Source organism: Salmo salar, chromosome 21 (assembly GCF_965601325.2).
Source record: "Salmo salar chromosome 21, fSalSal1, whole genome shotgun sequence".
NCBI classification, from domain to species: Eukaryota; Metazoa; Chordata; class Actinopteri; order Salmoniformes; family Salmonidae; genus Salmo; species Salmo salar.
Genome location: NC_138311.1, coordinates 15241263 through 15817978, shown reverse-complemented (window position 1 = coordinate 15817978; position 576716 = coordinate 15241263). Strand labels below are relative to the sequence as shown.

The 576716-nt window shown below is 44.1% G+C and overlaps 9 protein-coding genes, 1 long non-coding RNA gene, 1 other non-coding gene and 1 pseudogene across 45 annotated transcripts; 6 read left to right on the top strand and 6 right to left on the bottom strand.

Annotated features, from left to right (window-relative positions):
- Positions 1-626: 626 nt before the first annotated feature.
- Positions 627-6353, top strand: LOC106581808 (CD302 antigen). Its single transcript, XM_014164142.3, has 6 exons — positions 627-1013; positions 3195-3320; positions 3481-3591; positions 4174-4356; positions 4705-4728; positions 4892-6353. The coding sequence occupies exons 1-6, from the start codon at positions 923-925 to the stop codon at positions 5089-5091; spliced, it is 735 nt and encodes a 244-aa protein (XP_014019617.1). The 5' UTR covers positions 627-922; the 3' UTR covers positions 5092-6353.
- Positions 6354-14998: 8645 nt separating this feature from the next.
- Positions 14999-114399, top strand: LOC106581809 (bromodomain adjacent to zinc finger domain protein 2B). 19 transcript variants are annotated; one of them, XM_014164144.3, is made up of 39 exons: positions 15000-15221; positions 30747-30790; positions 35250-35402; positions 73835-74020; positions 76897-77103; positions 78155-78316; positions 78752-78933; positions 79163-79348; positions 80710-81384; positions 82239-82851; positions 83168-83473; positions 90789-90849; positions 94307-94415; positions 94733-94834; positions 95309-95522; positions 95617-95709; positions 95851-95912; positions 96208-96273; positions 97284-97349; positions 97818-97862; positions 98143-98175; positions 99317-99382; positions 99669-99809; positions 100773-101027; positions 101699-101934; positions 102504-102578; positions 102834-103068; positions 103284-103346; positions 103470-103614; positions 103829-104529; positions 104781-105069; positions 107060-107215; positions 109033-109193; positions 109348-109667; positions 110132-110267; positions 111412-111558; positions 111890-112209; positions 112484-112627; positions 112823-114399. In XM_014164144.3, exons 4-39 carry the CDS (start codon positions 73837-73839, stop codon positions 112977-112979), a joined length of 7113 nt encoding a protein of 2370 aa, XP_014019619.3. In that variant the 5' UTR covers positions 15000-15221; positions 30747-30790; positions 35250-35402; positions 73835-73836; the 3' UTR covers positions 112980-114399. The 19 variants fall into 19 exon arrangements, with proteins under 19 accessions (XP_014019622.3, XP_014019619.3, XP_014019624.3 ...); XM_014164147.3 differs by lacking the exon at positions 35250-35402 and having other exon boundaries at positions 14999-15221; positions 103835-104529; XM_014164149.3 differs by lacking the exon at positions 35250-35402 and having other exon boundaries at positions 76897-77085.
- Positions 114400-115491: 1092 nt separating this feature from the next.
- On the top strand, positions 115492-118364 carry LOC145862553 (WD repeat, SAM and U-box domain-containing protein 1-like; annotated as a pseudogene).
- A 4210-nt stretch (positions 118365-122574) lies between these two features.
- Positions 122575-133033, top strand: LOC106581726 (uncharacterized). The gene is made up of 4 exons (XR_014381996.1): positions 122575-124076; positions 124350-124418; positions 132268-132400; positions 132577-133033. It is a non-coding gene; the product is annotated as an uncharacterized LOC106581726 (long non-coding RNA).
- Positions 133034-135271: 2238 nt separating this feature from the next.
- LOC106581811 (protein TANC1) lies at positions 135272-328564 on the bottom strand. 6 transcript variants are annotated; one of them, XM_014164164.3, is made up of 27 exons: positions 328370-328564; positions 290546-290638; positions 249071-249280; positions 235685-235792; positions 201899-202038; positions 199339-199561; positions 195425-195739; positions 182486-182608; positions 180314-180598; positions 179163-179320; positions 173512-173743; positions 170452-170618; positions 164119-164726; positions 160613-160721; positions 160155-160277; positions 157518-157754; positions 156372-156557; positions 155445-155523; positions 145902-146035; positions 145651-145780; positions 145169-145344; positions 144759-144891; positions 142661-142690; positions 142451-142542; positions 140236-140382; positions 139509-139609; positions 135272-139319 (listed from the first exon to the last, which is right to left on the bottom strand). In XM_014164164.3, the coding sequence occupies exons 2-27, from the start codon at positions 290604-290606 to the stop codon at positions 137645-137647; spliced, it is 5982 nt and encodes a 1993-aa protein (XP_014019639.3). In that variant the 5' UTR covers positions 290607-290638; positions 328370-328564; the 3' UTR covers positions 135272-137644. The 6 variants fall into 6 exon arrangements, with proteins under 6 accessions (XP_014019639.3, XP_014019641.3, XP_014019642.3 ...); XM_014164166.3 differs by having other exon boundaries at positions 201899-202035; XM_014164167.3 differs by lacking the exon at positions 142661-142690.
- trnat-ugu (transfer RNA threonine (anticodon UGU)) lies at positions 178303-178376 on the bottom strand. The gene has a single exon. It is a non-coding gene; the product is annotated as a tRNA-Thr (tRNA).
- Positions 328565-338252: 9688 nt separating the features above from the next.
- On the bottom strand, positions 338253-343493 carry dapl1 (death associated protein like 1). Its single transcript, NM_001141103.2, is given in 4 exon segments — positions 338253-338801; positions 339027-339090; positions 339298-339397; positions 343318-343493. Coding segments are annotated over 4 exon segments (357 nt in total). The 5' UTR covers positions 343385-343493; the 3' UTR covers positions 338253-338675.
- An 879-nt stretch (positions 343494-344372) lies between these two features.
- On the bottom strand, positions 344373-461159 carry LOC106581813 (plakophilin-4). Of its 7 annotated transcripts, none has more exons than XM_082966982.1 (22): positions 460973-461159; positions 439061-439200; positions 411320-411432; positions 400030-400064; positions 396907-397032; positions 396307-396509; positions 395320-395896; positions 380867-381061; positions 370062-370272; positions 367783-367915; positions 365113-365326; positions 356373-356556; positions 355255-355372; positions 353236-353424; positions 351618-351812; positions 351017-351167; positions 348475-348667; positions 348018-348102; positions 347599-347716; positions 347066-347197; positions 345992-346065; positions 344373-345469 (listed from the first exon to the last, which is right to left on the bottom strand). In XM_082966982.1, the coding sequence occupies exons 1-22, from the start codon at positions 461025-461027 to the stop codon at positions 345215-345217; spliced, it is 3696 nt and encodes a 1231-aa protein (XP_082823108.1). In that variant the 5' UTR covers positions 461028-461159; the 3' UTR covers positions 344373-345214. The 7 variants fall into 7 exon arrangements, with proteins under 7 accessions (XP_082823108.1, XP_082823109.1, XP_082823110.1 ...); XM_082966983.1 differs by having other exon boundaries at positions 344373-345466; XM_082966984.1 differs by having other exon boundaries at positions 351618-351791.
- Positions 461160-461205: 46 nt separating this feature from the next.
- Positions 461206-507835, top strand: LOC106581712 (coiled-coil domain-containing protein 148). Its single transcript, XM_045704455.2, has 15 exons — positions 461206-461344; positions 463430-463494; positions 464789-464910; positions 468019-468122; positions 469575-469669; positions 469828-469985; positions 472019-472114; positions 472365-472546; positions 473894-474032; positions 481698-481904; positions 504583-504723; positions 505514-505632; positions 506195-506312; positions 506538-506681; positions 507498-507835. Exons 2-15 carry the CDS (start codon positions 463440-463442, stop codon positions 507657-507659), a joined length of 1842 nt encoding a protein of 613 aa, XP_045560411.1. The 5' UTR covers positions 461206-461344; positions 463430-463439; the 3' UTR covers positions 507660-507835.
- Positions 507836-515050: 7215 nt separating this feature from the next.
- On the bottom strand, positions 515051-523539 carry LOC106581814 (uridine phosphorylase 2-like). Of its 2 annotated transcripts, XM_014164186.3 has the most exons (7): positions 522818-523539; positions 522637-522718; positions 522390-522525; positions 516359-516473; positions 516033-516242; positions 515707-515837; positions 515051-515562 (listed from the first exon to the last, which is right to left on the bottom strand). In XM_014164186.3, the coding sequence occupies exons 2-7, from the start codon at positions 522693-522695 to the stop codon at positions 515545-515547; spliced, it is 669 nt and encodes a 222-aa protein (XP_014019661.3). In that variant the 5' UTR covers positions 522696-522718; positions 522818-523539; the 3' UTR covers positions 515051-515544. The 2 variants fall into 2 exon arrangements, with proteins under 2 accessions (XP_014019661.3, XP_014019659.3); XM_014164184.3 differs by having other exon boundaries at positions 515051-515837.
- Positions 523540-523623: 84 nt separating this feature from the next.
- Positions 523624-535758, bottom strand: LOC106581816 (uncharacterized protein C7orf57). Of its 2 annotated transcripts, XM_014164187.3 has the most exons (9): positions 535610-535758; positions 535329-535381; positions 534932-535102; positions 534589-534697; positions 533951-534047; positions 533275-533354; positions 526042-526080; positions 524493-524584; positions 523624-524114 (listed from the first exon to the last, which is right to left on the bottom strand). In XM_014164187.3, exons 2-9 carry the CDS (start codon positions 535363-535365, stop codon positions 524101-524103), a joined length of 639 nt encoding a protein of 212 aa, XP_014019662.1. In that variant the 5' UTR covers positions 535366-535381; positions 535610-535758; the 3' UTR covers positions 523624-524100. The 2 variants fall into 2 exon arrangements, with proteins under 2 accessions (XP_014019662.1, XP_014019663.1); XM_014164188.3 differs by lacking the exon at positions 526042-526080.
- A 2398-nt stretch (positions 535759-538156) lies between these two features.
- LOC106581817 (activin receptor type-1) lies at positions 538157-572676 on the top strand. 4 transcript variants are annotated; one of them, XM_014164193.3, is made up of 12 exons: positions 538157-538302; positions 552795-552868; positions 554121-554375; positions 554692-554955; positions 556122-556382; positions 564559-564764; positions 566479-566578; positions 568271-568417; positions 568666-568941; positions 569690-569887; positions 570908-571038; positions 571530-572676. In XM_014164193.3, the coding sequence occupies exons 2-12, from the start codon at positions 552802-552804 to the stop codon at positions 571662-571664; spliced, it is 2040 nt and encodes a 679-aa protein (XP_014019668.1). In that variant the 5' UTR covers positions 538157-538302; positions 552795-552801; the 3' UTR covers positions 571665-572676. The 4 variants fall into 4 exon arrangements, with proteins under 4 accessions (XP_014019668.1, XP_014019667.1, XP_014019666.1 ...); XM_014164192.3 differs by having other exon boundaries at positions 538157-538532; XM_014164191.3 differs by having other exon boundaries at positions 538157-538550.
- Positions 572677-576716: the final 4040 nt, after the last annotated feature.

The window sequence follows — 576716 nt, the reverse complement described above, 5'->3', positions numbered from 1 at the left end:
AGCATTTTCATTCTGATTCGTTCCCCTGAAATAGCTGGCTCTGAATAGTTCTTTGTTCAGCAGCCCTAGGCCTCATCCTGGGGCCTTCAAATCTGCCCCTTGGCACTGGGGCGAGTATTTACCACTATTTAAAGTTAGTGGGGTGGGATTTAATTTCAACGTGAGATGCTGCAACGTGGTCCGTTTAGTATGATATGTTACACTATTAGGTTACATTATGATTGGCACAGCGGTCGTACATACATCCCCCATGCGACTCGAACACGCAACCTTTACATTGCTAGACGGTCGTGGATTACGCCTGCCCATATAGTCTTTTTTTTTTTAAGGGATTAAACAAAAAAAATGTATTAACAAATATCAACAAACAAAAGAGGAATAGTCACATGCAAACAAGCATACAAACAAACTATTTACATTGCCAGGAGCGTTCCCGTATAGTCACATGCTCTATCTCAGACAGCACTGACACGATTTTGACAAAATTTGGGTGAATGAGGCGTCTTGCCACAGAAATTACACTGATTGGCCCAAGGTGGGAGAGCTATAGTAATTAACTGAAATGTGTTAGTCACAGGTGATATCTCAGTTGGCCCAAGAGGGGGGCGCGCTGCATCATTCGTGGGGGACGAAATGTTTTCTGTTGTCTTGCTTTTTGTTTAGTTTTGTATGTTGTTTCCCGGAAGTTAGAGGGTGTTAAAAGTTTTGGATTTCCCCCTTTTGTTTTCTGAGTACAGTAGTGGGCGGCAACAGAAATTCCTTTGAGGAGATAGGAAACTCCATTGGAATCATATTAACGTCCACTGTGTACCTTTTCTCGTTCGTAATATCTCTGGCGGCAATACAACTTTTCAGGAAGTAGTCCGTCCTAATACCACACCGAAGAAGAACATTTTGGAGCCATGATTTGGAGCTCGCAAACATGGAGTCACTGAAGAAATGTCGTCTTTGCCCCATATATTTATGCAATTTCCTTTTTGTTTTTGTTTGTTGGCAATATACTCTAGCTGGTGGTAAGTCGAGATAGTATATTTTTTTTCAATCAGAATTGTATTGTGTAAAACCGGGTGCGAAATGCTCTTTACTCATCGGTATTGTTCGAGAAAACTGGAAGTTGTGGTTCATTTTAAACTTGGACGAGAACCTTTCCACACAGTTTCCTGCTGAACAACTGTAACATTTTACTATTGCGTTGCGCACGATAATATTTCCTGCTTTATAGGGCTTCATATTTTTCTTCATATTTGCTAGTTTTTATTAGAAATACAGAAGGCTACCCTTCTGCATTGTGACTTGGCTTGTAACCAAGTTCGGACAACACGAGGTATAAGGTTGAAACAAACAATGTGACCCTAATTTACAAAGGAAGCAGGAAGTGTGTAGTCTAAAAACCATACTCAGTAAAATGTGCATAGACTATTCTCAAAGTGGGGCCACATACAAAATGTAAACAAACAATTAATTACATGGGGTTAGTGCCAGTACCAAATTTACAATTGCAGGGATATTGGAGTATTTGAAGTAGAAATTTACATTTAGGCAGGGATTAGGAGAAAGTGACTAGCAGGATTAATAGCAGTAAACAGTATGGAAGCAGCGTAAGTGGTGGTGTGGGTGGTGAGTGTGAGCACAAGAATGTCAGTGTAGGTGTGATAGGTGAATGGATATACATGTAAACAGGGCTGAAAAGTGACTAGTTGTAGGAATATATAAATAATTATGGTAATATATACATGTAAATAGGTGTAATAGTGATCACATTGCAATTGATTTCTATATGACAATTTAATTAGTGTGCCTGTTGATTTTCATGACACTATATTAATTTGGGAACAGGTCAAAACACATGAAACATTTATGGACATTTTGCTCGCTTGCTGTTAGTAGGTAATCCTGGGAGATAAGTGGGTTGTTGTTTTACCTGAAATGCACATGGTCCTTTTTTTGCTGGATCTTTGTAGAATTGAGTCACACCAAATTGTGTGTTCTCTACTCCGACAGTTAATCTACAGATAAAAAGGGAAACTCATTTAGTTTTATTTGATTAATCTCTCGTCGTTCACTCTTCTGTGGATTTTATATGATGGTTGGCAACCAACTTTAAGATGCATTACCGCCACCAACTGGATCATATTTTAGCGCCTGGCTACACAGACGCCTGCGAGCAGTTTGGATTAAATGATTGAATAACATGTATGTGTACATTTATTTTGCAGCGCATGCAACACGGGCGGTTTAGTCAGTATGTAACCCTGCATCTCAGTGCTAGAAATGTCACTACAGACACCCTGGTTCGAATCCAGGCTGTATCACAACCGGCTGTGATTGGGAGTCCCATAAGTCGGCGCACAATTGGCCCAGCGTCATCTGGTGTAGGCGTCATTGTACATAAGAATTTGTTCTTAACTGTCTTGCTTAGTTAAATAAAATAAAATCCATTGCATTACATTGAGCCATTGGACGTCCCATTTAGCCTTGTTAGGCAAATGCCCCGACACTGTCCAAAAGCTCCGTCTAGACGCAAATACGCCTCGCCGTTTTGGAAACATTTGGAACGTAACTTTTATATAAGCGAGAAATAATCATTTTTGATACAAAAGATACACTTAATTTACGCAGTTTAGGAAAGTTTCACCCGGCTGTATTTTGAGAAATGCATGCGATCCGGTCAAATGGAAATGCGAGCACAAGGTGAGAGGCTGTGTCATAGCTGAGGCAGTGTGCGAAAACAACCAGGTGCAACTTTGCTAAACTGCAAACAGTTGGTGTATCTTTTGCATTTGAAAGATTCTTTCTTGCTTATATGAAGGTTAAGTTCCAAGGCTTTGCAAAACCGTATCACTAGCAAGGATTAATCCAGTTTCTAAAGGTTAAAACAGAGTGCCGGTATTGTAGTTCACATGGAGCCAGCTGTCCTCCATACCATCAGGTGAGAACCCAAAGATGGGGACCGGCTATAAGCCATCTTGGGTTCTCGAGATGTAATGGATGTTGCACTGAAGTCTCTCTTGCTTAACAAAGTCAAACATACATCCTTGTTTGTCATTCACATCCCTACTGATAAAACGGTCACTTGCTTGACTAGTTTGTGCAGCTTGTTGGAAATGTATGTTGGACCAGGGACGCCTAACTTTGTTTGAAAGTGGATGTAGAAAACTATAGTGGTTTTGTCTCATGATTAACTCTCTGCACAGACTGTCCTGCAGATGGGCGCACCTGGGTGCCTTTCAGACAAAGATGCTACCACTTCGTCCATGGAGAAGAAGACGTGGCTAAAAGCTATACGATTGACGCTGCGAAAACCATCTGCTCAGGATATGGTACTCCGACGCCCCCCGATATGAAGTTGTCTTTTTATTACATAATGTTACACCTTTCTTATGTATTAGATGAAAGGCTATAATTGAACTGGAACTATTTCAAACTACTCTCAATGTTTGTTTTTCAATTGCCACAGATTGTCCCATGTTGTCTTTTTAGAACTGGTGAGTGTCCAAAGTGCAGAGGAGAATAATTTCATCATCAAGTACAGTCCGCAGGTGTGGAAAGGCAACGTACACGTGTGGCTGGGCATGTATTATGACAGTGACGGTAAGTACTTTTAGATGTACTAGAAAATATGACACCTCCGTATTATGAATGCTACTTTGCCATATCACTTGGTTGTACAGTATAATGCGGTCACTTTACCAACTGCCACAATCCATATTAAAGTAGGCCTTGGGATCAGTGTCGTTTGTAATATTTGTAACAATGAGTATTGTGAGTACATTTCTTTGCTAATAAGGTCCATCAGGTCTTGTACACTCTGTCAGTAGTGCCAAAACTGCCTGGAAAGAGTTTTGGTTTTGTTAAGCATGGATAATGCAGCTGTCCCATTTTGGAACTGCACAATGTCAGGAAATCCTGTTTTTATGAAGCTCTGTGTTACAGGAGGTTAAAAAAAAGAAACTCAAAGAAACTGTGATCCACACCCAGTTATTAACGGCTTTCATGTGAAAAAGAAAAAGCAGACGCCACTGATTTTATTTGAACAGGGTTGTTTTGACTGTGTAACTTCTCTAGGACAATATATTTTTGAGGGGTTATGAAAGAAAGGTGAACTTAAGAGGGAGAATAAGTGGTCATTGCTATTTTTCTAAATTTGATGTCTTTGTTTATTTGTCTGATAAGATGAGGACTTTAAGTGGCAAGATGAAACGGGTCTGAGCTTTAATAACTGGGGGAATAGCTCCAGTGAGTCTGAATTGATTCCCATGGACACCTGTGTGGCCATGCACAGCAGCACAGGGGAGTGGGAGAAAGTCAGCTGTGTCGAAGACCCAGAGAATGGCGTGGTCTGTGAAACTGCTGAAAGTAAGGCCCTATTTTTAGCAGCATTTGTGAACCATAACCTTTCTTACTCTTAAGAGACGGGACACACCATAACGAACGTCATCCGTGCGCAGTAGGCGGCCGTCAAATAGCCTCTGACCACCGAATATTGGCCGTCATTTTCTTTTAATTTCCCAACAATTACACATTTTGAATCGCAGGTGATCTACGTTATGGTGTGTCCTGCTTCTAATAGCCCAGTTGACATAAATCCACTGCAGCAATATGTTGTTTTGTCAGTTTGATTAACAAGTGGTTGCAGATTTATGTTAATTTTCATTTCTGAGTTTTAGTCATGTTTCACTGATATGTTGTTGCTTTCTTCTTCAGAAGCAGAGAAATATGGCAAACCTGGTAAGTGAAGTGAAGCCATTTTCCATTTTGTTTTTAGATAGCCATACAGTCATAGAAATAGACTGAATAGAACAGGCGCCCTGGCGCGTTCTATTCATTATATTTCTATAAATACAGTAAGCTCAATGGTGACCTATCCCTGCATTGTTTTTTGTGAACTCAGCTCCCAGTCCACTGCTTTCAGCTCTGGTAATTCTCAGTGTGATCGGCATCATGGGGATCTCGGCAGTCTTTTGGTTCCTGCACCAGAAGCACCGACACGGTACCGTCCTCACGTCATTCGAGTACCACCCCCCATTCAGGTCTCCCACCTCTGACGAGGCCTGCCTAGTGGAGACCGAGGAGACTGATGACATGGCTTAGTGGAAGTCCTCTTAGATTATGCTGTGTGCAGTCACTCTTGGAGGAGCGGAGTAGGAGAGAAAAAGGTGACCTTAATTGAGACGGGTTCCATTGTCCAGAAGAGATGATTTGACAGATAAAATAACATGGTGCTATGGAATGACACGTGGCAACTTTTACCACCAACTAGAGCCACCGTCTGCTTAGGTCCTTTACACTATTGCCTGTCTGAATGGACTCCTTTATGGATATTGGGTCCGTCTGCTTTTTTTGAAGATGTATTATTTTAATTATGGATGTTTGTGTTCGCCGAACAGGATCCTAATGAAAGTGTGTTTTCAGAAAACTTTCCTTCAGAAACTCTGGTTTCATAGTTCAGGGTGCCCTAAAGTCCATTGCTGTGAATGTAGACTATCATTTGCTTGCAGTTACAATTGATTCAATATTGAATTTTGAGAATCACTGTTTTCAATCTTCAAAGACATTCGGTCTCCTGTTGTTTTTGTCTGCATACAATTTGTGATCTTTGTACCGCATGGCGAGTCCGATTGAGATAAGTTATCAAACATCTTCATGTTCTATTGCCCTTGTAAGTGTTCATATTTTTCAATGATTTCATCTCTTCCTCTAGTGTCCAGGCTTCAAATGTCTTAGTTCTTGATTTAAGAGATGAATACAAGTAATTGAAATTACAGAGGGATAATCCATCATTTATATCTCAAACAAACAGATTAAGGCTTGTCAAAGAGCCAGATTCAACCAGTGTGCATTTTCTCAAAAAAAGGAATCTTGGCGGTCCTGTCCCCCATTGTTTGCATGCTGCTGTAACTTAGTTCAAAGCATTCTTTATGGCGATTGTCAATGTACTGACGAGCTTTTACAGATGATTACATTTATAATAGATACAATTTTTTTGGTGCGTTAGTCTGTAGTGACATGCATAAACGTCTATTCATGGGAGAAAACATTTTAGAGTGAGGATTGTTTGCCTTTGACCTGAACCATCTCCTTGTTCCAACTTCCTAAATAATCATTTATTTTTTACAAAGCTATTAATCCACATTCTTATTGACTAATTTTGATATGGTCAGTGCTTTTACTAATGCATTAGTGATACAGTATGTTACAGTTTGGAGTGGGCCTAAAAATGTGTATTGACAGAACTACACCCTCGTAAGGTCTTTGAATGTCTGTGAAAGCTTTTTGCTAATTACTGTGCAATATTAATTTAATTTGGCTTTAGCTAAGCCCTATTTGTTATTCAAAATAAAGTTTGGAAATCACCTGTGAGTTATGGGCCTGTTTTTTTGTTTTTTACACTGACTTGTGTGTGCGTCTCATTTTGTGGGCAAACATGGTTACCTTGTGCTTGTTTTGAGATTTCATAATAGATGATATTGCAGTCAAAGTAGTTGTGTTCATATTGCTTCTTTGACAAGTCTTGACAATTTGCAGTTGTCATACTGACACAGAACAAGTTGACATGGTTAGCAATGTTACATAGTTCATTAATGGAATCTTAAAGTAATCCCTCATCAAGCTGTGTTTACACAAGCAGCCCAATTCTGATATTTTTCTCACTAATTGGTATTTTGATCAATCAGATTGGCTGTGAAAAGATCTGTGATTGGTCAAAAGACCAACTAGTGGAAGAAAATATCAGAATTAGTTATTGGTTCCCCCCCACATTTTGCAACCCTAACTAACCCCAAAGTGCAACACTTGCAAAGCCTGAAGCAAACAATTGATGCCAACCACATCCATATCAGCACTATTCTGTCCATTTCTGCGATCGTTATAGAACATTCCAGCTAAATATACATCTGTCAATGCATAATTTAAAAAGGACCTGATGAATTAGGACACCGGATTGAGGACAGTCTAATTACTCCTTAAAGGCATATAGATTATAAGTCACTGTCATCTGTCAAGCATGAGATGTCACACCCACCCTCCGACTGACTACATTTCCTGGCTCTGCTATAGCACTAGAGGGTTGTATTCATTAGGCACCAAACGGGGGAAAAAACTAACAGGGAGAGCTCTATCAATTTGTCCAATAAGAAACGTTTGCTTTCCTTTTCCGTTGCAAAGCGTTTTGGCATGTTTTGATACGGTGTGCACTAATCGATGACATTTTTCCCTATTCTTTAGGGTTAGGCTATATTTTACTCTCAGAAAATACAACTTCCATCTGGAAAATATGTAAATGTTGGTCATTCAGCCCTCCAGTAAGGGTACATTAGTGATGTACACAGTTATATATTCATAACATCTATCTCACAGGGTAAAGTCATCTTTCTGACTAGGAAATTATTTTGGTCATGTAGTGTATGCTTGTCGAACATCTCATTCCTAATTCATGGGCATTAATATGGAGTTAGTACCCCTTTGCTGCTATAACAGCCTCCACTCTTCTGGGAAGGCTTTCCACTAGATGTTGGAACATTGCTGCGGGGACTTGCTTCTATTCAGCCACGAGCATTAGTGAGGTCGGGCACTGACGTTGGGTGATTAGGCCTGCTCGCAGTCGGTGTTCCAATTCATTCCAAAGGTGTTCGATGGGGTTGAGGTCAGGGCTCTGTGCAGGCCAGTCAAGTTATTCCACACCGATCTCGACAAACCATTTCTGTATGGACCTCGCTTTTGTGCACGGGGGCATTGTCATGCTGATACAGGAAAGGGCCATCCCCAAATTGTCGCCACAAAGTTGGAAGCACAGATTCATCTAGAATGTCATTGTATTATTCCTCCTCCACCAAACTTTACAGTTGGCACTATGTATTGGGGCAGGTAGCGCTCTCCTGGTATCTGCCAAACCCAGATTTGTCCGTCAGACTGCCAAATGGTGAATCGTGATTAATTACTCCAGAGAACGCGTTTCCCCTGCTCCAGAGTCCAATAGCTGCAAGCTTTACACCACTCCAGCCGACGCTGGCATTGCGCATGGTGATCTTAGGTTTGTGTGCAGCTGCTCGGCCATGGAAACCCATTTCATGAAGCTGTCGACAAACCGTTCCTGTGCTGATGTTGCTTCCAGAGGCAGTTTGGAAATCGGTAGTGGGTGTTACAAATGAGGACAGAAGATTTTTACGCGTTGCGTTCTTCAGCACTCGGCGGTCCCATTCTGTAAGCTTGTTTGGCCTACTACATCGTGGCTGAGCCGTTGTTGCTCCTAGACGTTTCCGCTTCACAGTACCAGCACTTACAGTTGACCGTTGCAGCTCTAGCAGGGCAGAAATTTGACAAACTGACTTGTTGGAAAGGTGGCATCCTATGACGGTGCCACATTGAAAGTCACTGAGCTCTTCAGTAAGGCCATTCTACTGACAGTGTTTGTCTATGGAGATTGCATGGCTGTGTGTTAGATTGTATATACCTGTCAGCAACGGGTGTGGCTGAAATATCCTAATCCATTCATTTGAAGGGGTGTCCACATACTTTTGGCCAATGTAGTGAATGTTAACTCCGTAATATAAAAGGTGACATCCCCCGTGATGTAGGAGCTTGGCCACTAGGCGGGACAGTAGATCACATTTCCAGCCTCTCTCCAGGAACAGCAAAAGAAACATATTGCATGAACTCCTTCAGGTAATCACACATTGTGTATGTTTTTTTTTTTACGTAAACAAAATCTTGATAACTGTCTAATCTAGTGGAAGAATAATTTGATTTATTTAAGTATACATTATGATAACAATCAAGTGTTAATATATCACATGGAATTTGATTAAGATAAATATTCCTGGCTGCTATCTATTCAGATTGATGGCATGTTTGCACCTGTTGTGAGCAAAACGGTTACGGGATTGGTTTTAAAGTCTGACAAAACCCAAAAGTCAACCCATTTCAGCATAAGTGGTCTACAGAGTGAACACATTCAAACGCTTTATTTTTCAAATGCACCATGCAGACTGTTTGAAAAAGTGGAAACATGACTGAGTAGGGTATGGCCGTAGTGTAGATTAAACATAGATATCTCATTCTGTTTGAAAGTTCAGTTTTGTGGGAAGACATCCATTAAACTATTCGATGAAATGGCAACAAAGAACAACAAATGATGAGGTCAGGTGAAACACAAGGCCCAGTGAAGGTCAGGACTCCCACTATATACCTCTTAGGAAAAGGTCGATTTCAGTCCTTTAGTTTATTGGCCATTTTCCTCGGCACTCTCGTGCCTATTCGCTTGGAAATGTACACAAATAACTGTATACTTCTTGGTCTGGAGGCACTGTGGATATGTTTCAACGTTACGAACACATATCCTTCAGACAAAATACATTTAAACAGAATATTATGTTTACAAAATTCTCTGTATATCTTGTTCTGATCATGACTCATTGTGTCTTGTAGATGAGTCTGAGCTTGGGGTTACATACAACAATAACACAACCTAGAAATAGTGTTCAGACAGAGCTTAGAAATGAGCTTCTGTCTGGATGGGATTTCAGCAGATGTGTTGTAATCACAGAGGAATGCTTTGTGACATATCTACTTGTTCAGCCCAATTTTCCCAGGACCCAAGAGTCTGTCTCACCCTCCTCACTCTGGACAAGGCAGCCATGAATATGCAACAAAGCATAATTTAGTAGATAGGAATACAATAGCAGCTTGCTGTGAATGCAGTTGTCCATGAAAGGAACCTTGAACGACGCTTTTAGAATGGGTTTGAGTGTGTTCAGAAGAAAATGAGCTTAAGCTCAGGTTTGTCTGGAGCTGAGAGAACATTCAAATGTTTATACAAACCCATTGTAGCGAGTGTATAAATATGACAAGATATTTGACTCAATTTGCTTTGTCTTTCTTTGGTGGCAATACTAATACCAGATCAATTCAAACATTCAACCATTTATTATAGAAGTGGTCACACAATTAAACACAGTTCACACAGTTTTGTATATGCAAGTTCAACAATAAAATATAAAATAAATATTTATCTCCAGGATGTAGTGCAGGGCCAGGTTTTCTAAAATAGATGTTAGTTTTCATGCCCAGAAGTGATTATCATAATTAATTGTAGTGTTAATGTGGGCAGGAAAAAGCCTCGCTTGAGGTTTTTTGAAAATGATGGGACTTGCTTACATTATAATTACCTTGTCTAGCATGGTCCTTTATTTTTTCCAGACAGATCTGTGCTTTTGTGTTTCTTCATGGTTTTCTGCTTCTTCACCAAAATAAGTGTTGCTGTTTCACCCCAAGATGGATTGTTTCTGGAGAGCAAACATTACAGAGAGGCTGTTGCCATTATGATTATGGCTGTAATGGCCTATTTTTGATCAAATAACACTGAAGGCATTTCATTCACGCGTCTGCCTTGCCACAGCCTGGAGGAGGATGGGTTTTGCACTGACCTGAAATGACTAATTAAAAGGGACAGTGGTATGCATACGTAAATACAATATGACACAGAGTGACAGTTGGCATGAAAATAGGATGCACAGAGCCACTGCTGTTCACCAGGGGTTATCAAGTAATTATCAAGTAATATGTGTATTGCTGCATTCCTTTGTGAACAAAAGATGCTAAACTCACTACAAATACTCCAACAATTACTCTGAAATGTTCAATAGTTTATGCATCGCCAATAACAATACATGTATTTACAATTTCTAAAATGATTTATGTAATTGTATAGGCTCTAACAACTGGTAAAACACTCCTGAAATACATCTCAGAATCTCATGTGTTCGGACTATAATCTACTCTGAAATACGTGACAGTTGTCTAACCGAAAAGCAATGCTGTCACCCAAACCATTATTTTCCTCAGAGTTTCAGGTTTTACCCCAGGCAAATCCAGCTTTCTTTTAAGACTCGTTATTTCATTAGATTTCAACTCTCTTCTCTATTATTCTCTATTCATCCCCCTCTCTTGCCTTTTCAAACTGAGGTGCCTGTAGACAGAAGTGGGGAGCATCTGTTTCCCATGTTATGGAAGGCTCATGTTTCTCCTCCATTCACTGTCTTCCTCGAACATGCTCCAATTAACAGAGGGAAAACAAAGGCCAATATTTACATGGCCGTCCACTGCAGAGGCATTTTATAAGTAAGTCTATTCTGAGCCACAATTAGTCTGTGTAAATAAGTCTTGTGATCTGATATTTAATAAGTGCTCGTTATCAATGTATAGATTAATTTTGCTTCCTTGATAGCACATTCCATGCCAGATCTTTATTTCCTGATCATTTCTCTCTTCCTTCTAGGTCAATAATTTGCTCGGAATGCTTGTTATTATGTGAATGACATGGGAAATGAGTACGTTTTCATGGTGGAATTTCACAATGTCAAGATGACAGGTTAGTCAATGATCTTGTATGTTGTATGAATCTATCAATATTCCACCAATGCACTCCTGTATTAATCCTGATGATGTTTGTGTCATACTGGGTGATGTTTCCCTTGATTAATCATGTCCTTTTTAATGCCGGGTAAAGAGCTATTTGAAATCACCACACAAATGTTAAAGCCTTGAAGATGTGTGCTACATGCATTTCAGAAATATTTTTGAGGAGTGCAGGACTTAGGACATTTTGAATGCAATTTTTTATCATCCCAGTCCTGCCGCTATAACGACATAACACTTCATGCTGTAAGCAGAGACAGTGGCGTGGTGTTTAAAATCTGATGAAGTCATTTCACTGAATAAATATTCTATTTATACATATGTAGTTAACAGGAATAGCACATCTATCTTAAATTAGAGATTGGTCTACTTCCCTTGGTACAAATGTCTGATATCCCCTGAAATTAACTTCCAACACCGTGTGGGTTGATAAGCACACCTGAGGTACCACTGGCATTGCACCAGACCAGTTGTTATATTAATATTTTCACAAATCTTTTGGGATCTGACACAGTACCAATAACATTGAGTTTTTGTAGCATATATCTGGTGTTTTTGCAGATTGACTGACAGGTTAACACTTTTTTTTGGCTTGGCTAGCTAGCTACATAGCTGGCTAATGTTTTTGTTTGAAAAATGTATCTGGACAGTACCAGCTTTTTTTTGCCTCACCTGGCTGCCAATTCCTAATCTTCTGTTAACATCATTTTAGGAGTCGCCTGAAGCGTAAGTGGAATGGGAGACGGAGGAATACAGCAGTGCTGAGGCAGAGGGCTGGTAGTGGACGACTGGCTACTATTCTGAACTTTGTGTGGTGAGCTTTCTGGCACCCAGAGCTACTGAGGCATCACCCAAGTGGGTGTTACACAGAGTGGAAGAGGAGAAGTCCAGCGGCTATAAGAGACAGGCTGGTTCCCTGACTTGCCCTCTACAAGATCATCAGCAGGCTCCATCGCCATCATTTACCATCCTCTGACCAGATCCCTACGCTTGAGCCATGAACTGACCCTCTCAATCTTCGGAGGATGCCGCTTACAAAGACTTGGCCTCTATTGAGTGACCTGTCATGACATATTGCTTGTTTTTTGCTCTTGAAGTGCTTTGAGATTCTCAGAAAAGCGCTATAGAAATGTAATAAATTATTATTATTATTTTTATTATTATCATTAGTGTTGGTCCAAGACAGACAAGCATGTCATCACTAACCCACATGACCTATCTGGAGAGGATTGTTTTGTGCTGAGAACAAAGGGCAATATATACCTTATTGTCGTGTAATTCTCCTGAGGTTCCTATCATCAAATAGCTAATAAGTAGCACAAAACCAGTGATATTTAAAATATCTATGGATAAAAGAAGTTAACACCATTGCTGCATGAAAAACAGACCATGCTTTTGAAAATGTGAAAACACTGTTTTGCAGGGCAATATTTCCATAATATGTAAAGCACTAAATGTTTTAATTCACTTTAGATTAGTTGGTCCACAGTAGAAAACGGTTCTGTATTTATTGTACTATTAAGCTTTTAAAGAGGCCAAGCGGATTAACCCTGAGCGTAATTATGTACAGAAACCTTGGACTGCATTTACCCTGTTTTTAGCTCAGAGATGAATTTGTGTCATTTAAATTAAGTGTATGTGTGGTGCTGGAAGGCTCTTGTTTTTTTATTGGAATTATAAGGTGTTGTGTACTGAAATGATTAAAATCTGTATTCTTTGAATGTGTCAGGCAAAAATCAATAACGGCAAGCACAGCCCCAGCCACACTGGCTGGTGGGTTTCCTGGGCTTGCCATGGACTGATAATAATTAAAACCAAATTACCACATTCATTTGTTTTCCATCAGTCTCCGGAGACATCATCTTTACTATGTCTTTTGGTATCTCATTATACTTTCTAATCAAGACTCTTTAAAAATGTTGTCCCAAATAAGGGGACAGACTGTTTGTCCCCCCCCCACCCCCCATGTGCTTGCATTGCAGTCATTGGACTTGCACTTATTATGTTACAAATGACCTAGGTAATGCTAGACATTTTCATTGCATGCAAAAAGGCCTGGCCAGTGAAGCCTCTTATAATGATGCAGCTCTGAGCTCTTTCATCACTCGCTATCCCTAATGACGATTCTCCAATACAATTAAAATCCCAGCATCCCGCTGTTCCAGTGACAAAATCATCAAATTATTTTTTTCTCTCTCACCATCTCTGTCGATTCAGGCAAGCTTGATTCATCCGTTTCAGGCCGTCTGAATGCAGTGTCGAAATTGACTCAGAGGAAGGGGAAGAAAATCAATGAGCACAAGGGATGGTGAACAAGCAAATAAACCTGTTTTAAATTCACAATGCTGAATAAGGATTTTTTTCCCCCCACATCTTTAATTCAAGAGTACTTTGTTTCTTAATTACTGTCTCCAATTACCTCCAGTGGATGTACAATTTGCTTAAGAAAAAGCCACAGTTCCCTTAATTCAAAAGCATTTTGCTCACTTGAACATTCAAACACAAAGCATTCGCTGATAATTTCTGCTTTCTCTGAGTAATGTGTTGCCATCTGTGTAAAAGCAACATATCAACAATTGAATTAAAGGTTTGGGTGATTATATGTAGCCTATATGTCTCATAATAGCGTTAAAATACATTCGGGTTTATTTTTTCAAATCTAAAATCTAAAATAGTTCCTGATAAGTACTAAATTGAATCACAAACACAATATTATTTTTTTGTTCTACCTTTCCACCTGTCAATTGATTGATTTATTGCACAGTAGGCCTATCTACATAAACTATCTACATTTTCCCAGTTTCTGGGAGAGAATTTGCAGCATATTGCTCTTCAGTTGTTTGTTGAATGTAATAATATGCACCCCCTGTCTAACCCAGACTAGGTCACAAGGTCTCTGCTCAGCCTGTTGCTGATTGTCTGTCCAAAGAAAGAAAAAACACAATTAGGCACAGATGGCAGTCTTTGCTCAACTGTAGGAGATGTGTTAATACATAAAAACTTCTTTGAGTTGTTGTATTACTGCAAGTCACTTACTCAAAGGACCAAAGGTACAGTATATTCAAAGAATTCACTGGGATCTGTGAGTATGTAATGTTTCAAGTAGTACCTTTTCATGTATCTCCTATTTTATGATCCTAAGACAAAAACAGATATTGTAAGAGTCACTTGTTCCCCACAAATGAAAAGAAAGTGTATATGTGTAATCTCCTCACGTATTATTTGATTAATTATGCATTTTGTTACATAATTGCAGTGACCTATTGTACAAATAAATAATCACAGTGTATACACTGCCAGATCTTCTCCCAGTTCTTTCCCCCACACCTGCATTCCTCATTCATCCTATTAGTTTACCACAATAAACGTTATTTTCTTTTATAGAGTCCATTTCACTTTTAATCTTGTTAAAATGCTATCTCAATCATAGATTGCTTCCAGGATGAAAAAAACAAAACAAGTAATACCTACCAGATGCCTGGTATCTGCTTACAGTAATTTATAGCACTGAATTGTTAATTAATCAGACAAAAGTTAGCATTGTTGGAGCTTTTAACTGACGTCACTTTCGTTCCTTGAAGTGAAGCTGAACAAACCTTGAGAAGTCTGGAGTCTCCCTCAATCTGCTGTTGGTAACTAACACACTCACACATAGCTTACCCACTCTCACCACGACTCAATTAATGCCCAATTCTCTTCTTTATCATCTCCTGCCACTGACTTCAACCAACGCAAAACGCGGAGGAGAGGAACATTAAGGCTCTTTTGAATAGTAACTGAAGGAGTATACATAAAGTCACGAACGCAAGGTGAGTTTCCTTACGGTTTTTGTGGTGTGGAAGTTAGCTTACGTTATCATTCATAACGACGGTCAGTTTGTCATTTTGATAGGGATGCATGCTAGCTTAGCTTAGCTTCGCTAGCACCTCGTTCTATCAGTGCTGTCCAGCGGCTTGCTCTTTTTCTTCTTCATGTAACCTAACCTGAGTGGTGCAGCTTGATACGAACTTGTCGAGAATGAAAACACTTGTAAATGTGTCAATAATAGCCGCACTCGGGTTTTGTTACTTTGCAACTATTTGTAAATCTAGTTGGCAAGCTTAATTTAATGACGAGACAGTCGATTTCCATCACTTTTTTTTTTACGGTGTAGACTGAGTCGGTTGCTGTCAGCTTGCTGTTTAGCTAGCGAACCTTGTCTTTTGTGTTGTAGCTGAAGCGGCTTAACAGCCCCTTTTTTTTTTTAAACAAAAACCCGCTGAGTCTTACGCTAGCTATTTGACAGAGAAATACATTTGGTGTTAACTAGGTTTATAATCACTCGAAGTGTTAAGTTTGAAACGTTTTAAAACATTGTTGCAGGTCATGTGGATAGTGTCAACCCGAGGTCGGTGTCTCTTTACCGATAATGCCAGAGTCTGCTCTTCATCGATGAAACCTTATTAAACCACAAATAAAACATTAGTTCGTTATTGCTTATTTGTGGTGTAGCATCATTTAAAAAAAAATATGTTTGGAGGTGTCAGTGGAAATCAGCAGTTTCAGCCAGTCCACTGCATGGGTCCGTCCGAAGCGCCTTTCCTCTTTTGTGTTGCTTCCTATAAAGAAAAGCAGCTGCAGCCTGGCTGAGTTGATGAAATGTATCCCTTTGTGTAATATTACAATATCCACCATTTTTCTGCGATGTTAACAACAAGCCACTCGCCATTTGGGCAATTTAATCCACCCACTCTTTTCATTTCAAAGATCCAGAATGCTTATGACCGAAAAGTTATCAAACGTTTCAAGATATGACGTCATCTGAAGTTTTGGTAACATCTGATTCTTTGTAACGTTTGAACTAAATGAGGCGATTGATTTCATATTTGTAAGCCACCTTTTTCATGGAGTGAAGGTTTTAACAATGCAAAGGCACACATTTGCCTAATAGGGCTAGTCATTTTGAGTGGTGGCAGGATGGTTGAGTCAAGTGTTCTCAACATTTGACTTATTGGACTGATTTTTCACTTTCAATAGCCTTCAGTATTTGGTTGATTAGTTAGGGCAAGGAATCAGTTTTATATGACATTACATTTGATTTTGGCTAAGCAGGCTAATGCTCTACAAAGTTACAGTCCAGACTGACATCTTATGTATGGTATTGTCATGTCGGCTTAGGCTATGTCTAGCTCCTATTTACTTAACATATCCTGTTTTTCACTCTAACCTTGTGTCTTATTCACTTCAGTGTCCAACATGTTACCTGATATTGTACCAACAATAGGCTATATGCTTACCTACTTGTCTTTGGCTCTGCCAATCTGTGGTTCATTCAGGGGATTCTTTTAAAACTGCCCCCCCCCCCCAAAAAAAAAATAGAATATTCTGAGAGCAGAATACCTCTGCTCTAAATGCTAATTGCTCCACCTCCCATTTCTTTGTTTGAATATTCACAGCATAACTCAAATGTAAAGGAGCAGATGTTTAGCCAAACAGCTTTCTCTTATGGGAATGCCTTCCACTTCCCTCGGATGAATCGACTTGACATCTGCTTCATTACAAGTTTCAAGTTTTATTTGTCACATGCACAAGTACAGTGGAATGCTTAACTTGCGATCCTTCGTTGAGATGTTAGGAAACCATCGGTGGCACTGGCAATGAATTAAACCCCCAGCGCACACACTCAAATGCACATGCATGCACTTACGCATGCACACGTGCAGTGACGTGCAGGACACTCATGTGGCCACAGTTTAAACTCTGATTACATATGCCTATGGTTGCCTTATTGATGGAACTGAAGGCATAATTGCCTAAGTTATTAATAGGCCTTTAGGCTCTTTGTTATTTAGAACACATCTGTCGAGGCTTGTTCAGATCCAATACTACAGGGCTGTTAGGCTATAAGGTAAATCTAGCTAGCCTATTATGTCTACAGGTTGTGTCCGGCCTTTCTCCATTAGGATGTCAATTTTAAAATGGACTTGGCCAGTAACTTAGTAACAGGCCTAGATCTAATTTTGACAAAAGCGTATTTTAAGAAAAATAAAGACTGTATTGCAAAACATGTTTATAGTGAGGTAATAACCTGGAATCAAGCTTTAAACACTACAAGCTTCTGAGTTTAAAAAAAAGTTTTAGTATCACTTACACCACACTCACTGCATGGAGAACATGATTGTTTGTTTGGGGCCATTGATTTCACGTCACATTTGTGAACTTTCTTTGGCACTGCATTGCTTTTGCCACTAGTGCTACAGAGGGATTGATTGGTCTTTTGTAAATAGTTAATTGATGAACTATTGCACACAGTCTAAGTGAAATGGCAATAGACATCATTCCCCATAAAGTCGATCATTTAAATGGCTCAAGCAGCCATTCCAGCCAAGGATGCAAGATAAATCAGATTACAACCTTGATGTGTTATGAATGCATCCAGCAACTGCCAATGAATCAACCAATAACCAGATACAACGCTGGAAGGTCACTGAATTTGCCTCATATTTATTCAGAGCTCGTGTCCTTGAAAACAGTCTCAGAATGAGGAAACAATAATGCATCACAACAAGTCACCAGCTCCGGATGTGAGCTTTAGCATTAATAAAAATAGCAGTGGCGCATTTGAATGTTTGGAATATCGCAGGGTATTGTTCTTCAAGGATGGAAAATCTTAGCATTATCTCTCAAGGTTGCTGAATTGCTTGAAACGGCACGTTTAAATGCTACCAGCCCCAGTGGTGTGATTTAATAAAATGTATTTTTAGCTCCATCATTATTTTCACCCATTCAACCACTTGGTTAATTACAGCCTATTCCTTGCATGTGGTGTAATAATTTGCTTCTTATTGTTAAGGTAGGCTATTAGGCACACAACAAAAGTAAATTCATTATAATTTACCAACAACCTGTTAGTTTAACTGGTAGGCTAATTAGCAGATATGAGGTGTGTGTTTTTTCCTTAGTCTGCTTGAGAACATGTAGCCTAGCCTAAGTAGCACAATATAGCCTGTACCAGAATGTAAAACATTGATATTTGTTTAGGGTAGATGTCCTGCTTCTGATGACAATATTACGTTAGCCTAATTGTCAATCCAAAATATGTCACTGTACTAGGCCTAGTCTAAGTGAAACAGCGATACACATTATTGCTGTTTGTCATTCAAGGTGAATTTCCAAGATAAAACTGAAGGTTTCTTTCTTTCTTTTTTATTTTTTTCTGGTTGGTGTTCCAAACAGGCGAGATGGGAAAAAGTTTGTCACCAACGTGGGTTATCTGGATTAAACAAGATTGTTGTGTTTTTTTGTTGTTGTCATTTAGTGTCTCTGAATAGTCACCATTGCCATCTCGAAGTCGACTGTGAGGATTTTAACAAGACTGGGGGGGTCAGCCTCTTTTCAATCTTTTGGTGGGGGTTGTGAAAGGGGTCCAAGTGTGTTTGGCTCTTCTAAAAGGAGGAACTAGACCCATCAGTAATTATGGCAGCCGTCCTATTAAAGGACTGGCAATTGTGCATTTTCACACCATTTCTTTCTCCTGTCCCTCCCATTCGTACCCTCTTCCACAAGCTTGCACTCATTAATCAAAGACGCTGAACTCCTGCTGAGGGCTGAGAGGTCCATCAAATTGGCAGCCGGTTCACTGTAAAGAACAGCGCGGCGAGGCCCTTAACACACAGGCATCAATAAATCTAAGGTCTTTGTATGCAAACCCTAGAGGTTAATACTGTATAATTCAACGTCCTCTCTTGTTTTCATGATTGATGTTTTTAAACATTTTTAAGGTTTGACGTGATCCTTTTGTAGGTCAGGGTTGACACTTTCTGATTGGCCGAGCCGGAGAACTATTGAGGAGGGTTGTTTATTAGGAACATGTCAGGGAGTGGGAGATTACATTTTTTTCTTCCCCCTCTTGTTTCCTCCTGGTTTATTTTTCTGCTCCTGGAGATGCTTTTCATAATGTCTTAGCTGAAGAACGGATGCTCCAATGATTGAAGTCTCCTGCTGTGATAAGTACTCCATGTTTGAAACGCTAATAGTTTGGACTATTTGTTTGGCTGCTTACCGCTATTTGTATCCTTAGGTGAAATTGCATGTAGTACATGTTTAAACTGCTGGAATTGTGGAGGCAGAGAGGACACTGGGATTTGGTGAATAGACTCCATGTAGCCTATTCATAATTCAGATGGTTGCAGGATGAGCGCAGACTTTCACTGGCTATTATAGGCCTAACCCATTCCACTCACACACACCAAGATTGTGCTTCAGCACAGCAGGGCTCCTTTTAATTTATTGATCTTCCTGCATTTAAAATCTGGTCACTGCTGCCACAAAGGCTTGCCATTTAAGCTGTGCTAGCAAGCCTGCTGCAGCCACGATTTTAAATATTTAATTTTCACCGAACACTGCATGAAATTACACGAAAAGGGGGGTGGGGGGGAAGTTAATGTTTTTGAATCCGTCCTTACCGAGTGTGTTTGGGTCAGTAGAGACCAACCTCGGATACATTCTGCTTTGTTGATTCAAGCTCTGCTTAATGTGTCTCCCAAGATAGAGGAGGGGGAAGGAGGCAAAGGGACCCTGCCACTCCACATGATAGTAGGGAAGACGGATGACATTTGTGCATTTAGAACGATGCGACTCCCTTTTAGCTAACATTACAAAAATCTTCCGGACACTTTTCCATGTTAAGACAACACTTGTTCAAGTTATTTAGTTAATAGCCTACACTGCTTATTTGAGGTGAGATTGAAAGGGGATGTCGCCCACTGTAAATAAACCTATTTTTATTGAATTATGGCACCAAGTGTAGGACCCTGTTTTAGCTGAGTGGTTTAAAAGGATCCCCAGTTTGGAAGGAGTGGATTATCAGGAATAATCTGTATGAGCACAGAGGTGTCTCACGTGGACCTACACTACAGTAGGCGTGATTATTAGTATCTTCCTCATTTTTCCTATTGCTGCTTAATTTCCACCACGATGCTGAAAACAAATTAATATCACGTTCAAAGCATTTAAAAAACCACAAACAAATGTAGGAACCTATCGTGAATGAAAGTGTTTGAAATAGGCCATAGTGGGTGCTGAAAAAGGGTTTAGATGTTTTGAGGTTGGTAAATGACCCGAACACGTTAAGACGCTCTTAGTTTGACAGACAAAACGGTCTTCCCCACTGAACTCCGTATTAAACGGTGAAACTCGGTAATCCATCACAGCTGTGCGGAGCTAGGATGGGGAAGCAAACCTCTTGGAAAATAACTGTTATTTATTACTCAACATTGCTGTTGTTGAGCTTTCTCTCAAGGCAGTCTCATGCTCTTGTCTCTATTCTTTAAATTATGTCATGGAAAGACAGCTAGCCGTAACATGAGAAGGTTCAGCCCAAGCAGCAGTTCAAAGGAGCTACTGGGAAAGACCTTTATTTGAGGCCAGGGAGTGACATTTTGCGCTTCCAGTGCTGGATAAAACATCAGAAAAGAGAAATACTATCTGCTTATCTCCCCTCACCCTCTACTGATGTTCCAACCACAAAATGGTACAGATGTAGTTGCAGGAAGAGCCTGTCTGTTTTAGGTGAGGTATAAACGGTGTATTCATTGCACTTTGCTGAGGTTGTTATTGACGTGCGAGTTGTGTGGAGATGGATGGAAACTGCTTCTCCAGGCTATGGCAAATCCTGTGTGAGAGCTCCCTGGTGTAATCCAAGTATTTAGAGCTAATTTAAGCATACAGACAGGAACACCGGCATCTTTTAGGAAACACATTTCTCTCTGAATACCCTTTTTTGGCACTCGGGGATGCAACCAAACTCCATCACTCTCTTGTCAGAACATCACTACATTCCTCAAGTGGATTTGAATACTTTTGGACTACTGTTGCTGATTGAGATGTGAGATTGTGTTCTGGGAACTCCACACAACCAGGGATCTAAACTGTTTATCATTTAAGGCCTATTTCCTCCAATGATGTCTCAAAGGACCATAAAATAGGATGTTTTCAAGAACCTCTCATGTTCTCTCTCTGGTCATGTTGTATGCCAGCGTGGCAGGGAATGGTTTGTCCTGGTGGAAATGTGAGAAATGACTTTGGTCGTTTTTTCTGCATGTGGAAAACATTACAGCTGTGCAGGCCTGTTGGTTTTATCATCCTACATAGTAGGATTTTAGGGGCTCCTAACCAACTGTGCTATTTTGTTTGTTTTTTCGCATTGTTTAACTCATTTTGTACATAATGTTGCTGCTACCATCTCTTAAAAGAGCTTCTGGACATCAAAACAGGGATTACTCACCTTGAACTGGACGAAGATCTTTTTAATTGAATGAGTCCGACGCAAAGGATATACTGCTTTGTCGAGATAAGGCCCAACTCCCTGTCATCCGCGTGATGAAAAGGGGGAGGATGGCAGGGTGCCTCGTATGAATTCTCAGACGAGTAGGTAAACCACCACTACCCTCTGTATTAGTGGCCAACGTGCAATCATTTGAAAACAAGCTGGACGATCTACGATTAAGACTATCCTACAAACGGGACATTACAAACTGTAATATCTTATCTTTCACCGAGACGTGGCTAATAGAACTGGCTGCACAGAGCAGCGATGTCTGGTAACACGAGGGGCGAGGGTGTGTGTATTTGGCAACTGCTGGTGCGCCATGTGTAAAATTAAAAAGAAGTCTCAAGGAATTGCTCGCCTCAGGTAGAATACCGCATGATAAGCTGGAGACCACAGTATCTACCAAGAGAGTTCTCATCTATATTCTTTGTAGCTGTCTATTTACCACCACAAACCGATGCTGACACTAAGACCACACTCAACGAGTTGTATAAGGCCAGAAACAAACAAGAAAATGCTCATCCAGAAGCGACGCTAGTGGCCGGGGACTTTAATGCACGCAAACTTAAATCTGTTTTGCCTCATTTCTACCAGCATGACACGTGCATCCAGAGTGAAAAAACAAACTCTAGACCACTTTACTCCACACAGAGACACGTACAAATCTCTCCCTCGCCCTCCATTTGGCAAATCTGACCATAATTCTATCCTCCTGATTCCTGCTTACAAGTAAAACTAAAGCAGGAAGTACCAATACAGAAGTGGTCAGATGATGTGAATGCTACGCTACAGGACTGTTTTGCACAGACTGGAATATGTTCCGGGATTCATCCAATGGCATTGAGGGGTATACCACTTCAGTCACCGGTTTCATCAATAAGTGCATCGACGATGTCGTCCCCACAGTGATTGTACGTACATATCCCAACCAGAAGCCATAGATTACAGTTAATGTTCACACCGAGCTAAAGGCTAGAGCTGATGCTTTCAAGGAGCGGGACACTAATCCGGACACTTATAAGAAATGCTGCTATGCCTTCAGACGAACCATCAAACAGGCAAAGCGTCAATACAGGACTAAGATTGAATGTTACTACACCAACTCTGACACTCGTCGGATGTGGCACGGCTGAAACTATTACGGACTACTAAGGGAAACCCAACCGTGAGCTGCCCAGTGACTCAAGCCTACTAGGCAAGCTAAATGCGTTTTTATGTTCGCTTTGAGGCAAGCAACACTGAAGAAAGCATGAGCGCACCAGTTGTTCCATATGACTGTGTGATCACGCACTCCTTAGCTGACGTGAGCAAGACCTTTTTAAACAGGTCAACATTCAAAAAGCTGTGGGGCCAGACGGATTACAAGGACGCGTACTCAAAGCATGCGCGGACCAACTGGCAAGTGTCTTCACTGACATTTTCAACCTCTCTCGGACCGAGTCTGTAATACCTACATGTTTCAAACAGACCACCATAGTCCCTGTGCCCAAGAAAGCAAAGTTAACCTGCTTTGAAAGGCTGGTCATGGCTGACATCAACACCATCATGCCAGAAACCCTAGACCCACTCCAATTCGCATATCGCCCCAACAGATCCACAGATGACACAATCTCAATCTCACTCCACACTGCCCTTCCCTACCTGGACAAAAGGAATACCTACGTGAGAATGCTGTTCATTGACTACAGCTTAGTGTTCAACACCATAGTACCCACAAAGCTCATTAATAAGCTAAAGGCCCTGAGACTAAACACCTCCCTCTGCAACTGGATCCTGGACTTCCTGACGGGCTGCCCCCAGGTGGTAAGGGTAGGCAACAACACATCTGCCACGCAGATCCCCAACACAGGGGCCCCTCAAGGGTACGTGCTTAGTCCCCTCCTGTACTCCCTGTTCACCCACGACTGCGTGGCCAAGCGCGACTCCAACTCCATCATCAAGTTTGCTGACGACACAACAGTGGTAGGCCTGATCACCTACAACGATGAGACCGCCTATAGGGAGGAGGTCAGGCAGGACAAAAACCTCTCCCTCAATGTGAGGAAATCAAAGGAGCTGATCGTGGACTATAGGGAAAGGAGGGCCAAACAGGCCACCATTAACATCAATGGGGCTGGAGTGGAGCGGGTCAAGAATTTCAAGTTCCTTGGTGTCCACATCACCAACGAACTATCATCGTCCAAACTCCCTAAGGCAGTCGTTAAGAGGGCACAACAACACCTTTTCCCCCTCAGGAGACTGAAAAGATTTGGCATGGGTCCACAGATCCTCAAAGTTCTACAGCTGCATCATCGAGAGCATCCTGATCGGTTGCATCACTGCCTGCAATGGCAACTGCTCGACATCTGACCGTAATGCGCTACAGAGGGTAGTGCGTACAGCCCAGTACATCACTGGGGCCAAGCTTCCTGGCATCCAGATCTCCTTGCGGTGTCAGAGGAAGGCCCCAAAAATTGTCAGAGACTCCAGTCACCCAATTCATAGACTGTTCTCTCTGCTACTGCACGGCTTGTGGTACCAGAGCGCCAAGTCTATGACCAAATGGCTCCTTAACAGCTTCTACCCCCAAGCCATAAGACTGCTGAACAATTAATCAAATGGCCATCTGGAATCTTTACATTGACCCCCCCCCCCTTTTTTCCATTTATTTTTTTTTACACTGCTGCTATTCGCTGTTTTATTATCTATGCATAGTTACTTTACAAATTCTCAACTAACCTGTACCCCTGCCCATTGACTCGGTGCCGGTACCCCCCTATATATAGCCTCGTTATTGTTATGTAATTTTCTTGTTACTTTTTGATTTAGATTTTTTTAACTTTAGTTTATTTTAGTAAATATTTTCTTAACAACAATGCCATTTCTTAAATAGAATTAAGGGCTTGTAAGTAAGCATTTCACAGTAATACCTGTTGTATTCTGCGCATGTGACAAATAAAATGTTATACCAGTATTGCGATTCTACGATACATGATTTTCCATGGAAAAAAGGAAAACTCAAAGCAGACTAAACTCGTTGGTCTTTTTAAAATAAACCTACAGTGTGTAAAATATTGTGTGCTATAGCTTGGAAAATAAACATGTGATTCTAGATGACTTTGGGCTGCTTTTTTTCCACCACTAGGACTTGTTTTCCTCAAGAAATTCAGTTGGCTTCATGTTTTTTTTCCCTTGCCATGATACGTCTTGTATATCTCCATACTGGTATCGTGACAACCCTGCTACACAGTGTAATGACTTAAGATTTGTGGCTGGCTGGCCCATAGAATCTGTTTCCACTTGGATTCATTACAACTAAAAAAAGCGCAAGAAAGAGGGTTTAGACACCCACCGTCTCACATTGTTCTGAAATAGTTTCTATAGTTAGAAAGATGACCATTCCTGAAACATTATTTTGGCTAAAATATCATTTGATCTCTGAGAAATTAAGCTAATTGATTGCACCCAAATTTGCCATTTTAATTTATATGATTCATATAATCTTCAATAAATATTGGACCTAACTGTCACGTCCTGGCCAGTATAAGGTTAATTGTTTTTGTAGTTTGGTCAGGACGTGGCAGAGGGTATTTGTTTTATGTGGTTCGGGGTGGTGTGTTTGTGTAAAGGGTGTTTGATTTAGTATTTCCGGGTTTTTGGTTGATGGTCTATGTGTTTGTATTCTATGGTTAGTCTGGTGTGTGTGTTTCTATGTTTGGTTAATTGGGGTTGGGACTCTCAGTTGAAGGCAGGTGTTGTCTATCTGCCTTTGATTGAGAGTCCCATATATTAGGGTGTGTTTGTGTGTGATTTGTGGGTGATTATTCTGTGTATAGCCTTGTGCCTTACCAGACTGTTTATTTGTCGAGTGTTCGTTTTTCGTGTTTTGTTATTTTGTATGTTCATTTTTGAGAGTAATTAAAAATCAAGATGAGCATTCACGTACCTGCTGCGTTTTGGTCCTCATTCACCGACAACAACCGTGACAGAATCACCCACCACCAAAGGACCAAGCAGCAGAGGAAGGAGCAGACGGAGTTCGAGTTGGACTGGCGGGAGAAGTGGACTTGGGAGGAAGTTCTGGACGGGGCCGGACCCTGGCATCAGGCTGGGGATTATCGCCGCCCGCAGTGGGAAATTGAGGCAGCCAAGGCAGAGAGGCGGTGGTACGAGGCCAGAGTGGACGCGCTGAAGGAGATGCACGAGAGGCACCCCCAAGAAAATTTTGGGGGGGGGCACACGGGTAGTTTGGCTAGGCGTAAGAAGAGCCGGAAGCCAGCTACCCGTGGTTATATGGAGGAGCGTATGGGGTGGAGAGCGCTATGTTTCGCTGAGGAGCGCACTATCTCACCCATACGCACGCACAGTCCAGTGCGCGTTATTCCAGCCCCTCGCAGGTGCCGTGCTAGAGCGGGCATCCAGCCTGGTAGGAGGATGCCTGCGCAGCGCATCTGGTCGCCGGTACGCCTCCGAGGACCAGGCTACCCAACTCCCGCTCTACGCACGGCTACCATCAGGCCCCTGCACAGCCCAGTCTGCCCTGTACGAGCACCCCGCTCGTACAGGGCTACTAGTTCCATCCAGCCAAGACGGGTTGTGCAGGAGGTAAGATCGAGACCGACTGTGCGCCTCCATAGCCCTGGGTTTCCAGCTCCTGTCTCTCGTGCGGACCCGGAAGTGCGTCAACCCAGTCCGACTCGTCCTGTTCCCGCTCCCCGCACTAGCCTGGAGGTGCGTGTACATAATCTGGTAAGCCCAGTACCAGCACCACGCACCAGGCTACAAGTGCGTCAACCCAGCCACGCCAGTCAACAGTCACCAGAGCTGCCCGCCAGTCAACAGTCACCAGAGCTGCCCGCCAGTCAACAGTCGTCACCAGAGCTGCCCGCCAGTCAACAGTCGTCACCAGAGCTGCCCGCCAGTCAACAGTCGTCACCAGAGCTGCCCGCCAGTCAACAGTCGTCACCAGAGCTGCCCGCCAGTCAACAGTCGTCACCAGAGCTGCCCGCCAGTCAACAGTCGTCACCAGAGCTGCCCGCCAGTCAACAGTCGTCACCAGAGCTGCCCGCCAGTCAACAGTCGTCACCAGAGCTGCCCGCCAGTCAACAGTCGTCACCAGAGCTGCCCGCCAGTCAACAGTCGTCACCAGAGCTGCCCGCCAGTCAACAGTCGTCAGAGCTGCCCGCCAGTCAACAGTCGCCAGAGAGGTCAGACTGCGCTGAACTGCCGGAGTGGCCAGACTGCGCTGAACTGCCGGAGTGGCCAGACTGCGCTGAACTGCCGGAGTGGCCAGACTGCGCTGAACTGCCGGAGTGGCCAGACTGCGCTGAACTGCCGGAGTGGCCAGACTGCGCTGAACTGCCGGAGTGGCCAGACTGCGCTGAACTGCCGGAGTGGCCAGACTGCGCTGAACTGCCGGAGTGGCCAGACTGCCCTGAACTGCCGGAGTGGCCAGACTGCCCTGAACTGCCGGAGTGGCCAGACTGCCCTGAACTGCCGGAGTGGCCAGACTGCCCTGAACTGCCGGAGTGGCCAGACTGCCCTGAACTGCCGGAGTGGCCAGACTGCCCTGAACTGCCGGAGTGGCCAGACTGCCCTGAACTGCCGGAGTGGCCAGACTGCCCTGAACTGCCGGAGTGGCCAGACTGCCCTGAACTGCCGGAGTGGCCAGACTGCCCTGAACTGCCGGAGTGGCCAGACTGCCCTGAACGTCCCGACCTGCCAGACTGCCCAGACCGTCCCGACCTGCCAGACTGCCCAGACCGTCCCGACCTGCCAGACTGCCCAGACCGTCCCGACCTGCCAGACTGCCCCGACTGCCCCCCGGCGATGCCAGAGTGGCCCGACAGCCTGGAACGGCCGGAACCAGAGCCACCTCCAGAAATAGGTGGGTTGGGGAGGGGGGGTGTAGCACAGTGCCGTCGTTGACGGCAGCCACCCTCCCTTCCCTCCCTTTAGAAAAGGGGATTTTTTTTTGGTGTTGCTTGGGGTTATTTTTTAAGGTGCTTCTGGGGTAGCACCTTTAAGGGGGGGGTACTGTCACGTCCTGGCCAGTATAAGGTTAATTGTTTTTGTAGTTTGGTCAGGACGTGGCAGAGGGTATTTGTTTTATGTGGTTCGGGGTGGTGTGTTTGTGTAAAGGGTGTTTGATTTAGTATTTCCGGGTTTTTGGTTGATGGTCTATGTGTTTGTATTCTATGGTTAGTCTGGTGTGTGTGTTTCTATGTTTGGTTAATTGGGGTTGGGACTCTCAGTTGAAGGCAGGTGTTGTCTATCTGCCTTTGATTGAGAGTCCCATATATTAGGGTGTGTTTGTGGGTGATTATTCTGTGTATAGCCTTGTGCCTTACCAGACTGTTTATTTGTCGAGTGTTCGTTTTTCGTGTTTTGTTATTTTGTATGTTCATTTTTGAGAGTAATTAAAAATCAAGATGAGCATTCACGTACCTGCTGCGTTTTGGTCCTCATTCACCGACAACAACCGTGACACTAACATCAGATTTGGACCATAATTAGCCTGGCGGGTAGGAGCGTTGGGCCAGTAACCAAAAGGTTACCGGATTGAATCCCCGAGCTGACGAGGTAAAAATCTTTCGTTCTGCCCCTGAGCAAGACAGTTAACCCACTGTACCCCGGGCGCCGAAGACGTGGATGTCTATTTAAGGGCAGCCCTCTGCACCTCTCTGATTCAGAGGGGTTAGGTTAAAATGAGGAAGACACATTTCAGTTGAATGCATTAAGTTGTACAACTGACTAGGTATCCCCCTTTAATAATTCTACCTAACAACGAATAAGACATGAGGAATATAATAAAATGGTCAAGAGTCACCCACAAACCACCTATTGTGGCTGCAGTGGGCAAAACTTGGTACTTTCACACTAATTTATGGAAAATAATGCAAGCGACTTCAATGACAAATTTCTCTGAACAGAAGAAGAAAAAAGATTACTCCAAACCGCATCTTTAACATGTCAAACATAGAGAACTGAATCTGCATAATGGTTGTTGGGGTGGGATTGGCTTGGGGGTCCGTGGGTGACTATTGACAATTTTACTGGATTCCTCATGTCTTAATCATTGTTACATCATGTACTATATTTATTGAAGACTAAATGTATCCTATAAATGAAAAATTGCTAATTTGGGTGCAATCAATTAGCTTCATTTCTAAGAGATTAAATTTCAACAAAATGTTTCAGGAATGCTAATCTTATCTGTTTCTAACTACAGAGAGTATTTCAGAACAATCTGACATGGTGGGTTGTTATGGCTTGCTGAAATGACATGGAATGACCCACTTACTCTATGAATAAGCATTCTTTAGTCTGCTCATACATTGTTTAAACCTTTTGCAAGGGCCTCAGTTTTGGCCTGTAGCCCATTTATTCAAGATTTGTTTGGTTTTCTTAACCGGTACTGTAGTCCATCCAATGCCTATGCATTCCTTAGTCCGATCGGTCATTGTCCACAAAGTATGATTCAAGACCACTTAAGCCTAGGACAAGTCGTTAGCCTATGTTTTTCTCATAGGCTACGGGTCAACATGACTTTTTCAACATGTTTTTTTTTCTTCCCATCTGCTTTTAATCTCCATAAACTTCCCTGTAGATGGACGACTAATGGGTTGACTTGGTTTGGCGCAATGACTATTCTCTTCGCTGAGTTTACAGGCCGTCAAACCTTACTACTCGCCTAGGCTCTATTGTGTGTAACCTGAGATGCTGTTAGGTACTGGTAGGTTATGCTAAACAGGAAGCGAAAAGAGAACATCGTCGTCCTCCGAATGTGTCCTCCTCCATCGACAAAGGGTGAATCCGGATGGATTTGTTACCAAGCCGTAGCAGGAGGAGGCATGTTTCTCTAATTAGTGTGTGAATGATACCCATCCTTTGAGTGAATGAAGGTGGAGGCACACTCCTAAGATACCCATAATTAGCTTGAAGCCATTTTGAGTGAAGCATCTGCTAGGATAGGGAAATGGCATAGCATCCACAGCAGCAGCAGTCAGAGCAAATTGCCTCCTGAGCTGAAAAGGCACAAGTGCAGTTTTAACAGCATCCTGTTTACCTCGCTCAGTACTCACCAAGGGCTCACTGAGAGGATTGTCCAGAAAGCAACAGTTGGCCCTGATCAAGTGCACCGAGAGGAGAATGACATGTTGTTTGAGGTAATATGGCACAGGCCTAGGTTCAGATGAATCCTAGCTAGGCCAGGCCTAGGGATCTGTGTCCATACTTGCCAACTTAATCAAAGTAGTTTGTTGTGATTTGTAGGCTACTCCTGGAGCACTGAAAAATTAGTATAGAAAGCCTTTGTTGTTCATCACCTCTTCATTTTTATGTTGAAATTAAATTAGTCTAATATAAGAAACAGACTGAGTCTTTTTAAATGATGACAATCATTGTCATAACATTGACGTGATCGCTAACATTGATGTTGGGCCTTTTGCTGTCATTCATTGTTTGTGCTGCTATAATCGTCTGTTGTAGTATGAACACAAGTCTTGTCTGTTTCCCTTGGCTCCGTGTGATCCCGCGGTTGTCCTGTAGACAGGTTGCATTGTGGATTAGGGGAATTTGAGTGATGCGTCAAGGCTGTAAATCATGTGCGCTTAAGTCTGCTGCTGACACCGGGTGTTAAACCGACGCAGTCTTCGTTTACTTCACGTTCCAATTGAAACAAACACCGATGGAAACGTGTAATGACAATAATAGACATTTGCTGGCTCGCCAGAAGTGTTTGGAAGCGCTTACGCAAGTGCTGTTGTTTTCCAATTTTAGTTGAATTTTGTTGTCGTGTTTGAAATACACCCGTCTTTTGTTTTGTTTGCTCTGTCATATGACCATGCTGCAGCGGCAGGGCTTTGATTCCCAGCCGACGTTTGAATGCATAAGGTATACCCCCCCCCCCCCCCCTCCAGGCCCTAAGCCCATCCAAATTAGCATTTTTATTTTATTTTAATGGAGTTTCAGGCAGGAATTGTGGTGAATGAATAAATCAATAAAATAAAGCAATTAAGCTGACTGTTGTCTTCTTCTTTTTCAGTTTGCAGAGCCGTGATGTCACAGAGCTGAGGATCCTCTCGAACAGTAAGTGTTTGGTCACATTGGCTGCATTCTAATCACCCATCGCCGCTGTAAACAATGTGGTCCTACTGTTTGTGTCTTGAAGTCCCCGTTGTAATTATTTATTTGCGTCCGGAAATCAGTTTATGAAAGGATAGGCTAACTGGACTAAGCAGAACTGTTCAATTTAAAGCATTATTTAGGTATGGGATTAGAGATTTTTCCAATTAGGCCTAGATTTAACGAGGTCCTCTTTAATGGAATTAGTTTGTGCTACATTACACTTTGCTTTCAGTTTGCGAATTTCTAATTAGTTCGCCGTCTTGCATAGAATTAGCATGTCAACGTTTCATAACATGTATGAAAAGAAGCATTCTTTTACTTTTGGCTATTTCTAAAATAAATTACTGTCAACCAAATTGGGGTAATTGGTAGAGTTTGAGCTGTCCTTTGACTTTGTTTTGAATTTGAAAGTGAGTCACTTTGCATACAGAAGCTTTGAACAGTAGTTGCATGGCTGCCTCTGTAAATTGTGTAGTGTTGCACCCAAGACGATGTCAGGAGGGATCTGAAAGCTTCAGCTCCACTCCTATCAGACAGTCTGACTTTTCTCTCCCGAGTAACGCCTCGAAGCGCTTCGATGCCGGAATCACGCAAACCTCTGTGGTGTTATTGTAAATACATCTGCATTTTGGAAGTCATTGGTTTCTGAACTGGTTTTTCAACCGTCAGAGAAAGATCAGGTGGTATCAGGTATCTAGTGTGTCACTGATAGCAGGACAGTGTTATCGCTGGACTTCTCCTTTCCAGTTGGCTGCCCGTCGTACCTCGGGGCTACTAGCCAATGCTTGTTGTTCTATCTGGAACATTCGCTGTTCCACTCTTCAAGGAGAAACTTCCATCCAAAACAGTTCGTCACAGACCTGTTTTTCTTTCTCTGCAGTATTTCAAATGTGCAATGTGGAGGGTTGAAAGTAAAAGGGCAATGCAAAGTAACTATAGGCAACATGTTATTTTCTACTGGAGTCGATATGCTGAAAACTAAGTGTGGTGACATGCATCGGGCAACTTTGTGATCCTGAGGAAAAAGCCTGTTAGAATCTTTGTGTGCGACCCTGCCAGGAGACAGGTCACCCACAGCGTTCCAGACAAACAGAGTTGGAATGGCAACGGGAAATGAGGAGAGGAATCCCATCAACCCCGGATTCTGATCCTGCCCAGGTTGTGTGTAATGGAAACCTCCCCAGGATTTATTTTAAGTCATCAGTAACCTGTAGTTTAAATAGAAGGCCGCCTCTCCTCCTACTCTTACTGCTGAGGAGATGGGAGGGGGAAGTGGGTAGATCAGGAGAGGTGGAGAGGCGAGGGGGGGGGGCCCTATCGACTGGTGTTTTACAGCCCCCTGTGGGTGTGTTAGATGGGGGAGGGAGGGTTTTTCTATCCCTCCTTTTTTTAAATATTGATGTCCTCCTACAGTTAACAGTGTGGCTTGAAAGAGGTGTATTCTGTGACGGGCCTGAGTGGCTAACATATTGCTGGGGCTGTGTAATATGATGTGGTAGTAAATACTGGCACCTCAGCCCCGCTCCTCCTCCTCCCTTCCCTTGGCCAAGGGATGGGGAGAGAGGTGAGGATGAGGCGAGAGAGATGGTGATGAAAGAATTCCTGTCAAAGTTGAATCATAACGCTGCACGGGATACTGTTAGGTGGTATCAATCTACTACAACACCAGTTATTAACCTACATAGATCTCAAGACATCCTGGACAGAACAGAGCTGTCGTGAGGTACGGCTCATGGCCATCAGAAAGTGTAGTCAAGGCGAGGTGTATTCATTCCAAGGAGTCCGCTTAAGCAGGGAGCCCCACCTCCATTCCACTGCGTGGTGTTTGAATGACTCTGAGGGTATGTCCCAAATGGCACCCTATTCCTTGTGTAAGGACCAGAGCCCTATTGGCCCTTGTCAAAACAGTAGTGCACTGTAAAGGGAAGAGGATACCATTCGGGACACAGCCAGATAGTCAATAGCAGGCGAAGTCCATGGTGAGGAGACCAAACCCTAAAGGTCACGAGCAGTGGGCGGCCGTGCTGCGAGATGCAAGGACTTCAAAATGGATTGCATCAGACCAGCCAGCCACCCCAGACGCCCTGCCTGTGTCTCCTGTCCTCCAGCCAGAATGTTAATGGGTTACAGATCTCTGTTATTATACTGCTGGGTTCCTCCAACCAAACTTTGTCCCCCCCTTTTTGATTTTAGTGTTGTTTGCTCACATGCCAGTTAGGTTACGCACTGTGGCTTATGCCAACATTTTAACCTAGGCCATTCATTCAGTTAAACCTCACTTCATATTAAGAATAAACCCTTAGATTCATTGTGATCTTTGAGCAAGTGAGCTGTAAGGGGAGAAAAAAAGTCTGTTAGGTTTGTGAGCACTCTCGACATCTCAGCATATCAAGAGGCTTGAAAAGGATGTTAGTGTGAGAAGCATTTTGCTACACCCCTCAATAACATCTGCGCAAAACATGTATGTGACCAATAAAATGAGATTTAAAAAATTTGATTTGAAAAGAGTTTGCCGCTAGTAGACGAGGCTCTTGGCAATCCCTGACGCAGTACGCCAGATGCCGTGCTACAAATGTGAGCTGGTGCCGACCGTTCTCTCTAAGGCGACGTCTATGGGACACATCAGTGGCGCTTTAGACTCTTGTGAATTATGCATGCAACACGCCTGGTAACCTCATACGGCACTGAACGCCTCTGTTTTATGCTACCTTGTAACTTGCTAATTGTCAACAAATGTGCCATGGTGTGGTCGACCAATATCCCCAGCAGCTTTAATGCACTTTGGAGATTGGGAGAAGTCCAACTTAGTGACTTCTCATCCGGCCTCGCTGCATTGTTACTTTGTTCAATGCGTTCCCGGAATGAATTCATCCTGCGATCTTCCGCAGAGACGTTTAGATATCGCGTGTCATTAAAAGGGTGTCAACCGCTTAATTCATCTCCCCTGTGTGAATGTGGCGCATGCGAGCCTCGCTGCTAATGTTTGCGCAAACAGAGCCGTATATTTGTGTCTCCTGAAGGGCAAATACAGCAGAAAATAATGTACCTTTTTAATGAAGCACACTGCCATTCAATTTGCCAAGTGATTGTGGATAATCCGCAGTGAGCCGTCCATCTGCAGATGGACAGGAGTCATTTGGAGACCATCGGGCCTAGGTGGATGAGTGGGCTTTAAAAGCAGGCAGGCTGAGGACGACTGCAGGAGGGCCAGGGTGGAGATGGAGGGAGGCAGGGGATTTGTGTCTCTCTGCTGGCTGGGGTAGCTGGGGTCAGGGGGGCTGTGCTCCACAGGGATCAGGCTGGAGGGAGGGGGTCACTTACAGCCTGCTTTAAGTGCTGTCAGATAAGATAGATCCCACTGACCCCCCCCCCCCCCCCCGTTCAGTGTTCAAGCCCTCTGCCGCATACACAGCCACACCATTCCGGGGCGTTTCGCGGCCCCCTCCCCTCTTCATCCTCACCCCTCCATCCTCCCTGTTGTTCAGCACAGACACAAGGCCTGATTTCAGGAGCCCCCCAGGCAACGGTATCGCCGACTTGAAACAAAGCCAGTAGAAACATTTAGTTTGACTAATGTGTGCTTGGTACAAGGCCCAGTGTGGTTTTTCTGAGTCATGTTGAGACGGGCTTGGAGACCGTGAGGAGTAGACATGAGAAACAGCCCCATTGAGGCAATTGGGCATCAGGGAATTTCCATGCCTCATTCTGGCCATGATTGGATTTGTGTGTCGTTCCCCTCTGTTAAAAGCAGTGGTATAAGGTATAACTGAGAACGTGAGGGAAGTAATTACAGAATCGGTATTTGAAGCTAAGGGATGAGCTCCGGTCCAGCTGCGCCCACCACAGAGGCTAATTTGTTGTCAATAAACTATAACTAATCACAATGTTTCCCCTCAGGGGTGAGAGGTCAGGGAAGACAGGGTCTTGGAACAGCTCTGGCATGGTCTACACTGGGAGGTATAGAAGCAGAGGAGGGTCATAAGTGCCTCTGTGGTTTGGTGTGCAGATGGTGAAGGGGAAAATTGAATTTTCTTTAGTATCATTGGGTTGTTAGGGCCAGCTGCCTGCCTTCCTCTTAATGCTGTCACTGGTACTTCAGCAGAGACCAGGGGATTCCCCCCCCCCCCCCCCCCTCTACCTCTTTACCGCATCAGAGGGCTGGTAAAATGCACACCACACACTTTGCACTGCAAAATGAAAATCCTTTCACACAGACGGTGTTCCCTGAAATCACTGTAAATTGCAGGTAAAGCATCCCACTCTCTCGTTACGTTGGCATGATTTAAATCCTCCCGACCCCAATCCCCTCTTATTACTATTTGAGTGTGAATTCAGATACGTTGGAAATCTCTCAGGGCCCGGAACACCAATCTAGAAAGGCTCCAATAATATCGATGCTAATAAAATGCTCTCCTTCCAGGAGCTGCATAAATGCCACTTAACTGGATGAAGCCTCTGCTCTGCTCTGCTCTGCGCCGGGCTGGGCTGGGCTGGCTGCCTGCAGTGCACTGCTGCCTACAGAGAAGAGATCTGTAACGTCAGCGCCTCAGACGCGCGTAGAGGTGATACCAAGGTGAACGCTAGACTTGCAGAATGGTTGGGAATCATTGATATTCTGACTCTGAGGCTGCAAATGGCTCAGTGGCAGATGGAGTCTTTGTCAGGGAGGAGGAATGGCAGCTCGGGAGTACGGTGGCTGTTTTCCCTATCAGCTCTCTCAGCTGGCTGGTGGGGGCTGACCTTCCACCACTGCCTCGCACTTTGATCAGTTAACCCCTCCCTTTGTTTACTAGGAATATGCTATTTTTAAGGGAAATATCTGTATATGAAGTCTGAACTGGCATTGTTGTGGGTGCTGTGTAAGGGTGAGGCCCTGAGAGGGACCTGTATTTAATGACTTACTACTAGGCTACCTGTTTTGTCTACAATGTAGCCTACTGTACAGTTATTTTCGTCAGGCCTTCTCAACCAACATAGCTAGCAAAATGCTAGATGCAGTAGGAAAAATCTGTTGAGGTTGAGCGCTTTGGTTCTTTGGTTCTCTCACTCCCATTTGGTCCCGTCCTCGACTAAATACACGTGTGAATGCAAGTCTTTACACGGACATCAAATGTCAACACAGGCATCTTCTTCTTGCCAAAGCATAGGGGAAACACTGTTCGTAATTAGGTTCCCTGTATTTGTTTTGTTGAACAATTATGATAAACTCTTTTTTTTGCAATGGATTAGCCTACTTTAATTGACCTAAACACTCTGTTTATAAATGAAGTAAATTGCATAAGTAAGCCTACACTCTTTTGGCACAAACAGATGTTTAGTAGAATGGCAACCACAGTCAATTTATGATATTTAGAGTCATGGATTTTCTTGTCTAACCTTTTTTTTTCATTTTTTTTTTCATGCATTGTTTGTGAAAACAACCTTAATACGGTCAGAAAAATGCAAGCTTTCCGAGACGCAGTCAGAGATTATGTGTACATGCCCAGAATAAAACTGTCATTAAAATGCAATAATCATTCTTGGCTGAGAGCGAATTCAAGGAAAGACACAAAAATATTGAAAGGTCAGGGAAAGAAATGAGGAAAAAGAACAAGCCATGGGGGGAAAAAAAAGCGAGTGACACTGTGAGACCCCGGTTTAATATGTATGTATTTCAGCTTGATGGTTGATTTCATTAGCCGCTCTCATTGTTATGCATCAACTGTTCTCCTGCAGCAAAATGAATATTGTATTCACTTGGCCTGAATATTCAGGAGGAAATGTTTGGATTTAGATGGCATCCTTCAGACAAGAATGAAAAAGCGTCGTTGCTTCCCTTTCCTGCCTGCCCTCATGGTCACAATTAATACGATTCGAGGGATTTTTGTCATTTACTCCAGATGTCGGCTAATTTGCAGAGTGTTGTTAAGTTGCTCTTGCTAATTTGGCCTTGTTTTCCCAGGCAAGGATATTATGGTTTTCGTGTAGTCCACCAAATATGTATTTGTTGTACAAATGAATGGTTGACAGATGCTGTCATTGTACAGTGCCTTCAGAAAGTATTCACACCCTTGACATTTTCCACATTTTGTTGTTACAGCTTGAATTTAAAATAGATTAAATTGAGATTTTGTGTCACTGACCTGCACACAATATCCGTAGTGTAATTATGTTTTTTGAAATGTTTTTTGAAATGTCTTTATGTTATGGCAAGCCCAAATAAGTTCAGGAGTAATCATTTGCTTAACAAGTCTCATAATAAGTTGCATGGACTCACTGTGTGTGCAATAATGGTGTTTAACATGATTTTTGAATGACTACCTCATCTCAGTTCCCCACACATACAATCATCTGTAAGGTCCCTCAGTCGAGCAGGGAATTTCAACCACAAAGACCAGGGAGGTTTTCCAATGCCTCGCAAAGAAGGGAACCTATAGGTAGATGGGTAAAAAAAAGCAGACATTGAATATCCCTTTGAACATTGAAGTTATTAATTACACTTTGGATGGTGTATCAATACACCCAGTCACGACAAAGATACAGGCGTCCTTCCTAACCCAGGAAGGAAACGCTAAACCAGTTAGAGTGTAATGGCTGCGATAGGAGAAAACAACTGAAGATGTATTAACAACATTGTAGTTACTATCCTAAATGACAGAGTGAAACTAAAATATTCAAAAACATCAGTGGGGAACCCTGAGGGCCTTTTTAGGCATGTTGCTACTGACTCCTTGAGCAATAGCCTAGTTTCCCCATGATTTTGTAGTAAAGTGTGTGTGTGTGTGTGTGTGTGTGTGTGTGTGTGTGTGTGTGTGTGTGTGTGTGTGTGTGTGTGTGTGTGTGTGTGCGCAACAATGACAGTGGCTGTAGCAGGTGTTATCGAGGAGGATGTGGTGCCTAATTTGTTAGCGTCACCCTTTTCAAGACTAACTTTCAACAAGACGTTAAATGTTGTGCAGTGGCCAACACTGCCAGCATTGGTGCAATGAAGAAAGAGCTAACAATTATGAGCGCTATGGTTTACTCACACTGGGTGTGAGTAAACCAAGAAGCTGTACTGCTGAGATTTGCCTCATCTTCAGCACTGACAAGACGTCACCTAGGCCCGTACTGGTTAAAAACAGACATATTCAGTGTTACGAAATCAGCTCTGCGCCGCCAAGACTCAACTTTACAGCTGCGAGCTACGGTGGAGTTCAAAAACTTTATTTTTATTTAACCTTTATTTAACTAGGCAAGTCAGTTAAGAACAAAGTCTTATTTACAATGACTGCCTACCCCGGCCAAACCCTAACCCGGACAATGCTGGGCCAATTGTGCGCCGCCATATTGGACTCCAAATCATGGCCGGTTGTGATACGGCCTGGAATCGAACCAGGGTCTGTAGTGACGCCTCTAGCGCTGAGATGCAGTGCCTTAAACCGCTGCGCCACTCGGGAGCCCTAACATGTGAGGACACGAATAGACCTTCAGCTTAACGAGCAGCAGTGCTGAGAGACAATATCGCACAACGATAAAATTCTGCATTCTCAAGTTTAAAGGAAAGCTATGGGTCCATCTTTGAAACTGAACTCAGTGTTGTACTCCATGTCTGACTTTGAGGGTCGGAGCCCGGCCGACGACCTCCACTTTCTCCGGCAGAAGAGGCAGAATGAGAGGTATGTACCAACTGTATCTGCTTACCTGTCTGGTCTTGACTATTCCCGTGTCCGCTGCCTCAGTTGAAAGGATCAAGACTTACTCCAGGAAAACTACCAGGCAGGCCCAAGTGTCAGCCTTGGCTTTGATCGCAATCGAGAAAGTAAGTCTCGGATATAAAATCAAATGACCCTGCCATTGCCCATTTCATAAAGAAGGACTGAAGGATGGACTTCGTTTTCAAATGATCTGGTGAATGGCACAGTTTTGAATGGGCTGCTTATTCTTTAACATTACTTGATGCTGTGTTTGACTGTTTCTATTGGCGCTTTGTTTCAGCATGGTACTGAAATAGCGGGGGCACCGCGGCATCTTTCTCTGCTCTGACTTATAGTAACTGTCCATGGTTCTGACTCAATTTGTTAGGCTTGTCCGTTTATTCCGCCACTGTGTGAGTGTGACTGTTGTCTTTTTGGAACTGTTTCTGTGTATGGATTTTCATCCATATATATAAATTGCGTTGTTCAGGCTACTCTATAACCCGTTAGAAATGCATTCATACGCCACCGTATGAATGCATTTCTAACGGGTTATAGAGTAGCCTGAACAACGCAATTATCACAACATTGTTCATGGCTGTTGATGTGTCAGTGTTGTCTCCATGTGAGCTGCAGCCTGAATCATGTCTCAGGCCTGTTTTTGATTTTGTCATCAAAGAACATTGCTATTACTACTGCAGTATGGCCTAAAAATCATACTAATGATACTAATAATACTACTACTACTAATAATAATAATATTTTTTTAATACTTCTGGCCAATTCACTAAATATATATCTCAATATAAAAACAAAATGTTTTCTCTAAATAAGCGTTGTTGTACAATTCAAAGGTCAAATCCATTGCATTTCAAACAGTCCACAATAGTGAGGTAAGCAACTTGTGAAGTTATACATATGGGTAAGTATAAGCCTTCCACAACCATAAGACCCACTAATAATTGTATTATATTATCAAAATAGTTGTCACGTCCTGACCCTAGTAAGATGTCATTTTCTATAGTAGGGCAGGGCGTGACAGGGGGTGTTTTTGGTTGTTCTATGTTTTCTATTTCTATGTTTAAGTTCTAGTTTGTCTATTTCTATGTTGATTGTTTGGGGTTGATCTCTAATTGGAGGCAGCTGATCCTCATTGCCTCTGATTAGAGATCATATTTAAGTAGGTTTTTTTCCTCATTATTGTTTGTGGGTTATTATCTTTTGAGTAGTGTGTTGTCCTCTCTGCGTCACGGTTTGTTGTTTTTGTATATTCAAGTATTTAAGTGTATTGCATTCAGTTTCACGTTTAATAAATATGTGGAACTACGAACACGCTGCATTTTGGTCCAATCCTTCGAACAGCCGTGACAATAGTTTAATCTGCGTTTTTTTGTTTTCAATGATCACTGATCTGGCTTTCAAGTCTAAAAATCACTGATTTAGGCTTTCAAGTCTATGAGAATTTACTTTTTTTTGTTACAAATTCAACTACAACCATTCATAATACTAATAATGACTAACTTCTTGTAGCAGGCATTAGGTGATAGAAAATTAAGAGGTCTCATGAATCTCTCTTGCCCACATGCTAGTGGTTAGCCAGCTAATCTTTTCTATTTCAAGTTTAGCCAACTTGGATCTATTTGCAAGCTAACAAGGTTGAACAGTTGTATTGTTATGAACACACCGTTCTGTCTGTCTCCAACTGTTTGAAAAGCATGTTAGCCTTTCCACTTTCTTCAGATGTTAAAATCATATGCTTTGGCTTAAATGCTTCCAGAATCAATGTTAATTGATACTCTCGTTTTAGTAGTGTCTGCTCTATGCGCAATTTGAGTAGTTGAGACATAAAAAGGGTATCGTTAGAAAAGGTAACTTCTCCTCTGTTACAGTAAAATAATGTCTCAATGTGTTTTGGTCTCCGTATGACCAATTTCTGTTGGACCAAATGCAAATAGCAAGTTAAATCCGCTTGTCAGAGGAAGACGTGATCTCTCAACTTTGTTGGCGTGAGAGGCAGGGGGAGGGGCTTGGTGTGTGTGTCTGTGTAAACCATAGAGGAAGAAGCGAAGCAAGAGTTGTCACTCTCGCAAAAATCTGTCCAAAATAAGGCTAGCATGTTTCTATGGGCTTATTTTGGACATAGGTTTTTGCTTGCCTTCCCGCCTTTGGGATGATGACTCCCATTGTTAAGGCGGAGACGTGCATCTCTCTTCATTAGATACAGATCTGGTGTAAATGCGCACACAGCACAGAGGAGCGAAAGAGACAAGACCAAAAATGCAAGATGAGCACAAGCAGACAAACGCTAATACAAACGAAAAATAGCAAAACCTTGACAAAACCCGAAACAGGGATTTGGAATATTGTGCAAAAACATTCATTTGATTTATCGCCCTATCCTGCACTAAAATCTGCACTAGAATGATCCTACTACACGATATAATGTTGGGCACATTTAAGTGATTTGTTGTTTTCTTGATAAATGAAAAATATGACTTATTGCTTTTCTTTTTTCTCAACTGATTGCCTAGGTTTAATAGCCCTGGTTTGCCGCTGCAAAACATGCATCTTGTTTGCAATAAGGCAAAAAAGTAAAACTGCAAAAAATGTGGCAAAGAAAGGGACTATATGTCCTGAATAAAAAAAGTTATGTTTTGGTTAAATCCAACACAGCACATCACTGAGTACCACTCTTCATATTTTCAAGCAAGGTGGTGGCTGCATCATGTTATGTGTATGCTTGTCATCAGCAAGGACAATATATATTTTTTTAGGATAAAAAGAAACAAAATCGAGCTAAGCACAGGCAAATTTCTAGAGGAAAACCTGGTTCAGTCTGCTTTCCAACAGACACTAGGAGACGTTCACCTTTCAGCAGGACCATAACCTGAAACACAAGGACAAATATACACTAGAGTTGCTTACCTTACCAAGATGACATTGAATGTTCCTGAGTGGCCTAGTTACAGTTTTGACTTAAATCTGCTTGGAAATCTATGGCAAGACTTGAAAATGTCTTGAAGAATTTTTTTAAAGAATAATGTGCAAATAAAGTACATCACAGGTGTACAAAGCTCTTAGACTTACCCAGAAAGACTCACAGCTGTAATCGCTGCCAAAGGTAATTCTGACATATATTGACTCAGTGGTTTGAGTACTTATGTAAATTAGTTATTTCTGTGTTTAATAATAAAAAATAAAAAAATGCACAATTCGTTTTTTTTCCCACTTTGTAGTTATGGGTTATTGTGTGTAGATGGGTGAGGAAAAAAATATAATTTATCCATTTTCAATTACGTCTGTAACACAACAAATTGTGGAATAAGTCAAGAGGTATGAATACTTTCTGAAGGCACTGTAGTTGGTTTCTAGTCTTCTAGACATGGGGCTTCTGGAATAAGACTGCAGATGTCACGATCACTGTCTTCAAACTCCCTATCATAAATAAGCCAAGGTGCAGCGTGCATGTAATTCCACATCCTTTAATCGAAGTGAACCTTACACAAACAAACAGGAGAAACAGAACGTGACGCAACCGTGGCGCACACAAAACACTCACAGAAATAATAATTACCCACAAACACAGGTGGGGAAAAGGCTGCCTAAGTATGATCCCCAATCAGAGACAACGATAGACAGCTGCCTCTGATTGGGAGCCATACCCGGCCAAACAAAGAAATAAGAAAAAGATAAGAACTAGATTGCCCACCCAAATCACACCCTGACCTGACCAAATAGAGAAATAGAAAGGCTCTCTAAGGTCAGGGTGTGACAGGAGAGGATCCTATTTTAGAATTACAGCCATATATATATATATATATATATATATATATATATATATATATATATATATATATATATATATATATATACAGTCAAAAACTAGAGAATAATTGTAGGATATTCAGCCAAATTTAAATATTAAAGCGTATAGTACAATTCTGCCCTACAAAGGCAAAGTGCAGTAACTACAAATTTGGTCACGAAATCTTTGATCTGTTGTAATGGCCAGGTATATTATCATATTAATATGGTATTGAGAGTCCTGAAACAAGAACAAGCCAGTTGATCAGATTCAGAATTTATGTACCCACAATTGCTGTCTTTCTAGACAGAAAAATACTTAAATCAGATTTGACAATAATACTTTTTTTTTTTTACATAGTTACTGCACTTTGCCTTTGTAGGGCAGAATACACGTTAGCCTATATTAACGATTTGTCAATAGGGGTGAAACCTAGCATTTAAAATTGATGTGAGTTTAATGCTGATGCAGTACAGTGTCCTGTCCCACTGCTGTGGTGTTTTTCAGCTCCCAGCTTTCACAGACAGATTAACCTGCCAGTTAGCTGGACCCGCTCCACTTTACGTTCACATTTACAAATGCATGACCGGACTCAGCCAGCCAGCCAGCAGTGCTGACTCCTGTCTCCTCCTGTCTCACTCCACAAGAGCAATCTAATGAAATGGATATCATCGAGATCCATTTACCCACATTGGAAAGGAATCAACCAAAGCTCTAGTGCAGAAGTGACTCGCCCTTGTTAAATTCATTCGCTGCCAAATTCCCCTCCAACAGTAAGCCTTGTACAATTGCTCAAGGTTAACTGAGCTGAGTTGTATCTCAATTGGAGAAGCAAAACGGGGCTGAATAGTATTGACTGGGCTAATGTGGTGTTTAGGGAAGGCCGTGGCGTGTCCTTGGTGAGAGAATGATAACAGCACTGTCTGGGCACATTGGCCATGGAGCTGATGAGGGGCACACCAGTAGGCCTCACGACTGCTTGTCATAGATGAGAGGACGTAGACCCGCATCCCAAATGACACCCTATGTGCGCTACTTTTGACAAGAGCTCTATGAATTGATTGTTTCACGTTCCCATTCAAAATCGGTCGGGAAATTCAATTCTTCATATTTGGAAAATGCTATAGCTTAACGGCAAAGAAACATCTTGAAAAATAGCATTTCTAAGCACAGGTGGTCAAAGTAATTGAGTCTACCTAGGCCTATTTCATATTGCCATACAAAGCCCCCATTTTAAGTGTAGCCTAGCCAATGAGTGCAGAGGTGTATGCCTATGTGCCGCTTGCTCTCGAGATATTGTTGTCGATGTGAAACCCGGGAACTGAAGAGGGAGTACTTATTTTCTTTCTTTCTGTATTAAGGGTGAGATTGTCCTGTGATGTCAGGCATCTGTCCTCCCCTGTTTCAGGCCCTGCTGCACACAGCACACAGAGGGCACTGCCTAGTGAGGTGCTACTTGCCTGCTGTAACAGGAACTGGGTGTGTGGATGAGCAGTTTCCATTAGCACGACTCCTGTGTGTGTGCAAGGTGCTCTGTTTCACACCATCCACCATAAATTTCTGGAGGCCTTAAAATGTGTGTTTTAAGGTAGGCCTAGTCGACTCAACTCCACAATTTAGCCCATTTTAATTATGGTTTCATTTGCTGTCATGGTTAGGCCTGTCCATAGACGGAAAATCTTTATGACAACGTTAAAGTATCTCGCCTGTACCAATTTAGATGGAAGCCTTTGGGAAATGAATATTCCTTACCTTGTGATGACTGACTGCACTGAGATTCTGTGGCAAGGAAAGGGTTAACATGGGGTGTTGCCCCGATAGTGGAGGGGAGTGTTAGGGAAGCAGAGGGCAGTGAGACTTCAGAGGAATTGTGAGGCTTTATGTGGTCACAGGTTACAGACGAGTGCCAGTTGATGTTTTTGCATGCAAATGAGTGTTGAGCAGCCAGAGCCACTCCCGCTGAGAATTCACTTCATTCATTTCAGCCTGCCCTTCAGTCTCTGTCAGCACACCGCAGTTCGACATCTTACCCCAGGATGGTGTCCTGTGAATGTTGAGTGTTGGGTGCACTCTAAGTAAGAGGGTGTGTGCGTTTGTGTGTGTGTGTACCGTCTGTGTGTGTTCCCGTGTCCATGTAGCATGCCCATCTCTACCCTGAGATAACCTAGACCTAGCATGCATGTCAGAAATCCCAGACCACTTTAGAGGTCTAATCTGGAAAGCCGTGTGACTATCTGTTTACAGAGCTGTGGCTGGGCTGGGCTGAGCTGAGCAGTGAAGTAGTCAGAGATGTTGGGTGGAAATGAATGGGCTAGATTAGCCTACTCACTGTAGCGTCATTCTCAGAAATCCTGTAATGTGGGGAAAGATGTGGGCTCAGTCCAAGTCCACAGCCAAACCAGTCATTATGCCATCAGGCAGCACCGCTTTAAACAGGTTTAGTAACATGCCTCTGTCAAGGTTAAAACAAGCTTTTTGGATTTGCATTGCTCACAAGCAACTACATAAAGGTTTATTGGCGTATAGTATAGCTGTGAGTGTTTTATGATTTACAGACATCGTTTGTCATGTTCTATTGATCTAAAGTAGGCTATTTTATTTTGTCCCTCTGCTTGCAAAGGACCAAGTCCTTGTGATTGATTTATTTTTGCCAATTCTTATGAATCCTTGACATTTGTAGAGTTCTAGTTTGATAAAGCTGAATTCGACAATGTTGGATAAAGAATTATAGACTAGAAGAAGGCTGAATTCAGATCTGCCGTATGAAATATTAAGATGGACAATTTATAGCCTTCTAAGGCCGTAGAGCGTTCAGCAGCGTCCAACACTAGAGAAAATCATATTAGGCTACACATTTTAGCTAGGATATGAATTGGAGCACTGAGACCCAGAAAGATGCATACTGGGATGATGGCAATGTTAGTTTAGCAGAGAGAAGCTCTTTTTTTGTGTGTGTGTGAAGATGGCTCAGAGGCAGACAGGAAATTAGTTATTTTCTCTGCACATTCATCAAAATAAAAATAGTCTTGAGTATCCCAAGTGACTCTTTCAGCCCTGAATACACTCTGTGTAAAAAGCCACAGCTGCACACACGCGCGCCTCACTGTTAACTCTCCTATGAATTTCAGGTGTTTTGGAGCAATATTAAAATCAACTCTCTGTTCTCTGCTGCTTCCCCTTTCAGTCTCCAATCTTTTGTACTTCGTTTTTTTTTTTGTTCTGTAAGGAATAAAGGATTTTGAAATACGACATTGGTCTATTTTATTTGAGAACCTGAACAGCATGACCGGAAAATATAATCAGACCACCGGGCCTATGTTATTGTAAAACACAGCTACGTATGGGACCAAGCTTGAGAAGTTCACTACAGATGATAATGGTTCATAGTATTACCCGTAAGGTTCTGACACCACTGTCTGATTAACCTTTCATTTTAATGGCTACCAGAACCATAGTGCAGACAGAGGTTGCATGCGCCACACGACTCGCTGCCTCTCGTCCCGGAGACCAAATGGAATCCGGGATATTGGAGCGCTCACATAATAACGTGTTTTTATTTTCGGTGTCTTCTTTTTGCTGTGGCATGATGCCTTAAAGGTGTACAGCAGCCTCTCTGCTTTTCAGATCAGGAAGTGCAGTGCAGTGCAGTGCAGTGACGGCAGCAGCCTCGTTTCTGCTTTCTGTTTTGCACGTCAAAATAACCTGGGAAAAGCGCCCTATTCCAAATCTGCTCTCAAATTTCATTTGTCTTTGTTAGCAACTAGTCCTACAGTGATCCACTCAGCTGTTGCTTGAACACGTTCTCTGTGTTTCTCAGTGGTAGTTAATGATAGTCTGCCTTATCTCCTCTGATCGGTCTTTGTACCAACATTTGCTTGGCTCAGCTATTTGAATGGATAGGCCCTGCATAGCATTAATAACACTGCCCTAACTGTTTGTTATTATTTATTGACATAGACTTGTTAGGATATTTCATGTTCAAGTTTGTGTCTGTGATTGAGCAGGGGCGGGCAATCGTTTAGGCTCGAGGGCCACACAAAATTCAGCGGAGGGCCATGCAGGTATTTTTTTTTTTCCGGACCAATTTGTTTGTCAAAAGCAATTTGCGAGGCAGAAAAAGGGCAGTTGAAAACATATAGGTCCATCATAATTTCGACTTAATTTTATCTAGATTTAGAGTGGCCTGGAGTAAATTATTATTACCCATTTCCACTTTTGGTGTTGAGGAATCCCCTATTTGTTGAAAAAAGAGCAACGCTTTTCTTTCCCTTTTAACATCTCTGGTTGCAAAATAAAGTTCAGCTGTCTCTGATGCTTTACAGCGGGAAAAAATGTGATTTTGTTTTGGAGGTTCAAGTTGATTTACACGTAACATCTGTCTTTGACAGGTGTGAGGTAGCACCAAGACCATGCCCTGACTCTTTCCTTCTCTAAATTATATAGATTAATCAAATTGGGGCATCTGTAGCTATGCAGGCCAGGGCCCATATCTACAAAGCGGCTCAGAGTAGGAGTGTTGATCTAGGATCAGTTTTGTCTTTAAGATCCTAATAAGATTATATGGAGGCAATTCCACGGTAACGGAATTGCATGAGATGTATGCAAAACACAAACCATTGAATTCAAAGTTTAACAAACCAAATCTATGCTCAAGGACTACTTTTAAGAATTTACACTTTTACAAAAACACATTTACTGGAACAACTGTGCAGATTTTTGTGTCCACGTTTTCCAAAAGCTCTTAAATATCTGCTCTGAATTTAGATTCAACGACTTCTGCAGAAAGAATGAGGTGTCAGCTATGACATGACACATTGACTTTGAAAAAAAAGTATATTTTGGTTATTGAACTACAGTAAGTGGATTTGATCTGTACTACACATAAATACATAATTCTGAATGTCATTCTCTTCATGGTGATGTATCCTAAACAGGTACACAAAGGTAGAGAAATATGCAATATCCTCCTTTTGCATATTTGGTGACTATTTATTTTAATGAGCTCTGCCCCAAAACCAGACCAGACCAAATCTGAACCAATCATAGATGTCTATGTTTCACAAGTTTGGACATCAAATTACAGCACGGTAGTGCTCAGTAGAGTACAGCACAGAACAGAACCTTAGAGTTCAGTAGAGTACCGTATAGTGCAGTTCAGTAGAGTACAGTGGAGTTAAACGCAATACATTATAGTGTATTCAACTCAAGTGTACTCTGTGTACTGTACTGAACTAGGACCTATACTCTTCTTTACACTAGTATATGGTGCTGTACTCTACGGAACAATACTCTACATTTCTTTAATGTACTGTACTGTGAACCTAACTGTGACTACCTTGTGACTACTTTGTGACTACTATGATTTCCCATCGTAGCCAATTCAATTGCAGACATTCCGTTACCGATTTGGTAACGGAATGTTGAGTTTTAATCACTTAATAATTCATAGACAAAAAATGTATCAGTAAAAACACTAATTGATAGGTCTACCTTTTTACTTGTTACTTCTGTGAACTTTCATTATCCTCATGGGGAGATAAATTAGAAAGTATCTTAAAGATATGTGTGGTTTTGATAACGGAGGCAATGTTTCTTAAACTAAATGCGTGATGATATTAGTTGGCAGGGGTCTTTTACTTCAACATTATTGTGTTTTGTTTTTCTAATACCTTTTTGACTTTTCTGGTGAATGTTTCTAAAACCCCCTTTCCATCTGTTTGACCAGAAATCAAAGCCTTTGCTTATTCCTAATTGTTGGGATGGAAAATGGTTGAAAAATTGTAAACTCAGCAAAAAAAGAAAAGTCCCTTTTTTCAGGACCCTGTCTTTCCAAGATGATTTGTAAAAATCCAAATAACTTCACAGATCGTCATTGTAAAGGGTTTAAACACTGTTTCCTATGCTTGTTCAATGAACCATTAACAATTAATGAACATGCACCTATGGAACGGTCGTTAAGGCACTAACAGCTTACAGACGGTATGCAATTAAGGTCACGGTTATGAAAACATAGGACACTAAAGAGGCCTTTCTACTGTCTCTGAAAAACACCAAAAGAAAGATGCCCAGGGTCCCTGCTCATCTGCGTGAACGTGCCTTAGGCATGCTGCAAGGAGGCATGAGACTACAGATGTGGCCAGGGAAATAAATTGCAATGTCTGTACTGTGAGACGCCTAAGACAGCGCTACAGGGAGACAGGACGGACAGCTGATTGCAGTGGCAGACCACGTGTAACAACACCTGCACAGGATCGGTACATCCGAACATCACACCTGCGGGACAGGTACAGGATGGCACAACTGCCCGAGTGACACAAGGAACGCACAATCCCTCCATCAGTGCTCAGACTGTCCGCAATAGGCTGAGAGAGGCTGGACTGAGGGCTTGTAGGCCTGTTGTAAGGCTGGTCCTCACCAGACATCACCGGCAACAACGTCGCCTATGGGCACAAACCCACCGTCGCTGGACCAGACAGGACTGGCAAAAAGGGCTCTTTACTGACGTGTCGTGGTTTTGTCTCACCAGGGGTGATGGTCGGATTCGCGTTTATTTGTCGAAGGAATGAGCGTTATACCGAGGCCTGTACTCTGGAGCGGGATCGATTTGGAGGTGGAGGGTCCGTCATGGTCTGGGGCGGTGTGTCACAGCATCATCGGACTGAGCTTGTTGTCATTACAGGCAATCTCAAGGCTGTGTGTTACAGGGAAGACATCCTCCTCCCTCATGTGGTATCCTTCCTGCAGGCTCATCCTGACATGACCCTCCAGCATGACAATGCCATACTGCTCGTTCTGTGAGTGATTTCCTATAAGACAAGAATGTCAGTGTTCTGCCATGGCCAGCGAAGAGCCCGGATGGATCGGATGGTGTGGGCTAGGGCCATTCCCCCCAGAAATGTCCGGGAACTTGCAGGTGCCTTGGTGGAAGAGTGGGGTAACATCTTACACAAGAACTGGCTAATCTGGTGCTGTCCATGAGGAGGAGATGCACTGCAGTACTTAATGCAGCTGGTGGCCACACCAGAAACTGACTGTTACTTTTGATTTTCACCCCCCCCTCCCCTTTTGTTCAGGGACACATTATTCAATTTCTGTTAGTCACATGTCTGTGGAACTTGTTCAGTTTGTCTGTTGTTGAATTTTATGTTCATACAAATATTTACACATGTTAAGTTTGCTGAAAATAAACGCGGTTGACAGTGAGAGGACGTTTCTTTTTTGCTGAGTTTTTATATATGCCTTAATTTCTCAAAGATATAGACTCTTAGATTTCATTTGACACCCAATTTCATACGCTTCTATACATTTCACATGTTGGTGCTCATGGGTCCTTTTACATGGAAATGACCATGAACACAAGCAATTCGCTACACATATTTAGCAGATGTTATTGTGGGTGTATGTGACCAACAACATTTTATTTTATTTGACAGGTTGGGACCTGATCCTAGATCAGCCCTCCTACTTTGAGATGATTTGTGGATACGGTCCCAGGTCTATGATTTGAGTTCATACACTAGTAAGAGGTCTTCAGGCAGATCACATAATGTACTATTCATTTTTGGGAGTATCTCTCTGGCTCGGCCGACAGAGAAGCCAAAAATGTTCCCATACGTTTTTTGGGAGATCTTTGGTATCAGCTGCCAGCAACTTTTGTTTGTCTAAAAAAACACTTTATGGCTTGGACTGGCTCAGTTGTTTGAGCCAGGAGAGGATACTGTAATCAACTGTCTATGGCCTCAAACGACCTGTCTGTGGCCTCAAACTAGGCTGCTGATTGGCTCTTGAACAGGAAGACGTGGCAGGACAACAGATTAGCACAACTGCTACTGTTGTAATAGGTTTACTGTAAAATACAAGCAAACAATAGGCCTAGGCCATAATTCACTGGTATTCATTTTGCAATGTTTTCCTCTTAAGCAGAGAGAGCGAAGCACCCTGACTGTCTAGCCACTGTCAGTTTACATATGGTGCCTTCAGAAAGTATTCATACCCCTTGACTTTTTACACATTTTGTTGTGTTACAGCCTGAATTTAAAATTGATTAAACAGATTTTTTTGGGTCACTGGCCTACACACAATACCACATAATGTCAAAGTGGAATTATGTTTTTCAATATTTTTTACAAATTTTATAAAAAAAAATACAAAGCTGAAATGTCTTGAGTCAATAAGTGTTCAACCCCTTTGTTATGGCAAGCCTAAATATGTTCAGGAGTAAAAATGTGTTTAAGAAGTCGCATAATAAGTTGCATGGACATGGTTTTCCAATGCCTCGCAAAGAAAGGCACCTATTGGTAGATGTGGGAAAAAATCCAATACAACACATTACTGAGTACCACTCTCCATACTTTCAAGCGTAGTGGTGGCTGCATCATGTTATGGGTTCGCTTGTAATTGTTTGGGGAATTTTTCAGGATAAAAAAAATACAGAATTGAACTAAGCACAGGCAAAATCCTCGATTGAATACTTATCTATTCAAGATATATTCGTGTTTCATTTTTCATAGAATTTTTTTTCGAAATGTTACATTTTCTTCCACTTTGACATTAGAGTATTTTGTGTATATCATTGACAAAAACATGTCGATTAAATCCTTTTTAGTCCCACTTTGTAACACAACAAAATGTGGAGTAAGTCAAGGGGTGTGAGTAGTTTTTGGGGGGGCTATTTAATAGTGAATGCCAAATCACAGCCTAATTAGTGGGGTGACGATGGAGTTAAAATCTGTGGTAAAGGTTTGATTTGATCATCCTGAATTTCATGGGATCGTTGTACTAGTGTGGTGGTTCATTTCGAATTGAAAAACCTCACTTCAAAAAACCTCTACATCCAGATATTTAAACCGTCACCAAGAACACAATGCATCATTTCCCATTAGCTTAATGTTCTATTATTTGCACATCTTTAAAGTCTTGACTCTTGCCTTGACTCCTTCCAGCTGTATAGGGATACTTGGGCTACTTGTTTTGTGTTTACTTAAACGGTAATGTCTGCTCTCAGAGACGCTTTAGATGTTCACATTGCGATGTTCAAGGCTTCTAAATTGTCATTTACACTTAGCCCTGGGCAACCCCGGCTAACCTGGGATTGGGATTTAAGTGTCTCTCATACAAAGTAGAAATTAGGCCAAATGTGAAACACTCCATTTTATTAATCACAGCTGAATACAAATTGCTTCATTGTGTGACTTTGTCCACAAACATCATAAGGACACACACCACTTTTTCCCCCTAATTGAATTCCTCCGGAATGAAAAACAGTGGTAATAGTCGCTACACTAGCATATTTATTGAGCGTCCAAGTTGTTTTGTCTATTAGTCTTCTCCCTTTTGATTTCTTTGACCCGATGCAAGATAACAGGCTGAGGCGTGACCAATCCGAAAGATCAGTTGGGCAACACCATTCAGACGTTTGGCGAGAATCGTATCTGCTTGTTTACCCATCTGTTTCTGTGTACACTTATTAGTACAACGCAACAAAGTTGCATGTGTGATTCTATTTCCGTTTTATACTCTGCTGTAATGGATTGTAAATAAGAATTCCTAATAGGAATGGAGGACTACTGCCTGCGCTTTCACAGACCCGCGTGTATTTTATTTAAGGTTCTGACAGGATCGCCTACAGAAGGTGTAATGATCATCAGAGTTTTCCGTGCGATTTTTTGCGTTTTATTCTAATCAAGCTCTATCAAACCAGACGGTGTGTTCTTTAAGGCTGTTCTATTCATGCAGGGATTAAATATTCCTGTGCAGGGTATTTTTCTGGCCCGTTTCTGTTGATACAGACAGCTCTCTGGAGTGTTACCCGCTTGATGATACATGCACATTTCTCACATTAAGGAAAGGTGTTTAGTTTAAGGTTACGCAGGGTTATATGCTTCAAGATAATTACTCACTATTTCTGCAACACTCAAAAACCGAGATGATACACAAATGATTTCTCAAGACTAAAAGACCAAAGAGGCATATTGGTTGAAAGGAGAGTTCTCTTTCATAATTACATACAATGTTGTTGTGTGTGTGTGGTGTTGTGGAGATGAATCATAGAAGCAACTTTAAAGATATTGCTACCCTAATGCTAAGCACGTTCTCTTTTCTAGGTAGGCCTATCTATATTGCTGGAGTTTAATTTATGATATAGGCCTAGGCAGCATGTTGAGATGAAGGCTAAACCAATTTCCAAAATGCAGAAAGCAGCTTGAAAGACGTTTTTATAATGAGCAACATGCAGTCTTTGCATTCCCATCAGTGAAAGGGCTAAGTGATTATATTAGACTCTTAACTGACACAGGGAAAAGCACAACACAGTAGGCTAGATTTTAATGTGCATACAGAATATATATTCCATTTCATTGGAATACATTTTTTTCCTTTGCATAATGCTTCTCTATCCGTTGTTTTGTAGTGGTAGCCTTTTTAAAAATGCGCTCTCCGTTTTGTATTAGTAAAAAGAACAACGGGCTGTGTGCTTCGCAAGGGTTCATTTTGGGATAGATGTGCTCCTGGTAATTAGAAGTCAATTCACAAAAGTGATTAGATTATGCTAATCACGGGCGATAATATCTTTTAAAACGGAGAGCAGAAATGACAATGCAGCCACCTTCTGAGACTATTTCCTCGGCTGTGTGTCTTGATGTGCCTTATTTCCCGCATGACTGGCTTAAAGATGGCGGTGTGAGAAACTGTCTGTCAGCTGACCAACAACACCCAGTGTTTAGAAGAAAAACCCGCATGTGGCTTCTCAAATTGTATTATTATTATTATTTTTTTTTTCATTTTCAGATATCTTTTGATGTCATATTTTTCTATTTATTCGTGACGTTTTTATTTCTCCCTTAGGATTCGGTAAAGTAATAAGCCTATGCTTTTGGCTTGGTTAGCTTCTTCAGAGTTTTTTTAAAAATTTGCTTTGTGTGTAGCTATAGTGTGAAAAGCTACTTCCACGCGGAGATAGTGCTGTGAGGTTGATTGACAGATTAAGGTGAATGGCCGGTGTGCTGGAGATGAGTGGGGGGTTGTCGTGTGCTGTGACGAGCCAGGGTTCCTTTCTTCCCATTGTGCCGAAGCAAGGGCCATGGCTCTGCTCTGCTCTGCTGCAGGTTCACTGAGTGCCTACATGCCTCTCAAATTACTAGCCTGCACCTCTCAAACAAGCCACCTAGCCACAGCACTCTACACACCAGCCCTCATGTCTGCAATCCTTGAAACAGCACTCTGTCTGATTCACCCTGCTAAACCCTCCTTCTCATTCCTGATTGTTTCTACCATCCTTGATACTGTAGCCTTAGGTTTTTGGCATCGTAGGACACAAAGTTCACAAAACCAAGGCCTCAGTTGTCCACCAGTTAGCACCTCGTATAGTTGGATGTTGTGTTAGAGGCGGCCTTGGGCGAGCCAGTGTCTCCCTGAGTGTGGAACTCCCTGTTGTGCTAGAAGAATGTGACGGGGCTGCTGACCTCTCCTTGTCCCGACTTCGCTGCTGCCGCCCATGTTATCTTAATCATGCTCCGTCTTATCTGGAATTTCTAGGGCCTCTCCGGTCTCACTGTGGGACAAGAATTTGGTTTCAGGATTTGGAATCGTAATCCTGTGTTTTCCCCATACACTGATTGGTGACAGGAGAGGAGAAAACTGCCCTATTCCAAGAGAAAGCTGAGGAATAGGCTAAACCTTATACGGTCTTAGGAAATGGGCGTGTCCTACATATCACCTGTTTTCTCTGAGCAATGACAATGCATGATGTACCTCTATTGAAGGTTGCGTTTATGCCACAGATTGATCAACTCTGCACTTTTTCGGTTTAGTCATAGTTGTAACGCGCTGTGTAAGGCTCCGACAGAGCCCAGTCAGATTGACACGCGTTAGCATCGAGGTGAACTGAACGTATCACTTCAGTGGTTGAGTGTGTATTATTGCCTCACAGTATTTCTGGTGCCCACCCTTCTCCTTTTGACTGTACCAGTGGATATATGGAAGGCGTGAGTGAAGAATGCTCCGTCCGGGATGCTTTGCTGTGGATCTGTTTTTTTTTATTGCTTCATCGGGCAGCCCACTTTTTATTGCTTCATCGGGCAGCCCACTCCCGTCCCAGCCCATTTGGGACGCAGGCCCATGTATAGTGCTCCTGATAGGAGATTTACAGTGTATGCTCCTGGCTTCCTCTGGTGTTTACCTTGATCCTGGCCCACCTTGTCTCTCAGCCCCAGCACCTGACAGGGTCAGAGAACTGGCATAAAAGGTGTTTGTTGCCCCTCTCATTCCCTCCGTACGTACATACAGTTGAAGTTGGAAGTTTGCATACACCATAGCCAAATACATTTAAACTCAGTTTTTCACAATTCCTGACATTTAATCCAAGTAAGAATTCCCTGTCTTAGGTCAGTTAGGATCACCATTTTATTTTAAGAATGTGAAATGTCAGAATAATCGTAGAGAGAATGATTTATTTCAGCTTTTATTTCTTTCATCACATTCCCAGTGGGTTAGAAGTTTACATACACTCAATTAGAATTTGGTAGCATTGCCTTTAAATTGTTTAACTTGGGTCAAACGTTTCGGGTAGCCTTCCACAAGCTTCCCACAATAAGCTGGGTGAATTTTATCCTATTCCTCCTGACAGAGCTTGTGTAACTGAGTCAGGTTTGTAGGCCTCCTTGCGTGCACATGCTTTTTCAGTTCTGCCCACACATTTTCTATAGGATTGAGGTCAGGGCTTTGTGACGGCCACTCCAATACCTTGACTTTGTTGTCCTTAAGCCATTTTGCCACAACTTTGGAAGTATGCTTGAGGTCATTGTCCATTTGGAAGACCCATTTGCAACTAAGCTTTAACTTCCTGACTGATGTTGCGTCAATATATCCACATAATTTTCCTACCTCAAGATGCCATCTATTTTGTGAAGTGCACCAGTCCCTCCTGCAGCAAAGCACCCCCACAACATGATGCTGCCACCCCCGTGCTTCACGGTTGGGATGGTGTTTTTCGGCTTGCAAGCCTCCCCCTTTTTCCTCCTAACATTATGGCCAAACTGTTCTATTTGTGTTTCATCAGACTTGAGGACATTTCTCCAAAAAATTATGATCTTTGTCCCCATGTGCAGTTTCAATAGTCATAGTCTGGCTTTTTTATGGCAGTTTTGGAGCAGTGGCTTCTTCCTTGCTGAGCGGCCTTTCAGGTTATGTCGATATAGGACTCGTTTTACTGTGGATATAGATACTTTTGTACCGGTTTCCTCCAGCATCTTCACAAGGTCCTTTGCTGCTGTTCTGGGATTGATTTGCACTTTTCGCACAAAAGTACATTCATCTCTAGGAGACAGAAATGGTCTCTTCCTGAGCGGTATGACGTCTGCGTGATCCCATGGTGTTTATACTTGCGTACTATTGTTTGTACAGATGAACCTGGTACCTTCAGGCGTTTGGAAATTGCTCCCAAGGATGAACCAGACTTGTGGAGGTCCACAATTTTTCTTCTGAGGTCTTGGCTGATTTCTTTTGATTTTCCCATGATGTCAAGCAAAGAGGCACTGAATTTGAAGGTAGGCCTTGAAATACATCCCACAGGTACACCTCCAATTGACTCAAATTATGTCAATTAGCCTATCAGAAGCTTCTAAAGCCATGATATCATTTTCTGGAATTTTCCAAGCTGTTTAAAGGCACAGTGAACTTCGTGTATGTAAACTTCTGACCCACTGGAATTGTGATACAGTTAATTATAAGTGAAATAGTCTGTGTGTAAACAATTGTTGGAAAAATTACTTGTCGTGTACAAAGTAGATGTCTTAACCGACTTGCCAAAACTATAGTTTGTTAACAAGAAATTTGTGGGGTGGTTGAAAAATTAGTTTTAATGACTCCAACCTAAGTGTATGTAAACTTCTGACTTCAACTGTAAATAGCGACGAGATGTTGTTTTATTTGATCGTACCGGCGCATGAAGGTCAGTGACATTGCGCCGTCTTGCCCAAAAGCCCGGCGGGATCCTTGGACTTTGCCTCCCATTTGTTTCTGGCAGTTGTAGGCTATTGTTAGCTTGTGAAAGTAGCAGCGTTTCAGACGTGACCTCACAACCTAAGGAGCTACACCATTGCCAAAGCTGATATGGGCCTAAGCTACTGCCTAGCCTACTGGCAGAACTAGGACCTAATCTGGAAACCACTTGATTACAAATAATGTGAAATTAATAATATCGATGTACGTTCAAAATATAGGAATTTTCTAACTTGCCTTTAATGTATTAAACCGTTGTTCTACCTAATGGGATATTGCCAGTGAAGATGTCGTTCCTGTATTACAGTAGAATTAGCAGAGGGAAAATGCCCTTGGGTCTGACGTGTTTTATTCAGCGGTGTAGAAGGAAGGATAACCTTTGCACCAGCAGCCTAGTCTCATGTTTAATTTGTATCTCTGTCTCCTCCCCTGTAATGTGATTTGCGTTCTATTTATATTCAAGCCTCTTCTCTCCTGTTAAAATATACACTCTCCTCCCCCATAATATTACACGGAGGGCTTTTAAATGCTGAATGTATTTCTGAATATGAGTCGTGGTCCAAATGCGTTAACACCTTTTGCTTTTTGTGAATAATTGAAGTTGCACGTTAAAGCTGTATGCAAATGATGTTTTCCTGAGACGCACTTCATTTTTTATCCCCGACATAAACACTTGGTTGGAGCCGGGAAATATTATTTTAGTAAAGCAAAGTGTATCTTTTTGCCAGTCGTTTTTTCCACCATTGTTATGACTTGAATGCCAATACTTTGGTTGTTGTAACACATTTTTGGTTTTGAAAATCTAATAGACAAGTCAAACTTCATAGTCCACACAATTTTTTTTTTCGCTTAGAAAAAAAGTGTGTTTTTTTGCTCAATAAAATTGCAGTTGGGAGACCTGCACAGTTTTGAGTAGCCTATCAATAGGCCTAATATGGGTCACTTAACATTTGATGTAATGCAGCACGGTATGTTTATGTAACAAAATGTGAGGCCTCAGTGTAGCTTAATTTGTAAAGCATTTTCCTCAGGCCCTGTAAAGATGGAGCAGCATCTTGGGTGACAATGGCGCATTAGGCTGTTGCTTTTAGAGGCACTCATTTTTCCAGGCTGAAAGCAGTAGCCATTTGCTTTTTGTCTTGCCTCACATGCGTGTCATCTGCATTATGCACATCATGACTGGAAAAGGCTCCAATCAGAGACCACTGATGAAGGTCTTTCTCTCCTCCTGTCGTTTTCTTCCCTTTGCCTTCTCTCTCTCTCGCTCTCGCTCGCTCTCCCTTGCTCTCCCTTGCTCTCTCTCGCTCTCTCTCGCTCTCCCTTGCTCTCGCTCTCTCTCGCTCTCTCTCGCTCTCCCTTGCTCTCACTCCCTCTCTCACACACACTCCCTCCCTACCTTCCTGTGGTTTTATTGCCTTCTCTTTCTCTCTCTCTCTCCATCTCTCTGTTACTATGTAGATTGAAAGAAATCCGTTTAGATTAATAGCTTATAGGCCTAGTTGGCTAAATACACTTCTTGTATCTTAAACACATTCTGTACTTCAATCTACAATGTCAGGCTCATCGCTTCACAGGGTGTATCGGCACCATAGTACCATTTCCTACTTTTGATTAAACAGAACTTGAACATTAACACTGTTGCACCTTGGCCCTCATTTAGACTCTGATTTTCTCATTTCTCCCTTATCAGCGACAGATAATCATTGTGACTTAGCCTGGGGAGAGGAACAGTTGAGCAAATGGTTTAGGAGTAAAGAAGAGATGGGGAATTGATGTAATGTACAGTAATAACACTGTGTGATTATCTCTAACAAGCATTGGCTTGCCAGTTGCCATCATGCTCTCTCCTCCCTGCATTTGGGACGTGCACCAGCTACTGTTGTAATGGGCCTCTCTAAATATAGTTACATTTTAGTCATTTATCCAGAGCGACTTACTGGAGCAATTAGGGTTAAGTGCCTTGCTCAGGGGCGGCAGCGTAGCCTTGTGGTTAGCGCGTTGGACTAGTAACCTAAAGGTTGCAAGATCGAATCCCCGAGCTGACAAGGTACAAATCTGTCGTTCTGCCCCTGAACTAGGCCGTCATTGAAAATAAAAATTTGTTCTTAACTGTCTTGCCTAGTAAAATAAAGGTTAAAAAAAAAAAGGCCACATCTGCAGATTTTGTTCACCAAGTTGGCCCAGCGACCTTTCGGATCTTTCGGTTACTTGCTCAACGCACTTAACCGCTAGGCTACCTGCCACCACATATACATCCATTTAAGAATTCACATGCAAGCAGTTGTGTTGTGGGAGGAATCACCTTCTGGAAGGTACCATGGAAAGGAAGGTAGCCTATATTCCAAGGCTCGCACAAAGTGCTTAAAGTACTTGAATTTGGCACTCTGAAATTCAAGTACTGGAATATCTTTCAAATCAGACATTTTTCACTAGTAGGTACTTGAAAAGTACATTAAAATGAGAGGAGAACAGAACATGATCAAATAGGTATGTTAATATGAAAAAGTCTTACAGCAATTTATTGGTCTTGCGAATTAATTTCCAGGCAGACTACAGAGTTTTATTTCCTCACGTTTGACGCTCTGGTTGCCAGGCGAGCTGGCTCATTTCACCCACACTGTCACTCAGCCAGGCAGGTACAGAACTGACTGATTAGTCACCGCCAAACGTCACATTTGATAGTTAAAATGCCGGGCAAATGTAGATTCAAACCTGCCTGGCAGGATATTGATGTTTATGAATGGGTTTTGCTTTTCACAGACCCAACCAGGGTAAACGCACATAAACGCGGTATACACACCTTTTTTTAATTTGGTAAGTTATCGTATACCCACTTATTATTGTGTTCCCAGGGCTGATCAACGCTCAGAAGGCTTTTCGTCTGAGTTCTAATCGCGCCTACCTCTGAACGAGTGGAATCATGAATGATTCATGTATGCTCGTTATGTTCTTTTGCTTCCCCGGATTTGCCTTGTTAGCAGCACATTCATTCACCACTCTGTCCAATGGGAAACTCCGCCCACGACATAGGTTGAGAGGTGAAACAAACTACCTCAGCCCAGACCTATAGTGGCAAGTGGCAGAAAGATGCCGCTAACAGTAGGATTTTGTTTTAAATCCCTCAACTCCTGCCGTGTCAACAGACATTCCCCAAACAAAACCCCACCTGCTTCTCGGAGAATGAGTACAACTAATAGTCGCTGATATTTCAGTCGGATGTCTAGTTAGCACAGTAGCTCAAGGGCTCTGGCTATTAGCCAGGTAGCCAGCTAGAACTAGCTGGCTAGAAGGATAAAGTTAGAAGCTAACGTTGAACGGAGCCTGACCTCAGCAGGAGCAGTCCACTGAAATTAAGCTAGCTATAATCAAAAGATGAGCTACTATTCTTTCGCATAACAAAATACAATTTCTTTACAGAGAGTAGTGAGACAGACAGTGGTGAGTCAGGCTGCAGTAAAGGAAGCAAAGGCAATACACAGAGAGAGAGGAAGCATTTAGGGGCGGCAGGTAGCCTAGTGGTTAGAGCGTTGGGCCAGTAACCGAAAGGTTGCTAGATTGAATCCCCGAGCTGACAAGGTAAAAATCTGTCGTTATGCCCGTTCCCCAGGTAGGCCGTCATTGTAAATAAGAATTTGTTCTTAACTGACTTGCCTAGTTAAAAAAATAAAAAATAATTGTAAGCAAGCAGGGCGAAAGGTTAGTAGTAGAGTGGTTCCCAAACTTGGGGTCCGGGACCCATGTGGGGTCCACTAAAATTGAAATAGGGTCCCCTGAAAGAATCTTTAATCTTATCAAACACATTAACTTGTTCATCTTCAAATGGGAATAGAATACAACATTTTTAGAGTCAACTAAGGGCCTGTCCGAATTCACTTTCATGTCATGCTATTGAAACCCTAAAGAAGCAGTAGTGCAATTGTCAATATCTTTTGTAACGCCTCACATATAATTTTTCATCACAGAATTCAACGTTTTGAAAGAAATGCTTCCACAACTATTGGGAATAGTATGGTCTTGTTTGACTCTAGCACCGGTGCGTATTAGTGCACTTCAAATGGGGCCCCTTCGTAAGTGTGTTTGTAGGCACCAACCCGAGACTTAGCCTACTGGCCTACATAGTCTGGTGTCAACCTGCCTCAATGGCTAGCAAAAGCAGATCAACTGATGAACGCCTGCCTTTCTCCTTCCTCTCTCGCTCGCTCCCTCCTCTGTCGGTGTCTAATTAAAATGTGCAGGGCCAGGGATCCATATTTGATGGCTTGGTGGTGACGGGCCAGAAAAGGCAGCAGGCCCAGGAATGTGTTGTGTGATTGATGTCAGTCTGCATGGAACACGTGGGACTCCTGTTTGCGGACCCCTGCGTGCTGTACGTTCCGCCCCTGGACCACTCCAAATGGATCTGCCTCCGCTAGCTCCACTGCACTCGGAACCCCGCTAGCTCGCTAACGCCGCCGCCATGGACAAATGTGTTTTCTTTCAACAGTTGTCACACTAAACTTCCACATCATTTATCAGAGTTCATTTGCCTCCCAAACCACCCCTTCATCATTTGTTCACGGTGGCGTTCGATATGTGTTTTCCGGCAGTCGATGCGTACAGAATGACTCTTTGGCGTGAAGGTCTCCTCTCCTAAAATATGTAAGCGCTCGGAGGAATGATGATGACCGAACACCCTGCCTTTTTGTGTTTTGTGGGTCATTCTTATGAACACAAATGGATTATTATCCCAGCGTTATGAACACAGATGGATCTGCCGTGTGGAGCGGGATGATACGTGTGCCCTTGCATACTAGGTAAAAAATGTGATTACAGCTTGGAATGTAAAGGACTAAACGTCATGTAGCCTAGCTGTGACAGACAGAGGTTGATGTACTGGGCGAGGTGTTTCGTTGGGTCAGGGCAGCAGGGGACAGACACCCCTGGTTACAAAGCCAAAGTGGTCTGAAAGGCTGAAGGACGCTGTCCATTTGAACGAACACGACACTGCCATCTGCCACCCAGAACTCAATTAGTACTAACTTGTTGTACTTCCTTTCCCTTCGGAGTAATGCAGGGCTTGACGTTCAATAGTAAAACAAAAAAAATGGTTTGTCAATATGTCCTCTATAAACGAGCTTATTGTATTGGCTTACACTTTCATACATTGGATGATATTAACATTTTGGACTTATTTTCATATAAACAGTACCAAGTGTAATGCTACGTCCCTGTCATTACGAACAGTATAGCCTGCATCTTGGACCAAAACCCAAAGGAACGCATGGGTTTTCTTTGTCTTGCAGCATTGTGGTGTAAACAAGGTGCCCACTACAAGCACTGCCTGAGATTAATGGTTAAATCACACTGCCCTGTGCTGAAGCATTGGAACATTCCCAGTGCAACATGCTGTGTGTTTTTTTTCTTTTCTTTCCACTTTCCCCGGTTACATCCTCTCACGGCAGCTCTATCACCTCCCTCGCCAAAATATGAAGAGGCCCGTTTTTGATAATGATTGGACGAGTTAGTTATCAGAGTTTGGGGGGAGGCGAGACAGAGAGAGAGGTGCTCTTTTTAAAGTCGCCTCATTCCTTTCATCATAGCGCATCGTGCCTCTCGCTCCAACGCACTCCGTCAGATGTGTCCCAATCGAAAGTTTCCCCCATTAGAGGACCGGGGCCGAGGCAAACAGAGCACTTCATCACTGTACAGGTAGACAGTGGGCGTCAGTGCCAAAAGGACAGTTGCAGACAGGCAGGCAGAATTGAAGTCTGTCTGTCTCTCTGCCATGCTGTTTGATGCTCTGGGGAGCTTTCCTGGTATTTTCAGCTGAACTGAGGATGTTACCAGCCACGCTGATCTCAGACACTTTCCATTTTCGACCCTCCTCCTCTGTATTAACCAGCCCCCATGGGGAGCACCTCTCCTCACGGGCAGGCAGACATGCAACAAAAAACTGCCAGAAATAATGCACTTCGTTTGGGCCCTCCATTTCCGCTGGGTGAACTCAGAGGGGATTGGGAGTGAGGTTGGTGGTGAAAGTGTTTGTCCAATTTTAAAAATGTTCTCTGTCACGGTCACCCGCTGAGCAGGTTGGTTCATCCTCTTCTGCCTGTTTACATCCCCTTCCATCCCTCTGTGCCGCAAATCACACTGGCTAAACCGAGCGCCCCGGCTATTTGTCCAGTGTAGCAAAAACCTCCTTAATTGTTTTTAGCGGGCGCGGTGGACACCACTGGTGATTTGTGTAGGTAAAAAGAAGTTACCAGTGTCACCTGGCAACCAACACTGCTCACGCTTCAGGAGTCGAGCAAAACAATGTCCGCGGCTGCAGCTAATCATCACACCATTAGGGTCAGAGAGAATTAAAGCGATGTATCCACCGACCACGGTTATCATTTGCCATTTTAATGGACAGGCGTGTTAGGCCTATTTCTCCATCACATATTGTTTATTTCACCTATATTTGTTTGTGTGTGTGTGTGTGTGTGTGTGTGTGTGTGTGTGTGTGTGTGTGTGTGTGTGTGTGTGTGTGTGTGTGTGTGTGTGTGTGTGTGTGTGTGTGTGTGTGTGTGTGTGTGTGTGTGTGTGTGTGTGTGTGTGTGTGTGTGTGTGTGTGTGTGTGTGTGTGTGTGTGTGTGTGTGTGTGTGTGTGTGTGTGTGTGTGTGTGTGTGTGTGTGTGTGTGTGTGTGTGTGTGTGTGTGTGTGTGTGTGTGTGTGTGTGTGTGTGTGTGTGTGTGTGGTGTGTGTGTGTGTGTGTGTGTGTGTGGTGTGTGTGTGTGTGTGTGTGTGTGTTTGAGGTGTGACAGACAACATGGCTGTAATTAGACTGGAACAGGCATACAGCAAACAGACGGCGTTAGTCTAAAATGGCACCCTATTCTCTATATAGTGCACTACTCTTGACCAGGGCCCTGGTCAAATGTAGTTCACTGCATAGGGAATAGGGTGCCACTTGAGCCGTAATCCGAGTTCATGATGAGAGCAGTCAGTGAGAGGCTAGTAGTGTAGTAAGGTAGCATGCTGCAGCTGTCTAGCTGACTTTGAATGGGGTCAGGGCATTCTGTATTCTACGCTTCCTCTCTCCGCCTCGCGATCTCTAGCAGCCCCGCACCTTCCATTAGCCCGGAGAATACGTCGTGTCTGTCGCTCGATCCGTCGGCAGTCTGAATACTGCTGATCCATGCTGATGACTCTAGCGGGTTTATCACTGTTGGCATCGGCCATCTGTTACACCGGGGTGGAGGATAGTAAAACGGACAACGCACCGACACACTGACCAATCTGGCTACACTGGGAGGAAAGGAAGACAACCCACACGAACACACACGGTCACAGGGAGCATAGACATGGCATTTCCCACTATAAACACCAGGCCTACTGATCTCATGGCATTACCCACTATAAACACCAGGCCTACTGATCTCATGGCATTCCCCACTATAAACACCAGGCCTACTGATCTCATGGCATTCCCCACTATAAACACCAGGCCTACTGATCTCATGGCATTCCCCACTATAAACACCAGGCCTACTGATCTCATGGCATTCCCCACTATAAACACCAGGCCTACTGATCTCATGGCATTTCCCACTATAAACACCAGGCCTACTGATCTCATGGCATTTCCCACTATAAACACCAGGCCTACTGATCTCATGGCATTTCCCACTATAAACACCAGGCCTACTGATCTCATGGCATTCCCCACTATAAACACCAGGCCTACTGATCTCATGGCATTTCCCACTATAAACACCAGGCCTACTGATCTCATGGCATTTCCCACTATAAACACCAGGCCTACTGATCTCATGGCATTCCCCACTATAAACACCAGGCCTACTGATCTCATGGCATTTCCCACTATAAACACCAGGCCTACTGATCTCATGGCATTTCCCACTATAAACACCAGGCCTACTGATCTCATGGCATTACCCACTATAAACACCAGGCCTACTGATCTCATGGCATTTCCCACTATAAACACCAGGCCTACTGATCTCATGGCATTTCCCACTATAAACACCAGGCCTACTGATCTCATGGCATTTCCCACTATAAACACCAGGCCTACTGATCTCATGGCATTTCCCACTATAAACACCAGGCCTACTGATCTCATGGCATTTCCCACTATAAACACCAGGCCTACTGATCTCATGGCATTTCCCACTATAAACACCAGGCCTACTGATCTCATGGCATTTCCCACTATAAACACCAGGCCTACTGATCTCATGGCATTTCCCACTATAAACACCAGGCCTACTGATCTCATGGCATTTCCCACTATAAACACCAGGCCTACTGATCTCATGGCATTCCCCACTATAAACACCAGGCCTACTGATCTCATGGCATTCCCCACTATAAACACCAGGCCTACTGATCTCATGGCATTCCCCACTATAAACACCAGGCCTACTGATCTCATGGCATTACCCACTATAAACACCAGGCCTACTGATCTCATGGCATTTCCCACTATAAACACCAGGCCTACTGATCTCATGGCATTTCCCACTATAAACACCAGGCCTACTGATCTCATGGCATTTCCCACTATAAACACCAGGCCTACTGATCTCATGGCATTTCCCACTATAAACACCAGGCCTACTGATCTCATGGCATTTCCCACTATAAACACCAGGCCTACTGATCTCATGGCATTTCCCACTATAAACACCAGGCCTACTGATCTCATGGCATTCCCCACTATAAACACCAGGCCTACTGATCTCATGGCATTCCCCACTATAAACACCAGGCCTACTGATCTCATGGCATTCCCCACTATAAACACCAGGCCTACTGATCTCATGGCATTACCCACTATAAACACCAGGCCTACTGATCTCATGGCATTTCCCACTATAAACACCAGGCCTACTGATCTCATGGCATTTCCCACTATAAACACCAGGCCTACTGATCTCATGGCATTTCCCACTATAAACACCAGGCCTACTGATCTCATGGCATTTCCCACTATAAACACCAGGCCTACTGATCTCATGGCATTTCCCACTATAAACACCAGGCCTACTGATCTCATGGCATTTCCCACTATAAACACCAGGCCTACTGATCTCATGGCATTTCCCACTATAAACACCAGGCCTACTGATCTCATGGCATTTCCCACTATAAACACCAGGCCTACTGATCTCATGGCATTTCCCACTATAAACACCAGGCCTACTGATCTCATGGCATTACCCACTATAAACACCAGGCCTACTGATCTCATGGCATTTCCCACTATAAACACCAGGCCTACTGATCTCATGGCATTTCCCACTATAAACACCAGGCCTACTGATCTCATGGCATTTCCCACTATAAACACCAGGCCTACTGATCTCATGGCATTTCCCACTATAAACACCAGGCCTACTGATCTCATGGCATTACCCACTATAAACACCAGGCCTAATGATCTCATGGCATTTCCCACTGTAAGTAAACACCAGGCCTAATGACCTCATGGCATTTCCCACTGTAAGTAAACACCAGGCCTAATGATCTCATGGCATTTCCCACTGTAAGTAAACACCAGGCCCACTGATCTCATGGCATTTCCCACTGTAAGTAAACACCAGGCCTACTGATCTCATGGCATTTCCCACTGTAAGTAAACACCAGGCCTAATGATGTCATGGCATTTCCCACTGTAAACAAACACCAGGCCTAATGATGTCATGGCATTTCCCACTGTAAACAAACACCAGGCCTAATGATGACATGGCATTTCCCACTATAAACACCAGGCCTACTTATCTCATGGCATTTCCCACTATAAACACCAGGCCTACTGATCTCATGGCATTTCCCACTATAAACACCAGGCCTACTGATCTCATGGCATTTCCCACTATAAACACCAGGCCTACTGATCTCATGGCATTTCCCACTATAAACACCAGGCCTACTGATCTCATGGCATTTCCCACTATAAACACCAGGCCTACTGATCTCATGGCATTTCCCACTATAAACACCAGGCCTACTGATCTCATGGCATTCCCCACTATAAACACCAGGCCTACTGATCTCATGGCATTCCCCACTATAAACACCAGGCCTACTGATCTCATGGCATTCCCCACTATAAACACCAGGCCTACTGATCTCATGGCATTACCCACTATAAACACCAGGCCTACTGATCTCATGGCATTTCCCACTATAAACACCAGGCCTACTGATCTCATGGCATTTCCCACTATAAACACCAGGCCTACTGATCTCATGGCATTTCCCACTATAAACACCAGGCCTACTGATCTCATGGCATTCCCCACTATAAACACCAGGCCTACTGATCTCATGGCATTTCCCACTATAAACACCAGGCCTACTGATCTCATGGCATTTCCCACTATAAACACCAGGCCTACTGATCTCATGGCATTCCCCACTATAAACACCAGGCCTACTGATCTCATGGCATTTCCCACTATAAACACCAGGCCTACTGATCTCATGGCATTTCCCACTATAAACACCAGGCCTACTGATCTCATGGCATTACCCACTATAAACACCAGGCCTACTGATCTCATGGCATTTCCCACTATAAACACCAGGCCTACTGATCTCATGGCATTCCCCACTATAAACACCAGGCCTACTGATCTCATGGCATTACCCACTATAAACACCAGGCCTACTGATCTCATGGCATTTCCCACTATAAACACCAGGCCTACTGATCTCATGGCATTTCCCACTATAAACACCAGGCCTACTGATCTCATGGCATTTCCCACTATAAACACCAGGCCTACTGATCTCATGGCATTTCCCACTATAAACACCAGGCCTACTGATCTCATGGCATTTCCCACTATAAACACCAGGCCTACTGATCTCATGGCATTTCCCACTATAAACACCAGGCCTACTGATCTCATGGCATTTCCCACTATAAACACCAGGCCTACTGATCTCATGGCATTTCCCACTATAAACACCAGGCCTACTGATCTCATGGCATTTCCCACTATAAACACCAGGCCTACTGATCTCATGGCATTACCCACTATAAACACCAGGCCTACTGATCTCATGGCATTTCCCACTATAAACACCAGGCCTACTGATCTCATGGCATTTCCCACTATAAACACCAGGCCTACTGATCTCATGGCATTTCCCACTATAAACACCAGGCCTACTGATCTCATGGCATTTCCCACTATAAACACCAGGCCTACTGATCTCATGGCATTTCCCACTATAAACACCAGGCCTACTGATCTCATGGCATTTCCCACTATAAACACCAGGCCTACTGATCTCATGGCATTTCCCACTATAAACACCAGGCCTACTGATCTCATGGCATTACCCACTATAAACACCAGGCCTAATGATCTCATGGCATTTCCCACTGTAAGTAAACACCAGGCCTAATGACCTCATGGCATTTCCCACTGTAAGTAAACACCAGGCCTAATGATCTCATGGCATTTCCCACTGTAAGTAAACACCAGGCCCACTGATCTCATGGCATTTCCCACTGTAAGTAAACACCAGGCCTACTGATCTCATGGCATTTCCCACTGTAAGTAAACACCAGGCCTAATGATGTCATGGCATTTCCCACTGTAAACAAACACCAGGCCTAATGATGTCATGGCATTTCCCACTGTAAACAAACACCAGGCCTAATGATGACATGGCATTTCCCACTATAAACACCAGGCCTACTGATCTCATGGCATTTCCCACTATAAACACCAGGCCTACTGATCTCATGGCATTTCCCACTATAAACACCAGGCCTACTGATCTCATGGCATTTCCCACTATAAACACCAGGCCTACTGATCTCATGGCATTTCCCACTATAAACACCAGGCCTACTGATCTCATGGCATTTCCCACTATAAACACCAGGCCTACTGATCTCATGGCATTTCCCACTATAAACACCAGGCCTACTGATCTCATGGCATTCCCCACTATAAACACCAGGCCTACTGATCTCATGGCATTCCCCACTATAAACACCAGGCCTACTGATCTCATGGCATTCCCCACTATAAACACCAGGCCTACTGATCTCATGGCATTCCCCACTATAAACACCAGGCCTACTGATCTCATGGCATTTCCCACTATAAACACCAGGCCTACTGATCTCATGGCATTCCCCACTATAAACACCAGGCCTACTGATCTCATGGCATTTCCCACTATAAACACCAGGCCTACTGATCTCATGGCATTCCCCACTATAAACACCAGGCCTACTGATCTCATGGCATTTCCCACTATAAACACCAGGCCTACTGATCTCATGGCATTTCCCACTATAAACACCAGGCCTACTGATCTCATGGCATTCCCCACTATAAACACCAGGCCTACTGATCTCATGGCATTTCCCACTATAAACACCAGGCCTACTGATCTCATGGCATTCCCCACTATAAACACCAGGCCTACTGATCTCATGGCATTACCCACTATAAACACCAGGCCTACTGATCTCATGGCATTTCCCACTATAAACACCAGGCCTACTGATCTCATGGCATTTCCCACTATAAACACCAGGCCTACTGATCTCATGGCATTTCCCACTATAAACACCAGGCCTACTGATCTCATGGCATTTCCCACTATAAACACCAGGCCTACTGATCTCATGGCATTTCCCACTATAAACACCAGGCCTACTGATCTCATGGCATTTCCCACTATAAACACCAGGCCTACTGATCTCATGGCATTTCCCACTATAAACACCAGGCCTACTGATCTCATGGCATTTCCCACTATAAACACCAGGCCTACTGATCTCATGGCATTTCCCACTATAAACACCAGGCCTACTGATCTCATGGCATTACCCACTATAAACACCAGGCCTACTGATCTCATGGCATTTCCCACTATAAACACCAGGCCTACTGATCTCATGGCATTTCCCACTATAAACACCAGGCCTACTGATCTCATGGCATTTCCCACTATAAACACCAGGCCTACTGATCTCATGGCATTTCCCACTATAAACACCAGGCCTACTGATCTCATGGCATTACCCACTATAAACACCAGGCCTAATGATCTCATGGCATTTCCCACTGTAAGTAAACACCAGGCCTAATGACCTCATGGCATTTCCCACTGTAAGTAAACACCAGGCCTAATGATCTCATGGCATTTCCCACTGTAAGTAAACACCAGGCCCACTGATCTCATGGCATTTCCCACTGTAAGTAAACACCAGGCCTACTGATCTCATGGCATTTCCCACTGTAAGTAAACACCAGGCCTAATGATGTCATGGCATTTCCCACTGTAAACAAACACCAGGCCTAATGATGTCATGGCATTTCCCACTGTAAACAAACACCAGGCCTAATGATGACATGGCATTTCCCACTATAAACACCAGGCCTACTGATCTCATGGCATTTCCCACTATAAACACCAGGCCTACTGATCTCATGGCATTTCCCACTATAAACACCAGGCCTACTGATCTCATGGCATTTCCCACTATAAACACCAGGCCTACTGATCTCATGGCATTTCCCACTATAAACACCAGGCCTACTGATCTCATGGCATTTCCCACTATAAACACCAGGCCTACTGATCTCATGGCATTACCCACTATAAACACCAGGCCTACTGATCTCATGGCATTTCCCACTATAAACACCAGGCCTACTGATCTCATGGCATTTCCCACTATAAACACCAGGCCTACTGATCTCATGGCATTACCCACTATAAACACCAGGCCTACTGATCTCATGGCATTTCCCACTATAAACACCAGGCCTACTGATCTCATGGCATTTCCCACTATAAACACCATGCCTACTGATCTCATGGCATTTCCCACTATAAACACCAGGCCTACTGATCTCATGGCATTTCCCACTATAAACACCAGGCCTACTGATCTCATGGCATTTCCCACTATAAACACCAGGCCTACTGATCTCATGGCATTCCCCACTATAAACACCAGGCCTACTGATCTCATGGCATTACCCACTATAAACACCAGGCCTAATGATCTCATGGCATTCCCCACTATAAACACCAGGCCTACTGATCTCATGGCATTTCCCACTATAAACACCAGGCCTACTGATCTCATGGCATTTCCCACTATAAACACCAGGCCTACTGATCTCATGGCATTTCCCACTATAAACACCAGGCCTACTGATCTCATGGCATTACCCACTATAAACACCAGGCCTAATGATCTCATGGCATTTCCCACTGTAAGTAAACACCAGGCCTAATGACCTCATGGCATTTCCCACTGTAAGTAAACACCAGGCCTAATGATCTCATGGCATTTCCCACTGTAAGTAAACACCAGGCCCACTGATCTCATGGCATTTCCCACTGTAAGTAAACACCAGGCCTACTGATCTCATGGCATTTCCCACTGTAAGTAAACACCAGGCCTAATGATGTCATGGCATTTCCCACTGTAAACAAACACCAGGCCTAATGATGTCATGGCATTTCCCACTGTAAACAAACACCAGGCCTAATGATGTCATGGCATTTCCCACTGTAAACAAACACCAGGCCTAATGATGTCATGGCATTTCCCACTGTAAACAAACACCAGGCCTACTGATCTCATGGCATTTCCCACTGTAAACAAACACCAGGCCTACTGATCTCATGGCATTTCCCACTGTAAACAAACACCAGGCCTGCTGATCTCATGGCATTTCCCACTGTAAACAAACACCAGGCCTAATGATGTCATGGCATTTCCCACTGTAAACACCAGGCCTAATGATCTCATGGCATTTCCCACTGTAAACACCAGGCCTAATGATCTCATGGCATTTCCCACTGTAAACACCAGGCCTAATGATGTCATGGCATTTCCCACTGTAAACACCAGGCCTAATGATCTCATGGCATTTCCCACTGTAAACACCAGGCCTAATGATCTCATGGCATTTCCCACTGTAAACACCAGGCCTAATGATCTCATGGCATTTCCCACTGTAAGTAAACACCAGGCCTAATGATGTCATGGCATTTCCCACTGTAAACACCAGGCCTAATGATCTCATGGCATTTCCCACTGTAAACAAACACCAGGCATAATGATGTCATGGCATTTCCCACTGTAAACAAACACCAGGCCTAATGATGTCATGGCATTTCCCACTGTAAACAAACACCAGGCCTACTGATGTCATGGCATTTCCCACTGTAAACACCAGGCCTACTGATCTCATGGCATTTCCCACTGTAAACACCAGGCCTACTGATCTCATGGCATTTCCCACTGTAAACACCAGGCCTAATGATCTCATGGCATTTCCCACTGTAAACACCAGGCCTCATGATCTCATGGCATTTCCCACTGTAAGTAAACACCAGGCCTCATGATCTCATGGCATTTCCCACTGTAAGTAAACACCAGGCCTACTGATCTCATGGCATTTCCCACTGTAAACACCAGGCCTAACACCAGTGATCAGTGGCATTTGGAGGTGTGCAGGATTTGCACTTTTGTTTTCCTAAAGAAAAACAAAGTGTCTGTTTTACAAGCACATCAATTTGTCTGACGGAAGGGGCATTACTTTTTATTGGCGGCATGGCGGGCACTCCAGGCAGGCAGCTGCATTGTGCGAGGGGTGATATCGGCAAAACGTGTCTTTGATTCAGACAGAGCCATTTCTCCTGGAAATCATCTCCTCACATTAGTATAGATGGCTACTTCGATGGGATCTGCAGCCTGCTGTTAGGAATCTGTGTGTCGTGTGTACTGCCATGTCTCCCATGCTGTCAGGGGCTCAAGATGGGTTGCACATACACACTCCCAAGTCAAATGAATGTAGCTTCTCATTTGAAGGTGGTTCTATAGCAGGTACAATACCAGCAGCCCTGTGACACGCACGTTAATCACCTAATATAATCAAGCTAATTCTACCGCTAATCCCATTCTAATAGCATTTAAGGAAAGATTGGCCTCTTAAAACGCAGAAAACGCCGTCGTGCATTAGGCTGTTTCTCATATTTTGTTTTCAATTCCCTCAAATGTTATGTTTAGTAAGTAATGAGGTTTGCGGGATTGTTTAAGGAAACACCTGTTTCTGTGATTATTTCTGGAGACTGTTTTTCTGTTGACAGAGTGAAGCCCCTGAGACACACGTCCGTTGTCTTGTGCAGCACAAATGAATATTGCCCAAGAGGAAATCATTTCTGCAACGTTTCACAATATAATGGAGAAGTGGGCAGACATTTATGAAAGATTAAGAGTGTGTGTGTGTGTGTGTTAAATGTGTAAATCACACTTTTATTTAAATCCAATCTAGTATTTTCTCATTCAGAGCATTTTAATATTTCATTTGATCATTTAGCCCTACCTTCTGCCCCGTTATATTAAAATGCATTCGTTCGTTTGTTCGGTCTTCATGCAGTTCAGGAATAAAAAGTACTATCTTAAAGAATAGGTATGCGAGATTGTTTCTTTATGATTTAGGGCTTTTGATTTAGAATATGGACACACACGAACACACACTGCGGCGTGGTTTTCCCAGTGGCGCATGGCTGTATCTTTCATGTCATTTGTGTCGTCTCATCAGTGTTGTCGGCGCGGCGGAGGCGATGAGGGACGTTACTTGATATTCAGCGGATAGCTTTGTCTCCCAGATGTAATCACCAGCAGGCCTAGCTGCCTCCGCTGCAGAGGACAGTCACCAGGGGAGATATAGAAAATTGTTTATGTGTAATGATACAATAACAAAGCAGCTAAGACTGTAAAGAACAATCTGGAAGCGTGTGTTAAAAGGGAGATTTTTTTCCCCGGTGGCATAAATACTCTACAAGCTGGGATATATAGGGTGGTGATGTGATCAGGAAAGACTACTTCTAAAGAATCGGCCTGTCTACATCTTCATTTGGATGCTGGGCAGCGCCACTGAGGTCTGTGTCAACATGGGGATTGGTAGAGATGGCTTCATGATAGCTCTCTGTAAATCTAACCGTAGGAGAAGATTTGGAATGGAGCCACCGGTGTTTTAACTGTAGACCTTAGAGGAAAGTGTGCTGCACCATGAGCTGTGAATGACTTCAACGATTCCTGTGAAAACTGTCCCATGTTAAAGGTTTTAACATTCGAGTTAACAATCAAGTCTTGAGTGGCACCAGTTTTCACGTCTCGTATAAATGAGCTGTGAACACTCCTGTAAACCCAAGAGGGTCTTCTTTCTCTCTCCTCTCTCTCCTGCGTGCGCATGTACACATGGTGTGTGTGTGTGTGTGTGTGTGTGTGTGTGTGTGTGTGTGTGTGTGTGTGTGTCCGTAATATGTGATAAAATACTTCTCCATATTTTCCTTGTTGCCTCAGTGAAAGCCTCAGTGGGTTCGTTTAGGATATTCTCTTGCCAGTGGCCTTTGCTAAGCAGAGATATTGTTCAGGGGGTAATTCACATGTTGCGAGGGCGGGAGTCTCAGTGGGGTGTGTGGTGGGAGTGCCCCCCCCCCCCCCTACTCTTTTCTTCCCTTGCCTTTTGTAAGTGTGTTGATTGGATTGTGTTTGACAGATATGGAGTCTGGAGAGCGGCTGGCCTCCCCATCGTCAGCCTCGTCCTCCCTGCACATCACCTCCTCCACTGTCTCCTCCGCCGTCTACTCCTCAGCCCCTGCCCCTGTCTCGGCCAAGACGCCCTCCTCCAAGTGCAGTCTCACCCCCAGCCCTGCCACCCTGGGCTCCCCTCTCACCACCTGTGGTATGTACAGACTCTCTCTGTCGCAGACACACACACTGATGCACAGATGAATCACGTCACATGCAAACACACTGGTTGCAAAAATAAACAAAATACAAATATTTTTGATGCTGGTTATATTTGATTATTTTCCGACTGCAAATGAAACAAGGAGAGAGCATTCCTGAGCGTTAATTACGAGGGATCATTAAGAAAAGCATCGTCTTCTAGCCAGTCTCTCACTTTTTTTATTTCCTGACTGTTTGGGTAGAAAAAAAAACAAAAAACATGTTGAATTAATGAATGCCGACAATTAAAAACCCTCTCTGTTTAAGAATGTTGCGCACCCTCTTGGATTTCTATTTACAATCTCCAGTTCAGTCCGTCGTGATTTGACGGGTCTGTCAGCCACCCAGAGAGTGCTGCTGCCACTGCCTTTTAATATGTATTCTCTGAATACTAATTGTGGTCAAAGCCATTATGCGGCGAGCAACGGTGATGCATAAACAGTCAGATTACCCTGACCAGAAAATGAAATGTACATTTCTCACAAACTGTGATTTTTGTAATTTTTCTCTCTTTCATGAGAAGAATGGCCAAAAATGTGTTTTTCTCTCATGCTGTTACAATGAAGAAGCCATTAGAGATTCCTCTGAAATAAGCTATTTTGGACGTAAAGCTGGAATTAAATGTCGAAAGCACAGTGGCACCTCTGAAGTCACGTTGCGGTTATGAGAATAAAGCGAATTGAGTTCTTTTGAGAGATCCCCCCCCCCCCCCCCCCCCCACACACACACACTTTGGAAAGCAAAGTAAAGTAAAGATATTACGTCTCCTGTGTTCGTCACACTTTGTGATTGAATTACACTTGCATGCTATACTTATGGTATTAATTCATTCAATTACAGTTATCTCACGTAGTACTTTTCAGATTGTTGCGATGCAATTTTTAGATACAAATTCTCAATCGGCTTCGGAGATTACTAACCTGTTTAGGTTGAAATGGGGAAAAGGTGTTTCATTTCATAGTGCTTTGAATCGATAATGGATTGGAAAATTGTCTTTAAGCTCATACATTGTTCCACTGACGGGCTTGATTGAAAACCTGAAATCAAGAGGTTTATCTGGCAGTGAAATGGATGACGATAAGGGAATTAATCGGTACAGTTCTTTTTAAGGTCACAGATGCAATCAAAAAGTATATGTCGGTTTATTTGAATTGACAGGCAAGTAACTGAACTCACTCTAATATTTAGCATTTTCATGGCAAACGTGTGTGTGTATGCCTAACTAACATATCTCCACATAATTTAGGCCTACATCAGTTACTATCTTAACAATACTAAAATGTTAGGGCAATAAAATGACAGGAATTACCCGCAGATAATGTGGAGATGACAATTCTCAATTTATAGGCACTTTCATTTGTATGGTTGTGTGTGTGTGTGTGTGTATGTGAGAAATGTATTTGTTTTTTGTTATGAAAAATGGGAAAACTGAAATCACATCCTGTAAATTGTAAGTGAGCTGCTTGGAAGGTGGGTTTATAGACCAGTCACAAACCCAGTGGCAGACCATAAATGCTTCAATATAGATTGAAGTAGAATGCATAAATTGAGAAGAGAGATCAGTAATGGAGCGTTACAAGACCCCCACGTTCATTTTCTGGGGGTCAATTTCGGCCAACTATAACCAGTAATATGTAAATGTGCATATAAAGAGTTGAGCTTTTTTTGTTTAGTCTTCACCCGTATGTCATTATATTATATGAAAATAAACAGGCTAATAATATTTTGATTTTGTATTATTAAAATAAATGGTCAAGATTTGATTTTAAGACGTACGTTGAGTTTCTTTTTCTTTGAGGGATTTAGTAATGTAATGAGGAAATGTGTTCAGTCATGTTTTTGATTCATGCCCATCGCCTGGCACATGGTACTGCGTGTTCGAACAGCAGGCACAGGCTTCTTTGCATGGCTGTGGCGCTAATTTGAGTTTCCATGAAATATGCTACTTCGGTACTCTCTAGTCTATCTGACTGTGAGAGAGGACAACGTGGCTCGTCTCGCCAACACGACATAGACTGTGTGAATATTAAAGTCATTTCATTTTCTTTTAAGTTTTTTGTCGTTGCTAGAATAGTCCACTCAGTAACAATTGCCACGGTTTTCTCGGGAGTCCTGGGAAGTAGTGATCAGAAAGAAGCACTCTAATGTTCCAAAATGTCCCATTCACACTGATGCACTCTAAGCACAAAATCTCACACAGTATCTCTATTTTGTCAGCCTTCAGAGAGTAGTGGAGAAGCAGGAGTGATCTGTCAGGTGCATGAAGGAGGAAACGTAGGATTGCATTATCAGCTGACCAAATGTCCTGCGCCAATTTCAAAATACAGGAAAAACCCAAACATGAAATTAACATCCTTGCAAATAGGCCTACTTTGTCGGGGTTTTTTCGCCCACCAAAACCATATGCAGTTTTACTTTTATTTTGACAAGATTCTGCAAAAATGTTCATGATGCAATTTTTGTTTTTATTGCGATAGTCGTAATCACACCAAGCAATATCCCCAGGCACTTTAAACATGCATGACGATCTCACTCTGAATAGAATCCCAACAGCCTCCTACTACCACGTCTCATATTTACTAAAGCGTGTTTGAACAGATCAAGCAGAATCCGTGGGAGTCTTTCTCCTTTACACCCACTAACCAGCGTCTGTATTGATAACACATAAAACGTTCTCTCTTTCAACCAGATGGATGTTGCAACCGATCCTTAAGGAGACTTCATAGGGATACACTTCTTTTGCTGTGGTGTTTCACCTACATGGCTTATGTATATTTGATTTCAATCGTACGCACACTTCAATTTGTCGTCTTCCTACTTCTCGTCTAGGAGACTTGTTTCGGGCGGCGGGCGATCATCATTTCAACATGTCTACGGTCTCAAGTGCCTTTCCCATCTTCAACCACCCAGCGTTTGGTCTGTACACTACCAGCTCAGGGCACTCAGAGTTTGGAGGCCTGGGGTCCTTGGGGATGTCTGCTGCCTTGGCTGCTCACTCCCAGCTAGGAGCCTTTCCAGGTATGGGAACCTTTCCAGGTAGGGTTGCATTGAGTAGCATTCTTTATAAAGTGGATACACTATCCTAAGTTTTTAAATCTAGTAATCAGTGGTTTAGTTAGGGATTTTACAAGCTGTAAATGCATCAGTAATACACACAGTGAATCCCAAATGGCAACCTATTCCTTATATAGTGCACTGCTTTTGACCAGGGCCCATTCGTCAAAAATAGTGCACTACATAGGGAATAGGGTGCCATTTGGGACACCAACACAGTCATTTGATCAGTTCATTCTGCCTTCGTGGAGCTCCCAGAATGTGTGGTTAGCCTCAGCCAACTCCCACAGAGAGCCCAGCTAGCATGCATTACCTTTATGGTATCGTCCATCAGTTCAATAGGCAGCATTCAGACTGTGACGTTTATAGATTGGGAAGGTTCACAGGACCACCTTGACCTCAGAGAAAAAAAGATTGGACACCATCACACTTTTGAAGTGAAATGTTTTGTGGCATTGCATGATTTCTTTTTGCTGTCATTCTCAGAGGAAAATAGTTTTGGTTAGCCTTCAGGAACAGTAGACAGTATATGGAGCATGTGAATATGTAACTATACTTTTTAAACATTGTAATGTTCTTAACAAAAAAAAACATTACATTTTGTTGTGCTAGTCTAGAATCACAAATGAATCAGGAGTGTGTAGTTTTCAACTTCATAAAGCGTGAATGGCTCCATTTTGAATTGCTTTTAGCCATTTTAACAGGAATGGGTTTCTGCAAGGCTGTGTTTTTGCAGCTGTGAAATATCCAGCATGTATGGAGCTCAAATGTGGAGCCATTCTCTGGGATGAGCTCATGTAGTCTGTTTTTAATTTAGAAATTCTTAACATGTTTACAGTAAAAGGGGATGAAATCAGTCAGTGGAAAGCACTGGTCATCTGCTGAGATCTCTGTTCAAAGAGAAACCAGAAAGGTTGAACAGCAAAAACCCTGACTGTCTGAAACAGTGTCATCACAGAGATGGATTAAACAACTGTAATAACTGTGAAATCAGTCTCACATGGATTTTCTCCCCTCTCCCTCTACACCCCAGAATGGTGGCGGGCAGCTGAGGCTCAGGGGCGTGGAGCTGCAGCCTTCTTCCCCCATCTCCTGGGGCTCCCGCCCATCTTCCTACCCCAACTCCAGCAGAGCCACGACCCCAGCCCCTTCCAGGCCCGCACCCCCAGCAAGAACGGACGAGCCACTGCCAAAGGTAGACGGACAGAAAGACGGACGCGCACTCTCTCTCTCACACACACACACACACACACACACACACACTCCTGCCATATGTTTTCCCTACTCTGCAAGCAATTTAATGAAGCAAGGAACTTTTCTCCATAAAAGAGAATGATGTCCTTATGGGCACAGGTACAATATCAAATATGTTTAATTGACCTTGGAGGCAATAGGAAGACATGTAAATCCATAATTCAGTTTGTAAGCAGGTGCCGGGTGTCTCACCACTGAATATGTTAACCGGGAGATCCTCTCACTAATATAATGAGATTTTTCCTATTCATAAGTGCTTTGGCAATTTCTGATAACTCATCATTTTCCAGAACTCTCGTCCTCTCCATTACTCACTACTAAAATGGTTGTTCCTAATGCATAGTTGTCTAACAGTGTGTTTTTGTCCTGCCCATAGGAGTGAATGGAGCAGTGAATGGCAGCAGTGTCTCCGCTGTGTCTGGGGTAAGCTCCACCACCGCCACTACGTTCTCAACACAGGGGAACACTGAGAAACTGAAAGGCACCAACAACGGCAGTGGCAAGATCCGCATGAGCCACCAGGACATGAACCAAGTGAAGGAGAAAACGAAAGAGAAAGTTAGTAGTGAACACCAAACGCATATCTGGCAACTAATAATTATTAGACCTTATTAAGGTAAAACAAGTCCAAAAAGGGTGAATGCGCTACAGTGGGTTTATGGCTGAACTGAGTTGGACTCCCCTCAGCTGGTATGAGTTTGTTGGGTTGAGACATCTGAGATGTTTGCTATGGTATTATGCTACCTTATTGACTGAAATGAATCCGTCACTGTTCCCCGTTTTAAAGAAACTCGGCAAGAAACTGGTGGAGGCGTCCAGCAACAGTGACAGCGAATCAGGGTCCTCCTCTGATATCTCCAGCGAAGGCTTGAACAGCAGTGAGTCAGATGACCTAGACGACGATGACGACGATCAGAGCAACGACAGCGACGATTCTAACTCAGCGAAGGAGAGCATAAAGAGGAAGATTAAGGTGCGTTTCATTGTCACGTTAACTTTGGGACTTAAGGCACTTGTACAGTCGAACTGTCCGTGTTGGCTTGTTAGAACTTAGTAGCCATGTAGGTGGACTCATGCGTACACTATTTTAACCTTTCTGGCGCAGGCGTTCCGCTAGCGACCCATCTCGACAACATCCGGTGAAATTTCAGAGCGCCAAATTCAAAATACAGAAATAGTCATAATAAACATTCATAAAAAATACAAGTGTTATACATCGGCTTAAAGATTAACTTCTTGTTAATCCAGCCGCTTTGTCAGATTTCAAAAAGGCTTTACAGTGAAAGCATACCATGTGATTATCTGAGGACAGCGCCCCGCATACAAAAGCATGAAAAACATTTTCCAACCAAACAGATGCATCACGAAAGTCAGAAATAGCGATAAAATAAATCGCTTACCTTTGAAGAACTTCATCTTTTTGCAATCCCAAAGGTTTGTTACACAATGAATGGTCGTTTTGTTTGATAAAGTCCTTCTTTATATCCCAAAAATGTCAGTTTATTTGGCGCGTTTGATTCAGAAATACACCGGTTCCAGCTCGCCCAACATGCCTACAAAGGATCTAATAAGTTACCTGTAAACTTGGTCCAAACATTTCAAACAACATTTCTAATCCAACCTCAGGTACCCTAAAATGTAAATAATCGTTCAAATTTAAGACGGAATAAACTGTTTCCAATACCGGAGAAAAACGAGGAGCGCGCTCTCATTCCCGCGCACCAAAAGACTAGAGTCCACCTGAGTGATACTTAGAAAGAATATGACTACTTCTTAATTATAAAAAACAAAAAAACAAACATTGAACAATTTCTAAACTGTTGACATCTAGTGGAAGCCATAGGAACTGCAATCTGGGTCCTAATAATTCAGCTTCCCCATAGAAAAGCATTGGAAAATCCAACGACCTCAACATTTTTTTTCCCTGGATGGATTGTCCTCGGGGTTTCGCCTGCCAAATCAGTTCTGTTATACTCACAGACATTATTTTAACAGTTTTAGAAACATAAGAGTGTTTTCTGTCCAATACTAGCTTCTGGGCCTGAGTCACCTCTGTCATCCAAACTTCCGAATACTGCCCCCTAGCCTTAAGAAGATTTATTAACATGTCATGTCTGTGTGGTTTGTGTTTTGAAATTGTTACACTTTCCTCTTTGTTCTAAGCACACCGTGATCCTCTCTATGAATGTGAATCTCAGTTAAATGTCAAAGGCAGCTCTGCTAGTGGGTGGCGTGCTGGGTGTCCGACCTTGCTGCCCATCAGGGCTGCCATTGTTGGCTGGGTGAGTCAGAGCTGACATGACACTGTCCTCCTCCCCCTCTTCTCTCTCTCAGGGCCTGACACAGAGCCCTGCCAACAGCAAGAAGAAGAAACCCCGCGCCGCTGAAGGCGAGGAGGCTCGGGACAGCCGGACTGTTCTGCTTCAGAAACATCCAGACGAGGCCTTTCTCCATTCCCTCCACTACCCGCTCCATCCCTCACCACAGCCCCCAGCGCTGCCCCAGTCCATGGCCCTAGTCTTCCAGAGCTCCAGGACCAGGGAGGAAGAACTGAAGCAACACACCAGTGTGATCCAGGCCACAGGGCGGGCCAGTATTAAACCTTTGGCTCTGGTCACACAACCACGCAGGGAGGCCTCATCCTCTCCTCAACCCACCAGACCCTTCTCCCTCTCCTCCTCACCTAAATCCTACCCCCTTTCTTCCTCACCCAAACCGAACGCTGTCTCTTCCTCTCCCAAGCCCTTCTCCCTCTGCTCCTCACCCAAGCCCCTCAGTTCCTCACCGAAGCCCCTCAGTTCCTCACCTAAATCCTTGTCTCTGTCCACCTCATCCAAGCCTCCCTCTCGGTCTTCCTCCCCCAAACCACCCACCCTCTCGCCCTCGCACAAACCCAAATCTCAAACGGCCTCCCCCAAACTCCCCACCCTGTCTGACAGTATTAAGGCGGGCGGCAGAACCTTCTTGGATGAAACCTTGTTACACATCAACAACTTTAAATTGAAACAGGTGAGTCTAGTGTTCTGCTGTATGCAAATTATTTGCCTTTTCATGGTTTTGTACATGTGTGTAATGGTCTGTTATCCACTCATTAAAAGCAGACTATTCGATTGAAGTCTTTCCCCAAAGTAATGCTGATGACATACTTTTTTGTTGCCAAACACGCCTTAGAATTTCGGATATGGATATTTAATAGCTCCCTTTTTTCTTTTTGACTTTCATTGTTTCTGACGTGCAGATTTGAAAAGGTCAGCTGGGTTCCTCTCCACGGGAAATGAAACGTCTAAGCACTGTTATCAGCGGTTTGATTGTGCTTCATGTCGGCTCGCACTGTACACGACTGAAAGTGACAATGCAGTTAGCTTTATTGGAAATACTTCACTAAAGCTGACACGCAATTAACTCCGTAATGCTTTAGGAAGCCCGTTGCTATCCCGTTGTTATCAAAATGGAAAATTTTTCCTTTTTCAAAGGATTCAATTATTATTGTTAATCTGAACAGTGGTGATAGCATGTCAATCTATAACAAGACCTTTGCAACGGGATTTTAGTACTGCCAGAGTTTAGTAGAGGTATCTCAAAGAAAGGAAGTTGAAAGCTAAGCCCGGAAAACTGAACAGAACAAATTAGCAAGGATTGTGCCGAACAGCTTTGTGTTCATTGTATACCTTTTTCGACACAAACTTGTTTTTAATATACTTCATGTGGGGAGACACTCTTCCTCATTGTCATTCTCACTGAGCAATAACACAAGTGCATTCCTTATTACTACCACCTCCATTCACAATCTGCATTCATGGAAATGACTGACGGCTCGTATAATTACTCTCTCCCCTACTCTCCTTTAACCATTCCTCTCCCAGGAGCACTTCAAACAGGCCTTCCCTCTTCCACTGACCCATCAGGATCTGTTCAAGAGCCCGAAGAAAAAGAAAATGGCCGCTTCATCATCCTCGTCACTACCACCGCCCAAACTGTCTCCAGAGACCCTGAGCAGTCACACGCTCCCTTCTCCGCATACCAATAACTCCAACCTGTTCCTGGCCACCTCCTTCCTGGGCCCCCACCCCAATGGGGTGATCCATAGCACGGTGCAGGATGCCCCCCTAGCTCTCATCACCAAGCCTCGTAGTACCAGTCAGAGCAGGAGCACCAACAACAAGTCTCTCCTGGCTGCCACCAGCCCGTCCTTCTCCATGCCTGTCAACCTGAGCACTAGGACCAAGGAGCACAGTTCCGGAGGCATGGCCTCTACCTCACCGGGCCTGGCCCACAGAGCTGGGAAGAGCAAGGCCCAGCACAAGGCTCTCCACAAGGGTAAGGATCATCAGACCCACCTGGTGCAGTCCCTGGTGGAGCTGTTCCAGGGCACAGAGTCGGACATCCCCAACAGCAAGGACTCGGACGACTCCGTAGAGGACGATGATGATGAAGATGATGACAACGATGAGGAGGATTCCGACGACAGCCTATCAGGTTAGTCAGTTGAACACGTTAATGTAACGCAATCGGGGAACAGCACTTCATTCTGGTGTTACTTTAAAATGCGTCATCGCCTCGTCAGATACAGATTCAGTAGATACTCTGAAGAGTTTCCTTCAAGCGGCATGTGGTTTTCAGAGTCTATGGCTTGCGTCACAAATAGCACCCTATTCCCTACATACAGTAGTGCAGTACAATAAAAGGAATAGGGTGCCATTTGGGATGCTACCTATGTGTGGTTTGATGCGAGATTATTGTTAATTGAGATATGACTTATCAAGTCCTCCACTCCCACTGGTGTCCCCTGCAGAGTCTGAGAGTAATGTGGAGAGCGACTCGGATGACTCTGAGGACGACGTGAAGGACCGCAACGAGACCACCGCGGGCCCGGAGGCAGAGAGGACCCCTCTGAAGCTCACCAAAGGCTCCTCTTCTCTACTCAACAACACCTCCTCCGGCCTCTCAGCCAGCTGCTCCCCTCTCAACCTCCAGGTCATCAAGGCAGCCGGTGGCCTGCCCACCCCAGCCATAGTGACCAGCTCTGGGGCCTTGGCCTACCACAGCACCCCCTCCTCCTCCTCCTCCTCCTCCTCCACTCTCTGCTCCACTCCACCAGGTACCAATGGAAATCTCAGCTCTGCTCTGCTCTCTAACCAGTGCACTACTCTCATGGTTTATGTCCCAAATGGCACCCTATTCTGGTCAAAAGTAGTGCACTTTAAAGAGGATAGGGTGCCATTTGGGAGGACTTGGTCTTGGGCCTTGAAGCTGTTTGTTGGCAGTGCAGACTGTTATCTCCTTCCATTTGCTTAGTCAGATCACCCAGTCCAGTCCCGTTCAGGGGAAACAAGGCAGGTTTTTTCCCCAGCAGGAAAACATTGTTCAGCTAATCTCTCAGAGCAAAATAAGATCTCTGGTTAAAAGTGTTTGCGTCATTGTTTTGATGACCCAGAGCAAGCATTTGAGGCTTTAGTTTACCCTGGCTGGCATATGTTTAACCTGTTATTGTAGCAGCTCAAAACACTGGGCTGGCTCAGACCACTTGATTACTGCAGTCTGAGGGCCCGTTCCAAATGGCACCCTATTCCCTATGTAGTGCAGTACTTTTAACCAGAGTCCTATGGGCCCGGTCAACAGTAGTACACTACATGGGAAATAGAGTTCCATTTGGGATGTAGCCTGAGTCTCTTTTTCCTAAATGCTGCAATCTTTTGCGTTTTCATTCCATTCCCAAAAAGCATTCCTAGCTCTATTACTTGATATCTGTTTTGATACGGTCAGTTTGACAAGCAATTCTTTAAATTTTTTATTATATACAGTACCAGTCAAAAGTTTGGACACACCTACAGTACTCATTCCAGGGTTTTCCTTTCATTTTTACTATTTTGTACATTGTAGAATAATAGTAAAGACATCAAAACTATGAAATAACACACATGGAATCATGTAGTAAGCAAAACAAGTGTTAAACTACTCAAAATATATTTGAGATTTGAGATTCTTCAAAGTAGCCACCTTTTTCCTTGATGACAGCTGTGCACACTCTTGGCATTATGTCAATCAGCTTCATGAGGTACAGTAGTCACCTGGAATGCATTTCAATTAGCAGGTGTGCCTTGTTCATTTGTTGAATTTATTTCCTTAATGCTTTTATTTCCTTAATGCTTTTGAGCCTATCAGTTGTGTTGTGACAAGGTAGGGGTGGTATACAAATGATAGCCCTATATGGTAAAAGACCGAGTCCATATTATGGCAAGAACAGCATAAATGAGCAAAGACGAAACAACAGTCCGTCATTACTTTAAGATATGAAGGTCAGTCAATCTACTCATTCCAGGGTTTTTATTTCATTTTTACTATTTTCTAAATTGTAGAATAATAGTGAATCAAATCAAATGTATTTATATAGCCCTTCTTACATCAGCTGATATCTCAAAGTGCTGTACAGAAACCCAGCCTAAAACCCCAAACAGCAAGCAATGCAGGTGTAGAAGCATGGTGGCTAGGAAAAACTCCCTAGAAAGGCCAGAACCTAGGAAGAAACCTAGAGAGGAACCAGGCTATGAGGGGTGGCCAGTCCTCTTCTGGCTGTGCCGGGTGGAGATTATAACAGAACATGGCCAAGATGTTAAAATGTTCATAAATGACCAGCATGGTCAAATAATAATAATCACAGTTGTCGAGGGTGCAACAAGTCAGCACCTCAAGAGTAAATGTCAGTTGGCTTTTCATAGCCGATCATTGAGAGTATCTCTACCGCTCCTGCTGTCTCTAGAGAGTTGAAAACAGCAGGTCTGGAACAGGTAGCACATCCGGTGAACAGGTCAGGGTTCCATAGCCGCAGGCAGAACAGTTGAAACTGGAGCAGCAGCACGGCCAGGTGGACTGGGGACAGCAAGGAGTCATCATGTCAGGTAGTCCTGAGGCATGGTCCTATGGCTCAGGTCCTCCGAGAGAGAGAAAGAGAGAATTAGAGAGAGCATACTTAAATTCACACAGGACACCGGATAAGACAGGAGAAATACTCCAGATATAACAGACTGATCCTAGCCCCCCGACACATAAACTACTGCGGCATAAATACTGGAGGCTGAGACAGGAGGGGTCAGGAGACACTGTGGCCCCATCCAACGATACCCCCGGACAGGGCCAAACAGGAAGGATATAACCCCACCCACTTTTCCAAAGCACAGCCCCCACACCACTAGAGGGATATCTTCAACCACCATCTTAACATCCTGAGACAAGGCCGAGTATAGCCCACAAAGATCTCCGCCACGGCACAACCCAAGGGGGGAAGCCAACCCAGACAGGAAGACCACGTCAGTGACTCAACCCACTCAAGTGACGCACCCCTCCTAGGGACGGCATGGAAGAACACCAATAAGCCAGTGACTCAGCCCCTCAGCCCCAGTGACTCAGCCCCCATCAACACTACGAAATAACACACATGGGACCATGTAGTAACCCAAAAAGTGTTAAACAAATCAAAATATATTTTATATTTGAGCCAAAAGTATTATTATATTATAGATTGATTATGACTTTTCAAATCACCCAGTAGTCCTATCTGCAGAGTTAGCTCCAGGTAAATGTTGCAATTCCTGGACCTGTGACCAAAAAGCTACAGTTGAAGTCGGAAGTTTACATACACTTAGGTTGGAGTCATTAAAACTTGTTTTTCAACCACTCCACAAATTTCTTGTTAACAAACTATAGTTTTGGCAAGTCGGTTAGGACAGCTACTTTGTGTGCGACACAAGTAATTTTTCTATCAATTGTTTACAGAGATTATTTCACTTATAATTCACTGTATCACAATTCCAGTGGGTCAGAAGTTTACGTACACTAAGTTTACTGTGCCTTTAAACAGCTTGGAAAATTCCAGAAAATGATGTCGTGGCTTTAGAAGCTTCTGATAGCCTAATTGACATCATTTGAGTCAATTGGAAGTGTACCTGTGGCTGTATTTCAAGGCCTACCTTCAAACTCAGTGCCTCTTTGTTTGACATCATGGGAAAATTAAAAGAAATCAGCCAAGACCTCAGAAAAAGAATTGTAGACCTCCACAAGTCTGGTTCATCCTTGGGAGCAATTTCCAAACGCCTGACGGTACCACGTTCATCTGTACAAACAATAGTACGCAAGTATGAACACCATGGGAACACTCAGTCGTCATACCGCTCAGGAAGGAGACGCGTTCTGTCTCCTAGAGATTAACGTATTTTGGTGCGAAAAGTGCAAATCAATCCCAGAACAACAGCAAACGACCTTGTGAAGATGCTGGAGGAAACCGGTACAAAAGTATCTACACTGCTCAAAAAAATAAAGGGAACACTTAAACAACACAATGTAACTCCAAGTCAATCACACTTCTGTGAAATCAAACTGTCCACTTAGGAAGCAACACTGATTGACAATACATTTCACATGCCGTTGTGCAAATGGAATTGACAACAGGTGGAAATTATAGGCAATTAGCAAGACACCCCCAATAAAGGAGTGGTTCTGCAGGTGGGGACCACAGACCACTTCTCAGTTCCTATGCTTCCTGGCTGATGTTTTGGTCACTTTTGAATGCTGGCGGTGCTTTCAGTCTTGTGATAGCATGAGACGGAGTCTACAACCCACACAAGTGGCTCAGGTAGTGCAGCTCATCCAGGATGGCACATCAATGCGAGCTGTGGCAAGAAGGTTTGCTGTGTCTGTCAGCGTAGTGTCCAGAGCATGGAGGCACTACCAGGAGACAGGCCAGTACATCAGGAGACGTGGAGGAGGCCGTAGGAGGGCAACAACCCAGCAGCAGGACCGCTACCTCCGCCTTTGTGCAAGGAGGAGCAGGAGGAGCACTGCCAGAGCCTTGCAAAATGACCTCCACCAGGCCACAAATGTGCATGTGTCTGCTCAAACGGTCAGAAACAGACTCCATGAGGTTGGTATGAGGGCCCGACGTCCACAGGTGGGTGTTGTGCTTACAGCCCAACACCGTGCAGGACGTTTGGCATTTGCCAGAGAACACCAAGATTGGCAAATTCGCCACTGGCGCCCTGTGTTCTTCACAGATGAAAGCAGGTTCACACTGAGCACGTGACAGACGTGACAGAGTCTGGAGACGCCGTGGAGAACGTTCTGCTGCCTGCAACATCCTCCAGCATGACCGGTTTGGCGGTGGGTCAGTCATGGTGTGGGGTGGCATTTCTTTGGGGGGCCGCACAGCCCTCCATGTGCTCGCCAGAGGTAGCCTGACTGCCATTAGGTACCGAGATGAGATCCTCAGACCCCTTGTGAGACCATATGCTGGTGCGGTTGGCCCTGGGTTCCTCCTAATGCAAGACAATGCTAGACCTCATGTGGCTGGAGTGTGTCAGCAGTTCCTGCAAGAGGAAGGCATTGATGCTATGGACTGGCCCGCCCGTTCCCCAGACCTGAATCCAATTGAGCACATCTGGGACATCATGTCTCGCTCCATCCACCAACGCCACGTTGCACCACAGACTTCCAGGAGTTGGCGGATGCTTTAGTCCAGGTCTGGGAGGAGATCCCTCAGGAGACCATCCGCCACCTCATCAGGAGCATGCCCAGGCGTTGTAGGGAGGTCATACAGGCACGTGGAGGCCACACACACTAATGAGCCTCATTTTGACTTGTTTTAAGGACATTACATCAAAGTTGGATCAGCCTGTAGTGTGGTTTTCCACTTTAATTTTGAGTGTGACTCCAAATCCAGACCTCCATGGGTTGATAAATTGGATTTCCATTGATTATTTTTGTGTGATTTTGTTGTCAGAACATTCAACTATGTAATGAAAAAAGTATTTAATAAGATTATTTCATTCATTCAGATCTAGGATGTGTTATTTTAGTGTTCCCTTTATTTTTTTGAGCAGTATATATTTTTGTATTTTTTATTTCACCTTTATTTAACCAGGTAGGCAAGTTGAGAACAAGTTCTCATTTACAATTGCGACCTGGCCAAGATAAAGCAGGCAGTTTGACACATACAACAACACAGAATTACACATGGACTAAAACAAACATACAGTCAATAATATAGTAGAAAAATAAGTCTATATACAAAGTGAGCAAATGAGGTGATATAAGGGAGGTAAAGGCAAAAAAGGCCATGGTGGCGAAGTAAATACAATATAGCAAGTAAAACACTGGAATGGTAGATTTGCAGTGGAAGAAAGTGCAAAGTAGAAATATAAATAATGGGGTGCAAAGGAGCAAAATAAATAAATACAGTAAGGGAAGAGGTAGTTGTTTGCGCTAAATTATAGATGGGCTATGTACAGGTGCAGTAATCTGTGAGCTGCTCTGACAGCTGGTGCTTAAAGCTAGTGAGGGAGATGAGTGTTTCCAGTTTTAGAGATTTTTATAGTTCGTTCCAATCATTGGCAGCAGAGAACTGGAAGGAGAGGCGGCCGAAGGAGGAATTGGCTTTGGGGGTGACCAGAGAGATATACCTGCTGGAGCGCGTGCTACAGGTGGGTGCTGCTATGGTGACCAGTGAGCTGAGATAAGGGGGAACTTTACCTAGCAGGGTCTTGTAGATGACCTGGAGCCAGTGGGTTTGGCGACGAGTATGAAGCGAGGACCAGCCAAGAAGAGCGTACAGGTCGCAGTGGTGGGTAGTATATGGGGCTTTGGTGACAAAATGGATGGCACTGTGATAGACTGCATCCAGTTTATTGAGTAGGGTATTGGAGGCTATTTTGTAAATTACGTCTCCGAAGTCGAGGATGGTATGATGGTCAGTTTTACGAGGGTATGTTTGGCAGCATGAGTGAAAGATGCTTTGTTGCGAAATAGGAAGCCAATTCTAGATTTAACTTTGGATTGGAGATGTTTTATGTGAGTCTGGAAGGAGAGTTTACAGTCTAACCAGACACCTAGGTATTTGTAGTTGTCCACATATTCTAAGTCAGAACTGTCCAGAGTAGTGATGCTGGACGGGCGGGCAGGTGCAGGCAGCGATCGGTTGAAGAGCATGCATTTAGTTTTACTTGTATTTAAGAGCAGTTGGAGGCCACGGAAGGAGTGTTGTATGGCATTGAAGCTCGTCTGGAGGGTAGTTAACACAGTGTCCAAAGATGGGCCAGAAGTATACAGAATGGTGTCGTCTGCATAGAGGTGGATCAGAGACTCACCAGCAGCAAGAGCGACATCATTGATGTATACAGAGAAAAGAGTCGGCCCAAGAATTGAACCCTGTGGCACCCCCATAGAGATATACCGAGTATGTCCACATCACTTTCAGACCATTTTATTGGTAATGTTAAAAGTTGTCTTTTTTAGTGATCCAATACATTATATAGTACACTTATCATAATTTGGTTGTAATCCAGAGAGGTTAGAAAAATTATCTAGATCCTCTATGTTGCTGTGGAGGGATCCAAATTATGGATTTAAAAGAGAGCATGAATCATCAGCATACAATGACACCTTTGTTTTTAAGCCCTGGATTTCTAACCCCGTGATATTATTGTTGGATCTGATTTTTAACAGCTAACATTTTGATGGCCATAATAAATAGATATTCCGATAGTGGACAACCTTGTTTTACTCCTCGTGACAGTTTAAAACTTTCTGAGAAGTAGCCATTATTTACTATTTTACACCTAGGGTTACTATACATAACTTTAACCAATTTTATAAGAGATTCCAAAATTGAAATATTCCAGGCATGTATATATACACTCCAGTTGTACTTTATCAAAAGCCGTTTCAAAGTCAGCTATGAATACCAGACCTGGTTTCCCAGATTTTTCATAGTGTTCTATTGTTTTCAGTACTTGTCTTATATTATCTCCAATGTATCGTCCATGTAAAAAAAACTGTCTGATTAGGATGAATAATATCAAAATAAATACAAATATTTGGGGCATTTTCCCCCATATTCCATCCAGTTTGCTTTATTTTATATTAAATTGGTCTTGCTGATCCTCTATGGTCCCGTTTTTATTTCTATCTATCTGTACTGTTAGTCTTTCCATTTCCTTTGTTAATATGGACTCTTTTTTTTTTTTAACCTAAATTGCTTTTGTTTCAAAGATGAGTACTGAATTGCATGGCCTGTAAAAGCACATTTAAAAGTGTCCCATACAATAAAGGGATCAATTTGACAGCTATTAGTAATCCTGCATTGATGTGCCATTTTTAAAAGCAACAGTGGTTAAAAGGACCCTATGGTTTTTCCGTGGGGAATGTTTCTTTGAATTAAACAATCGAACATAACAGTCTGAAATGTTCTTGAAGGCCCCATTGTATGCTGGGTAGAGTTTGAGACACTGTTTCCCCCTGGGCAACTGATTTGACGCAGGGTTTTCTTATTTTAGAGTAAGGGCACCTCTGGCAACACGACAGGGTTTCTGCATTTGCTTAGGTCACAGTGGATCTGTCCGTTCTAATAACTCCCTTCTCTCTCCCAGGATCAGGGAAGAGAAGAAGAGTGACAGATGAGAGGGAGCTGCGGACACCTCTACAGTTTGGGTAAGCTATAACACAATCCACACTACTCTGACAGTCACTTGTACCATGTACTGTACAGTAGGTGGCGTAGTTTTGGCACCACCCTAGTACGATATGATAGTGTACTGATTTCCTCTGTCCCTCGAACAACATGGATGGTGATAACTAAACTCATCTCAAAGGAGACAAATCATAGTGGATCCCCAATCAGTGAGGTTCCTTTTTCCAGAGCAGTGATGAGACATTGTCAACAAGACGGTGGTTAGAGGGAGCATAGAAAACCACACCACATCCTCCCTCCCTCCAAAGCCAAGGCCTGATAGTAGGCAGTTAGTTGCCAGGAAGTGAGGAGCTGCGGCAGGGATAGTCGTGGGTTAACTACATCCAGTCTCAATACAGACGCGAAACATTAGCAGCTCCAGCCCTGCCCCACCATCCCCTCCTAAACCCAGCACTGCCCTACCACCCCCTCCTAAACCCAGCACTGCCCCACCATCCCCTCCTAAACCCAGCCCTGCCCCACCACCCCCTCCTAAACCCAGCACTGCCCTACCATCCCCTCCTAAACCCAGCACTGCCCCACCATCCCCTCCTAAACCCAGCACTGCCCTACCACCCCCTCCTAAACCCAGCACTGCCCCACCATCCCCTCCTAAACCCAGCACTGCCCCACCATCCCCTCCTAAACCCAGCCCTGCCCTACCATCCCCTCCTAAACCCAGCACTGCCCTACCATCCCCTCCTAAACCCAGCACTGCCCCACCATCCCCTCCTAAACCCAGAACTGCCCTACCATCCCCTCCTAAACCCAGCACTGCCCCACCATCCCCTCCTAAACCCAGCACTGCCCTACCATCCCCTCCTAAACCCAGCCCTGCCCCACCATCCCCTCCTAAACCCAGAACTGCCCCACCATCCCCTCCTAAACCCAGAACTGCCCTACCATCCCCTCCTAAACCCAGCACTGCCCCACCATCCCCTCCTAAACCCAGCACTGCCCCACCATCCCCTCCTAAACCCAGCACTGCCCCACCATCCCCTCCTAAACCCAGCCCTGCCCTACCATCCCCTCCTAAACCCAGCCCTGCCCTACCATCCCCTCCTAAACCCAGCACTGCCCTACCATCCCCTCCTAAACCCAGCACTGCCCCACCATCCCCTCCTAAACCCAGCCCTGCCCTACCATCCCCTCCTAAACCCAGCCCTGCCCTACCATCCCCTCCTAAACCCAGCCCTGCCCCACCATCCCCTCCTAAACCCAGCCCTGCCCCACCATCCCCTCCTAAACCCAGCCCTGCCCTACCATCCCCTCCTAAACCCAGCCCTGCCCTACCATCCCCTCCTAAACCCAGCCCTGCCCTACCATCCCCTCCTAAACCCAGCCCTGCCCTACCATCCCCTCCTAAACCCAGCACTGCCCCACCATCCCCTCCTAAACCCAGCCCTGCCCTACCATCCCCTCCTAAACCCAGCACTGCCCCACCATCCCCTCCTAAACCCAGCACTGCCCCACCATCCCCTCCTAAACCCAGCCCTGCCCTACCATCCCCTCCTAAACCCAGCACTGCCCCACCATCCCCTCCTAAACCCAGCACTGCCCCACCATCCCCTCCTAAACCCAGAACTGCCCTACCATCCCCTCCTAAACCCAGCACTGCCCCACCATCCCCTCCTAAACCCAGCCCTGCCCTACCATCCCCTCCTAAACCCAGCCCTGCCCTACCATCCCCTCCTAAACCCAGAACTGCCCCACCATCCCCTCCTAAACCCAGAACTGCCCTACCATCCCCTCCTAAACCCAGCACTGCCCCACCATCCCCTCCTAAACCCAGCACTGCCCCACCATCCCCTCCTAAACCCAGCACTGCCCCACCATCCCCTCCTAAACCCAGCACTGCCCCACCATCCCCTCCTAAACCCAGCACTGCCCCACCATCCCCTCCTAAACCCAGCCCTGCCCTACCATCCCCTCCTAAACCCAGCACTGCCCCACCATCCCCTCCTAAACCCAGCACTGCCCCACCATCCCCTCCTAAACCCAGAACTGCCCTACCATCCCCTCCTAAACCCAGCACTGCCCCACCATCCCCTCCTAAACCCAGCCCTGCCCTACCATCCCCTCCTAAACCCAGCCCTGCCCTACCATCCCCTCCTAAACCCAGAACTGCCCCACCATCCCCTCCTAAACCCAGAACTGCCCTACCATCCCCTCCTAAACCCAGCACTGCCCCACCATCCCCTCCTAAACCCAGCACTGCCCCACCATCCCCTCCTAAACCCAGCACTGCCCCACCATCCCCTCCTAAACCCAGCACTGCCCCACCATCCCCTCCTAAACCCAGCACTGCCCCACCATCCCCTCCTAAACCCAGCCCTGCCCTACCATCCCCTCCTAAACCCAGCACTGCCCCACCATCCCCTCCTAAACCCAGCACTGCCCCACCATCCCCTCCTAAACCCAGAACTGCCCTACCATCCCCTCCTAAACCCAGCACTGCCCCACCATCCCCTCCTAAACCCAGAACTGCCCTACCATCCCCTCCTAAACCCAGCACTGCCCCATTCAGATCAGGGTGTCTTTCATTTCCCACGGATGTTTCTCATCAGCTGGTTCTGAGGGGAAAGAGAAGTGACAAGCCCTATATATCAGTCCCCTGCTCTGCAGAAGACCCAGGCTGTGTCCCAGATGGCTCCCTATTCCCTATATAGTACACTACTTTTGACCAGGGTTCATAGTCCACTACTTTTGACCAGAGACCTATCCCAGGAGGTTGGTGGCACCTTAATTGGGGAGGACGGACTCATGGTAATGGCTGGAGCGGCATAAGTGGAATGGTATCAAACACATGGTTTGATGCCATTCCATTTGTTCTGTTCCAGCCATTATTATGGCATCCCCTCAGCAGCCTCCACTGTGCACTGAGTAGGGTGCCATTTGGGACGTGTTCCCCATGCCTTTTCTGTTAGGAGATGGCATCTGACCAGAGACACTGAGAGAAGTGTGGTGTTCTGCTTGGCAGATGTCCATCCAGTAGAGTCTGATTACCTTTGGAGTCATACAGGGCACATGGGGCTGCCAGGTCATGCTGTACAGAGGGCACAGCTGTAAGCGGGCGCGTTTAGATAGTTGACCTCAACATCTAGGTATCTGCTGAAGGATTGGCAGCAAGGAAAAGAGAGTCTAACAACTCTGGCTGACAGAGGATTATGTAAAATTAAAATATACTGTGAAAGGTGGTAGCGCAAAACAAATAACTGTTAAAGTTTCCATACATGGACCTTTCAAAGATACAATACATAGCTACAATACAGTCCAATTTATACAGCACTTGTCTCTCGTCTTTTACTGCCTAACAAAACTTGACGGTGTTGTACGTGATTGCAATGATTTATGGGTCCTGCACTGTATTGCCATCTCCGACCAATGAATGTGAGTGTGTTCCGGTACATGGGCTACTGAAACCTCCCTCCATGTTAGGTGGCAGAGAGAGACGCGTATCCATAATGTGACGGGCCGTCTGCAGGGAGACGTGGCGTACTACGCTCCGTGTGGGAAGAAGATCCGGCAGTACCCTGATGTCATGAAGGTAAGACCTTCCCTCGCCTGTCACGAACTTCCTTCCTACTATACTGGTCTTTTCTCTCTTCTATCCATCCTTATAGGTGTATCATTTAATACATATCAAATACAATTTGAAGTATTTAAAATATGCATTTTATTAAATACAATTTGTTATTTAATAATATATTCATTATTGAGTAGTTTCCTTTTTTTTTTTTTTTTTTACACTTTTCATTGTCTCCAGATTTTGATCAGGAAACATAATTTACACCCAAAACCATTTGAAGTTGCTGTAACTGAACGTCTGTCTCACCAAGGCCTCATTTATGTTCTTCTTTGTAGTATCTGTCCAGAAATGGAATAAGTGACATCACACGCGATAATTTTAGCTTCAGTGCAAAAATAAGGGTTGGCGACTTCTATGAAGCCAGAGAAGGACCCCAGGTGACTGTTTAATCTATCTATTGACCGTTTTCTCTGCACCCACAGAGCAGGGTCACCCGTAGCCTAAAGTACTGTATGTCATGTGTCAACGTTACATTCACAGGAAGTTCTATTGCTCTATTGTCATATCAAGGCCAAGTGCACAAAGTAATAGCTAGTTAAAGGAATAGTCCACTCAGACACTATCTTTTAGTATTCTGTTCATTAGTCCACTGTTGATACAATCCCCAAATGTTTTGCTTGTCAGCAGTCAAGTTTGCAAGATAGAGCACATGTAACCACAACTGAGTAAGAAGAACTCCACGATGTATGAATTGAAGCTTGAAAATGGTTTCTTTAGTCAAGGGGAAGGTGTGTGTGTGTGTGTGTGTGTGTGTGTGTGTATATATATATCAAGTATTGTCATATCGAAGGTTCTAACTGGCTGTCCCCCTCTTCTCCCTCTCCCCTCTCTCCTCTCCTCTCTTGCCGAAGGGTTTGCAGTGGAGCTTGTTGACCGAGGAGGAGGTGATTCCTCGGATCCTGGCCATGGAGGGGAGGCGTGGGCGTCCCCCCAACCCTGAGCACCAGAGGACGGGTGACGAGAGCCCCCGTTCCAGGCGCAGAAAGGGCCAGCGCCCCAACGTTGGCGAGGCCGACTTCCCAGGCGCTACTGACGCCAAACTTCTACGCAAACTGGAAGCTCAAGGTGGGTTCAGTTCTTGCAAAAATCACGGAGGTTTCTGTAAAGCTTCTGTAACCTATAGGACTATGAATGCAAAAAATCTCTCCTTTTGTTGCAGAGATGGCTCGGCAGGCAGCCCAGATCAAGATGATGAGGAAACTTGAACAGCAGGCCATGGCACGAGCAGCCAAGGAAGCCAGGAAACAACAAGGTACAGTACACTAATGTTGTTGTTCTGTGAAAGCTGCTCTTGTGACAAAGCCATCCTGTTCTCTACCATAACACAGCAAGTACACTATACCCCACACAGTACAACCCTAATCTCAATGTGCTCTCTCGCTCTCTCTCTCAGCAATCATGGCTGCTGAGGAGAAGCGGAAACAGAAGGAGCGAGTGAAGATTTTAAAGCAGCAGGTAGGGAGTTGCCATTGTCATGTCATTTACAAAAGCTCAATTTTCGGATGCATCTGTTCACAAGGTGTTTTTGATTGGAAGACTTCAAACACACATGACATTCAGGAGTGTTTTCTTCCAGGGTGAAAAGATCCCAAGCAGAGTTTAATGCTTTGAAATCTTCTTTAAAGGGAAGATGCTAACCTTCAAGATGCTATACTGTCTTAATCTCCATAAAACTACTTATACAGGCCCCCTGTTCTAACATGCATGACTATAGATTTAATTCATTTGATCTCCCCCATCTTTTTACCAGGAGAAGATCAAGCGCATTCAGCAAATTCAAATGGAGAAGGAGCTCCGAGCGCAGCAGATTCTAGAGGTTGGTCCAAATCGTTTTTACTGAAAAATCCCTTTTTGCTGTTGGTAGGACTTTTCTAAATCAACCAATGGCTTTTTCTAAATTATGTGGTTGCACTTTTTCAGTTGTCTCCTATTACATGCTTAATTGGATTTTCACAAAGTGCCATTGAATAATAAAATCTCCTCAGACCGTGATGGGATTCAACACAAAATACCATCTATAAGACAATAGTCGCTAACAGTTTAGCACGAGGAGGAGAAACAGCTATTTTCCATGCACGACGCTAATAGAAGCACCAAAGTATTTTAGCTTTACTAAATCAAATTTCAGTTGACACGGTTGGCAAGTCTCTTTTAACAGGATTCCTCTCTGCTTGTAATTACATAGTGAAATTTGGCTTAATTTATTCCGACTGGCTGCTGGTATTTTATAAGCACTAAAACAAGTTTGTCTTTTTAGTGTTAATGGGAGGAATTAATTATCTCAATGCACAAGATTACAATATTTTATGCTTGACATTGCCAGCAAGTGTATGCTGTGAGTGGGACTAGTTTTATTCAATATACGAAAAACATGTAAAATATCATTTCTGGATGAATTTTAGGATACATGGGAAATATACCATCCTCTTTCTGCTGTGAATTGAGCCCCTTCTATCTATGTTGGACATATAGTTACCTCACTGCCTTGATAGTGTTAGTTATAGTAGTTAGTAGAACCAAAACAATCTAGATTTTATGTCTATCCCTGCATGTTTGTTATTCGTGAAAATTGTCTTGATTTTAGTTAATCAAACAATGAAACACTATAGCCCTTCCACCTGACAGGAAATCACAATTAGCTTCTAGTAGGAACAAGCGCTAAGCCTAATCATACACGAGCTCAAAAGGATTTATCTGTGTATTTCTGTCTGCCTACTGTATTTATATACTGCCTATCGACGTATAGCACATGTGCTGTTGCACGAAGTGTTGAAGCTGTCAAGGTTGTTCTGTTGCATGACCTGTAGACCTGTTTTGCACGCACAGACTAAAAGGAAAAAGACGGAAGAAGCGGCAAATGCCAAAATAATGGAGGCTGAGAAACGAAACAAGGTTAGTTTAGATGTCCTGTTAAAAGAATCAACCATTAATTTGTGGCCCACTCCTCCTCCCACTGTTTGCCTCGAGTCATACAACCTCTCTCCTCCCGATTCCCAATCTCCTCCTCGCACCTCATTGCCTCCAAGGGACTGCTTCTCCGGGTTTAGGGAAATCTCCTTGACACCCAGAGCAGACCTTTTCCATGTTAATCAGTGTCATAAAGGACAGTGCATTCTGTCTCTGCTTCCTGCGCGTGTCTAGAAATGGCTATGGCATTTCCATTTCACATTAGATCCAACCTGCCCGGGCTCTTTATGCCCGTCTGTCAATCAGATTAGTGAGGGATTTGAACTTCCTGTCGAATAAATCAGAGAAACCTCATCCGTTTGTCAGCTGCTTTTTTTTTTGCTTTTTTTTTTGATGATGGAAATGAGGGGTATGTTTGGATTTTCAATGTTGTTTATCTTTTCCCCTTTAAAGGAGAAGGAGATGAGAAGGCAGCAGGCAGTCATTTTGAAGCACCAGGTAGGCATCGCTCTCCTGCACCACATGATGCCCATTTCCACTTTCAATTCTACTGGAATCTTTTTAGAAAAGGGTCATTGTTTTTCATATAACTACTTGACAGTTCCCTGTTTAATTCTCCATATCGCTTTGTTAATTTCAGTTTTGATGACCCTAGCTTGTCACTCTTCCTGGATTGGGGGGGAGGAGGAGATGGGCTTCTTATAGGAACTTGGTTTAACTTGGTTTATATGAGCCTGTGATTTCTGTTTCATAATACTTTGCCAACTCTTTCTCCCAGGAGTTGGAGAGGCATAGACTAGATATGGTATGGGTATGTTTATTTTTGTACATCTAACACCGCATCGTGATATTGGTTGTGATTTGGTTGTGATATGGTTGTCATAGCAATGCATACAGTGTAGCGCCGGCTGCCGTCATACTGCATTCTTCTGCATGGCTTTTGAGCAAAGTGCGTTGCGTATGTCTTACTCTGTTGGCTGAAAAAAAAACGGATATCTGCACAAATAGTCAAGACTTTCTTGACTCTTTCAGATTTACATTAAGGGGAGCCATGCACGCTCACTCTCATTGTCCTAAAGACTTGACATCCAGTGTTTTTGTTTTCCAGTAAATGGAAACGCTTGAAATCCAGTCGTAAAAGTCAATGTAGTGTATGTTGCAATTTTCCATTTTGCCACCTGACCAAACAGACCCGTCCATCGCCGGCTTTTCTCCTGCTTGTTGACATCAGTTTAAATCACCAACCTCACGAAACCATTTTCATTCATCGTTTTGTCGTTCCATATTTGAGATTTCAGTTCTGCCTTTGCACACAAACCTACTTGTCATAGGTTACAGTAGGCTAAAGAGAGGCAATATGGCATTGCTTTAAATCCATGTCATACTGAACAGGAGGGCCCTCAGTACGGGCCTAAGATAAATTCAATCTCCAATTGAATCCATGACTGTATTTGTGAGGGTAACTTGCTTTCGGTATTATCTTATTTGCATTCTGATATAAGAAGGTATTTTGTTTAGCTTCTCACCAGTCAATAAAGAATGACAAACCATAGCAACTTTATAACACAGTACAGTACAGTACAATGCTGCCTGTTTCGTTCTTAGACGCGATGGTTGAATTACCAGCACTTTTCTTATTGCCAGCATACTCAAACGCATTCAAGCCGACTCTTAACTTCAAGCTTACGCTTTCTGTTGATACCGCCCTCATACCCGTTTGCTTTACCCTTTTTAGCTTTTTGGTTGTCATTATATTGCCCTCTAAACTGCTGCTGTAATGTTCACAACGATGGCCATACTTATATCTGTTGTCTATGTGTCCTACTATATACATATCATCATGGTAAACTGTTGTGTTTGATGTCTATATGAAGTGTCCCTCTGTGTTGAGGCTGTGTGTGTGCGTGTGTGCGTGCGTGTGCGCGCGTGCGTGCGTGTGTGTGTTCTGTCAGGAGAGGGAGAGGCGGAGGCAGCACATGATGCTGATGAAGACCATGGACGCCCGTAAGAAAGCAGAGGTGCGTGATTCCCAACTCGACCACTTCTCTGTCAAGTTGTTACAGCAGGCTTATGGTTACTGCCTCCTCTCCACATTTCCTGCTTCAACTCATCTTTTGAACTATATGGAGTGTGAATAAAAGAGAGAATCGGGCCCCAAGAAATCTGCTGCGAAAGTGCGGCAATTTATAAAGCAAGGGAAGGCCTAGTGTTGGGCTGAATTGTAATGACATAATCCCTAACACGATTGTCTGCAGCGGTGCCAATAGCATGCACTGTTAACTTGGTCTGTAATTTGGACCTTAGGAGCGGGAGCGCTTAAAGCAGGAGAAGAAGGATGAGAAACGGTTAAACAAGGAGCGGAAATTGGAGCTTAGAAGACTGGAACTGGAAATTGCCAAGGAGCTGAAGAAGCCAAATGAAGACATGTGCTTAGCAGATCACAAGGTATTCACTATACATAGACGATCACAATTTAGTTCCCCAGCTGAAAGCGAGATCTGGGGACGAATTTGTATTAAGACTTTGACATCATACCCAGAAATTGCTCATGTTGCCCACATTTAATCACACATTTGTCTGTTATTTGAATACGTATGATGATCGTCTTATGGATTACACCAGTGCTTTTAAAGCATAAAATACATGTATGCATGGCATTGCCTCTGGCTACATCTCTGCTACAAGCCTCATTTTACTGATGACATTACAGGATAATCCATATTGGATTACACGAAGGTGACGTGAGCACAGACAGGTTAGAATACTGCCATCAAGTGGCAGCTAGTGTCATGACACTGACCAGAGGATTTCGGAGTGGCGCTGCCTCCGGATTTCCACCAGACAGACAGAGCACTGAACCCCCTGGATAACCAACTCCAGGAGGATCCATTTTCTACTCTACTGTATATCAAACATCACGTCAACACTCTCTCTCAATAGGGCTCTCACTAAACCTCACGCCGTACGAGTCGAGCGCAATTTGCAGCATTAAAAGCTTTTTCCCCATTTTTTTCTTAAGTCAGTAGCCTTGAACAAGCCTTAGCTTGTGTGAGCCAGAACTTCTCCTGCTCTAGGAGACCGTCTCCTGTTTCTGTAGCGTGAGGCAGCTTGATGAACAAGTACACCCCCTGGACAGGACACTAGTCCATCACAGGGCCTTACTCCCAATCTCCTTAATGCTGAGACGCATCAGGTCCCATTTTAACAGTCTTTGGTATGACTCGGCCAGGGATTGAACTCCCAACCCTCCAATATCCCTCTAACCACAAGGTCACAGAGTTGGTTTTGTCTCAAGAATTTTCTGTAAAATGGCACTCTTCACTACTTTTGACATTTTGAAATAACGACCGGTGCACTTCACACTACCGTAGTTATATGTAAGTATGTGTCATTTTAATATTTTCCCAGCTTCTCCCGGAGTTATCGCGTATTCCCGGCCTGTTTCTACCGGGAAGCAGCTTCTCTGACTGCCTGATGGTGATGCAGTTCCTGCGGAGCTTTGGGAAGGTGCTGGGCTTCGACGTGAACGCCCATGTCCCCAACCTGAGCGTGCTGCAGGAGGGCCTGCTCAACCTGGGAGACAGCATGGGACAGGTCCAGGACCTGCTGGTGCGCATGCTCTCTGCTGTGGTGTGTGACCCAGGACTGCCCCCAGGACACCGGGTGAGAGCAATCACAGCATAAGACATACACACACATTCTTATTGCACATTCAGACACACTGCAAGGCACATCCACGCAGCAGCTGTACAGTATATTAACATCTGTCTTCATACGCGGTGCTGTATTCAGTAACCACAGCTCAGAGAGCTCACAACACTGCAGAACTAAAGACGAGAAGCCCTACTCTAATCAGAACACACAAGTGGGGCATTATCAATATCTCTGGCTCTGTGAGGCTAAATGAAGGGGCTTATCTGTTTCAGAGGGTATCAGTGTTTTGAAGCTCTTAATACAGCTTCCACAGTTAGAACCCCCAAATGTAGAATTCATTCCCAAAGCAATTTCTCTCTCTGCTAATCTACAGGGCTTAGTCACGCTTTTATGTGGCTTGCCATGATTTCTTCAAGGAACCCAGCTGACTGTCGCCTATTATGGAGCCTCGGTCGACGTTTAGGGAAAATGTATCCCTGAAGAGAGAAGCATGTAGTACCCTCTAACTGTGCCAGGGGCTGGTCTAGTGGTAGTACAGCGGTTCGATCCCCATGTTCCGCCACTCACCATCTCTGCAGTATCCCTCTCTCTGATATCTACATATCTATCCTAAACCTGTCAATCAAACTTGAAAATACCTTAGAAAATATATTTCACTGTCCCCCCCCCCCCCCCCCCAGACCAAGACAGCCCTGGGGGACCACCTGGCTAACGTGGGTATTAACCAGGACAACGTGTCGGAGGCGCTACAGATCTACATGGAGGCCCACCGTGGCGAGACGGAGCTGCAGACCGAGCTGGCGGAGGTTACCGCCAGTCTGAAGACCAAGGCCTTCCAAGCCCACACACCCGCACAGAAGGCCTCCGTCCTGGCCTTCCTGGTCAACGAGCTGTCCTGCAGTAAGAGTGTGGTCAGGTGAGAGTACACCGAACGCTAGTCACAGCAGTCTGGCCTGCTATCTAGATCACGACACTGATCAGTTCTGTTATTTAGACAAATGATGAAATGACAAGTTAAATCAAGTGCTTTAGGCTTGCAATGTGGGGAACTCATTTGTTGATTATGTTGTTCAGGGTCCACACGAAAATGATTAAGTTATTCTGAGCACAGATTTATTAAACGGATTGATGCATGTTTTGCTTGATCTTTTGAAATTTTATTTTTGCTGGTTTTGCTGTATGTAGTCCTGTTTTATTCATTGGGACTTACATTTTTAATGTTCTACTACCAATATCAAAAGAAAGAGCTGTTTTGTCACGGAGCGTTTCATTGTGTTGCGTCAAACCCGAAACCCTTTTCAAGTGACTGCCTGTATCGGAGTTAAACGCATGTGACAGAAGTTGCAATGCTTTGAAATACAGCCCTGTTGCTCAAGTAAAACTGCAACCAAAGCCTTACCTCACCTCTCCTCACTTTGGAAAGTTATTCATATTAGCATGATTTTAATCATGGCTGACTTGACTGAAATCGGTGCTTCTTCACAGCGAGATCGACAAGAACATCGATCACATGACCAACCTGAGAAGGGACAAGTGGGTCATCGAGGGCACGCTTCGCAAGTGAGTGCCCGCCTCATCTCAAGGAGCACTCGACAGAGGGCTGTGTTTACATGCAATAATGGACCTGTATTTACTAATGGGATACAATGGTGTACAGTGAAGAGTAAAAGCAATTGTAATAGACTAGTTTTTTTGTAAAGTGTATTATGTTGATTTGAATGTGTTCCGTCCTTTAAGCTTTTCACATTTTTTTTATATAGTAGCTTAGGAAAACATTTTGCCGCCCACACCCTCCTGCTTGTTGTCTTGTTCCAGGTTGAGGACCATCCATGCCAAGAAGACGGGGAAGAAGGACAGCGGTGTGGGAGGAGAGGAGACACAGTCCCTGGGTACACCCAACCCCGGGCGCAAGCGCAAGAGGAAAGGAGGGGACAGCGAGGAGGACGAGGATGATGACGAGGATAGCGAGGACCAGGGGGATGAAGACGAGGAGGAGGAGGAGGAGGAGAGAGGGAAGAAGGGGAAGAAAGTGGAAACCTGCGAGGAGGAGGTTGGTTCTGTCACCTTTCCACAGGACCTATCTGCTGACCCAAATGACAATGGCTGTGTCCGAAATTGTACCCTGTTCCCCATGGGCCCCGGTAAATAGTCGTGCACTACGTAGGAAAATAGGGTGCCATTTGGGACACAGCGTAAGTCACTGTTTGTGTGTTGTAAATGTCAGCCTCCCCTCTGGAGTCGATTGAATGTGATCTTTCCATCCAGGATGACGGGGACCAGACAGCCAGTGTAGAGGAGCTGGAGAAACAGATCGACAAATTAACCAAGGTAAAGGGATTTTGATAACCAATAGGATCAGAGGGCCGTTTTTTTTTTTTTTTTTTTTACGAGGGTCCGTTTCCGGGCAGAACAGGCCTCCGTGTTTTGATACTTTGTGCTTTCTCTCTCTAGCAACAGAGTCAGATCAGACGGAAGCTGTTTGAGTCGTCCCACTCGTTGCGCTCCATGATGTTCGGCCAGGACCGCTACAAGCGCCGTTACTGGGTGCTGCCACAGTGCGGGGGCATCTTTGTGGAGGGCATGGAGACTGGCAAAGGTAACACTCAAAACACTGGCATAAGATACGGGCACCGCACTTGTTACTCACTGTTGCGACATTATAGTTCAGGCTAACAGTTAAGCTTCTTTTTCCTGTGACCTGCCTTCAGATTGCTTAAGTCTAGTCAGGAAGCACATGGCCATGTAAATGCACTATGTAGGGATCTGGTTTACTGTGATGCTGTGGATATTGATAGAAGTGTCTTTACCAGGAGCAGAGGAGCTTGAGAGGGAGAGACTGAGGAGCACAGAGCTGGTCCACGTGAAGGAGGAGGAGGTGGAAAGGAGGCCAGAGGTGGAGGGGAGGCCAGGGGTGTCCAGCCTAGAGGGGAGCACTGACGGGGACATGGCCACGCCAGACAAACACTCCCTCAACCTCTTCCTCCAGAAGCCCGGCTCCTTCTCCAAACTCAGCAAACTCCTAGAGGTGGCCAAGATGTCCCCGGATTCGGACAACCACAGTCAGAGCTGTAGTCCTGTCAAAGTCTCCACCACAGTGTCCTCCCCTATCCACCCCACCACTCAGACTACACTACCCAGCAGCCCCTGTGCAGCTCCCTCTCCGCTGTGCCTGGAGGTGAAAGCGGAGCCTTCCACAGCTCTCTTCAGCCCGCCCTACCTCAGCGGCAACAGCAGCCCAGGGAAGATGTCCTCCAGCTCCCAACAGCAGCAGCAGCTCCAGCCCAACGACCAGCTGTTAAGGGTGCTGACGGAGAAGAGTGGCCACTGGTTCAGCCTGCTGCCCCGCTCCCCCTGTGACGAGTCTTCCACCACCACCCCTCCGGCCTTCTCCCCCCAGTCCTCCTCCACTACCAGGCCCAAATCCCCCACCTCCCTGTCCCCTAATCCCCCAGCCACCACCTCAGCCAGCCCCACCACCGGGATCAATAACTTCTCTTTATCAGCTCTCCAGGTAGGTGCATGTTATCTCCATCGCTGATCATCTAGGATTAATGTTAACATGGTGTGGAATACGACCAAGACATCTTGCTACTGTCAGGTAGTCTTTTGACGTTTTGCCAATTCAGTCTGAGTCTCTGATGCTTTACTATAGGTTTATAGACCGCATTTGTGCTAGTTGTCAGGGAACTAAGTTCTGCCGCATAACATTCTTGCTCACCACTGTCTGAGTATTCTTCTTCATGACCTCCTCCGTCCTCCCAGCAGGTGAAGTCGGGGGTCCATATGATGGGTCTGCCATTCTGTGGCTGGCCCGGTGGCATGATGAGCCCCACCCTGCCCTTCTCTGCCAGTCTTCTTCCACCCTCTATGTTGAGCGCTGCCTACCACCATGTGGAAGGTAATGGCAACCCCTTGCTGGCAGCAGCCAGCCTCTCCAGCAGCAAGAGTAAGTCGCCAGTCCCCGCCGGAGAGAAGCCCCCCTCTGCACCGCCCACTGTGGTGGAGGTGGCCAAGACCCAAGACTACCCCGACCCACTACCCATCCCAGAGGGTGAGCATGGCACACTTCCCACTGCTGCTAGGAAAGATGGGGAGACTAGAATGACACAACACATTCAAGCTCTGAGTGAAAGTGGCTGCAATGAATTTCCACATTTTATTACGTGTGTGTGTGTATATGTATGTGTGTATATGTGTATGTGTGTATATGTATACATACATACATACATACATACATACATACATACATACATACATACATACATACATACATACATACAGTGAGGGAAAAAAGTATTTGATCCCCTGCTGATTTTGTATGTTTGCCCACTGACAAAGAAATGATCAATCTATAATTTTAATTGTAGATTTATTTGAACAGTGAGAGACAGAATAACAACCAAAAAATCCAGAAAACATTGATTTGCATTTTAATGAGGGAAATAAGTATTTGACCCCCTCTCAATCAAAGATTTCTGGTTCCAGGTGTCTTTTATACAGGTAACGAGCTGAGATTAGGAGCACACTCTTAAAGGGAGTGCTCCTAATCTCAGCTTGTTACCTGTATAAAAGACACCTGTCCACAGAAGCAATCAATCAATCAGATTCCTAACTCTCCACCATGGCCAAGACCAAAGAGCTCTCCAAGGATGTCAGGGACAAGATTGTAGACCTACACAAGGCTGGAATGGGCTACAAGACCATGCCAAGCAGCTTGGTGAGAAGGTGACCACAGTTGGTGCGATTATTCGCAAATAGAAGAAACACAAAAGAACTGTCAATCTCCCTCGGCCTGGGGCTCCATGCAAGATCTCACCTCATGGAGTTGCAATGATCATGAGAATGGTGAGGAATCAGCCCAGAACTATACGGGGGGATCTTGTCAATGATCTCAAGGCAGCTGGGACCATAGTCACCAAGAAAACAATTAGTAACACACTACGCCGTGAAGGACTGAAATCCTGCAGCGCCCGCAAGGTCCCCCTGCTCAAGAAAGCACATATACATGCCCGTCTGAAGTTTGCCAATGAACATCTGAATGATTCAGAGGACAACTGGGTGAAAGTGTTGTGGTCAGATGAGACCAAAATGGAGCTCTTTGGCATCTACTCAACTCGGCGTGTTTGGAGGAGGAGGAGGAACGCTGCCTATGACCCCAAGAACACCATCTCCACCGTCAAACACGGAGGTGGAAACATTATGCTTTGGGGGTGTTTTTCTGCTAAGGGGACAGGACAACTTCACCGCATCAAAGGGACGATGGACGGGGCCATGTACCGTCAAATCATGGGTAAGAACCTCCTTCCCTCAGCCAGGGCATTGAAAATGGGTCGTGGATGGGTATTCCACACGGCCAAGGGAACAAAGGAGTGGCTCAAGAAGAAGCACATTAAGGTCCTGGAGTGGCCTAGCCAGTCTCCAGACCTTAATCCCATAGAAAATCTGTGGAGGGAGCTAAAGGTTTGAGTTGCCAAACGTCAGCCTCGAAACCTTAATGACTTGGAGAAGAACTGCAAAGAGGAGTGGGACAAAATCCCTCCTGAGATGTGTGCAACCTGGTGGCCAACTACAAGAAACGTCTGACCTCTGTGATTGCCAACAAGGGTTTTGCCACCAAGTACTAAGTCATGTTTCGCAGAGGGGTCAAATACTTATTACCCTCATTAAAATGCAAATCATTTTATAACATTTTTGACATGCGTTTTTTGTTGTTATTCTGTCTCTCATTGTTCAAATAAACCTACCATTAAAATTATAGACTGATCATTTCTTTGTCAGTGGGCAAACGTACAAAATCAGCAGGGGGATCAAATACTTTTTTCCCCTCACTGTAATAATTATATATATATATATATATATATATATATATATATATATATATATATATATATATATATATAGCTCTGTTTTTTATTGAAAAAAATTGCCTGGAAATGAACAGAAAATGATGGCCGATAGGATGGCCACCCACTGCTTTTATCCGTTAGTCAGCACGTACTGGTTTGTCCTTTACTGACATGTTGTTGTGTGTGTTCATGTAGAGATGCTGTCAGGCTGGTGGAGAGTGGCAGACATGGAGGAGTTGAGGAGCCTGGTCAAGGCCTTGCACAGCAGAGGTATCAGAGAGAAAGCCCTGCAGAAACAGATCCAGAAACACATGGAGTACATTGCCCAGGCCTGCGCCAAGAACAGAGATGGTGAGTGGATCCCCTTGTCCTCTAGATCTCCTCGGCAGGCTTGATAAAATATAATAAAGACATCGTTTCATTCCGAAATGGAACTCTATTCCCTATAGTGACCAGTTTATCTGGTACCGGGTGAGACCCCTCTTTGCCTCCAGAACAGCCTGAATTTCTTTGGGACAGTAAAACATTGCTGAATTGTCATCAAGGGACGTAACGTGTGCTAGGAAAACATTCCCCACACCATTACGCCACCAGCCTGTACCATTGACACCAGGCAGGATGGGGCCATGGACTCATGCTGCTTACGCCAAATCCTTTTCCACTCCTCAACTGTCCAGTGTTGATGATAGCTGCCCACTGGAGCCGCTTCTTGTTTTTAGCTGATAGGAGTGGAACCCGGTGTGGTTGTCTGCTGCAATAGCCCATCCATGACAATGATCAACGAGTTGTACTTTCCAAGATGCAGTTCTGCACACCACTGTTGTACTGCGCCATTATTTGCCTGTTTGTGGCCCGCCTGTTAGCTTGCACGATTCTTGCCACTCCTTCGACCTCTCCTATCTAGGTGTTTTCGCCGACAGGACTGCCGCTGACTAGATGTCGCACCATTCTCGGTAAACCCTAGACACTGTTGTGCGTGAAGAGCCCAGGTGGCCGGCTGGCACCGACGATCATACCACGCTCAGTCGCTTGGGTCACTCGTTTTGCCCATTCTAACGTTCAATCGAACAGTAATTGAATGCCTCGATGCCTGTCTGCTTTATACAGCAAGCCACGACCACACCGTCTGTAGGAGCAAACAATTATCGTGAACGGTGTGGTGTCCCTAATTAACTTGGCCCATAGGGCTCTGGTCAAAAGTAGTGCACTATATAGGGAATAGGGTGCCACTACAGACACATCCAATATCTCTTGTGACTCTTTAAATCTGACCTTTACTGATGTGGTAGGCAACATGACCTCTGCTTAAAATGTCCCCTTGTTACACGGAAATGTCAACCCACTGCAGGGAGAGAGTGGATTGTTTAGATGCATCATGTCAGTCAGAGTTAACATGGTCTTTACCACCAGTCCTTTGGGTTACCATCATTTACACCATGTTGGCGTGGTTGAATGATGCTGTCTGACAGTTTTGAATATTCATTGTGTAGCTTTGATGCCAATTATGCTCTGACCAGGGATGGGCAACTGGTGGGCCATGGCCCGCGACCCCCCTTTTTTTTGGGGGGGGGGGACTCAGTCGGGGTCTCAACTTACTGTTGAGAGTTAGAGTAGTAGAATGCACAAGGTGCAATTTTTGAAATGTGGTTGTAAATAAGTTATAAAATTGCAAAATCTTCTCTCCGCCCATGGTAAAATGTGTCAAACTGCAGCAAAAGTGCTTTAACTGCAACATTTTCTCTACACCCCATGGCAAAATGTGTAGAATTGCAGGAAATGAATTGTAAAATGTCATTTATTTATCTCTGCTGTTGAGGGGGGCCACAGAATGTTACTTAGGGCCCCCAAAAAGCTAGGGCCTGCTCTGACTGCATGTGTGGGTATGGATGGGAGTACACACTACGGCCCCTCATGATGAGTTCAGATTTTTTGTGGCCCCCACCCCCATAAAAGTTGCCCATCCCTGTTCTAAACTGAAGATCATCTGCATGCATTAAGTTCTAGCTATTAGTTCTTCTACAGAGCTAGGCAAATACAATGAGAAACACTACCTCCCTATTAGAAAATATCCTTCCCAAACTTCACAGTACATACTAAGATACAATAATTGTAGTAAACTTAGTTTTAGGGGGGGGAAAAAATGTGAGTTGATTCCTCCCTCTCTCCAGTGGTGGTGATTGATGAGTCTGAGCTGGAGGAGAACGGGGTGAGCGAGGAGACAGTGGAGAGCTGGTGTGTGGAGGAGCAGGCCATGGAGATGGACATTGCTGTGCTGCAGCAGGTGGAGGAGCTGGAGAGGAAGGTCACCTCGGCCAGCCTCCAGGTCAAGGTAGAGTAATGCTCTTCTACTCCGTATCCATCTATAGCACTGTATCCAGTCGGCAATGAAAAAAGACAATGCTGAGTATACTGTATACCACATACAACGTTAACGAAAGCTTTTGATTTCACCACTGTCGTTTTTTCTCCTCTTCTCCTCCCAGAGTTGGATGTATGCGGAGCCCCAGTCAGAGCGAGGGGACCTGGTCTACCATGAACACAAGCCCTTCACTAAGCTGCTTCCAGCCGGGGAGGAGCAGCCTGCAGGGGAGAAGGAGAGGGCCAGTGGCGACAACAGCCTGGTGCGGCACGTCAACAACCCGCTAGATATAGCTGTAACACGGCTGGCCGAGCTGGAGAGGAACATCGAGCGAAGGTACCTGAAGAGCCCCTTAAGTACCACCGTTCAGGTCAAACTGGATAATGTGCTGGGTACGGTCACTGTCCCTGCTCCCGCACCATCCCATAATGTTGATGGTGAAGGGTAGGTCCATCCAGATTCCCATTTTGAACACTACTTTGTGCTTCCCTCTGCTTCACTGGAGCCTATTTCGTTATTTTCGGTGTCTTCGGTGCCTGTTTCTTCCTCTTCTCTCGTTGCTACTGTGTGCGTCGTGGTTTTGGTTCCTTTGTGATGTCTCTCACAGTAGTGTCTGTACTGTGGCTCTGCATGGTGCGTAACACTGGCAATCGTGGTTCTATGTTAGCTCATTGTCTCACTACGGCAGTTTGCACACAGGCCTCCTGAATGGAACTATGAGGCATGTCAGTCACCAGGTGGAGTCTTGTGCAGTATCTGTTACAACGGGCTGCTCTAACCAAACACTCTTGCACTCGTCTGGCTTTCTGTGCACTGCTGTTGGTTGGTGAGCTTGATTCTTGTCGTTGACTGTTCTATGTGATGATGTGAGTGGCTGGTTCTGACCATGGTGCCGTTTCCTGTCTCAGGGGGGAAGAGGGGCTGGCCCCGGGCATGAAGGTGTGGCGCAAGGCCGTGGGCGAGGTCCGCAGCGCTGCCCAGCTGGCTCTCTGCATCCAGCAGCTCCAGAAGTCCATCGCATGGGAGAGATCGATCATGAAAGTGGTACGACTGTCTGTCTGTTATTAATGTCTCCGAGAGCTTCTCTAAAAGGCTTTGAGCTACATTTTCCTCTCGCAAAAGGCCACCTGCACTGTAAACTAACGCACTGTAAATGAAATTATAATCAGATTTTTCTTAAACTTTTTGTCAGGAGGAACTTAAGTTTAACCAGAGATTTATACTGAACAAAAATATAAACGCAACATGCAGCAATTTCAGAGATTTTGCTGAGTTACAGTTCATATAAGGAAGTCAGTCATTTCAAATAAATTAATTTGGCCCTAATCTATGGATTTCAACTGACTGTGCAGGGGCACAGCCATGGGTGTGCCTGGGAGGGCATAGGCCCACCCACTGGGGAGCCAGGCCCAGCCAATCAGAATTTGTTTTTCCCCGCAAAAGGGCTTCATTACAGACAGATATACACCTCAGACTCCCCTCCAAATTCAAATTCTCTAAAACGATGTTGGAGGCGGCTTATGGTAGAGAAATTAACATTGAATCTCTGGCAACAGCTCTGGTGGACATTCCTGCAATCAGCACGCCAATTGAATGCTCCCTCAAAACTTGAAACATCTGTGGCATTGTGTTGCGTGACAAAACTGCACATTTTAGTCGCCTTTTAATGTCCCCCAGCACAAGGTGCATCTGTGTAATGTTCATGCTGTTTTATCAGCTTCTTGTTATGCCACACCGGTCAGTTGGATGGATTATCTTGACAGGCTCAAATGCTCACTAACACGAATGTTAACAAATTTGTGCACAAAAGTTTAGAGAAATATACTTTTTGAGGGTATGAGAACATTTCTGGGACCTTTTATTTCAGCTCATGAAACATGGGACCAACACTTTACACGTTGCGTTTATATTTATGGTCAGTATAGTTAGTGCGATACATAAGAGGTATGCCACACACAATGCAATAGCTCTATTTACAGTAACGAAGCTCTGTACTACCATCAGCCTGTCCTTTATTTCTGTCAAACTTGACATGCCTTTTATTTAAGGAAATCCTGGTGTTATTTAGAATGTGTTAGTTCATAGGACAGTTGGGTTTTTTTGCGAGGGGAAAATGTTGCCCTAGATGTGAAGTATTTCCTCAGAGAGCACCCGGTTTGACAGTGCATGCTGGTGTGTTACTCTGCAGTACTGCCAGTTGTGTCGAAAGGGGGATAATGAGGAACTGCTCTTACTCTGTGATGGCTGTGACAAAGGCTGCCACACGTACTGCCATAAACCCAAGATCACCACAATACCTGACGGTGACTGGTTTTGTCCTGCTTGCATATCGAAGGTACAGTAACTTTAGCCTTCAGTTGCAGGTAGCCCTACTTACAATTCACAGAACAGAGAAAATAGAGGGTCTCCTTAATGTAGGAATTTATCCAACCTCAGGCTTCCAGTGTAAGAAATCTTACCGTAGGCGTTTAAGTACTTCAAAACGAGGTGCCCCCTTCAAAATGCGACGTCTTATCACAAGGGTTTATCCTACTCCCAAAAACTCCTAAACGAAATGGGATAAAAATACACCAAAATCAAAAGTCCAATTCATCCAATTCACAACGAGAAGTGTGATCCTCGGCGAATGCAAGACGCCTCCACTCAGCATATTTTGTGTCATTCAGGCGAGCGGTCAATCCCCCGAGAATAAGAAGCAGCAGAGCCGAGCGGGAGCCGCCGGAGGAGGGAAGAGAAGCACCGAGGTAAAACGGAGCAGGACACTGTCGTCCGTAGCCAGCGCAGACGTCTCCGAGGACGATGCTGCCAGCACCAGCAGCAGCACTCCAAAGAAATGGAGCAAAGAGCCCAAAAAGAGGAAGAGCCTAGGAGAGGAGAGCCCAGCCACAAACCAGTCCAAACAGGACAGTACTAGTCCTGTCTGTGGGAAGAAGGCTAAGACGGCGACGTCGGCCAGAGACGACGATAAGGATCTGAACTTGTGCAGGTACATTATGACTGGGGGTTCAGCCTTATTATAATACTATTGACCCCCGGAAGTGACACGGGCGACACTTACGCTGGTCCCACATCTGTCTGTGCTCTTGCCGACTCCATTGCCGTCATTGTCAAGCGAAACATGACAATGGGTGACAGGGAGTTGGCATGATAGCACAAACAGACTGGCACTCGCGGTAACATACACTAGCTGCTGCAGTGTCTGATGCATCCCCGTGCATACTGTAGTTAATGTGAGGGTCATCTCTTGGTTGACTCCACAGGGTGCTACTGGCTGAGCTGGAGGTTCACCAGGATGCCTGGCCCTTCCTGAACCCTGTCAACCCCAAATCTGTCCCCGGCTACAAGAAAGTCATCAGGAAACCCATGGACTTCTCCACTATCCGAGAGAAACTCGTTAACAGCCAGTATGTACCGTACCATTAGCTTGAAAAACAATTTGTCTTATTCATTTCATTCTGATACCTGTATTATACGTAAACATTAGGCCATTTGCAAAGATTATGGCTTTCCTTTTCATGCTTTTGTTCACATTGTTTTCCCCCTGCGGGACTGTATCTCAGAAATGTCGTAATTGAAATGCCATGCGTCTCAATTTACAGGTACTTGAACCTGGAGACGTTTATCATCGACGTCAACTTGGTGTTTGATAACTGTGAAAAGTTTAATGAAGATAATTCGGACATTGGGCGAGCAGGACACAACATGAGGAGGTTTTTTGAGAAGAGATGGACTGAGCTGTTAAAACAAACCAACTAGGCTAGTTTGAACTACTTTCTCCTCACTATACTGTATGGGACCAGCAGTAACCACTTTACACTCACAAGCAGGAGTGACAGTATTGGTCTGAAGACTGTCTTCAAGACCTAAGGTTCAAGTCTCTCTGTCAGCAACCAGGGAATCTTCATTCATTTACAACTGTAATGCTACGTGATGTACAGTACAATAATAGTTGTGTAAGAGAAAGGAAATGCACCCAAAGAGTTTCAGACAAAAGGGGTGGGTGTTTTTAAAGTGCAATACCATTTCCTAGAAGAAGCCACACTGAATCCACCACCATCAGAGCTGTAACTGGGAACAAAAGCTTTCCAACTAACTGTACATATAATATTACAGTGAATGTATTTAATTTTGCCAATTATTTATCAGTGGAAATGCTTTTCATTTTCTAAGAAAAGGAAGAAAAACTGCTTTAAAACAACAACAAAAAATCTTACGGAATGTTTTGCGAACATAAAACAAAAGCCAAGAAGAAAAAAAAAAAGAATTGTTTACACTGCTCTGTGCCTCCAGGACGCCACAAGATTCATGACGGTAATACTGTAATGCTGCGTTTCAATGTATGTTTGCATCGCTAACATAACCTAGACAGTGAGGCAACAATGGCACATCTGTAGATACTGTTCATTAATGTTAATATTAAGTCTTGATGGTAAAATGTATGATGTGTACATACAGTACTGTTACAAGACACCGGATATTGTTTATGCCTTAGAATGATTGTAGTGTTTCATTTCAGTCTTAAAGTGATAAATACATGTATGTTGCCTGTACCGTATATCCTCTGCAAACACTGTGGTCTCCTCAATCTTGGTAGTGCCTGCCCTCTCAAAAGTTTCTGGAGGATATTATTTCAATCCTTTGGTTTTGTATGTGTGTGTGTGTGTGTGTGTGTGCGTGTGCGTGTGTATGTGCGCCAGTATACGAAATGTTAACCCTCGTGGGCCTCGAATTCTGACATCCTATCATCAGTATAGAATGCATTGTGATGCACAGTACCTTTCATAAAAGCATTTATCTCTATTTGCCTTGCCACAGACCCAAGGACACGAGAACATTTTGTAATAACCAGGGTAGGGGTCAATTCCATGCGATATCAGGAAGTACACTGAAATTCCAATTCTCTTCAATGCTTTTCAACAAAGAAAATTTGGAATTGGAATTTGGTTTCCTTTCTAAATTGACTGGAATTGAAATGGAATTGATCCCAACCCTGGTAATAACCACTGTTTGGCCTACTGGTGGCATCTTGAGCAGTGTTTTGTACCTGAGTCAGAGTACTTGAAGTTATTTTATTTATGAATATTGTGAGGAAAAGTAGAATTTTTTTGTAGGAGCATTATTTTTCACTAGTGTGTGTGTGGCACGGATCTAATAAAAAGGATCTTTTTCAACTCTGTATTTTGCTTTACTTCATATTTATTTTCTAAACTACAAACATTTCTGTTAGCAGGACATCTGGGCTTTGTCCTGTATTTGTTTTCCCATTACAAAGCCCAGATGTCCTGCCATATGCTATATTATAGGCTTAAAATGTCAAGGTAATTTTAATGACATTGGACTACTACGTTTGTCTGGAGGGTGGACGGAGGTTAGTCTATATCATATTTGAGAAACATGTCAGTGAATAATGGGACATTACCTACCTAGGTGACCTACTACTGCACATTAACCTGACAACTCCCAGTGTCACCATGAATTTTATGCAATCAGCTATGACGTTTCTTGTTGTACACAAGGTATGCTCCACCTGGTTCTAGCAGCATTTGGATGTGGATTAAGGTAAGGTAAGGTAAGCAACGCTTTCATCTTCAATTATTTGTTTTTAGATTTGGTCATTATAACTATCACTTACACTGAGTGTGCAAAACATTGCTTTTTCCATGACACAGTAGACTGACCAGGTGAATCCAGGTGAAAGCTATGATCCCGTATTGATGTCACTTGTTAAATCCACTTCAATCAGTGTAGATGAAGGGGAGGAGACCGGTTAAAGAAGGATTTTTTTAAAGCCTTGAGACATGGATGGTGTGTGTGCCGTTCAGAAGGTGTACGGACAAGGCAAAAATAGAAGTGCCTTTGAACGGGGTATGTAAATAGATGCCAGGCGAACCGGTTTGAGTGTGTCAAAAACTGCAATGCTACTGGGTTTTTCACGCTCAACATCAAGAATGATCCACCGCCCAAAGGATATCCAGCCAACTTGACACAACTGTGAGAAGCATTGGAGTCAACATGGGCCAGCATCCCTGTGGAACACATTCAACACATTGTAGAGTCCAAGCCCTGAAGAATTGAGGTTGTTCTGAGGGCAAAATGATGTGGAATTCAACATTGGGAAGGTGTTCCTAATGTTTTGTGCACTCAGTGTATATATTTTATTAAAGCCCATGAAAGTAATACACTTGACAATTCATAATAATCAAAGATTTGTTTTTCATGAGGTATCACATACACTATGTATGGCATATTGCTGGTGAATCATTCCATATCCAGTGAATATGTATAGGCTACCTACAGCTTTTGAGACCGTTAATGTTTGGATGTTTTGCGCCACCTTGTGTAGCCTGAGGTTATTATATTTTATTTACAGGACGAATACCTATCAACAGTGACAAAATGGTGTCATTACTGTAAACACTCCACGATCGTCGACATGAGGTGTATTGGTGCGCGTTCTCCCCTACACTACTAGCGACTTGCTCTGGGGATAAAACCATACGAATATATAACAGGAATGACTTCTCGGAGCTTCCGTTCTCGCCTCTGTCAGGGCACGGCTTTGGAGTTCACTGCTACAGTTAAAGTGTGTGGCACCTAACTGTTCAGCTGCTCCACAGACGCGACGACTATTTTGGAGTTGGCGACAGGTGAGCTAATGGCAAAATTACAGCATCATGGCCGCAGCCCCGTCAGGGTGTGCTCGCTGTCTCCCGATTCTGTTTGAATGTTAATCCCCCACCTGCTGTCCGGGAAATCAGATGGAAACGTGGCCCTTTGGGGTTTTCACTTAGGGCATAAACTACTCCCTATGTTGCGTTGCCCTGACGCCCTTGGAGATTTGGTTCTCTAATCTTCATAATAGTAATAAATAAAATATGTAATAAAATAAAACGTAATAATAGTAATAAATAAATTCCAGAAAATTATGTCATGGCTTTAGAAGCTTCTGATTGACTCAAATGATGTCAATTAGCCTATTGGAGGTGTACCTGTGGATGTATTTCAAGGCCTACCTTCAAACTCAGTGCCTCTTTGCTTGACATCATGGGAAAATCAAAAGAAATCAGCCAAGACCCCAGATTTTTGTTGTTGTTGAGACCTCCACAAGTCTGGGAGCAATTTCCAAACGCCTGAAGGTACCACGTTCACCATGTTCATCTGTACAAACAATAGTATAAACACCATGGGACCACGCAGCCGTCATACCGCTCAGGAAGGAGACGCGTTCTGTCTCCTAGAGATAAACGTACTTTGGTGTGAAAAGTGCAAATCAATCCCCGAACAACAGCAAAGGACCTTGTGAAGATGCTGGATGAAACGGGTACAAAAGTATCTAATTCCACTGTAAAACAAGTCCTATATCGACATAACCTGAAAGGCTGCTCAGCAAGGAAGAAGCCACTGCTCCAAAACCGCCATAAAAAAGCCAGACTACGGTTTGCAACCCCACATGGGGACAAAGATCGTACTTTTTGGAGAAATGTCCTCTGGCCTGATGAAACAAAAATAGAACTGTTTGGCCATAATGACCATCGTTATGTTTGGAGGAAAAAGGGGGAGGCTTGCAAGCCGAAGAACACCATCCCAACCGTGAAGCACGGGGGTGGCAGCATCATGTTGTGGGGGTGCTTTGCTGCAGCAGGGACTGGTGTACTTCACACAATAGGCAGGCAAACTTCATGAGGCAGGCAAACTATGTGGATATATTGAAGCAACATCCCAAGACATCAGTCAGGAAGTTAAAGCTTGGTCGCAAATGGGTCTTCCAAATGGACAATGACCCCAAGCATACTTCCAAAGTTGTGGCAAAATGGCTTAAGGACAACAATTCAAGGTATTGGAGTGGCCATCACAAAGCCCTGACCTCAATCCAATAGAAAATTTGTGTGCAGAACTGAAAAAGCTTGTGTGAGCAAGGAGGCCTACAAACCTGACTCAGTTACACGAGCTCTGTCAGGAGGAATGGGACAAAATTCACTCAACATATTGTGGGAAGCTTGTGGATGGCTACCTGAAGCTTTTGACCCAGGTTAAACAATTTAAAGGCCATGCTACCAAATACTAATTGAGTGTCTGTAAACTTCTGATCCACTGGGAATGTGATGAAAGAAATAAAAGCTGAAATAAATCATTCTCTCAACTATTATTCTGACATTTCACGTTCTTAAAATAAAGTGGTGATCCTAACTGACCTAAGACAGGGAATGTTTACTAGGATTAAATGTCAGGAATTGTGAAAAACTGAGTTTAATTTATTTGGCTAAGGTGTATGTAAACTTCCGACTTCAACTGTATGTAATCTTCATAGCAGGTGTAAAATAAACACTTGAATGGAGTCCCCACATCTGGGCTTCAGGGGAAACGGAAGCTAGATTGAAGATACGGTATCCCCGAAAACCGGATGTTTCCGTTTTTACCGACTCCGTATAGGCTATCAAAATTGTACATTACATTTTACATTTAAGTCATTTAGCAGACGCTCTTATCCAGAGCGACTTACAAATTGGTGCATTCACCTTATGATATCCAGTGGAACAACCACTTTACAATAGTGCATCTAAATCTTTTAAGGGGGGGGGGGGGGGGGGGTTAGAAGGATTACTTTATCCTATCCTAGGTATTCCTTAAAGAGGTGGGGTTTCAGGTGTCTCCGGAAGGTGGTGATTGACTCCGCTGTCCTGGCGTCGTGAGGGAGCTTGTTCCACCATTGGGGTACATCATATTCCACTGTTCATCTTCCCAGGTCTAGTGCCGTGACCGAGACCACAGTGATGGCGTGCTGCTTCACTCCTTGTGGGCAGATGTTTGTAACAGGGTGTACACATCTGGAGATATCAAATTGTGAGATCTGGACATGAAGCAGCTCCATGCGGAGAAGGACGCCAATGACCTGGGGGTGACCTGCTGCCACTGCACCCCAGTTTGACATGGGTAAGTTTAAAACATACCTCAGTTAAGCGATCCTCTCCTCAGGGCACCCTTCTCTTCAACACATTGGGATAGTGCCCAGTTGAGGTGTAAAACGGAGAAAAGCCATACATAGGGTGAATCCCAAATGACACCCTATTCCCTATATAGTGCTTTACTTTTTACTTGGGTCCAATAGGGTGCCATTTGGCACTCAGCCCTAGTATGGAGAGTTAAAATTCAGACTATAAATTACTTTATTTAGAAGAAAAACCTTTCTCTGGCGCTCCTAGAGCTTCATGGCAGTCTCAGTGGGGACTTAAATAAAGAGATAACCATTGGAAGGTTTTATTATTATAACCAAATGTTCTAACCGCACAGTTATTAATGTCTCACAACTGTTGAAACATTGTTTTACCATTCATCAATCATAAACATAATCCGTTCCTATTTTCAATGCAAACCATCTAATCCTATAATTGTCACAGTTGAATTGTAGATATTGCCTAAAATGTATTCTCATAGTTCCCAACACTTCAAAAAGATAAGCACCAGCCTATTATGTTTTCTTCCTCGAAAGTAAACATTATTATTCTGATGGAGAGTCAATGTGCCGGGTTTGTTCCGCCGCGCCTTCACAGATCTCAGTTCAGTGCAGTTTCGATTGGCCTCCTGTGGACAGGACAGTCAACTGAAGATATGGATCGTATCACAGCATGCTATAGCACGTAGGCTGGTCTGGCTTCTGCTACGCACACACAGGAATAGATAGCGAGATTGAGTACAGCATCGTCTGCACAGAATAAAATAATTGCATTAGTGTTTTAGAACAAACCGCATCAGCGCTGCAAAAAAACCCTCATCAATAATAGATTGCTTTCAGACATATCAGATTGAAGACCAGCATGTATCTTCCCAGTGGGTTTAAGATATATATGTTCCAATTTGAAAATCAATAAATGTATACAAACATTGTTTACAGTTACTCTTCTGTATTTCACACATACTAGTTCTTATAGAATCCAATATCTGGTCTCTGTTTTGGACTGTGATCAGCATCTGATATACAGTATTTTAATGCATCTGCCCATTCCATAACCGTAGCCAACAGTCAACAATCCAATGAACAGCATACAAATGGAAGCAATCGTGCCCTTTTAACAAACCACAAACACTGCCATCGATCAATCAAATGTATTTATAAAGCCCTTTTCACCTCAGCAGTTTGTCACACAGTGCTTATACAGAAACCCAGCCTCAAACCCCAGAGAGCAATGCAGATGTAGAAGCACGGTGACTAGGAAAACTCCCTAGAAAGCCTGGAACTTGGGAAGAAACCTAGAGAGGAACCAGGTTGTGATGGGTGGGCAGTTCTCTTCTGGCTGTGCCAGGTGGATATTATTACATTTACATTTTAGTCATTTATCAGACGCTCTTATCCAGAGCGACTTACAGTAGTGAGTGCATACATTTCATACATTTTTTTTCTTTTCTTTTTCATCCTGGTCCCCTGTGGGAATCGAACCCACAACCCTGGCGTTGCAAACACCATGCTCTACCAACTGAGCCACACGGGACCTATAATAGTACATGGCCATTAAGGCCAGATCGTTCTTCAAGATGTTCAAACGTCCATAGATGACCAGCAGGGCCACAGTGGTTATAGAGAGTGCAACAGGTTAGCACCATGAACTGAACAAATATTAGAATGGGCCTGAATGGCCAGATAGTAGGCCTTGCATTACCTTTTGGAAAGTGGTGTATGGTCTTGTGCTACTTATATAGTGGCTATCGTGTCTCTGTTGCTGTGGTAACAGCAGTTCCTGGGTGAGATGTGCATACTGAGTGGTGTTCCACAGGGATGTGTTGTGGTGCCTTTGTCTTCGGGCAGCAGCACACTAAAGGAAGCACACAGCAGCACAGGGAATGAAACCAGAGAACATTGGCCACTCATAGGCTGCAGAATGGGCAGTGCATACCAAGGCGCTGTGCCTCACATGGTTATTGTTCCACTTTCAGAGGAAATTGTCTTTTGGATGGGAGGAATATTTATAGTCAATTTTTCCGGTTCTCTTTTATGTCAGTAACCTTTCAATTGAACTGGCAATTCTGCTTCCTGGTGTTGATGTGCTATTATTCATGTTTCCTTCCCTTTATTTTCCTGTCATTTTTTATGTTTTAGAAATATAATTACCTTCTCTTTATTCGCTGTGAATTTTAATAGCCACATGGCCATCACTACTTACTCAGCCTGTATAGGCCAAATTAAAAGCAATTAAAAATAATAAATGACTGATTTTGAATCTTGCCAGGAGGAAAACATTTCATGTAGATCAGATGAATTTGAAAAAGGACAATTGTTTTACCACAGTGCTTGGTTGTCAACCAGCAAATAAATAATTTGGCATAACCGAATTAAAATGCAGTATGTATAGTGTGTAGCCTTCTCCTCAAGGGACAGTACAGCCAGGATTAAATTCAAGGCGCGTTATAGAGCAGTGCACTGGACAACTGACAAATGCATTTTATAAAGGTGACAGGCAAAGGTCTCCATACAAACCATAACATTTATGTATAAAGCACCTTGCATTGAACCCCGGCATCAGTGTTCAGAGTGTTGTTCAGTGGTTTTATGTATTGAACCTTTATTTAACTAGGGAAGTCAGTTGAGAACAAATTCGTATTTATAATGACAGCCTACCAAAAGGCAAAAGGCCTCCTGTGGGGACGGGGGACTGGTATTTAAAAAGCAACAACACACATCACGACAAGAGAGACAACACTACATAAAGAGAGAACTAAGACAAGAAAACAGAAAGGCAGCAACACATGACAACACAGCATGGTAGCAATACAACATGACAACACAGCATGGTAGCAACACAACATGGTAGCAGCACAAAACAGGGTACAAACATTATTGGGCACAGACAACAGCACAAAGGGCAATAAGGTAGAGACAACAATACATCAGGCGAAGCAGCCACAACTGTCAGTAAGAGTGTCCATGATTGAGTCTTTGAATGAAGAGATTGAGATAAAACTGTCCAGTTTGAGTGTTTGTTGCAGCTCGTTCCAGTCGCTAGCTGCAGCGAACTGAAAATATGAGTGGCCCAGGGATGTGTTTGCTTTGGGGACCTTTAACAGAATGTGACTGGCAGAACGGGTGTTGTATGTGGAGGATGAGGGCTGCAGTAGGTATCTCAGATAGGGGGGAGTGAGGCCTAAGAGGGTTTTATAAATAAGCATCAACCAGTGGGTCTTGCGACGGGTAAACAGAGATGACCAGTTCACAGAGGAGTATAGAGTGCAGTGATGTGTCCTATAAGAAGCATTGGTGGCAAATCTGATGGCCCGAATAGTAAAGAACATCTAGCCGCTCGAGAGCACTAGAGAAGCACCCTTACCTGCCGAGTGGTTACTGACAGCCTTCTTTAACTTGTTCATCCAGCTGTGGTCGGGGAAGGGATAGTCAGAGGGGGGGTCAGTGGGACAGACAGTGGGATGTGGGTGGTGAGGTCTTCTCTACAGGAGGTCTTTGAGTTATTGATTCCCAGGCTGTGAGATGCAGCTGCACCGCTCTGACTGGCCAGTCAGCCCCTGTGCTCTCCTGTATCTTCTCATATGACGGAGAGCTGCTTGTCTCAGGGGTAAAGCCATCCGTCCTCTCATTACCCAAGCCTTAACCATAACCATAGCTCTGGTCCAGGGTGTTTGTCAGGCTTGCTAATGCTGAGCCTTCACAAATGCCCTGGACCAGAGATACTCTAACCCTAGGCTTCTTGTAGGAATATATACACAGCAATAACAGCACTATAATGTAAGGCGTGACCAAATATTTCTTCAATCCCTATTCAGTTGGAATAAACTGGTGGTATACTGTAATATATACGTACTTTCTTTTAAATAGTGCTTTTCCCATATTTGACCACTAGGGGGTCTCTACTCTGAAGCCTTTACATAGCAGAATTTACCGTTGTCAATAATCTGTTGCTTGTGTTAGTTGGTGAAGTAGAAGTTTGGCTTCATTTCTGTTCTTTCTGTGTTGTGTCTTGTACTGCTGAGCTGTTGGAATGAATAAAATAAATCACTGTTGTTTTTTTTTCCAACAGCACCGTGGATAAGACTGTGACGGTGTACAATGTGGTATGTAAAACCAGTCTTTGATGTGGTCTTAGTAAGTTGTGTTTTGCTTTTTAAACAGATGTATCCATCCACACGCCACTGTTGCTCTGGTACAAATCAGTCTCTTAACAGTTAGAAATAGCAGACTTTATTCTTGGTCAGTGTTTGTTTTTCTCCCTTTGTAGAGCAATGGAGTTCTTCTTCACACGTTGAGCCATCATAATAGGTACCAGCCTGTTACCCCCTGTTGTTTTATAACTCACTGCAACTGTATGTATCAAACGCACTGAATTATTTCCCGCCTTCTCTTAGATTTGTGACAGCCTGTGCCTTCTCTCCAACCCTGCCATGGATGGTCACTGGATCCACGGACAAGACGGTCAACATCTGTCACTGGCAGAGGGCACAACAGAGAGACATAAAAAGCTCAGTGTTCAACACCATTGTCCCCTCCAAGCTCGTCACCAAGCTTAGGACCCTGGGACTGAACACCTCCCTCTGCAACTGGATCCTGGATTTCATGACGGGCCGCCCCCAGGTAGTGAGGGTAGGCAACATCACCTCCGCCACGCTGATCCTCAACACAGGGGCCCCACAGGGGTGTGTGCTTAGTCCTCTCCTGTACTCCTTGTTCACCCATGACTGCATGGCCAAGCACGACTCCAACACCATCATCAAGTTTTCTGACGACACGGCGGTGGTAGGCCTGATCACTGGCGACGATGAGACAGCCTACATGGAGGAAGTCAGTGACCTGGCATGGTGCCAAGGAGCTGATCGTGGACTACAGGAAACGGGGGGCGAGCACGCCCACATTGACGGGACTGCAGTGGGGTCCAAATCACTAAGGACTTTTTCAATTTTCTTTATTTCACCTTTATTTAACCAGGTAGGCCAGTTGAGAACAAGTTCTCATTTACAACTGCGACCTGGCCAAGATAAAGCAAAGCAGTGCGACACAAACAACAACACAGAGTCACACATGGAATAAACAAGCGTACAGTCAATAACACAATAGAAAAAAAGAAAGTCTATATACAGTGTGTGCAAATGGAGTGAGGAGGTAAGGTAATTAATAGGCCATAGTAGCGAAGTAATTACAATTTAGCAAATTAACACTGGAGTGATAGACGTGCAGATGATGATGTGCAAGTAGAAATACTGGTGTGCAAAAGAGCAGAAAAGTAAATAAAAACAATATGGGGATGATGTAGGTAGATTGGATGGGCTATTTACAGATGGGCTATGTACAGCTGCAGCGATCGGTTAGCTGCTCAGATAGCTGATGTTTAAAGTTAGTGAGGGAAATATAAGTCCACGCACTCAGTCGTAAAGAAGGCGCGACAGCACCTCTTCCCTCTCAGGAGGTTGAAAAAGTTTGGCATGGGCTCTCAAATCCTCAAAAGTTCTACAGCTGCACCACAGAGCATCTTGACTGGCTGCATCACTGCTTGGTATGGCAACAGCAGCTTACTTACTTTCTCGTGTTCTTTTAATTTCTTATTTGTATTTATTGTGTTTTTGTTCTACCTTATGTTATTTTTAGTATTAGAGGTTTAGAGGTTGCAAGAAAGGCATTTCACTGTACTTGTGCACATGTACGTTAAAACTTAAAAAAGCACTGCACCAGAATGCAGCTGTGTGTTTTGACATCAGGGCCTAGCTAGACTAGTGTTTACAGAGGGTTTCCTTCTGAGAGTGGACATGTTGACAGAGCACATTCCAAGCTCTCTCTATCGCTCTTTGAACGCAGTCTCCTTCGAAAGTGATTTAGTGTTTTCTGGTGATTTCTAGCTGAATCCAGGAACCCCTCATGTCAAGGTAAGAACACAAAGGAAAATGTTATCATTATACCCAGTGATTGGTGCAAGGGCAAAATTGTGGTATAGATATTGGAGGGGATGAACAATAGACGGGGTTCGGGGTGGTCCTCCCCCGGACTTTTCAACATTTTAAAACGCATTTCCTGCAATTGTACAGTTTGACATGACTTGTTATGCCTCTCTTGATAGGTATTCAGAGGGGTATTTTGAAAACACAGTGTAAGTGGAAGGATAAGTGGAAGTCTCCCAATTTCTTTTTGTTTTTAAACAGCTCTGGAAACAGTTAAGAGGCCAGAGACCACTGAAAAATGATCAGTTTCTCTGGTTTTACTATTCAAAGGTATGTGTTTGGGTAAGATGAACATTTTTGTTTTATTCTATAAACTACTGACAACATTTCTCCCAAATTCCAAATAAAAATATTTATTTGCAGAAAATTACAACTGGTCAAAATAACAAAAAAGATGCAGTGATGTCAGACCTTGAATAATGCAAAGAAAATAAGTTCATATTCATTTTTAAACAACACAATACTAATGTTTTAACTTAGGAAGAGTTCAGAAATCAATATTTGGTGGAATAACCCTGATTTTCAATCACAGCTCTCCACCAGTCTTTCACATTGATGTTGGGTGACTTTATGCCACTCCTGGCGCAAGAATTCAAGCAGCTCGGCTTTGTTTGATGGCTTGTGACCATCCATCTTCCTCTTGATCACATTCCAGAGGTTTTCAATGGGGTTCAGGTCTGGAGATTGGGCTGGCCATGACAGGGTCTTGATCTGGTGGTCCTCCATCAACACCTTGATTGACCTGGATGTGTGGCATGGAGCATTGTCCTGCTGGAAAAACCAATTACACACATCTTGCCATAGGGCAGAGAGAAAACGGTGCTGTTTTATAGCTCATCTCATGCTATTCTTCACATTTTGCCATGAGGATAAGAGAACATTTTGCAGTAATATTCGGTTAACTCATACCCAAATAATGTTGTTGACTCATCCTATTCTTATATTTGTTTCTAAAGCATCAATTGGATAAATAAAAAAAAAACACTTCAAAAACCCCACCTCAAACTTGTAACGCAAGCAGACTGTTTATAAAATTCTTGCTATTTCCTCATAGAGAATGTCTGGTATACACCCACACTATTCTGTTGTTGGGGTACACGCCCACACTATTCTGTTGTTGGGGTACACGCCCACACCATTCCAACACAGAAAAGCTGTTGTTTAACCTACTTAATAAAACATTTTGGGAAGAAAAACTATTTCACTCATATTGTAATTAATTATAGGTCATATTTCATAGAAATCTGGAAACACTGGACAGTTCTTTTAAAGGTCGACATTGGGCAAAAAGACAAAAATAACTGCTTTAAGCTGTATAACTGGTCAATGCACTATCATACCAGGTCATTTAATGCTTAAAAACAAAATTATGATTAAGATATTTGGCTACAGAAGTGCCATTTCTTACCGATCTTACCGAAAACAAGTCCTGTGAAATGACATCAACACATACGGTCGAGGCACGCATGAGAAAATAACACAATGACACATCGATGAACCACCAAAGGCACACTCTCTTTCTGCTTGAAAATTGAGAAAAAGGAGCTGGACCGTTTTTTTTTGTGGCCAAATTTGACAGTTAAAGCTAATTTCCTGAAATTCTACACATTTTGACATTACTTATGACCCACAAAACTATATATTTTTTATTTTAAAGAAATTATTGGGGGGACGAATCAACATGTCCTGAGTATTGGGGGGAACATGTCCCCCCCATCCCCTGTGGCAACTTAGCCTATGGAATGTAGGGAGGGTCAGGAGCAGCAGCCTCCAGATACTGGGAGTGGGGTGAAGTTACCCATAGACGCTGATCTTGGGTCAGTTTTGCATTTTCCCTCACTAATGGGGTATGTTGGGAGAAGGGAAGCTGATCCTAGATCTGTACATAGGGGAAAATTCACCCAGATACTGGGTCAATAAATGGATGAGTGGAGGAGGCAGTGAAAATAAATTATGATGTCTTGTAAAGTGAGAGATGGATGATGAAGAGGCCTGTACATGGGAGCCAGTCCAAGAGTGGAACCCCTCCAGATAAAAAAAGAACCCTCTCCAGTCTTGGCACAGCTTCCCTAACCCCCCCAGTCGGCTACAGTAGGCTCCAACGATATTTACACTTACCGGACACCCCGTTCACAAAAATAGATCGCACCTACGAACAGTGAGTCACGTGGCTTGCTATATAAAGCAGGCAGACAGGCATCGAGGCATTCAGTTACTGTTCCATTGAATGTTAGGTCACTCATTTTGCCCATTCTAAGTGACTTTGAGGGTGGTATTATTGTCATGACAGACACACCAGATCCAGTATCTTAAAAGCGGCTGCCCTCCTGGGCTTTTCACGCACAACAGTGTCTGGGGTTTACCGAGAATGGTACGACAAACAAAAAACATCCAGTCAGCAGCAGTCCTGTCGGCAAAAACAGCTAGTTGATAGGAGAGGTCGAAACGGTGGCAAAAATCATGCAAGCTAACAGGCGGGCCACAAACAGACAAATAATGGCGCAGTACAACAGTGGTGTGAGGACGGCATCTTGGAAAGTACAACTCGTTGATCATTGTCATGGATGGGCTATTGCAGCAGACGACCACACCGGGTTCCACTCCTATCAGCTAAAAACAAGAAGCGGCTCCAGTGGGCAGCTATCATCAACACTGGACAGTTGAGGAGTGGAAAAACATTGCCTGGTCCAACGAATCCTGGTTCCTGTTGCGTCATGCTGATGGCAGAGTCAGGATTTGGCGTAAGCAGCATGAGTCCATGGCCCCATCCTGCCTGGTGTCAACGGTACAGGCTGGTGGCGTTGGTGTACCGCCGTCCAATCTTCAGCAACTGTGTGATGCCATCGCGTCAGCATGGAACAACATCCATGTGGAACGTTTCCGACTTGTAGAATCCACGCTCCGAAGAATTCAGGATGTTTTGGAGGCAAAGGGGGTCCGACCAGGTACTGGACGGGTGTACCTAATAAACTGGTCGGCGAGTCTAAGTAACCTTCCTAAGAGCCAGTCAGCCACAGAGACGCTGGGTGTGTGTCTCAAATGGCAATCTATTGCCTGTATTGTGTACTATAGGGTGCCATTTGGGATGCTGTGGAGAGAGGAGTTGTTACTGTATAGTACAAGCAAACTTGATAAGAGGGCACTTACTGTTCTGGTATGTTTTGAGTCAAAGTGCTGCTGCTGTTTCACCATAACATCATTAAGCCTCCCTCCAATTAAGCCTCCGTCCACATGTTTGCTTCTGAGAGTGGAATTCAATGGGGAAGTCAGTGGTGGTGTTATTTTGGCCAGATGGACAAGCAAGCGATAGTGAATAACTAAAAATAACAGATAGGGAAGAAAAGAGAACGCGATGGAGGGTGAAGGGGAAGGAACGAGAGAGGCGAGGAAAAGCAAATGTGTTAATGAGAAATAACTCCAGTAGTCCCGCTGTTATCATTCAGAGCCTAATAATGGGAAACGTAAAGCACGGTGCTGTGTGGTGTCATTAGCAGGCACTGCGACACAACAGTGTGCATTTTATCTTAGCAAAACATGAGAAATGATAGCCGCTCGCACAATGTCGTGGGAAGGTTGCCTCTGATGAACAGGGTGCCTGCGAAGGCCAGAAAAACACAACATTGTCAAGGGGAGGGAGGCTCTGAGGAAGACTGATAAATATTTCCAGGGCATGCAAATGTGATTACCGTGCTGTTTATAAAAAGAGGATGTATATTTGGGTGAACAGGTTAGAAAGTACTTGTCTGTCTTTTATCGCGGCATGCTAGAATTAATGGTAATTTGTTATCAGCACAGGAGGGCTTCCTTTTTTGGGAAGTATATAATTAATTTAAAAAAATCTTCATCAAACAAACACATTGTAGATCATAAAAACATTGAGCAAGACATCCAGACATACCCTCCAGCATAACACACATACACAATCTAATACTACTTCAGCATCATATAAGCTACAACACAAAATGGGTTCACAAACGCAGTATTACTATACCACATGGGCATCACCTCCCATTCCCAGAAACGACATGACAAAGATTCTCTTCAAATGTTAATTTCTACCAGTGAATCTAGCAAGCGGTTGTTCATAAAATGCCACATCCAGCATTGATTCTATCCACTGTTTCAGAATAGTAGTGGCATGGCCTTTCCAACGTCTAAGGATCAATCTAGTCGCTGTAATGATACCGACAGTCCAGTGCAAATCCTTCACTTGATACATTAGGTAATTTTGTTCTGCCACCTAATAGACATATTCTTAGTGAAATTGGGATTGTTGTTCCCGACATTCTCCCAAATATTTCAGAATATCCTTCCAGAAAGGTAGCACTAATGTACATTCCCAATTTGCGTTTAAGAATGTCCCAGTGTCTTGTTGACATTTCTAGCACATATTATCGTCGATCAACCCCGACGTATGAAGCCTTGTTGTAGTCCAACAGAACGTATTTGGTATGTTGTATTGACTGAGCGTCCCCCTGGCTTCCCTTATGTTCCACCCTTAGTCAGCCAAAATCTTTATCAAAAATAAAACACGTTTTATTTAACTGGGCAAGTCAGTTAACAATTCTTATTTATAATACCGGCCAAACCCTAACCAGAACGACGCTGGGCCAATTGTGCGCCGCCCTATGGGACTCCCGATCACGGCCGGTTGTGATACAGCCCGGGATCAAACCAGGGTCTGTAGTGACACGTCTAGCACTGCGATGCAGTGCCTTAGACCGCTGCGGCACTTGGGAGCAAACAAGGGATCATCCTCAATTTCACATTTAAGATCAGTTTGCCATATTGTCCTAAGGTTTATACAGTCTTTACTGTGCAAATGACAAAATATTGAGTTAACAAATGGCTGTTTTTATGTTTGGGTTTATTCCAAATATTCCACTATTGGATTCTTTCCTGGATTTAATTGAGAGCTGGTTAACAGACATTCTCTCAATTGTAAATATTTCCAGAAATTTCCCTTGTCTTCCATATCTTTTTGGACCAAATCTGAGTATGACCATTGTATAGATCACCTAGTGTGAATTCCTTTCATTAGCCATTGTTTCCAGTAAACAGATTTCTTCCTTATCCGTACACCTGGATTACGACACAATGAATATCTTTGTTTTAGATGCAAAATTACACATATCTTATGTACTGTACTGTTCTCCATTTCTATTTTGAGTGTAATTGGATTGGGAGTTTCAACAAGCCTTTCCCCAGAAATATTATGTGACATAATATCAACAAGGTTGAAAGGATACCTTTGTACCCGTTCTATTATGATCCAGTCTATGACACAGTCTAAGCCAGCATCCTCTTTACACCAATGCTTTTCCAATTAGCCATTTCAAATGAAGAAATTACACAATTTATCATCTGGTGAAGCCAGGCCTTGTCTATCCCTTGGTGAAAACATCATATTGAGGGAGGGCCTTCTTTCTGTGGAATGTGTGGGAAGTGTTTGTAGGAATCTGATAAGTAGTATTGCAGGAAACAGCGGGAGTGCACGTGGGAAGGCCCGTCCTCCCTTCCTGTGTTTGTGCGTGTTCCCCAGGAACAGGAAGGAAGCTGTCAGGACCAGGTCACTCAAGGCTGCTGGTGAGCGATTGGCCCGAGGACATCTCAGCCTGGCTGAGTGTGGAGAGCATGGACGAGCTGGTCACCACCTTCACAGCCAACAACATCGACGGCCCCCTGTCTTTGATGTGTTTCGCAACATTCCATTCATTCCCTTCCAGCCATTACTATGAGCCCGTCCTCCGATTTTTAAAGTGCCACCAGCCACCACTGCATGACACTCAGAACACACAGATCTCAGGCATGTCTGACCTGAGGCCTCCACTCCTCATTTGTAATGAAGGGACCCAGGAGTGGACCCATGGGATTTACTGAATTATGCTTTTACAGTGCTTTTCTATTGGAATGGAATGCATGCCACAGAGGCTTTTATCTGAGTTCTAATCTTCCCACAATGCTCCCAAAATACATCTGTAAATCTGCTTTAAGGCTGCCAAGTCTATTACTTGCTTATATAAGTTGCTTGTGACAATTTCATCAAATGACTGGATAATCCCTCCGAAAATTTGATTTATGGATTTGGACAGAATTAGCTGGTTCATGCTATTACCTCAACCATGCTTGCTAGGTCGAAAAGTATGGGTTTGTTCTGTCTTCACTGTGATATGATTGCAATAGATTGAGATACTGTCATGCAGACTATAGTTTTGGGAAACAGTCTGCATCATTACAAATGACATCAGGACTAAGGAGACGATACGTCTCTAAAAACACACTGTCCTTTCCGCTGTGCATACCGTATGATTGCCTGAAGATGCTGTTTGTGGATACACACTGAAATAAATGAGATTCTCACCGCGCTCCTTCATGAAATATTCATGAACAAAAAAAAAGTTCTTCACAGACATCGTTCACCAGATCTCTGTTGCGGCTTAGGGGAGGCTTCTCTGGTACAACAACCCACCGTCTACAGCTAACATCAGGCTGCCGCATTCCAGTTGATGGTGCTTTGCCGGTGTAGTCTTGGTACAGTGATTGGCAACGGTGGGGGTTAGTAAATAGCCAATAGTGTTTCTTTTCGCAAACAATCGTGAATGTCATCTCATTTGCGGCAATGCAGGCACAAAGAAAGAAACATATTGCACGTAGATGTGTATTCTCTTATCCACATTAGTAAATTGAATGACTAATGGGTTCAGCAAGTCATTGAAAGAAGACATTTTGATTGGCTACTGTCCCCACTGGGATTTAAACCATTTGTGATTGCAGTGCCCTATCTATAGTGCTGTATCTGCACTGGGTTTCTTCCAATCACATCATTTCTCAAGGGGGGGGGGGGGGGTTCTGCATGATTGCAGGTGAGGGCTAGTTAATTAAATCTATCAAAACGCTGAAGTCATCATAGCCTCGTGCCATAAGCTCAGTGACGTGTGGCACGTCTCGCGGTTTCTTTCTTTCCCTCCACCAACACAGCCGCCTGTCTGATCCTTACCTCAGCTCTGATGTGTTGTTTGTGTAAAGGACCCGTTTCCCTTGAGCGCTGAGGCACTAGGCAACTTAACCTTGATTAACAAACAGAGCATTCCATATGTAGGACCAGGTCTTCCACAGGAAGAGGTCTGATTGTGGAACTGATCATTCCTTGGTTTACATCCTGGTCCCTGCAGAATGGCCTAACAATGAGACTGTCTACTGTCTAAACATATGCCTTCCCTGAATCATCCACACTGCAGCCACGGACACTATCTGTAGGAGGCAGGCGTCACTGTGGCTGGGACTCTCATAAAGGTGGCCTATTGGCACCTGCTGTTGACATACTGGTACCCACCTCAAATCTTTGGCCCTGGGGATGATGCACTATTCAAACCCATTCCATTGTGGGACTGTAGGCTTTAGGAGTGAAAATGCGATTGAGCAGCAGTCGCTTCGCCGTGTGCCAAGTGATAGCGCACATCTTCCTGGTAACTGGCTCTCTAACCGCGGAATGTTCCAACACTTATGACAGATCCAAGAAATCCTCAGGAGATATATTCAGTCACCTGCTGCTTTTGAAAAGCAGAGCTTTAAAACCATCTACAGGCTGTGAGTCATCAGTCTCCTTCCCGCTGTTTCTGTGAAGACGGAGGACGGGGAGTCCCAGTCAGATGTATGAATGTGTATCTTATCTGGGAAACCCAGTAGTAAGGAGACACGTTTTATTGAGCAGTAGATGCAGTCACCTCCGTGACATTGGGCTTCCTAGCACAAATAACGAGGGCCTGTCTATGGAAGCACTGCCATTAGAGTGTCTCAGAATGGCTTTTCCATTCATAAATGTCCACACACACGATGCGTTCTGTTCTAGTAAAATGTACTATTACGGTAGAGGTAAATTTCCCTAAAGCTGCCTCTAACTCCAAATGACTCGGGATGGTTTTACCACAAATAGGGGCTCCATTCACTCCGTGTCGCGGAAGTTCAGCGTCAGAGCGTGATTGAAATTAGAAGGCAAGACTGCATTCATTGTAAACGCTGCACATGCTGGCTCAATCGGAAATGACTATCCCTATCGCACGATCTGTAATGCTTCAGCGATACAGATTGGACAGTGTCTTATAATGTTGTTTTGCTGCAGTCTGTGGGTCTCCATATGGTAAAGTCTTGAGGAAGGTGGAGGCTCTGAAAGCAGCGTTGACGGGACCAGGTGCTCCAGATGAGTTCCTCTGTCCCATCACCAGAGGTGTTGAAGGACCCTGTCATCGCTGCAGGTGAGGGAAAGGGCATAAACACATCTGTGCCGCATATACATGTCCTTGTTCATCAATGCTAATGTGGCCTATTTATTTTAGCACTTGTAACCTGCTCCAATTATTATACTGTACATAGCCTATAAAAGTAATTATGTCAATGTCTGATGTATAAAATGTGTGTCTAAAATCAACAGATGGATATTCCTATGAGAACGAGACCGTTGAGAGTTGGATCAGCGCTAAGACCGCCCCAGTCCCATGACCAACCTACCTTACCAACCATTTTGGTCACGCCCAACAGGAGCCTGAAGACCGCTATTGGCCGTTGGACTGCCAGATAGTAATGGTCTGAAGACTGCTATTGGCTGTTGTAAATCCACTCAGTAATGGTCTGAAGATGACTATTGGCCGTTGGAAAGCCACTCAGTAATAGATTAGTGCACATGAGTAATGCGTTTATCTGAAGAGCTCACATTTCAGAATCAAGCCAAATTTGTACAATGTGATTACTGACAATCGGTTCATTGCACAGTTCTATACTATTGATTAAATTACAGTGATTATCCACGAATGAGTCGTGTGATGTCGTGTGCATAACTTTACATAATGTGCATTGGGATTTTGTTGGAATAAACTAAACTGGAGTCTGAATGGTCTGCTTAATGTATATCAGAGGAGCAAGTGAATTTCTGTTAAAAAGCTATCATTTTTAGACAAAACTGTACTAAATATACTGAACAAAAATATAATCTCAACATGTGAAGTTTTGGTCCCATGTTTCATGAGCTGAAATAAAAGATACGCACAAAAAGCTTATTTCTCTCAAATTTTGTGCACAAATTTGTTTACATCCCTGTTAGTAAACATTTCTCCTTTGCAAAGATAATCTATCCGGCTGACAGTTGTGGCATATCAAAAAGCTGATTAAACAGTATTGTCATTACACAGGTGCACCATGTGCTGGGGACAATAACAGGTTACTCTAAAATGTGCAGTTTTGTCACACAACCTAATGCTACAAATGTCTCAAGTTTTGAGGGAGCGTGCAAATGGCACGCTGACTGCACAAATGTCCACCAGAGCTATTGGCAGATAATTTAATGTTAATTTATCTACCATAAGCCGCCTCCAACGTTGTTTTAGAAAATTTGGCAGTACATCCAACCGGCATCACAACCGCAGACCACGTGCAACCACGTCAGCCCAGGACCTCCACATCCAGCTTCTTCACCTGCGGGATTGTATGAGACCAGCCACCCGGACTGCTGATGAAACTGTGGAGTATTTCTCTCTGTAATAAAACCCTTTTGTGGGGAAAACCTCATTCTGATTGGCTGAATGCGTCATCTGAAATCGATATACTAGGGCCTAATTTATTTATTTGAATTGACTGATTTCTTTATATGAACTGTAACTCAGTAAAATCTTTGAAATTGATGCATGTTGCGTTTATATTTTTGAACAGTATATATTCACATCACCAAATAATTGATTAAAACACACTGTTTTGCAATGAATGTCAACAGTAGCCTCAAAGACACTTTTTAGGGTAGCACCATGGTGTAGCTGGAGGACAGCTAGCTTCCGTCCTCCTCTGGGTACAATGACTTTAATACAAAACCGAGGAGGCTCATGGTTCTCACCCCCATCCATACACTTACACAGTAATTATGACAATTTCTAGAGGACGACCTCCAACCTATCAGAGCTCTTGCAGCATGAACTGACATTTTGTCCACCCAATCAAAGGATCAGAGAATTAATCTAGTACTGAAAGCATAAGCTACAGCTAGTTAGCACTGCAGTGCATACAATTTGGTGAGTAGTTGACTTAGAGAGAGAGAGAGACAACAGTTGGACAGTTTTTAACAAATACATTTCTTCAAAAATGAAGGAGAAGCAAGAGCAAGAGGGAGAGCTAGCTATGCTTCCTAGTATTTTTTTCACTTTCACTTACTTAGCTAGTTTAGCCTACTCAAACACCCATCAAACAGAGAGGGATGCTATGTTGGCTATCCAACACTGGATCTCGAGGTAAGCTTTTGGTTTTATAAATTTTTTGCTACCGAGGGCAGCCGGTGTAACTGCTAAAGTGCTTGCTGACTGTACTGCATGATTGTAGCGGGTTTACTATCTAATAATATCTGTTAGTTATATTAGCTATGTTGCCTTTGACGTTAGATAATATGGTGACAACGATGAAAGCTGTGTGTGTAGCGGTTAGCAGTTATGATATGAAGGTTTGGCTTGGAAAGGTTTTTTCGCCTGGTCACAGACAGCTGATGTGCTGTGCACTGAAGTCAACAACCGAAGTGAAAATGTGAGAGGAAACGAGTGCTTAGATGCGAGAACACATTGCAACGAGCAATGGAAACTCTTATTTGCAACTGTTTGACTAATAATTACACCCTAGATCAGCTAGATTCAGGCAAGAGTGTGCAAGGCGGTATTGAATGTGTCACACTGTCACCTTGATTACTAAAAATGATCTTGACCCGTGCACCTTGTAAACTTTCATTCATAGACTAGGTTGTAGTAACCTCATGATGTATATAGGGAAATTCGAGTATCATGTAGTAGCCTAAACCTATCAATGTTACATTGAACTGGGTGAATGGAATATGAATGACAGTCATCCAATATGCTGTAATAGAAATAAGGCCATGCTCATATTTTTTTTTATCGTCCTCCCTTCATCTTAAACGGCACCGGCCGCCACTGATGTACTGTATATGCAGTATAAACAGGTTGTTCTAAAATGTATTGTCAAACTTAGCTCTGGTCCAAGTTGTTAATGTGCATTCAAACGCGCACTAACGTCCTGGACCAGAGCTATGTCGAACTGTGCCCCTTCTTTTCCCTGCCACAATGAGAGCCAGAAGGCCTGTGTTTTCTCAGTGGGACTTTATTTCCCCATTGTGGGTATGGCAGTAATGTTCTATTACAGTATGTGAATTATGGGTAACACAGCTCACAATACTGAAAACATGGCAACCATTGCAAGTAACATGCATATTAAAATATTATCGATGGCCCCAACACTCCCCCAAACCTTTTTTGTTTAAATATTTTTTTCTCTTTATTATAAACTGCAATTGTGGCATGCAATTAAACCAATATTATTTTCACAGAGCTTATTATTGAAATCTTAAAATGTCTTAGTAGCTGTGCAAAAATAACTATATAAAATATATTGCTTTTACAATTAACCAAGCCATAGGCGCTGTAAATAAATTAACCTAGACAGCAACAATAAGCAGATCCAGAGAGGATTTAGTTTTTAACGTTATCGGGTGATTCATAGAATGTACAAACATATAAACAAATACATTTTTTAGAACCTTGAACACCGTCTGAACCAAAAGAAAACTCAAAATACACATCAGTTGAACAAGTCAATACACTGACAAAGACCTTCACTCAAAAGAAGGACAAATACATATTTATATACACAACGTGAAGAACTAGAACATCCTCAGAACACAGGAATGCCCATCTCAAACATATCCTTACATCTCTTCTATCTACGGTGCATTCAGAAAGTATTCAGACTGCTGGACTTTTTCCACATTCTGTTACGTTACAGCCTTATTCTAAAATGGATTACATTTATTTTGTCCCTCATCAATCTACACACAATACCCCTTACTGACAAAGCAAAAACAGGTTTCCAGAAATGTTTGCAAATGTTTAAACCTCCCCCGATTCATCTTTCCCTCGATCCTGACTAGTCTCCCAGTCTTCGCAGCTGAAAAACATCCCCACAGCATGATGCTGCCACCACCATGCTTCACTGTAGGGATGGTGCCTGGTTTCCTCCAGATATGATGCTTGGCATTCAGGCCAAAGAGTTCAATCTTGGCTTCATCAGACCAGATAATCTTGTTTCTCATGGTCTGAGAGTCCTTTAGGTGTCTTTTGTCAAACTCCAAGCGGGCTGTCATGTGCCTTTTACTGAGGAGTGGCTTCCGCCTTGCCACTCTACCATAAAGGCCTGTTTGGTGGAGTGCTGCCTGTCCTTCTTGAAGGTTCTGCCATCTCCATAGAGGAACTCTGGAGCTCTGTCAAGAGTGACCATCTGGTTCTTGGTCACCTCCCTGACCAAAGCCCTTCTCCCCCGATTGCTCAGTTTGGCCGGGTGGCCAGCTCTAGGAAGAGCTCTAGGAAGAGAATTTACCACAGGTTGGAGTCCAATCAAGTTGTAGAAACATCTCAAGGATGATCAATGGAAACAGGATGCACCTGAGCTCCATTTTGAGTCTCATAACAAAGGGACTGAATACTTATGTAAATAAGATAATGTTTTTTATTTTGAATACATTTGCAAAACATTCTAAAAACCTGTTTTCGCTTTATCATTATGGGGTATTGTGTGTAGATTGATGAGGGAAATTTTATGAGTCTGTAACGTAACAAAATGTGGACAAAGTCAAGGGGTCTGAATACTTTCCGAACGCACTGTATATAGCTCCAAAATTCTTCCTTCAGCACCATTGACACAATGAACACAGTTCAAATCCCATTGAATGCGTCCCAAATGGCACCCGATTCCCTATGTAGTGCACTACTTTTGACCAGAGTTGGTCAAATGTAGAGCACTATATACGGTGCCATTTGGGATGCACATATTGTTTTATACTCAACCTTCAACAACTCAGTAATAACATTATATTGTATAAGCACTTTACTTAAAGGCCTATGTAAATGCGTAAAGTGCCGTGACTGTTTTGTCTATTAGTACATGCCCAATGACTGTCTCAGTGCAATGTCTCCAGCTTTGCTGAATGACAGGGAGCATGTCGTCCTGTAACAGAAGCAAACAGCCGTATGCATTAGTAGGAAAGAAAGAAATCCGTTCTGTTTCTGCTTCACTCAAAACGCTGCCTGTGGCAGATATTCACCAGGGGGAACAAAATTCTTTCAAAGTTTAGACCTAAAACCCAATTGTTCGATGGCCTGTTAAAAACTTAAGCAATCCCTCCACTTGGAATTTTTGCTAAGAGATGTGTGTGTGTTGAGTGTTTATGTGTGTCTTGAGTGTGTGTACAATGTGGTGGTGTGTGTGTGTGTGTGTATGTGCATGCGTATCTGTGTGTGTGTGTGTGTATGCATGTGTGTGTGTGTTGAGTGTTAATGTGTGTCTTGAGTGTGTGTACAATGTGTGTGTTGTGTATAAGTGCGTGCGTATCTGTGTGTTGGTATGCGCGCATGTGTCTGCGTGTGTGTCTGTGTGTGTGTTGAGAGAAGGGGGAATACATATCCCTACACATTTGACTCTATGAATGATCGCTTTGGTTTCATTGAGGCTACGTGAATGGCGGGATTATCTCGGGCTAAACTCGGCTGCTTGGGCTTACTGTCCACAAAAGCATGCGACGGCATGGCCAGCGCTGGCTTGGATTCCTTGTAACAGGTGGCTGCTTGGCAGAACTTCTCTGTGAATTCCTTCGAGTGCATTCCGTTCTGCAGGCTCCCCATAGCACCCTGAGATGGAGCTTTGAGCTGCTCGTAGTAAGTGCTCCCTGTTTTGGCATAAGGTAGCTCACAGTTCGCCCCCGTCGCCTGTAGGCCCATGGCAGACATAGATTGGCACACTAATCCGTCCGAGGAGTGACTCTGCCAGCTGCGGAGGGCTCCGGTCGGGGGCTGAAGGCCCGGGTGGCTCTGGAGTCCTTGGTGCTGCTGTTGCTGCTGCAGTTGTTGTTGCTGCTGAAGAAAGCGTGCTGTCTTGTCCATGATGCCCATGAAGGGCCTGGGTTTCCACTCGCTCGTGCCTCCCTGGTTCTGGCCCTGCTTTGCCTTGTCTGTGGTGGTTTTGGTGCGTACGTCAGGGCCCTGCAGCTTGCCGCTGTCAGACAGACTACTGCTGGAGGCCAGGGAGCTGGTGGAGCTGGACACCCTGATGTTGCTGCCTACCCCTTGGGAGCATGCCTGGGAGACCCCATTACCCCCGCACTCCTTCCTCCGCTCCTGGCCTGGCCCTGCAGCGTCGAGGAGGCCCTGGGGAGACACTGAAGTTAGAGCGTCCAGGGAGGACACCGAGTGGGCAGACAGACGGTCCTGGGCATTGCAGGAGGAGTAGGTGGTCTGGGACAAGTGCAGGGACTCGCTGTCCCTGTCACAGTGATGGCCCATAGCCATGTTCTGGGACTGCGAGGCAGCAGCCATGGACAGGCGTTGCTCCCCGTAGACGGGCTCGTCAGGAGGGGGCGGTAGAGGGCTGATGTCAATGCCTAGCCCTGGACCTGGCTTCAGCATGCTGGACATGTGTCGGCTGGGCAGGGGGCTGGAGGGAGCGTACTGGGACTTGGCCCCCGAGGAGCGGCCTCCTGCCTGCAGGGAGCTCATGTGCTGGTTGGTTTTCACTATCTGGGCCTGCTTGGTGGGCTGGAGGACCAGACCCTGCTGGGCCAAGGGCTCTCTGGGCTCCCTGGGGGGGTAGCGGTGGTGACTCAGCCTTCCAGGGCCTGTGAGGCCGGAGGGGGGAGAGCCAGGCCTGGTGTTCTGCTGCTGCGGCGGCTGGGTGGCCAGACTGAGTGAGTCAGGCAGAGTTCTATTGAGGGAGTAGATCTTCTGAGGCCAGGGCTCACCCTTCTCTCCTCTCCTATCTGAGTGTTGAGACTGCTGAGAAGTCCCCTCCTCCTCTTCCACATCGTTCAACCTCAGAGTGTTCTGTCCATCCAGACCTCTACTGACAGCCACTCTATGCTCCGACACCTCCTCCTCCTCCTCCTCCTCCTCGTGTTCGTGGTCAGAGTCGTGGTTCACCGGAGCCTGGTTGGACGAGGACGTTGCCCCCTGCGGGTTGCCCTGGGTGGTGCTGCGCTGCATCTGCTTACACTCCTCCTCCACACGGGCCAGCAGCCGCCGGATCTCCCGGTTGTTGGGGCACAGCTTTCCAGCTTCGTGCAGGTCAGCCATGGCTGCTGTGAACTGCCTGTGGAGGGATGGAGGGAGAGAGGGAGAGGGAAAGCGAGAAGGGCGGTCGTGAGAGAATGAGAGTGACTAAGTGGGTCAGTCGAAAAGCGCAGTACTTCTAAACAAGCCGAACCCCATTCTCCCAATTCATACTAACAATGTCCCCCTAAAAGAGACACTTCAGGGTTCTCCTGATGAATAGCTTTACCTGCTGCTTCTCTTAGCTCGGGCGCGGGCGTAATAGGCCTCGTACGATTTGGGTTTCAGCTCCAGGGCCTTTGTTGCAAACTCCTCAGCCATGCCAAAGTCCTGTTGCGAGGGAAGGGGAAGATCAATATGACTAACCAATGCAGGGAAATGCAAACGCACATTGTCCAGGGGGCCAGCTCTCTCTCTCACTTTAATTGTTTATGGGAACAAGCTGACATTAGCCCCAGTAATGACTACAAGCATACCATCGCTTATGGACTTCTAAACAGTTTATCATTTAGCCTCAAATGGCTCAATCAGACTCACTCAACTGGACTCCTTAATAGCTATACTTCTGTCCCAGTAGTAGACAGTATTATTTAATGCATTCAATCTGTTTCTGAGAGCATTGTTTTAAGTTTATGGTACGTTTCATCAATCATAGGCCTGGAACACGAATTGGCTCGAAATTGGCAGACTACTACTCTCTAACAGCAGCCACAACAGCCATACTTCTGTCTGTGAAATCATTAGCTTGGACTATATCTTCTGCTGAGCATTTCTTTCAAACACACAGCACAACAACAGTTTCATCACCTTAACTATCTTCCATTGTCCCGTGCTACTGTTATACATGACCTGATCACATATTGTGCCTTTTTAACGGAGACCACTGGAAACAAATGTTCAAGTAAATACAGCATTAGAGGAGAAAAGGGGAGGAGGATAGACGTGGGGAATCTTACGTTGGTTTTCCTGCGACAGCGGGAGAGGTTGAGGTACAGAGACACCCTCAGCTCTTTGAAGGCCTTTAGGTCATCACCGAACCCTTCCCTGGGAAACTTCCTCAGAGCATACTGGTACCTCTGGGCTGCCTCTTTCATCTTCCCTTTCTGAAGGGGGGAGGGGGATAGGGATGGAGGGAGGGGATAGGGGGAAAGAGAGAGAGAAGGTAGGTCGTCAGATCCTCCCCCAACCCAACTGGCACGTCGCAGCAGCTCACACACAGTCCCTCCCTCTGTCATCAATCACACACAGGTCCCACCTGAGCGGATTGTCCTTTCTGCCACAAAACTCAATCTGTTAAATGTCACGGATCAATCCCAGCTCAAAGGGTGAGTTTGGTGTTGCACACACCCATTCATCTCTGCTGCGTCGCATTGTGCTGCTCAAAATATAACAGTCATTGTTGTTACCTCTCATCCAAATTACAGCGGCTGAGGTGTCCTTTTTATCCAAACACTCCCCCTGATGGCCAATCAATCCAATGTCGTCATGTTATACAGTGCGGAAAGTATTCAGACCCCTTCACTTTTTTTTGACGTTACAGCCTTATTCTAAAATGGCTTAAATGCAATTTTTTCCTCATCAATCTACACCTAATACCTTATTTTTAAAACCGGTTTTAGAAATGTTTGCAAATGTATTAAAAATCAAAAACTGAAAAACATTATTAACATAAGTATTCAGACCCTTTGCTATGAGACTCAAAAATAAGCTCAGGTGCATCCAGTTTCCATTGATCATCCTTGAGATGTTTTTACATCTTGATTGGAGTCCACCTGTGGTATATTCAATCGATTGGAGATGATTTGGAAAGGCACACACCTGTCTATATATGGTCCCACAGTTGACAGTGCATGTGAAAAAGCAAAAACCAAGCCATGAGGTCGAAGGAATTGTACGTAGAGCTCAGAGACAGGATTGTGCCGAGGCACAGATCTGGGGAAGGGTACCAAACAATGTCTGAAGCACTGAAAGTCCTCAAGAAAACAGTGACCTCCATCATTCTTAAATGGAAGAAGTTTGGAAGCACCAATACTCTTCCTAGAGCTGGCCGCCTGGACAAACTGAGCAATCGGGGGAGAAGGGCCTTGGTCAGGGAGGTGACCAAGAACCTGATGGTCACTCTGACAGAGCTCCAGAGTTCCTCTGTGGAGTTGGGAGACACTTCCAGAAGAACAACCATCTCTGCAGCACTCCACCAATCAGGCGGAAGCCACTCCTCAGTAAAAGGCACATGACAGCCCGCTTGGAGTTTGACAAAAGGCACCTAAAGGACTCTCAGACCATGAGAAACAAGATTCTCTGGTCTGATGTTTTTCAGTGGCAGGGACTGGGAGAGTAGTCAAGATCAAGGAAAAGATGAACGGGGAAAAGTACAGCAAGATCCTTGATGAAAATGTGTTCCAGAGCGCTCAGGACCTCAGACTGGGGCGAAGGTTCACCTTCCAATAGGACAACGACCCTAAGCACACAGCCAAGACAACGCAGGAGTGGCTTCAGGACAAGTCTCTGAATGTCCATGAGTGACCCAGTCAGAGCCCGGACGTGAACCTGATCGAACATCTCTGGAGAGACCTGAAAATAGCTGTGCAGCGACACTCCCCATCCAACCTGACAGAGCTTGAGAGGATCTGCAGAGAAGAATGAGAGAAACTCCCCAAATACAGGGGTGCCAAGCTTGTAGCATCACACCCAAGACTCCAGGCTGTAATCGCTGCCAAAGGTGCTTCAACAAAGTACTGATTAAAGGGTCTGAATACTTATGTAAATGTGATATTTCAGTTTAAAATGTTTAATACATTAAGAAACATTTCTAAAAACCTGTTTTGGCTTTGTCATGATGGGGTATTGTGTGTAGATTGATGAGGAACATTGATGAGGAAACATTTTAGAATAAGGCTGTAACGTAACAAAAGGTGGAAAACGAAGGGGTGTGAATACTTTCCGAATGCACTGTAATTACATTGTATGAATTAGTCTTTTTTTTTTATTGTAGCCCATCGTAAAATACTATTTACTCAGAACACACTTGACGAAATCAATACACAGTATACATCATTGCAAGCCTACATTGGCTGCATCCCAGATGGTACCCTATTCCCTATTTAGTGCACTACTTTTGACCAGGGAACATATGGTGCCATTTGGGACGCAGGCCTAATCTCTTTTCCGTACCTTGTAAAGCACGTTGCCCTCCTCCATAAGCTTCTGCAGGAGAATGATGAGGATGTCAGGCTTAGACGTGGCCATAGCCCAGGCTGCATTCCCTGTTGGTCCACACAGACATACACACATAGAGTAGAGTTACACCCCTGCCGCTCCCCGACCCACGGACTATATTCACTAGGAAATTGGTAACAAGGTAAAGTTACCTAAAGATTGTACCTGATCGATCATAAGGCGATGTTCTGTAGCCTTACGGTTACATTGAAAGCAGTTTAGAAGAAGAGAAAAAGGATGAGAAATTGAAGGAAGGAAGGAAGGAAGGAATCATGCAAAGAGATAAAAGCATTCAGAAAGGAAGAAGATCATTTGAAACTGCTATGGCTATAAAATGTGATTTATTCATTTTGGACCTTTCCATGCTTAAATTGCCTCACGTTTTCTGCTTTTGTGTCGACCATTTTATTTCCTGCACCGATAATACAGAGACGGTTTGCCAGTGGATATACTGTCCCTATAATTGCATTGATATGAAACAAAATGGTGATTTGCTGGTCGTAAAGGCAATTGAGATTATAGAGACTGATAGCATTGTGTGCTAAGAGCAGGCTACATTGCTACCAGGGCAAGGGGAGAGGGTTGGAGGTATTGGCCATTAGCTAACTCTGGGTGAGGTGCCTGACTGGCCCGCACTGCAGATGTAAAATGAGGCAGATAAGCTCTAGGCCTAGATAGCTCAGTGAATGTCATTTAGGTGATAAGTCACTTTCTCAAATTAGCCCGCCGGCTCACCTTTGGGAGAAAGGAAACTCACAGACACACAAAGAGAGCGCGAGAGAAAGAGAGGGAGGGAGAGAGACACGCTACACATTAGGGTTGGGCGGTCTTCCAGATTTTCATACCGTCATACCATTTCTGTACCACACCGGGGTAAACGGTATTACCGAAAGTGCACACAAAGGGCGCCATTTACCCCCCAAAATAAATTATTGATTGAACGTCTCTGCTGTAACCACAAATATTGATATTGACATCTAGCCACGTAGCTAGCAAGTTAGCAAACCAAATGCATAGCTGGTACCATGAGTTGTATATGATTTATTTGACACATCTTAACATTTCTTATAGTTCTACTTAACTTATAGTTCTAAGCAGTGGCGTAGCATGCACCCCCGCCCAACCTCGAATAATAATAATAATTTAAACGGTATATGGCCCAAGCCTACTACACACTAGGTAAATCCTGGATGAAATCTGTTCAGTGTCTTTGCCCTTGAATTTAGCACTAGGCTTGGGTAATATTACCATAGTATCGTCTACTGAGGATGACCGACAGCCGTTGTCGATGGTGACGACATCGCAATGAGACAGACGATTACCCATTTCAACTTGACTGGCACCGCGCAGTAAAGAGCAGGGCAGTGCATGGGTGACATTCCGAGTAGACCACCTATATTCCTATATGCTATAGCCTATTTCCAAAAAATATGTTATACTTACAGAATGCAAGAGAACAATGTAGAATAACTTAAACATGGTAGACCTAAGGTAATAATGAGAGATCTACAACAATAGAAAGATAAAAAACAAATCTATTCTCACAGCTTTATTTTGAATGACCAACACTACAGACAACAAGAAGTGAAATTGAGCAAACAATACCAAGATGGAAAAATTGAATGAGAAGTCAAAAGAAAAAAGCCTAGAACTGAGAAAAGGTTATGAATGAAACGATGCACAGCCTAGAGTTGGGCTAGGCCTGTTTCCATATTATTCTAACAATATGCAAACTACTGACATATAGCCTAGGCCAAGAGAGGAGGATGAGGCAAAAATGCTAATCATTTGATAATTACCCAGTTCTGAGGACAGAAGAGTTGCTTGCTCTGCAGCCCATGGTGATTTACCTAGTAGCCTATTCCAGAGTGGCTCTACTCAATCACTTTTGTCATGGTCGTGATTCATCTCGTCCATCCCGTAGCATGTGCGCTTGCGCAAGCTGTCTTTTTAAACTTTATTTTTGTTTATGTATAAAAAAAGGGGGGGGGGTGATAACATTGTCTATTGGCCGATTTTATAAGTACAGAATCACGATAAAACATTATTTCAAATTCGCGATTTTAGCACTGAGCATCTAGATTCCATGGCGATAACCTCATTATATTTAGTGAGACTGGAAGCTCAAGTCAGCTTTCTCTCATTACTATCGTAAAGCCAAAGTAGTTCAATCACTAGACTATAGGGTTGTTGGAAAGAACACTGAAAGAACAGTGTATCTAGAAACAAACACAAATCATAGTAACAGTTCTTAGTTTCTTACCCAGTTTAGCCCCTTTCTTCAGCAGGGTCACCACTACCGACGTGTTCCGACACCCTATCGCCCGGTCCAACGGCCTCATACCACTGTAGTCTACATGCTCTATCACTGCTCCTTTCTCCACCAGGTAATGGACCTTCACAACCAGAGGAACACAGTTAAACACACACTCTTAAGTCCCCTACAGTCAGAACAAACACTCTTAACTCTCCTATAGATCTGTGGTAATTCCCAGCAGTGTGTGTCTCATAAGGAGACCCAGAGCACTCGTGTTGGGCCTAACTAAGGGGCAGGCCTAGTGAGACAGATTTAGACTGTGCTTAATAACTGTCTGTCTGTCTCTATCTTGTCTGTCTTCCTGTCCCGTCCGTCCGTCTGCCTGTCTGTCAGTCTCACTGTATCTCGCTACTCACAATCTCTGCGTCGCCGTAGAAGGCGGCCAGGTCCAGCGGAGTCCGTCCATTCTTGTCTGTGTGGTCTATGACCGCACCCTTCTCAACCAGAAACTGCACAACGTTCTTATGTCCTTTCAAACACGCCCAGCTCATGGGCGTTAACCCTTCCTTGTCCATCGACGTCAACGACGCACCTAGTGAAGAATAAATCAAGCATTCAACAGCAGATTTATCAAAACCACAGCATATGACCTTCACTCAACAAACCATTCGATATTTGGGTACTTTTGAATTTGGATTGAATCTGACTTTAGAGAAAGAGCAGACTGGTTTACATTGTGACGGCTGACATGGTCTGCGTCCCAAATGGCACCCTATTTCTTATACAGTGCGCTACTTTTGAGACTCCTATGAGCCCTGGTAAAAATAGTCCACTATAAAGGGAATAGGGTGCCATTTGGGACGCAGATATGATCTAGCGTAGCATTGTGGTAGCTCACCCTTTGACAGCAGAAAGTCGGCAGTGCTCAGGTGGCCCTCGCACGCCGCCACCATGAGTAGTGTCCGTCCCTGTTTGTCACTGATGTTCACGTCAGCACCATGCTGCTGCTGCAGCAGCAGCTCTGCAATCTAACCCGAACACACACACGCGCACAAACAGACTTGAACTCCACTTCCTCGGGGTAAATCATCAAGGTTCCTTTAACGTGTAATTGTAGTTTGAGGCAATATGATCAAGTGTGTGTCTCACCTGCCAGTGTCCTTGTCTGACAGCACAGAAGAGAGGGGAGACCCCCCTGCGGTTGACCTGCTGCACCATGGCCCCGTGCTCCAGCAGGAAGCCACACACGTCCATCTTGCCCCGGCCCGCCGCCGCTGTCAGAGCTGAGGAGACCAGAGGAAAGGGGTCAGGACTGGACCCGGGTCAGCTAGGGCACTACTGCACCAATGGTGAGACCACACACATACACAGGGCAGGGTCTGGCTCGCTCGAGACAGGGCCTACTCCCTCTAGTCCACATTTAAGTTGAAAACATACAGCATTTAGTTGTCTATCCACTGAGTGTCGATAATTGGACTAAAACACAATTCAGTATTATTTCCTTCTTGACAATATAACATAATTTAGAGGGAAAACACAAGTGTCCGAATGTTTAAATCAAGGCTGATGAATCTAACCTGTAAGAAACAATACTGTCTGATTGTATTGTTGTTTGCAAAATCCATGTGAAATCTTATCTCTTGGAAACTTGTACTGTGCCTGTCAATACTTGACAAAAATAAACAGTAATACAGGTGATCAGGAAGTTTGGCTGTTCACCCAGAAACCGTCCCGATGTTACACGAACGCCCGCACATTATGTATATAGGTCTGCCATTAATGCAAATACCAGAATCGTTAACTTGTGCCAAGAGAGAAAGCTTTGAGTAGTGATCTCATCTAATGTCTAGCAGAATAGCGGGTCCAAAATGATGACAACAGGGAAAAAACTCAATAAGATCCCATTAGTTTGCTGACAAGTTAATTAGTACATCTTTGCCATTTCTGTTACAGAAATGGTACGTTAAGGTACTTTAAAGGCAGATTCAAGTATCTTCAAACTGACATACTAAGATGCAGTGAAAAGAATATTACAGTCCATGTGTTTCTCATCTCCTGATTAGCACACTGAGCCATAGCATAGTAGGCCCACATTCAGTGGATACTATACTTTACTATGGGATGTGGTAGATTTAAGCAATAAGGCCCGAGGGAGTGTGGTATAAGGCCAATATACCACGGCTAAGGGCTGTTCTTACGCACGACGCAACGCTGAATGCCTAGACACAGCCCTTAGCCGTGGTATATTGGCCATATATCACAACCCCCTGAGGTGCCTTATTGCTATTATAAACTGGTTATCAACATAATTAGAGCAGTAAAAATAAATGTTTTGTCATACCCGTGATATACGGTCTGATATTCCCCAGCTGTCAGCCAATCAGCATTCAGGGCTCGAACCACCCGGTTTATAATCAGATTCAAGTCTTGGATGAATGTTGGTATCCGAACAATAAACCCACACACAGAGAGAGACTGGTGGTGCATTTGGATTCACCTCAGGAAAATGAAAGACCCAGATTAAAGACCCAGAGCCCCTGTCTCAGGCTGAGGGGCGTCATCCATCAGGATGGGAGTGTGAGCGGAGGGCCGTTACGTCTCAGCCAACCACAACCTCCATCTGCTCCCCTAGCATATCTCCTCAGAGCTGAGAGACTATGTGTGTGTCCCAAATAGCACCCTGGTCTCTATGTAGCACACTACTTTTGACCAGGGCCCATAGGGAATAGGGTGCCATTTGGGACACACACTTTGGAACAACAGCAGTCGAAGACGAACATTATTGTTAATGTGCGCTCTTTCAGGAATGCATCTGTTTTGAGACGTTGATAGAATCATATGTGCCTCTATTAGTCGAACATTAGGGAACACCCAATGAAAAGTTTGGTCTGTATACTACTTTCAAACCCTACAGGAGACCCCAGTGGCATCCGTCTATGATCTTCCAAGTCCAATTCAATGCGTTTGATCTTCTCTCTGATCTCACAAACGTGTCTCTTTATTGTGCCCATTCCCTCTATATCTCTCTCTCTCTCTCTCCCTCCATCCTTCCTTCCCTCCTTCATAGAACCAGGCAGATTGATATCTTAGTCATGTTCTGTAATAAGCCACTCAACTTTATCTTTCCTCCTAATCTGCCTCTCTCTCCGGTCTGGCCCACTAAGACTGCTGTCCTGAGGGGTGGACTGTAAATCACTGACTGATAAACAGACAAAACACGGACAGACCGGTCCTCTTCCTGACCAAACTATCCCAAAGGCTGAAAGACTGCACCAAATGGCAGCCTATTCCCAATAATTGTACACTACTTTTGACCAGAAGAACCCTATAGGCCCTGGTCAAAAGTAGTGCACAGTGTCCCGCGTCAGTTTGTAAACAAGCACTAGTCGCTCAAATGTAGTTGATTTTGCCGTTTTAGAAGGAGACCGTTGCTGGGCTAACAAACTGGAGAAGCAGGGTCCCAGCTGTATCCGTCAGTCAAGGACACCTCAGCAACATACAGTATCTATCACACGAAGACCTACTTCCTGACTGTGGCATCATGGGAGTTGTGGTCTGTTTCTATGTAGGTCTAGGTCCTTACAAGTTCCCTCCACTAGCAGAGAAACTACTCTCTGACATATCATCCTGGTGTGCGTCCTCCCACCTGGGACTGGCATCCTTGGCCGTGGTGTCACGTCTGTGGTGTTTCCACACCGCTCTGCACGCTTGTCTACATACTCCGTAAGAGAAACCGCTCTTTCTCACCCCCCTCATGTCAGGATGAATGACTGATGGGTGAGCGGCGCACACAACAACCCGCCGCCGTGTAAATAATTAAACACAACCAAACACTTAGAACACAGCCCACTAAACACCACATGTATTAAACACCTCCTATAAACGGGGGTGATTTTATCATTTAAAAAGAATCTTACAGGCATAATTACATTGGATGAAAAGACAATATACGAGGTTACACCCAGTGGCGCAACTGAATATTTCATGATAATGAGAAGTTGATCTCAACGTTTTATTAAGTAATGTAGAAAATGTCAGGGCCGGTTTTTGACTTGGCCACTGTATTACTCATTTGTGGCGTGTACAATTTATAATATGCACAAACCTCTTTTACAGATGGAAAACAACCTCCATTTGTCAATTTCTACAGAAACCATATAACCTCACAATAGCTCCTCTCTTGTAACTTGAGATATATGCTACGTGATCACAAATGTTATACCGCACTGTGTCTATTTGTCTTTCCCCTAATCTTTTCCACTGCTGCCGACTTATTCACATCTATTCTACAAAGAAGACACCACCATTACCCTTTCTCCTTCCCAGAGGTAAAACTCTGTCATTCTGAGGAGGGATTTTACATGATAGTGCCAACACAGAGACGTAATCCAATCTCTCGCTATCCAAACAAAGTGCAGTGGGCCTATTTGCATAAAGATGTTATTTCTTTCACACTTTGCCTTTCAAATATGAAATTATATTTCTCTGACAGGTTGTTAACTGAAGGAATTTGTTCAGCGCTGCAGCGATGAATGTCAATTTTCGGGAGGGTATTTCACCTGGGCTATCTTACTGAGTTTTCTCCCACTCTATATCTCCATACAGGCCTCTGGATTAGGTTTATAAACCCTCAAACAGAATTCATATAAAAGACTTCAGGCTGTGATATTCACTTGCAGTATTTCTAAGGCCGAACCAGTTCTGCTGCCTATGCCGTAACCACAACATTTAAGTGTAGATGTTCTTTTCTATATAGCCCTGTGATGGCTCTCCACTGAATTACAACCCAATCATACCCGTAAAGAGGCATTGAATACAGCCATTTAAGTGGAGCTCCCAAGTGGTCAGGAAGAGTGCAGAGAAGCGTAGCATCTTTGTTTGCTAAAATACATATTTTCAACGAGTTTAAACCAACTACAGCACCCAAAATAATGCACATTTGCTTATCTTCTCAAATACAAAGTGTTGCTTTGAATGAGCCTAGTGCCAGGTGGGTGCAATTAGCTTTCAAAACGCATTCATTTGCGGAGATGGGTGTTGGAGCGCGTCTCCTTGTTTTAGCTCGCTGGTGTTGTGCCCGGCGTCATGGGGCCACCTGTGACCTGTATTAGCCTGGAACGGATGGGAGATAGATGGTTTAACATCCAGGTAAATACACAGAGCTCAGAGGTACAGTAAATGTTGGATCACTGTCAGCTACAGCTTGTCTGTCGAAACGTTGGACATAAATGTGTTTGCATCTGAGCTCCACTCCGCTAGCCAGCACTCGCCTAAATAGGTGTGCGTTTCTTTCGCCTCTAGCTACAGCAGGTGGCACATACTGGATGACTTTCAGAATGAAGGCAAGCATGACTACTGATTATTCACAGCAATGGTCATGTCTACAGGGCCACCAGCCAAGGCCTGGGTGTAAATCCGCTCAGTTTAAAACACACCATACACACCTGCCTACCCATTATAATAAATTTACATTTTGTCTTATACCTCTTGCACTACTGTCTAAACAAATAAAACGAAAGTAGGCCTCTATCTTTCTCTAAGTTGTGTGAACAGAAATGTTGTTAAGCAGCAGTGTGACGATGTAACAAGGTGCAAAACATGAAGCAGCACTTTATGATTAAAAAAAGAAACGTTTCGGCCCAATCTAAAATAACACTGGCCCATTCCTCAGCCCTACGAACACGCGGCCCGGCCCCTAAGATGGAAAGCAGCCGTTTCCAGAGAAGAAGGGTCATTTCGAAAGGGGATATCTTTGTCCCTAGGATGTAATAAGCTCCAAAGCCCTTCAGCACTTTTTTTTGCCAGGAAATGTATTTTGCAGAAGCAGCACCAGTTAGCAGCAGTAGCACTGAGGAGAACGCATCATCGGTGTCCAAAATGGCACCCTATTCCCTATGTAGTGCACTACTTTTGACAAGGGCCCATTGGGCTCTGGTCTAAAGTAGTGCACTCTAGGGAATAGGGTGCCATTTGTGATGCAGGAGCCTCTCTCTCCTAGACCTAATGGGCTGACCTACATCTCAGAGCCGTTTGTTACTGCTAGGCTGGCTGTCTACACCAGCCTGGCATACTACTGAGGCCACAGAGAGACTATTGTTCACATTCTCTCATCATTAGATTGTGTGCTCTAAAAAAAATGTATCTCTCACCATTAGACTGTGTGCTCTAAAAAAACACACACATCATTAAATGAGCAGCCCGAATGATGAAGAGTTGGGAACTTCTGGACCATTTGAGGATTTCTGAGCAACAGTTGGTCACCATGAATGATCACATAAAATGGGTTTCTTTATTATTGGGCCTTACAAGTGAAGTTCTGCTATTTGGAACACTTATTAACAGACACTCACAGATCCCGCTCTGTGCTGTTGTACTCTCATCTTTAACGGACTACCTCAGAGAAGAGAATCTGTGGTGTCAGTCTCTGTCTTTATCTTCAGTGTGCAGCTTTCCACAAGAGGCCATGATGATAACAAAAACCACAAGAAGAATTTCTAAAAAGCTGTACTGCTGTAGCCAGTGTTCCAAATGGCACCCTATTCCCTATGGACCCTGGTGAAAAGTAGTGCACTATTAAGGGAATAGGGTGCCATTTGGGAAACACTATCCTAACGATGTGTGTTTACTCATTCAGTACACAGAAATGCTGCACCAACATGAATGGTGATGGTACTGGTAAGTTGTAATGTTTATAAGCATGGGGGTACTGTGACGGTGGAAAATGTTTCAAACCCATTCCAGATCTCAGACCATTTTAATACTTCCATACCCAGAGGCCTCGTCTTTATTTTATTTGAATTAAAACAGACATTTGATTTATTCAGCACTTCTATGACAACCCTGCTGACTCATAGATATGGCAACAGACTCCTGGTTATAGTCTGCGTCCCAAATGGCACTCTGTTCCCTATATAGTGCACTACTTTTGACCAGGGCCCATAGGGAATAGGGTGCTATGGGCCCTGGCCAAAAATAGTGCACTATATATGGAATTATGGTGCCATTTGGGATGCAGCCTTAGACTTTTGTTCCCTGTTCCACTTGGCTTCCTGCACCATTACCAGGATCAATCTTAAATTGCTTTGACCTGTAGCCACCCCCTGCCAGTGCCAGCTCCATTTCTCCTGCTCCTGCTTTTTGTCTCTCAGCTGTTGTTTTTTTTTAGATTGGTCCCACATTTGCTGCCTCCTCCAAATGATTTCCAGCATATACATTCAGCTGGCCATTAACTAGGCAATTTAGGACGTGTACATACATTTGTGGACTTTTAAATTATTCAGAAAGTATTCACACCCCTTGACTTTTTTCACATTTTGTTGTGTTACAAAGATTAAAATGGATTTAATTGTCATTTTTGGATAAAAAAATCTACTTTTAATTTTTATTAATGGAAAAGAAATGAGTTAAGTATTCAACCCCCTGAGTCAACAATACATGTTCAATATTCCCAGGTAATAAGTTTTAGGTTGTAGTTATTATAGGAGTTATAGGACTATTTCTCTCTATACGATTTGTATTTCATATACCTTTGACTATTGGATGTTCTTATAGGCACTTTAGTATTGCCAGTGTAACAGTATAGCTTCCGTCCCTCTCCTCGCTCCTACCTGGGCTCGAACCAGGAACACATCGACAACAGCCACCCTCGAAGCAGCGTTACCCATGCAGAGCAAGGGGAACAACTACTCCAAGTCTCAGAGCAAGTGACGTTTGAAACGGTATTAAGGCGCACCCCGCTAACTAGCTAGCCATTTCACATCGGTTACACCAGCCTAATCTCGGGAGTTGATAGGCTTGAAGTCATAAACAGCACAATGCTTGAAGCATTGCGAAGAGATGCTGGAAAACGCATGAAAGTGCTGTTTGAATGAATGCTTACGAGCCTGCTGGTGCCTACCATCGCTCAGTCAGACTGCTCTATCAAATCATAGACTTAATTATAACATAATAACACACAGAAATACGAGCCTTTGGTCATTAAAATGGTTGAATCCGGAAACTATCATTTCGAAAACAAAACGTTTAATCTTTCAGTGAAATACGGAACTGTTCCGTATTTTATCTAACGGATGGCATCCCGAAGTCTAAATATTGCTGTTACATTGTACAACCTTCAATGTTATGTCATAATTAATTACGGCCTTTGTTAGGAATATATGGACTTCACACAGTTCGCAATGAGCCAGGCGGCCCAAACTGCTGCATATACCCTGACTGCTTGCACGGAACGCAAGAGAAGTGACACAATTTCCCTAGTTATAAGAAATTCATGTTAGCAGGCAATATTAACTAAATATGCAGGTTTAAAATATATACTTGTGTATTGATTTTAAAGAAAGGCATTGATGTTTATGGTTAGGTACACTGGTGCAATGACAGTGCTTTTTTCGCAAATGCGCTTGTTAAATCATCACCCGTTTGTCGAAGTAGGCTGTGATTCAATGAGAAATTAACAGGCACCGCATCGATTATATGCAACGCAAGACACGCTAGATAAACTAGTAATATCATCAACCATGTGTAGTTAACTAGTGATTATGTTAAGATTGATTGTTTTTTATAAGATAAGTTTAATGCTAGCTAGCAACTTACCTTGGCTTCTTGCTGCCCTTGCGTAACAGGTAGTCAGCCTGCCATGCAGGCTCCTCGTGGAGTGCAATGTAAGGCAGGTGGTTAGAGCGTTGGGCTAGTAACCGGAAAGTTGCAAAATCGAATCCCCGAGCTGACAAGGTAAAAATCTGTCGTTCTGCCCCTGAACAAGGCAGTTAACCCACTGTTCCTAGGCCGTCATTGAAAATAAGAATGTGTTCTTAACTGACTTGCCTAGTTAAATAAAGGTGTATAAATGTATTTATAAAAAAATACAAAATTAATCGGCAAATCGGTGTCCAAAAAGAACGATTACCGATTGTTATGAAAACTTGAAATCGGACCTAATTAATCGGCTATTCCGATTAATCGGTCGACCTCTAGTTTGAATACTTTCTGAAGGCACTGTAGGTTATTGTCCTGCTGAAAGGGGGATTTGTCTCCTAGTGTCTATTGGAAAGCAGACTGAACCAGGTTTTCCTCCAGGATTTTGTCTGTGCTTAGCTCGATTCCGTTTATTTTTATCCTAAAACACTCCCTAGTCCTTGCCAATGACTTATTATCTGAATTGTTAAGGCTGTATTAACAAAACGTGGAAAAAGTAAAGGGGTGTCAATACTTTCTGAAGGCACTGTACTGTAACTATTGATTCTTGAAGAATATAACTTATACATTTCTTGTTTGAATCTCAGTTTGCCCCTCTAAGTCCTAAGACTTCGACCTTTCCCAACATCTGCAGTATTACCACTGGGACTAAATGATTCATTTCAGATCTTTAACAGAAACTAAAGCTCTGGCTTGACTCCTACTAAAAGGAATATATGAGCAGGTGTGTTTTAATGGCAGAGGAGAAAAACAGGACAAATGGCTTGGCATGACCTAAATGGACAATGTACTGCACCGATGACTCAGTGCTTAGAATGGACTGCTGGGAGCGATGCCTGTAATTCTGCTCTAAAGTAGAAAATCACTCAGTTAGCACTACCGATACAGGATAGCCTGATGACTCTCCATCCAGATAAATGCCCAAATGAACAAAGCAGGGACGATTTTAAGGGAAGGAGACAAGGAAAATTGGACAGGCTTTAAAAGTAAAAATGACCGCATATTTGCGGAAATGAGAACTACTACATCAGGGATTATATACTAGATTCAGCCGCGGGCAATTTTTTGCTGAGCAGATGGTCAGGGGGCCGGAATATAATTACAAATAATTTGCAAATTGACAGCAAGAAGCCCAAACAAATATAATATTTGACTAAAACAATCATTACAAACCTTGCTTACATTTGTATGCGATCACATATACAGTTGAAGTCGGAAGTTTACATACACTTAGGTTGGAGTCATTAAAACAAATTTTTCAACCACTCCACAAATTTCTTGTTAACAAACTGTAGCTTTGGCAAGTCGGTTAGGACATCTACTTTGTGCATGACACAAGTCATTTTTCCAACAATTGTTTACAGACAGATTATTTCATTTATAATTCACTGTATCACAATTCCAGTGGGTCAGAAGTTTACATACACTAAGTTGACTGTGCCTTTAAACAGCTTGGAAAATCTCAAAAAATTACATCATGGTATGCTTCTGCTAGGCGAATTGACATAATTTGAGTCAATTGGAGGTGTACCTGTAGATGTATTTCAAGGCCTACATTCAATTTCCAAACGCTTGAAGGTACCACGTTCATCTGTACAAACAATAGTACCCAAGTAGAAACACCATGGGTCCACTCATAAAGTGGTGATCCTAACTGACCTAAGACAGGGAATTTTTACAAAGATGAAATGTCAGGAATTGTGAAAAACGGAGTTTAAATGTATTTGGCTAAGGTGTATGTAAACTTCCGACTTCAACTGTATATCTCTACTATGCGTGAGAATACTTTGGAACAGATTTCCAAAGTTAGTGTTTTTACAATTAAATACAATCACCGCCAGTTGGAGAGCCCTGCGATACATAACGCAGAAAGAATGCATTATGCTGATGGAAAGGGACAACGACATCATTTCAGCAGTAATGTTCCACACTGATACTCCACCAGGTGATAACACAAAGGGAGCAGTATAATGGAGGAAAAATAGAGAGAACACATACCTGTTTCTCCCCATAGAGTGTCATGGCCATCAATTTGCACGCTATGCTCGTTATTCAACACCAACAAGCCTCTGACAACCTGTCAAATGAGAAATGTTGATTAATGACACAGAATCCAAGCATCAAATAAAGCCTCGAGTTAGTTCTACGCTGATTACATTGCAGAAAGACCGGAGCGATGAAACAACTTCAGCGAATCGATAAAACGCTGCCCGAGCAAATGATGCTTCTCTGGCGCATGATAAATTAATCATGGTGGACTAGAGCGCTGATGCCTGGACTATAGTGGCTGTATAGTGTCTATAGTAGATATTCGTCAGTGCTGTGCAGTACAGGTTCAGTGGTATTAATACCTTAATAGTGTTAACTAGCCCTTTTGTCTGTGCTCTCCTTTACTCTTCTCTTTTACTGGGCCCTCGGTGGAGGTGGAGGTCGATAGCTCACTCCGACCCACTTCTATTATACTGTTGAGCCCCAGCCTTAGTGTATAGGCCTAACGGTATTGCAGCCCTCTTAATGAGGAGCAGGCCAGAATATACCAAAGCCCACTATGCTTCTCTTCTGGGTAGCTGGCTGCAGACGTACTGCTAGATCAATACTCCTACAGCATGTCTCATCAGTGGAAACAAGAAACATCAGTGATGGCAGCATCAGTGATTCTCTGTGGAGTGTCTTCTGTTTCCAAACTAAAGAGGTGAGGTTGTGTTGTGGCACTGTGTGGGAAAACTTTCCTGATTATAGTAAGGTACTAAGGACTTGTGGTTAGTGTGGGTGTACAGTACAGTAAAGTAAAAAGTACAGTACAGTAGGTGGTTGCGTCCCAAATGGCACCCTATTCCCTACATCGTGCACTACTTTTGACAACAGTAGTGCACTATTTAGGTAATAGAATGCCATTTGGGATTTCATAGGTGTCCCCTGACTGACCTGCGTGTGTCCCATGCTGGAGGCAGCAATGAGAGCCTGCTGTAGGGCCTTGTTCTTCAGGCTGCAGTTCTGCTGCTGGCCCTCGGGGGTCCACTCCAGCTCCAGTAGGTGGTAGATGATGTCAGGGTGGCACCTCAGAGCAGCATGGACCAGAGCACACTGACCGCTCTTGTCCACATGGTCAACCTAGAACACACAACAACAGTGCTTATCTGAACATGTTTTATATGCTGTGACGTTGCTCTTGCTACACTCTCCCAGAGTAGCTTTACAATCAAAGTGAGATCTTATCCAATATCAAAGCGGTGAAAGGTGACAGAGCTAGAGCGGTGTTTGTCAGACCTTGAGACGTCCTGAAAATCGCTCTTCTCACAAAATCGTCTGTAGCGTCCGAACAAACTATTATGACCCCTCTATGGACAGATGAGTCTCATGAACACGATGGTGTTCTCCGTTTTGCCCTGAGACCGACAAAAGGATCTTGGGACTCTTCTGAAGTCGGTAGAGCCGATCTGAAGACTTCTGTCTGTAGCGTCTGAACAGTTTGGCCTACACACTAGTATAACCCCTCTGTGGAAAGGTGAGACTCTAACGAACACGTACATGTTTTGCTCTAGGGCACCCACAGGCCTCAAGACTCGTCTGAAGGTCCCCATGTACCAGTTGAAAAAATGAATGGAAGAATATATGTAGACTGTTTAGTGCCAAAAATAAGGGGTTAAATACATGTAATAAATATATATATATATATATATATATATGTCTTTCTTATATCGCTCAGATAAAGAACAGACACTTCAGAAAGAGTTTTTTGGGGGGGACTATCTACTGTTCCACAGACACTTCAAAACAATCTTTGTTTAGATTTTGTTTGTAGGGAATCTGTCATTCAGTGTGTTTGTATGGGCTAATAGCATTAAGGCCAAATAAACATGTTCATCAAATCATTTTTGTGTATATATTTTTTATACGTCAAGGGTTCTTAAAATTCAAAATCAAATAGCAAAATGATTCTTGGTATGACCTTAAAACAATTTCATACAGCTTAGTAGAACCCCCCCCCATTACAGGAAAAGCTGGAATCATGGTTAGCCCTGATCCTGTAGTTGTCTGAGGAGTCTAATCTCTAGGGGTAGTACTACCAACCTTGGCTCCTCTCTTGCAGAGCAGGCTGACCAGGCCCAGGTGTCCGGCGGCCGAGGCAAAGGAGAGAGGGCTCATGCCGTTCTCGGACACCACGTCGACGGTGGCCCCGAACTCCAGCAGCAGGCCAGCCATCTCCTGGTGGCCTAGGTGGGACTGGACACACAGTACCGGGCTGTTGTTCAGCACCTCTGTCCGGTAGTTCACGTTGGCCCCGCCCAGCATCAGTAGACGACTCACCTGCAAAAGCAGCACACGTTAAATATAAAAGGAATCTTATCTAACCGTGTTAGAAAAACGTAAGCATGGAATTCAACTTTTTGGCTTCTTAAATGTGTAAAAGAAAATAGAACACTGAATTCTGCCAGAAACAATTCAATAAATAAAAAATAAAAAAAATTCCTTTCTTGCTTGAAACATCACCTCGTCACAATTCTGAGATTAGTTTTAAACAAAGTTGGAGCATGCATGTACTAATTTAGAAACACATTCAACACAAGAGTAAAAATTCTTCGTGTTCTTCTTCTCCTTGATAAGGAAATGAATTATACATGTTTGATCAGACAGAGCTGTGAGTGGAGCCCAGAGAGTGTTAAAACCAGAGGAAATTGAATTTGTTTATTTACAGGCGGAACCGCACTTGAATAAATTAGCACCAATGATTCCTAGGGGGCCTTGGAGGAAAAGGAACAAGCTCACTCTGTCTGTAGCTGTTTACATGAGCAATGTTACACTCAAACAGAATATTTCACTCTGGGAAAACGGAGAAGACAATGTGTAATAAAACGACACTATAAGAGTAATGCTAATGGCAAAGAAAAATATATGATTATTTTTGCTTAAAGCTAGAATATACTGTATAATTCACCACTGATAATGAATTGCCTCATATGCCCTAAGAGAGCTATTTTCTTCCTCTCACCATAATAGAGTAGGCACAGACACATAATTTAGGCATAATTTAATATCAAAAATCATTTTGTTCGCTCCGCCATTAACGTGGCCCTTTTTGTTTATTAAATCAGTACTAATCTAAAAGGGCCCTGTAATTACTTAGAACGGCACAGCCTCCTTTTCCCCCCACAGAGAGCAGCATCACAGATAGCAATGGATCAAAGTAACGGCAGAGAGTGCAACAACCTGCATCAATCTATCTGAGCCCAGTGAGAATCTTGGTGAGATTTCCAATGGGCCGTTGTTCATTAGTGGCGAGCCCACACTCATCACCGTAAGTGAGTGTTTCCAGGAACAGAATGCCTTATCATAACACACGCCGGGAGCCGTCAGTGGAATTAAAAAGCACTCAGGGAGGACATTCGAGGTGAGGAGAGTAGATTACAATAATACCACTGTGCTAATACAAATAACTGGTGGGAAAAAGTGATAGGAAAAAATTCAGGGAGACCAATGACCATCCACTCGAATGTATTCTGGTACCACACACTCAAGAAAATATGTCAGTGCTAGCGGTCTCCCATCGCTGAAGGCGAAATCCTGTACCCAGAAAACCTATTTACCTATTTTTTATCAACTTTTCCCATCACCGAAGGCAAATCTATAATCAGGAATAAATGTTTACATCAACATTTTCCAAAGCTCACTCCCTAGTCCCTATACTCTGTAGTAGTTGCCACGCGAGATTACCGGGTGATCCCAGATGGCAGTGCACCTTCAGGGAGAATTCAGTAAACTCTGGAAAAGTTGGATATACCGTAAATTCTGGACTATAAGCCGCAACTTTTTTCCCAGGTTTTGAACCTCGCGGCTTAAACAATGACGCGGCTAATATATGGATTTTTCCCGCTTTCAATTTATTTCCCTCCAAAAAAACACATTCTGTGACGTGCTCAGTTTTTTGGCGGCATGTAGCTTTCATTAGACCAATGAAATTGCCAAACGGGTTAAGGTCAAACAACTTTTTAGTTTACTGTTTAGATTAAATCGAGCGCTCTCAAACTTCCCACCATTCTGATTACGGTAGTCATTTTGTCACCCTCATCATGGCAAAGACACGGAGAAATGCATATGATGCAGCTTTCAAGTTGAAGGCGATTGATCTGGCTGTTGGAAAAGGAAATAGAGCTGCTGCACGGGAGCTTGGTCTTAATGAGTCGATGATAAGACGTTGGAAAAAGCAGCGTAGGGAATTGACTCAGTGCAAAAAGACAACTAAAGCATACTGCAAATTTTTTATTTTTTGTTACAAGCCGTGTTTCGTTAAAGCCTATTTATTTTTGTTACAAGCCGTGTTTCGTTAAAGCCTGTGTAAAGTTAATTTGTTTCAATGTACCGGTAGGCACCTGCGGCTTATAGACGTGCGGCTTATTTATTTTCAAAATAATATATATTTTTTCAATTCAGTGGGTGCGGCTTATATTCAGGTGCGCTTAATAGTCCGGAAATTACGGTAAACGTTTCTTTTCACACATTGTATAGCCCATACCGACTGGTAGATTTGCCTTTCGGTGATGGGAAACGTTTCTCAGAAATAGGTAAAGAAAAGGTCTGGTAAACATATTTTAGGGCAACGGGAGTGAAGAGGTTAGGGGTTGTTGTAGTGGTAGTGCTGCTGCTCGCGGACCACATATTGCCACTGGATGAATGGGTTTAAACCCTGACTGAATGGGTGGGTAGTCTCACCTTGACGTTGGGGGTGTAGAGGTTCCTCAGAGAGGCCAGGGCTGCAGAGAGGCCGTCAGCGCTGCAGCTGATCCACAGGGCCTGCAGCACGCTGGACGACACGCCTGTCTTCTTACTCAGACCCTGAGGACAGAGACAGAGAATCCATGCACATATACCAGGTCAATAAACCAGTGATGAATGCACTCAGAGCCTTCACTCACACCCAGAGGGCTTATCCTCTGATGATACTGTCCACATCTATCTTGATTAATAAATAAACATACATACATGTATGCAGTCTAAAATTCACAAAAGGCATCAAGAGTCTCAGAGTAGGATTGCTGATCTAGGATCAGGTCCCCCCGTCCATGTAATCTGATTCATTGTGATCGAAAAGATCCTAGATCAGCACTCCGACTCTGAGACGCTTTGATAATACTGGCCCAGAACTACTGTAAGTAGCTAGTCTCTTGTACCTTGAAGATGTGTGCTTTAAGGATATGGTGACCCAGCTCCATGGTCTGCTGCCGGTTCAGTTTCCCCTCTTGTCGTGACAGCATGAAGGCCATGAGCGCGTGTCCACTCCTGTAGAGGAAACACAAAGATAATTCACCTATTTGCTTTACTATCAACTAAAAGTTTGCAAGGTTTTGGAAAAACATTAGTTGTCTAGATGTGGTTGTGTCATGGTAGGATGTTCTTAGTTTGTATCAATGTGAGAGATACATCGATACATCCACTTTCGAGCTTGGCCGATTGGGGAGTGACGGCTGCGTTTCTAATTCAAACAAAAGCGTTTTTTTTTATTCACCCAGGCAATCGGAGATAGATCATTGCGATTTAAAATGTATTGTCTTGCGAGATTGGAGAGTTTGTTGTCATCATGGTACATTATTCTATCAATTACTCCACGCCGTTCTCTCTGTCGGTCTGATTAAACGCTGTTAAACGCTGTCTAGTCCCTGCCTGGCTAGGGCCACGAGGAGGACCATCGATGTGGACTACAGAATGCAGCCCTTGTGTTGAATCCACTCCCCTTCCTCACTGTAGATCTGCTTGCAAGTGTTAATTACCAGATAACTTCATTAAAAGGCCACGCATGACCGCCGTTTCACTTTGATCCTTTTCCATTAATGTGAGCTTTCTCTTTTAAATGGGAAAATAACAAGCTGGCAGCTAGCTAGTATGGCTAAAAGCTTTCTTCTAGCTCTCTGTGTCTGTCCTTGTGCCAGGTCTTCGCTTGCTTTTGTTTTGACAGATTGTGTTGGAGGGGGAGAAAGGGTGTAAAGAGGTAGGTCAGTAACTGCAGCTTGGAGGAGGTAAGCAGAGGTGAGTCAGGACAGAGAGAAAGTGAGGTCACCCAGGTTGCACCCAAATGCCACCCTATTCCCTATGTAGTGCACTGCTTCTGACCAGGGCCCATGGGGCCTTTATAGGAAATAGGTTGCCATTTGGGACACATAGCCCAGTCTGATTAGTGTGCATTACACTCTTATAAAAAAGTGCTATCTAGAACCTAAAAGGGTTCTTCAGCTGTACCCATAGGAGAACCCTTTTGGTTCCAGGTAGAACCCTTTTGATTTAAATTTTACCTGAAATAAAATGTGTTTACATCCCTGTTAGTCAGCATTTATCATTTGTCAAGATAATCCATCCACCTAACAGGTGTGACATATCAAGAAGCTGCTAAAAAAAAAAGCATGGTCATTACACAGGTGCACCTTGTGCTGGGGGACAATAAAAGGCCACTCTAAAATGTGCAGTTTTGTCACACAACACAATGCCACAAATGTCTCAAGTTTTGAGGGAAGGTGCAATTGGCATGCTGACTGCAGGAATGTCCACCAGAGCTGTTGCCAGATAATTGATTGTTCATTTCTCTACCATAAGGTGCCTTCAATGTTGTTTTAGAGAATTTGGCAGTTCATCCAACCGGCCTCACAACCGCAGACCACGCCAGCCTAGGACCTCACCTCACCAATTTTACCTGTGGGATCGTCCGAATGGGGGGGGGACTCATTCTGATTGGCTGGGTGCCCTCCCAGGCCCACCCATGGCTGCACCCCTGCCCAGTCATGTGAAATCCATAAATTACGGCCTAATTCATTTAATTGAATTGACTGATTTCCTTATATGAACTGTAATGCAGTAAAATCTTTGAAATTGTTCCATTTGTTGCATTTATATTTTTATTCAGCGTGAAATCAAGTGGAACATGCAGCAGATTTCTTGTTAATATTTCAAATGGGATGCATACATATTTCAATTCCAGAACCTCTTTCTTCTCCCTTCCTTTACACCAATGTTTTTACTTTCTTCCCTCTTGATTTGCATAAACCAAATTTGTTATCCCCCAATCTTCAATACCAAATCATGTGTTTGTTTGCAAAGATTTCTCTTTAAATCAACAATAACACTGTGTTGATGCTTTAGGGACAGCATAACAAGTTATCGGTGTTATTGTTATAGTAGTAATGCTAGCTACTGTATAGTATTCATTTGTTACTAAACTTACAGTTTGCCAACTTCAGAGTATCTCTGTAAAAAGAAAAGCATGTTTCAGAACAAACTCAGTTTCACCACTTGGCAGAGGTGTCCAAAGTCCACAGATAGCTATTTCCACTGAATAGTGTTTATGAAAACATCCTTGTCAGTAAACATCCAGCCTCAGTGAACTTGAGCAAAATGTCCCTGCACGCACAGCACTGAAGGAGCCTTACATTTCCTGGCTTTCAACCCATCAGTTAGATCCCCAGTAAGATAATGTGACCTATGATGTATGGTGACAACCCCTGTGTTTCAGCCAAACAACATCGACCGCGTCCCAAATGGAACCCTATTCCCCCTTTAGTGCGCTATTTTTGACCAGACCACTACCCTCCCCTGGCTAGTTTCCTCACCCACCAGAGCACAGCTTAACAGCAACAGGAAAAAATATGACTTGTCAGCTTCTGTTTCAGAGTTGAGCTGTAAATTCCGTCATTTGTTCTGCAGCAAAACGCCGTCCTCTACCCCCCCTTGGGGATTCCACAAGTAGCCTACCCCTGTGTTTCAATCAATGGCGGTATACAAACGGGGGAGAGATAACATATCTGACGGAGTGAAAAGGAGTGGATTGATATAACTCAAAGGGAACGCGTTGACACGGTCTTGAATGTTCGATTTCCTCTTCAAGTGAAGAAACAGACATCATCAGACACCAGGCAGAGCTGAGTCACGCACAACTTTTCTCCCTCTTTAGTGCACAAACCACCCTTCAAAACTGGCTCGAGCTTGTTTGCTCCTCGAACAAAATGGTAGGTTGTCTCCCTCGCTATTTATTTAAAAAGCGTCTGAAGAGCAGAATATTCAGAACCAAACAAGGTACAGTAATTATGTCTTGTCCTTCTGAGTGCTAGCAGAAATGCCAGTGAGCCATCCCTAGGCAACCGCACATTTCACTCATGGTGGAGAGGGTGCATTTTCCATTTAACAAAACTGATTTACTGAAAAGAGAAATCTCCTAGGGCCCTATAAAATCTGCGCTGCGGAAAAAGTGGACAGAATCACGGAATCCAGAAACATTTAACGGAATTCAACAATATATAAACATTTATTGAATAGGAAATCAACAAAATGTATTGAACTTATTAGAAAAGGCATGAATTTGCTAAAGTTAATCATAAGACATGAACAAAATGCATCAGTGATTTGATTTTCCTGAAACTTTCTGAAACAGCACAGGAATGCCTGTCTGTGTGTTGTGTACAGTGCGTGTATGTCTAGCCTTCAGTTTGTGTAGCTGTTAGCAGTTAAAACACATTTTATAGGGCCCTAATACTATGAACGTATTGATGAGTAAAAGCTCTACTGTCAGTGTTAACCCCCTGACTGAATATGGTTTTGAGTGGGTTCCACTGGGTAGGTTTGAGTTTGCCTAACTCACTGATTGAGCTTGAGTTCGCCTAACTAACCTGGGTAAATTTGAGTTAGCTTAACTCACCTGGGGTCACAGAAGAAATCGGTGCTCTCTCCGTCCGCCCTCCACACCAGCCACTCTCTGAAGGACGGGTGGCAAAACATGCGTGTCTTGTCCCGTCGTTTGATGAGGAAAGAGGACAGCGTCTCCATGCGCTGCTGGAAGTCGCCCCAGGGCAGCTCGCCGCTCACGGCACCCGCGTTGATGGCATGGAACAGCTGCTCGTCTGTCATGGGGTGTAACGATGCCAACGCCACGTTGAGGATGGGCAGCGAGCGCTCAAAAGCCGACTGGGTCATGAACTTCATATTGCATTGGAGTAAGTAGAGCTCGGCCAACGACACGGGCACCACCTTGTAGCTGGCGCTCTTGATGACCAGGTGGCCCCTCTCGAACAGGTCCAGGGTCAGTTTGAGGTACAGGTAGGAACCCTGGCTGCGGGCAATCAGGTGGCTGCTCACCTTCCCCACGATGATAGGGTCAGCCTTGCCATTGAGGGAGATGTTGTTCATGATGTCCTTGCTGCCATTGATGCGGTACTGGATGTAGGCGTTGAGGTCCGTGTTGATCTCTTTGTTCTCTGGGAATTCGTCCAGAGAGATCTTGGAAAAGGGGAGGAGGCTGGTGATTTCCTACAGAAGACACAATGACATGGTTATTAGATTTACTACAGCACTTTAATAGCATATTATAAACTGGGTGGTTCGAGTCCTGCATGCTGATTGGCTGAAAGCTGTGGTATATCAGATCGTATACCATGGGTATGACAAAACATTTATTTTTACTGCTCTAATTACGTTGGTAACCAGTTTATAATAGCAATAAGGCACCTCAGGGGGTTGTGATATATGGCCGATATCCCATGGCTAAGGGCTGTGTCTACCACACCCCATCACACCTTATTGGTTAATTATATTATAAATATTTGTTCTCCAGTACCATCACCCATACAGAAAAGTCTGTGTATATGTAAATGAGAAAGTGGGTAAAACAATTAGATGGTAATAGTACATGAAGTACAATTGGTGGGACTTGCTTTAACTCTTTAAACATTTTTGTGGTTTTACTATTTAAAGCAGTTACATAAAATCAGAGTTAAATGTAGTAAAATAATTGGTCTGATTACCTTGATAGACTACTATATCAACCATATTACTTTGGATTGTGAGTCAGTTGGATCACAAAAATGTCACACAGTTGGATCACAAAAAAGACAAAGTGATCTTCTGTCATAAAATGGGAATAAAAGGGAGGATCATGTGGACAACACTCTTAGGAAAGCAAAGCAACTCTCATTCAAGCTGTGGGTTTCAGATAAATAGATGCACGATTGAGTTTTGTAAAATGTTCAGTGTAAAATAAGTTTTATTTGAGTTGAATGATGTAATGATTAGAACATTTTAGGCTACAATTTGGGAAGAAAAATAGGATTGTGGATCTAGTGATGACATTAAAAGTATTTTTATGGTTGTTGAAGAACTATGCAGAATAGGTTTGTATGCAGACCTACGGATAGCTAGCTGTTGTTCTAATAGATTAACTCTTTAGGCTACAGTGAATACTGAAAAGTACATTTCCTGAAGAAAATGTGGTGTGTTTGCTAGCATGTTTTACACTACAGTTGAAGTCGGAAGTTTACATACACCTTAGCCAAATACATTTAAACTCAGTTTATCACAATTCCTGACATTTAATCCTAGTAAAAATGCCTGTCTTAGGTCAGTTAGGATCACCACTTTATTTTAAGAATGTGAAATGTCAGAATAATAGGAGAATGATTTATTTCAGCTTTTATTTCTTTCATCACATTCTCAGTGGGTCAGAAGTTTACATACACTCAATTAGTATTTTGTAGCATTGCCTTGAAATGGTTTAACTTGGGTCAAATGTTATGGGTAGCCTTCCACAAGCTTCCTCCTGACAGAGCTGGTGTAACTGAGTCAGGTTTGTAGGCCTCCTTGCTCGCACACGCCTTTTCAGTTCTGCCCACAAATGTTCTATAGGATTGAGGTCAGGGCTTTGTGATGGCCACTCCAATACCTTGACTTTGTTGTCCTTAAGCCATTTTGCCACAACTTTGGAAGTATGCTTGGGGTCATTGTCCATTTGGAAGACCCATTTGCGACAAAGCTTTAACTTCCTGACTGATGTCTTGAGATGTTGCTTCAATATATCCGTGTAATTTTCCATCCTCATGATGCCATCTATTTTGTGAAGTGCACGAGTCCCTCCGGCAGCAAAGCACCCCCACAACATGATGCTGCCACCCCCGTGCTTCACGGTTGGGATGTCGTTCTTTGGCTTGCAAGCCTCCCCCTTTTTCCTCCAAACATAATGATGGTCATTATGGCCAAACAGTTCTATTTTTGTTTTATCAGACCAGAAGACATTTCTCCAAAAAGTACGATCTTTGTCCCCATGTGCAGTTGCAAACCGTAGTCTGGCTTTTTTGATGGTGGTTTTGGAGCAGTGGCTTCTTCCTTGCTGAGTGGCCTTTCAGGTTATGTTGATATGGGACTCGTTTTACTGTGGATATAGATATTTTTGTACCTGTTTCCTCCAGCGTCTTCACAAGGTCCTTTGCTGTTGTTCTGGGATTGATTTGCACTTTTGTCACAAAAGTACATTCATCTCTAGGAGACAGAACGTGTCTCTTTCCTGAGCGGTATGACAGCTGCGTGGTCCCATGGTGTTTATACTTGCGTACTATTGTTTGTACAGATGAACGTGGTACCTTCAGGCGTTTGGAAATTGCTCCCAAGGATGAACCAGACTTGTGGAGGTCTACAAATCTTTTTCTGAGGTCTTGGCTGATTTGTTTTGATTTTCCCATGATGTCAAGCAAAGAGGCACTGAATTTGAAGGTAGGCCTTGAAATACATCCACAGGTACACCTCCAATTGACTCAAATGATGTCAATTAGCCTATCAGAAGCTTCTAAAGCCATGACATAATTTTCTGGAATTTTCCAAGCTGTTTAAAGGCACAGTCAACTTAGTGTATGTAAACTTCTGACCCACTGGAATTGTGATACAGTGAATTATAAGTGAAATAATCTGTCTGTAAACAATTGTTGGGAAAATGACTTGTGTCATGCACAAAGTAGATGTCCTAACTGACTTGCCAAAACTATAGTTTGTTAACAAGAAATGTGTGGAGTGGTTGAAAAGTGAGTTGTAATGACTCCAACCTAAGTGTATGTAAACTTCCGACTTCAACTGTATGTATGCTTTTGAAATACGTTATAGTAGTGGTAGTGTCCGCAGTAGTAATGGTGGTGACTGGTTATAGTTGGAAAAAGTAGGTAGATAACAAGTTAGGATAGCTTGAACACATGAAAGATGGTTTGGTGTATATAGCTTGAACGGTTCAATAGTTACCGTTGGTGAGTTCTATTATTCAAATGTATGCTAATATATAGTTATAGTCAATACCTTTGTACAGAAAAATGCTAAATCAACTATATCATTTACACCTAAGCGTATGCCCAGAATTCTAAATTCATATTCCACAATCATATCTCTCCTGACCACAGAAACGAGCGCAAAATTACAATCTTCTGTATCATGAGTTGATCCTCCAGCTCTTCTTATCAGCCCAAGGTCAGTAAGCACAGAGGGCTAGCTGGAGCACTAAGCTATCGGCAGACACTCGCCGCTGTGTTTGCTAACAAAGGCTTTGTGAACTGGGAGACTGAGCGCTGGAGACAGTAAGAGATGGGGCCATTGGGGACACTTTTAGCGGGCACGCTGTGGTCACAGCCCACACTTCAATCACACTCCTCAGGGTCAGAGAAATCAATCCACCTTAATCCTGCTGCAATCTCCCTGCCTTTCTGGGTAATGCAGCCCAGAGATAACACCTTCTTCTCAGAGAGAGAGAGAGAGAGAGAGAGAGAGAGAGAGAGAGAGAGAGAGAGAGAGAGAGACCCGAAACAGAGAGAGAGGGAGAAGAGAAAGATAGAGAAAGGAGGAAAAAAAGAGACTGAAAACACACTGAATAATACACAGGCTGGACAAGGTGTCTGTGAGCTAACACCTCACCTAAGAACACCTCACAGTTATCAGCCTGTCGGGTTAGCCATTGTGAGCGACCTTCCCCCGAGATCTTGTTTACACTTTGGATGTGTGAGGATGAGGTAACACTCACCTGGCTCTAGTCTCCACTGATCCTACCTACTGCATACGGAGAGAATGGATTTATCCAAGAGCCTCCCTGGGGTTGCGAAATTACAGTAACTACCCAGGTTTTCTAGAAAATATACAGGTTTTCCAGAAAGGATTCCAGATTTTCCTGCTCATTTCCTTCCACTTCCCTAATCTTACCATCCGGGATTTCTGGAAAACCTGGGAAAGTTACCAGAATTTTGCACGTTTGAACTGTTTCCTCTGGTTGACTAATCATCACCCTTTATACTTCATTTTTTGGGTTGATGGAACAATATATTTTGACATGACATATAGCCTAATCCCAACTCAACCCAGAAAGCCCAACGAACATAAACATGAGAAATCCTCTCTGTGGTCTAGCGGTTCCTAACACTAGCGGTTCCTAACACGGTACCTAATTTAAACTGTTTCACCGTGTCAATCACAGCCAGCCTACATGGATCTCTCTCATTCTGGCTTTACAGATGTGGTATCATCCCCCCAAAAATTCCACATCACAGAATCCCATATACCATGCGAGGATGAATCATCACAAAGGGGAAAATGAACTCAATACAAAATTAGGATAACGCCTTACCCACCTACCCCTTCACACATCCATGGAACCTTGCCAAATAATGTCAATTCTCAAGTCATGAAAAACACGCATACACACACGTTTTTGTACTATCCTTGTGGGGACCAAACAATTGATTCCCATTCAAAATCCTATTTTCCCTAACCCAAACCCTAAACCTAACTCTAACCCTAATTCTAACCGTAACCCTGATTGTAACCCTAACCTTAAACCTAACCCCTAAGTCTAAAATAGCCTTTTTCCTTGTGGGGGCCGGCGAAATGTCCCCACTTTTCCTTGTTTTACTATCCTTCTGAGAACTTCTGGTCCCCACAAGGATAGTAAAAAGAAACACACACACACACACACACACACACACACACACACACACACACACACACACACACACACACACACACACACACACACACACACACACACACACACACACACACACACACACACACACACACACACACACACACACACACACCCACCAAACAGCATAGATAGATAAATGAGTGTTTCCTGCCATTCTCCTCTGGCTGCAGTGCAGTGTAACTAACTATGCATACTGACAGGTGGCAGGACCCGTGGCCAGAAAGAGCCATAGTGGCTGAGAAAGCATTCATGACTGGAGTTGGTACAGATATGGTTGTCAGTCAGCTGCCACATTATCCCAAAGCTCAGACTACAGGCTACATGGCCAGCCAAGGCAATCAGCCCAGCTTTAGTCCATCAGACCTGTCAAAACCGGGCCTCATCCAACGCAAAGAAGTGAACGCCAGGGCTGTGTCTCAAATGGCACCCTATTGCCTATGTAGTGCACTACTTTCGATGGTTCACAACAGGGCTGCATCTCAAAAGTAGGTCCCCGGTAGTATATAGGGAATAGGGTGCCATTTGGGACGCACTCCCAGCTCAGCTCCTCTCCTCTATTGGTAGACTTCAGTCTGTGGCTCTCGTCTACGCGTTCCCCTGTTATGCAGCTGTTTCCCGGGTCACTGTTACAGCGCTACTTCTCCTACTCTCGTTCCAGTACCGTTGTCAATGCACTCGACAGAAATGACACTTTGTAGAGGACAATGTATGACAAGGAAAAAACCCTTCCTAAAGCACTTGTCAGGATCTGCCGGTGTTTGTGTCACTCAGTGAGAGAGGTATCAAATATTGATACCTACACAAACCAACGGTGGTTGTAGAAGCATCTTATTCACTTGAATTCGGAAGTTCTGTCTAAGCTGTAAGCTGTGCTGAAATGGCACTTGAATTCAGTGAAGCTCCAATGGAGTGCTGCCGATTGAAGGAATTCATGAATTATACCATAGGAGATCAACACGAGCACCTCTATGGAAATATTTAGATGCTAACAATTAGGCAGAATACATAATATCCCTTTCATTAAGTAATTTGTACATGACTTGTACAATATTACACCATCTACAGTGGGAGTAGGGTTGCAAAAATCTGGCAATGTTCCCAAAATTCCCAGCTTTTCCAGGAGTCCTGGTTGGAGGATTCCGGATTTCCTGCTTATTACCTCCTGATTCTTGGGAATTTGGGGAAAGTCGCTGGAATTTTGCAACCCTACTTGTACAGTATTACATCATGTACAGTTGGAGTGTTCCTCACCAGTAGGTTGACTCGGACAGTGACCAGTAGTTTGAGCCAGGAGGGGAATTTAGAGATGATCTTAGTGATGAAGGAGGCGATGGTGTCTCCGTAGTCTGGCTTGTGGAACTCTGCCTCGTTCAGCCCGTCTATCAGGATGATGTGGTCTTCCTCGGGAATCTTCCTCTCTGAAAACACCCAGAGAGGGGTCAACAGGGGTCACGGTGGAAAGAAACAAATTGAAAATTCACAAACCTTAACGTTCAAGTCGATAAATGCAAACCTTCCAGGTCAAGCCAACATGACATATTGCAGAGGAGTTTAATATAACCCTTTTTTAAATATATTTTGGCTCATAAAATACAGACAGACATACAAGCTGCTGCCAGAATATACAGTAGTACGAGAGTAAAACATTAGTTGGACACCATACTCCACAAACAACCTTGTACTGAGATACATGAGACTACTGACATCTCTCTGTATTGCTGTGCCTTGCGTCATTTTAAGAAGGTTTTCTCTACTATTCTAACACATCTCCACAGCAGCTAGCGCAGTGATGAATGAACGTGAGTGCGTCGGCAGCCGTATTCACAGTGCAGTGCGCTAAACTGCTGTGTGGTGAGACCGCAGCGAGGAAGTGCTCTACTTCACTGCAGTATCTCAGCCAGGCTTTCACAGTGCTGAAAGGGCAGGGACCTTGAGCGCTTCCCACACGGCACCCTACTCCTTATATACAGTAGTGCATTACTTTTGTACAGGGTCCATAGGGGTACTGGTCAGAAGTAGTACCCTACGTACACTCTTAGAAAAACAGGTGCTATCTAGAAACGAAAAGGGTTCTTTGGCTGTCCCCTTAAGAGAAGCCTTTGAAGAACCCCCTTTGGTTCCAGCTAGATGTAACCCAAACAAGTTCTACCTGGAACCAAAAAGGGTTCTCCTATGGGGACAGCCGAAGAACCATTTTGGAACACTTTTTTCTAAGAGTGTAGGAAATAGGGTGCCATTTGGAACACAGCCTTTCAGGGGTTCCTCCAGCTTCTATATTGATGATCAGAAACACAGAAAAATGTGGAGATCTCAACTCCTCTCCCAGTTGGAATGTCAAATCAGATTTGCACCAACCAAACCCCACCCTAAAACTTTATTCTGTAAAATATATTCCTGGCAATCAGAACCAGAACTTTTTCTTTATTTTTGCAAAGCCTCAAGCCTAGAGCTGGCTAAGTCCTTTCTAATATGGCTGTGTAAAGCGCCGATGCAGGTTTCTCGTTTTGACGGAGTGGACAAATCAACACGTTTTTTCTCCCTTATCAAGCCCAAGCGACCAGGCCAATCGAACAGGCCATTCATTTCGATAAGGAACGGTGGGAGTCATGAGGGGGGGCGGCATGGGGGGGAGGGTCCATCACGGTCCACCCTAACATCACAGGAGAGCTGCTGCATGCCTTGTCTGCCCACTTCTCTGCTCTGTGCCCTGCACATTGATTCCAATTCTTTTCCATTTCCATCATACAAACACTGGATTTATCTATATTGGCTGTTTAGGCTCCTGCAATAACATATTGATTCAGCATAGAGCACGAGCACGGGGAAACTGGTGGGTCGTGTGTGTGTGCAGAACGGACCATGATTACCTTGAGATAGTTATCTATAGCCTGCCTGCCTGCCTGCCTGCCTGCCTTGGAGAGATACACTATATATACAAAAGTATGTGGACACACCTTCAAATTACTGGATTCAGGCTATTTAAGCCACACCCGTTGCTGACAGGTGTATGAGCACACAGCTATGCAATCTCCATAGACAAACATTGGCAGTAGACTGGCCTTACTGAAGAGCTCAGTGACTTTCAACGTAGCACCGTCATAGGAGTCCACCTTTCCAACAAGTCAACTATAAGTGCTGTTATTGTGAAGTGGAAACGTCTAAGAGCAACAACGGCTCAGCCGTGAAGTGGTAGGCCACACAAGCTCACAGAACGGGACCAATGAGTGCTGAAGCCACTGGAAGCAAGGTCAGCACAAGAACTGTTCAACGGAAGCTTCATGAAATGGGTTTCCACGGCTGAGCAGCCACACACATGCCTAAGATCACCATGCACAATGTCAAGCGTCGGCTGGAGTGGTGTAAAGCTTGCCGCCATTGGACTCTGGAGCAGTGGAAACGTGTTCTCTGGAGTGTTGAATCACACTTCACCATCTGGTAGTCCGACGGACAATTCGGGGTTCGGCGGAAGCCAGGAGAGCGCTACCTGCCTGAATGCATAGTGCCAACTGTAAAGTTTGGTGGAGGAGGAATAATAGTCTGGGTCTGTGAGCACTCAGCCAGGCCCAAACGCCCAACATCACTAATGCTCTTGTGGCTGAATGGAAGCAAGTCCTCGCAGCAACGTTCCATCATCTAGCGGAAAGCCTTCCCAGAAGGAGGGTGTTATAGCAGCAAGGGGAGGACCAACTCCATATTAATGCCCATGATGTTGGAATGAGTTGTTCGACGAACAGGTGTCCACATACTTTTGGTCATGTAGTGTACAATAGTCACGAGACGCAGGCTTCCTTAGAGACGCTGTATTGTTCTGCCATGACGACAATAACAATGTACCACTAACCATTTAGCGTAACATCAATTAAAATCAATGCCATGTCAGAGCAAACACAGAGTGGCTACGCTAAGCAATTAACAATGTCCCTGCAGACTTTTCTCCCTCAGTAAGGCCAGAGCTTAACCCATTTCAGTTCCTTTGTGGAAGAAATGGAACCCTCATTCATCTCAGCTAGTTGGACGAAGTGAAAAACACAGTAAACGGTCTCTGGAGTGACCATAGGTAGCCCGTCTGTGATTTTTTTTACGAGACCGAAGGGCACCTTGGAACGATCAGTATCTGTCTCTCTCTACACAGTCTGGACTGGAAATCTGAGCAAACCTATGGTTCAGTTATTTAGAATACACTTGCTAGAAACTCTGAGCCACTGAACGCCTAGGTTATAACATTGGGAGTCCCTTTTGGACCATGAACACCAGTGACAGTGAGACGGTCAGATATGAATGAACCTAGGTGTAACTAGCTTAGCTTCGTACCCTTGCGGAGGTTGGCCAGCGGTTCCAGCACGCCCCTGCGGAAGGCTGCCATAGGGTCCTGGACACAGGAGCGCAGACTGAGCATGCTCTGTAGATGGGGTTCCTTCAGCAGCAGTTCTCTGTAGGCGGTGAGCTGGGGTGCTCTGCACAGCAGGGCGGCGATACTGTGCACAAACTCTGGCACCAGGCAGGTGTAGGTGTTGTCAGCCTGGCAGTAGTGATACGCAACCACCTGGACGGGAGAAAAGAGAGGGAACAATTGTTTAGCAACTTTAGTGGCTTAAAATGTAAGAGACCTTTGCTGTTTTACAAAACCATACTATAGTGTCAACTGTGAGTAGCTTATATTGTTCTTGGTTTAAGTCTGTAAAAATGTGGCTGTGTGACCTCAAAGTCCTTGTAAAGCCAATAGGCTTGTTGACTACAAGGCATTTGATGCAATACAGCAGCTCGGTATAGCGACTAAGCTGTCCCTGACCTCATTCCACTGCTGCCATTATACAATCGAATTTGGAGGTGAATATACAGAAGCCAAAATGCTATTTGTTAGTCTGAAACCAAAGCTGGGACTTGAAGGCATGTCCTTCAGATGCAACCCTTACGAAAAAAGATTACAGTCAGACTGCAGTTTAACTGTACTACAATGCAGTATAACTGCAGTTAAATTGCAGTCTAACTGCAGTATGCTGCAAATACTGCTTCCAAAATAACACAATTTTTTTTATTACAATAATTGTTCAGTGTAACTGCAGTTATTCTGCAATTACTTCATCCAAAATACCACATGCGACTTCAGTTACTACACTTTTACTGCAGTTTCAAAAAGGCAATCTTTTTTTGTAAGGGATTTAATTGGCTGACTCTAAACCAGACACACATAACCCACTCTAACCCACCTAAGCAGGGCGTATTCAATAGGAACAAAACGGAAGACAACGGGCCGAAACGGGGCAAGCCTACTTGAATTGTCCAACAATAAACGTTTTAATTTTCGGATGCGAAATGTTTTGCCACGTTGTGCGCTAATTAATAGGACCCAGGTGTCATCCCCTACTCAGATAGAGGGTCTGATGATCAACAGGCTGAAGCAAAGCTCAACAACCTCCACTAACCTCCCCAAAACACTGGGCCCTAGGTGGAGCTCCATGTGCTGCCTGTGCCTTGTGCTGAACAGGTTCTGCTGTGCTCACGGACACGGACATCTGATTTGGACAGGGGGCGGTGGGACCCTGGGGATCTGTGACTCTTTCTCTGTGTCCTAATTACAGTCAAACCTGGAGGAGCTGACACACTTTACAGGTACAGCAGGACAGGAGGAGCAGGTGACTGGCTAGTTACTACCGCACCTTAGCTCACCACATAGCAACCCTACCTCTGCATGGGTCTACTGCAGAAAGGAACTGCAGCCCTGCAGCCTGTCCCCAGGCACAATGACGTAGACGTCCCCGAGAGGTCAGAGAGACAGTTGGCCCAGAACACCAGTCTCAGAACCGCACATTCACTATCAGATGAGAAATAGATTCTAAATATGTCCACACAAATGTCTTGGACCTGACCGTCGAGTAAATCGTGCCACTGTGACGTCTGAAAACGGTCTCATTTGCAATGGGAGAAATATAACCCTAGCCAAACTATAAATCAAGAATAAGCACTTTAGCTGTAGCAAAGTAGTGCACTAAAACCCAGGATGATCTCTGTCACTGAGTTCCAAATGGCAGAGGAAGTTGGCACACGATTGGAGCCCAGGACGAGGGAAAGAGGACCTTGAGGCGCTGGCCTGGCCGCCTCCATTACGGCTGCTGCCTTCTTAATTTCCAATAATGTATTATTGGATCGTCTGCTTGATAGTGTTTTTTTCCTGTTTGGACAGACTAGGTTACTAGAGATGGCTTTGTCCAACAACAACTCGGGGGGAGGGGCATTTTTTCACTGGGCATAATAATAAAGAGGCAGAAGCGTCGACCATTGCCAAAATACTGCTACCATCTCTGCTGCCAAGACAGCCCCCAAAACGAACCTCGAGAGGTGGTCTGAGTTCGGTTCACTTGAATTCCACGGTTCGGTTCCCTTTTTAATGGCAATGTGAACACAAAGCTCCCCAGGTTCGCCTGTCATTATTTCTGCACCACACACCAGACTACTACAACACCGTTTCCCCTGCCGTAAACCCTCTCATTGGTGCCACAAAACAGAGAAGATGATTGGATATTGATTAGCGATTGTCAAGAATGCACATCAATTCCAAAATATGTGTTTTAGTTTTTAGCTCAGATTATTTGTTTGCAATATGTGATTCATAGGCGAAGAGAGATTCATCAGCTGTTTTTCAATTGTGGGGTTTGAGTAGTGTGTGAAGACAACAACATATTTGGTGAGAATCACAGCATATGGTACAAAATCCCTTCAACCTCTTAAAGGTGGAGATAATTATAGCAGTAATTACAGAATGATTTAATCTGCAGTTATTCTTCTGCTTTTTATTCTGTTACCAATCTTATTTACATGTTAATAAAGTTCAGAGTTCATTTTAGAGAGGACTGAGATCGGTTCTAATAAAGAGTTGAATGCGTGAAAACATTGATACAATGAAGTGAAACGAGAGGCTACGACAAATCATTTTGGAACAATAGAGAGCTGTATCGGAGAGAACCTCGCTATCCATATAGCGTGCGGCTGTGAGAGAGACAATGCAGTTAAGACACTGGGCGAGCGGTGTTGTCTTCTGACACAGACGGAAGCAGATGTCCATTGTCGGGGATGGATCAGAAGGAAAGAGAGGAGACAGCAGCTTGCTAACAAGAAGCAGTTTCACTGTACAGCTACTCTGAGAGGGAGGATTCAGGAACAGTGAGGTACAATGTCTCCCAGGTGTGGACCATATTCCACCTTATGCAGGCCACTCTACCTCATCAAAGAGACATGAACATCTGGTGTTTGTCACATCTTTCCAGGTGATTCTCCGCAGTACAACTGAACGTTTCCAGAGTCGTAACTGAATGTCATTCATTTCAAATTCAGAGACAAAACCTTCAAGTGTGATTGTGCACATATAAGTGAATCAAGCGATACCGGTGCCTTATTGCAACTGCAAAAGCCTACCAAATACTGTACTTTGCAGACGCATAAGTGAGTGCCCTGGATAACAGGGTGACTTTGAAGAGAGGCATCTCCTTTTTATTTAGCCGTGATGACTCAAGACGCAGCGTAGCGCGGCAGTAACTACACCACAGGTAGAGAACCCCTTTGAGAGTTAGCATTGAAAGCAGTTTAGTGCATAACTGGCATGAGAGATTCACAGAGTTGAAATACGCTCAGATGTGCTTCAGTGGCGCGTGGCTCGTAGAGGTTGCCAGGCACATGTACTCTCGATGGCGATGACTTGCTGTTGTCATCTCATGGCTATACTATCCCATGTTAGTGCAGCACTGATCCGATCCATCCAGGGCAGAAGTGGAAGGTCTTTATGATGTCGAGGGATGTTTAAAACACGTGTTGTTGAAATAACTTCACAGTCATAACATGGAGAAAGAAAGCAGGCCCCTCTGAAGCTATTTTCCATAAGACTTCAGAACCCTTTATATGATGTAACAGCGTTAGGGACAAGGGTGAATGAAATGCCTTGGAATGTTTCAGTCATGCTTGCGTTCAATAATGTTTCAATTCGAACTGGCTAGCTACTGTCCTTGTTTGTTGCGATTGAACGGCAAAGACACACCCAAGAAACACCCACATCAAACCACACCCCCAAGACAACTCTCGTTTCCTTTCTGTGATGGCCGCTAGCATTTCTTAATGAGCATTGATGAAAAACAAGGCCAAATCAGGAAGTGCAGTCGCCCATTAAGTATTTCTAAAAGTCCCACAGTAATGTTTGCAAATGGCATGCTAAGCTGCAAGCTGGATAGTGGCGCAGCTTTCTTCTCATAGACGGAAGGGAATAAATATGAGGCTATAAAATAATATGCGAAATGACAGATGGATATTTAAAAAGCTGCGGGAAGGGGAACTCTGTGAATTGGAACAATTAGGTGGTGAATATATAAGCTGTAATCACGCTTTAAACTCAGCAGGGTACCTCAGAGGCAATTTATACCTGAGCAGATCCACTTTGTTAGGCTACTATGTGTAAATGGATGGTGATACTGAAAACACTGTTAATATTTTAACCGTAAAGAATAGGCTACTTATTGAACTACACAAATAACAACAAGTTGCACAGCCAAGCCATAATATACATACATTGTGGTGGAATAAATAAACCCATAAATAAGCCATTCTGCATTGACAGTCAGCTCAGATTGTAGGAAGCTGCTATCTCCATGTTGTGAACGGTGAGCCACAGCCTTCCGATTTGGGCAATTTACCATACCTGACGTCTTTTTGACCACACTGCTAACATGTTGCCCTGGCAACGCCGAGGATGTTTGTGTTCCAAATGGCACCCTATTCCCTTTATAGTGCACTACTTTATACCAGGGCCCAAAGGAGTGCACTATATTGGGAATAGGACACCATTTGGGACGTCAACCAGAGACGAGTCCTAGGGGAGTCGTGCCTCTCTCTGTGAATGACAGAAGAGTGTCCCAGGCAACCACAACATGTTAAGGACACACAGTGAGCTTCTCACTCTCTCTCTCTCCATTGTCTTGGAACCGCCAAGCTGACAGCTGGGCCTGAGCGACTTCATGTTGGATATCATTTTACATTTACATTTTAGTCATTTAGCAGACACTCTTATCCAGAGCAACTTACAGTAGTGAATGCATACATTTCATACATTTTTTCCATACTGGTCCCCCGTGGGAATCAAACCCACAACCCTGGCATTACAAACACCATGCTCTACCAACTGAGCTACACGGGACTATGATGTCCGTTCGTTGAGGGGGAGTTAAGAGGAATGGTTATTTAACTAAGCCCAGGGCTCGCTGCAAATCAAACTGGCCCGTGATGTGAGAATTTATTTAATGGGGACTCTGTGATTGTCTTTCATAAACATCCAGGACCCCAGGGACATTTTTATTATTCACTCGCTTCATATAAAAATAAATGAATGTACACAAACATAAATCAACTGAGTGCCACATGCAGAATTATGTTTTTGGTTAAAACCCTGATAATGACTAACGGAAACACAGCCTGGATATGAAAGGACGAGAGTCAGGGAGGCCCCAACAGCCTCCCTCCCTAAACCTCAGCTGGTGGATGGAGGGATGAAATGAAGGACAGGGGAAGTAGACTGAGAGAGAAGGGAATACTTGCCTCTGCAGTACTTCATTAGTGAAAGTGAATGGGAGCTCTTGGGACCTTGGACACTCATCAAATTCTTGCTATTCTGAGCACAAAGATACACTTCACAGTAACATAATGTCTTCCTTGAACCTGACCGGTGAAATGAGACAATGCTCAAAAGCCGTCATGTGTAATAAACACATTTCCATGCCAACAAAAGACCAACTTTTAAAAAAAAAATAGAAGTTCCCTTCTAATCTCAAAGGGAGTGTCACAAATAGCACCTTATTCTCTATATAGTGTTACTTTTGATCAAAGCTCTCTCTGTGATTTGGGACACTGACAAAGTCACAGCAACAACATTCCCAAAGGTTGGGTTGGGATATGAGCTGTGATCTGGCCAGGTGAACTTCCAGTACCTTGGTGGCCAGCCGTTTGACGGCCTCCTCCTTGCGTCTCTGGATCTCTGGGGTGCCGGGACAGCTGTTGTTCCTCAGGGTGTTGGTGGCGCTGGGGGGCGGGGTGGGCTGGGGCGGCTGGCTGAGGGGGAGGTCTGTGCTCTGGGTGTCCCCACCACCTGGAAGGAAGAGAGAGGGAATCAGGAGCCATCAACAGGAAGACTCACTGTGAACTCTACTGCTGGTTCAGGTGCAACCATGGCCCGCATCCCAAATGGCAACCTATTCCATTTATAGTGCACTACTTTTGACCAGCGCCCTAGGGCTCCCGTAAAAAGTAGTGCACTACGTATATAGGGATTTGGGTGCTATTTGGGACGCAGTGATTTGGGTGCTATTTGGGACGCAGACCCATAACTTGTCATTGTTTGACAAATCAATACATTTCTGATTCTCACAATGATTATATATTCTCATTCGTACAGAATAACCTTGCGAGAATGTGTGGAAGACTTACGCGTAGCATACAGTGTTAGAACGTCAAAACTCGTGATAGCATTTCAACGACATCAGTGCAACCAAGGCTGTGCCCTTCTTGTGTTCAGAAACAGTAGTCATTACAAATCATTAAAATCCAGACAGAAAATATTTACACAAGAAGCAACCTATTATCACACAGTCAAACTCTCATTTCATTTAGTAAGTTCACCATTAGTCTAAACCAACGATAGTTACTTCCTGTCAGAAGAGGTCCTGAACATTTGATAGAGGATGATCCTCTGTCACTACTGTACATGTTGATGGATTTAACTGCACATTATATCAGCCCAGTCCAATCTCCTTATAGACCACCCAAAAAATAATGGTTCTAACTGTCAAGGCAGTGTGTGACTGTGGATGCATCCCACATGGCACCCTATTCCCTATATAGTGCACTACTTTTGACCAGAGCCCTATAGGGTGCCATGAGGGATGAATATTGTGACTGGATGATGTGCCTCAAATCCTGTTGTCCTTGGCAACACTACCACTTTATTCTCATGTTAGGGTCCCACCCTATTCCCTATATAGTGTACTATCTTAGACCAGGGCATATAGGGGTCTATTCAAAAGATGTGCACTATATAGGGAATAGGGTGCCATTCGGGATGTAACTAGGGGTTACTTCGTACTTTTGGGCGATGCGCTGGGGCTGTTGGAGGCGATCTGCCGCATGCGGCCGCCGTGACAGCTGAGCGCCACCAGCCGGGAGATGATAGCCGTCTTGCCGAAGCCCACATTGCCTATGACCACGGCGCCACGGCTCTCTCCGGCCTCGCCGCCACCCTTCAGCACGTCGTCCAGCTGCTGGAAGAGCCAATCGCGGCCCACGAACACTGAGTCTGTGGTGATGCTGGGCACCTCGAACAGCAGCGGCTTGAGCATGATGTCCACCGGCTTGTAGGGAGCAAAGCGGGCTGGAGGAAACCAAATAAAACAGACAAACATTTATTCAGTGAGGGTTCATAAGAAAATAGTTCATATATAATGCATGGTACATTTACACAGGTGCTGAAAAGCAGCTAGGCTAAAAAGTAAAGAGACAGGTTTCTGGTGTAAAGACAAGCCTTGAAACTGTTTTTGGCACTGATTAGGGAACGTCTCCACATGAAACACTGTTTACACCTGCGCTGTTGACCATACCTTTTCATTTCTTTCCTCTGAAATGATGCAATATGAAGCAATGTTCAACATTGCTGTGGATTGCGAGACTGACACTCACGCTCAGAATGTGGAGCCCGAGCCCTAACACCATCCACGATAATCAATATATTTTTCTCCTGGAATTTCCTCTGAACCGTCTTTGTGTGTCTCACTCTCACACCATTTGAGGAATATAAATATCTCTGGCTCTGACATGTCAGTTAATCAGAACCACAAAACACTGTCTGTCTGTCTGTCTGTCTGTCTACGCCGGTCGTAGTCTGATAAGTGCTGCATGTCAGCCTGGCGATAAACACCTGCTGCAGGCCAAACATTCTACTCAGGGCTGTTGAGGGGGAGGAGGGGAGATGCCTGGGCTGCAGTCCGTGTCCACCACACAGCTAGAGAAACAGAGTGGGCTATTTTTCCTCTGCAGCTCTCCCCACCCCCCCCCCCCGACTCTCTCTTCATCATTGCCATCTCTCTCTACGATCTCTCTCTCTCTCTCTCTCTCTCTCCATTCCTCTCTCAGTATGAGCTATGTACAGCCAGCTCCATTGGCTTGGCCCATTTGTGAGTGATCTTCAACAGGGCAGCTAACTTCAGCGCTGATTATTTCTCTGCCCCGCACACACACCTCGGCTGCATGAGAGAGAAACATCAGTACTAGCCGCAGTACCTGACCACAGCCAGTCCCCTCTGTCTACTGAGCGATGTACTCTGAGAATAGAGGTTTAGTTGGAGAAGTTACTCAACTGCATTCAAACAGCCATTGGCAATCATGTAGGCGGATGGCAAAGGTTTGCAATTTATTTTCTTTTTTTTCTCCATTAGACTGCTTAAAGTGTCTGGAAAGCCAAACACATAATGTTCATAAATGTGGACTGTTGCACAACTTTCTGTCCACGGGGACATTTTACATAATACTAACAACTCTATACTGACAGCGGCAGTGAAAACAGAAGGGTTTTTAAAAGAGGGTTAAATAGTTTTGCGAGCATTTAATGATGTAATATTACATTATTCATGTCGTGATCAAATATTAACTCTGTGGTATTTCAGTCAGCCAAGACTGGGATTTATACCAGGATAATATAAAAGAGTAATGTGTACGGTGCCAACGGAATAGCTGCTGTTTCAATAGCTGCTCTAAGGACAGGCCTAGTCGATGAAAGGATATTGTGGGTGTACCATTATGTTGTAGCCATTAGGAAACACAGGATATGCTTTTCTGCATTCTATGGAATAGATTTACATTTTCCCCTATGTTTCTTTTATATGTTTGGTGTGCACTACAGTGGCCCTTGTTCTATGTTCTTAGTAGCTAGTTACTGTACCCTATTCCCTATATCGTGCACTACAAAGGGCTCTGGTCAAAAGTTGTGAACTATTTATTTAACCAGGCAAGTCATTTAAGAACAAATTCTTATTTTCAATAATGGCCTAGGAACAGTGGGTTAAATGCCTTGTCCAGGGGCAGAACGACAGATTTTTACCATGTCAGCTCGGGGATTCAATCTTGCAACCTTTTGGTTACTAGTCCAACGCTCTAACCACTAGGCTACCTGCCGCCCCAAGCTATACAGGGAATAAGGTGTGATTTGGGATGCAACCTTGGTGTACAGTGCCCATGCTGTTAGAGTGGTAGATATGAAGCATACCTTTAGAGTCCTGTGGTGCCCTCCCACCTGTGTTATGCCAGGGCAGCCGAATGGACGTCCGCAGAGGAGTATTACGTTGTTCATCAAGATAGCTCAGGTCTTCCAGCTTGGTCGAACTGGTGGCTGCAGAGAAAGAGAGAGAAAACGATGAGATAATGTGTGGGATATGAAAAAGACAACGAGCCTTCATGATTGGACAAAATCAGACAAATGGCCATGAACAGTTCCTGGATCACAAGCTAAAACCAATCATGGAAAACATGTCACTGGGGAAATCCAGGGCTTGTCCTTAATACGCTGAGAGAGAAAAGAGGAGTAGGACATGTATCAGATGGGAGACACAGATCCAGGCTGACATCTCGATGGCAGGATTTCAGGCAGAGGAAAGGGAACGGTGGACCCTGTCATTGACAGTTCCCTGGAGGTGGTGTGGATTGGGCATTGGGCAGCCAGGTAAAGTACAGCTGACAGGAGAGAAGAAGAGAGGAGCAACAATCCCCTATCCCCCCTAAAATCCCCCATTACCCCAGCCTGATTCAACCTGACAGCTGACGATCCAGAGAGAGGAGTGGTCTGCCCCATTGACACTCCTGTGTGCTGGAGTACAAACAGAGCTAGTAACAACCTAAACACAACCAGTATCCGTCCCAAATGGCACCATATTCCATGTGAAGTGCACTCCTTTTGACCAGGGCCCTGGTCAAAAGGAGTGCACTTACATAGGGAATTGAGAAACAGCCCTGATACAAAGGTCAGGAAGGACTGCACACAGCGCCAACAAACACATTTACTAACTAAAGCCAGCCTTACTACAGGGATTACTGCCTGAAAACATACAGTAGGCTACAGCAACAACATTACAGAGAGAACTCACAGACAGCACCTAGACCCAGAGAACATGCGCCATGAAGGAAGAATGACTACAAACAATACCTGTCATTATCAGAACTAGAAGTGATAACAAACACTAGCAGTTCGCTGTACAGAACTCGTCCTCCATCTCTACCTACCATCCTCGGTCTATGAAACCCACATACGGAGACAGCCAACGTGAAACAAGGTCTCCGGTGTTCCAGGCAACAATGAAATCACCATGGAGACCCGGCTATCCTCAAGCCGGCGTCCTGTTTAACCCCTAAAAGTCTAAGCCTAACATATAGAATTGTTTTAAGATAGTCATACCATGGATCATTTAGCTATTTGATTGAGAATTTTAGGACCCCTGTAGGTATCAAAAAGATAAAATATTGTATTTGGCCTTCACTACTATAGCTCATAGAAACGCATTGAGTAACACATTCATAAATGGCAAAACAGACACAAAAAAAATGTATCATAAGGAATAAGGTTTTGAAGTGTCTGTCCTATATCTAGGAGATAAGAAAGCACAGGAAATATATGTATTTATTTGCACAAAACTACCATAATTCCATGAATTTTCTTAACTGTTACCGGGTTACCTTCAGACGGGTCCCGTGACACTTGTGGGGGTCGAAGAGCAAAACAGAGAACAACATTGTGTCCGTGAGTCTCATCTTTCCATAGAGTGGTCATATTAGTTAGTAGGCCAAACCGTTCGGACGCTACAGACAAAGTAGCTCTGTCAGATTTGGAGGGCCGACATAGGCAGACGCGGTGGTTTGAGATGCAGCCCATGCAAAAAATCCAGGTATCTCTACCTTAAACAGACGGATTTTGTCTTTGTCATGTTAATTAGATTGACGAACAGGTGCTGTCTGGGATTTGAACAACAGCAACTCCATCACTCTGCCACTTTTTGGGTAAACAGCTAAATGGATGTACCAATTCAAGATTGTGCCTTCAACAGGAAAAATCAAAGCCCTTATCTCTCACTCTCTACTCCATTAGCATCAGCTGAGCCGGGAGGACAGACAGGACAGTGAGGGACTCTCCTCCCCAACTTACTCTGAGGAATGTTCTCCTAATTAGAGAGCCAGCTGGTGACAACAGAGCAGGCAAGGCAGCATGCATCAATAGAAACATTTATGGAAAAAAGACCTCATTGTCAGTCTACCCAACTATCAACCTGTTGATGTGAATTTCATTTTGGCCTCGAAATTAGAATAAATGAGAGCCTTACTCTTATTCAACATGAGAGATCACTTCACACAATGCAGCCAAAATGTTAAACCGCTCGTTGCTCTCGAGTTCAATTCTCCCAACTGCCAACCTGCTGGTGCTGGGCAGTGGGTCCCCCTGGTATCACCACACAAGAAGTTGAAGTAGCTACTTACAGTCAGTCAGCGGCAGCAGAGCCAGAGAGCTGGGCAGGACAGCGGCAGGTATTTAAAAACACTCCTCCTCATTCCCGGCAGGTAGCAGGCAGGCAGGCTGAGAGGCAGGCAGGCAGGGCGGAGGCCCTTTGTGGAAAAGCTCCACAGAATTATTCTCCCCAGTGGGCTGGACACTCATCAGCGTACCCAAGTGAATCTTCTGCCCCAGCGCACCCATCCATGTCCAGGCACACTGGCCGCATTCAACTGGTGACTGCGCTTGGCAGTCCACAAGCACCGCTCTCTCTCCCTCTCCCTCTCTCACAGCATCCACAGCATTAGCAGCGCTCCGCGCAAAATAAATGCGGGTGCTTTACAAGATTGTCCCCCCCACCCACATGGATTTTTGGCAAGCGCAGGAGGAAAAGAGGGTGAATAAAGCAGGGGATAAATGAAAGGTGGGAATACGGTGAGAGCTGCTCCCCTCCAACGTGGCGGATTACAGTTTGCACCGGGCAGCCGGACTCGCAGTGGAATTAATCAATGATCCTCCCTGTTCTGCTTTCACAGAGAGAGAGTGAAAGGAAGAGGGGGGTGAGGTGTATGGAGAGAGAGCGAGCGATAGAGACAGAGAGAGAGAGAAAGGAAAGAGAGAGAGCGGAGAGCAGGGCACAGGAGGAGAGCAGGAAGGGGTAGTGACAAGCCGAGAGGGAGAATGATGTAAGGGAGAGAAGAGGGAGAGATGGCAGGAGGGAGGGGGACAGGAGAAGAGACGGAGGGAGAGAGGGGAGTGATGTCCGTGCTGCGTTCCAGCTCTAGCGCATCAGTCATGCCCCCTGCTGACATTAGTGGACTGCAGTGAGATCCTTCTCTCTCTCCCCTCTACCTCTCTCTCTTCCCCCTCTCTCTACCATACTAGGCCCATTTAAAATCAGTATCCCTGTATAATCTACCAAAGCCATAATAAAGATATTTTGAAGCAGACATATACCGTTGTTTGTTAGTGCTAAAACCAAAGAAGACAATTCACGAGCCAGTGTAACTTGTTTCAGAATGGTGGTTGGGATGTCTCGCAGATGCATTGAGCCGTTTCATGCTCTTTGATTTTCACCTGTAACAGAGCTCCTCGCAGCCGGCACCATTTCCCTCAACACAAAACTGGAAATCCTCTCTAGTGTAAAAGAAGAATACTTCTGCTCTGAAGTCCTCTTCCTTGTTTTCCACATATGTTTCAAGCCCCAACTCTTCCCCAGGGTGCCAAAAGGCTCTCTCGCTCCCTGCTTCTCGTTCTCCCTCTCATTCTCTCTCTCGCCCTCAATCTGCGTTAACCTCTCTGTTTCTCTCCTCTTCCTTTTCCGACAGCAGATCCGTCCTGGTTGATGTGACAGCGTGTATGAGTATGATACCTTGAGGTCTGTGTGTCGGGAGGAGCTTTGAAGCTCCACAGATGTGTCAGGATGTGTCCATTCTGATGAAAACGGTTCTGCCCTTTACATCCCTCAATTCTCTGTCTCCTGGGTTGGAGCAGGAGGGGGGCTGATCTGAACTGCTCTGCTGCTGGGAGCGTTACTTTGCCTGCACCCGTGCACCAGCCCCCAGTACTTGCTATTTCCCAAATGGCAACCCTGTTCTCAAAAGTGGTGCACTATTTAGGGAACAGGGTGCCACAGGGGTCTTTTCAAAAGTAGCGCACTATATAGGGGGGAATAGGGTGCCAATTGGGACGCGCCCCATTGTTATTTAGTGGGCTCTTGTATAGGCTTAATGCCTCCAGAAGATTTCTGGCATCTCCCAGACTGCCACCTCAAATCCCTCTCTGACCCGCCACACAAATAGGCCCAGAGCTGGAATTGAGTAAGTGGAAAATGGAATAGAAGTGTCTTACACAAAGGTTTTGACGCGTAACCAAGTAAACAGATTACGTTCGATTCCTTGCTGGTTGTCGCTGGCTGGCGAGCAATTTGCTTGTTGGATCATAATACAGACGAAAAAAAACAGAATATGACGAAGAAAAAGATGAGGAGAACGCAACATCTTGCATAACACATGGTTTTCTCTGTTATTTTGTTAGCGAACACAAACCCTTTTATTTATCACACTACGACATGAAGGAATATACGAGGAGTACGTTGCTCCACTAGTGGGCATCGACTGTGCTTTGATCTAACCTGTTAGTGTGGCACAGGGAGCACACACTGCAGACCACATAGCAGAATACAGAAGAGCTGTAAAGCAGACCAGAGCACAATTTCACTGGAGCCCTGCAGTACAGTACCTGCATTGCCAATAATGCTGGCCAGGCAATACAGGCAAACAACATATATGGAAGGACTCAACTCAATATCAATGCTATAAGAAATAATGAACAATCACAGAAATAAAATGGAGGAAATTGAGGATCAGGATATGTATTTTATTTGAACCTTTATTTAACTAGGCAAGTCAGTTAAGAACAAATTCTATTTACAATGACAGCCTATGGGACTCCCAATCACAGCCGGTTGTTATGCAGCCTGGATTCAAACCAGGGTGTCTGTAGTGACGCCTCTAGCACTGAGATGCAGTGCCTTAGACCGCTGCGCCACTCGGGAGCCAAGGATATATCAGACATATTCCTGATATGTAGTACAGTCAGTTCTAGCTAATTCAATTCGGGGTGTACCGAGCCAAACTGAGCCAGTCAATGTCCAGATATGGTCGGAGGTGACAACATGGACTCCACGTGAACCATCAACATTAGAGAAGAAGTGAGCGGAGGAGTCTTCAGGGAACAGTGAGACTCCACATACACACTCTCAATCAGCGAATGGGAAACTTGACAATATAAGCATACCAATGAATCATCTCATAAAATCCATACGCCAGTAGACAAAACATAAAAGCAGATAAAACCAGTTAAGCCAGCTCTAATTTATCACCACATACACCAGTGGTTAAAACACAAAACTTTATGATTTGATGTAATGACTCTATAACATAAGCAAACCTGCGGAACGTCTGGGGACCACTGAGAGATGACATCAGTCGAAGAGATGGGACACAGCTGTGTGACCTCTAGTCATCAGTTCTGTGGGCCCCAGGAACCTTAAAGGAAAAGTCCACCCAAAATCTACAGTATCTTTTGCTGTTTGTTTCATTAGTCCCTTGTTGACATAGTCCCAAAATGTTTTGCATGTCAGCAATCAAGTTTTCAAGATACATAACTTTCAAAATACAGAAATACAGCCGGTATGATGCATTTTGCATTTTCCTTTAAGGTATTCAACACACTATTCTCCAATGCAGAAGGATCCATGGTAACAAGATGTTGGAACAATGGCCGTCAATGATGCCCACTTCTGCTCAGGAGGGGCAGGGCAGCTAGGCAGCGGACATCTGCCAGGTACAATGGACCAATCACCTAGACTCAGCAAGAAACCCTAACACAAAGGAATCCCGAGTAGGGCAGCAGACTGGCACCTGGCAAACGACTGTGAACCACAATGGTACAAATGCCTGCGTGGGCAATGCCAAAGCAATACACCACTCAACCTGTGCCCAGGTGCAGTGGAGTGCCGCCTGGGTATATGCTATGGCCGATACATTCCACAGCCATCCACCTTAATGCCATTTCACTGTCTGGAGAAATCTCCACCATCAGGAGGTCTCGGAACCATGGACTTCCTGTGGCCAGTCTTAATGTAGCCTTTGACTCCCTAAGCCACACTGAATGTCTTATTAACTGATGACTGGAAATAGTATTCTTAAATATTTGAGAGTAACAAAGAATGTAGAAGGCTTTGAGCTGAATTCTTGTCCCGAAATGCCCCGAATCTGCACTGGATGAAGGAGACATCTGCCTTAACATACCATGGCTTTGTGAAATTGGACTTCAGCCAAATCTTAAGAGTTGACAATATAGAGCCAAGGCAGACTTCTACTCTGTATCCTCACTAGGGCTGGGTATTGCCAGGGACCTCACGATACGACAGTATCACGATACTTAGGTGCAGATTCCATACGTATTGTGATTCTCACGATTCTATATGTATTGCGATTTAATACTGCGATTATATTGCAATTATTTTGATGGTCCAAACATACTGTTCACTATACAGTATGTCTGCTGCAGAGAGACAAGAGAGAGCCATAATAAAAACCTGTTTTGATCAGTCAGGGAAATAAAAGTACTGAAAACATGTTGGCTCACTATTTAAAAATAAACATGGAGAGAAAACAATAGGAGTTTTGGCAAAGATACAGCCGACTAGCGCCAGCTAATGCTACCTAGCCATATATAATATTGTCTAAAATAGTAATTTTTTCCCACATCACTAATCCCCACACATCAGAGAGGGGTATCAGAGGGTAGACGATCTCTTACAGCTTCACAGAGACCCTACCGTCCTCCCTCCCTCCATTCCTTCCATTCCTTCCATTCCTCACACTCTCCGTTCTCATTTAGAATTCTACTCTCCACAGCCATCACTTTACATGCAGTAATAACATTTACATATTTCGTTTTCCGTTACAGAGCCTGTGTCACAGCCAATCCTGTTTGAAGCTGGTGGTGCCTGTGATAGGGTATGGGTTGGGCTAGGAGAGAGCCATCTCTGAGGAAGCTCCTCTAGGAACCACTGTTTGTCTGTCCGGGTGGAATGACTAATGTGACCATCATCTCAAAATGTCTTCACTGCGTACTGGTTCGTGAGAGTCTCACCTTTCCATATTAGTGTGTAGCCCAAACTGTTCGGACACTGCAGATGATTTTGTGAGGAGACCGATTTCGGGATGTCTCATGGTGTGACAAACACCCCTCTGTCACCTTTCACCACAGATGCGGAAGTGCGCATCAGCGGATGCGGTGGATTGAGACGCATCCAATGCACACAAAAAAACATATCTTAGATTTTTGTATTATGCTAATTCGATTTCCGCGGGGTGCAGACCTCGACTCTAGGGGGGTTAATAACTCAAAGTGCACGTCTTTTTGTATTATGCTAATTCAATTTCCGCGGGGTGCAGACCTCGACTCTAGGGGGGTTAATAACTCAAAGTGCACGTCTCAAATGGCACCGTATTCCCTATGAACCCTGGTCAAAGTAGTGTACTATACAGGGAATAAGATGCCATTTGGGACGCACTGCTATTTAGGATGAAACCCATTGCTACATTCTAGTGGAGGCACTGTGACTATATAAATATACACTGAGTGTACAAAGCATTATGAAAACCAGCTCTTTCCATGTCATAGACTGACCAGGTGAATCCAGGTGAAAGCTACGATCCCTTATTGATGTCACCTGTTAAATCCACTTCAATCAGTGTAGATGAAGAGGAGGAGGCTTTTTAAGCCTTGAGACAATTGAGACATGGATTGTGTATGTGTGCCATTCAGAGGGTGAATGGCAAAATATTTAAGTGTCTTTGAATGGGGTATGGTAGTAGATGCCAGGCGCACCGGTTTGAGTGTGTCAAGAACGGCAACGCTGCTGGGTTTTTCACGCTCAACAGTTTCCTCTGTGTATCAAAAATGGGGCCGACACAAATTGTCCAGAGCAACAGACCAAATGACAGTCCAGTACAACATTGGTGCACAAAGACCCATCAAAAAATGCACAAGTCGTCGTACCTTGACACGAATGGGGTATGGCAGCTGACGACCTTACAAAAAAGAAGAAACAGCAGTTGCAGTGGGCTAAGGAAGGAAAACACTGGAGAATTGGAAAACCATTGCCTGGTCTGATGAATCCTGGTTCCTGCTGTTTCACACTGATGGGAGGACTAGAGTGTGGAGAAAGCCACATGAGCACATGCATCCATCATGCCGCGTGTCAACATTGCCGGCTGGCTGTGGTGGTGTGATGTTGTGGGCTGTGTTTTCATTGCACACATTGGGCCCCTTAATAAAAGTGGAGCAACGTTTGAATGCCACAGGATATCTGAACATCATTGCCAATCAGGTGTATCCCTTCACGGCAGCAGTGTATCCATCTGACAATAGATTTTTTCAGCAGGATAATGCCCCATGCCACAAGACTAGGATTGTCCAGGAATGGTTCCACGAACATGACAGTGAATTCAGCTTACTGCAGTGGCTTGCCCAGTCACCAAATCTCAATCCAATTGAGCATCTGTGGGATGAGATGGAACGGGCTATTCAGAGTAGAGATCCACTACCAGCCAACTTGACACAGCTTTGGGAAGCATTTGACGCTTTTGACACCTTGTAGAGTCCATGCCCGACTAATTGAGGCTGTTCTGAGGGAAAAAGGGGGTGCAACTCCCTTAATGTTTTGTACACTCAGTGTATATATGCAATTGTTTTGCTATGCAGAATGAACGGAGGAGAAAGCAGCTTTACAGACATGTCCTGCTGGGAGATAATACAATTAAGGATTTATTCCATGGCTTATGAGTCAATCAAAAATGTGCACAAATAGGCAAATATCCCCATGTCAAAAGTCCAGTCTTCCAGCAGGGTCAGACGAAACAATCTGCAGAGGAGGATAGTGTTAAAACTACTCTCATATTGTAGTTCTTAGTATGTCTGTGTTTTGGACAAAGTATATTTGTGAGTTCGTGGTGGGTCTACTGTGTCCTGCTATGCCCTGGGAAAACTGCAAAATGGCCATTGATTTTCCGAGCAAATACATTTGGTGGTTTGGTGAAATTAGTAAGATTTTGGGTTCTGTATTCTCACTCAGACAGGTGGTGTATTGGTATGGACCTGTACCTAGCCAGTTAGCCACAGCTTAATGAGCAAACAGTGCTGCCTGGATTTCCCACAGCAGCAGCTCTATGGCAGCAGGCCAGTCACGTTGTCCGCTGTAATCACACACACAGTGCAAATGACACTTCTGAGCAACACAGATACATTCCCTGGGCATATCTCACATTTTAACAGCGCTATGGGACACTGGTTGATTGGCATTGGACAGATGCACCAATCCCACTAATTCACCCCTAGAGAAAAATACCCTTTGTTCCCGGGCTAATAACCTCCAACAACCTGAGAGGGGGACAAAAGTTCAGAAAGAGAGAAGTCTAAAGGACAAAACAGGCCGTGGCGACGGACGGTTAAAAGCATTGGTCCTATCCACTCTGACCACATAACATCAGATGTGACTTTCTTTTCATATTGAATCGCCACCGTTCATAGACACCTAGCAACTACTGTGCACGGCTGACATTCTTTATGTGTGTCTAGTCCTTAACGGTTCAACGATGAGCCAGCAGAGCAGCAGAGAGACAGCCCTAGCCTAACTCCTGAAGTCCTGGCAGGAACTCTGCCTCAGAGCGTGTTAAGGCGCTCCAATCAATGACAGCGTGACTTTCAGCACTCTGGCATCAATTTCATTACGACTCCTCTCCTCTCCGCCACCGGCCTGGATTTCCACCTCTGTCCCTCTCGCTCACTCTCTATCATTCTGCTCACCACTCCTCTCTCTCTATCACTCTGCCCCTCTCTCACTTCCCCCATCACTCACTCTCAGTGTGTCCTACAGAGGATCATCAGTCCTGTAGGCTCTGGCTGGTTGCTACCACTGGATGACTGGGGGCTGTTGTCATGCTCTCCATAGGGACTGTGTGGTATACAGCTATAGATAAGGCTACCCTATTCCCTATGTAGAGCGCAACTTTTGACCAGAGCCCTACTGAGCCCTGGTCAAAAGCAGTGCAATATATAGTAAACAGGGTGTCATTTGGGTAAGCAATCAATTATAATGGCTTCATCCAACTTCCTCGTGACTTAAAAAAAAGCACAACGCAATGTTCATCATGGGGAAAGAAGTGAATGGGTGATTTTTCTTTTCACTCCTTCCGTCTCTCTCTATCACACGCATACAGTCGCACACGTGTACACACCATCTATCAACCCAATTAAGACATTCCATATATCCCACGGAGCCAGCCGCGCATAACAGATCCCTAGCCCTCTCATAAAAGAGCCAAGAGAAAAACATCAACTAAGTCCCAAATGGCACCCTATTCCCTATGTAGTGCACCATATTTATTTAACCGGAGAGTCAATTAAGAACAAATTCTTATTTACAATGACGGCCAGGCCTGGAATAAAAAAAAAAAACAATGTAGGACAAAACGCATAACACAGAAAGGAGACACTAAGCAACAACACAAATTCAACAGCAAACAAACAGGGGGTGTGTGTGTGTAAGTGCGTGGTGTGTGTGTGAAGTAAAACCACATGCTTCCTTTCATAAGCTAGCGCAAACTAGTGACATTGGGTGACAACTAGAAACAGCTACATGTCTCAACAACCTGTTAATCTATTTGTCCTTTCAACTCCTCCAGGGACAACAGGTCCTGGGGTTGTAGGTTGGCTTGGAGGGAATTCCAATACCTCGTTTTCGGGACTGTTAGTAGAAAACAAGATTGTGATCTATTGCATGTACATATGGGACGCAACCCAAGCCCCACTCTGATGAATAAGGACGTTAAGGTCCGTGTCCCTGGCCCCTGGTGACAGAGTAGGTTCATTTGGACCATAAATGAGCTTGTCTTTCCATGTCCTTGCTGTCAGCTCCCAGGGCATTGTAACCAACCATAAAATCAGAGGCGTGAATCCAGCTCAGTCCTCGGGGGCAATACTGCATAACAGTGACATCATCCTACAAACTAGAGCAAAGAAGGGGCCGTTGGGTCCTGGGCTGTTAGCTTTACGAGGTAGTGGGTGTCCGTGAGTCTGGGTGTTTGGGAGTGTGTCCATCCATGCTGTTGGAGCTACGTCAGACCAAAACATCAGGAGATGTAAAACAGGTTATGGGTTATTGGAATAATTAGGTGGTTAACTGAGAGAGGTGTTTGTGAATTTTCTACACAATGCCGTGTATGCACTTCTATATTCTTTATATGGCAAGGTTATAGATTTGTCAGCACGCAGTAAAGACTAATGGTCACTTAGAGCAAACAGTGTGTGAAATCCACTGTGTATGCAGCTAGCTGTAGGACACACACTCAAACTCTCTCTCTCTCCCTCTCCCTCTCTCCCTCTCTCGCTCCCTCTCTCTCTCTCCCTCTGCCTCTCTCTCTCTCTCTCCCTCCCCCTCTCTCTATCCCTCCCTCCCCCTCTCTCTATCCCTCCCCCTCTCTCTCTATCCCTCCCCCTCTCTCTCTCCCTCCCCCTCTCTCTCCCTCTCTCACTCTCCCTCTCCCTCCCTCCCTCTCTCATTCCCTCTCTCACATACACACACACACAACCCCCCCGCCCACCCACCCGACTGATCAAAGGCAAATGGATTGAAGATGATTCCATTGCTTTCCGAAGCTTTTGATAACTAATGGAATGAGTTTCTATTTATGAGAGGGGCTCTCCTGACAGAACAGACGGGGCTCAGGAGCTTTGGGGAAAGCATGTCGTCTGACAGTAACACATGTATAAATCGATAAGGGCAGTAGCAATATTGGAGGAGGAGTGCTCTCTGGATCCCCATGTAGAATAGGATCTCATCTCACCAAACCCAGATCAAAGCCAAAGAACTGTTGTTGGCTAAACCAAAGCCCTTCTGCAGCCTGGCAACGGCAAGAAACACTCATGTAGAAACACTCAGGCTCCGTCCCAAATGGCACCCTATTCCCTATGTAGTGCACAACTTTTGACCAAAGCCACCCAAGGGGCTCTGCTCAAAAGTAGCACAATACATAGGAAATAGGGTGCCATTTGAGACGGAAGCTCAGGAAACACTCCCTACATGCTAACACAATGCATCCTGCCAGGCTTTCAATCTCCCGGCACCATGGCATATAAGTGGAGCACAGCAGCTCCCTGCTAAAAGCACATATCCAGGGGGTTGCATTTTAAAGAAGGATGGTGCGTGGGGACTTGAGGAAACAGGGCCAAGGTCAAGAGCAGAGAGAGGGGGAGACGGAAAGAGATGGTAGGAGGAAGAGAGAGTGGGGGAGGAGAAGGGGAAGGGAGTGAGAGAGAGCGTGGGGGAGGGGGAGAAAGAGGGAGAGAGATAGAAGGAAAGAGAGAGAGAGGCAGAGGAGAGAGAGGAGGAGAAGGGGGTCTATATGACAGCTGTGTGGACATGGAGAGCAGAGCCATAACAGCCTGTTTCGTGAGGAATGCAGAACGGATCAGCCAGACACCCCTCTGTCCTCTGCTCCAACATGGTGCACCCAAGTCACAACACTAAACAGCTGCCCTCGGTATCCACTTCCCTTCCTCCTGAAGAAACGGCACTAAGAACCTTACCTCCCAATAACAAGGCTCCTCTAGCTCTGCTGAATTGACACGTCAAAGACTCGTCGTTGTCACCCCCCCCCCCCCTTTCTCTTCTCCCTCTCCCTCTCACACTTGTTCAGCTGGGAAATGAAAGGACACTGTGTGTCAGTCAGCTCCATAGTCACACAGGGCACTGTGACTAAGCTGGCTTTTGGGGGACCTAGGTCAGGATGTTCTGTGAAGTACCAAAACTGTTAGGTCCTAAAGGGTCTCAGACTAACACCCTCCTTTCCAGGTCAAGATATCTTACTAAGAAGGTAATGCAGAAACAAAGTCAAGATGAGCCAATCTGCAATTAAACTCCGAGTCACATTTGAAGGAGGATTCTCTGAGCAAGGGTCTAGGAGCCCTTCCTCTGATGACCCGATACCAAACTCAAACCAGTATACAAGTCCAGATAACTCAAACCAGTGTACAAGTCTAGATAACTCAAACCCTTCTCCACATCATGAAGCACCCGGAGCAAAGTATTCTTACCTGCAACAGAGTTGGGCCGTGGCATCATGAGGGACGAGGAAGTGTGTGCTGTGGGGTATGGAACGGGGCCCTCCGGTGGGTTGCTTGGTCCTGCTGCTGCTGCTCCTCCTGCGGCCCCTGCTGGGTACTCCGTCCTGGACAGGGCGGGGGTCTCTGGGGGCCCGCTGGGGTCTTCCTCGGCCACGGGAGAGCACGTATCGACACGCACGCTGGGAGCCAGGCCATGGTGCGCGCTGCTCCTCAGGCTGCCATCTTTACTCCATTCCAGGCTGGAGCCGCTGCGGTCATCATTCTCTGAGGAGCTGGTGATGGTGGCTGAGGGAGGGAGGGAGGTTATGAGTCTTTAGCGCTCAATCTCTTTTTCATTGACCTTTATCAACACCCTCCACCTGAACTGATATTTACCGCTACATTTAGCTCCAACTAATGAGAGCTATCCAGTGATGGCAAGGGTGGGTAGATTTATGGCATTCATTTCCTCAATCCAGCTTCCCCCTAGGAATTTTTTTTTCAGCTTGGTTTTAACCACCATTATTTCCCTCCTTATCAAAGGCCTGCTGAATGGAGTATTCCTGAAAAGCTGGTTTAATAATAATGCACATAAAGTATGTTTGCCGCCAAACAGTATCATCCGTCCAACATAACATGGTCAAGCTGAGGTTGATTACTTTTGACCAAAGCCGATACTGTAGGTAGTGCACTATATAGGGAGTAGGGTGCCATTTGGGACGAGCCCTACATACACAGGTCAGGTCCTCTTATATGAAGAGAATACAAGATTTAGGAGGGAGAAAAAGGGGGCTGGTGTGGAGAAAAGCCGACTTCTATTTTAGAGTTAAGACAGGTGTTTGCTTACATGAAAGCAAATCCCCTTTAATCCTCTCCTCAGGCCTGGCTGGTCATGCTAAATACAATCACTAAAAGCTGAGGGGAAAAGCAAAAGCCACCGACTGGCAGCTGGGCTCCCAAACAGGGGGATGCATCCCAAATAGCACTGTATCCCCTATAAAGGGAATAGGGTGTCATTTGGGATGCACAATTGGGTACAGTCAGAGAAAATGTAATGAATCACAAAGATGGAACAAAGTGGTGTGAATGAACAGGTAAAATAGCCTGCTATCTTACACTAGCTGCTTTATTGTCTCCTTGCTCCTCTGCTTTATAACACGAGTAGATGGTTATGACCATGATTTATAGCATCACGCTTGAGCCTTTTACTTTCGGTTTTGGTCGACCAGCTTCAAACAGCTGTAAAAATTATATTTTTTGTTATTGAAAAGATATTTCACAGCGATTTAGATGGTACAATGAGTCCCTACACTATCCAGGGCTTGTTTTCTCACATAAACTGAAATTGAGCAAACAGTGTAGAATTTTTGCAACCAGGAAATGACAGAGCGATTTCTATATTGGCCACTTACCCCGGTTTCCACTAGATAACACAGCCACAAAGTCTAAACAGTTTTCCCATTTTGACAACAGAAGCCAGCCCACCGGGAGAAATCAAAAGGCGAATATCACAGCCAATCACAACACTGGTGAGTAAGTAATACTGTGAAACACTATTATTCCACTATTAGCGGCAGAAATATTATGGACATTTTCTGAAATTACAATAAAAAATAAAAACATTAACATAATATTGCTTAGCACCTTTATTTACTACATGAATAACTGCTTAGGACCATTATTTACTACATGAATAACTGCATATGACCATTATTTACTACATGAATAACTGCTTATGACCATTATTTACTACATGAATAACTGCATATGACCATTATTTACTACATGAATAACTGCTTATGACCATTATTTACTACATGAATAACTGCTTTTGACCATTATTTACTACATGAATAACTGCTTATGACCATTATTTACTACATGAATAACTGCTTATGACCATTATTTACTACATGAATAACTGCTTATGACCATTATTTACTACATGAATAACTGATTAGGACCATTATTTACATCATGAATAACTGATTATGACCATTCCTATGACACTCTTAAGCCTCCTCTTTCAGATGCCCTCCCTTCCCTGGGTCCCACACCACAACAGCAGCTGAGGGTTTTCATATGTCACTCTGCATCAGTGCTCCACACCATCCCACCCAACGTGCTGTTTATAAAATCAGTCAAATGAATATGGGCTTTTGAAGTAAATGATTCCCTGACTTCTCTTATCCTGCTTCTTCCACAGTCCGTTTCAACCACTTCAAAGGCCCCGAATAGTAGTCATCAGAGCTGGGAATCAGTCTCACGGACACTGCGTCCCAAATGGCACCCTATTCCCTGCATAGTGCACTACTTTTGACCAGAGCCCTATGGAATATTGTGCCATATGGAACGCAGCCTACTTGGCTTCTCTCTCTGCCTTTTAAATAATCCAGAAGCCCTACTCACTGGGGGCAATGTTCCGGACCAGTGTTATAGCTTGTCCTTCGCTCCCAAACAGAATTCTATGTGTTTGAAGAAGAAACCTTTATGCTGCTTGACTCAGCTAGAGGCATAGCGTTCTACAGTATTCATTCCACCGAAGAAGAAGTAGGTCCCAGTGATCTTAAGTAGGCTGGGCCATAGGCCTATGTATCAAGCGTCTCAGACTAGGAGGGCTGATTTAGGATCAGTTTTGCCTTTTCGATCAAAATGAATAAAATGATATGGACAGAGAGGAGCTGATCCTAGACCCGCACGCCTACTCTGAGACGCTTGATGCAGCTCTCTGTCTCAACCTGGAGGGTACTGTAGGTGGGTAGGCAGTAGCTAGGCACGGCAACGCGCTATTCACGCTGCTTCACTATGGCAGATACAATATCACAGCCAGCATGAATTATTTAGCAGCTGTGATATTGCACTGGGGGCTAGGGGGGAAATAAGTCATAGTAATCAATTATGTCAACAGCAGCACAGGATTTGCATTCGGGAGATGTATCATTGCCAACAAACCAAGTCTGGCTCGGCCACATAAAGTGCCACGACCTCGACAACAGCTTACCACTTGTCATTTAGATCAGGCTATCGTAACAGGTTGTCTTTTATCTTCATTTTATCTTCATATAGGCCTAATCTGTCTACCTGGGTGACCGTACAATAGGGGATAGAATCTCGATGTCCTAGTTAGACGCCTCGGAAAGAAAGAGAAGGTTAACTGCTTTTGTCCTAGTTTGGTCCAAATCAACTGGCGCCTTGAGAAATGAACGTCACCAACCAGAGAAAAAATTACTTTCATGACAAACGGCTCTGTAGGCCCAGGTTCAAGATTTCCAAATGGATTTCTAGTAGGTTTCACTGTCCCTGAGACCTTTAAGCAGAAACCCCAGAGGAAATGAATACAGTGATAACTCATCTTCCTGTCAGCCTGTGTAAATCCCCAAATCTCCTAAAGCCAGTGCTACCAGACGAATAGAGAAGTCACCATGCTGTTGAAACTGTCGCCACCAATACTCTCTAACACACCACTAACAGCTCAATACAGAACTGATAAAACAGACACTGACAAAGTAGAGGAACAACATTGACACGTACACTTTTCATTCAGAGCATCCATAAAAGGGTAAAACAAAGATGTTGGATTAAATGAAGGTTATAAGTATATATGTGTTATTAATGCTAGGTTGGAGTGGTCAGGGTAATGCAGAGTTATCCTGTTGATGATGCTAGTGTCATGGGACATTCTAGGTCCACTCCTATGGGCATTGTGCATAATGTGAATAGTACTGACTAAAGGCTGAGTGCTGGGGACTGAATGACTGAGTGAGTGAGATTGTGTCCCAAATGGCACCCTATTCCCTATAGTGTCCTACTTTTGACCAGAGAGGCCCTGGTGAAAAGTAGTGCACTACATAGAGAGTGGGGGGGGGGACACTGAGTGACTGACAAGCAGTCCGAGTGTCTCTCACCTATGATCCCGCTGTCCTTGCTCTCGAGCGTGGAGCTGGGGCTGGTGATGGTCCCACAGGGGCTGGAGTGACTCGGGGGAGGTCTGCCGTGACCACTGCTGCTGTGTCTGAGGCTGTGGCTGGCGTTGCTGTTCAGGGTGGAGCACGGGCTCTCTGTGCTGGGGGACGTCGTGCTACTGGTCAGACTGGAGCAGGGACTGATACCCTGACCTGTCACTGAGCACTGCAGGAGGAGAAACATATTTTATTTGGCTTCACTGACCCCACATGGCAGTCAAATATACATCTCTTTCCATGACATAGACTGATCAGGTGAATCCAGGTGAAAGCTATGATCCCTTATTGATGTCACTTGTTAAATCCACTTCAATCAGTGTAGATAAAGGGGCGGAGACAGGTTAAAGAATGATTTTTAAGACTTGAGACAATTGAGACATGGATAGTGTATGTGTGCCATTCTGAGGGTGAATGGGCAAGACAAAATATTTAAGTGCCTTTGAACGGGGTATGGTAGTAGGTGCCAGGCGCACCGGTTGTTGTCTAGTTCTGCAATGCTGCTGGGCTTTTTACGCTCAACAGTTTCCCGTGTGTATCAAGAACGGTCCACCACCCAAAGGACATCCAGCTAACCTCACACAACTGTGGGAAACATTGGAGTCAATATGGGCCAGCATCCCTATGGGGGGGCGCAACTCAGTATGAATGGAAGTTTAACAATTAAAACCTGTTCGTATTTTTCACTTGGGAGTAAAGAGCTTTTCTCCTTATATGGTAGCAGACCGGAAAATATGATCCAAGTCAATTTGCTTTTTTTAACCAAAGCAAAGAACCAGAATCATGTGCAAGCAATGCAAATTCCTGGACAAATATAAGCAGTTCACATGTGAGCATGACACACAAGCTGAAGGCATGAGCTCGCTCGGTAAACAAAGCGAGGCTTTCAAAACAGCAAAATCAAGTCCAAAACGAGACCAGAACTCGTATCTCAGAGTAGGAGTGCTGATCAAGGATCAGGTCCCTCCTGTCCAAACTAATCTGATTCATTATGATCTAAAAGGCAAAATGGATCCTAGATCAGCACTTTCAGACAAGACTTGAACAACTGAATGCCAACTTGTAATATGGGCCATACAATGAGACTAAAACCAGAAGAGCTCAGCCCATGATTGATCACCATGCTCTTCCTGGTACTCAAGTGCTAATGACATAACTCCAAACTCTAGGTTTGTCCCCTATATTGTTCTCTCAGCTGCCTGCCTCCCTCTCCTCCATGCAGTATGTATATAAGTCAGGATGGGGGCTTGATGGCTGGGGTTAGCGTTAGCACCTAGCGGTGTGCTACATGCCTCCTCCCTGGCGAGATCCCCGGGCTGCGTCCCAAATGGCAACTTATTCCCTTTTTACTGCACTACCTTTGGGCTATGGGCTGGGGTCAAAAGTAGTGAACTATATATGGAATAGGGTGCCATTTGGGATGAAGCCCCGCAGCCCGCAAACAGTTCCTCACCAAATGGCTAACTCTTCCTCATCGTTTCCCATCTACATCACAACTTAGCACTCTGGAGAACAACGCCAGCTAAATTCGGGTCATAGCCATGTTGATAAGGGCACACAAAAGAAAAAACTTGCAACGGGAAACCAAAAATGAGCGTCTCTTCTTGGAGAAGTCTGGGTATTCCTCCCTATTTCAGTCTGTTTTCTTCCGTTTCTTGCCTAATGACTACGGCCCATGTGATGTGGAGAAAAGGCTAAGGCAACTTACACCAGACAACATACCACGCTGATGACATAATAGTTTAATGGCATTTACTCTAGGGCAGAATAAACAGACGACGCGTTTAAACTCCGATAGTAAAACAGCTGTGTAGATGTAAATGGGAGAGCGAATAGTTAACAGACGATGAACGCCTCCAGGTGTTTCTCTCTGAAGCACAGAGAAGAACATCCTTCAAGGCTGCTGCTGGACAAAAAACAGCCCAAACCCATTCTTGCCCTGATTTCTTGGGTTTCTCACCTTGACATCTCGATGAATGAAGATGATTCATGGAATATAAGCTTAAAGTGTAGAGGGAAATCAAAGGAGTGCTCTGCTTTTATGCTGAGCCCCAGACTAATTAGCAGAGCCAAACAAACTGAGCCGAAGACTTGACATAACTCTATTTCTGGACGTAAGCACGTACACTCATATTACATACTCAAGTGCCCCTGCAAGAGCCACTCAAGTTACCCTAAGAACATCACACTGGATACCTCAGGCTCATAAACCAACACACTACAGTAGTTTACTTAACCAAACATTCACTTTGTGCACACACAAAACACATCTGAGAACATGTTGAGGTTAGAGTTACCCTTATCTGCTGCAATTAGAATCATTCCGGTGGTAGTAGTGAGACTTTAATCCAAGTCCAAAGAACCAGGGCAAAGACAAACTGCACCATAAAAAGCATCCTTTCTTCTTTCCCTTCTTTTCACACACTCTCCCCTCCCCTCCCTCCTTCTATCTCTCTATCTCTGGTGTTGTGCGGCCGCTGCAGCAGCTGCCGGTGAAATGAAATACCTTTTTTTCATTCTTGTCTTCCATAGGTATGCGAGCCGTGCCCGGGATCCCTTCTCCCAGTAAGAAGCCCAGCCTTGTCATCAGCTCCTGAGTGGCAGGGGAGGAGGAGGAGTTTGGCTCTTTCTCAGCTTGCAGCTCTGCTGTGTGAGAGATGAGAAATAAATCATGTTAATATTCCCATGCAGGCCAACCCAGGGCCAGTGACGGGCTGAGCCCCTGCTGCACGCACACACACCCGCAGACACTCCCAGACAGACACACACACACAGCTGCTGGGGTTGCGCAGGCAGGCAGAGAGGCAGACACACTGACACAGAGGTGGATACAGCCAGCCTGCAGCACAGCAGAGTACAGCTCAGTGCAGCACAGAGGCGGTACTCTGCAGGCTACGCAGGTTCCGCCTGCCTCATTAGGAATGCTGTGACTGTGCCTGTCTCTCTGCAACACGTCTAGGGTGCCATTCTGCTCGGTGCTGCTGCTCATTGTTTACAGCCCTCACTCACATAGCCTCCGAATATCAATGAAGAACCGAATACAAAAAGGCTTCCGCTTCTAACTTCGGTTGTTGTCTCAGCCCCTCGCAACTGCTTGTGTTGGGTGGATAACATTTTATATTTCTGGGGCCAATTTTCATATTGTCAAGCTTTGGATGCTACTGTCCTAAATCCTCTTACATATACAGATATAGGATCTTAATTTGACCAGTTTCTCACAGCAGGAAAACAATCCTGCAGCAACAGGAAATGTGAGTTATTGTGTGGATTATAATTAATGGACATTTTTGTAGGGGTTGATACATTTTCAATTTTTAGGGCAAATCAAGTCTGACATTTTTAAGTGGAAATTACAAAATGTATAAGCGTTTATAAACCTTGAATATACTATGTGCTGGTTGATCAAATTAAGGTCCTACACCTACTGTGTATATTTGTGATGTTTCAAAGAATGCACATGTTGCTTTTCATTATCAATAAAGAATGAGCTAACAAAGCATTGACTTACAAGCTCACTGCAAACCAATACATCCTTAGGGATCTATAAAATCTGTTACATGTTTTGCCTCATTCCGTTTAGTTTTACCCCAAATTACATTTTCTCCATTTTGTTTTTCCAGGTTTAAGTTTTTCATATTTTTGCTCTCAAAATCACACTTCTTTAATAAAAAAACAACAAAACCGGACGTTCTAAGTCAACAACAACGCTTAAACCACATCAGGAGACCACTTTGAGATCTGGAAAAAATCTAAGAAATGTAGATTTTTGGGTGTAGTTACCCTTTAATGCAAGTGCGCACCAGCAAGAGACCGTTGTTTGGTTAGCGATGTTTCTGTAGCGCTCATGTGATTGCAGAGTTTGCTAAACAAATGGCTTCTGGATTGATGCAAATAATCAAGATAGCATTCTGCCAGGTAGGCATATGCTACTTTGCAGTTAACATTTAATTGAGGAGGTTTTTGGGAAAGCCTTTCCATCTCTACCAGAACATGGTTATCATCATCGCTAACAGCTACACATGTACACTACCGGCCAAAAGTTTTAGAACACCTACTCATTCAAGGGTTTTTCTTTAATTTTACTATTTTTCTTTGTGAGACGCGGTGTGGGTGAACGGATGATCTCCGCATGTGTATTTCCCACCGTAAAGCACGGAGGAGGTGTTATGTTGTGGGGGTGCTTTGCTGGTGACACTGTAAGTGATTTATTTAGAATTCAAGGGACACTTAACCAGCATGGCTACCACAGCATTCTGCAGCGATACGCCATCCCATCTGGTTTAGGCTTAGTGGGACTATCATTTGTTTTTCAACAGCACAATGACCCAACACACCTCCAGGCTGTGTAAGGGATATTTTACCAAGAAGGAGCATGATGGAGTGCTGCATTATATGACCTGGCTTCCACAATCCCCGACCTCAGCCAAATTTAGATGGTTTGGGATGAGATGGACCGCAGAGTGAAGAAAATGCAGCCAACAAGTGCTCAGCATATGTGGGAACTCCTTCAAGGCTGTTGGAAAAGCATTCCAGGTGAAGCTGGTTGAGATTATTTTTATTTTTATTATACCTTTATTTAACTAGGCAAGTCAGTTAAGAACAAATTCTTATTTCAATGACGGCCTAGGAACAGTGCCAAGAATGCCAAGAGTGTGCAAAGTTGTCATCAAGGCAAAGGGTGGCTATTTGAAGAATCTCAAATATAAAATATATTTGGTTTTGTTTAACACTTTTTTGGTTACTACATGATTCCATATGTGTTATTTTTCTACAATGTAGAACATTTTTTTTTAAATAAAGAAAAACCCTTGAATGAGTAGGTGTTCTAAAACTTTTGACCGGTAGTGTAGACACACGCACGCACACGCACACACACGTCACGCCCTGATCCCGTTTCACCTGTCCTTGTTATTGTCTCCACCCCCTCCAGGTGTCGCTTATTTTCTCCAGTGTATTTATTCCTGTGTTTCCTGTCGCTCTGTGCCAGTTCGTCTTGTATGTTTCCAAGTCAACCAGCGGTTTTTCCCTTTTTCCTTTTTCTAGTCCTCCTGGTCAAAACCCTTGCCTGTTTCTGGACTTTGTACCCACCTGCCTGACCATTCTGCCTGCCTTGACCACGAGCCTGTCTGCAACTCTGTACCTCATGGACTCTGATCTGGTTTTGACCTTTTTGTCTGTTCACGACCATTCTCTTGCCTACCCCTTTGGATTAATAAACATTGTAAGACTCCAACCATCTGCCTCCTGTGTCTGCATTTGGATCTCGCCTTGTGCCTTGATAACACACAGACACACACAGACAGGCATTCCTGTGCTGTTTCAGAAAGTTTCAGGAAAATCAAATCACTGATGCATTTTGTTCATGTCTTATGATTAACTTTAGCAAATTCATGCCTTTTCTAATAAGTTCAATACATTATGCTAATTTACAACTAATTGTTTCAATAAATCTGAATTCTGTTTTAATGTCTAGATTACGTGAATCTGTCTGCGTTCTCCACAACGCAGATTATAGAGGGCCCTACTTCCTCAACTGGGGGATGCTGATGGTATTCTGTATGTACATTACCTCAGCATGTACATGAGGAGTCAGGGGAATATGGCTCCACATACAGGGGGCTATCCCCCCTAAAGGCAGTGCAAGGCATGGACTACAGTAAGTTATTACCCTGCATTCTGTCAGCACCTCTCTCCCCCTCCCCTCTCTTTTCCAGTTATTAATAATGCTGGCACTCCCTCTGATTAAATACAAACCCGTCCAGCCACATAATGTACTGCCAAGACGTAATGAAGTCAGAACTAATGCCACCATACATGAACGAACACACAAAGGCACACATAATATTATTTACTACTGTGGTGGCATCAGAAGCAAGACAAATCTAACCATTTCATTCATATGAAATCTGGTAATGGATGCAGTCTATGCTGATTTGATTTAACGCTAAACTCAAAACCAGAGGCAACTTCTGACCCCCTGCAGAAAACACTCTGCTACTGTGAACATGCTTCATTCTCTAATTCCCCTGCAAAGGTTGTATTACCATCATATTGTGGGCAGAAATGCTACAGCATATTGGTTGGGAGGGAGGATGTTCTAATCCTGGAATGATGCCTTTAGTTATGTGGTTCCAACCTAGTTGAGCAATACATGTGGTGAAATGGAACGAGGGAGAGTCAAGAGAGAGGGAGGGAAGGAGAGAAATGATGGAATATCTCATTACTCATTATTAACCAAGGAGACCCCTCCACCAATGCTCCCTCTCCCTACTCTTTCTCCTCCTCCACTCCACCCCCTCTCCCCTCTTTTGCCCTATAACTAATTTCACTTCATTTTAATTTCACTCCTTTCATACAAACACTGCTTGGCTGACTTCTCTCTTCTCCAAAGTCTGCAATATATTTGCATACTAAGGAGTGCACCTGTTGCACATGGGGATGTGTGAAACTTACTCCTCAGCCTGAAGTGTCTGAATAGCTAGCTTTTCTCATGGCGCTGACTGGTAAGCTTCAGGAGGGTGGTCACGTGTGCTAGCAAGGCAGAGGTCCCGAGTTTGCGCCAGGTATGTGCCGAATCAGGAGGAAGTGGTACTCGCTAAGCAAGCGGCGTGATGTCTTATTCACACCATCCCCACACCCCTTTAGTAGGCTAGCCTACACTTTGGTCATGTTTCTGCCGGGCAAGGAGAGATGTAAGTGTAAGGATATTTCCCAAATGGCACCTTATTCCCTATATAGTGCACTACTTTTGACCAGGACCCATAATGACTGGTTGCTGGTTCATACTATACTGTAATGTAGCTCTGTTCTGTTCAGTGTGCAGCAGTACCAGCAAGACAGATACAGAGCACTAGCCAGCCAGGAGACATCTGTTACATCTGCAATGTCTGCACAGGCTGTTAACAGGTGCCCTTTCAATGCCCCAGCAGCCTACGTTAAACATTTAATTCAGTGCACAATGTTCTGTTATAAATAATGGGCCTGTGAATCACTGACTCTCATTTGTTTTCCTATGAATACTGCTGTCTATAAGCCGCTGCATTGACATTGATATCATTCCCCCCATTTCAACAGCTGGAATGTACTGTGATTTGAATGGGTTTTCTCTGCATAGAAAAGTATTGAGCGTCCACCTAAGTGTTTTTTCAGGCCGCCTATGTCTAAACAGTAAAAAAAAATATATATAAAAAGTTGTCTCCGCCACAAGGCAAAATGTGTAGAATTGCAGGAAATTATTTTTAAACAGCTACGTTTTGTCACTGCGGCCAACAGGTGGGCCTCTAAAATGTTCAGGTCGGCAACCGCACCATTGGCTACGCCCATTGGCTACGCCCATTGCCATTCACCCGCCACACCCACCACCTAAGCCCCATTTTGATCCAGAAAAAAAAAACTGATTTTCAAGCTGATTGCAGTTAGGAATGGGTAAGAGAAAGGCATTAAATTAACCTTTTGGTTAACCTTTTTAAAAATCTTCCAGCCACCCAGATTTTTTACCAGCCAAAATAAAAACATTTGCCGCTAAAATTACACCAACGACCTGAGTCTTTTTGTGACCTGAGTCTTTTTAAAATATCACAGATGATACCTGCCCCTTTAAGGGCGGGAGGTTACCGTTGTAGCGAGACTCCGGTCATGTTTGTGCCTGTGAGATTGAGTCTGGCTAGTAGAAGCGTTCTCTTCCCTAGCAGTTGTAACTCAAATATAGAAAAACAACCTCGTTTGTGAACAAAACAATGTAAATAGCCAAGAAACACAAGGACCAAATCTCATTTTAGTAGACTTTCATTTAAAGTAAATTAGACCAACTTTTATGCCTGTGCGCAGAGCTTCTAAAAATGAATCTTTCACTCAGCACAGCCTGCAGCCAGGCAGCATTGCAGCGCGAGGTGGAATACACTACATAGGATTTGTAGTTCTTTGACTTTCCGCGATTCATTTACCAGCTATGAAACAAAACGGTGGAAATACTTTGAAAAACAGCTACTGCAGAATTTATTTTTTAATAAATGTGATCATACTTGACTATTTCTATTCAATACCCACCAATGCCAAAATCGACCCGCAGGTGGCGGGTGTTAATTTTAGGCCCTGATCAAGAGTGACCTTGATTTCAGAGTTGAAAACAAACTGGTGAAAGCTAATTGGAATTCTAACGTCTCAAATCGGAGTGAAATGTAACACCAGCCGCATGTTCAATGTGAGTAAATGCATGCAGCTGGTGCTACTGCAAACCCCAGCATGTTTTCAGTATAACGGCAGTACAAAGCATGTCAGCGTCACATCAACGCCACTGTTTACGACACCACATTCTTTACCAGTTACTGTCCCTTACTGCACCACTGTTTCCAGGTAGCCCTCCCAGACCTGACCAGGGACCGTATTCAAAGTGTCTCAAAGTAACATACACTGAGTGTACAACACATTAGGAACACCTGCTTTTTCCATGACATAGACTGACCAGGTGAATCCAGGTGAAAGCTATGATCCCTTATTGATGTCACTTGTTAAATCAACTTCAAATCAGTGTAGATGAAGGGGAGGAGACAGGTTAAAGAAGGATTTTTAAGCCTTAAGACAATTGAGACATGGATTGTGAATGTGTGCCATTCAGAAGGTGAATGGGAAAGACAAAATACACTGCTCAAAAAAATAAAGGGAACACTTAAACAACACAATGTAACTCCAAGTCAATCACACTTCTGTGAAATCAAACTGTCCACTTAGGAAGCAACACTGATTGACAATACATTTCACATGCTGTTGTGCAAATGGAATAGACAACAGGTGGAAATTATAGGCAATTAGCAAGACACCCCCAATAAAGGAGTGGTTCTGCAGGTGGGGACCACAGACCACTTCTCAGTTCCTATGCTTCCTGGCTGATGTTTTGGTCACATTTGAATGCTGGCGGTGCTTTCACTCTAGTGGTAGCATGAGAGTCTACAACCCACACAAGTGGCTCAGGAAGTGCAGCTCATCCAGGATGGCACATCAACGCGAGCTGTGGCAAGAAGGTTTGCTGTGTCTGTCAGTGTAGTGTCCAGAGCATGGAGGCACTACCAGGAGACAGGCCAGTACATCAGGAGACGTGGAGGAGGCCGTAGGAGGGCAACAACCCAGCAGCAGGACCGCTACCTCCGCCTTTGTGCAAGGAGGAGCAGGAGAAGCACTGCCAGAGCCCTGCAAAATGACCTCCAGCAGGCCACAAATGTGCATGTGTCTGCTCAAACGGTCAGAAACAGGCTCCATGAGGGTGGTATGAGGGCCCGACGTCCACAGGTGGGGGTTGTGCTTACAGCCCAACACCGTGCAGGGTATTTGGCATTTGCCAGAGAACACCAAGATTGGCAAATTCGCCACTGGCGCCCTGTGCTCTTCTCAGATGAAAGCAGGTTCACACTGAGCACGTGACAGACGTGACAGAGTCTGGAGACGCCGTGGAGAACGTTCTACTGCCTGCAACATCCTCCAGCATGACCGGTTTGGCGGTGGGTCAGTCATGGTGTAGGGTGGCATTTCTTTGGGGGGCCGCACAGCCCTCCATGTGCTCGCCAGAGGTAGCCTGACTGCCATTAGGTACCGAGATGAGATCCTCAGACCCCTTGTGAGACCATATGCTGGTGCAGTTGGCCCTGGGTTCCTCCTAATGCAAGACAATGCTAGACCTCATGTGGCTGGAGTGTGTCAGCAGTTCCTGCAAGAGGAAGGCATTGATGCTATGGACTGTCCCGCCCGTTCCCCAGACCTGAATCCAATTGAGCACATCTGGGACATCATGTCTCGCTCCATCCACCAACGCCACGTTGCACCACAGACTGTCCAGGAGTTGGTGGATGCTTTAGTCCAGGTCTGGGAGGAGATCCCTCAGGAGACCATCCGCCACCTCATCAGGAGCATGCCCAGGCGTTGTAGGGAGGTCATATAGGCACGTGGAGGCCACACACACTACTGAGCCTCATTTTGACTTGTTTTAAGGACATTACATCAAAGTTGGATCAGCCTGTAGTGTGGTTTTCCACTTTAATTTTGAGTGTGACTCCAAATCCAGACCTCCATGGGTTGATAAATTGGATTTCCATTGATTATTTTTGTGTGATTTTGTTGTCAGCACATTCAACTATGTAAAGAAAAAAGTATTTAATAAGATTATTTATTTCATTCATATCTAGGATGTGTTGTTTAAGTGTTCCCTTTATTTTTTTGAGCAGTATATTTCAATGTCTTTGAACGGGGAATGGTAGTAGGTGCCAGGCACACCAGTTTGTTTCAAGAACTGCAACGCTGTTTGGTTTTTCACTCTCATCAGTTTGTGTATCAAGAATGGTCCACCAACTCAATATTAGGAAGGTGTTGTTAATGTTTTGTTCACTCAGTGTATATAATATATGCCAATTTAGCAGACACTTTTATCAAAAGCAACTTACAGTCATGCATCCAGTTTTCATATAGGTGGCCCCAGCGGGGAATCAAACCCATAATCCTTGGTTTTGCATGTGCCATGCTCTACCAACTGAGCCACACAGGACTGATCCTAGGATTAGGTCCACCTTCTTATTTATTATGATTGAAAATAAAAAAATGTATCCTAGATCAGCACTCCTACTCTGAGATGCATAGTGAATATGGGCCCTGGCGGGCTCCCACATCAGAACCAGGCTCAGCAGCAATCAGGCCAAACGGAGGGTTTGGGCCGGGGCGATGCTGTGAGCTGCATCCATCAGGGAGCCCTTTATTACCGGGCCGTGATAGGCCGCTCCATCAGTGGCTCCTCTAAAGCTCTAAAGATCCACCTGCCTCTGAGGAGCAATCACTACCTTTGTCCTGTCTGTGGCTGAGTCCCAAAGGAAACTCTATTCCCTATATTGTGTACTGGGCTCTGGTCAAAAGTACTGAACTATAAGGGAATAGGCTGGTATTTAGGACACAGCCTGTGATGGTGCTGGAGCTGGGGTATGGACCAGACGACAGTCAACAGCAGCAGGGCTAGAGGCTGGTGGGGATTGAAGCACAGACGCAATGTAAGTCATCATTACACACTGTCTGTCTGGGGAGTCTTTGGGCAGAGCATTTTATCTCCAGGCAGATCCTTTCTCAAATGGTCCATCCTTCCTGTATACTCTGGTGTACTACCTACTGGTCCCTTTTCATTGGCTGTGATGTCCTAGCTATCTCCACACCCGAGCATTCACTGCATTCACAGCAATGGCAAATTTGATAGCCTCTGAAGTCTTATCTGGGCTTAATTGCCTTCAATGTGACATTGGCTATTATCCATGTGATCGCTAATGCGTGTTGTTGATGGTGGGGCCGTCCATCCAGGGGGAGGGGAGATAAACATGCTACCTGTAAAACAGGCCAGTTTGTAGAATATTGACTAACCTTTGACACTGACGGGAGTGTCCTTCTAGCCAATCTATATCCAAGCTATTCTAGAGGACATATTAATCAAATCAATTCAAATCAAAGTTTATTTGTCACGTGTGCCGAATACAACAGGTGTAGACCTTACAGTGAAATGCTTACTTACAGGCTCTAACCAATAGTGCAAAAAAAGGTATTAGGCGAACAATAGGTAAGTAAAGAAATAAAAACAACAGTAAAAGGACAGTGAAAAACAGTAGCGAGGCTGTAAAAGTAGCGAGGCTACTTACAGACACCGGTTAGTCAGGCTGATTGAGGTAGTATGTACATGTAGATATGGTTAATGCGTCTCTTAATGCGTCTCATTCGATGTGACAGGAGCTTTAATTAGATGACCCCTGCTCCTGGGAGGAGTGACCTGTGCCCCTTACGAAAATGGACATGAATCATGGTTATGGCGCCTTAGGAAGGATCATTCAGTAAGAAGCATGTCAAACAAACATGTAGGCTGTGCTACTCACTGAGTATGGAGCGAGAGGGGGAGAGGGGGGGAGTAGGGGAGAGAAAGCGGGGAACTAGCTAGCGGTGCCCTCAGGCAGAACCTGCCTTGACTGTGTTAATGCTACCAGGCTCTTTTACCTGAGGCTGTGCAGTTTAGTCATCACAGAGCTGGCACAACAAGGGATATGTGTCCCAAATGGCACCCTATTGCCTATATAGTATACTAGTGTACTGTACTAGCTCTGGCCAAAAGTAGTGCACTATAGGGAATATGGAGCCATTTGGCACACACCCGGGCTCTGAGGTGACAGGTCCACTCACCAGTCACCTCCACAACTCCTAGCTCTTATTAGGATCCTATAAAGAAGGCATCTCTGTGCTCTCCTGTCTCCATGTCTCTGTAGGTTTGTGGAAGCTCGGCCGTGGGCAGGCCTCTGGGCATGGAATGATGGCTCAGGCACTTTAGCGACACACTGACACATACCGAAGACACCGGGACACACACCTCAGTTCTGGCATAGAAGAGCCGCACTCATAGATAGGCTCCATATACTATAACCCTGAAGTTGTAATTTAACCAGTTTAACACTTCCCATTAAAAATAACACTAGACTGATAAGAAATGGCCGACAGTGTGACCCACCAGAAGTGAAATGGCAAAGTCGCTGATTGAAATGGCAACCTGTTATCATTTCCAAGCCAGTCGGAGACTAACTGGGACAACTGACGTGCTGTGTACCGCTGTGTGTGCTTTGTGAAATTGGGGTCACCGCGCTGAGCCGCAACACTTTAGGCAGTAATGATGCAGCTGCATGGCTATCCTGACAGCTGTGGCATTTATACCCATAATACCTGTAATGAAAACAAATCTGCACATTAAGTATGCATGAGATAGAGCAGCCTTATATCATCCCTATGACAACAAATCAAAGCTAATCAGTGGGACTGTGGGGCAGCAGAGACACTGGAACCCTCCTCCTTATTATGAAGCCAGAGATGGAACAGTGCTTTGTTTTAACAGCAGAGGAGTCGAGAACAAAGGTGAACGTTGTCGATTTATTTGTTCATTATTCCATTATGTCCAAAAATGTGCCTACTTACGTGTAATTGTTATTATAAAGCATGTGCCTGTTGAAACTTTTCAGGGTGTGTCGTGTAAAAAAAACAATTCTGGACTGATGAAATTCTAGATAAATCCAAAGAACCAAAATATAAATGCAACATGCAACAATGTCAAAGATTTTACTGAGTTACAGTTCATTGAAGGAAATCAGTCATTTGAAATAAATTAATCAGGCCCTAATCTATGGATTTCACATGACTGGGCAGGGGAGCAGCGATGGGTGGGCCTGGCTGGGCATAGGCCCAGCCACTTAGGAGCCAGGTCCACCCACAGGGGAGCCAAGTCCCAGACAATCAAAATGAGTTTATCCCCACAAAAGGGCTTTACTACAGACAGAAATACTCCTCAGCACTCCTCTCCCCCTCCTCAGACGATCCCGCAGGTGAAGAAGCCAGATATGGAGGTCCTGGGCTGGCGTGGTTACACGTTTACAGGGATGTAAACACATTTGTACACAAGATTTGGGAGAAAAAAGCTTTTTGTGAATATTGAACATTTCTGGGATCTTTTATTTCAGGTCATGAAAAACATTACTTGTTTGTTGAATGCTTGGTATGTCTGCATTGTCTGACTAAACATTTTCCCAGGGTTTTTTGTCTCCAAGAGATGGATGCAATATGCTTTTCTAAGCACTTGTCTAAAGCAAAGCTTTCAGAGTTCATAACTGGAGATGTCTTATCAAATCCTCCCCTCAGAGTCTCGGAATACCATGCTGTATTCTAAATTGCACCCTACATTACCTAATACCTATATAGGTCCGGTTCAAAAGTAGTGCACTTGGTAGGGAATAGGATGCCATTTTGGATGTACTTTGGTCTTGATCCCTTTGGTAACTCAGTCTGGGCCAGCTGGTGATTAAAAAACGTGAGGAACATTCCTGCCCAGACTGAGTTTTCAGAAGAGGCGTAAAGCGGACATTTTAACAGTCCTATAAAAAATTGCTAACAGAAGTGTGAAAGTCACCCTTCTCCTAAACTGAATTTGAACCCCTTATATATTATGAATTCTGACAGATATGAGAGGTGGTGGTTTGCGCCAGGACATTCATAGCAACCGTGATACTGTAGCAGCTGTAAACCATAATAATATACAGGAGATAATTCTATCTGCTGGCTAACAAAGGACAACACTACGTCTCTCTTCCAATTGGCACACTGTTCACTATGGACCCTGGTCAAAAGTAGTGCAATATATAGGGAATAGGGTGCCATTTGGGACGAAACCTACCTTTTGGGTACAATTTTCAGTTCATTATACCCTGACCAACGCATTTGAAAGAACGAAAGTGTTTCCTCTAAAAAAAAAACATTGCTGCGGTGGCAACGGTCTTGGAAGGTGGAGAGGCGGGTTTGGGCAGCGCGGCTTAAATCGCTAGAGAGAAGAATTAGCAAATTTCCTGCTATTCTAGACATTTTTCCATGGAGCTGAGAGAAGATTTTGCAGAGTGAAAGCTAATTTCCTGCAATTCTATGCATTTTGTCATGGCTAATTATGTGTTTTTATGCACAAACATTATAACAAAACCAACGGTGACCCCCATCGAGGCCATTGGGCATGTACCTGGCGTTCCCCGTCCGTAATCCAATCGGTAGGTGCACTTGATTCAGCTGCCCTGCACGCCGGGTAGGCAAAGTGTTCCATTTTTTGTATAATTGTATGCGTCTGAAGGTACAAACTCTGCCTATCCAGAGGGCCCGGAGAGCAAATCAAGTGTGCATCTATAGGCCTACCGCTGGCCAATCAGATAGCTCAGATTACTGTGTCTGCAGCTTCCTCGAGGGCACAGCAAAGTTGATTTCAAAATATAATTTAAAACCACGACTAAAGAGAGATCATTAAAGACTAAAGCAAAGATCTGCTGTTTTTATAAGCGAGTTCATGTAAAAATATGTATCCAGCACTGTCAAATAGGGCTGTGCGATATGGCCAAAATATCACATCACAATATTTTTCTCCGTTTTGATGGTATTTTACGTATTTTATGATTTTTAATAATAAAAGTTCTAAATATGCTTCATAAGTAGTGCATGACCCATCATTTTTTACTTTGACACCGATACCAGGTTTAGTATCATGATTCTCGATACCATCACGATACTCAATACCAAAACGATACCAAGGCCAAAAAAGAAATGAACCAAAGTCACAGAATGATACTTGATGCAGACAGATAAACTCAGCTACTGCTCTGTTCAATTGTTGGGCATCTTTTCATGTCAGCATTTTTCATGGACAGCCATGTTTGCATCAATGAATCAATTATACAATCAACTTTAATTTGTTTTCACCAATCTAACTTCAAAACAACATAATGGTAATAATTTATTTGAATGGTAAATCTCTAACAATAAACTCAAGATGCAGCCTAGGCCTATTCACAACACAGTTGAATGCATACATGTAACCTTTAGTCAGTTAAGAACAAATTATTATTTACAATGACAGCCTACCAGGGAACAGTGGGTTAACTGCCTTGTTCAGGGGGAAAACAACAGATTTTTACCTTGTCAGGTTGGGGATTCGACCCAGCAACCCTTCGCTTACTAGTCGAACGCTCTAACCACTAGGATACCTGCCACCCCCATTCAATACATGCATTGAGTAATTGACCTTGTTTTGGATGATTTCATGGGGCTACAGATGAAAAACATCTGAATCTGTTTCCCAACATTTGCATAGAAGTAGCTTATTTGATAAAACTGCGTGCTGTCTCTTTAACCAGTAATGACGTCCTTCAGGAGGCAAGAGGCCGAGTGGAGGCTGCTGAAGGGTATCAAGCGCATGAAGCGAGACGGTGGATGGTGGTTGGAAGAGAGCGCTTGTTTGAAATTGAAAAGCGTTGCGGTAGCGTTTGATAAAGAAGAATGTCAAGACGAAGCAGCTGCTTTATAAGTGGGATGCACTGTTGAGTGATACATCCCGAGGGGTTCGTTCTGATTGTATGGAGATTGTGACAGCTGGTTAAATGGCGTCCCTTGACAAGGCAAGAACAAGATGTATGTCAGGAGAAGTGCAGTATTATCATAAGGAGACGTATACTTGGAATACGGAGGAGGAATGGAGGGAAAAAGAGAGGCAGAGGAGGTCTAAGAGAGAGGGAGGAAGAGGTTGAGCTTGAGTCGGTTAAAAATGGTGGGAAAAAGGGAGAAGGTTTGTTAAAGAAGAATGGTAGAAAGTGTAAGCAGAGTGAGTTGAAGACAGGAGGAAAAATGTAAGTGAATGAGGTCGAAGTATTGGAGGTGGTAGGTGTGGTGAAGTTCTCGGAGCCCGAGGCTTGCACCGAGGGTCAGGATAAAGATGAGTCTGTGACAGTAGGAGTGAAGTTTTTGGACAAAGTGGACCCTCTTGCCTTTTAGCTGATCCATTTGTGGTTTCAGGGTGGGCGAAAACAGAGTTGGGTGCTGTGGAATCAGTGAGGGTAACCAGAAGTGGTCTTGTGATAATTGTTTGTGTTTCTGCTGGTCAGAGGGAGAAGGCGCTCCTCATTAAACGAATGGGGGCAAGAAATGTGTATTGTTTTGCTCTCAAGAAAAGGGTGCCATTGAGAGGAGTGATTACTGGTGTAGCAGTAAATGTAAAAGTTGACCAACTGAAGGGGAAGATTCCCGGTGTTCGTGATGCTTGTTGTTTGATGCGACACACACAGGGTGGCGTGTGGTGAAACAGAAGAGTCATTGTCTGTTCTTTTGAGTTTTGATGTTGAGTCTTTGCCCGACAAAGTGATGTTAGGATATATAAGTTATCCTGTACGAGCTTTTGTGCCGAATACATTACGTTGTTACAGGTGTCAAGCTTATGGGCATGTGGCAGCAGTGTGAGGAGGGAGGTTCCTAGATGTGAGAAGTGTGCAGAAGAGCATGAGACAAAGAAGTGTGTAGGATTGGGGAAAGTATTGATATGTGTTAATTGTAGGGTTGCTCATGGGGCTGGGGATCAGAAATGTCCCGTGTGAGAGAGGTAGGTTGAGGTTTCCAGGGTTAGAGTAGTGCAGAAGTTGTCATATGTGAAGGAAGTAGAGGAAGATGGGTCAAGGGGGAGGGATCCTGAGAGGAGTGGTGTGAGTAGTAAATCTGTACCAGTACAGAGGGATAGGCCAACAAGTGATATATGTTTCAGTAAGATAGGATTTTTGGCATTTATAGCAATGGTTATCAACTGTACTGCAGGGATGGAACATAAGTCACAGAGAATTGAGGTTATGGTGGCAGCTAAGTGGTGGTGTCTAAATAGATTTAAATAGTGGAGTAGGGTGGTGTTATTTTTTATTATTTGTATTTGTTTATTTTTTATTTTTTCAAGCAAAGTATAAGGGAGTTGTACTCTAGTCTATTAGCTGGCGGTAATGCAACATTTATTGGATGCCAACCACCTCATCGAAGAAGAAGAAGAAGCTGAGTCGAAGCCCTATTCACAGACACAGTCAGTTTGCTGAGGAAATCTTTGCATCTTTGGGAGACTGATAGAGACTGATTAAGTGAATTAATAAAGTTTTGGTGGCAATCAGCTTTGAAATCAACATATTTTGCTTTATTGTTTGCATATTATCACAAACAAAGTACTAGGGTAGTAAATTGATGTTAGCTTCAGCTGTCAGCTAGCAAGGAAAGTTAACCTACAAAGCTGGAAGACACCTGTATCTTCTTGCATTGTAAAGTGTTCTAGCCTGTTTGGACATTGTTTTGCGAACAGTAATTAACAGTTTCAACAATTCTACATGCCATGTCGCATTATTCAAGTGTGTTAAAACTTATTTGGTATCGGTGTCCCTTCCACAGGACGGTTGAGCTAACGTAGGCTAATGCGATTAGTATGACGTTGTAAGTAGCAAGAAATTTCCCAGGACATAGACATATCTGATATTGTCAGAAAGCTTAAATTCTTGTTAATCCAGCTGCACTGTCCAATTTACAGTAGCTATTACAGTGAAATAATACCATGCTATTGTTTGAGGAGAGTGCACAATTTTGAAAATGAAAAGTTATTAATAACAAATGAGGCACATTTGGGGAGTTTTGATACAAAATTTGAACAGAAATGCAATGGTTCATTGGATCAGTCTAAAACTTTGCACATACACTGCTGCCATCTAGTGGCGAAAATCTAAATTGCTCCTGGGCTGGAATAATACATTATGGCCTTTCTCTTGCATTTCAAAGATGATGGTACAAAAAGAATACAAAAGAACAGTTGGTTTTTTCTTTGTATTACCTTTTACCAGATTTATTGTGTTATATTCTCCTACATTCCTTTCACATTTCCACAAATGTCAAAGTGTTTCCTTTCAAATGGTACCAAGAATATACATATCCTTGCTTCAGGGCCTGAGCTACAGGCAGTTAGATTTTGATATGTCATTTTAGGCGAAAATTGTAAAAAAAAAAAAAGGGCGGATCCTTACTTCTGTGCATCATGAGTGGGGAGCTAACATGACAGCCCAGACTCCCAGTGCAAGCTGAGTGGAGCTGGCACGGCGCTTTCGTGCTATAAGGGGACATTGGTTGCGTTGATATATAGACTTGATCCGTGAGACACATTTGACAGAAGTACTGAAAGTAACAAAAATTATAAAACCAAATCGTTTATCATGTTTTAGTATCGAAAAAGTACCGAAGTTTCAGTCTACTGTGCAACACTACCCTAGGGTGGCAACAAAGACATTCTAATGGGGCTTTCTCTCTTCTGATTGCTTTATACTATTCAATCAAACTTCAACTAAAAATAAGTTTCATAATTTTCAACAATATCGGCATTTCCTTCACTCATTTATAATAATTTCTGTAAAATATCTGTAAAACATTTGTTTAGTCTTTGTATGCCTTTATTTTGTGAAATAATTATCTTCCTCTATAATCAGGTTTCTATCCAACCATTTCATGCAGATGAATTACCTGATGCATGAAAAAGGTCACGACCGGGCTGATAGAAACAGGATATCCCGGTACAATTTTATAAATGCCGACAGACAATTTGTTTCGTTCGACATGGTGGGATCATTTTGTGTCTGTAAAATGAATTACGCGAGAAATGGCGGAGGAAACACCTTTATGCGTAAATATTCCTATAATAACCATCATATGGAAGTAAACTTGGAGTCACGCGATGACATGTTGTTCAGTCCTCCCACTACAACTGGGGAAACCATGTAGTTTATTAGGCTACAGATAAAATATGTTATGTTGAAATTCACAGGGTGGGGAAAGTGCATGTGATGAGTTTGATACTCCTTTCCAATAAATATCTTATTCTGGTGAAATTATGATCGATGTTTGGCTGATTTTAGAATATTCGAATGAAAATTGGTTGCAAATGGGATGGAAACCTAGTTTATGACCATGTATTATCAATGGATTCAATGGCAGTTCTTACTTTGTGCTGATTTCCAAGGTGCTTTGGCATCCGCACTGCCTCACAGGCAAGATTCATGGCACAAAAGAGCATGTGAGCACCCGAAGCAGAAAAGGAAGAGGAAATGAGACACCCACTCGCAGTATTTGTGTTTATTATAATTTTTGGGGTTCAATGAAAGTCAATGAACTAAGTAGACCAGACCCAACTGCTACTGCATTGGTGTCTATGGGAGACACGCCTAGTTAAGTAGACCGGAACTGACCTTTTTTTCTCCAATGGTAAACGGACTGAGTGAACTATCTTCATTCATCCACCATCTTTGCCCGAAGCTCTTGCGAGAAAATTTACAGTTCTCAACTGTTAGCAGTCTCTTACTGGCAGTAAGAATGGACAAGTGCCATATATTTTCGGGTTTCATCAGTCAGTAATTCAATTTATATTACATTTAACCTCTCTGGGCCAGTGGGACGCTTGCGTCCCACCTACTCAACAGCCAGTGTAATCCCGTGGCACGATATTCAAATACCTTAGAAATGCTATTACTTCAATTTCTCAAACATATGACTATTTTATACCATTTTAAAGACAAGACTCTCGTTAATCTAACCACACTGTCCGATTTCAAAAAGGCTTTACAACAAAAGCAATACATTAGATTATGTCAGCAGAGTACCCAGCCAGAAATAATCAGACACCCATTTTTCAAGCTAGCATATAATGTCACATAAACCCAAACCACAGCTAAATGCAGCACTAACCTTTGATGATCTTCAGCAGATGACAATCCTAGGACATTATGTTATACAATACATGCATGTTTTGTTCAATCAAGTTCATATTTATATCAAAAAACAGCTTTTTACATTAGCATGTGACTAGCATGTGACTAGCATTCCCACCGAACACTTCCGGTGAATTTACTAAATTACTCACGATAAACGTTCACAAAAAACATAACAATTATTTTAAGAATTATAGATACAGAACTCCTTTATGCACTCGCTATGTCCGATTTTAAAATAGCTTTTCGGTGAAAGCACATTTTGCAATATTCTGAGTAGATAGCCCGGCCATCACAGGCTAGCTATTTTGACACCCACCAAGTTTGGTACTCACCAAACTCCGATTTAATATTAGAAAAGTTTGATTACCTTTGCTGTTCTTCGTCAGAATGCACTCCCAGGACTTCTACTTCAATAACAAATGTTGGTTTGGTTCCAAATAATCCATAGTTATATCCAAATAGCGGCGTTTTGTTCGTGCGTTCAAGACACTATCCGAAGGGTAAAGAAGGGTGACGCGCCCGACGCGTTTCGTGACAAAAAATGTCAAAATATTCCATTACCGTACTTCGAAGCATGTCAAACGCTGTTTAAAATCAATTTTTATGCTATTTTTCTCGTAAAAAAGCGATAATATTCCGACCGGGAGTCGTTGTTTTCGTTCAAAGAGAGAAAAAGTAAACATGGTGTCGGCTCGTGGACGCGCCTCCAGTCTCATTGTCCTCAGATTGACCACTTACCAAATGCGCTAATGTTTTTCAGCCATGGCCTGCAAATCCACCATTCATCGTTCTGGCGCCTTCTGAGAGCCTATGGGAGCGTTAGAAAATGTCACGTTATGCCAGAGATCCCCTGTTTTGGTTAGAGATGATCAAGAAGGCCAAGAAAAAGTCAGAGAGAGCACTTCCTGTTTGGAATCTTCTCAAGTTTTGGCCTGCCAAATGAGTTCTGTTATACTCACAGACACCATTCAAACAGTTTTAGAAACTTTAGGGTGTTTTCTATCCAAATCAAACAATTATATGCATATTCTAGTTACTGGGCAGGAGTAGTAACCAGATTAAATCGGTTACGTTTTTTATCCGGCCGTGCAAATACTGCCCCCTATCCCCAACAGGTTAACAAACCAAACACTGGAAAAACTTTATGCAAGGTAAAGTAAAAATCCAAACCGGTCCGTGCATCAATGCCGGTATATAGTAAAATGCAATTTTTGGTCAGTCTCAGCGGACGGATGGAGGGAGGGTTAGCAGAGAGACGTGAGAGACTAACCCTCCGCTGAGATTAACCATCAGACGCATCAGTCCAGTAAAATAAAAAAAAGCTAATTATGTCAATTCAGCTGTGCCTCATAAGTAATACAACAACGGATCTATTACCGGTGTAATCATATACCTCATGATTTGAAACATACTTTTAAAATGGTCTGAGGAGAACAACATTGGCAGGAGAATTCAAGCATAGCCAATGTGCAGTGATAATGTATTGGGCAGATAGTCTACTGCCAAAACCTTATTGCTGCTGTCACGATCGTGATATAAATAATTGGACCAAGGCACAGCGTGAGTAGAGTTCCACATTTTTAAAACAGTGAAACTTCTCAAAACAACAAAGATATAACGACGTGAAATACGTAGCACACATAAGCACACATACAAAACAAAACAATATCCCACAACGCAGGTGGGAAAAGGAACACACTAAGTATGATCCCCAATTAGAGGCAACGATTATCAGCTGCCTCCAATTGGGAACCATACACATACACCTACATAGAAATATACTATCTAGAAACCTCCCTAGTCACGCTCTGACCTATTACACCATAGAGAACCCCGAGGGCTCTCTATGGTCAGGGCGTGACAGCTACAGTTCTTTTTTTAATAGGTTGATGTTGCATAGGCTTACGTTTTTAAGTCATGTTTATGAGGGGTAGATCTTGACTTGCATTTTGACTCAGAAAGTGATCTTGACTATTAAAAGGTTGGTGACCACTGGCCTAACTGAAGTGTTTTTGGGAAGCGTTGTATGTATGCCAGGAAGGCCTGTATTGTTGCCAAATAAATGTCCCTATGGGACAATACATTATTCATTCATACAGCAGTTGAACTAAACATAGGCTAAATGTCTTAATAGATATGAAAGATGCTGTGATGTCGCTCTTCTCTGATCTGCTACTCAGTTTAGGCCTCTGATGATGACTCATTTCAGACTAAGAATGGGAGATCAGAGTCCGTATGTGCCAAGCGTCTCAGAGTAGGAGTGCTGATCTAGGATCAGGTCCCCCTTGTCTATGTGATCTTATTCATTGTGATTTGAAAGGCAAAACTGATCCTAAACCAGCACTACTCTGAGTATCTTAACACATAGGAACTCTGGTCAAGTATCAGACTTAGCCATATAAACCACCACATTTTTCTATGCTACCATTACCACAAGGCTAAATCCTCCTCCCTCAATTTGTGACGGTACAGTAGGCTACATCATGTCACACACCCCAATGCCTTTCGATAATGGTAGAAATGTGTGGGTGTTTTGAAAACCTCAACGATGACTATTCCAATGGTAATTGACTGAACAGCCGAGCGGCATTATTCAATTCAATCATAACACACATGTGAAGGGTTTGACCTCGGGAAGGCATGCAATTAACTGTCTGTACAACAAATGAGCCACTTTGCAGAGGAAACTAGGAACAAGGCAGAGAGGATGTGGAACCAAAATGGCTACCAGTCCTCCTAACTGACAAGCGTCCTCATCAAGAGGTATCCAAGTATGAAAATGAGTTCCTTGTGCTTGCTCCATCCGAATAGACGTTTGTATCTCCTCCTAGCCTGGAGACATGGAACAATAATAATTGGAAACCACTCTGCTATTCAAATAATTGTAGGAAGAGGCAAAGCAAAAACAACATAATTATCTTCTATCTCGGCAGGCAGGCAGGCAGTTTACAAGACGATAAACTTAGCAGCAGCCCTGGCAGTGAAGCGGCACAGTGAAGGAGAGGGGGAAGTCTATCTGAGCCCCCACTCCCTGCCGAGAGGTAAATGATCCAGCCGGCGCTCATTAGCAGCTTGGGTTACATTACCAAACAGTGGAGCAAGTTTAATGAACACTTGATGAATGCTGCTCGCATCTCCAGTTTCCACACAGAGTTCAGAGGTGGAGGAGAGATGACATCTCCCATTAGAATGCGCTGGCCGCTCCACAGGCGGCAGGTAGTGTAGATGTTAAGAGCCTTGGGCCAATAACCGAAAGGTTGCTGGTTCGAATACCGGAGACGACAAGGTGAGAGAAAAAAAATCTATTGCTGTGCCCTTGAGCAAGGCACTTAAGTCTAACTGCTCTAGGGGCGCTGTACAATGGTGACCCTGGCCGTGACCCCACTCCCTGCAGGTGTCTCAGGGAGAGGTAGGAAGCACACACACAAAAAAAACATTTCCATTACACACGTGTGTGTAACAGGCAAATACAAGCACCTCACAAATATTATTATAGTGCACATTCCACAACTGTACTACAGCTAGCTAGCCCGGTGTTGGAGCAGAGGCTGCTTTTTGCATGGAAGGGCTGTCATGTGGATGGATAGGCGGGCAGGATGGAGTGTGGGAGTGTGGAGTAGAGAGTGGGAGTGGAACAGGTAGAGTCAGTGGTATGTTAGAGAGGAGTTACCACAGAGCTTTCCCAGGCAAACTAGGAGGTGGACATGACAGGGAAATTGGAGCCACCCTGCTGCCACTAGCTCGTGTGATTACTGCTATTAGCGACAGACAGTTGACACTTGTCAAGTCAAAACAATGAGCCCTTTCACTCACGACACGGCACACAACCTGTACTTAACGTTGAGGGACAGACAAGACACTCAGAGACATTATGTCAATGGCAGACCTGACAGATGTCTGGACACAATCACATTCACAGAGTCTAGACAACAACATAGGCTTATCTATGCTCCTAAAGGTCATGGAGGGGGAAGTGGAAATGTCCTTTTCCTAACAAAACTGACAATCTGCAAATCAGGTAGTGTGTGAATGCCATCCAGACCTACAAGAGGACATTGTGTCTGCATCCTAAATGGCACCATATTCCCTATTTATTGCACTACTTTTGACCAAGACCCATATTGTTCCCATAAGGTTCTGGTCAAAAGTAGTGCACTAAATATGGAATAGGGTTCCATTTGGGATGTACACAGTGGCTAAGCTGTAGAGGCAGAGCAGAGATTAATGAAGACACTAACAAGCACACAAAGACTTGGCCTTTTCCTTCTAATTGTAGGAGGACCACACAAAGGGTTTAAGATGCCACGGGAAAGGCATACACATATCAATGGTTACAGTAAACCATAATTAGTACCCATCCATCTAATATGTCATAGACATTTTCCTCTTGAAAAGGGGCCAGTGAATCACAACTGCTGTCTGCATCCCAATCTGTGTTCAAAGACATCGCCATGAAGCGCCATCTCCTGAAGGAGAGCTCTTATCTTAGACTATGATAGAGGTTTTTCATTCCACTATTGTGGAGGTTCCTTGGCAATCAACAGCAGGGTGAAAAACAGGGAGGATTTAGACAGACAGAACTGTAGCTTTTGGCTTTGAGATTCAAGGCTGTGAGATCGAGCGATTCAGTCTGAACAAAAGCCAGTAACATAGTGTGTAGGCTGTCTATGTGGTGCCAATTAACAGGTGGTTCATCATCCAGAACCGATTCATCTAACTCTTCCCAGGCAACTTACTTGTCTGATATTAACCCGCTGTTTGAGAGACTGGTCCTTCCTGATATTTCTGTGGCTAATGAATACCGTCTTTAACATGCCTGGTGGTACCTGTTGATGATGTCATCACACATTTACTGTAACGGTAGCTCCTGGAGAGAGGTTTGTGCTCTGGGCTCGGCTGGTTTCTGCCAAGGCCCCAGCAGCGTGGCTGTGAAATCCTGATTCGGATCACCTACTTCTGCCTGATGAGAAGTTTGGGGCTGAGGAAATGAGAACATGCTGGAGGAGGTGGACGTGGAGTTGCATTAAGACACAGCAGCACCACACTAGTGCATTGTTGATGGCCACACACACACAAGGGTCGTATTCATTAGTGCACACCATAACAAAACATTTTGCAGCAGAAAAACTAAAATTGTGTGTCTTATTGGACAAGTTCAGGTAGTCCCTCCCAATTTCAATCTGTTTTCTTCCGTTTGATGCCTAATGAACATGACCAAAGAGCATCATCTGGCTGGCCTAATAGAGATGACAAATTATCTTAGGGAAAAATGCCCCCCACTGGTTAAGTATACATTTAGGAATCTCACCATATAAACTAAATATATGGGATACAGTAAATGTTAACTGTAGACAATCAACTACTTCCATCTAAACCCACAACCAACGTGCCTTTGGAGGTTGCAGATAGATCCAATAGAACATGAATGTCACTAGAAACATGGTGTGAAATGTTTCAGCCTAAGTCCCTGAGGGGGTAGTAAGAGTGAGGGAAAAGGCAGAGGGGATGGAGTTTGAGAGAGAGAACAGAGAGAGAGAAAGAGAGAGAGAACAGAAAACAGAGAGCGAGAACAGAGAGAGAACAGAGAGAGAGAACAGAGCGAGAACAGAGAGAGAACAGAGCGAGAGAACAGAGAGAGAGAGAGAGAGAGAGAGAGAGAGAGAGAGAGAGAGAGAGAGAGAGAGAGAGAGAGAGAGAGAGAGAGGGGGCAGTCCTGATTGACAGAGACAGACCTCAGGGGGGAACATGAGGAACGACCACAGCTGAGACAACGCTGACCACTGCTGTCTTTCGGCCACACACACACACACACACATGCATGGCAGACACGCACACACGCACAGATACACATAACATGCAATACAGAACACACACACACACACAACATTCATGACACGCACGCACAAACACGCAAGCCTTTTAGAGTGCTGGAAACAGCATCCTTCTTCAAAGACGGAGCAAAGTGAGATCTCTTCACCCCAGAGTCCAGACACACATGTATTTTCTTAGTCTCTCTCAACCCCATCATCCATGTTCAGCAATAAGGAAAGAGCCTTTTAAACCCAACAACCCAACTCAAAACCAAAATGTGTCTCCTGGGTGTTCATGAGCCTGAGTCGTGGTATCCATTAAATGAAACATAAAAGACTGGAATAGTCCAAAACACATCCACAGAGAAAATAATATTCAGCGTTTCCTGTGACACATAGGGCCTAGCGCGTAAACAAACCCTCCAAACACCCCACAAAGCCCCCTCTCTGTTCCCTTCAGTCACCCAGCAGTCCCCCTCTCTCTCTCTCTCTTTCATTCTCCATCCATTGGAGATGCTGTGAAACGTAGCTTTCATAAAGTTGGAGACGAGGAATCGTTTAGAACAAAAAGACTCTTCACAACTCATCTGAGCCGCTGCTGTCTTGATCCGGTTCTAAATGTCACACAGTTCTCATGCTACAAACTTCAGATGGATATTCCACTCATTCCTAACCCAGCATTCCGATCCTCCTGACAGCATTCCAAAGTGACACTGACCTTGTTACAAGCCCTCTTACTTGACCCCTGGGGGTCAGATGATTTGCGTAACCTCTCAGGGCCGTCCTAGGCCAAATATGTGGCCAGTCATATGTCTGTCAGTGTCTGTCAGTGAAATGCTATAGACACATTAGTGATGGGCGGTATCCCGTATTCTGCTGTATACCGGTATTGATGCATAGACCGGTTTGGGTTTTTACTTTACCTTCTATAATGGTATTTTAGTTTTTGGTTTGTTAAATTTGATATGCTGTGTGTAACGTTCATTTGTATGCTACTTGAGTCATCCATCTCCGCACTCTTGCTCCATGCCACTTTCCACACAGACCTATCCCCGCCCCCTATCACTCATGGAGCGTGTTTGTTGTTGCTTGACCACGAGACGCTTGCGTTCGATCTGCATGGTCAATGCAGCACAATGTTGTTTCCACTTTCTTCCTTAATATAAATCCACAAGCGTTCTATAATTACACTATTAGTTTGTGTTTCTTACATTTGCAAACAGCTAGTTTGTCTTTTCTTCGCAAGTTTTAGCTAAATCGTGTTAGCCGCTAATGGTATTAGCTAGCTAATAAATGTACTGAGTCAGAGCAAACGTAGCTAGCTAATAACAGCCTGATACCAGTGATGGTGTAGGCCTAAATCAGCATGTTGTTTGTGCAGCAGTATCTTCTAAATCAAAGAGGAATAGGCGAAGCATGAATATGTTTGCTACATGAAGAAAGATTTCATGAAGCCAAAGATTATAGGGTCCCCTAGGACACACTGACCATCACTTTGGTCACAATAACTCCTCCCTGCCCACTATTATTTCTATTCTAACTATAGAATTAGAATAGTCATTCTATTTCCATGATTCCAACAGTTCACCCAAGTGTTCTGATCTAAATCGCAATTGCAACATTTAAAATAAGGCCTAGTTTTGTTGCCCGTGTCGTGCAGCCCTACGTGGCAGCGTGGAAATGATCTCAAATGACCGCTGGAAATGCAGGAACTTATTTTGGGTTGAATTTGAATTGAACCGTATAAAACAATCAGCCGCTAGGGTCACACTACTCATAAAGCAAAGTTAGAATTTGTATTATTCTAAAACATAAAATACCGTCAAACGTTTTCTAAATTCTGTGATATGATATTTTGCCCATATCGCCCAGCCCTAATACACATTACTCCCATAGAACTAACACACGCTTATAGCTGACACAGGAATGAATGAATGACGGAAACAGGAACACATTCTTGTAACATAGGCTACTACAACCTCACGGAACCCATTTCAAGACACACAAGTGTGACGGACATGAAAAGAAGACTGATCTCACTGGAGTCTGTGTAGAGTTCAGAATGAGAGGTGAAACTCTATAGCGGTGCGTGTATGTGCGGCTTCCAGAGTTCAGTGCACCTGGGCCTCACCGTGCTGACAGCTAAGCCATACCAATTAGGCCTTATCACAGAGTTCTTATAAAGTGCCTAACTCTACATGCTTTTATGCCATTACTAAAATATTTTGACTAATTCCTAGTGCTGAGCGATTAGTGCTTTTTGAGGTCGGTTCAATTATTTTAAATTTAAATTTTAAATATCAAGTTTTTTTTTACATTTCAATAATTTTTTTCAAACATTAAATGCAATATGATTATGTGGATTGTAATGCCGTAACAATACAGAATAAAACAATTATTAAAAGTCCCATGATGGTGGTGACTGCCCATTACTGATTATTACTTATTAACCATCATTTATTCATATTACTTTACTTTAATAAAATATTTCAGTTGTTGTGGTTTCTGGATTTGATGACTTTATTATTTCATTCCAAGTCATCATCTCATCTCTATAGAGCTGACTGACAAAATCACTATTTTAGTAGTTCTTCAAAGTAAATAAGGCATACTTTTATGACTGCTGAATACTAACTATCAATCACTTAGATCCTGTATTTTTGAAGGTACAGATATCTTGTGAAGCCACTGCTCTCGATTGTGCATTCTTCTGTAGGCGTGCCATGGATTAAGGTCATTGTAGTTAATTACCACGGTTTCTGCGCTAAACTTTGTAGAATATTGTCCTGTTGGAAACTACAACTCCCTACTACATTGCACAGTTCAGGCTTGATCTGATTTATCTCTAGAAAAACTGCATTGAGCTCACAGAAAAAAAAGTGGAATTCAAATAATTGAATGGACGTTGGTAAATTAGTTGTTACATTTTTTTTTAAATAACCAACATTTTGGTAATTTGCTCAGCACTACTAATTCCTCATGTCTGTGTTATTCCTCAGCAGTCAAATTCCTCCTTTTATGGTAAGTGCTCTAGATGAGGCGTGAGAAGTACGAGGCTGGTAGAGGTACACACTGCATGCATTAGCAGCCCCTGACACAGAACATGCCGAGAGAGAGCTCCCTCCACACTCCCTACTAAGGCTTGAACACTTGAACACCAGAGCCCTGCTCAAAAGTAGTGTACCATATAGGGAATAGGGTGCCATTTGGTCAGATTGTTCACAATCTCCATGGCCTGGAGTAGCGGTAGTAGACCTACACCACAGAAATGTTCGGAGATTTTCCATTGCGTGAAGAGCTCATTTTGGCACGGAGCTAAAATCCAAAAGGGTAGCGCTGCGCTGAGCGTCTCTGTGTGTACAAGCTCTGGCACAGGGCTGCCCGACCCTCTTCCTGGAGATCGTCTGTCCTGTAGGTTTTCAGTCCAACCCTAATTTAGCATATCTGATTCAGCTAGTTAAGGTCTTGTTGAGCAGCTAATTAGTAGAATCAGGTGTGTTAAATTAGGGTTGGACTGAAAACCCACAGGACGGTAGATCTCCAGGAAGAGGGTTGGGCAGCCCTGCTCGAGCACATGCAGGGTTAAGACAACATTGGGCCCGCCCCTCCTGGAAACACATGCTGGTGGCAGAGTGCAGGGGGGATGTGGGCTGGAGGGGTGCTGGGGTCACCAGGCCTGCTGTGAAAGGAATGTCAGGAGGAATGTTGCTGGTGGGGTTAAATATGAAGGAAATGTACCAGGAGGAGGTGGGGGAGGCCAGGCTATTTTGGGCTTTGTTTGATGACACAGAGAGCCTGGGACTGACCCTACTGTAACCCTCCAACATTCAACAAATGTACTGTGTTAGGAGCATGCGCAGCGTAGCAGAGAGTAACACGCTGTGGCTGTGTTTGAGAAAGGGAAACAGTGAAGCTGCTCTGCAGCAACCCAACGCTGTGCCGTGTCCAGCGTAACAGACAGTAACACGCTGTGGCTGTGTTTGAGAAAGGGAAACAGTGAAGCTGCTCAGCAACCCAACGCTGTGGCGTGTCCAGCGGAGCAGAGCAGCCCAGTCTGAGAGTTACTGTGCATCCCAAATGAGAATAGGGTGTCACTTTGACGTACACCTAGACTACTATTGGACAAGCTTAGCATCGGAGCCACGAGACAGCTTTGAACCGGCGCCCTCCCTGTCCCACGGTAGCTCTAAGACTCTGAGCCAACTTCCCCGGCCCCGACACAGACACACCCTCCAGCCCTGGTATGTTCCAATCCACACTGGCTGTGTGTCTGTGTGGCAAATGGCACCCTAATTCCCTTTATTAGTGCTCTACATATGACCCCTATGGGCTCTGGTCAAAAGTAGTGCACTATATAGGGAATAGGTTGCCATTTTGGACGCCCCCACGACTCTGACCTACGCTGGGTTTCTTCCAATTGTTACATGAGCCAAATACAATGAGAGGGCATCTCAGAGTTCCCTGACTAAATATAACAGCCCACATTCCATTTACAGCCGATGGGAGGAATTAAACTCCACCCTGTTCTGGAAATCAAAACAGAGCAGTAAGTGGAACACTACCCTTACCCACACAAACGCGCACGCACACACACGGACAGGGACAGACATGTGCTTGCACACACACACACACACACACACACAATGAAGGTTTACACTCTGTAGCGTAGCACCATGGTGTAGCCAGAGGACAGCTAGCTTGAGTCCTCTTCTGGGTACATTGACTTCAATACAAAACCTAGGAAGGTAAATGGTTGTCACCCCCTTCCGTAGACTTACACAGTAATTATGACAACTTCTGGAAGACATCATCCAACCTATCAGAGCTCTTGCAGCATGAACAAACACGTTGTCCATCCAATCAAGGGATCAGATAATGAATGTAGTAAAATGAAGGGGAAGCAAGAGAGAGAGAAAGAGAGAGCTATATTTTGTTGTATATTTTTCACTTTCACCTACTACTTGCTGTACACTGTACTGCATGATTGTACTAACGCGTTAGATAATATGGTGACAATGATTTAGGCTGTGTGTAGCGGTTAGCGGTTATGGTATGAAGGTGTGGCTTGGAAAGGTTATTTCGCCTGGTCAGACAGCTGTTGTGTTGTGCACAAGCGAAGGGAAAAGGTGAGAGGAGAGTACGTAGATGCGAGAAGGAATTATTCAACGAGCAAAGTGATCATGCTGTTTGTATATGGCTGCTTTGAAAGTGAACCGTGTTTGTGGGTGATCAGGGGTGTAATTATTCCGCTGATTCTGCTGAAAACTTTTCATAAACGTAAGCAAACGGAACAAAATGGGGATAAACATATCAGAATTTATTAAATAGAAACTCTCATACACCCTAGATCAGCTAGATGCAGGCAAGAGTGTGCAAGGCGTTATTGAATTTGTCACTGTCTGTCACCTTGATTGCACACATTTCTCTCTCAGCCTGTGCACCTACATTGTAAATTTTCATTAATAGGCTAGGTTATAGCAACCTCATGATAGGTATAGGGAATATGTGAGTATCATATAGTAGCCTAAACCTATCAATGTTACATTGAACTGGGTGAATGGAATATGAATGACAGTCATCCAATATGCTGTAATAGAAATAAGGCTATGCTCATAAAAAAATGACCGTCCTCCCTCATCTGAAACGGCACCGACCTCCACTTGCTAGAACAGCACTCGTTGCTAGATACACAATTACACAGGCCAGTCATACAGGGGTTGACACTACCATAAAACAAACACAAACCTACGCATAACCCCATTATACACACACTCTGCAGACACACACTCTGTAGAACACACACTCTGTAGAACACACACTCAGTCGAACACACACTCTGTAGAATACACACACTGTAGAACACACAGTCTGTCGAACACACACTCTGTAGAACACACACACTGTAGAACACACACACACTGTAGAACACACAGTCTGTCGAACACACACTCTGTAGAACACACTGTAGAACACACACTCTGTAGAACACACACTCTGTAGAAAACACACACTGCAGAAAACACACTCTGCGCCCCCTGAGAAAACACACTCTGTAGAACACACACTCTGTAGAACACACACTCTGTAGAACACACACACTCTGTAGAACACACACACACACACACACTGTAGAACACACACTCTGTACAACACACACACTCTGTAGAACACACACTCTGTAGAACACACACTCTGTAGAACACACACTCAGTAGAACACACACTCTGCCGAACACACACTCTGCAGAAAACACACTCTGCAGAAAACACACTCTGCAGAAAACACACTGTAGAACACACACACTGTAGAACACACACTGTCAAACACACACTCTGTCAAACACACACTCTGTCAAACACACACTCTGTAGAACACACCTCTGTAGAAAACACACTCTGTAGAAAACACACTCTGTAGAATACACACTGTAGAACACACACTCTGTAGAACACACACTCTGTGGAAAACACACTCTGTAGAACACACACACTCTGAACACACACTCGGTAGAACACACACTCTGTAGAACACACACTCTGTAGAACACACACTCTGCAGAACACACACTCTGTAGAAAACACACTCTGTAGAAAACACACTCTGTAGAACACACACACACTCTGTACAACACACACACTCTGTAGAAAACACACTCTGTAGAACACACACACTGCAGAAAACACACTCTGTAGAACACACACTCTGTAGAAAACACACTCTGTAGAACACACACTCTGTAGAAAACACACTCTGTAGAACACACACACACTCTGTACAACACACACACTCTGTAGAAAACACACTCTGTAGAACACACACACTGTAGAACACACACTCTGTAGAACACACACTCTGTCGAACACACACTCTGCCGAACACACACTCTGCCGAACACACACTCTGTAGAACACACACACACTGTAGAACACACACTCTGCAGAAAACACACTCTGTCAAACACACTCTGTCGAACACACACTCTGCAGAAAACACACTCTGCAGAAAACACACTCTGTAGAAAACACACTCTGCAGAATACACACTCTGTCAAACACACTCTGTCGAACACACACTCTGCAGAAAACACACTCTGCAGAAAACACACTCTGTAGAAAACACATTCTGTAGAATACACACTCTGACGAACACACACACTATGTCGAACACACACTCTGTCGAACACACACACTCTGTCCAACACACACTCTGTCGAACACAAACACTCTGTCCAACACACACTCTGTCGAACACACACACTGCAGAAAACACACTCTGTAGAAAACACACTCTGTCGAACACACACTCTCTAGAAAACACTCTTTAGAATACACACTCTGTCGAACACACACTCTGTCCAACACACACTCTGTCCAACACACACTCTGTCGAACACACACACTCTGTCCAACACACACACTCTGTCGAACACACACACTCTGTCCAACACACACACACTCTGTCGAACACACACACTCTGTCGAACACACACTCTGTCGAACACACACTGTCGAACACACACTCTGTAGAATACACACTCTGTCGAACACACACTCTGTCGAACACACACTCTGTCGAACACACACTCTGTCGAACACACACTCTGTCGAACACACACTCTGTCGAACACACACTCTGTAGAATACACACTCTGTCGAACACACACTCTGTCGAACACACACTCTGTCGAACACACACTCTGTAGAATACACACTCTGTAGAATACACACTCTGTAGAATACACACTCTGTCGAACACACACTCTGTCGAACACACACTCTGTCGAACACACACTCTGTCGAACACACACTCTGTCGAACACACACTCTGTCGAACACACACTCTGTCGACCCCCGAGAAACACTCTTTAGAATACACACTGCAGAATACACACTGTCGAACACACACTCTGTCGAACACACACTCTGTCGAACACACACTCTGTTGAACACACACTCTGTCGAACACACACTCTGTCGAACACACACTCTGTCGAACACACACTCTGTCGAACACACACTCTGTCGAACACACACTCTGTAGAAAACACTCTTTAGAATACACACTGCAGAATACACACTCTGTCGAACACACACTCTGTCCAACACACACTCTGTCCAACACACACTCTGTCCAACACACACTCTGTCGAACACACACACTCTGTCCAACACACACACTCTGTCCAACACACACACTCTGTCCAACACACACACTCTGTCCAACACACACACTCTGTCCAACACACACACTCTGTCGAACACACACACTCTGTCGAACACACACTCTGTCGAACACACACTGTCGAACACACACTCTGTAGAATACACACTCTGTCGAACACACACTCTGTCGAACACACACTCTGTCGAACACACACTCTGTCGAACACACACTCTGTCGAACACACACTCTGTCGAACACACACTCTATCGAACACACACTCTGTAGAATACACACTCTGTAGAATACACACTCTGTAGAATACACACTCTGTCGAACACACACTCTGTCGAACACACACTCTGTCGAACACACACTCTGTAGAAAACACTCTTTAGAATACACACTGCAGAATACACACTGTCGAACACACACTCTGTCCAACACACACACTCTGTCCAACACACACACTCTGTCGAACACACACTCTGTCGAACACACACTCTGTACGAATACACACTCTGTAGAATACACACTCTGTAGAATACACACACTGTCGAACACACACTGTCGAACACACACTCTGTCGAACACACACTCTGTTGAACACACACTCTGTTGAACACACACTCTGTCGAACACACACTCTGTCGAACACACACTCTGTCGAACACACACTCTGTCGAACACACACTCTGTAGAAAACACTCTTTAGAATACACACTGCAGAATACACACTCTGTCGAACACACACTCTGTCGAACACACACTCTGTTGAACACACACTCTGTCGAACACACTCTGTCGAACACACACTCTGTCGAACACACACTCTGTCGAACACACACTCTGTCGAACACACACTCTGTCGAACACACACTCTGTCGAACACACTCTGTCGAACACACACTCTGTCGAACACACACTCTGTCGAACACACACTCTGTCGAACACACACTCTGTCGAACACACACTCTGTCGAACACACACTCTGTCGAACACACACTCTGTCGAACACACACTCACACACTCTGTCCAACACACACACTCTGTCCAACACACACACTCTGTCCAACACACACACTCTGTCGAACACACACACTCTGTCGAACACACACACTCTGTCGAACACACACTCTGTCGAACACACACTGTCGAACACACACTCTGTAGAATACACACTCTGTCGAACACACACTCTGTCGAACACACACTCTGTCGAACACACACTCTGTCGAACACACACTCTGTCGAACACACACTCTGTCGAACACACACTCTGTCGAACACACACTCTATCGAACACACACTCTGTAGAATACACACTCTGTAGAATACACACTCTGTAGAATACACACTCTGTCGAACACACACTCTGTCGAACACACACTCTGTCGAACACACACTCTGTAGAAAACACTCTTTAGAATACACACTGCAGAATACACACTGTCGAACACACACTCTGTCCAACACACACACTCTGTCCAACACACACACTCTGTCGAACACACACTCTGTCGAACACACACTCTGTCGAACACACACTCTGTAGAATACACACTCTGTAGAATACACACTCTGTAGAATACACACACTGTCGAACACACACTGTCGAACACACACTCTGTCGAACACACACTCTGTTGAACACACACTCTGTCGAACACACACTCTGTCGAACACACACTCTGTCGAACACACACTCTGTCGAACACACACTCTGTCGAACACACACTCTGTCGAACACACACTCTGTAGAAAACACTCTTTAGAATACACACTGCAGAATACACACTCTGTCGAACACACACTCTGTCGAACACACACTCTGTTGAACACACACTCTGTCGAACACACTCTGTCGAACACACACTCTGTCGAACACACACTCTGTCGAACACACACTCTGTCGAACACACACTCTGTCGAACACACTCTGTCGAACACACACTCTGTCGAACACACACTCTGTCGAACACACACTCTGTCGAACACACACTCTGTCGAACACACACTCCAAACAGCTCCGGAGTCAAAACCCTGGTGAATTCCAGAGGATAAAACAGACAGAACCAGTGTCAGATTCAGGATTTTAAAACCCCTAGTCAGTCATTCTCATTCCATCTCCTCCAGTGCCTATCACATCCAAACCCCATAGAAACACACACAGACACACAAAAACACCCAGAATACACTCACCATTGTGGGAGGACTCTGTCTTGCTGTCAGCCACTTTCCTCAGCGCTGAGATGATGGAGTCCCCGGGAACGCGAGGGCTCTCCACATACTTGGGCTTCCTGATTGGTCCTTCAGGCAGAACGCAGCAAGAGAGAGAGAGGTGGGAGAAAGAGAGAGAGAGAAGGAGGGAGAAAGAGAGAGAGAGAAGGAGGGAGAAAGATAGAGAGAGAAGGAGGGAGAAAGATAGAGAGAGAAGGAGGGAGAAAGATAGAGAGAGAGGAGGGAGAAAGATAGAGAGAGAAGGAGGGAGAAAGATAGACAGAGCGTTGAGAGTTCTCGCAGGATTCACTTTTTCCAGATGGGAATTCGTTGCGGGACGGGCTCGGTGGAGCTGCGTGTGGCTCATACACACGTATGGTACACAGAGAGAGAGACACACAGCTAGCTCCCTGTGCTGATAGCAGCTCTGCTCTGTCTGACAGCCCGGAGAGAAAGAGAGCTGCAGACACCCAGCAGTAACAAACACACCGGCCAGCTCCGGGGAATGCAAACTACTGCAGCAGGAAACCACAGCAATTAGCCTCGTAGAAACTTTGTGACGTGTGTGTGTGTGTGTGTGTGTGTGTGTGTGTGTGTGTGTGTGTGTGTGTGTGTGTGTGTGTGTGTGTGTGTGTGTGTGTGTGTGTGTGTGTGTGTGTGTGCACTCACACCCCTGATCCCAGGGCACAGTGCAGGGCCAAGCCATTCAAAAGGAGGCTGCCTGCTATTCAATTCTTCCTGTGACAGCAGCACTATCAAAGGACATCTCTGAACAGCCATGCTTTCACACACACAGCCTGCCTCTCTCAGTCATGAAAAGACAGCATGATGGGCTATGAGAGATGTTTCTACAAAACCTAAATGTGTATTGTACTGGCAACAAAGAATAATGAGTATACAGCACATATTGTTTGCCTGAGGGCATCAGTACAGTCAACCCTGAGCAGAAAGTCTTTCAAATAGAAATATAATAAACAAGTGTCATTAAGACATAAAGACAAGGAGGATAAATACTGATCCAGGTGAGCAAGAAACCTGACCAAAAAGCAGTGGGGGAAAAACAAGGAATACCAGGAAGTAAACTTCAAATCTATAAGAATGGTATGCATTCCTTCCTTCCAGACTGACCTACTAGAACCCAATCTAGTTCTCCTCTGGTGTTCTAGTGACTGCATGTGTAACCCCAGTCATAACAGAAAGATTAGATGGGGAGAAAGAGATTGCCGTTTCCCATTCCCACATCATATCCACCCCCACCTCTGTGTGTGTGTGTGTGTGTGTGTGTGTGTGTGTGTGTGTGTGTGTGTGTGTGTGTGTGTGTGTGTGTGTGTGTGTGTCTGGGTGTGTGTGTGTGTGTTAGCTCTCCCTCCCTCGGACTCAGATGGAACATTGGTCCGGCCTGTGCTGTGCTGCTGTGAAACCATCTCGCTTCCTCCATCTGTGATCTTGTCCTCAGATACGGCTCCAGCCAGCAGCCAGCAATGTTAAAGCACTGGAACCAACCACCGTTTCAGCTTGATTCATACTGCCATCTATGGATATAGGACTTGAAATGCATAGAGCGTAGCCAGGGCTACACCGCCAATGTTGTGGCATGTGGTAATCATCAGGAATGTCTATTTGTCCTACGTCAATAGCACCGATAAAACGATATGAGATATGAGGGTGTACGTGAGTAAATTAGAGGTACTATACATATCACAGAAGAAAATCGTCATCTTTAGAGTGGAAAACAGAGCATAAAGATGAGCAAAGAGCACCCAAACAGGAACCAAAGTCCATTGACCGAGCACGGGAGCTGCCTGGAACTAACGTTCTACAATGCCAGGGAGACAGATGTTTCTGGAGCACCACCAACTAGGCTGGATCTCTTTCAACTAAACCACATGTGAGCTGAAGTCTGAACCCATCTGATTTGTCTTTGGCTGGCCTCCATCAGGACGGACCTGGCCAAGTCAGCTTACTCCAACCAGGATTTCTGGGAAACCTGAGAATTTTCTGAACGTTTTTGCAAACCTATCCTCAGCCAAGAAGCTGAAGTTACTTGCATTTTTTTTGCAACCCTACCAAGTCAGCTTCTTGGCTGAGTTGGAGGCAAACAGTCTGCATAAGACTCTATTTGTCTGTGGACGGTCAGGCTCTACCTATTAGGAGTCACACAGAGCCAGTTAGCTAGGGGGAAGAGAGGAGACAGACCACGCTGTTTTACATTTACATTTACATTTAAGTCATTTAGCAGACGCTCTTATCCAGAGCGACTTACAAATTGGTGGATTCACCTTATGATATCAGTTTTAGATAGTAGATTTATTTACTAAGTCGAAGTCAACATCTCAGGATAATCACCAACCAACTAATGCATTCACTTCCTTCAAGCATTTCATTTCTATGCATACAGTATGCCATAATGACTTGAATAATACAAACCACATGCTTGAAAGTTGAGATTTTGCCAAAGGAGTGAATCCACTCAAGCAGAAACCAAAATGGGACTGTACTAAGATCGAATCAAGTGAAAGGGCTCAATAATATAGATGGTGAGGTATAGCAAGCTTACAGTCAGAGGACAAAAAAACTGTTTGTTTTTTTTTCACCAAAATCTCATCTCCAAGATGTAAGTCTTTCATCTTTCCCTGGACGCTTTTATCAATGGCTGCCTGCCCCCTGAGAAAGCCTTTAGAGCGCTAATATTCGGCACTGAAGACCTGCCCAATGAGAAATTGCATTGTTAAATAAGCATGAAAAAGGCTGGAGAGTGAGTGAGTGGGGGCGTTGAGACGTTGTAAAGGACAGACCAAGGAGGAGCAGACATTACGCCAGCTCCCTCTGTCTCTCTTAAGACTGTGTGCATCCCAAAAGGCATCCTTTTCCCTATATAGTGCACTACTTTTGACGGGCCTTGGCTAAAAGTATAAGGGAATAGGGTGCCAAACCACCATGTTCCTCTTCACACAGCCTCATCCTACAGAAGAGCCTGTCTCTCTACACTTCCCACTCCCCACACAGACAGACCACCCCAGGACCCAAAATCACATAGACTCACTAAGCCAATCACAACAAATTAAAATGCATGAGCAGAACTCGTTGCTCTCAGCAGACCCCTCGCAGAGAGGACAAATAAGTATTATCTCAGTGTGATGTCCTCCAACGGCGACCATGAGCTCATCACAGGAGGGAAAGAAACAGAATTGAACACAGAGAGGGTGGGAGGGAGAGGAAAACGCCATAACAACAGTCCTATGGAAAACAAACCAGGGTCGTATTCATTAGCACAAACCGTAGCAAAACATAGCAAAACTTTAACAAAAAGGGGTGTTTGTTATTGGACAAGTTCAGGTAGTCCTTCTCTGTTTCACTCGGTTTGCTTCTGTTTTGTGCCTAATTAACACAACCCAGGAACAAGGCAGTTTATTTACAAAGGACATCTATGGTGCTTTAATTCAGTAGAACTGTGACGGTTCAGTGGGTTTTAAAGGCTTGTTACAGGGACAGAAATGGGTGGCAGGACACACAGATTTCTTGTCATATACACCACAATGCTATCCATGATTCGATCCTGTATAAACAACACACTATCAAACAACAGCCTACTATCTAGTGTGTGTCTTCCTGGTTGATGAACAAAATAGTCTGGAATCCAATGTGGACAAGAGATAGTAGACACACTATTGGTCCAGAAACATGGGCACCTGAGAGACCAGGGCCCTGTTCGAATACTTCCATCCTGCATCCTTCCTTCCTTGAAGTAATCACAGATCTGAATGGGTTGGATTGGTGAAAATAATACGGTGATCACCTTGTTTTCACCTATACAATCACGTAGAAATCTATGCTAACCTCAAGGAAACAAGGAAGGAAGGATGCATTTCTGAAGTATTCAAACAGGGTCCAGCTTCCTGGCTGGGAGTTTACCCAAAAAAGGAGGAGAGGACAGGGCAGAGGGGGGTTAGACAGCCATATAGGGGTGAGGGGGCATACAGAGGAGCCAAGCAGAGTGGTCTCAGGAGAGAGAGAGAGAGAGGCAGCCGAGCGTGATCTCACTCTGCACACTGGCTTTCTGTGGTGAAGCTTAGAGGGCCATGCCCACTGAGCTGTGCCACACACACATAAACACGCATGCACGCGCACACACACGACCGCCTGTCACTCAACCTTAGACAAGTGAAAGCCCTCCATGGCAAGCACATGAGCTGTTACGCTACATAAACATAGTTCAGAAAAGCACTCAAATGTTAAAATATTGTCCGGTCGGTTGATGTCAATCCCTAATGAGGAACGGGGTGATTATCTACACTTTCAAAAACATCGTTAATGAGTAATTTCCACATTCTTTAAGATGGACTCTGACGTTTCAACTCTTCATGAAGCACAACACGGCTCTTTGTGGCAACAAGAAAAGGAGTCCGGACAATACCCTTCTTTCTGCTGTCGGGACGTCATTCTACAGCTCAGTAGTGAAACAGAATGTATTCAGACTGAGATAAGACGGTTGGAAATAAAGATTTGCAACATAATGGATCCAGTTACAAGTGCAAGACATTGAGCATTGGTCAATTCTTTTATTACACAAAACAAATGGACACAGATCCCATAGTGATAAGCTATTAAGGCCTCCTCTTTGCCCTTCTATTGTAATACACCCATTAGGCATCCTAGAAGAGACTTACTTCATTATAATCATGTTTGACATGCCTGTGTCATGATAATGACATGAGCATACATAGGCTACTTACTATTTTACTCATAACCGTTATCATTCTGGACAATGCAATGCATTTCTGAAACTAACCAGTATCGGGGAAATAGGTATAATGCTTTCTACATGTTTAATAGTCATGTCTATTCTCACCCGCTCTGTTGAGCTGAATTAATTATGCATGGGTAACTGCTGGGAATGCATGGTCTTGAATTTCTGAGAAGAAAAAAGCCCAAAGACAAACATCTTGACATTAGGTGCTTCATTAAAAACCTCCCTCTTCTACAGTATAACGTAGGCTTTATTGAAATACTAGACAATTCTGACAGCAGTGGCCATTTTGTTGTTATCCACAAACTATCTGAAACAATGGGTTTTGAAGAAAGAAACCCTAGTATTATTATCCAGTATATTCATAGACGTTTGATCTCTATTGGTCCTCGTCAAAAGGGAATATTCGGGACGCATCATATAGCCTTTCTACCACAGCCCCCAGAAACACATCGGTATCCCCCTGAGGCAGGCAAGTAACTCCTGAGCTAATACTGTAGAGGTGACTTCAGGAGATGTCTCCTCTGAACATACTGTATGTCATTGGCTTGAAGTGAAATTGCATCCCCTTGACAGAGACCAAAAAAGATTTGTAAGACCCGATGGAAAGCTAAAGCAATGACAAATGTTACCAGAAGGAACATTCATGCTTTTAAGTATAATTCATCATTTAAAATGTTCAAGTTTTAAAATAGGAAACCGAACAGTGATTTGGATGAGAGACAAAAAAAAACTATTTGGCAGGCAGGGAGGGGGATAGCGGAGGGAAAATTAATATTGAGAAAACATTTTGCAGAGACTTGAGCATGGAAAAGAAAGTCGGCCTCTGATGAAAAGGCAATTATCAATATCAGTCATAATTATGAAAGTCTTGTGACAGATCCAGGGGGGTATATCCTTTCAAGAGTTAACCGAACTGAAACCTAAGCATTAAATTAGCTGTATATATTAGCCTATATTCTATTAATGTATTTGGTATTATTATCAAATGTAGTGGAAAACACATAGCCATGCTAAGCCATTACTGTAGCAGAGTTTTCTATGCATAGAAACAGTAAAAATGTTTTTTTTTATTTTTTTTATATATATATACCTTTCGGGATGGTAAAACGCTTTCAGTGTAAACTTAAAACCAGGAAAGTGTATTGACCACTTTCCTACAGGAAAGCAATTGGAAAGAGATATCTGAATAGGAAATAAATAGATTGGTAGGCTGTACATTAGTACTGCTTGAGGGACTATTGATTTGAAGAGAACAAAGGGATTTTATGAATAGTAAATATTGGCAGTGTCACATGAAGGAGGTGGAGTCACTTGACAGGATATTGGTACTGTCACGTCCTGACCAGTATAAGGGTTATTTGTTATTGTAGTTTGGTCAGGACGTGGCAGGGGGTATTTTGTTTATGTGGTTCGGGGTGGTGTTTTTGTAGTAGAGTATTTGATTTATGTATTCCGGGGTTTTTGGGCACTGTTCTATGGCAATGTATTTCTATGTTTAGTCTAGTTAGTTGTATTTCTATGTTTAGCTTAATGGGGGTTTGGACTCTCAATTGGAGGCAGGTGCTTTCTCGTTGCCTCTGATTGAGAGTCCTATATATGGGTATGTGTTTGGTTTAGTGTTTGTGGGAGATTGTTTCTTGTTTTGCCTGTGTGAGCCTGACAAGACTGTTTTGTTGTTCGTTGTTTTGGTGTTCACTTTCATTTCAAATAAATATCAAGATGAGCATTTACATTCCTGCTGCGTTTTGGTCCTCTATTCCAGATGACAACCGTGACAGAATCTCCCACCACAAATGGACCAAGCAGCAGAGTAAGGAGCAAAGGGATTTTGAGATGGACTGGTGGGAGAAATGGACCTGGGAGGAAATTCTGGACGGGGCTGGACCTTGGCACCAGGCTGGGGAATACCGTCGCCCACGGGAGGAAATCGAGGCAGCCAAGGCGGAGAGGCGGAGGTACGAGGCCTTGTACGCGCTGAGGGAGAAGCATGAGAGGCACCCCCAATAATTTCTTTGGGGGGGGGCACACGGGTAGTTTGGCTGGGCCAAGGATGAGCCTTAAGCCAGATACCCGTGTTTATATGGAGGACCGTATGGAGTGGAGGGCGCCGTGTTTTGCTGAAGTGCACACAATCTCGCCCATACGCTCGTACAGTCCAGTGCGAGTTATTCCAGCCCCTCGCAGATGCCGTGCTAGAGTGGGCATCCAGCCTGGTAGGAGGATGCCTGCGCAGCGCGTCTGGTCACCGGTGCGCCTCCTAGGACCAGGCTACCCTACGCCCGCTCTACGCACGGCAACCAGCAGGCCCCTGCACAGCCCAGTTCGCCCTGTGCTAGCACCCCGCTCGTACAGGGCTACTAGTTCCATCCAGCCAGGATGGGTTGTGCAGGAGGTGAGATCAAGACCGCCTGTGCGCCTCCATGGCCCGGTGTTTCCAGTTCCTGTCTCGTGTGGACCCGGAAGTGCGAAACCCCAGTCTGGCACGTCCAGTACCAGCACCACGCACCAGGCTTCCAGTGCGTCAACCCAGTCCGACTCGGCCTGTTCCCGCTCCCCGCACTAGCCCTGAGGTGCGTGTCCCCAGACTGGCACATCAAGTACCAGTACCACGCATCAGGCTTCCAGTGCGTCAGCCCAGCCTCGAGAGTCCGGCAGCGGTGTGCAGTCCAGAGTATCCGGCAGCGGTGTGCAGTCCAGAGTATCCGGCAGCGGTGTGCAGTCCAGAGTATCCGGCAGCGGTGTGCAGTCCAGAGTATCCGGCAGCGGTGTGCAGTCCGGGACCGAGGGGGTCTGCCTGCGACCCGGAACTGAGTAAGTCTATTGATGATCCAGAACTAAATATAAGTAACTGTTTCAAATGAGTCTGCCTACAGTGTCGAATGGAAGAGGTCTGCCTACGATCCGGAACGAGGGGAGTCTGCCTACAGCCCGAAACTGATTAAGTCTGTCTGCATTCTGGAGGACAGTAGGCCGGAGCCTGAACCACCACCTGTATAGGTGGGTTGGGGAGGGGGGGTGTAGCACAAGTGCCGTCGGTGACGGCAGCCACCCTCCCTTCCCTCCCTTTAGTTTAGGGGGATTTTTGTTGTTGTTGTTTTGGGTCTTTTGTTTATTTGTTTATTTATGAGGTGCATCCGGGGTCTGCACCTTTAGGGGGGGTACTGTCACGTCCTGACCAGTATAAGGGTTATTTGTTATTGTAGTTTGGTCAGGATGTGGCAGAGGGTATTTTGTTTGTGGTTCGGGGTGGTGTTTTTGTAGTAGAGTATTTGATTTATGTATTCCGGGGTTTTTGGGCACTGTTCTATTTTAATGTATTTCTATGTTTAGTCTAGTTAGTTGTATTTCTATGTTTAGGTTAATGGGGGTTTGGACTCTCAATTGGAGGCAGGTGCTTTCTCATTGCCTCTGCTTGAGAGTCCTATATATGGGTATGTGTTTGTGGGAGATTATTAGTTTCTTGTTTTGCCTGTGTGAGCCTGACAAGACTGTTTTGTTGTTCGTTATTTTGGTGTTCACTTTGATTTCCAATAAATATCAAGATGAGCATCCACATTCCTGCTACGTTTTGGTCCTCCATTCCAGACGACAACCGTGACAGGTACAATAGGTAACGCAGAGAAGATTGGATTCATGTAAACAAAGAATTGATAGAGCACTGTCATAAGGGCTGACAGGTGGCGTTTAAGTACAACAGTTTTCTGGATCAAAATGGGGCTTAGTTGGTAGCCAATGGCGCCACCAAACACTTTAGAGGCACTCCTCTTGGCCGCAGAGAGACAAAATGTTTGCATTGGGGTAGAGAAAAAAATTCAACCGTTTTAAAGCCAATTTCCTGGAATTCTACACATTTTGCCATGGGTTATGCTGTCGTTTTATGCTGTCTGAGTGACTCGAACATTATAACAAAATCAATGGGGGCCCATTGCCTGACAAAAAAATAATCCTGAATGCATAATCAGGAATTTGATTCTCCATGACTGTCTAGCTTTGATTTTGATAATTGTCAGTTCTCAAGATGATCCTATTTAAATATATATAGATCCATGATCTCTTCTACATACTTTATATCTACATTTAGGTACTAAATCACGATTGTTAACATGTACCTTTTGAAAGGGTACACAACATTAAGGACATTGTGTTGTGCCAGGGGAATGGCAACCGTGTGCTTGTTCTCTTTTTGTCGTTCAAACTATTTCTCTCTACTCAATTAGTCGGATGTGGTATTTGTGGGGAGGCTAGCCTGACTCTGACTATTAAGTGGCAGCCCCTCACTCACGGATACCGTTGGGTGAACTTTGAGTGAACTATGGTCTGCTTCTCTTTGTATCTCTCACTACCCGCTCTGAAGCGTAGATCTGTATCACTCCACTATGTGTCTCCATACAGTCACTGTGTGATATCCTAGCACTGGGCTTAAGGAGACTGTAGAGTGTATCATGGCAGCAGGGTCTTCTCACATCCATCAATAGCAGTGGCCAGTCAGGGTTACTTACACGCCTGGACGGGCATAGAAAGAAGACTTAGATGAACCTCTCAGACCCGATGATGATATAGATATCAAACTGAGAGACCCCAGTGCCAAGAGTCCTGCACAGTGCTCTTCTTCCCATCTGCCTGACTCATCGAGATAAATAAAATAAGTATTTGAACCATAGAGAAGTGGGGCCAAAGCGCCCCATCAAAGCGTACAAGTTTAAATGATTTCCACGTGTAATGGCCTACGAGGGACCTTCTCTGCCCAAGCCTCATTCCATATAAATACAGATTAAAATGATAAGCGGCCTGAGACGGCGATAAATATGATATGAAGTTATGAACTGCCGTTTTATGTTTCCCTAAAACGCATCATGATGGCTAAGTATAGGCCTAATTGTTGCTCACGTGACTCAGCATGTCCATTCACCTAGCCTCTCGGGTGGGGGGAGTGGAGCGTAAACTCCACTATCTCCTTAGTTGAAATTCAATGACACTAGTAAAGCCTGTCATTGGGACGGAAGCAGTGCTGTTATTGGTAATTGAGATGGAAGCAGAGCTGTTATTGGTCATTGGGATGGAAGCGGAGCTGTTATTGGTCATTGGGATGGAAGCGGAGCTGTTATTGGTCATTGGGATGGAAGCGGAGCTGTTATTGGTCATTGGGATGGAAGCAGTGCTGTTATTGGTCATTGGGATGGAAGCAGTGCTGTTATTAGTCATTGGGATGGAAGCAGAGCTGTTATTGGTCATTGGGATGGAAGCGGAGCTGTTATTGGTCATTGGGATGGAAGCGGAGCTGTTATTGGTCATTGGGATGGAAGCAGTGCTGTTATTGGTCATTGGGATGGAAGCAGTGCTGTTATTAGTCATTGGGATGGAAGCAGTGCTGTTATTAGTCATTGGGATGGAAGCAGTGCTGTTATTAGTCATTGGGATGGAAGCAGAGCTGTCATTGGGATGGAAGCAGAGCTGTTATTGGTCATTGGGATGGAAGCAGAGCTGTTATTGGTCATTGGGATGGAAGCAGACCTGTTATTGGTCATTGGGATGGAAGCAGAGCTGTTATTGGCTTATCTGGGGGAGACTGGACGGCTGATGAGCATTTAGATGTGTGTACGGCTGAGAGGAGATGGGATGTTTGAATGTTGCTCATGCACTTCCGGTCCCCAGAGAGTCATCAAGGAGATGGAGACTGCCGATTCAGAGCTCAGAGTGTTACTGGCTGGTCTGTGGTGGGTGACCTTGAAGACTAGAGGCAGCAGAGAAAATGCTGAAGGAACCCTGATGGCACACACAGTGACCCGTCATGACCAGAGGAGGTCACTGTGGACCTGCCCAGGATTTTATCATGTCCCACTGGCAGTTAGAGCAGAACCAGCCTCCTCCGGACCTGTAAACTTCAGACTGTAAACTGGAGGTCCTGTGCAACACATGTCTGCGCTGCTTTCGTTGTAAGCTCTCTGCTTAGCTGATCAAAGCAGCAGCAGCACCAGGACCATGTGGCTCAGGCATTCGTCACACTCTTAATTGGCCCGCAGTACTTTCTGTGTTGTTTATGTGAAGTCTTCATGAAAGGGCGGCCATTAAAATCAAGCCTTCCGCCACAACGCTATAGATTATCCAATCGGTCAGGAAGTGAAGCAAGCCACAACGTCGTCGGGAACAGAGCAACCACTTCCCATAAATGTCATAGTGGATGGATGAGGAGGAGTATGGGGGTAGGATGAGCAGCAGGGTGGGTAGAGAGAGACGGGTTGACTAGCGTGGGGGGTGACAGGACTGGAGGTGGCTGGCAGAGAGCCAGTCACCCCCCCCCCCGCCCCAGCATTCCTCCCTGCACTGAGTCGCCGGGTGCTCAGTCATGGTAACTCTAGGTATGTTTCTGAGCTGCCCGGATGAATCAGCACAACCCGCTTTCACTTACGTACGTCTCTCTCTCTCGCTCTCATTCCCCCTCTCTGACATGACATCTATATAAGAGGATAAGTCCCTGGGTCATGACATTTCCCTTTGGAAAAACATCGCTAAACTACAGCAGAGGAAACATGCACACTCTCCCACGGTAGGCTTTCGCTATGGGTTTGCGCTGAAGGTATTTGACCAAAAGAACACATTCAAGATGGCAACCATGTTTTTAGTGAGAGCTGGGATGTTTTCTACGGTGGGGGTGTGTTTATTAACTGTAGGTGCAAACTCTCCCCCTGCAGTTTGACACTTACCTGTGAACAAGAGAGTGGAGCACCGGCCCTCAACTATCCCCCTTTGCCTTCTTCTCTGACCCCATCTTAACTAGTTCTCTCCTCTGCTATACCCCTTTAGTCCTTCTTTACCTTCAGAGTGCCTCCATAGCAGTGTGTGACTGTAATGAACACGGGCCTCGCTCTTCACTCTCTGTTCACCTTCACAAACCCTGTCCTCCCTCTCCCTCTCTTTCCCCCTCTTTCCCCCTCTCTCCGTGTCAATGTGATTTTCATCAGAGCTGCCTTTAATGGGTTTAATACAATCATGGCAAATACCAATACCGCCTGGAGGATAGAGAATAAAAGGTGTTTTAAGTTGAGTAGGAGGTGAATCAGTGGGGACTGTGCACAGCTCAGACAAATTTACAACACATTCAGATGTGAGTTTCACATTCCTTGACCTGACTACGGTTTTGCTTGGCTTTAACAAATACAGCTACCGATTCTTGTTTTAGCACAATAAACTTCAGAGTAAGCATATTTGCAGACGAAGGCCCCTTTTGAAAACAAAGTTAATTTGCATAACATATGCTGCTTGCTTTATAATCCTCACTAGTCCAACGTTCGAATCGGAGAGTACAGTGTGGAGAGATTTTGGGAAAAAGAGCATAGCAAATGAGGTTGAGAGGGAAAAAGCTGAGGCAACCACAATCTCTCAAATGAAAACAGTCTGGATCAGAGAGTACTATTCCCAAGCTAATCTGTAGCTGAAATTAGAACAGGATACAACTCCCCCATTAGAAACCTAACTCGAAACAGGCAAAACTATACAAAAATACAGTTCCAATTTCCAATACAGTTGGAGCGAGTGAAATGTACCGCATCTGTAGAGATTTCCACATTTTCAATCACCAAAATAAAGGTATGTTACTGATGATAAATCTAAGCATTTGCTTGAGGTGTAGAAAATATTTCAGCAACAACCTTAAGCAGACATAGCCTTGATCTGAAACCACACCAGTGGCCTAGTTGTATCTAGAAGCCAACAGCATACTCGCCAGCACATCTTATACTAAAGGCTACATCAAAGCACAGAGCACTCAAAACAAAGAGTAGACACCACACAGATGAGTCCCAGATGTGAGGCCAGAGTGACCACTTAAAGGATTTCTATCCTCTTTGCTAAATCTTCACAAAACAAAGACTCCAGATTCAACGGCCCGGGCTGCTTTGAAGACGGCTGCACACGCCCGCAGCTGTTGACAGCCATGTTCTCAACACGGAGAGAGAAGGGGGCAGAGGAAGAGGACCGACAATTCGACACTGTGTATACACATGCCCCCGTTAACAACCAATTGGGTGCTGACACAGCTCCGTCGTTGTGAAGACCACCATCCTGACAGAAGCTGATCAAATAAAGAGGGAGAGATGGAGGGCTGAAGAGGAGGGATACAGGGAAACAAACAAACACTTTACCCTCCTCCACCCTGTGTCACTCAAACACACTGGACCCACGTGGAGATGGAATACAGTGCAAACGCTGAGTGGTCTTGTTTTTTCCTCTCTTTTCGACAAGCTGTTTTTCAAGGATAACAACCGCGAGGCAGCGTGACATGTTTAGTAGGAAAAAGCTGGAAGCTACCGAAATTGTGGTTGAAAGCTAAAAGGATTGTGGATCCTCAGGCGCTGTGTCAGATGTTCAGCAGTGACACAAGAACAGCTAAATCAAGACAGGAAACCTCACTTTCAGAGGACGTCCACCGAGACTGAACCAGTCCCAGCCTGGGATGAACACGGCAGAGAAACGGCGGGGAAACAGTACATGCTCATAGCACTTCACGCCTGGACTGGTAAATGTAAGTGTAGGGGTGTATCTATTGCAGTAATAGTAGTGCTGTAAGCCTAAAAGTGAGAGAGGTGAGGTGAGGTGCGGTTGGAGGCAATGGTAGTGCTTACCAGGGGATCTCTTGCTGGAGCGCAAGGGCATCATGTAGGACTGACGAGGCAGCAGGGGAGATGAGGGCAGGGACATGGACACGCCCTTGGCCAGGCTCAGTCTGAACACATCCTCTGGGACATAGGGGTGGTGGAGGCTGCCAGGCTCATGGATTTGGGGTGCACCTCCGCCTGGCGGGCACCTTCGCTGGGCACTGTGGAGATCACCCGCTGAGGAGAGAGGATGGAGGACACTGTTTAGGACATCCTTCGGCAAACTGGATTATAGAAGCGAAGCTTTTACACATCAAATACATCAAACCTTTCAAAATCTCCATGGGGCCAAAAACTGATTTGAGATCAGATATTGCCAGACATGTGGACTCCTGAATTTCTAATGGACTTGAAGGCATTCAGACAGCAGAACGAACCTATTCTCCCAGGGAGGCTTTCCGCTAATGCTGTGTCCCGCACAGTCAGATGCGGTTTGCGGAGAGCTGCTCCTAGCCACACTATGAAATCAAACAGACAGTTTCAGATGTCTTTAGGACACCAAGATAAGTCCAGATCCAGAGAGTGATCATGATCATTGCTACTCCAGGACAGAATCAGACACACACATCCTGAGTGAATGGAGCCACATGCCATGTGGTTTAACCTGAGGTCATGGGCCCACGCTGTTTCATCTAACACCACCGGGCTCAGGATGTGGCACGACACCCAGTTTGCAGCATAAACACGAGTGGTGTCATTGACCACGGAGCCGAGATGACCTGTGTGACTCATTGACCAATCCCCCACTGCTGAAGAGGGTGATCCAAAAACCTTTGGACAAACCCACTTGAGCAAATATTAGCAATTACTGTTTTGGCTCAGTAAATTCATTGTACAGCTCATGTGTAAGGAATGAATAATGATCCAGAACTAATGTCTTCAATTCAGTGGTTCAGGGTGGAGCAGCTTGACAAGGAAAATGCAAAAGCATGCCGTTATTGATGCAATAGGTTACTCCAAAACAGAGTACAGTATCTATACTGTGCACAGAGTTGAACTCTGTGGGATCCAGCTAACAGCGGATAACCTAACTTGTGGGAAAGTGCCCTTTCAGGTCTCCTCTGAGTGCATTAAGACTGATAAGCCATTCTAGAAACCCACTACCCTGTAGGCTAATCCCCGAAAACATGGGAGGCAGTGATAGCTTCAGAGAGTACTGTATGGAGCCCTCATGTTCCCATGTTGCTCCCAATCTTTGTGAGAAAATAAGGGTCACTTCCCATTTATCACGGACTCCTCAGCTCAAGAAACATTCCTTCTTGAAAAAGAAAACACAAGAACCTGTTCTGCAAGTTTACGGCCTCAGCTATAGCTTGGAGTCTTTCCCATCATGTATAGTCTACAGGCTTCCTGTGTTAGACACAGTGAACACTTAGGCCAAAGCTGTTTCTTCCAAACAGTTCCCTGGAGCGCTTGCTGGGGATGACCTGGCTCTAGACCTGCTAATGATTCCGATTTAGTAGCCCAGAGTCCTAGATGGAAAACGCAGACCCTTCACCAAGAGCCAAAATCAAATGGAAAGACCATTCTCAAGAAGTCATCTCTTCTGTTGAATCAAAATGTTGCCCTCTCAGGCTCTCATCTAACCAACCACACATTAAAATGTCTGAATGATGAACCTTTAATAGTACTGCTGCTCATGCGTCAAGAAACAGGGCAGGCTGGATCATAATCACAGATGTGGGGAGCCACAGTCTTGCCCATTAGGCTTGGCTCTGCATGGCTCTGTGCTAAGGACCATGCCAGCCTCTTGTTTGGGACCCTTTTCCCAGATGATCCATGGTTTGCGTCCCAAATGGCACCCTATTCCCTACACAGTACACTACTTTGACCAGAGCCCTATATGCCCTGGTCAAAAGTAGTGCAAGATATAGGGAATAGGTTGCCATTAGGGACGAAGCCCATGACGCCAGTCTGGACCGTGAGGCTGAACCAATGGGAGAGAAGCAAGACCCTAGTGGTCTGCTGCTTTAAGCAAGCCAGCCAGCGCTCGGTTCCTAAGGGGAAATTAGTGTTGGCTGCTGGGAATAATATGCAACAGAGCGCTGTGTTCTCTCTGGGGCCTTGCCACAGAGGACACAAAGCTGTCTTGTGTTTAAAGGGCTCTTAAACAAGTAAGAATGCCAGCAACAGGAACTGGCCCCGGTGCAATGACACCTCCGCAATCTTCCAGATGCTTGTGAAGTATTTGACCACGCAGCTGAGCTGAGCCCTGTGGTCACCATGACCTGGTCGTGACCTTCTGACCAGAGATCACAATCCATATTCAACAGGTTCAACCCACAAAAACAGATCTGTTAGTGGGCTATTATTGAATGGCTAACAAACATGACACATTTGTGTGACTCACTGACTATACTGGCTGGAAGAACCTCACGCATTTGTACAGAATAAATGATCAGCTAGGTTAATTTCTAGACTTGTATTTTATTAGGCTCTGAAGCTGATCAAATGCCAAAGCCGGCAGATCTTATATCAGTAGAGCTATTGGGCTTGTTTAAACAGCCACAACAGAACACTGCCATGGATATAGCAAGCTGCTCCAACCGCACATGAAACCGCACATCCTAGACTAAAGACACTCTAAAGACATTCAGGGACTCATCTCGACCAATTACACCACCCAGAGACAAGGGAAAATCCACACTATGCTTTGGTACGGAAGATCCTGATTCTTTCTGCATCCATTTTCAGGATTTGCCCTCACCACCTAATCTAGCCTATAGGCTATGTTCACCACTACTAGACGAGACTATTATTGAAACAATGTCTGTTACTTTACAAAGGCAAAAAAAAAAGCGCTTCAATGAAGACAATGTGAGTTGGGAATAGACAATACTGGTTTTCGTTAAGGCCATTGAATTATGAAGATGAGTGCAAGCACAGGCCAGGCAAGCAGAGGTCAAGCAGTTTGAGCGAGACCTCCTCCGTCGCTAAGCTAGTTGTTTGCAGTAACAAATGACCACACAGCTTCACTACGGTGTCAGGGTGTTATACGACAGGGTTGGGTGTGTGTGTGTGTGGGGGGAGGGGGGGCAGATAGAAAGAGAACCCCTCCATTCATGACGAATCCAAAACAGCTCAGAGTTACAAGGGCAATTAACACAGACACTACTATCGTATTACAATACCACTTTTGAGAAGTAGCCATCAAAGAGGAGGGTTGTATTTCACTAGGGGGCTCTGAGAGGGAGGGAGGGGAGGGAGGGAGGGAGGGGAGGGAGGGAGGGAGGGAGGGAGGGAGGGAGGGAGGGAGGTTTGGAGGGAGGGACTTTTATCACAGTGCTCAAGTTATGCAGGGTGCCAATGGTGACTTCAGTTCGTCCTGTTTGCCAGTAAACGATGTAGTCCTAAATTCCTACACAATTCTCAGTCTCACATTTCAAGAGCTAGACCTGTTTACAATGACAATATCCTCATTGTCACCGTATCTTTTTCGCTCGTAAAACTAAATACCAGTCCTTGACTGAATGTCAGATCATAAAACCCCCTTTTCGAGAGAGCTCATTTGTGCAGCGCAGCTAGACAGTGGGCGCTACTTTTCAGCCATATTGCATGCTAAAGACATTATGACAAAGTTGTAATTAGGGCTGATGCTTTTGAAAACAAGAGGCGCCACAAAAAAAAAGCTGGCATTAAAACAGTTGCTGGCTGGACAGGCTGCTGGCTGTGTGTTCTGGTCGCTGCACTGCCATCTGAACCAGAGCTAAAACTCAGAGGGAAACAGTAACGTAAACTCACCATGGGCTATTTCAGTTGCTTTTCCTCAAGTCCTGGCCCAGGCAAGGCCTGCAATTTCAGCCCCTGCTGTGGTCCAAGAAAATCAACCCATTCTAATTATAAAGCCCTGCACCAAGACGATGTAAAAATGATTACAGTCCTTTTCATTCTCGTTTCTCCCTAATCAAAGAGGACCGAGGCCAATGAGGACCTGCCCTCCACATAAAAATATAATAATGATAATAATTCAAGTAATTGATTAAAGATTTAAGTGGAAATCAATTACTCGACTGGAAGGGTTTTAGGCAAATTCATAACTGCCTGTAGCCATAGACTAGAACGGGGTGATGGGTGAGGGGAAAATGTGGCAATTTGCATTATGCATTTAAAAGGGTGATAAAAGAGGAGTTAATATATGGTGCCTTCAGAAAGTAGTCACACCCCTTGACTTTTTCCACACTTTGTTGCGTTTTTCAGACAGAATTCAAAATGGATTACATGTATATATTTTGTCACTGGCCGACACACAATACCTTATAATGTCAAAGTGGAATTACGTTTTCTAAAATGTTTACAAATGAATTAAAAAATAAAAAGCTGAAATGTCTTGAGTCAATAAGTATTCAACCCCTTTGTTATGGCAAGCCTAAATATGTTCAGGAGTAAACATGTGCTTAACAAGGCACATAACACTGTAAGTTGCATGGATTCACTCTGTGCGCAATAATAGTGTTTAACATGATTTTTGAATGACTACCTCATCTCTGTACCCCACACATACAATTATCTGTAAGGTCCCTCAATCGAGCAGTATATTTGAAACTCAGGTCCAATGCCTCGCAAAGAAGGGAACCTATTGGTAAATGGGTAAAAAAAAATAGGCAGACAATGAATATCCCTTTGAGCATGGTGAAGTTATTAATTACTCTTTGGATGGTGTATCAATAAACCTAGTCACTACAAAGATACAGGCGTTATTCTTAACTCAGTTACCGGAGAGGAAGGAAACCACTCAGGGATTTCACCATGAGGACAATGGTGACTTTAAAACAGTTACAGAGTTTAATGGCTGTGATAGAAACTGAGGATGGATCAACAACATAGTAGTTACTCCACAATACTAACCTAACTGACAGAGTGAAAAGAAGGAAGCTTGTACAAATCCAATACAACACCTTACTGAGTACCACTCTCCATATTTTCAAGCATAGTGGTGACAGCCTCATGTTATGGGTATGCTTGTAATCGTTAAGGACTGGGGAGTTTTTCAGGATAAAAAAGAAACAGAATGGAGCTAAGTACAGGCAAAATTCCAGAGGAAAACCTGGTTCAGTCTGCTTCCCACTAGACACTGGGAGATGAATTCACTTTTCAGCAGGACAATGACCTAAAACACAAGGCCAAATCTACACTGGAGTTGCTTACCAAGAAGACAGTGAATATAGCTGAGTGTCTGAGTAACAGTTTTGACTTAAATCTGCTAGAAAATCTATGGCAAGAACTGAAAATCGTTGTCTAGCAATGATCAACAACCAATTTGACAGAGCTTGAAGAATTGTTTAAAGAATAATGGGCAAATTTGCACAATCCAGGTGTGGAAAGCTCTTAGAGACTTACCCAGAAAGACTCACAGCTGTAATTGCTGCCAATGGTCCTTCAACAAAGTATTGACTCAGGGGTGTGAATACCTATGTAAATGTGATATTTCTCTATTTAATTTACAAATAAATGTGATATAAATTCTAAAAACATGTTTTCACTTTGTCATTACGGGGTACTTCATGTAGATGTGTGAGATTTAAAAAATATATTTAATCCATTTTGAATTCAGGCTGTAACACAACACAATGTGAAATACAGTGCATTCGGAAAGTATTCAGACCCCTTGACTTTTTCCACATTGTGTTACATTACAGCCTTATTCTAAAATTGATTCAATCAATTTTTTTCAAAATCAATCTACACACAATACCACATAATGACAAAGCGGAAACAGTTTTTTCTAAATGTCTGCAAATGTATTAAATATTTAAAAAAAACTGAAATACCTTATTTATATGAGTGTTCAGACCCTTCGCTATGAGACTCGAAATTGATCATTCTTGAGATGTTTCTACAACTTGATTGGAGTCCACATGTGGTAAATTCAATTGATTGGATATGATTTGAAAAGGCACACACCTATATAAGGTCCCACAGTTGACAGTGCATGTCAGAGCAAAAACCAAGCCATGGGATCGAAGCAATTGTCTACAGGATTGTGTCAAGGCACAGATCTGGGGAAGGGTGCCAAAACATTTATGCAGCATTGAAGGTCTCCAAGAACACAGTGTCCTCCATCATTCTTAAATGGAAGAAGTTTGGAACCACCAAGATCTTCCTAGACCTGGCTGCCCGGACAAACTGAGCAATCGGGGGAGAAGGGCCATGGTCAGGTAGGTGACCAAGAACCCGATGGTCACTCTGATAGAGTTCTAGAGTTCCTTTGTGGAGATGGGAGATCCTTCCAGAAGGACAACCATCTCACCAGCATTCCACCAATCAGGCTTTTATGGTAGAATGGCCAGGTGGAAGCCACTCCTCAGTAAAAGGCACATGACAGCCCGCTTGGAATTTGCCAAAAGACACCTAAAGACTCTCAGACCATGAGAAACAAGATTCTCTGGTCTGATGAAACCAAGATTGAACTCTTTGGCCTGAATGCCAAGTGTCACGTCTGGAGGAAACTTGGCACCATCCCTACTGTGAAGCATGGTGATGGCAGCATCATGATGTAGGGATATTTTTCAGCGGCTGGGACTGGGAGACTAGTCAGGATCAAAGGAAAGGTGAACGGAGAAAAGTACAGAGACATCCTTGATGAAAACCTGCTCCAGAGCACTCAGGACCTCAGACTGGGGCAAAGGTTCACCTTCCAACATCACAACGACCCTGAGCACACAGCCAAGACAACGCAGGAGTGGCTTCGGGACAAGTCTCTAAATGTCCTTGAGTGACCCAGCCAGAGCCCGGACTTGAACCCGATCGAACATCTCTGGAGAGACCTGAAAATTGCGGTGTTGCGACGCTCCCCATCCAACCTGACAGAACTTGAGAGGATCTGCAGAGAAGAATGGGAGAAGCTCACCAAATATGGGGTATTGTATGTAGGTTTTTGAGGGGGGGACGATTTAATCAATTTTAGAATAAGGCTAAAATCTGGGAAAAGTCAAAGGGGTCTGAATACTTTCCGAATGCACTGTAAGTCAAGGGGTTTGAATACTTTCTGAAGGCACTGTATATACGTCTAACTATAAAGTGACTATAGGGGCCTTTTATTGAATCTGAATGTCAAATATGATCAAGTTAACTTGAGTTATTAGAACAGAGTCAAATTAGCAAATCGTTATGCCGCAGTACACAAAGTATTGATTTCATATTGATATCCAAAGCAAATGTTTGTTTCATGCAGGGTAGTCTATATTCAGTCCGTCTGGCAATGTGACCAACCACACAAAATAAAAGTAAACCACAGTGAATTTAAACCGATTCCTTTTTCATGCATGGTTTATGAGTCCCATTTTCCTCCTGCTGCCATTTGAGGTGATGTTTGGTAGCACAGCTGAATGCTTCAAAATGTCTTTCAGGGTGTAATTTTGGATTGTGTCACCCCCCTTTCAGAGCAAATCTGTGCACTGGAATGTTATCTGTCACTCTCAGTGAAGAAATCCAAAGCCCCCCCCCCACCAGCAGAGTACTTGCTCGACCGACCCTCAGTTGCAATACCCTCTAAACAAAGGAGATGTAACCTTGAGCAGGGATGAGCTTACGCCAGACAAAAATATGCTTAAAATTCAAATCATGACACTTGGACTGCCGCAGAAGCTCAGACTTACAGTACATTCCTTATGGGCTTTTGCTTGTTTACATGAAGAAAATCATATTCATGATTTGCCTCGCCATACAATTGGCCTGATATTTCCATTTTGTGTGTGTGTGTGTGTGTGTGTGTGTGTGTGTGTGTGTGTGTGTGTGTGTGTGTGTGTGTGTGTGTGTGTGTGTGTGTGTGTGTGTGTGTGTGTGTGTGTGTGTGTGTGTGCGTGTGTATATGTGTGTGTACACTAACCTCTATTAGTTTCTCACCAGTTAATTTGATGAACCACTGAGAGAAAATGAAGAAAGGCTATAATGAATGCAGATTCTTTTTGTCAACACACAAAGCCACATGACCATAGGATATAACACCAATGGGGAATTTTCACGCTAGACTGCATGACAATGAGGCTTCCCAGTGTACTTCCGAGACCAGGGTGACAGTCTCACAAAAGTTGTCAAGGTTAACACACAGGCAGCACACAGAGACAGAGAGAGAGAACCTGAGACGGAAAGATACAAATGAAGTGGGTGATAGGGGTAGTTAGTATACATCAGCGTGTACATGACAAAATAGCAATGAGTTTTAACCAAGTATACTAAATGAGTCTTCTTTATCTTTAAGTAAGTCCAGTATGGCTGCCTGTCTGAGTGACTGCCATATCAGCAACCTCTCCTGTCTAGACTCATCTCTAGGGGAAATCATGCAGCCAATCTGGGATTCCTGGAGGGAAATATATTTTCTCCCCTATAAGACCCCTTTGGTCAGCCAGCTGTAGTCACGGCAACAGTCAAAATATCATGCAAGCTGGCAAAAGACCCAATTCAGAGAGGACCGATTGAGTTAGTATCCAGGATAATAATACAATTCCACACATTACACAAGCTTTAGAGTATGTTGGCTACTTGGATACACATTCCTCAAAAACACATTTCACCTGTGTGATAACATCAGTCACATAGAGGAATCTATCTCCACACGGCAGCCCAATTTCTGTCTGTGACACTAAAGAGGATCAAGAGAATATTCAATCACAGTTCATCATCTCTTCTTTCTCAAAAGGCTTCATCTTTCAAATTTATTACACTCTCTTGTTTATGAAGAATGCCAAAATGCTCTTTCCACACAAAGCATCCTTCAGACTAAAATCCACTGACAGTATTTCCTCAATGTTCAGTTTCCTGAATATCAATAGCCTGTCAGAGACGAGACCCACTGGCAGTGTTAAAAAACATCTGTGTTGAAGAGAATTCATTGAGTCATCTCTGCTGGTGGTCCCTGGGTAAAGAAACTCATGCTGACTGTCTTTCAGCTGCAGCATGTCAGTGAAACTCCCAAAGAGTTTCTGAGGTGAACAAATGAGCTGGTTAAACCAGAGGCTGAAGCCGTGCTGCAGGCAATCAGGCAGGCAGACTGCAGAATCATCCCGCAGTAAAACCTCTGATGCTCTGTAGTGGCCTGTGCACTGGAATGCCTTCACCAGCCTCCCCAGCGTTACAGGGACAGAGGGAGGGGGATGATGGGAGAGGGAGGAGGCGGTGGGCAGCCAGCAACCATGACATTTCCCATTCCTCTTCATAAATGGTCAATTGAAGCAGGTATGGGAAACATATCTGGGCCAGACAATGTCTTTCCCACATGGTTTATTTCAAGCTGGTTTCAAGCAGAGAGGCAAGAAAGGGCATTGGAAGCGTGGGGAAAAGACACGATGTGCCAGCTGATACTGCATGAAGCTGACAGAAGCCCAGGGAAGGTTTTAATTAAACCATCATAATCTCTGTAGGAGAAGATATGAATACCAATGAGGTGCCAAGCAACACAATGAGATAGAGAGAGCTCTCCCACGGAGCAGCACAGGTGTGCCGTTCAAACCAGTCGGTTGATCTCAAAAACACACATGAGAATCACACATGTATCATAAGGACTTAACAAGTCTGTCAGGGCTAAGAAAAGGGAGCTGGAGGTGGGGCGATGTGAGGATACGTGACTCTAACTACATTTATCGCTCTCGAGGTCAACATCCAGAACACTGTTCCAGTTTTAAGAAACTACAGGAGACCTTACTCCCATCACTCAGAAGTGAAGAAAAAATATTATCCACAAAGAATGTCCCTGTTTTACTTGAGGACAACATCTCATCACAGCATATATTTTCATACCTAGTTTACCAGGTGCTAAAGGGGTCAAATACAAGCAGATGTGGGCCTAATGATAATTTGTGGGGTCACAAATACATATGGCAGCAGTGTGATTAGAGAGAAGAATAGAAAGAGAAGAACATCCTGACAGCTCTTTCTCAACAACATACTGAGTAGTGATGGGGTGATACACACTACCGTTCAACATTTTGGGGTCACTTAGAAATGTCCTTGTTTTTGAAAGAAAAGCAATTTTTTTGGTCCATTAAAATAACATCAAATTGATCAGAAATACAGTGTAGACATTGTTAATGTTGTAAATTACTATTGTAGCTGGAAACGGTTAATTTTTTATGGAATATCTACATAGGCGTACAGAGGCCCATTATCAGCAACCATTACTCTACTCCTGTGTTCCAATGGCACGTTGTGTTAGCTAATCCAAGTTTATCATTTTAAAAGGCTAATTGATCTTTGGAAAACCCTTTTGCAATTATGTTAGCACAGTTGAACACTGTCGTGCTGATTAAAGAAGCAATGAAACTGGCCTTCTTTAGACTAGTTGAGTATCAGCATCAGCATTTGTGGGTTCGATTACAGGCTCAAAATGGCCAGAAACAAATAACTTTATTCTGAAAACTCGTCAGGACCCAAGCCAAATGGCCAAGTAACTGAGGATCTCGTACAACGCTGCGTACTACTCCCTTCACAGAACAGAGCAAACTCTCTCTAACCAGAATAGAAAGAGGAGTGGGAGGCCAGGTGCACAACCGAGCAAGAGGACAAGTACATTAGAGTGTCTAGATTGAGAAACAGACACCTTACAAGTCCTCAACTGGTAGCTATAAATAGTACCGCAAAACACCAGCAACAACGTCAACATTGAAGAGGCAACTCCGGGATGCTGATCTTCAAAAAATATGGATAAGAATAAGAAATAAAAGTAACAAGTAATTAAACAGCAGCAGTAAAATAACAATAGACTATATACATGCATCCTCTTCAACCGATCTCTGCCCGCACCCGCCCGCCCGTCTAGCATCACTACTTTGGACGGTTCTGTCTTAGAATATGTGGACAACTACAATACCTAGGTTTCTGTTTAGACTGTAAACTCTCCTTCCAGACTCACATTAAGCATCTCCAATCCAAAATTCAATCTAGAATCGGCTTCCTATTTGGCAACAAAGCATCCTTCACTCATGCTGCCAAACATACCCTTGTAAAACTGACTATCCTACCGATCCCTTCAGCGATGTCATTTACAAAATATCCTCCAACACTCTACTCAGCAAATTGGATGTAGTCTATCACATTGCCATCCGTTTTGTCACCAAAGCCCCATATACTATCCACCACTGCGACCTGTATGCTCTCGTTGGCTGTCCCTCGCTTCATATTCATCGCCAAACCCACTGGCTCCAGGTCATCTATAAGTCTTTGCTAGGTAAAGCCCCGCCTTATCTCAGCTCACTGGTGACCATAGCAGCACCCACCCATAGCATGCGCTCCAGCAGGTATAATTCACTGGTCATCCCCAAAACCAACACCTGCTTTGGCCGCCTTTCCTTCCAGTTCACTTCTGCCAGTGATTGGAACGAATTGCAAAAATTACTGAAGCTGGAGTCTTATAGCTCCCTCACTATATATAAGCATCAGCTGTCAGAGCAGCTTACCGATCATTGCACCTGTACACAGCCCACCTGTAAATAGCCCACCCAACTACCTCATCCCCATATTGCTATTTATTTTTTTGCTCCTTTGCACCCCAGTATCTCCGCTTGCACATTCAACTTCTGCTCATCTATCACTCCAGTGTTAATGCTAAATTGTAATTATTTCACCACTATGGCCTATTTATTGCCTTACCTCCCTAATCTTACTACATTTGCACACACTGTATATAGATTTTTCTATTGTGTTATTGACTGTACATTTGTTTATCCCATGTGTAACTCTGTGATGTTTGTCTCGCACTGCTTTGCATTATCTTGGCCAGGTCGCAGTTGTAAACTTGTTCTCAACTGGCCTACCTAGTTAAATAAAGGTGAAATAAAAAAAATAAAAAAATATACAGGGGTACTGGTACAGAGGCAATGTATGTACATGTAGGTAGAGTTATTAAAGCGGGTGTGTGTGTGGGGGGGGGGGGGGGGGTAGGTGTTCAGGAGTCTTATGGAAGCTGTTTAGAAGCCTCTTGGACCTAGATTTGGCGCTCCGTTACTGCTTGCCGTGTGGTAGCAGAGAGAACAGTCTATGACTAGGGTGGCTGGAGTCTGGCCCCAGTGATGTACTGGGCCGTTCGCACTATCATCGGTCGGAGGCTGAGAATTTGCCATACCAGGCAGTGATGCAACCAGTCAGGATATTCTCGATGGTGCAGCTGTAGAACCTTTAAAGGATCTGAGGATCCATGCCAAATCTTTTTTTGTCTCCTGAGGGGGAATAGGTTTTGTCGTGCCCTCTTCACGACTGTCTTGGTGTGTTTGCACCATGTTAGTTTGTTGGTGATATGGACACCAAGGAATTTGAAGATCCCAACCTGCTCCACTACAGCTCGTCGATGTGAATGGGGGCGTGCTCGGTCCTCCTTTTCCTGTAGTACACAATCATCTCCTTTGTCTTGATCACGCTGAGGGAGAGGTTGTTGTCCTGGCACCACACGGACAGGTCTCCTCCCTATAGGTTGTGTTGTTGTTATCGGTGATCAGGCCTACCACTGTTACGTCATCGGCAAACTTAATGATGGTGTTGGAGTCGTGCCTGACACTGCAGTCATGAGTGATCAGGAAGTACATGAGGGGACTGAGCACGCACCCCTGAGGGGTCCCCGTGTTGAGGATCAGCATGGCAGATGTGTTGTTACCTACCCTTACCACCTTGGGGCGGCCCGTCAGGAAGTCCAGGATCCAGTTGCAGAGGGAGATGTTTAGTCCCATAGTCCTAAGCTTATTGATGAGCTTTGAGGGAACTATGGTGTTGAATGCTGAGCTGTAGTCAATGAATAGCATTCTCACATAGGTGTTCCTTTTGTCCAGGTGGGAAAGGGCAGTATGGAGTGCAATAGAGATTGCATCATCTGTGGATCTGTTGGGGCAGTATGCAAGTTGGTGGGTCTAGGGTTTCTGGGATAATGATGTTGATGTGAGCCATGACCAGCATTTCAAAGCACTTCATGGCTACAGACAAGAGTGCTACGGGTCGGTAGTCATTTAGGCAGGTTACCTTAGTGTTCTTGGGCACAGGCACTATGGTGGTCTGCTTGAAACATGTTGGTATTACAGACTCGGACAGGGAGAGGTTGAAAATGGAAGACACTTGCCAGTTGGTCAACGCATGCTCGCAGTACACGTCCTGGTAATCCATCTAGCCCTGCTGCCTTGTAAATGTTGACCTGTTTAAAGGTCTTACACACATAGACTGCGGAGAGCGTGATCACACAGTCTTCTGAAACAGCTGGTGCTCGCATGCATGTTTCAGTGTTATTTGCCTCGAAGCGAGCATAGAAGTAGTTTAGCTCGACTGGTATGCACGTGTCACTGGACAGCTCTCGGCTGTGCTTACCTTTGTAGTCTGTAATGGTTTGCAAGCCCGGCCACATCCGACGAGCGTCAGAGCCGGTGTAGTACGATTCGATCATAGTCCTGTATTGACGCTTTGCCTGTTTGATGGTTCGTCGGAGGGCATAGCAGGATTTCTTATAAGCTTCCGTGTTAGAGTCCCGCTCTTTGAAAGCGGCGTCTCTAGCCTTTAACTCGCGGCTGTTGCCTGTAATCCATGGCTTCTGGTTGGGGTATGTACGTACGGTCACTGTGGGAACGACGTCATTGACGCAGTTATTGATGAAGCCAATGACTGATGTGGTGTACTCTTCAATGCCATCGTAGGGAATCCCGAAACATATTCCAGTCTGTGCTAGCAAAATAGTCCTGTAGCTTAGAATCTGTTTCATCTGACCACTTTTTTATTGATCTAGTCACCGGTGCTTCCTGCTTTAATTTTTTGCTTGTAAGCAGGAATCAGGAGGATATAATTATGGACAGATTCGATAAACGGAGGGCGAGGGAGAGCTTTGTATGCATCTCTGATTGTGGAGTAAAGGTGGTCCAGAGTTATTTTTCTTCTGGTTGCACATTTAACATGCTGATAGAAATTTGGTAAAACAGATTTACGTTTCCCTGCATTAAAGTCCCGGCTACATGGAGCGCTGCATCTGGGTGACCGTTTTCTTGTTTGCTTATGGCGGAATACAGCTCATTCAATGCTGTCTTAGTGCCAGCCTCTGACTGTGGTGGTATGTAAACAGCTACGAAAAATACAGATGAAAACTCTCTAGGTAGATAGTGTGGTCTACAGCTTATCATGAGATACTCTACCTCAGGCGAGCAACAGCTCGAGACTTCCTCAGATATCGTGCAGCAGCTGTTATTTACAAAAATACATAGTCTGCCGCCCCTTGTCTTACCAGACGCCGCTGTTCTATCCTGCCGGTGCAGCGTATAACCAGCCAGCTGTATGTTGATAGTGTCGTCGTTCAGCCAAGACTCCGTGAAGCATAAGATATTACAGTTTTGAATGTCCCGTTGGTAAATTATTCTTCTGCGTAGGTCATGTATTTTACTGTCCAAAGATTGCACATGTGCTAGCAGAATGGAAGGAAGTGGTGGTTTATCTGAATTCTCAGAAGGCAGCCTGCCCTCTGGCCCCTTTTTCTCTGCCTCCTCTTCATGCAAATCACGGGGATCTGGGCCTGTTCCCGAGAAAGCAGTATATCGTTTGCGTCGGGCTCGTCAAACTCGTTAAAGAAAAAAAAGGATACTGCCAGTCCGTGGTGAGAAATCGCAGCCCTGATGTCCAGAAGTTATTTTCGCACATAAGAGACGGTAGCGGCAACATTATGTACAAAATAAGTAAAAAAATAAGTTACAAACAACGCAAATAAACGAACAAAAAAACACAATCGGTTGGGGGCACGTAAAACGTCTGTCTTCTTCTCTGGCGCCATCTTAGTAGATATTGTATCGGCACCAAAGTATCGTGATAATATCATATCGTGAGGTCCCTGGCAATTCCCAGCCCTAATACTGAGATAGCCTACAAACACCATTGGCAGTTGTCTGCATTCTGCTGGTGGGTGGTGAGATTTATGAAGTTCAATCAAGAGAGGGCACAACCTTCACATTAAAAGCCTGGCATTAACTAGTTTCATTGATCTACAAAGGCCCAATGTTCTTGTCTGATCCAAGTTTTTTTTATACATTTTTGCAGATTCACTGAAGACAGCCCCAGTTTGAGTTAAGGGAGGGAGTTATTGATATTCATACTGGCAGCATTGTGAGTGCGATTACCAGTCACATAGCAAATCCTCATCTGGCCACATTAATTGGTGACAGTAAGTCAGCTACTTGCTGCTGCAGCATGTTTCCTTTTACAACTCCTCAGTGAGGCATGGAGACAGTCACCTGACCAAAGCAGTCACACTCCAAGTACTCTAGTGTCTAGTAACGTTACACAGTGGAGAGGAACATCCAAGAAGACCCTTTACAACACAGCCTTACCTAGGCCTACATTGTCCTCGATTGCTTTCTTCACATAGTTCACATGATATGGCTAACTGTATGGCCATCCTCTCCTTACCCCAGTATGTAGCATTCGGTACTGAAACACTGTGCATGGCTGGCCCAACCAGAAGAGAGAGGTATGATGGATGACCCTGGAGGGTTTTTCTTACTGTAATCAATCATGTGGTGACTCTGAACAGACCTTTGTGGGTTGTGATGCCTAGGGAGCTGGATAACCCGGTTTTATCATACAACACAACCCCTTTAGGAGTGGACAAGAGAAAGGGGGCCTGACTGTAGGGGTCTCGCCGCCTACACTCACTGTTCTGTTGTCCACATCAACCTTGGATTTCTAAAGCTCTTCTGAAGGTTCCACATTTTTCATAGCGGCGGTTTCCTGCTTCTTCTACCGTATTCATAAACCAGCTCTGGGGTCTGAATGAACATGTTTTCCATGCAGGGTGCTTCGCAGTGTGTGTGCGGCCGTGGAGAGCAGAGGTTAACGACAGACTGTGATTGCCATTAACACAGGTCATTAGGCAGTCCTTCTTGTGGGGCAGGTGAGGTCATGAGAATATCACTGACCACTAGACAATTGGAAGTCTCAGCTCAGGGCCCTTTCAATAGAGTTAAATGAATGTGGCCATGGTACAAAGCCTGTCCATCCACCCCCTTCTGCACCGCCTAATCCCATAAGCAAACAACAGGAACCAGGGGAATCTTAACGCTTTGTGTCGGGCCGGAAAACCTGTCGTGATGTTGAACCTTTGTGAGTTCATAATACATGCCGATGGTCGCTTTGTTGCCTTAATTCAGCAAGGGGGATTTCCGTTTTATATATAAATAATCTATTAATGGATTGATGATGAACAATTGATTGATGATGACGATCTATTAATGATTAATCAGTTTTCTTTGAGAGCTTTGACAGATGGACCACTGAATGACAGGACAGCACCCAGTGACATTCCACTGCTTTCAACCAGATTCACTACCTTCCTACATGTTGATGTTGTCTGCTCATCTACTGTTGACCCTGCTCCAGTGGCCATCGGTGCTGAAGCTGGAGGAGGTGGAATGTGCCAGAGTAGCTGCTGTTTCCTTATAAAGAAAACCAGCCTGGGAGGGGAGGCCGTTTTAAGGATGAGGAAAAGGGAGGTCAATGTGAAGTGGGAGCCGGGCGGCACTCCTTGCAGAAAGTATTATCCTCCTCTTCCCTTTGAGGCCAGGCACAAAGGGGGACGAGGTCATTAGTTCAGCCGGGTCTCAAACGCTCCTAAGCTGGGCGACGGACCAGTGTATTCATCTGCTCACGCAATCACAAAGAGCATTTCTCTGTCCCATTCAGTCCTGCCACAGAGCAATGCAGAGCAGAGAGAGAGGGGCCCGGGGCAACAGTCTACGCAGAGGCCTCCACGGACTCCCACACACACACTTTACAGAGTCACCAGCTCTCTCTGTGACTTGAAGGGATAAGACTCTCAGGATAGAGGCCTCAGCTGCAGCCGTAAAACACTGCAAACTATACTGGCTCAGACAAACCGATACAGACTTGGAACGGAGGGATTATAAAACATATTTACTCACATTTAGTCAGAGGCTTATGTACTGTACACTAAATCATTCCTCATGTGCTGAGTCTAAACATGTCAGACGAGCGAGAGAAACACCAAATTAGGTGCACAAACACACAACGTCTGAGGGAGTGTGGAAGATGTCATGAGAGATAAAAGCCGAAGGAAATCAGACTAAAGGAATGTGTCTGTCTACCCAGTCAGGTCACAGTATAACGAGAAAAAGCCTGTGGCCCGCTGACCTCTCCAGCCAATGAACTGCCATAACAGCCACTATCGGGCTTCAAAAGCCTTCCAAAACCCCCGGCGTTGCTAACTGATACGACCTTTCCCCCCCTTTGAAGCACCAAGAGAATTCATCAGCACTCAGAGCCAGGGAAAAACCAAGATAACACTTTGCAGCCTGTGTGCTGTTGTATTTCAGTATGACATCACTCTGTTCCCAGCCAATTCTGATGCATTAGTTTTTTCTATCCCTCACTACACCAGCCCTTCCAAGGTCATGGACACTGGTGCAAAGCGCTGGGGAGCAGGGAGGGGAAATGAAGTGTTTCACCAGACGGTGCCTCTGGCAGCTAGAGGGCCGCTGGGAGCCTGGAGGGCCCACTCCGGATTCGTCACGGCACAGCAGCCACTGTTCAGGAAGCAGGGTGTAATATCTGACCCTGTGCCAATTATCACACCGCAAGGAGCGGATATGGCAACAACAGGCCTAAAGTCTAGGAAATAGAAGTTAAATCAATCAGTTTCACAGCTTCCCTGCCTTGATATAGACTGGTGACATTACAGCATTGGGACAGAGACACAGTGAGATATCCTCTAGATCTGCATAATGTTTACATAATGGAATGAATGGAATTCCATGACCTTTACAATTCAAGTCCCACACAATGTAAGTGGTGCAGGAATCCAAAGTGAATGATGCACTTCATGATGTGATTTAAATGCCAATTGTCTCCTAAATCAATATTTTGCATTACCTGACAAGGTTCAATACGTAGAAATCGCTCAGCCATTTCCTGGTTGCTAAAATTCTAGTAGTTTGCCTATTTTCCGTTTATGTGTAGAGAAGCATTGTATCATCTAAACCGGTGTGAAATATATTTTCAATAACCAAAAATATTGTATTATCCGCTGTTTGAAGCTGGTGTACAAAACCGAAAGCAAAAAATTCTAAAACTAAACCTCAGAATGGGAAATAGCGTACATAGAACAGATCTAACACATCTTAAACCTGCTTTCAATTAGAATGACAGATCGATAACTCTGATTTCTATGCAAATTTTGTTCGGTTGCCCAAAAAGTTGCATATTGCAGCTTTAAGGGAGCATATTGGAGTGGAAATCTAGCCTAACTGCCCTGAAAGAGATTAGTCAAATTATATTTGTTTCAAATCCTCAGAGCTCCGCATCATATGATGTGAGGGGGAAATGTAACGCTTGTTGTTTGAAGGCTTCTACAAACACAAACCAGCGTGACTGGCGGAGCGGGTTTAATGATTTCCCTTCCCATTGCGCCCATATTTCGCTTTTCAGGAGACATGAAGAGACAGGGTGGGCCTCATGTGGACACACCTGAGGTCTGGTTTGAGGACTTTCTAAACTAAGGATATGTGTGCATGTGTGTCTGTGTGTTTGTGTGTGTATTTGTGTGTGTTTGTCATGTGGTTTGAGCTACGCCCTGCTAATCGTTGCCTGCTGGCTGTGGAGTACTTTGACACTGGAATAGGTCTGGAGCTAGCTTCAATGGTTACCTTAGTAACTCCTTTACTTTCCTACCGTCCAGCATGTAAAATCGCACCTCCACTGTCTGGGCCTGACCATTTAGACAAACACAATAACAAAGAAAGGCACCAACCAGTGTTCCAGCAAGGTCTTTTATTCATTGAATTAGCCGCAGTAATAGGAGTGGGCAAAGCAGAATAGCAAAACATCCTCAGAGTTGTGAGTGGAACTGAGGTCTTTGTTGATCATTGTAATGGCATGAACTGTACTACAAAACACATTGTGCCCTGACAATGGTAAACCAAAAGGTAATTTAGTCTAGATGCCTTTTAATCTAAGCAAACTGGAACACATTGTTCACACGAGAAACTAAAAGAGGATGACAAAGGGGTTTGTTATTATGGTTAAAGTGCTAGGATATTATGGTTTTAAAATATAAAAAGTCAGTTGATTGTGGCGGCGGAAAATGTTCATTGCGGTCGTTCAAACCATGAAGGGGTGTGTGTTAGTGTGTGTCTGTGTGTGAGTGTGTGTGTTAGGGTTGGGCGAAATTACCATAGTATCGCCTATCCACGATGTTTGACAGCTATCGTCGATGGTGATGACATTGTGATGTGACAGACGATGGTTTTGCCTATTTGAACTTGACTGGTGTTGCGCAGTAGCCTAAATAATGTGACATTCAGAGGAATCTGCCTGTTCCTATTTGGTATAGTCTATTTCAATAAATACCCTATGTTAGGGGTAGGCAACCTTGGTCCTGTAGTAACGCAGGCACTTCATGTTTTTGATTTAAACGACCTGGAAGACCAGGGGCCTCATGTATAAATCAAAACCTGTGCGCAAACCATGCGTGGGATCATTTCTACGTAAAGTGTGAGATTTATCATGATGAACGTTTGCTTAAGAGTGTGCGTGAATTTGTGATTGTAAAATGAAAACGTTTGCAACCATTTCCCTGTTTGACCGCTAGGTTTTAGGGGTATTATGAAGCCTCCACTGTGACGCTCTATTGGATTTGCCCCAAACATAACACTTTGCCTTCAACACCATAGTACCCTCCAAGCTCATCATTAAGCTCGGGGGCCCTGGGTCTGAACCCCACCTTGTGCAACTGGGTCCTGGACTTCCTGACGGGCCGCCCCCAGGTGATGAAGGTAGGAAACAACACCTCCACTTCGCTGATCCTCAACACAGGGACCCCACAAGGGTGCATGCTCAGCGTCCTCCTGTACTCCCTGTTCACCCATGACTGCTTGGCCACGCATGCCTCCAACTCAATCATCAAGTTTGCAGATGACACAACAGTAGTAGGCCTGATTACCAACAATGACGAGACAGCCTACAGGGAGGAGGTGAGGGCCCTGGCGGGGGGGGACCAGGAAAAAAAAACTTTCTCTCAATGTCAACAAAACGAACGAGCTGATCGTGGACTTCAGGAAACAGCAGAGGGAGCACGCCCCTATCCACATTGATAGGACCGCAGTGGAGAAGGTGGAAAGCTTCAAGTTCTTGGTGTACACATCATGGACAATCTGAAACGGTCCACCCACACAGTGTGGTGACGAATGCGCAACAGCGCCTCTTCAACCTCAGGAGATTGAAGAAATTCAGCTTGGCCCCTAAAAACCTACGAAACTTTTACAGATGCACAATTGAGAGCATCCTGTCGGGCTGTATCACCGCCTGGTATGGCAACTGCACCGCCCGCAACCGCAGGGATCTCCAAAGGGTGGTACGGTCTGCCCAACGCATCACCGGGGGCACACTGCCTGCCCTCCAGGACATCGACAGCACCCGATGTCACAGGAAGACCAACAAGATAATCAAGGACATCAACCACCCGAGCCACGGCCTGTCCCACCCCCCCGCTATCATCCAGAAGGCGAGGTCAGTACATGTGCATCAAAGCTGGGACCGAGAGAGTGAAAAACAGCTTCTATCTCAAGACCATCAGACTGTTAAATAGCCATCACTAGCAGGCTACCACCCAGCTACTCAACCCTGCACCTTAGAGGCTGCTGCCCTATATACATAGACATGAAATCACTGGCCACTTTAATAATGGAACACTAATCACTTTAATAATGTTTACATATTGCTATACGTCCAAACCCGGATGACGCTGGGCCAATTGTGCGCCGCCCTATGGGACTCCCAATCACAGCCAGATGTGATGGCACTCCAGAAACAGACTTGCCTATGTTATATAGGCCTACAGAATGCAAGAGAAGAATGTAGGCTTCCACCAAAGCAACGCAAAATGTCCAGTTAGAAAATATTGTTTCTATCTATCTCTCTCTGTCTCTGTTTCTCTTGCTCTGTCGGATGCATTGGCCTTATAGCCTAAACATATATTGTGTCTAGCTGTTATGAAAAAAAGTAGGCTATGTTCCCTTGTCTCTCCATTCAATATAAATATGACTTTGGGCTAGGCTACACTTCTATAGTTTTATGCATGTATGCTTTCTCTCCCGATGAAACAGTAACAGAGTTCCATCTCAAAAAGTTGTTTGAACAGCCTAAAACCTACAGTGAGGGTAAAAAGTATTTGATCCCCTGCTGATTTTGTACATTTGCCCACTGACAAACAAATGATCAGTCTATAATTGTAACGGTAGGTTTATTTGAACAGTGAGAAATAAAATAACAACAAAAAAATCCAGAAAAATGCATGTCAAAAAAATTTAAGCAATTGATTTGCATTTTAATGAGGGAAATAAGTATTTGACCCCTCTGCAAAACATGACTTAGTATTTGGTGGCAAAACCCTTGTTGGCAATCACAGAGGTCAGACGTTTCTTGTAGTTGGCCACCAGGTTTGCACACATCTCAGGAGGGATTTTGTCCCACTCCTCTTTGCAGATCTTCTCCAAGTCATTAAGGTTTCGAGGCTGACGTTTGGCAACTCGAACCTTTAGCTCCCTCCACAGATTTTCTATGGGATTAAGGTCTGGAGACTGGCTAGTCCACTCCAGGACCTTAATGTGCTTCTTCTTGAGCCACTCCTTTGTTGCCTTGGCCATGTGTTTTGGGTCATTGTCATGCTGGAATACCCATCCACGACCCATTTTGAATGCCCTGGCTGAGGGAAGGAGGTTCTCACCCAAGATTTGATGGTACATGGCCCCGTCCATCGTCCCTTTGATGCGGTGAAGTTCTCCTGTCCCCTTAGCAGAAAAACACCCCCAAAGCATAATGTTTCCACCTCCATGTTTGACGGTGGGGATGGTGTTCTTGGGGTCATAGGCAGCATTCCTCCTCCTCCAAACACGCCGAGTTGAGTTGATGCCAAAGAGCTCAATTTTGGTCTCATCTGACCACAACACTTTCACCCAGTTGTCCTCTGAATCATTCAGATGTTCATTGGCAAACTTCAGACGGGCATGTATATGTGCTTTCTTGAGCAGGGGGACCTTGCGGGCGCTGCAGGATTTCAGTCCTTCACGGCGTAGTGTGTTACCAATTGTTTTCTTGGTGACTATGGTCCCAGCTGCCTTGAGATCATTGACAAGATCCTCCCGTGTAGTTCTGGGCTGATTCCTCACCGTTCTCATGATCATTGCAACTCCACGAGCTGAGATCTTACATGGAGCCCCAGGCCGAGGGAGATTGACAGTTCTTTGGTGTTTCTTCCATTTGCGAATAATCGCACCAACTGTTGTCACCTTCTCACAAAGTTGCTTGGCGATGGTCTTGTAGCCCATTCCAGCCTTTTGTAGGTCTACAATCTTGTCCCTGACATCCTTGGAGAGCTCTTTGGTCTTGGTCATGGTGGAGAGTTTGGAATCTGATTGATTGATTGCTTCTGTGGACAGGTGTCTTTTATACAGGTAACAAACTGAGATTAGGAGCACTCCCTTTAAGAGTGTGCTCCTAATCTCAGCTCGTTACCTGTATAAAAGACATCTGGGAGCCAGAAATCTTTCTGATTGAGAGGGGTTCAAATACTTATTTCCCTCATTAAAATGCAAATCAATTTATAACATTTTTGACATGCGTTTTTCTGGATTTTTGTTGTTGTTATTCTGTCTCTCACTGTTCAAATAAACCTACCAATAAAATTATAGACTGATCATTTCTTTGTCAGTGGGCAAACGTACAAAATCAGCAGGGGATCAAATACATTTTTCCCTCCCTGTATAGCGCTACCGCCTGTGCTTAGATTTACCATTGCGTTAGGTTTGTTAAAATAGAGCCCTAAAAGTGTGAAAACATTTGATCAGTGCTATTTCCTGATAGTTGCTGGTTGAAAATACAATCTAGCGTTAGAATGTACCAGACGCCGCCAAAATAGAGCGATACAATCGTACATCACAATGTTTTATGAGTACATGATCATGATAGATCAAAGGTTGACATCGCCCAACCCTATGTGTGGGTGGGTGTCCTCCTTCCTGTTTCACATGTATCACCTGTGGTCTAGACTTCCTGCTGTGGCTGCCTGAATATATTGGCCAGAAGAATACCTCAGACTGAGTTATAGCTCAGGATATTATGGAAGCAAAGTTTACCTACCTGCTCTCTGGCTAGTTTACAACAACCCCAGGCAGGGCTTAAGCTCTGGTATAAATACCTCAGAGTCACTGCTTCCAATCGCACCTAGAAGAAGGAGCTCTTCTTTAACCCTGGGGATAGATAGGATGGTGAAGGAGAGTCTGTTGATGGCCCCTGCATCCTCCCCTCCCCTATCTCCAAGGATACTGGGAGGCTGTTTTCCTGCCTGGAGCTGCCAGTTGTGGGGGTCGTGGACATTGAAGAGAGGAGAGGAGAGCTGGACTGACCAGTGCAGCTGTTCACAGACAGCCAGCCAGCCTGACAAATAGTCTTACAGTGGGTTTTCACCAACAACAAATTCGGCAAAAGAATTTCGGCCCCCATTCATTTTCAACGAGGGCACATGGAGACATTTGCAGGGGATTGTGGGAAGTGAGCGGCGAGAACCGTACTAGCGGAGCAGTGGAGAAAGTTCAGCTCTGCTCTACTTTATGCACATTTCAAGCGAAGTGTTGGAGCGAAGCGTTGTCAAGAGGAGGCGCCGCCTCTGTTCAAAACCACTGAGGTATAATAACAACTGGGTGTTCGACCGTTGTTTTCATGGTAATCTACTCACGTTTGCATATGCCGATTCATGGACCATCTATACCTCGGTTGCATCCGGTTTGCACTAGCACTCAGTGCGCACAGGAAGCAGTGCGAGCAGCGACAACGTCATTAGGTCCTCCAAAAACATGGCAGATATTGGATGTGAGTGATGGGAAAAAAATCGGCCTCAGCGACAATTATTGTGATAATTCAATGGATGTTTTGTGTACAAAGGTGATGACTAAAGTGTCTTATTAGGAATTTTCTAATCTGACTTCTCTATGTGGCTGTCCATGGAAATTGTCCTCCTGGGCCAGGCGTCAGCTAAACTGCAGTACCGAAGCAAAACTGTATGAGCAGTCAAACCCACTGTTAGAATGGCACCTGTGGCCAGACATGCTATGAAAGGGCACAGTGTGGGACAGACAGGTTAGTATGTGGAGGCTCTAGACTACTACTACAGCCTCTGTGCTATGTGTCTACATGTCTGTGAGCTGCCCCCATCTTCAACAAATAGCCTAGCCTATGTCCACACTCTGGGCTAAACCTTCTTCCACAGTGACGATGAAGCAGCACTGGACCAGCATCTAACAGGCAAACATTCACCCTGGAAACAGGAGGCTTGAGACACATGTCTATAGCATCAGGCACCTCATTAAAACAAATCAGATTTAGAGAAATGGCTTCCTGCTGACCTAGGAAGCTGTGGCCGTTGACAAACAGAGAGACAGGACAGACTAATGGTGAGAGAACAGTCCAGGAAAAACAACAAGCCTTCTGGGTGGTTTAGCAGCATTCCCCCTGCCTGTCTGTTTAATATTTCACCAAATGTTCTCTCTTCTTCACACAGAATAAGTCAGTGGCCCAAATGGCACACTGTTTGTTACATAGTGCACTACGTTAGAACCAGCACTATATAGAGAATAGGATGCCATTTGGGATGCAGCCCAAAAGGAGTACAACAGAGGGAGGCTTCAGTTCCAATGTCTGTATTCCCTGACCAAATACATTTAGGAAATTACAGGACTAAGCTCACTAGGGTTAAACTAACTGGGCAACAACAACAGTATAAAACATTATGATTAAATGTCAACGGTATGGTGACAATTCTGGACACAGTGTAGGCCTACTAGCATTTCAACTGCTAAAAGAATGACCCTGGTATGCTAAAAACACAAAAAAACGACATTCACCTTTCATCAAGTAATTTGCTATTGTTAAGCGTTTGTTTTGACAAATCTCTGTAATCTGTAAAACTTGTCTGGCCATAAACAACTCCCAAAACATCTGTTGTTGCTGATTATTTGGAAAGGTCCTCCATAACAAGTGAAAATCCCTCATGTTAAATCCCCGCAGACAGTCCAAAGGGGGAGAGAAATATGGAAATCACTGCAGCAGGAATCTCTGCATTGTCTGTTCAAGTGAAATCCTCACGCAAACATAATCTCTCTCTCTTTTACTTGAATAATTGTATTTTTAATCACTGATATTTTGAATGTTCAGAACTATGGCCGATACAGAATTGGACAGCAGCACTCGGCAATGACAATAGCTCAGGGTGACAGCCATGTGTTTTCCTCTGTAATCTAAGTCTCCACCAACAAATCACCCTCCCATTTCCCAAACACACAGAAGCCCTGTCGAGACAGCCTGGAACAGCCGCCCTCACAACTGAGACAACAGTGTGGAGGCCTACATCTTACCACCACCACCACCATCCCCATCCCCTCTAATGGTCACACACACGCACCCACGCACGTCACACGCACGCGCACACACACACACACACACACACACACACACACACACACACACACACACACACACACACACACACACACACAAAAGTGCAGTCATTAGTGTTCGGCAGAATCACAATATTCTTTTCATCTTTCATTTCCTATGAGCTAAATGACCGGAGACAAACTGCCTTTTGGAGCTCAACGTCCTAATTAAACATTGCTCTTATTAAAGAAGAGAGCGCGATTAACAACATTTAAATTCTGAGAAGCGGTGTTAATAAAGCGGACTCCGTTTACTTTTTGCTTTAGTTTTCCTAAGCCTCTCAATTTAAAGTGGTTCGTATCCATTGGATTTTGGTCTGGAGAGCAAAACCACCCCCTGTTGTGGGAGCTCTTTGAAGGAAAGGTTGGTGGCCAAGTTGCTCTGTCTCTGGTTGGATGCAACGCCGGATCTGATGAGATCACAGGGATATCAATGAAGTGCATCCCAATTACTTGGGGATTTGTATATGTGCAGGGTGTTATCATCATCTTAGCCATAGTGTAGATAGTCCATGCAATTTACAATATCAGCAGGAGAAAGACGACACTCTTTCAGTACTCCAAAGGTGAGTTGACCTACTGTAACAACTGACCTCCTTCCACAACTGTACATGGCCAAGCCATGACATAGCCTATCAAACAGGATTACATCATCACCAAATAACAACTTACACATTTACTTCAAAATACAAATTACTTGTTATCATAAACTTAAATACAACAAATGTCAGATAGCTACGCTGTATAAGAAGTTGTCTCTTTATGAAGTAGGATTACCCACAACTGCTGACAAAGATGAGTCAGCAAACTGGCTAGGGCTAGGTTCACCATCTGTAGCCTACATTGTTGAACGAAAAATACAAGACTGAAAAAAAAAATCCCTGTTTGCTGTGGATACGGCCTCTGCTTTTGAGACTAGTGGTTAACGCAGGGCAACGGGCTTAGCTTGGGCCCACTCTGTACTGACTCCAACTTTCCTCTGACCAGGTGGCCTGTCTCCACGTGGCCAAGCTCAGAGGGCTCCTGCCAGTGCCAACTGGTAGCAGGCGGGGGAGTCAGTGGAGAGGAGCAGCTGAGGCAGTTTAGCCTAGCTGCCCCAGAGAGTACAAGGCAAAGACATGCTAGTGTGATTAACACTGGACCACAACAGTCAGCTCTGTTTGGCAGCTGGCTGTCTCCATCTCAGCATATAGAACTATAGCTAGAGCTGGGAGCCGCAGGAGAGATGAATCCAGCCCCCACAGCCTGAGCCTTCACAGCCAGCCTGCCTCTCTGGGCTCTGATCACTGCATTGAAAGAGATGAAACTGGTGGGATGTGGAAGTACAGTGCAGAAGGAAGGTAGGTAACGGTAAAACTTTACTCTAGAACAGGCCTGGGCAAAGGCTGGCCCGGGGGCCGTATGCGGCCCGCGACCTGATTCAATACGGCCCGCGGAATCATGCTCAAATCACATCAAGAATTTGCTAGAATTTGATATTCAAATTAAAAGCCCAATGAATACTCGCCTTTGTGTAATGATTTAACTCCCACCGCTTGTGAGACATTTATTTTGAAGGCAGACGGTGACTGACAGGCTTACACAGGCTGACACACACGTCACAGTTACAAATAGTAGCTAGCTAGATATTGGGCTACATTTTTTCAAAGATTTCAAAGAAAAGGAAAGTAGACAATGAATGTAGGGTGTTCCAGCAAGAGTGGACATCGAAATATTTCTTTATTGAAGTATCAGGGAAAGCTGTGTGCTTAGTGTGCAAAGAGAGCATCACTGTCTTGAAAGACTACAACTTGTCCTGACACTTCCAGACGAAGCATGCAGAGAAATATAGGAATATGTCTTCTGAGCAGAGGGCAAGTGCATCGGAAGAGTTGCTTTCTCAGTTGCAAAAGCAGCAAGGACTTTTCACAAAACGGCATTCAGCAAGACTGAATTGCGAGAGCTAGCTATGTACTGTCCCACAAAATTGCTAAACATAGCAAGCCATTCGATGAGTGCGAATTCATTAAAGAATGTTTAATTGATTCTCCAGCGATACTTTGCCCCGACAAGAAAGTGTTTTCGAACAGTGACACGGCGTGTTGAGGACATCGCAGACAATATGGTACAACAGTTGAAAGACAAGGTAAAAGATTTCACCTATTTCTCCTTGGCCCTGGATGAGAGCAGTGATGCACATGACACGGCGCAGTTGTTGATATTCTTACAAGGCATAACCCCAGACTTTTAAATTACAGAGGAGCTTGCTTCAGTGCAGTCAATGAAGAGCACAACCACATGGAAATATTTATTGGGGGAGGTTAATAAGTGTGTGGCAAAGCTGGGACTGAGTTTTGAAAAGTTATCCAGTGTGACCACTGATGGGTGCCCAAACTTGACAGGAAAAAAACGTTGGCCTTTAGAAAAGGATACAAGATCAAGTAGCTGAGCTGAACCCAGATCACAAAATGATTTTGCTGCATTGCATTATTCATCAGGAGGTGATCTGTAAATGTGTTCTGAAAATGAGCCATGTTGTGGATACAGTCCCTAAAGTGGTAAACTTAATAAGAGCAAAATCTTTAAACCACAGGCAGTTTGTCTCATTGTTGGAAGAGACAGAGTCGGGTCATGCAGATCTCCCCTACCACACAAATGTGAGATGGCTGAGTTTGGGGAAGGTGCTTAAAAGGGTGTGGGACCTGAAGTCAGAAATTGTTGAGTTTTTGCAAAAGAACTTGTAATATGATGCTTGGAATTCAGGCCAGAGAGTTCAATCTTGGTTTCATCTGACCAGAGAATCTTGTTTCTCATGGTCTGAGAGTCCTTTAGGTGCCTTATGGCAAACTCCAAGCGGGCTGTCATGTACCTTTACTGAGGAGTGTCTTCCATCTGGCCACTACCATAAAGGCCTGATTGGCGGAGTGCTGCAGAGATGGTTGTCCTCTGTGGAGATGGGAGAACCTTCCAGAAGGAAGTCAGGAGCTTTGTCAAAGTGACCATCGGATCTTGGTCACCTCCCTGACCAAGGCCCTTCTCACACGATTGCTCAGTTTGGCCTGGAGGCCTGGTTCCAAACGTCTTTTATTAAGAATGATGGAAGCCACTGTGTTCTTGGGGACCTTCAATGCTGCAGACATTTATTGGAACCCTTCCCCAGATCTGTGCCTCGACACAATCCTTTCTCGGAGCTCTACGGACCTTCCTTCGACCTCATGGCTTGGTTTTTTCTCTGACATGCACTGTCAACAGTGGGACCTTATTTAGACAAGTGTGTGCCTTTCCAAATCATGTCAAAGGATGATCAATAGAAACAGGATGCGCCTGAGCTCAATTTCAAGTCTCATAGCAAAGAGTCTAAATACTTATGTAAATAAGGTATTTCTGTATTTCAATACATTTGCAAAGATTTCAGAAAACCTGTTTTTGCTTTGTAATTATGGGATATAATGTGTAGATTGATGAGGATTTTTTATATCCATTTTAGAACAAGGCTGTAACGTAACAAAATGTGGAAAAAGTCAACGGGTCTGAATACTTTCTGAATGCACTGTAGGTAGCTGTAGATCTCCCCAAAGACTGAAACACTGAAACATTAGACTCTGTTCATGTGGTTCCAGTCTCTCACAGGGACGAGATAGGCCCCCCAGTTCAGCTTCACTCCATCTCCAACTCATAAAATGTATAAAATCTACAACGCATCAGAGTTAGGTCTTGGAAATACTGTATCCCCCATGCTGGCCATACCAATTTCCTAAGTGCTTCTTCAAGACGTTCTCCTCTAAAAACCCATCTTGTCTCCTTATGGTTGCTGCTGTGCACCCTGCGACTGCACCTCCTAGCTTTTAAGAGGTTTTAACAGGAGAAAACCAGCGTATTTCCTCAAAGAGAATACCAATTAATCCAGACGAGTTTAATTTAACAACTATATAATCCACTGAGCTCCCGGTGCTTTGAGCTTCAAATCCATTAACGTCAGTGAGGCTTGCTGGCAATGTGACCTTTTAAAGAAAGTGTTCACATCAAAGCCCAGAGGCCAAAGCTAAGCGGTATCCCACTTCCGGAATGCCGGACCATAAAAAAGTGCATTTAGAAGGGATTAAAAAGGCCAATTCCACACAGCAGATTTGGAGGAGGTAGAGTAGGAGAAAAGAGGAGGAAGAAGGGCTGAATTAGCGAATGGTGTGTTTGTGGGCCCTGGCAATATGGGGTTCCTAGAGGCAGCCTAATGACTGCGGTCCGGTGTCTGGCACAGGGGCCAAGTTCTTCCCTGACTCCTTTTAAGTTGCCTCCAAGCCACAGCGTTATGAGGAACATATGCCCAGCTATCATGCAGGGGCTTTTCATCACACTCATTTCCATGACACATCTCCGTGGACTTTTGATGTGCTTTTGTGAAGCATTTATCACTATCATGCTCTTTACAGGGAAGGGGGATGCTTTGATTGTTTGCTGGTCTCTCAGTGTTTATTTATTTGTATTTATTTTATTTAACCTTTATTTAACTAGGCAAGTCAGATAAGAACAAATTCTTATTTACAATGACGGCCTACCCCGTCCAAACCCTCCCCTAACCCGGACGACGCTGGGCCAATTGTGCGCCGCCCTATGGGACTCCAGATCACGGCAGGTTGTGATACAGCCCGGGATCGAACCAGGGTCTGTAGAGATGCCTCTAGCACTGTGATGCAGTGCCTTAGACCGCTGCACCACTCGGGAGCCCATGTATACTGTACATAAGAGCAAACTGGTTAATGCTGTCTCAATGGTGGTTATCTTGATCCATCCACAACAGATACAAATACATTTGATGAGTCAAAGGAGAAAGAAATTAAATAAACTGTGTCAAACTATTTTGCCCTTGTTTAGGCAACGACCCCTTAAGCAAATCAGTTGTTGCCATTGTCAGTTGTTGCTCGATTTCTGAGGTCATAGCCAAGGCGAGGATGCGCAAAACAATTCCAAACACGGCAGCAAGCAATACTTTCAGTCATATCCAATTCCGTTATAAAACCTAATCTTTGTGCATAAATCCAACCTGAACTATGCCATGAGGATATGGTCAAATTTTGGCAAAGTAAGAGACATTTGACTGCACTGTATCAGACCAGACGGAAGATTTAAGCATTATTTCGTTGTCCAATACCATTTGGGAGTGTAATGAACTCTTTACTCACACCGAACAGAAGGTCCATTGAATATTTAATGTGCAATATGTTACAATTGATGCCCGGAGAGCATTAGATATTCGGCAGTCTACCCGATCTGATTAGCATGGCCGTCTCCAAGAGGACTACTTACTAACCTAATTTCAGGCTGTTTCAAGATGAGAGCTGACTTTACAAACAAATGGATCTCTTCCGGGGAAATGAACAAGTATCACGTTCATATTTGTAATTTCGCAGACACTCTAATCCAGAGCGATTTACAAGAGACATTTGAGGTAAGTGCCTTGCTCAAGTGCACAGATATACAGTTGAAGTCGGAAGATTACATACACCTTAGTCAAATACATTTAAACTCTGTTTTTGACAATTCCTGACATTTAATCCTAGTAAAAATGCCCTGTCTTAGTACAGTTTGGATCACCACTTTATTTTAAGAATGTGAAATGTCAGAATAATATTAGAGAGAATGATTTATTTCAGCTTTTATTTCTTTCATCACATTCCCAGTGGATCAGAAGTTTACATACACTCAATATTATTTGGTAGCATTGCCTTTAAATTGTTTAACTTGGGTCAAATGTTTCGGGTAGCCTTCCACATGCATCCCACAATAAGTTGGGTGAATTTTGGCCCATTCCTACTGACAGCGCTGGTGTAACTGAGTCAGGTTTGTAGGCCTCCTTGCTTGCACACACATTTTCAGTTCTGCCCACAAATGTTCTATAGGATTGAGGTCAGGGCTTTGTGATGGCCACTCCAATACCTTGACATTGTTGTCCTTAAGTCATTTTGCCACAACTTTGGAAGGATGCTTGGGGTCATTGTCCATTTGGAAGACCCATTTGCGACCAAGCTTTAACTTCCTGACTGATGTCTTGAGATGTTGCTTCAATTTATCCACGTAATTTTCCATCCTCATGATGCCATCTATTTTGTGAAGTGCACCAGTCCCTCCTGCAGCAAAGCACCCCCACAACATGATGCTGCCACCCCCGTGCTTCACGGCTGGGATGGTGTTCTTCGGCTTGCAAGCTTCCCCCTTTTTCCTCCAAACATAACGATGGTCATTATGGCCAAACAGTTCTATTTTTGTTTCATCAGACCAGAGGACATTTCTCCAAAAAGTACGATCTTTGTCCCCATGTGCAGTTGCAAACCGTAGTCGGGCGTTTTTATGGCGGTTTTGGAGCAGTGGCTTCTTCCTTGCTGAGCGGCCTTTCAGGTTATGTCGATATAGGACTCGTTTTACTGTGGATATAGATACTTTTGTACCCGTTTCCTCCAGCATCTTCACAAGTTCCTTTGCTGTTGTTCTGGGATTGATTTGCACTTTTTGCACCAAAGTACGTTCATCTCTAGGAGACAGAACGCGTCTCCTTCCTGAGCGGTATGACGGCTGCATGGTCCCATGATGTTTATACTTGCGTACTATTGTTTGTACAGATGAATGTGGTACCTTCAGGCGTTTGGAAACGGATGAACCAAGACTTGTGGAGGTCTACAATTTTTTTGGCTGATTTCTTTTGATTTTCCCATGATGTCAAGCAAAGAGGCACTGAGTTTGAAGGTAGGCCTTGAAATACATCCACAGGTACACCTCCAATTAACTCAAATGATGTCAATTAGCCTATCAGAAGCTTCTAAAGCCATGACATAATTTTCGGGAATTTTCCAAGCTGTTTAAAGGCACACTCAACTTAGTGTATATAAACTTCTGACCCACTGGAATTGTGATACAGTGAATTATAAGTGAAGTAATCTGTCTGTAAACAATTGTTGGAAAAAATTACTTGTGTCATGCACAAAGTAGATGTCCTTACCGACTTACCAAAACTATAGTTTGTTAACCTCTTACATCTAGACGTTCCGCTAGCGGAACACCTGCTCCAATATCCAATGATAGGTGTGGCGCGAATTACAAATTCCTCAAAAATCCAAAAACTTCCATTTTTCAAACATATGACTATTTTACACCATTTTAAAGACAAGACTCTCCTTTATCTAACCACACTGTCCGATTTCAAAAAGGCTTTACAGCGAAAGCAAAACATTAGATTATGTCAGCAGAGTACCCAGCCAGAAATAATCAGACACCCATTTTTCAAGCTAGCATATAATGTCACAAAAAACAAAACCACAGCTAAATGCAGCACTAACCTTTGATGATCTTCATCAGATGACACTTCTAGGACATTATGTTATACAATACATGCATGTTTTGTTCAATCAAGTTAATATTTATATCAAAAACCAGCTTTTTACATTAGCATGTGACTTTCAGAACTAGCATTCCCACTGAAAACTTCCGGTGAATTTACTAAATTACTCACGATAAACGTTGACAAAAAACATAACAATTATTTTAAGAATTATAGATACAGAACTCCTTTATGCAATCGAGGTGTCCGATTTTAAAATAGCTTTTCGGTGAAAGCACATTTTGCAATATTCTGAGTAGATAGCTCGCCATCACAGGCTAGCTATTTTGACACCCACCAAGTTTAGCCTTCACCAAACTCCGATTTACTATAATAAAAATTGGATTACCTTTGCTGTTCTTCGTCAGAATGCACTCCCGGGACTTCTACTTCAATAACAAATGTTGGTTTGGTTCCAAATAATCCATAGTTATATCCAAATAGCGGCGTTTTGTTGTGCGTTCAAGACACTATCCGAAGGGTGACGAAGGGTTACGCGCCCGACGCATTTCGTGACAAAAGATTTCAAAATATTCCATTACCGTACTTCGAAGCATGTCAAACGCTGTTTAAAATCAATTTTTATGCGATTTTCCTCGTAAAAAAAGCGATAATATTCCGACCGGGAGTCGTTGTTTTCGTTCAAAGACGAAAAAATAAAAACATCGTGTCGCCTCGTGCACGCGCCTCCAGTCTCATTGTTCTCTGATCGACCACTATCCAAATGCGCTACTGTTTTTCAGCCTGGGCCTGCAAAGGCATCATTCAGCGTTTTGCCGCCTTCTGAGAGCCTATGGGAGCCGTAGGAAGTGTCACGTTACAGCAGAGATCCTCAGTTTTCAATAAAGAGAGTGTAGAAGGCCAAGAAATGGTCAGAGAGGGCACTTCCTGTCAGGAATCTTCTCAGGTTTTGGCCTGCCAAATGAGTTCTGTTATACTCACAGACACCATTCAAACAGTTTTAGAAACTTTGGAGTGTTTTCTATCTAAAGCTAATAATTATATGCATATTCTAGTTTCTGGGAAGGAGTAATAATCAGATTAAATCGGGTACGTTTTTTTATCCGGCCGTGAAAATACTGCCCCCTAGCCATAGCAGGTTAACAAGAAATGTGTGGAGTGGTTGAAAAATGAGTTTTAATGATGCCAACCTAAGTGTATGTAAACTTCCGACTTCAACTGTATTTTTCACCTATAGTCAACTCGGGGATACAAACCAGTGACCTTTCCGTCACTGACCTAACGCCCTTAGTCACTAGGCTCCTTGCCAGTGACACAGTTTGTTATGCCACTTGAACATTTATTTACAAAGTCATAAAAGAAGGTTTAAAACCAAAGCCTTTTTGTTGCCACTCCTCACTCATTCCAATGAATGGCTTAGCCTAACTGACTATAAAACATTTGGCTAGGTAAAGCTAAATCATAAAAGGGCCAACAGAGCCAATTCTTGGTTAACTAATTGAGTCATTTGGATTTGGAATTCCTATGATAGGCAAATGAGGATGTAAATAGGCCTAAATGACCATCTAGCTGCTCCATCTCTAAAGACAGCAGATTGACCGAATGACCACTAATGACTGCCTAAAGCAAGGCTGAGGCAGCTCATCTGTCCTTCCCTGAATAATGGAGAAGAGTGGCTGACTTTTATTGTCCCAGCATGGGAAATGGAGAGAGACCTGCTTTTCTTTGATGGACAGCATCCAACTTTGTAAAGAGCTGGGAAAGGGTGAAGTAGTAGCCTTTTCCCGCCATTCACACCCTACTGCTGATCTACCGCAAGCGGTCCTGTGTGTTTTCGCCTCTGGTGGTGCCTGACTGGCTGACGCAGTGAAGGGCTCCATTGAAAACAACGCCTAGGCTTACTACATCGCTGTTCAAGATAGTAAACGTAACACGGATAGCATCATAGTAACATGAGGGGGAAACTACCGTACTGCTCTGTGATTCATTGCCATGCAGTTTAAGATCCCAAGTCAACGAAAGTGTGTTCAGATCAAGGGCCTGCAGTTACATTCCTCATACAGACCTGAACTGTGGTTTAGACTGTCATCTGGGGCGCTCACAGTGGAGGACAGACACTGCATCCCAAATGGCACCCTATTCCCTATACACTGCACTTTGGGCCCTGGTCAAAAGTAGTCCACTATATAGGTAATAGTGTTCCATTTGAGACGCAGTCTAAAGAGAAGGGGTGGGAGAGGGGTAGCCTGGTGCTGAAGGTAGGTAGCCAGTGTCTAGGCAAGCCAGACTCTGATCACTTTTGTTAACAGTGTGTCGACTGTTATATTAACAGAGGCAAGTCGCAGCCTGATCTAAAGATGAGCAAATTGACTCAAGATACTTAACTGCTGTACTGCTATACAGTACTTATTATGTTACTTATAACCGTCCCTTCCTATAGTAGTTGAGTCTAGACCAGACAACATAGCCTCGTGTTAGTCCTACATCATCTCTGTCTGTTTATGAAAAGATAGATCGTGGTCTATGTTCGCTAGAGGTGAGTCAGAAATGTATTAGCACTGCTGAGTGACTCACAGTCAAACTCATTCCCAGTCATAATGGAAAATCTAACAGGTTACATGGGAGAGCCAGAACAACACCTGCATCCTCATGGGGATGTCACACTGACAATAATAGTAGTGTCAAAGAGTATACCAGTTCAGAGTTCTCCAGGGTCATTCTGACTGCAATAATAAGGCCTTCCTGTGGGATAGGAGGTAGGCCTATCTATTCTAAAACAGTTAAATACCCTACCCTGTTCTCTAGTTCCACATCAGTTTAACAACATTTTCCATGTTGAAACAGAGACTGTGGTATGGGTTATTTATAGCCAATAAACACTTTTTATAAATACTGAAAACTTGGAGCCATGGTGCTTGTGTGTGTGTGTGTGTGTGTGTGTGTGTGTGTGTGTGTGTGTGTGTGTGTGTGTGTGTGTGTGTGTGTGTGGTGTGTGTGTGTGTGTGTGTGTGTGTGTGTGTGTGTGTGTGTGTGTGTATACCCTGAGAGCACCAAGAAAATGACTCACTAAAGAAAAATGGTCAACGACAGTGACAGTGACACCAGTATATGACCATATATGTTCAAACTGCTTGCTTGCTACAAATGTTGGCTCAGATGATGACATTTTTGTAAACAGTGATGAAAGGCATGAGCCATATTTGTGTGCTTTCTTCTCAACTCTGTGTGCATATTTCTATCTCAGAACTTCAGGTTACAAATTTAACTCATTAGTACGTATCTGTATTTGTATGTATTATGAAACCCATTAGCAGCTACTCTTCCTGCACAGTAAAAAAGGGTGTGTAAAAATTACACTGTTGACTTATTTTAACCCAGGATGAGTATTTTCAACACTATGAGGAGTCAATGAGCACTAGTGTCAGGATTAAATCGGAGTGTAAAATTATACAGTCATTGCAGTGTAAATTCAACTCAATTCAGAGCAATTTTAACATAATTTTGAGTCAAATTAACTCTGAAAATGTGACACTACCTGTAGAGTAACTTTAACACAATGTAGACTGAGACCAAATGTTATCTGAAACAGTGTTTAATTCAACTCTATAGGAGTTAAATTAACACTTTTATTTTTACTGTGTGGGATCCAGCAGAATTAAGGTAAGGCAGGTATACAATTTTAAAAACATTACAATACATTCACAACAGATTTCACAACACATTAAGTGCGTGCCCTCAGGCCCCTACTCTAGAACCATATATCTACAACACAAATGTACGTGTGTGTGTATAGTGCGTATGTTATTGTGTGTGTACGCATGTGTATGTGCCTATGCTTGCATTGCTTCTGTCACGATTCCTACCGACGATGGCGCCCCCTCCTGCTCGGGTGGCACTCGGCGGTCGTCGTCACCGGCCTATTAGCTACCACCGATTCCCTTTTTGTTTTTCCCTTTTTTTATGTTGTCTCACCTGCCCTGAGTTAGTCAATTAAGAGGGCTATTTAGTTCAGCTGGCCCGCTCTCTATTGTGCGGGATTGTCCTTCTGTGTGTCGACTGAGGTTTGTTCGACTGTGCTTGTCGATTGTGTTTTTCCCTGTTGTTGGGAAACCTTTTATTTTGTACACGTGGTTTATTAAAATTACCACACAGTGTTCGCTGCTTCCTGCGCTTCTTTCCTCCACACCACAGACAAGCCGTTACAGAATCCCGCACCACAAAGAGCATGGAATCAGCGGGAGCAGCGGGCACTCCACTACCCTCGATGGAGGAACGTGTCCTACAAAATACATCGGTCCTGCATCGCATCGGATCCGCCATGGACCAGATGATGGAGAGGATGGACCGATGGGAGAGGAGTGGTATCCTCTCTCCACCTACACCCCCCCCCCGATACAACCATCTCCTCCTCCTACGACGTCTGGCTCTGGCGCGCTTCGCCTGGCACTCCCGAGGGAGTATGATGGGACGGCGGCTGGGTGCAAGGGGTTTCTTCTCCAGTTAGAGTTGTACCTGGCCACCGTCAGACCTGCCCCTACAGGAGAGGAGAGCGTGAGTGCCCTCGTTTCCTGCCTGACGGGCCGAGCTCCTATGGAGGTAGGGGGGGCCGTGCCAAGGGGCACCGGAGGAGGTGGCTCCTCCTGCACCAGCTGTGGTCGGAGAGGACACACGGCCGACCGGTGCTGGAGGAGCCAGTCTGGGAGTCGAGAAGGCAGGCAGAACACTTCTCGGTCACCTCAGGTGAGTCAGCACCAGACTCGCCCAGAACCCCCTGTTGGTCATGTATTTTTGCCTGTTTCATTTTCAAAATTTTTTCCCTCTTCCCAGCATAGGGCGCTAGTCGATTCAGGCGCAGCTGGGAACTTTATGGACCGTGGACTTGCCATTAAGCTGGGCATTCCACGGGTGCCGATAGATCCCCCCCTTCCCCGTGCACTCCTTAGATAGCCGACCACTAGGGTCAGGGCTAGTCAGGGAGTCTACGGTGCCGCTGGACATGGTAACGCTGGGGAATCATAAGAAAAGCATTAACTTTTTTCTTATTGATTCACCTGCGTTTCCGGTGGTGCTGGGGGTCCCCTGGCTGGCTGGTCACAATCCCCTCATTTCATGGAAACAGGGGGTTCTCCAGGGGTGGTCGGAGGAGTGTTCAGGGAGGTGTCTAGGAGTTTCCATAGGTGCCACGTCGGTGGAGAGTCCAGACCAGGTGTCCACCGTGCGCATTCCCCCTGAATACGCCGATTTGGCGATCGCTTTTTGTAAAAAGAGAGCGACTAAATTACCACCTCATCGACAAGGGGATTGTGCGATAGATCTCCAGGTTAACGCTGCGCTTCCCAGGAGTCACGTGTACCCCTTGTCACAAGAGGAGACGGCGGCTATGGAGACATACGTCACGGAATCCTTGGGACAGGGGTACATTCGGCCCTCCATTTCACCCGCTTCCTCGAGTTTCTTTTTTGTGAAGAAAAAGGAGGGAGGTCTGCGTCCGTGCATTGATTATAGAGGTCTAAAAGCGATCACGGTGGGGTTTAGTTACCCACTACCTCTTATCGCTACGGCGGTGGAATCATTTCACGGAGCACAGTTCTTCACAAAATTGGATCTCAGGAGCGCGTATAACCTGGTGCGTATCAAGAAGGGAGATGGGTGGAAAACCGCCTTTAGTACCACATCAGGCCATTATGAGTACCTCGTCATGCCGTATGGGTTGAAAAATGCTCCAGCCGTCTTTCAATCCTTTGTTGACGAGATTCTCAGGGACCTGCACGGGCAGGGCGTGATTGTCTATATCGATGACATTCTGATAAATTCCGCCACCCGCTCCGCGCATGTGTCCCTGGTGCGCAAGGTGCTTGGTAGACTGCTGGAGCATGACCTATACGTTAAGGCTGAGAAGTGTGAGTTTTTCAAACGAGCCGTCTCCTTTCTGGGTTATCGCATTTCCACCACGGGGGTGGTGATGGCGTGTGACCGCGTTAAGGCCATGCGTAATTGGCCGACTCCAACCACGGTGAAGGAAGTGCAGCGGTTCTTGGGCTTTGCCAACTACTACCGGAGGTTTATCCGGGGGTTTGGCCAGGTAGCGGCTCCCATTACCTCACTGCTGAAGGGGGGGCCGGCGCGTTTGAGATGGTCGACGGAGGCGGACGGAGCCTTCAAGAAGTTGAAGACACTGTTCACCGACGCGCCCGTGTTGGCGCACCCGGACCCGTCTTTAGCGTTCGTAGTAGAGGTGGACGCATCCGAGACTGGGGTGGGTGCCGTGCTATCACAGCGCTCGGGTGCGCCACCGAAACTCCGCCCCTGCGCTTTCTTCTCAGGGAAGCTCAGTTCGGCGGAGCGTAACTACGATGTGGGGGACAGGGAGTTGCTAGCGGTAGTCAAAGCCTTGAGGGTGTGGCGACACTGGCTTGAGGGGGCTAAGCACCCCTTTCTCATCTGGACCGACCACCGAAACCTGGAGTACATCCGGGCAGCGAGGAGACTGAATCCACGTCAGGCAAGGTGGGCCATGTTCTTCGCCCTGTTTAGGTTCACCATCTCATATAGACCGGGTTCCCTTAATACTAAAGCCGACGCGCTGTCCCGTCTGTATGACACGGATGACCGACCCATCGATCCAACTCCCATCATTCCAGCATCTAGGCTGGTGGCACCAGTGGTGTGGGAGGTGGACGCGGACATCGAGCGGGCACTGGTGTTGGAACCTGCGCCTGCGCAGGTGCCCGTGGGGCGCATGTATGTGCCGCTCGATGTTCGCGATCGGTTGATTCGGTGGGCGCACACGCTACCTGCGGCGGGTCATCCTGGTGTAGAGAGGACAGTGCGGAGTCTAAGGGGGAAGTATTGGTGGCCCACCTTGGCTAAGGACGTGAGGTCATATGTCTCTTCCTGTTCGGTGTGTGCCCAGAGTAAGGCTCCTAGGCATTTACCGAGAGGGAAGTTACAGCCCCTCCCCGTTCCGCAACGGCCATGGTCGCACCTGTCTATCGACTTCCTGACAGATCTTCCCCCCTCTCAGGGGAACACTGCGATTCTGGTGGTTGTGGATCGGTTTTCTAAGTCCTGCCGTCTCCTCCCCTTGCCCGGTCTCCCTACGGCCCTGCAGACTGCGGAGGCCCTATTTACCCACGTCTTCCGGCACTACGGGGTGCCGGAGGATATTGTCTCTGATCGGGGTTCCCAGTTCACATCCAGGGTCTGGAAGGCGTTTATGGAGCAGCTGGGGGTCTCGGTCAGTTTAACCTCCGGTTATCACCCCGAGAGCAATGGGCAGGCGGAGAGGGTGAACCAGGAGGTGGGCAGGTTCCTGAGGTCGTATTGCCGGGACCGGCCAGGGGAGTGGGCGAGGTATATTCCCTGGGCAGAGTTAGCCCAGAACTCACTTCGCCACTCCTCTACTAACATGTCACCCTTCCAGTGTGTGTTAGGGTACCAGCCGGTCCTGGCCCCATGGCACCAGAGCCAGACCGAGGCTCACTGAAGGAGGCCAGTGCTAGGCAGAAAAGGAGTGCTGACCGCCACCGCAGTGAGGCGCCGGTGTTCGCATCGGGTGACAGGGTCTGGCTCTCGACCCGGAACCTGTCCCTCCGCGTGCCCTGCCGGAAGCTGGGGCCGCAGTGTGTGGGGGCCTTCAAAGTCCTGAGGAGGATAAACGAGGTGTGTTATCGGTTGCAACTCCCTTCCTATTACCGTATTAACCCCTCGTTTCATGTGTCTCTCCTCAGGCCGGTGGTGGCTGGTCCCCTACAAGAAGATGAGGTACCGGAGGTCCCTCCACCCCCCCTGGACATCGGGGGGTCCCCGGCGTACAGCGTAAGGGCCATTCTGGACTCGAGATGCCGGGCGGGGGGCCTGCAGTACCTCGTGGACTGGGAGGGGTACGGTCCGGAGGAGAGGTGCTGGGTGCCGGCGGAGGACGTCTTGGACCCATCCATGTTGAAGGAGTTCCACCGCCTCCGTCCGGATCGCCCTGCGCCTCGTCCTCCGGGTCGGCCTCGAGGCCGGTGTCGGCGCGCTGCAGGAGCCGCACGTCAGGAGGGGGGTACTGTCACGATTCCTACCGACGATGGCGCCCCCTCCTGCTCGGGTGGCGCTCGGCGGTCGTCGTCACCGGCCTATTAGCTACCACCGATTCCCTTTTTGTTTTTCCCTTTTTTTATGTTGTCTCACCTGCCCTGAGTTAGTCAATTAAGAGGGCTATTTAGTTCAGCTGGCCCGCTCTCTATTGTGCGGGATTGTCCTTCTGTGTGTCGACTGAGGTTTGTTCGACTGTGCTTGTCGATTGTGTTTTTCCCTGTTGTTGGGAAACCTTTTATTTTGTACACGTGGTTTATTAAAATTACCACACAGTGTTCGCTGCTTCCTGCGCTTCTTTCCTCCACACCACAGACAAGCCGTTACAGCTTCACAGTCCCCACTGTTCCATAAAGAGTATTTTTATCTGTTTTTTAAAATCTAATTGTACAGTAAGCCTATTATGATAAACCCTTTGTATATCGCCAGCGAACTTCCAATCACATCCTTTGTCATTCTGTATAAAAAGTAGGACTAAACAATTAATAGATGCCCATTAAAACATCTAAATAATGGAGACAAGTTGCGGCAGGTCTGTGTGTGAAGGCAGCCTGAGGGTAACATGTTGTTTCACAATGGTCAAAGTGACCTTGCAGCAGTCAACCATACTCCACATACCTGGCTCCTTCTTGCTCCCCTTCCCTCCGTCTCTGTTCTTCTTCAGCACTGCCTTGAACATGATCCGATTCTTGGAATCCTCTCACTCTCCCCCTGCAAAAACACAACCATTTCGAGAGCAGGACAGGCAGAGAGTGAGTGAGTGAGTGAGTCAACAGAAACTTTACAAGCTGACGATAACGCAACCCGCATTTCATACCCTCCTCTCCTGACACTCCGCTGGGAGTTTTCCCACAGCGTTCCCAAGCCGGCAGGTCATCTCTAGAGGGCCGGCCGGGGAAAGAATGCTCTAATATTTAAACAGAACGGACAAGGTCTGCTCTCTTGCTATGCAGGAAAACAATCTGCCAGATTCTCCACATTCCACATCTAATTGATGCTACGTGGCTGAACTTGGGCCTTCACGCTCACTTTTCACAATATTTCTAAAGCTTGGATATTCGCTGACTCTTTAGAATCTTGAGTCAAGAGGCACATATGCTGGTAACTTGAAGTAGACCTAATTTAGCTAGGTACAAAGGCCTTGGTGAGTTGCATTTTTGTTATGCTATACAAACATCTATTACTGAGTAACTAACAGGAATGTTAGCCTACTGTTCTGGTTGGCCATTTTCTGGTTGACCATTTTCTCACCTGATACACAATGCAATGCAGCCCAAATTAGAGCCCAAACTATTAGCAACCATGATTATTGTCAACACCTCATAAATTGCTTTCCTTCACTCTTCACTTCCTAATAGCTGAATACATGCTGCTGAATTTGGCACTCTACTTATAGAACCAGCACATTATTCACCATGGAGACAGGGAACGGAGGCCCTGCCAATTAAGGGTGTCTTTTCGCACACAGGACACAGGCTACAAGGACCCAGAATGTGGGCCCTTAGTTGTAAGCTCCACTAAGACCTCCACTGGCTCCTGGAGCTGTGGAGGAAAAAACGATTGTTTTTCATTAGCATGGAGAGGTCTACCGAGACGCTTTGATCCAAGCCCTCAGATGAGGTGGTGTGCACTGGCCCTCTTTTGACTGACTGATGGGGGTGGATGAGTATCTAGTTTTTATTAGGATCCCCATTAGCTGTTACTGAAGCTACAGCTAGGCCTACTCTTCCTAGGGTCCTTCACAACAGACATAATAAATAATCCTTTTCATTCAATATTTTTTTTCCCAGGGCACAATGGGACTGCATTGTCCATCTGAAATCATATTGGGTAGGCATACACTGGGATTTGCTTAAATCTGTCTAGACGAACAAAATGGACAAGGCCAGATCACCAATACCAGAGACAAAGGATTGGTGAGGCCAAGGGGAGCGCGCACTCACCTTCAAACACTCATTCATGACCCTTGATTACTAATAAAGGTCCATCACTTACAGGCTAGACCCCACCCAGAGTAATGCACAGGGAGGTCTGTGCTAACCACATCCTGTTTGGAGACAATCGTACCACCCCCATCCAACTCACACCCAGCACCATAAACAACTTGAGAAGCACATGGGCTCTTGAAATGAAAGTGACAGCTGTAATCTACTGTGTCCCAAACTGCACCCTATACCATGTGGGCCCTGGTCAATAGAATTGCACTGAATAGGGTGACAATTGGGACGCAACCCTAGTCTTCACCTCCCAGTCTGGCAAAACAGCTTATGACATGTTACAAGACAGGCCATTAGAAAACATCTCCTGCTGTGATTACATTAGGGCCATTTCATTCACCTGCCCAGAGCTAAACCTGTTCACGGTGGATCTGAAAAGAATGTAGCTGGCCTAAATAGATCTGTACAGTATTAAAAAACACTTTCTCTAAAGCTCTATTCCAGTAAGGACTCTAGAGCCCTAGTTCTAGAACTCTATTCCAGTTCAGTAATGTGTTTAGGCCTATACACTGAGTATACAAAACATTAAGAACACCTGCTCTTTCCATGACATAGACTGACCAGGGGAAAGCTACACTCTTAGAAAAAAGAGTTCCAAAAGGTTTCTTCAGCTGTCCCCAGAGGAGAACCCTTTTTGGTTCCAGGTAGAACCCTTTTGGGTTCGAGGTAGAATCCTTTTGGGTTCTATGTAGAACCCTCTGTAGAAAGGGGGTTCTTATTTACAATGACGGCCTCCAATGGCCAAACCCAGATGACGCTGGGACTCCCAATCACGGCCGGTTGTGATACAGCCTGGATTTGAACCAGGGTGTCTGTTAGAGGTCGGCCGATTATGATTTTTCGACGCCGATACCGATGCCGCTTATTGGGGGGACAAAAAAAAGCCGATACCGATTAATCGGACGATTTTTTGATATATATTTGTAATAATGACAATTACAACAATACTGAATGGACACTTTTATTTTTACTTAATATAATACATCAATAAAAATCTATTTAGTCTCAAATAAATAATGAAACATGTTCAATTTGGTTTAAATAATGCAAAACCAAAATGTTGGAGAAGTAAAAGTGCAATATGTGCCATGTAAAAAAGCTAACGTTTAAGTTCCTTGCTCAGAACATGAGAACATATGAAAGCTGGTGGTTCCTTTGAACATGAGTCTTCAATATTCCCAGTTAAGAAGTTTTAGGTTGTAGTTATTATAGGAATTATAGGACTATTTCTCTCTATACCATTTGTATTTCATATACCTTTGACTATTGGATGTTCTTATAGGGACTATAGTATTGCCAGCCTAATCTCGGGAGTTGATAGGCTTGAAGTCATAAACAGCTCAGTGCTTCAAGCATTATGAAGAGCTGCTGGCAAACGCAGGAAAGTGCTGTTTGAATGAATGCTTAAGAGCCTGCTGCTGCCTACCACCGCTCAGTCAGACTGCTCTATCAAATATCAAATCATAGACATAATTATAATATAATAAAACACACAGAAATACGAGCCTTAGGTCATTAATATGGTAAAATCCGGAAACCATCATTTAGAAAACAAAACGTTTATTCTTTCAGTGAAATACGGAACCGTTCCGTATTTTATCGAACGGGTGGCATCCCTAAGTCTAAATATTGCTGTTACATTGCACAACTTTCAATGTTATGTCATAATTATGTAAAATTCTGGCAAATTAATTATGGTCTTTGTTTGGAAGAAATGGTCTTCACACAGTTCGGAACGAGCCAGGCGGCCCAAACTGCTGTAATACCCTGACTCTGCTTGCACAGAACGCAAGCGTAGTGACACGATCTACCTAGTTAATATTGCCTGCTAACATTAATTTTTTTTAACTAAATATGCAGGTTAAAAACAATATACTTGAGTATTGATTTTAAGAAAGGCATTGATGTTTATGGTTAGGTACATTGGTGCAACGACAGTGATTTTTTTCGCGAATGCGTTTTGTTAAATCATCACCCGTTTGGCGAAGTAGGCTGTGATTCGATGATAAATTAACAGGCACCGCATTGATTATTTGCAATGCAGGACAAGCTAGATAAACTAGTAATATCATCAACCATGTGTAGTTAACTAGTGATTATGTTAAGATTGATTGTTTTTATAAGATAAGTTTAATGTTAGCTAGCAACTTACCTTGGCTCCTTGCTGCACTCACGTAACAGGTGGTCAGCCTGCCATGCAGTCTCCTCGTGGAGTGCAATGTAATCGGCCCTAATCGGCGTCCAAAAATGCTGATTACAGATTGTTATGAAAACTTGAAATCGGCCCTAATTAGTCAGCCATGCCGATTAATCAGTCAACCTCTACTGTCTGTAGTGACACCTCAAGCACCTAGACCACTGCGCCACTCGGGAGCCCCCGAGATGAAGAGGAGGAGACAGGTAAAAGAAGGATTTTTAAACCTTGAGACAATTGAGACATGGACTGTGTATGTTTATTATTCAGAGGGAGAATGGACAAGACAAAATATTGAAGTGCCTTTGAATGGAGTATGGTACTAGGTACCAGGTGCACCGGTTTGTGTCAAGAACTGTAACGCTGCTGGGTTTTTCACGATCAAACGTTTCTGTGTGTATCAAAAATGGTCCACCACCCAAAGGACATCCAGCCAACTTGACACAACTGTGGGAAGCATTGGAGTCAACATGAGCCAGCATCCCTGTGGAACGCTTTCGACACCTTCCAGAGTCCATGCCCTGACAAATTGAAGCTGTTCTGAGGGCAAAAGGGGGGGTGCAACTCAATATTAGGAATACTCAGTGTATGTAAACAAAGACAAAGCCTGCATCTACTAAAGATGTTTCGTCATCAAACATCAGAAATCGAATCTTGAAACCTAAATAGTGACACATATGAGAGCCTCAGTGAACTGTCAACACATTGAGGACGTTGACATGTACACTAATAATTCAATATTGAACTGATTATGGCAGAAGGCCAAGTAACAAAAAGTAACATGGTCACTGTGGTAGAACATCCCATCGTAGCTTGATTTCAGATGTGTCCATGAAAATAGGCTTATTAGGGAAATCGTTCTTCTTGCAAAGAATGTAAACGTTTTAACTGAACTATCATATTAACCTGACTATCCACAATAATCGCATTTGTGCATGTAACCGTGTAAGTGCCGACAACTGTGCTTTGACGACTTAATCCATAATTCACAAAGACAGATAGATAGTCAGAGAGAGAGAGAGAGAGAGAGAGAGAGAGAGAGAGAGAGAGAGAGAGAGAGAGAGAGAGAGAGAGAGAGAGAGAGAGAGAGAGAGAGAGAGAGAGAGAGAGAGAGAGAGAGAGAGAGAGAGAGAGAGAGAGAGAGAGAGAATGGGAAACATTCCACTCAGTCCTATGGTACGTCCTCTGCAATTTTCAGCAATTGTTAACTTGTGGCATTTCTATCCCCCTTTTGCAAGACAGGAAGACCACTAATAATGGTGCTACAAAAGAGTGGATTAGTGCTTCAGTCAGGAGATTCGTCACAAAGGACTACAGTCATCCTGATGCATTGGGGCACTTTGCAGAGTCACACTTTTTCAGACAGATCTGTTTCCATGTCTGTCTGTGTGCTGACTGTCCACAGACAACGCTTTCTCTAGCTAGGTCATTATTCCTGGTGCGTTACCCATGTTTAGGGCAGCAGGTAGCCTTGTGGTTCGAGCTTTGGGCCAGTCCCCGAAAGGTCGCTTATTCAAATCCCCGATCATGGTGAAAAATCTGTCGATGTGCCCTTGAGCAAGGCACTTAACCCTAATTGCTTCAGGGTTGATAATAGCACACCCTGTCCTTGAGTCTCCACACTAAATATATCAAATAAAACCATCCACCAAATTAGATTACTAAATCAATGTGATCAGATTTCAACTATCTGTTCTGATCAAATCAAATGTTTTTGTCACATGCACCCCGAATACAATAGGCGTAGACCTTACTGTGAAACGCTTACTTACAAGCTCTTAACCAACAATGCAGTTCAAGAAATAGAGTTAAGAAAATATTTACTAAATAAACTAAAGTACATTTTTTAATAAAAAGTAATACAATAAAATAACAATAACTAGGCTACAGTGGGGGAAAAAAGTATTTAGTCAGCCACCAATTGTGCAAGTTCTCCCACTTAAAAAGATGAGAGAGGCCTGTAATTTTCATCATAGGTACACTTCAACTATGACAGACAAAATGAGAAAAAAAATCCAGAAAATCACATTGTAGGATTTTTAATGAATTTATTTGCAAATTATGGTGGAAAATAAGTATTTGGTCAATAACAAAAGTCTATCTCAATACTTTGTTATATACCCTTTGTTGGCAATGACACAGGTCAAACGTTTTCTGTAAGTCTTCACAAGGTTTTCACACACTGTTGCTGGTATTTTGGCCCATTCCGCCATGCAGATCTCCTCTAGAGCAGTGATGTTTTGGGGCTGTCGCTGGGCAACACAGACTTTCAACTCCCTCCAAAGATTTTCTATGGGTTTGAGATCTGGAGACTGGCTTGGCCACTCCAGGACCTTGAAATGCTTCTTATGAAGCCACTCCTTCGTTGCCCGGGCGGTGTGTTTGGGATCATTGTCATGCTGAAAGACCCAGCCACGTTTCATCTTCAATGCCCTTGCTGATGGAAAGAGGTTTTCACTCAAAATCTCACGATATATGGCCCCATTCATTCTTTCTTTTACACGGAGCAGTCGTCCTGGTCCCTTTGCAGAAAAACAGCCCCAAAGCATGATGTTTCCACCCCCATGCTTCACAGTAGGTATGGTGTTCTTTGGATGCAACTCAGCATTCTTTGTCCTCCAAACACGACGAGTTGAGTTTTTACCAAAAAGTTATATTTTGGTTTCATCTGACCATATGACATTCTCCCAATCCTCTTCTGGATCATCCAAATGCTCTCTAGCAAACTTCAGATGGGCCTGGACATGTACTGGCTTAAGCAGGGGGACACGTCTGGTACTGCAGGATTTGAGTCCCTGGCGGCATAGTGTGTTATTGATGGTAGGCTTTGTTACTTTGGTCCCAGCTCTCTGCAGGTCATTCACTAGGTCCCCCCGTGTGTTTCTGGGATTTTTGCTCACCGTTCTTGTGATCATTTTGACCCCAAGGGTCAAAGATCTTGCGTGGAGCCCCAGATCAAGGGAGATTATCATTGGTCTTGTATGTCTTCCATTTCCTAATAATTGCTCCCACAGTTGATTTCTTCAAACCAAGCTGCTTACCTATTGCAGATTCAGTCTTCCCAGCCTGGTGCAGGTCTACAATTTTGTTTCTGGTGTCCTTTGACAGCTCTTTGGTCTTGGCCATAGTGGAGTTTGGAGTGTGACTGTTTGAGGTTGTGGACAGGTGTCTTTTATACTGATAACAAGTTCAAATAGGTGCCATTAATACAGGTAATGAGTGGAGGACAGAGGAGCGTCTCAAAGAAGAAGTTACAGGTCTGTGAGAGCCAGAAATCTTGCTTGTTTGTAGGTGACCAAATACTTATTTTCCATCATAATTTGCAAATAAATTCAATAAAAATCCTACAATGTGATTTTCTGGATTTTTTTTCTCATTTTGTCTGTCATAGTTGACGTGTACCTATGATGAAAATTACAGGCCTCTCTCATCTTTTTAAGTGGGAGAACTTGCACAATTGGTGGCTGACTAAATACTTTTTTCCCCCACTGTATATACAAGGGGTTATGGTACCGAGTCAGTGTGCGGGGGTACAGGTTAGTAGAGGTAATTTGTACATGTAGGTAGGGGTAAAGCGACTATGCATAGATAACAAACAGCAGTAGCAGCAGTGTAAAAACAAAGTTGAGGGGGGGGTGTGTCAATGTAAATATTCTGGGTGGCCATTTGATTAATTGTTCAGCAGTCTTATGGTTTGGGGGTAGAAGCTGTTAAGGAGCCTTATGGACCTAGGCCTGGTGCTCCGGTACCGCTTGCCATGCGGTAGCAGAGAGAACAATCTATGAATTGGGTGACCGGAGTCTTTGACCATTTTTTGGGCCTTCTTCTGACACCGCCTAGTATATACAGTTGAAGTCGGAAGTTTACACACATTTACATACATTTGCCAAATACATTTAAACTCAGTTTTTCACAATTCTTGACATTTAATGCAAAAATTCCCTGTCTTAGGTCAGTTAGGATCACCACTTTATTTTAAGAATGTGAAATGTCAGAATAATAGGAGAGAGAATGATTTATTTCAGCTTTTATTTATTTCTTTCATCACAACCCAGTGGGTCAGAAGTTTACATACACTCAATTAGTATTTGGTAGCATTGCCTTTAAATTGTTTAACTTGTGTCAAACGTTTCAGGTAGCCTTCCATAAGCATCCCACAATAAGTTGGGTGAATTTTGACCCATTCCTCCTGACAGAGCTGGTGTAACTGAGTCAGGTTTGTAGGCCTCCTTGCTCGCACACACTTTTTCAGTTCTGCCCACAAATGTTCTATAGGATTGAGGTCAGGGCTTTGTGAGGGCCACTCCAATACCTTGACTTTGTTGTCCTTAAGCCATTTTGCCACAACTTTGGAAGTATGCTTGGGGTCATTGTCCATTTGGAAGACCCATTTGCGACCAAGCTTTAACTTCCTGACTGATGTCTTAAGATGTTGCTTCAATATATCCACATAATTTTCCATCCTCATGATGCCATCTATTTTGTGAAGTGCACCAGTCCCTCCTGCAGCAAAGCACCCCCACAACATGATGCTGCCAACCCCGTGCTTCACGGTTGGGATGGTGTTCTTTGGCTTGCAAGCATCCCCCTTTTTCCTCCAAACATAACGATGGTCATTATGGCAAACAGTTCTATTTTTGTTTCATCAGACCAGAGGACAACTGCACATTGTCCCCATGTGCAGTTGCAAACCGTAGTCAGGCTTTTTTATGGCGGTTTTGGAGCAGTGGCTTCTTCCTTGCTGAGCGGCCTTTCAGGTTATGTCGATATAGGACTCGTTTTACTGTGGATATAGATATTTCTTCACAAGGTCCTTCGCTGTTGTTCTGGGAGTGATTTGCACTTTTTGCACCAAAGTACGTTCATCTCTAGGAGACGGAACGCATCTCCTTCCTCAGCGGCATTTATTTTATTTATTTATTTTACCGTTATTTTACCAGGTAAGTTGACTGAGAACACATTGTCATTTACAGCAACGACCTGGGGAATAGTTTCAGGGGATAGGAGGGGGATGAATGAGCCAATTGTAAGCTGGGGATGATTAGGTGGCCGTGATGGTATGAGGGCCAGATTGGGAATTAAGCCAGGACACCGGGGTTAACACCCCTACTCTTACGATAAGTGCAATGGGATCTTTAATGACCTCAGCGAGTCAGGACACCCGTTTAACGTCCCATCCGAAAGATGACGGCTGCATGGTCCCAAGGTGTTTATACTTGCGTATTATTGTTTGTACAGATGAATGTGGTACCTTCAGGCGTTTGGAAATTGCTCCCAAGGATGTACCAAACTTGTGGAGGTCCACCATTTTTTTCTGAGGTCTTGGCTGATTTCTTTTGATTTTCCCATGGTGTCACGCAAACAGGCACTGAGTTTGAAGGTAGGCCTTGAAATACATCCACAGGTACACCTCTAATTGACTCAAATGATGTCAGTTAGCCTATCAGAAGCTTCTAAAGCAATGACATCATTTTCTGGAATTGTCCAAGCTGTTTAAAGGCACAGTCAACTTAGTGTATGTAAACTTCTGACCCACTGGAATTGTGATACAGTGAATTATAAGTGAAGTAATCCGTCTGTAAACAATTGTTGGAAAAATTACTTGTGTCATGCACAAAGTAGATGTCCTAACCAACATGCCAAAACTATAGTTTGTTAACAAGATATTTGTGGGGTGGTTGAAAAACTAGTTTTAATGACTCCGATTTCAACTGTAGGTCCTGGATGGCAGGAAGCTTGGCCCCAGTGATGTACTGGGCCGTATGCACTACCATCTGTAGCGCCTTACGGTTGGATGCCGAGCAGTTGCTATACCAGGCGGTAATGCAACGGGTCAGGATGTTCTCGATAGTGCAGCTGTAGAACTGTGAACAGGAAGGGCATGTTTAAGATGCCTAATACTTCCAACCTCTAATAGCCTAAGCCGATCACACAGTCCACCACCTTCCACACACAAAGCATCAAATGGAGTAAGGGACAGGGTTCCAATTACAGTGCATTCATAAAGTATTCAGACCCCTTAACCTCCCTGGGCAAGGTGGGACGCAAGCTAGTCAACAGCCAGTGGAATCACGTGGCGCGAAATACAAATACCTCATAAATGTTATAACTTCAATTTCTCAAACATATGACTATTTTACACCATTTTATAGATACACTGAGTTTGAGTAGGAGGCAGTTTAATATGGGCACATATTCTTTCCGAAATTGTCAATACTGCCCCCTAGCCCCAACAGGTTAACTTTTTCCCCCCAAAATTACGTTACAGCCTTATTCTGAAATGGATTCAATATTTTTTTTCCCTCATCAATCTACACAGAATACCCAATAATGACAAAGTGAAAACAGTAATTTTTTGTTTTAGCTAATTAATTAAAAATAAATAACAGAAATACCTTATTTACATAAGTATTCAGACCCTTTACTCAGTACTTTGTTGAAGCACCTTTGGCAGCGATTACAGCCTCGAGTTTTCTTAGGTATGACGCTACAAGCTTAGCACACCTGTATTTGGGGAGTTTCTCCCATTCTTCTCTGCAGATCCTCTCAAGCTCTGTCAGGCAAGCTCTCGAGGCTGTAATCGCTGCCAAAGGTGCTTCAACAAATTACTGAGTAAAGGGTCTGAATACTTATGTAAATGTGATATTTACATTTCTTTTTTTTTCCAAAAAACTGTTTTTGCTTTTTCATTATGGGGTATAGTGTGTAGATTGATGAGGAAAAATATGTAATCAATTTAGATTAAGGCTGTAACGTAACAAAATGTGGAAAAGGGGAAGGGGTCTGAATACTTTCTGAATGCACTGTAGCTCTACTGTTGTGATTCACAGCACCACAGTAGAGTGCAGTACTATGGTAAACTACTCTTGGTCCCATATTGTGCAGTGTGATTCGGAGCAGCAGGTTTCACTAGAGTGGGAGAACATTACGGAGGATGCCTGCCTTCCATCTCTATGGGCCTAGACTCCCTCCCTTCCTCCCTTCTCCAACCTCTAGGCCTGCTGCTGTGTGGGAGCTTACTGCTCATCTCTGCAGGAACAATAAACAAGCCCTAGTTTAACTAAAAGGAAATGAGGAATGCCTTCCTGATATTGTAAGGGCCAAACCAACAGACTTCTGGCTGTTAACCCCACACAGTGTACACTCAATACTGGTTCGGTCTTCACTCTCTAATGATATTTACTTTGGCCTATGTATGTAACCTGTTGACTTACAGTGCATTCGGGAAAGTATTCAGACCCCTTGACTTTTTCCACATTTAGTTACGTTACAGCCTCATTCTAAAATGTATTAAATCGTTTTTTTTCCCCCATCATCAATCTACACACAATACCCCATAACGACAAGCAAAAACTGATTTTTAGAAATGTTTGCATTTGTATTAAAAACCAAAACTGAAATATCACATTTACATAACTATTCAGATGCTATAGTCAGTACTTTGCACCTTTGGCAGCCATGACAGCCTCGAGTCTTCTTGATTATGACTCTACAAGCTTGGCACAACTGTATTTGGGGAGTTTCTCCTATTTCTCTCTGCAGATCCTCTCAAGCTCTGTCAGGTTGGATGGGGAGTGCTGCTGCACAGCTATTTTCAAGTCTCTCCAGAAATGTTCGATCGGGTTCAAGTCCGGGCTCTGGCTGGGCCACTCAAGGACATTCAGAGGCTTGTCCCGAAGCCACTCCCACATTGTCTTCGCTGTGTGCTTAGGGTCCTTGTCCTGTTGGAAGGTGAATTTTCGCCCCAGTCTGAGGTCCTTAGCGCTCTGGAGAAGGTTTTCATCAAGGATCTCTCTGTACTTTGCTCCGTTCAGCTGCAGAGAGGGTTGTCCTTCTGGAAGGTTCTCCCAACTCCACAGAGGAACTCTAGAGCTCTGTCAGAGTGACAATTAGGTTCTTGGTCCTTCTCCCCCGATTGCTCAGTTTGGCCGGGCGGCCAAGTCTAGGAAGAGTCTTGGTGGCTCCAAACTTCTTCCATTTAAGAATTTTGTTCTTGGGTACCTTCAATGCTGCAGAAATGTTTTGGAACCCTTCCCCAGATCTACGCCTTGACACAATGCTGTCTCAGAGCGCTACGGACAATTCCTTCAAACTCATGGCTTGGTTTTTGCTCTGACATGCACTGTCAACCGTGAGACCTTATATAGACGTGTGTGCCTTTCCAAATAATGTCTAATCAATGGAATTTACCACAGGTGGACTCCAATCAAGTTGTAAAAACATCTCATGGATGATCAATGATCAATTTTGAGTCTAATAGAGAAGGATCTGAATACTTACGTATTTCTGTTTTTATTTTTAATACATTTGCAAACATTTCTAAAAACCTGTTTTCACTTTGTCATTATGGGGTATTCTGTTTAGATTACTGAGGATTTGTATTTATTTAATCAATTTTAGAATAAGGCTGTAATGCAATGGAATTTGGAATAGCACTTGGCGGCAGATAGCCTAAAGGTTAGAGCATTGGGCCAGTAACTGAAAGGTTGCTAGATTGAATCCCCGAGCTGACAAGGTAAAAATCTGTCGTTGTGTCCGTGAACAAGGCAGTTAACCCACTGTTCCTAGGCTGTCATTGTAAATAAGACTTTGTTCATAACTGACTTGCCAAGCTAAATAAAGGATAAATAAATAACATTTAAAAAACGCAACACAATGTGGAAAAAGTCAAGGGGTCTGAATACTTTACGAAGACACTGTATAGACTGTATAGACTGTATTTCCATGGTACCATGCCCCCTTTTTACAATTTAATGGAGAACTTGGTATAGAGGTACATGAAATGAGGAAAAATTGCACTGGCAGTAGGCTATTCATAAACTTTGCTGTGTTGTCCATACTAGTGCAGCCAAGTGTTATTAAGATGTTTCAAAAGATTGCCTATTGACAAGGTAATGAATTCAGTTAACCTCATTCCAATGTTATGATTATGTTATGGCACAATAACAGGATATTGTCTCAGAGAAGCACATTATGAATGTATACGAACGCACATGATTCTTATTACACTGATCCAATCAACTCATTGGACACGGCCGGCGATTACAACAAGACCGGCACTCAGAAGAAAATGGGCTGCACATTTTTACAATCACTGTATTCCACACATCCCTTTGTACTGTAGCCTAGCTCAGAGCCAGGTGGATCCACACTAACATTAACTGATGGAGGGGATGCTACTCCTAGATACTTAACTTTGCTCTAAGCTTGATTGCCATTCGGCCTAACTTTTGAAGGGGATGGATTTCTGAGGCATGCAGAGTTCTATTATTATCTAAAGGGCAGACTGCCTGGGCTTAAAGGTAGAGAGTAAGAGTTAGGATACAGGCTATTCTGTGTCCTTAGATCTCCCTCTGACATATGATCCTAAGTAGTTAATGAAATCAACGTGTGCCTCTTACGAGAACAAAGGGACAAAATCAACATCAAAAACTGATACGTTTTAGGTAGGAAAATAATGGTGACCTTTAAGAAAAACTTCAAAACAGAGCATACATGGATGCATCATAGAACATGGCCAGGGACCAAGATTTATCTAACCCACAGTTTGATAAGTGAGTTGACCACCAACCAACTCATAGAGTTTAAGTTGGGGTATTATCTCCTTTAGGCAGAGCCCCTGAAAAGGGCCTCTATCAAAGCAGCATTGCCAAAGACCTACTGTGGCTGTCAGGTCTTTGTGGACACACACTGAATAGAGGGGTAGACACTCAATATTCAAAAAAAATTCTGAGGCACCACAAAGCAAGCACTCTCCCCAGAGCCATAGCCACAGCTATGTATCGCAGTGATTCCCAGGGACTACCAGTCAAATACAAATAGGGAGTTGGAATTCACATTCACGTATGCTCCAAGCCCAGATAGATCCAAATATTGTAAAAATGGAAGAGGTTTCTCTTTCGTTGCCCAGAAGCCAAAGGCACAATCCTACTCATATTAGCAACCCATGCTAGTTGTTGCATCTTTAGATTCCTCCTCTTTCTAAATTTCAGCGACCTTCATCGCCGTCAAATATGGAACCGCTCGCATCAGGTGTGCTGTTTACAAGGGTGTTTGTTTCCCAGCAAATTGCATTTTGGCAAATATTTTAAAATGACATTTTATTTTCTGCTTCATTGCATGTTCTGGGACAAATAATAAGATCATAGATGTAATGTTATCTAGCGAACCAGCCAGCCAGCTAACATTAGCTAGCCAGCTAAAATTACACTTTAACTTGAAATGAAGATTTTCTGTCGGGTAACATCTTAAAATGGAGATAGCTAGTTTTTCTTAGCCATATTCAGTGAGGGAAAAAAGTATTTGATCCCCTGCTAATTTTGTACGTTTGCCCACTGACAAAGAAATGATCAGTCTATCATTTTAATGGTAGGTTTATTTGAACAATGAGAGACAGAATAACAACAAAAAAATCCAGAAAACCGCATGTCAAAAATGTTATTCAATTATTTACATTTTAATGAGGGAAATAAGTATTTGACCCCTCTGCAAAACATGACTTAGTACTTGGTGGCAAAACCCTTGTTGGCAATCACAGAGGTCAGACGTTTCTTGTAGTTGGCCACCAGGTTTGCACACATCTCAGGAGGGATTTTGTCCCACTCCTCTTTGCAGATCTTCTCCAAGTCATTAAGGTTTCGAGGCTGACGTTTGGCAACTCGAACCTTCAGCTCCCTCCACAGATTTTCTATGGGATTAAGGTCTGGAGACTGGCTAGGCCACTCCAGGACCTTAATGTGCTTCTTCTTGAGCCACTCCTTTGTTGCCTTGCCCGTGTGTTTTGGGTCATTGTCATGCTGGAATACCCATCCACGACCCATTTTCAATGCCCTGGCTGAGGGAAGGAGGTTCTCACCCAAGATTTGATGGTACATGGCCCCGTCCATCGTTGATGCGGTGATTCCTCACCGTTCTCATGATCATTGCAACTCCACGAGCTGAGATCTTGCATGGAGCCCCAGGCCGAGGGAGATTGACAGTTCTTTGGTGTTTCTTCCATTTGCGAATAATCGCACCAACTCTTGTCACCTTCTCACAAAGCTTCTTGGCGATGGTCTTGTAGCCCATTCCAGCCTTTTGTAGGTCTACAATCTTGTCCCTGACATCCTTGGAGAGCTCTTTGGTCTTGATCTTGGCCATGGTGGAGAGTTTGGAATCTGATTGATTGATTGCTTCTGTGGACAGGTGTCTTTTATACAGGTAACAAACTGAGATTAGGAGCACTCCCTTTAACCTCTTACATCTAGACGTTCCGCTAGCGGAACACCACTCCAATATCCAATGATAGGGCGTGGCGCGAAATACAAACTCCTCGAAAATCCGAAAACGTAAATTTTTCAAACATATTACTATTTTACACCATTTTAAAGACAAGACTCTCCTTTATCTAACCACACTGTCCGATTTCAAAAAGGCTTTACAACGAAAGCAAAACATTAGATTATATCAGGAGAGTACCCAGCCAGAAATAATCAGACACCCATTTTTCAAGCTAGCATATAATGTCACAAAAAACAAAACCACAGCTATATGCAGCACTAACCTTTGATGATCTTCATCAGATGACACCCCTAAGACATTATGTTATACAATACATGCATGTTTTGTTCAATCAAGTACATATTTATATCAAAAACCAGCTTTTTACATTAGCATGTGACGTTCAGAACTAGCATTCCCACCGAACACTTCCGGTGAATTTACTAAATTACTCACGATAAACGTTCACAAAAAAACATAACAATTATTTTAAGAATTATAGATACAGAACTCCTTTATGCAATCGCGGTGTCCGATTTTAAAATAGCTTTTCGGTGAAAGCACATTTTGCAATATTCTGAGTAGATAGCTCGCCATCACAGGCTAGCTAATTTGACACCAACCAAGTTTGGTACTCACCAAACTCAGATTTACTATAAGAAAAATTGGATTACCTTTGCTGTTCTTCGACAGAATGCACTCCCAGGACTTCTACTTCAACAACAAATGTTGGTTTGGTTCCAAATAATCCATAGTTATATCCAAATAGCGGCGTTTGGTTCGTGCGTTCAAGACACTATCCGAAGGGTAACGAAGGGTGATGCGCGGACGCGTATCGTGACAAAAAATTTCAAAATATTCCATTACCGTACGTCGAAGCATGTCAAACGCTGTTTAAAATCAATTTTCATGCGATTTTTCTCGTAAAAAAGCGATAATATTCGGACCGGGAGACGTCCTTTCCATTCAAAGACTCAAAATCTAAAATGGACTCTTCACGTGCACGCACGCACCCGTCTCATTGTTCTCAGATCGACCACTTACCAAATGCGCTACTGTTTTTCAGCCAGTAACTGCAGAGTAATCATTCAACGTTCTGGCGCCTTCTGAGAGCCTATGGGAGCCTTAGAAAGTGTCACGTTACAGCAGAGATCCTTTGTTTTGGATAGAGATGACAAAGAAGGCCAAGAAATGGTCAGACAGGGTACTTCCTGTACAGAATCTTCTCAGGTTTTGGCCTGCCATTTGAGTTCTGTTATACTCACAGACACCATTCAAACAGTTTTAGAAACTTTGGAGTGTTTTCTATCCAAAGCTACTAATTATATGTATATTCTAGTTTCTGGGCAGGAGTAATAACCAGATTAAAAAGGGGTGCGTTTTTTATCAGGCCGTGAAAATACTGCCCCCTATCCATAGCAGGTTAACCTGTTGGGGGTAGGGGGCAGTATTGACACGGCCGGATAAAAAACGTACCCGATTTAATCTGGTTACTACTCCTGCCCAGTAACTAGAATATGCATATAATTATTGGCTTTGGATAGAAAACACCCTAAAGTTTCTAAAACTGTTTGAATGGTGTCTGTGAGTATAACAGAACTCATATGGCAGGCAAAAACCTGAGAGGATTCTATATGGGAAGTGGCCTGTCTGACAAGTTGTTGTTCATCTGGGCTCTTTTTATTGAAGACTGAGGATCTTTGCTCTAACGTGACACTTCCTACGGCTCCCATAGGCTCTCAGAGCCCGGGAAAAAGCTGAACGATATCGAGGCAGCCTCTGGCTGAAACACATTATCGCTTTTGGCAAGTGGCCGATCAGAGTACTATGGGCTTAGGCGCGTGCCTGAGTCGACCCCATGCTTTATTTTCTTTCGTCTTTTTACCTAAATGCAGATTCCCGGTCGGAATATTATCGCTTTTTTACGAGAAAAATGGCATAAAAATGGATTTTAAACAGCGGTTGACATGCTTCGAAGTACGGTAATGGAATATTTAGAATTTTTTTGCCACGAAATGCGCCATGCTTGTAACCCTTATTTACCCGTTCGGATAGTGTCTTGAACGCACGAACAAAATGCCGCTATTTGGATATAACTATGGATTATTTGGGACCAAACCAACATTTGTTATTGAAGTAGAAGTCCTGGGAGTGCATTCTGACGAAGAACACCAAAGGTAATAAAAAATTTCTTATAGTAAATCTGACTTTGGTGAGTGCTAAATTTGCTGGGTGTCTAAATAGGTAGCCCTGTGATGCCGGGCTATCTACTGAGAATATTGCAAAATGTGCTTTCACCGAAAAGCTATTTTAAAATCGGACATATCAAGTGCATAGAGGAGTTCTGAATCTATAATTCTTAAAATAATTGTTATGCTTTTTGTGAACGTTTATCGTGAGTAATTTAGTAAATTCACCGGAAGTTTGCGGGGGGTATGCTAGTTCTGAACGTCACATGCTAATGTAAAAAGCTGGTTTTTGATATAAATATGAACTTGATTGAACAAAACATGCATGTATTGTATAACATAATGTCCTAGGTGTGTCATCTGATGAAGATCATCAAAGGTTAGTGCTGCATTTAGCTGTCTTCTGGGTTTTTGTGACATTATATGCTAGCTTGAAAAATGGGTGTCTGATTATTTCTGGCTGGGTACTCTGCTGACATAATGTAATGTTTTGCTTTCGTTGTAAAGCCTTTTTGAAATCGGACAGTGTGGTTAGATTAACGAGAGTCTTGTCTTTAAAATGGTGTAAAATAGTCATATGTTTGAGAAATTGAAGTAATAGCATTTCTAAGGTATTTGAATAACGCGCCACAGGATTCCACTGGCTGTTACGTAGGTGGGACGATTTCGTCCCGCCGGCCCTAGAGAAGTTAAGAATGTGCTCCTAATCCCAGCTCGTTACCTGTATAAAAGACACCTGGGAGCCAGAAATCTTTCTGATTGAGAGGGGGTCAAATACTTATTTCCCTCATTAAAATGAAAATCAATTTATAACATTTTTGGCATGCGTTTTTCAGGATTTTTTTGTTGTTATTCTGTCTCTCACTGTTCAAATAAACCTACCATTAAAATTATAGACTGATCATTTCTTTGTCAGTGGGCAAACGTACAAAATCAGCAGGGGATCAAATACTTTTTTCGCTCACTGTACATCATGGATGGACGCCTGTCCCTGTCACGGATGCCATGGTTGCCCTTAGTTTGAAGTTGTAATCCGGAGACAGGTGTTTTCTCCATCTCCTTAGCTATCATAATCTAATTGCACTGATTTCAAAACTCGGTCCTCCAGAAAGTGGAGAGCAACACTTATACAGTTCTACAGTATGTGTAGACAGGATTACCAACACATACTGACCAGCTCAAATAGACAAAAGTGTGCTATATGGCAGACCAATCTGAAAATCATCTCACGGCATGTCCAGCCCACTCATTATCTCAGCCAATCATGGCTAGTGGGAAAGTTGCTAAACCAACTAGGCTCATAATTTAACTATTTTATTTGTATTTACAGATGGCACACAAGTCTGTTATTAAGGTACATGAAAGTTCACATGTTCCAGAAGGCATTTCTGCCCAAAAAAGTATTTTTATTTAAAAAAGAAAAGTTGAAGTTTAAATGGCTCTCCTGTGAAGTAGTGACCCGTGGCATACGCCTAGTTTCCTGAAACGAGTAACAAATGGCCGGTAAATTTAAATCTTCCCGGTCACGTTGTCCGGCACCGCATTTTCCTAACGGAAACCCAGGGCCATCTATAAGATGGTCATCAGAGAAGCTGGACTATATATATAGTATGGAAGTGGGATTGTTTTCCTGACTGCCTTCGGGGCTGGTGCCATTGACACACAGGCCTGGTTGAGTGTGGAGCTGCTTTGTGCTCTGTGAGATGGCAGACAATGAAGAGAGCAACCTTCAGCATGACTTCCCCTGCAGCCTGAGGTCAGTTTTCTATATACTACTTTCCTGTTAACGGCCATCGACCCGGCCTTTTCATCCACTGACTCTACATGAATGATTCCTCTAAATTCGCCCCGCAGCTGCTGTCATAGTGACAGTCAAAATTCACACCAGGCAGGCTCTGACCTTTCTGTCATCTGAGAAAATGGACACTTTGCCAATAACAGTAAAGAATGCCCCTATGAAATGAATTTTAATTTGGGGGAGATTGGGCAAATTAACATTTCCAGCCTATATTTGACAGGTTAAAGATAATGGCTGTTATATTACTGTCCATTCTAAGGCTTTGCTGAATTCAAAGCTCACTGAAACATTGAGAAGTGAACAACACAATCCTAAGCCCTGGAAGAGGAAATGAAGTGGCAGGTATGGAAGAATGGGCTGCAGTCTGTCTGCTCTTCACATTCTATGCCTATGTTATGAAATGAGGAAATGGCAATGAGCAACCCTTTTTTACACAACCAGTCCACCAGTCAAACTCCACTATGATTCATTCACATCCTGGCTCCAAACATTTAACCACAGCCAGTGTTGTGCTCTCTAACCATATGAGAGGGAGGAGGGTGTATTTGGCTGGCTGAGATTTACAATACAACTATTTTATTCCTGTACAATTTGAAAGTGGACAAACCCTCTCAAACTTGTTAAGCTAGTTGGCTGTCAGAATTGCACTGAAATGATGTGGAATATTAGCCTGCTTGTCCTTCTGCAGCTTGCCTGCCAATGCATGCTTGTCCCAATCCACGTTTTGACAACTGAATGGGAACTTACTTGCCTGCCTGCTCGCCCGCCCATTTGATCGATCCCAAATACATTTGACTGACAACTAAGAGACATGCTAAGTGTGGATAACAGTCATTCAAGTTCAGCATATCTAGCTAGCTAGCTAGCTAAGCGATTCACACTTCTTGCTAGCTAAACAAATGACACAGGCATCTCTAGCTGTAGCCACCGAAAAACGATATGAGGTGAAAAAGTCGGTCACTCACCCACTCCTCCAATGACATGACATCCTCCCAGCAGCTAACTAACTAACGTTAGGCTCTGTGTTTTTAGCTTGCTAAATAAATAGCTAGCTACATAAATAGATATGCTGGCACAGGGGTGTCAAAATCAAAAAGAGTATGGGCCATACTGAAAAAACAACAAATTCGCGGGCCACACATAACCTATTTGTTTTTACAAAACAACTTGTAACTGCGACACAAACCGGCCATTGTTTTATTATAAAAATATAGCCCTTTACAATGTCCACTTATGTACATAGGATGCTGTATATAGCATTTTAACATATTAACCTGTTGGGGGTAGGGGGCAGTATTGACACGGCCGGATAAAAAACGTACCCGATTTAATCTGGTTACTACTCCTGCCCAGTAACTACAATATGCATATAATTATTGGCTTTGGATAGAAAACACATTAAAGTTTCTAAAACTGTTTGAATGGTGTCTGTGAGTATAACAGAACTGATATGGCAGGCAAAAACCTGAGAAGATTCCTTACAGGAAGTGCCCTCTCTGACAAGATCTTGTTCTTCTGGGCTCTGTTTATTGAAGACTGAGGATCTTTGCTGTAACGTGACACTTCCTACGGCTCCCATAGGCTCTCAGAGCCCGGGAAAAAGCTGAATGATATCGAGGCAGCCCCAGGCTGAAAGACATTTGCGCTTTTGGCAAGTGGCCAATCAGAGGACAATGGGCTTAGGCGCGTGCACAAGTCGACCCCGTGCTTTATTTTCTTTCGTCTTTTTACCTAAACGCAGATTCCCGATCGGAATATTATCGCTTTTTTACGAGAAAAATGGCATAAAAATTGATTTTAAACAGCGGTTGACATGCTTCGAAGTACGGTAATGGAATATTTAGAATTTTTTTGTCACGAAATGCGTCGTGCTCGTCACCTTTCTTTACCCTTTCGGATAGTGTCTTGAACGCACAAACAAAACGCCGCTGTTTGGATATAACTATGGATTATTTGGGACCAAACCAACATTTGTTATTGAAGTAGAAGTCCTGGGAGTGCATTCTGACGAAGAACACCAAAGGTAATCAAACTTTTCTAATAGTAAATCGGAGTTTGGTGAAGGCTAAACTTGCTGGGTGTCTAAATAGCTAGCCCTGTGATGCCGGGCTATCTACTTAGAATATTGCAAAATGTGCTTTCACCGAAAAGCTATTTTAAAATCGGACATATCGAGTGCATAGAGGAGTTCTGTATCTATAATTCTTAAAATAATTGTTATGCTTTTTGTGAACGTTTATCGTGAGTAATTTAGTACATTTTTAGTAAATTCACCGGAAGTTTGCTAGTTCTGAACGTCACATGCTAATGTAAAAAGCTGGTTTTTTATATAAATATGAACTTGATTGAACAAAACATGCATGTATTGTATAACATCATGTCCTAGGGTTGTCATCTGATGAAGATCATCAAAGGTTAGTGCTGCATTTAGCTGTCTTCTGGGTTTTTGTGACATTATATGCTAGCTTGAAAAATGGGTGTCTGATTATTTCTGTCTGGGTACTCTGCTGACATAATCTAATGTTTTGCTTTCATTGTAAAGCCTTTTTGAAATCGGACAGTGTGGTTAGATTAACGAGAGTCTTGTCTTTAAAATGGTGTAAAATAGTCATATGTTTGAGAAATTGAAGTAATAGCATTTCTAAGGTATTTGAATAACGCGCCACAGGATTCCACTGGCTGTTACGTAGGTGGGACGATTTCATCCCGCCGACCCTAGAGAGGTTAAAACAAAAGAAGAGATAAATAATATACTTTTCTGCTAAGTATTCAATAACTCCAAATAACAAACTTAAAACATGTTTTTCATTTGTTTGCACTGCATGGATCACAAGTGCAGTTGAATGTTGCATTGCTGAATGGTGCAATCAAAATGTATTGTAAATGAGTAGCCAGTTTACGCTTCTGCTCAAATGTTGCTGTAATAGGCCTACATGTTTCTCCTTTGTATGGTGTTTTGTTGCAGGTTTAGTTTTTTGGTTATTCATTGTCAAGCTTTAAAAACCAAAGCCAGACTGCATTTTAGGTGCCTAGATAGGACTGTGGCATGTGTCCTTACACTTTCCCTCCGCTGTGTGCTGTAAACAGGACACACTAAAGCAGCACAATTGAAGTTGAATTCACAGCTGCCAGCGCATCAGGCTGTAATTTCATAAAGTAGATGACTCAACTGTTGACTCATTTATACTCGCTTGTGTGTCCTATTCGGCCCACGGGCCTTGTGTTTGGCACATGTACGCTAGACTATTAGCCACGTTATGACTGACTTGTGATCTTTGCCCTTGCTAGTTTAATTGTATTGACATTCCCAGCCTTAGATACAGTCATCCGTTTTTGTTCAAAATATTGAGTCATTGAAACTGAAATGGTGCATTCCGAATGGGTGGAGGCAGCAAACAATGTACCAGGCCTGCTCTGATTTAAAACCTGATAGCAATATTTTTTGGACTACCAAGAAATGTATTGATGAATTATATTAATCATGCATTGAATTGCATCCATCTATTCTGCCAACAATGCCTTACTGTACGTCATGGAATGTTGAGTCAGATATAACATATTGTTTTTAAAACCTCTTCTAACGTTGGCTTTGAAGCATAAACTGTGAATTTGATCGTTTTGATTGATATTATGATTGTCTGTTTGTTTCATATGTGCTAAGAAATTAAAACGCTGCCAGTTCTACTTTAAGGCAACAAGAATGAAGTTGTTAATTAACTCTTTACTGGCCATATCTGTTTCCAATGTCCTACTAATACTATACTAGCATTTGGGTTAACAAAGTTAATGTAGTTAGACTTTTGAAGTCGCCTACACAATCCTCTCACACGGAGAGATTTAACATCCATGTTCATGCCTGCATAGGCTAATTCAAGTTGTGTGCAAACATTTTCTGCTCCCCAGGTTGCACACAGGGTATAACATGACCATATAGGATGCATCCATCACAACTGGTGGTGTAATAGGAGGATTTAGGCTAGGACTGTTATGCTAGGCTATAACACAAATAATTTAACCGAGGGAATTCCTGTCTGTAGACATGATTTTTGTTGAAATTAAAAATGACAGGTCTAATCTGCTCATTAGCCAGTTATTTTGCCCAGGAGGATAACTTTTATTAAACAGACAGTTACACTTTTTCAGGTCCTTTTGAGAGCAAGCTGATTCTGGTACTGCTAATGTGATTTTGGGGGCATAAACTTCCACCCTCAAAATACCACTGCCTAGTCAGAAGTCAAGAGTGTGAGAAACGGTTCCTAATGCCCTATCCAAGCTTCCCAGCAGCGTTGAAGAGTTGAGACATGTTTTTGAAGGCAATCATTACTTAGAATGTACAGTTGTTCTTGAAGCTGTAGAAACTGAGTCAACCTGACATGTCTATGTCTATACCTGACGCTATAAAAGTTGAATAAATGTATTATTATTATTTTATTATTATTATTATTGCCTACCCTTTAGACACTTGCTGACAAGACATTGCTCATCCCTCCCTTTCCAAAAACCTCACCTCATACCCAAGTTAAAACATTACCCTACACCAGTGGTTCCCAACCTTTTCTGAACCGTGGCACACCATGATGGAATACAAATATTCTGTGGCACACCAAAAATGTCCCAATTTATTTAGTGGTAATGACCTCCATCTCATCTAATCCATACTGCAAATCATACATTTTCTGCGTCAAACGTTTATTTGAATTATTTGATTCATGTGTATACCCCTTTAAGAGTGTCCCAGGAATTGTGCTAGATTTCTTTTTTCTCAAGTAAAATAGGTCTTTAGTTTGAAAGGTTTGGTCTACAGACGAGCAGTTTCTGCAATGTAAAGGTAAAACCACGAACACAAAGCCATGCTATGTTTGTTTCTATGGCAGAAGCTGTGGTACAGCTAATGCCGCGTACATACGTACACATGTGACGTATTTTATTATGGCGTACATCATCTTCACATTGGATGGAGCTAGCTGTACTAGCTAGCTAGTGTGTGCTAGCTAGTGAGTGTTGTACTAGTTAGCTAGCTAGCTAGTGTGTACTAGCTAGTGTTGTACTAGCTAGCTAGTGTGTACTAGATAAGTGATTACTAGCTAGTGAGTATTGTACTAGTTACCTAGCATGTACTAGCTAGCTAATGCTGTACTAGCTTTGTACTAGCTAGCTTGTGTGTACTAGATACGTCTCTACTAGCTAGCTAGTGTTGTACTAGCTACCTAGCGTGTACTAGCTAGCTAGTGCTGTACTAGCTAGCTAGCTAGTGTTGTACTAGATAGCTAGTGTGTACTAGATAGCTAGTGTGTACTAGATACGTGTTAACTAGCTACCGAGTGTTGTACTAGTTACCTAGCTAGCTAGGACCCATGAGCACCAACATGTGAAGTTTATAGGAGCATATCAAATTTGGTGCCAAATGAAAGCTTAGAGTATACCCTTGGGAAATGATGGCATAGATATCTTTTTCAACAATTTTCAATACTAAAAATGTGAATAAGCATAGGCTTTGATTTCTGGTCACACAGATCAGTTCTTAAAAAACATCTACTAGAAAAAGTATTAAAAGGTATTAGAGATCCGTCAAAAGACATTAATATTGAAGAAAAGGCCCCTGCCAACATATATCAACATTTATATTTAGTTTTGCAGAAATAATTTGCCTTCTGTAAGTTTAAGAAATATTCCCTAGTGTCTTGTCATTCTGTTACCAAAAACTCACTTATCTTTAAGATTAGAGGTCAACCGATTATGATTTTTCAACGCCGATACGATACCGATTATTGGAGGGCCAAAACAACCCGATACCCATTAGTCGGACAATTTTTATATATATATTTGTAATAATGACAATTACAACAATACTGAATGAACAATGAACACTTATTTTAACTTAATATAATACATAAATAAAATCTATTTAGTCTCAAATAAATAACGAAACATGCTCAATTTGGTTTAAATAATGCAAAAACACAGTGTTGGAGAAGAAAGTAAAAGTGCAATATATGCCATGTAAAAAAGCTAACGTTTAAGTTCCTTGCTCAGAACATGAGAATATATGAAAGCTGGTGGTTCAATATTCCCAGTTCTTCAATATTCCCAGTTAAAACGTTTTAGGTTGTAGTTATAATAGGAATGATGACGTGTCGACTATTTCTCTCTATACCATTTGTATTTCATATACTTTTGACTATTGGATGTTCTAATAAGCACTTTAGTAGTTCAGGAGTACTTCAGGAGTTGATAGGCTTGAAGTCATAAACAGCGCTGTGAAGCAAGCATTGCTAAGAGCTGCTGGCAAACGCAGTAAAGTTTGAATGAGTGCTTACGAGCGTGCTGCCGCCTGCCACCGCTCAGTCAGATTGCTCTATCAAATCATAGACTTAATTGTAATATAATAAACACAGAAATACGAGCCGTTGGTCATTAATATGGGCAAATCCGGAAACTATCATTTCGAAAACAAAACGTTTATTCTTTCAGTGAAATACGGAACCGTTACGTATTTTATCAAACGGGTGGCATCCCTAAGTCTAAATATTCCTGTTACATTGCACAACCTTCAATGTTATGTCATAACGATGTAAAATTCTGGCAAATTAGTTTGCAACGAGCCAGGCGGCCCAAACTGTTGCATATACCCTGATACTGCGTGCAATGAACGCAAGAGAAGTGACACAATTTCCCTAGTTAATACTGCCTGCTAACATGAATTTCTTTGAATGAAATATGCAGGTTTAAAATATATACTTCTGTGTATTGATTTTAAGAAAGGCATTGATGTTTATGGTTAGGTACATCCGTGCAACGATTGCGCTTTTTTCGTGAATGCGTTTTTGTTAAATCCTCACCCGTTTGGCGAAGTAGGCGGTGATTCAATGATAAATTAACAGGCACCGCATTGATTATAGGCAACGCAGGACAAGCTAGTTAACCTAGTAATATCATCAACCATGTGTAGTTAACTAGTGATTATGTGAAGATTGTTTTTTATAAGATAAGTTTAATGCTAGCAAGCAACTTACCTTGGCTCCTTGCTGCACTCACGTGGTGGTCAGCCTGCCACGCAGTTTCCTCGTGGAATGCAATATAATCGGCCATAATCGGCGTCCAAACATGCCGATTACCGATTGTTATGAAAACTTGAAATGGGCCCTAATTAATCGTTAATGCCGATTAATCGGTCAACCTCTATTTAAGATATTTTCTCATTTCTCTCCCTCATGAGGAGGGAGGGTTATGAAAGTTCACAGAAATAACTAAAAGGTAGGCCTAGACCTACCAATTAGTTAAAGTGTTTTTACTGATAACAATCAAGGACCCATGTCATTATGTTACCGTCATTCTGTTACCGGGTGTTGATTCATTTCACTTACTGTAGTTCAATAACCAAAATAGAGCGAGATTTTACTGTCGTTCTGTTACTAAACTTTTCATCTGCACTGTTCCTCAAGTAAATGTGTTTTAGTAAAATGTTCAGTGGTTTTTGCTTGACATACATTTTAAAGTAAAAAAGTGAGTCTCAGCGTCACTCTGTTATTGCGAAATTGCCCCTGTGCTAATGGTTCTCAAAGGAAAAGTAAAATGATACAAATGATTTTGCTCCTGATGCCTGCCCCTCAAATGATACAAATGTAACAACAGCATCTGGACAACGATTCAAATGTAACCATGTTCTATTCGATATATTATCTGGTGCCCCAAGTCAAAATTGAATGTGCATTCCACTGGTCACGTTTATAAGTGAGTGTTGAAATAAATAATCAAGATTAGAAAATATTTTGCAGCACACCTGAGAGTTCCTCAAGACACACCAGTGTGCCGCAGCACACCCGTTGAAAACCACTGCCCTATACACATAACATGATGGCCTCCATAGGAAAACACATTTCACATCAGATATTATCATCTCTCTTCGTGAGAAGCCAAAGTGTTTCAAAAAAATATCTCCCTCAAATATCAGCAGTGAGCTCACAAAGGCCTAGTTCCCCCATCTTGATCTTGTAAACTGACCTGATTGAGAGGATGATAGCTAGCTATGAGTTAGGCTACCATTCGCCAGCCTCAGCCTGCCCACATCTATTTACAATCTTTATCTGGTTTCTTTTAATGAACATCAGGGAGACTCCTTAAATCCTCCTCCTCACCTGACTAGGAACACTCCCAAACAGGACAAAACTCCCTTGTTTGTCTGTGACAGTGGTCACCAACCTTTTCTGAGTCAAGATCACTTTCTGAGTCAAAATGCATGCCGAGATCTACCGCTCAGATTTTTTATTAACATGACTTAAAAAATGTAAGCCTATGCAACATTAACCAATTAAAAACAGTTCTGTAGCAATGAGGTTTGTGCAGTAAGCTATAGGCCCAATACATTATCACCGCATACTGGTTTTGCTTTAATTTACCTGCCAATGCATTGTTGTTCGGGACATTTTTTGAGGTAGGCTATATGATCACACCGGTAATAGACCCATTGTTGTTTTACCAGTGAGGCACAGCTGAGTGAGCATACATTTAAATAATTTGCAGAGGGAGAGAGCAGCAGACTGAGGATCCGTCTCTCAACATCCCTCCGCTCTCCCAATCCTCCACTGACAATGACCAAAAAGGGACACTGTCTTCCAGCTGATGGCAAAACTCGAGTCGCACCACCTTATTTCTGCCTCATGCACAAATTCATGTTGTTACTCATATGAACAGAGAAAGTTAAATATTCCTTGAAATTAAAAAAGACCCAAGCTGCTAATAATAACAACAACGCAAGCCTATAGATACACTTTCCTACTCATTCATTACAGCTGCACCGCTTGTTGTAGCGTTGAGTGGAAATAGGAAGAACGTGCATTTTATGGCTTATAAAAGTGTTGAATACAAAGTGTTGACAGTGCTGAGTAAGAACTTAAACATGAACTCACTCATAAAAACAGCATCTCTTTGCTGTATTCGTTGACAGTTCTCTCTAGTCATGGTTTTAAAAGTTTTGAAATCTCACAGTATCAATTTTGTCATATATTTATTTGATGCCTGCTATGTTACTGCAGACTCGGTCATCTGTGCAATCTGATTGTCCAGTGGTAGAGCATAGTGCACTTGATTTCCTCTCCAGGCCCACCGGGAAGGCAGAGTTTGTACCTTCAGACACATGAAATGGCAACAGTTTGCCTACCCGGCGCGCAGGGCAGCAAAAAAAATAGGAACACAAGGCTTTATCGTTGGGTTTTAATATAAATGTTTGGCGATCAACTAGAAATGCCTTGGAGATCGGCAAGTCGATCGTGATCGACCGGTTGGTGACCACTGGTCTATGAGATTATAAAAAGTTGGAAAGCACCAACTATTCCTCAGAATCTCGTTCCTTCTCTGCTTACAGACAACTCTGAGTCAGACTTAGCATATCCAGACCGTAGCCAGATATTTGGCAGGGAGTTTGGGGTTTCCTGCTAGGCTATTTGATTAGAGTCAAACATTAACTTGCCAGGTTTAAAGTCTACAGGCTTTTTCTTAACACATAGCATCTTCATACGTTTTACTTCATGAGTTTCTCTCGTAGGGATTCCTAGGCCAGTAAGACATTTAACAGAATTGGCATCATAGGGACTCAGAGCCGTTTCCTTTGTTTAAAGCAGATGTGTACGTCTAATAAATCACTCCTGGGTTTTGGCTGATAAACATTCCACAGGTGTTCAGCCTGAGCCCAGACAGTTTGCAGATAAGACTTCATTGCCACTCATCACCACAGCAGCAGAGGTTTATTATTAGACTACCTCACACTGAAGAAACAGTAATATAGACTATATACCGCTAAGAAAAAGACCACAACACAGCACTCTCTCATGGCAGGTAGCCTAACTGTTGTGAGAGGCTATAGGGAAACATGTTTGAATATCACAAGAGTGCACTGCATTAAACACCACAGTCATGATCACCTTGAAACTGTTTTAACTGTGAGTGACCCTCTCTCAAGAACCAGTTGGCCTGAGAGTTACAGCCAATTATTTATATATACACTAGATGACTGAAAGGGGGATGCTGTTCTGTAGCCACCGCACCTCCATCTTGGCACTTCCCCATCATTGTAAAAAATATTTTGGAAGCTATAGAAATGCATTTATTAATGTCTACATTTCTTTTTGCCATATTTATGCTATTACGGACACCTTAATGAAAACTATGAAATTATATTATGTGAGATACACAACAAATATATATATATATAACATTAAAGTACATATTTTTAAGTTCTAAAGTTAGTGTCCCCACAACAATAAAAAATACTTAAATAGCTGTAATTTTGTCCTTCGAACACTTAATTGAAATACTGTAGAATTCCAATAGTTCCTATAAAGGACTGCTTCTTCTGGGGAGTGCCAATATGGCCGACCGGTGGCTTCAAAGCCTCTCATTGGCAAAGTGGGTGGGGTTATATCCTGCCTGTTTGGCCCTGTCCGGAGGTATCGTCGGACGGGGCCACAGTGTCTCCCGACCCCTCCTGTCTCAGCCGCCAGTATTTATGCTGCAATAGTTTGTGTCGGGGGGCTAGGGTCAGTCTGTTATATCTGGAGTTTTTCTCCTGTCTCATCCGGTGTCCTGTGTGAATTTAAGTATGCTCCCTCTAATTCTCTCTCTTTCTTTTTCTCTCTTTCTCTCTCTCTTTCTCTCTCAGGACCTGAGCCCTAGGACCATGCCTCAGGAATACCTGGCATGATGACTCCTTGCTGTCCCCAGTCCACCTGGTCATGCTGCTGCTCCAGTTTCAATTGTTCTACATGCAGCTATGGAACCCTGACCTGTTCACTGAACGTGCTACCTTGTCCCGGACCTGCTGTTTTGGACTCTCTCTCTCTACCGCACCTGCTGTCTCTAACTCTGAATGATCGGCTATGAAAAGCCAACTCACATTTACTCCTGAGGTGCTGACCTGTTGCACCCTCTACAACCACTGTGATTATTATTATCTGACCCTGCTGGTCACCGATGAACGTTTGAACATCTTGGCCATGTTCTGTTATAATCTCCACCCGGCACAGCCAGAAGAGGACTGGCCACCCCTCAGTGCCTGGTTCCTCTCTAGGTTTCTTCCTAGGTTCTGGCCTTTCTTGGGAGTTTTTCCTAGCCACCATGCTTCTACATCTGCATTGCTTGCTGTTTGGGGTTTTATGCTGGGTTTCTGTCCAGCACTTTGTGACATCGACTGATGTAGAAAGGGCTTTATAAATACATTTGATTTGATTTGATTGGCCTATACATAGCATTAGCAATTCAGGGTTTACATATAGTACATTCGGAACGTATTCAGACCCCTTGACTTTTTCCACATTTTATTCTAAAAGGGATGAAATATATTTTTTCCACTCATCAATCTACACACAATACCTCATAATGACAAAGCAAAAACAGGTTTTTAGAATGTTGGCAAATGTATAAAAAAAAATACTTTACTCAGTACTTTGTTGAAGGACCTTTGTCAACGACTACAGCTTTGAGTCTTCTTGGGTATGACGCTAAAAGCTTGGCACACCTGTATTTGGGGAGTTTCACCCATTCTTCTCTGCAGATCCTCTCAAGCTCTGTCAGGTTGGATGGGGAGTGTTGCTGCAAAGCTATTTTCAGGTCTCTCCATAGATGTTCGATCAGCTTCAAGTCCGGGCTTTGGCTGGGCCACTCAAGGACATTCAGAGACTTGTCCCGAAACCACTTCTGCATTGTCTTGGCTGTGTGCTTAGGGTCGTTGTCTTGTTGGAAGGTGAACCTTTTCCCCAGTCTGAGGTCCAAAGCGCTCTGGAGCAAGTTTTCATCAAGGATCTCTCTGTACTTTACTCCGTTCATCTTTCCCTCGATCCTGACTAGTCTCCCAGTCCCTGCCACTGAAAAACATCCCGCCAGCATGATGCTGCCACCACCATGCTTCACTGTAGGGATGGTGGCAGGTTTCCTCCAGACGTGGCACTTGGCATTCAGGCCAAAGAGCTCAATCTTGGTTTCATCAGACCAGATAATCTTGATTCTCATGGACTGAGAGTCCTTTAGATGCCTTTTGGCAAACTCCAAGTGGGCTGTCATGTGCCTTTTACTTAGCAGTGGCTTCCGTCCTGCCACTCTACTATAAAGGCCTGATTGGTGGAGTGCTGCAGAGATGGTTCATCTCTACAGAGGAACTCTGGAGCTCTGTCAGTGACCATCGGGTTCTTGGTCACCTCCCTGACCAAGGCCCTTCTCCCGCGATTGCTCAGTTTGGCCGGGCTGCCAGCTCTAGGAAGTTGGTGGTTCTAAACATCTTCCACTTAAGAATGATGGAGGACACTGTGTTCTTGGGGACCTTCAATGCTGCAGAAATGTTTTGGTACCCTTCCCCAGATCTGTGCCTCGATACAATCCTGTCTCGAAGCTTTACGGACAATTCCTTCAAACTCATGGCTTGGTTTTTGCTCTGCCATGCACTGTCAACTGTAGGACCTTATATAGACAGGTGTGTGCCTTTCCAAATCATGTCCAATCAATTGAATTTACCACAGGTGGACTCCAATCAAGTTGTAGAAACATTGCAAGGATGATCAATGGAAACAGGATGCACCTGACCTCAATTTCGAGTCTCTGAATACTAATGTAAATAAGGTATTTATGTTTTTGCAAAAATGTCTAAAAACCTGTTTTCGCTTTGTCATGATGGGGTATTGTGTGTAGATTGATGAGGGGGGAAAATAATGTAATACATTTTAAAATAAGGCTTTAATGTAACAAAATGTGGAAAAAGGGAAGGGGTCGGAATACAATTGGTCACAGCCTGAGCGGAGACCCAGCCCCTCTTATACTCCACAGTGATAACAACACAGCTATCTACCCCTCCATTTCTCTCTGGGGCTTTCTAAATGCTTAACAAAAATGTTAATAACAGCTGTTTCATCAGAAGGTACTGTTAACCTGTTGGGGGTAGGGGGCAGTATTTACACGGCCGGATAAAAAACGTACCAGATTTAATCTGGTTATTACTACTGCCCAGAAACTAGAAAATGCATATAATTATTGGCTTTGGATAGAAAACACCCTAAAGTTTCTAAAACTGTTTGAATGGTGTCTGTGAGTATAACAGAACTCATATGGCAGGCAAAAACCTGAGAAGATTCCTTACAGGAATGGCCTGTCTGACCATTCCTTGAGCTTCTTGCCTCTGTTTATTGAAGACTGGGGATCTTTGCTGTAACGTGACACTTCCTACGGCTCCCATAGGCTCTCAGAAGGCGGGAAAAAGCTGAATGATATCGAGGCAGCCCCAGGCTGAAACACATTTGCGCTTTTGGCAAGTGGCCGATCAGAGGACAATGGGCTTAGTGCACGAGTCGACCCCATGCTTTATTTTCTTTCGTCTTTTTACCTAAACGCAGATTCCCGGTCGGAATATTATCGCTTTTTTACGAGAAAAATTGCATAAAAATTTATTTTAAACAGCGGTTGACATGCTTCGAAGTACGGTAATGGAATATTTAGATTTTTTTGGTCACGAAATGCGTCGTGCTCGTCACCCTTCTTTACCCTTTCGGATAGTGTCTTGAACGCACTAACAAAACGCCGCTGTTTGGATATAACTATGGATTATTTGGGACCAAACCAACATTTGTTATTGAAGTAGAAGTCCTGGGAGTGCATTCTGACGAAGAACACCAAAGGTAATAACATTTTTCTTATAGTAAATCCGACTTTGGTGAGTGCTAAACTTGCTGGGTGTCTAAATAGCTAGCCCTGTGATGCCGGGCTATCTACTTAGAATATTGCAAAATGTGCTTTCACCGAAAAGCTATTTTAAAATCGGACATATCGAGTGCATAGAGGAGTTCTGTATCTATAATTCTTAAAATAATTGTTATGCTTTTTGTGAACGTTTATCGTGAGTAATTTAGTAAATTTTTTGTAAATTCACCGGAAGTTTGCTAGTTCTGAACGTCACATGCTAATGTAAAAAGCTGGTTTTTGATATAAATATGAACTTGATTGAACAAAACATGCATGTATTGTATAACATAATGTCCTAGGTGTGTCATCTGATGAAGATCATCAAAGGTTAGTGCTGCATTTAGCTGTGGTTTGGATTTATGTGACATTATATGCTAGCTTGAAAAATGGGTGTCTGATTATTTCTGGCTGGGTACTCTGCTGACATAATCTAATGTTTTGCTTTCGTTGTAAAGCCTTTTTGAAATCGGACAGTGTGGTTAGATTAACGAGAGTCTTGTCTTTAAAATGGTGTAAAATAGTAGATATTACTTCAATAGAAATTGAAGTAATAGCATTTCTAAGGTATTTGAATAACGCGCCACAGGATTCCACTGGCTGTTACGTAGGTGGGACGATTTCGTCCCGCCGACCCTAGAGAGGTTAAAACCATTTGGTTGTGCTCACACACAGGCTTAGGATCTCATACAGTACTGTAGCCCACTGAGGGTTTTTATGGGAGTCCTTTCATAAATGTATTATTCCCATGTCAGTTTAATGAAATGCCTCATTGAGTCGAATGTGTTGATTAAAGCGTGCAATCATAAAACATTTGGCAGACCAAAATAATTGTGGTTTCTAAACTGTATGTTCTCAGTGCGCTAATGAGGTCACTGAAATTTCACAGTGTCATACAGTAGCTTTGTTTGCTCACCACATTCTCTCTGTTCTCTCTACCGGAGCTGCTCTCATGTTCAGAAACCAAATCCTCCACCAATATACATAGGCAACTCAATATGCATCTGTCATTCTGCTACATTTTAATTGATGCCTAGAGGGAAGAAGTGCAATTAAATGGTGGGGTTAAAAGAGTTAAGGCGAATGCTTAGATACAAACTGCTTTGAACCCTTCAGAAATTGTACCTAATGCAATTACACAATGCCTCATACCCCATAGGCTAGAAACTGGTGAATGTAATAGCCTGTGTACAATTTTTAAATTAGGCTAGCCAATGGCGGCTGTACTGAGCAGATCATAGCACTAAGAACCAATGATAAAATTATGGCATATCAGTATCATCCTATTATTAACTGTGAGGGATCCTATGACCGCAGACAAATAATAGCGTCTAGTTATATCACATTAATAATAAAACAACCTCTTATTATGACAATCTACACAGATACCTTCTTCTGGATTTATTTGGCCATGGGAACTCTTCAAATACTACAATGATGTTTAAAGTAATTACATCAGAGGGCTTGCAACGAGCGACCTCGGTGCATGGGGTTGGCATGACACAGAGGGGCAACAGCCACTGTTAATAAAGGATCATTTCACAACAGGCCCCTCAAACCACTGAAACAACCATGACACAATAAAAACGTTCCCATAATGATCTATGAATCAAACTGGGAGTGTGAATACAAATCATCAATTTGCTGTTTCAAACAAACACTCCATCCCACCCAACTTCTTGCCTCTGGAAGGTGGACTGACCTCCTTCAGCCACATGTGTTATTGGTGTCAACCTAATAGACATTAGCCCACAACCAGATTAGAGCAGAATCCTTCCAATAAGATTTTATTTTACAAAACCAACTGACAGAGAGCTCTGCAAACTCCACACACTTTCCAGTCTTTGCCACACAAATCAATTCTGGTGTACACATTTCTATGCATGACTGTAAGTCACTTTGGAGAAAAGCATCTGCTAAATGCCATACATTATTATATTAATTAAACTCTTAAAGTCAGTAGACATTCAATATCGTTCCTTATTACTTGAATAATGTGCCACAATGTGGATGCTGTTTGGACACTGATTCAAAGCCCCCTGAACACTCTCTGGTCAGTGGCTCCATTGACTCCTCAGCCCCAACATTGTCTCCTTGGTGCAAGCACCTGTTATTGGCCAACTGGCTATGAACCATGGGAACTAGGTTCTCTGCTGTGACTACAGACCTTGTTGGCACTTCAAAGGCTAGCCTACATAACTTCACAAATGCATGATAAAATATTTTTTCTTCAGATAAACTATTATGACAGTTCACACTTCAGTCCTGTCATCACAAGCAAGCACCTGTTAGCTGCACAGGTAGCTCTACCTTGCATCTTGTTGAGCTGAAAATCTTTTTAAGCATATATTTCATGATTGTGAAATGGATAATAGACTAATTCTGTAAAGGTTATGAATGTAGAAACATTTGGAAATTGTCCTATAAAGTTAAAACTGGGCTAATTTCTGTCATCGGTTATTTACCTTTCGCCTTACTGTCTTAACCCATAGAAACACAGGGTGACACCGGCGGATGTGGTGGATTGAGACGCAGCCCATACAAAAATCTGATATCTCTAGCTTAAACTGACAGATTTTGATGGGGATTTTTTTTATTATGCTAATCACAGAGGCGCTGACATCGACACTAGGGGGTGTTAAAGCATCTGAGGTCAACATGAGTTCCAACAAGCAAGTAAGTGTCTTATGTAAGCACAAAATAAACTTAGGCCGTGTCTAAAGCAAATCAAATGTATGTATAAAGCCCCATAACCCCTTTTACATCAGCACATGTCACTAAGTGCTTATACAGAAACCCAGCCTAAAACAGCAAGCAATGCAGATGTAGAAGCACAGTGGCTAGGAAAAACTTCCTATAAAGGCAGGAACCTAGGAAGAAAGCTAGAGCTCTGACCAGTCCTCTTCTGGCTGTGCCGGGTGGAGACTATAAGAGTCCATGACTTGACAGATCATGCAGTTTTAGTATTCTGATCGTAGAGTTCTGATCATGGAATTCCGAACGCATCATGCATCTACACCTACATGTGTCTACCGTGTCCACAGTGTGTCCGGATTCCCTTTTCCCGCACTATATTCAAATGCCAGTATGCATTCTACAAATGGTGGAATAGGCAAAATATGAAAATAACACAACAACAACTGACGGCAGTAGCTAACTACTGTAGCTAACTTTTGTAGCTTACTACTGTAGCTAACTAGCCAGCTAACCTCTGTAGCTAGCCAGCAAACTAGCAAGCAACGCTAAAGGGATCGCAAACGGGTTAGCATAACTCTAGCCAAACAGAACATATTTTTTCTAAATATTAGCTAGCTGCTAGCATTTATGAGGCCAGCAAACACATTCCTCACACTCTAGGAATGTATTTCTTCCAACGTTATAATGAAAAGGTGCTTCTCGGTCACAAAACACAAGTTTTCTAGAGACTTGTGGGAGGAGTGCTAATGACGTCACCCACAGTATGCGCTTTCGGTAGCTTGATTGCGCCCAGACTGAGGATAAATCCACACACAATGCATCCCTAACCACCTGAAGTGGTCAGACAGATCTGAACACAATCAGACCAAATCAAATCAAATGTATTTATAAAGCCCTTTTTACATCAACAGATGTCACAAAGTGCTTATACAGAAACCCAGCCTAAAACCCCAAACAGCAAGCAATCCAGATGTAGAAGCACGGTGACTAGGAAAACTCCCTAGAAAAGAAGGAACCTAGGAATAAACCTAGAGAGGAACCAGGCTCTGAGGGGTGGCCAGCCCTCATCTGGTTGTGTCGGGTGGATATTATAAGAGTACATGGCCATTAATTAAGGCCAGATCGTTCTTCAAGATGTTCAAACGTTCATAAATGACCAGCAGGGTAAAATAATAATCACAGTGGTTGTAGAGTGTGCAACAGGTCAGCACCTCAGGAGTAAATGTAAGTTGGCTTTTCATAGCCGGGCATTCAGAGGTTGAGACAGCAGGTGCAGTAGAGAGAGGGAGAGAGAGGGAGAGAGAGAGAGAGAGAGAGACCACAAAGTGACTTTTGTGTGTCTAGACCCGTCATTTCAATGACATTTTCGTATTCTGATAGCAGAAGTCGCATGTAAGTGTCAAGTGTAGACACGACCTTACTTCAACATGACTCAAACCCATGTGGGTGAGCAAGATTACTGCATATGGCTTAGGTCTTGATTTCAAAACCACCACATCTCATCTAAGAATACATTTCAAGCATCAACAAGACCACATTACTATGTAATAATAAAACAAATCAGATCCACTAAGGACAGGGTATCATTTTTAGCACTTTACATTACAGTACAGAATAAAGTGCAATAACATTGGTAAAAGTATAGTAACAAGTTCGTTTCTCAGTGACATTGATATAATTTGAGTATCTTGTTTCAGGGTAATACACCACATAGGACTACTTTGTTTTGTTATAGAGGGGTAACAACACAAGAACAGTATGGTAAAATGGAAGAAAGGCTTTGAGGATAAGGCTGAAAAGGGGGTTAACCGTTATTCTACTATGGCACACAGTGTTTGGTGTTCTAGCTACCCTGAAAAAAACTATAACTTGCCTATACTGTACTTAAATCAATTGGTGTCTGGCCAAATGTTTTCGTGGTGTGTAACTAAGGTGTTACTATACCATTACCATGTTATTTCTAGTAGCAAAGTCAACAACTGCTTTTTTAGTTTCTCGTAGGGATGCATTGCTGACATTTTACACATTTCCTATGCACACCAATGTGCGGCAGTTTCAGTGTGCGACTAAGATCAAATAAGGCCAAAATTATTTAGGTAGTCAAAGCGACAATAGCTGACACGTTGCAGATCTAGTTTTTTAACTTTTCAGAAGTTTCAGTTATGGTTGGACTCAATAGAAATGTCAGAAAAAATATTTTTGCTAAGACGTGACAGCTTGCCGAGAAGCTCAAGCTGTCAAAGGCACTTCACAAGAGCCCCCCCCCCCCCCATACTTTGCTCAAGAATCATGTATTTAAAGTGAGGCCATATCGCTCACTATAATAAACTGTATAATAGTAGACATTTATGTAACGTTCTGTTTCTCTCTTCAATGTGAACTCACAGCGCTTCCAGTCTGAGACATGTCCCAACATATTCTCCTTGCTAGCTCTTCCTTCACTAACGTCAGCTAGTAACGTTAGACAGCTGGAGAAAAGCTAGTAATAATAGCTAGTTATGCTACTTTCTCCTCAAAACGAACCAAACACAGTCCAAGCTGTACTTGATATTTGAATAAAGACGAAAACACTGAACTTAAAAGTCCAATATTTACCTGGTAAATGTCATGGATATCCCAGTAGAAAAAGTTTTCCGACAGCTTAACTCCACATGAATCCCTTGATGGACCGAAGGTAGGGCGCGAGCTCCTCCCTCTCTAGACTAGTAGGCTACTCCATGAGGTCATTTAGAGCTGGTCCGGTACGCAAACTGCGCATCAACAGCACCGGACTTGTAACCAAGTAACCAAGTAACCAAGCCTCATGTGCATGCTCTTATTTAATCAAACTACAGTAGTGACGATGCACATTGATGATGGGAAGAAAACGACTTCTATTTTTGTACTGTGTCCCATACGATGAAATTGACCTATATGACATTATATTATGTGTATCTGATGTGGTGACGTAGTGTGTCATTATTTGTTAAACGAGGATTACTGGATGAGACCTTCATTGAGTGATGATTTAATGTAAAGTAAATCAAATGTGGATACGGCTTTGCTCATTGTACCCATTATAGTCAGGTGTATGGCGACACCGTGAGGCACAAACTAATAACATTCAAAGAAAACTTTAGTCCACTATATTACTTAGTATTTTCAAGATGGGAGCGACCGGTCTGAAAACAAATCAAAAAACCTATTATAAACTATTTTTTATGTGCAACTTTAAAACAATGTTTTCATGACACTTGGCAACCGCTAATACCAACCTAGTCAAAAGTTCCTAAAAACCAACCTAGCACCGGTGGTATAGCAAATGTTCATGAACCAGTGCAAAACAAAGATCATAGATCTTTGGTTGCTTCTTTTGACCATTTATTAGAGGCAAACAGTGCCGACCTGTCATTCAGGGCAGGTGGGGCAGAGCCCCAGCTCTTTTGAGCCCCACCTGTTTAGCTAAAAAAGAGAAAAACATACATAATTGTGTTGCATGTCACGTATCAGTTTGCAAACAATGTTTTTTTATTTCACCTTTATTTAACCAGGTAGGCTAGTTGAGAACAAGTTCTCATTTACAACTGCGACCTGGCCAAGATAAAGCAAAGCAGTGTGACACAGACAACAACACAGAGTTACACATGGAGTAAACAATAAACAAGTCAATGACACAGTAGGAAAAAAAGTCTATATACAGTGTGTGCAAAAGACATGAGGAGGTAGGCAATAATTAGGCCATAGGAGCGAATAATTACAATTTAGCAGATTAACACTGGAGTGATAAATAAGCATATGATGATGTGCAAGTAGAAATACTGGTGTGCAAAAGAGCAGAAAAGTAAATAAAATAAAAACAGTATGGGGATGAGGTAGGTAGATTGGGTGGGCAATTTACAGATGGACTATGTACAGCTCCAGCGATCGGTTAGCAGCTCAGGTAGCTGATGTTTAAAGTTGGTGAGGGAAATAAAAGTCTCCAACTTCAGCGATTTTTGCAATTCGTTCCAGTCACTGGCAGCAGAGAACTGGGAGGAAAGGCGGCCAAATGAGGTGTTGGCTTTGGGGATGATCAGTGAGATATACCTGCTGGAACGTGTGCTACGGGTGGGTGTTGTTATCGTGACCAGTGAATTGAGATAAGGCGGAGCTTTACCTAGCATAGACTTATAGATGACCTGGAGCCAGTGGGTCTGGCGACGAATATGTAGCGAGGGCCAGCCGACTAGAGCATACAGGTCGCAGTGGTGGGTGGTATAAGGTGATTTGGTAACAACACGGATGGCACTGTGATAGACTGCATCCAGTTTGCTGAGTAGAGTAATGGAAGCTATTTTGTAGATGACATCGCCGAAGTCGAGGATCGGTAGGATAGTCAGTTTTACTAGGGTAAGTTTGGCGGCGTGAGTGAAAGAGGCTTTGTTACGAAATAGAAATCCGATTCTAGATTTGATTTTGGATTGGAGATGTTTAATATGAGTCTGGAAGGAGAGTTTACAGTCTAACCAAACACCTAGGTATTTATAGTTGTCCACATATTCTAAGTCGGAACCGTCCAGGGTGGTGATGCTAGCCGGGCGGGCAGGTGCGGGCAGCGAATGGTTGAAAAGTATGCATTTGGTTTTACTAGCGTTAAGGGCAGTTGGAGGCCACAGAAGGAGTGTTGTATGGCATTGAAGCTCGTTTGGAGGTTTGTTAGCACAGTGTCCAAGGAAGGGCCAGAAGTATACAGAATGGTGTCGTCTCTGTAGAGGTGGATCAGGGAATTGCCCGCAGCAAGAGCGACATCATTGATATATACAGAGAAAATAGTCGGCCCGAGAATTGAACCCTGTGGTACTCCCATAGAGACTGCCAGAGGTCCGGACAACAGGCCCTCCAATTTGACATATTGAATTCTGTCTGCAAAGTAGTTGGTGAACCAGGCAAGGCAGTCATTAGAAAAACCAAGGCTATTGAGTCTGCCGATAAGAATACGGTGATTGACAGAGTCAATAAATAATTATTGAGTCAATAAAGTCGCATTTAAACATGGTCTCTTTGCTGCTTTCTTCAGTAAGGCAGTTCCAAAATGCAGGTGTTTCAGTCTAGCTCAGTGCTTTCTGTGGTGGTGGGACAGCCAGTGGAAAATATTGAGCGCAGCGGTTGGTAATGTTCTCCAGTTGCGCAGAGATTGGCTCAGGGTAAAGTCACTCATGGGGACATTACGTCACTGTAAAATCTACTGGGAGAGCTCGAAAATTCAAGCGCCTTGGGTGCTGCCATAGAGTTACATTAGAAGTGCCCCTCCAAGAAGGCTCAAGGTCATTGGCCACAATATAAACTCAGCAAAAACAGCAACGTCCTCTCACTGTCAACTGCGTTTTATTTTCAGCAAACTTAACATGTGTAAATATTTGTACGAACATAACAAGATTCAACAACTGAGACATAAACTGAACAAGTTCCACAGACATGTTACTAACAAAAATGGAATAATGTGTCCCTAAACAAAGGGGGGGGGTGTCAAAATCAAAAGTAACAGTCAGTATCTGGTGTGGCCACCAGCTGCATTAAGTACTGCAGTGCATCTCCTCCTCATGGACTGCACCAGATTTGCCAGTTCTTGCTGTGAGATGTTACCCCTCTCTTCCACCAAGGCACCTGCAAGTTCCCGGACATTTCTGGGGGGAATGGCCCTAGCCCTCACCCTCCGATGAGCCTGCAGAAAGGGTACCACGAGGGAGGAGGATGTCTTCCCTGTAACGCACAGCGTTGAGATTGCCTGCAATGACAACAAGCTCAGTCCGATGATGCTGTGAGACACCGCCCCAGACCACAACGGACCCTCCACCTCCAAATCAATCCCGCTCCAGAGTACAGGCCTTGGTGTAACGCTCATTCCTTCGACGATAAACGCGAATCCGACCATCACCCCTGGTGAGACAAAACCGCGACTCATCAGTGAACAGCACTTTTTCCCAGTCATGTCTGGTCCAGCGACGGTGGCATTGTTGCCGGTGATGTCTGGTGAGGACCTGCCTTACAACAGGTTTGCAAGCCCTCGGTCCAGCCTCTCTCAGCCTATTGCGGACAGTCTGAGCACTGATGGAGGGATTGTGCATTCCTGGTGTAACTGGGAATGCAGCTGTTCTTGCCATCCTGTACCTGTCCCGCAGGTGTGATGTTCGGATGTACCGATCCTGTGTAGTTGTTGTTACGTTTGGTCTGCCACTGCGAGAACGATCAGCTGTCCGTCGTGTCTCTCTGTAGTGCTGTCTTAGGCGTCTCACAGTATGGACATAGCAATTTATTGCCCTGGCCACGTCTGCAGTCCTCATACCTCCTTGCAGCATGCCTAAGGCACGTTCACACAGATGAGCCGGGACCCTGAGAATCTTTCTTTTGGTGTTTTTCAGAGTCAGTAGAAAGGCCTCTTTAGTGTCCTAAGTTTTCATAACTGTGACCTTAATTGCCTACCATCTGTAAGCTGTTAGTGTCTTAACAACCATTCCACAGGTGCATTTTCATTAATTGTTTATGGTTCATTGAACAAGCATGGTAAACAGTGTTTAAACACTTTACAATGAAGATCTGTTAAATTTTGGGGGATTTTTACGAATTATCTTTGAAAGACAGGGCCCTGAAAAAGGCACGTTTCTTTTTTTGCTGAGTTTATCTACCGTAGCCTTGACTGGACTGATAATTTCAACATCATACTTTTAAAATCTTAGCTAGCAAGTTAGAAAGCAGTCATTATCATAAATCATGTCAACAATCTACTGCCAAATCCTTTTCAAATGAAGAGAAATTATAGATGTAATATTTTTCTTTTATTTAACTAGACAAGTCAGTTAAGAACAAATTCTAATTTATAATCACGACCTACCACGGCCAAACCCTACCCCGAAGAGCCCGAATCTCAATCCCATTGAGGACGTCTGGGACCTGTTGGATCGGAGGGTGAGGGCTAGGGCCATTGGACACAACAAGTTACACAACAAGTTGGAAATCGCAAATTCAACAATGAGTGGTTGGAACGAATCAGTGGCTAACAGCAAGCGTTGCAAAGCAATCACTAGCCTGCTATTCAGTGGAGTGGGTGTGTTGTCCAAGTCTGAGTGTAAGGGTCTCTTTTCCAAGCATAAAAGGATAAACATTCAACACCATGGGCATTGGCCATGCTGTCAATCTAGCATGACTTCTGCTGCGTTCAAAACAACTGGAAACTCGGAATTGGGAAATCTCAGACTTCAATGAATTCAGGACAACTGCGAACTCTGAAAAAAACTAGCTCCGACTGGAAAAATACGTTTGTACAGTCATCCAACTCGGGCCTCTTTCTAGAGCTCCGACGTGATTCAACCTTGTTCCCAGTTGTCTTGAAAGCACCATAAATCCAGAGAATGCCAGATTTAGATGACAAAGTTTGATGACAAAATTTGCCCACAAGGACCGCCACACCACCTTCCTGTTCAAGTGAGCACAGCACAACAAGGTGAGTCCAAAAATGTCTTGTATGCTGTTGCATAAATTATGAAATATGCCAGGTAGATATGTATACTGTAGCTAAGAAAGTAAATGTAAGTGTATGTTGTGTAGTAAGCTGTTGGTAGCCCATGTGCCTCACCCTAATAATTTGGTCCCTTTCCCCTCATAACTTAGCCTACTGTTCTGACTTGGCACACTTGGTGGTGCCTATAGCCTGTTTTAGAGAAATGTAATCATTGAATATTGTAAGAGCTTTCATTGTCTGCTTGTATGCCCCTTATATTTATCCTACGGTTTTGACTTGGTATACAAATAGTTATATTGACTACGTCCGTCTTAGCTCGCTCATTAATGTATGAATCGAAATTACAGATTGCCTCTTATCTGCTCGTCGTCCCCTTATGCCATAGTTTATACATCTCAATTGTCAGTAGAAACCACATTTATTTAAGCAAGTCAGCCATATCAGTTATGTTTTTTTAAAAGGCAGTAAATGAGGCTGAATGAACATTTTCGCTGCCAGACAAGGCTCCGCTGATAGCCTCGTGTAGCAGTGGTAAGGATTCACTCCATGGTGCTGAAAAGAAAGCTCTGCAGTTGAGAGAGCTTTATGTAGGCCCTAACAGTTTGTGGGCATAGTTTGACACGGTAATAGTGTAATTAATGTATTGTTTAGTATTGTGTTGTGTTGTGTAGTGGCTTTGCTGGCATGCATCCCCATTTTTTTGTTTTTGTTTGCCCCACCAAGATTTTCATCCTAAAATCGCCACTGGCAGCAAAGATAAAAAATAATAATAAATATAGGAAGAATTCCATACAGGTAGATGCAATTTCCCGCTCTCAATATCTGTGCATTCCTACTTCCTGGTCACCTGTACAATTGACCAATGACCAATGATCCAACATGTTGTGCCCTCTAAAATCAAGTGAATATACAAAAACAGACAAATACAACAACCACAGAAGTACACTAGGCCACATTGGCTGCGTTTAGACTGGTAGCCCAATTCTGATATTTTTCCCACTATTTGGTCATTTGACCAATCACATTCGATCTTTTCACGTCAGTGTTTTTTCAGATCTAATTGGTAAAAAAAAAAGATTAGTAAAACAAATAGTTTTTTTACAATGCGTATAATTATTTTCTTGAGCAGAATAAATGTTGTGTTTTATTAAAATATAACAGAATATGATTTTTAAGAAAGCAACAGAGTCCCTCTTACTCCTCCTCCCCTCTGTGAGGCAAGGTTATTGTTGGACTCAAGTGTTTTTTCAGCAGTACAGCAGACGTCAGAGGGGCAATCGACCCTGTCAGATGGCTGGGAATGGGCAGTCATTGGCAGGGAAATGTGCCCTGTCCATCTGCAACTCAGCATACCATCAACCACTCCATCCCTCCACAAGACACTATGAGGCCTCAGAATTACATACACAGAAGGTACCAAAGGTTTGGGTGAAGAGTATGTGAGGAGAATCACAGATATAAACTTTTGTAGCTCTTGAAAAAAAAAAAATGCTTCCCTGTTAATAAGGTTGATCTCCGCGCCCCACGGAAATCAAATTAGCATAATAATACAAATGCCCTTAAAAATCTGTCAGTTAGAGACGTTTTTTTTGCATTGGATACGTCTCAATCCACCGCATCCGCATGCACTTCCGCATCTGTGGTGAAAGGTGACAGAGCTAGAGCGGTGTTTGTCAGACCATGAGACATCCCGAAATCGGTCTCCTCACAAAATCATCTGCAGCGTCCGAACAGTTTGGGCTACACACTAATATGGAAAGGTGAGACTCTCACGTACATGTACATGTCGGTTGTTTTTCTCTCGGATTCCCACAGGCCTAGCAAGTCTCGTCTGAAGGTCCCCTGGCACCAGTTGAAAAAATGAATGGAAGTATACAGTGCATTCAGAAAATATTCAGACCCCTTCCCTTTTTCCACATTTTGTTACGTTACAGCCTTATTCTAAAATGGATTACATCGTTTTTTCCTCTCATCAATCTACACACAATACCCCATGATGACAAAGCAAAAACAGGTGTTTAGAAATGGTTGCAAATGTATTAAACTGAAATATCACATTTACATAAGTATTCAGACCCTTTAGTCAGTACTTTTTTGAAGCACCTTTGGCGGTGATTACAGTCTCGGGTCTTCTTGGTTATGACTCTACAAGCTTGGCACACCTGTATTTGGGGAGTTTCTCCCATTCTTCTCTGCAGATCCTCTCAAGCTCTGTCAGGTTGGATGGGGAGCGTCTCTGCACAGATATTTTCAGATCTCTCTAGAGATGTTCGATTGGGTTCAAGTCCGGGCTCTGGCTGGGCCATTCATGGACATTGAGACTTGTCCCAAAGCAGCCCCTGCCTTATGTTGGCTGTGTGCTTAGGGTCGTTGTCCTCTTGGAAGGTGAATTTTCGCCCGTCTGAGGTCCTGAGCGCTCTGAAGCAGGTTTTCACCAAGGATCTCTCTGTACTTTTCTCCGTTCATCTTTTCCTCGATCCTGACTAGTCTTCCAGTCCCTGCCGCTTAAAAACATCCCCACAGCATGATGGCTGCCACCACCATGCTTCACCGTAGGGATGGTGCCAGGTTTCATCCAGACGTGACACTTGGCATTCAAGCCAAATATTTAAATCTTGATTTCATCACTTATGGGGTATTGTGTGTAGATTGATGAGGGAAAAATAATTGTATCCATTTTAGAATAAGGATGTAACGTAACAAAATGTGTAAAACGTCAAGGGGTCTGAATACTTTCCAAATGCACTGTATAGTGCAAAAAATAAAGGGTTAAATACATGCAAAATAATTCTCTCTCAGGTATAGGACAGACACTTCAGAACAAACAAACTTTAGATTTTGGGGGGGGACCATCTCCATGTAGTGAATCTGTTATTCAATACGTTTGTATGGGTAACAGCAGTAAGGCCCAAAGAAATGTCATCAAATATTTTTTACATATATTTTTGGGATACTCCCAGGGATCTTAAAATTCTAAATCAAATAGTAAAATTAACCTTAGTATGACCTTCTTAAAACGATTCCATATAGCTTAGTAGAACCCCCCCCTTTAGACAAGACTTTTTTTTGTGGGTCAAATACAAGTATTTTCTCAATTGAAACCAGTTGCCGTAATGAAATTGTATTGGGAATTGAAACAATAACCTCAGGGTTGACAGTTCCTTGACAAAGGTTATTCGCCACAATTAGATAGTTTTGTATCAAGATTTGTGTCATAAAAGTGCTGTGCTATGCATAAACAAAATGAAAAGGAGGTCTAAATGGATTATAGATAACTCAATCTGGCATATTTATTTTACAGCAAAGCAAATGCGCAGTCTAATTGCTATAATTAATAATGCAACGATTTACATTTACTGTATATTGAGTATCAAAACATTTACTTAAGTCTACACAAACATGCCATTTTGTCATATTAATGAATCACTTCATGCTTTGGTTCATTCCTGTAACACAGCCAGATGCCCTGGACTTTGGGACAGGGTGTGTGTGTGCATTGCTTATTTCTGTCCTCCAGTCTCCTCATTATGCATGCACAGGTAACCAGCCAAATCCCAGCGGATCAAAAAGCCTCAACACAGCTGAAGGAGGGAACAAAGCCAGTACCTTCTCATATTCCAAATCTGTCCAACCTCACCATCTGCTGGAATGGAAGCTGGCAAAGGCTGCCAGCTGTTGTAAAATCATTTGTTTCCAAGGTTATTCTACTGCCTACCGCCATCTTACAAAATGCCTAAGGCTAACATGGCATATCATCTTCCTGTGTGCCATAAAAGGCCTTCACTGTCACTGGCAGCTGACTTCCTCACCACAAAGGCAGACAAAAGATGAAATATAAGCCGCGAGGAGCCTGGAAAGTGGAGCCCAAATGAAATGGTTTGAAATGCGGTTTTGGCTCCTACAGTAGTCCCCCCCCCCCCCCCCACACACACACCTCTCCCACACATTCCAGATCATAATCTTACACACGGTCAGTAAGACCTCACTCACACCAAGCCATAACTTCTCTGCATTCCTCAAATATTTCCACTATATACAGCTGTATGCCTCAACTTCCATTTACTTAATGTGCCTATACTCTGCAATGCCTAGTTAAATAAAAATACATGTACAGTATGACTGTCAGGAAGAAAATTATTAAACTCTCGACATCATACAAACTCTTAGGATATAATTCAAGCAATTTCATACAGATTTGCTGCCTGTTTCTATCATAAAACAGCCAACTACCCAATAACTAAGTGGAGCACAACTCAGGTTAATATCAGACAATAAGAGCCCATAGATACTCTATGGTGGATCTGGAAGAAGTCCTCTTCAGTGCTTTGCTGGGTTCAGCCTCAGATCTTTTGTGAGTGCACCTTAAGAGAGGTCTACACATGCCGAGAACTTCTTCCAAAGAAGCACTTCCATTCAAAGACACAGTCTGCTGTGGGTCAGTTTCTGTGGAGACAGTGAGGCAAATCTTCCCTGAGACATGCCAGAGTAAGTTTCACCCTCAGAAACCATGGTATTGTATGCTGTAGTAACATGATTAAAGTATGTAGATTATGGAAGTGGTCTAGAGACGTAGGCTAGTGTTCAAGCTCATGTGGCAGAGCGGCTCCTGTCAATATGATAGGCCAGCGAGCCAGAAAATACCTCACGACAAGGCAAATGCACCCAAAGACCTTTAGCAATAGTGCTTTAGTGACATCTGATCTTCAGGTAGGATGAGCAGAGTTTCTAACTTGGAATCTCCCCCCCCCCCCCCCCTCCAGAGTTGCCAGTTGACTTGAACTCACTGAAGTCAAAGATTTCAGAGTTGTCCTGAACACAACATACAAGTGTGATGCATAAAAAAAATATATATATATATCCTTCAAGCTGACAATGTACTTGTCACCACCCTGTGGTCACAACGAAATTTGCAGCATGATGAATAAACACTTTCAACCGAACTATTCAATGAACTGATTATAAATGTGAATCTTGTTAAGCATAAAACAAAAAGGACATGTTTCTAACGCCATGCAAATTTTTTTATTCAAGCCGTAAACAAATGCTAAGCTTTTCACTATGAAAACAGACACTGATGAAACAGAACAGTCATCCATCTTATACAACATACCAATTCCAAAATCCCCACCATGTGAATTTTAGTTCACTTGCATACACTTATTAATAAAAAGGCACAGTAAATGCTGGTTTGTAGTAAGCAGAACACCACCCATATCCCCACAAAGCTCCACTTTCTCACCTAAAAGCAGTTACAAATTGCAACCAAATCAAAGTAGATGAATGGATTCTAGAGTACTAAACATTACACGTTCAAGTCTTTTCTGACATCTCACGTTGGTCCTCTCATGCATGTAACTAACCCTTCCTGCTAGTCTTTCACAGTTGACTTCACATGTTTCCTTCAGGCAACTTCCAACACGTGTTGCTTCAGAACTTTTTCGGTTGCTGGATGCAGAAGGTAGACTTGAAAGCTGGCGAGTGTGCCTTCTCCAAAGCAGGTCTGAGTCTGCTGTGTTTCACACTTACTGGGGTCTCTGGGAAGTCATGTGCCAACTGAAACAATTAAGAAATCATTTGATAAAATCATGGCTTACAAAGCAATCTGGAAGAAAACTATTTTACTATGCCAATCTGTAGTAGGTAGGCTATGAGTAAATGGTTGACTTGCATGATCATTACAAATGAAGCCAAAGGATTGTAGTTTACAGCAAAACCTGTTTCTTGGCCAACCCTTGTGGGAGACGGACGCAGCCATTATTTTAAGTCAGATATCCTTACCTTGTCAAGTGTTCCTGACATCAAGACACTGACTAGCTGCATTCGGCTGGACGAGGCTGCAGATCTAGAACAGTATTACATGTTTAAAGACAAAACTCAACATTGCAGTTAAGTTTTCCCTGGATGTTCTCAATGTAAAAAAAATATATATATATATATATATATATCCTCCAAGCTCCATCAAATCAGCGAGACCCTGTAGGTGGAGTATTGGGTCGTATTCATTAAGTACCTAACGGAACAAAACAGGTAGGGACTACCTGAACTGTACCTGGGTTTGGGAACCTTGTGTTCCCGCTCTGGGTTCACATGGTGGTGGGCATGACTCTCCTCATAGCTCTTCTTGGCCACTCGCTTCCCCCCAGCCTTCACTGTGTAACCGTTTAAAATAAATAACATTCATCATTTTCTTTCACTTGTTCAGAACGGAGTTAAAACTATTCAGAGTTACTGTAAGACTAAACTGTGCATGTTTTAATACCAGTTGGGTTACTTCAATATAGAAGTAGATTGTGAGAGTATCAGTGTAGGAAGAAGTCGGTAGACTGATCAAGAGGTGGCACTGAGAATACAGTTAAGCATTGTGTCCGCTTTTTATTTTCCTCAGTTGCTTGCAATAGGCAGGGTTAATCAAAACAAATATACTTTACCCACATCCTGTCAAAGCAACAAGCGCATATAGCCAAACAATGGGCAGCTCTGATCAGAGAAATAGTTAATTTGTACCGCGAGAGTCCCTTTCAGGGTCCGTATGTATTTGCGCATCTCAGAGTAGGACAAAGCAGATGCTAAAGCGGCCCTACTCTTGATATGGCCCGAGAACTTATTTTCTAGGACATCATGTCACACCATAAGTCTAGTCAACAGGCAGTGAACTACAGTGCCTTCAGAAAGTATTCATACCACTTGACTTATTCCACATTGCGTTACAGAAGGAATTCAAAATTGACCCCCCCCCCTCCCAGAGACAAAGTGAAAACATGGTTTCTAAATGTACATAAGTATTCACACCAGAGTTAATACATTTTTGAAACACCTTTTGCAGCAATTACAACTGAGTTTCTGGGTAAGTCTAAGCTTTGCACACCTGGATTGTACAATATTTGCACATAAAAGAAAAAAAAGGTAAAGCTCGATCAAGTTGGTTGTTGATCATTGCTAGACAGCCATTTAAGTCTTGCCATTAATTTAAGTCAAAACTGTAACTAGGCCACTCAGGATCATTCAAGTCATCTTGGTAAGCAACTTCAGTGCATATTTGGCCTTGTTTTAAGTTACTGTCCTGCTGAAAGGTGGATTTGTCTCCCAGTGTCTGTTGAAAAGCAGACTGTACCAGGCTTCCCACCGCCTCCAGGATTTTGCCTGAGCTCTATTCAGTTCATTTTTAGCCTTACATTTTTTTTTTTTAAATCCTTACCGATGACAAGCATACCCATAACATGATGCAGCCACCACCATGCTTGAAAATACAAAGAGTGGTACTCGGCGATGTGTCATTGGATTTGCCCCAAACATAATGCTTTGTATTCATGCCAAAATATATTTCTTTGCCACATTTTTTGCAGTTTTACTTCATTGGAAACAGGATGCATGTTTTGGAACACTTTTATTCTGTACATGCTTCCTTTTCACTCTGTCAAGTAGGTTAGAGTAACTACAATGTGGTTCCATTCTCAGTTCTCACCTACCTCAGCCATTACATTCCTTCTTCAGCAACCGAGTTAGAAGGAAGCCTGTATCCTTGTAGTGACTGGGTGTATCGATACACCATCCAAAGTTGAATTAATAACTTCACTATGATCAAAGGGATCGGTCTTTTTCTTAACCCATCTACCAATAATTGTCCTTTGCGAGGCATTGGAAAACATCCCTGGTCTTTGTGTTCGGCTCTCTGTTTGAAATTCACTGCTTGACTGAGGTACCTTAGAGATAATTGTATGTGTGGGCTACAGAGATGAGATCATTCAAAAATCGTGTTAAACACCATTATTGCCCACAGAGGGAGTCCATGCAACTTAAGCACATTCTTACCCCCGAATTTATTTAGGCTTGCCATAACAAAGGGGTTGAATACTTGATGCAAACATTTCAGCTTTTCATTAAAAAAAAAGTCTGGAAATATAATTCCACTTTGAAATTATGGGGTATTATGTGTAGGCTAGTGACTAATACTAACTTAATCCATTTTAAAATCAGGCTGTAACAAAAAGTGGAAAAAGTCAAGGGGTGTGAATACTTTGAAGGCACTGTACATATATTCAACTAATGTTATTACATTTTGCAGTAGCTTGGTGGTAGTTGAACTAATTCAAAACTATACCAAACAAAAATATAAGAGGCAACATGTAAAGTGCCTGGTCCCTTGTTTCATGAGCTGAACTAAAATGGCCCAGAAATTTTCTACAGACATAAAGCTTATTGCTCAAATTTTATTCACATCCCTGGTTAATGAACATTTCTCCTTTGCCAAGATAATCCATCCACCTGACAGGTGTGGCATATCAAGAAGCTGCTTAAAGAGCATTACACAGATGCACCTTGTGCTGGGGACAAAGGCCACAAAAATGTGCAGTTTTGTCATACCAGAATGCAACAGATGTCTCAAGTTGAGGGAGCGCGCAATTGGCATGCTGACTGCAGTAATGTCCACCAGAGATGTTGCTAGAATTTAAAGCCACCTCCGCAATGTTAGAGAATTTGGCAGTACAGCCAACCGGCCTCAACTACAGACTCCGTGTAACCACGCCAACCCAGGACCTCCACATCCAGCTTCTTCACCTGCGGGATCGTCTGAGACCAGCCACCCGGACAGCTGATGAGTATTTCTGCCTGTAATAAAGCCTTTTTGTGGGGGAAAAAACTAATTCTGATTGGCTGGGCCTGGCTCTCAAGTGGGTGGGCCCCTGCCCAGTCAGGTAAAATCCATAGATTAGGGCCTAATGCATTTGTCATTTGACTGATTTCCTTATGAACTTTTACTAAGTAAAATTGTTGAAATTGTTGCGTTTATATTTTAGTTCAGCATTGGTAACGTTTTTAGTAGTTAATTACTTTTGTCATGTAGCCAACTACTGGAACTACACTTTTTATTAGGCAATAACTCCCTTTCAGCATCAGACCTGCCTAATTCTTACTTGAAACACTGTGCCTCATTCTCGCGTTGTGTTTAAGACACTAAATAATTACACATTCTCTTAACATCTGACTCCAGAGTGATCTGTTATTGCAATTCGTAGTCTGACATTTCAGATTTTCCATTTTTTTGCAGTGAACTAATTTTTCCTACATACAATGTAACTTTTGTGGCGACGTAACAAAATTAATAGAACTAAGTTAAAAATATCATTCTCAATTACACCTCGCCTATAAGCGGGAGATATGTTCCATTTCTATGCTTTCCGTTTAAGTTTCTGCAGCTTTTACTTTTGCACGACAACTTCAAACACCTGAAAATACAATATTTGGGGTTATGGATCATATATTTCACAGCGGTTTAGATGGGACACCGATTCTCTACACTATACTTGTTTTGTACTTGTTTGTAAACGTAAAATTAAAATTAGAATTTTAGCAACCAGGAAATGACAGTGATTTCTGCAAAGTGCATCTTTAAGGGTAGTTTTAGTGTAATTTCATTTCTTCCAGTGTGAAGAAACTGTTACCTTGGGAAACTATTTTCAGAGCACTGTTAGCTTCCCCAACACTGCCAATAGACATTCAGCCTTTATGAAGTAAGGCGGCGTCGCAATAATGCCGTTAATTAGCATTTTAATAAACAGTTTGACTGTGACTATGACTCAAAAACATATGTATAAGCAAGAACCTGCATGGGAAATATTCACTTAACTACATGAACTGAACGTCAGTGCTGGCCATCCTGTCCACCGAGCACAGAATGTACCACGGTTGAACAATAGGCTATGTTATACACTGATTCAAGTTTCATACCGCATTGTAACGATAAATACAATTAAAGTAGCAAGGACGAGAGCATTTAGGCCCACTACTGCATGCAATCGTTCTAAGTTTCCATATTTTATTAGTTTACCACCTACGCACTTGAGGTTTGAGCGTGCGTAACACTGTAGCAGAACTGTATCGATGTTCGCACAAGACGAAAAACAAACATCAATTCAACAGGAAGAGTAGACCTATATGGTAAATACACTGAATGTAGACCACACTTACTTCCTCAAAAAAAATAACCCATTACATCGAACACATGGTTTTACAAAGAAAATACGCAGTTTAGTGACAATTACGAATTAGTATGAAGTAATCAACAATATACCTGCTGGAGGATGGCCAGCCTTCAATTCAAGGCTCTCTCTCATTTCAGATTTAGATAGCTGAACCATTCTCGACTTCTGAACAACAATAACAGAACACGAACTAGCACAATACCTACTCCGTTGCTTTTATACTGCTGAAAGGAACATGACGTAGCTGATGCAGGAAGCAAGCATCAGCATATGGGGCTGCAGCAGACTCATTTATTCCACATGAGTGGACCAGACATATGGCGTGAGCAGCCTCAAAAAGTTACATGGTTTTATTTAGTATATCGATTGGCGCATTTGTGTCTGTGGTGCGCATTGAGGATGTTTATGATCTAATCATATTATCCTACCTACCAGTCCTGTCGTTTATACAACACCATTGTCTAGTTCAAAAACAACCTTCAGCCACTCCCCTCTGTGTTTGCAGATCTGAATGAAGCAGGATAGAAGTAAGCAATATGGTAATTCACCATCTGGTTGTGTGGAGCATATACATTGCTATGTGACTTTTTAAAGATCTGTACATTCTGAAGGACCTAGAGTACAGGGAGGGGCAAGAGATTGTTTTTGAACAGAACTCATCTCACAATCGTCTTAGTGGAACATGCTTGCTATTGATGTAATAAATTGTTTAAAACAACTTGATATCCTGGCAAAAAGCAATGCCTGCATTGCCAGTCTTTTGTCACTTCTAACAACTTTTAAAGTGTTTATCTGAAAAGGTCTATTGTCTGGTCATGAAATAAGACAAAGAAAATGCTGAGTGTCTGATCAGTCTTTATCATGTTGGTCGTGTCCCAAATGGCACCCTACTCCCTATATAGGACACTACTCTTGACCAGGGCCCATATGGCTCTGGTCAAAAGGAGCCCATAGGTCTCTGGTCAAAAGTATTTCACTATATAGGGAATAGGGTGCCATTTGGGGACCATGGTCAAAATAAGTGCACTATGTAGGGAATAGAGTGGCACTTGGGATGCATCCGTTGCCGTCATTGTCCTCATTGTCTACGTTACGCATGCAAAGACGAGAGGATGAGCAAAAGAAGGGAGGAGTTGTAGAGCTCTTCATGGACCAAACGTTCACATTTATTTCTGTTGGTTGGTGTGCAAAGAAAATGGCAGTGAACCATCCCATGAAAGGTCCAGCACAGAAAATGGAAAAATAAAGAGAATATCTGCAAAGTCACAAAAATGTCTGCAATTCCACAATTCATTGAAAAAACAAAAGTCAACTTTGATTAACTTTGCAAGTTTGTGTTATGATGTAGTCTTTTCCCACCTCTACTTCTTCATATACTGTATTTATAGATCTATAATATAGATTTGACATGGCACAAGTCTTTACCAGTGCTGATGAGCGAAAACCAGGTGGCATTTTTTCTGTATTTACAATTAAATGACGGAAATGTACAACACTCCATGGCATACACAATCTCAACATTAAGAACAAATACAATGTGATCCCTCTGTACAAACTAACATCTTTAGATTACTTTTTTTTGTTTACAGATATGAGTTCATGATCCATTTTAGCCTACAGACATACACATACACATTCCCCATCTGACTCTTTACCACAAACCTTCCGTCACATATCCCACACCTTCACCACGCTACCACAGCTACGCGTTTCCAAAAGAAAAACTAACATCTAGACCGAGCAGAACGCCGCTCACAATTATGTCCAATGCCGACCATTCCCCAAACACACCACTGCATGATTCCCTCTCTTCGTTTAAAACAACAACCACATTCCTTGATTTCCTTCTTTCTTTGGCTAACGTTCTGTTTTCTCCAACTGCCATCGCTTCCAGCCCCACATTCAGATTCACTTTCAAAAATTAAAAAAACACACAAATATAAGCTCATGGACGAGTTCATCAGACGGGCTCCAAAGACGGAGTCCCTATACCCAGGAGTCTGGTGAGCCTGGGTACTGCTCCGCCCTGTAGGAAGGCCTCCGGGTGGTGGAGTAAAAGTCCACGTAGTTCGTGGTGGATTTGAGTCCGTGGCCGTGCGACTGAGAGCTGTAGTCTGCCGTGGGGGGGAAGGTGACTACTTCCTCCACGTAGGGCTCCTCGTAGCCGTGTGGAGACTGCAGGTACATCCTGTAGGGGTCGTGGTTCCGCCTGCTCGGCTCCTCGGTGTGGTACACCTGCTGCTGTGGAGACGAGAGGAGCAACACTAGAATCAGGTCTGTTTATGTGAAAGGCAGGACCATCTCTTCTTTGAAGTCCACTGTTTGTTTGATTTATGGGTCATTTTTGGTTGAAAGTCAAGTAACAGCTAATTCACACCCTTTTGGCACTTTCCCAGACACAGATTAAACTTAGTCCTAAAAAGCAAGATCAATAGAGAATCTCAATTTTAAAAAAGCATTTTAGTCGAAGACTAGGCTTAATCTGTGCCCGGGAAACGGCCCCTACGTGTATCGAAACTCGAGCTGCATGGCTATACAGGGTTGGGTGTAATATCCTGATTGTCCTGTCTGAGAGGGAGTGGAGGGAGGGAACTGAGCTCCCTCTACCTGGGTGCTATCTGGGTAACTGAGACGCCCAGCCCTTCCCTCTCACAGCAGTCACATCCACTCTAACTCACACAATGGCTGATATGATGGCTGTCTCCTAGATGGAGATGGCTGTCCGACCAGAAGGGATTGATTTAGAGTCTGTATTGTGTTTACCTGTGTTTTTCTGGGGTCCTCTCTTGTTGGCGAGGAGTAAGATCCGATATAATACGGCGGCGGCTTTCCAGACCCTGGCAGAGAAATGCACAACATAACGGCATAACTTCAACGTCGCCATGAACTCGACTTGTTAGCGTACAGTATAAATATCCCATTCCACACATTCCCCTTAGGCATGGCCTCTATATAATGGTCAGATACAGCTACGCTGGACAGAACAGACTAATAACATACAGTCAAAGAGATGGGCACCAGTGTCTTATTGTTTGCAAAGCCTGTGGGATGATATTTTCCTTGGCCCAAGCCAGAGGAATCCTGAAAGTCCTTTTCCACTCTTGTTCCCAGCATTCTGGGGTTTTCATGGCTGGCCCAGGGAGTGTGGCTGGGTAGACAGGAGGGGTAGGAGGGGGTTCACGTGGATGAGGCTGCAGCTCTGTTTACTCAGCGCCCCATTGAGGGTTGTCCATCTGGCAGCGGCGAGTCTGGGTGCCCTGCATACATAGCCCGCGTCCCAAATGGCACCCTATTCCCTATGCGGTGGACTACTTTTGACCAGGGCTCTGGTCAAAAAGCAGTGTGCTACATAGGGAACAGGGTGCCATTTGGGAAGTAGCCCTACTGTTCCTCAGGGCAACTGACAATGGGCGCTTTGTAGTGGCTGCACAGCCAAGCGGCTCACAATGCGGGTGGACCAGCAACTCTATTGATCAGCAGACCCACTTAAACGCAACAAAAAGGCTCAAGTGCTCTTTTGAACTTAGCCGATCGTCCAAGAGCCTCCAGCTCCCAATAAGAGCGATAAGAAAGAGGGAGATAGGGTGGTCATGGTGGAGCTGGGGGAGAGCTAGGGGAGAGGGGGCATGGAATGTGATTCCTGGGAGTGGTGAGGGGAGATAAAATGGATTACGGCCTACATAGAGGTAAAAATGACCATAGGGGATACTTTAATCACGGTGTGGTGTACATGGCTGACACATTCTCAATCACATTCCAAAGTCTCACATCATATACTGTGTTTTATGTACAGTAATAATTCTGAGATCATGAGAATTCCGTATGCACATCGCTTACCTGTATACTGATATTTATGTACATTGTTGTCCCCTTGGTTATTATAAAATTGCATAGTTGACGGTGCCCTCTGATAATCAGAACGGTGTTCTTCGATTCCCAGTATTGCAGGAGAGGAGGTGGCACTACCAGCTGTGGACAACAGAGCACGGAGGTAAGAAGGATGAAACTTTGAATTGAACCGTCTTTCTGTCCTTATCTAGGGTAACGTCCCAAATGGCTCCACATTTCCTATCTAGTGCATTCATGTTGACCAGAACCCTGTGGGCCCTGGTGAAAAATAGTGCACTAAGACAGTGTTTCTTAATCCTGGCCCTGGGGACCCAAAGGGGTCCACATTTTAGTTTTTAACCTAGCAGTACACACCGGATTCCACTAATCATCAAACCTTTGAGGGGTGTGTGTAGTGCTAGGGCAAAAACAAAAATGTGTACCCTTTTAGGTCCCCAGGACCAGGATAAAAAAAAAGGGGGGAATAGGGTGCCATTTGGGACGTAAACTAGGTGAATTATTGTTTATGTGGCTGGGCTGACCTGACTGGTTGACCGGTGACATCTGTATGGTGCTGGTGGGGAGGGTGGGCTGAGACTTGAACCTGTCGCGCTCTAGAGTGGATACTGGTGTGATGAAGTGGTTTTGGCTCCATCCGTCCTATAGGCCAGCAGAGAAAGGAGACAGTGGTTAGTTTGAGCCACAAAAACCTCGGATGCGTCCCAATAATATCTCCTTTCTCCTGAATTGTACACTTGTACACCACTTCCCACAAATCTAGAAGCATTGGAGTGGCGGCGGGACACCGGCTTGTGGGAGTTTCCGCCATATCTCATACACCAGCCATTTCCTTTCAATGAAGGGAAGTGAACAAGTGCACACTTTGGCAGGAAGGAGAGGTAATTGGGACGTAGCCCTACTGTATTTAGCCTCCTCATCCCAACACTGGTCCTTCCCTTACCTTCTTATAGATCGTCCTCAGGTCTTTGTACTGCCACAGTGTGTTGAGGACCTGAGCGGCAGCTTTCACCACCTTCATAGAGTACCTTTGAGGACAGAGAGATGCATGTCACCACACATTACCACTGAGAAGTTAGAAATGAGGCCTCTTAGGAATATACGGCAAATACATGGCACGGCATGTTTCTGTGGTTAAATAATGAGTCGACTCTCAACTGTTTGAAATTGCTCTCACTCCATTCCGGGGTGTAACCTCAGCGCATGAGCCTAGAGCAAGCTTCTGTGTGGAAGGAATTCCTCGTGCTCTCTGTGTGCATCCCAAATGGCACCCCTATCCCCTATATAGTAAACAACTAAAGGAGTAGCAGTAGACTGAAAAGTAGTGCACTATAACGGGAATAGGGTGCCATTTGTGACGCAAGCCTCTGCCTGAGCAGCAGCTGAAGCCTCTCTCTCACCTCTCTCCCCTGCCCTTGGTGATGTTGACCAGCTTCTCGATGCCGCCCGTGTCGGCCAGTGCCTTGGCGTTCTCCATGTTCTTGCTGGTGACCTCGTGCAGGGTGCAGCAGATGGCCGCCACCGTCTCGTCAGAGAGCAGGGTGGTGTTCCCCCCAGGGAGACGATTCACCAGGTCCCTCATCGCATACTTCCCTGGGAGGGAGGGAGGGAGGGAGGGATGGATGGGAGGAGGGTGGAGGGAGGAAAGGAGGGAAGGAGCAAGTATTAATATTTTACTTATAATTTCTGTTACGAATTTATAATCGAGATTATGGCAAGGCTTCTTTATAAACCCATTCTGGCTTCCTCATCCTTACCTCCACAGACATTTTGTTCTATTTGACTTTTTAACAGCAAATAAATGAACTAGCTACACCTTTAAATAAAACTGGAACGCAACAGGGAGAGAGAGAGACAAAACGGAAATAAAGAGACATTCATTGCATTTTTGATATAGCGTGTCTTAGGTAATGTATTTGTACAGCAGATGCCTTCCTCTAGGGCAGGAGACCTAGAGTACACAGTGTACTTTTGTACTTTGCTGATACTATATTTGTTCAGCTTGAGTTGTGCTGCCACAGCCTACCATGTGCCTTTCCTATAGGACATAGCATTAGTGCCCCCCAGACCCTGGGTTAAAACCACTTGATTTTCCCCCTGAGTCTCCCTCAGAAGATCAGCCCCTCCAGAGTACCTCTCCACACAGCCGTACTCCACACAGCCACTCTCCCCCATCTCCCAGGCTGCAAGCTCTGCCTCTGCCTTGCTGGAACACTAACTCCTTATTATTTCCACTTAGCTATCCCATAAAAACCTGGTTTCCCTGAAAATGGGCGATTTCACAAAAAACAAGTAGAATTGGGATGAAGGGTAGCAATCTGGGCATATAATCAGCAGTTAGATTACTAAACGTGAACATAGCCCTTCTGGTTCTACTTCATCTGAAACCTATTTTCCATCTCATCTCTTCCCTTTTTTACATTTTTTTAAAATACACTGAGTGTACAAAATATTAAGAATGCTATTTCCATGACATAGACCAGGGATGGGCAACTGGCGGCCCACCGGCCACATGCGGATCCCCAATTTCATCCAACTCGTTCGGGGTCTCAACTTACTGTTGAGAGTAAGAATAATAGAATACACAAGGTGCAATTTCAAAATGTGGTTGTGCATCAGCAGTCCATCAATTAGCCCATGTCAGCTAACTTATTTTAGATTGGTAAGTTACTTTAGTGACCAGCTATCTAAACATGTACTGTAGTAAGCATAGTCAGATACGTTAAACACCTATCCATCTGATACGGTAAACACCTATCCATCTGATACGTTAAACACCTATCCATCTGATACGGTAAACACCTATCCATCTGATACGTTAAACACCTATCCATCTGATACGGTAAACACCTATCCATCAGATACGTTAAACACCTATCCATCTGATACGTTAAACACCTATCCATCTGATACGTTAAACACCTATCCATCTGATACGTTAAACACCTATCCATCTGATACGTTAAACACCTATCCATCTGATACGGTAAACACCTATCCATCTGATACGGTAAACACCTATCCATCTGATACGGTAAACACCTATCCATCAGATACGTTAAACACCTATCCATCTGATACGTTAAACACCTATCCATCTGATACGTTAAACACCTATCCATCTGATACGGTAAACACCTATCCATCTGATACGGTAAACACCTATCCATCTGATACGGTAAACACCTATCCATCTGATACGTTAAACACCTATCCATCTGATACGGTAAACACCTATCCATCAGATACGGTAAACACCTATCCATCTGATACGGTAAACACCTATCCATCAGATACGGTAAACACCTATCCATCTGATACGGTAAACACCTATCCATCTGATACGGTAAACACCTATCCATCTGATACGGTAAACACCTATCCATCTGATACGTTAAACACCTATCCATCTGATACGTTAAACATCTATCCATCTGATACGGTAAACACCTATCCATCTGATACGGTAAACACCTATCCATCTGATACGTTAAACACCTATCCATCTGATACGTTAAACACCTATCCATCTGATACGGTAAACACCTATCCATCTGATACGGTAAACACCTATCCATCTGATACGGTAAACACCTATCCATCTGATACGGTAAACACCTATCCATCTGATACGTTAAACACCTATCCATCTGATACGTTAAACACCTATCCATCTGATACGGTAAACACCTATCCATCAGATATGTTAAACACCTATCCATCTGATACGTTAAACACCTATCCATCTGATACGTTAAACACCTATCCATCTGATACGTTAAACACCTATCCATCAGATATGTTAAACACCTATCCATCTGATACGGTAAACACCTATCCATCTGATACGTTAAACACCTATCCATCAGATATGTTAAACACCTAGCCAGGTGTTGTGAGATCTGTAAGGGATCTGTAATGGAGCCAGTGTTTGGTCCTCACCTATGAGCTCCTTGTTCCTGACGTCCAGGGCCATGTTCCTCAGGGCGGTGGCCACAGAGCAGACCACCCTGTCGTTGTCCATCCTCAGCAGCTCCACCAGGATGGGCAGACCCTTCTCCTTACGCACCGCCGCACGGACGTACGCCGTAAACTAGTACAAACGCAGAGACGACACAGAGAGGCCGTTTCAACTCTATCAACTTACGAGTGTACACTTATATATATATATATGTTTAATTGTCACATACACCGGATAGGCGCAGTGAAATATGTAGTACAGCCATAGTAGTAAAGACATTTTTTTTCTTCAGAAAACCAGACAACAATGATGTCATAGCCCCTGTGATAAATGTCCTAGAGCTAGCGTCCTTCCTCGTCCCAGAAGCTAAAATTAGCAACTAGGGGGTTTAGGAGAAAGCACTAAAAGTGACTATTGACATTTGTTTCACTGAGGAGAGTTCCCCTTTAAAAATGTATTCACTTTACATAGCTAATAGACTATTCATTGTACACAGGGGAAAATAACACACAGTAGACTAGTGTTCTCGTCATCTCCTGTCCTGGGTGCTGTGTAGTGTGTACTCCGTAGTGTTCTCCATACCTTCCAGTTCCCAGCAGACAGGTTCTGTAGGGAGCCCGCCGAGCCCTCCAGCGTGGCAGGGTTGGAGCTCTCGGCCAGCAGGGTCAGGTAGGGCTTCACCACGGCTGGGTGCCACAACATCTCCGCCCCCTTGGGGGACTTGGAGAAGCCAGGGATGGGGCCCACTCCATCCCACTGAGAACACATTACAAGCACCTGGTCATGATTAGAGGTTCTAATTAAGGAATAATGTTCGAGGAGTATTGGCCATATTCCTCATGGTTTATGGCCAATATACCACGTCTAAAGGGTGTTCGTATGCACAATGCACCGCGGAGTGCCTGGATACAGCCATTAGCCGTGGTATATTGGCCATATACCACAAACCCCTGAGGTGCCTTATTGCTATTATAAACTGGTTACCAACGTAATTAGAACAGTAAAAATAAATGTTTTGTCATACCCATGGTACACTGTATATACACCACGGCTTTCAGCCAATCAGCATTCAGGGCTCAAACCACCCAGTTCATAATACAATTTTGACTATATATGTATCAAGTGTCCCAGAGTAGGAGTGCTGATTTAGGATCAGTTTAGCCTTTTAGATCATAACGAAGATGATTATATGGACAGGCGGGACCTGATCCTAGATCAGCCCTCCTACTCTAAGACGCTTTGTGAATACGGGCCATGGTCTTCTCTAGAGCGCTCCTAGAAGAGTTAAAGTCAACATGTCAGTGTGTTATGTCTGTTTGTAACAGTGTGTTATGTCTGTTTGTAAGTGTGTTATGCCTGTTTTGTAACAGTGTGTTATGTCTGTTTTGTAACAGTGTGTTATGTCTGTTTTGTAACAGTGTGTTATGTCTGTTTGTAACAGTGTGTTATGTCTGTTTTGTAACAGTGTGTTATGTCTGTTTGTAACAGTGTGTTATGTCTGTTTGTAACAGTGTGTTATGTCTGTTTGTAACAGTGTGTTATGTCTGTTTGTAACAGTGTGTTATATGTGAAAATGTGATTGTATTATACATTGTATTTTAATGTTTAAGGACTTAAATGAGGACTAAAAGAGATCCAAATCAAATCAAAGTAATAGTTCACTCCAAAATCAAAGTTGGCAAATGTTTTCCATTTCTCAGAAGGGAGAAATGAGTCCACGTCCCATCATGCCATCTGTTGCGTAGATCCAGCTATACAGCGCCTCGATCCCAAATGATTTGAAAAGACAGGCAGGCACCATCATCTAATTGCGTCATGTCAGACAAAACAGATGTAGTGGGACTTGGGCTCTTGCTACTAGACCACTGTTGAGATCTTAAAGAAACGTTTGACAAACATTTGGAGTGAACAATCACTTAAGGCCTAGGGAAGTGTCGTGTTATAATTCCCCCACTCAGTGATGAGTTGTTATCCCGGAGCTCAGCTGGAGTGAACATTCACTTTGAACACCTAGGAAGTGATATTTCCACCCTCAGACTGAAGTTTCGTCCCCAAATGGCACCCTATTCCCTTTATAGTGCACTACTTTTGACCAGGACCCATAGGGTGGACGACGTAGGGTGCACTACAAGAAGGTGCACTACATAGGGAATAGGGGTGCCATTTGAGATGCAACCCAAGTTGTTATTCTGGAGCTCACCTGCTCTTCCTGGGAACCCTTCTTCTTCTTCCTCTTCCGGCCCCAGCAGCTGGAGTCCACATCATTACTGGGAGACTCACTTCCCAGCAGGCCGTCCAGCTCCTGGGCTCCCTGCAGCCTCGACGGTGGCATCTCCAGCTCCAGGCGATACGACAGGTTCCTCAGAGTGCAAATACAGTTCTCCACAATCTAGAGAGCGAGAGATGAAGGGAGGAGGGTCATTTACTTGATTTATTGACATCTTCATTGGTTTAATATGTTTCTACAGGTTTGATATGTTTCTATAGGTTTGATATGTTTCTATAGGTCTGATATGTTTCTATAGGTCTGATATGTTTCTATAGGTTTGATATGTTTCTATAGGTCTGATATGTTTCTATAGGTCTGATATGTTTCTATAGGTCTGATATGTTTCTATAGGTCTGATATGTTTCTATAGGTCTGATATGTTTCTATAGGTTTGATATGTTTCTATAGGTTTGATATGTTTCTATAGGTCTGATATGTTTCTATAGGTCTGATATGTTTCTATAGGTCTGATATGTTTCTATAGGTCTGATATGTTTCTATAGGTCTGATATGTTTCTATAGGTCTGATATGTTTCTATAGGTCTGATATGTTTCTATAGGTCTGATATGTTTCTATAGGTTTGATATGTTTCTATAGGTTTGATATGTTTCTATAGGTCTGATATGTTTCTATAGGTCTGATATGTTTCTATAGGTCTGATATGTTTCTATAGGTCTGATATGTTTCTATAGGTCTGATATGTTTCTATAGGTTTGATATGTTTCTATAGGTTTGATATGTTTCTATAGGTTTGATATGTTTCTATAGGTCTGATATGTTTCTATAGGTTTGATATGTTTCTATAGGTCTGATATGTTTCTATAGGTCTGATATGTTTCTATAGGTCTGATATGTTTCTATAGGTTTGATATGTTTCTATAGGTCTGATATGTTTCTATAGGTTTGATATGTTTCTATAGGTCTGATATGTTTCTATAGGTCTGATATGTTTCTACAGGTTTGATATGTTTCTATAGGTCTGATATGTTTCTATAGGTCTGATATGTTTCTATAGGTCTGATATGTTTCTATAGGTTTGATATGTTTCTATAGGTCTGAGAGAGAGAGCGAGAGCGATAGAGGGTTGGGGAGAGAGAGAGAGAGATAGAGGGTTGGTGAAAGAGAGAGAGAGATAGAGGGTTGGTGAAAGAGAGAGAGAGATAGAGGGTTGGTGAAAGAGAGAGAGAGATAGAGGGTTGGTGAAAGAGAGAGAGAGAGAGATCGTTGGTGAAAGAGAGAGAGAGATGGTTGGTGAAAGAGAGAGAGAGAGAGAGAGAGCGAGAGGTGAGATCTCAATAAGTACACTATACATCCTAAGAGGTCAGTTCCAGTGAAAGAGCGCTCAATAAGCTAGACAGCCTCTGTGTGTTGGTGTGGAGACATCGCAGGCCTGCTGTAGCAGTAGTAATGAATTAGGTATGGGACCCATGGTGTTAGAACAGAATAAAATGTCTCCACTTAGAAACAGAGATCTGGATTTAACAAATGGGTCTAATTCCGTACTGTTTGATGCCCACTACTGGGATATGAGCATAGCAATAAATACAGGATGTATCCCAAATAGCACCCTATTCCCTTTACAGTGCACTTTTCTTGACCCGGGCCCATAAACGCACTGGTCAAAAGTAGTGCACTATATAGGACAGGCCAAATTTATAGGGGAGATACTCAACCGGAACAGCTGGCTAAGGGACCAGTGATAAAGTCCATAAACTTTTAAGTGGACGCTATTAACATTGTAGACCTATGGGCTGATAGAAGGCCTTCCCAGTCAAGTAACTGAGCTGTGCAAGTCAATGTGAGCGAGAAATGATCTATTCAACTCAAAACTGGTAGGGTAGAATTTCTCCTGCCATCGTGTGACAACATATTTTCTAGTCGACACTGTGTGTGTTCGCGCGCGTGTGTGTGTGCGTGCATGTAGGTGTGTGTCTGTGTGTGCGGCAGACCTTGCTGTCGAAGTCCGAGGTGTTGACACAGGCCTTGATGACGTAGAGTAAAGAGTCCACCAGTCCCTCACAGGAACGCATCTGTTTTCTAGCCTCCTCCCCCGCCGAACTCAGGTTCCTTTAACAACAACACACACACACACCAGTCAGGATATCGGCCCCTACAGCACACACACAATCACACACAAAGACGGCCCAGCGACATAACCAAACAGCCACTTAAAAAAAAAAAGGGGGAAAAAAAAGGGTTTGTCCCAAATGCTACCCTATTCAGTGCACTACTTTCAACCAGGGCCCATAAGGCTCGGTTTAAGGTAGTGCACCATAAAGGGAATAGGGTAGTATTTGGGACATAGACAAACCGTGTGTGTTTGTTCCCCTAGCGCGACTCTGATGTGTGTTGCGGGGGTTTTACGTGCGCCGTCCCATCCATAATGGATGAGGCTCTCTGGTCGGCCTGGGTGATGCCGTTATGAGTGCTTTGGAGGGGGAAATGAGAGCCTAACTGAGCGCGCTCAGAGGCACAGCTCCATTTGCCGTCACCAATTAGAGAACAAACTCCACATTCAGTGACTGGCATCCGTCCCTAACGGCAACCTCTACCCTATTTCGTGCAGGAATTTCGACTAGGGCCCATAGGGTAGTTTACGAAATAGGGAATAGGTTGCCATTTGGGACGCATACACTGCCTTCAAAAGGAAGTGCCCTGGGAGGGTGGCGGGAGAGCCAGAATACCCTTCCCTACGGCTGGGGAGTTTTTTTTACCCTCTCCACCGTCTGACTGTGTCACCACAACAGACCGACTCATTTAACCCAAATCCAATGACAGGGTGACATTTTTGGTTGACGTCACGTTAAGTGACAACTCAAACAAACGTAAACCAAATCTAGACGTTGAACTGACGTCGGTGCCCAGTGGGACATTATCGTATCCGTAAACCCACAGTGCATTATTTGTAAGTCCCCATGGGCAGGTTCGTCTCATTCCCTAGTCATGACTGGTGTTTGTAATATTATTTACAGGACAGCTGGAAGGCTATGTTCAAATATGAACCTGGCTGCAGGAGCTTGAAACATCCAGAAGGGGGTGGTATCATCATACACAACATGTCTGTTACCTCATACAGCCACTGGTGTTCCTCAGGACCAGAGACGAGTGGAATTTGAGTTTGTGGTCCTCGTCGAATGTCGAGCTGCTCCACCCGGAATGGGGTATGATCACAGTGTTGGTCAGAGTAGTTAAGGCATCCCGAATGATTGTCATCTTGACGGAGTCACAGGAGGAGAGGTTCCACAGCACCCCTGCAGAGACGACGGAGGAACGTGGGGGGGGGAGGGACATGAGACAGGGCCACAAACTCCTGGTTGTGTCAGCTGTCATGTGTAGTTAGGCAAGCCCCACGGAGCTGCCGAGGACCAGGGCTTTTTTTTTTAATAGCTCAGCACGCACACACACCACGCACGCACGCACACACACACACACACACACACACACACACACACACACACACACACACACACACACACACACACACACACACACACACACACACACACACACACACACACACACACACACACACACACACACAAAGAGAAGAGAGGACCAAAGGAAAAATAATAGCCCTCATCACAAATGAAACCCATCCTCCAGCTGTGAGTCGTCGGGCATCTGGATCAAATAGAACCTGAGAATCGTTACGTGTCCTCCAGGCAACCGAGGAAGACTCTTCACTGGAAACGAACACAACACAGCGTATGGCACCGGCTCTGCGGTTTAAAACGGATCGTATGAATAACGGAGCGCGTCTTCCCCATATCGCGTCATCATTTCATTCCTTTGAAATGCGTGTATGCTAACCAGTGACACTTCTGGTATACAGTATTTGATGCTTCAGTGTGGAGCGGGTTCTTTATATCAGATGGCTGTGACTGGCAGCAGAAAACGCAGGCTGATTTCTGCAGGGCGTCACTAACCTTGGACAGGGCTGCAGCTCAGCTCCTATCTAGGATATGTCCCAAATGGGACCCTGTTCCCTATGTGATGCGATACTTTTCAACAGAGCCCTACGGCACCTTATTCCCTATGTGGTGCACTACCACTGACCAGATCCCTATGGGAAACCCTATGGGCCCTGGACAAAAGTAGTGCACTATATAGGGAATAGGGTGCCATTTGGGATGCAGCTATAGCTGCTATCTCCTGCTGCGGGCAGAGCAAAAGAGAATGATCTACACCCCGCTGACTGGAGGATCTCTTTGGTTGTGTGTAAGGATAGGCGAGCATGAAATTCTACACATTTTGCCATGGCTTATCCCGTGTCCTTATGCTATCTGAGTGACTCAAACATTACAGCAAAATCAGTTGGGGCCCCGTGCCATGACATTTTGGGGAATTGTAGATTCTCGCTGACCGTCTAGTTTTTATTATTGCCGATTGTTAGCGCTCAAAGATGATCTTCTTTAACAATATATAGCTCCATTATATTTTCGACATGCTTTATCTCTGGTTTTAGTCGTTTAAGTTTACACTGAAAACTATCTTTTGGAGTGGCGGCAACGGTTTAGAAGTGGCGGCCCGCCTCTGCTAAATTAATATAGGGGAAACACTGGTGTGTGTGCTTGTGTGTGTGTATGTGTGTGTGTGTGGGTATGTGTGTGTGTGTGTGTGTGTGTGTGGGTATGTGTGTGTGTGTGTGTGTGTGTGTGTGTGTGTGTGTGTGTGTGTGTGTGTGTGTGTGTGTATGTGTGTGTGTGTATGTGTGTGTGTGTGTGTGGGTATGTGTGTGTGTGTGTGTGTGTGTGGGTATGTGTGTGTGTGTGTGTGTGTGTGTGGGTATGTGTGTGTGTGTGTGTGTGTGTGTGGGTATGTGTGTGTGTGTGTGTGTGTGTGTGTGTGTGTGTGTATGTGTGTGTGTGTGTGTGGGTATGTGTGTGTATGTGTGTGTGTGTGTGTGTGTGGGTATGTGTGTGTGTGTGTGTGTGGGTATGTGTGTGTGTGTGTGTGTGTGTGTGGGTATGTGTGTGTGTGTGTGTGTGTGTGTGGGTATGTGTGTGTGTGTGTGTGTGTGTGGGTATGTGTGTGTGTGTGTGTGTGTGTGTGTGTGTGTGTGTGTGTGTGTGTGTGTGTATGTGTGTGTGTGTGTGTGGGTATGTGTGTGTACAAGTAATCCTCGTGGTTTCCTTGAGCTCTCGCATTTCCACCACAGTGTGTGTACCCTCTGTTTCCTAGACACTGGTCTGTCTTATCTTCTCTCCAATGAAACCAGTGGAGATCATCGTGCCCATTACCACAGCCCAAGGGCACAGTATAAAGAGGATGCCAGCAAGGCATTATAGAGACAGATCTGTCTGTGGCCCAAATAGCGTCTCTTCCGTCCCTATCTTTGAGCTACCCTGTTTACCCATGAAAGCATCTCTCTCCACGGTTAACACTCAGCCGATGAAGCCTCTTATCTGCTCCTGCCAGGACCATGTTGGGCTGCATACCGACGCTATAACATCACCTCTGCTATAACGTGTATGCTCAGGCCCTGGGATTCATTTCAATAAAAGCTCCCCGCGGTGATTGACCGCCTTCCTCTACTAGCTTAGTCTATAGCCTGTTACAGCCTATAGCCTAGTTTGTCTTTCTCCGATGGCTGTTTAGTGAATTCCCTCAGACAGAGGGCCTCGTAATGTAGAGATGACACAAACACACCCGCAGCGCTGGTCTAGCACTTCAGGCAAACTGAAATGTCCCAGGTCTGTCCCAGTAGCCATCAGCCCCCTAGTTCCTCCTCGTCGGCCCCGAAGCTCTATTTGAAGAAGCCGCTAACCGGGCCAGCTTCTAAACTGGCCCTGTGGAAGCTGCCGCAGTCTTTTTTGGACTTGGGATAAAATGGGGCAGCTGAGCCCGGTGAGGTGTGACTGACAGGGGTAAACACCCATGTGTCACATTCTGACAGTCAGAGGGAACAGCCTGTGTGAATGAGGCTTGATCTCTCAGATCTTGGCTCAGTCCTGTACACACTACTGTGTGTGTGTGTGTTTGTTGGTGTGTGTGTGGTGCGGGAACACTAGCCCCAATGTAAACGAATGCCCGAGCTGGAGAGGAAATACGCTGTGACACGGGGGCCATTCATCTGTCTTCGAATCAATCCTCGAAAGACAAAATCATTTGACTGTGGCCTAGATTTCTAAAGTTAGGGAATGTGTGTGTGTGTGTGTGTAAGAGAGAGAGAGCGATGGGGAGGGTAGTGTGTGTGGCTCTCTCTCATAGCTTGGAAAGCAGTGACCCGGCTATAGGGCTCCATTCCGCCCCATAATGAAATCTCCACTGAGCTTGTTATTCACTTACAGTCTGCATGAATTAGGTGTTGAAGCCAGGATAGCCCTTACAGTACCCTGAGCTAGTGTGGGTCAGGTGTTTAGCCGCTTCTGATTGGCCAGAGTAAGGGTGTGGTCAGGTATGAACAGGCTCTGATTGGGTAGATGAATGGGCATAGGCCAGGCATCAGTTGGCTCTGAGAGTTTACATGCTCTTTGCTATAGAGCTGTGATAAGCATGTAGATCCATTGCGATTCTAGACCCAAATAACACCCTATTCCCTATGTAGTGCACTACTTTGACCAGAGGCCATATGAAATAGGGTGCCACTGCCAACGCAGCCCTGGACAGTCTTGTGTCCGCTCAAAGCCGAAGGCTCGCTCCAACATGCATTATTAAAAAATCAAGACGAGCTTTGACACTGTTATTCGACCCTGGGCCAGTGGGGGGCAGAGCGGAGAGCTGTGTGTAGACTAGCGGTTAGTAGAAAATCGTTTTGTTTTCCCCCAGTCTGTAGGGTGTGGCTGACTACAGTATAACTGTGTGCCTGAAGTCTCAAAACATTTCCAGAGTGGCTGCAGGGTGAGCAAGATGACAATCTGTACTCTGCCCTACATCTGAGGAAATGGAGGCTTTGCAGCAGCTCCAGTGTGTCTCGCTTGATGAGCTCTGTTCAATTTCAAAGGAACGCTGATTAGAGACGAGCGCCGTCGAACTGATTTCCCTACAGCTGTCTCGAAAAACACTCAACACAAGGCCCAAGGTTAGCCCTGTACCTGCTTTGCCATCTAAACATAGACACTTCTATTAAAGGAAAGCTACATAGGGACACAGGAGCAATGATCCCCCCCCCACACACACACACAAACTAATGTGATTTTGTTCCTTCCCTGGTTGTGTCGGTTGGTCCTGCCCTGGTTGGTCGGTGGTTGTAGTTGTGACAGCGGGTCACATGCGGACAGACAGTGCTTTGTAGGGCAGGGCCCCTGTGTGCTGCTCGGAGCTGCAAGGTCGGCAAGCGTGTGTACAGATGCTGCTCCCACTGTAGGCGCCAGGTGACACCTGTACTGCCACTGGGGTGACAACAGCCAGGGGAGGCCAGGCACTTTGATCTCAGAAGCCTTGTGAGGACAGGCCATAACCACAACAGCTGCTGTGGGAGCCAGGGACCAGGCCTAGACGGCTTGACATGTCCCCCACAACATGAACCCCTGACCTGATTAGAGAAGAGAGGCGGCGGCTCCATTAGTAGCTCACATGGAGCATGGCTGATGATCCGCTGGAATAATAACAGAATAAGGTGCCACTGACAGACAGGGGAACAAACATTTCCTGCTCAGAGATGGGCACACTGAGTACCCCATAACCGTCTCAAACAACATCTGCATCCCAAAATGGCACTGGACAAGGCGGCTGCCGTCTCCTAACCAATTGTGCTACTGTGTGTGTTTTTTCGTGTTGTTTCTGACTTATTTTGTACATAATGTTTCTGCCACCGTTTCTTATGACCGAAAAGAGCTTCCAGATATCAGGACCGCGATTACTCACCCCGTACCGGAAGAAGATTTTTTCTTTAACGAGTCGGACGCGGAGGATTTACTTCAGACACCCGACAAGGCCCTCATCCCGGTAACTTGCCGGAGAAAGAGACGGAGATATCGGGGACGTAGTTCGGGGTGCCTTGTAAGGATCCGACGGCGATTGGGTAATCTGCCTTTACCATCAAATAGACGAACTACGATCACGTATATATCGTACCAACGGACATTAAAAACTGTAATATCTTATGTTTCACCGAGTCGTGGCTGAACGACGACATGAATAACATACAGCTGGTGGGGTTCACGCTGCATCGGTAAGATAGAACAGCCGCCTCCAGTAAGACAAGGTGTGGCGGTCTGTGTATATTTGTAAACACCAGCTGGTCCACAAAATCTAATAGTAAGGAAGTCTTGAGGTTTTGCTCAGCCTGAGGTGATGATAAGCTTATCTCATGATAAGCTGTAGACCACACTATTTACAAAGAGAGTTTACATCTATATTCTTCGTAGCTGTCTATTTACCACCACAAACCGATGCTGGCACTAAGACCGTACTAAATGAGCTGTATATACCGCCATAAGCAAACAGGAAAACGCTCATCTAGAGGCGGCGCTCCTAGTGGCCGGGGAATTTAATGCAGGGAAAATTAAATCCATTTTACCAAATTTCTACTAGTATGTTAAATGTGCAACCAGGGGGGGAAAAAAACTCTAGGCCACCTTAACTCCTCAAACAGAGTGCTCCCTCGCCCTCTACTTGGCAAATCTGACCATAATTATATCCTCCTGATTCCTGTTTACAAGCAAAAACTAAAGCAGGAAACACCAGTGACTCGGTCAATAAATAAGTGGTCAGATGATGCAGATGCTAAGCTACAGGAGTGTTTTAATAGCACATGTTCTGGGATTCTTCCGATGGCATTGAGGAGTACACCACATCAGTCACTGGCTTCATCAGTAAGTGCATCGATGACGTCATCCCTCAATTACCTCTATTACCTCGACTAACCTGTGCCCCCACACATTGACTCTGTACCGGTACCCCCTGTATATAGCCTCGCTACAGTTATTTTACTGCTGCACTTTAATTATTACATTTGAATTTTTTACTTATCTATTTTTTACTTAACACTTATTTTTCTTAAAACGACATTGTTGGTTAAGGGCTTGTAAGTAACCATTTCACTGTAAGGTCTACACCTGTTGTATTCGGCGCATGTGACAAATTAATTTGATTTGATTCCCTACACAGTGTAGTACTTTTTGACACAGACATACAGGACATGTCGCTTAAAAAACAAGGTTAAATTACACCGCCAACCGTGCTTTCAAGGGAAGAAATATGTTGGAGGGTAATTGGAGAGTAAGTCTTGTCGGTTCCAATTAGCCCATTGGCTTTGGCCAGTAGAAAGAGAACTGAAAACTCCTCCTGTGGATTATACTGATTGGTTGTGATTATCCAGAGGTGACGCTGTGATCGATGACCTTCTCTAATGCTAAGCATTCTGGGTCTTCAACTGCCAATTAGCCATACTGCCGAGGTTTTACAATACACGCAGTCGTAAAGAGTGCTCACGACAGGTCAAAGCAATTTAGTCCAAGATTTGTGTGACACACATCTGCCTCGAACTGGCCTCTCTTTTGAATGACAATGGAAAAGACTGGCTAGAAGTGACTGAAATGCCAGTGGTTCCATCCCCCATAATCCATTCTGTTATGGGCTGCATGTGGTTCTGATGGGTTAGTTCTGTAATTCGCCCTATCAGTGCTTAGGAGACTAAGAAGAACGGGCTCTTCCTTTCCTTGGAGAAGAACAAAACAAACACCAACTTGATTGACACATGAGGCCAATGCTCCCTCCCTGGAACAGCCACACAGAAGATATATCAGCCCGCACAGAGAAGCACGAGATTGAACTTCACGCAACTTTCTAGAGTTTTCCTCCTTAGTTAACACTATCAACGGTTCCCTTCACTGTGGGGAATTGGGATTGAATCAACGCAACATTAGCCACTTTCAACGCAACATACCGAAACAAAACGAACTATGCGGGAGATTTTGTTGTAGGCAGAATGCATCGGAGTAGGATTCTATTGCTTTGACACGCCTTACTCTACACAGCATGAGTGATGTGAGTAGATTGTTTTCAGATCAAAGCGAGAGCTGCATGTAGCCACATGTGCACATTTGTTAATATCCTTTGCTAGTTAGTGATTTATTAGCTCAGTTACAGATCATTTGTAGTCAGCAATAGGGGAGGGATTGCTTCCTACAGCATAAAACGTGTACATTTCTAGACATCTTCGAAAAGTCAGTCAGGAAAATAGCTTTTTATATGTCTTAAAGGGGCAGTGTTGTATTTTGAGACAGGCTTGAGTAAACTAAGTAGCCAATAGGCAGAGGGTAGCATCATTTGCCTGATTCTCTGTAATAATGGTATGGGAATAATAATGCATTTTATTTTGTAAAGTGGTTTCTTGCATCAAACAACACAACACCATTTTCAGTCATAGAACAGCTATTTCCATGTTAAAACGTTACAGGATGCATTTTCTCCATGGTTTTTGATGGTAGCCCACTCTGGTAGGCCTACATTATGGTCAAATAGCCACAGTAGCCTACTTGACCACTGTTAAAACTAACTTAAAGCGGGTACAGCCTCAGTGTTCACAGTCAACGCGCGCCGGATGTTGCACAGAATTTTCACAATGATCAACTTTGCGCTCAGCAAACAGCAAATTTGCTCAGTGCGGGATTTTGTTTTGGAGGGAACACTGCACGAGACTCAAGCCATAGCTCCACTTCACTTCCACAATGTATTGCTGCAGAAAGGAGCAAATGGACGCTGCATTTTGCTGGCGCTCCCCGTGTATTGGTAGCCTGAAGGACCTATTACACTGTAACCTGAGCTACGACAGAGACCGAGTAGAGCAGGAGCTGAGCTGTACACAAACAGCTGATTCAGCCACCTGGGAGCCAAACATCTTGGCTTGCTTATTTCTGTAATACTCCTCCTTGATCCTAAACAACTTGGATTTATACCCTGTTCGCAGAGCTCCAGCCACGCAGGGAAAACTGCACCGTGTGCACTGGGGAACGAGTGTCCGCTCAAAACGGCAAGGTCGGTTTGTGTTCACACAACTAGCAGCAACTGAATCTCTGATCTCCCCAAGGCCTTGTTCAAGGCATAAAAAAAAACAAAAATCTGACGTTTTGAAACGGCAAACGGAAAAACGAGTGTTCTCATTGGATAGTTCAGGCAGTACCCTCCTCCGTTTTTAGAGCGCCATCGCCCATTTAGTGTCTACCGAACACGACCCAGGGGAGGCTAGCGAGGGACTCCGACCCCCTGCGATGAACGACAGCGACTAGCGGAGAACTGGCCAAGACCAGACTAGCATGCACAGTGGCTTTTCCCTTCGTAGTGCACTACTTTTCACCAGGGCCAGTCAGCAGTAGCACACTATATAGGGAATAGGGTGCCATACGGGACACAGCCAGTGACTCATGCCAATTGACTGGTGGAGAGGAGGACGGGCAGGCAGGCAGGCGAGAAGGTGAATAATTGAACAGCTCTACTTTAGGCTGTGTAGTAATGTTCCTGTCCCACAAAAACCCTGGAGTGGATCTTCCGTGGATCTGATTCGTGCAAACGTCACTGAATAATGAATGAGTGGAACAACATGGAACTGTGGAAATATGACCTTTGTAAATACGCCAGATGGCAGAGCGAGAGAATAGCACACAGAGCTGTGGTGTGGAAAGGCCCGGTCCGTGGGGCTTCAGAGTTAAAGAGGCCATTTGAAAGGAACACAGCTTTCTCACCCAGAGAGGCAGAGAGACACACACACACATATGCAAGCGCATGTGCGCACAGAGCAAATTCACTATGCATGCACGCGAGCTCATACACACGTGCACGCACACAGACATACTCGGTGTGAAATCACCACGCACATACAAGCGCACACACACACACACACACATAACACACACACTCTCCCTTACCCGTGACCAGCTCCCTCACTTCAGCGTCCACCGTCTTCCTCAGCAGCCTGAGCAAAGCGGGGACGCCACCTGCGTTTCTCACGGCGACCTTGTTGTCGTCCGTGGCTTTCCCGTAGACCAGGTTCCTCAGAGCACCACAGGCGTTCCTCTGGACCTCTAGGGTTTTGTGGTCTAGAAGGTCCACCAAGTGCTTGATGCCCCCAAGACGGCACACCTGCAGAGGTAGGGTTATACAGTGTTGTTAAGAATGTCCTGAACACAATCTCAATGGTTTCCACAGCAAACAAAAACACAGAGAACGGATCAACAACAAACAGGGGGGAATATTCTAAGGTGGATGGATGTTATAAGATAAGATGGCCTCCATTACACAAACTAGGCTTTGCATTGATTGATGTAGCTAAGCCGGGTTGCGGAGAGAATAGCTTTCTTCATACCAGATGAAGGAAATATGGAAAATGTCATGCAAATCTTTAGTGTTCACATAGAATGCCTAAACTATAGGGTGGATACAAGGTCTGAAACTCCTAGTGCAAGTACTGCAGTAACTTAAAGAGATGAAGTAAACAACAGCATTCTTATGAATCTTTCGGCGTATGAATAGATTTCAACGTGTTGACTTTCTGCACCTGGGGGAAAGAAGGAAAAAACACATCTGCAGAGCTGACGGTTGCCTCTTATCAAAACTTAGGAAAGACTCAATGTTCTTTCCTTGAAATACTTGAAATGGGTGTCTTCGTAATGTATGAGTGTGTGACCGAGAGAGACAGACACACACAGAAAGAGATACTGTGTGTGTGTGTGTGTGTGTGTGTGTGTGTGTGTGTGTGTGTGTGTGTGTGTGTGTGTGTGTGTGTGTGTGTGTGTGTGTGTGTGTGTGTGGCGTGCGCGTCTTAATAAAAATAATAAAAAGTAATTCTTTGTGTGTGTGTGCGTGTGGCTGTGTGCGTTTGGTTTTACTATCCTTGTTGGGACCAATTAATACATTTATTTCACCTTTATTTAACCAGGTAGGCAAGTTGAGAACATGTTCTCATTTACAATTGCGACCTGGCCAAGATAAAGCAAAGCAGTTCGAGCCCCGGCCTGCCCCCCCCCCCCACCATCTCGAAGGCGGAGACAGGTGCATCCAAGCTGGGACCGAGAGACTGATAAACAGCTTCTATCTCCCGGCCGTCTTACTGATGAAGAGGCACCACTAGCCGGCATCCACCCAAGTACCCTGCCCTAAACCTCGGACACCGTCATTAGCCAGCTACCGCACAATACTCAACCCTTCACCTTAGAGTACATAGTCATGGAACACTGGTCACTTTAATAATGTTTACGTACTGTTTTACCCACTTCATATCTATATACTGTATTCTAGTCATGGCTCATCCTATATAATTATTGCTGTACACACCTTTTCTATTTACATACATATACGGTATATTTCCTGCAATTGTATCCATTTTGCTATGGGGTTTTGTACTGTGTATTCATATACTGGATTCTCGACAAAGCTCATTTTAATATTTCTACTACGGTACATTGAACTTTAGTTACACTGTTTATACACTCCAACCAAACATGTATTTATATACAGGGTTCTCGACAAAGCTCATGCTAATATTTCTACTGCTGTACTTATCATTCCTCGTATGTCTAGTGTAAATTCATCCGGTGTAGATACGTGTAGGCTGCATTTGGATCACTGTTGCAGTGCTATTTGGGTTGTTAAAATTGGATTCGTTTCGACATTTCTTGATTTCCTGTTGTTCGTTCAGCTTTTTTATTTGTATTGGTTATTTGTGTACCTGTTTGACCTTTTACTGCATTGTTAGGAGCTAGTAACATACTGTAAGCGTTTCGCTGCGCTATACCATCTGCTGAACTGTGTGACCAATAAACTTAAGATTTATATATCGATTTTTTTAAGTCCTCACAAGGATAGTAAAACAAGGAACATTGGACAAGGACAAGTGGGGACATTTCGCCAGTCCCCATGAGGAAAAAGGCTATTTTAGGCTTAAGGGTTAGATTTAGGGTTACAATTAGGGTTAGGGGTCAATTAAGGTTAGGGCTATGGGTTAGGGAAAATAGGATTTTGAATGGGAATCAATAGTTTGGTCCCCACAAGGATAGTACAACAAACGTGTTAGTGTGTGTGTGTGTGTGAGAGAGAGAGAGAGTGTGTGTGTGCGCGCGTGTGTGTGCTTAAGTGTGTGTGTCTAAGGATAGGTTAAGTGCTGTGAGGCCCCTGCTGATTCTGAGCTCAGCTTTTTCAGCCGATGACTCCGGCAGCAGTCCGAGCACCCTGTTGAGCCGTGAAAATCCAGAGGGAGCTGGAGGGGAATGGAGTGGTAAACCCAACCCACCCCAGTCAGGGAGTGAGAGAGAGAAAGAAAGAACCTCTGCAAAAACAGTCCTCTCACTCCCTGGGGGAATCTCAATTGTTTTTCCTTGATTCCTCGCATCTGCTCTGCTTACCTCCTCCTTATAACGCATCAGAGAAGATCCGATAGAAGCCTCCTTTGTGCTTTGAGATGAAGACGAGGAGAGAGGGCGTGAGGAATCAAGGAAATTCAGGTGAGATTCACCCCCTCTGGGATGGGCAGCACGTCACAGTAAACTGCAATCTGGGTACTGATGAAGGATATGTGGAGCAGGGGAGAACGGGAGCAGTACCTCAGCCTTGACTCTATTATCTCCGAAGCACAGGTGCTGCAGGTATGCGGCGGCGTTGGCCTGCACCGAGGGGAACTGGTGCTGCAGCATATGAATCACCTCAGGCAGCTCAGGGTCACGCCACGCAAACTCCCTGGAACACAGACACACAGAGAGAGATATCAGACAGACAGGGAGACGTAGAGACAGAGGGAAAGAGAGACAGGGGGACAGAAAGGCAGGGAGAAAGAGAGAGAGACAGGGGGGCAGAAAGGCAGGGAGAAAGAGAGAGAGAGACAGGGGGGCAGAAAGGCAGGGAGAAAGAGAGAGAGACAGGGGGGCAGAGAGACACGGAGACAGAGAGACAGGGAGAAAGAGAGACAGGGGGACAGAGAGACACAGGGACAGAGAGACACAGGGACAGAGAGACAGGGAGAAAGAGAGACAGAGGGACAGAGAGACACAGGGATAGAGAGACACAGGGACAGAGAGACACAGGGACAGAGAGACTCGGGGACAGAGAGACAGGGAGAAAGAGAGACAGAGGGACAGAGAGACACAGGGACAGAGAGACACCGGGACAGAGAGACAGGGAGAAAGAGAGACAGAGGGACAGAGAGACACAGGGATAGAGAGACACAGGGACAGAGAGACACAGGGACAGAGAGACTCGGGGACAGAGAGACAGGGAGAAAGAGAGACAGAGGGACAGAGAGACACAGGGACAGAGAGACACAGGGACAGAGAGACACGGGGACAGAGAGACAGGGGGACAGAGAGACACAGGGACAGAGAGACACCGGGACAGAGAGACAGGGAGAAAGAGAGACAGAGGGACAGAGAGACACAGGGATAGAGAGACACAGGGACAGAGAGACACAGGGACAGAGAGACTCGGGGACAGAGAGACTCGGGGACAGAGAGACAGGGGGACAGAGAGACAGGGGGACAGAGAGACAGGGGGACAGAGAGACAGGGGGACAGAGAGACAGACACACACACAAACGTATCACTATGATGACATCACGCAACAACTATTCCACCTTACCACAGGGCTGGTACACCGCAATAAGGAAATTACATTGACATCGACGGCTACAACACGCCAGGATTATTGCTTTTCTCCCAATACAAAAGGAAGATACTTCACTGGGGGAGTTTCATTTGGAAGACTCTAAAAGGTATGTCTTGCCTTGTGGACAATCACTGCCATGAGCTTCTCCCGGTTAATAGAGCTTCATTCATTTCATCTGCAAGGCCCATATCAATGACGTCTAATAGAATTTTTTACTGGAACTTTTCTACCGGAATCCATGAACCTTACGACAAGAGAAGAGCATAGATTACAAAGTCTGCGTCTATTTCAGAGCGCGTGTTTCACGTTGGCCTTCTGACAAACGGAGGAAACGAAAGAAATGGAAGTGAGACAGTAGCAACGAGAGGTGGACAAGTGCTCATCGTGACAGACTTGTATTGATGTCTGAGGCGCAGGCTGTAATGCTCCTTGCATCGGTGTGTGTGCCACATGAAGCAAGACACCAATCAAATCAAATACTACTATAATCTAAACGACCCTGGGGGGGGGGGGACTGGGGGGGGGCAAACAGCCAATACCAACACCACGGCTACATTTCCCCTGGTACGGAGTTGAGACCCAGTTGATGCAGGAACATGTTTCTCTCAGATGCTTTTAGCCTTGCCTCGGAATATGTCCCAGATGGCACCCTATTCCCTTTATAGCGCACTAGTAGTGACAAAAGTAGTGCAATATATAGGGAATAGGATGTCATTTTGGGACACAGCGATCTGACCTCGGTCCGCAGTGCAAAGCAGACTTTGCTACCGCTCTCAGCTAGAGCAACACACAGGGCTGTGAACAGTGCTCCCGACGTGCAAGGTGAGGGGTTTGGCGCCCTCCGGGTCAAAAAACATAGAACACATGCCTCAAGAGCAGAGCAGACGCAGCAGTCCACTGAATCTGAGGATCCATTGTAGAGTGGTCCGTGTAGCCGTGTAGCTTAACGGCTAAGGCTCTGGATGTCTGCCCAGGGGGGCTTTCTGTTTGACTAGTAAGAGGACACTAATGTTGACCCAGCACTATATAGGAGCCCAGTAAGCACTGTTAGTGCCAGTGGGTCATATTCAGAAGGTACCAAACGGAAGCAAAATGGGCCAAAACGGGGAGGGATCTACCGGGATTCATCCAATAAGAAACCAATGTTTTCGTTTTTGTTGCTGTAAAACGTTTCGCTACGGTGTGCAGTCATGAATACGACCCTAGTGCCTATTGACCCGCTTACCTTGGGTCCTTCTGGATGCTGTCTATGGAGGGCGAGCGGGTGGTCCCGTCGTCCATGACGACCGGCTGCCGGGCGTAGTTGCCCTCAGAGGGCCGGTACTGGGCAGAGCGGTAGGGCTCGGCGTACGAGACTGTCGAGTTCAGAGCGTAGTTGCTTCTTTGGTACGTCATGGCATTGCGCTGGCTGGAGGTCCTCTGGAGGGTCCCCACGCCTGGAAAGACAAAGGAAAACAATTCATATTGACTTGAACCGGGGGACAGAGGGACACACACCAGCCTCCAGATCTATACCACACTAGACCTGCCTGAGTTAGCGAAGACTAGCAGTGTTGTTCAAACTTCTTCACCTAGACTCAGAGGATGTGTCCCAAATCATACCCCAATTCCTTTATAGTGCACTACCGTTGACCACGGCCCATAGGGCTCTGGTTAAAAGTAGTGCAATATATAGGGAACAGGGTGCCATTTGAGACACACACAGAGACGTGTTGACACACAGGAGGTTGGTGGCACCTTAATTGGGGAGGAATGGCTGGATGGCTGCAGCAGAATTGGTGGAATGGTATCAAATCCATCAAACACATGGTTTCCATGGTTTCCAGGCGTTTGATGCCATTCTGTTCGCTCCGTTCCAGCCATTACTATGAGCCGTCCTCCCCTCATCAGCCTCCACTGGTGTTGACTGGAGTATTTAGTATTTTATTAGGATCCCCATTAGCTACAGCCAAAGCTACTCTTCCTGGGGTCCACACAAAACATAAAACATCACATAATACACAACATTAATAGTCAATTACAGCTGAAGGACAGAACTACATCAAATTACATAACATTAATAGACAGGTACAGAACTACATACTGAACATTTAAAATAAGAATACACACTTTCATATTCTTATGCCTTAGCAATCCAAACAACATGTACTCATAATAACAGCTACACTGCAGTCATCCATTTTGTTACATTTGCTTACTGTTACATTTTCTGGTCCTGATCCTAACCTCTCAGAACCAGTTGTTCTGTAAACACTAGGAAGAATTTCACAACATTAAGAGCCACCTGTGTCCTTGGTTCTCCCATTTGACATCAAGACTATTAACAATAATGTGATTCATAGATGTTATGGAATGCAAGTGCAACGAAAACGACAATGGAAATCCAACAATTCCTCTAGCTAAGGCGTCAACCACAGTTTTCACCCTAGCAACCGTGCTATTCCGCTCATAAATGAGCTACAGATGGAGTTTTCTTCCCGTTAACGGCTTCAATTTAATCCCTTACCTCAGCAACCGTGTTGGAGTTTCCTCCAGATGAAGTTTGAGTTGAATCCTTCACTTTAGCTACATACGAGGACATTTTAGAGATCCATCACTCCACTCTGCTCATTATCGTCAGGTGGGCTTCACTAATGTCCGTCTTCACGTCTAGGCGTTTTTATTTGTACCTTTATTTTGACAGGGAGTCGATGCTGAGATCAAGGTCTCTTTTCCAGGTGAGCCCTGTATAGCACCACACCACCACACATCAAAATACAACTACACATTCATATACACATGAAAATACACGTTATCATACGCAACAATACATGAAAAGTTCAACACAATCATAAGAAGCAGACACATTCTTCAGTAAAAAGGTTTTCTGAAAACGGTCTGAAACGCCCTATTGGCACCAATTCCTCCCATTTTAAAGTGTATTGTAGATCATTCCACACGTAAGGTGCAAGGAAATGAAAGTCTGATTTACCTAACTCTAGACACCAAAGGAGTCTCCAGAGCTACCCAACCCTGTGAACGGGCTTGATAACTTTTTTCAATCTGAACAGTGATGTTAGGTAAGATGGGAGTGTTCGGGTGTGATCTACGTGACTTCAAAGAGGTCCAGCCAACATGTTGGTAAAGAATACAGTGAAGTGTAATAAAACGGTGTCCTGGAATAAAATGAAGGGCACTATGAAAATCCAATGGTTTAAGAGAAGAGGCAGCTGCAATAGTATCATAACCAAGAACAGGTAGAAAAGTTGACCGCAAAATCTGAATCCTAGAGAGACAAGAGTTGTCTCTGTAAAAAAAAGCCCACTTTAAATCTTAAGTTTCTTAACAAGCTCAGTCGTATCTCTTTATAAAACGCTAAATCATTGACAATCCAAATACCAAGGTGTTTGTATACGGGGACTCGTTTGATTATAGAACCATCCCATAAGTGATCCATCTGAGACAATCTTACGAGAACTTGAAGTATGTGTTTTAAATCAGTAAAAACCTTGTCACAGCCAGGTCAGCAGTCGGGCAATTGCGTACATGATAGTATTATCCACATATAGAATAAATTCAAATGTTTTACCAGATTGACCAATATAGTGTAATGTGTTACAGTCTACCACCCGTAAAGGGTTAGCTAAGATATAGTGTAATGTGTTACAATCTACCACCCGTAAAGGGTTAGCTAAGGTATAGTGTAATGTGTTACAGTCTACCACCCATAAAGGGTTAGCTAAGGTATAGTGTAATGTGTTACAGTCTACCACCCGTAAAGGGTTAGCTAAGATATAGTGTAATGTGTTACAATCTACCACCCGTAAAGGGTTAGCTAAGATATAGTGTAATGTGTTACAGTCTACCACCCGTAAAGGGTTAGCTAAGGTATAGTGTAATGTGTTACAGTCTACCACCCGTAAAGGGTTAGCTAAGGTATAGTGTAATGTGTTACAGTCTACCACCCATAAAGGGTTAGCTAAGATGTAGTGTAACGTGTTACAGTCTACCACCCATAAAGGGTTAGCTAAGATGTAGTGTAATGTGTTACAGTCTACCACCCATAAAGGGTTAGCTAAGATGTAGTGTAACGTGTCACAGTCTACCACCCATAAAGGGTTAGCTAAGATGTAGTGTAATGTGTTACAGTCTACCACCCATAAAGGGTTAGCTAAGATGTAGTGTAACGTGTCACAGTCTACCACCCATAAAGGGTTAGCTAAGATATAGTGTAACGTGTCACAGTCTACCACCCATAAAGGGTTAGCTAAGATGTAGTGCGTGTCCTTTGGACTTATTCATAAAATTAATAAATTCCCCTTGATATGGAGTTTCCTCCGGTTCCCTTACGGAGTTTCCTCCGGTTCCCTTACGGAGTTTCCTCCGGTTCCCTTACGGAGTTTCCTCCGGTTCTCAGAAACTTGTTTTGCATTTCTATTGTCATTCCCCGCACCACACACACACCCAGCAGCATCCACCAGTCAAACACAAAATAAGAATACACTTTCATACACTTCTATTAAACTTTGCTCTACTGAATAACAGTAAGCTTACCAGAGTACATTGCATTATTTCCTCGTACCCCTGCACATCGACTTGGTACTGGAACACCCCGTGTATATAGCCAAGTTATCGTTACTCATTATGTATTTATTATTACTTTGAGATTATTTCTCCATTTTATTTCTCTCTGCATTGTTGAGAAGTAAGCATCTCACGGTTAGTCCACACATGTTGTTTACAAAGCACGTGACAAATAAAATGTGATTTCATTTGAGACTATCACATCGCATTACGGAGGAGTACCTCCTTCCTGTACCGAGGTCGTTGCTTACGATCGCTTTCTCTCAGCAGGCCCTGATATCCTGATGCCAAAGGCACATCTTATCTTAAACTTGAACCCAAACACCAGATGTGCTGCAGAGGGACATGCTACCGCTATTTAGGTCAGAGATGTTGTGCTGTGCTGCATTATTCGTTTTTTCTTTAAAGCTACTTTTGCTGCGTGCTTGAGTGATTTGAAATGGCAGGGAGTTCTATGCTACTATATATATATATATATATATATATATATATATTTATATGTTCTATAGCCACATTTTCCATAACCAGATCCAGCTTAGGTCTACAGCTTAAGGAATGATTTGTACAAAATACTATGCTCTTAGTCTTATATATTCAGGACTAGTTTATTGCTTTCCACCCATTCTGAAACTAACTGCAACTCTTTGGCATAGGGTGTGCCAGAGGGTGTGGCATAGGGTGTGCCAGAGGGTGTGGCAGAGGATGTAAAGCCGTAACACGTACGTTTTTCCGCTAACAGATTATGGTCAATAATATCAAAGGCTGCACCGAAATCTAACAGCACATCTCCCACAATCTTCTTATCAAACTGTTTATTTCAGCAGTCATTCGTGTCAGTGCAGTACATGTAGAACGCCCTTCTCTATAGGAATGCTAAAAGTCTGTTTGTTCATAGATACATAACTACGAACTAGATACATGTATCTGATCAAACACAATTATTTCCCAAATTTTGCTAAGAGCTGGCAGCTGTCTTATTGGTCTGCTGATAGAACCAGAAAAGGATGGTTTACCCTTCTTGGGTAGCGGAATGACATTAGCTTCCCTCCAGGTCTGAGGGAAAACCTTCATCTCCGAGCTCATATTGAAGATGTGAGAAATAAGAACGGCAACATATTCCGCTACCATCCTCAGCAGCTTCCCATCTAAGTCGTCAATACCAGGTTTCTCATTATTTGAGGGCCATCTACAATGTTTTAACCTCTTCCACGCTAACTTTATGAAATGTTAATTGCCATTGCTTTTCTTGGCATTTTATGCATGAATATGATGGCCGACAGTTTGTTGTTGGCATGTCATGCCTGAGTTTGCCAATGAAGTAGTTTTCAAAAGAATTGGTCACATCAAAGAGTTTTGTGATGAACGAGTCATCTGATTCAATAAAAGTGTTGAATTTGTCTTTCTGCCCATAATTTCATTTCAAGTTCTCCAAAGCTTTTTTTTCTCCATCATATTTTATATCATTTATCTTAGTTTCTTCGTCTTTATGTTGAGTTTAGACACATCATTTCTCAATTTGCAGTAAGTCAGCAAGTCAGATGTGCAGACAGACTCATTACCCACTCCTTTTGCTTCCTTCTCGTTCAGCCATACAGTTGTTCAGCTCCTCATCAATCCACGGCGCCTTAGCAGTTCTAACAGTCACTTTCGTAATAGGTGCATGTTTATCAATAGCTGGAAGGAGCAATTTCATAAATGCTTGAAGTGCAGCGTCTGGATTCTCCTCATTACACACATCAGACCAATCCATCTTCTTTATATCTTCAGCATAGGAATCACTACCAAACCTTTAGTATGATCTCTTATGCACTATTTTAGGACCTGCCTTTGGAACTTTGGCTTTTCTGGATAAAGCTGTTATATTGCGGTTACTACATCCAGCGAGTGTGGATACACCTTCAGAACAAAGTTCTGCAGAATTAGTACAAATATAATCAATACACATGGATGATACAGTTCCTGGACTGTTTGTAAACACCCTGGTAGCTTGATTAGTAACCTGAACTAGATGACAGGCGCTGGTTACAGTGAGCTTCTTCTTTTTGAGCGGACAACTCAACGAGAAGCTGTCTATATTCAGGTCACTCAGAAAAGAGACCTGTCTGTTAACATCACATACATGATCAAGCGTTTCACACATATTATCCAAATACTGACAGTTCGCATTTGGCAGGCCGATAGCAGCAACCCAAAAGAATAAGCTTTGGATGTGGCAGGTGAACCTGCAACCACAACACTTCGACAACCTCTGGCGTGAGATCTCCTCTGGGGATCACAGGAATTTGGCTCTGAAAACATACAGCGACACCATATGCATTCCTGTCTCTTCTATAGATGTTACATCCCTGTATTGCTACTGCTGTGTTGTCAAAGGAATTATGAAAGTGAGTCTCAGCGATGGCTAATATATGAATGCTATCTGCGGTTAGCAAGTTATTGATTTCATGAACCTTATTTCTTAGGCTGCCTATATTAATATGGGCTCTTTTTAGCAATTTCCTGGGTAGTGGGAAACCACAAACAAAGCAAGCCTCAATCCGGGTGCGGGGCTTAGGCTATGAACCCCTCTGCTTGGTTCTCTCACCCCTTTCAGGCTTTTGGGTGGGAGGGTGGACAACGACCCTGTCGTAGCAGATGTAAGCAATGTCCCCACGCTCTCTGTCAGCTTTAATGGCTGGGATCAGTTCTCTTCGCATCTGGCGCACAGTTTCAGAATAGTCGTCGTCGAGGAAGATGTCGGTTCCTCTCAAGATCTTGGCACTGTCCATAACAGCCACCTTGTCTTTGTACCTCAGGAACTTTATCGCTATTGACCTGGGTCTGTCACCTGGATAGGTTTTTCAATCCTGTGGGCGCACTCCACCTCAATCTTCTTATCATCTATCGGCAGCTCTTCAATCATTTTCCTCACTTTCACCTCAGACTCCGTCCAGGTCTCGTTTGGAGACTCTGGGATTCCATCCACAACAATGTTATTTTGCCTTGATTGTCCTTCTAGTTAAGCCTGTATCCCTGTCATTACTAACATCGATTCACCGACAGTGTTGATGTCTTTCCTTGTGGACTGACAGTTAGTTGTCAAGCTGCTGCAGTCCTTTTTCAACTCATCAAGCTGAAAACACACAAGGCTTCTTCACTCACACAGCAATTCCTCCAATCTGGTTTCCACTTAACGACGAGGGTAAAACAGCACTCCCATGATTCCACACTATATAAGTGTCCTTCTTCAAAGGGACTGTTATTTTCTTTTTAAAGAGGTAGGATTAAGGCAGCCAGACCCTGCAGATTTTCACAGGGCTGCAGTATTGTAGTAGGTGATACAGCAACACTCCTCTTCTTATCCCTCTCTCCTGTCTGCTTCAGCGTGGTCTGAGGCCAGCTCCACACAGTGCAGTGAGCCCGGCCAAGTGTCCGGCACAGGAATAGACACACACAGCCCTTCCTATCTAGGTGAAACCGCACCGCCACTAACGCCAGCTAAGCTAACACATAAACACACCAACAGGACATCCTTCCTTCAAATCTTCCAGGCAATGGCAAATGTTTAGTCGTCGAGCGTCTTGACTGTGTCACTGTCCATAAAACAATGTCTATTTTTCTGCCCCCTCTCTCCTTCTCGCGTTGTGATATTGTGACCTAGTTTCTCTCACAATATCACACACTGTCACACACACACTCACACAGCCTGGCACTTGACCGCCTTCCTGCTCCGAGCAGCACACATAGCCCACGTGACTGCGTGACAGCTTGACTGCTGCTCTCCTCCGGTCACATTTCTGTCCTAACATCCTGCAGGGACTGGGTCTGCATACGCTGCAAACACAGACACACACACACACACACACACACACACACACACACACACACACACACACACACACACACACACACACACAAGGCACACATACGACACTCACAGTAAACACACACACAGTCCCTCCCACCAGAAACAGGACGTCAAATTGAAGCGGCCCTCCAAAAATCACATTTTTCACATCAATGCCCCGCTCTGCTTGGCAGTTCATAGGCCAGTCCAGACTCGCTGCCTTCAGGCTGTGCATTCGGAAAGTATTCAGACCCCTTCACTTTTTCCACATTTTGTTACGTTACAGCCTTATTCTAAAATTGATTAAATAGTTTTTTCCCCCTCATCAATCTACACACAATACCCCATAATGACAAAGCAAAAACAGTTTTTTTGAAATATTAGCAAATTTATTAAAAACAAAAAACTGGAATATGACATTTACATAAGTATTGGCAGCGATAACAGCGTCCAGTCTTCTTGGGTATGACACTACAAGCTTGGCACACCTGTATTTGGGGAGTTTCTCTCATTCTTCTCTGCAGAATCTCTCAAGCTCTGTCAGGTTGGATGGGGAGTGTTGCTGCACAGCTATTTTCAAGTCTCTCCATAGATGTTTGGTCGGGTTCAAGTCTGAGAGACTGGTCCCGAAGTCACTCCTGCGTTGTCTTGGCTGTGTGCTTAGGGTTGTTGTTCCGTTGGAAGGGGAACCTTTGCCCCCAGTCTAAGGTCCTGAGCGTTCTGGATCAGGTTTTCATCAAGGATCTCTCTGTCTTTCCCTCGATCCTGACTAGTCTCCCAGTCCCTGAAAAAATCCCCACAGCAGGATGGCTGCCACCACCATGCTTCACCGGAGGGAGGTTTCCTCCAGACGTGAAGCTTGGCATTCAGGCCAAAGAGTTCAATCTTGGTTTCATCAGACCAGAGAATCTTGTTTCTCATGGTCTGAGAGTCTTTAGGTGCCTTTTGGCAAATTCCAAGCGGGTTGTCATGTGCCTTTCACTGAGGAGTTGCTTCCACCTAGCCATTCTACCATAAAGGCCTTATTGGTGGAGTGCTGCAGAGATGGTTGTTCTTCTGGAAGGTTCTCCCATCTCCACAGAGGAACTCTAGAGCTCTGTCAGAGTGTTGGTCACCTTGACCAAGGCCCTTCTCCCCCGATTGCTCAGTTTGTCCGGGCAGCCAGGCCTAGGAAGATCTTGGTGGTTCCAAACTTCTTCCATTTAAGAATGATGGAGGACACTGTGTTCTTGGAGACCTTCAATGCTGCATAAATGTTTTGGCACCCTTCCCCAGATCTGTGCCTTGACACAATCCTGTAGACAATTGCTTCGACCCCATGGCTTGGTTTTTGCTCTGACATGCACTGTCAACTGTGGGACCTTATCTAGACAGGTGTGTGCCTTTCTAAATCATGTCCAATCAATTGAATTTACCACATGTGGACTCCAATTAAGTTGTAGAAACATCTCAAGGATGATCAATGGAAACAGGATGCACCTGAGCTCAATTTCGAATCTCATAGCAAAGGGTCTGAATAATTAAATAAGATATTTCTAGTTTTTGCAATGATTTCTAAAAACCTGTTTTCACTTTGTCATGATGGGGTATTGTGTATAGATTGCTGAGAATTATATATATTTTTTAATCCATTTTAGAATAAGGCTGTAACGTAACAAAATGTGGAAAAAGTCAAGGGGTCTGAATACTTTTAGCAAAAACTCCCACCGCAAATTTCCGGAAATATCACTAAAACTCACATTTGTCTTTTCCTACCAGCACGGACTTTGCTGAAGGCTGTTTAATTGAGGATTTGTTTACTTACTATGACTGTGATATGTGGTTGTCTCACCTTGCTATCTGAAAGGGATACCGCGAGATTTTGACAATTTACTACTTACTCAGAGTCAGATGAACCCGTGCATACCATTTCTATGTCTCTGCATGCAGTACCTGTAGACATGGTATCTACAGGTTCATTGGACTCTGGGTATGTAGAATAATCTTGCAGTATCCCTTTAGGATGAATGCGGTAACTGTGAGTTGCTCTGGATAAGGGCATCTGCTAAATGACTAAAATGTAAATATAGAAAAGTGTCCCTTAATCAACAAAGTTATACGTTATATAACTACAGATCAATTCTCATAGTTTCTAAAGTAAACCAAACCTGGCTACAAGCCACCACTTTTAAAGTCTACTAAAATAATCTTATAGGGGGAAAAAAAAACACTCCAATCTCTAAAATGCTACAAAATCAGCATTGATCAGTATTTGCATTCTCGCCATACCCGAGTTTCGCAATGTTCTTCTTCTGCGCCAGGAATCAATATTGCCATTTAGCATAAATAACCCTCGTTCTCACTAGAAATACACCAGAAATACTGTAGATAAAGAATGTAGCCGGGGAAAAATACCATTCAAATGTAATTTCACACCATAACAAAGAGTGCTTGGGGATGAAATTCTTTTTTTTTTTCTTCTAATGAGGCCCTTTCTTCTATTCCTCTCAATATAGCTGAGCCCAAGCACATTATGGACCCTTATCGTTATCTGAGAGGCTTCTTCTGAGCATCAATACCATTTATTACTGGACTTATGGGTCAGGGAGGATCTCAGGTCTGCTGAATAGAGGATGCTGAACTGGGTGAGTGCTGGAGGACAACGGAGGGACGATGAAGCGAGAATGCTAACATCCAAACACAAACCGCTGGCAGTGGCTGCAGTATCTACGTCCCAAATGGCACACTATTCTCTATGGACCCTGGTCAAAAGTAGTGCACTAAATAGGGTGCCATTTGGGGCACGTGCTGGCCATGCTGGGATAGCATGTCCTACTTTTAGGCCTGTGTGTGGACATCCTGCTGTCCCCTGGCCCCTCATCCCTCTTCTCATTATGAGTGTGACACACAGGTAATTGACTCTTTTGTGGCTTGAGTATCAGCCCATGCCTGTCTCCTCTCCTGTCTCAGCCCCATCTTTGACGGAGGAGGGAGGAAGGGAAGGATGGAGAGACAGGCTAGCATGCAGACTGGCTGGGCTGGATGGCCGTCTGGCTTGGGCACAAAGTGTTCCCGCGTGAGATTGAGTGAGTGAGTGAGTGAGTGAGTGAGTGAGTGAGTGAGTGAGTGAGTGAGTGAGTGAGAGCGAGAGAGAGAGAGAGAGAGCGAGAGAGAGAGTGAGAGAGAGCGAGAGAGAGAGAGCGAGAGAGAGCGAGAGAGAGCGAGAGAGAGAGAGAGAGAGAGAGCGAGAGCGAGAGAGCGAGAGAGAATCTGGGCTAGAGTGGGGCTCTAACATATTTAAACCATGACAGTCATTTTAAATGAAGGCTACTGCTCTCTCCTCAACATCTGTTTCTCACTAATGCTGCCTGTCTGTCCTCACTGCTGATCAAATCTGCTTATTAATGCCTTGATACCATAATGTTTGCATTAGTGTTCGCATCAGTGCACATTGAGATGACGATAGGGTTACAAAATTCCAGGAACTCTCCCAAAATTCCCAGGTTTTCCAGAAATCCCAGTTGAAAGATTCTCGGAATTAAGAAGGATATAAACAGGAAATCCAGGTATCCTCCAACCAGGATTTCTGGAAAACCTGGAAAACCTGTGAATTCTGTGAAAGTTCCAGGCATTTTTCAGCACTGGTCATGTGGTTACTGTACCTGAGGGCCCCCTGTAGATGGCGCTCTGCGAGGCATGGTTGAGGTCCACGGGGCCTTGGTGGCTGGGGCTGCGGTACAGGGGCCCATGGAAGGCCCTGTCCTCGTAGATGGGCGTGATGTGTCGGTCAGGGGACATGGCTGACCTCAGGTCCTGGCCCAGCTGGCTGTGCTGACTGGCGTACGAGCTCCGCATGCCTAGAGGGATAGGGGAGGGAGGTGAGGGAGCGTAAGTCTGCATCCCAAACGACAACGTATTCCTGATATAGTGCACTCGTTTTGGGCCCTGGTCTAAAGTAGGGCACTATATAGGGGACAGTAGTACAGGTTCAGGGTTAGAGACTGCCACCGGCCTCGTGCGTCTCCCCTAATCACCATTAGCATCACACAGTGACAGCACTGGAGCTACTACACAGCACCACACACCACAGATAGGGATCCACTGCGATGACTCAGGCACTCTGGAATTGCTAGCGAGAGCTCAGAGAAAAACTCCGTGTTATCTGCGTTGGAGTTTGACATTTCAGCGGCTAAAGACTTAATTGAAATGAATTCAGGGTTCATTTGCAATTCTGTGTAATGCTAAGGCAGTAGCTTTTTCAGCTTGTCATGCCACACCACCCCAGCTCTCATCTCCACCCTCTCTCTTAATGATCCAGAGAATTAGTAAGCACACTCTCTTCTCTCTAGCAACTTAGCTGGGAAAATGTACTCTTAGCCATACTTCTCATAGTACCTATCTGGCCTAGGAGGAAAAATATAGTGAAATATAGCCCAAAGCCTCGATCACTAGTTGAAACCGCCCAGCGGTGAACTCAGCATCATTTTTCAGTATGAGAGACCACGCCTGGCAAGAGTATCAAATGGCACCCAGGACCCATAAGGCTCTGGTCAAAAGTAGTGCACTACAAAGGGATTAGGGTTCCATTTGGAACACAACCCTGGTCCTTGATAGGATAGAAGTTGCCTTCCCCATTCTCAGGCTTTGTAGTGAGAGAGAAGATATATAGGCTAGTAGAACAAGGCTGAGCCAGAAAAAGTCAGAATGTGGCCAAGCTTGTTTCTGGAAATGGAGAGGGGGGGGTTCTCTTCACTATAAGCTCATCTACCAGGGGAAACCCCACTGAGGTCAGTCAAATTACAAATTCACACCAGAATAATTACTATGACGATAGTATTTGGGGGGAGTCGCAGCGCAGCATGGCTGACCAGCTGACTGACACGAGGGCCGGTCGGTCCAAATGTGGAACAATTCCCAGCGTCCCAAATGGCACCCTATTCTCTTCACAGTGCACTACTTTTGACTGGAAATCAAAAAAAAATGTAAAAGTAGTGGACTATACAGGGAATAGGGTACCATTTGGGACACATATCAAGCCTGCAGCAATTATGAAGCATATGCTGCTCTGTATCCCCACGTATAAATCCGAAGCTCCAGGGCCAAGACGCTAACGCCACGATACTCTCCCATCCCCTCAGCTTCAGGCAAATGGGTCCCACTCACATGGCTCCTGTGGATGTTACGTGTGACATAAGCTCGCACCAAGGGGTCTTAACCCCCCCTCAACCCGACTCCCCCAGGCCCGGTGCGAGAGAGACCGCAGTGGCCGACTCACTCACTGCACACGTCACTCGCGTCAATAGAGCGGGCGCCGGTCCAACACCGCCCGGCGAGCTGAGGCGCCAAAGCTGCTCAACACTGACGCTGTCATGCGTTAACGAAACGAATTAGGGATTCTTATCGGAGTTCAAGACAGCGAAAAGGAATGAATAAATATGAAATATATACACGTCTTTCTCCAGGAGAGTTGAAGCCCAGTGAGGCAGCTAGATATATATGCACTCAGTGGCAGCACACTGTTCTCCTCCGCCTCAGAAACAGGACCAAATAAACATGACCTCTGGAGCATCCGCAGTGTGCCTTCAGCTGTGGAGAGAGAGACCCGGGGGGGGGGGGGGGGGGGGGTGATGCAACAGCGAGACCCCTGATAACATCCAGCTTCGCACACTAACTAATGAACAGGCTAAACGACAAGCCAGTGGAGAATAAACCCTATTCAAACAGTTTACTGGGCGACATGGAAAGCATAGCTAATGCCATCCACTAAAACGGTATTTCCCCGTGGGTAAGAGGTAGTGACATCTATTGCATAGCTTCAGAGAGGATGGGAAGGGAAAAGACTAAGGCTACACAATGCCGCTAACTTTCTAAAAAATTCCCAGGTTTTCCCTTCCTGATTCCGGGAAACTTCTAACTGGGATTTCCGGGAAAACCTGTGAATTTGGGGGAAATTACAGGACATTTCCAGCCCTAGGTGGGACTTGTCATTGGCGAGGTTAATGTGTGCTGATGTGGCGACACGCCCAGCAGTGGCTCAGGCAGTCAATCTGCAGCGCTTCAGACAAAGGTGTTCCTTCCGTCTGGCAGTAAATCGCTTCGGCTTCTCTTGTTTAAATGTTGCCGACTAGAGAAGGGGAATATCAATGAGCCGGTGTAGGACACCACATCACAGCCTGCCACAGCCCAATAATCAGCTAAACCCATCAAACATAAGGAAGGCTTTCAGTAGAACTGTAGCTGGAGAGAAGGAGAGAGGGAGGAGAGGAAGAAGTCTCCCAGAGACAGGAGCATCCATGCATAACCGTCCCGCACGGCTCTGCAGGCTCTCTCTCTCTCCCTCTCCCTTCATCTCTCTCTCTCTCTCTCTCTCTTTCCCGCTCCCTAACGGCACCATTATAAACCTTAGCACACCGATCCCCTCCGCCTTCCCTGGTGAAATGTGGCGTTCAGGTTCGGAAGCAGCTTCAAATTGTCTCTGAAAATAATATATGACTGTCCGTGATGAACATTCATGGCGTGTTATACTTGTTTAAATGCTGCCTTAAACTCCTCCTGTGGCCCTAACAGATTGCACTTGGCAGAGGCCAGACATACTGTAGGGAGATGGTGGTTTGGCACACTGACTCCGCAGAAACAAACATTTAAATGGATGCAGCTGACTTACATTCCTGGTCCAAAATAATTCTCAAAACCTTTTCCCAACAAGGGAGTAAGAAAAGCAAAATCCATGAAAACAATCTGTTCCGCTCCCAAGAAGAAGATTACACAAGTATGAAAAGCTGGACGCTTTAACTCCACACCAGTGTTTCCGTAAACCAAAGTGTTTACGTCAGGCGTGGGCTGAGCACCCCACCTGCATAGAGGCTGTTGATCGCCATTTCCCTTTGCTCTCCTCCAGTGCTCTGAAATGGACATCGGGCATAATGGCCAAGGGGCGATTTGTCTTCATCTTCCAATTTTCATCAGGAGAGAGGAGAAATGACTTCCTGCCAACGCTGCAGCAGGTGGGGGAGGAGGAGGGGAGACCAGGGAGGGGGTGGATCGTGGTCTGGCTCTGGCCAGAGACAGAGACGGAGAGAGGGCTGCAGCCTGCAGACTTCAGGCCGGGCTCAGGTTTCAACTTTCAGGTAGAATTTGTCAACTGAATGCAAATGAGCGCGGGCGTGTGAACATCCACATCCCTTTCACTGCTACTGCAGACATAATCCACAGGGCACACAGGCAGTCCTGGCCCAGATGACCGCAGGAGAGAAACTGTGCCATGCACATATATAATTTTGGATTGGAGATGCTTAATGTGAGTCTGGAAGGAGAGTTTACAGTCCAGCCAGACACCTAGGTATTTGTAGTTGTCCATATATTCTAAGTCAGAACCGCCCAGAGTAGTGATGCTGGACAGGCAGGCAGGTGTGGGTAGCAATCGGTTGAAGAGCATGCATTTAGTTTTACATGCATTTAAGAGCAGTTGGAGGCCACGGAAGGAGAGTTGTATGGCACGTTTGGAGGTTTGTTAGCACAGTGTCCAAAGAAGGGTCAGATGTATACAGAATGGTCTCATCTGTGCAGAGGTGGATCAGAGAGTCACCAGCAGCAAGAGCGACATCATTGATGTATACAGAGAAAAGAGTCGGGCCCGAGAATTAAACTCTGTGGCACCCCCATAGAGACTGCCAGAGGTCCGGACAACAGGCCCTCCGATTTGACACACTGAACTCTAAGAGAAGTAGTTGGTGAACCAGGCGAGGCAATCATTTGAGAAACCAAGGCTATTGAGTCAACGGTAAGAATGCGGTGATTGACAGAGTCGAAAGCCTTGGCCAGGTCGATGAAGACGGCTGCACAGTACTGTCTTTTATCAATGGCGGTTATGATATCATTTAGGACCATGAGCATGGCTGAGGTGAACCCATGACCAGCTCGGAAACCAGATTGCATAGTGGAGAAGGTACGGTGGGATTCGAAGTGGTTGGTGATCTGTTTGTTAACTTGATTTAGAAGAAGATTTTAGAAAGGCAGGGCAGGATGGATATAGGTTTGTAACAGTTTGGGTCTAGAGTGTCTCCCCCTTTGAAGAGGCTGATGACCTCGGCAGCTTTCCAATCTTTGGGGATCTCAAATGATAAGAGAGGTTGAACAGGATAGTAATAGGGGTTGCAACAATTTTAGAAAGAGAGAGACCTGACCAACAGATTGTCTAGCCCAGCTGATTTGTAGGGATCCAGATTTTGCAGCTCTTTCAGAACATCAGCTGTCTGGATTTGGGTGAAGGAGAAGCGGGGGGTTGCAGAGCTGATGGCCGGGGTAGGGGTGGCCAGGTGGAAAGCATGGCCAGCCGTTGAAAAATGCTTATTGGAATTGTCGATTATCATAGATTTATCGGTGGTGACAGTGTTTCCTAGCCTCAGTGCAGTGGGCAGCTGGGAGGAGGTGCTCTTATTCTCCATGGACTTTACAGTGTCCCCAAACTTTTTGGAATTAGTGCTACAGGATGCACATTTCTGTTTGAAAAATGTAGCCTTAGCTTTCCTAACTGACTGTGTATTTTGGTTCCTGACTTCCCTGAAAAGTTGCACATCGTGGGTGCAATTTGATGCTAATGCAGTACGCCACAGGAATGTTTTTGTGCTGGTCAAGGGCAGTCAAGTCTGGGGTGAACCAGACTTAGTTCTACATTTTTTTGAAAGGGGCATGCTTATTTAAGATGGTAAGGAAAGCACTGATAAAGAATAACCAGGCATCCTCTACTGATGGGATGAGGTCAATATCCTTCCAGGATACCTGGGCCAGGTCGATTAGAAAGGCCTGCCCGCTGAAGTGTTTTAGGGAGCGTTTGACAGTGATGAGGGGTGGTCGTTTGACCGCGGACCCATTACGGATGCAGGCAATGAGGCAGTGATCGCTGAGATCCTGGTTGAAGACAGCAGAGGTGTATTTAGAGGACAAGTTGGTCAGGATGATATCTATGAGGGTCTTCCCTGTGGCTCAGTTGGTAGAGCATGGTGTGTGCAACGCCAGGGTTGTGGGTTCGATTCCCACGGGGGGGGGGGGCCAGTACAAACAAAACAAAAAAAATGCATGAAATGTATGCATTCACTACTGTAAGTTGCTCTGGATAAGAGCGTCTACTAAAATGTAATGTAAATGTGCTCTTGATTACGGATTTAGGGTTGAACCTGTTAGGTTCCTTGATAATTTGTGTGAGATTTAGGGCATCAAGCTTAGATTGTACTGTTAGGTGACCTAAACTTACAAACTCTGAAGATAGATGGGGGGCAATCAATTCACATATGGTGTCCAGGGGGCTGAGGGGGGTCTATAACAAGCGGCAACGGTGAGAGACTTATTTCTGGAAAGGTGAATTTTTAAAAGTAGAAGCTTGAATTGTTTGGGCAAGGACCTGGATAGCATGACAGAACTCTGCAGGCTATCTCTGCAATAGATTGCAACTCTGCCCCCTTTGGCAGTTCTATCTTGTCGGAAAATGTTGTAGTTGGGGATGGACATTTCAGAATCTTTGGTAGCCTTCCTAAGCCAGGATTCAGACACAGCTAGGACACAATAAAACAATAATACCTAACCTAAACAGCAGTAGACAAGGCATATTGACATGAGGGAGAGGCATGTGTAGCCGAGTGATCCAATGAGCAGCAATAGGTGTGTCTGGGAGCCGTTCGGTAATCGCTACTACGCTAGGCGAGCTGGAGACACGGCGATTCAGAAAGCTAGCGGGCCGGGGATAGCAGATGGGTCTTCAGCAATGTCACAACGGAAAAGCCTGTTGAAACCTCCTCAGATGATTACATTGGCAGACCAATCATGATGGATCGGCAGGACTCCGTGTCGGCAATAAAGGGTCCAGGCAAATTGGCAAAAGAGGTATTGTAGCCAGGGGCGAAAATCTGATATCAACTTTGGAGGGGACAATTACATGAAATTTTCTCAAGAGCAATTCCTGAGGGGGACACCAAAAGTAGTGCTGTAACACATAGCCTACATTGTAATATGGTAAATGTATATTGAGGAACCAAAGAAATAAGGTGTTTGCCGTACTCCTAACTACCGGTACCCAAAACTACACAACTAATCACAACAGCAATACCATTGCCTTTAACAAATCTTAGTTCAGTCACCAGTTTAAGTTGAGAGTGGGGGTATCCATGGCATTTTCCAATTATGTTCCTATTTTACAAGTCAAAAAAATTGAGAACCTTTCATAATGTTGCCAAAGACTCAACAAACTTACCTGAGACTCCCTGTCTCTGCCAGTCTGTCCCTGCATATCTGTCCCCAACTCTGCCATCTGTTTCCTGCTCTGCCTAATGACATCATTGTGAAACATTTCCATTAGAATTTCATTTCTTTCTTATGAACATTTTATCAACTAGTCTTTGAGATATTAGGCTACTAGGGTTCTTACTTTGCATTTTGGTGTACTGAAAAATACTCTGATGTCCGTCTTTTATTTTTCTGCCATTTTTCTACCTGGCTGGCTGGCTGGCTACACACACACACACACACACACACACAGTGTGTAGGTTATTTACAGTAGGAGATGGGCTTCTACCATCTTATCTTTTATCATTCTATTTGGGCTTCGATCTAAAAGGTAGCTAGCAAATGTGAAACGGATTAAAATGACAAGAGTTGACAGCTGTATGAGTTCACCATTTACACAACATATGCTGCAACCTTTTGTAATTTTAATAGTTTGTTTCATATTGGCTGGCTTCCAACAATAGCTGAATTTGCAAAGCTAGCGAGCACCAATTCCGTTTCAGTGGTGTTTGCTATAATCTTTGCTACCCGGGGTTAAATAAAGGTGAAATAAAATAAATAAATAAAAGTTCCCTTGCGACAATTTAGCTTTTGTAACGAGACCATTAAATATATTTAAGACAATGGTAGAAGAGAGTGTAGTTCTGTTCAGTTTGGACTTCAGTTTATCGCTAACCTTATCACAGGGACTTTGAAGCACTAATTTACATCATCTGCATGCTGATCTTGGAATAAATTGACGATAGCAAAGATTCCATCTTTGACGAGGCCACATAAATGGAATAGGTACTAGCTAGCTTAATAGTTAATATTTGCGCGCTAGCTCTGCATATTCAGCTAGTGTGTGTGCGCGATTGACTGGATTAACCTCACGTCACGTCACATCACGGTGGTCGTGTCCCCCCCGTCCCCCCCAGGATTTCCGCCCCTGATTGTAGCCCAAGAATTAGCTGGTAGACCTCTTTGGCTAGCCGGGAGATGGGCCTAGCTCAAGGCTAGCTCAAGGATAACTGGTGCTTGCTTCGGGACAGAGACGTTAGCCAGGAGTAGCAACTCAGGTTGCAGCTAGCTAGCTGCGATGATCCGGTGCTGTGGTAGAGAAAAAGCAGTCCGCTATGCTCTGGGTTGATATCGCGCTGTGCAGACTGGCAGGTATTGACCGAGCTGAGGCTGGCTGGTGTCCGAGTTAACGGTGATGACCGCTAGCAGTGGCTAACTGACTACTAGCTAGCAGCTAGTTAGCTGGCTAGCTTCTGATGAGGTTTCCGGTTCTAAAGTATAAAAATAGCAGATCCGTACCACATTGAGTGAGGCGGGTTGCAGGAAAGTATATTCATTCCGTAGATGGAAAGTGAGATTAAAATATATACGAAATATATAAAAAAAACAGAGGAAAACAACTATTTACATGGGACAAGACAAGAGAAACACGTCCGACTGCTACGCCATCTTGGTTTCAGTATAAGTCAACTCTGGGACCTGTCTATATAAGGTCCCACATATTTTTGCACGTCAGAGCAAAAACCAAGCCAGATCAAAGGAATTGTCTGTAGAGCTCCAAGACAGGATTGTGTCAAGGCACAGATCTGGGGATGGGTACCCTAATGGAAGGTCCCCAAAGAACACAGTGGCCGTAGTAGGCCGTCATTGTAAATAAGAATTTGTTTTTAACTGACTTGCTTAGTTAAATAAAGGTTCAAATAAATAAAACATTTGATATTTCAGTTGTTATTTTTTACATTTGGGGTTAGGGTTAAACAAAACATACATATAATAATACAGTAGAACAAAAGAAAACAAAAAGTCTATATAGAGTGAGTGCAAATGAGGTAAGTTAAGGCAATAAAATAGGCCATGGTGGTGAAGTAATTACAATATAGCAATTAAACACTGGAATGGTAGATGTGCAGAAGATGAATGTGCAAGTAGAGATACTGGGGTGCAAAGGAGCAAAATAAATAAATAAATACAGTATGGGGATGAGGTAGGTAGATGGGCTGTTTACAGATGGGCTATGTACAGGTGCAGTGATCTGTGAGCTGCTCTGACAGCTGGTGCTTAAAGCTAGTGAGGGAGTTATGAGTCTCCAGCTTCAGAGATTTTTGCAGTTCGTTCCAGTCATTGGCAGCAGAGAACTGGAAGGAAAGGCGTCCAAATGAGTAATTGGCTTTGGGGGTGACCAGTGAGATATACCTGCTGGAGCGCATGCTACGAGTGGGTGCTGCTATGGTGACCAGTGAGCTGAGATAAGGCGGGGCTTTACCTAGCAGAGACTTGTAGATGACCTGTAGCCAGTGGGTTTGGCGACGAGTATGAAGCGAGGGCCAACCAACGAGAGCGTACAGGTCGCAATGGTGGGTAGTGTATGGGGCTTTGGTGACAAAACGGATGGCACTGTGATAGACTGCATCCAGTTTGTTGAGTAGAGTGTTGGAGGCTATTTTATAGATGACATCACCGAAGTCGAGGATCGGTAGGATAGTCAGTTTTACGAGGGTGTGTTTGGCAGCATGAGTGAAGGATGCTTTGTTGCGATATAGGAAGCCAATCTAGATTTAATTTTGGATTGGAGATGCTTAATGTGAGTCTGGAAGGAGAGTTTACAGTCTAACCAGACACCCAGGTATTTGTAGTTGTCCACGTATTCTAAGTCAGAGCCGTCCAGAGTAGTGATGCTGGACGGGCGAGCAGGTGCGGGCAGTGATCGATTGAATAGCATGCATTTAGTTTTACATGCGTTTAAGAGCAGTTGGAGGCCACGGAAGGAGAGTTGTATGGCATTGAAGCTCGTCTGGAGGTTAGTTAACACAGTGTCCAAAGAGGGGCCAGAAGTATACAGAACGGTGTCGTCTGCGTAGTGTCTAGATTGATGAGGGAAAAAAACTATTTACCGTAAATTCCGGACTATAAGCCGCAACTTTTTTCCCAGCTTTGAACCTCACGGCTTAAACAATGACGTGGCTAATATATGGATTTTTCCCGCTTTAAAAATTTTTTACTCCAAAAAAACACATTCTGTGACGTGCTCAGTTTTTTGGCAGCATGAAGCTTTCATTAGACCAATGAAATTGCCGAACGGGTTAAGGTCAAACAACTTTTTTGTTTACTGTTTAGATTAAATCGAGCGCTCTCAAACTTCCCATCATTCTGATTACGGTAGTCATTTTGTCACCCTCATCATGGCAAAGACACTGAGAAATGCATATGATGCAGCTTTCAAGTTGAAGGCGATTGATCTGGCTGTTGGAAAAGGAAATAGAGCTGCTGCACGGGAGCTTGGTCTTAATGAGTCGATGATAAGACGTTGGAAACAGCAGCGTGAGGAATTGACTCAGTGCAAAAAGACAACTAAAGCTTACTGCTAATTTTTTATTTTTTGTTACAAGCCGTGTTTCGTTAAAGCCTATTTATTTTTGTTACAAGCCGTGTTTTGTTAAAGCCTGTGTAAAGTTAATTTGTTTCAATGTACCGGTAGGCACCTGCGGCTTATAGACGTGCGGCTTATTTATGTTCAAAATAATATATATTTTTTTAATTGCGGCTTATATTCAGGTGCGCTTAATAGTCCGGAAATTACGGTAGTCAATTTTAGAATAAGGCAGTAACATAATAAAATGGTTATGGGTTTGGGACAGAGGTTTGGGACAGAGCAGATAGCCGATTTAGACAAGAGCTATTGGGCTTGACTGGCCAAAGAGACCAATCTGTTTGCAGACTTTGCACCTTTGAGAAAGAGGTTTAAAAAGCCATTTGTGTCTGGGAGAGAGATCATCAGTCACCATATGTGGATTATGGCCATCAGCACGAGAGAGAGAGAGAGAGAGAGAGAGAGAGAGAGAGAGAGAGAGAGAGAGAGAGAGAGAGAGAGAGAGAGAGAGAGAGAGAGAGAGAGAGAGAGAGAGAGAGAGAGAGAGAGAGAGAGAGAGAGAGAGAGAGAGAGAGAGAGAGAGAGAGAGAGAGCGAGAGAGAGAGAGAGAGAGAGAGAGAGAGAGAGAGAGAGAGAGAGAGCGAGAGAGAGAGACACACACTGGACAATACAGTGATATAATGGCCTAGTGGAGATTATTATTCTTGGGCCATGATTTACAAAAGTTCAAGAAAGTAATGGGAAAGAAATGGGAAAAGCACAGACTTACTTGGTCCGGAAATGATAACTGTACACTTGAAGGCATTTCTCCATAGCCATTTTAACTTCTGCCCTATGTGAATGGGGTTTTAATGCTTGTAAAAGGAAATAGGTTGAAAATGACGATCATGCTACGAACAGAAAGGTGACACGCGTCGTCCCCACAGAAAAGAAAAAAAACATACATGCCATGCTCGGACACTAATGTAGGGAGAAGTTGCCCCTAGACGCTGATCTTGGGTCAGTTTGGCATTTTCCCCACTAATGGTTGTCATGACAGGAAGCTGGTCCTAGATCTGTACCGAGGGGAAACTTCACCCCGGAACCAAGCACATTATGAAGGGAGGGCAACATGACGAAGTTAACAATTCACCTTGAAGGTCATTATCGACCAGGATGTCTGTAGATATCCAATGGCAGCAGGAAAAGTTGGTCAAAAGAAAAACCACACATAGCAACCTTTTCATGATAAAAACATGGAGAAATATTGCTACTATCTGGGACTAAAGGCTATGTATTGCCAGGGACCTCACGAGATGTATTGTGATTCTCGCGATTCTATATGTTTTGCAGTTCGAAGCTCTGATTCTATTTGCGAGGGACAAGAGGGACGAGAGCAGGAGAGCATTAGCTCACGGTTTAAAAAGAAGATGAACAAGCTATAGGATGAAAAATACCAGAGCATTGGCACAGGTACGAAAAAAAAAACGCGTTTATACTCGGAGTCAAGTATAAATGTCCAAATATATACTGTATATCGTCCAAAATAAAATCGGGATACGTAACTGTTTAGTTTTTTTTCTCCCATCACTAATGGGACAGCTGAAATAATAAAAAGTAACACAAAGTCATATGAATATTCGTTTAAAAGACGGGCACCATAGACCGTATATAAATGACGGCAGGCACTCAGAAAGTTGAGATAGGCCTTGTATCAGAAATTGGCTGCATGCATTCTATATTCATCTGCAAAGCCGTCCATTATGAAAACAGGAATCATTTGTAACCCCTTCTTTTATAATCCCTGTGCCTTGGAATAGCAGCCATTTTCATAATCTACCTACATGCTTATCTCCAGTAGATACCTAAAGCAGCAAAACGAGGAGTACTCAGGTCAAAAGGAAGAGGACAAACGAACATTACTCTTACTGAACTGATAAACTGCTGGCCCACAATAGCAGAGAATCAGGTTCCACTCTCTTCGAACAGCCCAGAGAACCAATGTATGCTTGGTTTCTAGCTTTGAGTGGAACACTCTAATCCAGGGCTCTCCAACCCTGTTCCTGGAGCGCTGTCCTCCTGTAGGTTCTCGCTCCAACCCCAGTTGTAACTAATCTGGTTCAGTTTAGGTGCTAGATTAGGGTTGAAGTGAAAATGTACAGAATGGTAGCTTTCCAGAAACAGGGTTGGAGAACCCTGCATTAAACCGCTGTGTTTCATACAAGAATGCCTCAAAATATCAGAAATTATTCTGGAGTGGAAAACATATCCTTAATGGCACCCTATTCCCTATATAGTGCACTACTTTCAATCAGGGCCCATAGGGCTCTAGTCAGAAGTAATGGAATATGTAGGGAATAGGGTGCCATTTGGGCCGTACTCTTATTACACTTTCTGAAGTTGCTGGGCCTTGTTTCCCATACTGCTTTGTACCAGGAAGAGAATCCCCCTAGTGTGAGAAAATTATAGAACATAATTTCATTTAAACTGTTTTGCACCACAGGGATCTTTTCTTCCAAAGAGGAACAAAAACTCGAAAGAAAAATGTCTGATAACACGCACTACACAACCCTCGCGTCTCCAGCTCATTTCTGATGCAGCGGAGGAAGTAAAGCCTCGGCAGCAACAGAGGACAATCATTCTAGAACTCTTCTAGCCTTCCTTCTACAGACTCCCTGTCAAGCAGCTAGTATTTACGGGGGTTTGAAATGTCAAGTCAGACTCCTCTGGCTGACAACCGCGACGAGAAATTACAACAGATCTATCAATCAGCACACAACATATGAATTACTTAGTGGAGCTGTCACCCAGAACACACTGATTCATCTCAGGGGGAGGGCAGGCAGGCAGGCAGGCAGGCAGGCAGGCAGGCAGGCAGGCAGGCAGGCAGGCAGGCAGGCAGGCAGGCAGGCAGGCAGGCAGGCAGGCAGGCAGGCAGGCAGGCTGGCAGGCAGGCTGGCTGGCACCCTTCTTCATTTTAAATGAACTTGACAGGAGAAACAAAATCTAACTTGACTTTAACGCGCGTATCTTATTTATGCACTTGGGATAAAATCGTACACAAAACAACAAGGTCGAAACAACAGCTTTGTCTTTGGTATGTCAAGACGTTATTTCCAGTCTATTTTCTAGCACCTCTAGCTCTAGGAGTTTTTCCCCAATGGATGGAAGACTATTTGCATGCCTTCTAGTGCAATGGCAGTATATCTAACTGTGCGAGTGGATGGATGGACCGTGCCAAACCCTCTGGCGTTTCCCTTCAAACAGTGGCCTGTGGTTTATGACGCGAGTCTACATGAGAGAGCGAGAGAGAGAGAGAGAGAGAGAGAGAGAGAAAGAGAGAGAGAGAGAGAGAGAGAGAGAGAGAGAGAGAGAGAGAGAGAGAGAGAGAGAGAGAGGCCTTGGCCCATGCCACAGACTGACATGGCCCGCGTCCCGAATGGTACCTTATCTCCCCCATATAGTGCGCCACTTTGGACCAGAGGTTGACCAGGTTCCATAGTGATCTGGTCAGAAGTAGAGCACTATGTAAGGAACAGGGTGCTGTTTCCTGGGCTGTGTGCAGTGTCTCACTGTGTGCTGCAGCATGCCAATGGAAAAGCATTGACGGCAGCGCCACAGACTGGAGTGGAGAGGACCTTAACGTACTCATTGTCAGAACAGCCTCAATTCTCCGGGGAACGGACTCTGCAAGGTGTCAAAAGCGTGTTGACTCCAATGGCTCCCACAGTTGTGTCAAGTTGGTTGTATGTCCTTTGGGTGGTGGACCATTCTTGACACCAGTGGAGGCTGATGAGGGAGGACGGCTCATAATAATGGCTGGAACGGAGCGAACAGAATGATATCAGACGCCTGGAAACCATGGAAACCATGTGTTTGATGTTATTGATACCATTCCACCAATTCCGCTCCAGCCATCCAGCCATTACCACGAGCCCATCCTCCACAATTAAGGTGCCACCAAGTGTGAAAAACCCAGCAGCGTTGCAGATCTTAACACAAACCGGTGCGCCTGGCACCTGCTACCATACAACCGTTCAAAAGCACTTAAATATTTTGTCTTGCCCATTCACTCTCTGAATGGCACACATACACTATCCATGTCTCAATTGTCTCAAGGCTTAAAAATCCTTCTTTAACCTGTCTCCTCCCCTTCATCTACACTGATGGTGGATTTAACAAGTGACATCAATAAGGGATCATAGCTTTCATCTGGATTCACCTGGTCAGTCTATGTCATGGAACGAACAGGTGTTCCTAATGTTTTGTTCACTCAGTGCATATAGTGCACTACTTTTGACCAGCGCCCTGTTTCAAAAGTAGTGCACTGGATAGGCAATAGGGTACAATTTGGGACGCACCCATTATCTCCTGCCGTGTGGAGGCATGCATGTATCATCTGTAGGGAGAGTAGACACTCGGAGAGAGTGAGCACACCCAATCTAGATAGCCTTCTGGGTATTTGTGTACAAAGGGAAAGGCATAAGAACGGACCTGTGAGGTTGTCAGGCCGTGGGATCATCCTCTCGTAGACGTCATAGCTCTGGGCTCCGTAAGGGTCTGAGTCGTGGTGGATCAACGAGCGAGGCAAGGTGGAGCCGTAGTGCTGTAGTGCTGGGGCTGGGCCGTAGTGCTGGGGCTGGGCCGTCATGCTGGAGCGCACCGGAGACGCCGACGACCCCACCGGCTGCTGGGTGAGGGGGCCGTCCACCATCGTTAAGGGGGACCCCATGCGCCCCGATGCCGACCCCAGGTAGGGCGAGGTGGCGCGGCTGGCGCTGCCCGAGCGGGAGTTGGCGCTGCCCATGCGGCGCAGGGCGGCGGGGGAGCTCCTCTGGGTGTTGTAAGGGGAGCCGGCGCGCTGCGCCGAGGGCAGGGTGGTGGAGAAGATACTGGACAGGGGCTTGGGCTCTGTCACGATGGGGGAACCGTAGTTGCTACCCATGGTGGCCCTCAGGGAGCCGCGAGAAGGGGACACACTGCTGCCGTAGGCCGGGGACTGGGTCCGGGAGGGCACCGAGCTCACCCTCCTCATGGCTCGGCCCGGCGCTGCGGCGGTTAACATCGGAGCCTGCCAGGACGGACAAGGAGAAAGTACTGAGCAACCCCCACACGTTTTAACGTCACGTTTAATAGAGGCCTAAAATCTTTTTACGGTGATCTCCATTAGACATTCAACAAATATCTATGTCTATATATATCTATATATATCTATATATATCTATATCTATGTCTTTTGGGAGTATTCTAGATTCTATTCATCTCTCTAACTTCCCCCTCATCTCCCTGTGACTGTGTGTAGACGACAGTAGCATCTGTGTGCTCAACAGCAGTCAGTGTCTGAGTCACGACCATAGAGATGCACTAGAGAGCTCATCTCCTATCTTTGCCATTTCCGCTTCTGTGATAGCATGCGACCCTCTATCCAACTCTATGGCCGGGACTGCCGCAGACGGTGTGTCCTCTGCGCCGTGTCCGTACCTGGACCTGGGCTTGGCCCTCAGCCCTGGCATTCCTCAGGAGGGTGGAGGTGCCGCCTGTGCCCGGGTACGAGTGCTGCATTCTCAGCTCGGCCTTGGCCAGATTATTCTGGTTCTGGCCGCTGTAGTAGCTGCTGGCATCCTGGTAGCCACTGTCTGAGTACGAGTTCATCTGGGTGGAGCTGCGGGAGTTCCCTGTAGACCCTGAGAGAGAGAAGAGAGGAAAGGAGGGAGAGAGGGACAGAAGGAGAAAGAGAGAAACATAGAGAGGGAGGGGAGAGAGAGGGAGAGCGGAGAGAGACAGTGTGAGTGTCCTCAAAGCACTACATGACCTTTAGCTAGTCCACACAGTGCTAATGACCTCACACAGTGGCTGTTTTCACCTCCCTACCCTCCACGCTGTGGCATACACTGACTCATTCAAACTATAGAGAGAGGGAAGGAGGGAGACAGAATGAGAGAGAGAGCAAAAGAAAGAGAGAGAAAGACAGGAGAAAAAAGAGAGAGGGGATGAGAAGAAGCGCGAGAAAAAGAGAGAGAGAGAGAGAGATCGAGCAGCACCACAGTGGAACCAGAGGCGGCATTAGTAACAGACCCTCACTTTCATGAAGCGAGGTCTGCTCTGGGGAGTAGAGGACCACCTGCTCCTGCTCTGTTCTGAGGCGGTAGGTGGGCGACTGAGAGCTGTCCGTCACCCGAGACTTGGACTCCCCCGAGGTCGTGGCATCTGGGAAAGGGAGGACGAAGTCAGTGTTGCCTGTGTGGTCCAGTAGGTAGAGCATGGCAACGTAAGAATTGTGGCCACCCATAGGTATATGTACCAATAGGAAAATGTAGTGTACACTCTGTGTTAAGTCACTTTGGATAAAAACGTCTGCTAAATGGCATATATATAGTGGTATACATATGGAAGAGCAGAAGGCCGTCCAGTTGCAAGAGAGGATAAATAGAAGTTAAAGGATTTCGCTTCAGGGCAATAACATCAATTCCACAACATTCCTTTCACACTCGTGTAAATTCCAAAATTGTTCCATTTTGTTATCATACTAAGACATTTGATGTGCTCCTGATTTGCGGTGCCAGGACACTGATGAAAATGCTTCCTCGAAACGGTTTCCAAACTATAAAGTTTCCCCGGGGTTCCGTCCCAAATGGCACCCTGTTCCCCACGCAGTGCCCTACTTTTCACCAGGGCCCCATAGGGAATAGGGTGCAATTTGGCACACAACCCATGAGAACAGCCAGTGAGGCAACGAGGAGGAAGAATTACACCAGTAATGTCTCTCATAGGCTGCTGCCCAATGTTGCTCCGCAATCAAAATCGAGTTAAGCGCGACAGGTGTGAATGAGCTCCGCTGCGACAGCTGGAACAAATGGGATGCACGCATTGGCAGTGAGCTAGCGAGTCGGATCTGGAGGGAGGGGCCTTGTTGGCTGGCATACATGTACGGATGAGGAGGGAGGCTGAATTTCACGGAGAACGAGACCTCTGTTGTTCCTCTCTGGCGCGGCTGTTTGCACAGATCTGTTAACACAGACGCCTAGCTTGTTTGACAGCCTGACGGCTTGTGCTCCCACTTGTGTCTCAGCCACCCGTTTGTTTGCCGGGGGTCCACCGTCTCTGCTCGACGCCGCCACCTCTAGCCGTACGGATTGGCTGCAACTACGGCGCCTCAATAAATTCTGCTGCTGCAATTATTATAGAGGATGCGGAAATTACCGCTATTTCACCGTGAGCTGCGAGGCGGACACTTAAATCTTTCAAAAAGGCCACGTTCGCCGTGTGACTGAATTCCATGGCGGAAAACGTCATAAAAGAGGAGGATAAAACGAAAATTGTTAAAAGCAGAATTCACAGAACAACAACAACGGGAAATGATCTGACAGGGGTGTCGCTTCTGCCCAAACAGCAGCTGTATTCCCCACAAAAACAACCCGGTGGGAAAGGTCTAGTCCACCCTGGGTTCAACGTGGGTTAAAACGCCGTGGAAACAGCGTTGATTCAACCAGTCTGTGTCCTGTGGGAAGCTTCACACATCCCTCCTGCACCACACAGCATATTAGGAGGAACTTTTCAGACAGTGAACCTTTCTGCCGTTTTATTCGGCATTTCTGCCCTCGGGGCATCTTTACCGAGCACAGAAGCTCTTTGAGAAATGAGACTGTACTCAATGAAAGAGTGTACCCTCCGTCCCTCCTCCTGAATCATGGGATTAAAGTGTGCATCCGTCACAAAGGGCTCTGGTTAAAAGTAGGGAATATACTTTTTATATAGGGAAGTAGGGTGACATTCGGGACACAAACCTGTGAGTGTGCCGCCCCAGTGCTCGAGGTGAACGAAAGCCTATCTTCACAGTAACACTTCCTACTTTAATTGACAGCCTGGTGACTGGCGAATGGGACGTGAGCCCGGGAGGGTAATAAGCAGCCCAGCCAGACATAGTCATTATCCTCTACAGCAGCACACTGCAGCTCATTCCACTGCAATCACACTCTCTCACCCATAACACTTTACGTCTGCGTCCCAAACGGCACCAAATTCCCTATATAGTGCACCACTTTTGACCAGGACCCAGAGAGCCCCCCCCCCCGCCCCTTAGGGCTCTAGCCAAAAGTGGCGCACTATATTGGGAATAGGGCGCCATTTGGGACGCAGGCCTCCAACTTAACATAATGCAGGGTGGAGGAGTTCCAATCTAAGGAAGACAAAATAACACTCCGTGTATTAACTCACACAATTATGGCTAGACAGTTGATTAAAACGCTGAGCGAACAACAGTTCTCTCTCTCGCTCTCCTCATCCACACAGCCTGTCCCTCACTTAATATCAATAAACATCCGCTGTCATTTCTGCTTCACATTTGGATTAGAAAAACACGTTACCGTGGCTAACGACGTTTTTATCAACCACAATAAGGAAATCAATACTCATCCAAATAGCACGCGCCCCCCAAATGGCACCCTATTCCCTACAATAGGGCACTACTTTTGACCAGAACCTTAATGCATTCTATTCTAGAGAATAGGGTGCCATTTGAAACCCATGTCCTTATTCGTACTGTATCCCTCAGTATAGTTGCTTTTCAGCAACAAACCGACTGGAGCGAGTGAAAAGTTGGAAACCATAGCGGGACAAGCTATATTAACATTCCCAGTGCATATGTACAATCATATCCCCATAGGGTCCCTCTGACAAGATCCGCAATAAAAGATGAATGACGACCGCGCCGATTCACTTAGTTCCATTATACAGCTAATAAGCCATGAAACACATGAGCAAAATGCACTTCATCAATTCCAGCAGCGGCGGCAAAGCGTCTGGGGATCCGTTAAGTGCGTGACAATAAAAACATGTATTTCTTTATTTGTTTGGGGTCATCTCAGGGAGTTGGAGAGGAGGGAAAGTGGGAAGGTATTCAGGTTTGAGAGGGTGGGATTAACGCGAGATAAGGGTTGAATTTGAAATCAGTCAGCAGCAGTACGATATACATTATCTATGGCATGGTATAGTGGTATGCTATTCAATGTTTAAAAAGAATAAGTATGTCTACATATGGTGATTGGTGACATGGGATTGCATCCCAAACGGCACCTGATTCACAAGTGCACTACTTTTGACCAGAGTCCCATAGGGCTTTGGTGAAAAGTAGAGCACTATAAAGGGAATAGGGCGCCATTTGGAACAGTGGCATGGTGTAGGTAAGGAAAGGTGAGCAGTCCTTACCTGCAGATCTCCAGGGGAGGGACTTCTCAGACGAGCTGAAAGACAAAAACAGAGAGGAGGAATTAGATAGGATTGACCCCGTTCTGGTTCCGGATCTGGTCTGCGGTCCGCCAGTTGAGTATGCAGGGCCTATTCAATTGTGCTTTAGATAAACGTGTGTCTCAAATGGCACTCTATTCCCTATAGGGCCCATAGGACTCTGGTCAAAAGTAGTGCACTATATAAGAGGATAGGGTGCCATTTGGGACCTACCCAAACATTCACTATAAAGATTAAAATGGAATGTCCCCTCTTAAGTGTGGATGCAAAAATGGAAAGAAAGAGAGGAATTGTTATGGCAGTTGTTATGCCTCCATACACATAAGAAGTATACAACCAAAGATGGAAATGAAATTCAAAATGGTTGTTTCTCTGATTCAGAGGGGTTGGTTTAAATGAGGAAGACACATTTCAGTTGAAGGCATTCAGTTGTACAACTGACTAGGTATCCCCCTTTCCTCTCTAGCCTCTCTAGTTGTGAAGGTGATCTTTCCTGCCACGACAGACAGAGTAGGATCATTCTTTTTTCGCTGAGGTTCCCTGAGGTTTGCGACGGTTATTTTTCATCCTCGTCGGTGCTTGAGAAACACACTTTGCGAATAAACGGAAAAGGTCAGGTTTGGCAATTCATCCTGGCTGAGGCTCTGAGGCTGTAGCACAGTGCTGGTACAGTAAATAGAAAACATATTGATCTCGCGGCAAAAATGCCAATGCGCCGCCGAGGATAAAACTTACAGACGGAAGCAGGCAAGCATGACCTGTGTACACACACACACACATCTGGACACACAGGCATGGACGGACGCACACACACACAGATGGATGCAGATACACAGACACGCGCTCACACACACACACACACACACACACATCTGACCGCTCTGATTTACTGCACGTTGAGCGTACACATATTTCTCAGCGATAGAGCAGCTTGGCGGCCGGAGAGAAAGTCAATTTTAAAAACACATCATGGCCCTCAGACAATCACTGAGGCCCAAATGGCACCCTATTCCCTGTGTAGTGCACTACTTTTGATCAGAGCCTGCTGGGATAGCAGAGCCAAATGGGTCTGTAGGCGGAGAGTGTGATGGATGGTGGGGTCAGTCGTGCCCGGTCCTGGATCAGTGGGAAGGTGAGCAGGCAGGCAGCTCAAACTCTTCTGTGAATCCCAAATGGCACCCTATCCCCTATATAGACCACTACCTTGGACCCGGACCTCACTAGACTGGTCAAATGTAGTGCACTATGCAGGGAATAGGGTGCCATTTGGGACGCACTCTCTGTCTGGGAGAGGAATTGTGATTCATTCTTCTCGTCAATGAGAGCGGCCATAACACTAGGCCCAGAGTAGCTCCCCTATTGCAAACCTCAGCCACTTCAACATGATTTTAAGGGAAGACCTCTCAAAAGCACAGAAGAACTAAACTAAAACACACTGTAAAAGGTTGATCTAACAGCTACCTGGACCCAGCCAGCTTCAATTACATAAGAAGATGATCTTTAGCGAAAAGGACATCGTGGTAATTTCTAATGATCAAGTGAAAGAGAAGAATTGTGTGAGCGCTGGACCTTAAAGCAGGGTTCCCACCCCTGTGCTTTCAAATGAAATATCTTAGCGGGTCATTATTGCCATGCTGCCGTTCTCTCGCTGTATCTTTCCATTCGAGGGGATGTTAAATGAGCTTATAGAATAAGGGGAGGGTGATCGGCATGCCAACGAGACGCAGGCAATTAAACGAGGAAGCGAGGAGGTATGCTCCATTGAGCCATGGCAGATGTAGTGGCATAGGCTGCGTCCCATACGCCACTCTATGTCCTTTAAAGAGCATTACCTTTTGAACAGGGTCAGAAGTAGCGCACTATATAGGGAATAGGGTCCCATTTGGGACGCGGACCCAAACTCCTGCTACCATCATACCCAGACCCATCTCACAGTCACAGCCGCCTGGGTGGGTGGAGTAGAGACCCAGGCAGTAAACTACCGATACTCACAAACATTACAAGCAAACCCATCCCTGACAGGAAAACGTCCAGCGCCAGGGTCCGCCCCACCGCCGCCGGTATCGTTTTTGATGACGAAACGGAGGTGAGGAGTGCCGCGCGACGCGCATGTATTTCTTCTTGCAGTAGGCCTACATATTCTGCTTTTCCATGGCAAGTGCAATGATGTCCGAGGGGGAAAAAGAGTGTTTGTTGTTTGCTGTAGCTTCGTCACTGTTTTAATATGTCAAACGGACGTGGCAGTTCCACCATTAATGATTCCAGCTTCAAGCTCACAATCATATCGCTCTGGAGGAGGACTACAATGGGGAAGGGTTTACGTCTTCCATTCCAGTGTAGGGTGAAATAACCCCTAGACAATGATCTTGGGTCAGTTTAGCATTTCCCCACTAATGGTTAAGGTTAGGATTGGGGGAAGGGAAGCTGATCCTAGATCTGTATCTACGGGACACTTTACCCTGGAGCTTCCATTCCCCCAGGTGGGAGGTCTCCTCAACAGTCTCAACCCACTCAGAAAGTCTCGCCGCTGGTCAAGTAGTACCAGCCCAGATGACTGATACCAAGGACCGCTGCAGTCCTGGAGGTGGAAGGAAATTGAATGAGCCTCATCAGAACACTTTAGCATGATGCCACGTCTATTGATGGGCCGGGTGGCCTACTGAGCAAAACGCTGTGACTTTAGGACGAGGGAAATCTCTTCCATTCAGACACAAATCTCCCCAGGATCGCTATCTTGTCCTTTCTTCACAGGCTGTAAAAAGGTGTGAAAATCACTGAGCATGTTTTGTTTTTTACAGGGCTGTGGAGGAGATGCTGGGTCTGTGTTGATCCCAGAGTGGGACACCAATGACTCTCTCTCCCCCAGACTGATGATGGTGATGGCTTAGCTCTGTAGGCTGCTTCACTACAGACCAGGGAGCAGGGAGCGTTACCCAGCCCTCCTCAGTACAGTACAGGGAGCGTTACCCAGCCCTCCTCAGTACAGTACAGGGAGCGTTACCCAGCCCTCCTCAGTCAGCAGTACAGGGAGCGTTACCCAGCCCTCCTCAGTCAGCAGTACAGGGAGCGTTACACAGCCCTCCTCAGTACAGTACAGGGAGCGTTACCCAGCCCTCCACAGTACAGCACAGGGAGCGTTACCCAGCCCTCCACAGTACAGTACAGGGAGCGTTACCCAGCCCTCCTCAGTACAGTACAGGGAGCGTTACCCAGCCCTCCTCAGTACAGTACAGGGAGCGTTACCCAGCCCTCCACAGTCAGCAGTACAGGGAGCGTTACCCAGCCCTCCTCAGTACAGTACAGGGAGCGTTACCCAGCCCTCCTCAGTACAGTACAGGGAGCGTTACCCAGCCCTCCACAGTACAGTACAGGGAGCGTTACCCAGCCCTCCACAGTCAGCAGTACAGGGAGCGTTACCCAGCCCTCCTCAGTACAGTACAGGGAGCGTTACCCAGCCCTCCTCAGTCAGTAGTACAGGGAGCGTTACCCAGCCCTCCTCAGTACAGTACAGGGAGTGTTACCCAGCCCTCCTCAGTACAGTACAGGGAGCGTTACCCAGCCCTCCTCAGTCAGTAGTACAGGGAGCGTTACCCAGCCCTCCTCAGTCAGTAGTACAGGGAGCGTTACCCAGCCCTCCTCAGTCAGTAGTACAGGGAGCGTTACCCAGCCCTCCTCAGTCAGTAGTACAGGGAGCGTTACCCAGCCCTCCTCAGTCAGTAGTACAGGGAGCGTTACCCAGCCCTCCTCAGTCAGTAGTACAGGGAGCGTTACCCAGCCCTCCACAGTCAGCAGTACAGGGAGCGTTACCCAGCCCTCCTCAGTACAGTACAGGGAGCGTTACCCAGCCCTCCTCAGTCAGTAGTACAGGGAGCGTTACCCAGCCCTCCTCAGTCAGTAGTACAGGGAGCGTTACCCAGCCCTCCTCAGTCAGTAGTACAGGGAGCGTTACCCAGCCCTCCACAGTACAGTACAGGGAGCGTTACCCAGCCCTCCTCAGTCAGTAGTACAGGGAGCGTTACCCAGCCCTCCTCAGTCAGTAGTACAGGGAGCGTTACCCAGCCCTCCTCAGTCAGTAGTACAGGGAGCGTTACCCAGCCCTCCTCAGTCAGTAGTACAGGGAGCGTTACCCAGCCCTCCACAGTACAGTACAGGGAGCGTTACCCAGCCCTCCTCAGTCAGCAGTACAGGGAGCGTTACCCAGCCCTCCTCAGTCAGTAGTACAGACATTTTTACATTTTACATTTTAGTCATTTAGCAGACGCTCTTATCCAGAGCGACTTACAGTAGTGAATGCATACATTTCTACAACTCATACTTTTTTTTTTTTTTTTTTCCTGTGCTGGCCCCCGTGGGAATCGAACCCACAACCCGGTGTTGCAAACACCATGCTCTACCAACTGAGCTACAGGGAAGGCTTACAGGGAGCGTTACCCAGCCCTCCTCAGTACAGTACAGGGAGCGTTACCCAGCCCTCCTCAGTACAGTACAGGGAGCGTTACCCAGCCCTCCTCAGTACAGTACAGGGAGCGTTACCCAGCCCTCCTCAGTACAGTACAGGGAGCGTTACCCAGCCCTCCTCAGTCAGTAGTACAGGGAGCGTTACCCAGCCCTCCTCAGTCAGTAGTACAGGGAGCGTTACCCAGCCCTCCTCAGTACAGTACAGGGAGCGTTACCCAGCCCTCCTCAGTCAGTAGTACAGGGAGCGTTACCCAGCCCTCCTCAGTCAGTAGTACAGGGAGCGTTACCCAGCCCTCCTCAGTCAGCAGTACAGGGAGCGTTACCCAGCCCTCCTCAGTCAGCAGTACAGGGAGCGTTACCCAGCCCTCCTCAGTCAGCAGTACAGGGAGCGTTACCCAGCCCTCCACAGTCAGTAGTACAGGGAGCGTTACCCAGCCCTCCACAGTACAGTACAGGGAGCGTTACCCAGCCCTCCTCAGTACAGTACAGGGAGCGTTACCCAGCCCTCCTCAGTACAGTACAGGGAGCGTTACCCAGCCCTCCACAGTCAGTAGTACAGGGAGCGTTACCCAGCCCTCCTCAGTACAGTACAGGGAGCGTTACCCAGCCCTCCTCAGTACAGTACAGGGAGCGTTACCCAGCCCTCCTCAGTCAGTAGTACAGGGAGCGTTACCCAGCCCTCCTCAGTCAGCAGTACAGGGAGCGTTACCCAGCCCTCCTCAGTCAGTAGTACAGGGAGCGTTACCCAGCCCTCCTCAGTACAGTACAGGGAGCGTTACCCAGCCCTCCTCAGTCAGCAGTACAGGGAGCGTTACCCAGCCCTCCTCAGTACAGTACAGGGAGCGTTACCCAGCCCTCCTCAGTCAGTAGTACAGGGAGCGTTACCCAGCCCTCCTCAGTCAGTAGTACAGGGAGCGTTACCCAGCCCTCCTCAGTCAGTAGTACAGGGAGCGTTACCCAGCCCTCCTCAGTACAGTACAGGGAGCGTTACCCAGCCCTCCTCAGTCAGTAGTACAGGGAGCGTTACCCAGCCCTCCTCAGTACAGTACAGGGAGCGTTACCCAGCCCTCCTCAGTACAGTACAGGGAGCGTTACCCAGCCCTCCTCAGTCAGTAGTACAGGGAGCGTTACCCAGCCCTCCTCAGTCAGCAGTACAGGGAGCGTTACCCAGCCCTCCTCAGTCAGTAGTACAGGGAGCGTTACCCAGCCCTCCTCAGTCAGCAGTACAGGGAGCGTTACCCAGCCCTCCTCAGTCAGTAGTACAGGGAGCGTTACCCAGCCCTCCTCAGTCAGCAGTACAGGGAGCGTTACCCAGCCCTCCTCAGTCAGTAGTACAGGGAGCGTTACCCAGCCCTCCTCAGTCAGTAGTACAGGGAGCGTTACCCAGCCCTCCTCAGTCAGTAGTACAGGGAGCGTTACCCAGCCCTCCACAGTACAGTACAGGGAGCGTTACCCAGCCCTCCACAGTACAGTACAGGGAGCGTTACCCAGCCCTCCTCAGTCAGTAGTACAGGGAGCGTTACCCAGCCCTCCACAGTACAGGGAGCGTTACCCAGCCCTCCACAGTACAGGGAGCGTTACCCAGCCCTCCTCAGTACAGTACAGGGAGCGTTACCCAGCCCTCCTCAGTCAGTAGTACAGGGAGCGTTACCCAGCCCTCCTCAGTCAGTAGTACAGGGAGCGTTACCCAGCCCTCCTCAGTCAGTAGTACAGGGAGCGTTACCCAGCCCTCCTCAGTACAGTACAGGGAGCGTTACCCAGCCCTCCTCAGTCAGTAGTACAGGGAGCGTTACCCAGCCCTCCTCAGTCAGTAGTACAGGGAGCGTTACCCAGCCCTCCTCAGTACAGTACAGGGAGTGTTACCCAGCCCTCCTCAGTCAGTAGTACAGGGAGCGTTACCCAGCCCTCCTCAGTACAGTACAGGGAGCGTTACCCAGCCCTCCTCAGTATAGTACAGGGAGCGTTACCCAGCCCTCCTCAGTCAGTAGTACAGGGAGCGTTACCCAGCCCTCCTCAGTCAGTAGTACAGGGAGCGTTACCCAGCCCTCCTCAGTCAGTAGTACAGGGAGCGTTACCCAGCCCTCCTCAGTCAGCAGTACAGGGAGCGTTACCCAGCCCTCCTCAGTACAGTACAGGGAGCGTTACCCAGCCCTCCTCAGTCAGTAGTACAGGGAGCGTTACCCAGCCCTCCTCAGTACAGTACAGGGAGCGTTACCCAGCCCTCCTCAGTACAGTACAGGGAGCGTTACCCAGCCCTCCTCAGTCAGTAGTACAGGGAGCGTTACCCAGCCCTCCTCAGTCAGTAGTACAGGGAGCGTTACCCAGCCCTCCTCAGTCAGTAGTACAGGGAGCGTTACCCAGCCCTCCTCAGTCAGTAGTACAGGGAGCGTTACCCAGCCCTCCTCAGTCAGTAGTACAGGGAGCGTTACCCAGCCCTCCTCAGTCAGTAGTACAGGGAGTGTTACCCAGCCCTACTCAGTCAGTCGGGTCATTCCTACAATACGGGGCCTTTTCTGTACGCAGGTAATATTACTTCTTATTTAGTGTAAAATGTAGATCCCAAAAGGATTTCAATTTAAGGTACATTCAAAAATATATATATATCGATCTTGAATGGGAGTCTTTTTTTTTTTAACTCTTTTTTTCAGTGGATGTGTTTTTTCCATGTCCATGGGTGTTATTCATCAACTTCCACAAGACATATAAGGCATAAAATAATAAAATATTTATTCTAGGACTACTATAGTCCTAGTTGTTGTCATCAATAACGCTTTTCCTAGTCATCAATCATCAATAACGCTTTTCCTAGTCATCAATCATCAATAACGTTTTTCCTAGTCATCAATCATCAATAACGTTTTTCCTAGTCATCAATCATCAATAACGTTTTTCCTAGTCATCAATAACGTTTTTCCTAGTCATCAATCATCAAAAACGTTTTTCCTAGTCATCAATCATCAATAACGTTTTTCCTAGTCATCAATCATCAATAACGTTTTTCCTAGTCATCAATAACGTTTTTCCTAGTCATCAATAACGTTTTTCCTAGTCATCAATAACGTTTTTCCTAGTCATCAATAACGTTTTTCCTAGTCATCAATAACGTTTTTCCTAGTCATCAATAACGTTTTTCCTAGTCATCAATAACGTTTTTCCTAGTCATCAATAACGTTTTTCCTAGTCATCAATCATCAATTTACATTTTTCCTAGTCATCAATAACGTTTTTACTAGTCATCAATCATCAATAACGCTTTTCCTAGTCATCAATCACCAATAACGTTTTTCCTAGTCATCAATCATCAATAAAGTTTTTTTCATGATTATTGTATTCATTATTATTATTTAATTCAAGATGTGATCTGTGTCTCTGATATCGCTCTCCACACTGTAAGTTTGTTGTAATTCTCCATTTAAGAAAACAACCCCTTCCTACAATGACACCACATTCAGGAAGTGTCGACATTTCTTTGGTGGGGAAACAATAGTGCAAAGCTAAATAAATATAAATACTCAGTTGAATCTATTTTTCCACGTTTCATGTCGTCGGTCTGTATGTCACACTTCCATCCTGTTACGCTAAATGATAGAGTAAATTAGCCACGTTTCAAAATGTAAAAATATGTTTGATAGAGAAGTTAAACTCATGTTCAAGTGTTCACCATTATGCTAGCTCAATCTTGCTCACTCACTATGGCTAATTTAGGCTCCACATTTCCACCCTGTTAGGATTATGCACCTAATAGGTTGTAAAATGAACATAAAAATGTCTGAGCTTGACCAATGTGTTTTTCTGAAAGTGACACGTCCTTTTTCTGACAGAATACAAAAAAAATTAAAATAAATATATATACACATATATATATATATATATATATATATATATACACACACACACACACACATGACTGGAATTCATTGTGTAGGAGTGACCAGGTTGAAAATAGCCCTGTAAAACCACACCCTGTTATGATGTAGGCCTTTTATCAATTTTGTGAGTGCTGAGAATATGACCAGAGGAAATGTCCCCTATCCTGTAGGGAGGAAATGGCACTTGTACCTTGCTAACGTCAACAAACAGGATCAATATCATGACAAGATCCACTCTCATTGAGGCTGCAGAAGCCTCTTGTGGAGGAGATAGCAGCAAATAGCCCGCTTGCCAATTTTGACAACAATTTTCCCTGTAGGACAGCCTTTGTTTGGAGACTCTCTGGCCAGGCCTCTATCTGCAGCCCGCTGAGCCCTGAGAGCTGTAATGGACACTCACACTGTGTGCTGCTATTGGACGAGGACATGCTTCATATGAGGACCTCGGGGTTATTACTAGTCAAGAAAGGAGCTTCCCTGATTCAGGGTACACTCTACTTTGAAGAGCGGAAGCACTATGCCCACATAGGACTACACTGGCTATGGCAAATGACTTCCAACGGGCAAGCCACAAAGACACAAACCTACTTGAGACCGCATTTCATCAACATAACACATTGTATCCACGTGGTGTGTCCGAAATGGCACCCTACTCCCTACCGTCTGCGGTCAAAAGTAGTGCACTACACGGGGTATCATTTCAGACGCGGACAGTGTGCCACACAACCCGGCATGCCTTTTCCATTAGTCAAGAAAGCAGAGCGATAATAATCTTCTCACAGCAGCACAGTGCATCCCTGACTGACTGACTTAATAAAAGCGGAGATATGCATAAACCAACAGAGAACTCCGGTATTAATAGCAGCCACTAAAATGTGTCCATTAAGCAATTTCCCCTCAAAAGTCACAGGCCATTAACCTCCTCTCTTTTTTATCCCCAGCCGCATTTCACAATTAACATTCCTACTCAACAGCACATCATCACGTTCTTCAAACAGAAACACCAAGAGGTATGACCCCCCCCCAAAAAAATTATTATTCACTGTTATCCAATGCTGCATTGGTGGATTACTTCAAACCATATCTTCCAATTAGATACAGGATACGTCACCAATGGCACCCTATTCCCTATATAGTGCACTACTTTTGAGCAGCGCTTGTCAAAAGTAACGCACTATTTAGCGAAACAGGGTCCCAATTAGGACGCAGTTCCTTAAATAAATCCAGCAACGGCAATACACAAGAGGACGTCCATATAGCGTCTCAACGTGAGCATGCAGTGCGGAGATTTCGGTAAAGCTCAGCGATTTGAACGTAAACAGTAGCCTAGCCGATGTGAAAGCCTATATTACTGTATGTTTGATAACCTATAAAGTACAGTAGCACTTCACTAAAGGCTCATTTATACCCTATGCAAGTACGCAACGCAATTAGCTACGCAAAACGGCTAGCAAAAACACGTGTGCATCGGCGCAATTTGTAAATCGACACAAGTACGCAGGATCAACATTTTGCTCGGCTTATTGCGTTCTTGTGTACGACATAAATTAGGCCCAAGCCGGGAACATCCCGCCATTTCTCCCTGGCTGCATCCCAAACACTTACAAGACACACCCTCTCCCCTCAAATGAAGTGGACACTTCTGATGCCGTATCATGAGGTCTGACGAGTTGACACTTGCAGGGCGAGGGGCGACGGAAGAACGAGTGAACTTCAAATGGACCGCTCTTGCCCGGGAATGTGTCACTCGTTCATCCCGAGGTTGTGTTTTCAGTCACCATGGAACTGTTGTGTGCCTTATATACAGTCAAGTATGATTGATATGCTCTACAGTCAAGTATGATTGATATGCTCTACAGTCAAGTATGATTGATATGCTCTACAGTCAAGTATGATTGATATGCTCTACAGTCAAGTATGATTGCATTTCATATCTTGGCTGGAAGACAACGCATCCGCAGACATTGAATGTTAGCCATCCTACTATATCAGGTAAAATCGAAAATTACAATGTATAAGTATGATGTCAGGGCAAGTTGTGCACAAGCTAACGTTTCCAACAAGCTAACGTTTCCAACAAGCTAACGTTTCCAACAAGCTAACGTTTCCAACAAGCTAACCAAACAAAAACATAATTACCTTTATGAGACGTGTTAGAGCCATCATGTGCATTAGTAGCACAATTTCTAACTTATTTACATTCGTTTTTTTTTTTTTTACTTACACTTGTATGTTGACTTCTCCATATTAATGTTGGTTGTAAGTATTGGCTGACTTTTCTTAGCAGATGTACAATCATCGCCAATTGAATTATTGGGGCGTTTCAGAACATTTTTTTATTTTGTTTTATTGAAACTTTATTTAACTCGGCCAGTCAGTCAAGAACATAATTGTACACTCGCAAACTCGATCAAAAACGAGAGCAGAGGAGCTTACACTGCCAACTTCCCTTGCTTGGCTAATCAACGACAAAGATGGCCGCGGGGATTCCCCCCAAGGGCATAAGGCGAAGGTGTGTCTTTTATGACTTTGAAACACAGCCCCTGTTACCGTCCACATCGACCATTTTTCAACATCTGCTACCATAGACAACATACTGTGTGAGTTTGTTTTCCACAGCAATGTCATGGCTCGTCAAACTGAAAGGCGAATTGATGAGAACATCTAGGACGACGTCGCCATCTCTGTTCCGTATACACAGTCCATTTAGACGTCGATTCGCCGCCACTGTATTCCTGTGCCAAGAGGTTCAACTACGGCCCACTGCTGCAACTGAGGAAGTAGCTATGTGCAAAGCTATGACCAGCACGTAGGCTCTCTGTGTGTGTGTGAGTGTGTGTGTGTGCTTAAATGCACGCACGTGTATGTGTGTATACATGCATGTGTGTATGAGCGTGTGTGTGTGTGTGTGTGCGCTCGTTAACCTGCCGCTAGCAGTGTCTGGCGATTCGGCCCCAAGTCTGCATCTTTCCAGCTGATTGGCCACAATCTGTCTCTCCACCTCCAGCTCCCTGGTCAGCCTCTCAAACTGGATCTCCTGCAGAAGGACAGTAAGGACAAGACAGAGTCAGGAACACAAGGTCAGAGATGCCATGCCTTGTAAAATAGGTATTCTGGTCCGAGTGGGATTTCCTGGTTCGATGAAAATACATGGATGAGGATGATGCTGACGAGGAGGAAGGATAACAGTTTGACAGCTCTGAGGAACAGAAGTGTGTACAGACACCGTACAAAAACACCACACACACACACACACACACACACACACACACACACACACACACACACACACACACACACACACACACACACACACACACACACACACACACACACACACACACACACACACACACAGAGAGATTGAAGTACCACTTTAGCCTGGGCAAAAACAGTGTTGTTCAACCTTGCTTCTACTAGCTTGTCCGCAGGGAGCAATGCAGGAAGCAGCATCTGACTTTTCTAATTATCGAACCCCAGTGAGGCTGCCTGCCGAGAGTTCTACCTGGGCTCTCTCTGTGTGTCAGAATGGCTTCAAGCACTGCAGCATGTCACAGGAAGAGAGCCTCACATATACAAACGCGCGGACACACAGTACACTACTAGACCTACGTGTACACATAACACACAGACACACAACTACTACAACCATACATCACACACAGCCCTTTCCTTGCACCCATGTCACCCCCGCTCCGTCACACACAGACATGCAGGGACTCAGTCTGTTTCTCTCCCTTTCTCTCACGTACACAGACCCATTCCCACTCACCTTAATAGGCGATAATCTAGCTAGACTAGCTCTCTCGCTCTCCCCAGCCCAGCTGTAGCCCCCTCCATATAACTGTAGCCAGTCACAGTTAGCCACTGTCCCTGTGGCTTCAGGCTGCCCACGTTTCACGCCTCATCTCCACCACCCCTCTTTAACTTCTGGAGGTGCCACGAGAATGCCTCTCCTGACTGGAGACTCATTTGGCTCAGAAGAGAGCGTTAGCTAGTGCTCGCTCGCCCTCCCTCCCTCCTTACCCTCCTCCTCCGCCTGCCTTGCATTGCCTTGTGCCCTCCCCTCCTCTGCTATCCTCTCCCCTGGCTCAGTAGTGGCCATGTGCAGCCTGGCTGCTGCAGAGAGGGGAGAGGGGAGCTCTGCTAAGCCCTGCCACTCCACACACAGAGAGAGAGAGAGAGAGAGAGAGAGACAGAGACACAGGCCACGCTGCAGTTTCCTCAGGAAGGAGGAACATCTACAAGGTGGCTCTGCTCCCGCCGCTAGCACACACAGAACAGAGGATAATACTCTGGAACGGGGACTGAAACAGACCCCTCTGTAGGGTATATTACAGCCCTCTGTCCTGACAGGAAGACTGACACTGATCTACTTTAGAAGGAAAGGATCAATAAATCCTTCGCGGCAGCCGCTCTAGAGACGTGTGGAATAAACGAGGGAAACTTATTTTCTGTTTCAAGAATCAAAGAACCTGGGTGCACATTTGTAAAACCAAACTATTGTATAGACGTAGTCAACAAAAGGTAATGGCATAGAGAACGCGTCGAGACGAAATCTCCTTATCGGTTTAGCCCGAGTCTTGCTATTCCAGGTTCTCTGTTATTTAAATCAAACATACTAAAAGTTCACGGTCTGCGAGACGACGGTATCTTTTTAGTGACGTCTGACAAAATATGTCCCCGGGTGATCTTGTAACTGCTCATCCATTTGAATGAAGCTCAGCACCGCAATCTAACAGCGCTTGTGTACTGTCTGTGTGTGTGTGTGTGTGTGTGTGTGTGTGTGTGTGTGTGTGTGTGTGTGTGTGTGTGTGTGTGTGTGTGTGTGTGTGTGGTGTGTGTGTGTGTGTGTGTGCAAACCCAACAGCTTGTACCTATCCCCGTGCACTCTCAGCAGCACTGCAGCACTCACACCACATTACATCTACTATTAAACGTCTCCGATAGCGCATGAAGATCACTGATACGTGCATGTCTCTGCCCATTACACTTTCAGGTGCATCTCTTCAAAGCGCGTGTGCAGTCTAACTGGCTACGCTGTCAAATCACTAGCGCGGGAGTATCTGTTTAGACTACAGCAGAGCAGCAGGGTCTAAAAACAGATAAAGAAGGCCCTATCCTTTCAAAACGCCCCTAAAACCTCTGAACATATAGACTTTACAGTTCACGGTGTAGGCTAAGAGAGTTGTGGTCGTCCCAGAGAAAAGTAGGCCCGCCGGGATCCAAGAGTTAATATTGTGGTACAGAGAGTGTTGTTGTGTATAACAAAGTACATTTGAGAGCCTGATAGAAACACAGGTAACGGGGTACGTCCCAACTGGCACCCTATTCCCTACGTGCAGACGTAGGATCTTAATTTGAGCCAGTCTGCTACAGCAGGAAAATAATATGGATTATAATTAATGGACTTTTTTGGGGGAGGCTTTGATACATTTTAGTCAGGGCAAATCAAGTCTGACAATTTAAAGTGGAAATTACAAACTTTAGAAGCCTTTTTAAACCTCGGAGACACGACACGTTTGCATATCCGTGGTGGTCCCGTGTGGCTCAGTTGGTAGAGCATGGTGTTTGCAACGCCAGGGTTGTGGGTTCGTTTCCCACGGGGGACCAGTACGGGGAAAAAAATGTATATATGAAAAATGTATGAAATGTATGCTTTCACTACTGTAAGTCGCTCTGGATAAGAGTGTCTGCAAAATGACTGAAATGTACATGTAAAATATCCTGCTGTGCAGGAAGATTCTTAGCAACAAAAGAGTGATCAAATGAAGATCCTACATCTGTACTGCACTACTTTTGACCAGAGCCTATATAGGGAATAGGGTGCCATTTGGGATGCAAAGGGTGAACGACCCTTCCAGGAAGAAAATAACACAGATAGGCTTCAGTTTCACAGCCTCCTCCCTTTCTCATTGGCTCACTGCAGAAAACACTTGTCACATGATACAACACGATCCTATCATGGACCATTTATGACCAGGAAAACACTTTAAATCACACATTCTTGAAGATGTACATATGTTTGTGAGTAAACACAAAGAAATGGGTGTCTTATGTCATGAACATGGTTGGTTCACCATCTATTTGCCTTCTAATCTAATGTCCTGTTTGACTGTGCAGCCTTGAATGTCCGAGGGGCGGAAACCTGGTCTCAGAGCTACTAGATAATGCACAGCCAAGGGCAGACAGTGTTGCTTCTTCTACTGAATAACTCCAATGCAGCAGGTTTCTATAGAATCCAGATTGTGTTTCTGATGAAACAGGGCAGAGGGGCATCTGCTGCTGCCATATGGCTCTAAATGCTTGATCCCAGCTCCAAGCCTGTCCTACCCACGCTCTGTACCCCAAGCCTGTCCTACCCACGCTCTGTACCCCAAGCCTGTCCTACCCACGCTCTGTACCCCAAGCCTGTCCTACCCACGCTCTGTACCCCAAGCCTGTCCTACCCACGCTCTGTACCCCAAGCCTGTCCTACCCACGCTCTGTATCCCATAGCCCGGCTCCACTGTGGATGCCTGCCTGCACGGAGGAGATTCAGAGCTTCCTGTACGAAGCAGAGCTAGCTAACCTCTCCTTCTCCACCCTGCAGCAAACAATCCTCCCCTCTTGCATCTGCTGTCTTTTCCTCTCTCAGGTGGCCATCAATATTACTAAGACGTCGTCCTCAACATCCCTCTCCTTGTCCTTTATTAGACTACGGTGCAAAAAAGAAAACATATTTTATGACTTTTACCTCTCATACATTTCAACAGGAATTTCCAGAGTACTGGTCATCACGAGCCTTATGAAGCCCGCAACAAATGTGGATCCAATACATTAGCTTCTCATACCAGGCTGTTACAGACGTAGGATCGTAATTTGATCACCCTTTTGCAGGAGAACTTTACATTTAAATGTATAGTGTACTTGAGGTTTAAAAAGACTTCCAAGGTTTGTAATTTCCACTTTGAAATTTAAGAACTGATTTTCTTTTACGAAACAAAATGTATCAATGACTACAGAATTGTCCATTATTTCACAATTCCTGTTGATGCAGGATTATTTTCCGGTGTAGAAAACTGGTTCAAATTAAGATCCTACATCTGTACTTGTTGCTACAGGAGGCAACCTAATGAAACAAGAGCAAGACAACACGGCCTAAGTGGCGCGTCCATTACAGCCTCAAACAGACCGGCTCTGCTCTGGTCCCCATGTATAATTCATTGAGTTTGCAGAGTCAGTGAAACACAAAATGGGACACATCTATTCAGCTTAATGATGCGACGCGTCAGGACGAAGGCCGCGGGTAACGACCATTAAACAAGGCCCGTGTTTATCTAGCCCATGTTGCCGGCGAGGGGGTGAAGCGAGAGCCCTCTCTCTCCCCCCCCTCGGTCCGTGCCAGGCTTAGTGGAAGGAGGGTTGGAGACAATGAAGGCTGGTCGTCCTGTACCAACATGCGCTTTGCTCTGCTAAGCTCTGCTCATTGTTCGGCATGACAATGAGTGTCAGTCCTCGGGCCTGACTGCCCTGTCACCCAGCGCTGAATCAGATCCTGTCCCCCTCTGTCTCGGCCTGTCCTACTTCATAGGGCCTAGTACAAACAGATGACATACCACCACGCCACGGGTTGCATGACCCCTTGCAGACGCATAATGGACAGTGACTGGTAGACTCAGCTCAAAGCTTCAAGCATTGGCCTCTACTCTGCTCTGTCCTGTCGTGCAGCCTCAGCACAGCCTCTCACTCCACCTACAGGTCTACACTTGACATGATGGACCGCATCCTAAAAGAGACCCCTATTTCTTATTTAACCTTTATTTATCCCGCAAATCCCATTGAGAGGTCCCTTTATACTTTGAAGTGCACTACATTTAACACCGGTCATTTGGGACGCACTCGTGATAAGACAACGGAGGGCCACTAGCAACATTTTTCCGAAACCCTGAAAAATGACATTTTCTCTGCTGAAAATGAAATTCTATGAAATAGAACAAGTAGGAATTAAAGAGTTGGGTAGTCTAGGTCACGTTCAACCCCGCATGAAGAATTAGAAAGACTGCGACTGCATTGTAACTTCGTACCAGAGAGGAAGAGAAGCAGAGCAGTCTTTGGCCCTATAGGGCAGGCAAAGTGAGGTCACGCCAACGTTATACAGGCTCAGCTGTGTCAGTGTATTTTTAGTAGCAAAGTCATACAGTATATAGAGGTATCGGGCTCTGACTAGAAGCTGTTGATCACTTCCACTCCAACAGGCTCTCCTCATGTCCTGATTGGGCATGATTGAGCCATCATGTTCAGAGGGCTAGTTTGGGTGACCCTGGATTGACCGCCTTGGGCCAGAAGAAGCACGGGGTTTTTTTTGGAACGCTCTTTGTCGGCTCTCAAACATCAGCTCCGACATAGTAATCACGCCCTTAAGCCGAGATAAAAATCTCAGCCAGATCATGCAAATATAATAGTAGATGTCATTTAACCAGATGCTTTTATCCAAAGGGACTTAACAGTCACATGTGCATACATTTTACTTATGGGTGGTTCTGGGAACCGAACCCACTACCTTGGCGTTACAAGAGCCATGCTCTACCAATTCAGCTGCAAAAGGACCATATGAAAACATGAGGGGATAGTCTAGGTCCAGTGTTCAACAGTAGGCTCCTCATGTCCTGTCCCAGATGCACACCAAGCATCCTCCTCCTCACACCACGTCACTGTTTGGTGGATCTTTTTCAAACACTTAAATTCCACTCTCCTTACATATTTATTGCACTTACAGTTGAAGTCGGAAGTTTACGTCATAAAAACTCGTTTTTCAACCACTCCACAAATTTCTTGTTAACAAACTATAGTTTTGGTAAGTCGGTTAGGACATCTACTTTGTGCATGACACAAGTAATTATTTGACTTATAATTCACTGTATCACAATTCCAGTGGGTCAGAAGTTTACATACACTAAGTTGACTGTGCCTTTAAACAGCTTGGAAAACTCCAGAAAATTATGTCATGGCTTTAGAAGCTTCTGATAGGCTAATTGACATTATTTGAGTCAATTGGAGGTGTACCTGTGGATGTATTTCAAGGCCTACCTTCAAACTCAGTGCCTCTTTAATTGACATCATGGGACAATCAAAAGAAATCAGCCAAGACCTCAGAAAAAAGATTCTAGACCTCCACAAGTCTGGTTCATCCTTGGGAGCAATTTCCAAACGCCTGAAGGTACCACGTTCATCTGTACAAACAATAGTAGGCAAGTATAAACATCACGCAGCCATCATACCACTCAGGAAGGAGACGCGTTCTGTGTCCTAGAGATGAACGTACTTTGGTGCGAAATGAGCAAATCAATCCCAGAACAACAGCAAAGGACCTTGTGAAGATGCTGGAGGAAACAGGTTCAAAAGTATTAAAATCCACAGTAAAACAAGTTCTATATCGACATAACCTGAAAGGCCGCTCAGCCACGAAGAAGCCACTGCTCCAAAACAGCCATAAAAAAGCCAGACTACGGTTTGCAACTGCACATGGGAACAAAGATCGTACGTTTTGGAGAAATGTCCTCTGGTCTGATGAAACAAAAATAGAACTGTTTGGCCATAATGACCATCGTTATGTTTGGAGGAAAAAGGGGGAGGCTTGCAAGCCGAAGAACACCATCCCAACCATGAAGCACGGGGGTGGCAGCATCATGTTGTGGGTGTAGTTCGCTGCAGGAGGGACTGGTGCACTTCACAAAATAGATGGCATCATGACGATGGAAATTATGTGGATATATTGAAGCAACATCTCAAGACATCAGTCAGGAAGTTAAAGCTTGGTCGCAAATGGGTCTTCCAAATGGACAATGACCCCAAGCATACTTCCAAAGTTGTGGCAAAATGGCTTAAGGACAACAAAGTCAAGGTATTGGAGTGGCCATTACATTTACATTTACGTCATTTAGCAGACGCTCTTATCCAGAGCGACTTACAAATTGGTGCATTCACCTTAAGATATCCAGTGGAACAACCACTTTGCCATCACAAAGCCCTGACCTCAATCATATAGAAAATTCGGGGCAGAACTGAAAAAGTGTGTGCGAGGAAGGAGGCCTACAAACCTGACTCAGTTACACCAGCTCAGGAGGAATGGGCCAAAATTCACCCAACTTATTGTGGGAAGCTTGTGGAAGGCTACTCGAAACGTTTGACCCAAGTTTAAATTGTTTAAGGCAATACTACCAAATACTAATTGAGTGTATGTAAACTTCTGACCCACTGGGAATGTGATGAAAGAAATAAAAGCTGAAATAAATCATTCTCTCTACTATTATTCTGACATTTCACATTCTTAAAATAAAGTGGTGATCCTAACTGACCTAAGACAGGGAATTTTTACTAAGATTAAATGTCAGGAATTGTGAAAAACAGAGTTTAAATGTATTTGGCTAAGGTGTATGTAAACTTCCGACTTTGTTAACAAGAAATTTGTAGAGTGGTTGAAAAACGAGTTTTAATAACACCAACCTAAGTGTATGTAAACTTCTGACTTCAACTGTACATGTTGTATCTTCCATATTCCTGGCTGCACAATGAATTACCCAACCGGAACAATAAAGTTGGAATTGGATTGAATTGAGGAGGCCCAATGAGAGGTAGAGCCAGAGGTGGCATGTCCCTCTCCTAGACATGTCCTCACGCTCCGCTCAACCATAGGAGATAAAGACAATAAATGACAACATACGACATCTTAAATTTTACCATCACCGTGCAGCGAAGGATTTCAATATATTTTCATGCGGCACTTTAATGCATATCTAATGCTTTTGTAGCATGATGGGTATTGTGACGGGAAAACAGCGAGTGCTTTTCTTGAGGTCCTTTTGCGAGGTCTGAGACCACGTGAAAGGCGACATAGTAGAACTAGTTCTAATCCCACTGTACTTCACACTTTTCTACCACATTGCCATGATAGATGAATATCATTAGAATCATCATCATCATGGGGTTTGTGAACATTTTCTAAAGCCTCCTTCTCAAACTGATGATCCCTGTTCAGAGACAAACAACAGTAGCAATATGAATCATCAACATGCTGACAGAAGAAAACAATCTGCAACAGCACAGCGGGGTGTTGTTCATAGGCCTCTTCTACAACAATCAAGGTGTTGTAATTCAAAGGAAGTCCATTGGCATTAGTTTCACCTGGAAGTGAAGCTATAGCATACTATAGAAGACTAGTAGTAGACTACTAATGAATTAATAATAGACTAATACTAGACCTTTCAGTGTGGGAACAAAGGGAGTCCCTTTATTCAACATGTCTCCTACCTGACTTTAGTGGAGGAGAAAGCAGGTGTGGTACAGTAGTGACGACATCATGACTAGTCTGTCAGCGAATACAGCGAAATTAACGATTGAGAAGCCATGATGCGGAGGTGAGTGAAACAGATGTCCATTTCCTGCTGTCGACTCAGCACTTCCTCTCCCACACACATATATAGCAGATAGACAGGAATGGTGAGGTACAGTGCATTCGGAAAGTATTCAGAGCCCTTGACTTTTTCCACTTTTTGTTACGTTACAGCCTTACTCTAAAATTGATTACAATTGTTTTCCCCCTCATCAATCTACACACAATACCACCTAATGACAAATGCTACTAAAATGTATTTTAATTTTTTTGTTGAAATATCACATTTACATAAGTATTCAGACCCTTTACTCAGTACTTTGTGGAAGCACAAGCTCTGTCAGGTTGGATGGGGAGTGTCGCTGCACAGCTATTTTCAGGTCTTTCCAGAGATGTTCAATCAGGCTCTCGCTGGACCACTCAGAGATTTGTCCCGAAGCCACTCCTGCGTTATCTTCGCTGTGTGCTTAGGGTGGTTATCCTTTTGGAAGGTGAACCTTCGCCCCAGTCTGAGGTCCTGAGCACTCTGGAGCAGATTTTCATCAAGGATCTATCTGTGCTTTGCACCGTTCATCTTTCCCTCGATCCTGACTAGTCTCCCAGTCCCTGCCGTTGAAAAACATCCCCACAGCGTGATGCAGCCACCATCATGCTTCACCGTAGGGATGGTGCCAAATTTCCTCCAGACGTGACGCTTGGCATTCAGGCCAAAGAGTTCAATCTTGGTTTCATCAGAACAGAGAATCTTGTTTCTCATGGTCTGAGAATCTTTAGGCAAACTCCAAGAAGGCTGTCATGTGCCTTTTACTGAGGAGTGGCTTTTGTCTGGCCTCTCTACCATAAAGGCCTGATTGTCAGAGTGCTGCAGAGATGGTTGACCTTCTGAAAGTTTCTCCCATCTCCACAGAGGAACTCTGGAGCTCTGTCAGAGTGACCATCGGGTTCTTGGTCACCTCCCTGACCAAGGCCCTTCTCCCCCGATTGCTCAGTTTGGCCAGGCAGTCTTGGTGCTTCCAAACTTCTTCCATTTCAGAATGATGGAGGCAACTGTGTCATTTTTTAAATATTTATTTAATTTTACCTTTATTTAACTAGCCTGGTCAGTTAAGAACAAATTATTATTTACAATGACAGCCTACCTGGGAACAGTAGGTTAACAGCCTTGTTCAGGGGCAGAACAACAGATTTGAATACTCTCCGAATTCACTGTATATCACCCCCCCCACTTTCTTTGAAGCATGTGTACATATTGTGTCTTCTTGTGGTAGTCCTTTCCTGCAGTCAAATAACCAAAGCGCCCTCTAGTGGCCTCATGGTTGGAACGTTATAAATATTTCTCATCATTTCATAATTAAATCGACATTATTTTAAAAAACCTGCTGAAACTCCGGTATTTCTATGTCAACCGGTTTTGTTATATTTCAGTCTTCTGTGATGTATTTAAAGTGCAATACTGGGATGCAAGTTCAAAATGGAAAACATGTCAACTCTATATCTGACATGGTACAGGTATCTTCTTTCATTATGCCCATAACCATGTGTATAAGATGTATACTTCTGTTTGAAAGTAGACGTGTTTAAGACTACCTAGAAGCACTGTGTGAACCTAAAAGGTTTTTAAATTATACTTATGCTAAAATGTTTTTTCTATTCTCCTGAGCCATTTCATTTATGTTCTTATTTTTATATTTTCTGATTTCTTATTATTGCAATGCCGAAAATGAACTTGCTAGTAAGCATTGCGTTGATATCCTGTACATATGACTAATAAAACGTTCAATTCCCATATAGCAGACAGACAGGAATAGTGAGTCATATCACAGCAATCTGTGCTCCAGCCCCGGCATCAGAAAACGTCCAAATCTCTCTATTAATTAAGACCAGAGATCTTATCTGACTTTTACTTCTCACTTCTTCACTGTCTCTATTTGATGCTGCACTGGCCCAGCAGCACTCAGTGTCCCATAGGCCTCAAAAGTAGTGAACTATACAGGGAATAGGGTGCCATTTGGGGCTCAAACTGGGGTTCTGATCTGATCCAGGCGCTGCAGGAAGAGGGCACGGACGCTTGTCATCCAAAAGGGCTGCAGTTCCATTATGGATGCGGAGGGACATTTTATGTAACTAAGGCAGATGGCTTTTTTCCTTGACCGGGGGTTGAGAGAAATCCTCTGGAAACATATTTGTTCATTAAGTGGCAATGGGGCTTGACAGTTCTGCTCTCTAGCAGCAGCAGTGTGTGGCTGCTAACGTATTCTAATGAGGCCCACGACATAGCTGAATGTGGGAGGGATAGATATATATATGAAAGAGAAAAAGAGAGCGAGAGGGAGGGAGAGCGAGAGAGAGAGAGAGAGAGAGAGAGAGAGAAAGAGACAGCATTATTTCTCACTGGAAATCACTGCTACACAAAGTCACCTTGGGACGAAACTCTGATTTTGAGAGGAAGAATGTACAGGCTGCAGTAGTGACAGACATTTGTAAGCAATATGCATAACACAATGCTAGCAAAGTGAACAAGAAAATCTAAGCACTGAACAAGAGAACTGATTTCAAGGCCTCCTACAACACTACTTAAAAAGGTCTTAGTAAACTACATCTAAAAACCTCAAGTAATATGAAGAATGTCATAACATTTCATGGAATGCTATTCATCACTTGCAAGACGACTCACCCTGAATTTAATTCCGCTGCTCTATTGATCGCTACATACATTCAGTCTAAAACTGGCACCCTAGAAGTTGTTTGTGCGACTTCAAAACGAAGGGCGTGGTACGAAAACAAATTCATTAGGGATTGGATCGTCTAACAAATCGAACCAATCAGAGTATCAAAGTTGATCATGTCATTATCTGGCCCAACCCATCGGTTTCTGGGACCAATCAGAACGGTCAGAATGTGTTTGCGTTCTAGAAATCATCGGGGAGGGAGGCAAATCCAGACTCATCGTGGAGAAGAAACTTTAGTGGGCGTGGCGTTTGGCTGGAGTGATGTGGATGGGTAGCCAGGCAGATTCCTCACATTCCGTTTCAGTATTTTCACATTGGGTCAACCGACCTCTCTGATGACAGTCTACGTGAAGCCTCGGCATTCAAGGTCTTCTATACACTGTACATATGATCCTCAGAGCTCTAGCTTCTCACATGAAGACATTCACTTAGATTACTAATGAAGGGACTGCATTAGCAGACAGCGCCCTGGACCACTATATCAGCCACCCAAGCCATAGACTGTTCACTTGGCTACCGTCCAGGCAAATGGTACCGGATCTCGGAACAACAGGCTCCGCGAGAGCTTCTGCTAAATAGTCAATGAATGGTACCCAAGCTATCTGTACTGACTCCATCTTCCACTGACCCTACGCACACTCACTGGACTATATATATATATATATATATATATATATATATATATATATATATATATATATATATATATATATATACACATGCTCACTCCCACACACTACACTGTCACTCCCACACAAAATCCTCACACATGCACACCGACACAACACAAACACACGTGCACACTCGCACACACTTTTACACTCCTCATACGCTGCTGCTACTCCGTTCTTTATTTGACTCTCAGTATTATCTTTTATGATGCCTTCATGTACATATCTACCTCAAGTACCTGGTACCTCTGCACATTGATCAGGTACTGGTACTCCCTGTATATACAGTTGAAGTCGGAAGTTTACATACACCTTAGCCAAATACATTTAAACTCAGTTTTTCACAATTCCTGACATTTAATCTTAGTAAAGAGTCCCTGTCTTAGGTCAGTTAGGATCACCACTTTATTTTAAGAATGTGAAATGTCAGAATAATAGTAGAGAGAATGATTTATTTCAGCTTTTATATCTTTCATCACATTCCCAGTGGGTCAGAAGTTTACATACACTCAATTAGTATTTGGTAGCATTGCCTTTCAATTGTTTAACTTGGGTCAAACGTTTCGAGTAGCCTTCTACAAGCTTCCCACAATAAGTTGGGTTAATTTTGGACCATTCTGGTGTAACTGAGTCAGGTTTGTAGGCCTCCTTGCTCTCACACGCTTTTTCAGTTCTGCCCACAAATGTTCTATAGGATTGAGGTCAGGGCTTTGTGATGGCCATTCCAATACCTTGACTTTGTTGTCCTTAAGCCATTTTGCCACAACTTTGGAAGTATGCTTGGGGTCATTGTCCATTTGGAAGACCCATTTGCGACCAAGCTTTAACTTCCTGACTGATGTCTTGAGATGTTGCTTCAATATATCCACATAATTTCCATCGTCATGATGCCATCTATTTTGTGAAGTGCACCAGTCCCTCCTGTAGCAAAGCACCCCCACAACATGATGCTGCCACCCCCGTTCTTCACGGTTGTGATGGTGTTCTTCGGCTTGCAAGCGATCCCCTTTTTCCTCCAAACATAACGATGGTTATTGTGGCCAAACAGTTCTATTTTTGTTTCATCAGACCAGAGGACATTTCTCCAAAAAGTATGATCTTTGTTCCCATGTGTAGTTTCAAACCGTAGTCTGGCTTTTTTATGGCGGTTTTGGAGCAGTGGTTTCTTCCTTGCTGAGCGGCCTTTCAGGTTATGTCGATATAGAACTCGTTTTACTGTGGAAATAGATACTTTGTACCTGTTTCCTCCAGCATCTTCACAAGGTCCTTTGCTGTTGTTCTGTGATTGATTTGCACTTTTTGCACCAAAGTACGTTCATCTCTAGGACACAGAACGCGTCTCCTTCTTGAGCCGTATAACGGCTGCGTGGTCCCATGGTGTTTATACTTGTGTACTATTGTTTGTACAGATGAACGTGGTACCTTCAGACGTTTGGAAATTGCTCCCAAGGATGAACCAGACTTGTGGAGGTCTACAGAGGACCAGAGTGCAACTGGTCCTTGTTTGGGAACACACACACACCACCGGTGTGGCGGTAATACGGTCACCGCAACAGCCCTATCTGTGACACAGATAAGAGGATGGACGAAGAGGAAGGACGTTTTCCTTTCTGCATCGGAAACATGAAAGTGGAGTTGCATCTTGGGCTAGATCATTAAAATGCCATTAAAGAGGCTGTCATCTGTGTGTCTGCTGAAGTGACAGCCAGCGCCTGGCACGGAGGCTGTCTGAGAGAGAAGAAACAGAGGCTGAGTCCCAAATGGTACCCTATTCCCTATGTAGTGCACTACTTTTGACCAGAGCCCTATGGGTGCTCAAACTTAGTGCACTCCTTAAGGAATAGGGTGCAGCCACCGTCTTCTGATGTGTAGCTTACAAACTACCTCATCTGCAGTACAGTCTATAAAGAATCTTGTGGGTTTTGGAGAGAGACCAACGGTCCAAATTTGTCTGTGGTCCAATCTCTGTCCTTTTCTTTGTGATAAAACGGCCATTGATAAGATGCAAAATAAGATGAGAGGAATCCTCTTTTAGATAGAGCAAAAATGGGTTCCCGCCCTCTCTCCTTCCACGTCCCAAATGGTACCCTATTCCCTACATAGTGTAGAAACTACTTTTGACCAGAGCCCATAGGGCCTTGATCAAACATAGTGCACCAGATAAGGAAAAGGGTGCCATTTGGGACGCATTCAATATCCTCCAAGCTCACATAAAACGGCCTGATGGTAGAGGGCTGCTGTGCAGTTGTGTTGTTCTGCCTGGCTGGCTGTGCCACAAAAGCTGCTGCGGTTGATGATGATGCCTTCTGCCGCTGAACAAAAGCAACACAAAGCCAATCTGTGTGTCTTTAAGGACACAAAGATCCAAACACTGCCAAAGAAGGGCAATAATTTCTTCCTTTCGGACTGCCATTCATCTGGGCCTCACAAACATACATTTCCTCTGGTAGCTTGATAGCTAAGTATTTTCCAAAATGTGGCTCCAGGCACGGTCTGTCTATGGGGAGAGCAATGTAGAAACGTTCGATCCTGCCGTTATACTGCTATTGCAGTGAACAAAGGGATGTAAGTAAGCTGACCTGCAATGTTAGTTCAGCCTACATCAGTGCTCGTTGGTGGGAGAGTCTGGGCTCTGTGCTGCCGAGAGATGGACATCTCTGAGAGAGCTGCTAGAGCTCATGGGTAATCCACCCTGGCACCCCTTACTCCGCTTTCTGGTCTTCCTTAGGGATTCCGAGTGAGGACGGCCGAGTATATGTAGGACGGCCGAGTATATGTAGGACGGCCGAGTATATCCTTCCTGTAATGACACCATCACCCCATGGTTCTAGAAGCTTCTTATTGGTCCCAGTTAGGGCTGTGGCTGTCACAAAATTTCGTCAGCCGGTGATTGTCAAGCAAATAACTGTCGGTCTCACAGTAATTGACCATTAATTAACATGAACACATTTAGCATCTCCTGGCTTCCACACAGCCTAAAAGCCACTGATGCGGACCTTCGGGAACATCTACATTTTAAAAAAGTCTAATAAATCCATGTAATATCTCCTACACCATCACAATAAATCCATTATTTATTTTATACAGATCTAAAAGAAACATGATATGAAGAAAATGTAGTCTATTTCAGAAGAACAGAATAGCATATTCTGAGTTGTCCGTATGTTAGGTCCTGATCTGGCTGTGCCATATGGATGTGGGCTACACTAGTTTATTTAGCAGACAAGATTTGCTTAGAATTCCGTGGCATTATTTTATATTATTTATATTATGAAGAATACAATTGAACAAAGCTGAATAAAATGAAAAAGGATATTTTCTCCAAACTATTTGAGGGAGTGTGCACATGCAGCTACTCTGTGTTGAGCGGTTAACAAAGAAATTAGGTATTCCTATATGCTTAATTTACAGGTATCAAATCGGTCACATACACATGGTTAGCAGATGTTATTACGAGTGTAGCGAAATGCTTGTGCTTCTAGATCCGACAGTGCAGCAGTATCTAACAGGTAATCTCTAACAATTTCCATTCGCCTTGCCTTGATTAAATGCGGTGGTACGTGCTCTCAGTTTTGCGTGAATGCTGCCATCAATCCACGGTTTCTGGTTAGGGAAGGTTTTAATAATCACAGTGGGTACAACATCTCCTATACACTTCCTTATAAACTCGCTCACCGAGCCAGCGTATACGTCAATGTTATTGTCTGAGGTATTAGTTGTTCTACAAACGTTGGGCTATATGTTTTGATTTGTAAGGCTGCATGATGAGACTAATGATGATTTGAAAAAAGTAACTTGAAATGCTTAAGCTCTGCTTTGGGTTTTTTTTGCGCAGGCTGTACACTCCAATAGTCTCTCATTTACAATTTGTCAAGCACTTGATAATGCCTCGAATTTCCCCTTTGTGTGGCCGTATTGCACCCCCAACAAATCCATGCCTTCTGCTGTCAGTGCTTGTGCTACGAAGCGCCTCACACTCACATGGCTCTCCATCACGTGATCAGGTCTTTCTCACAGGCTACAAGTGAAGACAGACACTTCAGGGATGCAACTGTGCGCGTCCTTATCAAATTCCGAGCTGCATATTGAAGATATTGGAAGAGCTGTCCTCATTTACTTTTCGTCAGCCAACAAGATGAGCAGGCCTAACGAACGGCAAGAGCACTAGCCTATGTCAATCTACTATCCCCCATAGTACAAAAGTTGGTTTTATTATATTCTGTTACGAGAAATAAATATTCCATATAGTCTGGGACAGTTGTGTGATGCGTTAGATCCTAAATTAATACAACAACTAGCATAAAAAAATAAAAACATTTACGCAATGAGGCTGACAACAGATCAGAACATTTAGCTTAAAATGTGATAGACTATTAGGCTATTTCTTCACATTATAAGCGCAGCAATACGCACACAGCATAAGTGTGAATGTTCCAATAGCAGGAAAACACCATTAACAAAAATGACCGCAAATGCAATTATGCATGTAATGCTTTTCTTATAAAGGTGCATTTTTTTGGCGAAAATTATCTTCCCCAAACTTGGAACTCGCAGGCTGCATATGTATGCCAGTTAGGCTCTACACCCCTTGTAAACTGGATTAATGTGCTAATTTTTAAGAAGTTATTTGGCCACTTTAGTTGTGATACAACCCTTATCAAAACATACAGGCCTATGGGCTAGGCTACATGAGGTGTCGAAAAAGTCGGGGGGAAAAGGCATTGTTTCTTGCCTTACGCTGGGCATCATTCACAAGTGATAATATAAAATTAACAAGTGATATGCTAATATTGTCACCTATCAGACTATTCTTGATTTAATCTTGTCTTTACATATACTAAATAATATATGTGTAACATTTGTTTTGATTTAGGATTGACTATTATTATGCGCCTGTCTCGAAACAGGGGCAGGGGAAAAAAAATACATGCCATCTACGCTCTTAAATAGCGAATGGAGGACGCTTTCCCGTGGTTCATTTTCATGCCAGCCAGGTAGGCTATACTCCTGTTGTAAAGATAAGCAATGTGCTTTATATTAGGAAAGTTGAGAAATAAATATCGTAGGCCTAGCCTATTGAAAGCTGATGGGATCCTCCTCTTTTTAATAGAGGCCATCACTCTGTTTTCTCCCACAATTGCATAGCCTATAGAAATGTTGCGCAACATGAGCTCATGGGCTCTCATGCAGTGTTTGATTCAATTTCTTATCACATTTGCATTGATGTCAGAGTGATTAGAGGGACAACAGAATGCTGAGTACCAGGCAGTTAGCAAGTTTGGTAGGCTACTAATGACCATCAACAGCATCAGAGCTTGGCGGAGCCCAATTACCGTGACTAAACGGTCACGTGGAATTTGACTGCCTTCATGACTAGTGACCGCTGGTGTGGCGGTAATATGGTCCCCGCCACAGCTCTAGTCTCAGTCGCACTGGTACCTGGTCTTTGTCACGCTGCTGTTGATGCCTTCCTGCCTACTACTGATGACACTGATGGAGATACGGAGGAAAGGAGAAGGTTGTCCCTGGGCTGGGTTTAAACACACAGACAGGCCTGTGTGTGCCAGGGTCAGCCCAGTACACACTGCTCCCCTCTGTCATCACGTCACGTTGGCAGCAGATTATCTGCCCTCCGTTCTGCCAGTCAGTCAGCCTCTACAGTGACATCAGGCTCCTGCTGAACAGCACAGTGAAACAGCCGACAGGCTGCAGCCACTGCTCTGTTCTCTGTCTGTCCATCTCTCCCTCTCTCACTCTCCAGGATAATTGCTCCAAGAAGGGCTTCCATTTTTTATGGCTATAATCGAGGCGGGAATGCTTTCAGAGTTCTCCTAGCCTGTCACAGCAGTAGGTGAGAAAAGAAGAAGGAGGAGGTAAGGCCAGAGGTAGCTAGCTTCCTAGTCGATTGTATTTAGAGGTCTTAGTTCACCCGCAGTGGTGGAACTGCTTCTGCCATCATGGCAATTTGAACCTAACTCCTGCTTTTTTCGAGCAGCAGATGTAGAAATTCCACAAAAAAGTCAAACCCTGCCTTTTAGTCAACGGCCAAATGATTGTATTTCTTTGACTTCTCCAGCTCCAAGAAACACAGGTCCACACAGAGGTCACTTGGATCAGTCTGCCAGAATGGAGGAAGCATTGCATTGTGATCTCAAGAGGGCTAAAGAGGTCGTCACATTTTGAGCACTCAAAGCAAGGACACCCCCTTCTGAGCAGTACTTTACTACACCACACACCAGCTGCAGAGGAAAAGCTGTGTGTGTGGTTTGGATTTACTATCCTTGTGGGGACCAGAAGTCCTCACAACGATAGTAAAACAAGGACAATTGTGGGGACATTATACCAGTCCCCACAAAGAAAAAGGCTTTTTTAGGCTTTGGGGTTAGGTTTAGGGTTAGAATTAGGGTTAGGGTTTTGGGGTTAAGGTTAGAGTTAGAGTTAGGTTAAGGGTTGGCTTTAGGGGTCAGGGAAAATGTATTTTGTGTGGGAATAAACTGTTTGGTTCAAGGATAGTAAAACAAACATCTGTGTGTGTGTGTGCGCGTCTCTGTGTGTGTGTGTGTGTGTGTGCGCGTCTCTGTGTGTGTGTGCGTGTGTGCGTGTGTGTGTGTGTGTGTGTGTGTGTGTGTGTGTGTGTGTGTGTGTGTGTGTGTGTGTGTGTGTGTGTGTGTGTGTGTGTGTGTGTGTGTGGGGTGTGTGTGTGTGTATATATGAGGCTAAGCCAGACCTAGGCAGGGTCATAACAAGTGTGCCCTGGTCGGCCAGAGAAGGCAATTCAGCAGACAGATTCTTCGTGTTTAAAGTAGTGCACTACGTAGGGAATAGGGTGCCATTTGGGACGCATTCAATGTCCTCCAAGCTCACATAAAACGGCCTGATGGTAGAGGGCTGCTGTGCAGTTGTGTTGTTCTGCCTGGCTGGCTGTGCCACAAAAGCTGCTGCGGTTGATGATGATGCCTTCTGCCGCTGAACAAAAGCAACACAAAGCCAATCTGTGTGTCTTTAAGGACACAAAGATCCAAACACTGCCAAAGAAGGGCAATAATTTCTTCCTTTCGGACTGCCATTCATCTGGGCCTCACAAACATACATTTCCTCTGGTAGCTCGATAGCTAAGTATTTTCCAAAATGTGGCTCCAGGCACGGTCTGTCTATGGGGAGAGCAATGTAGAAACGTTCGATCCTGCCGTTATACTGCTATTGCAGTGAACAAAGGGATGTAAGTAAGCTGACCTGCAGTGTTAGTTCAGCCTACATCAGTGCTCGTTGGTGGGAGAGTCTGGGCTCTGTGCTGCCGAGAGATGGACATCTCTGAGAGAGCTGCTAGAGCTCATGGGTAATCCACCCTGGCACTGTGTCCGCTTACTCCGCTTTCTGGTCTTCCATGCTTTGGTTTTATTTCCCTGGCACTGTATCCAAATGCTAACATTTTAGCATGTGTGGCACAAATCCCATTCAAGTCATGGGACCGATATTAGCATTTTTCGCGCATCATGTCCAAATCATCCAAAAGTACCTCAAATGTATTGTGCAGCTCATCAAAGTCACTTATAGATTATTTGAACATGATGCGCAAACAAATGCTAATATCTTCAACGGGATTTGTGCCACAAATTGATTTGGAAACAGTGACAGGGAAACTAAACCAAAGCACAGATTGCTGTCATACCTTGTCCATAGAGTGCTTACAGGGTAAAGAAATCAACATGTCATTTTGTAATTTGGGTTAAATATCCCTTTAAGCCCAGCTCCTGATTGTCTAACCCCCGGAGTCACAGGCTACATCCCAAATGGCACCCAGCTTCGGTCAAAAGTAGTGCACTATAAAGGGAATAGGGTGCCATTTTGGACACAACCACAGTGGAATTGGCGGTTTAAGTTGAGTTGACCTGAGGGCACCTGTCTATGTGAAACAGACATGAACCCCCCTGCTAGCTGTTACGTAACCACTGTACCCCACAGTTAGCAGGCTAGCAGCCACACACACTGTTCAGAGTTACACCCTTATCAGAAGGTTGTGAGAGAGAGACAGAGAACTTCTGTGAGTGTGGTGTTTACAGTTCATTTTTATTGTTTATTTCACTTTTGTATATCATCTACTTCACTTGCTTTGGCAATGTTAACATATGTTTCCCATGGCAATAAAGCCCTTGAATTGAAAGGGAGGGAGCATTATAATGCATGCTCAGCTCAACTGCCTCCTTGTCTGCTCTGAATGGCACCACACCCTTAGAGGAGCTCCTCCTCTAAATCACATTGCACATAGTGTTGAACACTTGATTAATGCAATGATTGACAAATGTGTGGATATTTTTAAAAGCCTCTCATTTTCAAATTGGCTAACAGAGCAAAAATACTGTCTACTGGTATTAAGATAATTATTGCAGGGACATGGGGTGTGGGAGAGCTGTTGTCTTTACACTGCACCACTCAGAGGGGGGGTATGTTGTGTAGAAAGAGATATTCGAATCTAGATCCGTCTCTTTATACACACACACACACACACACACACATACTTCATGACCAAAAGTATGGGGACACATTCTCGTCAAACATCTCATTTCAAAATTTGGGGCATTAATATCGCCGCTTTTTACAAATGTTTAAAGTGAAGGTCTTTTAAGGGAGTATGCGAGCACACTCGTTTAGCTCGGCTAGGCACCAGCCGAACTGAAGCATGCTTACGCCTTTAGACAGCAGCTCCAAATAGTCCCGGTTGTAAACGGCTAAGCTAGGCTGCATTACAGCTTAAACAATTCCTCTTTGGTTGTTGACTTAGTTACACCCAGTGTCACCCGGGCCAGGCCAGGCTGAGGTGATTAAGTCATAAACTAGGCCTGCTCCGGAGAGGAGTCGTCTGGATGAAAGCATACAGCAGCTTCCTCCTCTTTTTCCTGCCTTTCATTATTGCAGGGCATATTGTACCCTTCAACCGCGTACAACAACGTCCATAGTAGAGGGTTACTCTGAATCAGCCAACTTTCCCCGCACATCAGATTGGGAGTAGGAGTTCACTTTTCTTCTGTTCTCCCACATTTTCCATGTTGCCTTTACTAACTTCAGGGTAGCCTAAGCTTTCGCATTGAGAAAAAAAAGGCTCGCATTTCACTGTGTTATTGTCTTAAGCCCACATTACAGCGCTCCAGTGCTCAGTTCACAGGGATAACCTTGCTAATGTGGCAGAAAAAGCATTAAAAGAAACATAGGGTTATTGCTGAATTCACAGAAAATGAGAAGTTGACTGGCTGAGTGCCATTCTGTGGCTTCCCTCCGGTCTCCAGCTTCATTCCACTTCAGAAGAAATTGATAAGAAAGTAGGTCTTAGATTATATACAAAAACACCCGTTCAGCTAAAAGAAATTATAATAAGATAATAAATATTACAGAGAGGGAGGCCATGTCTGAATACCCATACTAGCGTACTAAGGGGAGGACCATCATCCTAAGTGAATTTCATAAAAATAGTAAAACATTTAAAAAGTTATCTGTTTTAAATGAAACTATACTAAATATATTCACGTTACCAAATAATTAATTAAAACACTGTTTTGCAATGAAGGTTTACAGTAGCCTCAGCAGCACTCTGTAGCGTAGCACCATGGTGTAGCCAGAGGACAGCTAGCTTCTGTCCTCCTCTGTGTATATTGACTTCCATACAAAACCTAGGAGGTTCATGGTTCTCACTCCCTTCTATAAATGTACACAACTTCCAGAGGACGTCCTCCAACCTATCAGTGCTCTTGCAGCATGAACTGACATGCTATCCACCCAATCAAAGGATCAGCAAATGAATCTGGTACTGAAAACATACGCTACAGCAAGTTAGCACTGAAGTACATAAAATATGATGAGTAGATGACTCAAAGAGAGAGAATGAGGGAGAGAGCTTTTTCACTTTCACTTAGCTAGCAAATGCAGCTAGCTAGTTTAGTCTACTCAAACACCAGGCTCAAATGTTAGCTAGCTGGCAATGACTATCCAACACAACACTGGAACTCTTCCAAGTCAAGGTAAGCTTTTGATTTTACAAATGTATTGTCACCTGGGCCCACCTGTGTAACTACTAAACTGCTTACTGACTGTACACTGTAACTTTACTGTATGATTGTAGCAGGTTTACTAACGCATTAGTTCTATTAGCTATGTTGACTATGACGTTACTTTAGCTAATATGGTGACAACGATGTATGCTGTGTATAGCGGTTATGATAAGGTTTGCCTTGAAAAATGTTTTCGCCTTGTCACATAAAGCTGATGTGCTGTGCATTGAAGTCTACAACCGAAGGGAAAAGGTGAGAGGGGAACGCATAGATGCAAGAAGGAATACAACGTGGCTGCTATGAAAGTGAACTGTGTTTACGTGTGATCAGGGGTGTATTCATTCCTGCCGATTTTGTTGAAAAACCTTTCTTAAACGGAAGAAAACGGAATGAAACGGGGATAAACATACTGAATTTGTCCAATATAAACTCTTGTTTGCAACTGTTGGACTAATGATTACACCCTAGATCAGATAGATGCAAGCAAGAGTGTGCAAAGTGGTATTGAATGTGTCACTGTCTGTCCATGTGTCACCTCAAATTTCTCTCTCAGCCTGTGTGCCCTTACATTGTAAACTTTCTTTCATAGGCTAGGTTGTAGCAATGATGGGTATAGGGAAAATGTGAGTATTCTATAGTAGCCTAAACCTATCAATGTTACATTGAACTGGGTGAATGGAATATGAATGACAGTCATCCATTATGCTGTAATAGAAATAAGGCCATGCCCATAAAAAATAAAAAATGGTCCTCCCTCATCTGAAACGGCATCGACCTCCACTGCGTACTATATACGTACCTAAACTGCATACTATGTACTCATCGTCGCATACAATTTAGCACATACCATTTTGTAAAAAGTATGCAGTATGCCACGGCCGCAACACAGTAGCGCTCCTGACTGGCTGAGTAGGTGGGGCGGGGCCAAGTGCGGGTAGATTTTTCCAAAATCAACAGACATGCATCATATTAACCAGGCTGATAATAGCTAATTTCCAATTCGATTAATTTCTCTAAACTCTGAATAGAATGGGAATGGAGTTATAGGCCTACTCAGGCTGGTTATAGGCAGACTATCACATTTGATTTATACTGTATACTGTAGCCAACATGTTTATAGCAGACCACCATAGTCCCTGTGCCCAAGAACACTAAGGTAACCTGCCTAAATGACTACCAACCCATAGCACTCACATATGTAGCCATGAAGTACTTTGAAAGGCTGGTCATGGTTCACATTAAAACCATTATCCCAGAAACCCTAGACCCACTTCAATTTGCATACCGCCCCAACAGATCCACAAATGGTGCAATCTCTATTGCACTACACACTGCTCTTTCCACCTGGACAAAAGGAACACCTATGTGAGAACTCTATTCATTGAATACAGCGCAGCGTTCAACACCATAGTGCCCTCAAAGCTCATCACTAAGCTAAGGACCCTGGGACTAAACACCTCCATCTGCAACTGGATCCTGGACTTCCTGACGGGCCGCCCCCAGGTGATAAGTTTAGGTAACAACACATCTGCCACGCTGATCCGTAACGTGGGGGCCCATCAGGGGTACGTGCTCAGTCCCCTACTGTACTGCCTGTTCACTCATGACTGCATGACCAGGCACGACTCCAACACCATCATTAAGTTTGCTGACAACACAACAGTGGTATGCCTGATCCCCACCAACGATGAGACAGCCTATAGGGAGGAGGTCAGAGACCTGGCAGTGTGGTGCCAGGATAACAACCTCTCCCTCAACGTGATCAAGACAAAGGAGATGATTGTGGACTACAGGAAAAGGAGGACCGAGCACGCAACCATTCTCATCGACGGGGCTGTAGTGGAGCAGGTTGTGAGCTTCAAGTTCCTTGCTATCCACATCACCGACAAACTAACATGGTCCAAACACACCAAGACAGTCGTTAAGAGGGCACAACAATGCCTATTCCCCCTCAGATCCTCAAAAAGTTCTACAGCTGCACAATCGAGAGTGTACTGACTGGTTGCATCACCGCCTGTTATGGCAACTACTAGGCCTCCAACCGCAAGGCACTACAGAGGGAAGTGCGTACGGCCCAGTACATCACTGGGGCCAAGCTTCCTGCCATCCAGGACCTCTATACCAGGTGGTGTCAGAGGAAGGCCCAAAAAAATTCCAAAGACTCCAGCCACCCTAGTCATAGAGCGTTCTCTCTGCTACCGCACGGCAAGCGGTACCGGAGCGCCAAGTCTAGGTCCAAAAGGCTTCTAAACAGCTTCTACCAACAACCCATACGACTCCTGAACAGCTAATCAAATGGCTACCCCCCACACATTATTACGCTGTTGCTACTCTCTGTTTATTATCTATGTATAGTCACTTTACCTCTACCTACATGTACATATTACATCAATTACCTCGACCAACCGGTGCCCCCGCACATTGACTCTGTACCGGTACCCCCTGTATATAGCCTCGCTACTGTTATTTTATTTGTTGCTCCTTAATTATTTGTTATTTTTCTATTTTTCTTATTTTTAACTTTAAAGTATTTACTAAAATAAACTACAAAAAAAAAATCTTAAAACTGCATTGATGGTTAAGGGCTTGTAAGTAAGTATTTCACTGTATGGTCTACACCTGTTGTATTCGGCGCATGTGACAAATACAATTTTATTTTATTTGATATAGCCCATCTATCCTACTGAAACAGGACTGAAGACAGAAACCGATCATTTGGTTCCATTTCAACATATTTATTAGTGAAACCAAAGTGTTGTTACATACATAAATTAAATAATGAAATAGGTAGCCTATAAAACTAAAACAATCCACATGTTCAAATCAAAACGCCTGATTAACATGACATCAAAATCGCATCCACATTCCGAATCTCCGGTGCCGACACATTCAGAAATCGAAAGATTTTGTTTAAAAGCGCTGACGAAGGCCAAGAGAAGAAACACTTTTCAATGAGAAAACAGAAACCCACTTTAAAAAAAAGACTTCTGTTTTCAAAGATATAATTCTCGCGATTAAGGAGAACAAAAAATACTTAGCCTGCATTTGAACACCACCACAGAAGCTTCACTATTGTTTGGCTACTTGAAGAGAACTAGGGCCTGTCACTCGCGGCCCAACTCTTCCAATGCATTGTGGGAAAGTGTGCACCGAATTCTACTAGATGAAGAGCCGAAATGAGTATTACATCCTGGCATTTAAACTATTGTTAATCCATACTCTATTTTTGAAAATTCACATATACTAAATTTTCGCAGCTGAGAATGCGTAATTATTCGTTGATTTCGGAAGCGCATCCCCATACATTATTAATCAGCTGTTGTCAAAGCAGAAAAGATTATGACATCCGGGCATTTAAAGTATACTTGATTTTTTAAATGTTGCAGCATGCGAATAAACTTTACATTTTTCCGCATACTCAAATGGCCTAATATTTAGGGCGCAAGTATGGCTATTCGGTAACAGCCAGAGAGTAAAGTTAATTTCAAAAACCTTTCGAGGTCTTAAGGAGAGAAGAAATAAAACTCCCAAAGTCTCTGAGTGAGATGAGTGTGAAAGAGCAAAAAAAATGGTGGCTGTAATAAGCTGAAATGGTGGCAGTAATAAGCCATTATGGAGGTGTCACACAGATAGTGGGTCAGAGAACAGTAAAGACTAAAGAGGGAGCAGCAAAGCCAGACAGCGTCCCAAATAGCACCCTGTTTCCAGTGTAGTGCGCGTATGGCTCTGGTCAAAAGTAGTGCACTACATTGCGAATAGGGTGCCATTTGGGACGCGGGCCGGGAATAACTAGCAGTTCCAGTCTGAAAACCCTGACATTAACATCAAACACTCTCTGGCTCATTAGCAGTCAGGAGCGGAGGAGGCACGACTCCACAATGAACAGAGAACGCAATCAAAGAAATCCTGGCCAGCCTGTCCTTGTTTGGGCATTGGGCAGAGCAGGGTGAAGACGTACATGGAGAAGTTTTAACAGAAATATAGAGGGAGGGGGGGTTTAGCATACTGACTCACCATGCAAGCACTCGTCATAAGCCTGTCCACAGGCACAGGTTAGCATGTTTAAACCAGGCAGGATCCCTCGAAGGTCTGCCTCCTCACAATCACAGGAAAGACTCGTGCAGAACCAGGAAAATAACTACAACCCCAGCAACAACGGTGACCTCCACAAGGCACCCGGTTTCCTCCTCCTTTCCCTCCCTCCCTCTGTCTCTCCAACTCCCTTTAAACACTGAGGACGGATTCATTTACGCTCTCCCAAATCCCAAACAAGAATTGCCTCCGAGGCATGTCTCCATCCAGCCTTTTAAAGTACAGAACTCTCTATGGCTACTCTCTCTCTCTTCCTCTCCGTCATTCTCTTCCTTTCCTGTCTCTCTCTCTCTGTCACTTTCTTTCTCTTCCTTTCTCTCTTTGTCGCTCTCTCTCTCTCTCTTTCTCTCTCCCTGCCTCACTTACTGCCTTCTTGTCCTGACTAAGCCTAAGGAGGAGCGGCAGAGCAGATGAGCACTCTGGGGGAAGGAAGTGACATCGACAGGTGCTCTCCAATGGAACTCTCCTTCCTGTTGACTTGGGTAAACAATGGGAGTGTGAAGCGCTGCCAGGGAGGAAGGGAGAGAGCGAGGGGGGAGCAGAGGGAGGACTGAGTCAGAGCCGTGTCCTTACACAGATGGCTAATCTCTCTGTTTGCACTAGATGGATCTCTTGATTGTGGACACGCAGCACCGCCGGACACAACTTAGTCCCCGGTTCCTACCTACCGCCAGCTAGGACTGACTGCTAACGGTCAAAGGACCAAGCATCCGGAGCTTTTTAGCTGTGTTCACAAACAGTAAGTGTGGCGAAGAGTCTGGTGATAAATGTCATGGTAAAAACGACAGCCTCTCGACAAGGCACTTTCTACAGTAATCTGGGCCAGCTCGCACTAGGTAAACGAGATAGTACCACTGTTGATACAGGGTGGGTGTGTCTAAGAGTGCAGGGATAAAGTACAGCCTGACTGTACCTACTCTTTAGCAGTGGTGCAATATGGTAGGTGTTACAGAGGTTTGTGTACCTTCTATTGGGCTATGTTACAGTGTGAGAGGTGTTACAGAGGTTTGTGTACCTTCTATTGGGCTATGTTACAGTGTGAGAGGTGTTAGAGGTTTGTGTACCTTCTATTGGGCTATGTTACAGTGTGAGAGGTGTTAGAGGTTTGTGTACCTTCTATTGGGTTATGTTACAGTGTGAGAGGTGTTAGAGGTTTGTGTACCTTCTATTGGGCTATGTTACAGTGTGAGAGGTGTTAGAGGTTTGTGTGCCTTCTATTGGGCTATGTTACAGTGTGAGAGGTGTTAGAGGTTTGTGTACCTGCTCTGTGGCAGGGAATGATACAGGTGTTTTTTGGGCACTATGGGCAGGGATACAGTTTGAGAGATGTTATGGAAGCTGAGTAATCTCGGTTAAGCCAGAACTAACGTCTGGCGTAACCGGTCAGACGCTCGATTAAGGTCTTGGTCCATACATGTTAAGAGAAGAGATGCTAGAATGAGGATCGGAACCGGGAACGAAGAGCTCCACCCTCTCTCTTGGCAAGTTACGGGCAAGTGTACGTGCCAAATGTCCCCTCCCCTTCGTAAGATGCTAACCCCTGCGAAATCGGGATCTGTCCAAATAACCAGTGAGCAAAAACCTCAGCAACTGTTGCTGCTCGTTATCAATCGGTACTCCTAGTATAAAGACAGATCCTCGGTACCATTTATGTTTACATAGTCTGTCCTCGAGTGATTGCAGCATGATTGATGTTTTAGAAGTTCCTGTACCTGCTCTGTGCAATGATACAGTAAGATAGGTGTTACTGGATTTGCTGTACCTGCTCTTTGACAGAGGCCAGGATGTTGTTGGCGGTGGTGTCAGCCTCCATGTTCCTGTTGGTGTGTTGGGTTCCCTCTCTGATGGTCAGCAGAAGCCCCTCCTCTGTCACTGGGCTCTGCTCAGGAGCTGGCATTCCTCCTGTAGGGACACAAACAATCTGGTCACCCAACATGGTCCTCGTGACACATACATGTGGACATATGTGTGTAGTTGCGTACACACTACACACGACCATACCATCCAAAGACCATTGGCACAGTAGATACAATAAGACACACAAGCACGCAAGTGTGCACAGAACCCACCAAGCAGACTTAATACACAGTCTGGCTATAGATTCACTGAAGATACAACAACAGTAGGCGAACACACACATAAACACACCCACGCATGCCAGATGGATCATTCCAAAGATAGACAGCCAGCGATTCAATTCCATATGGCCTTAACGCAACAAATAACTTAAGTGATGATATGTATCAAACTCATTAAAAAAAGAAAAACAACACAGACAAACACACAAAATCTTCAAGTGTCCAAAAAGGACATTTGACTTCCCACAATTCCAAGAAAAGCCCACAATTCCCAGAGCGTGCGGCGGCACCACAGAGGAAAACACACACCAGCAGGCGTCAGGAAGAGATAACGCGTTCTCTTTCTTCCCTCGCTCCTGGGCGACAGGAGTGAAATGAAAAAGTCAGAGCGCAAGTAGTTGTGGCCTTCATTATAATTGTTGACAGGTCTACCACCAGGGAAATGTATGGGAAGGCCATTCCTGATTAATATTTACCTGAAGGAGCCTGTTTAGCCAGACAGGGTGGTTAAGCACCGGGGGCCGAAGCCGGTGAATTTCTGCCCAGATATTGGCTTCTGGAAAGCGTCATTAAACAATATCTTTACACCAACCAGAGCACCACCCCTCCCAGCATAACTCAATAAGACCTCCATGAAACTGTCTCTTTTAATACACCTCATTCATTATGGTAGTCAGCTGGTGATTGGTGGAGTCGTTCTGGCGTATTATGCCAAAAGTGCCATACACTATTAAAGTTATGAAGTACAGTACTACTGGAGGTGCATACACACCACAACATACCAAGTACATGAATCAGTTAACACAGGCTGACAGCCAGCCAGCCAGCCAGCCAGCAGAGAGGCCCACTGGGCTGTTTACAGTAGAGACAGACAGGCCCTGGATGGGAAGCTCCTGTCCTGCGAAGACTAGCCAGGCTAGCCCTGCTACGTGTGGGAGGTCCCCCAGACATTCGGCCGATACGTGACCCCGTGGTATTCTAGGATGTTGTCACCACACAGAGGCGTGAGTATTTCACGGTGACAGCTGATCGGATCACGTGTCTGGTCATTGGGAGGCAGACATGGGATATTACTACAAGCAGGCATGTCGGTAGCAGGGTTACAGATACTTTGCAATGTGGCAGGGGGGAATGTTTTTTTCCCCTAGTTGTTACACACTCGCTCGTCATTAGTTTCTATGAAATGGAGCAGCGACAGGAAACTAGAGGGTTACAGTTTCAGTGTGTGCTCCTGCTCCCTGAGTCAAGACAGTTACAAAAACAAGAGCAAAAAAAGACAGCATTGTCCGGAATTTTTTTTTTTAACTGGCAAGAAGAGGCCAACCCAGCAAGAGTAGTCAGGGCTCACAGTCGGTTTCTGTTGAAACCCTATACTATGGAAGGATTAGAGAGAATGCCATTCAGCTAGCATGTCCCTGTCAGTGAGAAAAACAGGTCTGCTTTAGTCACCACAGACAAAGTATCTGGAATGGCCTTTGTTCATGTACAGTGCATTCGAAAAGTATTCAGACTCCATCACTTTTTCCAAATTATGTTAGGTTACAGCCATATTCTAAAATTGATTAAATTATATATTTTTCTCATCAATCTACACACAATACCCCATAATGACAAAGCAAAAACAGGTTTTTAGAAATTTTTGCAAATGTATTACAAATAAAAAACAGAAATACCTTATTTACAGAAGTATTCAGACTTTGTTATGAGACTCGAAATTGAGCTCAGGTGCATCCTGTTTCCATTGAGATGTTGATTGGTCAATTGACTGGACATGATTTGGAAAGGCACACACGTATATATAAGGTCCCACAGTTGACAGTGCATGTCAGAGCAAAAACCAAGCCATGGGGTCGAAGGAATTGTCTGAAGAGGTCTGAGACAGGATTGTGTTGAGGCACAGATCTAGGAAGGGTACCAAAACATTTATGCGGCAGTGAAGGTCTCCAAGAACACAGTGGCCTCCATCATTCTTAAATGGAAGAAATTTGGAAGCACCAAGACTCTTCCTAGAGCTGGCCGCCCGGCCAAACTGAGCAATCGGGGGAGAAGGGCCTTGGTCAGGGAGGTGACCAAGAACCCGATGGTCACTCTGACAGAGCTCCAAAGTTCCTCTGTGGAGATGGGAGAACCTTCCAGAAGGACAACCATCTCTGCAGCACTCTGACAATCAGGCCTTTATGGTAGAGAGGCCAGACAGAAGCCACTCCTTAGTAAAAGGCACATGACAGCCCGCTTGGAGTTTGTCAAAAGGCACCTAAAGGACTCTCAGACCATGAGAAACAAGATTCTCTGGTCTGATGAAACCAAGATCGAACTTTCTGGCCTGAATGCCAAGTGTCACATTTGGAGGAAACCAGGCACCGCTCATCACCTGGCCAATACCATCCCTTCGGTGAAGCATGGTGGTGGCTTCATCATGCTGTGGGGATGTTTTTCAGTGGCAGGGACTGGGAGACTAGTCAGGATCGAGGGAAAGATGAACGGAGTAAAGTACAGAGAGATCCTTGATGAAAATCTGCTCCAGAGCACTCAGGACCTCAGACTGGGGCGAAGGTTCACCTTCCAACAGGATAACCACCCTAAGCATACAGCCAAGACAACGCAGGAGTGGCTTTGGGACAAGTATCTGAATGTCCTTGAGTGGCCCAACCAGAGCCCGGAATTGAACCCGTTCAAACCAGGTCTCTGGAGAGACCTTAAAATAGTTGTGCAGAGACGCTCACCATTCAACACAACAGAGCTTGAGAGGATCTGCAAAGAAGAATTATAGAAACTCCCCAAATACAGGTGTGCCAAGCTTGTAGTGTCTTACCCCAAAAGACTCGAGGCTGTAATCGCTGCCAAAGGTGCTTCAACAAAGTACTGAGTAAAGGGTCTGAATACATATGTAAATGCGATATCAGTTTTTTATACAAAATGTATTAAAACCTGTTTTTGCTTTGTCATTATGGGGTATTGTGTGTAGATTAAAGAGGGGGAAAAAACAATTGAATCAATTTTAGAGTAAGGCTGTAATGTAATAAAATGTAGAAAAAGTGAAGGGGTCTGAATACTTTCTGAATGCACTTTACATACATACAGTATTACTTTTTACGGAGAACATGTAACCTAACTCTCCAATAAACAGATGAGTGCAACCAAAGCCAACGCCATAAATTCAGAGTGATACGCAGGAAGAGGCAATGCAATACGACTCATGACACGTTTCCTTGAAAAGAAATGAAAGGTTGGGAAACTGCTCACTGAGCAGAGTGAGAAAAAAAAAAACTCTCAGACAACAAATATGATTCGGCAAACCAAATCTGCGCTCCCCTAAAGCAAAAGGAAAATGATGATTTGTATCTTAGCTTACCTCTGAAATTCCCCATCCTATCTGGGACAGGACTACTTAACTCCTCTCAGCTCGGGGTTCTCGGCTGCTCCCAGATCAGGCTACAGAGAGCTCTGCTGCACACTACTCCTGCTACTACCTGGTAGTTAGAGCGGCGCTGCTGACCCGGCAGGTTCTTCAGGATTACCTCTGTTGTTTTCCTTCAAACCCAGACGAGAAGAAGAAAAAAATAAAACCTGAATGAACTAGTGGCTTGTAAAAAGCTCCTGTGCATCAGGTCTCTGTAGGTGTTATTTTGGCGTCTGGTAATTTCAAAGCCCAGCTAGAGGCTGCCTGCCAAGTACCCATAATGCACATGGAGTCAAATGCAATCAGCGCGGCTTTAAATACCGTAATTAGAATAATGCCTCCAAGACAATACCAGAGGAAATCACAGGATCCAGGTTAAGTCACTCAGAACAAATAGACGGGCCCATGTCATTATGAGCCTGGTCATTTCCTCTGGTTAAGCCCAAGACATAAACATGGTCAATAAAACACACAGACTATTAGGACTTCCTGTGGGACTCAGTGACAATATCTAGGGAGGATTATTGTGCCTTCTGTGCGAGTCAAAACACACCGTGACAAAAATAAATCTGCCTGGAGTAAAGAGCTTTCCCTAGAAGACATCCCCCCCATTTACACAGGCAGAAACACAGGGACACACAACTGACCCCTGGTCAGCTTATCCATTTCTTCTGGCCAAAAACACTGGGCTAATTCGACCTCTTCCCACCATCTAATGGGCACATGATATAAACTGGAGCTGGAAGTGCCCCAAGTGTCAAGGAATCAACAAAACAATGAGCATTTGTAAACACTATTAGCCTGATACCAACTGGCTACTCGGCCAAGCAGCCTTGACAAGTCAAATCCAAATCCTCTTTCCTAAACTATTAAAATCCTCAGCATCTCTGGCTCTGCCAAGAAACCGTTTCGCCTGACCCCACCGTAATTCCCACCGACGCCAATCAGGTCACATGGTCTAGTAGTCCAGTCAGTGACCTCATGGTGCAGCCGCTCTTCTAAGCTTCTATTACGCAATCGATATAGAAGCGGTGCCTCCTGCCTCGCATCCTCCCCAGGGAGCACAGAAAAGCAACTCAAACACAGTGGCAGACATACATACTCTTTCATCGTTCATGTCCCATCTACAAACGGTAGACAACCCCTTCGAGTCACCTGACTGAATGCAATGGCGCGCGGGGTCAAAAATACACATTGGAACGTTAGTCGGCGGAGGGAAAGAACCGCGGAGAAGAAGGCTTCATAAGGCTGACTGACACCCAAATTAACCAGGTCACATTTGTTGAACAAAGAAACGTGGAGGGGAAAACCTGAGCTCAGATATAATTATACACCAGGCTGAATTTCAGAGGCAGAAAGTCTCAGCAGAGCAGCAGTCTTCAAGCGAAAAGCCTGGGAAATGTGCAGTGCAAATAAGAGTTGTGCGCTGCCTCAAGCTAGCTACTCACAGTAATTGGAATGAAAGCCTACCACAATATGGTGCTCCCCTTGCTTTCACTACTAAATTAGTTAAGGTGTTTTAACTTCTACGGAAACCCACATCTGTCTAAGTTAAATATCTGTCCCTTACAGAAAAAAAACACATGATTTCACATGCGGAAAGCCACATGATTTCAAGGGGAATGTCACATGTTTTTGGAACACTTCACATGCGTAACATGTTTCCACAGGTGCAGTTTCACGTTATCACTTGTTGCTTGACATGTTGTCCCATTCACTTCACCTTAGATCACCTGACATTCATGTGGTTTTTTTTCCCCCCATAAGGGTGCTAATTGGACCGGCAATAAGGCAACAACAAAAAAACCTCAAGCGTATAGTACACTATGCAGGAGGCCTAATAAGTGTTATATCGGTCCAAATTTAACGTTCCATTAGAACTCTCTCTCTCCCCCCCCCCCTATGTATTCGTTCCTCTGGACTTCTTAAGCCGGCGTGAGGACAAGGAAAAAAATAAAAACATAATTAACTCTTCTATAAGCCAACTGATTGATGCCTTAGCCACGTGCAATGACCCGCCAGCCAGGCCAGCACGGAACATGAAGAGACCTCCATTACACAGCACAAAGCAGCCGCTGCAATGTCCCCAAAGACCCACAATGCTTAATTGCCTCTTTCAAATAGCATATTGATTTAGCTAAATAAAAGTGATATTAATAGTCTCGGATTGCCTTTTCAGACTTCACTAAGTGAGGCTGATGCCATATTTCAGCACCGATAAAGAACCCCCCCCCCCCCCAAAAAAAGAACAAAGACATTCATTATAATTGTACGTCGGGCCAAAATAAAGCATTTATCCAGGCTACAGCAAGACCGCAACATATTTCTTAACAAGTAGTTGTCAAAAACATATCCTGAAAGCCCCAGCACAAACTATTCCGCAGACAAAACACACATGCTTAGATAGCCAGAACTACAGTAATTCAAGTCATCTGGTTTTTTTTAAAGCATGTGTTGTACACAAACAAGTTCAAGTGCTCCACAAAATAGGCCCTAGAGCACAGAAATACCCTGCTGAGGCAATTCTGTGTCATTCAATTTCCTTTGAAAACCTCCCAGTAAAAGGACTTACGAATTCTGTGGTTTACCTCCCATCAAAGATTCAAGAGGATGGCAAAGAGAGTCGTGTGTGTACATACCTGATGCCTTCTTTGACAGCAGAACACACAAGGCTACTGATGGATCTCTAAACATGTGACTTTCTGCTGAGCTGAACAGGCTCGACAGCTGAAAACGCTTTACTCTGTTTGACACACCCCAAAAGCTAAGGAATGTAATCTCAGCACGCGCTGGAGCTCGTCTCGAACACACACACACACACACACACACGCCGCATGCATAACGCACACACGTACACGCCGCGGCATGCATCTGCAGTATGTAGACACGCACACCCTCGTACACACACACACACACTCTCACGCATGCACACACACAGATCAATAATATAATAATACTGTATACACATTCACTCTTTTTGGGTTCTTTAAACAGAGGGTTCTGCCTGAAACCAAAAAGGGTTCTACCTGGAACCAAAAAGGGTTCTCCTATGGGGACAGCCTAAGAGATCAGAGGTAGAAGCAAAACCTACCTCTTGACGTGGTGATGCGGGACTTAATAAAAGTCAGAGGTTAGCCGTGTGGAGAAGCTGAGACCTTGAGTCACAAGTCACCCCACTCAATCAGATGACTTGAAAGGGATTTCAAATGAGGGAGGACATCTTCAGAGGATGTTATAGATGTTCTGTCTGCCTCACACCTCCTTGAATCATATCCTACAAATGTTGCGACATCTAACTCACTCTGAGCGTGTGTGTACAGGGATTGGCCTGGCTCAAGATAAGCCAGGAGTCAGGCAGGAAACATAGTCATACCAGATCAGCCTAAAGCAGTTCATACAACACGCAATTTATAACCCAGATAGCCCTCTTCCAATGAAATTCATTCAGCCAAAGCGACTCACCATTCAAAGTGGATGACTTCATGCGCAAGCATTTTAGACATGTCTACAGTGTGCAACATTCCCAACAGAGGACTATGAGTGGTCATTCTATGAGGAACTTCCTCCTGCTCTGTTCATTCACCCCTGTCTCCATCCCAAATGGCACCCTATTCTGTTTATAGTGCACTACTTTTGACCACAGCCTATTGCGCTCTGGTGCGCTATATACTGTAGTAGGGCTGTGACTGTGCCAGTATCCCATGGCAACAATGAAAACACAAACCTGCTGTAGGTAAAATATTGTGCGCTATAGCTTGGGAAATAAATGCTGGATGAAAATACAATGTTTGTTTCCATTATGGCTGTTGTCCTAAAGAAGTGTTTTGTTTCCTTGTCACAATACGAGTATCGCAATACTGGTATCGTTCCGGCCCTACTATATAAGGAATAGGGTGCCATTGAGAACGCATGCCCAAGCCTCACAGAGAGACTGATCCAAATGGCTCATCAGCGTTTTGAAACATGTCATCAGTAACATGTTGTGACAGAGTGGGGGCATAAATTACACTCTGATTGACGACGCCCACCGAAAGACGACTTTAAAGGGGAACGGAGCATAAACATGCCCCTTCACGTCAAATGGAGTCAGCTGCAAACCCTCAAGAATCACAAGCTTTCCGTGGGCTCTGTAGGCTGGTTAACACTCTGAAGAAGTGAAAACGGCGGCCACACACTGAGACAAAACACAAAAGTCAACTGAGGATTCTCCCTGGCAGAGCTGAATACACGATGAATGCTCGGATTTTCTCCACAAGAGTGAACACGACCAGGCTCATTTTGCTGAAGCAAAAAATACAAAAAAAACAGCAGCAAAACAAGTCAAAACAGAAATAACACTCTACATAATTCTGAGTGCTTCGTGTATTCACGGCTCACGCCGCCGCCGTGGTTCATAAAGAAGGGAAATTAAATGGTGATCAGGGCCGCACTGAAAGTTATTTATTCTTTCAGACAGAAAAGCGGAAATAAATTCAGTTGAATCAATTTTCCATTCCATTCCGCCTCACACTCATAGCTGTTGATTTCAATTTCTACCATATCAGGTGGTTACCACATTTCAATGTGAACAGTAGAAATGTGATAGATTTTATGGAGGGGACCAGCGAGAAATACCAAGATGATCGAAATGACTGGAAACAAATAGGATGTAAAAAGGCATTAGCATAACAATTGGCCACTATTGGCAGTGTTCTGGCCCCCACAATGCACCCTGTCTGGAGTGAATTACCGAGCGTGCTCAGCACCTCGGCTGCTTTAATCAGTCTTAAGCTGAAGAAGAGGATGAACTGCCTTCACTGTCCTCAACTGAATGATCAATCACACCACTGGTTAGGACAGCGTTAGCTTAGCTGGCTGCCTATTCATCAACCGGGCATCCTTGTAGGTTCAGACAGCAGATGGGAAAGTAAGGGGGATGACAGCGGCAACAATTACAGTCACTCACACCTCCATCTGTGGGTGTGTGTGTGTGTTAGTGTGTGTGTGCGCTCGTGCTTTCTCTCATGAGCACATTTCATTGTGGAATGTGCTACTATACAGTGGGGGGCGATTCATATGATCGCGGTGAAGGATCAACGTCACATCAATCTTGTTTATCTCCTGCTATGCTCCATCCCTGGTATTGACGGGGCCAGCATCCAGCATCCAGCTGCCATCCAGCCGTGGGCAGAGTGCCCAGTAGGGCTGTGTCAGGTCCCCTCTACAACACCATGAGAAAATGACATGTGGTGTTTATCACACAGCCGCGCCGCTGCCAGCCAGCCCTCATGTTCTGTTTCTATGAGCTAGCTGTACTCCCAACCATGTTCCCTCCCAGTCAACATCCACACACATCCATCGCAGATCACGATGCACCCCGAATGGTATCATATTGGGGCCCTGGTCAAAAGTAGCACACCATACAGGGAATAGGGTGCCGTTTGGGACTCTCACACAAGGACCGAGACATCCGAGGACTCTCAAGTCGGAACGCTCATTGGGGATAGCACATATTACTGCCATTGGCTTCGATCAAAGAGGAATGATGAACTGCAATGGGAGCGGGAGATAACCAGCTGAACACAACCTTATTCGTTAGAAGACAGTCCTATCCGCGACACACAGTCCAAAGGAATGGGGACTGTTCCTTGTTCCAAATGTGTAATAGCAAGAAACGCTCAACTCCATCACTATGCCATAAACAAAGCAATACCTTAAATAATAGGAAAAAACAATTGTGTTACTGTAGTGATTACAGTGTTACACATGCATAAAGATTACAGCAACGTGGTGTAAAGTGTCAAACAACTGATCGTAAAGGGTAACCCTTTTATCTTAACGTAAAGTGATACCCTCTTCAATGCCCTCACACAGCACGGAAAGGATCAAACCACTATAGCGGGGGGAGAAGGTGACACTGGGACGAAAGACATATAAAACCCCATCCCAACAACCCTTGGGAGAAGATTATGGGGTAAGGAACCTCCTCGGGTAAGGAACAGGCCATCAACGTTTCCATTAGTAGAAACTACCAGCAGCATATCCCCTATAAAGAGAGGTCTGAGGCAGAAGACGAGTTAGACTGGATCTGGCAACATCTCCCCTGACGGCTGATTTGCATTAATATTGCTTATTAAATACGCACTGATTTAGAGTGGATGAACAGAGGTCACCGAGAACCGTGCTGCCGTCCATTCAAATGAAGTGGTTGATACTGATAACTGCATGAAAGAGCCTTTAGAAAACAGCCTTGGGGCCTCCCGAGTGGCACAGTGGTCTAAGGCACTGAATCGCAGGTGCTAGAGGCGTCACTACAGACCTGGGTTCAATCCCAGGCTGTGTCGCAGCCAGCCATGACCAGGAGACCCATGAGGCGGCGCACAATTGGCGCAGCGTCATCTGAGTTAGGGGAGGGTTTGGCCGGCCTTGTCCTATCGCGGTCTAGCGACTCCTTGTGATGGGCCGAGCGCATGCACGCTGACTTCGGTCGCCAGTTGTATGGTGTTTCCTCTGACACATTGGTGCGGCTGGCTTCTGGGCTAAGTGAGCAGTTTGTCAAGAAGCAGTGCGGATCAGCAGGGTTGTGTTTCGGAGGACGCATGGCTCTTGACCTTAGCCTCTCCTGAGTCTGTACGGGAGTTGCAATGATGGGACAAGACTGCAACTACCAATTGGGGAGAAAAATGGGTGAAAAGTACAAAAAATATATATTAAAAAATCCATAAAAATAGAGTTGGTCCGTCCAAGGCGAGCCAATCACTAAGGGCTGGTTAGCGTGCTGCAGCTAGCGTAGCACCCATAGCTTTACAGCTCATTAACACTTCAAACAGGCCCCCACCACCATATTTACCTGGTGGTGGGCGTCCCTGACCTGCAGTGTGGGAGCACACCTGTCTTCTTCTGTTCTGCCCTGGCCTTCAACTCACAGCTGGGAAAACAGGCCTGGCTACAAAACCACAATTCCCTTATTTGAGAACGCTTAACCTTAACAATTGTTGTATCTCCCAATTCCTTTCAATCACTTCTACAATACCAACAGTGTTGCTGAGAAATAGATGAAGTCATAGCAAACTATGAAAAGTGAAGCCGCTTTCACAAATCACCAGTGAAATCAAATCAAATAAATGACTATATCCTTTTATTTTGAAGGTCGCATTTCCGTCACATGTTCCTTCCCTTCTTTGGCTTCGGCGCAAACAAACGTCCTGTCACATTGAATCTGTGAAGTAATTGCCTGGCGGTGCCCGTACCGCCAGGAAAGTCATTGCTGATCATAACCGCAAGCTACAAAGCTGAGCTCCAACATCCCAACAGAGAATCCTGCACAGCACAATGATACATTGGCTTTTATTATGGATATACAAGTAAACTTCTCTTTCAAATATTGTATGTCTCGCTTACTTTAACAGAACCGGACAGGGAAATATGTGTAGAGAAGAAAAAACACTTTACAGTAGAAGAGGCCAAGTGCATATTTACTTTCCAACCGAGGGATGGGGCATGTGATGTAGAGATTGTCACAGTATTTTGCAAGCCTTTATGTACACAAGATGTGTATGAGGCTAGCTAAACCGATGCCTTCCAACCAATTATTTATATATACAGTAGATGACTGAAAGGGGGCGCTGTGTTGAAGCCACAATACCTCCATCGTGGCACTTTGCCATCATTGTAAAAAAGATTTGGAAGCTTTAGAAAAGCATTTATTAATGTCTATATTCATTTTTGTATTTTATTACCTTTAAGCACACTTTTAAATGATACTATGTGAGCTAAACATACACATTTAAAATACTTTCATTGAAATACTGTCGAATTCCATTCGTTCCTATGGAGGACTTCTCCTACTGGGGAGTGCCAATACTGTATGTCTGACCAGCGACTTCAAAGCTTTTCATTGGCCAAGACGTAATAACAGCAATCCAGGGTTTATATACATAATTGGCTCCAACTCAGAGCAGCATATACGTCTTGTGTTGGGAGTCTTCCTTGGTGGCTTTAGCAACAACAACAAAAGGAAAGGTATAACAAAATGTAGTTCCGTACACAACTTGGGGGCAAACGTGCATTGAACCATGTAGAGAAAGGGAAATTAGATTTAGAGGAAAATGACAAACAGTCCAATCACCTTCAGTTGCCCTTTTAAAACAACGTTTTAGCCAGTTAGCTAAATGCCATGCTCTTCTTATGGTTAAAGGTTAATATACACATTTTTAGAACAAACCAATGGCACTTGGAAACAGGAACTCTAAAACACAAGATGGCTTATAAAGCAAAGCCAGAGGAAAGGGGATATAGAGCACTGGGAGGAGTGGGAGGGAGCTGGGCTGAGGAGTGGGAGGTAGTTGAGCTGAGGTAATAAAGAATCTATGAGAAGGGCTTTAATTGTTCTCTCCGATATTGTTCTACATGAACAAGCATGCATACTGCTCTGAGGTGAAATGTGTACTTTTATCAAAAGCATTGGACTGCAATGTACACTACCGTTCAAACGTTTGGGGTCACTTAGAAATGTCCTTGTTTTTGAAAGAAAAGCACCTTTTTTTGTCCATTAAAATAACATCAAATTGATCAGAAATACAGTCTAGACATTGTTAATGTTGTAAATGACTATTGTAGCTGGAAACTGAAGATTATTTTAATGGAATATCTACAAAGGCATACAGAGGCCCATTATCAGCAACCATCACTCCTGTGTTCCAATGCCATGTTGTGTTAGCTAATCCAAGTTTATCATTTTAAAAGGCTGATTGATCATTAGAAAACCCTTTTGCAACTATGTTAGCACAGCTGAAAACTGTTGTTCTGATTAAAGAAGCAATGAAACTGACCTTCTTTAGACTAGTTGAGTATCTGGAGCATCAGATACTCTCAAAGATCGGGTATGAAAAAGCCAATTGACACTTACTCTTGTGTTACTGACTTGTTGCACCCTCGACAACTACTATGATTATTATTATTTGACAATGCTGGTCATTTATGAACATTTGAACATCTAGGCCATGTGCTGTTATAATCTCCACCCGGCACAGCCAGAAGAGGACTGGCCACCCCTCATAGCCTGGTTCCTCTCTAGGTTTCTTCCTAGGTTTTGGCCTTTCTAGGGAGTTTTTCCTAGCCACCGTGCTTCTACACCTGCATTGCTTGCTGTTTGGGGTTTTAGGCTGGGTTTCTGTACAGCACTTTGTGATATCAGCTGATGTAAGAAGGGCTATATAAATACATTTGATTTGATTTGATCAGCATTTGTGGGTACGATTACAGGCTGAAAATGGCCTGAAACAAAGAACTTTCTTCTGAAACTCGTCGAAGATCTCGTACAACACTGTATACTACTCCCTTCACAGAACAGCGCAAACTGGCTCTAACCAGAATAGAAAGAGGAATGGGAGGCCAGCATGAAGAGTCACCTCTTCACTTTTGATGTTGAGACTGGTATTATGCGGGTGCTATTTAATGAAGCTGGCAGTTGAGGACTTGTGAAGCATCTGTTCTCAAACCACACTCTAATGTACTTGTCCTCTTGCTCAGTTGTGCACCGGGGCCTCCCACTCCTCTTTCTATTCTGGTTAGAGCCAGTTTGCGCTGTTCTGTGAAGGGAGTAGTATACAGCTTTGTACAAGATCTTCAGTTTCTTGGCAATTTCTCGCATGGAATAGCCTTCATTTCTCAGAACAAGAATAGACTGATGAGTTTCAGAAGATAGGCCTTTGTTTGTGGCCATTTTGAGCCTGTAATCGAACACACAAATGCTGATGCTCCAGATACTCAACTAGTCTAAAGAAGGCCAGTTTTATTGCTTCTTTAATCAGGACAAAAGTTTTCAGCTGTGCTAACATAATTGCAAAAGGGTTTTCTAATGATCAATTAGCCTTTTAAAATGATAAACTTGGATTAGCTAACACAACGTGCCATTGGAATACAGCAGTGATGGTTGCTGATAATGGGCCTCTGTACGCCTATGTCGATATTCTATTAAAAATCAGCCGTTTCCAGCTACAATAGTAATTTACAACATTAACAATGTCTACACTGTATTTCTGATCAATTTGATGTTATTTTAATGGACAAAAAAGGTGATTTTCTTTCAAAAACAATTTATAAGTGACCCCAAACTTTTGAACGGTAGTGTATGTCTGGAGGGAGCGATGTGCCCAAAGTGTAGTTTCATCACGTTCATCCTACCACAGCTTGTGACGCTCCTCTTTCTTACCTGTTTTTCTTTTTCATATCAAAGATGTCTGGGGCACAACCTCACATGTGCATCTTGTTCATTTTTGTCCATTGGCTTTTTGGCAGAAAAATACCAATTGGAGCGAAGATGAATCCAAATCCAGACATCCAGTTTAAACAGTTTAGTAACGTCTCATCTAAATAGAAAGAACTCTTCAAGTATTATCAATTTACGGGGTTTCACGAATATCCAACAATTCAAGTAATTTCAGAATCTTTTCCGAAGTTCAAACTAGCTCTTCATATCAACAACTCTGAAGAAGGTATGAGCAGCTGGGAGTTTAACTACATGATCCAAATAGAGGTTTGGCAAAGCAGTTGGAGTGAAAAGGGCTGATATGAGGCCCTTTCTTGCCAGTGACATACTCACTAGTAAAACAGAGGAAAATGTCAGGGGTGTAAAGTACTTAAGTAAAAATACTTGGAAGTACTACTTAAGTAGTTTTTTGGGGTATCTGTACTTTACTTTTGATATTTTTTTACCACTTTTACTTTTACTTCACTGCATTCCTAAAGAAAATTATGTACTTTTTACCTTTTGAATGCTTAGCAGGACAGGAAACTTGTCTAAATCACACACGTATCAAGAGAACATTCCTGGTCAACCCTACTGCCTCTGATCTGGCGGACTCAAGAAACACATGCTTCGTTTGTAAATGATGTCTGAGCGTTGGAGCGTGCCCTTGGCTATCCACAAATAAAAAAGAACAAGAAAATGGGATCGTCTGGTTTGCCTGATACTATGAATTTGAAATGATTTATACTTTTACTTTTACTTTCGATACTTAAGTATATTTTAGCAATTACATTTACTTTTGATACTGAAGTATATTTAAAAGCAAATACTTTTTGACTTTTACTCAAGTAAGATTATATTGGGTGACTTTCACTTTTACTTGAGTCATTTTCTATTAAGGTATTCTATTATGGTATCTTTACTTTTACTCAAGTATCACTTTTTCCACAACTGGAAAACTAGCCCTTTAAAACGGGTCGACTGCCTGACATTATATATAGCTGTTAGCATAGCGGCCATAGTGGAGTTCCACTCTGCCAAGTGTCAACTTTTTCAGACATTGCACAGCGGGAGTAAATTGCAGGTTATTCCGGGACTGTTCTCTGCTTCCAGAATCATGTCAACACTTTGTGCTGGAAAACTGAAAAACCTGAAGAGCAGAAAGAGCAGTGGAAATGTTGATTCGTCAAAGCTTCTTTATGCCCACCATTTCCTCAAGGCTCAAAACGTGTCCGTTTTCATCTTGTCACTTTATCAAGACATACAGACGTAGGATCTTAATTCGATCAATCTTTTGTTGACGAGAGTCATCTAGCTCCTCAACATCGACACTAGATGTTAAAAGCAACCACAGTAAAAGTACATAATAGCATCTGATGAAATGTCAACGTAAATGTCATGCACTTGAACTAAATTTGTAAAGTTTCAATGTCTCAACCCCTTTCCCTCAAGTTAATTACTAAACATACAGCACTTTGAAATTGCTTGACATTTAACAAGTGAATCTTCTGCCGGTTGAAAAGAATGAAGCAGCTGAGGCGTAGGAATCCTGCAGGTTGAATCTGGTTTCCGTTTTAGACTTGGAGCCTCAGCAGCCTGTATAAACCTCTGACATCAGCCCACATGACTTGAGGAGAACATAGGTTCCTGACGTAGGGGACAAGCCATCACCTCAATCCAAATCCAGCACCCAAGCGTGTCTGCACACCACTCTGGGACAACATCCATACCACATTTTGTAGTATTTCACTCAACCTACATCAACAGTCAACACCCCACTGAATAGTTAGGCTAGGCGATACATCGAACTATAGAGTTCACTATGAGGCCCACCAACTATACTGACGAAATACATCCGTCATCTGAATGAAGCCATCTGCGAGCACATCTTAGCCAGAAGAACAAAACACTTGGCCGTTTTGGCCCCAGCTGAACGTGTATTACTTACGGCGATATGACATCAGGCTTAACAATTGTCCATTCATCACGCAGTGTCATGCCAGGTTATGTCATGCTGTCCAGCGCTCAGTGACTGCCGCTGAATTCTCTCGAGGCCGTTTGTTAGGCAACGCGCTCGGGAAGGGAGACGGCCTGTCCGCCTCAGCCTTCAGCCTCTAGTAACCAGAGAGCGGGGGACCCCTGGGTGATACGGTAACATGCACTTTGTCTTTGAAATATTCAACAAGACGCCGTCCTCCTCCTCCCCATCGAGGAGGTAGGGTTGAGAGCTGGCAGAAAAGACTCTGGTCTGGTGAGTCAGCAACATCTGGAGCAATTCACACTGAAATGGCTCTTTCCCATTCCCTGCTGTCCAGTCCACATAGCACAAGTCTGGAGCGCGGAGAGCCGCTGGTCTTTCAGACTCAGCACGTCAGGACTATGAAAGGCTATTTCACTGGGGGGGGGGGGGGTCTATTGTGCACCTAATCTCTCAAAGCGCTGACATGCTTTGTGTTCTTTATTATCTTCTGCCGCCCAGGATCCAATCAAAGCCTGAAATCTGGAGCTCTTTCAGGAATTTATCTACATATATCTAGCTTGATCGGCAGCGCTGAGCGGCAGGCAGCCACACACGCCTCACCAAATCATTTCACTGTACCTCAACCCAACAACCCATAGTAGCAGAACTGAATGCAGACTGCATGTGGAACATTATCCTTACATTACCTTGATTTTATATACAATACATGAAAGCTAGCTTTACATCTAATCGAGGACTAGCATAGATTCTGCAATATGGTGGGTTTTATTCAAATACTGTACACGGTCCAGTGACGTCAACGGTTTAAACTTTCATGTGCCGGTGTTAGTTCATCTCTTCTCATCCTGTGGAAAAGGTCACCGATTAAAATACGTTGTGCTCACAGTTCTTCTATTCCCAGAAAAGTCTGTTGCCCAAGTGATAAAACAGGGATAGATATTACAGACTGACAGTGGAATTTCTCTAGTCTACAACTTGTGGTTGGCCTCAAGGATTGGGCTAACTCTCTTAAGACCACACCATGCACATGTGGGATGGAAAGAAAGAGGAAAAAAGGTTTGACGGAAAAAGAGGCATCCTAAAAAAGAAGGGTAATGGCAGCTCTTGATAGATACCCATTCTTAATGGATATTACGATTTGGTGATGGCCAGCCACAGAACCACAGAGGCAGTAGAGTGACTGGAGATGTGTCCAAAATGGCACCCTATTCCCTATACAGTACACTACTTTTGACCAGGGCCCATGGGGCTCTGGTCAAAACTAGTGCACTATGTAGGGAATAGGGTACAGGAGGTTGGTAGCACCTTAATTGGGGAGAATGGGCTTGTGGTATTGACTGGAGCGGAATCAGTGGAATGGCATAAAATACATGATTTCCAGGTGTTTGCTGCCATTGAAATTGCTCCGTTCCGGCCATTATTATGAGCCGTTCTCTCCTCAGCAGCCTCCACTGGAATAGGGGCCATTTGGGACGCATCCCCCGGGTCCTTCCAGGGGGACTCAGCGGGGTACAGAGCCTGTCACAGGTTGTTCAGGGCACACATGGAAACCCAGATAATCATGGATGAAAGCCGTGATATATCAGACATTATAAACTGGGTGGTTCGAGCCCTGAATGCTGATTGGCTGACAGTCGTGGTATATCAGACCTTATACCACGGGTATGACAAAATATTTATTTTTTCCTGGTCTAATTACATTGGAGACCAGTTTGCGTCGTTGAGTCGTGCCTAAGAACAGCCCGTAGCCGTGGTATATTGCCCATATACCACACCCCCTCTTGCATTATTGCTTAAGTATACCACGGGCATGTGAGAAAACGACTTGTTTACTGTTCTATTTATGTTGGTAACCAGTTTATAATAGCAATAAGGCACCTTGGGGATTTGTGCTATATGGCCAATATGCCACGGCTAAGGACTGTATCCGGGCACTCAGCGTTGCGTCGTGCCCCAAGTCAGCCCTTAGCCATGGTATATTGGCATTATACCACACCTCTCGGGCCATATTGCTTAATGGAGTGTATGCATAATGTAGGATTTATCATTATCTGATGAGAGAGAAAATCCTTTATTATCTGAAACATATCAAGGATTCAGATTAACTTGTGGAAAAAACAAACAAATGCACTTTATCGAACTGGAGTTGGTATTTCAACCCTCTCAGCTCTTGTGGACCGGTGATGAACTGTGGAGGTATTCTCTGGACAGGGGACAGGCTTTCCACTTGATTGCTTGAGGCTGGTAATAATGGGTAACACTGAACATTAAGTTGCTCTTAAACTATAATTACTACATTGTTGTTACATAGTACTGTATTACTTTGTAATTGCAGAAAGTGGAGTGTTTTTTGTAATTACATTACCAACATGAACAACAGGTTAATACAATATTGTTAGTAGTTGAATTAATTAGCATCCATTCACACACATCCCCTCTCAGCAAAAATACACGGATGATTATAACCTGTAAACATACAGTTGAATACACGTCACTAAACCAATAGCAGACCGTAAAACAAAGATAATGAATGCTTTATATAATGGGTATTATTCAGACATGAAATGTAGGCCAATGCGCTAAAATGGTTGAATTAATAACAATTCCGATAGGTAGGATGACCCGAGTCTACTGTCTGAAAGAGCAGAATTAGACAGAATGATTCAACAATGAGGGGCATCTAAGATCAGCTGAACTATTCAACTGACTGATGTCAGTTCCTGTGAAACGGCATCTGACATGAGCACGGGATCAAAACAATCACAACAAACCAGATCAAAAAGGGCCTCTTGCAAGCAGCAGCACACAGTCTGGGCCAGCTTCCCAAATGACAACCCTATTCCCTACATAGTGCACTACCTTTGACCAGAGCTCGAAGGGCCCTAGTCAAAAGTGGTGCACTATATTGGCAATAGGGTGCCATTTGGGATGCGGCCTAGCTGTGTTTCTGCTGAGACTCAGACTATAAAGGCAACAGTTGTTCCCATGATCACACAAACAATGCCGCATTCTTCATCTAGGGTCAACAGTCACAGTCTCACAATAACAGAGGAGCACAGAGCATTAATTGACTACATCTATACCAACATACAGGCAAGAGTGAGGGATGGCAACTCTCGAAGGGTCGGACAACATTCAAACAAACGTCATTGTTGCTGCTATGCTTCGTTTGCGATTGTCTCCCATTGTGGGCTGCACTAAAACATCCTCCTCACCACTTGTGCAAGAGCAACGCCACTTTCTCCAACCAAGAACACTCGCACAAAGAAGGTTTTTATATTCAGCCTTTGCTATAATACCTCATGATAAATGTTTCTTTTAATTTTTCATGAAGTGAATAGATGTCAGCTGGGAGGGTGGCTTGGGTAATGTGCATCACGAGGAGCATCGCATAGTGCATCTGACCTTGGAGAGGCAGAGAGAGAGAGAGAGAGAGAGAGTGAGGCAAAGAGAGAGAGAGAGGCAGAGAGAGAGAGAGGGAGGCAGAGAGAGAGGCAGAGAGAGAGAGAGGCAGAGAGAGAGGCAGAGAGAGAGAGAGGGAGGCAGAGAGAGAGAGAGAGAGAGAGGGAGGCAGAGAGAGAGAGAGGTAGAGGCAGAGAGAGAGAGAGAAAGAGAGAGAGGCAGAGAGAGAGAGAGGCAGAGAGCGAGAGAGAGGCAGAGAGCGAGAGAGAGGCAGAGAGAGAGAGAGGCAGAGAGAGGCAGAGAGAGAGGCAGAGAGAGAGAGAGAGGCAGAAAGAGAGAGGAATCACAGACTCAGAGTATAGGCTGGTAGTATAACATGACCTCAAATATCACCACCGCCACCTAGTGAGCTAGACTCTTAGAAAAAAAGGTTCCAAAAGGGTTCTGCAGAGGTCCCCATAGGAGAACCCCTTTTTGGCTCCAGGTAGAACCCTTGTCGGGTTCCATGATGAACCCTCTATGGAAAAGGGGCTCTATCTGGAACCAAAAGGGTTTTGCCAGGCTTCAAAGGGTTCTTCATAGGGACAGCCAAATAACTGTTTTTGGTTCTAGCTAGCACCTTTTATTCAAAGAATATACAGTACAGTGTATGGCAACTAGGTATGGACTGATGCCTGTAGAATATAAAGAGCTACATCTAAGCGGTTAGATGGGAGATAGTCTAGGTACTCTGATGTTGTTGATGATACGTTGTCAATCTTTTGGCACCATTGGTGACCAGGCACAATACTTTTCAACGGAAGAGAAAGTATTGAGAAGCATTGGAAGAGAACCACAGAAAGAAACAATTCCTTACAATAAGCAAAAGGCTATTTTGAACACAGTGACGCACACCAAAGTGAGCAAGTCACCAGCTGGACCAAAAGTGATTGGGTAAATAGGGAGAACTGAACAAATAAGTAGTTCATGCAGCTGTCAATCAAATCTCCGCAGCAAATGCACAAACACAAAAGCAACGCGTTGGTTCAGCTGCCCTGACAACCAAGCACATTCTTTGTCTCTGCCTTCGTGTACATGGGGAGAGATGTGTGAGATGTAAGAGACCAGTCAATTCTTATCGTGTGCATAGTGTCCAGAGGCAGTCGCACTGGTCTTCAGCAACACGTGTGCTCGTCTACTTCTGCATACGCTCTTGGAAACGTCTTCCCATGCAAGGCAACAGAGCAGCGCTATCCATCTCGTGAAGTGTTACGACGGCACAGCAGACTACTCCTGTATGCTTTGAGGTTATTTGGATGAGCATCATCGGTTCATGAAATACAGTCACTTGTCACTCAGGTGATCTCGATGACGAACTCATTTCAACTCTAAAATGCTGTGGCTACCTTCTGTCATTCCCTATGCAGCGTTTAGTTCCGACATGTGTGCACATTCCCAGAGGTGCATTTTAAATGAATGCTTGAAATGAAAACGTGGAGACGTCAACAACAACCCAACAGTTCCCGAGTAGGCTATGCATCTCTGAAATAGCGGGGAACAGTTTTGCTGCTATCCTGAGCGGGACAGTGAGTGATTCGAGTGAGGAATGTAGGCAATAGTGCGCGCTTGTGGCAAGACACTAAACCTCCACTGTTCCTTACACTGTACTACTGAAAATAAATGACCGTTCGCCGAGCTTCAAACCGACACGCCTTGGACTTTCCCTTCCGAGTATCCCAGTATCATTCTGCCCTAACATGCTTCGCCTTGATTTGCGTGAATCCAGAAAACGGCTATGTATGGGACTTGTCTATCTGAAATTACAAAACATGAACACGTTTAACAGTACGAAGAAACCACAAGAATTGCCAATCTCAAATACATTTATTTTATGTTAGACACACCGATTATAATTTAAAGGGACGAGCGTGACTAAAAGGTGGTTTTGGTTCGAATTGGTGCAGAACTGTACAACTATCTCGGCCTAGGCTACGTGATTTGAGAATTGGAGAAAAAAAAAGTATAATCAATGCCAATGACAAGTGTAGACTGTTAGACTAGGTAAGGACATGTAATACAGTCGTGAGTTTAAACTGAAATAAACTTGGTAAAATAAAGATGTAAGTAGGGAAGAATCTCCCGCCCCTCACATTCCTCAGATTCCCACACACTACCTATTCATTCTCTACTGGTGCATTTCGATCAAGACCTCAAGGACGATTGTATACAAAGTAGCTCGTCGTCCTGCAAAAAAGTAGCACTTCGTGTAACGTCCAACTGATACAATAATGGACAAATCAAAAGTTTCGGCTACAATGTATCAAAGCGCACCTAAACGCGACACTCACCACCCAGTGAAGGTCCCTCAGAGGTGTACGTACGGTGGTAGTGAATCAGCCACAAGAGAAATATTAGTGTGCATTAGCTAAGATCCTTGCTTGATATGTGAAGGCTGCCACTGCAACAACACATGCGGTAATTCCTACGGTTTAAAAATGAATTTAGGACTGAAATCAGAGCTCGTCTAGTACATATGCTTTTACTTGTACAGATATTGTAATGTTTATTTTTTCTTCTTCTCCGAATTAATGAAAGCAAGTCTGTACCTTGAGGAGTGTTATTGTGATCGCTGTGTTTTGGCGCGGATCCACATTGGAACATGTAACTTCACCGAAGTAGCACCTCAACAAGTCCTCTCCTAGTCCCATGCGTGCGAGGCGGTGGAACTCGCCTCCATAGTGAAGAACAAGACCCCCTTCTTCGCTAGCCGCTTCCACTCCAAAGGAATACGACGAGGACGCATGACGTCACCCCGCGGGACTCAGCTTTCGGTCTTCATTGGGTCTCGTCTGGAAAAGGGGGCGTTTCGTTGGCGACTCTCTTGTTGAATAGACCAATGGTGAGGGGGGGAATAGTTGCCTTGGTTACACATTTTGTCAACCAGAGACGTGTTATGCTGTGGAGGTGACCATCATAAGGTAGGATTTCGGTATAGGCACGTCTTTGGTAGTAGAACATATTTGTTATAGGCTAATCATGTGGTAAACGAACAGTGTATGTCCCTTTATGTAGGCTACTTGTGGTAGACTAAAAGCGACGTGAAACGTGGATTTATCTTGTTCTTGGGTTGGTCTAATTAATATAATTATTACGGGCCAGGTGTAGGCTTGTGAGCAGTGCACAGTGTAGACTAGGTTACTTTTTCTACTGTACATGTAGGCTCTGCGAATGTTATATCACTTTGAAACGCCACTGGCAAAGGTTGAGAGCAGTTCACGACGCGTCCACATAGAATTGGATTTACTGGGTGATGTTCCCATTTATTGCAGAATAGGCCTATAATACAGAGCTCCAATGCAAAAAAAAAAAAACATTATTACCGATACGTAGCGTAGGCTACAGACGTGATACATCAACGTTGTAGTGAGACAAACTTTATAGTGAGACGTAGATCTTTAGATCTTTCCTGAGACTAGAGGCTATGCCACCTCTAGCCATTTGGGGGGCCATAAATTAGATTTGGTACTCCCTGCCACCTCGCGGGCAAAACGGTTTAGTGCCCCCCCCCCCCCCCCCCCCCCCCCCCCCTCCTCCATTTTGCCAGGAGGTGGTGAGAAACTTTTGCAGATTTAAAGCAAATTTCTGTTCATATGATATCTATGTGAGAGAAACTCATTTAAAGCAAATATCTGTTTATATGATATCTACAAAATGTTAGCTGACAGGGGCTATTTTAAGTGACTGAAATAACAACTGGAAAACTTCTGATGCACTACGAAATGTCGAAATTTCACCTTGTGTATTGTACTTTTCTAACTCTCAACAGTAAGTTGAGACCCTTACTGAGTTCCCCTAGCGGTCGTGGAGCCCTACGCGCAGCACATTGTCTGCGTATAGGAAGAGTCGACATTGAGTGTAAAGAACCATATGCCCTCTCCTCTCACCTGTGCTAACACTTCGTTCCAGTCACTGTAGCTATAAACCACGGGATCAGTGGTATATCCATGCCAAAATGTCTCACAATCTGCATGGGTCATTGAAATGGACGTTGATATTTCTTTTCAGAAAAATGTCTTCCACACTTTAGGTAGCCTTGGAATTATTCCAATAGAATTCGTAGAAAAACCTCAAGACACACACAAGACACACACGCACGAAGAAAAGTGTAATCAAATGAATTAAGAATGAATTATTATTCTCTTTTGCTCTTTCCTTAACACCCTCCCACAGTCCTACCATGTAAAATTGATTTATTATTTTATTAAAGAACATTTGATGTCAGTCTTCAGCTGAGACATTTTGTTTGTGCATTTGTCAGTTTGTCTTATGTTGTGATATGATTAATTCACTTTTATTTAGTGTCACTTGCGATAATTAACCTCACAATAATAATTATATTATATGTAATTGACATAATACATTCTAAATGTATTTAGGAGGTTATGATGAATTCACTTTTATTTAGTGTCATTTACCATAATAAAGCACACCATAATTATTATATTATAAGTAATGTACATGATAAATTCTAAATGTATGTAGCCGGATATTCCACATTAGATAAACCCAATAAATATTCTAGCATGTCTCTTTACAGTAACACAGTGTCATCATGTCATCTGTCGTTAACTTTCAGACACTTTGAAGAGCTAATGAGAATTCATAGGCTATTTCTATAGCCTCTTAGACCCTGAATGTTGAATAGGCTGTTTTGAGAGAAATTTTGTGATAGTGGTTTTCTTCCATTAAGTTCTTCATTGTAAGTTTTAATCCTTCGAATAAGCTGATCAAAGCAACAGCAGGAACGGTGATGAGGTAGTGTGGTGACCTTTCTATCAAACTTTAAAGAACCTTCTGTTTACATATTCATGTTTTCCCCTTAGCTGATATAACTTGCTAAAATGCTTTGATTGCAATGGTGTAATGTTACATAACATATTACTACAATGATGATAAGAGATAATTATGTAACTGTGTTACTATTACACAGGCATACGGGCACACGCATGTGAAGTGTTACCCCAAATGATTTGTTTAAAATCCCATGTACTATTGTTCAACAGATGTGAAGCGATGAGTGGAAGAGACCTACGTAGCTTTATAACCAATTGCCGAACAGAAGATTTAGGTAAGTCAGCTCAGCTCCAATCCAAACCATTGCTGACTGCTTTACTGCTCTTTCCCCTAGACTCACTGACTTCATATTCTGCTGCTCTCTTTAGCACATTTGACCTCAAGTCCCTGTGTTAGGAGATTCAGCCATCTCAACCAAGACCTTAATGCCTGCCCTGTCAGTGGCAGCATGGCTTGTGTTTATTCACCCGTCTCCTGGAGTCACAGCTGAACTAATCAGGACCTGTCTGTCTGACATGTTTATTTCCTTCCTTCTTTCTACTCCTTATATAGGACATAGCTAATCACGAATACTGCATCCTCAATGGCACCCTTTTCCCTATGTAGTGCACTACTTCATTAGTGCACTACATTGGGAATTTGATGCCATTTGGGATGCACACAAAGACGCACATCAGAGTGTTATAGGACAGTGGATGTGCCATTTCCATCTCACTTCCTTTGCTCTGTCATAAATTGAAAGAATAGAGTATTGACAGTTTGAATGATTGACAGTTCATGCACTTTTCACATGCTCAATGCTTACTAGTACACAGCTGTCACGACTTCTGCAGAAGTCGGTTCCTCTCCTTGTTCGGGCGGTGTCCGGCGGTCGACGTCACCGGTCTTCTAGCCATCACCGATCCATTTTTCATTTTCCATTTGTTTTGTTTTGTTTTCCCACACACCTGGTTTTCATTCCCTCATTACGTGTTGTGTATTTAACCCTCTGTTCCCCCCATGTCTTTGTGCGGAATTGTTTGTTGTAAGTGCTTGTGCACATTGTTCTGGTGCACGACGGGTTTTGTACCCATACATTGTTATTCTGGATGCCGGTGGTTTTGTATATTAAACTGCTCCGGTTATTACCCAGTTCTGCTCTCCTGCTGTCACGCTCGTCGTAAGAATGAGGAGACCAAGGCACAGCGTGCGTAGAGTTCCACATGTTTAATAAAGGAAACTCACCAAAACAATACAGAACAAACAAAACGTGAAGTCATGGAGTGCATAACCTGCACATAAACAAGATCCCACAACTCAAGGAGGGAAAAAGGGCTGCCTAAATATGGTTCCCAATCAGAGACAACGATGGACAGCTGCCTCTGATTGGAAACCACACTCAGCCAAAACAAAGAAATAGAAAAACTAGATTGCCCACCCCACATCACACCCTGACCTAACCAAACTAGAGTAAAATAAACGTCTCTAAGGTCAGGGGCGTGACACCTGCGTCTGACTTCTCTGCCACCAGTTACGCACCCCTTACAACAGCTATATTGTATATCTGATGCTTTCTTTCATTGATATAGAAAAACTGACTCTACGGATGAAGGATGGACTTGGAAGCTCAAAGTATAAACCGGCTGAATATGAGAAACTACAAGCCATAGTTGATGCCAAACAACTGCAGTCTGTTCACATCGCTCAAAAGGTAGATATTCTTAATTTTTTTACTCTGTTACGGTTTTGGAATATAGGCCCTGGCCTATATATTTTTGTGTATCTAATATATATATATATCTCATTGCTTAAATGTATGCATAAATAAGACCTTATAGATGCCCAGTCTTGGTCATGATATGGTTTCAGTTTTTTTTCTTCGGTTTTTAATACATTTTTATCTTATTAACACTTTGTTCTAGCTAGCTATTTGTGTAGGTAGCTATCAAGTAAACACAATGATAGCAAGAGCGCGATAACTTCAATCAAATGGCATCTGTAATTACATTTTACAGAATGACTGATAGTTTGACTGTGTGAAATTAGGTGGCTTCTTGTGTAAATATTTTCCGTCTGGATACAAATTGTATACAAATCATTCAAATCCAGACGGAAAATATTTACACAAGAAGCAAAGTAGGTTTGCTGATCTAGGATCTGCCCATATAATAGTATTCATTACTATCTAAACGGCTAGACTGATCCTAGATCAGCACTCCTGCACAGAAGCTTTATGGATACAGGTCCTGGTTAGTAGTCTATACGATACCAGAGGCAAAGTGTTGATGAATGTATGAAGTCTAAGATGTAATGTTGTATGATATACTGTATATTTAGTAATTCCAAAGTACAGTATGTTCTTGAACGTCCTTAGGTGCAAGCTACCACGTTCATTAAGTAATTCAGCTGTTCTTTTAGGCAACATAAAACAACCATCTCGCATACTAATTATGTATGTGCAACTTTTATGGAGACAGTTGATGGGTGACAGACCTGTTCAATTAATGGGACGGTAAAAGACTGAGACAGTGCATGCATGCCTCTGCATGATATCTGCACATCATTTCCTTCTGAGGACATATTTATATAGAGTTGTTTTTTCTTTCTCAGATGAGCAGCCATGAGGTCTTTCTGAATCACAATCCAGACCTGCATTCAAAATTTGAAGATCATGGGGCGTACACACACGCACGAGGGTGCGCTCACACACATAAACACACACACCCCCTCTCCAATGATCCGGAGGAGGGGATTGACGATGAAACAGCAGACCATTACGTAACCTATATGCGCTCTCCAAAACATATCAAATTAAAAAAGAATATCAACATTATAAAGAATTGGATTAGCAGTTTGAATATTCATGAGTCCGCTGGAGGATCAACCATAAAGCTGTTTGAAGTTCTCATCTCTCTACATCCTAGCATTGTGAGAAGTTAACCCTAGGGGCCATGGGGATTATGCTTGTAGACCTGCAGTGTTTTAATTGGTAAACTGTGGCAGCAGATTTTTAGTGTCTTGTTATGGTTGCCCATGGCTCGCTCCAATTCAGCTCTCTGCAAGGACCTGATAAGGCATCCAGTGTTGCATACACCCGCCCCGCTGAAAGGCAGGCTTTCTATTGTGGATTTCCCAACAGTGATAGAGGGGAAATAAATGACTGTGAGTTGCCGCAGGATGTGATCAAATGATTGGTTCTCCAGTAAGAGAGTGGGAGTGTCCTGGATACTGAGGCCTTAAATCTTTGCAGGAGGGCTCCTGATAAAATCCCTAGATCAACACATAATAAAGGGAGAATTCACAGCGTACTTTAATGGCTGGGGTTTCTAGCAAGGCAATCGAGAGCAGTGGTTTGCCTCTGTTTGTTTTCTTCTTTTTTAGAAACACACTTTATATATACTGAACAACAATATAAACGCAACATGTAAAGTGTTGGTCCCATGTTTCATGAGCTGAAATAAAAGATCCCAGAAATGTTCCATACACACAAAGAGCTTATTTCTCTTATATTTTGTGCACAAATTGGTTTACATCCCTGTTAGGGAGCATTTCTCATTTTCCAAGATAATCCATCCACTTGACAGGTGTGGCATTTCAAGAAGCTGATTAAACAGCATGATCATTACAAAGGTGAGCCTTGTGCTGGGAACAATTAAAGGTCACTCTAAAATGCAGTTTTGTCACACAACACAATGCCACAGACGTCTCAAGTTTTGAGGGAGCGTGCAATTGGCATGCTGACTGCAGGAATGTCCACCAGAGCTGTTGCCACAGAATTTAATGTTGATTTCTCAACCATAAGCCGCCTCCAATGTTGTTTTAGAGAATTTGGCCGGCCTCAGAACCGCAGACCACGTGCAACCACGCCAGCCCAGGATTTCACCTGCGGGATTGTCTGAGACCAGCCAGCTGGACAGCTGATGAAACTGAGGCGTATTTCTGTCTGTAATAAAGCCCTTTTGTGGGTAAAAAAAACGATTTCTGATTGGCTGGGCCTGGCTCCCCAGTGGGTTGGCCTGGCTTCCAAGTATGTGGGCCTATGGCTGTGCCCCTGCCCAGTCATGTAAAATCTATAGATTAGGGCCTAATGAATTTATTTCAATTGACTGATTTCCTTATATGAACTGTAACTCATTAAAATCGTTGAAATTGTTGCATGTTGTGTTTATATTTATGTTCTGTATATGTTATGCATGTTCCACCGGAATATTTAAATTTGCCAATGTATTTTCCTTTCAAGTATTCAACGGTGATAATGTTTCGCATGAATTGCAGCAGATTATGAGCCTTTCAAAGTAAATATTTCAAGGACAAAACCACACACACACTGACTGAACTAAACTGCTGAATAAAGACCATTTTGCCATGATGCATGAAAATGAAAAATGTATCAATCTCTCATTCTGGGTTGTTCAGCTAGGAACATAGAGCACTAAGAAGGACACTCCTTTTTGGTCATGTTTCATACCACATGTATTACTCATAGTCTAGGCCCCAAATGACACGCTATTCCCTACATAGTGCAGTACTTTTGACTAGCCGCCTACTAATTCTACCCACAAGTCCTTCTAAAAAAAGAATATAAAGTGAATACAGAATAAAGTGCACTTTATAGGCAATAGGGTGCCTTTTGGGACGCTACCATAATCTACCACGATTGCGGTCTTTGCTTTGGTCATGACTGGTCACAATGATATCAGCGATTATATGATAATGCTAACATAATGATATCATGTTATCATAAACTTGTGAGGGATTATTGATAAATATCACAGTGTTCCACAGTTAACCATAGGCTGATATAAGATCTGTCTTTCAGGTGAAGAGGACTCTCCGCACAGCCAAGGAGACCAAAGAGAGCTCCCTACTGAGGCAGCACAGACAGGTGTGGAGCAGAGAAAACATCAAACTAGCCAACGCAGGGTAAGAAACCCCTCCCAGCATACCCATCACCAGAGTGTGAATTATACCATGGCATTCGGGGATCTCTCTTTCTTCACAGGACCTCCTCATTTTTAGTAAAGAAAAAAAGTAATTTAACAGTAAATATATATATTACCTGTCAATTTGGCATGAACACAACCAGTAATGATGTTTTCATCTTATTGTCAAACAGATCACTTCAAAAAGTAGGCTTCTTGCGCATGTTCGTCCGCTCCAAAATAATTCCAGCATCCCAAACGCGCCATTTGATGAAGACAAAACACCTAAAAGTGTAATGACATTCAGCGATTGTCATTGGGTCTACACTCTTGTAGCCTGAATGAATTGTTGTGTCTTGCTGACAAAATGACCTTTTTTGTAGAAAGAAAAGTTGAGACACCTGAAAATGGGCTGAGATACGGGACTGTACCAGGATGACAAGTGCAGCAACATGGGAAAAATGGTTTAAACCACGAAACAGAGGTGGGGGTGTTTGTTTAATTTGGAATAAGCTTTTATTTGAATATTTACCATTGTAGCAATACAAATTACATTTTAAGCAAAGTGTTGAATGGTTAAATTAGCATTATTTAGAGACTCCCCCCAAGTTTGACTTTGTTTCATTTGGGGGGGGGGGGGGCTCATGTCTCATTCAGGGGGTTTAAGACCCCCTGGGCCCATCGCACTCTGCCCATCACGTCCATTACCATGAACCACTACACCAAGTACTGTACTGTAGTCTTTACCCACCCTACTCGGCCAACAGGTCTGGCCAGCACCTCTCCAAGATAAAATTAACAAAAATAAGCCCCTCTAAAATGGGAGATTCAAGATGGCTTTCCATAAACAAAGCAAGAAAGAAGGGAAGAAAAGGGAGCAAGAACGAGAGAGGGAGGAGGTCTCAGTGGAAGGTGCTAGCTGCTGTGGCATTGCCACAGATACTTTCCCTAGCGTGATGATGAGGCAGAGGAAGCAGAAGAATTGGGCTGCCGCGGCCCGCTGGTGTCATGCGTTGTGAAGTGAGAAGGGCAGCGCTAGCTCCTGGGCGCATGCTGCCGCTTCTCGGGGTAATGACTGTGTCGGAGAGATCCAAGGTTAATGGTGTACACAAGCGTGGGTTCCTGTAATGAAGACAGATACACAGATAGACAGGCTGCACCACAGCGCCAGCACATATCCACTGAATTCATTAGTGTGCTGATGATGTAAGAGAGGAGAGAAAAGGTTTGTTTCTATAGTTACAATCCCATTAGATTTTAGCTGGGACTAATGTATGAGCATGCGCCACACACTGTGTTGATACATCCCAAGTGGCACCCTATTCTCTCTGGGCCCTGGTCAAAAGTAGTCTACTTTATAGGGAATAGGGTGCCATTTGGGATGTGTTCAGTAGTGCTGGTACAGTATCACTATGATTCATGGAATTCCCTTTGCTCTCTTTTCATGATGCAGGGAAAAGGCTGAAGCTGAGCTGCAAGGATTTCTGGGATTGAATGGTCTGGGCAGTATAATAGACAAGGAAGTACTCTCTGAGCTGCTGGACCACGGTACAGAACCCCTCTCAGTCCTGAGTGTGTAGATACCGTTCCAGTCCCTATAGAGTGAGACAGTACCATGCTTACGCGTGTGTGTGTGTGTGTGTGTCTGTTCGCATGCATGTTTGTGTGCGTGTGTGTGTCTGTGCGCACATGGTGTGTGTCATTAGAACTGCTTCTGGAGAGTGAGCTGGATGCATTCAGGTGTGCCACGGTAGAGCCCATCTGGCAGCTGAGGGAGGACTTGCAGTACAGACTGACTGAAGTCCAACACCAGCGGCAGCACCAGCCTCCTCAGCCAGCAGACTGGGAGAAGGTACTGCACCAGGTACGTAACAACATGGTCGCTGCCCAAAATGGCACCCAATTTCCTAGTAGTGCACTACTTTTGACCAGGGCTCTGGTCAAAAGAAGTGAACTACATAAGGGATAGGATACCATTTGGGACATGACCTGAGAGAGGAGCTGAGGCAATCTGTGCCCACTGCTTCAGAAAGCTGCAGAGGAACTTACTTTTCTCCATCTCCATCTCCATCCAATTTTTTTTATCCATGTAACGCAAGGAATCTTAAGGCATTCACACTCTCTGCAGGTACCAAAATAATAGTGAGTACTCTGCAGATCCTAGAGACTTGAAATAAATCAAAGTCCTGTTCCTTTCGCACAAAAGTCCTCAGGTTACCCACAGTGCAGCATTCATTCCTCATGAATCTGGTGTTTGTTCGAAATCCATGCTACATAAGTCACCACTATTGAGTGAATTCTCCTTTTGACTCCTGGAGGCTTTTTTATGCTCCGGGAGAGAATGGTGGGATTAAGAGCAGGCAGGAGGGGTGTCTTTAAAACCAGGCCATATAGGGGGATGAGGAAGACACTGCCAGCCATTTTGTCTGCCTGCCTCCCTGCCCCTGTGTGAGTGAGTCAGTCTCTGGCGGCTCTTCATCCCCCATTCCTCTTCTCTTTCATCCAGACCCTGCTGTCTTCCCCACTCAGTACTGCCCACCTGAGAGCCTCACCACAATGGAGCTTCTCTCTCTCTCTCTCTCTCGCTCTGTTTCTCTCTCTCTCTGTTTCTCTCTCTCTTTCTCGCTGTCTCTTCTCTTTCTCTGTTTCTCTCTCTCTCCTCTCTCTTTCTCTTCTCTCTCTCTCTCTCTCTCTCTCTCTCGCTCTGTTTCTCTCGCTCTCTGTTTCTCTCTCTTTCTCGCTGTCTCTTCTCTTTCTCTGTTTCTCTCTCTCTCCTCTCTCTTTCTCTTCTCTCTCTCTCTCTCTCTCTCTCTCGCTCTGTTTCTCTCGCTCTCTGTTTCTCTCTCTCTCTCTCTCTTTCTCGCTCTCTCTTCTCTTTCTCTGTTTCTCTCTCTCTTTCTCTTCTCTCTCTCTGTCTCTCTCTCTCTCCTCGTTCTCTCTTCTCTCCTCTCATTCTCCTTTTACCCATTGACCAGCCACGCTTAAAACCATTCGCTTGTTAGAAGGCAAACGATAATAACCAACTCAGCACTACTCTACTGACCGGCACTGAACTGAAGCTCTCAACTACAGCTCCAAATGATTCGACACTTGTTGAAGTCTTGTTCTTCCCACTGGGAACAACGACGTGTGACGTGTGATGTTTTGGAACAGCGCGTACCCCGTTAGATGAATAATGTCATCATTCAAGCGAGAGCCATTCATTTTGGTTTAACGAACACAATCAAGAGTTTCTTGTGGAGATGAGATCCTGAGTTTCTTGTGAGTCACCTTTGTAATAGTTTCTCTCCATTGGGTGTAAGCATGCATTTGTCCACCTTTAATACATTACCATGAACCCAAATGATGCTGGTGGATGATATATTTCAACATATTTGAAAATTATTACATTTAGATTGAATGGCCTTCATTTCCTCACACTTCCTGGACGTTTTTGAATGAGAACATGTGCAGGAGGAAGGGCAATCTAATGCTTTTCTTTGCGATCTAGTATGTACTGTTGCACAATAGACTGCTTTCCTCTCTCTGAGCGGCATCAAAAATCCAACCTGTTAGAAACGGAAAGAGGGTTTAATTACAGATAAATTGGCTCCAGTGAATTGCTTTGATTATATGATTCACTGTATTTGTCCACCAAGTTGAAGATAAAGCAAAACAATACTGGAAAATTGACATTTGAAAATTTCTGTGGATCGTGTACTTTAACAGAGACATCCGTTTGCGCTTCCTCTCGCAACATTTTATCAGATACAGAGCCCCTATACCATGATGGATGTCAGAGGAGGGCAGACTGATATTTCTCAGATGTAGAAGAGAAACGAGTTTGTTTGTGTTCAAAAATGTGTCTGTGAGGTCACCGTCTGTGTGAATCTAAAGATCTTCTCAACACACGCACAGGTCAACTTTGTGAAGGACCAGCAGGACGCCATCAACGGAAAACTTCACACAGAGTATCTGGCCATAGAGGAAGACATCCTGTCCCTGGGAGTGGAGGTACCTAGGTCTCACACCATTAGGGTCGCATAAATCTGATAACTTTCCACAAATTCACAGGTTTTTCCAGAGATCATGGTAGGAAGATTCCTTATTTCCTGTTGATTCCTGGCATCTTCCAACTGAGATTTCCAGGGGAACATGTTTCAACCCTTTCTCTTGCCATGACGTTCGATTGTGCTGCCAACAAATCCAGCCTTAACGTTTCACAATGTCATTTCAAAAGACATAACCATATTGTCCTTTGCAGGAGAGTTCTACCAAAACTGCAGACTGTCTGGTTCCGGTAGACCAGGTTCCAGAGGAGGTTTTGTATATAGACTGCCCCTACCCTGGACTGACAGCCTCCTTGATCAAGGAGTTCCAATCCCTGTCTGAGAAGTACCAGTCCAGGTTGCAGAGTGTACAGGACCGCCTACAAGGACTGGATAGGTAAAGAACTGCGCTGATCACAACTATAGTAGTCTCACCCTGAAGGTTGAATCCACTGGGCACAAACTGGTTGAATCAACATTGTTTCCACATCATTAAAACAAAAAAAATGAATGTAATGACTTTTAATCAACGTGGGAAACTGATTGGATTTGCAAAAAAAAGACATCAACGTCAAGGAATGTCAAAAATCTTTTTTCCACCTTATAACCTAAATCCAATGACAGGGTTCAAAGAATGTTTGATTTCACGTTGAATTCACGTTAGTTGACAACTCAATCTAGACATTGAACGGACGTCTGTGTCCAGCGGGTAGATCCTCCTGAGCTGAAACAGGGGTTGCTTGATAGCCCGCCATGTTGAATTGATATCTTGCTCAAAACGAATCAAAGCAAAGCGCCGGTGTTGATGCAGAGAGATCCTGCCGCGTGACATAATGATAGAGCACAGTGTGGATGTTGAAGAAAGAGATGAAAGAGTCAGCTTGGTACGTAGGCCATATACACATAAAACGAGTTTACCCTCGCCAGGGAGGCTGGCTGTTAAAAACAGGTAGAGTCTAAAAGTTCTGTCAGAGTACCAAACTTGTACGCACAGCAGTGTTCTAGAATATTGGACCGTTTGCGTTCATACTTTTCAAATTCTCGGCGCAAGCTCAAGCAATTTCTCCAGCTGTCAACATGTTGAAATGAATAGAGGACACATACCGGGAGACGCGACGGTTGGGAATTGTGGGGAGGTGCGCGTTCGGGATGTGTGTCCCCCGTGGTTGGTGGTCTCAGAGTACCTGTATCACAATGGGAAGCCAGACTGCCGCATCTCGGCGTCTGGGGACTATGATTTATGCTTAACACACCAGGGTGTTGATTACATCAATAATGCATTCTACTAATCTACTCATACTAATCTACTAATACTAATACTAATACTTATACTAATGATAATTTCCATTGATGCTAAACACAGCTACATACAGCTACAGACAGACAGACAGACAGACAGACAGACAGACAGACAGACAGACAGACAGACAGACAGACAGACAGACAGACAGACAGACAGACAGACAGACAGACAGACAGACAGACAGACAGACAGACAGACAGACAGACAGACAGACAGACAGACACACACACACATCACACACACACACACACACACACACACACACACACACACACACACACACACACAAAAGAAAGCCCCAGATCTTTGAAAATTGAATGTTGACAGGAATGAGACATTATGTGGGTGTCACTGTATAACAATTATCAGCATGTGCTTTGTTGTGTTTGCAGCAGGTGATCCAGACATGTTTCTCTTTGCTCTACCTCCAAACTGTTCCAGGTTCTGTGGCTGGTCGGCAGATGACCATCTCCGCTTCCAGATGACTGTGAGCCAGTACCCTCCTGACCTGCACAACCACAGAGCCCTTTACATGGACGTGCTGCAAAGACTGTTTCCCCACAGATCCAGACAGGAGCTGGTCAGTAAACAACAGTAACAGCTCTGGATTTACTATGGATGCGTCCCAAATGGCACCATTTGGGCCCCAGTCAAAAGTATACTCTATATGTACATTATAGTGCACTATAAAGGGAATAGGGTACACTCTTTAGAAAAAATGGGAGAACCCTTTTTGGTTCCAAGTAAAACACATTTGGGTTCCAAGTACTGTTGAACCGTCTGTGGAAAGGGTTCTACGTGGAACCCAAACGGGTTCTACCTGGAACCAAAAGAGGTTTTTCAAAGAGTTCTCCTCTGGGGACAGACAAAGAACCCTTTTTTGGTTCTAGATAGCACCTTTTTTGTAAGCGTGTACCACTTAGGACACAGCCCAGCAAGGTGATTTGTCATCACGCCCCTTTACATACACACATACCAAGGGCACGTCCAATGCACACAGCACAGATTGAGAAAAAAACTCACCCACTCATAAGGTGACTCTTGCTGGTATACAATCAAATGCAATCAAAATCCACTATCTGCAATCGACTGAATAACTGACTCTCTCTGCCTCTCTACACACATCCTCTCCCAGAGCTCTGAGACTCTCTGTCTCTCCTCTTCATCTCCCTGGTCAGCGTGGTGCTCGTCTAGTAAATGATGTGCTTGGCAGGCTGTAGGATGTGCCGTGTCACCCTTTGTGGACACACCTCAGCCCTCCACTCACACCACTGCCTCCGCTCCCCCGTCACTATGACAACCGCCAGGGACCTGATCCCCTCCTCTCCCCCCTCTCCCTCCTTTCCCAGACCTGTCCTCGGATCTGTTCCATCTGGGTGCTACACCTAGGGTCACATTCAGCCTCAAGTGGCTGTGATGAGATAGATCTAGCCATTTCCTCCTGCGCTCTCCCTTTCTCATCTTCCGGCCGGCACAAACAGAGCCAGAGTCAATGGAGTGCAGACTGCACCTAATACAGCTATTAGTCATAATTAAGTTGACTCAATTCTTATTGGTAATCAGTCCCTTGAGCAAAATGGCCTAACTCATTATTGTGAAGTTTGGTCGGGAAAAAAGCAGGCTTCTTGCCTCAAGTAATGTTTGGCATTGCCGAACTCTCATTGACCTCAAATTGATGAAAAAGGATGTCCAGGGGTGAAACATTTTCCTCAACGATGAATAGGAAAAACAAGATCATAAGACAGTATAGCTCAGTTATTTCAACATAGTTTTATTCTCGCAATACATGCAAAATGTGAATAGTACAAACGTAGTTTTGTTCTCATAATATCAAAATACAGTGAATGATGGAACAGTGTTTTCCTCATACTCTGTTTGCTCTATTAGACACAAAGTGAAGCATGTAAATGTTTTACTGCATCGCAGTTGCATATTATTTGGCACATTTGTCCTTTATGTGTATGCTGTTGGAAAACATATGCTGAACAAAAATATAAACGCAACATACAACAATTTCAAAGATTTTACTGAGTTCCAATTCATATAAGTAAATCAGTCAATTGAAATAAATGTATTAGGCCCTAATCTATGGATTTCACATTACTGGAAATACAGATATACCTTAAAACAAAGTAGGGGCGTGGATTAGAAAACCAGTCAGTATCTGGTGTGACCACCATTTGCCTCATGCAGCGCAACACATCTCCTTCACATAGAGTTGATCAGGCTGTTGATTGTGGCCTGTGGAATGTTGCCCCACTCCTCTTTTATGGCTGTGCGAAGCTGCTGGATATTGGCGGGAACTGGAACACACTGTCGTACACGTCGATCCAGAGCATCCCAAACATGCTCAATGGGTGACATGTCTGGTGAGTATGCAGGCCATGGAAGAACTGGGACAGGAAATGTGTACAGATCCTTGCGACATGGGGCCCTGCATTATCATGCTGAAACATGAGGTGATGGCCACGGATGAATGGCATGACAATGGGCCTCAGGATCTCGTCAAGGTCTCTCTGTGCATTCAAATTGCCATTGATAAAATGCAATTGGGTTCATTGTCCGTAGCTTATTCCTGTCCATACCATAACCCCACCGCCACCATGGGGCACTCTGTTCACAACATTGACATCAGCAAACCGCTCTGGAGGTGGCTTATGGTAGAGAAATAAACATTCAATTTTCTGGCAACAGCTCTGGTGGACATTCCTGCGGTCAGCATGCCAATTGCACTCTCCCTCAAAACTTGAGACATCTGTGGCATTGTGTTGTGTGACAAAAGTGCACAAGGAGCACCTGTGTAATGATCATGCTGTTTAATCAGCTTCTTGATATGCCACACCTGTTAGGTGGATGGATTATCATGGCAATGGAGAAATTCTCACTAACCGGGATGTAAACAAATCTGTGCACAACATTTTTGAGAAATATGTCTTTTGTGTGTATGGAACATTTCTGGGATCTTTTATTTCAGCTCAATCCATGTCTCAAGGCTTAAAAATCCTTCTTTAACCTGTCTCCTCCCCTTCATCTACACTGATTGAAGGGGATTTAGCAAGTGACATCAATAATGAATCATAGCTTTCACCTGGATTCACCTTGTCAGTCATGTCATGGGAAGAGGGTTTTGTACACTCAGTGTGTGTGGCCATTGTCAGTTAGCCTAGTTGTGAACATGAGGATTAGAGAAGTCATGACCAGTTGAGCCAGTTGAAAATCTAGTTGAGCTAATTAAACAAAAAAATATCAGAGCGGAAGAGAGTTGTCATTGTACCAGGGTTAATAGAGCTTTGTTCAACTACTCTCCCATTCCATCTGAATGTAATCATTTGGTGGAGATTTATTTTGGATGATTGTAAGCTATTGTCCATCATCTTGCAATTCATGCAAATGTGATGAGAGATGAGGGAGTATTGTTTGATCATTGCAGGGCAGAGCAGTTGGAGACAAATGGAACGGTCAAAGTGGAGGTTCTGTCCAACGGCTCAGTCAAAGCTTTGGTATTAACATCTGTTTTGTATCCTCTGTAGCACACTTTACCTGCGCTGTATGTGGCGAACAGTTTGCCACCTCTTTCAGGCCTACTTCAGAAAGAAAACAGGAAGAAAGGAGTGCAAAGCTGTAAAAAAGGGCCGTCCTGCTGCTTTGATTACGTAGCCTTTTGATTCATCTTAGTCGTTTTAAAAGCACAGCTACATGAAATGAACCATTGTGACAAAGAGCTCTGTTCTTTCTATAATTGTCTCCTTTGTGAAATAATTGCAGTTTTACAGTTTTTTGTCTCATAAGAAATATTTCACTTGAAAGGGAGCATGGTGTGTTTGTGAATGTGATTGGCTAATGGTTGGTCTTTGTTTGACCTTTGACCTTGTTCTGCACTTTCCTCTGAAGGATCGACTTACTCTGGACACTTGGACAGTGCACTTTTGATCAATTTTAACAATCACTTCTACCTTGATTTCATAAAGTATTCATACCCCTTGACCTATTCCACATTTTGTTGTGTTACAGCCTGAATTCAAAATAGATTAAATATATTGTTTTTCTCACCCATCTACACACAATAACCCATAATCACAAAGGGAAAACCGTTTTTTAGAAATTGTAGGAAATGTAAAAAAAAAAATGAAATACAGAAATATCAAATTTACATACAGTAAGTATTCACACCCCTGAGTTAATGCATGTTAGAATCACCTTTGGCAGCGATTACACCTGTTAGTCTTTCTGGGTAAACCTCTAAGAGCTTTGCATGCCTGGATTATACAATATTTGCACATTCATTTTTTTAAATTCTTCAAGCACTGTCAAGTTGGTTGTTGATCATTGCTAGACAGCCATTTTCAAGTCTTTCCATAGATTTTCAAGCTGATTTAAGTTAAAACTGTAACTAGGCCACTCAGGAACATTCAATGTTCTCTTGGTAAGCAACTCCAGTGTATATTTGGCCTTGTGTTTCAGGTTATTGTCCTGCTGAATGGTAAATTTATCTCCCAGTGTCTGGTGGAAAGCAGACTGAACCAGGTTTTCCTCTAGGATTTTGCCTGTGCTTAGCTCTATTCCATTTATTTTTATCCTAAAAGAACTCCCTAGTCAATATTGATGACAAGCATACCTATAACAGTAGGCCGCCAACACTGTTCTTGAAAATATGAAGAGTGGTATTCAGTGAGGTGTTGTGTTGGATTTGCCCCAAACATGATGCTGTCTATTCAGGACATAAAGTTTGCACACAGGATCCATGTTTTGTAATATTTTCATTTTGTACAGGCTTCCTTCTTTTCACTCTGTCATTTAGGTTAGTATTGTGGAGTAACTACAATGTTGTCAATCCATCCTCAGTTTTCTCCAATCACAGCCATTAAACTCTGTAACTGTTTTAAAGTCCCCATTAGCCTCATGGTGAAAACCCTGAGCGGTTTCCTTCCTCTTCGGCATCTGAGTTAGGAAGGACGCCTGTACCTTTATGACTGGGCGTATTGATACACCATCCAAAGTGTAATTCATAACTTCACGATGCTCGAAGGGATATTCAATGTATTTTTAAATAAATAAAAATCTGTAGCTCACTGGTAACATACAATATCTGCCCCGTTGTCTTAAAGGACCCATTAAAGGACTATGCCAGTTCTGGACTTACTAGATTTACACATCTAGTTTTTCTGGATCTATGTCAAGTAATGCAAGGGGAAAAAATGGCACAGCAACCATTTTGGGAGGGGTGTGTGGATGACCACACACCATAGCAGTCATCTTTAGCAGCACTCTTTATCTACCAATAGGTGCCCTTCTTTGTGAGGCATTGGAAAACCTCCCTGGTCTTTGTGGTTGAGTCTGTGTTTGAAATTCACTGCTCGACTGCAGGACCTTACAGATAATTGTATGTGTGGGGTACAGAGATGAGGTAATAAAAAGCATGAGTTGATGCACAACCAGAGAAAGTTATTTCGTGTAGAGGTGCTGACTAACTGTGAATAAACTGTAAGCTATAACAAACAAACAAAAAAATTCTACGTAACCTGGTTCAAGCATTCATGACATTACCCCGAGGAAGGCACAATGATACCGAAACTTTGGTGGTTTACCCAATAAATGACTGGGAGTTTATACATAGAGTGTGCGACTCTCTTTGTTTTTATAGCTTACAGAGACGAGGTGGTCATCTTTTTTAAAATGTTAAACACTATTATTGTAAAAAAATTCCACTTTGACATTATGGGGCATTGTGTGTAGGCCACTATAGACAATGACACAAAATCCCAATTGAATACATTTTAATTCAGGCTGTAACACAACAAAATGTGGAAAATGGTCAAGGGGTGTGAATACTTCCTCAAGTCACTGTAGCTTTATTCTCATAATATATAAAGACAGGGAATGCTAGAACAGTGTGTTCCTCATACTCGTTTTGCTCCATTAGACATACAATGAATCACATACATTTTTATCCGCATTCCAGCTGTGTGTTGTTGGCACATTTGCCCTTTGTGTGTATGTTGTTGGAAAACATCATTCCCTGAGCTCATCCACAGACATACTGTATGGTGGCCATTGTCAGTTAGCCTAGTTGTGAACATGAGGATTAGAGAAGTCATGACCAGTTGAGCCAGTTGAAAATCTAGTTGAGCTAATTAAACAAAAAAATATCAGAGCGGAAGAGAGTTGTCATTGTACCAGGGTTAATAGAGCTTTGTTCAACTACTCTCCCATTCCATCTGAATGTAATCATTTGGTGGAGATTTATTTTGGATGATTGTAAGCTATTGTCCATCATCTTGCAATTCATGCAAATGTGATGAGAGATGAGGGAGTATTGTTTGATCATTGCAGGGCAGAGCAGTTGGAGACAAATGGAACGGTCAAAGTGGAGGTTCTGTCCAACGGCTCAGTCAAATCTTTGGTATTAACATCTGTTTTGTATCCTCTGTAGCACACTTTACCTGCGCTGTATGTGGCGAACAGTTTGCCACCTCTTTCAGGCCTACTTCAGAAAGAAAACAGGAAGAAAGGAGTGCAAAGCTGTAAAAAAGGGCCATCCTGCTGCTTTGATTACGTAGCCTTTTGATTCATCTTAGTCGTTTTAAAAGCACAGCTACATGAAATGAACCATTGAGACAAAGGGCTCTTTCAGCGATTTGACTCTGTTTTTTCTATAATCGTCTTCTTTGTGAAATAATTGCAGTTTTACAGTATTTTTTCAGCCCTAACAAATATTTCACTTAAAATGGAGCATGGCATGTTGTGAATGGGGTTGGATTATGTTTGGTCTATCAAAGTCGTTTGACCCTCGACCTTGTTCTGCACCTTTTCTGCGTGAGCGACTATCTGAACACTTGGACAGTGCACTTATGATCAATTCTAACAATCACTTTTACCTTGACCTCTATTCAAGTTGCATGTTCAGGTCACTGTCCCTGTCCTCACCAATGGACACGCCGAGACACTTGATAGGCAAATACGGTAGGTGTTTTCAAACCTAGAGTCATGAGAATTATCAGTGCCGTGGATGCTGAAGTTTGACAGACTGCACTATGACCCCTAGTGGACATAGCTGGTGAATGTTTCCGTTTCCAGTGGTCACGGTTTCCTCGTCATGTCAGAGGTCAATTGTCTGCTATTGCCATTCAGTGGACCTACCCCATGATTTTCCTTGGTATTTATGGAATAAATGTAGGTTTTCTAGTGGCTTGGGGGGGCGATCTGTCTCTATTTCTTTCACCGTTGTATGGCTGCTCTGCCCTCACTTATAACTGGGGCTCTGCAGGGGTTTGTCAGTCAGCAGCTGAACTAATACAGCTGTACAGCTTTAAGAATCCTGACAGAATGTGAGCTCATGCACACACACACACACACACACACACACACACACACACACACACACACACACACACACACACACACACACACTACACACACACACACACACACACATACATGCACACACATGAACGCATAGGCGTGCACACACACACACACACAAATTCTCCAAAGAGGGACGGAGAAAATAAACAGAGAGAGGGAGACAGAGAAGGGAAAAAGATGATGGATCTTCTTCAAGTTGTAAAGTTCTGCATTAACAAACAAGCTGTGCTCGGGCTGCCTCTGGCTCAGCGGCGTATGTTACATCGGCAGATCTGTCAGCTCGCTCACGTTCAATAAAAACCGTCAGCCGCCTAATGCCTTCACACCGTCAGTTAGCCACTATTAGTCCATAGATGAATAGAATTCCCTCTGTTCCAATAAGGTAGCCAAGTGAGGCTGCCTCTGTGTGATTGCTGCCACAATGATGAATAGCTATAGACGCCCCTTATGCAAAACGCTAGAAAGGAAAAGGTCCATTGGACACCACTTATCTAAACCAATATCAAGACCTGGTTGTTACTCTGTAATATCCGTGTAGCTGCTTTAGCATGATAGTCTGATCTAATGTATGAATACAGGTTTGCATGTTGCTATGTCGCCCACAGTATATGCTATGCTATATATGTTGTTGCATATTATATGTTACGTATTACTGTATGTCACTACGACCAACTTGTGCATCACGTATAACAGCGCTATTGTAACAGGAAATATCGCTACATAAGCCTGGCAAAAAGGTCCCCGTGGCAAAAGAGGTTTCTAACCTCAAGGGTATTTGACTGGTAAAATTAAGGTTTAGAAACCTAGAATAGAAAACACTGCAGCGAAATCTGTTCTGTTATGGTTGTATTTGTATCTCCATGGCGATGGTGTCTTGTTGCAGACGGACCACGAGAGGAGCTGGGACTGGCAGCGCTTCACCCAGACCCAGATGCGTGTGGTGGCCCAGAGTTGGCAGCGGGACCGGGCTGACCTGCTGTTTAAAGCCCTGGTGACCCTTGAGGAGGCCAGGCAGGCCCATCAGGAGGAGCTGGCCCTCCACACAGACCGCAAGCACCAGCAGGACATCTGCTCCCGCCTCAGCGACAAGGTAGAGATACATGCACTACACTGCAAGGACATCCTATGTCTGAAATGGCATCCTATGTCTGAAATGGCATCCTATTGTATATATAGTGCACTATTTTGACCAGGGTCCGCAGCAAAAGTAGTGCACTACTTAGGGAATAGGGTGCCATTTGACAGTGTAGAAGACCTCCACTAAGGAGGCAGCTAATGCCTTCTGTACACTACACGACTTTCAAAATCCTAATATCGCCGAGACCGTTTTTCATGTCGTTTTTTTGTCTTGCCAACGCAGTGGTGCGCACACTTAACGATCTGGCACTGAACGGTCACACAGGATTCTTCACTTGCTCGTGAGGATTCTCGATACCACACTGTCTTGCGAAAACAATGATGTGATGAGATTGTTCGGGCTCCCGAGTGGCGCAGTGGTCTAAGGCACTGCATCTCAGTGCTAGAGGCGTCACAACAGATCCTGGTTTGATTCCAGGCTGTATCACAACCGGCCGTGATTGGGAGTCCCATAGGGTGGCGCACAATTGGCCATGCGTCGTTAAGGTTTGGTCGGGGTAGGCCGTCATTGTAAATAAGAATTTGTTCTTAACTGTCTTGCCTAGTGAAATAAAGGTTAAATAAATAAAAATAACGTAGCTAGAATGCAGGCTGAAAAAAAGTTTTCAGTCAGATATTCACTCTTGCCATACAGAGTTGACATTTCTAGCCAATATTTTGAATTGAATAACATTGCTTGTGAACTTCAGAGCTGTAACGATTTGACACTTTGGCTTTCCAAACCCGTACTGGTAGTCATCGCTGCTGCTCGAGAGGTAGACATCCTGGGTGATGTGATACCTCATCATCTCACCCGCTCCATCTCTGGAGAACTCTCATTGGCCATTGCTGATCATCGTTCTCAAAGCTTGTCGTTGCACATCTCACACCACAAGAGCATTGCAGGTTTTGCAGCGACAAAATCAAACGTGTTTTAACATTTCGGGACATCTGGGACTGCTCAAATACGAAATCAGTAACCCTCAGATTGAGTCCATGTCCCTCTCACATTAAACGAGCGTCGGTGACGGTCACACGCCCCGAGTAGGCAACGACATAGGGATTTTGTCTCCGATCTCTAAAACTTGTCTGGGACAGCCACTAGTGATGGGCTGTGAACGCTGACAAGCTAATAAGGACAGCCTTGTCTTGCTGACATGATGTAACTGTATTGGAGGGTATGTTCGATTCGCTCAAAAAGCAAGTTGCGTACATGGAAAAAGTCCCCCACTCTAGCAGTGTGTCATCATAGTAAGGTTTTCTTGTCAATTAACTGATGAACACGTTCTGTTGGTTTATCTAGCCGTCTATAACATAGCTGATGTTTGTTATAAGGGGTTTGGAGATTTGTTTAACTACAGCTAATTAGATAACATGTTGGGGCGGCAGGGTAGCCTAGTGCTTAGAGCGTTGGACTAGTAACCGGAAGGTTGCAAGTTCAAATCTCTGAGCTGACAAGGTACAAATCTGTTGTTCTGCCCCTGAACAAGGCAGTTAACCCACTGTTCCTAGGCTGTCATTGAAAATAAGAAATTGTTCTTAACAGACTTGCCTAGTAAAATAAAAATGTTGGTGGCCATAGACATGTGGCTTCCCACTCTTTGTGATCATGTACATGTGTTTACACAGATAACATGACCTGTCATGTCTATGGCCCATACCATACAGCAAAAACATACATACAGTGCCGTCGGAAAGTATTCAGACCCCTTGACTTCTTCCACAATTCTATAATTAATTAAATTGTTTTTTTCCCTCATCAATCCCCATAATGACAAATGCATTACAAATAAAAAACTGAAATATCACATTTATATTCAGACCCTTGGCACACCTGTATTTAGGGAGTTTCTCCCATTGTTCTCTGCAGATCCTCTCAAGCTCTGTCTGGTTGGATGGGAAGTGTTGCTGCACAGCTATTTTCAGGTCTCTCCAGAGATGTTCGATCAGGTTTTTATCCAGGCACTGGCTGGGCCACTGAAGGACATTCTGTCCCGAAGCCACTCCTGCGATGTCTTGGCTGTGTGCTGTGGGTCATTGTCCTGTTGGAAGGTGAACCTTCGCCCCAGTCTGAGGTCCTGAGCTCTTTGGAGCCCTTTTTTTGTACTTTACTCCGTTCATCTTTACCTCAATCCTGACTAGTCTCCCAGTCCCTGCCGCTGAAAAACATCCCCACAGCATGATGTATGCCACCACCATGCTTCACCGTAGGGATGGTGCCAGGTTTCCTCCAGATGTGATGCTTGGCATTTAGGCCAAAGAGTTCAATCTTGGTTTCATCAGATCAGAGAATCTTGTTTCTCATGGTCTGAGAGTCTTTAGGTACCTTTTGACAAACTCCAAGCGGGCTGTCATGTGACTTTTACTGAGGAGTGGCTTCCATCTGGCCACTCTACCATAAAGGCCTGATTGGTAGAGTGCTGCAGAGATGGTTGTCCTCCTGGAGGAAATAAAATTCTCCCATCTCCACAGATGAACTCTAAAGCTCTGTCAGAGTGACCATCGAGTTCTTGGTCACCTCCCTGGCCAAGGCCCTTCTCCCCTGATTGCTCAGTTTGGCCGGGTGGCTAGCTCCAGGAAGAGCATTGGTGATTCCAAACTTCTTCCATTTAAGAATGATGGAGGCCACTGCGTTCTTGGGGACCTTCAGTGCTGCATAAATGTTTTGGTACCCTTCCCCAGTTTTGGTACCCTTTGCCTCGACACAATCCTGTCTCAGAGCTCTACGGACCATTCCTTCGATCTCATGGCTTGGTTTTTGCTCTGACATGCTCTGTCAACTGTGGGACCTTATATAGACAGGTGTGTGGCTTTCCAAATCATGTCCAATCAATTGAATTTACCACAGGTGGACTCCAATCAAGTTGTAGAAACATCTCAAGGATGGTCAATGGAAACAGGATGCACCTGAGCTTCATTTTGAGCCTCATAGCAAAGGGTCTGAATACTTATGTAAATAAGGTATTTCTGTTGTAAATGTATTATACATTTGCTAAAAAAAAGGTTTTTGCTTTGTCATTACGGGGCATTGTGTGTAGATCACTGAGGACCTTGTTTTATTTAATCCATTATAGAATAAGGCTGTAACGTAAGAAAATGTGGAAAAAGTCAAGAGGTCTGAATACTTTCCGAAGGCACTGTCCATGTCATAGCGATTAAATCAAAACAAGTTAAAACATCCCTAAACACAACACATTAAATTACATAAATGGCCCACATAGAGAAATGGCCCACATAGAGAAATGGCCCACATACAGTGAAAATAACAGACCTATGCCCTATGAGTGCCTTCAGAAAGTATTCACACCCCTTGGCTTTTTCCACATTTTGTTACAGCCTGAATTTAAAATTGATTAAATAGAGATTTTGTGTCACTGGCCTACAATAACGTAAAAGTGGAATTAAAAGTGGAATTATATATATATATATACACGCTACCGTTCAAACGTTTGGGGTCACTTAGAAATGCCCTTGTTTTTTTAAAGAAAAGTACATTATTTGTCCATTAAAATAACATCAAATTGATCAGAAATACAGTGCAGATATAATGCTTGTATATGGGAGGAGAAGTCATGTGCAGGAGAGCGGAGTAATATAAACAGGCGCACTTCGATACCGGTTACCAAATGACAGCACACAACACATACTAGTGCCAAAACACTCTCTAAAACAAAAGTGCAATGCCTGAAAATCATCCATATAACAAAATAACAATCACTCACAAATACAACATGGGGAACAGAGGGTTAAATAATAAACAAGTGATTGGTGAGTGAAGCCAGGTGTGATAAGACAAAGACAGAACAAATGGAAAATGAAAAGTGGATCGGCGGTGGCTAGAAAGCCGGTGACGTCGAGCGCCGAACGCAGCCCGAACAAGGAGAGGGACCGACTTCGGCGGGAGTCGTGACAGTAGACATTGTTAATGTTGTAAATGACTATTGTAGCTGGAAACGGCTGATTTGTAATGGAATATCTACATAGGCATACAGAGGCCCATTATACACAAACTATCACTCCTGTTTTCCAATGGCATGTTGTGTTAGCTAATCAAAGTTTATCATTTTAAAAGGCTAATTGATCATTAGAAAACCCTTTTGCAATTATGTTAGCACAGCTGAAAACTGTTGTCCTGATTAAAGAAGCAATAAAACTGGCCTTCTTTAGACTAGATGAGTATCGGAGCATCAGCATTTGTGGGTTTGATTACAGGCTCAAAATGGCCAGAAACAAATAACTTTCTTCTGAAACTCATCAGTCTATTCTTGTTCTGAGAAATGAAGGCTATTCCATGTGAGAAATTGCCAAGAAACTGAAGATCTTGTACAAAGCTGTGTACTGCTCCCTTCACAAAACAGCACAAACTGGCTGTAACCAGAATAGAAAGAGGAGTGGGAGACCCCGGTGCACAACTAAGCAAGAGGACAAGTACATTAGAGTGTCTAGTTTGAGAAACAGACGCCTCACAAGTCCTCAACTGGCAGCTTCATTAAATAGCACCCGCATAACACCAGTCTCAACGTCAACAGTGAAGAGGTGACTCCGGGATGCTGGCCTTCTGGGCAGAGTTGCAAGGAAAAAGCCATATCTCAGACTGGCCAATAAAAATAAAAGATTAAGATGGGCAAAAGAACACAGACACTGGACTGAGGAACTCTGCCTAGAAGGCCAGCATCCCGGAGTCGCCTCTTAACTGTTGACGTTGAGACTGGTGTTTTGCGGGTACTATTTAATAAAGCTGCGTAATGTTTGCACAATCCAGGTTTGGACATTTCTTAGAGACTTTTTTATTTATTTATTTTTATTTCACCTTTATTTAACCAGGTAGGCCAGTTGAGAGCAAGTTCTCATTTACAACTGCGACCTGGCCAAGATAAAGCAAAGCAGTGCGACACAAACAACACAGAGCTACACATGGAATAAACAAACATGCAGTCAATAACACAATAGAAAAGTCTATATACAGTGTGTGCAAATGAAGTAAGATTAGGGAGGTAAGGCAATAAATAGGCCATAGTGGCGAAATAATTACAATTTAGCAATTAAACACTGGAGTGATAGATGAGCAGAAGATGAATGTGCAAGTAGAGATACTGGGGTGCAAAGGAGCAAAAAAATAAATAACAATATGGGGATGAGGTAGTTGGGTGGGCTATTTACAGGTGGGCTGTGTACAGGTGCAATTATCTGTAAGCTGCTCTGACAGCTGTTGCTTAAAGTTAGTGAGGGAGATATGAGTATTTTTGCAATTCGTTCCAGTCATTGGCAGCAGAGAACTGGTGACCAGTGAAATATACCTGCTGGAGCGCGTGCTACGGGTGGGTGCTGCTATGGTGACCAGTGAGCTGAGATATGGCAGGGCTTTACCTAGCAAAGACTTATAGATGACCTGGAGCCAGTGGGTTTGTCAACAAATATGAAGCGAGGGCCAGCCAACGAGAGCATACAGGTCGCAGTGGTGGGTAGTGTATGGGGTTTTGGTGACAAAACGGATGGCACTGTGATAGACTTCATCCAATTTGCTGAGTAGAGTGTTGGAGGCTATTTTGTAAATGACGTCGCCAAAGTCAAGGATCGGTAGGATGGTCAGTTTTACGAGGGTATGTTTGGCAGCATGAGTGAAGGATGCTTTTAAATAGGAAGCCGATTCTAGATGTAATTTTGGACTGGAGATGCTTAATGTGAGTCTGGAAGGAGAGTTTACAGTCTAACCAGACACCCAGGTATTTGTAGTTGTCCATATATTCTAAGTCAGAGCCGTCCAGAGTAGTGATGCTGGACGGGCGGGCAGGTGCGGGCAGCGATCGGTTGAAGTGCAATCATTTAGTTTTACTTGCAGTTGGAGGCCACGGAAGGAGAGTTGTATGGCATTGAAGCTCGTCTGGAGGTTCATTAACACAGTGTCCAAAGAAGGGTCTGCGTAAAGGTGGAACAGAGAATCACCAGCAGCAAGAGCGACATCATTGATGTATACAGAGAAAAGAGTCAGCCCGAGAATTGAACCTTGTGGCACCCCCATAGAGACTGCCAGAGGTCCGGACAACAGGCCCTCCGATTTGACACACTGAACTCTGTCTGAGAAGTAGCTGGTGAACCAGGCGAGGCAGTCATTTGAGAAACCACGGCTGTTGAGTCTGCCGATAAGAATGCGGTGATTGACAGAGTCGAAAGCCTTGGCCAGGTCAATGAAGACGGCTGCACAGTACTGTCTTTTATCGATGACGGTTATGATATCGTTTAGGACCTTGAGCGTGGCTGAGGTGCACCCATGACCAGTTCGGAAACCAGATTGCATAGCGGAGAAGGTACAGTGGGATTCGAAATGGTGATCTGTTTGTTAACTTGGCTTTCGAAGACTTTAGAAAGGCAGGGTAGGATAGATATAGGTCTGTAACCGTTTAGGTCTAGAGTGTCTCCCCCTTTGGAGAGGGGGATGACTGTGGCAGCTTTCCAATCTTTAGGGATCTCAGACGATACGAAAGAGAGGTTGAATAGGCTAGTAATAGGGGTTGCAACAATTGCGGCAGGTAATTTTAGAAAGAGGGTCCAGATTGTCTAGCCCAGCTGATTTGTAAGGGTCCAGATTTTGCAGCACTTACCCAGAAAGACTCACAGCTGTAATCGCTGCCAAAGGTGCTTCTACACAGTATTGAGTCAGGGGTGTGAATACTTATGTAAATTAGATATTTCTGTATTTCATTTTCAATACATTTGCAAACATTTCCAAAAACATGTTTTCAGGTTGCCATTATAGGGTATTGTGTGTAGATGGGCGAGAGAGAAAAAAACGATGAATCCATTTAGAATTCAGGCTGTAACACAACAAAATGTGGAATAAGTCAAGGGGTATGAATACTTTCTGAAGGTACTGTAACTGAGCGACACATGAAATCTGTTTTTGGTTTGGGTACTGTGAAGAAATCCATAATGGCGCGTCTGGTTTGGTCTGTAATGTATGTCTGTTTGAAGTGTATGCAAATATATTAGGCATTTTCAACATACAAATGTTTCTTAAAAAGACTAGAAGAGAAGTAGTCAATTTCCCCTCAACCCTCAACCATGAAAGACTATTATACATGTTGTTGATGTTAGTTCTGTGTGTGTAGTTAAAGGGCCAGGCGTGCTGCTTCGTTTTGAGCCAGCTGCAGCTTTGCTAGGTCTTTCTTTGCTGCACCTGACAGTAATCAAGATGGGACAAGATCAGAGCCTGAACAACTAATACAGTTGATCTTTCTGTCAAAAAACGCAGAACATCTTTTTGTAACATACGTACCGCTCCCCAACTTCACAACAACTTTGTCAATATGACTTCACCATGATAACTGACCACACCAATGGTATACCTAGGAGTTAAGCTTCTCCAACTTGTTCAGTGGTCACACCCTTTATGGACAACTCCAGTTGAGGTTTAGGTCTTAGAGGATGTTTTGAACCAAATACAAAGCTAATGGTTTTAGATTAGTATTAGTATTTAAAGCCAGTTTATTGTTAATGACCCATTCTGACACTGACTGCAACTCCTTGCTGAGGGACTGACAAGCAACCCTAGTTGCTTCCCCCCCCCCCCCCCCCCCATATGTTTATCTCTCTTTACATTCTAAATGTTTTGTTACTCTTTGGCTCTGTGATGCGAGCTAACTATTCAGTTATATGAATTTGTGTATTTGTGCATGTAGCCCTTTACAACAGGTAAAATGAAAATGGTCACAAAAAAAACTATTGGCAAGTATAATTTTACAAATACTCCAAGTGCTGCGTCTGGATTATCCTCCTTATACACAGACTAATATACTTTTTTTTTTTTAAATTTACATCTTCAACAAAAGAGTCCTGATCTCTTATAAATATGTCTTATGTCACAGATCAAACACTATTGGTCGACACTCTAGTTGGTTGATTGATAGCCTGGGTCATGTTACAGGCATTAGTCAAAGTAAGAAGCTTCCTCTTGAGAGGACAACTAGATAATAACCAGTTAATGTTCAGGTCACCAAGAAAATACATTTCACATTTAGCATCAGAGACCTTATCTAACATAAAACACATTCTCCAGACAGTTTGCACTTGGTGACCTATAGCAGCAGCCTAAAAGAGCAGGCTTCACATGAGGCAGGTGAACCTGCAACCACAAGACTTATACTTCATTTGGCATAAGATCCTCTCTGAGCTTTACAGGAATATGGCTCTGAATACATACAGCAACACTTTCCCTGTAGACGTTCCTGTCTTTTCTATAGATGTTATATCCTTGTATTCCTATTGCTTTATCATCAAATGTGCTGTCTAAGTGAGTCTCAGAAATGGCTAATATGTATATAAATATTTTCTAAGATCAGCAAATTACTCATTAACTTTTTTTCGAAGGCTACATATATTTCTATGAGCTTTTATATGAGCTAACTTTCACCCTTTCCTAAAACTGAACTCATAATGATAATAGGTTGTATTTCTGATAATAACAATCGAAGGAATTACGCAGTGCAGTGGTAGAAAGAATGCAGGCATCTTTGTGCATTCAATCAAAAATATTGCCACGTTAATCAGAGACTTTCCCAACCGTATATGAGTTCCGTTATAGTCACATATTGTATTTCTGTGCTGGAGTGGAGTCAGAACACAAATGGAAGTCTCCTGCCAACCAAATCTCTCCTGAGTTCTCATGGTCTTTATCATCCTGACACGACCAGAGCACAAGATGGATTCCCCTTGCCATTCTGTCAGCCTTATACAAATGCTTTGTTTCTGCAGCTGGTGTCTCTGTTTCCAGTAGCTCTTCTTAATAAAAATAATGATTTATAGTCATCATGATGAAATCCACTTCTGCAATTTCATAATCTTAATTCATTACATACTATTTTGAATCTTTGGTACAGCAGCCTGGTATGCTGTGTTGTTACAGGCACAGTATAAGTATATTGGTTTATTTAAAATATGATTCACATGCAAATTCCAATAATGTTGTATTCTATATCATCATTCGAGTGGATGTGTTGGTAAAAGTTTCATTATGATTCCCTACCCCTCAGGGTTGGGGTTAATTCCACTAATGAAATTCTCTGTCCCTGTAAATGAAATGTTATTAATTCGAAATTCCAGATCAGTCTTTGAATGCAAAGATAATTAAATTCCTCTAAATTCCAATGTAAGGAAAATCCTATTCATAAAATTTCCAATTCAATAGTATTCCCAACAATTCCACAAATTCCAAATGATCAGGTCACTGTTCAGACAGGCAAGCTATACTGGAAATATAGAAACACATGTTGAAATGATTTAAAACAAATCCTGCAGTAAATGTTTGATACTATGTGCATTCATTCCATTAACTGGGAAATATAAATATGGAATTCTAATTAAATTCAATTCCAAAGATGAAATGTCTTTACAATTGCAATTAAATTCCTGTTAAAAAAGTCCAAACAGTCTAATTCCAATTAAATTCCAACTCCATAACTTGAAGATTGTTGAAATTCTAATTGAATTCCATATCAATTCTCCGCTTCATGACTGAAATCAAGAATTGGAATCGACCCCAACCCTGCTACCCCTATCACCTTGAAGCCTGAGGAGGTGAGGCATGGGGGTGCTGGACAAGTCCTTGTGGTGCTGGAGGAGGCCTGGTGGTACTGGAGGAGGCCTGGTGGTGGTGCTGGAGCCCTGGTTATGCTAGAGGTCTACTGGTGCTGGAAGTGGCAGACACAGACCAGTCCAGTTACCCTGTTGGAGGAGGCCTGGTGTTGCTGGAGGAGACTTAGTGCTGCTGGAGGAGGCCTGGTGGTACTGTATGAGGCCTGGCGGTGCTGGAAGAGGCCTGGAGGAGGCCTGGCGGTGATGGGGGAGGCCTCATGGTGGAGCTGGCCTCATTATGAGCTGGGCTGTGTGGTTATTACTGTGGGCTGTATAGTGATACTGATAACCCACTGAGCAACTCGCCTGTGGGTTATCATGGTGTGCAGTGGGAGGAGCCCCAGAGTAAATGTTTTCTTGGCCAAATTGACCCCTGCTGTCTTCCCCCTGGCCAGGCTAGTGTATTGTGCAACGCCAGGCCCTGGTGTTTTAGCCTAGCTGCCCTGTGGTTCAGGCAGCACAGATGGCTGCATGGAGTAGGAAAATAGGCTGAGCTTACTTCCCCTGGGAGTGGGGTAAACCAAATACAGTGCCTTGCAAAAGTATTCATCCCCTTTGACGTTTTTCCTATTTAGTTGGATTACAACCTGTAATTTAAATGCATTTTTATTTAGATTTCATGTAATGGACATACACAAAATAGTCCAAATTGGTGAAGTGAAAGGAAAAAATTAACTTGTTTCAAAAAATTCAAAAAATTTAAAAACTGAAAAGTGGTGCGTGCATATGTATTCATCCCTTTTGCTATGAAGCCCCTAAATAAGATCTGGTGCAACCAATTACCTTCAGAAGTGACAGAATTAGTTAAATAAAGTCCACCTGTGGGCAATCTAAGTGTCACATGATCTGTCACATTATCTCAGTATATATAAACACCTGTTCTGAAAGGCCCCAGAGTCTGCACCACCACTAAGCTAGGGGCACCACCAAGCAAGCGGCACCATGACGACCAAGGAGCTCTCCAAACAGGTCAGGGGCAAAGTTGTGGAGAAGTACAGATCAGGGTTGGGTTATAAAAAAAAAAATCCAAAACTTTGAACATCCCACAGAGCACCATGAAATCCATTATTAAAAAAATGGAAAGAAAATGGCACCACAACAAACCTGCCAAGAGAGGGCCACCCACCAAAACTCACAGACCAGGCAATGAGGGGAATTAATCCCAGAGGCAACAAAGAGAAACCTGTTTCAGTCTTCCAGAGATTTGAGACTGGGACGGAGGTTCACCTTCCAGCAGGACAATGACCCTAAGCATACTGCTAAAGCAACACTCAAGTGGTTTAAGGGGAAATATTTACATGTCTTGGAATGGCCTAGTCAAAGCCCAGACCTCCATCCAATTGAGAATCTGTGGTATGACTTAAAGGTTGCTGTACACCAGTAGAACCCATCCAACTTGAAGGAGCTGGAGCAGTTTTGCCTTGAAGAATGGGCAAGAATTCCAGTGGCTGGAGTTTATAGAGTCATACCTCAAGAGACTTGCAGCTGTAATTGCTGCAAAAGGTGGCTCTACAAAGTATTGACTTTGGGGAGGTGAAAAGTTATGCACGCTCAAGTTTTCTGGTTTTTTTTTGTCTTATTTCTTGTTTGTTTCACAACAAAAAATATTTTGCATCTTCAAAGTAGTAGGCATGTTGTGTAAATCAAATGATACAAACCCCCCCAAAAATCGATTTTAATTCCGGGTTGTAAGGTAACAAAATAGGAAACATGCCAAGGGGGGTGAATATTTTCGCAAGCCACTGCATGTTGTACTTAATGTCGGGACAGAGATGACATCAATTATTATCTACAAGTGTTTTCTATTGCATTACAGATTTTACAGCTGTAGGTATATTGATGCTACTCTATCTTGATTTGAAAGACATGTTGGCGCATAGAGAATCAGTTGGCAAATTTCTATGAGATGAATATGGAACGGATGACTATGTTGTGTTCTGCTGTGCTACAGGTATTTTAATTGACCTATTCTGATACACAACGGAAGTACAATGCGAACAGGATTCCAGATAGGGAGAAGAAGAGTATGCATGTGCTGATGATGTCTGCTGTGATGGAGTGCTAAGCTTGCTGAGTAAACTTACCCTTAATTATACCCATCGTGTCCTGATGTTACTGAGCCTACTACACGACAAGATTGGCGACAAGGATGGCGGCAGCGTTAGCATCATCAACTACTTCGTTCCTGCCCTTTCCTGGTCAACCTACGATGCCGTTGGCAATGTGGTTGAAAATCTTCAACAATTACTTGGTGGTTGTCAATGCTACAGGAGATAACTGGCCAGATTCTAGGAAGAATGCATTGCTACTACATTGCCTTGGTACTGAAGATCAAATGATCTTTTACAACTTAACAGGTACTACATTTGCAACACTTGTCCCAGCTCTCCAGGTGCATTTCATTCTGGCTATCAATGTCGTGGTCGAGCGCCATAAATTCCGACAAAGAGCACAGAGACCCAATGAGTCCTTAGCAGATTATGTTGCCGCCCTGAGAGAGTTACTTGTGAACTGTGACTTTGGTGATAGAGGAGATGAGATGTTGAGAGATCAACTTGTTGAAAAGGCCTCAGGCTCCCCGTGTCAAAGAAAGGCTTTTACTGCAGGCTAATCTCACACTGCACACTGCTATTGCGCTCGCTACTCAAGTGGAAAGTGGCCAAGCCCACATCCAATTCATTAATAATCCACTGCCAGTACAGGCGGTGAGAGAAAATCCCCAAAAGAAGAATAAACGGAGATACAGGCCCGTACCGACTCCAATCCACCTGATGATGCAAGAAAGTCAGGTCGCTGCTGTTACAGGTGTGGCTCTAATACTCACTTAGCTCACGCAACAAACTACCCCGCCGCCAAGTCTAAATGCAAGGACTGTGAAACAAATGGTCATTACACACGGATGTGCCATGCCGATAGAAAAGCGAATGTACAAGAGGTCAAGGTACCGGAGCTTACCGTATTATGCATACTAGACCAAGATATGAAAAGAAAGACAATATGAATGTGGAAATACGAAAAGTATGTGGACACTTGCTTGTCGAACATCTCATTCCAAAATCATGGGCATTAATATGGAGTTGGTCCCCCCTTCGTTGCTATAACAGCCTCCACTCTTTTGGGAAGGCTTTCCACTAGATGTTGGAACATTGCTGCAGGGACTTGCTTCCATTCACCCACAAGAGCATTAGTGAGGTTGGGCACTGATGTTGGGCGATTCAGCCTGGCTCGCAGTCGGCGTTCCAATTCATCCCAAAGGTGTTCGATGGGGTTGAGGTCAGGGTTCTGTGCAGGCCAGTCAAGTTCTACCACACCGATCTCGACAAACCATTTCTGTATGGACCTCGCTTTGTGCACGGGGGCATTGTCATGCTGAAACAGGAAAGGGCCTTCCCCAAACTGTTGCCACAAAGTTGGAAGCACAGTATCGTCTCGAATGTCATTGTATGCTGTAGCATTAAGATTTCCTTCACTGGAACTAAGGGGCCTAGCCCGAACCATGAAAAACAGCCCCAGACCATTATTCCTCCTCCACCAAACTTTACAGTTGGCATTATGCATTGGGACAGGTAGCATTCTCCTGGCATCCGCCAAACCCAGATTTGTCTGACTGCCAGAGAGTGGCGGCAAGTTTTACACCACTCCAGCCGACGCTTGGCATTGTTGCACAGTGATCTTAGCCTTCTGTGCGGCTGCTCGGCCATAGAAATCAATTTCATGAAGCTCCCGACAAACAGTGTGCTGAGGTTGCTTCCAGAGGCAGTTTGGAACTCGTTAGTGAATGTTGCAACCGAGGACAGACGATTTTTACACGTTACATGCTTCAGCACTCGCCGGTCCCGTTCTGTGAGCTTGTGTGGCATACCACTTCATGGCTGAGCCGTTGTTGCGCCTAGACACTTCCATTTCACAATAGCAGCACTTACAGTTGACCGGAGCAGCTCTAGCAGGACAGAAATTTAACGAACTGACTTGTTGGAAAGGTGGCATCCTGTGACAGTGCCACGTTGAAAGTCACTTAGCTCTTCAATATGGGCCATTCTAATGCCAATGTTTGTCTATAGAGTTTGCATGGCTGTGGGCTCGATTGTATACACCTGTTAGTTACGGTTGTGGCTGAAATAGCCTAATTCACTCATTTGAATGTTGTATGTTGTGTTCTGCTGCACTACCCATGTTTACCACTAGAGACATACAGGTATTTTAATTGACCTATTCTGATACAGAACGGAAGTACAATGCGAACAGGATTCCAGATAGGGAGAAGAAGAGTATGCATGTGCTGATGATATATCCTGTGATGGAGTGCTAAGCTTGCTGAGTAAACTTACCCTTAATTATACCCATCGTGCCCTCATGTTACTGAGCCTACTACACGACAGACTAGAGTTTAGTTAATTGTTCCATTTTTCAGATTTCCAAGAAAGGCGGGATCTCACTAAGAAAACACATTTATTAGCTGAAGTTGAGAGAATGTAGAATATTATACTAAATTCCCTGCACTAGCAGACTTGGAATTCACTGATTTCATTTGATTACTTAAGTCATTAAAGTACATTGCTCTGGCCCCCATTTTAAGACTACCACTTGTAAGGACATTGCCATAGATACTTGAACCCAAATACCCCTGTTCTTGTCATTCATTTACACCTCCACAGCTGTGTCTCCTTCGCCGACATTTGATTAACTATTATGTTGAGCACATCAGTATCAATTCGTCCAGTCACTACAAAGATACAGGCATTCTTCCTAACTCAGTTGCTGGAGAGGAAGGAAACCGCTCAGGGATATCACTATGAGGCCAATGGGGACTTTAAAACGGTTACAGACTTTAATGGCTGTGATAGGAGGAAACTGAGGATGAATTAACCACAATAGTTACAGTAGTTACTCCACAATGCTAATCTATTTGACAGTGTGAAAAGAACGAAGCCTGTACAATATAAAAATATTTTCAATAAGGCAGAAGTAATACTGCAAAAATTGTGATAAAGCAATTCACTTTTTGTTCTAAATACAAAGTGCTATATTTAGGGCAAATCCAATAAAACACATTACTGAGTAGTACGCTCCATATTTCCAAGCATAGTGGTGGCTGTATCTTGTTATGGGTATGCTTGTAATCGCTAAGGACTGGGGGGGTTTCAGGATAAAAAATAAATGGAATTTGACAGGCGGGAGATTAATTCACCTTTCATGAGGACAATAACCTAAAACACATGGCCAAATCTACACTTGAGTGTCTTACCAAGAAGACAGTGAATGTTCCTGAGTGGGCGAGTTACAGTTTGGACTTAAATCTACTTGAAAATCTATGGCAAGACCTGAAAATGGCAGATCTCTCATTGGTTAGTCTGTCAGTGAGTGCTCAGAGGCAAAAATCTGAGCTATGTTAAAATTATATTAACAAATACTTTGGGGAAGGCAGGGTTTGCAGATGTAAAAGGCAGCTGTGCTTTTATCATTCTGACATTTCTAGATTTAGTCTTCATTTTTTAAGGCTGCCATGTACTAAAAGTATAATTGTACTTGGCAGCGAGGCACAGAAAATTAGATTGTAGTGATGAATTGCTGTAGACTGTATGTAATGAGTGTATTATTCCTCTTGCACTCTTGAAGATGCATTCTCTAACCAGCAATAAACAAGCAAGACATACCCAATCAGTTCAACCACTGTTGTGGCATGGTTTTTCATTTTTTCTCGGGAGCTTGGGGAATATGAAGTAAGATTGGTTTAAGGTAGCTATGATGGCCACTTCGCTGTGCTGTTTGGTTTTTAATATTTACATACTCATATTCAGGAGAGTACACAAAAACACAGAGGCACATGCACTTGCACGCATGTAGAAACACGAGCGCGCACACACACACACACACACACACAGGTTGTTTGCACTGCTCACATCTCTCCAGTTCCCAACATTAAGCACCCAACTATCTTATCTAGCTTGATTGATGGTGCAATTGTCTGCGTTTTTTAAAAAACCTAGATTTTCTCTGGTGTGATTTTTCACATCCACTGGTTACATAACACATTCTGAATGTGCGTCCCAAATGGCACTCTATTGCCTATATAGTGCACTACTTTTGACCAGGGCCCATACCCAGTGGGCACAGATGTCAAAACAACGTCTATTCCATGTTGGTTCAACGTAATTTCATTCAAATGACATGGAAACAATGTTGATTTAAACAGTGTGTGCCCAATGGGTAGGCTCTGGTGAAAAGATGTGCATTATGGAGGGAATAGGGTGCCATTTGTGATAGACACAGACAGAGGATGTATCTGTGAGAGTAGCCTACCAGATTGAGAAATAGTCAACACAAAATAGGTATCGGGCAAAAGGGACATTTTAACCACATTGAGTTGATTGTCATTGAGTGTGTGCATTTGTAAGTATTATTTTGGAATGTATGGAAGTTACTGCATTGTGTTTTTGTACAGTAGGCTCGAATCACCAGTAGGCCGTTTTGGCGTGGACAATGCTTACTTTACTTAATATTGTAAGAGTTTGGTCATGTACTCATGTATCAGTGGAGGCTGGTGGGAGGAGCAGTAGGAGGACGGGCTCTGTGACATGGTGAGGTTGGACCCAGGTGCAGAGAAGGAAACAGACAAGAAATCAGCGGTTAAGGATAAACATAATACATTACTGAGAAACAGTAACGGAAGGATCACAGTAACACTGGAAAAACAACAAACACTAAGTCTCAAACTCACTCAGGAGACAAACGCACACGGCACATAATTCAAGCTTCAGCATAGGACAACAGAAAACATATTTTAACAGGGAAATCATAATGAGTAAATAGGACACACCTGAGTGTCGTTAATGTCTCTAGGGAGGTCTTTGCCGCCCTCTGGTGACAGATGGAACCATGACAGTACCCCCCCCCCCCCCTTTTTCCAGGAGTAGCTCCAGCCGTGGAGCCAGGGCGACCACCACGTTGTTGGTTGAAGTCCCGAACGAGTCCCGGATCCAGGATGTCCCAGGCACCCATGCCTGCTCCTCGGGGCCGTAGCCTTCCCAGTCCACCAGGTACTGCAGGGTGCTTCGGACCCGACGAGCCTCCAACAGACATCGGACAGTGTAGGCCGGGCGACCATCGACAAGTCGAGGGGGCAGAGGGGCAGGTGTGAGGGGAGAGAAAGGACTGGTCCTTACCAGCTTGAGACGGGAGACATGGAAGGATGGACAGACCCTCAAAGACCTGGAAAGCTGGAGATGATAGGTGACCGGGTTGATGCGATTCAGGATCTTGAATGGTCCTATGTAGCGTGGCGCGAGCTTCTGCGAGTCCACCTTTAAGGGAAGATCATGGGGGGACAGCCACACTCGTTGACCCGGTCGGAGGAGCCAAAGAGGCCTTTGTTGCCAGTTTGCCTGGTGTTGGTTTCGGGCAGATGAGCGGAGCAAGAGTGATCGCACTCTGATCCAGGTGCGGCGACATCGTCAAATGAACGCCTCGGCTGATGGCACCTCCGCTTCGGCCTCTTGATCAGGAAATGGGGGGGGGGGGGGGGGGGGGCGAACTGACATTCGAACGGCGTCAGTCCAGTGGACGAGTTCGGCAGTGTGTTGAGAGCGTACTCTTCCCAGACGAGGAACTTGCTCCAGTTGCTGGCCTGGGTGGAGAGACAAAACAGCGGAGGAACTTCTCCAGCTCCTGGTTGGCCCGCTCCATTAGCCCATTTGACTGTGGGTGGAACCCAGAGGAGACTCACCGACGTCTACGGACAGGTGGGACCAGGCTCAACTAGTTGGAACATCCCAGCCAGTCGCTGTCATGACGACTTGCTTTGGGTACAGGATCTCACGTCCTCAATCATGTTGGGCCACCAGAATTTCTGCCTCAGGAACTCCAGTGGTCCGATTAACCCCTGGATTCTCAGTTAATTTAGAGGAGTGTCCCCATTATAGTACTCGAGAGCAGGCTGATTGCGGAACATAAAGTCTGTTAGTGGGACACCCCCTAGGGTCAGGTTCTCGGGTCTGGGCTTGTCATACCATGGTCTCTATACTCCATAACACGGGAGCCACAATGCGGGAGCTGGGGATGATGGGCTCGGACTCCCTCTCCTCGTTAGAGACATCGTGTTGGCGGGCCAGGACATATGCTTTCTGATTCATGGATCCCGGGCAATAGGCTAGAGTGAAGTTGAATCTGTTAAAAAACAGATTGCACCTAGCCTGGCGAACATTCAACCTCCTGGCTTCTTGAATAGAGACCAAGTTCTTATGGTCCATCCAGATCCCAAAAGGATGAGGTGCCCCCTCTAACCAGTGTTTCCACCCCTCATGAGCCCACTTGACTGCCAAGAGCTCCCGGTTGCCTGCATCGTAGTTGCGTTCCGCTGGCGAGAACCGCTTGGAAAGGCACGTGTGCATTCTCTTGTCCCCCTCGTTCCTCTGTAAAAGGACCGCCCCTGCTCCGGTGTCCGAGGCGTCCACCTCTACCACGAAGGGACGAGTAGGATCAGGATGAACGAGGATGGGTTCGTAGGTGAAACTTCCCTTGATCTCCATAAATGCCCTGTCAGCCTGGGGGGTCCTGCCAAAATGGGTCTGGGACTTGTGGGTTAGGGTCGTGAGAAGCGCTGCTACCGCACCAAAGTTCCGTATAAAACAGCTGTAAAAATTGGCAAACCCAAGGAACCGCTGGACTTGTTTGAGGCGGGACAGGGCCAGTCAGTGACCGCCCTAACCTTTACAGGGTCCATTTGGATGCCGGCAGAAGAGATAATGTGACCCAGGAAAGAGACTTGGGATACATGGAACTCACACTTCTCAATCTTGACGTATAGTTGACTCTGCAGGAGGTGACTCAGGACTTGGTGGACGTGCAGGATGTGTTCCGGAAGGGTCTTGGAGAAGATCAGGATGTCGTCTAGGTTAACAAAGATGAACCGATTCAACATATCCCTAAGAGTGTCATTGACCAATGCTTGGAAGACTGCCAGTGAGTTTGATAATCCGAATGGCATGTCTAAATACTCATAGTGGCCACTAGGGGTGTTAAAGGCAGTTTTCCATTCATCTCCCTCCCTGATTCTCACCGGATTGTTGCGGAGATCCAGTTTGGTGAAGAATTGGGCCCCCTGGGCCAGCTCCAAGGTGGCGGACATCAGGGGTAGGTGGTAATGGTTCTTAATCGTGATCTTGTTCAGCCCTCGGTAGTCGATGCAGGGACGCAGAACTCCATCCTTCTTTCCCAAGAAGAAGAAACCTGGGGATGTTGAGGAGCGAATGAATCCTGCCTCCAGCAACTCCCGGATATAATTCTGCATGACTGCAGCTTCAGGGATCGAGAGGGAGTAAAGACGGCCCCAGGGAGGGGTGGAGCCAGGTAGGAGTTCTATGGCGCAGTCGTTTGGAAGATGAGGGAGGGAGGGTGGCAGCTTGCCTCTTACTGAAGGCCTCCCGGAGGTTGAAGTATTCGGGAGGGAGGGAGAAGAAGTCTTGGTCTTCAATGGATGCAGGGGGACGCAGCAAGGCTCTAGGTGGGGGTCTTAGACATTAAGTCTGGCAGTTCTTACACCAGTCTAGTAGGTGTCCCGTGGGCCAGGAGAGTAGTGGGTTATGTAGAACGATAAGGGGTTCTCGGGAGCCATGATCAAAAGAAAACGAATTCTGAGTGATTCCGCCCAACCTGCAGTAGAATGGAATTGGTCTGATATTCTACCTGGCCGGAGCCAATGGGGCGTCCATCGAGGGCTTGAATCTGCAGAGGGATGGGACATTTCACGCAGGGGATTTGTAATTATCTGGCGAAGTCTTGATCAATGAAATTATCTGCGGCCCCGGAGTCCATGAAGGCTTGAATATGGTGCTGACGGTTGTTCCAGTGGAGGGTTGCGTGTAGTGACAGACAGTGACTGGGTAGCCGGGGGGGTAACTGCATAGCTTGTCAGGGTCTCCCCTTGTCCTGGCGAGCCCTGGCGTTTCTCGTCAGCTCTGAGCATATGGCACGGAGATGGTCAGTAGAGGCAACAGCCTTCGCGCATGCACCTGTCACACTCCTGTGTGCGGAACTCAATGGCGAAGTCAGCCACTGGTCTGGGCCCTTGGCAGATGTTGAACAGTCGGCTGGTCGCTTCTTGTCCGCCGACTGGGTTGTCGAAGACTCGTCGCAGCTCGGCAGTGAAGGCTAATATGGAGCTGCAGGATGGTGGCTGCTGTTCCCACACTGCCATTGCCCACACCAGGGCCTTGCCCCGAGAGTAGAGAGATTATGTAGGCGATTATGGCCCGATCGGTGTGGAACGAGGAGGACTGTAGCTCGAACACCACAGAGCACTGGGTGAGCAGCCCCTTGCATCCTCCTGGGTGGCCATCATATTGCTCGGGGGCTGGGATCTTGGGTTCCCGGTACAGGTTCCCTGGAGGAACTACGACAATGCCTATACGGCAATGCCTCCTGTGTTGGGGTTGGACTCTGGTTGGAGGGAGGGTTTCTGATATCTGGAAGAGTTGTTCTTGCTGCCGCCCCAGCAGTGCTCCTTGGTGGGTTACAACATTCTTGATCTTGGTGGTCTCTGCTGGGTCCATGTTGTGAGCTGAAGCTTGCTGTGACATGGTAAGGTTGGACCCAGGGGCAGAGAAGAGACCAGACGAGGAATCAGTGATTAAGGATAAACATAATACTCTACTGAGAAACGGATAAGGGAAGGATGATAGTAACACTGGGAAAACAACAAACACTAAGTCTGGTAAACTCACTCAGGAGACAAACACACATGGCACATAATTCAAGCTTCAGCTAAGGACAACAGGAAAACAAACCTCTTTTAACAGGGAAATCATAATGAGTAAATAGGACACACCTGAGTGTCGTTAATGTCTCTAGGACGGTCTCTGCCGCCCTCTGGTGACAGGTGTAACCATGACAGGGCTCATTGTAATGGCTGGAATTGAATAAATGGAACGGAGTCAAACATGTGATTTCCATATGTGTGATGTGTTTGATTCCATTCCATTTATTCCATTCCAGCCATAACAATGAGCCCGTGCTCCTATAGCTTCTCCCACCAGCCTCCTCTGTATGGGAAGCATTTGTTTCTCTGGTGTTGTCTGCTCCAAGCAGGCTCACTCCATCCCTGTACTTTTGCAATAACTGTGAAGTCATGTAGCAATGCTTCTAAACACATTCAAGCCCAGTCTGGATGAGGAAGCCCACAGAACCTTCTGCTGCAATATCCACAGGCTGCTCAATAACATCAAATGTAAGGTCTCTCTCTGGTCTCTGGTCTCTTTCTCCCTCTCTGGTTTCTCTCTCTTTTCCCTCTCTCTCTCTCACTCACTTTCTCTCCCTCTCACTCACTTTTTCACTCTATTTATCTCTCTCTCTCTGTATCTCTATCTCTCATTCACTTTCTCACCCTCTCTCGCTTTCTCTCTCTCTTTCTCTCTCTGTATCTCTCGCTCACTCACTTCCTCTCCCTTTCTCTCTCTCTCTCTCCCTCACTCTCTCTCTCTCTCTGTCTCTCCCTCTCACCACAACAAGGATGACTAGACACTATACTGGCAAATTGGAGACTGAGAGACAAATTACCACATTTCTGATCTACAGGCAATCTGAGGATTAGATTGGATCTTGGATCTTGTTCTAACATTGAATTGTTATATTTGATTTTAATAGTTTCAACCTTGAAGTTCCAGTGGTAGTGAGGCTCCTGGATGTTTGAAACCACAAGTAGGAGCCGCGGGCTGGCCTACAGTTGACGTTGTAGTTGACAGAGTGTACTGATGTGTTTAGTGTACAGATGAGTCATTGATTGCTCATGCACTTTTTCTACCTGGATTTATTGTCTGTGTATGTCCTTGTCTATGTTTTATTACGTGTTTCTATGTATGCACAGAGCCGCAACCAACATTTCCCCACAGCCATTATCTTATATTTTATCTCAAAGTTGAGTCAAAAAGTGATGTAAAGTGAGTGGTTAATGAGAAATACAGCTAACGCTTCCTCTAAGGGCAGACCTTCTAAGAGGTTGAGCCTCTGTCTTGCATCATAACTAATAACTATTCTATTAAACCCACAAGAGGCCTTAATGTAAACATAAACCTCCATATCTTTCCATCCCCAAGTCTACGTACCAAATGGCACCCTATTCCAAGTTTCACGTTTTATTGTCACGTGCACTAGTACAGTGAAATGCGTTTTCTTGCTTTCTCATTCTCTATACTGCACTATCCTATATATAAATGGAATAGGGTGCCATTTGAGACACACGCCGATGTCATTTGATTAAGGCAGGGCAGGGTCTTTCCTCTAAGCTTCCCCCAAAACAAAAGACAGCAGCCAGTTGTTGGTTCCTCTTAGGCAGGCTGGCAGGCAGACAGGCAGGCTGATTGGATTGATGATGATGCTGGTGCTAATGTGTGATAGACTGTGTTAATAATGCTTGGCTCTCTTTAGGGGGTTCCTAAGCTCTGTGTTGATGGATCTGTAAATCTGTCTGCCTGTTTGGATTGCAACACTTCAGTGCACACCGTGCCACAGGGACCCTGATGCATAACCAACCTGTCACTCACTCCTCAACTATTGGTGTGTGTGTGTGTGTGTGTGTGTGTGTGTGTGTGTGTGTGTGTGTGTGTGTGTGTGTGTGTGTGTGTGTGTGTGTGTGTGTGTGTGCATGCACATGCGTGTGTGCTCGCACTTTCACTGAGTCTGATTGCATATGTGGAGCGTGTGTGTTTACACAGGTCTGATTGGGTGGGTGGTATGTGTTGGAGTGTGTGTAGCTGTGAGACAATGGCTTATAGCAACATGTTGTTGGTTAAGTAAGTGTTGTGCAGGATAGTGCATAAATAGCTTCATTACAGTGTGGGAGCAGGGTTTTCTGTGTCTCGGTGCTGTCCTGAGGTATTCTAACGTGCTGTGAGGGGCTGTTTCAACACCTCTTTTTCCTTTTCATTCCCACCAGACTCTGGGGCTGGTACCCAGCTGGGCATCTGGCAATGTGATTCGGTCCAGAGAGGCAGCCTTTGATTGGCACTAACCTACATGCCTGTGTGTGTGTCCAGCTGCAGAAATGGCGTGCCCATCAAGAAGAGGTTGCCAGATTGGAGGCAGCCATTGCTGGCAGGCAGCAGGAGGAAGAGGAGGACAGACTGAGGAGGGAGCGGGAGAGAGACTCGGCCATGAGGTCACTGCAGAAGGAAAAAGTAAAGACCCCTAATCCTTACACCTGCCACGCTCCAGCATATTGCACTGCCCCCAGTCACATTATGTTTGAAATGAGTCTTTGCTCCTCAGATTCTATGGCAGTATATGATAACATCTTAGTATCCAATATACTGTAGGTATGGCCCAAGTTCATTTGAGTGATTTAACTCCACGGATATGTAATATAATATTACGGTATATGTTATTATAAGGTTGTCAGAAAAGTGGAAAAGTGTCATGATGATTTTCATTAGCTTGATTAATTGTGTATTCAGCTTAATGAGGTATGATGGTGTGTGTGTGTGTGTGTGTGTGTGGGTGTGTGTGTGTGTGTGTGTGTGTGTGTGTGTGTGTGTGTGTGTGTGTGTGTGTGTACCTGCGTGTGTGTGTGCGTGATTGTGTGTGTGTCCATGCGTGTATGTGGAAGTGTGTGGTCCCTGACCCGCATTGCCCCTTGGTATCGCCCCAGAGTGTGTATTGGTGCCAGCCTTGTTTGATTGCGCCCCTCCTTTGCGGCCTACTAAAGTACCACAGGAAAGCTGGGAGAATCTCTGATTAATGATGCCATTTAGGCTGAAATGGATTACATATACTTCTACACAGTCATCTCTCAGACTATGAACTATCATCTCATTCATTTGATTTACTCTTATCTGATTTCACACCGTCACGATCAATAGGACGCGATGACATCACACTGAAGTTTCCCTCGTGTTCACTCGCTTGCTCCAGGCATTATTGTAAACTTCTTGGTTTGTTTTGTGAACGTTTGTTCCCTGTATATCTTAGGTGAAGCAGTACTATGCAGAGAAACAGAGGAGGAGAGAGGAGCTGGAGAGGAGAGATCAGCAGAGACTGACAGAGCTGAGGAGACTCATGGCAGAGCAAGCTAAGAGAGATAAGGAGAGGTAAGCATGCACCATGGGCAGCAGCTTAGCCTCAAGGCCGCTGAAGGAGAGAGCTCAACACCTGGCTGACAGATAGTTCTTTGTTCGCCCCTATGGCTTATTTGGACAATGCTCATAAAACACCATTATTTCGAATGGTGCGTCATTTATGGAGTCATTTATGTTTTTCCATGACAAATTGAGGAATTAGTTTGAAATATCTCATTTTAGGAACCACTGGTAGAATTCGATAAGTTGCCGTTTTCACTTCTTTTTAGTGCAGTCTCCTATTTTTCCACAGTCCTCTCTAGCGTTCAGGCCTCCTTTCAAGTCCCTGGCATTTAAACAGCGCTAGGAGAACGAGAGAGAGACAGGGTTGAGTTAGTCAGGGCAGGGTGAGGAGCACTGAGGACATGAGATACTGTAGCTGCTGCTGAGACTGAGGAGCAGCTCGCAGGCAGCCCATAACGCTCTCCCAGCCTGCAGGGCTGCTGTACCACCGCAGATAGGTGGTGCCTGGGCTGAGGGCTGATGTCCTTGCCCACTTCTCCCCCTCCCCTATCTCTGTCCCTCCTGCCCTCAGGGTGCAGTTCCGTGAGGAGGCGCTGCTGCAGCGGAGACAGGAGAGGGAGGCGCAGGCACTCCAGCGCCTAAAAGAGGAAGAGGAGAGAGACAGTCGTCTGGAGGCCCTGAGAAATCAGGTACGTCTCTTATCAGTACTTATTCCCATTCACTTCCCTTGTTGGATCTGACATTTAAAATGCCACGGAGGAGAACATTTGTGGCCGCTTTTGACCCCGCTGTTCCATGTTGGTTTTGAGGCTTCACTGCCACTTACTGGTGGGATAGGGAAATACAAGGAAATGACTAGGCTATCATCAAATTGGTGTTTTTCAAGTGATTTCTCCATCCCACACACGGTTAAGGTGGCAGTGGTGGCAGCGCCAGACCCAGAGAGGATGATGGGAGATACAGTGGCCTGGAGAGGCCGGCTAATGCAGCAGAGCGGAGAGGAGGAGTTTCGGTTGCACCGTCCCCTATATCACCTCAACACGTACACAGACTCTCAGGTGAGTCTGACCTGCCACTGTCCTTTACTTTCTGCTCTCAAATCAACACACGTCAATCTGCCTTTTCCCCCACTGCACTCTCTCCAGTAGCTCCCAAGGTTGTTAACATGTGTCAATCAGAGGAGGCTGATGGGAGGAGCAATAGGAGGACGGGCTCATTGTGGCTGGAATGGAATGAATGGAACGGGGTCAAACAGGTGGTTTATGTTTAATGCCGTTCCATTGATTCCATTCCAGCCATTACAATGAGCCCGTCCTCCTATAGCTCCTCCCACACCAGCCTCCTTTGGTGTCACTGTAATATTTTGTGTTTACTGCCTCGCTCACAGACATACAAAAACCCAGAAAAATCCTTCACAATAATGTTTGACCTGGATGAACAAACCTTACCCTCATGCAGACAGACCTTTAAACAGAATGCCCCTCAAGGCCTGTGGGTGAAGTTACATACAGTACGTCTGTCTGGTACATTGTGTCACGACTCCACTGTGCAGGAAAGCACACTGGTTTTTACCTGCGGTCTATTGCATAATCAGGCCAGTGACGGTTAGATCATCTCCTCCAATTGAAAACGTGATCGATGACTAAATTACCTTGGTTTAACTGAGGAATGTTAGGAAACATATGAAAAAATGTTTGACTAGAATTGCAAAATATCATAAAAATGTATGAACAAGGGTGTGACAGTATCGTCCATATCTATTTTTTTATGCCTTTTGGACCTCACAATAGCGCGTCCCAAATGGCATCGTATTCCCAAATTAGTGCACTCCTTTTGACCAGATCCCTATTATCATTTCCTCTGTTGGTTTCCAGATTGTGTCTGATCCGAGAGTAAGGGTTGAACAGGCCCTCCGGGCAGCAGGACTCCACAACACACTGTATGCTAAGGAGGTTCTCTCTGTAGTCCAGCCACCCAGACCACCTCGACGGGACACTGACTCAACAGGATTCAAGTCTTCCACAAAGAGTGTTTAGCCCTATTCAATCAAAATCGCTAACCAGGTGTCCCGAATAAGTCATAATGTAAATAGCATTTTCCCTGGCCAGTGACAGAGCATGTTTTTATTGATGTGAAGTTGAATTGGTTTTTTAAACATCTTGGAAACTGGCTGCAGGTACAGGTAATATAGATAAAAAGCGATATTTGTCCACAGATTTGTCAGAGTGTCTTCTTTGGGCTACTTCTGTGATTGTCAATACAGACCATGTTGGCTCAACTTCTAACATATTCCTCGCAGTATTCCTCATACGCCTCCCTTTGCCATCTGTCAGTATCTGATACTTCATTTAACACAGAAAGTATGCGTTTCGTGGCACTGTGACGTTAGATAACAACTGCCTGTCATTATGAGAAACCTGTCATGTGTGGTATTTAGCTGTATATAGTTGCTCATTTGACTCTGTAACATACACTGAGTGTACTTAGGAATACCTGCTCTTTCCATGTCATAGACTGACCAGGTGAATCCAGGTGAAAGCTATGATCCCTTTATTGATGTCACTTGTTAAATCCACTTCAATCAGTGTAGATGAAGGGAGGAGACAGGTTAAAGAAGGATTTTTAAGCCTTGAGATAATTGAGACATGGATTGTGTATGTGTGCCATTTAGAGGCTGAATGGGCAAGACAAAAGCATTAAGTGCCTTTGAACGGGGTATGGTAGTAGGTGCCAGGCACACCGGTTTGTGTCAAGAACTGTAATGCTGCTGGGCTTTTCACGCTCAACAGTTTCCCGTGTGTATCAAGAATGGTCCATCACCCAAAACTCTCCCTCGCCCTCCATTTGACAAATCTGACCTTAATTCTATCCTCTTGATTTCTGGATACAAGCCAAAACTAAAGCAGGAAGCACCAGTGACTTGGTCAATAAATAAGTGGTCAGATGATGCAGATGCTAAGCTACAAGACTGTTTTAATAACACAGACTGGAATATGTTCTGGGATTCTTCCGATGGCTTTGAGGAGTACACCACATCAGTCACTGGCTTCATCAATAAGTGCATCGATGATGTCGTTCCCACAGTGACCGTACGTACATACCCCAACCAGAATCCATGGGTTACAGGCAACATCCACACTGAGCTAAAGGGTAGAGCTACCGCTTTCAAAGAGCGGGACTCTAACCCAGACGCTTATAAGAAATCCCACTATGCCCTCAGATGAACCATCAAACAGTCAAAGTGTCAATACAGGACTAAGATTGAATCGTACTACATTGGCTCAGACGCTCGTCGGATGTGGCAGGGCTTGTAAACTATTACAGATTACAAAGGGAAGCACAGCCATGAGCTGCCCATTGACACGAGCCTACCAGATTAGCTAAATTACTTCTATGCTCGCTTCGAGGCAAGCAACACTGAAGCATGCATGAGAGCATCAGCTGTTCTGGACAACTGTGTGATCACGCTCTCCATAGCTGATGTGAGTAAGACCTTTAAACAGGTCAACATTCAGAAGGCCGCAGGACCAGACGGATTACCAGGACGTGTACTCTGAGCATGCGCTGACCAACTGGCAAGTGTCTTTATTGACATTTTCAACCAGTCCCTGACTGAGTCTGTAATACCAACATGTTTCAAGCAGACCACCATAGTGCCTGTGCCCAAGAACACTAAGGTTACCTGCCTAAATGACTACTGACCCGTAGCACTCACGTCTGTAGCCATGAAGTGCTTTGAAAGGCTGGGCATGGCTCACATCAACACCATTATTCCACAAACACTAGACCCACTTCAGTTTGCATACCGTCCCAACAGGTCCACAGACGACACAATCGCCATCACACTGCACACTGCCCTATCCCATCTGGCCAAAAGGAAAAGCTATGTAAGAATGCTGTTCATTGATTACAGCTCAGCATTCAACACCATAGTACCCTCCAAGCTCATCATCAAGCTGGAGGCCCTGGGTCTCAACCCAGGCCTTGGGTCCTGGACTTTCTGATGGGCCGCCCCCAGGTGGTGAAGGTAGGAAAAAACATCTCCACTTCGCTGACCCTCAACACTGGGGCCCCACAAGGGTGCGTGCTCAACCCCTCATGTACTCCTTGTTCACCCACGACTGCGTAGCCATGCACGCGTCCAACTCAATCATCAAGTTTGCAGACGACAACAGTAGTGGGCTTGATTACCAACAACGATGAGACAGCCTACAGAGAGGAGGTGAGGGCACTTGGAGTGTGGTGTCAGGAAAAAAACCTCTCACTCAACATCAACAAAACAAAGGAGATGATCGTGGACATCAGGAAACAGCAGAGGGAGCACCCCCCATCCACATCGAAGGGACAGCAGTGGAGAAGGTGGAAAGTTTTAAGTTCCTCGGCATACACATCACTGACAAACTGAAATGGTCCACTCACACAGACAGTGTGGTGAAGAAGGCGCAACAATGCCTCTTCAACCTCAGGAGGCTGAAGAAATTTTACTTGTCACCCAAAAACCTGACAAACTTTTACAGATGCACAATCAAGAACATCCTGTCAGGCTGTATCACAGGCTGCTACGGCAACTGCACCGCCCTCAACCGCAAGGCTCTCCAGAGGGTGGTGCGGTCTGCACTACGCATCACCGGGGGCAAACTACCTGCCATCCATGACACCTACAGCACCCGATGTCACAGGAAGGCCAAAAAGATCATCAAGGACATCAACCACCCGAGCCACTGCCTGTTCACACCGCTACCATCCAGAAGGTGAAGTCAGTACAGGTGCATCAAAGCTGGGACCGAGAGACTAATAAACAACTTCTATCTCAAGGCCATCAGACTGCTGAACAGCAATCACTAACTCAGAGAGGCTGCTGCCTACATTGAGACCCAATCACTGGCCACTATAATAAATGGATCACTAGTCACTTTATACAATACACTCTAAATTATGCCCCTTTAATAATGTTTACATATCTTACATTACTCATATCACATGTATAAACTGTATTTTATACCAGCTATTGAACCTTCGCCATCGCTCATCCATATATTTACATGTACATATTCTCATTCACCCCTTTAGATTTGTGTGTATTAGGTAGTTGTTGGGGAATTGTTAGATTACTCGTTAGATATTACTGCACTGTCAGAACTAGAAGCACAAGCATTTCGCTACACTCGCATTAACATCTGCTAACCATGTGTATGTGACAAATACAATTTGATTTGATGTCCCCATTACCAGTAAAACATAATCAAAACCTATTTCTTTCACTTACTTGCTGTGCTGTTTCATTGTTCATTTGTTCAGTCGTTTCATTCTCAACCAGGATTTCATCATACATGTCAAGCAGTGAAGTTTCAGCTCTGTCTGTCCGTGGCCTCTCTTCCTCGGTGTGCACTGTCACTGTGTCCGTTTCCACCTTTCCATTCAGTAGATGTTCGAATGGCGTTAGGTGTGTGTTCATGTTTCCAAGTTTCAAAGATGTTCTCAAATGCCATTGAAATGGCAGCAGTGGTATGAGAACCAGAACATTCTTGAGCATGCAATACGGCTTTCCTCAGTACGAAATCCTCATCGACCCACTGTGCTGTCAGACTCAGCATGCTCATGGGGCTGACATCGCTGGTCCAAATGTCAGTAGTGAAGCTAATAGCAGTGAAGCCCATAGCAAGTGGATCATAGATGTATGTTTCAACAATACTGTGTATCTCCGGTAGGGCAACATCTGAAAAATAGTGTATACCAGGGCTCGACCAGTTGGTCGAAAGCCAACACCAGGACGGTTGATTGTCAAGGGAAAAGAATTCCTTTATCTTGCCGTTATTGGATTTTGCCTTTGAGTTGTCTCGCTGAAATGTTCTTACTCTTTCAAATGACTGCTCGACTTGGAAGTATGTGCTTAGTATTTTTCTGCTTTTGTTCTGTGTAGCGCTGTATTTTTTGTGCCATCATTACATCTACTTACGTTATATAGGTATGAATGTCAGCTTTGACATCGGTTTTGCACATCGGCATAAATATGACTATTGCTGGCCTATTTTTGCAATCCTTGAGTGTCTCTTCTCCATTTTGAAGCTAGTCATTTCTTAATAATCCATGTTGAATAAGAGGATGTGGACCCATATCAGCCAGGCCTGAAATGAATTTATTCCGGATTTTAAAATGTCAGGTACAATGAAGTCAGAGATGCATTTCAATTTCTAAATATAGTTCCGCTACGCCAGTGCCTAACTCCTGAGCCATGAGCCATTTGATTAAATTACAGTCAGAAGAGAGCATCTTTCTCTAAATCCTTTATACATTTTTAAAAGTCATCGGACTTAATGTCATCAGGTATACTGAACAAAAATAGAAACGCAACATGCAACAATTTCAAAGATTTCACTGAGTTACAATTCCTGTAACTAAATCAGTCAATTTAAATAAATTCATTAGGCCCAAATCTATGGATTTCCCGTGACTGGGAATACAGATATGCATCTGTTGGTCACAGATACCTTAAAAAAAAGGTAGGGGTGTTGATCAGAAAACCAGTCAGTATCTGGTGTGACCACCATTTCTCTCATGCAGCGCGACACATTTCCTTCACATAGTTGATCAGGCTTCTGATTGCGGCCTGTGGAATGTTGTCCCACTCCTCTTCAATGGCTGTGCAAAGATGCTGGATATTGGCGGGAACTGGAACACGCTGTCGTACACGTCAATGCAGAGCATTCCAAACGTGCTCAATGGGTGACATTGTCTGGTGAGGACGCAGGCCATGGAAGAACTGGGATATTTTCAGATCCATGAATTGTGTACAGATCCTTGCAACATGGGGCTGTGCATTATCATGCTGAAACATGAGGTGATGGCGGCAGATGAATGGCACGACAATAGGCCTCAGGATCTCATCATGGTACCTCTGTGCATTCAAATTGCCATCGATAAAATGCAATTGTGTTCATTGTCCGTAGTTTATGCCTGCCGATAACATAACCCCACCATGGGGCACTCTGTTCACAACGCTGACATCTGCAAACCTTTCGCCCACACAATGCCATACACGTGGTCTGCGGTTGAGGCCGGTTGGACGTACTGCCAAATTCTCTAAAATGACATTGGAGGCAGTATATGGTAGATAAATTAACATTTAATTGTGGCAACAGCTCTGGCTGACATTCCTGCAGTCAAAAGCAACACAATATATACAGTTGAAGTCGGAAGTTAACATACACTTAGGTTGGCGTTATTAAAACTCGTTTTTCAACCACTCCACAAATTTCTTGTTAAACTATAGTTTTGGCAAGTCGGTTAGGACATCTTCTTTGTGCATGACACAGGTAATTTTTCCAGCAATTGTTTACATACAGATTATTTCACTTATAATTCATTGTATCACAATTCCAGTGGGTCAGAAGTTTACATACACTAAGTTGACTGCGCCTTTAAACAGCTTGGAAAATTGGCTTTAGAAGCTTCTGATAGGCTAATTGACATTATTTGAGTCAATTGGAGGTGTACCTGTGGATGTATTTCAAGGCCTACCTTCAAACTCAGTGCCTCTTTGCTTGACATCATTGGAAAATAAAATCAGCCAAGAACTCAGAAAATAAATTGTAGACATCCACAAGTCTGGTTCATCCTTGGGAGCAATTTCCAAATGCCTGAAGGTACTATGTTCATCTGTACAAACAACAGTATGCAAGTATAAACTCAGCAAGGAAGAAACAAGGAAGAAGCCACTGCTCCAAAACCACCATACAAAAGCCAGACTACGGTTTGCAACTGCACATGGTGCAAAGCTCGTACTTTTTGGAGAAATGTCCTCTGGTCTGATGAAACAAAAATAGAACTGTTTAGCCATAATGACCGTCGTTATGTTTGGAGGAAAAAGGGGGATGCTTGCAAGCCGAAGAACACCATCCCAACCGTGAAGCACGGGGGTGGCAGCATCATGTTGTGGGGGTGCTTTGCTGCCGGAGGGACTCGTGCACTTCACAAAATAGATGGCATCATGAGGATGGAACATTTTCTGGATGTATTGAAGCAACATCAGTCATAAGGTTAAAGCTTGGTCGCAAATGGGTCTTCCAAATGGACAATGACCCCAATTAGTGCTTCTCCTTCCAATAGGGCGCTTCCCCTTTAATTCCCAATTAAATAGCCAGCATCAGCTGCGCAAAAGTGGAGTTGTGATGGAAACGTGAATGAGGATGTGTTAAACCCTCAGTTCTGAAGCTTCTCTCTTCCGTTTGTTGTGTAGCCTAATAGAAAATCTACCCAGGATCGGATCCACTCTTTGCATCCGTGGACTACACCTCTCCGTTGGTTTTCGTGGCCTTTCTCCGCTGGAGATCTGTCGGCGGATTGGCTTCTCCGACTGACTACAACCTTTTTTGTATACGGTATTTCATTTGTTTTGGTGTTATGTATACCGTGATGATTTATGTAGTTAGTTGTAGTTGAGGATTTATTGAAATGTGTGGTAAAATATTTGTTCTTTTCATTGTATGATTGACACTGGGTTTACGCTACACTGTATGAACGGACAACCATTGCGTGACTAAGGTCACTTGAGTTCCCTGAACTTGTTTACCGGGCTGGACTCTTTTTAGGCCCGAGGTACAGGACATTTCTGGAGGAACCAGAGCTGTTTAAAGCTCATTATTGTTATATTGTTGTGTGTGTGTGATCATTTATGTTGTTAATACATCCACGCAAAAGAATACTGTTTTTGTAAGTTCTTTCCAATGTTTTAAGGGTTCATGAAAAGTGTATTTCCATCCTGACATTTACATGCGTCCTTTGTATTGGTGTAGACTTGACGGACCAGATGGGACTCATTCCCTATCAAACTAAAAGGAGAAACTAATATTTTCTCTGGTAGGCACAACCTACCTGACACCCCTATAAATTATAACCTCAAGTCAAAACCGTTACAATACTTCCAAAGTTGTGGCAAAATGGCTTAAGGACAACAAAGTCAAGGTATTGGAGTGGCCATCACAAAGCCCTGACCTCAAACCTATAGAAAATTTGTGGGCAGAACTGAAAAAGCGTGTGCGAGCAAGGAGGCCTACAAACCTGACTCAGTTACACAAGCTCTGTCAAGAGGAATGGGCCAAAATTCACCCAACTTATTGTGGGAAGCTTGTGGAAGGCTACCTGAGACTTTGACCCAAGTTAAACAATTTAAAGGCAATGATACACTCAATTAGTATTGGTATGTAAACTTCTGGGAATGTAATGAAAGATAAAAGCTGAAATAAATCATTATCTCTACTCTTCTGACATTTCATTCTTAAAATAAAGTGGTGATCCTAACTGACCTAAGACAAGGAATTTTTATTAGGATTAAATGTCAGGAATTGTGAAACTGAGTTTAAATGTATTTGGCTAAGGTGTATGTAAACGTCTGACTTCAACTATAACACCATTACAAATATACCACACAATTGCGTAAGAGCCCACTCTTTGAGTTTCATTTAACAAATCCAATACACGATACAACACATCTGTAAAATCTTCATGTACTTTTAGAACACTTTAAATAATATCTTAACATATCAACATGACTGTATACATACACTGAGTGTACAAAACATTAAGAACACCTGCTCTTTCCATGACAGTCTGACCAGGTGAAAGCTATGATCCCTTATTGATGTCACCTGTTAAATCCACTTCAGTCAGAGGCAAAAGGGGTGCAACTCAATAGGAAGGAGGTCCTAATGTTTTGTACACTCCGTGTATGTCCACATAACAGTCGAGGCTGTAGCTATGTGCAGTCCATGGGCAGCAGAGGTGATCGGAGGGAGCTTCAGACGATGAGGCCCAGGCGTTTCTTGATGAAGTGGGCCACCAGGACCTGAGGTCTCTGTTGGTACTCCACTAGCACATCATGAGGGGTGGAGATCTGATCCCCATCGAAACGGTTCAACAAAGTAGTCACACAGACGACAGCCGCTGGGGAGAGAAAGGTTACATCCGTTACAAATGTAAAAACATTTTATTTTTTATATGGGGTGGTAATTAAAATTTGATTACTGAATTTTCCCTGTCAAAGAAAGTTAGTGACATTGGAGACTGATTTATTTTGATGGCACAGACATGACACATGGCTCGGAAGACGGTGGACTCCATCTCAATATTCCTGACTCCTGTGTTATAGGCTTTCCTTAGGTACTCCAGCTTGTCTTCAGTGGAGAAGGAGCAGAGAGCTCCATCAAGCCGATCCTGACCTGGTGGACCGCAGCAGAACACAGGCTGAGTTAGATCAAAGCCAGAAGACCAGTAGGCAGCACTGGGAATGTACTGTACATCCTAAGTTAAAGGGTCAGTCTAACCATTCTAAAAAACAACCTCACAGACTGTAGCTTTAACTTAGGGCTTCTGAGTAGCTGAGTGTACAGCGGTGGGTAACGTGATGTGGTTACCTTCGTAGAAGTCACTGGTGCACATGGTGTTTCCGATGACGGTGGACACGTCGTCTAACTCGGACGAGCACTGCAGCAGCTCCTTGGATACGCCCACGTCCAGCTCTGTGCTCCTGGTGATCACCTTACCTAGAACCACCTGCTCAAACTGGGCGCGGAAGAAGCAGTCCACCGCCTTGTCTGTGACCACTACTGTTCCTGGGTCCAGACCTGTAATGGGACACCAGTGACATGATTTAGAGAGCTGTGTTACCCGACTATATCAACATGTATAAATGTGTGTTAACGTTCGAAAGAATAATGGAAAGGGGGGAGTACGCTCTGACCAACTCCACCGGAGGTGCCAATGCGGAAGAGGGCGAAGTCGATGCAGCGGGCATGATGCAGCAGCTTGATGAGCTTATGGAGCATGATGGAGATGGAGGGGACACCCATACCAGGCTGCAGAGACAGAGGGGTGAGGTTAACAATCTTTACTAAGGTTAAGGAACTGCGGGAAAGTAGTACTTGGTGTTGTGAAACTGACTCGCCGTGCATGCTTCCCCCAATGTGTAGATGGTATCACGGTGACATCCAGATGATTACCAAATTTTGTACAAAATAATTCATGAAAGCTGCTATCATCCATGGAATAAAATATTGGAGGAAAACATTTGGCCACGTTAGCTACTGCCGGCGACACCATGATACAGCTGCCCAGTGGGAAGCAACTCGGGTTGGCAGGCACTCTTCCCTCTGATCTCAACTTGGTCTCAGAGCATTTTGTGTTATTCTGTACGCAAATCCCAGACACTCCATTTAGTATGATATGTTACGTTTCGTATGGTATGTATTCATTTGTGGATGTCCATCACCCATTTCGTATGATATGTCACGAATTACAATTCGTACTATATGAGTCGAATTTGCTAAAATGTACAATATGTTACACATTTGTGAAACGTATGGAATGTTATGAATTCTAGCTAGGTGGCTAGCTGGCTAGGAGTTAGCTACAAGGGTTAAGGTTAGGGGAAGGGTTAGCTAACATGCTAAGTAGTTGCAAAGTAGCTAAAAAGTAGAAAGTAGTTAAAGTTGCTAATTAGCTAAAATGCTATAGTTGTCCGTGATGAGATTCAAAATTGCAACCTTTGGGTTGTTAGACGTTCGTGTTATATGCTCACCCATCCACCCTGACCAACCACCTACATTAGTTTTTGCCTTATGTAACCATCTGTCTTATGTAACCATACCAAACGTAACATATCGTATACAATAGTCTAGTCTATGAGACCAGGCTGCTGGTCTAAGGAGATCCCATGGCCCCCAGGGCAGTGAAGGGCCCATGGGCCTATGTACAGTCGTGGCCAAAAGTTTTGAGAATGACACAAATATTACTTTTCACAAAGTCTGCTGCCTCAGTTTGTATGATGGCAATTTGCAAATACTCCAGAATATTATGAAGAATGATCAGATGAATTGCAATTAATTGCAAAGTCCCTCTTTGCCATGCAAATGAACTGAATCCCCCAAAAACATTTCCACTGCATTTCAGCCCTGCCACAAAAGGACCAGTTGACATCATGTCAGTGATTCTCTCGTTAACACAGGTATGAGTGTTGACGAGGACAAGGCTGGAGATCACTCTGTCATGCTGATTGAGTTTGAATAACAGACTGGAAGCTTCAAAAGGAGGGGGGTGCTTGGAATTATTGTTCTTCCTCTGTCATCCATGGTTACCTGCAAGGAAACACATGCCTTCATCATTGCTTTGCACAAAGAGGGCTTCACAGGCAAGGATATTGCTGCCAGTAAGATTGCACCTAAATCAACCATTTATCGGATCATCAAGAACTTCAAGGAGAGCGGTTCAATTGTTGTGAAGAAGGCTTCAGGGCGCCCAAGAAAGTCCAGCAAGCACCAGGACCGTCTCCTAAAGTTGATTCAGCTGCGGGATCGGGGCACCACCAGTACAGAGCTTGCTCAGGAATGGCAGCAGGCAGGTGTGAGTGCATCTGCACGCACAGTGAGGCGAAGACTTTTGGAGGATGGCCTGGTGTCAAGAAGGGCAGCAAAGAAGCCACTTCTCTCCAGGAAAAACATCAGAGACAGACTGATATTCTGCAAAAGGTACAGGGATTGGACTGCTGAGGACTGGGGTAAAGTCATTTTCTCTGATGAATCCCCTTTCCGATTGTTTGGGGCATCCGGAAAAAAGCTTGTCCGGAGAAGACAAGGTGAGCGCTACCATCAGTCCTGTGTCATGCCAACAGTAAAGCATCCTAAGACCATTCATGTGTGGGGTTGCTTCTCAGCTAAGGGAGTGAGCTCACTCACAATTTTGCCTAAGAACACAGCCATGAATAAAGAATGGTACCAACACATCCTCCGAGAGCAACTTCTCCCAACCATCCAGGAACAGTTTGGTGATGAACAATGCCTTTTCCAGCATGATGGAGCACCTTGCCATAAGGCAAAAGTGATAACTAAGTGGCTCGGGGAACAAAACATCGATATTTTGGGTCCATGGCCTGGAAACTCCCTAGACCTTAATCCCGTTGAGAACTTGTGGTCAATCCTCAAGAGGCGGGTGGACAAACAAATTCTGACAAACTCCAAGCATTGATTATGCAAGAATGGGCTGCCATCAGTCAGGATGTGGCCCATAAGTTAATTGATAGCATGCCAGGGTGGATTGCAGAGGTCTTGAAAAAGAAGGGTCAACACTGCAAATATTGCCTCTTCGCATCAACTTCATGTAACTGTCAATAAAAGCCTTTGACACTTATGAAATGCTTGTAATTATACTTCAGTATTCCATAGTAACATCTGACACATATCTAGACACTGAAGCAGCAAAGTTTGTGAAAATTTATATTTGTGTCATTCTCAAAACTTTTGGCCACGACTGTAGGGTGGCGTCGTTCGGATGGGATATTAAATAGATGTCTTGACTCTTTGTGGTCACAAAAAAAATCCCATGGCACTTATCATAAGAATAGGGGTGTTAACCTGGTTCTGGCTAAATACCCAAACTGGTCCCATTTCAATCATGGCCACCTAATCATCCTCCTCATTCCTAATTGGCATATATGAGCGCACACACACAATGTTCCAAAGTTTGGGGTCACTTAGAAATGTCCTTGTTTTTGAAAGAAAATTAAAAAAAATGTCCATTAAAATAACATCAAATTGATCAGAAATACAGTGTAGACATTGTTAAAACCTGTTAGGGCTAGGGGGCAGTATTGACACGGCTGGATAAAAAACGTACCCGATTTAATCTGGTTACTACTCCTGCCCAGTAACTAGAATATGCATATAATTATTGGCTTTGGATAGAAAACACCCTAAAGTTTCTAAAACTGTTTGAATGGTGTCTGTGAGTATAACAGAACTCATATGGCAGGCCAAAACCTGAGAAGATTTCAATCAGGAAGTGGCCTGTCTGAGAAGTAGTGTTTCATCTTGGCTCTTTTTATTGAAGACTCAGGATCTGTGCAATAACGTGACACTTCCTACGGCTTCCATAGGGTCTCAGAGCCCGGGAAAAAGCTGAACGATATCGAGGCAGGCTCTGGCTGAAACACTTTATCGCTTTTGGCAAGTGGCCACTCAGAGTACTATGGGCTTAGGCGCGTGCCCGCTTCGACCGAATGCTTTCTTTTCCTTTGTCTGTTCACCTAAACGCAGATTCCCGGTCGGAATATTATCGCTTTTTTATGAGAAAAATGGCATAAATTGATTTTAAACAGCGGTTGACATGCTTCGAAGTACGGTAATGGAATATTTAGAATTTTTTTGTCACGAATTGCACCATGCTCGCCACCCTTATTTACCCTTTAGGATAGTGTCTAGAACGCACGAACAAAACGCCGCTGTTTGGATATAACGATGGATTATTTTGGACCAAACCAACATTTGTTATTGAAGTAGAAGTCCTGGGAGTGCATTCTGACGAAGACAACAAAGGTAATAACATTTTTCTTATAGTAAATCTGACTTTGATGAGTGCTAAACTTGCTGGGTGTCTAAATAGCTAGCCCTGTGATGCCGGGCTATCTACTGAGAATATTGCAAAATGTGCTTTCACCGAAAAGCTATTTTAAAATCGGACATATCGAGTGCATAGAGGAGTTCTGTATCTATAATTCTTAAAATTATTGTTATGCTTTTTGTGAACGTTTATCGTGAGTAATTTAGTAAATTCACCGGCAGTGTTCGGTGGGAATGCTAGTCACATGCTAATGTAAAAAGCTGTTTTTTGATATAAATATGAACTTGATTGAACAAAACATGCATGTATTGTATAACAATGTCCTAGGGTTGTCATCTGATGAAGATCATCAAAGGTTAGTGCTACATTTAGCTGTGGTTTGGGTTTATGTGACATTATATGCTAGCTTGAAAAATGGGTGTCTGATTATTTCTGGCTGGGTACTCTGCTGACATAATCTAATGTTTTGCTTTCGTTGTAAAGCCTTTTTGAAATCGGACAGTGTGGTTAGATTAACGAGAGTCTTATCTTTAAAATGGTGTAAAATAGTCATATTTTTGAAAAATTGAAGTAATAGCATATCTAAGGTATTTGAATAACGCGCCACAGGATTCAACTGGCTGTTGAGTAGCCCATAGAGGTTAATGTTGTAAATGACTATTGTAGCTGGAAACGGCAGATTTTTTTTATGGAATATCTAGATAGGCGTAAGAGGCCCATTATCAGCAACCATCACTTCTGTGTTCCAATGGCACGTTGTGTTAGCTAATCCAAGTTTATCATTTTACAAGGCTAATTGATCATTAGAAAACCCTTTTGCAATTATGTTAGCACAGCTGAAAACTGTTGTCCTGATTAAAGAAGCAATACAACTGGCCTTCTTCAGACTAGTTGAGTATCTCGAGCATCAGCATTTGTGGGTTAAATTATTGGCTCAAAATGGCCAGAAACAAAGACCTTTCTTCTGAAACTCATCAGTCTATTCTTGTTCTGAGAAATGAAGGCTATTCCATGCGAGAAATTGACAAGAAACTCAAGATAGATCTCGTACAACGCTGTGTACTACTCCCTTCACAGAACAGCGCAAACTGGCTCTAACCAGAATAGAAAGAGGAGTGGGAGGCCCCGGTGCACAACTGAGCAAGAGGACAAGTACATTAGAGTGTCTAGTTTGAGAAACAGATGCTGCAAAGAAAAAGCCATATCTCAGACTAGCCAATAAAAATAAAATATTAAGATGGGCAAAAAAACACACTGGACAGAGGAACTCTGCCTAGAAGGCCAGCATCCCAGAGTCGCCTCTTCACTGTTGACGTTGAGACGGGTGAATTGCAGATACTATTTAATAAAGCTGCCAGTTGAGGACTTGTGAAGCGTCTTTCTCAATTATGCATAGACTCAACTAGTCTAAAGAAGGACAGTTTTATTGGTTCTTTAATCAGGACAACAGTTTTCAGCTGTGCTAACATAATTGCAAAAAGGTTTTCTAATGATCAATTAGCCTTTTAAAATGATAAACTTGGATTAGCTAACACAACGTGTCATTGGAACAAAGGAGTGATGGTTGCTGATAATTAGCCTTTCCAGGGCCAATGTAGATATTCCATAAAAAATCTGCCCTTTCCAGCTACAATAGTCATTTACAACATTAACAATGTCTACACTGTATTTCTGATCAATTTGATGTTATTTTAATGGACAAAAACAAGGACATTTCTAAGTGACCTCAAACTTTGGAACGGTAGTGTATGCATGTGTGTGTGTATATATATATATATAATATATATATATATAACTCCTCACCTCTCCACTATGCTAGCTGCATTCTGGCACAAAAATGGCTGCCGTGCATCATTAAAGTAGGTGCCACACATTGGTGGTGGTAGAGGTGAATTCCCCTCTTACTATTGTAAAGCGCTTTGAGCACCTAGGTGGAAGAGCACTATATAAATCCAATCAATTATTGTTATTACAAGACACAGCAATACACCAAACATCTGATAATAATATTACGTCATTTCAGGTGTCAGTCACTGGCTTACATAAATCATTTTCACTTATCAAGTTGTAAGGTCTTAAACAGGCTATCGAAAGTCTAGTCAGACCATTATCTTGTGAGGGAGATGTATCCATTGTGCAATACGTACACTGATAGAAAGTACACTTTGTACATGGAGTAGCGGTCGGTTCCTTCACAGATATCTGTGATATTAGGCCAGCTCCTGGTGAATGAACTGAGCAAAGGACTTCATCTGATTGGCACTCCCGCCGACGCACACAAACTTTAATGGGGGAGATATAAAAAGACAACTAAATGTCTTTGAGAGTAGCTTTTCGAAATCAGGTATTTCAAGTATTTTGTCTGGGCAACTTCCACAAACCTTGATGTCTCCAAACATCTCAGGTAGGTTGTGGGTCTTGGTACCCAGGTTGAAGTGATAGAGAATGTCCTCTTCCATTGTATCCAATTGGGGGTTCTTGACATGGATCTGGGGGTTCTTGAAAAGGACCTCCGGTCTGTAAAAACATTGACATAAGAGCGAGCACATGAAAATGTCATAAGTCTCTCTAATGCAGAACAAGAACTAGTAGTGTAATGAAACCTCAAAGTAAAATAAAAATACTCACTCGCTATATTCAGAATGGTCAGTGACAGCCCCCATACAGTTTAGTAAAATAGATGACATGGCTGTTGTTCACTGTAGATATACTAAAAAAATGAATAATTACTATCAACTATATACCATAATATTACAAACACAATACTTAGAGCCACAATATTACCTACAGCCACAAGTGCAATACATACCTTTCAGGCTAGACAGAAAAATAAAAAGAATACAGGTAATATTCGCCGCTGTGTAGCAGTTTCCAAATACTCTTCAGCTCGAAGGAAATAAAAGTGCCGTCACTGATTCTGGGGCTGATATCGCTTTGCCCTGTGACCTCTCAGGAATGATTGGTTGGTGAAGGAGGAGTAGTGACTGTCTGGTCTCTAAATGATCTAAAACAAATGCTTTGACAGACTCTACAAATACTTGGCTCAGATCCAAAGAGCTTGACTATACACAATTTACATAATATCGTTTTTTTGGGGGGGTTTTTAAACAATGATTTACTTCAGTTGTGTAAAATACAAATGGCCATGCAAATAAATTGCCAGGTGGACTCAAGTTACATAAACACACATCTCTATGTCCTGACAAGTTTTCAAACATGAGTTAGACGATTGTCATTTTCAGAATCCTGGGCATCACATGACATTCAGGTTCGAAAGCAATTGAGCGTGTACAAATATTTGACTACGTGTGCGTATCAATAAAATACATTATTTTAACCACTTTTTTTCTGCTATGCCTCATATCCTAGTCATTAATTTAAGCGTTACGAGGAGGATTATATTTCATATTCACTTTGTATCCTGTGTCAATTACATCCCTAGAACAACTTCTACTATGATGACGGTGGTAAAGACGATAAATTCATAAGAGACCACAGGTCTCTGTAGCAATCCGGCTATGGGTCACATTTCAACAAATACATGTCTCGATGCCATTTCAAAATGGCGACGAGTGCTTCATTGAGCACATAAAAAGAATGACAACACGTCCACAGTTTATGCACAACACATTTATTTTTAAACAGAAATCTTTATAGCAACCACACTGAGGCACAAAAAAAGACACTTCAAAACAGCAGCCATTTTTAGAGGAGCCCCTCTAAGCCATAGACGCCTTTTAAAAGCAAACCATCATTCCAAAAAAAACTACTACAACAGACGAACAAGAGCATAGCTCAGGCTATTACATTAAGTTAGTGTTACAGTGCAAATGCAGTTCATTAGCAACAACTTCAGGCACAGAACGGGTCTGTGAGCGCAAACTAACGTACAATCTAATTTTGCAATTGTGTGTACTTCTTGGAACAAGCACACACGTAGGTGGAATAACAAGAGTCCTATAACTCTAACCAAAGTTAACTGCTTTAATTGACCTATAGTATAAGTGGTTTTGAACAGGCAAACCCCGGTGAAGGAACGTTGTGGAGGTGAACATTGAGGAGTCAGTCGTCCTCAACTGCCTTTGCTCCTTTCTACTCCTTGGAATCTGCAGGGATACACACAGGTTAATTTGTGTGTGTGTGTGTGTGTTTCCCCACACATTTTGATTTGCCGTCCCATCACATGATCACTGACAACAATGCATTAATAATGCAAGCCAGAATTAAAATGTTCCCATGTCTGAATGGTTCATGCATTGTAATTTTGCAACTCTACTTCGGTGCCCCATGTATCAATTCTGTAGATCTGTACATTATTTATTGTCCCATAAAAATCAATACACGACTTCATGACTTGACTTCATATTCATTCAATATTTCATTAGTTAGTCAATGTGCTTCTGAGCAATGAGACAAAATTGCCAAATTAATTCAAATGATCTTGAAGTTCGAACATCAAACCACAGTCACTAACAGCTACTTACTTGATGAATGCGTATTGGGTGCCCCTTTCTTGTCCTCTAAATAGCCGAAGCTCAAGAGTGTACCCATGTTGACAGGGGTCGAATTCTGAGATCTGCAAGACCAAAAGGCAAGCATTTAAATCACAGCGGGGGGGCAAAATGTGGTAACAAAACATGAAAATCATTGAGCATTTAGATCTAGCCGAGGGCTCACAACAACCATAAAACAGTGGGAGAATTGGTCAGCTGATGATAACATTGATATGGTGAAGGGGAGTAAAATCAACAGCAAACATTGAATTTGGACTGAAAAAACACTTACCTCTAACTGAGACACAGTCGAGCTAATAATTAAATAAATGTTTTTATACGCTCTTCCAATTTTAACATGTTCTGCTATTCATTATGGTTCTAAGAATGGACTGTCTGTGTAGCCGTGGCTATTTGCTATCTCTGATGTCTCTTCTAAGCATAAAGCATGACATCTCTGGTTCATGTAGGCCGTCATTGTAAATAAGAACGTTCTTAACGGACTTGCCTAGTTAAATCAAAAATGTAATGTGTGACAGGTCGTCACAGGTCACTGACAGGTGCCAAATGTAAAAAAAGAAACATTTGCACAATGACTTACATTGTGGAGTAATACTATTTGAAGCTAGCGATCTGTTTGTGTTGATGTATTGGTTCATAAAGCTAACTGAGCGGGACGACTTGTGAGGACATCTGTGCTCTTTGAGCAGTATCGCAGCCAGGCACGTAGGCATTGGCTCATAGAGTTAAACTTGTTTTTGCATGGACATTGCCATTGAGGCCTTCCACCATTTTAAGCAGTCAACTGGGTGGGGATTGGTATGGGTGGGTGCGATCAACCAATAAATCAGAGCATTCTCTACTTCTTCAAAATGGGTTAACTATGGTTAGCACATTTTTTTTAAGCTATATCAACACCATCTTAGTGGCCACAATAAATCAATGACAAGGTTTGGTTCAGGACGTCAGCACTCTTGGCGGTAAATCACCAATATTAGCGTTGTATTTTTTCAAACACAAAAGAAGAAGAAAATTGACTACTTCAAAATAGCCTTAATGGCGCTACCCGTGCTGTCACAGACACCATAATGGGGCAGATACAAAGATGTGTCCTTTAACTCTATGCATTAGCCACATCACATGGGCCTTATCCATTCTTTAAAAAGTGTGGGGGAGAAGTTTTGGGTAGTGCAATATTGTATGAGAACTACGGAAGCCACAGTGAATATTGTCAGCACATTGTCACTCCAGAAGCTTACAGATTTAAAAATGGTGTAATCTGGGATATTTGTAGCTGATTTAGGTCACCAAAATTAATGATATGAGGCTTATACCTACTGATTTTTGAATAACATAACTTGCCTCATGAGCTTGTGAGAAAAACAGTCTTAACCCTTCATAACTCAACATCTAATGTTTACTCCATTGTTTTTAAACAAGTGACTTCGTTAATAATGTATAGCTTCAGAAATGGTAAAAATGATATTGATGATATCATTGAATTGCATCCAAAGTGGTCTGTAAATGTTAAAATAGTTACTTTTCTTCAGCCCCATCAATTGGTAGCGGGGCTGCTGGGCTGAAACACAAAATAGACCAGGAGTGTAGCTTTAATTAACACTCATAAAAACGGTTGTGCTTGGTCAAAATTAACCTACTTTTCACATTGCAGTCTACTTTCACATTTACCACATAACATACACATTTCTCTTCACCCATTTGATTTGCTTCCATGAATGAAGAAATACAATACAAATGTCTAATTTTACAGGGGGGGGGGCAATGACTAGCCAATGACAAGACATGCATCTCCTCCGTGTGGCTCCCTGTCCCACACACACCTGTTACCGAAATTGTTCTCATAAAACAATAATCTGTACACACACACACTGTACAGCGGGGTCCAAAAGTATTGACACCCTTTAAAAAGATTAGCAAAGATGACTGTATAAAATAATTCAAGTAAATTCAAAATGACATTATTTGATACTAATAAGGCCCAATAATTCAGCGAAATAGATTTTGTTTAACAAGTAATATAAATAGCCCCATAAGATCAAAGATCCACCACCATAATTGAGTAGGTATGCAGTTATTTTCTGCCCATTTATTCTCATTGATGCCAACCTCACCACTGGTGTGCTTGGCTAAAGACCTCCATCTTCATGTCATCCAGCAAATGTAAACACCTGGAGTTTGTTAAACGGCATTGGCACTTGGATTGGAACTGATGCTATGGTCAGATGACATGAAAATAGAGCTCTGGCCACGCACACCAGTAGTGGGTTTGGCGTCGAAATTGTTACTGTATTAGTATCCCCATTAGCTGTTGCAAAAGCAGCAGCTACTCTTCCTTGGGTCCACACAAAACATGACATAATACAGAACATTATTAGACAAGAACAGAACTACATAAAACATTTTTTAAAGGAGAGGCGTATCAGTACCTACACACAAACTATCTAGGTCAAATAGGGGAGAGGCGTTGTGGCATGAGGGGTTGCATGATCTGCTTTTAAAAATAAAACAGGTTTGCTGTTTATTTGAGCAATTTGAGATAGAACGGAGTTTCATGCAATAATTGTTCTGGATTTGAGGACTGTCTGGTGGGGTAAGTGTGTGTCAGAGCTGTGTGTAAGTTAACTATGCAAACAATTTGGGATTCTTAACACATTGTTTCTTATAAAAAGAAGAAGTGATGCAGTCAGTCTCTCCTCAACTCTTAGCCAAGAGACTGGCATGCATAGTATTTATATCAGCCCTCTGATTACAATGAAGAGAAAGACGTGCCGCTCTGTTCTGGGCCAGCGGCAGCTTAACTAGGTCTTTCCTTGCAGCACTCGACCACATGACTGGACAATAATCAAGATAAGACAAAACTAGAGCCTGCAGAACTTGCTTTTTGGAGTGTGGTGTCAAATAAACAGAGCATCTACTACCGACAGACCTCTTCCCATCTTTACACCCATTGAATCTATATATGTTTTGACCATGACAGTTTACAATCTAAGGTAATGCCAAAGTAATTTAGTCTCCTCAACTTGTTCAACAGCCACACCATTCATTACCAAATCCAGCTGAGGTCTAGAACTTAGGGAATGATATGTACCAAATACAATGCTCTTAGTTTTAGAGATGTTCAGGACCAGTTTATTACTGGCCACCCATTCCAAAACAGACTGCAACTCTTTGTTAAGGGGTTCAGTGACTTCATAAGCTATGGTTTCTGATGTGTATGGTTGAATCATCAGCATACATGGACACAAATGCTTTGTTTAATGCCAGATCATTGGTAAAAAAGAAAGAAAAGAGTACAGGGCCTAGAGAGCTGCCCTGCAGTACACCACATTTTCCATGTTTTACATTAGAGAAGCTTCCATTAAAGAAAACCCTTTGAGTTCTATTAGATGGATAGCTCTGAATCCACGATATGGCAGCGGTTGAAAAGCCATAACAGGTTATTGTCAATAATATCAAAGGCTGTACTGAAATCTAACAGTACAGCTCCCACAATTTTCTTACTATCAATTTATTTAAACCAAATCAGTCATTTGTGTCAGTGCAGTACATGTTGATGCCCTTCTTTATATCATTGTATTTGGTCAACAACAACAAAAAATCCAATAGTTTGCTAAGAGCTGGCAGCAAGCTTATAGTTCTGCTGTTAGAACCAGTAAAGGCCGCTTTACCACTCTTGGGTAGCGAAATTACTTTGGCTTCCCTCCAGGCCTGAAGACAGACTTTCCTCTAGGCTCAGATATGACAGATAGCTGACTCTATAGCCATCCCCATTAGCTTTCCATCTAAGTTGTGAATGCCAAGAGGTGTCATTATTGATCAATGACATTTTTTCCACCTCTCCCACACAAACTTTGCAAAATTCAAACCTGCATTGCTTTTCTTTCATTATTTGTTTTTTTTTGCATGAATAAGATGGCTCATTGTCATCGTTTGCATTTCCTGCCTAAATTTGCCCACTTTGCCAATGAAGTTATCATTCAAATAATTGGCAACATCAAATGGTTGTGATGAATAAGCCATCTGATTCGATGAAAGATGGAGGTGAATGTCTTTCTGCCCATAATTTAATTGTTACATCATTCTTTATATCATTGATCTTGGCTTCATACTACAGTTTCTTCTTTATGTTGAGTTTAGTTACATATTTTCTCAATTTGCAGTAGGTCAGATGTGCAGCCAGACTTATTAGCCCCCCCATCATCTCTTCAACTATACAGTTTTTCAATTCCTCATCAATCCATGGAGCCTTAACAGTTCTAACAGTCAGTTTCTTAACAGGTGCATGTTTATCAATAATTGGAAGAAGCAATTTCATAAATTCATCAAGTGCAGCGTCTGGATGCTCCTTATTAATCACATTTTATTTAACTAGGCAAGTCAGTTAAGAACAAATTCTTATTTACAATGACGGCCTAGGAACAGTGGGTGAACTGCCTTGTTCACATCAGATCAACAAATATTTTTAACATCTACATAAGAGTCACAGCAAAATATTTTGTATGATCTTATACACTTATAGGCCCAGCTTTTGGAACTTTGGCTTTCCTGGATGTAGCCACTATATTGTGATCACTGCATCCAAAGTTCTACAGTATTAGTATAAATGTGGATGATCTTGTTCCTGTAGTGTTTGTATACACCCTGGTAGGTTGATTAATAACCTGAACCAGATTACAGGCACTGGTTACAGTGAGAAGCTTCCTCTTGAGCGGATAGATTGATGAAAGCCAGTCAATATTCAGGTCCCCAAGAAAGTAGACCTCTCTGTTTAAAATCACATACACTATCCCGCATTTCACACATATTATTTAGATACTGACTGTTAGCACTTGGTGGCCTTTAGCAACACCTCAAACGAAAAGACTTTAGATGTGCCAAGTGAACCTGCAACCACAACACTTCAATAACACTTGACAGAAGATCTTCTCTAAGCATTACAGGGATATGGCTCTGAATATATACAGCAACACCTCCCCCATAAGCATTTCTGTCTCTTCTATATATCCTTGTATTGCTACTGCTGTATCATCAAATGAATTACCTAAGTGAGTCTCAGAAATGGCTAATATATGAATGTTATTTGATGTTAGCAAGTTGACTTCATGAATCTTATTTCTAAGGCTACATCTATAAATATTGGCTATTTTCAGCTCCCGGGTAGCGTATCAGAGATACACATAATACTGAATACTGAAAAGAGCAAACAAAGCAAGAGAAAAAATATATACATTAAGCAGTCCATTAATCAATTGGTGTGTGTGTTGCGGGGTTGAAGCTACGAACCCATAGGCTTGGCTCAAGCATCCCTTCCAGGCTTCTGGGAGGGAGGGAGGACAATGAACCTGTCATAGCGGATGTAAGCAATGTCCCCACGCGCTCTGGCAGCTTTCATGGCTGGGATAAGTTCTTTCCTCTTCTGGCACACAGCTTCAGGATAGTCCTCGTTGAGGAAGACGTTTGGTCCTCCCGAGTTCTTGGCTCTTTCCAGAACAGAACCTCAGGAACTCGACCACTATCAGCCTGGGCCTGTCACCTGGGCCGGTGGTGGATTTTCCAGTCATGTGGGCGCGCTCCACCTCAATCTTCCTGGGGTCCATCTTGAATTTCTCAGAGATAATTTCCCTCACTTGGTCCTCAGACTCTGTCCAGGTCTCATGTGGAGATTCTGCAATTCCATCCACAACCATGTTGTTCCGCCTTGGATAAATCTCCAGGGACAGTCATCATCGTTATCATGGATTCACACACAGAACTGATGTCCTCTCTCAATGATTTACTGATTGCTGTCATCTTGCCGTTTTCCTGTTTCAACTCATCGAGCTGACCCTGGGAGAACTGCAAACTGTTCTTCAGGTCCTGGACCTCTCTGGTCAGATGGTCCATTCTTTTATTAGTTGAATCCACCAATATTTGGACAAAACACAAGCTATTTTCTTGTTGTTGTAACAACTGCTTGTAGAACACTTTGATTCACGTGTGATAGAGAAACACCACTGTCCTTAACGGTAGTCCAACTGGCTTTGGTCTTTGTCATGGTAGCGTGAAACGTAGGATACGCTGTTACTCCTCACAGTTCCAGACAGGCCAGGTCACAGGGAAGATTGAAAACAAACAGCAGGGATCTAGACAGCCACAAACCCGGGACAATCCATGGCCCCAGCCACAATGGCTAACCACATTGCGAGCTGCATTCAAGCCCTCAAGAAAATCCAGCTAGCAGCTAGGCTAACTGCTACGCCAAATAGCTTGTTAGACCAGTGTTTGGTCAGCAGGACCACTGGACAGAGACTAGCAGTCCCAGCAACTGATGCCAACTGCGTCGCAGGATCCAAGAACTAAGACTTTCAATACACTTTCAAAACAACAAACTTTTCAAAACAATAAAACCGAGCTCTCCCTCGTTCCGCGTTGAGAGTCAACTGAGCCCCTGTATGAGAACGCATAAGCAAAAAAAGACTCCCTTACCTACTGTAAAATATGGTGGTGGATCTTGTCATGGGGCTATTTTGATTCCACTAGTCCTGGGGCCCTTGTTAAGGTCAACGTCATTATGAACTTTACCCAGTACCAGGACATTTTGGCCAAAAATCTGGTTGCCTCTGCCAGGAGACAAACTTTTCCGCAAGTAGATCTTCCAGCAAGACAATAAACCCAAACACACATGATATTTAATGATATTCAACATTTCTTTTTAAATATATCAAATTTTCCAAGAATTTGTTCTTAGGAAACTGATTAAATGCATTTGTTGCCAAACAGAAACGCTGTGCAATAGTGACACTGCAATTCAAGTGGGAGGGGTCTGGAAGTCATAACCAAAAGATATTGAAATAATTTGTAATTTTGGCAAGATGTCTATAATAGTAATTCTGTAATTTTTAAGATAACATATAGACAATGTTTATATATATATATATATATATATGTATGCATAATACAATTCTGTTTAATATTTATAATATTATACAGTGCATTCAGAAAATATTCAGACCCCTTGACATTAACATTTTGTTACGTTACAGCCTTATTCTATAATGGATTAAATAAATACAAAAATTCTCAATCTACACAAAACACCCCATATTGACAAAGCGAGAACAGGTTGACATTTTTGCACATTTACTACAAATAAAACACAAATACCGTATTTACATAAGTATTCAGACCCTTTGCTATGAGACTCGAAATTGAGCTCAGGTGCATCCTGTTTCCATTGATCATCCTTGAGATGTTTCTACAACTTGGAGTCCACCTGTGGTAAATTTAGAAAGGCACACACCTGTCTGTATAAGGTTCCACAGTTGACAGAGCACGTCTGAGCAAATACCAAGCCATGAGGCCAAAGGAATTGTCCTCAGACCTCCGAGACAGGATTGTGTCGAGGCACAGATCTGGAGAAGGGTACCAAAGAATTTCTGCAGCATTGAAGGTCCCCAAGAACACAGTGGCCTCCATCATTCTTAAATGGAAGAAGTTTGGAACCACCAAGACGCTTCCTAGAGCGGGCCACCTGGCCAAACTGAGCAATCGGGGGAGAAGGGTCTTGGGTCAGGGAGGTGACCAAGAACCCGATGGTCACTCTGACAGAGCTCCAGAGTTCCTCTGTGGAGATGGGAGAACTTTCCAGAAGGACAATCTCTGCAGCACTCTGACAATCAGGCCTTTATGGTAGAGTGGCCAAACAGAAGCCACTCCTCAGTAAAAGGCACATGACAGCCCGCTTGGAGTTTGCCAAAATGCACCTAAAGACTCTCAGACCATGAGAAACAAGATTCTCTGGATTGATGAAACCAAGATTGAACTTTTTGGCCTGAATGCCAAGCCTCACGTCTGGAGGAAACCTGGCACCATCCCTACGGTGACTGGGAGACTAGTCAGGATCGAGGCAAAGATGAACAGAGAAAAGTACAGAGAGATCCTTGATGAAAATCTGCTCCAGAGTGCTCAAGACCGCCGACTGGGGCGAAGGTTCACATTCGAACAGGACCATGACCCTAAGCACACAGCCAAGACAACGTAGGAGTGGCTTCGGGACAAGTCTCAATGCCCTTGAGTGGCCCAGTCAGAGCCCGGACCTGAACCGGATCGAACATCTCTGGAGAGACCTGAAAATAGCTGTGCAGCAACACTCCCCATCCAACCTGACAGAGCTTGATAGGATCTGCAGAAAAGAATGGGAGAAACCCCCCAAATACAGGTGTGCCAAGATTGTAGCGTCATACCCAAGATGACTCAAGGCTGTAATCGCTGCCAAAGGTGCTTCAACAAAGTTCTGAGTAAAGGGTCTGAATACTTATGTAAATGTGATTTTTCAGTTTAGTATTTTTAATACATTTGCAAAAATTTCTAAAAACCTGTTTTTGCTTTGTCATTATGGGGTATTGTGTGTAGATTGAGGAAAAAAACGATTTAATAAAATGTTAGAATAAGGTTGTAACATAACAAAATGTGGAAAAAGTAAAGGGGTCTGAATACTTCCGAAGGCACTGTATATCATTCATTGTATTCTCACAGTATAAATAATCCCCTATCATTAACAATCAATAGGAATTACATACTGAAGTAATGTGTTTGAAATCTCTTTCTATTTGACATTGATTATTTGAATGTATATGACTGAGTTTTTGAGCCTATAATAAAGTTACATGTTGTCAAGTTGCGCTGTCTGGAGGCACAACTCTGCTGTGCATGAAAAATAGAACATTGCCATCTTGTGGATATATGGTGCAAATATTTCAAAGGGCGTACTCACGTTTTCTTGAAATTGCCTGCTGCCTCTTCGTTCTTTCCTGATGCTAAGGACAAGTTCTCCATTTGGCTGTTGGGAGATATCTGACAATAAAAACAAAGTGTCTTGAATAGTCATTTATCATTTGGAATCACGTCAGGATTGAACAGAGATGAAAGATGTATTGAACAAGAGATGAAACCCCCTATTTCATTTGGCAACGCTCGGCCTCTATTGGACATACTAGGTCACTTTCTACTCTATCCATGCAACTGCAAGAGAGGAATTTTATAAATCTAGAATAATTTAAATATGGTAAATGTCAGTGACAATTTGATGCTAACCAAATACATTTCACCAACAATGGTGGACATAGCCAAAGATGGTGGTTAAGTGGTTGGTTATAAGTTCTCTGGATACGGTAGGTGTTAAGCCTGAGAACTCATTCCTTGTTAGCTAATACTATTTTACTGCACCAAAAACATTTAGCTTTTCATGATACTAGGCAGGTGATGTAATGCTGACAAAAAAAGTCAATGTCTGAAATAGATCAGTAAATCTAGATCTAAAACAGGTCTGTCTGCATACTGTACTTCAAACACCTAAGAATAAAGTATAAACTCAATTTATAGTGGCACAATAGGAAGGGTGTAATATTGTTATAGTTGCTTTAGGAAATTGCAAGGATTTCTCCCTTCACCTTCTCTTTGTCATCAAAGTCCCTTTCCCAAGTTGACTTATTATCACTCCCAAAAGGAGCATTAGTTGACATGTAGTTTTGGAAACTCTCAGTTGGGCTGGAAGAAAGAAAAATGGACAAATAACCCATTTTACTAGTAGACTTATCTGGTATAACAGGGCTGCGTTCAGCAGGACTCAACGGTGTGCAATGTTTGATACAACGGAGACGGTGCTGTTCTGAACGACCAGTTGAAGAATGTTGTGATGATAATGGTGGCCCAGAGGGTGACCGTGTATACACTACAGTGTGCTGCATGAGTTTTCAAATGGTGACCACACCCATATTGATCTGACCACACTTCGCCACAACCACCAAAAGGGAGCAAACATACAAAGGCTGTTGAAGGAAAGTGCACTGTGAGGGAAACGTGTTATTCGGTACAAACATCACGCAATGTAGCAAAACGTTTAATAAACTGAACACACCCCTGTTTTTCAATAGGGTACATGCCATACAACCACAAACAAATATGCAATTTGCATGGTTAATGCAAACAATCCAACTTGGCCTAGCCAAGTAGTCAAAAAATTACTAGCTAACACAAAGACTTTTTTTTATTCCACACTGTCATTACTCTCGTTTTAATTTGCCTTTACCTTGCTTGCTCTTTAGCTTTTGGAGAACCAGAGAACCAGTTAGGAGCCTTGTAAGATGATGCAGAGTTAGGTTTGGTGTCCAAGTTGGTCTCCTCATGCCACAATAAACCTGTAAATGATAAGAAGAACTTGGCTATCCATTTTGTATACTAGCCATTTGCTCGTTAGCTTGCTAGCTAACGTTAGTAGTCTCGCGTGGCAATCCTTCCAATTATCTAGATGGGTGTGTCATTTTCCTATTTACACAGATAACGTTATATCTAGCTATCTGACTTTATTTCCACAGATGAAAGGATGGGTAATGTGTGATATTTCCCGTTTAAAAACAGAATATCGTTTTTACCCCTCTGTCCTCCTTGTTTAGCCAGTTTAGTATAAGCAGAATCGGACTCATTAACTCCCGTACGGCGCCCTTTACTCCTCTCCTCAGGACCATTGTTAGCATCTTCAGACAGCCCAGGAATCTGGGACGTCGGGGCAGCTTTTGTTGAACAATCATCACCATTGTTAACGTCTAAAAACACAAACACAATCTTATGCCTCGCTTCAAGCTCGCTAGGTACTTCAACTAACACATTCACCTGGTACATTTCTAGAGATGCTCGTTTATCATTTGAGATGTAGCCAGACAAATAGTACTGGGCCTTCACAGCTAACGTTAGTATAACGGTAACAGTTAGTTAGTAAAAATAAATGTTGGTCAACTTTGCACATTTGAAGACCCTCTGTAAGTTACTTGCCATCGTTGTTTTGTCGGTGATCTGTGTCAGTGTCCATGTCTAATGTTGTCTTTCTGATGGAAAAAGAACGCAGTACATTGTCATCCTTGCCATCACTGCTGGCCAAATGGCTAGTCAGTTAGCTACCGTTAGCTTAGCAATAAGGCGTTGCCAGATAGCATTAACTAGTTCAAAGCAAGCTAACAGTAACAGTATAGGTGTTCGTTTAAGCACATGGATGTATGTGTGGGTAACTAGCAAGGCGATGTGATGTTCAAGAATCATTGCAAAACATTACTTACATCTCCAGCTATACAGCGGTTGCAAATCTGGACACTGGCAAAGAGCGCGGAGAAAACCGAGTATGGGTTTAGAGCTAGCTTGCAACGAGTGACAAGACAAACGTCCGACTGTGCCCAACAGACTGTGCCCAAAGTTTTGTTACCATGGAAACAGGGCTGGGACATTGACATTTTTAGGGACGTGTTCAAGAACCACCGGTTGTGAATGGGTTTAAAAACAGCAATGATGTGAAATTCCTTTCAATCAGAGCTGAGTTTTTTTTTTTTTTTTATGTTTTACTGTTTATTAAATGAAAATAAAGATATTGAAATTATGAATAATCCACCCAACACTTTATTTGCAAGTTACATTGTAAAATAATAGTCTAGACATCAAAACTATTAATTAACACCTATGGAATCATGTAGTAACCAAAAAAGTCCAAATACATTTTAGATTTTAGAATCTTCAAAGTAGCCACCCTTGACAACAGCTTTGCACACTCTTGGCATTCTCTCAACCAGCTTAACCTGGAATGTTTTTTCCAACAGTCTTGAAGGAGTTCCCACATATGCTGAGCACTTGTTGGCTGCTTTTCCTTCACTCTGTTGTCCAACTCATCCCAAACCATCTAAATTGGGTTGAGGTCAGGTGATTGTGGAGGTCAGGTCATCTGATGCAACACTCCATCACTCTCCTTCTTAGTCAAATAGCCCTTACACAGCCTGGAGGTGTGTTGGGTCATTGTCCTGTTGAAAAACAAATGATAGTCCCACTAAGCGCAAACCAGATGGGATGGTGTATCGCTGCAGAATGCTGTGGTAGCCATGCTGGTTAAGTGTGCATTGAATTCGAAATAAATCACTGACAGTGTCACCAGCAAAGCATCATCACACCTCCTCCATGCTTCATGGTGGGGGCCACACATGCGGAGATCATCCGTTCATCTACTCTGTGTCTCACAAAGACATGGTGGTTGGAACCAAAAATCTCAAATTTGGACTCATAAGACCAAAGGACAGATTTCCACCAGTCTAATGTCCATTGCTCGTGTTTCTTGGCCCAAGCAAGTCTCTTCTTCTTATTGGTGTTCTTTAGTAGGGGTTTCATTGCAGCAATTTGACCATGAAGGCCTGATTCACGCAGTCTCCTCTGAACAGTTGATGTTGAGATGTGTCTATTACTTGAACTCTGTGAAGCATTTATTTGGGCTGCAATCTGAAGTGCAGTTAACTCTAATGAACTTATCCTCTGCAGCAGAGGGGTCTTCTTTTCCTGTGGCGGTCCTCATGAGAGCTAGTTTCGTCATAGCGCTTGAATTTTCCAGATTGACTGACCTTCATGTTTTAAAATAATGACGGACTGTCATTTCTCTTTGCTTATTTGAGCTGTTCTTGCCATAATATGGACTTGGTATTTTAGCAAATAGGGCTATCTTCTGTATACCACCCCTACCTTGTCACAACACAACTGATCGGCTCAAACACATTAAGAAGGAAAGAAATTCAACAAATTAACTTTTATCAAGGCACACTTGTTAACTGAAATGCATTCCAGGTGACTACCTCATGAAGCTGGTTGAGAGAATGCCAAAAGTGTGCAAAGCTGTCATTAAGGCAAAGGGTGGCTACTTTGAATAATCTCAAATATAAAATATATTTTGATTTGTTTAACACTTTACTACATGATTCGATATGTGTTATTTCAGAGTTTTGATGTCTTCACTATTATTCTACAATGTAGAAAATAGTAAAAATAAAGAAAAACCCTGGAATGAGTAGTATGTAGATATATGACTGGTATGTAGATATATATATATATTCTTTATTTAACTAAGCAAGTCAGTTAAAAACAATTTCTTATTTTCAATGATGGCCTAGGAACAGTGGGTTAACTGCCTTGTTCAGAGGCAGAACGACAGATGTTCACCTTGTCAGCTCGGGGATTCAACCTTTCAGTTGCTAGTCCAACGCTCTAACCACTAGGCTACCTAACGCACCCGCCATATATGTATATTATTTTATTTTTTATTGAAATATGATTATATATTTTTATATATATATATAAAATAATAATAATAATATTTCAATAACAAAAATATATATATATATATTTTATCTTCTTTATTTTTTGAAGACTTTCTAATTATACCTATATTACACCTAGTCTTATGTTAGGCAAATTCCCCATGAATGGGCTTGCAATTTTAGCTTCGTACGAGCCATCCTGATCTTGCCAGCTCACATTGTTTCGCTAAACTCGCGAGATCAGGATGGTTCGTATGAGGCGATTGCAATGCAGCAGATGAAAATACATATTTATCTCCTCCCTTCTCTGACCTTATACGATTTGATAGGTGTAAGGTTTTATATATAAAATGGCTCCTTGTATTGTCTAAAGTAGCCTATTCAGGGATTTTTTTCTTGAATGTAAGTCTCATGGATGAGAATTTGTTGAACATAGGCTATAATGTTTTCCTTACATGCATGTTTTGCAATACAGATATGAGATTACTGAAAATGAATACATTTCAAATTGAAATATCATAGGTGACCGCCTACCTAGGTGGCTGGTGTGGGAATATGCGCAGAGGAAATGATGTTGTAATGGTCCTCTAATTACAGCGAGTTGCATGGCTACTTCCTCCTAGGAATTGTCGTAGCGTAGCTCCACTCCATAAGAATATCGAGTGAGGAACACCAAAGGTTATATGGTACGCTGGCCAAGTTACTGACCGCAACTTTGTATTACTTTGGATTATGAACGTTTTTTAAATTGTAACATTGTATCAAAGTCGAAGGGCAATGTCGGCTGAAACTGGAATCTTGCTTTTGAAGGAATCAAAACAAATAGGCTATTTTCGGTGAATTTTCGGGAGATGGCAGACTAGCCTGACTTGTGCTTTTAGCACATTCGGTTACGTCTGTGTCCTCGACGCACTTAGTAAGTTTTACATGTAAGGTAAGTTATTTGTTTTTATATTTGTATATTTTATTTGGAATATGTAGCTACCTGTAGAGAGTCTTAGGCGTAGCCTATTCTTTGGATTTGCGCGGATCCTAAATAGTACAAACGTAACCTGTAGCCTAGCTACAGCCTCCGTTTTCCCGATGGGAAAGTCAGTGGATGGCACTTTCAACTCTCTCTCACAAACTTTAGGTCAACCAGAAAATGTTAATTTATCTCTTTGAAATACCAGGCCTATAAACTATCCTTAGGCCACCTTGTTTTTTCAATCTGGAAAAAAAAAAAAAGGTTCTGAAGGATAGCATTTTTGTTATTTTCTTCCAATAGATGGGAATGCCATAATGCCCTAATAACCCAAACTCCCCTTATTAACTATGCAGAAATCGCTTCGCCAATTCCTGGCTACAAAAATTATAATAGTAAGCATAATTTCACTTTATGTCACAAAACAAGCAAGTATAGTGTAGAAATATATTTTCCATAACTAAAAAATATTGTGTTTGAAGCTGGTGTACAAAACGGAAAGTAAAAGACCAAATACGAAACTTAAGAACGGGAAGCATAGAACATATCTACCGCTTGTTAGAGTTGCTTTCAATGAGAATGACAGATCTATAACTCTTATTCCTATGTGAAGTTGGTTGGGGCGCCCAAAAAGTTACATATTGCAGCTTTTAACCGAATTAAATAATGTAATGGCAAGATCTAGATAGTAGGCTACATCTGGATTTGTTTACTGCAGGCAATCAGCAGCAGAAACAGTATCAAAGCGTATTCCCCACCCCCGTTTCAGTAAAAGGCTGAGGGATGGGGTTGGAGTAATGTAACCAATCTCAAATGTATAGACAGCTATGGATGCAAGGACTGACCATCCACGATATCAACATTACAGTTTTAACCATGTTTTGGGGCTACATAGAGTTTGTTTACATTTAGTTGTTTACAAACATGGGAGTCAAACAAGTTTCTATCTTGAGTTCTTAAGGTGTAGGGCAATTGAACTCAGCTCATGAGACAAGTTTTATTCTTCAAGAATCAATGGGTGCATATCATTAATTTATTATACCAAAAATGGATGTAGCAATTGCTGCTGCAACTTTATGCTCGGGGGTTAGTCATTTGTAGGTGCAAAATGACATCCAGTTTTCATGTTGTTAGTGCACCTTTGTCATGTAGACTTTGTTAGGAGCACCACTCCTTGATTGTGTGCCTCCATCAACCCCATGCTGGGCAATAAGCATCACAATGGTCCTGTAGCCAGAGAGGGGGAAGACACTATACCTACTTCCCGACATTGGGGAAAATTGGTATTTATCCCAGATTTTACCAGGTACATTGACTGAGAACACCCACCTTCTCATTTACATCAATGACCTGGGGAATAGTTACAGGGGGGGATGAATGAGCCAATTGGAAGCTGCGGATGATTAGGTGGCCATGATGGTATGAGGGCCAGATTGGGAATTTAGCCAGGACACCGGGGTTAACAACCATACTCTTAAGATAAGTACCTTGGGATCTTTAGTGACCACAGAGAGTCGGGTCACCTGTTTTAACGTCCCATCCGAAAGGCGATCCCGTTCGAAAAACGTTGATTGCTACCTGATAGTTCACGGTTCACTTCTTTGTGTGCTTTAATTTAAAAGACGACCGTAGAAGAGCATGCACAGACAACACACTGTCTAAGGACTTTTGGCCTCACTTGGGCTACATTACATAATATTAACACTTCTGGTGCATCATATTGCTATGCATGTCCCTTCTACATAACACATACAAGTCATTGGTATCACCATTTAGAGGGCCTGCTCTTTTTCAATAAACTGCTCAAAGCGGTTATATGCTCACATTGTCAGTTATTGGCTGTGAATGTCAATCACTTGTCCCTTAGTCGCTTTAATGGATTCTAGTTGATGAAACAAATCATCTCCTTACATCCCATTGGCATCAGTGTCTCTCCAGTGTGTCATAAAGAATCCAAGGTTAGCCTCCATTCTCAAATGAGTCAAGAGTTCATGATGATGTTGTGTAAATGCTCAGCTGTCTAAGGTGACTAAGTTACCGTGGCGACTGTGTGAGATCATTGGGATTGGGTTAGGGTTAGGGGCAGGCATGTCGAGGCAGGCATGGGTTAGGGTTAGGGTTAGGGGCAGGCATGCCTCGACAGGCATTCGATGTTCCATAAGCCGCCTCCAATGTCGTTTTAGAGAATTTGGCAGTACATCCGACCACCCTCAGAACCGCAGACCACGTGTAACCACGCTAGCCCAGGACCTCCACATCTGGCTTTTTCACCTGCGGGATCGTCTGAGGGGAAGGGGGAGCGGGGTGCTGAGGAGTATTTCTGCATGTAATAAAGCCCTTTTGTGAGGGGGAAAAACTCATTCTGATTGGCTGGGCCTGGCTCCCCAGTGGGTGGGCCTATGCCCTCCCAGGCCCACCCATGGCTGCGACCCTGCCCAGTCATGTGAAATCCATAGATTAGGGCCTAGTGAACTTATTTCAATTGACTGATTTCCTTATATGAACTGTAACTCAGCAAAATCTTTGACATTTTTGCATGTTGAGTTTTATATATTTTGTCAGTATAATTGATAGAATTTGCTTTGATGAAAGTTCAGAATAGCAGAGCTGTGCTGGATGTTTGTACCTACTAATGGAGCTGTGTGAGTGAGTGGTTAGTGATCTGGAGAGTGTCTCGCTAGTTTAGCTGATTCCTTGCCTCTTCACTGAGGTCATGCTACCTTTGTGGGCGCCTGGTGAGCTCAGTGACTCGTGTCCTGGAGTCTGCTGATAAGCGGGCAGATAGCGGGACGTCAGTCTGGACGGAGACATGGGTCAGACCCAAGGGGCACTCTGGGCTCCTGCTCTATTCAACTGAGGTGAAGGGTCTGACTTGATCTTGCCTGCTCACCCATAACGTCCTGATTAGCGCTCTTTCTCCAGTGTCCTTCCTGACAATGTAATCATTGTGCTTTGGGCCCAATGACACTGTGGTGAATGTTGGGAAAATCTCTGGTACGCTGCTCAGAAATGTAGCACTCCTTTTTTTTTTTCATGAAGATGTTCATTTAAAGTAGTCACAGTTAACGAATCCGTTTAAAGCATTGGAACAGGTTTATTAAAGCTCTTTTGATGGTGGAACAAAACGTATTGTTGTAGCGATATTGTGCCAATGTGATTCTGGACATTGCCATGTTTCTCTTATTACAGCTCCATTATGATTTTTTTTTTTGAACTTTTTATTTAAATTTTAATTGTGGACGATTACCTACTAGATCAGGGTTTCACAAACTTGGTCCTGGGGCCCCCCTTGGGTGCACGTTTTGGTTTCATCAAGCTTTGATGATTTTAATTGGCTGTGTAGTGCTAGGGCAAAAACCAAAACGTGGACCGAGGTTGGGGAAACCCTGTACTAGATGATAGTAGATTACACTGTGAATCTCTAGATGCTGTTTGAGTCATGCTGGGCTGTTATGCCTGAGTACAACCAGCAGTGTTCTATTTTCTGATCAACGCCATTTCAACACCAAGTGTTCATGTCGGGTTAGTGGGTTCAACATAACTCGTTTCTGACCCAACATGCTGTTTTAAACCGATTTTTCTAATTCTCTCCCATAATCATTACTTCCACATTACATGATATCCACTTTCTATCGGAGCAGATGTGCTGGCCTTTCCTCCCCAGATCCATTCTGCAGCTGCTCTTTCAGAGCACCGTAAAGTGCATCATTTGCCCACAGAGGCCTGAACAGTTCAGAAAACAGAGACGAAAGCGAGAGAAGGGGAAACAGTCCTCCGACAGCAATCATTTCTCTGTACACAGTCATTTGGCTGTCAGAAACAGCAGGCAGTATAGGCTGGAACATTATGAGAGCAAAGCAGAGAGCGAAGAGCTTGCCTTGCTCTGTGTGAGAGAGAGAGAGAGAGAGAGAGAGAGAGAGCCATGACTGGCCTGCGGGAGGGTAAGGTTACACACACTGTCATTAACAACAGACTGCGCCGTCCACAGAGACACAGAGCTTCAAGTCTGAGCAGGAGTCTGGGGCTGGCTCAGGCGCAGTGGTGTAGGTAGATCCGTCTCAAATCAGCCTGGGAGGGTAAGAGAAGAGGTGTGTGGAACTGTGTGTGTGGTTGGTTGCATCCCTGTGTGTATGAATGTGCTTGTGTGGGAGGGAGGGAGGGACGGAGAGAGAGAGTGGGGTGGGGGGGGGGGCAGGACTTGGCAGAGACTCCAGCAAAGGAGCAGCAATCTCTTTAAGGACCCATCAGCTGCGAGGCTGGCGCTGCTGACCATGTGTGCCCAGCGCTGACATGCGAGTAAGTTGTGCTTTTAATTTTCTATTTGGATTAGCAGTAGACCTGACAGTTGTGGAGGCGGTGGGGCTGCAGAGGAACACAGCATATTGGTCGCTTGGCCTGTTTCACCATGGTGTCCACTGCTTTTTAGGACGTGGCCTCTCTGTCTGCATGTTATTTTTAGTCGAAATCCTTGAGCCTTTAATAATCATAAGCCTTGTGCAGCCGAAACATATTAGGATGAGTGTAACCTAGTCGTCTGGGGCCTGGCGGGCTCTGTAGCCTCGGCTCAGTGCGAGACAGGAAGTCAGACAGAGAATGACTGTGCCCCAGCCAGACTTTGGTCCTACTTCTGTGTGTGTCTGCTCCTGCTGCCTGGTGCCTCTCCTTTGGTGGCCCTCCAGTGGGTTATTGATTTCTGTTTCTATTCTCTGTGCAAATGTGGGTGAAAAGCAAATGGAGACGGGAGTCTGCCGTCTGCGCAGACTAGAGCAGACACAGATCCGCAGTGTTCCTGGCTCCTCGCTCTCCCATTACCCCGAGACTGCACTGGAGACAGTCTGCAATACACATTTTATGAGCGCTTCACTCGCTTCAGTGCCTTAATTGCTCAGCTGTTATGGGGGGGGGGGGGGGGGGAAGTTATGGCTCTGTTTGGTTTCTCTGCCCCTCCTTGCTCCCCATTCCTGGGCTTTGGAGTGGATGTCGAATACTAATAGAATTAAAGCTGCAATATGTTTTCTTGGGGGGGGTGGTGATCCAACCAAATTTACATTGATCTGTCATTCTCATTGAAAGCAAGTCTTAAGAAGCGGTAGATCTGTTCTATGTGCACTATTTCTATGCTTCCCGTACTTAACGTTTTATTTTTGTGTTTTGTACACCAGCTGAAAATACAATAACCTTGGTTATGGAAAATATATTTCAGTGGTTTAGATGGTACAATGATTCTCTATACATGCTTGTTTTGTCATAAACTGAAATTAGGTGAACTATTAGAATTTTACAACCAGAATATGCAAAAATCGCTCTGCCATTGTGTGCCTTTTTTTTAAAGGATTGTAATTGCAGGTTCAATTCCCTAACATGCTGTCGCAAGCTGGTTTGTCCTGGGAGATGAACATTGGGTTGTTATTTGACATGCATATTGTCCTCATTTTAGCTGCTTCTTTGTTGAAGTTTGACCTCGGAGTCTAGGGTGTCCACCCACTCTACCCGGAGGGGGTGAGAATGCGCATTGGTGATGAAATGTCAGTTCCTTATGTTAAACATTTTACTAAGACAAATATGATTATTCATGTTCTAAATAGTTAAGTGGGGTATTTTCTCTAACATTTCATTAACAGTATAAGACGTCCGATAATAAGCACCGAGCTCTGTTGACAGAACGGTGCAGCTTTCTCGCAGCAACCCTTTTTGAAGACTTTTGTGGTGGTCGTCTTCAAAGTTGTTTCTGAGGGTCGCAAAAAGCTGAATTAGCAAGACACGAGCTGAGTTAAACATAAAAGGCTTTGAAAATACAAAGCTAGTGGTGTATGCTCAGTGCTTTGTTGACATTTTCACAGAGATACGCTTGTTTTAGTGAGATATTTTTTTGTAAAAGAACAGGAATTTCGCATTAATATGAAAAGTGTATTCTAAAATATGAAAATATTACGTCGCGTCTCAAAATCAATATTGTTTTATGTCCTGTGGATTACAGAAGAAAGATAATGGGGAAAGTGAGCAGGTCAGGCAATGTTACCTCTAAACTGCGAGCGGTAGCCCCGAGCCTACCGAGCCAACGGACTGAACTTCACTCAACTGTCTAGCTTTCCCTGTTAACACTATCAACGGTTCCCTTTTACCGTGGTAAATGTGCTCGAATCAACTCCATATTAGCCACTTTCAATGCAACATATGGAAACCAAACGAACTATGCAAGAGATTCAGTTGTAGGCAGAAGACCGGAGTAGGATTCTATTACACTGACTCCCACGACACAGACCGGTGCGGCAGAACCAATCAGAGCTGTAGTAGGTCTATATGCAAATTGACCGTTGCCATATGTGCATCTGTGCTATTTACTTAGATCCGACTGTGTTTACAGCTGTGGTTGTGAGCAGATGAGCTCATTTTCAGATCAAAGCGAGAGCTACATGTAGCCATCTGTGTACATTTGTGTTATATATCCTTTGCAAGTTAGTGAGTTGTTATAGATCATTTGTAGTCAGCAATAGGGGAGGGATTGCTTCCTACAATAGCACAAAATGTACTTTTGAAAAGAGTCAGCTAAAGAGCTTTTTATATGTCTTAAAGGGGCAGTGTTGTATTTTGAGACGGGCTTGAGTAAACTAAGTAGCCAATAGGCAGAGGGTAGGATCATTTGTCTGATTCTCTGTAATAATGGTATGGGAATAATAATGCATTTTATTTTGTAAAGTGGTTTCTTGCATCAAACAACACAACACTGTTTTCAGTCACCTCCTTGTCTGAAGGACAAGTGATAAAGAGCATAATGTCAAGCCCTGCATGGTTCTTTCAAAAGCCTCATGGGATGTAGGCCTACATTGAACACCACACATTGGCTGACCCTATAGGGTGAATGCTAGTACAGCTATTTCCATGTTAAAATGTTATGGGATGCATTTTCTCCATTGTTTTTGATGGTAGGCCACTCTGATAGGTCTACATTATGATAAAATGGCCACAGTAGCCTACTTGGCCACTGTTATAACTTAGAGGGTACGGCCTCGGTGTTCACAGTAAACGTGCGTTGGAAGTTGTACAGAATTTTCACAACGTTAAATTTTTGTGCTCAGCAGACCTGAACATTTTCTCAGTGCTCAGCCTAAATGACACGACGCTGTGCGATTTTTGGACCACTTTTTTTTTCTCCCTCTGGCTTCCACTGATTTAGTCAGCCTAATTTTGGTCATCCTACAAGGGTAAAAACTCTAACTTTTGAACGGATTATGATAGAGACATTGTAAATATGCGTTTTTGATTGGATACCCTACGGAGTCATACAAAATTGTGTTCCTCTGCTATCTCTACTCTGACGATTAATCCACCGTTTAAAAAGGGAAACCTAGTTAGTTTTTAGTTGTCTTTAACCTCTCCTGGTTTGTTTTTCAAGCATCCACGTGGGTTTGTAACTACCTGATATCCAATAAGGAGGGGATTTGCAGCGCGTGGAGCATCTCAAATAGAACCGAGTTCTATTTTAGTTCTTGGCTACGCAGACACTCGTTTACGCGTGCGAGCGGTGGGGGTGTCATGATTAACGTGTACAGCGTACATTTGTTTTGCGACGCTCCCTCGCAACGTGGCCGGCGTGTAATTGAGCAGTGGCCTCGGTTCGGTCCCTTGATATGTTTGTTTGTACCTTTTTTCCCCATTTAGTTTCATTAAGGATTCCTTCATTTAGATGACTTAAGGATTCCCTTATTTAAGTAAAGTCTGTGTTTTGGAAAGTTTTAAATGAGCAGTGTTGGAGGAAGGCCTATACGTACGATTTTGTGTGTTCTATCCTACTACCTACAGTATGTAACGAGCCGGTGGTAGAAGATAAAACCAAGGATGCCATTTTTGGCATGGTGTGTAAATACTCAAAGTATCAGATTACATGAGTTTGAGAGAACCCTAGCCTCTCCTCTACAAACAAATGTTTCCTGGATTTACGTCTCAAGACTAGCATTAGTTACACTCACTAATATCAAACGTGTGTTTGACGTGCTGTTCTGCAGTTCAACTTGGACATCCTTGTCTATTGTGTGATTCTGTTATTTATTGTACCTCCGTGGCTTTGTGAGGAAGCTAGTTTTAAACCTCTGATGAAGGCCGAACACTAAATATTTTAGAAAGTAAATAGACCGCAAATCTGTCACTCTGACCTGTCATGACATTATGTTCCCAAATGATTAAAACCCCATAACCAAGACAAGATAACAGGGATCTGGAGTGCCACCATTTTACTTGCATATGTACCGAAATATTTAGCAGTATGACCTGGAATTTCAATTTAGGAGCACTAGGGCGCCTAGAAAAATGAAGGATTCTAGTTTTATTAGCAAAAATATTTTTCTTTGTGCTCCTACATTTTTGTGTGCACCTACTTTTTTTCAACTTAGGCTCGCACATGACCCTTGTAGAAGAAAAGGGTCAGCGTAGCCATAGAGCCCTGGATAATGCTATTGAACAGTGCCGCTTTAAGATCACTGAGAGAGGAGATCCACCAGATCACCTATAATATCCTGTCACCTATCCTCTGTAATTGAAGGAGCAATTCACTATCAGGAATACCAGGTCATAAAGCTTCCATTGACAGGAGGGTGTGACTGTGATGGTCCAGCTGCAGTAGTGCTGTGTGGGACTCAGCCAGCGTGGGAAGACTCAGACTGACTGGGGGGGGACTGGTCTTGTTAAACCCACTCTCAACGGCGAAGCTCACTTTCTGCCACAGGACATAAAATCAATAGAAACATATTGAAATTCCCTCTGCTTGGTGATGTCGCCAACGGTTCTTCTTGGTGCTTCCATACTGTTATTTTAGAGTCTTTAATAAGAGGTTTCGCCTCTCCAATCCCACACTTGATCTTTGTCCGGGAGCCCAATGTGACCAATCAGGTCTGACAGTGGAGAAGAGGTGGTACAAATCAAGGTGCTATTGGAGGGCCCTGATGCTGCAGCACACTGATCTTTGTCGGAGGGAGAATGTTTGTCCATTCCACTTTCTGCAAACATTGCAAAAGGTCATAAAGACGGTGTTTGAATTGGCCATGGCAAGTGTTGTGATGGTGGTCCTACAATGAACTCTGCAGTGCCATGGTGACTTTTTGTCTTGAATGTCTTCTCAAAGCTATAAACTTGGTTCTTGAGTAATTACCCTTGATTCGTCTCTGTAGCACAGAGCACTTTATTTAATTGTTCTGGAATTCTCGTTGCTTGGGGTTTTAGAACGTTTTAGAGCTTCTGTGGTGGTGCAGTCGTTAATTGTTTTCTTTCTTGTCCTCGCGTCTCACCTGTGCAAAGTGTTAGAGGTTGAGGCTGAAGATCTTGTGCTGCGTTCGATGGAATCAAAACACTTGCTTTGCTGTAGCAATGTGTTTCCCCATCTCCTCACTCCCAATGTTATGTCAAAGTGAACAAGGTTGTCTGACCACATCAGTAGTCCCTGCCAACACCATCCCAGGGTGTCATGAGTTGTCCGATTCAATCAAAACATTTTTTAACCTTTATTTAACTAGGCAAGTCAGTTAAGAACATTCTTATTTACAATGACGGCCTAGGAACAGTGGGTTAACTGCCTTGTTCAGGGGCAGAACGACAGATTTTTACCTTGTCAGCTCTTGCAACCTTTCGGTTACTAGTCCAACGTTCTAACCACTAGGCTACCTGCCGCCTCATTTTACTTAGTAACGAGTAGGTCATCTGAGACAAAATGGTCATTTAAGGCTGACAGTTTTCAGGAGGGTCTCTCTGGGCATTGTCCAAGCCAGAATGATGGGAAAAATAGTACTGCTGAAAGAAAATACATCTTTTGTCTCTTATTTCAAATGATCTAGTACATGGGCCCCTGTGTGTGTGTGTGTGTGTCAGAAATGACCCTTTCTTGCACCATATCCTGGAACCAAACCTGCTGCGCTCGCTCGCCTCTTACCAGGACCGGAGTGTCAGTATTGTGATTTTACAAGAAAAGGGCCATTTTGCATTCGATTACATTCCTTACATTGTGAGAGAGTCGGCCGCTGAGTTGAAGTCCTAAAGAGAGAAAGGAAAGATACCTCCGGCAGGGCCAGAATGAACTGAATGGGGCACTGTAGGGTCCTGGGGGCCACGGAGGGCTGCCTGGGGGCTTTTCACTTTCTGTTTTAATCTCCCATTTGATGAGGCCCCTGGCAAGGGTGGAGCAGGACTTCCATAGGTTAATGAGTTTTTCAGATTTAGTGTGATTATGGCAACCCCCCCAGTTGTTAGCTGTCTAGCACGCTGTAATTAACTATCATGGCAGAGATGTTTTCAGTCCCGGAATTATTTTGACTGTTTGCTCTGTAAAAGCTAATCTGTAAATGTTGTCTTTTGTTTTTGTTGTAGGAGGACACGTTCTTGAAGTGTGATGTCCCTAAATGTACAAAATGTGGTGTAAATGCGTTATAAAAAAAGTAAAAAAAATTGCTAGCTGAATGCTAAAAGAAAAAAATGTTGATTAGTCATTGGATGAGTTGAACAGCAGCGCCTGGGTGCGACAGAAGTTCTCCTTGCGCTTGATTTTAAGCACTACACTTCCAGTTAACAGGAGCATTTCTCTGCTGTTCAATTGGAAGCAAGGACATTTTCTTCCCTGCTCCTAGTACACTAATAATAAACAAATCTAAAAACATCCTGTGTTTGTTGAAGTTGCAACATTTTCAATTTGAATGGGCAATTGTTTTGTGTTTTGTATGGCATTCTGCATGTCACAACCAGTCATGGGCTGCAGTCTGTTGTGCAGTTACGAGAGACGCCTTTTCCCCAAATAACCTTTTGTATTTGTCGTAGCTGCACCTGTCTAACCAAGTCTATTTTTGGCTCTCTCTCTTTGAGAGTTTCAAGACAGGTCTTGTAAACAACCAAATAAACACTGCAATCCTATGTCAGCTTGACTTTGTTCATTCGGATTCACTTGGCAGTTTGGCTGCAAGCAGAGACTGCCCCTCTGAATGAGGTGGCGAGTGTTTTTTGACTCGATATGCTGTGCTAGTCTGCTGTGTGAATGCCAGGTGAGCTTGCAGAGGGCTAATTCGCCCTCGGCGCTGTCTGTGTCACACCCACGCTCACCTCGGAGCGGGCCGTCTCCATCTCTCTGGTGTCGCACTCCTTGCTGAGTGGGACGGGGACATGTGATGAGAGGCATGGGCTCCGGAGCAGGCCAGACTTGGTCAGCTATGCCCAGCTCTCCCTCCCTGCGGCTCCCCTGGCGCTCGGGCTATTTGTGCCATGGTAACTATGCCAGCACCAGCTTAGACACAGATTCTACCTCCTGTCTCCCAGCTCGGCAGCCCGATGACTCAGCAGCTCCTGCTAGGGCTCCCAGGCCCAAGCAGCGTCACACACACACACACACACACACACACACACACTGGGTCTGGGAGGACCACACATCTCACATCAGACAGAATACAAGGTTCTACACTGCATCGCACCAATCGTTACCTGAGCACGACCTAAGCATATCGCAACCAAACATGATTGAATCATCACGGTTGTGTGAAAGAGGAAGAATCCTCCAAATATCTGGTGAATCAAGTGCAAGTGACTCAACAGTAAACACTGAAATGTTCATTTGATGCAAATGTGAGCTTTTGAAGGAGCAGGGACTTTGAATCGTTTCAGGATCGTTTTAGAGAGAGGAGGACTGCATGAAACCTGACTCTTTTTCAAACTGCCTCAACCACAACTTGGCCACATTTTTGTTTGGTCCCACTTGGTCCTCGGACAACATTTCAGCAAAGCCTTTCCACTGCCAACACCACGCCTTCCAATCCTCTGCTTATGTACTTTAGTGGCCGATCGGTATTTGATCTCCCTCTTATGTTTTTATCCTTCCCTTGGCTGACTGTATTACAGTGATACTAGCCCAAGATACACAGAAAATGGCAACCAACGAGAACTGCCTGACCTCCCTCCCTGAGACTTTGGGTTGTTGAAGGGGTGGAGCGGCACACTCCCTGTCAGGATGTCAGCTCTGTGAACTCACTGCAGCCAGGGGACTGCCAGAGAATTCAATATGCAGGGACAGAGGGAGCATAATCACAGCCCAGCACAGGCACACAACTCTGGGAAAAACCTACCGCTCTCTATGCTCCGCGCAACGTGTTCTGCAGATGCTGCTGGCCTTGTTTCTCTCTCTCTCTCTCTCTCTGAGGATCTACTCTGAGGTCTCCAATATCAGGAGGAGCACATGTTAATCCCTCAACACAAATACTGCATCAGATCAGTCTGCCTTGCACGACCCGGTTTGTTATTCAGCACAGGCATTGCTGCTCGCTGTCCTCGCAAGATGGCGATATGGTTTTGCCTTTTTGATATGCTGCAAAAGTTAGGCTATCCTCAAACAAAAAGAACGTGGTCGCATTCTCGTCTTTGTATGAAGGCAGACTGGCAGTGATTTTTCTGACATTTTGTTGTTGTTAAAGGCTAGTGATTTGAGCAGATGAAGTGGCTGAGGTTCACTGGGCAGATAATTGAGGTGATATATTGATCTGTCAGGGATGGATATTAGGTGCCTGGAGGACAGCATCCTTTATCAGGGTGTTTAGATCTGTGTCATGCTATGCATTCCTATATGCTGCTGCACTGTGTTTGTTCTCACCTTAACTAGGGTTGTAGAATTCTATTAACTTTCTCCAAAATTCCCGCAATCAGGAGGGAATATGCACAACATCAGAATCCTCCAACCAGGATTTTTTGGAAAACCTGGGAATTTTGGAAACATGACCGTAATTTAGCGACCTTAACCAAACCCTAACCAAACTACACTGTCCACCTTAACCGACCTACCCCCTTATTATCCTCCCTTACCAGTCTGTGCCCTGTCTTTGTTTTTTTTGTGCGGCCCCCTATCCATCTGCCACCCTCCATTCCTCCTCAGTGCCCTCCCTCTGTCCCCCTGCCCTCTCGTTGCCCCCTGGCCATACATGTGCCCCCTGGGTGCCCCCCTCGGTCCTCCTGACCCCTCCCTGCTCTGCACAGAGCCCCTGATTATCTCTCAGTGACAGCCTCTGTTTTGTGCTCTGATTAAAGGAGCAGCATGTGGTCTGTGTGAGCAGGGCTATGCAGGCGGCGTTGGGGTAATGCTAACATTTATGTCTGGGAGAGGGCACAAAGGCTTTGGGAATACACCACTGGGATATTTATCAGTGGGCAGACACAAACACTGCCAAGATAACGATCAGCCCGGGCTTAGTATGTCGTAAACGCGCTGCATGGGGGAAAAGGTGGCGGAATTGGAGGGAGACATCCTCCCGCATCAAATATTATCGGTGTGGAATTAGTACAGGAATAGATTTGGAAAACATGCATCCTATTTTTTTATGGAGTGCGGATGTGTTGCTGTGGAGTGCGGTGGCCTCTGCTTGAATCAGACAGATCACAGCCGAAGTCAAGCAGATGTCAATGTGCATGTATGTCGATGTGCCTAAAGACACATATTGAAGGTTTTAAAGACCCAGCCTCCTCATTTGAAATGTTTCTATTTGGGCTCCCTCGTTGGTGCTCCCTGCTGTGCCCCTCTCCGGTCCTCCTCGTTCTCCTGCCGCGTCTGTCTGCTCCCCTTGCTGTCAAGAAATCTCTATATATCTCTATCTCTATCTCTATCTATTTCTCTCTCTCTCTCTCTCTATCTCTATCTATTTCTCTCTCTCTATCTCTATCTATTTCTCTCTATCTCTCTCTCTCTCTATTTCTCTCTCTCTATTTTTCTCTCTCTCTCTATTTCTCTCTCTCTCTCTCTCTCTCTCTATTTCTCTCTCTCTATTTCTCTCTCTTATATATATTTATATACAGCTGAGCCAATAGGAGCGCACCAGTCTCCCCATTGCTTGCCACTCAACACCTTGTTGCCAGGACAACAGGAAGGCATGAGACCCACTTTACTTGAGCATTTTAAACTTGGTGTTGACTCTTTATTGAAAACAAGGAAAGGTCTTTCTCTTTGAGTAAAAATGCCATTATGATGGTGCTCTTAGATCAAACCCTGCCCCTCCCTCTCTTTCCATCCTTTTATCCTGTCACAGCAAGTGGCTTGAAATAATTTTAGTGGACATAACAAAGGCATTTACATAGACGTTGATTTGTCAAATGATGTGACACAAATGTATTTGTCTTTCTAAATTGTAAGCTATTTTGAAGGTCCATGTTTAGTGAACACGTTATTCCAATGTCATATAGTCGTCTAATCCCAATTTCTGTCTCTTCCAGGTCTACGATGTTAGATGACGACATGTTTATTCTGGTCTTCATACTTCTGGTTTTACCCTCTTTCAGTGTGGAAGGTAAGATTTTGACACCTTTCCTTAATAAAAAATAAAAAAAAGTCTATTCTCACGAACAAAGAGATTTCGGTACATTAGGTAGCCGCTTCAGAGATTACACGCATTCGGTACCATTCCCCATACATTCAGCCAAGTATACGGCTTTGAATCTGCGTAGTGAGTTTACATTTTTCTGTCAAGGGCGTGCTTTGTCTCTCTCCCTCTCCCCCGCTGTCTCGCAGTATTTTTTTAAACAACTGCAGTGACAGGCTCGCAGACTGGGCTCTGGGAGAACTGAGGATTTCTCACTGTCACGGGTTGGTTGGCTGGCTGGCTGGCTGGGGATACTTATTATTCTGCATCGCCTACTGTAGTGTAGCAGCTAAATGATGACACACTCATTATAAGAATGAGGGAGGTTGAACATAGCAAATCTCCTGCACTAACATGACCACAATATGACCACAATATTCACATATTAATAAATCCTCTTAAGGATTTGTCCCTTTTTTCAATTTTCGCCTAAAATGACATACCCAAATCTAACTGCCTGTAGCAAGGATATGCATATTCTTGGTACCATTTGAAAGGAAACACTTTGAATTTTGTTAAAATGTGAAAGTAATGTAGGAGAATATAACACAATAGATCAGTTAAAAGATAATACAAAGAAAAAAACCAATCGTTCTTTTGTATTTTTTTGTACCCTCTTTGAAATGCAAGAGAAAGACCATAATGTATTATACCAGCCCAGGTGCAATTTAGATTTTGGCCACTGGATGGCAGCAGTGTATGTGCAAAGTTTTAGACTAATCCAATGAACCATTGCATTTCTGTTCAAAATGTTGTATCAAGACTGCCCAAATGTGCCAAATTTGTTTATTAATAACTTTTCATGTTCAAACTTGTGCACTCTCCTCAAATAATAGCATGGTATTCTTTCACTGTAACAGCTACTGTAAATTGGACAGTGTAGTTAGATTAACAAGAATTAAACATTTCTGCCAATATCAGATATGTCTTTGTCCTGGGAAATGTTCTTGTTACTTACAACCTCATGCTAATCACATTAGCCTACGTTAGCTCAAGCGTCCCGTTGAAGGGACACCGATCCCGAAGAAGTTTTAACAATGCCGAATGTCTGCGTATTTTATGCCTTTGGTGTTTTAAATATGTTTCTTTTCAGTTCTGTTCGTCAGTATGTGTTGTGATTTTGTTTTGAGTTTGAAATGAATGGAGAATACTAAAAATGTCTGGTCTAATGACTGTGCAGATAAGGGCAGCGCGAGCGACTATGAGTGTGTTTGCGACGGGCCGTCATGCGACAGCGGAGACCGTTGTATTGGCCAGCAGTGCTTCTCAGCCGTCTCCATCCAGAACGCCACGTTCTTCCGACGGAAGGGGTGCATTGTGGGGCATGGCGAAGGGTCCATAAGCTGCGGAAGTCCCCCATCCCATAACTTGACTGTGGAGTGCTGCCATGGCGACCTTTGTAACATGAATATCACAGTGGCAGACCCAGAGAGAGGTGATGCATTGTTTTAATTGAAATCATTACACTCATGCTTTTATCCCTCCCTCAATGTAGGCTAAGCAATATCACCATGCTGAGTCACTCACATTACCACATCCTATATCTACCTACCTAGGCAGCACATCACCACTTTGCACAATGATTTAGTTAATAACACATTTACATTTAGTTTTTCATTTGCGTGAAGGCCATTTGGGTACATTAGTAAAATGCTTCCATAAACAAAACCACCTGAAGAGTCGTTATATTTGTTTAAATGAATGAGAATGAAAAGGTTTCATGGACTTGTCTGGTCTCTCTTATTGAACAGATGAGGAAGTGGCGCCTGCCTTGCAAGACGATGAGTGTGTGTGTGAGGGACGGTCATGTGAGGGCAGGGAGCGCTGTACAGGCCAGCGGTGTTTCTCCTCTGTGAAGATCAGTGACGGGTATGTGGGTCACCAGAAGGGCTGCCTTCAGGATGACGACCAGGGGAGAGCCACCTGCGCCACCCCTCCCTCTCACAGCCACATAGTCAAGTGTTGCCAGGGGCACCTGTGTAACATGAACGTCACTGTGGAAGCACCAGCAAAAGGTAACACACTACCCTGTTTTCACTGAAATAATTTCATTTTTTTTCTAATCTTGGCCTCACTGATGCTTCATCTCTCACTTATTGTAGTTTTTATATGTAAATATATACATAATTTGCAACTTATTTTTTTAAGAAGATAGATATGCATATCATAGAGGTGATTCATATTTATGAAGATGCACTACATGACCAAAAGTATGTGGACACCTGCTCGTCGAACATCTCATTCCAAAATCATGGGCATTAATATGGAGTTGGTCCCCCCTTTGCTACTATAATAGCCTCCACTCTTCTGGGAAGGCTTTCCGCTAGATGATTGAACATTGCTTCGGGGACTTGCTTCCATTCAGCCACAAGAGCATTAGTGAGGTCTGGCACTGACGTTGGGCGATTAGGCCTGGCTCGCAGTCGGCGTTCTAATTCACCCCAAAGGTGTTCGATGGGATTGAGGTCAGGGCTCTGTGCAAGCCAGTTGAGTTCTACCACACCGATCTCGACAAACCTTTTCTGTATGGGCCTCGCTTTGTGCATGCAGCATTGTCATGCTGAAAAAGGAAAGGGCCTTTCTCAAACTGTTGCCACAAAGTCTAGAATGTTATTGTATGCTTTATGATTTCCCTTCACTGGAACTAAGGGGCCTGAACAATGAAAAACATCCCCAGACCATTATTCCTCCTCCACCAAACTTTACAGTTGGTGTTGGAGCAGGTAGCGTTCTCCTGGCATCCGCCAAATCCAGATTCGTCATCGGACTGCCAGATGGTGAAGCGTGATTCATCACTCCATAGAACGCGTTTCCACTGCTCCAGAGTCCAATGTTGGCGAGCTTTACGCCACTCCAGTTGACGCTTGGCATTGTACCTGGTGATCTTAGGCTTGTGTGCGGCTGCTCGGCCTTGGAAACACTTTTCAAGAAGCTCCCGACGAACAGTTATTGTGTTGACGTTGCTTCCAGTAAGTGTTGCAACCGAGAACAGACAATTTTTATGCGCTTCAGCACTTGCCGGTCCTGTTCTGTGAGCTTGTGTGGCCTACCACTTCGCGGATGAGCTGTTGTTGCTCCTAGACGTTTCCACTTCACAATAACAGCACTTCCAGTTGACCGGGGCAGCTCTAGCATCACCCTACTCCATGAGCAATAATTATCTTTTCTGTTTCCCGTCCAGAAGAGAAAGTGAAGTCCGCCGGCGAACACGAGTGCGTGTGCAAGGGGCGGTCGTGTGCCACCGGGCAGCGCTGCATGGGCCAGCACTGCTTCTCCAGTCTGACGGTCAGCGACGGAGACCTGGTCTACCAGAAGGGTTGCTTCAAGGTGTACGAGCAGAGCAGAATGACCTGCAAGACGCCGCCCTCCCGCGACCAGATTGTGGAGTGCTGCCAGGGCCACCTGTGTAACATGAACGTCACTGTGGAGCTGCCTGTTATTGGTAAGTAAATGCACAGGCTACTTGGCACCCTATTTGGGACACACACAATGGCGTGCATTCATTCATATGCATCTGTATTATAATGGGAGGTCTGTGTGGTGCACATTTGCATTCAAACCAAGGTTATTAATTAACCACTTACACCACTTGCGTTGGCCTATATGGATAGGGCTACATTTCAATGTGTCTTACAGAAGAAATATGGAAAGCATATGCATAACCATGGTAGCAATCAAAAGGGAACAGTTTGAAGATTATGGGGAAATGAATAGACTGAAGATGATAACAAAACAGTTAATCTGACAAAAGACTGAATCCAAACATTACACTGTGGATTTTATGTGCATTTTACAGTTACTGTACTTTTTGCCGTGTTTGTTGATATCGAAATCTGAAAATACTCGGGATACATTGAGTATCATGATAAAATTGGCCAATTTGGTGTAGGTGCATAAACATAAAACAAAATGAAATGACAAGGAGAGTTCTAACTGGTGTTTCCAAGTGGTCACACACACACATCTCCAAAATGTGCACAGTTCCTACGTGATTTCATTGCACTTTTATTACTCAAAGAAGAGTCTTCAACGATAAGGTGCTGTTTTGAGCTCGCATAGCTGTGCCGTTGAGGAACTACAGCAAGCAGACTTGTAGTTGTTTTCCTTTGGAACACAGCCCTGCATCCCCGCCTCAACACAATTACTGTTGTTTACACATTCCAAAAAAACTGTCCATTTATAAATCGCAATCTGGTCGGGTGGGAATGATTTGAAAACTTGTTCTATTGCCAACATGACTAGCTAAATTACGAAATATAATCTCAGTTTTCAAAAGGCAATTCGGAGAAGCAGATCGTTATTTTGGTGCGCATCACAGGTGGTTGGTGGCACCTTAATTGGGGAGGACAGGCCCCGGGGGTACTGACTGGAGCGGAATCAGTGGAATGGTATCAAATACATCAAACGCATGTTTTCCAGGTGTTTGATGCCATTCCATTTGCGCCGTTCCGGACATTTATGAGCCGTCCTCCCCTCAACACCTTTCTGTGGAGCGAAATAGAATAGACTGCATTCAGATGTGTGTTCCCTGCTGGATTTCTTCACAATACATCAAACATAGGCTACATTCTATTCAGAACCACCCAGGGTGACGCCATGTCATCTTGTAACTGTACATCAAACATAGTGATTGTAAACGTTCACACGGTATATTACATGAGTTGTGTGATATGTGAAGTGCTCGTCTGGACTAATGGCTGTTTGGCTTGCTTGTATGACATCAAAGCGTTAATTATTATAATCCCCAGCGTCTCATCTTTCAAAATACATCTACAGTGAGGGGGAAAAGTATTTGAGCCCCTGCTGATTTTGTACGGTTGCCCACTGACAAAGAAATTATCGGTCTATAATTTTAATGGTAGGTTTATTTGAACAGTGAGAGACAGAATAACAACAACAAAAATCCAGAAAAACGCATGTCAAAAATGTTATAAAATGATTTGCATTTTAATGAGGGAAATAAGTATTTGACCCCTCTGCAAAACATGACTTAGTACTTGTTGGCAATCACAGAGGTCAGATGTTTCTTGTAGTTGGCCACCAGGTTTGCACACATCTCAGGAGGGATTTTGTCCCACTCCTCTTTGCAGATCTTCATTAAGTCATTAAGGTTTCGAGGCTGACTTTTGGCAACTCGAACCTTCAGCTCCCTCCACAGATTTTCTATGGGATTAAGGTCTGGAGACTGGCTAGGCCACTCCAGGACCTTAATGTGCTTCTTCTTGAGCCACTCCTTTGTTGCCTTGGCTGTGTGTTTTGGGTCATTGTCATGCTGGAATACCCATCCACAACCCATTTTCAATGCCCTGGCTGAGGGAAGGAGGTTCTCACCCAAGATTTGACGGTACATGGCCCCGTCCATCGTCCCTTTGATGCGGTGAAGTTGTCCTGTCCCCTTAGCAGAAAAACACCCCCAAAGCATAATGTTTCCACCTCCATGTTTGACGGTGGGGATGGTCGCACCAACTGTTGTCACCTTCTCACCAAGCAGCTTGGCGATGGTCTTGTAGCCCATTCCAGCCTTGTTTAGGTCTACAATCTTGTCCCTGACATCCTTGGAGAGCTCTTTGGTCTTGGCCATGGTGGAGAGTTTGGAATCTGATTGATTGCTTCTGTGGACAGGTGTCTTTTTTACAGGTAACAAGCTGAGATTAGGAGCACTCCCTTTAAGAATGTGCTCCTAATCTCAGCTCGTTACCTGTATAAAAGACATCTGGGAGCCAGAAATCTTTCTGATTGAGAGGGGGTCAAATACTTATTTCCCTCATTAAAATGCAAATCAATTTCTAACATTTTTGACATGCCTTTTTCTGGATTTTTGTTGTTGTTATTCTGTCTCTCACTGTTCAAATAAACCTACCATTAAAATTATAGACTGATAATTTCTTTGTCAGTGGGAAAACATACAAAATCAGCAGGGGATCAAATACTTTTTTTCCTCACTGTAGTCCTCTTTATTTGCAGCATTTCCCTTACTCAGAAAACAAAACATTTGCAAAAGTTGCCCATTTAGCAGCAGGGATGGGGGCAACTTCTTGTCGCGAGTGGTGTTCAAGTTTAGAACCGCTGTCAGTCAAAACCCATACTGCGCTGTGAAGCGAGACCTTGAGCTCTGACGTCTTGTATAGCATGTTACTTTACAGCCACTGCGTTCCAATTTAGGTGCATGTCTGTGTCCATGTCTGCTATTTTGAAGCTGTGTAAGGCCAACGTGAGTAAGACATTTTAGATGTGTTAACTCTCGCAAGGCTGCTGGGCCAGACGTCATCCTTAGCCGCGTCCTCAGAGCATGCGCAGACCAGCTGGCTGGAGTGTTTACGGACATATTCAATCTCTCCGATATCCCCGTCTGCTGTCCCCACTTGCTTCACGATGTCCACCATTGTTCCTGTACCCAAGAAAGCAAAGGTACAGTGGCTTGCGGAGGTATTCACCCCCTTGGCATTTTTCCTATTTTGTTGCCTTACTACCTGGAATTAGTTTGTATCATTTGATTTAGAACATGCCTACCACTTTGAAGATGCAAAAGAAGAAAAAAAACATCCCCACAGCGAAGCATGGTGGTGGCAGATTATTTTCAAGGGGTGATGAGAGGTGTTGGGTTTGCGCCAGACATAGCGTTTTCCTTGATGGCCAAAAAGCTAAATTTTAGCCTCATCTGACCAGAGTACCTTCTTCCATATGTTTGGGGAGTCTCCCACATGCCTTTTGGCATTTTGTTCTTTAGGCAATTACTTTTTTCAGGCCACTCTTCCGTAAAGCCCAGCTCTGTGGCGTGTACGGCTTAAGTCCTATGGACAGATTCTCCAATCTCCTCTGTGGAGCTTTGCAGCTCCTTCAGGGTTATCTTATGTCTGTTTGTTGCCTCTCTGATTAATGCCCTCCTTGCCTGGTCTGTCAGTTTTCATGGGCAGCCCTCTCTTGGCAGATTTGTTGTGGTTCCATATTCTTTCAATTTTTTTATAATTGATTTAATGGTGCTCGTGGGATGTTCAAAGTTTCGGATATTATTTCATAACCCAACCCTGATCAGTACTTCTCCACAACTTTGTCCCTGACCTGTTTGGAAAGCTCCTTGGTCTTCATGGTGCCGCTTGCTTAGTGGTGTTGCAGACTCTGGGGCCTTTCAGAACAGGTGTATATACAGTTGAAGTCGGAAGTTTACATACACTTAGGTTGAAGTCCTAAACTCGTTTTTCAACCACTCCACAATTTTCTTGTTAACAAACTATAGTTTTGTTAAGTCGGTTAGGACATCTACTTTGTGCAGGACACAAGTAATTTTTCCAACAATTGTTTACAGACAGATTATTTCACTTATAATTCACTGTATCACAATTCCAGTGGGTCAGAAGTTTACATGCACTAAATTGACTGTGCATTTAAACAGCTTGGAATATACCAGAAAATGTCATGGCTTTAGAAGCTTCTGATAGGCTAATTGACATAATTTGAGTCAATTGGAGGTGTTCCTGTGGATGTATTTCAAGGCCTACCTTCAAACTCAGTGCCTCTTTGCTTGACATCATGGGAAAATCAAAAGAAATCAGCCAAGACCTCAGGAAAAAAGTTGTAGACCTCCACAAGTTTGGTTCATCCTTGGGAGCAATTTCCAAATGCCTGACGGTACCACGTTCATCTGAACAAACAATAGTACGCAAGTATAAACACCATGGGACCACGCAGCCATCATACCGCTCAGGAAGGAGATGCGTTCTGTCTCCTAAAGATGAACGTACTTTGGTGCGAAAAGTGCGAATCAATCCCAGAACAACAGAAAAGCACTTTGTGAAGATGCTAGAGGAAACGGGTTCAAAAGTATCTATATCCGCAGTAAAACGGGTCCTATATCAACATAACCTGAAAGGCCGCTCAGCAAGGAAGAAGCCACTGCTCCAAAACCGCCATAAAAAAGCCAGACTACGGTTTGCAACTGCACATGGGGACAAAGATCGTACTTTTTGGAGAAATGTCCTCTGGTCTGATGAAACAAAAATAGAACTGTTTGGCATAATGACCATCGTTATGTTTGGAGGAAAAAGGGGGAGGCTTGCAAGCCAAAGAACACCATCCCAACCGTGAAGCACGGGGGTGGCAGAATCATGTTGTGGGGGTGCTTTGCTGCAGGAGGGACTCGTGCACTTCCCAAAATAGATGGCATCATGAGGAGGGGAATTATGTGGATATATTGAAGCAACATCTCAAGTCAGGACGTTAAAGCTTGGTTTCAAATGGGTCTTCCAAATGGACAATGACCCCAAGCATACTTCCAAAGGTGTGGCAAAATGGCTTAAGGACAACAAAGTGGAGGGGGAAGAATACTTTTGCAAGGCACTGAAATTGAACAAAATCACTATCGCCCCGTAGCACTCACTTCTGTCATCATGAAGTGATTTGAAAGGATAGTTAAGGATCATATCACCTCTACCTTATCTGACACCCTAGACCCACATCAATTTGCTTACCGCCCCAATAGATCCACAGACGTTGAAATCGCCGTTGTACTGCACACTGCCCTATCCCATCTGGACAAGAAGAATACCAACGTCAGAATGCTGTTCATTGGCGATAGCTCAGCCTTCAATACCATAGTACCCTCCAAGCTCATCATTAAGCTCGGGGCCCTGGGTCTGAAGCCCACCTTGTGCAACTTGGTCCTGGACTTCCTGACGGGCCGCCCCCAGGTAGTGAAGGTAGGAAACAACATCTCCACTTCGCTGATCTTCAACACTGGGGCCTCACGAGTGCGTGCTCAGCCCCCTCCTGTACGCCCTGTTCACCCATGACTGCGTAGCCACGCACGCATCCAACTCAATCATCAAGTTTGCAGACGACACAACAGTAGTAGGCCTGATTACCAACAATGACGAGACAGCCTACAGGGAGGAAGTGAGGGCCCTGGCGGAGTAGGGACAGGAAAATAACGTATCCCTCAACATCAACAAAACAAAAGAGCTGATTGTGGACTTCAGGAAACAGCAGAGGGAGCTAGGGCATACAACAGGGTGAACAGGGCGTACAGGAGGGGGCTGAGCACGCACCCTTGTGAGGCCCCTATCCACATTGACGGGACCGCAGTGGAGAAGGTGGAAATCTTCAAGTTCCTCGGTGTACACATCACTGACAATCTGAAATGGTACACCCACACAGACAGTGTGGTGAAGAAGGCGCAACAGCACCTCTTCAACCTCGGGAGGCTGAAGAAATGCGGCTGGCCCTTAAGACCCTCAGAAAATTTTACAGATGCACAATTGAGAGCATCCTGTCGGGCTGTATCACCACCTGGTACGGCAACTGCACCACCCGCAACAGCAAGGCTCTCCAGATGGTGGTGCGGTCTGCCCCAACGCATCACCGGGGGCACACAGCCTGCCCTCCAGGACACCTACAGCACCCGATGTCACAGGAAGGCCAAAAATATTTTCAAGGACATCAACCACCCAAGCCACGGGCTGATCACCCCCTATCATCCAGAAGGTGAGGTCAGTACAGGTGCATCAAAGCTGGGACCGAGACACTGAAAAACAGCTTGTATCTCCAGGCCATCAGACTGTTAAATAGCCATCACTAGCCGGCTACCACCCAGCTAGTCATCCCTGCACCTTAGAGGCTGCTGCCCTATATAAATAGACATGGAATCATTGGCCACTTTAATAATGGAACACTAGTCCCTTTAATAATGTTTTACATACTGCTTTACTCATCTCATGTATATACTGTATTCTATTCTACTGTATTTTAGTCAATGCCACTCAGACATTGCTCGTCCTAATATTTACGTATTTGTTAATTCCATTTTTATACTTTTAGATTTGTGTGAATTGTTAGATTCTACTATACTGTTGGAGCATTTCGCTACACCCACAATAACATCTGATAAATATGTGTATTTGACTAATAACATTTGATTTGAATTACTGCCACGAAAACAACACTTTTGGGCCATATGCTCTTACTGATCTTCTGTCTTTGATCGGTTGACTGACATGAAGAGGCAGGTGCTCTATTGATTCTGTCCACTTGGCCATTCTCCAGTGAGGACGCGATGCTGCAGTGCATGAAATTGTCTTCCATAGTCGTTTGCTGCATGGTCCTCTATTGGTCTGCTTTTCAGGCCTGTGTGGCGGTTACACCCCGAGCACCTCCACAGCAGAGGGGACAGTCTGGAAAAAGAGACAAACGCTAGAATTGTGTTTAGTCACGGTCTACTTCCTCCTATGTCCTCTCTGAGATTGTTTGCTCTGCCTGACACAGACCTGTAAGGCAGTGTAGAGCGGAGCCCCCTGGGAAAGGAGAGGACACTGAGACTGCGTCCCAATTGGCACCCTATACCCTACATTGTGCACTACTTTGACCAGGGAATGGGGGGGTCATTTGGGACACGCACCTGAATGAAATGTATAGCTCTTCTCTGAAACTCACTCTCCTCTCTTATCCACAGTAAAAAGAGTAGGCTCTGTATGTATAAAAATGAATTATTTCCTAAATGTCAATATTTCTTTGAGGTTAGTCCCTGTTTTTGTTAAACACACAAGAAGATCTTAGCATCTACCAAAAACGACATTTCTGCATTAACAAGAACAGTAGAAAACATCGACACATTGACACTCTGTGCCATCATTTCCGTCTAAAAATCTGTTGTTTTCTATACTGTCTATTCTGAGCCAGTTGAGCTTCGTTGAATTCCACTCTCCAAGAGTGCTATGCGAAGGAGAAAGAGTTCAGTATGCATGGGAGAAAAGAGGGAGCATTGTCTGTGCTGAGGGCTAGGCAGTCTTTTCCCCCTGGAGTGTGTGGTAGTCAGTCTCCAGGCGTGGTGGGGGTGCAGCCTGTTGATGTGTGGCCTATCCCACCCGTGGATATATGCTGCAGTGTGCTCTTACCTTGGCCTCCCCCTCAACCCTGGAGCCAGGTTCCTCAGTCTGTTTTGGTCCAGGCAGAGCAGGCAGGCGGACGGGGGAGGAGGGAGAGAACGTGTTCTTAAACATGCCTAATTATCATCGCCTCTCCTTGAATGATGCCTCCCAAAGCTTAGGGCTTTAGTAAACGCTGTGTTTTGATCCCCGGGGCAGCTGGGCACCTGGCTAAGCTGAACGGAGGAGGAACTTGGTTGTACTGCAGATTTCAAATTCGTTGTCCAAACACTGTACTGGATTGAATGTAGTTTGTGTTTAAAGGCGATTATGTTGCTGGAGATTTTTTTTTTTTTTTTTTTGTCTTCATCTGTTTCTGGCATGATGTGTGATATACTTTATAATAAACTGGGTGGTTTGAGCCCTGAATGCTGATTGGCTGACAGCTGTGGTATATCACACCGTATACTATGGATATGACAAAACATGTATTTTTACTGCTCTAATTACATTGGTAACCAGTTTATAATAGCAATAAGTCACCTCGGGGGTTTGTGGTATATGGCAAATATACCACGGCTAAGGGCTTGTATTCAGGCACTCCGCGTTGTTGTCGTGCTCATATATTTCCCATATATTTAGGCAGATCATATCTTTTTAAATGTGTTTTTATATATTGTATGACATCACATTTTATTTATGTTTATACATACAATATGTACCAGGATGTTCAAATAAACCTAAACCTCTTTCTTATCCTCGTAGCAAGCAACCTGCCCAACTACAGCTTGACTACACTGGCCATCGTCATCGTGGCTCCGGTCATCGTGCTCGTCGTCCTCTCCGGCATCGCCATCCTGGTGTTCAGACGCATCCACCAGAACCAGATGGAGAGGCTGACGGCCCGGGAAGCTGAGTACGGCACCATAGACGGCCTCATCGCCTCCAACGTGGGGGAGAGTACACTTGCGGTGAGGAAGACATGGTCATACTTAGGGTTGCAACATCCTGGTCACTTTCCCAAAATTACCAGGTTTTCCAGAAATCCTGGTTGGATGATTAGCTGCTTATTCCCTCCTGTTTCCGGGCTTCTTCTAACCAGGATTTCTGGAAAACTAGGGAATTTTGGGACATTGCAACCCTACACTAAGGACATGCCAGACCTGGGCTCGTCGGGGAGCTGTGGTTCGTATGGTTCCAATCCACGCAGTCCAGCACTGAACACCATTTATACACTCTCAAACTATGTCATTATGTTGAGCCCAAAGACCATTTGTGTGTGAATGTGTGCCAGGTAGTCATGCACTCTATGTTCCACTGTGTTCCTGTAGTAGGCCAATATCAACCCTGTCAGGATTACATTCCTGTCCTGGGAATTGGGAATGAAAGAATTTGTTCCACCACTGTGATGGAAAATATGCGCATTGTTTTACCAGAGCATATTGAGCACATGTGTTTCACAGATACACATGATTTCAACAAAATGGCCCGTTTTGTTTGCAAGTATGTTGGCTACTCTAGTGAAATAATGCTTTGAGCTTGCAACTCTAATCAGCATTTTTGATAAACTTCAGCAATCTACCCACCTCAAGACCCAGACCAATCCCGGCAATTTTTTTATAATTTTTTTAAAGGAAAACCCTAAACAGGCTGAATGTTTCCATTGGGGTGACCAGTCTCACTGATAACACTGATGGGCTGAGGTGTGCTAAGGAATTGCCGATGTTGGATCTATTTCTAGATATTTTCCAAAGCCCATCAGAGCACTTGGCAATGTAACCTCCAAATATGCTGCCGCATAATGTTTTGTTTCAGTATAATTAAAAAGTGCTTGGCAGCAACCCGGATAAAAGTTATTATAAACCGTGGTGACAGTAAAAAAAGAAACGCATTTCCCTACAACACAGGTGGGTCTCCCCCATTAGCCCTGGATGCCTAAAAATGTCGTGATTGTGGTAATGCTGTGGCTGAATTCCCCCCTTCAACAGAACAGCCCAGATCTGCCCTCCCACTAAACAGGGACTTTAACTAATGACAAAATGAGTTGTCATTGATTTTACGGCTTCTATTTAGTATTTTTCTCCCTTCCCAAATTGTACACAGCATGTGTTTTATGCATGTGGCATCTATCTTTTTAGTTTTTCCATTTTAGTCCTCTGCTTGTAAGTTTGTTTTTCTCAGGTGTGTTTGATGGAGTTGCGGAACACTACCCCCTTGTGTCAGCCATGATGCCCTGCAGATGCCTGGAGAGGAGTTAAAAATAAAAGGCTTAGCAGCATTGCGTCTGTTTGGAGTCTGGGGCTGGGATTAGATCAAATCTCTCAGCCCCCTCAGTTCACTAATCATCAGGGACTGCTGTTGTTTACCCAGAGGGCCCTCTGCTGCTCCAGGGTGGCCTGACTGACTGACTGACTGACTGACTCTTCAGGATGGCCAGATAGACATGCACACAGACAGACAGCAAGATAGCCAGCATTTGGAGTCTGAGCACTAATCATCACCCATTTCACTCAGCCTCCCCAACGTGGGCCACATCAGGAGGAGGGAGGCCAGCCGTATTAACCGAATCCCAGATGCTCTGCTGTGTTGAGGGCCTGTACTCTCATCTAGAGAGAGTACAGGCTGATCATATTCCTCTGGTTGCAGTTCAGTTATTTTGTCTGTCCCTCTTCTCCTCTCTCGTAGGATTTGCTGGACCACTCGTGCACGTCGGGAAGCGGCTCCGGACTCCCCTTCCTCGTTCAGAGAACTGTCGCCCGACAAATCACGCTCAACGAGTGTGTGGGTCAGTATCCAATCAGAGCCTGTTCTCTTTGTTCAGTGGCTAAGGTGTACGTTTAGCCTCAGTGCAGGTTTTGGAGTAAATGTTTTTTCCCCCCCAAAAAAATGTCAGACCTCTTAAAGTGTAGCACTGTTGGAACAGAGATTTGTGTTGCAAAACGGAGCAACTGCTGTTCTCTGACCCTGAGAGATTTCTTAGAAGAGTTTTTTTTTTCAGCAGCGTCTCTTAATATTTCTCTTAGTTTTCCTAGAGTTCGGTCTGAAACATGGCCAGATGGCCAATGTAACACTCAACTCCCTAAACCAACATTGCACACATTTGATTTGTGGGTCTAGTCGAGTATAAACTGCCAACAAAAATGTTTTTAACAAACATGTTTCATTTAATGTCAAATGGGTTGCATGTAACTACCAAAATAAAGGAAACACCTACACATTGTCTTAATAATTAATAAATAAATAAAATGTATTTAACCTTTATTTAACTAGGCATGTCAGTTAAGAACAAATTCTTATTTACAATGGACGGCCTACCCCGGCCAAACCCAGACAACGCTGGGCCAATTGTGCACTGCCCTATGGAACTCCCAATCACGGCCAGATGTGATGCAGCCTGGATTGAGGTTTAAAGTATGTGTGTCTAAGTCACCATATTTCAACCCAATTGAACACTGATTGGAGATTCTGGAGCGGCGCCTGAGATAGCATTTTCCACCACAATCAACAAAACTCCAAATTGTGGAAGAATGGTGTCGCATCCCTCCAATAGAGTTCCAGACACCTGTAGAATCTATGCCAAGGCACATTGAAGCTGTTCTGGTGGCTTGTGGTGGACCAACACCCTATTTTGGGGCAGAAGGTAGCCTAGTGGGCCGAATCCCCGAACAAGGCAGTTAACCCACTGTTCCTAGGCCGTCATTGTAAATAAGAATTTGTTCTTAACTGACTTGCCTAGTTAAATAAAGGTTTAGATAAAAATAAATAAAAAATATGCTCTTTTGAGACCACTCTTTCAATGTCACTGAGATCTATTCTAGTCGGTAGCCAAAATAATGGGCAACTGGGCGTTTTTATTATACATGACCTTAAGCATGATGGAATTAATGATGGGTTAATTGCTTAATTAACTCAGGAACCACCACTGTGTAAGTACCTGCTTTCAATATACTTTGTATCTCTAATTTACTGAAGTGTTTCCTTTACTTGGGCAGTTACCGTACCTGTAGTGTTATTTATGTAGTTTATGCAGAAGGTCAAGGTTGAGTAGCATGACCAAAATGAAATTGTACTATGTGTCCCATTTAACTATTGGTCTAGAATTTTGTGTAACACTGCCTTATAAAATACATTTTAAATCAGTGAAACTCTCTAAATATTTTTTTTACAAAGATTTCATCATTTTTACATGATAGACTGTGATAATCTGACATTTGCGTTGGAGATGAACATTGGGTTTATTCCTGTCAGAGGCTTTATATTTCCCCACTGTATTTGATGAATCGTATTTTTAGTAATTCATTCAAAATGGCTGTATGAAATGGCACCCTATTCCCAAATAGTACACTACTTTTAACCAGGGCCCATACGACTCCGGTCAAAAGTAGTGCACAATATTAAGAATATGGGGAAATTTCAGACGTACATAATGTCTGCTTTGCGCTAATCTTTTTTTCCTATTTTCTTCGCCCTATTATAGGTAAGGGGCGCTATGGTGAGGTGTGGCGGGGCCAGTGGCAGGGGGAGAGTGTGGCTGTGAAGATCTTCTCCTCCAGAGATGAGAAGTCCTGGTTCAGAGAGACTGAGATTTACAACACAGTGCTGCTGAGGCACCAGAATATCCTGGGTATGTACCTCCAGCCATGTTCTGGACAGGAGCTGTTCTCCATGGGACAAATCCAAACTTCCACTTTTCACTTAGTCATGCATTGATGTCATTGGGAGACTAAGGGAAAATATGACTTAGGAGCGAATTCTTTCTGTCCGGCAGTGTTTTAGTGTTGCATCTTAGTGACAAAATGTCTGTCATATTGATTTTTAAGACCTTTCCTTGAGTTCTAACAGCTCTGTCTCTGTCTGTCTCTTTGACTGCAGGCTTCATCGCTTCGGACATGACTTCCCGAAACTCGAGCACCCAGCTGTGGCTGATCACACACTTCCACGAGATGGGCTCCCTCTACGACTACCTGCAGCTGAGCACCCTGGACACAGCCAGCTGTCTGCGCATGGCCTTGTCCATCGCCAGCGGCCTGGCACACCTCCACGTGGAGATCTTCGGCACCCAGGGAAAGCCGGCCATCGCCCACCGAGACCTTAAGAGCAAAAACATACTTGTCAACAAGAACGGCCAGTGCTGCATCGCCGACCTGGGTAAGAGCACAGTGTTCCGGATAGGAAGCATAAGTATTATGTGGTTTCATTCAACATGTGTTGTTTACATGACCGTTTTCTGTTATCGTGTCCATATTATGTATTGTGATTAAAACAAAAATAGCAGGGCATGTTGTCCACATCGTCTGTGGGTGGAGAGGATGTCCGGCTCTGTTTGTTGTTGGAAAGATGTTGTTGTTGGAAAGATTTGCTAGTGGAGTGGGCTATGCCACCGAACACTTCAACCCTGTTCCCTCCATGTTTGTTGATCGTTAGATGAAGGACAGCAGGAGCCGGTGGCTCTTTAAAGCTTAACCAAAAATGCATTAAGGGGTACTCTTGTGCACCATGCCGCATACTTGCAATGTTCTCTGTGCTAAAGTGTGAGCTATTTCAGGTGGCACACGCAATCTACTGCTACTAATGCGGTCACGGCCGTCACTGCTGTTAGGTTGTTTATGGAATGTTATGCTGTTTTTCCTCACGATCAAGATGCTTTTTTGTTATTTGATGTTGGAAAAATAGGGTTGTTTTTGACAACAGTCCTAAACTATCAGCTTGTTTTACCATTGCCATTTTCAAAACCGCCAGAGGGCGTTCTCTACTTTTGATATATTCATTTTGGTTATTTACTTAGATATAACATATTTTTTTATCCTCTTTAAAAAAAACTTGGGGTATTTTAATTATTTTGGACATTTTTGCTATAGATAGGATACTCTAACGGAAGCCTGTTTTTCTGTCCCAGGTCTCGCTGTGATGCATTTCCAAGACACAAACGAGTTAGACGTGGGCAACAACCCTAAAGTGGGTACGAAGCGCTACATGGCCCCAGAGGTCCTGGACGACTCCATCCAGATGGACTGCTTTGAGTCCTTCAAAAGAGTGGACATCTGGGCCTTTGGCCTGGTCCTGTGGGAGATCGCCAGGAGGACGGTCAGCAACGGTCTGTACGATACATACTCCATGGTTTCTTCTGTTCTCTCTCACTCCATTATTCATCTACCATCCAATCAACGTTGATTTGTCATTATGCACGGAACACAGAGTAGTGTACACGGTGCAATTAAATAATGAATCGCAAGCTTTCCCCTCGAACAGTGCAGCAACCATACAAGGTATCCATAAACAAATGTAGGATTAAAAAAAGAAATCTCTAGAATGTCATGCATTTAGGACAATATGACAAAGCATGGTCAACATCTTTCCTATAGTAGTTGCATCGTACAGAGTTGCTTTAGGTATATGTCTGTTACCTGCTTGTCTGTCTGCATATGCATGCTTTTCTTGGAATATTCTCTGATGTCCCTGTCAGGGTGTAGTAAAATCCTATAAAAATATGTCCAACATAATTTAGTGCCCAGCTGGCTTTTTTAGGATTGATTTCACCACTTCAGAGGAAGTGTTCTTTTCGCAGAAAGTCTTTAGCAATCTGATAGCATAACTGCCATATATCACTTTGCTAAGCACAAAGTTACATCGACCGTTGGCAGAACAAGCCAATAATTAAAATCCATACTTGGGCTGAGACTTAGTCAGTCACTCATTTCATCAATGAGACAATGTGACTTTAGAGGAGTGACAGACACAACTCTCTCCATGTGTTTGGGGTCCAGTCTGGTGCTAGAGGGAGCTGGCGTCTTATCTGAAATGGATCCTGCTTTCTCCACTCCCATTTAAATGGCTTCGTGGTTATTTATAGTTGAACCTGGCTGACAGCCACACACAGGGTATTGGTTAATGCAGGACACCGCAATCTTACTTTCCCCATGACTTTCCACCTGGTACACAGTAGCGAGTGAGAGCAACTATCAAAACAAATCCCCTTTGTTAGGAAATGAGCAATTTAGAATTAGTGTTGTTTGACACTTTTTTCCGTCACTTTACTTACTTTAAATTGCCATGCTGATGATTGTGTGAGCTTATGGACATCTGTGTTGTGTATTTACCCCCGTACTCTGTGTAGGCATTGTAGAAGACTACAAACCTCCCTTCCATGATGTGGTGCCCAGTGACCCCAGCTTCGAAGACATGAAGAAGGTTGTGTGTGTGGACCAGCAGAGACCCAACATCCCCAACAGATGGTTCTCAGACCCAGTGAGTACACCGAGACCAGACGAGGCGATCTGAGTTAAATGTTTACTGGTGGAAAGGGAACTAGCTAATATGTTGTCATGGAGAATAGGAGCTGCTCCAAGTGTGTCAATTTAGAAGCCGTGCAGAATTCAGCACTGCCTGCTCGGTTGTCCTGCTTCATCAGACGTTCAGTTCACTTGTGAGTCTTTTGAAAACAGCCTGTCAGCCGCCCACCTCATTTCCCAGGACCATTGAATACATAATACGGTCTGATGGGCAGTTAAAATCTTTTGTGCTTAGAATTCTAGCATTTAAGAATAATTGCTTTACCCTTTGCAGAACTATAGACTTTTGCAGTTGAGGCTTAAAAATAGTATTTTGCCCGATGTATTTTCTTTTGTGAGCAAAATACTGTACTTACATATTCAAGACATTTTTAAATGGGAAAAGACTCAAACCAAGTGGAGTGAGACTCTTAACAGATTTTCTCGGTTTTTCTTCTTCTTTTCCAGACTTTAACGTCCATCGCAAAACTTATGAAGGAGTGCTGGTATCAGAATCCCTCTGCCAGATTAACGGCGCTACGCATCAAAAAGACTCTGACAAAAATCGACAACTCTCTGGACAAAATGAAAGCGGACTGTTGAGCTTCTTCCTCGTTGATGCAGAGGGAGAGAAGACCTAATGGCCTTTTTTAAAGATGTCAGGCAGTTTGGTTTCCTGGACAACACACAGGAGAAAAGGGACTGGTTGGGCTCAGTGCTCTTGAAGTGGCACATTGTATTTATTTTGAAACACTCTTGGTGGGACACATTTTGGCATCCAAAGATGACTTACAGGGCATTTAAATCACTGCCAATAGTCTTGGAAAATAGGGGACTATCACTTTAAAGACATAGGAATATTGAACTAACGTTCTTCAAAGAAGAGACTGTTACCTGGGCATTTGAGTACCGTTGATCGCTTTAGAGCTACCCAATTTTTATTTTTGACACGACTTAAGTTCGAGAAACATATGAACGTATTTAATTCAGCAATATTGGCTGTGCTTTATCGCTGTTATTGCACTAGCAATGTTCGCATTCCTGACATGCACTGTTGCGGATGTATTTGGGAAAAAAAACAACTTGCCAAAACGTATTTTTTTTTTTTAATTGTCCACACAAACTCCATATCTTAACAGTAATCAAAATTAGGAAAACGTTTTTAAGTTTTACTTGGACTGCATCTCTTGCACCGCTGTTTACGAAATTGTTAGACCAATTCTCTTGGTATTTCGTCCAAGCTGTAACTTATTTAGCTAACGCACTGTGTTGTAGAATTGTGCTGCAGACAGTTGTAGGCACTCTCTCTTTTATTCGTCCTTCGGAGGTGTTTGTCTCAACGTATCCTGTCCTAGAAACTTTGTATATCACCATACATTTTACATTATGTACCTGTTCTTTGTTTGGTTGATTCATCAGCTTTACTGAGACAAACGCTAAAAGAGCAAATAAAATATTTACTAGATGACGCTGAACTCAATTCATACAGGAGCACTAATATTGTCTTAAGGCGTGCATTGTCTAAGTCATTGAAGTCAAACCTCAGGCTTTTTCATTTCTTTAATATTTTATATCAAGGAGTGATTTCTATTAATTAAATAGAAAAAAAAACATATAGATGATATCTGTCTCATATGTCATATTCACAACATCAAATTAACCATTTTACTCTCATTATCAAAACATATCATTGGAATGAGAGTCCGCCATCTACTAAAACCGGAGCGTTTTTACATGTGATAGGGTTGCAAAAATCTGCTAACCTTTCCGAATCCCAAAATATAGGTGGGAATAAACAGTACGTTTGGAATACTCCCAACCAGGATTACTGGAAAACCTGGGAAGTTTGAGAACGTTAACAGTTTTTCAACTCTGTCAGGATAAGCAATATGCTGGTGGTGAGCACTAGTAGTGGTTTTTATGAAAACCACTAAGAGCATATTTTCATTTCACCTCCTCTGAATATTTTCCTTTGTCGTCCCCCCCCGGACTAGACAGTTCCCTTTCCTTTGCATAGTGCAGTCTTACTGACCTGCCGCAGAGACGCAAGCTGCTCAGTGCACAAAGGACATTTTCTTGTGTCCAGCCTTTCAACTACTAAACAAATAATGAAATGCAGCAAAGTATGTAGGGCATGTTAATCCATTTCCATATTGAACACCTCTCAATCTCGACTGTAAAATATGTCAGAGGGTTCGCTAGGCCCTTAATTTCGACTATAAAAAATGTCAGAGGGTTCGCTAGGCCCTAATGACTATAAATTGAACTGCTTGAATTGTGGAGCACTTGCCAGAAGAGAAACAAAAGGCAGGTCTAGAATGGTAAGTGGTGCCAACTCTGCGGTGGTTCATACACAGGAATCAACATGGGACCGGTAAAGGGCAAAGCAATGGCTATGTCAGTTGTCTGCCAGGATTTACTGTCCCTCCCAAAATAATTAGCATATTTTACATGCATCCTGAGAATGGCACCTTTTCACTACATTTGACCAAGGCCAATGGGGATCTGGTCAGAGGTAGTGCATTATATAGGAAGTAGTGTGCTGTTTTGGGAGTCATTCATGGTCCATATTAACTGGTCATTTTAGTCATCTGTCTGTGTTACTGTGGACATCAGATCCACAATGACCAGATTTAGTTTTTAGCAAGGTCTAGTTTTTCTGCTTTGTGTATCAGACCGGTTGATTACTCACTGTGCTTCCCATTACCGTTGCATCTCAGTAGGCCTACAAATTATAGCAAATGGCAGAATGATTTTAAACTGTAATACCCACTACAGTACTGCAAGACGACAGTAATGCATATTATTTGTGTACGTGTTTCCCCTCAGCTTTTAGGTTTTGGTAGCTTTTAAATTAAAACATTGAAGCAAAGTGTTGCCTGTGGTGATAATGATCCTTCAACAGATGGCCTTGAATTCATTCTGCACATTCATTCCCAGAGTGCATTCGTCCAACTCCGTCACTAAGCTGGCAAACAGTTTTCTATGAGAAACAGTTTCTTTTTCAGCTTCAAACTGACACCATGGAAAACACACACACACACCCCCTTCCTGCCTCTTTCTTTCTCCCACTCTATTGCTGTCTCTCTCTCTCTCTCTCTCCCCCTTGAGTGGTGCCATTTATCCAGGGGCAGGACGTAGGTAGCCTTGACCTTGAATAGAGAGAAACTGAGCATTTAAGCAAAAATAACCTCTACGTTCGGAGTGGGTTTGTTAATGGGTTTGAAATACAGGTAACTGCCCAAAATAATAGGAAAACTTGTGTAAAATGAGGGAAAGTATAATGAAAGCAGATGCTTCAACACGTGTGGTTCCTGAGTTAATTAAGCAATTAATCCCATCATGTTTAGGGTCACGTATATACATTCTGGGCAGGACAATATTTTGGCTACCATGACTATGCCTAGGATGACATTTCCCCCTTCCGCAGGGCACGAGTGGTCACTGACTGGTCTGATTAGCATGGGACTAGCATGGGCCGTGGCCGTCTCGGTCACCAAAGACAGCGTTTTCCACCACCATCAACAAACCCAAATGATGGAATTTCTCGTGCCAAGAATGGTGTCGCATCCCTCCAATAGAGTTCCAGACACTTGTAGAATCTATGCCAAGGTGCATTGAAGCCGTTCTGGCTCGTGGTGGCCCAACGCCTGATAAGACACTTTATGTTGGTGTTTATTTTGGCAGTTTCCTGTAGGTTACTATGGAAATGCACTAACAATGTGGTCACCTATGATTCACCTAGCTGTATGGGAGGCCGTCAGTCAGATTCACTTTGCGTTTACAGTCAATAGAAAGGGAAGGGAGCACTGCCGCAACCTCACTTTTCAACCAAGGTGCATGAATTGACGAGCAAACTGAACTGAAGTGAAGAGAAATTCATCTATTCTTTGAGGACAGTGGAAGTTGATGTTTATTTATTGTTAAAACCGATGAAGGCTATAAGGATGCATTGGTCAATAAAGAAGCACTTTTTTTTTAATCAAGTTCCACTGCCCTGAAAGAATTCAGTCAACAACAGTACTCTTCAGTGGTTGTTGCACTGGGTCTGTGTATGGAATACCCTTAACCTTATTCTGTTGCCCAGTTGGCTGACCTCTGCATTATGGAAGTTACAGCCCTTAGATCTACATTAGGGACCTGATATGGACAGTCCCAGACCACATCAGAAGCAGAGAGCTCATTGTTCTGAACCGTTTTTCTAAATTCGATACATTGGTGTCATTACGGGTATGGTGTTGCCGAGCAGCTTAGAGTTTTTCCTAACCATGTGACCTGACCAGGAGGTATGCCGGTGCCTGAGGTACTGTAGAACAGAGAACGAGGGTGCTAGTGTAGGTCATCTAGGGTGCTAGTGTTGTCTGGCTAACATGCCAAACTCTTTAGCCATTAGGCCTGGCTTTTGTACCATGTGGTTTGCCACGACGAGTGTAAAGGCAGAGGCTGAAGTGAATCCTCATTTGTGATTTCATTCAGGGGCTCAGTCGGACACCTTGGTGTAATGGCTTTGTACACTGACGGCTGCAAGGTTATGTTAAACTCAGGTGAAGCCCTACACATTTGTAACAGTAGAAACAGTATTTTCTACTGTTACGTGTGTGTGTGTATATATAGCCCCTATTTGCAGATGGCATTCTCCATGGGTTTTTATAAATTCATTAAAACAATTGTGTTGTGTTGTTGGTATACCTGGTGAATTACAAATGTATCAGGTTTGTCTGTCCATTAGTTTTAGATTAGGCAATTAGTTGGTATATACAGCACTTTGCATCAAGCTACCCTTTATAAACATGATATAGGGTTTATAAGCAGTTTATAAACGTTATTCCAGGGCGCGTTCTCGGCGCGTGCACAGACCAGCTGAAAGGTACTTTCACTGTCATTTCACCCTCTCCTTTCCCCAGTCTGTAATCCCCACATGACTCAAGCTGACCATCATTCCTTTTACCAAGAACTCTTGCTACCTGCCACAATGACTACCGCCCTGTAGCACTAAGATCTTTAATCATGAAGTGCTCTGACTGGCTGGCCATGGCACATGTCACCTCCATCCCAGGCACCCGAACATTTGGTTTATCACCATAGTGCCCCCGAAGCTTGTCACGAAGCTCTGGACCCTAGGGCTGTACACCTCCCTCTGCAACTGGATCCTGGACTTCCTGATGAGCTGACCCTAGGTGGTGAGAGTAGGCAACAACACCTCTGCCAGGCTGAACCTCAACACAGAAGCCCTCCAGGGCTATGTGCTTACACCCCTCCTGTACTCCCTGTTTACCCACGACTGTGTGGCCACACACAACTCCATCTCCATCAAGTTTACTGACAACACGACAGTGGTAGGCCTGTTCACCAACGGTAATGAGATGGCCAACAGGGAGATGGTCAGACAGCAAACTCTCACTCAATGTCAGCAAGACCAAGGAGCTGATTGTGGACTCCTGGAAACGGGGGTCTACACCCCCATCCACATCGATGGGGATGTAGTGGAGAGGGTCAAGAGCTTGAAGTTCCTCAGTGTCCACATCACTGAGTACTTAACATGGTCCTCTCACACCAGAACAGTCTTGAAGAAAGCACGACAACACCTCTTCTCCCTCAGGAGGCTGAAACAATTTGGCATGGACCCTCAGATCCTCAGGAGCTTTCACAAACAAC

Coding starts and splice junctions, on each gene's coding strand:
- LOC106581808 (XM_014164142.3), top strand. CDS start 923: ATGGAGTCACTGAAGAAATGTCGTCTTTGCCCCATATATTTATGCAAT. Junction 1,014..3,194: donor GCAATATACTCTAGCTGGTG/GTAAGTCGAGAT, acceptor CTCTCTGCACAG/ACTGTCCTGCAGATGGGCGC. Junction 3,321..3,480: donor AACCATCTGCTCAGGATATG/GTACTCCGACGC, acceptor TTGTCTTTTTAG/AACTGGTGAGTGTCCAAAGT.
- LOC106581809 (XM_014164143.3), top strand. CDS start 73,837: ATGGAGTCTGGAGAGCGGCTGGCCTCCCCATCGTCAGCCTCGTCCTCC. Junction 102,579..102,833: donor ATCGAGGGCACGCTTCGCAA/GTGAGTGCCCGC, acceptor GTCTTGTTCCAG/GTTGAGGACCATCCATGCCA. Junction 112,210..112,483: donor AAGGATCTGAACTTGTGCAG/GTACATTATGAC, acceptor TTGACTCCACAG/GGTGCTACTGGCTGAGCTGG.
- LOC106581811 (XM_014164164.3), bottom strand. CDS start 290,606: ATGTTCAAGGCAGTGCTGAAGAAGAACAGAGACGGAGGGAAGGGGAGC. Junction 235,793..249,070: donor CTCCAGCAAGAGATCCCCTG/GTAAGCACTACC, acceptor TTCTGCCTGAAG/GACCAATCAGGAAGCCCAAG. Junction 156,558..157,517: donor TCTGCAAGAGAGGAGCCAAG/GTTGGTAGTACT, acceptor TGTGTGTTCTAG/GTTGACCATGTGGACAAGAG.
- LOC106581813 (XM_082966982.1), bottom strand. CDS start 461,027: ATGTTCCAATGTGGATCCGCGCCAAAACACAGCGATCACAATAACACT. Junction 411,433..439,060: donor TGGCCTCTGTCAAAGAGCAG/GTACAGCAAATC, acceptor GTCCTTCTGCAG/GAGATCCAGTTTGAGAGGCT. Junction 351,168..351,617: donor TGTCTGCTGGGAACTGGAAG/GTATGGAGAACA, acceptor CGTTTGTACTAG/TTTACGGCGTACGTCCGTGC.
- LOC106581712 (XM_045704455.2), top strand. CDS start 463,440: ATGAGTGGAAGAGACCTACGTAGCTTTATAACCAATTGCCGAACAGAA. Junction 472,115..472,364: donor TCCTGTCCCTGGGAGTGGAG/GTACCTAGGTCT, acceptor TGTCCTTTGCAG/GAGAGTTCTACCAAAACTGC. Junction 506,313..506,537: donor TGGAGGCCCTGAGAAATCAG/GTACGTCTCTTA, acceptor CACACGGTTAAG/GTGGCAGTGGTGGCAGCGCC.
- LOC106581814 (XM_014164184.3), bottom strand. CDS start 522,695: ATGTCATCTATTTTACTAAACTGTATGGGGGCTGTCACTGACCATTCT. Junction 522,526..522,636: donor GACCATTCTGAATATAGCGA/GTGAGTATTTTT, acceptor ATGTTTTTACAG/ACCGGAGGTCCTTTTCAAGA. Junction 516,474..522,389: donor AGATGTTTGGAGACATCAAG/GTTTGTGGAAGT, acceptor CTGTCTCTGCAG/CCTGGTATGGGTGTCCCCTC.
- LOC106581816 (XM_014164187.3), bottom strand. CDS start 535,365: ATGGACACTGACACAGATCACCGACAAAACAACGATG. Junction 534,698..534,931: donor TAAACAAGGAGGACAGAGGG/GTAAAAACGATA, acceptor TATCATTTACAG/GTTTATTGTGGCATGAGGAG. Junction 534,048..534,588: donor AAAGCTAAAGAGCAAGCAAG/GTAAAGGCAAAT, acceptor TCTTTCTTCCAG/CCCAACTGAGAGTTTCCAAA.
- LOC106581817 (XM_014164193.3), top strand. CDS start 552,802: ATGTTAGATGACGACATGTTTATTCTGGTCTTCATACTTCTGGTTTTA. Junction 556,383..564,558: donor TGTGGAGCTGCCTGTTATTG/GTAAGTAAATGC, acceptor TTATCCTCGTAG/CAAGCAACCTGCCCAACTAC. Junction 571,039..571,529: donor ACAGATGGTTCTCAGACCCA/GTGAGTACACCG, acceptor CTTCTTTTCCAG/ACTTTAACGTCCATCGCAAA.